The 576,654-nt window shown below is 43.2% G+C and overlaps 3 protein-coding genes, 10 long non-coding RNA genes, 2 other non-coding genes and 1 pseudogene across 59 annotated transcripts; 8 read left to right on the top strand and 8 right to left on the bottom strand.

Moving 5' to 3' along the window:
- Positions 1 to 29,556: 29,556 nt before the first annotated feature.
- Positions 29,557 to 29,659, bottom strand: LOC114674970 (U6 spliceosomal RNA). The gene has a single exon (XR_003726062.1). It is a non-coding gene; the product is annotated as a U6 spliceosomal RNA (small nuclear RNA).
- A 25,345-nt stretch (positions 29,660 to 55,004) lies between these two features.
- On the bottom strand, positions 55,005 to 57,396 carry LOC144336616 (uncharacterized). Its single transcript, XR_013408585.1, has 2 exons — positions 56,627 to 57,396; positions 55,005 to 56,135 (listed from the first exon to the last, which is right to left on the bottom strand). It is a non-coding gene; the product is annotated as an uncharacterized LOC144336616 (long non-coding RNA).
- Positions 55,005 to 81,212, top strand: SLC45A1 (solute carrier family 45 member 1). 9 transcript variants are annotated; one of them, XM_077975690.1, is made up of 9 exons: positions 55,005 to 55,077; positions 61,335 to 61,755; positions 62,333 to 62,384; positions 62,852 to 63,076; positions 67,514 to 68,241; positions 73,149 to 73,302; positions 75,277 to 75,453; positions 76,949 to 77,154; positions 80,779 to 81,212. In XM_077975690.1, exons 4-9 carry the CDS (start codon positions 62,968 to 62,970, stop codon positions 81,043 to 81,045), a joined length of 1,641 nt encoding a protein of 546 aa, XP_077831816.1. In that variant the 5' UTR covers positions 55,005 to 55,077; positions 61,335 to 61,755; positions 62,333 to 62,384; positions 62,852 to 62,967; the 3' UTR covers positions 81,046 to 81,212. The 9 variants fall into 9 exon arrangements, with proteins under 9 accessions (XP_077831816.1, XP_077831812.1, XP_015001143.2 ...); XM_077975686.1 differs by having other exon boundaries at positions 73,149 to 73,326; XM_015145657.3 differs by having other exon boundaries at positions 62,333 to 62,425.
- Positions 81,213 to 89,660: 8,448 nt separating this feature from the next.
- Positions 89,661 to 559,311, bottom strand: RERE (arginine-glutamic acid dipeptide repeats). 37 transcript variants are annotated; one of them, XM_077988803.1, is made up of 26 exons: positions 558,834 to 559,311; positions 532,246 to 532,430; positions 473,444 to 473,571; positions 391,434 to 391,902; positions 360,005 to 360,075; positions 349,593 to 349,718; positions 290,865 to 290,970; positions 289,913 to 290,009; positions 275,212 to 275,316; positions 240,244 to 240,292; positions 231,293 to 231,417; positions 228,965 to 229,064; positions 196,686 to 196,784; positions 159,058 to 159,138; positions 154,817 to 154,900; positions 103,039 to 103,201; positions 101,994 to 102,086; positions 101,302 to 101,501; positions 99,950 to 100,111; positions 99,041 to 99,154; positions 97,389 to 98,767; positions 97,041 to 97,263; positions 95,476 to 96,196; positions 93,432 to 93,578; positions 92,728 to 92,908; positions 89,664 to 92,404 (listed from the first exon to the last, which is right to left on the bottom strand). In XM_077988803.1, exons 4-26 carry the CDS (start codon positions 391,756 to 391,758, stop codon positions 92,371 to 92,373), a joined length of 4,785 nt encoding a protein of 1,594 aa, XP_077844929.1. In that variant the 5' UTR covers positions 391,759 to 391,902; positions 473,444 to 473,571; positions 532,246 to 532,430; positions 558,834 to 559,311; the 3' UTR covers positions 89,664 to 92,370.
- LOC144336623 (uncharacterized) lies at positions 117,415 to 122,895 on the top strand. The gene is made up of 2 exons (XR_013408604.1): positions 117,415 to 117,468; positions 121,319 to 122,895. It is a non-coding gene; the product is annotated as an uncharacterized LOC144336623 (long non-coding RNA).
- LOC106999854 (uncharacterized) lies at positions 159,774 to 170,638 on the top strand. The gene is made up of 4 exons (XR_003725217.2): positions 159,774 to 159,941; positions 160,936 to 161,035; positions 165,834 to 165,979; positions 170,230 to 170,638. It is a non-coding gene; the product is annotated as an uncharacterized LOC106999854 (long non-coding RNA).
- Positions 173,431 to 178,618, bottom strand: LOC144336620 (uncharacterized). The gene is made up of 2 exons (XR_013408597.1): positions 176,578 to 178,618; positions 173,431 to 174,261 (listed from the first exon to the last, which is right to left on the bottom strand). It is a non-coding gene; the product is annotated as an uncharacterized LOC144336620 (long non-coding RNA).
- Positions 182,092 to 189,347, bottom strand: LOC144336622 (uncharacterized). Its single transcript, XR_013408601.1, has 3 exons — positions 188,113 to 189,347; positions 186,388 to 186,609; positions 182,092 to 183,799 (listed from the first exon to the last, which is right to left on the bottom strand). It is a non-coding gene; the product is annotated as an uncharacterized LOC144336622 (long non-coding RNA).
- Positions 240,244 to 246,928, top strand: LOC144336621 (uncharacterized). The gene is made up of 2 exons (XR_013408600.1): positions 240,244 to 240,815; positions 246,110 to 246,928. It is a non-coding gene; the product is annotated as an uncharacterized LOC144336621 (long non-coding RNA).
- LOC114675140 (small nucleolar RNA SNORA77) lies at positions 243,556 to 243,680 on the bottom strand. The gene has a single exon (XR_003726242.1). It is a non-coding gene; the product is annotated as a small nucleolar RNA SNORA77 (small nucleolar RNA).
- Positions 373,782 to 387,418, bottom strand: LOC144336626 (uncharacterized). Its single transcript, XR_013408607.1, has 3 exons — positions 386,961 to 387,418; positions 383,763 to 384,966; positions 373,782 to 375,330 (listed from the first exon to the last, which is right to left on the bottom strand). It is a non-coding gene; the product is annotated as an uncharacterized LOC144336626 (long non-coding RNA).
- On the top strand, positions 486,531 to 488,785 carry LOC144337600 (large ribosomal subunit protein uL30 pseudogene; annotated as a pseudogene).
- Positions 491,815 to 504,931, top strand: LOC144336614 (uncharacterized). Its single transcript, XR_013408583.1, has 2 exons — positions 491,815 to 493,118; positions 504,717 to 504,931. It is a non-coding gene; the product is annotated as an uncharacterized LOC144336614 (long non-coding RNA).
- On the top strand, positions 513,717 to 523,878 carry LOC144336627 (uncharacterized). Its single transcript, XR_013408608.1, has 2 exons — positions 513,717 to 513,775; positions 521,987 to 523,878. It is a non-coding gene; the product is annotated as an uncharacterized LOC144336627 (long non-coding RNA).
- Positions 525,176 to 526,981, bottom strand: LOC722119 (large ribosomal subunit protein uL30-like). Its single transcript, XM_077976149.1, has 2 exons — positions 525,777 to 526,981; positions 525,176 to 525,456 (listed from the first exon to the last, which is right to left on the bottom strand). The coding sequence occupies exons 1-2, from the start codon at positions 526,185 to 526,187 to the stop codon at positions 525,328 to 525,330; spliced, it is 540 nt and encodes a 179-aa protein (XP_077832275.1). The 5' UTR covers positions 526,188 to 526,981; the 3' UTR covers positions 525,176 to 525,327.
- Positions 551,679 to 554,062, top strand: LOC144336618 (uncharacterized). Its single transcript, XR_013408588.1, has 2 exons — positions 551,679 to 551,752; positions 552,269 to 554,062. It is a non-coding gene; the product is annotated as an uncharacterized LOC144336618 (long non-coding RNA).
- Positions 559,312 to 576,654: the final 17,343 nt, after the last annotated feature.

The following is a 576,654-nucleotide window of genomic DNA, read 5'->3' as shown; positions in this document are numbered from 1 at the left end:
TTTTGCCATGTTGGCCAGGCTGTTCTCGAACTCCTGACCTCAGGTAATCTGCCCACCTCAGCCTCTTAAAGTGCTGGCATTACAGTCTTGAGCCACTGCACCTGGACGACCTGCAATTCACTTTGAAGTTCAATTAATAAAAATATATTGGGCTGGGCGTGGTGGCTCACACCTGTAATCCCAGCACTTTGGGAGGCCAAGACAGGAGGATTGCTCGAGACTAGGAGTTCGAGACCAGCTTGGGCAATAAAATGACACCTGGACTCTAAAGGGGAAAAACGTGTGTGTGTGTGTATGTGTGTGTGTGTGTGTAAATGTATTGAACATCTACTCCATGCCTGTATTTTGCGAGGCTCCAGAGAAGCACATAGATCCAGAGTTCAAGGAGCATATATCTGGGTGAGAGACAGACACAGGGACAGCTGACTGAATACACAGAGAAGCAGCCAAGGGAACCAGCCAGAGGCTGAGCTGAAGCCTAGCAGCTCACACTGGGTGATTCCATCACTTGGAGGAAGGGCTGCACACTCTGAGACCTAAAGGATGCTGGTAGGGCTTGAACTGTGTTCCTCCAAAGATATGTTGAAGTCCCAAACTCCTATACCAGTGAATAGGACTTTATTTGGAAATAGAGTCATTGCAGGTGTAAAGATGAGGTCATACTAGTGTAGGGTGGGCCCTCAATCCGATATGTCCTGTGTCCTTAGAAAAAGAAGGTATGTGGCCAGGCGTGGTGGCTTACGCCTATAATCACAGCACTTTGGAAGGCCGAGGCGGGCGGATCACAAGGTCAAGAGATCGCGACCATCCTGGCCAATGTGGTGAAACCCCGTCTCTACTAAAAACACAAAAATTAGCTGGGCGTGGTGGTGCGTGCCTGTAATCCCAGCTGCTTTGGAGGCTGAGGCAGGAGAACCGCCTGAACCTGGGAGGTGGAGGTTGCAGTGAGCCGAGATCAAAAGTAGCTGCGGTTACTGGCGCGTACCACCACGCCCAGCTAATTTTTGTATTTGTAGTAGAGATAGGATTCTACCATGTTGACCAGGCTGGTCTCAAACTTCCCACCTCAGATGATCTATCTGCCTTGATCTCCCAAAGTGCTGGGATTACAAGCGTGAGCCACCGTGCCCAGCTAGAAGTCTCTGTTGTTTTAAGCCACTCAGTGTTTTTGTTTTGTTTTGTTTTGTTTTGTTTTGTTTTGTTATTTGAGATGGAGTTTCGCCTTTGTTGCCCAAGCTGGAGTGTAATGGCATGATCTTGGTTCACTGCAACCTCTGCCTCCCAGGTTCAAGCAATTCTCCTGCCTCAGCCTCCCAAGTGGCCGGGATTACAGGGGCACAACACTATGCCTGGGTAATTTTTTATATTTTTAGTAGAAACGAGGTTTCACCATATTAGCCAGGCTGGTCTCGAACTCCTGACCTCAGGTGATCCGCCCACTTCGGCCTCCCAAAGTGCTGGGATTATATGCATGAGCCACTGTGCCCAGCCTTGTGGTTCTTTGTTAGGGCAGCCACAGGAAAGGAAGATCAATTCATAGCAACCAGACACACAAAGAATGGGGATTAACCTGAAAGAATCAAAAGGATCAGAACCCAGTATGAGAAGATTTATTCAAGCATGAAGCTGAGAATAACCATTCAGATAACACAGACTCCAAAGAAATGGGGTCAGTGCTCCAAAGTGAAAAAGTTAAGATCTTGCTCGCAGAGGCAGAAAACAAAGAAATGTAGTAAGATTATAACGTGTTCTATACAAGGCTTGTTTATTAATTACAATTTAATTAGTTACAGTTTGTTCTCTTTTCTGTATAGCTTGTTTCCTTTTCCTTTCCAATTTAAAAGAGTGTAATTAACATTCCATCTTAAACAATGTAATAGTCATGAAGTTTTTGTCTGAGAGAGGAAAGAGGAAAGTTAATTTATAATGAAAATCAACAGCGAAGAGGAAAGAGTCTTCCCTGGCGCTCTTTAGTCATTTACATTTTACAAAACAATGTAGGTAAGGAAGAAGGCTAATCTGTAATCAAAGAAACAAAAGTTACAGATGCCTAGGTTACAGTTGCCTGATTACTGACTCATAATCACATTCCCTTAAGGCTGAAAATATTTTAAAATTCCAACAGGTTAGTTTTTTTGTTTGTTTGTTTTGTTTTGTTTTGTTTTGTTTTTTAGATGAGGGTGGGTGGTGGTGTCTCCTCATGTTGCCCAGGCTGGTCTCAAACTCCTGGGCGCAAGTGATCCTTCTGCCTTGGCCTTCCAAAATGTTGGGATTGCAGGTATGAGCCACTGCATCCCACCTAGATTTTAAATCACTTATTTTCACAGCAGTGGAAGACGGTCCCAGGCTAAGGGGGCAGTGTTTGCAACAGTTCTAGGAAGGCAAAACCTTAACGAGTTTAAGGAACTGAAAGAAAGTTTATGAGGTCCAGCCCCACCTGTCCACTGGAGCTGTGGACCAGATGGCAGGGGCAAGTCATGGCACTTGTCTGGATGCTGGCAATGGTGATGGGAGCCAGGGAGGGTGCTCAGCAGGAGAGTGGCAGGACCTGGTTTGTGAGAAGATGGTTCTGCCGTGGGATGGAGAGGGCATGGGGGGAGCCCAGAAAGCTCACTGGAGGGAGATGGTGCAGTGAGAAGGAGCTAGTGGAAGGTTCTGAAGTGACCTGACTAGGGGTGAATTGGGCTTGGTTATGTTGTATATTAGTCCGTTCTCATGCTGCTAATAAAGACATTCCCGAGACTGGGTAATTTATAAAGGAAAGAGGTTTAATTCACTCACAGTTCAGCTTGGCTGGGAGGGCCTCAGGAAACTTATAATCATGGCAGAAGGGGAAGCAAACATCCTTCTTCACATGGCAGCAGCAAAGAGAAGTGCAGAGTGAAGAGGGGGGAAAGCCCCTTATAAAACCACCAGATCTCATGAGAACTCACTATCGTGAGAACAGCATGAGGGTAACCACCCCCATGACTCAATGACCTCCCACTGGGTCCCTCCCATGACAGCTGGGGATTATGGGAACTACAATTCAAGATGAGGTTTGGGTGGGTATACAGCCAAACTATATCATGCTGAAAGCAGAGGAAACCAAGTGTGTTTGAATTATAAAGAGATGTTTTTATGAAGTCAGTGTTCAGGCTAGTGGAGAGTGATGCCCTTCATTAAGTAACCAAGGAGGTCTGGACAGGGGTGGGTGTTTTAATTTAATTTAATTTAATTTAGGAGATCTAAGTAATTAAACATGAGGCCAAAGTACATAAGAAAGTGGCAATCTTTTATTGCAAATATGCACACACTCTCGGGCGAGGTTCTCTGGTCCTCAGGTGTGGGGGGCCAGGGAAGTCGCGCCGGCGCTCTCGGGTGAGGTTCTCCGGTCCACAAATGCGGGGGCAAAGAAGTCACAGCAGCGCTTACCGGCGGCGGACTTTTATGCCTGGGAGCTGGAGGGGGAGGAGTTCGGGGCGTGTGTGTAGGAGTGGCTTCTTGAATTTCAGTGTCCCCGGCTTGACGTCACTCTGCGCATGCTCAGTTGATTTGGTTCTTTTCCCGGGCGCCGGAAAATCTGTGATGAAGAACCCGGAAACAACAGGGACTGCTCCATCTTGTTCACCTTCCTCCATCTTGTCCCTTCTCCCTCACCCAAACAGTGGGGACACCAGCTTCACTTGGGCTTCTCTTTTTTTTTGAGATGGAGTTTCACTCTTGTTGCCCAGGCTGGAGTGCAATGGCTCGATCTTGGCTCACTGCAACCTTGGCCTCCTGGGTTCAAGTGATCCTCCTGAGTAGCTGGGATTACAGGTGCCACTCTGCCCGGCTAATTTTTTTTTTTTTCTTTTTTTGAGACAGAGTTTCACTCTTGTTGCCCAGGCTGGAGTGCAATGGCACGATCTCAGCTCACTGTAACCTCTGCCTCCCAGGTTCAAGTGATTCTCCTGTCTCAGCCTCCCGAGTAGCTGGGATTACAGGGGCACACCACCACACCTGGCTAATTTTTTGTATTTTTTGTAGAGTCAGGGTTTCCCCATGTTGGTCAGGCTGGCCTTGAACTCCTGACCTCAGGTGATCCACCCACCTCAGCCTCCCAAAGTGCTGGGATTACAGGCGTGAGCTACCACTCCTGGCCAAGCCATTTTTGGTATTTTTAGTAGAGATGAGGTTTCTCCATGTTGGTCAGGCTGGCCTCGAACTCCTGACCTCAGGTGATCCGCCCACCTCGGCCTCCCAAAGTGCTAGGATTAGAGGGGTGAGCCACCATGCCTGGCCTCGGGCTTCCCTCTTAATCATCAGTTTTGCCCCAAATGATATGGCTAATCACAAAATTCAGCTCCCTTCATCCTCCTCAAGAGCATCCTGTCCCAAAAAAAAGAGTTTCAATTGTGTCATTTCGGTGGCACAATCGTTTGATGAATCCTCCTGTCTGGAAGAGGGAAACCCTCCTTTGAATATGTAAATTCTGGAGAGTTTGTAAAAACAGTCAGTCCCAGCTCCTCATGGCAGTAACTTGTAAGCCTACGTTTAAAAAGATCATGCCAGTGCATGGCATAAAGGTACCTCACCTTATTTTCAAAGGCTATTTGCTTATAAATAAATAAATGCATTTTCCCATTTCTGTTTAATTAGGAACTTTATAAGCTAATCATGAGCTGAGTCTCATTATTCCTATAACATGTAGACAGAAATTCATGACTGTAGTGAATGTGGCCATTTTAGCTCATGACTCAATTTTTCTTTTCCTTTTTTTTTTTTTTTCTGAGGCGGGGTCTGGCTCTGTCACCCAGGCTGGAATGCAGTGGCACTATCTCAGCTCACTGCAGCGTCTGCCTGTCTGGCTCATGCCATTCTTCCACCTCAGCCTCAGAGTAGCTGGGACTACAGGTGCTCGCCACCACACCTGGCTCATTTTTGTATTTTTTGTAGAGATGGGGGTCTCACCATGTTGCCCAGGCTGGTCTCGAACTTCTGGGGTCAAGTGATCCACCCAACTCAGCCTCCCAAAGTGCTGGGATTACAGGTGTGAACCACCATGTCTGGCCTATGACTTGATTTTTCTAAGACTTGTAATGATGTTAATGAGAATAAACAGGGAGTCTAGCTTATGTGGTGGTTGTTTTTATATGAGATGTTCTGTAAGATAAGGTTGAGGAAAAGGATTTAAATACAGTGCGGAGAAGGGCAATAATAAGACAGATGCAGCTAGTTCAAACAGAGAACTTCATTATATTTTAACACCACATAAACAACCACGTCTTTCCCAGGCCCCACTCTCTCACTCCCTTGGGTAATGTCACCACCCCCATGGCTTTACTTATAGTCTACAAAGCCTGGTGACACCCAAACCTGCATTGTCCATGCTGGTCCCACTCAGGAGCCTCAGACTGGGTCCCCTTGCTTCCAGTTAGGTCTCCATAGTCAGAGGCTCCTGTGCTGAACGTGCCCCAACAGAACCCTCCTCTTCCCACCCAAGCAGGCTCTTCCCACGTTTCTCTGGAGCATACATGGCACCGCCTCCCACCCACTGCTGGGTTCCCTCCCCACTCCCTGCCAGGACAGCATCAGGCTCTGGTTGTTCTGTTCCCAAGCATATCACATGTGCCCCCATGTCCATCCCCACTGCCATTGCCCAGGCCGCCATTTCTTGTCGCCCAGGTCATTTTTAAATCTCTAAGTGACCTCCTGTCTGCTGCCCCCCTATCCATTGTTCACACTGCAGCCAGGATAATCTTGCAAGAATGCAAACCTGCTCATGCCACATTCCTTAAAAGAAAGAAAACAGCCCTTTGATATCTTCCCATTTGTTACTCCAAAGCTGAAGTCCAATGTTCTTTTGTCTTCTTGTTTTCTTGTTTTCTTTTTTCTCTCTCTCTCTCTTTTTTTTTTTTTTTTTTTTGAGACAGAGTCTCGCTCTTGTTGCCCAAGCTGGAGTGCAGTGGCGTGATCTTGGCTCACTGCAACCTCTGCCTCTCACGTTCAAGAGATTCTCCTGCCTCAGCCTCCTGAGTAGCTGGGATTACAGGCGCCTGCCACCACACCCAGCTAATTTTTATATTTTTAGTAGAGATGGGATTTCACCATGTTGGCCACGCTGGTCTCGAACTCCTGACCTCAGGTGATCCACCCGCCTTGGCCTCCCAAAGTGTGGGGATTACAGGTGTGAGCCACTGCCCCCAGCCTGAAGTTCAATTTTCTTAATGTGACATTCCCATCTGATTCTTCCTCACTGCTGGGGATGGGGTCAGCGGTGGGGGGGTGACTTCTTCCTTCACTCTTCCCTGGCCTTGGGGGTTGAGCCGAGTGCCTACCCTGGCCCAGGGCATTCTATTCCTCTGGACAGGCACACATTTGACCCTGCATGGAGACCGCCTGTTTACAGTGTGCCTTACCCACACCTACAGGTGCACCGAGGCATCCGTTTCCCCATGTCTTTTAAACCAAACTTGACTCCATGCCTCCATCCTGCCAGGTGTGGAGGAAGTTAATGTCATTCACTTTGGGTGTGCTTTTCCCATCCTGAGCCAGTGCCCCAGCCGGAGTGAATAGGAGGAAGCCCCAGTGTCTGAGGGCCACGCTGGGTAACGTCAGGCGCCCTTCTCATGCCCACATTGCTACGGCCAGATCCTAGAATCTTGGCCCAAATGGGAATGCTGATGTCCAAGGTGCAGGTATGTATGTGTATATATGTGTGTATATACATGTATACATATAAAAACTTATATATGCATATGTAAGTCAGGTTCCAACAATGTCATGTATATATATTATATATGTTATATATACATATATGTATATATGTATAAATATGTAAGCTTATATATACACATATAAACATATATAACATACACATATAAAATATAAAAATATAAAACACATATACAAAACATGATATATATATAACATCACAATAGTATTATTTCTCCACATTCCCCACTAATTTTTTTTTTTTTTTTGAGACAGAGTCTCACTTTGTTGCCCAGACTGGACTGCAGTGGCCCCATCTCAGCTCACTGCAACCTCCACCTCCCGGGTTCAAGAGATTCTCCTGGCTCTGTCTCCCAGCTTGCTGGGACTACAGTTGTACGCCACCACACCTGGCTCATTTTTGTACTTTTAGTAGAGACGGGGTTTCACTATGTTGTCCAGGGTGTCTCGAACTCCTGACCTCAGGTGATCCACCCGCCTCAGACTCCCAAAGTGCTGGGATTACAGACATGAGCCACCGTGCCTGGCCTTCCCCACTAATTTCTATCAATTTACCCCACACTAAAGAGTATTTCTGTTACACGTTCCAAGGATGGTTTTGGGGATTCGTTGCTATGAGCAGACTGCCAGCAACTTCCCGAATCTGCCAGCTGCTTTTCTTCTTTAGAAAGAATATTCTCAAATTGCCCCCAACTAATCAGAGAAAAGAACATTGGCCTTCTTTTCTATCCTTTCTGGCCTTCCTTAACTTTTCCCCCAACCTGAGAAAGAAGCCAAAAATGGGAAGAATTACAGCATGCCGCTCTCCAAGTGGGGAGGGCCTATGTGCCAGAATTTCTAGTTAGAAGGGAGATATTTTCCACTTTATTCTTTAAAAAGAGTGGCATGTTCCTCTTTTAACAAATGTTATCTGCTGCTAGCTACTGCCTCACATTTGCATCTGTTGGATAGTCTTTGATATTTTTTCCAGAAACCTTATCTGCTGTCTCAGAAATAAACAATCTTAGAAGCCAGAATTCCTCAGATTTCTTAAGGAGATTGTATCCTACCTGTGGAAATTTAAAAAGAAAAAGATTTAAGTAGGAAACTTAACAGATTTATTGGTTTTTATTACAATCTCTAAAAAACTAGTCATCTTCATGACCAGCCTAGGCAACATGGTGAAACCCCATCTCTTCGAAAAATACAAAAATTAGCTGGGTATGGTGGTGCACACCTGTGGTCCCAGCTAGTTGGGAGGCTGAGGTAGAAGGAGTACCTGAGTTTGGGAGGCTGAGGCCTCAGTAAGCCAAGATCGTGCCACTGCACTCTGGTCTGGGTGACAGAGCGAGACTTGGTCTCAAAAAAAAAAAAAAAAAAAGGTAGTCACTAGTCACGTGAAAACTACCATCTTACAACTCTTCCTTCCCAGGACAACCTTTTTGTAAAATCAGGAACCAAGGGTGACAGTCGCCACTTGCCCCAGGCAATGACAGCCAAGGGCATTGTCCCTGAATTTGGGTTTCTCTTGGGAAGGGGACATCGGCTGACAGCTTTGTGATGTTGGGAGTACAATCATTTTCAAAACAGCCAGTATTTGAAATTGTGTTTCCCATTCTCCTTTGAGAAAATGTTGTGTTTGTTTTCTGTGATATAAACAATCTCATTGTGAAGACTGAAAATATTCAACATGTGATCATCAACACTTATTTCAAGAAAGGGGGAATATTAACAAATCCGGAGCTAAAACATTAGAAGCTGGGAACTGCAGGTGCATGAACTGTAGGAATAGCATCACAGGAGTTCATGTTCCCAAATTTCTAACCTCAAAGCCCAGACAAATGCTCAATGCAGCAGAAATGCTTCTCTTCTCAGGCTATTCCCCTCTGCATTCTGATTAAAGAAGTGTTCTGGAGAACAAGCCGGATGGGAATAAATCTGGTTTTTCGCTTTTCTCTAATTGAATATTGCTTCTGTTTGGAGTCAGTGCCTTTCCCCGCCTGCCCAGCGCCTCCCAGGAAGGGGGTGCGCGGAGCTTCGTGAGCGAGGCTCCAGTGCACCATGGCGACATCGTGCCATAAAAATGTCTTCTCTCATTTTCAAGGTAAACTAATGTTATTGCCACCAGGAAATAGACCACATGAAAACAAACGCCGGGGACCTGGAAGAGTTGCCCAGGCAGTTGCTCTTGTCGATTCCCAAGCTCATTACCCTCCTTAACTAAAGTCAATGGGACGAAACACCCGGCTTCTGCAAAGGCCCCTAAACATGAAGCCTGTATATTTAAAATCTGTGACTGTAAATTAACTACACTGAGTCTTCTTCTTGTTCACAATGAATTTTCCATTTTCTGTCTTCTGATAAGTAATGCCTGGTTATCCAGTCCTTATATCCTGTGTCACAAAATGCTGCTGATCAAGGCTGGGCATGGTGGCTCACGCCTGTAATCCCAGCACTTTGGGAGGCCGAGGTGGGTAGATTAGTTGAGTCCAGGAGTTTGAGACCAGCCTGGGCAACATGGCGAGAGCCCCTCTGTACAGAAAATACAAAAATTAGCTGGGCATGGTGATGCACACCCATAGTCTCAGCTACTTGGGAAGCTGAGGTGGGTGGATTACTTGAGCCTAGGAGGTGGAGGTTGCAGTGTACCAAGATCGTGCCATTGCACTTCAGCCTGGGAGACAGAGTGAGACCCTGTCTTTCTTTCTTTCTTTTTTTTTTTTTTTTTTTGAGATGGAGTCTTGCTCTGTCACCCAGGCTGGAGTGCAGTGGCATGATCTCGGCTCACTGCAAGCTCCACCTCCTGGCTTCACGCCATTCTCCTGCCTCAGCCTCCCAAGTAGCTGGGACTACAGGCGCCCGCCACCATGCCCGGCTAATTTTTTGTATTTTTAGCAGAGACAGGGTTTCACTGTATTAGCCAGGATAGTCTCGATTTCCTGACCTCGGGATCCGCTCACCTCAGCCTCCCAAAGTGCTGGGATTACAGGCGTGAGCCACTGCAACCAGCCCCGAGACCCTGTCTTAAAAAAAAAAAAAAAAAAGGCTGGGCGCGGTGGCTCACGCCTGTAATCCCAGCACTTTGGGAGGCCGAGGCGGGCGGATCACAAGGTCAGGAGATCGAGACCACGGTGAAACCCCGTCTCTACTAAAAATACAAAAAATTAGCCGGGCGCGGTTGTGGGCGCCTGTAGTCCCAGCTACTCGGGAGGCTGAGGCAGGAGAATGGCCTGAACCCGGGAGGCGGAGCCTGAACCCGGGAGGCGGAGCTTGCAGTGAGCCGAGATCGTGCCACTGCACTCCAGCCTGGGCGACAGAGCGAGACTCCGTCTCAAAAAAAAAAAAAAAAAAGAGTGCTGATCTTGAACTCATTGATGATTTGCAGTGTCGGGGGTGAACATCAGTAATCACAAATTTCCCCGTGTAGACAGTAAAGTATCAAGTGTCACGGATAACTTGGTGAGAAACATGAGTGTCTGATGGTGCAGGGGTCTTCATGTTTGTGAAATTTCTTTTCTTTCTTTCTTTCTTTTTTTTTTTTTCTTTTTTTGAGACAGAGTCTCACTTTCTTGCCCAGGCTGCAGTACAGTGGTGTGATCACGGCTCACTACAACCTCCACCTCCCAGATTCAAGCGATTCTCCTGCCTCAGCCTCCTGAGTAGTTTGGATTACAGGCATGTGCTGCTATGCCCAGCTAATTTTTGTATTTTTAGTAGAGACGGGGTTTCACTGTGTTGGCCAGGCTGGTCTTGAACTGCTGACCTTGTGATTTGCCCGCCTCGGCCTCCCGGAGTGCTGGGATTACAGGCGTGAGCCACTGTGCCCGGCCTCATGTCTGTAAAATTTCTAGGGGTCTGGTGGTCTGGGGCATGCCAGGGTGCCCCCTCTGAAGTGAAGAGCCAGCCACTGTACTTTTGGCACCTGCCATCTGTATGAAAGAATCACGTGTTTGGGAGGTCGCTGGATTTTAGAGGCCACAGATGCCACATCTGGATGACACGTTCTGGCCAATTTACTGGGTGACCCCAAAAGCCACTAGCTTGGAGAGGGCCAACAGCCAGAGAAGGCGCTTCAACTCAGCCAGGTTGCGATGCGGTGGCTCTGCCCTCAGCCTGTAAGGTCCAGCCTCATGCCATCAGCAGTCACCGGTCTCACCACGTGCACCAGCCCCCAGAAGCACTGGCGTTCAAGGATGCTGTGATGGTTAATTTTGTGTGCCACCCTGATGGGGCCATGGGGTACCTAGACATTTGGTCAAACATGACTCTGGATGTGTCTGTGAGGCTGTTTTAGATGAGACGAACATTTGAATCCATGTGGGAGCCCTCTGGAGGTTCAGGCCTTCCTCATCCGGGTGGGCCTCCGCCAATCAGTTGAACTCCTCCTGCCTGACTGTCTTGGGCTGAGACTTCAGTCTTTTCCTTCCTTCAGACTCAAACAGAAACACCAGCTCTTCCTGGGTCCTGAGCCTGCCAGTTTTCAGACTGCAGCTACACCACCGGCCCTCCTGGTTCTCAGGCCTGCAGACGCCAGCTGCAGCCATACCACCAGCCCTCCTGGGCCTCCAGCTTGCTGCCTGCAGACTGGGAATTGTCAACTCCATAATCATGGGAGCCAATTTCTTATTCAAAGAAATACACACACACACACACACATACACACACCACACACACACAAACACACACATACACCACACACACCACACAAACACACACATATACCACACACATATACACACACCACACACACAAACACACACCATACACATACACCACAAACATACACACCATACACACACACCACAAACACACACACCATACACACACCACACAGACATCAAACACAAACACACACATTACACACACACATACACCACCACACACACATACACCACACACAAAACACACACACCACATAAACACATACACCACACACACATACACACACCACATACACATACACACACCACACACATACACCACACACACATACACCACACACACATACACACATTGCCCCAGGCAATGACAGCCAACACACACATACCACATAAACACATACACCACACACACATACACACACCACATACACACATCACACACATACACCATGCACACATACACCACACACATACACACACACCACACACATACAAACGCACACATACACACACCATGCACATACACACACCACACACTTACACACACCACACACACAAACACACACATACAAACACAAACACATACCACACACACAAACACACACCACACACACATACACCACATACACACATACACACCACATACACACACCACACACATACACTACACTCATACAAACACACACATACACACCATGCACATACACACACGCACCACACACACACACACCACACACATACACTACACACACACACCACACAACACCACACAACACATACACATACACCACACACACACCATACAGATACACACATAAACACACACAAAGATACACATACACAAACCACACATATACACATACATACACCACACACACACCACACATATACACACACCATACACACCACACACATACACATATACACACCACACACACATAAACACACAATCACACACCCCACACACACCACACACACACACCACACATACAAACACACACACCACAGACACCACACACATACACCACACACACACCACAGACACCACACACATACACCACACACACACCACACACACATACACACATCACACAGATACACACATAAACACACACAAAAATACACGTACACACACCACATATATACACATACATACACCACACACACATACACACACCACACACACACCACACACACCACACACATACACATACACACACCACACACACATAAATACACACAAACACACACCACACATACATACACCACACACATATACACATACAAACCACACACATACACCACACACACACACACACATCCCACACACACCACATGCACATACACATACACACACCACACCCACACATACACACATAAACACACAAACACACATACACGTGTATGCACACACACACACCACAAACACATACATGTACACACCACACACACACATACACACACCACACACATACACATACACCAGACAATAAACACACATACACACATATACACACATGCACACCAACACATGCACACATACACACACCACACCACACACACCACACACACCACACACACCACACACACAGACACACGTGTATACACACATACATATACACACATGTACACCAACACATACACACATACACACACGTGCAAACACACCACATGAACACATGCACGTGCACACGCACACACACACACACATATTTTCTGTTTCTTTTTCTTTTTCTTTTTTTTTTTTTTTTTTTTTGAGACAGAGTCTCGCTCTGTCGCCCAGGCTGGAGTGCAGTGGCCAGATCTCAGCTCACTGCAAGCTCCGCCTCCCGGGTTTACGCCATTCTCCTGCCTCAGCCTCCCAAGTAGCTGGGACTACAGGCGCCCGCCACCTCGCCCGGCTAGTTTTTTTGTATTTTTAGTAGAGACGGGGTTTCACCATGTTAGCCAGGATGGTCTCGATCTCCTGACCTTGTGATCCGCCCGTCTCGGCCTCCCAAAGTGCTGGGATTACAGGCTTGAGCCACCGCGCCCGGCCTTTCTTTTTCTTTTAACTTTTTTTGAGACAGGGTCTCACTGTTACCCAGGCTGGAGTGCAGTGGTGCGTTCTCAGCTCACTGCAGCCTCAACCTCCTAGACTCAGGTGACCCTCCCACCTCAGCCTCCTGAGTAGCTGGGACCACAGGCATGTTTGAGACCAGCCCAGCCAACGTGGTGAAACACCATCTCTACTAAAAATACAAAAATTTGCCAGGCATGGTGGCAGGCGCCTGTAATCCAAACTACTCGGGAGGCTGAGGCCGATGCACGAGAATCGCTTAAACCTGGGAGTCGGAGGTTGCTGTGAGCCAAGATCGCACCACTGCCCTCCAGCCTGGGCTCAAGCGATTCTCCTGCCTCAGCCTCCCAAGTAGCTGGGGACCACAGACACGTGCCACCGTGCCTGGGTAATTTTTATTTTTGTTGTTTTTGTAGACAAGGTCTTGCTATGGTGCCCAGGCTGGTCTCAAACTCCTCGGATCAGGTGATCCTCCCGTCTCAGTCTCCCAAAGTGCTGGGATTACAGGCGTGAGCTACCTTACCCAGCTCAATGCCCCCACTCTTTTTGGTTTGTTTGTTTGTTTGTTTGTTTGTTTTTTGAGAAAAGGTCTCACTCTGTCAGCCAGGCTGGAGTGTACGGCTCACTGCAACCTCCACCTCCTGGGCTCAAGCAATTCTCCCACCTCAGTCTCCTGAGTACCTGGGACCACAGGTGGACATCAACATTGCCTGGCTAATTTTTTTCTATTTCTTGTTTTTTTCTGGAGACAGGGTTTTGTCATGTTGCCCCGGCTGCTTTCAAATTCATGGGCTCAAGCCATCTTCCCCCGTCGGTCCTTCAAAATGCTGGGATTACAGGCGTGAGCCGCCGTGCCTGGCCAAATTTACCTTTTAATCCATGGTTTGCCTCATATTGAGATGGGATTGTAATAGAACTAGAGGAAGGACAGGCTTTCCTCCAGACCCAGAACTGGAGGCTGGATGCCCTGGAGGCTTATAAAGTTTTTAAGGCAGGGCATGGTGACTCCTGTAGTCCCAGCTACTTGGGGGGCTGGAGCAGGAGGATCGCTTACGCTCAGGAGTTCAAGGCTGCGATGAGTATGATTGCAACGTTGCTCTCCAGCCTGGGTGACAAAGAGAGACCCTCTATCTCTTTTTAAAAAGCAAAAAAAGAGGTCTATAAGGAGGCTGGTTTTTATTTCATCTGTAATAGCTGTGTTCTGCTTGGGGCAGTTCTGAAATTATTTGTGTGTGAAACGGAACACACGGTTGCCGGGCAGGCGGGGGCCAGATTGGAATGATGTGCTTTTTTTTTTTTTTTTTTTGAGCTGGAGTCTTGTTCTGTTGCCCAGGTGGCAGTGCAGTGGCACAATCTCGGCTCACTGCAACCTCTGCCTCCTGGGTTCAAGCAATTCTACTGCCTCAGCCTCCCAAGTAGCTGAGATTACAGGCAGCACCACCACACCTGGCTAATTTTTGTGTTTAGTAGAGATGGGGTTTCACCACATTGGCCAGGCTGTTCTCGAACTCCTGGCCTCAGGTCATCCACCCGCCTCAGCCTCCCAAAGTGCTGGGATTTCCGGTGTGAGCTACCGTGCCTGGACAACACAAAACTTAAAAATGGCTAGAGCTGAGTCATCTCAGAAGGAACGGCCTGAGGAGATGATTTCTGTTCCTATTAACTGGGTCCCTGTTCTCATTCTAAGTCTGGTTCTTCACCTTTCACTATGCTGTGAGCTACTCCACATCCTTCTAGTAAGTTTCAATTTAACTTAAGTTGGCCAGAGCCACTGTCTCTGCCCTTGAACACGTGGTAGCAGATAGAATCACCCCTGGAAGGTGCCTAGTGAGTATAAGGAGGCGGCAGTGCAGGGAGCTGTAGCGAGTATCTGGGGGCTGGAGAGTTCATGAGAGGGACACTAAGAAGATGTGATGACCAGAGGGCCACACTGGGCAGCAGGACCAGAGCCTGCAGAGAGGTCTAGGCTGATTCGCCTTGTGGGAGCTACTGCTGGGGTGTTCACAGGGACCTGACTAGGGCCAGTTTCAGCTCAGTGGTGGAGAGAGCACAACAGCAGCGAGGTGAGGGCTGAGTGGAAGCAGCGGGTAGAGGGGAGGTACAGACATCATCTATTTTTTTTAAGTTACATTGTAGTCCCAGGACTTTGAGAGACCAAGGCAGGTAGATAGTTTGAGACCAGCCTGGGCAACAGAGGGAGACGCTATTTCTTTCTTCCCTTTTTTTTTTCTTTTTGAGACGGAGTCTCGCCCTGTCACCCAGGCTGGAGTGCAGCGGTGCAATCTCAGCCCACCACAACCTCTGGCTCCAGGGTTTAAGCAGTTCTCCTGCCTCAGCCTCCCAAGTAGCTGGGATTACAGGCACCCGCCACCACACCTGGCTATTTTTTGTATTTTTAGTAGAGATGGGGTTTCACCATGTTGGCCAGACAGGTCTCGAGGAGACCCTGTTTCTACAAAATAATACAAAATATTAACGGGGCATGGTGGCACGTGCCTGTTGTCCCAGCTACATGAGAGGCTGAGGTGAGAGGATCCCCTGAGCCTGGGAAAGTCGAGCTGCAGTGAGCTGTGATTGGGCCACTGCACTCCAGCCTGGGTGACAGAGCGAGATCCTGTCTCAAAAAATATATATATTTATTTATTTGATTGTCAATTAAATTTGTGTATATTTATGGTCTGCAACATGGTGTTTTGAAAGATGTACAGTAGTTCCCCCTTATCTCTGGGAGACACGTCCCAAGATCCCCAGTGGATGCCAGAACCGCAGCTAATTCTTAACCCCATATGCAATATGCTTTGTCCTCCACATACATACTGAAGACAAAGTTTCATCCTTTAATTAGGCACTGTAAGAAGTTAGCAACAATAACTAGTTAAAATAGAATAGTTACAGCAATATACTGTAATCAAAGTTGTGTGAATGTGCTCTCTCTCTCTCTCCCTTTCTCAGTATATCTTCTTGCACTGTGCTCACCTATTTTCAGACCAAGGTTGACTGAAGGTAACTAAAACCACAGGAAGCAAAGGTGTGCTTAAGGGACGGCGACTGTACATTGTGGAATGGCCAAATCAAGCTAAGTAACACTTAATAAATCTGCTGCCACACACTCTTATTTATTTATTTATTTATTTTGAGATGGAGTATCGCTCTATTGCCCAGGCTGGAGTGCAGTGGCGTGATCTCAGTTCACTGCAAGCTCCGCCTCCCGGGTTCACGCCATTCTCCTGCCTCAACCCCCCAAGCAGCTGGGACTACAGGCGCTTGCCACCACGTCTGGCTAATTTTTTATATTTTTAGTAGAGATGGGGTTTCACCGTGTTAGCCAGGATGGTCTCAATCTCCCGACCTCGTGATCCACCCACCTCGCCCTCCCAAAGTGCTGGGATTACAGGCGTGAGCCACTGCGCCCAGCCCTTTTATTTTTTAACCACACACACTTATCATTTTTTTTTTTTTGGTGGTGAGAACACTTAAAATCTACTCTCTTGACTGGGTGCAGTGGCTCACACTTGTAATCCTAGCACTTTGGGAGGACGAGGTGGGAGGATCACCTGAGATTAGGAGTTTGAGACCAGCCTGGCCAACATGGCGAAACCCCGTCTCTACTAAAAATACGAAAATTAGCCGGGCCTGGTGGCACATACCTGTAATCTCAGCTACTCAGAAAGTTGAGGAAGGAGAATCGCTTGAACCCGGGAGGTGGAGGCTGCAGGGAGCCGAGATCACATTACTGCACTCCAGCCTACACGATGGGAGTGAAACTCCGTCTCAAAAAATAAAATAAAATAAAATAAAATAAAATTTTAAAAAATCTACTCTCTTAGCAATTTTTTTTTTTTGAGACAGAGTCTTGTTCTGTCACCCAGGCTGGAGTGTAGTGGTGCAATCTCTTTATTAATTAATTAATTTATTTATTTATTTATTTAAGACAAGGTCTCGCTCTGTTGCCCAGGCTGGAGTGCAGTGACGTGATCTTGGCTCACTGCAATCTCCACCTCCTGGGCTCAAGCAGTTCTCCTGCCTCAGCCTCCCAAGTAGCTGGGATTACAGGCATACGCCACCACACCTGGCTAATTTTTTTTTTTTTTTTTTTTTGTATTTTTAGTAGAGACAGGGTTTTTCTATGTTGGCCAGGTTGGTCTCGAACTTCTGACTTCAAGTGATCCACCTGCCTCGGCCTCTCGAACTGCTGGGATTACAGGCATGAGCCACCTCACCTGGCCTCTTAGCAATTTTTAAGAATACACTATGTTATTGGCTGGGCATGGTGGCTCACGTCTATAATCTCAGCACTTTGGGATCTTTTGAACTTATTTTTCTTAACTGAAATTTTGTATTCTTCTTTAGAAATTATCTTGCCTTTCCATTTTATTTATTTCTTTATTTTAAGACAGCATCTTGCTATGTTGCGTAGGCTGGTCTGGAACTCCTAGGCTTCAAGCCATCGTTTCACCTTAACCTCTCTAGTAGCTGGGAACACAGGCAAGCACCACTGTGCCTGGAATGAAATTTTGTATCCTTGGACTGACATTTCCCCAACCTTCCCGGCAACTCCGGGTAACTACCATTCTCCTCTCTGCTTCTGTGAATCCAACTATTTTAGATTCCACGTGTGAGTGAGATCATGCGTTCTTTGTCTATCTGTGCCTGGCTTATTTGACTTAACATAATGTCCTCCAGGTTCATCCATGTCTTTGTAAATGACAGGATTCTCTTCTTTTTTAGGGCTGAATAGTATTCCATGTATAAATGCCACATCTTCTTTACCCATTCATCTACTGATGGGCATTGAAGTGGGCTCCATATCTTGGCTGTTGTGAATAGTGCTGCAGTGGACGTGGGAATGCAGTTGTCTCTTCAGCAGACTGATTTGATTTCCTTTCCTTCAGATATATACCCAGTAGTGGGATTAGAGCATGATATGGTCTGGCTGTGTCTCCACCCAAATCTCATCTTGAATTGTAGTTCCCACAATCCCCACATGTCATGGGAGGGACCCAGTGGGAGTAATTGAATCATGGGGGCAGCTACCTCCATGCCATTCTTGTGATAGCGAGTTTTCATGAGATATGATGGTTTCATAAGGGACTTTTCCCCCTTTGCTTGTCTCTCATTCTGCCTCCTGCAGCCCTGTGAAGAGGTGCCTTCCACCATGATTGTAAGTTTCCTGACGACTCCCCAGCCATGTGGAACTGTGAGTCACTTATACTTCTTTTCTTTGTAAATTACCCGATCTCAGGTGGGTGGGTAATTTCTTTATAAATTACAAAGTGTGAGAATGGACTAACACAGAGCATGTGGTAGTTCTATTTTTAATTTTTTTGAGGAACCTCCACACTATTTTCCATAATGGCTATACTAATTTACATTCCCATCAGAAAATATCTTAATTAACATATTGGTTGAGCTGCTTTCACATAGATCAGATGACGGTGACTTAGACAAGACAGAAGGTTGATTTTTCTTGCATGTAAAAGCCCAAGCAGACTTAGGTGGGGCTGTGGGGTGAGTGGCTCTGTTGCCTGAGGTCAGCCTGCAGGCAGCCCGCCCCCTCCACATGGCTCTGCTGTGTTCAGGGTGCTGTCTTCATCTTCATGGTCAAAGACAGCCCACTTGTTCATGTACATGCTGCAGTGTTTAGAAAGGGAAAGGGGTCAAGGACAAGCAGTGTCTTTTCAGATGCATCCTGGGAGCTCAGCAGCATGGCCACACCGGCCAGTGAGAGAGTCTGGCCTTTGTAGTCACCAGTGTGTGGCCAACCAAACCCAGCGAGCTTCAGTTCCAAAAGAAAAAAGGGAACTGGATGACAGGGAACCAGCAGCAGTGGCTGCCACAGACAGCTCTGCCGAGCTGGGAGGAAACTGGAGGAGTGGAGAGGGCAGAGAGGCAGAGGGGAGTGGTTGAGAGAGACACTGAGGTCCCAGGGGGAGATCTCAGAGAAAGTGGGCAATGTAGGGCACAGACCGAGACCTTGGCCTTGGATAGGAGGAAGGCGGGAAGCAGGAAAGAATGGAAAATACAATGAGGTTTGCGGGTCTGGTAGCCACCAGTAACAGCCATTTTCTGTGTAAGATAGGAAACCGAGTCTTCTGCTGTGATTGAGTGGGGGTGGGGGCAGGGAGTGGCTTGGTGTCTGAGAAGCGGGGACAGTCTGAAACAGTCCTTGCTGAGAGGGGTGATCAGGACCTACGTGGTGGTGGTGGGACGCCACCCTGGGAATCTCAGCAAAGCTTAGCAGGATTGAGGGGCAGGTGAAGTTGGTCACCACGGTATATCATAGCCCTGATCTTGGGGGCTGGAAGATTTCAGTTAGGGATGCAAAGTAATCCAAGTACGGGTTTTGAGAAAGCAGACAGTTGAGTTTCTCCAGTCAAAGTCCCTATGAGGACAGAAATGAGGACGCTTTCACTGAGTGATGACACAATTATTTCAGTACGTCTCCCAGAGTGAGGTAGAAGAAAACGCTTCGTGTTTGCAATAATAGATCTGGGGAAAAGGACTGATGAGACATTTCCATGAAGTCACACTGACATTTTTTCTTCATTAGACTTTGTCAACCAACACATGCGTTTTTCTGAACAGCAAGCATCATTCACGAATGCAGAACAAAACCAGATAGGTTTCGTTGGTTTTAGAAAGACATGGCGAGATGAGCAGCAGGCAGCTTGCTCGTTCTGTGCAGTGGAGGAGGAAGACGCTGGGCCCCTGCTGTGTGGGGGCAGCCCGGGAAGGACGCGGTCACAGCCTTGGGTCATCAGTAATTAGTGAGCGTCACGGGTAAAGAGTTTTATGGGCAGTAATAGTTTTCTGTAAATGAAAATTGCTTCTCCTCACTGGGCAATTTAGTTATATCTAAGTTAATCCAGGAAAGTCTTATTCATATTAACTATGACACATATGAGTCAATGAGTGTCACCCAGAGACTTAAAGAGGAACTGGTGTCCTTTCAGTTCTAGGACAGCTGGCTGCAGCGGCTGGGTGTTTGGAGGTTGTTTGTGCTGTTTCAGCCATCTCCAGGTGAGGCTAACGGGTAACAGTTGGTAGGACTGGAGTCGAGGGCGGTATCTTCCAATCTCCTCCCAGATTGAACCAAGTTCATCACCTGCATGTCATGTACAGCTGGAAGGCTTTCCTTTCCCTCATGGGAATTTGTTTACTCATTTAGTTTCCACATAGAACCGGGTTCTGAAGAAGTGATTATTAGAGTCACAGCAACAACTTTAATGATGACAGCGACTTTTTTCCTTCAATTACGTCCCCAATGAGGTCTTTGGTAATTTTCCACAGGGAGATTAGTAAGGGAGAGGAAAACTTTCACCTGCTTTTAAAATGTATTCTGAAGTCCAAATATCTTCATGAATCTGAGCCTGTATTTTGTAGCATGTGGGTTTTTCCCAGAAAGGCTTAGAAGAGCAACAACAAAAATGTTGCCTATTGAAGCGCAGTAGAACATATACTATTTACCTTTAAACCAAGCCGGAGAATGACTGTCCACATACTCCTGCGGCAGGAGGTGCTCCTGGGCATCCCTACATGGCGACTGGGCAGCCCTGCAAGGCGTCCCCGGGAGACGCACACAAGCAGTTTACTCTCCAGCTCTGCCCTGTCTTTTGTCCTCAGCTGGGCCATTTACTGATGATAATAGCACCGTGCATTTATATAGTAACTTAGAATTCCATCACAGTGCCGCAGCAGTGTACGATATTTGTGTCGGGGGAAGAATATGACAATCACCATTTTACTATGGACGCAGTGACTCCAGCCATTCATTTCTTGGGGAAAATTAAGCAAACTGCCTCAAGTCTCCAAGTAGGGAATGGAAAACGTGTGTCAGTGGAGTGTGAATTAATCTATTTGCCAGACGCTATGTATTTCACTGGCTGCATTAACAGTACACATGATTTTTGTTTGTTTGTTTTTGGAGACGGAGTCTTGCTCTGTCACCCAGGCTGGAGTGCAGTGGCACGATCTTGGCTCACTGCAACCTCCAACTCCCGGGTTCAAGCAATTCTCCTGCCTCAGCCTCCCAGGTAGCTGCGATTAAAGGCGGGCGCCACCACACCCAGCTAATTTTTGTATTTTAGTAATGACGGGGTTTCACCATGTTGGCCAGGCTCATCTCAAACTCCTGACCTCAAGTGATCCTCCTGCCTCGGCCTCCCAAAGTGCTGGGATTACAGGCGTGAGCCACCGCACCTGGCCTCTGCCTACTCTCTAACTGTTCTAAGCCGACTTCCACCAGCTTTGCCCAGGGACACTGATGCCTGTCTCAAGCCATGCAGGGGCACAGATCAATCAGCGTCAACTCCTGCCCAGCCTTGAGGTGTGGGAAGGTATAGCCCAGGGTCTACCTTTGACCATTGGTGGACAGGAGCTAGTAGATACACTCTTTTGCTGTCTTTCCCCAGGAGAACAGTTCTCAGACTATTTTCATAAGGCTCCTCTGAGGGTCCCGGCAAACGGATCCGCCTGGCTAACTCAGTAACAATCCTTGTAATGGCTTTTTTGATTGTATCTTCCACCCTCACTTGTGCTTCCTGGGCTTACACACCCATCTACTCTGCCTTCAGCAGACCTTTCTAGGCTCTGCCTAGACAGAGAGTCACTTTAGTTTATTAAGAAAAAATCCACTTAATTGCTACTTCTAACAACACTTAATTTCCTACCCACAAAAAATTAAATTTTAATATTTCATAACCAGTTCATCAATTATGCTTCAACGTCTCATAATAACACCTGCTGGAATTTTGCCTGGAATGATTAAATAGCCTATCTACCTATGAACCATGCAGGGCAGGGTGGGGCAGTGGAAAGAAGATGGACTTTGAGGTTTCCAGGCCAGCCCCACTCATTACTAAATATGTGTTCTTGGGCAACTCACTTAACCTCTCTGAGTCTTTCTCAACCGCATGTGTGAAATGGCCGTAATACAATAAAACTAGAAATTAATGACAACTGGAAAAGCAAAAAATCTTTCACCTGGAAATTTAAAAGCCTCTAATAACTCTTAAGTCAATAAAGAAATATAAAACAAAGTTCAGCCGGGCGCAGTGGCTCACGCCTGTAATCCCAGCACTTTGGGAGGCCGAGACGGGAGGATCACAAGGTCAGGAGATCAAGACCATCCTGACTAACACGGTGAAACCCCGTCTCTACTAAAAATACAAAAAATTAGCCGGGCGTGGTGGCGGGCGCCTGTAGTCCCAGCTACTCGGGAGGCTGAGGCAGGAGAATGGTGGGAACCCGGGGGGCGGAGCGTGCAGTGAGCCGAGATCTCGCCACTGCACTCCAGCCTGGGCGACAGAGCGAGACGCCACCTCAAAAAAAAAAAAACAAAAAAAAAAAACAAAGTTCAGAATGTCTCGAAAATAAAGACGAGGCTGGGCATGATGGCTCACGCCTGTAATCCCAGCACTTTGGGAGACTGAGGCAGGTAGATCGTGAGGTTAGGGGTTCGAGACCAGCCTGACCAACATGGTGAAACCCCATCTCTACTAAAAACACAAAAATTAGCCGGGAGTGGTGGCGCACGCCTATAATCCCAACTACTCAGGAGGCTGAGGCAGGAGAATCACTTGAACCTGGAAGGTGGAGGTTGCAGTGAGCCGAGATCATGCCACTGCACTGCAGCCTTGGCGACAGAGACTCTGTCTCAAAAATAAAAATAAAAATAAAAATAAGGGAAGGATGAAAATACAACACATCAAAATGTGTGTGACGGAAAGCTAAAACAGGAAAATTATAACTTTTAATACTTGTATCAGTAAAAATTTAAAAATAAAAATGAGTGAGTTAAACACCCAACACAAAATAGAAATAGAAAACAGACATACAAGAGAGGACAAAAGTTTACTCCTTTGAAAATTCAAAGAAAATGGACAACCATTTTCTTTGATTGCTCAAGGAAAAAAGAGATGAAAACATAAATAAGAATAAGAATGAAAAAAGGACAAAAGTACAAAATCAGAAAAATGTAAAATATTTATAGTAAGAGAAGATGATAAAAACATGAAAACATAGGTTAAATGGGTAAAATCCTAGAAAAAATTTAAACTTGTCAAAACTAACTAGAGAAGAAATAGGAAGTGCAATGCTCCCTGTTAATTGTAGCACAGTCCCAACAAGAATATCAGATGGTTTTTTCTGCAACTGGACAAGTTGATTATAAAAGTCCTTTAGAAGAAGAAAGGAGCAAAGAATTGTCAGGAAAACTCCATCCCAAAAAACAAATGAAATACTTAGGGATTGGCTAGCCTACTATAACGCCTCTGTAGTTAAATCTATATGGGCTGGGCACGTGGCTCATGCCTCTAATCTCAGAACTTTGGGAGGCCGAGGTAGGAGGATCACTTGAGCTCGGAAGTTCAAGATCAGTCTAGGCAATGTAGCGAGATCTCGTCTCTATTACAATTCAAAAAATTTAGCAAGGTGTGGTGGTACAGATCTGTAGTCCCAGCTATTTGGGAAGCTGAGGTGGGAGGATCGCTTGAGCCTGGGAGATGGAGGCTGCAGTGAGCCCTGATCATGCCACTGCACTCCAGCCTGGGCAACAGAAGGAGATCCTGTCTCAAAACAACAAACAAAAAAACCCCAGTTTGGTATTGATATGTGCACATATGCACAGACAGATCAAACAGAATAGGAAATCCAGAAATAGACCCAACTGAACATAGAAATTCAATATACTATTAAGTTGACATCTCAAATCAGTGGGAAAATTTTAATACATGGTATTAAAATACGAAGAAATACAAAATTGAGTCCTTTATTTATTTATTTATTTATTTTGAGATGGAGTCTTGCTCTGTCGCCAGGCTGGAGTGCAGTGGTGCGATCTTGGCTCACTGCAAGCTCCGCCTCCCAGGTTCATGCTATTCTCCTGCCTCAGCCTCCCTAGTAGCTGGGATTAGAGGCATGCGCCACCATGCCCAGCTAATTTTTGTATTTTTCGTAGAGATGGGGTTGGCCAGGATGGTCTCCATCTCTTGACCTCGTGATCTGCCCGCCTCAGCCTCCCAAAGTGCTGGAATTACAGGCGTGAGCCACCGGACCTGGTCGCATTGAGCCCGTTCTTAAACCGTACAACAGAATAAAGTCCAAATGGATCACATATTTAGATGTAAAATAAGGAAAACTTGGAGAAAATTACTGTATAACTTACAAACAAAGAAACTTTCCTATGACTTAATTTCCAGAAACAATAAGGAAAAGGATTGATAAATATGTTTACATAAAAATATAAAATTTGGCCGGACGTGGTGGCTCTTATGTGTAATCCCAGCACTTTGAAAGGCCAAGGCGGGTGATCACCTGAGGTCAGGAGTTCAAGACCAGCCTGGTCAACATGGTGAAACCCCATCTCTACTAAAAATACAATTAGCCATGTGTGGCAATGTGCGCCTGTAGTCCCAGCTACTCGGCAAGCTGAGGCAGGAGGATCACTTGAACCGAGGAGGTGGAGGTTGCAGTGAGCCGAGATTTTGCCACTGCACTCCAGCCTGGGCAATAGAGTGAGGCTCCGTCTCAAAAAAAATATGCTAAGAGGCCAGGCGTGGTGGCTCACGCCTGTAGTCCCAGCTACTTGGGAGGCTGAGGCAGGAGAACGGCATGAACCCGTGAGGTGGAGGTTGCAGTGAGCCGAGATCGCGCCACTGCACTCCAGCCTGGGCAAGAGCGAGACTCTGTCTCAAAAAAAAAAAAAAAAGAAAAGAAAAGAAAAAAAAAAAAAATATATATATATATATGTATGCATGCTAAGTAAAAAAACAAAGTGAGAAAAACATTTACAAAAGGATTTATATTTTAGGTTAAGCCATTTGAAATTTGACCATTTTTGACGTAACAAAATGGCAATTTCATAGGCTTCAACTTAATACCTAATATTCAAAGAGCGCCTAAAAATAAAATGGGGACTATCTCCATAGAAGAATGGACTAGAGACATGAACACACTCTTTACAAAATAAAAATGCAATGACTTTTAACCATATGACAAGATGCTGAAGCAACTCCTAAGATTCTATCCCAAAGATACATTGCAAAAATGCTCAAAAGATATGTACAAAAGCAATTTAGTACAGCACTGTGTGTGATAGCAAGAGTGGAAACAACTCAGACGTCTTGATATCTGATAGAGTGAGTCCTCCAACTCTGACCTCTTCTCTCCACAATGATCTTGGATGTTCTTAGATTTTTGCATTTCCATGTATGTTATAAAATCTGTTTTTCTTTTTTTTTTTGAGATGGAGTTTCACTCTTGCCGCCCAGGCTGGAGTGCAATGGTATGATCTTGAAAAATCTGTTTTTCAACTTACCCAGACACTCAGTCTTACTGAGTTTTGTATCGGGATTAAATTGAATCTGTAGATCAATTTGGGCAGAATTGGCATCTTTATAAAATTGAGTATTCAAACTATAAACATGTATTTAGATCTTCTTTAATTGATCTCAATGTTTTATAGTTTTCTATGTAGAAATCTTTAAAAATCTTTTCTTAGATCTATTATATGTTTTTTGGTTTGTTTGTTTTTTGTTTTTTTGTTTTGAGACATAGTCTTACTCTGTTGCCCAGGCTGGAGTGCAGTGGCGTGATCTCGGTTCACTGAAAACTCTGCCTTTGGGTTCAAGCAATTCTCCTGCCTCAGCCTCCTGGGTAGCTGGGATTACAGGCGTGCACCACCACACCAGGCTGATTTTTGTATTTTTAATAGAGACAGGGTTACACCATGTTGACCAGGCTGCTTTTGAACTCCTGGCCTCAGGCCATCCATCTGCCTTGGCCTCATGAAGTGCTGGGATAACAGGCGTGAGCCCACCGGGCCCAGCCTACTCTGTTTTTTATTTTCTTTGAAACTATTATAGGCTGGGCGCAGTGACATATGCCTGTAATTCCAGCACTTCGGGAGCCTGAGGCAGGAGGATTGCTTGAGTTCAGGAGATCAAGACCAGCCTTAGCAACGTGACAAAACCCTATCTCTACAATAAAATACAAAAATTATCCAGGCATGGTGGTGCGTGCCTGCAGTCCCAGCTACTCAGGAGGCCGAGATGAGAGGACCACTTAAACCTGGGAAGCGGAGGTTCCAGTGAGCTGAGATCACGCCACTGCACACCAGCCTGGGTGACAGAGTGAGTCCCTGTCTCAAAAAAGAAAAGAAAAGAAAAGAAACTATTATAATGATATCTTATCTTTAGATTTCATTTTGTCTTTGTGACTGGATTTAGAAATATAATTTTTATACCCTGACTTTGCATTTGGTAATCTTGGTAAATTCACTTATTAATTCAAATAGTTTATCAGTATATTTAAAAGTTTTTGTTCCCAACCAATCATGAGGTCTATGAATAATGACTGCCTTCTGCTTTTAAAGCAAAATAAACATATGAATCTTCATATCTTTGTTTTTCTCCACTTACTGCATTGGCTAGTACCTACAATATTTACTGTAGGATTCTTTGATATACCCTTTATAACATTAGGGCAGTATTAGGGACGTTCCCTTGTATTACTGATTTGTGAAGGTATTCATCATAAATGGATTTTATTGAGATGAACTTTTCTTTCTTTCTTTTTTTTTTGAGACAGAGTTTCCCTCTGTCACCCAGGCTGGAGAGCAATGGCATGATCTTGGTTCACTGCAACCTCCAAGGCCTGGGCTCCTGAGCTCAAGTAACTCTCGTGCCTCAGCCTCCCAAGTAGCCGGGATTACAGGCATATGCCACCATGCCCAGCTAATTTTTTTAGTATTTAGTTAGAGATGGGGTTTCACCATGTTTGCCACGTGGGTCTTGAACTCATGGCCTCAAGTGATCTGCCCGGGTCTCGAACTCATGGCCTCAAGTGATCTGCCTGCTTTGGCCTCCCAAAGTGCTGGGATTACAGGCATGAGCCACCGTGCCCAGTTGTTAAAAGGTTGAGTTTTGGCCAGGTGTGGTGGCTCATGTCTGTACTCCCAGCACTTTGGGAGGCCGAGGCGGGTGGATCACAAGGTCAGGAGTTAAAGACCAGCCTGGCCAAAATGGTGAAACCCCATCTCTACTAAAAATACAAAGATTAGCCAGGCACGGTGGCAGGTGCCTGTAATCCCAGCTACTTTGGGAGGCTGAGGCAGGAGAATCACTTGAACCCAGGAGGCAGAGGTTGCAGTGAGCCGAGATCATGCCACTGCACTCCACCCTGGGTGACAGAGTGAGACTTTGTCTCAAAAAAAGAAAGGGTGAGTTTTATACTATGTGACTTACACCTAAATTTAAAATTTTGGAAAAAAAAAAATCCGTGTATTCCTTGGATATTTTCAATACACTATTATATCAGTTTTCTAGTATTTTATTTATGGTTTTGGCTTGTTCACTTACATATGGGACTAACCTGTACTACTTTTTTATAATATAATCTTTGCCTGGTTTCAGTATCAAGGTTCTTTTTTGTGTGTGTGTGACAGTCTCACTCTGTCGCCCATGCTGGAGTGCAGTGGTGTGATCTTGGCTCACTGCAACCTCTGCCTCCCGGGTTCAAGTGATTCTCCTGCCTCAACCTCCTGAGTAGCTGGGACTACAGGCGCCCACCATAATGCCTGGCTAATTTTTTGTATTTTTAGTAGAGATGGGGGTTTCATCATACTGATCAGGTTGGTCTCAAACTCCTGACCTTGTGATTCGCCCACCTTGGCCTCCCAAAGTGCTGGGATTACAGGTGTGAGCCACTGTGCCAGGCCGATTTTTAGTATTTTTACATGCACCTGTGAGCCCTTTGATTCTTTTTTCTTTTTTGAGACAGGGTCTTGCTCTGTCGCCAAGGCTGGAGTGCAATGGCGTGATCTCGGCTCACTGCAACCTCCACGTCTCAGGTTCAAGCAATTCTCATGCCTCAGCCTCTTGAGTAGCTAGGATCACAGGTGCGGGCCACCACAACTGGCTAATTTTTGTATTTTTAGTAGAGATGGGGTTTCTGCATGTTGGCCTGGCTGGTCTCGAACTCCTGACCTCAAGTGATTCACCTGCCTCAGTCTCCCAAAATGCTGGGATTACTGGGATTACAGGTGTGAGCCATTGTGACTGGCCTGATTCTTTTTTTTTTTTTTTTTTTTTGAGACAGAGTCTCACTCTGTCGCCCAGGCTAGAGTGCAGTGATGCGATCTTGGCTCACTGCAGCCTCTGCTGCCCAGGTTCAAGCAATTCTTCTGCCTCAGTCTCCCTAGTAGCTGGCATTACAGGTGCCTGCCACCACGCCTGGCTAATTTTTGTATTTTTAATAGAGACGGGGTTTCACCATTTTGACCAGGATGGTCTTGAACTTCTGACATCATGATCCACCTGCCTCAGCCTCTGAAAGTGCTGGGATTACAGGCGTGAGCCACCACACCCAGCATCCGGCCTGATTCTTAATGTTGTTATTAATGCCTTCTCTTTTTCTCTTCATAACTTTTGCAAGAGAATTATCTCTCTTATTAGACTTTCAACAATTATTTCCTTGTAATATGTGCATTTAAAACAGTACGCTTTACCTAAAAGTAGCACCTTAGCTGCAAAAAGCTTTCAGATGTTTTTGTTACTCAATTTTAGACAGTCAATACGTTTTAGATTTCTTCTTGTATATTTTTATGATTATGGAAGTTTTAAAAATCTGCATGAAAAATAGCTTCTATATTCATTACACTGTGTGCAGAGTATAAAATGTATGTTTTATTAATTCCATGCAATTTACTGAGATATTTTTTGTAGCGAAAATCACAATTTCTTTTTTTTTTTTTTTTTTTGAGATGGAGTCTCGCTCTGTCGCCCAGGCTGGAGTGCAGTGGTGCAATCTCGGTTCACTGCAACTTCCACCTCCCAGATTCAGGCCATTCTCCTGCCTCAGCCTCCCAAGCAGCTGGGACTACAGGCTCCTGCCACCACACCCGGCTAATTTTTTTTTTTTTTTTTTTTTTTTTTTTGCATTTTTAGTAGAGACGGGGTTTCATTGTGTTAGGCAGGATGGTCTCGATCTCCCGACCTCATGATCCACCCACCTCGGCCTCCCAAAGTGTTGGGATTACAGGTGTGAGCCACCACACCTGGCCTGAAAATCACAATTTCAATGTTGGATGCCACCCATTTTTGCCTTGACTCACACTGTTTCTTTAGCACTCGTCAGTGGATAATTAAATGATCTGGGACTGTGCAAGGTATGGAATGTTTCATGAACCTGCTGGTCGTCCTTGCACAGCAGCCAGGCTAATCATCTCTGTGTCATTCCAATTTTAGAATCCAAGCTGCAAAAGCAATCACTGAGATTCTTCATGGCCTAATACTTTTTTATAAATTTTTATAAATTTATACATTTATAAAAACTGTCAGTTTTTATAAATGTTCTGTATGTGTTTTATGTGCTTGGAAAGGATGCACAATAAGCAATAAGTATATGGGGTGTGTGGCGGGTGGGGGGGCTTTTTTTTGTTTGTTTTATGAGATGGAGTCTTGCTCTGTTGCCCAGGCTGGAGTACAGTGACACAATCTCGGCTCGTTGCAACCTCCGCCTCCTGGGTTCAAGCAATTTTCCTGCCTCAGCCTCCCCAGTAGATGGACTACAGGCACATGCCACCATGCCTGGCTAATTTTTTGTATTTTTAGTAGATATGGGTTTCACTGTGTTAACCAGTATGGTCTTCATCTCCTGACCTTGTGATCCTCCCCCCTTGGCCTCCCAAAGTGCTGGGATTACAGGCATGAGCCACCGAGTCCGGCTTTTTTTTTTTTTTTTGAGACAGCGTCTCGCTCTGTCACCCAGGCTGGAATGCAATGGCATGATCTCGGCTCACTGCAACCTCTGCCTCCCAGGTTCAAGCAATTCTCCTGCCTCAGCCTCCCAAGTAGCTGGGATTACAGGTGTGAACCACCATGGCAGGCTGATTTTTGTATTTTTAGCAGAGATGGGGTTTCGCCATGTTGGCCAGGCTGGTCTCCAACTCCTGACCTCAGGTGATCCGCCCGCCTCAGCCTCCCACAGTGCTGGGATTATAGGTGTGAGCCACCACACCTGGCCTCTACCTCTCACTTTGAATCAGGAGACCCTGGACTTACTCCTAATTGGGCTTTGGATGTCCAACCCTGCCTGGGGCTGGGGGACACTGCTAACCTGGGAGGCAATTTATTTGGCCACACATCTGAGGTATGTTCTCCAGTTCACTTGATCACAACTAAACCTGATGTTGACATTGCCGTCTTCCTGACTCTGTGCCTCCTTTGGGATGGAACTTGGAAGAGAAGTTTCACACACTTATTACAAGAAGTTGGAAGTCCTCAACACTTAAAATAAGAAAGGTAATGAAATGCACGTGTGCTGGGAGGTGCCACTCACACAGGCCTACTTTGTACTCCTGCATCAGCCGCACCTTCATTCCCGGCACCCCCACCCTCCAGAGTCTCCACCAGCGTCAGCCAGTGAGGCCTCCCCCATCCCCCACTCCCGACTCAAGTCTCCCCGGTCCACACCTTCTTCATGCGGCCAGGATTTGGAGCTTGGGTAGTGGAGACTACATATTCTTTTCCAGCATATGAAGAACGTTTCTAAAAATTGACTCTATTTTTAGGCTGTAAAGAAATCTCAGTAAGTTTCATGGAACTGATATCATACATACCATATTCTCTAAACATTATGTAATGAACTCAGAAGGTTTTTTTTTCTTTTAACAGAGCTTTAGAAAAAAGACCACAATTCTAATAATATACAAGATAACATAGAAATAAAAATAGAAATGATTCCTTTGCATCTACTTTCTTGCCATTGTTCTGAGTTTCTGGGAGGCAGGGGAGTGGAGAAGATGATGTGCTGAGGTCCTGTCTAGCGCTTAAAATGTTTGACTCTTGGTCAGGCACAGTGGCTCATGCCTGTAATCCCAACATTGGGAGGCTAAGGTGGGAGGATCGCTTGAAGCCAGGAGTTTGAGTCCAGCCTGGGCAACATTTCCAGACCTCATCTCCACAAAAAATACAAAAATTAGCTGGGCATGATGGCACCTGCCTGTAGTGCTGACTACTCAGGAGGTCAAGGCAGGAGGATTGCTTGAGTCCAGGGGGTCAAGGCTGCAGTGAGTCATGATCACACCACTGTGCTCCAGCCTGGGCAACAGAGTGAGACCCTGTCTCAAAAAACAAAACAAAACAAAACAAAAAAAATACTTGACTCTCTTATTTAAATCCTTAAATCATTCGCTTGGAGGATCTGTTCTTTGACGGCGCTGAGAGCTGTCCCCTCCCGCGTGCGTCTCCCCACGTTTCTCCTGCCGTCTCAGCAGAGCCCTCCTCCCACGTCGCCCCATTACCGCAGCCCACGCGGGGCCGTCAGCTTTGTCAACTTTCGTCTGGCTAATTTCACTGGAGGCGCCTCTTTATTTGGAATTTTTATAAACTTGTTTTGTTCATAGCTTCCGACTCACCATGTATTCCATCCTCCCCCACAGGCCAAATGGAAATGGAGCCTTTTATGAAGTTTCCCTCTTTTTAAGCTGGAAAGTTGGCAGCGACGTGGTTTCGAAGTGAGTCGGAAAGTCTGGTTTGGGCTGGCAGCATCACCCCGAAGATGAGGGCCGTTTACAAGTTTGTTTATAAAAAGTGGGGGAGCTGGGGCTGTGTTCTCTTGGCGCTGTGCTGGGATTCTGACCACTCGAAGATGAAGCCTCGTCCCAGCAGTGCTTGCTAGTGCCTCCTTCAGGGACCAACCCTATCAAGTGGGAAGGCATGAAGTGCAAGAAATCAGCATTCCCAGAGGCAGGTCAGCTTTCATTCTGTCATATTCGGTTTCCTTAACTTCCCTCCTAACAGGCTACCTCGGAAGCAAATGTTTCCCAGCACTGTCCCCTTCTAGAAAGACCTTGTACGAGAACCTTATCTTTGCACGGAGTGTGGAGACCGCTGTTAGGGCAGACGGGATGGATTTGACCAACACCCAGGTCACAAACCAGTGATGACGGAGAGACGAATTCCGTGAGTTAGCCAGGGCGCAGTGGGACAGAGGGAGCCTGGCTCCTTACTTACAACAGCTTCTTGGAGCAAGGAATCTTGGACAAAAAAATAAAAGCACTAGGTCGGCTCAAGGCTATTTGTTCGACTCTCCATCTAACTCTGTTCTGGGTTCCAGAGACACCAACGTACACAAGACTCACTCCGTATGTCCCAGGAGTCCATGGTCTACCCAGGAAGGCCGAGAGGGGAAGGAAGACCTGTTCTGGGAGGCTGAATCACTGAGCTGTGGGCAGGCACCTGAGGAGAGCAAAGCCAGGGCAGACCCCAGGGAGGGGAACTGAGCTGAGCCTGGCAAGACGAACCCCAGCTTGCCCTCCTCCATGGAGAGTGGTGAGGAGGCCCACAAAGGGCCTAGAAATGTTCATCGTGGAGCTTGGGAGAGAGGGAGAGAGGGGCCACTCAAACTGTGTATGCCGGTATCACCATTATAATTGCCTACACTTTACAAAAAGGCAAAGCTGTACAAAACTGTCACTTTCTGAAAAGGAGACAGAATTCTGTGGTGGGGATTCCACCCAAGTACGGTCAGGCTCAGCTGCTGGTGGGAAGCCTCTCCAAAATGAGTTTAAGGCCACAGGCCTTGGATGCTGGGCAGAGAGCAGAGCCTGCTGGGCACTCCGGTGCCACAGGATACAGGAAGATTCTCCCCCGACAGCCCCTTCCATGAACACCCTGGTACCTGCCCTGCATGGTCCTGCTTCTGGGAACTTTTTTTTTTTTTGAGATGGAGTCCCACTCTTGTCGCCCAGGCAGTGGCACTGTCTCGGCTCGCTGCAACCTCTGCCTCCTGGGTTCAAGCATTTCTCCTGCCTCAGCCTCCCAAGTAGCTGGGATTAGAGGTGCCCCCATCACACTCATGTGTCTCTGTGTTGTCATTTAACATCAGTGCAAGGCCTCTGATCAGCTATATTGAAATAATAATATTACATATAATAATATTGAAATAGTTATCATGGGAATATAGAAAATCACTTGTCTTCTTAATCAAAGGTTTAAAGTGCTTTTGGAATTGTTTTGATAAGTGTTCTTTTCACCGGTTTCAGAGTCTTGTAGAGAACAGATCTACAGCAACCCTGGGGCTCCTCAAGGAGGGCAGCGGTGGGTATTTTGGGAGGGGCCTCATGGTGGCCCCACAGGCCCATCAGATCTCTGATTAGCGCATTTGGAGAAGGGGTGGGCATTCTCCGCGGAGAGCCCCATGCTTTTGGGGAGCTTTGTGATGAATAGTGGCCAATTATTCACACCATGATAAAAAAATATCAGTTACGATAGAAAGCAAGCTCTTCTCGTGATCACGACTCGGAGCGAGGTGGTGCTCTGATTCTCTTCCCTTTGTTACCGGAAAAGGGTCCTAATCCAGACCGCAAGAGAAGGTTCTTGGATAGCGCATGAAAAAGAATTCGGGGTGAGTCCATACAGTAAAGTGAAAGCAAGTTTATTTGGAAAGTAAAGGAATAAAGAACGGCTACTCGTGGACTGCTCAGCTACTTGTACTTACTGTTATTTCTTGATTATATGCTAAAAAAGGGGTGGGTTATTCATGAGTTTTCCGGGAAAGAGGTGGGCATTTCCTGGGACTGAGAGTTCCTCCCCTTTTTAGACCATATAGAGTAACTTCCTAACATTGCCATGGCATTTGTAAACTGTCATGGCGCTGGTGGGAGGGCCTCTTAGCATGCTAATGCACAAAAATTAGTGTATAATGAGCCATGAGGATGACCAGAAATCACTTTCGTCGCCATCTTGGTTTAGGTGGGATTCGGCTGGCTTCTTTACTGCATGCTATTTTATCAGGAAGGTCTTTGTAACCTGTATCTTGTGCCAACCTCCTATCTCATCTTGTAACTAAGGATGCCTTAACCTCCCGGGAATGCAGCCCAGTAGGTCTCAGCCTTATTTTACCTAGCTCCTGTTCAAGATGTAGTTGCTCTAGTTCGAATGCCTCTGACACCTTGAATTCCTTTTCGGGTCTGAAATGGACACTGTGAGCTGGCAAGAGGGGAACTGGGTAACTACTTACTGATTGAGTTTCAAAGGAGAGCTCTTAACTTCATGAGAAACGTATCCTAATCTCCCATGTTAATAAGATGGTTCCAAGAATGATTATACTCCTTGATTGTTGATTAATAGATTGACACAGACCAGAATGAGGTCTCTGGGGACACAGTGCAGGGCTCAGACGTCTAAGGTCCCTTCACCCCTCTGAGAATGTAGTATTGCAGAAGTGTGTTCTGTTAATCAGGGTGGAACAAGGGCGCAAGTAACCCCCTGAAGCTCAGAGGGCAAACACAAAAAGTGACTCCCTTGACTCCAGAGGCCAGGTGGCTCTCCAGCAGCAACTCAGGGATCCAGTCTGCTTCCCTCTCACAGATCTGCCATCTGGAAGTTCTTTGCTAACAGCCCCTGATGAGAGAGCAGGAGTGTGAAGAGCTCACACCTGCTCTAACATGCTGAACTGACAGCAGCCATCACTTCCACTCACATCCATGGGCAAGAACTCAGTCACATGATCCCACCCTAGCCCAAGGGCTGCTGGGAAATGGAGTCTTCTTGTGCACCCAGGAAGAAGAAATGGTGTAGTAAACGGGAAACAATCCCCAGGTCCCATGTAAGTAGAAAGCAATTGTCTTCATTGTGTTTAATTGTACTAAGGCCTATCAGGAGATTCACAAAGCTTCATAAAACCAACTTTTTCTTTTTCTTTTCTTTTTTTTTTTTTTTTGAGACACGGTCGTACTCTGTCGCCCAAGCTGGAGTACAGTGGTGCAATCATGGATCACTGCAGCCTCAACCTCCCAGGTTCAGGTGATCCTCCCACCTTAGCCTCCCAGTAGCTGGGACTACTATGAGTGTGCACCATGGTGCCTGGCTAATTTTTGTATTTTTTGTAGTGATAGGAGTCTCGCTGTGTTTCCCAGGCTGGTCTTGAACTCCTGGGCTCATGCAATCTACCAGCCTCAGCCTCCCAGAGTCCTGGGATTACAGGTGTGGGCCACTGCACCTAGCATCAACCCTCTTTGTGTAAGACAAGTAACTTTGCTCAAGATGAATCCTTAGTGGACAAAAATTTCCGTCTTGTCAGTTCTCTGCTTATACAGTTGCTTATTTCTAAGTCTGACTCAAACAAGAGGTTTGGTCCCCCACAAGTAGAAACTAATGGGAGTGTTGTCATTGGAACATCTGCACATGAAAATGTCTTGGTGGTGAAGGGATGGAAAACGTGTGCTGCCAAGGAGTTCCCAGCACCTGAAAGCAGCAGAATGTGTGCAGCAATTAATTGTCCTATAAAGGTTGGAAATTATATAAAGCAAAAAAATTAAAGTTTAAAAAATTTTAATAATTATTTTAAATGCCTGAACAAGTCCCCAGAATAAAAATTTATGGTTGTCTTAAGACACACCCTTGCAGTAGCAGCATTTGTTCCTTGGAGAGATTCAACCTGGTCCCAGAGAGTGGCCTGCTTCTCTGTGCTGTGATGCCAACCAGAGGTGACGCTATGGAGAACAAATGATAAAAACTGGTGCAGGGTGCGGCGGCTCACGCTTGTAATCCCAGCACTTTGGGAGGCCGAGGTGGGTGGATCGCCTGAGGTCAGGGGTTCAAGACCAGCCTGGCCAACATAGTGAAACCCTGTCTCTACTAAAAATACAAAAATTAGCCGGGCGAGATGGCAGGTGCCTATAATCCTCCTGAGGCAGGAGAATCACTTGAACCCAGGAGGCGGAGGTTTTGGTGAGCCGAGGTTGCACCACTGTACTCCAGCCTGGGCAACAAGAGAGAGACTCTGTCTCAAAACAAAAACAAAAACAAAACCGGGTTGGCATGATAAACAGAGTCCACACGGGCCTTCAAGAGAGATCTGAGTGTAAGATGAGTATATTCTTTTAAAATGATTCAGGAGGAAGAGTGGTGAGAATAGTATATTTTGGTCTGCCCAATCATTTGAATTACGTTACAGAGTTGGCACATTTATGAGACCACGAACTCATTGTTTTATCTCCAAGCATAGTTTATGGAGGATATATATATATATATATATATATATTTTTTTTTTTTTTTTTTTTTTTGAGATGGAGTCTTGCTCAGTCGCCCAGGCTGGAGTGCAGTGGCACTATCTCAGCTCACTGCAACCGCCGTCTCCCGTGTTCAAGCTATTCTCCTGCCTCAGCCTCCAGAGTAGCTGGGATTACAGGTGCCCACAACCACACCTGGCTGATTTTTGTATTTTTAGTAGAGACAGGGTTTCACCATGTTGGCCAGGCTGGTCTCGAATTCCTGACCTCAAGTGATCCTCCTGCCTCTGCCTCCCAAAGTGCTGGGATTACAGGCATGAGCCACTGTGCCTGACGTGAAAGCAACTTTTAAGCAAGGAAATATTGGAAACACACACAATCCTCTGATCTCTGCTTACACCCTGGAGAGGTGAGTTTAGGGCAGGTGTAGTGGGTTTGGGAGCCTCAGAGGGCGAGACCGGTCCTACCCATGGCCAGATATTCACAGGAAAGGGAGCAGTCTGTGATGCAGGACCTTCCTGGTTAAGTACATGGCCTTGTTTTATCTCTTCTTTCTGAGACAATCAGGACATTATGCCAAGTGATTAAAATTTATTTGCATAGGAACATTATATAACCTGTGAATATCACCAGGAGAATGAAGGGGCAGTGGTCTGTTTGGGTTGAGAAACTGAGACTCTTTGGTGTGATGGAACAAATACACTGTTCTGGGAGAAGAAGAAAACTCAGATCTTTTGCTGGCCCTAATGTTGAGCTGCTGAGTGACCTTGGGCAAGTTACTTCATCTCTCCAGGCCTCCGTCTCCTTGTTTTTGGAGTGTTGAGGTTACATTATTACATCACTTTGTAGAGCCTTCTCATTTGGGACTTTGTAATCCACAAGGGAAACTGTCTGCAAGCCCTTAATCTTGATTGAAATATGGTCAAAAATAGATCTGGAAGTAATTTTAAAAAGCAATTTAAAATGTTAAATATGATGTATTAGACTTCCTGAAAAATATGACCAACAACTTTATGTTCTCAGCTTTTTACCAAACTCTTTGAACACTATTTGTTTTTATAAGAGAGAAGTCTTATAATAAATGAGCAGAGCATCTGAAGACTAATTACACCTCTAGAATTACCTGGAGATGACAACTGCAATTGCTCTGGTAACGAAGGATCCTCTCTGCTCTTCTGCCCTAAATGATAACTCCATCTCAGTTCCTCATGGTGTTTAACAAAAGTCCTTACCACCTTCAAGGGCTTCTCTCACCAGACCTGGCATTTTCTCTGTCTGAAAAGAAGCCAGCAAATTGTGTTACAAACTCCTGCAATGGTACTTCTTAGAGAAAGCAACATGAGGTAGCCCAGTCTCACTTGGTGAAACTTGCAGCGTAGAAGATCCTGGCCAGCGGGAGACATGGAACTTGTCACAAGTTGGGCAGGATTTATCAATATCCTATAGCTGGGTGGGATTCATCAATATCCTGGAGCTGGGGGGATTCATCAATATCCTGGAGCTAGGGGGATTCATCAATATCCTGTAGCTGGGGGGATTCATCAATATCCTGTAGCTGGCTGGGATTCATCAATATCCTGTAGCTGGGGGGATTCATCAATATCCTGGAGCTGGGGGGATTCATCAATATCCTATAGCTGGGTGGGATTCATCAATATCCTGGAGCTGGGGGGATTCATCAATATCCTGGAGCTGGGGGGATTCATCAATATCCTGGAGCTGGGGGGATTCATCAATATCCTGGAGCTGGGGGGATTCATCAATATCCTGGAGCTGGGGGGATTCATCAATATCCTGGAGCTGGGGGGATTCATCAGTCTCCTGTAGGTGGGTGGGGTTCATCAATATCCTGTAGGTGGGCGGGATTCATCAATATCCTGTAGGTGGGCGGGATTCATCAATATCCTGTAGGTGGGCGGGATTCATCAATATCCTGTAGGTGGGCGGGATTCATCAATATCCTGTAGGTGGGCGGGATTCATCAATATCCTGTAGGTGGGCGGGATTCGTCAATATCCTGTAGGTGGGCGGGATTCGTCAATATCCTGTAGGTGGGCGGGATTCGTCAATATCCTGTAGGTGGGTGGGATTCATCAATATTTTATAGCTGGCTGGGATTCGTCAATATTTTATAGCTGGCTGGGATTCGTCAGTATCCTGTAGCTGGCTGGGATTCGTCAATATTTTATAGCTGGCTGGGATTCGTCAATATTTTATAGCTGGCTGGGATTCGTCAGTATCCTGTAGCTGGCTGGGATTCGTCAATATTTTATAGCTGGCTGGGATTCGTCAATATTTTATAGCTGGCTGGGATTTGTCAGTATCCTATAGCTTGCTGGGATTCATCAATATCCTGCAGCTGGCCAGAGGAAAACCTCAAGGTTTTTGGGTTGGCTGCTTCCAAAATGTAGGCCCTCGAGTAAAGAACCTAATTTTATATGAAAGAGACAACTGCTGCTGACCAGGTGGCTGCTGAATAGATATGTCTGATCCATGCAGCTCAGTTGAAAAACAAGTTAAATGGAGTAAAAAAAATCTCTTTGGGAGCGAGAACAACGTAGGCTGTGTTGGGGCCCTAAGCGGAATTTCACTCAGCGGGAGCAACCGTTTCATCAGAGAAAGGATTATGGAGCTCTTGAGAGAGGTTTCCAAGAAACAGAAAAATGGTCCCAATTCAAGTTCGGTAAAGAATGAGGTGTCTGTTGGCCGCTGAAACACCGAGCCCAAGAGAAGCCGAAAAGTGAGGGAGGAGGTGAATGTGCTGTGAGAGGCGGATTCATGGGAGGAGAAAATAAAGCGGTGTCATTGACACCAAAGGACGCAGGGACAGAAGGAACATCACGGTGGGAGGGCAGAGTGGAGATTTGTGGAGGTGGGAGGGTCCCCAGCTCGCCCTTCTTGGTCAAGTTTAAATGAAGGCCAAGTTCTTTCCATTCAAACTCTTGAGTGTGGATACAATGCCACAGTGAGCAACGCCCGGAGTTCTGACTTCTGCTCCGTTTAAGTTCAAAAAGAACCTAAACGATGTCGTTGGGAAACTTAGGAGTCAAGAAACAATGCTTTAAAATGCACGGAAGTAGAAATAAGAACCTAGAGTCACGCAGACATCTTTCATTTCCACAGCCCAGAAATCTTTCCTTTCTACAGCCCTATAAACTGTTGAGGGAGCCCCTTCTTGGACAACAAACACGATGTAATAGGATCCTTTCAAGCTCATAATTACCTCAGACATCCTTCTTTAGTCGGGAGAAGACTTGGGATTCGGTTCTCCATCACAACTCCGTGTTTGAAAACATTCCAGTAATTTGTGAATGCAATAATCGAGGAGATTTTCATGCTGTGCTTCACCACTCTCATTACACAGAACATTGAGCTCTTGTGTTGAATATTTTAAAGGACTGTGCTTTTTTTCGTTTTGCTGTTTCACTTTTTTCATTCTGAAAGTAGCACATGCTCATTGTAAAACAACCACCCCCTACAAAAAGCACTGAAGTGCCCAATTTAAAAGGCTATTGTCACCTGTCCCACCCCAATCCACTATCAGGGTTCAGTGTGGACCCTTCCAGACCACTTCTTTGCATATATAAACCACATAAACACGGAGCTCTTTTTCCCCTAAGCTTTGAGATACAAAGTTAAAACCAACATTTATGCATGCCTTTGTGTTGAGCCATATTTGATACCTAAGTCCTTGTTTGATCCGTGATCTAAACCAGAAAGCTTCTCCTCTGGGAAAACCACCCCACTGAATGCCACATGCGGGAATCAGAGCTCTGTTCTTACCTCCTTCCAATCCCACAGCTGTTGAAATGATCATAGTTGGAATCATATCATCAGTCATGGAAGGGAACATAGATGGTGTTGGGCTCAGGAAACCCCGATACCCTGAAATATGGCACATGGGCATGCGGAATGCTTTGAATTAAAGAAAAATGGAAAAGCCTCAGAAATAAGCCTCAGAGGCTGGGCACCATGGCTCACACCTGTAATCCCAGCACTTTGGGAGGCCAAGGCGGGCGGATCACCTGAGGTCAGGAGTTTGTGACCAGCCTGGCCAACATAGTGAAACCCCGTCTCTACTAACAATACAAGAAATGAGCCAGGCATGGTGGCGCGAGCCTGCAGTCCCAGATACTCGGGAAGCTGAGGCACGAGAATCATTTGAACCTGGGAGGCAGAAATTACAGTGAGCCGAGATCGCGCCACTACACTCCAGCCTAAGTGACAGAGCAAGACTGTTTCAAACAAACAAACAAATAGAATTGGTAGGGTTTGAATAATCATCAGAAAGGGTGCAGAAGCAAGAAAGAGCATAGTGTATAATATATTCACAGACAAGGATGGGTCGAGATTTACGGGAGTGGATTGTTTAAGTCAAGGAGAGAAATGAACCTGAGTGGACAGAGGGAGGCAGGTGATGGAAGCCCCAAAAAGTCAGGCAGAATGTGGATGCTTTGTGATATGGGAAATGGCCACAGAATATCCTCAAGCAGATATTTAGGAGGTGTTAGTGTATCCGTGCAGAGGAGGAAGGATCACCTTCTGACTTATGGATACGCATGCCGAAGTGAGCAATACGTACACCTCACATTTCTGTGGGTTCTTTTTTTTTTTTTTTTTTTGAGAGGGAGTCTCGCTCTGTCACCCAGGCTGGAGTGCAATGTTGTGATCTCGGCTCACTGCAACCTCTGCCTCCTGAGTTCAAGCGATTCTCCTACCTCAGACTCCTAAGTAGCTGGGATTACAAGCATGTGCCACCATACCAGGCTAATTTTTTTTTTTTTTTTTTTGAGATGGAGTCTAGCTCTGTTGCTAGGCTAGAGTGCAGTGGCATGATCTCAGTGCACTGCAACCTCCGCCTCCCAGGTTCAACCAATTCTCTTGCCTCAGCCTCCTGAGTAGCTGGGATTACAGGCACGCACTGCCATGCCCAGCTAATTGTTGTGTTTTTAGTAGAGATGAAGTTTCACCATGTTGTCCAGGATGGTCTCGAACTCTTGACCTCAAGTGATCTGCCCGCCTCAGCCTCCCAAAGTGCTGGGATTATAGGCCTGAGCCACGGCGCCCAGGCTTGTGGGTTCTTAAGTATCCTCTAAGTTTCATTTGGTGATTAACTAAGGAAGGAGCAGATGTGAGGGAGAAAGTCGAGGGTTTGGTTTTGTTCTTTTAATTTTTTTCTCAGTCTCCCAAGTAACTGGGATTGCAGGCACACACCACTGTGCCCAGCATTTATTTCTTTTTTTTTTCAAGATGGGGTTTTGCTTTGTTGCCCAGGCTCCTGGCCTCAAGCAATTCTCCTGCCTTGACCTCCCAAAGTGCTGGAATTATAGGCATGAACCACCATACCTGGCCAAGGGTTTGGTTTTGGACATGATACATTTGAGGTGCCTGTAAGATATCTAAGTGAGGCTGGGCGTGGTGGCTCACACCTGTAATCCCAGCACTTTGGGAGGCCGAGGCAGGCAGATTGCCTGAGCTCAGGAGTTCCAGACCAGCCTGGGCAACATGGAGAAACCCTGTCTCTACTAAAAATACAAAATTAGCCAGGCGTAGTGGCGCATACCTGTAATCCCAGCTACTAGGGAGGCTGAGGCAGGTGAATTGCTTGAACCCAGGAGTCTGAGGTTGTGGTGAGCTGAGATGGTAAAATTGCACTCCAGCCTGGGCAACAAGAGTGAAACTTAGTCTTTATATATATATACACACACACTAATAATTTATATATATATATACACTAATATATATACTAATATATTTATTTCTATATATATACTATATATATACACACATACATGTATCTGAGAGAAGAAAACAAGTGAGTGATTGGTTATACAAGTCTAAAGAACAGAAAGAGGTCAAGGCAGGAGAGAACAGAGTACAGAGAGTATTTAAATGGAAGTTAGTGAGTCAAGGAACCGTCTCAGTTTGCCCTGTTCCATCTACAATGGTTAGCAGCAGAGTGGAACCAGAAAATAATGTCTGTCCCCTTGACCAAAATCCATCTCTTAATATCCGAATCCATGTCTCTAAATGTAGCTAAGTCCCAGGGCCACAATGCTACCTCTCAATTTTCTTTTTCACTTGTTTGTCTTGCTGAAATGTTTATCTCAATGATAATGAAAATTCTATGTATCAAAATGTGTAGGATACATCTAAAGTCATGTTTAGAGGAAACTACAACTTGGAATGCTTATATTAGAAAAGAGGCCGGGTGCGGTGGCTGACACCTGTAATCCCAGCACTCTGGGGTGCCAAGGCAGGTGGATCGCTTGAGACCAGGAGTTCAAGACCAGCTTGGCCAAATGGTGAAACTTTGTCTCTATTAAAAATACAAAAATTAGCCAAGCGTGGTGGTGTGCACCTGTAATCCCAGCTACTCAGGAAGCTGAGGCGGGAGAATTGTTTGAATCTGGGAGGCAGAGTTGCAGCGAGCCAAGATCACGTCACTGCACTCGAGCTTGGGTGACAGTGAGACTCTGTCTCAAAAAAAAAGAAAAAAAGAACAGAAAAGAGGACGTCAGCTAGGCACAGTGGCTCACATCTGTAATCCCAGCACTTTGGGAAGCCTAGGAGGGAGGATTGCTTGACAAAACCGTCTCTACTAAAAATACAAAAAATTATCTGAGCACAGTGGCTCGTGCCTATAGTCCCAGCTACTCGGGAGGCTGAGATGGGAGGATCACCTGAACCTGGGAGGTCAAGGCTGCAATGAGCTGAGATCACACCACTACACTCCAGCACAGGCAACAGAGTGAAACCCTGTCTCAAAAAAAAAAAAAAAAAAAAAAAAGAGGAAGGGCCGGAAAGTCAACAACCTAAGCTTTCATCTTAAGAAATTAGTAAGCAAACAGCAAATTAAACCCAAAGAGAGCTGAAGGAGAAAAGAATACAAATAAAAGCAGAAATTAATGAAGTAGAAAACAAGCATAAAATAGAGAGGATGAACACGTTATCTGTACTATTATTATTTCTGGTTCTTTTTTGGTTTGTTTTTTTGAGACAGAATCTCACTCTGCTGCCCAGGCTGGAGTGCAGTGGTGCCATCTTGTCTCACTGCAACCTCCACTTCCCAGGTTCAAGTGATTCTCGTGCCTCAGTCTCCCAAGCAGCTGGGACTACAGGCACCTGCCACCATACCGGGCTAATTTTTGTATCCTTAGTAGGGATGGGTTTCACCATATTGGCCAGGCTGGTCTTGAACTCCTGACCTCAGGTGATCCGCCCACCTCGGCCTCCCAAAGGGCTGGGATTACAGGCGTGAGCCACCGCACCCGGCCTGTTTCTCGTTCTTTGAAGAGACATTAATGATAAACCCCTGGCAAGACTGATCAAGAAAAAGGAGACAAAGCGTTAAATACATTTCACTCCTAAATAATCAATATTAGGAGTTTGCTAGGGCTGCCATAACAAAGTACCCCAGGCTGAGTGGCTTAAACAACGGAAATTTATTTCACTTTTTTTTCACTTTTTCTTTTCTTTTCTTTTGGGGTTTCAACATGTGACCCAGGCTGGTCTCGAACTCCTGAGATCAAGTGATCTGCCCACCTCAGCCTCCCAAAGTGCTGAGGCATGAGCCATCGCACCCGACCAGAAATTTATTTCTCATAGTCCTGGAAGCTGGAAGTCTGAGATCAAGATGTGGACAGGTGTATTAGTCTGTTCTCACACTATTAAGACATACCTGAGACTGGGTAATTTATTAAGAAAAGAGGATTAATCAGCTCACAGTTCTGCAGACTGTACAGGCTTCTGGGGAGGCCTGGGGAAACGTACAATCATGCAGAAGGCGAAGCGGAAGCAGGCACAATCTTCACGTGGTCAGAGCAGGAGCACAAGAGAGCAAAGGGGGAAGTGCTAGACACTTTCAAACAGCCAGCTCTCCCGAGAACTCTGTTCAGAGAACAGCAAGGAGGACGTCCGCCCCCACGATCCAGTCACCTCCCAGCAGGCTCCGCCTCCAACACTGGGAATTACAATTCGACGTGAGATTTGGGTGGGGACCCATAGGCAAGCTCTATCAGCAGGGTTGGTTTCTCCTGAGGCCTCTCTCCTTGGCTTGTAGATGCCATCTTCTCCGTGTGTCCTCACGGGGTCTTCCCTCTGTGTTTGCCTGTGTCCCAATTTCCCCTTCTTATAAAGGTACTTTAATTCCCTCTTTGAAGATCCAATTACAGGCAGGTATTGAAGGTTAGCACTTCTTTGTATGAATTTTGCGGCGACACAACTCGGCCCATTGTATAAACAACCGTGCAGCTCTTATAGACATTTAAAAGGTTAGAAATTTGTGCCAAAATTAAAATTAAGAGGAAGTGGACAATTTCCTTGGAAAACACATATCACGAATCGATCACAACAAGAAATATAAAATCTGGCTGGGCGCGGTGGCTCATGCCTATAATCCCAGCACTTTGGGAGGCCAAAACAAGTGGATCACTCGAGGTCAGGAGTTTGAGACCAGCCTGGCCAACATCATAGGCTTTGATAGGGTTTTGGTAGAAACCCCGTCTCTACCAAAAAATACTTTCGCTTGAACCCAGGAGGCAGAGTTTGCAGTGAGCCAAGATCATGCCACTGGACTCCAGCCTGGGCCACAGAGCAAGGCTAAAAGAAAGGAAAGAAGGAAGGAAGGAAAGAAGGAAGGAAGGAAGGAAGGAAGGAAGGAAGGAAGGAAGGAAGGAAGGAAGGAAGGAAGGAAGGAAGAGAGGGAGGGAGGGAGGGAAAGAGAGAGAGAGGAAAGGAAGGAAGGAAGGAAGGAAGGAAGGAAGGAAGGAAGGAAGGAAGGAAGGAAGGAAGGAAGGAAGGAAGAGAGGGAGGGAGGGAGGGAGGGAGGGAGGGAAAGAGAGAGGGAGGGAAGGAAGGAAGGAAGGAAGGAAGGAAGGAAGGAAAGAAGGAAGGGAGGGAGGGAGAAAAGAAATACAAAATCTGAATAGCCTATAACTATTAAAGAAATCGAATTCACAATTTTAAATTTTTCCACAAAGAAAACTCTGGTCCCAGCTGCTTCACTGATGAGTTCTTCTAAACAGTGAACAAAAATACAATGCCAATCTTACTCAAATCCTTCCTGGAGAGAGAAGAAAATCGAGGGAGGGAAGGGGAAGCACTCTCCAATTTGTTTTATGAGACAAGCATGACCTTGAAAACCAAACCTGATAGGCTGTTTCTAAAAGGGAAAAATTACAGCAGGCCAGTCTCTAAAACATGTTAGCAAAGCAAATCATTCAATAATAAATAGAAGAATTTACCACAATGAAATTATGGGTTTTACTTTTTTTTAAAATTTTATTTTTATGTTTTTGAGATGGAGTCTGACTCTGTCGTCCAGGCTGGAGTGCAGTGGCGCAATCTCGGCTCACTGCAACATCTGCCTCCTGGGCTCAAGCCATCCTCCCACCTCAGCCTCCTGAGTAGCTGGGACTACAGGCACGTACCACCAGGCCTGGCTAATTTTTGTAGTTTTTGTACCTATGTCCTGTATACTATAAAATATTATTGAAAGAAATTTTAAAAGACTTAAATAGATGGAGATCTATATATAATGCTCATAGATTGAAAATATGCAAAAGTTTCAGCTCCTCTCAAATCAATGTATTGTTCTAAAATGCTTAAAGTTTGTTTTTTGTTTTTTGAGACAGGGTCTGACTTTGTCACGCAGGCTGGAGTGCAGTGGTGCAGTCTCGGCTCACTGCAGCCTTGATCTCTCAGGCTCAAGCAACCTTCCTGCCTCAGCCCTCTGAGTAGCTGGGACTACAGGCACGCACCCATGCCTGGTGCAATTTTTGTATTTTTTGTGGAGATAGGGTTTCGCTATATTGCCCAGACTGGTCTGAAACTCCTGAGCTCAAGTGATCTGCCTGCCTTGGCCTCCCAAAGTGCTCAGGTTATAGGCGTAAGCCACTGCTCCTGGTCCCTTGGCAAGTTTTTAACTTTAATGTAGTCCAGTTAATCAATTTTATGGGTTTTTTTGTCCTATTTAAGAAATATTTTCTTACTTCAAGGTTATACATATATTGTCCTATACTAGCTTCTAGAACTTTTATTGTTTTATTTTTCATGTTTAGATCTGCTATTTTTCTATAATTTGAGCGAGACCCTGTCTCAAAAAACAAAACAAAACAAAAAACAACAAGAAAAAAAACTTGTGAAGGACTTGTATCCAGATACACAACATGTCAACATATGCTTATAAATCAATAAAGAAGACAGACAAGTAAATAGAAATGTGGACAAAAGGCTTGATCAGGCCCTTTACAGAGGAGATACTGAGACAGCTGATAAACATATGAAGAGGTGCTTAACCTCATTACTCACAGGGAAATGTAAATTATAATTGTCGTTATCCACCAGTGTACACCTACCAGATGGCTGAAAGTAAAAGACAAGGCCGGGTGCTATGGCTCATGCCTGTAATCCCAGCACTTTGGGACGCCAAGCGGGAGGATCATTTGGAGAGTTTGCAACCAGCCTGGCCAACATGGTGAAACCTCATCTCTATTAAAAATACAACAATTAACCGGGCATGATGCTGTGTACCTGTAATCCCAGCTACTTGCGAAGCTGAGGCAGGAGAATCGCTTGAACCCTGGAGGCAGAGGTTGCAGGTTGCAGGTTGCAGTGAGCTAAGATTGTGCCACTGCACGCCAGCCTGGGTGACAAAGCAAAACCTTGTCTCAAAAAAAAAAAAAAAGTAAAAGACAAGCAATATCAATTTGTGTAAGCGAGTAAACTATACTCACTGCTGAGAGTGTAAATTAGTAAAACCCTTTGGGAAACTGACATTACCTGCTAAAGGTGAATATATATTTACCCCAAAATGCCCCTTCTGGGTATAAGCCCAACAGAGATGCCTACATCTATATACCAAAAATGTGTATAACGATGTCCATAGCAGCATTATCTATATCAACCCTAAAGTGTATTAAGCCTCAAGCCCAAGTGTCTGTCAATAGGAGGATGGATAAATATCAGAAGGTATATTCATGGAATAGAACACACACAGTTCTGAAAATGAACTATAGCTACATGCAACAACACAGAAGAATCTCAAAGTCAAGATGAACAAAAGAAACTAGACACAGGAGAATGCATACTTCTGATTCCATTTACATACAGTATTTTTTTTTAAGGCTAAACTAAACCTTACAGTTCAGGGATGGACACTGTAGCTTTCAGGATCTCTGTGTGGATGGCACAGATTCCAGTCTACCAGGAAACATGGAGCTTGCATCAGAGTTGTTCGGCTGCACTGACCACACTGCTTAGTTCTGTTGCCTAGATGACAGAGTGAGACTCCATCTCGAAGAAGAAAAGAAGGAGAAGAAGAAGGAGAAGGAGAAGGAGAAGGAGAAGGAGAAGGAGGGGGAGGGGGAGGGGGAGGGAGAGGGGGAGGGGGAGGGGGAGGGGGAAGAAGAAGGAGACCCCAGAGAGCTTGCTTGCACTCTATCTGTCTCTCTCTCTCTACCATGTGAAGACCCAGCAAGAAGGCAGCCATCTACAAACTAGGAAGAGAGGCCTCACCAGAACCTGACCATGTTGACATCCTGATCTTGGACTTCCAGACTTCAGAACTGTCAGAAAATAAATTCTCTTGTTTAAACCACCTTGTTCATGGTATTTTTGTTTTAGCAGCTGAGCTAATACAGTTGCCAACAAACACAACTGCAAGTGCAGGGCAGTTAGCACTCCCAGGGGCAGCTCTCAACCAGAATTTGGTAAATACATGCCCCAGCTCCCCTACCCTTCAGCAGGACAATAATAAGGTGCTATAGACTTGAATGTTTGTGTCCCCCTAAAATTCATGTGTTGAAACCTAATTCCCAATGTGATGGTATTTGGAGAGGTGAGGTCTTTTGCAAATGATTAGGTCATGAGGGTGGGGCCCTCTGAATGGGATTAGTGCCCTTATCATAGAGACCCCAGAGGATTCTCTCATCTCTTCCAACAGGTAAGAGAACACAGTGAGAAGATGGCCATCTATGGACCAAGAATTGGGCCCTCACCAAACACTGAAACTGTCATGCTTTGGTCTTGGACTTCTCAGCCTCTAGAACTGTGAGAAATAGATTCTGAGCTAGACTGAGCCCCAGTCACTCACATGGAAGATTTGGTCATTCATACATTTTTTAGCTTTTCCCTCTTCCCTGTCTCACTCTCTTTCTGCTTCCGGGAATCACTTCCCAAGTAAACTAATAGCTTTTGGGGGAATCCAGACTAAGACACACGCTATAGAAAAAAGCCAGAAAGCAATGAACACAAAAGCCAGAATAGGGATGAGCTCTTGGCAGGGGTTGAGAGGAGAAAGACTTAGCACTACGGATGGTGTGAAGAGGGCTTCTAGGGATATTCTATTCTATTTTATTCTAGGCCTGGCTGGTGGTTGCATGTGTGTGATAAATCATTGAGTGTTCATTTTGTGCACTTTTCTGCATTATATTTCATAATATAAAAGTTTAATAATAATGATGTTATTAAGATCAAAGATTAAAATAATTTGAAATTTTCATGCTTTTATTAGTTGCATAATGAGTAGTTAAGTGTTTAGAAAGTTCTGTTTAGTCGATTCAGAATTTTAATAAATTGAACAAACAGATAAAGCACAAAAGCCACTCGAACTTTAAAGATCCCAGCCACATGTTGTCTGGCAGTTGCTTCTTTCCAGACCCAAGCAGATGTTGGCTGGGACTTCTCTATGGATGCTGGGTGTCGACTGTTTTCACAGGTGAACCGCAAATCGAAGCAGAGGGGGCTCCCAGGCGTGGGGCAGCAGGCTGAGCCTCAGAGGACCTTGGGCTCCTCTGGTGGCTGCCTCTGCCTGGTTCCAGGAGCTGTCCCGATAAGATTGCCAAGTGGAGCAATCAGAATACAGAATGCCAAATGTTGCTTGGAACATGCTGAGCATAAAAATTACTCTCTGTTTATCTGAAATTCAAATTTAACTGGGTATTTGTATTTTATTTGGCAACTGTGTGACCCAGTGAGGCTTTACCCAGCCCACAAACAGGGAGGCTGTAGCTGCCTGGGTGCCAACCATGCCTGGATTCCACCGCCTTAGTTCTAGAACCTTGGCAGCTCAACACCCATTGGCTCCAGCATTGCCCAATGTCTAGACCCTGGGTTCAGGCTCCGGCTCAGCTCAGAGTGCAACCGTGACCCTGTAGGTTCTAATTCCCCCAGTTCTTCTAGAAGACCTAAAGTCCAGGGTTGGCTTCCACAGGTATGTTATAAGAAGGACATACGTTTGGAAATCAGAATGCATTTTCCTGCAGAAATGGTTCAATGGAGTTTCACTGGCATGCCCAGGGCAGCCCAGGACAATCTGTTTTATCCCACGATGTGCCCATGTGTGCACAGGTAAACCATGCAACTTCAACCGATCCTATTCCACGTAGAGTAAATAAGCATTTGGGTGTCAGTGCTTGGCCTCTGCCAGGTGTTGCAGGAGGATACAAAAAAGAACTGGATGGCCCTGTCCTCTGGAGTTTGCAATGTGTTGTCATTACAGGACTGTAATTTTGTGACTTTTTTCATATGGACATAAAATGTCTGGATTCTAACTCAGAGTGTCAGGGGGGCTGCTGGGTTCCCACCAGGAGGCGGTGTGACAGGAGGAATAGTGTGCATGTGTGTGTGTGCACATATCTGAGAGTATGAGAGTGTGTATGTGCACATATCCGAGAGCATGTGTGCACATATGTGTGTATGTTTGTGTGTGTGTATGAGTCTAGATCATGTCAGAGCCACAGAGGCTATCTGAAGAGTGGACAGCAATATTGACGGCAGGTTGCCAATAATTTATTAACTCCGCACAATGTAAGAAAATGCACTTTGTGTTTTCCTTCTTCTTTTTTTTTTTTTTGACAAGATCTCTCACCCAGGCTGGAGTGCAGTGGCACAGTCTCAGCTCACTGCAGCCTCGACTTCCCAGGCTCAGGTGATCCTCCCACCTCAGCCCCCTGAGTAGCTAAAACTACCTACAGGTGCACACCACCACACCGGGCTAATTATTTGTATTTTTAGCAGAGACGGGGTTTCACCGTGCTGCCCAGTCTGGTCTTGACTCCTAGGCTCAAGTGATCCGCCTGCCTCAGCCTCCTCAAGTGCTGGGATTCGAGGTGTGAGCCACCGTGCCCAGCCGAGAATGCACCTTTCTCTATGTTTGCACGGCACACACTTTGTACACACAGGTGCACACACACACCCATGTCTATCACTGCTTAGATCTGAATTGGGAGCCACAAGTTGACAACATTGTAAGTCAGGGAATGGGATGGGGAAGGGCAATAGAGACAATGGGACGGCACAGTCCCTTGAGGAGGCTGAGGACTGAGAACACAGCCGATGGGATTCAGACACCATCTCCGAATCCCACCTCCCGCCCGCACCCGAGGACGGCAGATGCTGTATAAATAACCGCTGCACAAACGGAAGAATGACCCCAAGGCCTGGAAGCAGCCTGGGAGGATCCACAGCTCCAACTCTGCCTGTGTCATGACCCTACACCGTCCAGGTCTCAGGCTTGTGGATAGAAAAGAAATGGTGGAGATAATGCCCGTTCCTAAAGCTATGATGACGACATGAGGTTAAAATACGTAAAAACCTCAACACAGTGACTAGCACGAGATCTGTCATTACAAACAACATTATTCATAAAAATTTACTTGGCTTCATGCTTTGCAGAAAAAGTGTGTTCACAAAGTGGAAAGAAAAATCCAGCCTTAGAACCAAGAATCTTGACAAGATCAGGAAAAGCTTCTCCCTTTCCCCGCCTCCTGCTCCGAGGTTTTCCCGCTGCCTCCCGGGAAAGGCGGGACTCTTCCACCACCTTGTGGACACTCAGGGATGGCAGGTGAGCAGGCACCCACCACCTCACACCAGCTCTCCTCTGCACTGTTGGAGCCTGTTATTCTGGGTCCAACTGGGTCTCTCTAGGCCTACACTGCACGTGTCCGGTCTCCATCCTCTGTTCCTCTCTGGGCTGCAGCCGGGGATGGGGCTCCTGTGCCCTCCTGGCTGCCTGCTGGTCCCCGTGTATGTGACAGGGCTGCAGCAGTCCCCTGTTTTCCTTAGACCCTGCCGTGGAGTTGGTGGGGCTCCTGCCTCCCTGGGGCCCTGGCTGGCTCCGTAGACTCCTCCAGGTCTCTCTGCCAAAGTCCCCCCAGCCAGCCTCCTAGCCCAACTGTCCGTCCCACACTGAGGCTGAGGGTCCCCCCACCCCACATCATGTGCCTGCCCCACGGGGCCATTGCAGCTTCAGCTCTGCATCCAGGCACCAAATGGGAGCCACAGGAGCTCACAGGGCAAATTAGAGCCCCCAGAGTTCTGATCCCCCAGCCTGGCTGCGGCCGCTGTGTTGGCGTGTGGGGGCTCTGCCCAGAACAAACTCTGCCACGACAGCACCAAGGCGCAGGGAGAACGGAGCTGGGATGCACCCCAACCACCTTCCTCCCCCTCGCTCTCCCTCCTCGCTCTGCCTTCTTCTCCACACGCCCAGGACCAGAGGGCGAGCGTCTCTTGTCTTTCCTGCATGTTCTGTCGTCCCCTTCCACTCTGGCCCCCAGTCTAGACCTATTGTCCAGACAGGAGAAATCTTGTCTACCCCAAGGAGAACCACTGCTCTCTGCCCTGACCTTGGAGGAACTAAAAAGCCGAAGCTCTAGACTTAGATGGTTCTCACTTTGGAAGTTTAAAAAAGGTCAAAGGAATTTTCAAAATCCCTTTCTTTTTCACCAATGCTTAGATTTCAAACCTCTTCTCCTGCTGCAAAATCCCATTGTGAACATCAGAACCTCGAGATGATCTTTAAGTTTTCTCAGCATTCCACATCTTCCCTTCCCTCTGCAAGCGGCTAAAAGTTACAGAAGCGGTTGAAGCCAGTGACTCCCCATCCCCATCTCCTCCTCTCCTGGGGACAGGGGCCCCATCTCCCAGCCCTGTTGTGGGTTGGGTGTGGCTGGTGTGGCTGTGTGGCAGGGTCCTAGCCAATGGGATTCGAGTGGAACATGGGCCTTCTGCACACCTGATCCCGCGGGTACGCACCGCCTGGGCTCCTCCCTCCGTACACCAGGGCAGAGCAAGATGGAGGCAACCGGGATCCCTGAATGACTTCACAGAGGTCCCCACGCATCAGGCACACTTCTGCCAACCTCATGTGGAAGTAAGCTTCTATTGCATTAAGTCCCTGAGGTGTTAAAGGTCATTAGTTAATGGCAGGCCACTTGCATGCAAAATAGAAAAGCACATCGGTATTTTTTTCAAACTATTACCGTTACAGAGATAAAAGAAGCCAGAACCAGCCCCCTCCAATGGCTCCTTCTCTTAGGCCTGGGCAGGATCTGTTGAAATTCCCATGGTGTCCTCTGGGGCTCTCTGCCCTGCGCCTCTCCCTGGCAGTGCGAGCTCCACAGTTCACCTGCCATTAGCTCCCATGTGCAGGGGACTCGCAAAGGAGGGTCTTTGAGCTCCAAACCCAAGTCTCTGGTGGCCTAGAGGCTGCAAAGGCCTCAAGCTCAGCGTGTCCCAAAGCAAACCTATGGCACTCACTCCAGCACACACCTGCTTTGGCCTCCATGAAGCCACCTCTTCCCTCACCTCTCAAGCTAGAAACTTCTTGGCACCACCCTCCCCGTTCCTATACCTCCCCCCACTTTCAATCAATCACGGAGTCCTAAGTGCCTGGCCAATTCATCACCTCTGTCCCTCCACCAATACCCCTGACTCTCCCACCTGGGCCACCTGGTGAGCCCATCTGGTCCCCTGGTTCCCTCCAATCCATTTTCACTCTGAGATTTATGATCTTTGCTAACTATGAATAGGATTCATGTCATCCGCTCCCCTACACAAAACCTTTCTAGGCTTCTCTTTGCTCTTAGAAAATGGCAACTGCCTAAGAGGCCACACCTGGGCCTGTCCCACCTCCCCAGCCCTCACCTCCTTCCCAGGGCTCTGCATCCCTGCCCCCCATCCACCTCCTTCGCTGTGTGCCTCCAGGCCCTCTGCCCTCCCGGATCCCTGCCAGTGCTGAGCCCTCTGAGCCCTCTGTGTGGGACAGGCTGTTCTCTCCACTTGGCCTGGTAGGGCTCCTTGAGGAGCGCTCAACCCTCCCAACGGGGTGGAATCTGCCGCTGTAAACTTCTACAGGGCCCTGTGCCTCCCCTCCGCAGCACTTCCCTGCACCTCTCCCTGGCAGTGCGAGCTCCACGGTTCACCCGCATAGCTCCCATGTGCAGGGGACTTGCAAAGGAGCGTCTCTGAGCTCCAAACCCAAGTCTCTAGTGGTCTAGAGGCTGCAAAGGCCCTCAAGCTCAGCGTGTCCTGGGCTTATCATTCCTGGGGGTATAACCTGGGGTTATAATTCCACTACCGGCTGCATAATTATTCGATCCATGATGATTGGACTCAGCCCAGCTCACTTCTGCCCCGGCCTTTGTACTTGCTCTTCCCAGTGCCTGGCGTGACTCCCCACACGTCAGCCTGGCTGGCCTCCTCAGCTCCTCGGGTCCTTCTTTTCTTTTTGAGATGGAGTCTCACTCTGTGACCCAGGCTGGAGTGCAGTGGCACGATCTCAGCTCACTGCAACCCCTGCCTCCCAGGTTCAAGTGATTCTCCTGCCTCAGCTGAGCAGTTGAGATTACAGGCACTTGGCACCACTTCTGGCTAATTTTTGTATTTTTAGTAGAGATGGGGTTTTGCCATGTTGGCCAGGCTGGTCTCGAACTCCTGACCTCAGATGATCTGCCCGTCTCGGCCTCCCAGAGCACAGGGATTACAGGTGTGAGCCACCGTGCCTGGCCTGCTCCTCAAGTCCTTCTTCTAGTGTCACCTTCGAGGTGAGGACTCGCCAACAACCCGATGGAAACCTGCAAGGCTGGCACCTCCCCAGCCCCACACTCCCTAACCCCTTCTCTAGGGCGTTGCCATCTTCTGACATACCATTTCTTTTATGTCTTGTTTAATGTGGGTGCATCTGTCTCTCAAATGTCCTGCAGCTGGGTGCGGTGGCTCACACCTGGTCTTTGGGAGGCCGAGGCAGAAGGATCACTTGAGCCCAGGAGTGGAGACCAACCTGGGCCACATAGCAAGACCCTGTCTCTCCGTATTTTAAAAAAGGAAATAAATAATAAATGCATCAAATGTCACTCCCGGGGGGCGGGAACTCTGCCTTGTTTCCCGCGGCATCCCCAGGACTTGGACAGCTGCGGGCCCAGAGCCGCGACGCCTGCAGCAGGCCCGGCTCCCCGACTGAGCACATGGGCACAGGCTTGGCACACGCACTGCGGCATTCACGTATCAGCGAACACATGGGCATCTATTTATACATGAAGACACGAAAATGTATTCATTTCTTTTAAAATCAGAAGCAAACGGTGAGAACTGTGAGGCCGAGGGGAAGTTTTCCTCTGGGATCCTGGCAGACCCTGGAGACCGCGCCGTCGTGCGCGAAACACCGGGACGGGCCTCCCGCGCGAAGGACCCAGGAGGACGCCGGGCTCCCCTCCCGTCCGCGGGGCCCCGGGCGCGGCGCCGCTTTAAGGCTCCGAACCCCGCGCGGATGCAGAGGCTGCGGCCATGACGTCAGCGCCCCGCCCCGGGTGATGCTGCAGCAGCCGGGACCGCGGCCGGGCAGGCAGCAGCCCAGCGGGGACAGGGATGCCTGCCGTCTCCACCCACAGGTACCACCGTCTCCTCCGCGCCCTCCGCCCGCTCCCTGGCTCGGTGCCTGCCGGAGCGCCGCGCCCTGGGCCCCGGGGTAGTCAGGGCGCCGAGATCGGGACCCGAGGCCGGCACGGAGACCTTTGTTCCTCGTGGAAGTCTCATGAATTGCAGAGTCCACGGAGCTCCTCCGTCTCGCCCCTCCGAGGGCAGGAGCCTCGGGTCCAGGGGAAGGTGCCGGCCAGATGGCAGGTGCTCTCATCCTTGCTGGCAAGGGGAAGAAACCCCGGCCTTGGCCCCAGCTCCTGATGCGCTCCTTGAGCCGGAGGCCTGGTCCCTGGTCACCTGGGCAGGTGTCATCCGCTCCCAGCTCACGTCTTGCCTGGGGCTGAGCCCTCTTGTTGACCAGGGGCCTGGCAACGCCCCTCAGCATCCCAGGGTTACTTAGCGAGGGCACCGAGGACTCCCCTTTCCCTAGCGAGTCAGCACCGAGGGGAACGCTCTGAGATGGAAGCCGTTCAGCTCCTTCTGCCCTCGACAATAAGCAACTTCTCCAATTATTTCTAGAGTGACAGCCTTGCATGTTTTTCAGCTCTTACAGGGAAGCAGAGTCAGGTGCGGAGAAAGCCACGTTCAGGCTGCACCTGGCCTGGGCTTTTGGGAAAAGTTGGCCCTGGAGTAGGGGTCAAGCTGCCGGAGATGCAAAGTGGGAAACGGCCGCGATTCAGTAACTAGCCTATTAAGTGCACCCTCCCAAGTCCGCAGAGCCCCTTCCTGGTCCGGGAGGACCTCACTGAAGAATTTTGAGAATGGGTAGAAAGAAGCGTGAGGGGCTGGGCTCGGCGGCTCATGCCTGTAATCCCAGCACTTTGGAAGGCCGAGGCGGGTGGATCACCTGAGGTCAGGAGTTCTAGACCAGCCTGGCCAACATGCGGAAACCCCATCTCTACTGAAAAAACAAAATTAGCCGGGCGTGGTGGAGCATGCCTGTAATCCCAGCTACTTGGGAGGTTGAGGCAGGAGAATTGCTTGAACCTGGGAGGCGGAGTTTGCAGTGAGCCCATATTGCACCACTGCTCTGTAGCCTGGGTGATAGAGTGAGACTTGTACCAAATAAATAAATAAGTAAATAAGCCTGAGGAAGGGAAGTGGCCCAAGGCAACCCTGTGGCGGGAACCCATTTTCATAAAGAGAAGAAAGAAATGAGGAAATGGTTTTGGCTCGTAGTAGGATCGTTGCAAGCATTCAAACTACATGGACACTGATTACTTTTATTATTCATTTGCCGCTTAAACTTCCCACAACACAGTTGGAGGGATCTGTTACTTTAAACATCCCCTGTACTCCGGAAGCATAGTGGGCCCCTGTATAACCTTTGGGGGGTCCAGGGAGATGAGTGCATTTCCTTTTGACCGAGTAAATGGTCATATGGTGCAGTAAAGATGGTCTGGCGAATGTTTGCATTTGTGTATTAAAATCAGATTTTATGATCTTAATTTCCACTTTCACCCATTTTTATGGAAACATTAAAAAATGATTTTTTTTTTTTTTTTTGAGACAGAGTCTCACTCTGTTGCCCAGACTGGAGTGCAGTGGCACAATCTCGGCTTACTACAACCTTCACCTCCTGGGTTCAAGCAATTCTTCTGCCTCAGCCTCCAGAGTAGCTGGGATTACAGGCACCCACCACCATGCCCAGCTAATTTTTTGTCTTTTTAGTAGAAACGGGGTTTCTCCATGTTGGCCATGCTGGTCTCGAACTCCTGAGCTCAGGTGATCTGCCCACATCGGCCTCCCAAAGTACTGGCATTACAGGCATGAGCCACTGTGCCTGGCCTCAAAAATGAATTTCTAAAATTCTTCTTAGAATAAACATTTGTGAACAACTTTTACTAAATGTAGTTTTAATAAAAATGGTAATGCTGATCCCCAGATTTGAAGATGAATCCTTAGTAAAGACTTTCCCAGCCAGGATTAAACTAGGTTTAATTCTGGTTCAGATGCTAGAGAGAAGTTCATTGAGTGTGCGAGGCTCTCCCTTCTGCTGGGACAGGCTCCAGTGGGGTGTGGCGGAGGTGGCAGTAGAGTTATCCTCTTGCAGGTAGAGAAGTGGGCCATCTACGTAGTCCACTTTAAATAAGGTCGAAGAGGCTCCTCTTTTCAAAAAGACACTTCAGGGGCTGGGCGTGGTGGCTCATGCCTGTAATTCCAACAGTTTGGGAAGCCAAGGCAGGCGGATCCCTTGAGCCCAGGAGTTTGAGGCCAGCCTGGGCAACATGGCGAAACCCCGTCTCTACAAAAAAAAAAAAAAAAAAAAAAATACAAGAATTAGCGTGGTGTGGTGGTGTGCACCTGTAGTTCCAGCTATTTGGGAGGCTGAGGTGAGAGGATCACCTGAGCCCAGGGAGGTTGAGGCTGCACTGAGCCATGATGACTGTACTCCAGCCTGGGCTAGATAGACGGAGACTCTCTCTCTCACTCTCTCTCTCTGTTTCTCTCTCTATACACACACACACACACACACACACACACACACACACACTTCTGCCATATGCTGTTTAAAGCTGAAATTTTTCCAAATTAGGCCACAGTTCTTCATTCCAAATTTAAAGGGAAGCTTTCTAATGCACTTAAGTTCACATTATGGTTAAATGCTGATCAGAAAGAGCAGGAGATATGTCTGTGTGCCTGAAGGTGGGAAGAGGCTGGGCAGAGGGATGGAAAGGGAGTTGGCCACTGAGGGCATACGTGGGTCTGTGACCTTCGGGCAGAGTCCAATCCAACTGTCCACCTCACCTGTGCTGGGTCTCACCCCCGACTCGGAAGGAGATGGTCTTAAACGGGGTTGGAGCTGGCGCTCTATTTCTGTGCTTTTGATGAATGAAGCTCCAGGGGATGCTAACTGCTACTTGGGTTTTTGGAAGGAAGACCTGCCAACCGGCAGGTTTTACCATGCAGAAGTGCTTGAGCTACGCCAGTGAGGAACATAAATAAGATTAGCTTTTTAAACATGTTAATCTTGATTTACTCCTTATAAATGAATTCTATTTCAAATGAAGTATTACTTGTCTACATAGTTCTTAGGTTCATCTGTTCTCTTCCTACAGGAAAGCGTGGTATTTTCCAAGGCCACAGGATAAGTCCTTTATAGAAGTGACAGGAGACTCTGTCTCTGCTATGTCACTCCCTGTCACCTTGGAATAAAATCCATCTCTTAGCAAGGCTTCAAGGCCCTCCGTGATTAGCTAAGACCTTTCTGAGGGCTTCATCTCTCACCCCACCCCCACTGGGCCCAACTGTTACTCATCTCTCTCTTTTACCCAATGATTCCACCACCCAGGAAGGCCCTTTCCTCCATCTTTTCACCTAACTCGAGGACAAGAACTGTGTCTTTCTTTTATCTCTATCACCTCAGTGTCTTGGTACTCAATACTCAGCTGAATTAGAGGCTGGGTAGGTGGGTAGATGAGTAAATGTTTGGAAGGGAGGATAGGTAGATAGGTGAATGGAAGGATGGATAGAGGAGTGGGTGGAAGAATAGGTAGGTGGATGTGTGGATGGTTTTTGGATAGACAAATGAATAGATGAATAGAAGAGAGGATGTGTGGAAGGATGGATGGGTAGATGACTGAGTGGAAAGATGGATGAATGGATGGCTGGGTGAGTGGGTGGAAGAGTGGGTGGTAGATGAATGGGTGGATGGATGGATGGATGGATAGATGGATGGATGGGTTGGTGGGTGGATGGATACATGGATGGGTGGGTGACTGGATGGGTGGATGAGTGGATGGATGGATGGATGGATGGATGAGTGGGCGGGTGGATGGATGGATGGGTGGGTCGATAGGTACATGCATAGATGGGTAGGTGGGTGGGTTGATAATACATGGATGGATGGGTGGGTAGGTGGGTGGATGGATGGATGAGTGGGTGGATGGATAGGTGGATGGATGGGTGGGTGGGTGGATGGATGGGTGAATGGATGGATGAGTGGGTGGGTGGATGGATGGATGGGTGGATGGGTGGATGGATGGATGGGTGGATGGATAGATGGATGGATGGATGGATGGGTGGGTAGATATATGGATGGATGGGTGGATGAGTGGGTGGGTGGATGGATGGATGGGTGGATGGATGAATGGATGAGTGGGCAGATGGATGGATGGATGAGTGGGTGGGTGGATGGATGGATGGGTGGATGGATGGACAAATGGGTGGATGGACAGATGGGTGGATGGATGGATGGATGGGTGGAAAGATGGATGGGTGGATAGATGGATGGGTGGATGGATGGATGGATGGATGGATGGATGGATGGGTGGGTGGGTGGATGGATGGGTGGATGGATGGATGGATGGATGGGTGGATGGATGGATGGGTGGATGGATGGATGGGTGGATGGGTGGATGGATGGATGGATGGATGGATGGATGGGTGGGTGGGTGGATGGATGGATGGGTGGATGGGTGGATGGATGGATGGATGGATGGATGGATGGGTGGATGGATGGATGGATGGATGGGTGGATGGATGGATGGATGGATGGGTGGATGGATGGATGGGTGGATGGATGGATGGGTGGAAAGATGGATGGGTGGATAGATGGATGGGTGGATGGATGGATGGATGGATGGATGGGTGGATGGATAGATGAGTGGGTGAGTGGATGGATGCATGGATAGGTGGGTGGGTAGATGGATGGATGGATGAGTCATTGGATTAACACAGTGTTCTTTATCCTGCTGGGATGTCTCTAGATCCAATCATTTTCACCACTGGTGTCTTCCAAAGAGAAGAAACACAATCTCTGAGTGGGTAGGGTGGTGGAAGAGTTTTAGATACAAATCCGGAGTGAGGAAGTTCAGAGTGATTCATAAATAATTTATTGTCTAGTGATAGTGTGATGGAAAGCTGCATGGTAAGTTCATGTCAGAAAAAGAAGAGCCTTACTTTTGAAGCTTGAAACTAATTTTGAGAGAAAGCCTGTGATATTTATCTTGGCCAATGACAAGGGCCATCATCAGAAATCAATGTTGGGAAAGTTGTCCCAGTTTGGGGGCCTATGTCTCAGGAAGGACTTCAAAGGGAATTTAGTCTGTTGCTTTTTTGTGGAGCAGGTGGGGTGGGCTGTGTCTGAGAGAATCCTGGGACCCCCCGCCCCCGCCATTGTGTTGGTGTCTGTCTCTTCCCCTCTGATCTGAGCAGCTTTCCTCTCCTTGTGCTTATAAAAGTGGACATTGGCTGAAACACACAAGCTAACATATTAGAATCCATTCTGTTAATATTAATAATCTAGTTTACTTTCAAATGGGTGAAAAACAGTTCGACGCTTTGGAGCCGGTGCCTAAGTGGTGCAGGTTGCAAACCCCAGCTGGGCAGAGGACAGGGGAGGATGGGAGTGGAGGGGTGTCTCTCTGGGAAGGCCTTGAACTTGCTCACTCCTTACCTAGGTCATGGGCATTGTGAAAATGCTTAAAAAGTAAGTTGAAGCTGGGGGGTGGGGATCTGTTTCTCAGCTCTCCCTGGTTCTGTCCCTCTGCATTCGCGTGTTGTCTGTGACTACAGGATTCCAGAGTTCGGCTTATTTCTTTAAAGAAAGCATTTTTGAATACTGTCAAAGCCTCAATTCTCCCCACTGGACTAAAACTCACTTGTCAGTGGGTGCTAAAGGAAAGAGGCTCGTGTTAAGCCCATTCAGCTGCCTTTAGGGAGGGTCCCCTGGCCTACTGCGAAGGAGGGAACACAAGCGTTAGGGAGTAGAGGGGACTGACTATGACTATCCGGGGAGAGAGGAGCTGTCCCTGCACCGCAAGGAAGCACTCGGGGTGCCTGGGGGTGGTTCCTAACCATGCCCGGTCTCTCTTCCTCTCTGGTCCCCTGGGACCTTCAGGGAAGGAAAAAATTAGCCCTGGAAATGGGCCGCAGGTCCTAAAATAGCCCTGGTGTCCTTGGAGGCCTGAGAGAAGCTGAGAGGCTCTCACTTCCTCAGGACAGTCCCGACCGAGCCTCTGTTTGGGGGATGGTCCCTTTGAGTTTGAGGTGGGGACCTGCAGGGCGGGGGTCCTCTCTCTGAGTAGGGAAGGCACTGGGCTTCGGCCTCCTGGGGCAGAGGAGCTGCAGGTGGGAAAGTGAGGCCCAGAGCATCAACCGTGAGCAGTGGGCTCTGCTGTTGGGGGACGGTGTTTGACTCTAAATTCTGCAGTGTGAACTCAAATGTCGGGGGAGGACTACCCAGGCAGAAGTAACTGTGGCCTCCCCCCACGGGCTTTCCTCGCAGGGACGCCCACCAGCCCTCGCCACGATGATCCCCGCAGCCAGCAGCACCCCGCCGGGAGATGCCTTCTTCCCCAGCGTGGCCCCACAGGACTTCTGGAGGTCCCAGGTCACGGGCTACTCGGGGTCCGTGACACGACACCTCAGTCACCGGGCCAACAACTTCAAACGACACCCCAAGAGGAGGAAGTGCATTCGTCCCTCCCCACCCCCGCCCCCCAACACCCCATGCCCGCTTGAGCTGGTGGATTTCGGGGACCTGCACCCCCAGAGGTCCTTCCGGGAGCTGCTTTTCAACGGCTGCATCCTCTTTGGCATCGAGTTCAGCTACGCCATGGAGACGGCGTACGTGACCCCAGTGCTCCTGCAGATGGGCCTGCCTGACCAGCTCTACAGCCTGGTGTGGTTCATCAGCCCCATCCTCGGTGAGCCCCAGCTCCTCCCTGATGGTGGAGGACCTCTGGAAGCTTCCAGAAGCCTCATTGCAGCAGCTTGAGGGTCCTTAGGGGAGAAGGGAGGATCAAGAGTTAAGTTCCCCTCATTAGTCTGGGACTGTGGGGAGCATAGGTACTGCCGGTCATATCCCAGATTTTAAGTTCCTTATCAAAACCAGACAATAGAACAGGGATTTAGCAGTCCTCAAGGGCTGACACCATCTCATGCCAGGCTCTCCTTGTCAGAGGGTCCAAGTCATAGCACTTGGTGACATGTGGGCCTGGAAGGTCCTGAAATTTCTTGGATTCCCAAGGAAAGTCGTGGCTGCTTAGGGCCTTAGGGTACAAAGTGGAGGATTTAAGGAGATGCCGAGCGATCCCAAGAGTTAGCTTTGGTTTCCGAGTTCAGGGTTTTGTCACTGACTCTGTTTCATCATCTTATTCTTTTGGTGCACTGGGGGTGTTTGAGAGCAGCCACTTCAGGAATGTGGAGGCTGATTCGATGTCCCCATGTGCCGTGGGGACCCCGGCGGACCCCAGCAATGACCACTGGCCTGCTCTGTTTCAGGATTCCTACTGCAGCCTCTGTTGGGTGCTTGGAGTGACCGGTGTACCTCAAGGTTTGGAAGGAGACGCCCTTTCATTCTTGTCCTGGCTATAGGTCTGTTGTTTTGGCATGGAAATAAAATGGAGAGGAAAAAAAAAAAGGCCCCAACTGCCTCCTTTTAGGAAAATTTAAAAGAACATTGACCATAGTAGTTACCCAGATAGCTCTGGACACGCACTGGCGTGAGGCAGGGAGTGCCCGGTAACCTGACCTGAGTTAACTGTGAGAATAGATCCTTTGATCATTTTTAAAAATGAGTTGATAAAGTTCATCTCATTATTTCTCTGCTTAATGAGATAAAAACCCCCATCCAAGTGCAAAATATATGGTGAGTTTGCAGGTGACTTTTCCACCAGGCTGTGCTTGAGGTTTAAGTTTTAAAAATTCTTGGGTCCTAAAGATTCTAGACATAAGTTGTGAGCTGCGGGGGAAAGAGCTGGTCTGCATTTTCTTGGGGTGACTTTGTTTCTCTGTGTCCAGGGGCACTGCTGGGCCTCTCACTCTTGCTGAATGGCCGGGACATTGGCATCGCCCTGGCTGACGTGACCGGCAACCACAAGTGGGGCCTGCTGCTGACTGTGTGCGGGGTGGTGCTGATGGACTTTAGTGCCGACTCAGCAGACAACCCCAGCCACGCCTACATGATGGACGTGTGCAGCCCCGCGGACCAGGACCGAGGCCTGAACATCCACGCCCTCCTGGCAGGTGAGTCTCCCTCAGCAGGGCCGAGGCTGGGTCTGCAGGGCTGCAGGCTTCAGACATGTGGCTTTTGAGGCCCTTCCTCACTCCATGATTTAACAAAGAAGCTGGGAGAATTCCAATATATAGAGAAACACTGAAGTGATTGAAAATACATATCTTGGCCGGGCGTGGTGGCTCAAGCCTGTAATCCCAGCACTTTGGGAGGCCGAGACAGGCGGATCACGAGGTCAGAAGATCGAGACCTTCCTGGCTAAGATGGTGAAACCTGTCTCTACTAAAAATACAAAAAATAATTAGTCGGGCATGGTGGCGGGTGCCTGTAGGCCCAGCTTCTCGGGAGGCTGAGGCAGGAGAATGGCGTGAACCTGGGAGCTGGGTGACAGAGTGAGACTCTCTCTCATAAAAAAAAAAAAGAAGATACGTATCTCATACAACACCCATCAACCACAACCTATGCTGTTGACACATAAACAACAATTATAGGTCTATAAATCCAAATGTTTCTATTCATGGATTCTCATTGTTTGAGGTAGTTATGTTCTACAAAGTCACCACAAACCCTGAATTAGCAAACACCGAGTCTCGCTCCTAGGAACAATACAGGGTTAGGTTCCTGTGAGCCTCCAGTCACAACATTTTCATCAATGGATCAACGCATAACCTTGTTGTATGAGTTTCTGTTTAAAACCCCTTATTTCATCTATGCCTTTGGCTGATTAATGTTGAATTGACGGCCAACAGCGCTGCAACTCACGCCTGAACGAAGCATCACTGTTGCACGCATTTTCTGCACAAGGTGCGTCCGGCCTTCTTGCACTTGGGAACGTCAGGCAGCTTGGAGGCCATTTAAACAGTGAAACACCAACAGAAAACATAAAAATGTAAAAAAGGTGGCACTAAATAGACCACACAAAAAAACTCTTGCTTTGGCCAGGTGCGGTGGCTCACACCTGTAATCCCAGCACTTTGGGAGGCTGAGGTGGGCAGATCACCTGAGGTCGGGAGTTCGAGACCAGCCTGACCACCATGGAGAAACGCCATCTCTACTAAAAATACAAAAAATCAGCTGGGCGTGGTGGCGCTTGCCTGTAGTCCCAGCTACTCGGGAGGCTGAGGTGGGAGAATCGCTTGAACCCGGGAGGCAGAGGTTGCAGTGAGCCGAGATCATGCCACTGCACTCCAGCCTGGGCAACAAAGCGAGACCCTGTCTCAAAAAACAAACAAACAAACAAACACACACACACCAACTCTTGTTTCCAGTGTGAGTGTGGAGACAAGAAAGCAGAGCTCAGCCCTGCGGGGCCTCAGCTGGACCATGCGCCCTTGGAAGTGCAGGCGATGTGCTGTTGTGTGCAAATTCTTGAATGATGGTGAGAGCACCGTGAGGTCTGGTTCTGGGTTTACCTCACTAAATGGTAGTGAGGAGGTGAATTCACAAATACAGAATCTACAGAGAATGAGGATCGAGTGTGTGTGCATGGCCACACGTGTTATACATACCATGCGTGGATGTGTGTATATATACACACCTGTGGCATGCTCAGTGGCAAAACAGGAGAAATGTTACCATCAAAGCCAGGAATGAGGCAAGACTGCACCCGTCCCACAGAACCACTGCCATTAGGGAGACACAAACAGAAGGAGCGAGGTCAGCCCCACTGGTCTCTGGGGCTGGACGTACGGAAACTTCAAGGGAATTGGCTGCAAAGCAGTGCAGGAGTTCAGTATGATGCTTAGTTATCAATGTGCTGTATAAAAGTCAATACTGGTCGGGTGCAGTGGCCTAATCTCAACACCTTGGGAGGCGAAGCCAAGAGAATTGCGTGAGTTCAGGAGTTTGAAACCAGCTTGGGGGAATAGTGGGACCACATCTCTAAAAACATAAAATTAAATAAATAAATAACTCTAGCTTTTCTATATAAAATATTTGCCTTGTTGCAGAATAAAATGGAAGAAAAAAATTCCATTTAAAATAGCAACTGGGGCTGGGCATGGTGGCTTATGCCTGTAACCCCAGCACTTTGAGAGGCTCAACTGGGTGGATCACTTGAGGTCAGGAGTTCAAGACCAGCCTGGCCAACATGGCAAAACCCCATCTCTACTAAAAATACAAAAAATTAGCCAGGTATGTGTTGCGTACCTGTAGTCCCAGCCACTCGGGAGGCTGAGGCAGGAGAATCGCTTGAACCCAGGAGGTGGAGGTTGCAGTGAGCCGAGATTGCGCCACGCACTCCAGCCTGAGCGACAGAGTGAAACTCCATCTCAAAATAAATAAAGTAAAAAATAAAATAAAAAACAAATAAAATAGCAATTGGCTGGGCTGAAGGTAGCGAGTTGTCTTGATTGATGGCTCACAGTCAGTTACAGACGGAACTCCTTCCTCCACTCTTTCCCCAGCCCTCACTGCTGCACTTGACTAGTCTTGAAAAAGCAATAGATATTGGAACGATGTTTAAAAATCAAGGGAAAGGCTTAATGAGACCCATACAGGACCCGAATGAAGAGGCTGGGTCACCCGGTGGTTGGGGGCTCGGGTTCTGGAAGCTGAAAGTCCACACTGAGCAAATGGCTCGGCCTCCCCAAGCCTGGGTCGCCTCTCCTGGAAAATGTTGCTGCTTCTCTCCCTGTTTCCACACGTGCGCTGCTGTGGGCGAGGGAACCTCTAAAGGGGCCATGCTGGGCGAGTGCTGGGCTTGGCAGAGTGGAAGAGGGACGTTGGTTTTTACCTTACGCCCGTCTATGAGAATGCACCACTTCGATCATTCAAGAAAATTAGTAACAAAGTTCATCTGGGCCGGGTGTGGTGGCTCATGCCTGTTATCCCAGCACTCTGGGAGGCCGAGGCGGGCAGATCACCTGAGGTCAGGAGTTCGAGACCAGCTTGGCCAACACGGTGAAACCCCACCTCTACTAAACATAGAAAAATTAGCCGGGCCTGGTGGCGCATGCCTGTAATCTCAGCTACTTGGGAGGCTGAGGCAGGAGAATCGCTTGAGCCCAGGAAGAGGAGGTGGCAGTGAGCCGAGATGGCGTCACTGCGCTCCAACCTGGGCAACAAGAGTGAAACTCCGTCTCAAAAAAATAAAGAGATAAAAGATAAAGTTTATCTGAAATCTGACCTTGGATAAGGGTCATGAACAGCAACAATGTCTTTCAGGAGGGGAGGAGGGAAGGTAATTAGAATCATGAGCGTGGGAAGTCAAGAATAATAAAACGCCCAGGGGGCAGTGGGGAGGCAGAAAGACTCCCAAGTCTAGAACAATAGAGGCAGAGAAGCGACGGGACTGGGGCTTTTAAATGGGCATGCGAGTGAAATGAAAAGGCCCATCTGGGACAAAGGAAGGAAGATCTGCAGTGAAACCTCGAAATAATGAGATCCACAGCCATGCCACCCTTGGGTATGTGTGGAAGGCTGAGCTGGGAGTGTCCGAAGCCCAGGCCTGTCCGTAGAAGTTCTTATTTGAAAGGTAAACCCCTCATGTGGCCAAGTCTTCCCCAAACCAAAAATCCCATGCTGGTAGCAGGCAGGTTCCTCCTCACCAGCAGCGGTAAACCGAGAGAACCCTCCTCTCCTCTCAACACTAGACAGACTCAAAATGTGGCTCAACTCACAATAAAACAAAACAAAACACCGGATCCCTGATGGGGTGGGTGTCGTGGACGCGCAGCTGGCTGGGGTGGAGCCCCTGTGGCTTCCCTGGCTTTTGCCATTGAAGCACAGAGCTGAGCTGGAAGAAGCCGCGGGGTCTGGAGGTAAATCTGCCCGCTGCTGTTGGCTGGGCCCCCACGGCATCGCCCACAGTTTCTTGCCGTGCTCTGTGGCCAGGGCTGGGCTGGCCGGTGCCCCGAGGCGTGGAGCGAGAACAGCAGGAACAGCAGTGATCCAATCCCTACTTTTCTGCTGTGGGCTGATGGCTCAGAGACCAGAGAGCTGCCCGCCAGGGTGTGGGGAGGCGGGACCCGTCTGTGGTCACCAGAAGGGGTGACTCTCCTCATGGTGTTCCATGCACGGGGACAAACACCCACGTGCACACGTGCGGTCGGCTGTGTGTGGGTGATGGGGTCGGCCCTGAGCTGGAGGGGGCCTTGGAGGGAGGATGTATCCCGTGTTGGCATTTGCTCCAGGGGCCTGAAAGGTTACGGGGAAAGTGGAACAGGCAGGAAGTGGAAGGGGATGTGGGCAGGTGGTCACTGTGCTGCCGCTGGGGGTCGCGCCAGGAAGGGCCCTGCAGGTGGCCGTGCAGGACAGGAGGGAGACCTCCTCGAGGGGCCCGCCCTGGGAATCCTGTCCCATTTCGTTGGGGTTTAGGTGGGACGAGTACTGTGCCCACGTGCCTGGAATGGCCTTGGCTACCTTCATGTCCTTGTAAGAAACGGAGCCACCACGCTTGGGCCTTCTCCTCCCGCAGAAGGGAACTCAAACCCTGTCTCTTTCCCCAGGTCTCGGAGGAGGCTTCGGATACGTGGTCGGCGGAATCCACTGGGATAAAACTGGCTTTGGGAGGGCCCTGGGGGGGCAGCTCCGTGTCATTTATCTCTTCACCGCGGTCACCCTGAGCGTCACCACCGTCCTGACCCTGGTCAGCATCCCTGAGAGGCCGCTGCGGCCGCCGGGTGAGAAGCGGGCAGCTATGAAGAGCCCCAGCCTCCCGCTGCCCCCATCCCCACCTGTCCTGCCAGAGGAAGGCCCGGGTGACACCCTCCCGTCGCACGTGGCCACCAACTTCTCCAGCCCCATCTCCCCACCCAGCCCCCTCACACCCAAGTACGGCAGCTTCATCAGCAGGGACAGCTCCCTGACGGGCATCAGCGAGTTCGCCTCATCCTTCGGCACCGCCAACATAGACAGCGTCCTCATTGACTGCTTCACGGGCGGCCACGACAGCTACCTGGCCATCCCCGGCAGTGTCCCCAGGCCGCCCATCAGCGTCAGTTTCCCCCGGGCCCCCGATGGCTTCTACCGCCAGGACCGTGGACTTCTGGAGGGCAGAGAGGGTGCCCTGACCTCCGGCTCTGACGGGGACATTCTGAGGGTGGGCTCCTTGGACACCTCTAAGCCGAGATCGTCAGGGATTCTGAAGAGACCCCAAACCTTGGCCATCCCGGACACGGCCGGAGGAGGGGGTCCCGAAACTAGCAGGAGAAGGAATGTGACCTTCAGTCAGCAGGTAACAGCAAATGTCGGGGGAGCCGGGGCTCAGAGGGCAGCGTCGGGGGTCCCCCTGGTCAGTTACATGACGAACAGGGAGAGTCCATCCAGGAAGAAATTCCCGGCTGTCATGGAGGTATTGTCAAGCGCTTTGGCCTAAAGAGAAAAGCCTTAGAGGCCAGGCGCGGTGGCTCACGTCTGTAGTCCCAGCACTTTAGGAGACTGAGGCAGGAGGATCGCTTGAACTCAGGAGTTTGAGATCAGCCTGGGCAATATGGCGAAACCCCATCTCTACTAAAAATACAAAAAGTAGCCGGGGTGTGGGGCACACATGTGTGGTCCTAACTACTCTGGAGGCTGAAGAAAGGATGGCTTGAGCCCAGGGGGTTGAAGCTGTAGGGAGCCATGACTGCACCACTGCACTCCAGCCTGGGTGACAGAGCAAGACCCTGTCTCAGAAAAAAAAAAAAAAAAAAAAAAGACAAGCCTCAGAAACATGACGTCTTCCCCTGCATGTTAGTGAACAAGTTCTGGCCCTGAGTCCACCTATGAGTGAGTGAGTTCAGAGCATTTGTTAGGTATCAGGTGGTTTAAAATCCTGGCTGGGAGCGACAGCGATAACTCTTTTAAACACTTATGTTTGCCCAAACGTAATTCAGGCCGGGCTTGTCCTGCCAGTGAGTTTCTTACAGGCATGGTGTGCACCCCACTTGTTCCTGGTATTTCTCCCTAGACGTCCGGGCTCCAGCCCATTTTGGCAGTGGGAATCCCGTGCCAACACATCCAAGTCTTCCCTGACAGTGAACCTGCAGGTCTGGGATCATCCCTTCTGGTGCCTGACATCGGTTCACTCCTGGAGGCTGTACAAATGGGAATCTCCAGGGCAGTGCCATCTTCCGCGAAGGCCAAGAACCTTCCAGAAAGCTGTTTGAGTTGTATTTTCTATAGGTCAGATGAGCTGCAAGACCACCAACTGATCTGTGGGGTTTCATGGGCTGATTTTTTTTTTTTTGGAGACACAGTCTTGCTCTGTCGCCCAGGCTGGAGTGCAGAGGCATGATCTCGGCTCACTGCAACCTCCACCTCCTGGGTTCGAAGGATTCTCCTGCTTCAGCCTCCCGAGTAGCTGGGACTACAGGCGCCCGCCACCACGCCCAGCTAATTTTGTATTTTTAGTAGAGATGGGGTTTCGCCATGTTGGCCAGGCTGGTCTTGAACTCCCGGCCTCAAGTGATCCGCCCACCTTGGCCTCTCAAAGTACTGGGATTACAGGCGTAAGCCACCACACCCAGCCAGAATCCATGGTCTTTAAGTAAAGAAAGGTTATTCTGTTATTTAAAGTAGACATAAAAGTTACTGGCCTGCCCACCCCAGCGGGCGTTGCAGGAGGAGAGTGCATTTCAGGAGGAATGTGGTGTTCCGGGTCCTACAAAGCCGAGTGTCATTTGCCTGGTCCCTCCAGGGAGGCAGCTGGAAAAGCCAAGCAGCCCAGAGACCTGGCCCAGGAGACACCTCACCTGGCCACAGAGGCACGTGGGCCGTGTCTCCTAAATGAAGTAGACCCTGCTCTGCCTGGCCCTGTCCCATTGGGTTTAAATGGGACCCGGTCCTCAGTTCATTTCCCCCTCAGGGGTTAACATGTCCTGTCTCTGCCTAGATGACTTCCCTGATTTAGTCGGAGGTTAACTGGAAATGGGGCTTGCACTGTTCATTTTCCTCTCCTCTCCTCTCCTCTCCTCTCCTCTCTTCTCTCCTTTCCTCTCCTCTCCTTTCCTTTATTTTCCTCTCCTCTCCTCTCCCCTCCCCTCCCCTCTCCTCTCCTCTCCTCTCCCCTCCCCTCTCCTCTCCTCTCCCTTCCCCTCTCCTCTCCTCTCCCTTCCCCTCTCCTCTCCTCTCCTCCCCTCCCCTCCCCTTCCCCCTTTCCTCTCCTTTCCTTTCCTCTCCTCTCCTCTCCTCCCCTCCCCTCCCCTCCCCTTCCCTTCCCCTCCCCTCCCCTTCCCTTCCCCCTTTCCTTTCCTCTCCTCTCCTCTCCTCTCCTCTCCTCTCCTCTCCTCCCCTCCCCTCTCCTCTCCTCTCCTCCCCTCCCCTTCCCTTCCCTTCCCCCTCTCCTCTCCTCTACCTTTCTTTTCTTTTTTCTTTTTTGATTATTTTGTCTTGTTTTGGTTTTTACGTACTTTTTAAAAATATAGAGAGATGGGCTCTTACCGTGTTGCCCAGGTTGGTCTTGAGCTCCTGGGCTCAAGCGATCCACCTGCCTTGGCCTCCCAAAGTGCTGGAATTACAGGTGTGAGCCACCGAGCCTGGCCTTGTTTGGTTTTGTTTTGAGACAGGGTCTCTGTTGCCGGGGCTGGAAGACGGTGGTACAATCACGGCTCACTGCAGCCTCAATCTCCCAGGCCCGAATGATCCTCCCATCTCAGCCTCCTGAGTAGCTGGGACTACAGGTGTGTGCCACCACACCCAGCTAATTTTTTTATTTTTTTTAGAGATAGGGGTCTCACTATGTGGCCCAAGCTGGTCTTGAACTCCTAGGCTCCAGTGGTCCTCCCAACTTGGCTTCTCAAAGAGCTGGGATCTCAGGTGTGAGCCACCACACCCGGCCCCGTTTTCTCCTTGGAGTGAGCAGGATGGTGCCTTTCGTTTGCTTTTCTCTGGTGTGTGTGGCCGGGGTGTCTTCACGCCTGCGTAGTCTCAGCACGAGGAAGGTCGCTGCCTAGGCGTGCGCAGGCCTCACAGGGACATCTACTGAGGCTCCTGGTGGCACCAAGGACACAGACAGCTCTTGTCTGGAAAGGGCTTGAGGAACTGGGAATCACTGGAGAGCCAGGAAAGCCCGTCCTTATGAAGGAAAGGAAAGGAAAGAGGTTTTCTTTTTTTTTTTTTTTTTTTTGAGACGGAGTCTCGCTCTGTCGCCCAGGCTGGAGTGCAGTGGCCGGATCTCAGCTCACTGCAAGCTCTGCCTCCCGGGTTCACGTCATTCTCCTGCCTCAGCCTCCCGAGTAGCTGGGACTACAGGCGCCTGCCACATCGCCCGGCTAGTTTTTTGTATTTTTTAGTAGAGATGGGGTTTCACCGTGTTAGCCAGGATGGTCTCGATCTCCTGACCTCGTGATCCGCCCGTCTCGGCCTCCCAAAGTGCTGGGATTACAGGCTTGAGCCACCCCACAGCGCCCGGCCGGAAAGAGGTTTTCTAATTGCTCAGGTCGAGGGCACCGCCAGCCTCGTTGTGGATGATGCCGGGGTAATTTATCTTGCCTTTGTCAACACTGGATCATCCCAGACTGTTTCAAAAAGTTCAGACTGGCTTTAGATTCAGTTCTTTAGGTGTGGTTGAAAATCTCGGGCCAGACATGGTGGCTCATGCCTGTAATCCCAGCACTTGGTGGGTGGATCATGAGGTCAGGAGATGGAGACCATCCTGGATAATACGGTGAAACCCTGTTTCTACTAAAAATGCAAAAATAACTTGGCCCGGCGTGGTGGCGGGAGCCTGTACTCCCAGCTGCTGGGGAGGCTGAGGCAGGAGAATGGCGTGAACCCGGGAGGCAGAGCTTGCAGTGAGCTGAAATCACACGGCTGCACTCCAGCCTGGGCAACAGAGCAAGACTCCATCTCAAAAAAAAAAAAAAAAAGAAAAAGAAAATCTCATCTTCATCCCTTTTTTCCGTTTCCTTTCTCCGTAGAGTGTAATTTATGCATCAGTGCTTTGAGGAAAGTAAAAACCATGAGCTAAATATAAACACATCCAGGCTCAAGGGAGACAGAGGCGGAACTGCAGCGCTGTTCCTCCGCAGGCGTGGGGGACGCGCTCTGCTGATGTGGGTGTCCTGGGAGCCGGCACTGCGGCCTCTCCGCTTCCTTTCCCACCGGGAGTGTCCAAGGCCGACCGCACCACAGACACCCCAGTGGAGCGAGGCAGCAGCGCCTCTTTGCTCTCAAATGTCTAAATTCAAAAACGACTAGTTCCCCGAGGTAGGAGGGAGGATCACTTGAGGCCAGGAGTTTGAGACCAGCCTGGGCGACATAGTGAGACCTCATCTCCGTAACAATTTTTTTAAAATTAGCCAGGCGTGGTGGTGCACGCCTGTAGTCCCAGCTACTCAGTAGGCTGAGGTAGGAGGATCACTTGAGCCCAGGAGGCTGAGGCTGCAGTAAGCCATGACTGCACCACTGCACTCCAGCCTGGGCGACAGAGCAAGACTCTGTCTCTAAAACAACAACAACAACAACAAAATGACAAGTTCCCCTGACTGGAGTCTGTACCCCAAACCCAAGCAGGGCTACTTGGAATGAAACCTTCTCATTCCAGGAGGAGTTTGCAAACCTAGTGAAGATGTCCATGGAATGTTGTTCTTGAGCCCCGGAAAGAAATCAAAGCCCCTCGCACCAGTTTCCATCCTGTTGACCGTGGGGCTTGTTGTGTGTTGTGTGAGCCCCTGTCGAGGGCCGAGGTGCTCGTGTGGGCAGGGGCACCCTGTCTTCTGTGTGGTGGAGGTTCCACCTGTCCAGAGAGAATTTTGAACACATGTTCCTGGTGGCCACCTTGAAATAAGTCTTTCCCAGCCTTCTCTTATGAAAAAGAAAGGACTTCCTAAGTGTTTGGATCTGAACTGACCCACGTGTTTGTATTTCAAATGTATTTTGCATTTTGCAAAGTCTTATCTTACTCCCTGTGGCACAGATCGTGTCCTGTGGCCAAACCGTAGGCACACCTGAAATGAAATTCTAGTCTTAGCTGGTCCGGGCCTCAGAAGCGATGCCCTGAAGCCGTTCCTCTGAGGTTGGTGTCCACGCGGGGCTCATGCCGTCTGATATGAAGACAGACCGGTGCGGTGTTTCCGAGAACGCATTCCCCTGAGCAGAGCAGAGTCTGCGCTGTCTGATGGGGTGCGGGGCTCTGATGAGGGGTTTGTGGGCTCTTCCCAGGTCGCCAACATCCTGCTCAACGGCGTGAAGTACGAGAGCGAGCTGACGGGCTCCAGCGAGCTTGTGGAGCAGCCTCTGTCCGTGGGCCGCCTCTGCTCCACCATCTGCAACATGCCCAAGGCACTGCGCACCCTCTGCGTCAACCACTTCCTGGGTGAGCTCCCGGCCAAGCCTCCCCGTAGTCCCGGTCCTGCTCAGGGCTCTCGCCCCACTGGCCTCCCAGGATGTCCCTGAGCCTCCCTTCCCAGAACTTTTCTATGTTCACCAGCCCCCTACAGCAGCACCAAGGGCAGGCCTGGGGTGCGGTGGCTGCCCTGGAGGGCTTTTCTCCGGGGTGCCTGCCCTGGACAGCCCCAAACTAAACCAGGTGTCACCATTGAGAGCCACATAGCTCACTCTGGATCCGACACCTGGGTCTCCACAGGGCCAAAATTCTTATTACCTGAAGCCCTTTGGACAACTCCACAGTGAAATGATGGACCCACACCTTCCCACCTTCCCACCTTCCAACTTTGTCTTGCTCTGTCTTCAAGCACAGACCCCACACCTGCCTGCCCGTGTCTATTGCCGTTCGTAAATTCACACGGCTGGCCTTTGAATGACGAATGAAAAGCACCAACTTGCATTTCATTCCATTTAGTCTCTTTTCGCTGTTGAGTGGTTGAACATTTGAACATGATTCAGAATTTGAGGCTGGGCACAGTGGCTCACGCCTGTTATCCCAGCACTTTGGGAGGCCAAGGCTGGTGAACCACGAGGTGAGACGATCAAGACCATCCTGGCCACCATGGTGAAACCCCGTCTCTACTAAAAATACAAAAATTAGCCGGGCGTGGTGGCGAGTGCCTGTAGTTCCAGCTACTTGGGAGGCTGAGACAGGAGAATTGCTTGAACCCAGAAGGTGGAGATTGCAGTGAGCCGAGATGGCACCACTGCACTCCAGCCAGCCTGGTGACAGAGCAAGACTCCACCTCAAAAAAAAAAAAAAAAAAAAAAAAAGAAAGAAAAAAAAGAAAGAAAGAAAAGAAAAGAAAAGAAAAGAAAAAAGAATTTGAGATAATCTAGGCTCTCGTATATTATGGGACATAAATCAACATGACCTTCTAGAAGGCAGTTTCGTAATGGGTGAGAATCTTGAAAATGGTCCTACCTTTTTCCCCTGTGACCTTACTCAGTATTCCATGCAAGCCCGTAATCAAAAACTATATTCAGAATATATATGCAAGGTACTGATCACAGCATGGCTTAGGACAGCCACAGTCTGTGATGGGGGATAGAGGTGTCAAACAGTTGGGGAAGGGTTAAATATATCAGGGTGCACCCACACTGTGAAATATTCTGCTGCCATCAAAACGAGTCTGTTTAATAATTCTCGATGGCATAGAACATTATAGATGATAATTCATTATGGTTCGAGAGGGCCTATAAATACCACCTTCCTCTACCAAAGACGGAATTCCCATGGTTCAAGGAATGGAGTGCTAAGCACATCTGCCAGCACATCCATGCCTGTGCTTCCTGGTGGATTTCTCCCAATTGAATGGACCCCCTCCCCTGTATTGCCGAGGTAGCTGGAGCACCTCCACTGCTACCCTTGCCTCATGTTTATAGAAATATATGGTGTTTTAAAATAAAAAAAAAATTGTAAGGAAACTCTGTTAGTCTGTTCTCACACTGTTAATAAAGACATACCCAAAACTGGGTAATTTATAAAGAAAAAGAGGTTTAATGGACTCACAGTTCCACATGACTGGGGAGACCTCACAATCACGGCAGAAGGCAAAGGAGGCACAAAGGCACATCTTACATGGCGGCAGGCAAGGGGGCGTGTGCAGGGAACTGCCATTTATAAAACCAAGGTCTCATGGGACGTATTCACAACCAGGAGAACAGCATGGGAACCGCCATGATCCCGTTACCTCCCACCAGGTCCCTCCCGTGACACACAGGGATTACGGGAGCTACAGTTAGAGATGAGATTTGGGTGGGGACACGGCCAAACCATATCAGAAACAAACACAGTTTTAATCGCTCCTTGCTTTTATAACCAGTAGATACGTGTTGGTTACAGAAAGGGCAGAGTGCTGGCCTTTGCCCCCGAGGTCATGAACCCCTTTCTTTCTTCCAGGGTGGCTCTCATTCGAGGGGATGTTGCTCTTCTACACGGACTTCATGGGCGAGGTGGTGTTTCAGGGGGACCCCAAGGCCCCACACACGTCCGAGGCGTATCAGAAGTACAACAGTGGCGTGACCATGGGCTGCTGGGGCATGTGCATCTACGCCTTCAGTGCAGCCTTCTACTCAGGTACCCGCCGCCAGCCAGGCTGGCACGGCAGTGAGGGCTTTGGTTGGGTCCCTGGAGCATGTGAAGTGAAGGCAGGTTCATGTCCTTACGATTGCAGACACTACATCCCAATTTGGGGGGCGTCACTGTCTTTCCCCGCTGCAGGGCACTGAGCCTGGGGGAGCCGGACTGAAGAAATAGAGCTTGTGGGCCTCAGGCCTCTGAGAGCTGGTGGCCTACGGGGCACGGGTGCTTGTCAGAACCTGACTATACCCGCAGGCCGTAGCGAGGGTGAAGTGGGGGCCCAGGGGGAACCTGAGGCCATTCCCAGGCAGCGTACTGTCTGCCAGCGCCCAGCTCCTTCCCACTTTGATTCAGGGAGCAACCTGTCCCCAGGGAGGTGGGGGCAGGGGTGAGTGATCGTGGAACATGGGAGTGGGCAGGGGCCAGGGGCCCAGATGACTTTGAGGTTCTCTGTCTGGGGTACCCTTGGAGCACGGTGCTGAGTTCACACCAGGGTGAAGCCGAGGTGCCAGCCCCATGGGGCCTGGCTGGTAGCGTGCACCGGGCAAATTTTATCCCAGAAGTCCACACACTTTTTCTGCAAAAGGCCACAGAGTTGGTATTTCCAGCTTTGCCGGCCCAGTGGTCTCTGTTGCAGCCCCTCACTGAAAGCCACAGACAGGGGAAACCGAATGGGCGTGCCGTGTGCCAGTAAAACTGCACTGTGTTCACTGAAATATGAATTTAATGTGATTTTCACATGTCACAAAATATTCATCTCTTTTTGATTTTTTAAATTAATTTTTTTTTAAATTTACAAAAGTAGTCTGCAGGTTGGACTTTGCCTTCGAGCCATAATCTGCCAACTGCTTTATTTTAGTTGCCCCCATCTTCATGGGTTCGAGCCCCAAAGCAGAGGGTCACTGAGGGGCTGCAGCAAGAAGAAATTTGTCAGATCTCACTTGCGAGTCCACGGGGCGTCACCTTGGGTGTTGGGTTCCCCCATAGCCGTGTGGCCTTGGGGCATGGGGAACTGGCCCCATTTTATCGATTCTAGGGAGCCCCGTTGCTGATATCCATGCTGTCGCGTCCTCTTGGGGGCGTAAAGATGGTGGCCGACGACGGGATGGGCTGCTGTTGTGCCCATAATTACACAAGAACACAGAGGTTTAGCTCGAGACCCTCAGTCCTTGAGCCTTTTTGGTGTCACAACCCCAAGATCCCTCCACCGGCAGAAGCCCTGGGGGACCTGACCCGAGCCGGTGTGAACAGGACACCCCGGTCCTGCCATCCAGCCAGACAGCCCTGTCCTGGGCTCCCACCAGAGTTACTGGGGCGGTCTCTCAGCTCCCCTGGGTGCCCCAGGAAGTACTTTCTGGTCTGGGGCAAGTGGCCTGCCAAGCCAGGTCCCACCGCTGCTAGCTTCAGGTCAGCCGTGGGGAGGTAGCGCTGGAAGCTGAGTCCCCGGAGGCTCTGGCCGTGTGGCACCGCTCACCCTCTCTGTGGCCCGCAGCGATCCTGGAGAAGCTGGAGGAGTTCCTCAGCGTCCGCACCCTCTACTTCATCGCCTATCTCGCCTTCGGCCTGGGGACGGGGCTCGCCACCCTCTCCAGGAATCTCTACGTGGTCCTGTCGCTCTGCATAACCTACGGGGTTTTATTTTCCACCCTGTGCACCTTGCCCTACTCGCTGCTCTGCGATTACTACCAGAGTAAGAAGGTAGGTGCTCTCCCTTGTCTTGCTTCGGGTCCGCTTCTTGGAGAAGCCCATCCTGAGAACTGTCCCCCAGGACCAGTGGCACAATCCGCAGAGCCGGGTGCACAGTGATGACTGTCAAGACAGCAATGGCAGAGCATTCAACCGAGGGGGGCCCTTCTGAGCCTGGGGTGTGCACCTGCCTGTAATCCCCTCACTGCTTCCTTAGCACAAGCCTCCAGCTCACCCAGGCTCTGGGTTGGGCTCTGTCCTTTGCAGGGATGCACGGAATGGGAGGCTGCCCCTTCCTGCTCCTTTGTCAGGTCACGGGGTCTCCTGTTGACGCCTGTCCCAGTCATTCAGGGTGGGGCTTATGGGGAGGCAGTGAAGCTCAGAAAACTCAGCAATCCAGATCAATAACATGTTAATACAGTATTTTTAAAAATCAGAATTTTTGCCAAAAAACCATGCAGAACAAAAACATCAATTTTTCTTTTCCTTTTTTTTTTTTTTTTTTTTTTTTGAGATGGAGTCTCGCTCTGTTGCCCAGGCTGGAGTGCAATGGCACGATCTCGGCTCAGTGCAACCTCCGCCTCCTGGGTTCAAGCGATCCTCCTGCCTCAGCCTCCCAAGTAGCTGGAATTACAGGCAGGTGCCACCATGCCCAGCTAATTTTTTATATTTTTAGTAGAGACGGGGTTTCACCATGTTGGTCAGGCTGGTCTCTACTAAAAATACAAAAAATTAGCCAGGCGTTGTGGCGGGCATCTGTAGTTCCAGCTACTCAGGAGGCTGAAGCTGGAGAACGGCGTGAACCCTGGAGGTGGAGGTCGCAGTGAGCCAAGATTGTGCCACTGCACTCCAGCCTGGCCAACAGAGCAAGACTCTGTCTCAAAAAAAAAAAAAAATGAAATTTCACTTCACATAACTTAAAACATGGCTGTTTCAATCAATGAAACTCAAGTTTCTCCTGGATCCCAGAATTCAACCTGTATTTATAAACATATAATATATTTAGCTACTATTTTGTTTAAATGAACTCACTGGGCTAGGTTGGTAAATGTTATAATTTTTACTATTTTCTACAGAGAAAATAGTTTCTAATTCAAGTTGGAGCTATCTGTGCAGCAGTTTCTCTACAGTTGTACATAAATGTTTTTACTATAAAATGACCTAATGTATAAAATACTACTGCATGCCATAATAAAGATAGTAATACTTTCAAAAAAAAAAAAGAGAGGATCAATAACAGTGCTGAGCCACCCCATATTGGAATCTGAGGCAAAAAGAAAAATGGCATTTAAAAGTGCCTTAAAAGGCTGAGTGCAGTAGCTCATGCCTGTAATCCCAGCACTTGGGGAGGCCGAGGCAGGTGGATCACTTGAGGTCAGGAGTTCAAGATCAGTCTGGCCAACATGACGAAACCGTGTTTACTAAAAATACAAAAATTAGCGGGGCGTGGTGGCCCGTGCCCATAATCCCAGCTACTCGGGAGACTGAAGCAGGAGAATCGCTTGAACCCAGGAGGCGGAGGTTGCAGTGAGCCAAGATTGCGCGACTGCACTCCAGCCTGGGTGACAGAGGCTGCGTAAATAAATAAACAGGCCAGGTGCGGTGACTCACGCCTGTAATCCCAGCACTTTGGGAGATCGAGACAGGTGGATCACGAGGTCAGGAGGTCGAGACCGTCCTGGCTAACACAGTGAAACCCCGTCTCTACTAAAAAATACAAAAAATTAGCCAGGTGTGGTGGCGGGTGCCTGTAGTCCCAGCTACTCGGGAGGCTGAGGCAGAAGAATGGCGAGAACCTGGGAAGCGGAGCTTGCAGTGAGCCGAGATCGCGCCACTGCACTCCAGCCAGGGGACAGAGCGAGACTCCGTCTCAAATAAATAACTAAATAAATAAATAAAGTGCCTTAAATTTTTGTTGATATTTTGCTCAGCATAGACTTTTAACAGCTGTATTGAGATATCGTGCACCATCTAATAGCGTGTGACGTGCACCGTTCGGTGGTTTCGGCACACGCAGAGTTGTACAACCGTCACCACCGTCAATTTCAGAACAGTTTTGTCAGCCCAGGAAAAATCTGTCAGCTGTCACCCCTCTGACCCTCCCACTCTACCAGGCCTAGGTGACCACTAACCTACTTCCTGTCCCCATGGACTTGCCTATTTGGGACGTCTCCTGTGATGGAGTCAGGCGATCCATGGTCTCTTGTGCCTGGCATCTGTGGCGCAGCTGTAGGCTTCGAGCTCCATCCATGCTGTTTCCTGGATCAGGGCCTCATTCCTTTTTATGGTCACATAATGTTCCCACCATAATTTTCTTTTGCAGTGACTTTGAAATTTTAAAATGCTGCATTGAAATATTACCTGCACAGCCTGGGCAACATAGTCAGACCCATCTCTTAAAAAAAAAATTAAAAATTAGCCAGACGTGGTGGCATGCACCTGTAGTCCCAGCTATTCAGGAGGCTGAGGTGGGAGGATCACCTGAGCCCAGGAGGCTGAGGCTGCAGTGGGCTGAGATTGTGCCACTGCGCTCCAGCTTGGGCAACAGAGCAAGACCCTGTCTCAATAAAGAAAAAGAAAAAGGAAGGAAGGGAGGGAGGGAGGGAAGGAAGGGAGGGAGGGAAGGAAGGGAGGGAGGGAGGGAAGGAAGGGAGGGAGGGAGGGAGGGAGGGAGGGAAGGGAGGGAGGGAGGGAGGGAAGAGAGGGAGGGAGGGAGGGGAGGGAGGGAGGGAGGGAAGGGAGGAAGGAAGGAAGGAAGGAAGGAAGGAAGGAAGGAAGGAAGGAAGGAAGGAAGGAAGGAAAGAAGGAAGGAAGGAAGGAAGGAAGGAAATGTGACCTGGATTACTGAGTTTCTCTCTCTCCCTTTTAATCTCATGCCTCAGTTGCCTCCCCTAGGCCTGGGCCTGATTTGTTTTAGGGAGTTTGGAGTCTGACACGTTCAGCTGGGCTGGCCCTGAGCACAGCCCTTCTGATGGGGGTAGAATTGGCACAGGGAAGCCGCAGGGGAGGCCCAAGCTCCCAAGTCACAGCAATGCCCACTCACCCAGCACCTTGCAGACCGGCTGGTGCTGGGGGAGCTGAGTGACGGAAATCCATGCCACGGCTCCCCACTGTCGCTCTGCACAGACCACACTCTCAGCCACTGTCTCCCAGCGTGGCATGCAGGGAAGGGAGAGTGAGTGACGCGTCCAAGCTGGAGGCCACGAGGACCTCGGAGCCTCAGACAGAGGACCAAAGGGCGTCATGTGCAGAGGACTTTGTGGGGAGTGGTGTTGGGCGGGTCCCATCCCGGACGAAGGTGAAGGATGGGATGGCGGGAGTGGAGTGGCCGCCTGGCTGTGCAGGTTGGGTTTTCTTTGGGTGAGAGGACGGGGAAGAGCTCAAGTGCTGAGGGGGAAAGTGTCTCCGGCCACCTCATCTGCCCCATTAGTCACGGATTCTTTTCATTGTCGTCATCTCTCCAAACACAAACATTGTTAAACTCTTGGCTGAACTCCCTGTGCATGTCGGCACTGGAAAATGTGAGGCCGCTGTGCGTGGCCGCTCAGGCCTCCTGGGCTCGCAGGACACATGGAGCTCGGTCACCTCGTGCCGGCTGCGACGGGTCTCGCTGACACGTTTCTTCCTCTGGGTCAGTTTGCAGGGTCCAGTGCGGACGGCACCCGGCGGGGCATGGGCGTGGACATCTCTCTGCTGAGCTGCCAATACTTCCTGGCCCAGATTCTGGTCTCCCTGGTCCTGGGGCCCCTGACCTCGGCCGTGGGCAGCGCCAACGGAGTGATGTACTTCTCCAGCCTCGTGTCCTTCCTGGGCTGCCTGTACTCCTCCCTGTTTGTCATTTATGAAATTCCTCCCAGCGATGCTGCCGACGAGGAGCACCGGCCTCTCCTGCTGAATGTCTGACATTGCGGAGCCTCGACTCTGCACACGCGCCTGCACCTGGGGGTCTGCAGCAGGCCGACCAGTGAGGACCAAAGGACCTTGGTGGACAGGGGGACAGGCTGCCTACTGGAATGTAAATATGTGATAAAATAATAAACGACAGCCGCAAAGCCTGCGGTTTCTAGGCATTGCTCTCCGGTGGCTGAGAGGTCCGTAGGGGATTGAGTTACCCTCCTGAGGACTTGAGCAGGGGGAGGTTTGTAAGAATCTTTTTTTGAAAGTAAAGGTGTAATTCAATGCTTCTCAACCAGGGGCAATTTTGCCACCCCACCCCCACCCCCGGGAAGACATCTGGCAACGTCTGGAGATAGCTTTGGTTGTCACAACTCAGGGATGCTGTGAACCTCCCACGGCACACAGGACCGCCCCAACGGCAAGGAGCTAGCAAGACCCAGATGTCAATCATGCTGAGGTAGAGAGAGCCTGGTCTAACTGGACCATACATTCTGTACATTGCATCCCAGGGTAGAGTCAGAGCATACAGGTCTTTTGGATCAGAATGCCTCATATTCATTCACTTGTCCATTCATCCATTTATTCTCTCATCCATTCATTCATCTACCCATCCACATATCCACCCATCCACATAACCATCCATCCACTCATCCAAATATCCTCCCATCCAAATATCCACTCATCCATATATCCATCCATCCATCCACCCACCCATCCAAATATTCACTCGTCCACCCATCCACCCATCCAAATATCCACTCATCCATATATCCATCCATCCACCTACCTACCCATCCAAATATCCACTTCTCTATATATCCATCCATCCACATATCCACCCATCTACCCATCCAAATATCCACTCATCCATATATCCATCCATCCACACATCTACTCATCTACCCATCCACATGACCATCCATCCACTCATACAACTATTATCCACCTATCCGAATATCCACTCAGCCATATATCCATCCATCCACATATTCACCCATCCACCCATCCAAATATCCACTTCTCCATGTATCCATCCATCCATCCATCCATCCATCCATCCATCCATCCATCCATCCATCCTCTTATCCACTCATCCACCCTCCAGATATCCAGCGAGTGCCTGGGTGTGACAGACAGTGGTTGGCCCAGGAATCCAGCTGTGAGTGTCCACTCCGCCCTGCTGGACCTGATGTGAGAGGAAGGGAGACACATGGCTCGCTGAGGCTCCATGCAGTGCAAGTGCAAGTGCAGGGAAGGAGGACGGGGCGGCAGTGGCGTGCTGGGTGGCCTCACTAGTGAGGTGCCGTTTGAGCCCTGATGAAGCCAGGGAGGGTTCTCCGAGGTGAGCACTTGTTTCACAGGTTCGAGGGAGCACAGGCACCAAGATGCTTGGATTGTAAAATTCCAAAAGTTGGGATCTCAAGGAGGTTGGAGCTGACGTGGCTGGTCAGCACCCATCCTGCCCTTTGACTCCACAGGCAGGGACTAGGGGCTGGAGGGCGAGGTTTGGGTCATTCTTCCCCCTCCATCGACCAAGGGTTCATTCCACAGATGGACCTCATGTGCCTGCTGTGCGCAGGTGTTGCTGAGCCTGGGTCTGCCCGGGCCGTGCCCACTGCCTCCCAGTGTCCCTTTATGGACCTGGCAAAGCTCTCGTGACTGTGGCAGTCCCTCACCATCTGGCCTCTGACCATCTTCCATCACCTGACACCGCGAGCTCACTGAAGCCCCTTCCCAGAGGCCTGGGAGGGCTCCTCCCCACAGGGTGATTAATGGCCACAAGGGGTCACAGCCAGGTCCCTGTTATCGCCAAGCTGGGTCTGGCCTGGGATTGTGCAGCCCCCAGTTCCCTCACTGCATGGTCCCTGTGTTCTGGGGACATAGAAGACACCCCTGACCACAAATCCAAAACAAGCGACGGGGATCTGGGGCCTGTTGCCAGCCTGGGGGGAGTCTGGGGTTTCTGATAGTGTCTTATCATCTTGCTGTGACCAGTTAGGGCCAGCCAGAAAGGCTACCTCCCCACCTGGGCCACAGCCTCCCTCCCAACCACGGCCTCCCCACCTTGGTTATGACCTTCCCACGTGAGCCCCAGCCTCCCATGGGCCATAGCCTTCTTCAGTGCCACTGCCTGCTGCCTCCTGGAGCCCCACCGCTCCTCTCTGCACCCCTGCCGGCCTCCTGGCCTCCTGTCTACCCTCACATCCATCTTCCACCCTGAAGCTGGGGGGCTATAAACACAGGCCTGAGCCCATCCCCTCTTCCAGTCTTCCATGACACCCACCCTGGCTCCCCAGAGCCTGAGGAATCAGGTGGAAATTCCTCCCGCCAAACGGAGCCCAGCCTATCTTCCTGAGCCGGCCACCCGCCATGTTGCCAGCCCCCTGTACTACAGCCACAGAACCCTTGCGGGCCGCAATTGGTGTCTGTGTTTAGGATCTTCCTGCAGGCCAAGTCCACCTCTTCTCTGCCGATCAATATTTGATTCATCCATGTAGACCTGTCTGAAACGCCACCTCCTCCGTTCAGTCCATCCTGGTTGGAGCCAGCGATTCTTTCCCTGTGCTTTCATGTGATGCTGCTTTACCCTTCATGGTCATGAGCTCAGCGAGGTGGCTCTCATGGTCCCTGATACACGTGTAGCTGAAGCACAGAGAGGTTTAGTGGCTTTTCAAAGTCACACAGCTCCATTGGGCCTTCATGGACCTGGGCCCTGTTAGTCCCATGCTTTTCCTGGAACTGCGGACTTATCCTCCCCACATTTATGTTGCTTGGAAGAGCTTCAGACTTTCTAGAAATTGTGGTGTTGGGTGGCTGTCCTCTGGTCTGGGCTGTCTTTGCCAAGAACTGGTCAAAATGAAGAATAAGGGGCTTCCCTCTTACTCTTGGCTTGTCAAATCCTAGGCCCTCTTCCTAGAACTTTCTAACAAAACACAGATTGCTTCTACATGTGGGGATCGTCCCTGTCAGCCTCTCTTTTCTGAGAACCTGCCCTGCCTCCCGAACTGCGGGGGTACTGCCCTCAGGCCGGGTCCAAAAAGCTGCCCTTGACCTTTAGGTCTGTTCCTAGCAGATGGCAGTGGGGGCAGTCACTGGCTCCAAACCACAAGGCCTGGGACTCACTGAGAGCCACATTCGTTTGACTTCCACATCTCAGAGAGGATTTCTCTCTACTTAAAAATCAAGCTGTGGGCCGGGCGCAGTGGCTCACACCTGTAATCCCAGCACTTTGGGAGGCTGAGGCGGGCGGATCATGAGGTCAGGAGATTGAGACCATCCTGCCTAACATGGTGAAATCCCATCTCTACTAAAAATACAAAAAATTAGCTGGGCGTGGTGGTGGGCGCCTGTGGTCCCAGCTACTTGGGAGGCTGAGGCAGGAGAATCACTCAAACCCGGCAGCAGAGATTGCAGTGAGCTGAGATGGCGCCACTGCACTCCAGCCTGGGCGACAGAGCAAGACTCTGTCTAAAAAAATTAAAAAAAAAAAAAAAATTCAAGCTGTGATGATGAGGGTGGTCACCGCTGCTTGCTGTTTTCGAAGTCCTCACTATGCACGCGGTCACGTGTGAATGAATCTTAATCTATTCTCCGACCTTGCTGGGAAGGAGGTACCATTCCTGCATTTGACAGACCTGGATCCTGAGACAAGCACACCCAGTACCTGGCCCAGGTCACAACCGGGTGGAGTTTGAGCCCAAAGAGTCTTGAGTCCAGCCTCATGCCGCCAAGTGCCTCAGGAGCACTGTGAGCCGGCCGAGCCCCTGAGGGCGGGCGGCTTCCTTCCCTGTGTCCTGAACCCTGTGCTGCTACAGGGAGGCCTTGGGCTCGCTCCCCAGAGAGCTCAGCTTGGAAGGAGCTTCTCATCCCATTCAGAGGTGAGGGGACAGCGGGAGAAGGCCTCTTGCTTTATCGGCCAGCGCTCCCTAAGACTCACGCTTCTCAGGCCACTCAAAACCAAAACTGCGCCACCAAGATCTGAAGCCATTCCCGATTTTCTTGTCAGGAAACTTGGAAAGTGGCTCCTGTTCCTTGATGCCACTCAGAACTGCCATCGAGCGCTGCCCACAGCACTTAGCATGGAAACTGAACATCATCAAAGGAATTGCCCTAGAGGTCATCACCTCCCTGGGTTTTGTGTTTCTACCTCCCTAGGTTGTTGGGCTAACCCTGGACCATTCCCTTGGGAACTAGGACAGGGTAAGGTGGCATTCCCACACTCACCAGGCTGGGCTACAGGTTTCTGGGGAGAACAGAGGTGGTTTCCCTGGAATATGCAAGAACTGACAATTGCCTGGGCCCCCGGCAGTCGGGCGGTCCCGGCCCTCCCTGCACTCGTTTGGAGCGTGTCTGCAGAATCCACTCGGGTGCGTGGCACGTGACGTGTCATCCTCAGCAGGGAGCGGGTGGAGGGCATCCGAAGAGGGAAGGAGCAGGTGTCTGGAACTGGGGGTGGGTACTTTCATGGCACACAAGGACCCCCAGCAGCTGCTCAGGGGGCTTTTCGGGGAGTGGAGGCATGGTTATGGGAGTCTTGATTCTTGGAAGTCATCCACTGCTGATGCCGTCCTGGGATTCTCTTCTACACAAGAAACATTGAGTTCCTACCGGGTACCTCCCAAGCCCTAGGGGATGCAGCGGAGAACAGAAGAAACCTCCTGTTCTCTAGACAAGGCCTTTGCCCTCATTCTCACAGCCGTGCCGCCCTGCCTACCTGCCCACAGCCATCAGCCTCATCTGCCCACACTCAGCCCCCTCTTCCCAGCCGTCTCCACACTCTGCTCTGCTGGGGCCTGTCCAGTCGCCCCTTGATCTCTGACCCACCCGTCTGGCCGCCTGCCTCCAGGAAATGTCGGATCTCTTACACAATGCTCACTGTCAAACCCTCAGCCTTCCCCACCATCCCCAGGGAGCCTTGGCTCACCCCTACTGCGAAGGCTGCAGGTCTTGTGGCGGCCACAGGCCTAGGGAAAGCACCTGGGCCTTGTAACGACTGCCACCTGGTGGCCAGGACGGGGACGGACTCTTTTGACGGCTGCCCAGCAGCAGGGTCCAAGGGGATGGACGGGGCTGGGTGGTCAGGTGCCCAGAAAACAGTGGGATAGGCAAGAAATGGCCTCAGGAATCCTCTCTGGGACAACTGAAAGGTGCCCTAAAGGCCTGTTTTTAACCAAATTTACTCCAGTGGATACTCAAACCCTAGGGGTTCAACCAGAAGCCGATCCCCCAAGCCCAATTCCCCATTTCTAAGATGGTGTCAACCAGGGCTGGGGTCAGAGGGGCTGCAGGGCCCACATGGCAGGCACAGTCAGGAGAATGTGAAGGGAGGGTCTCTAGGTGCCCAGCAGAGGCGTCCCTGGGATGCCTTCCTAAGTCAACCCAAAAGGTCCTTCTATCTGGTCCTTCACACCTACTTCCCAACAGCACATCTGGACTGGCAGCAAGGAACCTTGCCCTGCAGGATGGATCCGTCCGTCCGTCCGTCCGTCCGTCCGTCCGTCCCTCCGTCCATCCCATCCATCCATCCGTCCGTCCGTCCGTCCGTCCGTCCATCCATCCCATCCATCCGTCCATCCATCCATCCGTCCGTCCATCCCATCCATCCCATCCATCCGTCTGTCCGTCCGTCCGTCCATCCATCCCATCCGTCCGTCCGTCCGTCCATCCCATCCATCCGTCCATCCATCCGTCCGTCCATCCCATCCATCCCATCCATCCATCCGTCTGTCCGTCCGTCCATCCGTCCATCCAGCAGGGCCCATCCGTCCATCCAGCAGGGCCCATCCATCCATCCAGTATCTACAGAGCAAGTGCCTTCCACACAGAACTTGGTTCATTAAGAAGGGAGCCTGTGCACACACACAGCTGGGCTGCGGGAGATACAGGGGGACTTCTGCAGTCTGGGTCCCTGAGGTGCCAAAAGGAAACAATGACCACTCTTGGCAAAGAGAGTCACTGGAGAAGCCACCTTGAATTGGAGGAGCAGAGAACCAGGGCCCAGAACTTGAGTTGCCAAGGATCCCAGGGCAGCTAGGAACCCAGCAGGGATTCAGGGAAAGGACCTGAGATACCGAGACTGCCAAAAGCCGACAAAGCGGCCTCCAAGAGGACCCGGTGAGGGATCTGTGGCTGGAGCTCATCAGGGACTGAGCAGGAGGCTGTTCCTGGACCCCTGGGGATCCACGATGGATGCCAGCTCCGGCCAGGCTCCACCTTCCAATGGGAGGTCCAGGAACCTCATGAACCAGAAAGGGCTGGCTTTATCCTGCAGCCCACATCAGTCCAACTGGATGACCAAGTGCACGGCTGCCTCCCCTGGCTGGCTCATCTGGCAGACCTTCCCTAGGAGAAGGTAGGGAGGCCGAGGACCCTGCTGTTCCTGGGTCTCCACTGGGCAGCAGGAAGGACCCCAGGGGTCCAGTGCAGGACAGACTTTTCCACTGGTCTTGGGGCCTGGCAGCTTCATCCCCAGTGTCTGGGTAGCTGGTTCTGATTTCAAAGCTGAGTTCAGATATGTACCCTGGCCTTCTGGGCTGCTCAGGTGAGGCTGACGGTGGTCACTGGTCTGTGTTGGCGCCCAGCCACACTGCCCCGGGTCTCACCACGTTGTCAGGCTAGTGAGGGCTCTTAGCTCAGATGAGGGGTCCTCACGTCTCCTCAGTTTCCACACAGAAGGGCCCCGCCACCATTCATCAGCTGATCACATCCACAACTGTAGAGCTCACCAGTGCTGATTTTTGAGGGCCTGGAAGCTTGCAATCCCGTGTGTGTGTGGGAGGCCACCGCTGATCTCTCCACGGTGCATCCTTGCCCTCAGATACGTGATTTTGTCTTACCCAGGTGAGGCCTAAGTGAGGTCTCCCCTCCCTAGACTTACCGTGGACACTTACCAACCATGCAGCCACACACCCTGCGGCACACCTACACTGTGCTGAGGCCCTGGGACTTACACCATGTCCTGCCAAGTGCCATCTCCCTAGCCCACCTGCAGTGGAACCAGCGGGGCTGCTGAGCCACCATGTCCAAGCTGAGGATGCATTTCCAGGAACAAAGGGGCAGAGGGCACGCCTTGGGGCAGCAAGAGGCGAGGGCCCAGCTTGGGGGTGCTGCTGGAGGACAGCACCATTTCCCTCCACCCCGTCCACCCAGCAGATGTCTGGTTAGCATTCCCAGCCCACTTCCTCACATGCGTGCATGGCAGAGTGGTGACAATGGCCACAGCTGTTCACACCTGAGAAGCTGCCCAGCTCTGATGAGGCCTTGTTGTAGCATCAACCTACCATCTACTCAAGACGCTTGGGTCCAATCATTTGACCACCCTGAAATCTACACCTCACAGACCTGTACCTGCTAAACACAGCAGCTTCCTAAAGGGGGGCAGTCCCAGAGACCCACAAAGACAGCACCTGGATTCCAGCCTCTCCCAGCCACCCCAGTGCCATCCTCTCACTCAAGACCTGGACTGAGAGCCACCTGGGGCTCCCGCGGCCGGCCTGTAGGCCCATTCCTGTGCCCTGGTCAGCTACGATGCTGAGCAGGACCCCTGCTGTTTGCCTCGAGGACCGTCACTGCGTGTGCCACTCGGGTCCTTGTATGACGATGCTTTCTCAGGTCCTGAGTGAGGCAGTGCCTGGTGCCTGCTGCTCCCCAAGTCTTTACCACGTGGCGGATCCTGCCTGGTTTGAGGGCAGTTTACCAACAGCCTTCTGGGCTGTTCTCTTCACATGTCCCAAAACATCCAGAAACTCATGGCCCCATGCCAGATGACAAGGGGTGGACACACTTCCCGGGACAATCCTGAGGCTTCAGGAAAACGCCCTCGACAGGTTCTTAAGCCACAGTACAGATTCCCGACAGGTTCTTAAGCCACAGCGCAGATTCCAACCATGCCTGCCCATGTGGCCATGTCCACACGCTGCAGGCTGCCTGCTGCCCCTTTGGAGGGTCAGAGCCCCCTAGGACTGGGATACATCTGCCACCTGAGGGCGACTCTAGAGCTGGGCGGGAGGGTGGGGTGCTGGGGCACTGGCTGGCCTTGGGGAGAGACAGGTGAGGGCGGCTCTGACGTCTCCTGAGCAGGGAGGCTGCCACACGCCCATACACGCTGGCGACGTCCACAGATTAGAGGTGTGGGGTGAATGGCGAGGGGTAGGGGAAGATGCTTTTAGTCCCAATGCCAATGCCTGCTTAGGGCCCATCCCGTTGCTGGGGGAGCCTCCACAGAAAGATGGCACCCTCACCAGGGAAAGCCTCTTCCCAGACAGAGGATGTTTCTGGAAGCCGCTCAAACAGGGTCCTGAGTAGCAGGGAACAGCCGACTCTCCCTCTGCTCCTTCCCCACCTAGCGAACAGCCAGGACCCTCGCCCACTCTCCAGGAATGAGACAGCGCGTGGGAGACACCCAGGGGTTGTAGTGTATAACAGCCAGGATCCTCGCCCACTCTCCAGGAATGAGACAGCGCACGGGAGACACCCAGGGGTTGTAGTGTATAACAGCCAGGACCCTCGCCCACTCTCCAGGAATGAGACAGCGCACGGGAGACACCCAGGGGTTGTAGTGTATAACAGCCAGGACCCTCGCCCACTCTCCAGGAATGAGACAGCGCACGGGAGACACCCAGGGGTTGTAGTGTAGCTTGGTTTTATTTATGTCCACAAATATTTCAAAAAAATTACAAAATACTCAAATGGAGAGAACACAGAAGTCACGATTTCTGGGTGTCTACTGTTCACACTGTGTTATCTCACGGCGAACTACTCATATATACATTTAGCTTCAAGATATATAGAAATGTAGCAAATCCGAGTGTGCACTCTGCCTCTGCCGCAGTGGAGTGAAGCTCAACCTCGAGGACACTGAACAAGATACGGACACACACAGAGGAGCCAAACCAAACCCTGAACAAAGGGAGGAAAATCTGAAGGAAACCAAGTGGTTGGGCTTCAAAGACACCGTGAAGGTCAGGGCCTCCTAAACAAACTGTAGCTGACCAGGTGAGGGTTTCGGGTCGAGGGTTTTTTAGATGGAAGAATCTCAGTGCTTCGCCTTGGGATACGGGGAGAAAAGCAAACCTAACGAGAACACCTTCGGACAGTTTTCAAGTACAGACCTCAGAGGACTCGACTCTTAATTCTTTGGAAAAACGGATGACAGAGGAGGAGATAAAGAAGGTTGAACTGAATGGCAGATGTTGTGTTCTACCAAAAAGAAAGAAAAACCAAAAGCCGAGAAGGTGGGGGCCCGGGCGCAGGAGTCTGGCAGCCCAGCAGGAAGAGGCCTCACTCAGAGCCATGGGAACAAGCCTGCCGTGAGAGCCTGTCCCCACCCCAGAAGGAGACGAATGCCTCCAAGCCAATGTGGTCTGAAGTCCCACGGCAGAAGGTGAATGTGAGCTTTCCTCCCCGCTAAGAAACTACAGCTAAGGCAGAAATGGAATGAGAGAAAAATGGAAGAAAAAAAAAACCTAGAAACATTTTCAACAGACAAAACAATCCTATCCCAACTGAAACCAAACATGGTTTTTAAGAGAAACTGGAAATGCCCCTATTTGACTCCAGAACCTGAATTTGAGCTAGTACCTGCTGGTTTCTGGATCAAATTATCAGCCTCTCTTCCTGCTCCCTCTGCGGTCTGGGTCCTAGGTGGACTGTGTGTCCTCTGACCCAGTGTGGTCTCTTTTTGTCCTACAATTCTTGGGATGGGACCAGCACAATGGCAGGAGAGCTGTCAAGTGTCTGAGAGAAAAAGGTCGGAAGAGGACATGTCCTGGCAGGAAGCAGGGCTGACAGAGGGGAGACAACCCAGAAGGGCCTGCACGCAGCCTGAGAGAAAGTGCATTACAGCTGCACCCTGAAAAGGAGGGCAGGCTCTCTCCAGGACTGTTCCGCTCAGAAGGGCCTGGCCTCCTAAGAAGCGGCCCCCACAAAGCCGGCTCTCTGACTGCACATTTGTGGGTGGGACTCCAGTTCCCACTTCCAGGACGAAGAGTGGGACTCAAATGGTTTCCCAGTGCGGGGTGAGGTCACCATGCAGACCTGCTCCTAGGGTGAAATACAGACTACCCCCAACACCTGTCTTAACTCCAGGATCTCCCTTCCTCAAAAGTGGCCTCAGTCTGTGGCAAGAATGACGGGGCCGTCCTCACCACAAGATCCAGATGACAATGAGCACGAGAGGGCAGCCTTCTAACAGATCCTTTTGGCAAGCATATGTCCTGGGTTGCTCATGTGCTGAGTTATTTGTATGGAATCATTTTCTTGAATTTCTTAGATGATGAAATTTTCGGAGTATTAAAAAAGACATTCATCCAGAACAATCAAGTGTGTGTACATAGAAATCTAGAAGGAAATCTACAATGGACACAGGCCCATGCGCTTTCCATCCCGTGGAAACAGAACAGTGACACCGGAGAACAGAAAGTGAACATTCACCTCCTGCACTCCCTGTGCAAAATGGAAGAGGTCTGATGGAGCAGAAGTCTGCGCTGCTGGCAGAGCACAGGCTAGGAGCAGACACAAGTGAAACGCAAGGCAGCAAAACAGACAGTCTGTAACATCGTCCCTGCAAACCCTGGATGCTCGCTGCTGTGACCAGGCCTCGGCCCAAGCCTCTCTGTCCATGTGGAACGCCCCTTTGCTCCCTTTAATTAAAGGGATAATTATATATAACTTTTTATTAAAAAATCAACTCTGTATTCTGTCAATAGTTGGTAGGAATTCACAATTAGTGACATGGCTGGAAAAAATAGATCACAATAGTAGTTTATGGAAGAAAAAAAGGCTGTTCTAAAATTATTTATTTACAGACGTAAAAAGCCATGCTGCAGAACTTTCTCAAATTATGAAGATTTCCTACAATGTATTAAAATAAAAGATTTTTCTAAAAATTATAGCTCTTGGATTCCAAATTCCCATGCCACCGATCTGCAAGCCTCGCGGGCTCTGGAGCACTCGTGGCGGAGTGTGTCAGTGTGTCTGCACGCACAGTGAAGGGTGTGAACTGGATTCTAGCACCTACTGAGAAATCAAGGAAAAGAAAACTAAAGCCAAACCCCAAGATTGCAGGGAAGCTTTCTGGATGTTCAGTCCAGTCCAGGACTCACTAAGTTTCTGGGGGACTGTCATGCAGGGAGATCCAAACCAGTCTCGGGAAATCCTCTCGACAAACGAACACTATTATGTGGATACATTTTTAGTTGTGGGTTTTTAAATATATAAAGAAATCTTTAGAAGATATTCTTTTTGCTTTTGCAGCTCCTATTGTATGTAAAAAGTCCTGTTTCTCCCCCCAAGAACTGGGGTTTCCACAGCCAGCATTAACAAATAAATAACTTATAACTGCTTGTCACCTTCTTTCTTCAGTCGACTGGAAAGACAAAACAGGAAAGCATATTTAGTCTCAGGCCTAGGCAGGCAGTCAGGCAGGCTGGGGGCAACCCCAAAGGCAATAGCCAGGCAATCCAACCCCAAGCCTGCAGCCTCCTGTGTAGCTGACCTACCCTCCCAACACCTCCCTTCCTCTGCTTCTCCCATCACTGTGGTTCCGCAATGTCCCCTCTAGGGCCCAGCAGGCCGAGGGGGAGGAGCCTGGCCCTGGGCACTGCGGGAGAAGCACCGTGGGCACATGGGGGGTTTGGTGGGAGCCTGGGCTCAGATCCCCCTCCACTCCCTCCCAGCACCCCACCTCACCTGTAATAATCTTCCTGACTTGGTAGGTGGCCACCATGCATGTGGGGGTGTCCATGCAGCCACTGCTGCTCCATGGCCAGTCTCTGCAGCTCAGCCGACTGGGCGTGCATGGCCTGCAGCTGGTGGGCTGCTGACATGGGGGGTGGGATGGCCCCAGGCAGGTCTCGGGGATAGGGGGTGCCTGCCAAACACAAAACAACCTGCGCTACAGAAATAGCCAGAGGACTGGCCAAGACCGGGACAGCACAGGCACAGCAAACGGCAAGGAGCACAGGAGAGGTGCCAGCACGGACACAGGAGCCAGCCCCTCCCAGACTGCAGAAAGCCAGAAGGCAGAGCCTCCGGGGAGGCAGGAGGTGCCCTTGGGAGCCTCTGCCTGGACCCTTCCCGGCCCCTCCTCCACATGCTCCAGGCCTCAGCCCAAGTGCTTCTCCTTCAGAGACCTGCTATGAGCCCCCTCTGCTACTTTGACTGGTCCTGCAGTCCTGGCTCTTAGCAAGTCTGATGCATTTATGACCCCCTACCCCAGGCAGCCCCCAGAGTGCCAGAGTGCAGGCTTGTTTCCCCCACGGACCCCCTGCATGCAGGGGGAAAGAACCTGCCTGCTCATCGCATGAATGAATGAATGAATGAATGAAGACAGCAGACCAGACCCCAACCCAACTCACACGGCCTCCCCGCCCCTCCTAGAGGGGAAGTCTTACCGAAAACTGGATGGCGAAGCATCTCGTGCTCGTGAGGCGGCTGTCCAAGCAGAGGGTTGGGGAGAGTGCCAGGCGGGTAGGGGAAGCGAGCCAGGTGGGGGCCAGCAGTCAGGGGGTCGACCAGCGGGTGAACGGGGCCTGCTGAACCTAAAGAAAGGACAAAAGGCCCAATGGAGGCGGCGCGCGGCTCTTCAATGTTTGTCCCCCTTAGCTGGAATGGCCGATGACTTCCTCCTAGCCCAAGCTGGCTCCGGGTCACCAGGGCCGGATGCACCACCTGGTTGCAGGTGGCCCTGCCCTAAAGTGGCTGCCTCCACCTTCAACAACAGCTCCAGAGGCAGAGAGAAGTGATGAGCCCACCGCTGATGCAGGTACTTCCTAGTCCCTTTGTGGAGCGCCCCCAACAGGCAATCCCAGTCCGGTTTGGTCAAGGATCCGGGATCAGCAGGGTTCCTCTCGTCAGCCACCTGGGCCTGCCCTCTGCCTGTCAGGTCACAGGAGCATACAGCCTTGCCCCACCAGGTGTTGGGCTGGCACGCCCTGCCAAGGGCTGTCTCCCTGCCTTTCACTTGCAGAACCCAGAGGAGGCCAGCAGAGCCAGTGGCGCAGAATGGGGACCCGGCCCAGCACTGCCCTCTCTTCTCTGCTGGCGCCAAATCTTGCGTCTCTCCCTTCAGAAAGTTGCCTTGATCTGACCTCACCACACCACCTCCTACCCTCACCTCCAGCCAACACAGGTGCTGGCAGGGATTTCAGGGTTGCCACCTCCAGCCACACTGCCCGGGGGTCCCTGGAAGGTTGGGAGCCCCCCTTGGCCTCTGTGGCTGCTCTTGCCCGTTTCCCACAGCTTGCCCTTTCACCTCCTCCATGTCTCTGCTACGTCCTCAGCGGGCCTCTCCTGACAGCCTTCTCAAAACTGCCACACTGCCCCTGCCCCCCACTCTCCTGATTCCCTCTTCCGGATTTATTTTCTTCCAGAACGTGCACTTTCCACCTCTCACAACCCAGCACACATCTTTCAACTACCTCCCCAAACTGGAAGGTGAATGTGGACAGGGGTTCTGCCAGCACCTACAACTGTGCCTGGCACATCCCAGGGGTTCAGTAAACACATGCTGAATGAATGATGCAGGAATGAGCAAATGACTACCTGTCCTCAACACTGGTTAGACCAAGGCTTGTAAGGTCTACACCAGGTGGCAACAGAGCTTCAGATATGAGGATGGCAATGGTGAGTGCTCTCCCATGCCAGGACTGGGTACAGGAGCAGGGGAGGCACCTGGTGCCTCCAAGCAAGGTGGCTCCCCACCCTCCCTCTGGGCCTTGGCCTCTCAGTCATCCTGCCCCACACTGGAGGGTGGCTGGTGAGGAAGCCCTGCACACAGGCTGTACCACGGGACCTGTACTCCCAAGTCCCATGGAGCGGTGAACCTGCCTCCTTAAAGCACAGTAGCCACCCTCCTGCGCCATCTCACCTCTGCCTTAGAGCAGCCTCCCCACAGCTGGTGAATGAGCGGCCTTCAGGAGCTCCTACTCCCATGGTGGATAGGACTGGGCAGCCCTGGCCAGGTGGGTCAGCTCGGAGAACTCAGCCAAAGCCAGCAGGAGGCCTGCCCAGCCTCGCTCCTCAAGAGAAGAGGACTGTGCTTTTAATTCTCACCAAGTGACCCCTGAGTAGCGCAGTGCCTCATCTGTACGTTCCTTGGCTCCAAAGGCCACATGACACTGCTGTGCTGCCCTTACCCTGCCCCGTGGGCCTAGGCCACTTCCCTCCATCCCAGGCACAGGGCCGATAACACAGGCTTCAGGCCTGTGGGCTGCAGCTGTCTGAGGCCTTGCAGTTCTGGAGAGCTGCAGGGCCAAGGACAGACTGTGATACAGCAAAACCATGACGGTAGTGGATGCTGAGCTCTTCTAAGATCTGCCAAGTATGAGGAATCTGTTCAGAAAAGAACACTTTCCGCTCCTGGATGGTGACTGTCACTCATCAGGCTCTGCACCCCTCCCTGTGCCTCTGTCCCACCTGCCACGCCGGGGCACGCACCTTGGTGGAGGGGGTCCTGCTGGTGGAGGTGGAGGTGGGAGTGAATGTGTGAGTGCTGGTGATGGTGTGGAGTCACGTTGAACATCTGCAGTCGGGCCAGGGGGTCGCTGGTCAGTGATGCCATGCGCTCTGCGTGGATACGCTCTGCTGCCAGTCTGTCAGGGTAGCTCATCTCGGGCCGCAGCTGGGGGCCCGCCAGGGCCAGTCTCTCCCTCTCCAAGGGGTTCAGGCCCGGGTGGAAAGAAGCAAAAGGGTGGGGCCCGGCCGTCGGGGGTATGGTGAGGGCGCTGTGCCGGGCAAAGTGCTCCATGGGGTTGGCGGCTGGGTGTAGGGGGTCCAGCTCTGGGGGCTTCACCTCGAAGCCCGGTTTCATCCTCTCCCGCAGCTCGCGCTCCCGGATCTCCCGCTCTCGGATCTCCCGCTCCCGGAGCTCCCGCTCGCGGATGGTGGGGTCGACGTTGTAGAGGCCAGGCATGTGGTAGGCCAGCAGGGGGTCCGTGGGGTTAAGGGGCATGTAGAAGGGGTGGTTGCGGTTGGTGGGCGACATGACATGGGGCCGGGCGTACTCGCTCAAAGTCCGAAGGGCAGGTGTGTCAGGCCCGATGTAGGGGGGCACGGCAGCAATGGTGGTGGGTGGTGGCTCGAAGGATGGCCGCATATGGCCAGGACCACTGAGCTGGGGGTCACTGAGACGACCTTCATGCGCTGAGCTGGATGCCTTCTGCGGAAGGAAAAGAAAACATGAGGGGTCCCCAGAGCGCCCCAGAGCGTCTCCGCTTGACCCATAATGCGGAGGTGGGCCTGGTCCTGCTCCTGGCCTGCTCTGACAGGCCACCCTGGTCCCTCCACAGAGACCCGGCCCTGGCCTTGGCCTGACACCAGGATGCAGTCCAGGCCCTGCAGGGTCGGGCTCATCTGTGCCTGCAGCTCCCCTCAGGCCCAGATGGGAGTGTGCCCCTGTGAGACAAAGCTCATGCGTGAGGTGTCTACGTGTGAGGGTGTGCCTGGCAGTGACAGCCAGGGGGCACGGGTGAGTGAGCCCAGCAGGCCAGGAACCTCACCGGGAGCCCCTCATGCCACCTCCTGGGTTGGCTGCCCTCTCCTCCCGACGACAGCAGAGAGCTGGCCACCACCACAGCACCCAGCCCATGAGGCGGCCACAGGCAGGACAGCTGGAGAGGCCCCTCGAGGCCTGGTTACCGCCTGAGTGCTCGGGTCTTCTCTCAAGGCACCCCTTGTGCTTCTCCCTGGCTCCTTCAAATTACTTAGAAGTTATGAACCCAAAGGCTACAGGGGAAGGACAGGCCCTTTCCTTGAAGGCCCTCAGGCAGGAGGACGCCCAGTTACTGCTGGGAGTCAGCCTAGACCTGCCATGTGCAGTTACCCCGGCAGCTTGGGACGTGCAGCCCCCGTCAGGCGTGGAGAGAGGGTGTAAATAGCACCCAACCCTCTAGCTGCCAGGAGGCCGAGTCAGGCAGCCAAGGGCAGTGCTGGGTGGCCCAGCGTGGCTCTCAGGCGCAGGACGGAACAGCGCCCCCCTCACACCTCGCCAACCCTGGACTCACAGCTGCCCGCTCTGCCTCGCGCTCCCGCTCTCGTTCCCGCTCCCGCTCCTTCTCCTTTTCCTTCTCCCGCTCTCGCTCCTCTCGGGCTTTCTGCTCAGCCTCGCGCTTGGCCTTCTCAATGGCCTCCTCCCTCTTCTTGGCCAGCTTGGACCCGGCCAGAGGCATGAAGTACAGGTCTGTCCGTGCACACGAGTTGTAGCCCCGGTCCAGGTGTTTGTAGAACCTGAGAAAAGCCACAGATCTTGCTGGGAGCTCCTGCCAAAACCCACCCCGTCCCTCCCTCCCACCAGAACTTGCCCCCACCAGCCCACCTGTGCCTGACCTGTCCCGGAGCTCTAGGAAGCTTACCTAGCTGACTGGCTGGCGTGGCTGGGGGTGTCCACCACAGTGGGCTCAGGGGATGGGCTCCTTGGTGGGGGAGGGGGGCTCTCAGGCTCCTCAGCGTCATCCAGAGCCTCCTCCTTGATCTGGACCGTGGGGAGTGGGCAGGATGACCCCCCTGCTATGCTGCCTCCTGAAGCCACCGCAGCAGAACAGGGTGGCTGGGCTGAGGTGCCAGGTCCCGCCGGTGGGGTAGAGGTGGAGGGGCAGGTCGGAGGGGTGATGGGAGGAGGGCCTCCAGGGACAAAGGGGTGCTGAGCAAATGGGGGTTGGGGGGCCACCTGGTGGAGGCCTGTAGGGGGGTGGGAGGCAGGAGGCGGGGGCAGGTTCTGGCTCTGGGTCAGCCCAGGGGGCTGGGCAGGTGAGGAGGGCAACGGCTGGCTCTGAGGCATGAGCTGCAGGGGTGGGGGGTGAGCCGACGGGGGATGGTGTGTGGACAGGGAGCTCAGGGGCTTCAGGGCTGGAGGGGGCGGCAGGTTGGCATTCATGGAGAAGGGCGAGGGCCCTGAGAGGTGGGGAGGGTGCTTGTGGGCCTGTGGCGCCGGCAGCTGGGGGATGGGAGTGGTGGGCGGGGGCTTGATGTGGGGCATGGCCAAGGGCGCTGGCGGCAGGGGCTGCTCCCGTGGAGGCTGTTGGGACTGCAGCGCCGACTGAGAGGCTGGCAGCTGCAGGGAGGTGTGAGGGTGTGCTGCGGCTGGGGAGGTCCCCAGAGGGGCCTGGCCTTGGGAGGCCTGGGGAGGGAGGCCAAAGGGCTGTGGGGGGCCTGGGTGCTGCAGCAGGGGCCCAGTCTGTAGGCTGTGAGGGCCAGGTGGGCCCTGACCGTGCAGGGTGGGCTGGGCATGAGACGGTGCAGAGGGCTGGCCTGCCGACCCAGTCAGAGGCTGCAGAGGGGGGTGCGGTGAGGGATGTGGCGGGGGATGCGGGGAGGGTGGCCGCTGGGGGTGCAGGGCCGGTGCCTGTTGGATGTGGGTATGCGGAACAGGCGCTGTGGGAGCCTGCGGCTGGTTAGGGGCCTGGGAGGCCGTGGGGGAGCCCTGCGGGGGAACTGCAGTGGCAGAAGGCATGGGCCCTGGCGCAGGCAGCTGAGGGGTCCCTGGAGGAGCTGAGGAGGGAGCTGGGGTGACCCCAGTGGGAGCCTGCAAGGCTGGGGGCTGGGCCTGCAGCATCTGCTGCTGGGCTGACGAGTCCGAGTCACTCTCATTGTCCTGGGGGCTGGGGATGCTCGGGGACGTGCTGCGATTGTCCTGGTCGATGTCTTTGGGGTCACTGCTACCCTCATCGTTGACGCTGCGACTGTCTGAACTCTCTCCCTCGCCTTCAGATGGTGAGTTGGGCCGGCTGATCTCCTAGAATCAGAGAAGGGAAGGATGGAAGTCCCAGGAGGGCAGAGCCCTGTCTGCTCTGCACCGCCAGCACTGGACACACAGTAAGGGTTTGAGCAGATGAAGTAGCAAGCTTAGCTCCAGAACCACAGGTCGTGCCCCAACCCAGCCAGTGTCAAGGGCCACTCCAGCCCCACACTAGGAGACAGGGCACGGCCACCGACTAGGGAGAACCCCGGCTGGGGGCTTCTGAAGAAGCATTAGCTTAACTCAGCAAGGCTCAGCGGCAAACCTCACCTGCGTTTTTGTCTTCTTGGAGCTGGTCCTGTCAGCCTCCTCCGTATCAGAGGCCACCTTCTCCCGCTGGCGTTTGGTACTCTTAAGAGGGGAAGAGGCTTCCTCCTTCACCTTCTGCAGGGGGAAGCCCACAAGGAGCAATCAGGCCAAGGGAGGCCATCCCATCAGCCTCAGCAGGGAAATGACGACAGTTTATAGACAACTTTGCTCCCTCATTCTGAGTTCCATCTCCAGGAGCAAAAAGCTCTAGAAGGGTCAACTAGGGCCAAGAAGGAGCACGTATCTGGGGGTGGGAATGACAGCCAGCCCTCCGCATCTGTAGGTTTGCATCCTCACATTCAAGCAACCGCGGACTGAAAATGTAGGCAGGACTATGATGGTTACATCTATACTGAACATGCACATAGTGTTTTCTTGTCATTGTCTCCTAAACAAGGCAGTGGAACCACTGTTTACTGCGTTTACATTGTACTGGGCAGTAGAAGTAACCTAGGGATGATTTAGAGTCTACAGGAGGATGTGACTGGTTACGTGCAAAACACTGTGTCAACGTATATGAGATTTGAGCACCTGTGGATTTTGGTATCCTGGGCGGTGGAGGTGGAGGCTCTGGAGCCAATCTCCAGAAGATACCGAGGGAGGACTGTACTTGGCTCTGGAGGGAGCCGTTCTAACCACTCCCCACACTCTCTACCTTTGAGAATTTGGGAAGTTTCAGACAGAGGTGGCCCCCAAGGGTTGGTGCTGGAGCCCCTTTCTCTAGGCCCCCAGCCTTCAGTCTGCAGCCCTAGGCCAGGACAATGCTGAGCTGCATCCTTGTGTCTGAGGGAGCTGATCACGAATGCCAGCAACCCAGTTTTAATGGAAGGGAGGGACAGAATAGCCCCTACTATTCCCCCAGCACCTGACCTTGCCCGACTTCTTCACTGTCTCTGCTTTACTGTCATTGCTGGAGGTGCTGGCAGCGCTAGGGGAGTTCCGGCCACTGGAGCGGATGTCTTCATTGATGGGTGAGGTGCGACCATCAGGGCTTGCTGGCTGCTTCTTCCGACCACTGCGTAGTGTCGACATCTGCCCACCCAAACCAAAGACTGGTGACACCAGATTCCCGGTCCCCATGTGGGCCCACCTGAGCCCAGCCCACAGGAAGGAGCCTGAAGAGCACACCCCATCAGCCTCTCAGCAAATCCTAGACCTTGGCAAACAATAGGCTACCCTGCCCGTCGCTGGCTGCATGAAGGTCCGTGTGGAGCTCAGGGAAGAGGTGGGGAAATGGGTGGGCTCATGCCAGAAAGCGGTTCTCAAACCTAAAGCACTCATCCCAAGGGACTGTCCTGAACAACGTGTGCTGGAAATGAACCACGCTTTCTGAGTGGCAGAAAGTCGACTGGGGCCATCTTTAAAGCACCCTACCCTTTCTGTTTATTCCTCATAATTGTCCATTCTCTCAACCAAACCAAATGAAATCAAACGCCTGTGGATTTAATCTAACAGGACAGGAAGTGACCCAAAGAGATGAAGCTGTCAAATAAAGCTGCTCAGCTCCCCAAGCCGCTGAGGGCTTCAGCATGTTTCTGCAAAGCCATGAGGGCTCAGAAGAGATCAGGAGACCAGGAGACAACGGTTCTGGCTGGTGGACCGCTCCCTTCTGAGTGAGCGGGGCGGGCCAGCCCTGACAGCATACAAGGGGCGGAGGAAGGTCCCACCCACCTGCCTGAAGGGGCCATAGGGGAGGCTCAAGGGAAAGACCCTGTCAGTACCCTCAGCCCCAAACCTGGAAACAGCCCCTCCCAAAGTCTCTGGCACATTTCCAACCTAGAAAACAAAGTCTCTTTATGGGAGGAGCTATGCAGTGAGCAGAAAAATGTACCAGAAGTTTCCAAAATGGGATCAAACATTTTAAAAAAACCACAAACACCCTAACACAAAAGAGCCTGCAAATTTAAAATAGCAGAGATTTGCTACAATGGAATTGACACCGCAAGAAGCTCCCAGGGCCTTGGAGAGCCTGCACTGAGCCAGAAGCTAAGAGTTTGCTATAAAACCCAGGGCGGCATGCCGCCCTGGGGCCCCTCGAAGGAGAGAACAGAGCGCTTTTCCCAGCCCACAGGCAAGCTACTGCCTTGCCTCAGGCAAAGCAGCTCCCCTCCAGGGCTCTGGTAAACAAGACTTTCGCTTCCTCCCCCTGGTAGGCTCAGGCCTCGACACATCCCAGGAAACTGAAGAAGTTGCCAGGAGCCCCATGGCCTCAGGGGACTCACCGAGCCCCGACTCCGCCGTGTCCTCATGCTATGCTTCCCACTGAGCCCATCATCCTCTTCCTTGACGGGTTTGAACATAAACGGTGGTGGGTCCACAGGCTTCTCAATAGGTGGGAGCTCGCCGTATTTCTTGAAGTGGATGCGACAGTCGGTGCAAAGCAGGATGTTCTCCCGGCCTCCGTGGTGCCAATCTTTAGAGGCTGTGTGAGGGAAGTGGCAGGGGCCAGCCTTGGAAACCCTCCCTCTCCCTGCAGATGTCTGGGCAGAGGGGCCCTTCTGTGGGCTCTACCCAAACTTGATGCCACCAGCACCATGCAGTCCTGGGCCCGAACACCCCAGAGCTAGCGCTGCCCTGCTCCCCCAGGGCCAGGAGGAGAGGCATTCAGAAGCATCTGCTGCCCACTTCATCTTGGGGTGCCCAGGAAAAGCTGGTAGCAAGCTCCTAGGAACCACAGTGTCAACCACCGATCCCACTCAGCTTGTCCTGCCTACCAGTCAGTATTCCATACCGACTGCCAAGCAGGGGAGTAAAGTAAACTAAACATTTCTAACTTTCTCTAATCCCGAAGCACAATGCAAATGTCAAATCAAGTACTGTCCCTGGCAGGCTTCCAGCTGGATGCATGAAATGTTCAGAACATAGAAGTGCTTGTGCCCCCGCCCCAACCCAGGGGCGTGACGAGGCCACTTACTGGTGGTGAAGCAGTGGCGGCAGGCGTACCCCTTCAGCTCCTGCTCGCTGTCCTCACTGTCGAAGTCATCTTCACTGGCTGAACTCAGGTCCACTGGGCGTGGCAGGCACATAGTGAGGGTGGGGGAAGACACCATTATACTCAGCCAAGGCGGGGGGGTCCCCTGTGACCTCTGGCCTGCTGCAGGCTCTGGCCACCAGCCAGACTGGCTGGCTGCACAGGCTGAGGTGGGACAGTGTCTGTAAAGGACCACTTCGAGCTCCTCAGTGTCAGTCACCAGAACAGACGGCTTATGCGTGAGGGGCCATACTTAAGGGCCTGCCCTGTCACTGATGCCCGTAACGGGTGAGTCTGAACTGGGACAAGTGCGCCCATGCTGCCCCCCTCCCTAATATGTCCAGGCAATCCTGAGAAATTCCATCTTCACCGAGTGTCCCCCACCAGTCCTGCTAGGTGATTTCTGGTCGCCTGCATGAGCAACACAGGCGCCCCTCGGGTTCAACGTCCCAGGCCAGGACAGAGCTATAAGGCATTTTTGCTACATCCCAGTTTTTTAGGAGTGAGAAGGTGTGGGCTCCAGCACCATTAGATTGTACATCATACTGGGACCAAAAAGAGGATCTTGGTAAAGCAGGAGGAAAAAGAAGAAAGTGTTAATCTGATCTTATTACAACCAAAAGTGCAATGAGAATTCAAACAGGACATCAAGTACATCACCTGTCAAATGGAAAACTTTCCCAAGAAAAGGCCAAAAACATCCCAGGCCAAGACGTATATTTTTTGTAAAAACCTAAGATGATGTCGAGTTTATGAGAAATATTTAAATGTACAAATAATGTTCTAAAGTCTCCCTCCTGAATCCTCACCCTGTTCCCCACCCCCACCATAGGCCTATATTTAGGTCAGGTTTCACACATGCACTGGAACATGGGTGCACACCCACTCATGTTTCCTGGAGCCATCAGCTCCTATGGGCCCAGAGTGGGACAGGCTGCCTGTGAACAGTCTCCCCTCCGCTCACTGTGGTGCCAAGACCCCTACTCACAGAATTCACTGGACGGGGGTCTGGAGGGTGTGTTGACAGGTGTGGACGCAGTGCGAGTCTTAATCCTCCTGAACACGGCCTGCCTGCGGTGCCTACGATGGGCTCGGGAGCTGGCTGCTTCGGGGGTCTTCTTCCAATAGTAATAGAAGGTGATCAGCTCCCCCTGCAAAAGAGAAGGGCTGACTATGAGGGAGGGCCTGGGGCTTTTCCGTGCCCCACCGCACCCTCTCTGCCAGAGTGGAAAGCTGGGTGTGTAACAGCCGCACCAGAGACGAGAATGAAGACCAGTCGCTCTTGGAGTGGGGAGAGGAACTGGGCTTGTCCAAGAAACAGCCACTGAGCTGCCCATGGACTGCACGAAGGGGGCCTGCCTCCTCAGTCCAGCACAGCTTGACTTCCAGACACCAAGAACAAGTACTTGTTGGGTGTCTGCTATGTCAGACCCCACCACCGTTGGAAGCATGGGAGGCACATCATCCACAATAGACGAAAAGGAGAGAAGATTCCTGCCCACGAGGAGCTTACATTCTAGCTGTGTGTACCTGTGAGAGTCTGTGCATGTGTGTGAACACAGTGATGCTTTCTTTACAATAATGCCAGTGAAATCACACAGGTGTGAGAAGGAAATGCCCAGCCAGTTAAGACTCCCCCAGAAACAACCAACCAACCAAAGCAAACTGCCCAGGTGGTGAGGAATCAGGGCCAAGCAGGTCGGAAAGAACAGAGACCTCGCGCTCAGGAAACTGCTCCACAGCCTCCACCCGGCTCCATCTGAAGGCCCACATCTGACATGCCGGCACGATGTCCAGAGGCAAGCACTGGGCTTGGCAAAGAAAGACTATGTTGACAAAGAAAGACTACAAGAGGACAGACACAGCGGTGCTGATGTAAAGGTGAAATGTCACACATCCAAGGCCTTTTCATGGCCCAGCAGAAACAAAAGCAAGACATCTTTTTGGAAATATAGCAAATGTAAGCTTTTTAAAGAAAGGGCACTTTGGGCACCCCCAGCCCTCAGGGCGCTGCAGGCTGCCGTCTCACCCTACACACACAAGACGATTTCTTAAACAACCAAGATAAAGTCTCTTTACCTAAAACTAAAACTAAAAAAAAAAAAAAAATCAGTCAAGTGAGACAGCACAGAGCACCTGGTTCCCCTCTAATTAAATCAACACTGCAGAAAGTCTATCAGCTTGGCGACTAGATGCTGGGAGTTGTCTTGGAGGTACCTGCACCCCCACTTTGCCTCATCAAACACTGTCTTGTGAATGGAGGAGCCAGAAAGAGAGAGGGCAAAGTGGGGGGGGGGGTGGTGGAAAGACTAGTGTTAGGAGGACTAAAATAGACAAACCAAATAAAGACATGTAGCTGCCACGTGACAAACTCACCCAATCAGACCAGGTTTCACCCAAAACACCCCCAGAGGAAACGGCCTCAGAACACAGTGACAAGAGAAGTGGGCAGATTTTAGGTGGGGGAGTGGCTTCCGCAAGGCAGGGGATGCCTGTGCATTCAATACTTGACTGCCCACAGCTGCATCTTATGCCTGGGCATTTTTCTAAGAAGTGGGACCACGGCTGTAGTCCCTAAAGGAGGGCTGGAAGGGCTGGAATGCCTTGAAGGAGGGCTGACTGGCCTATAAAACCCATCACATGGATCTCCTGGAGCACTGGCTGTGTCTCAACCTCCTCAAGCACTTAACGCTTAACAAATCACTCCTGATCACCAGTACCTAGCAGATGAAGCATAACCCCAGGCCAGCGGGGCCAGGGAGCCACCTCAGGACAAGCACACTCATGTCCCTACACGTATGTGTATGCGCCCACCCCTCGGTTCCATGAGATGGGAACTGAATGATAAGGGGAAATGCAGATACTGCCGTTGGAATTGCTGACTGGCTTCTCTCCCATGCTAGTCTAGGAATGCGGGCTACAACTGTCCCAGTGGGGATGAGCATCCTGGCCCCTAAGGTCATCATCTGTGAACATCCTGGCTCTTTTCACTTCCCACTTTCCAGACTTGGAAATGCATTTATCTATACTGCTCCTAGGTGTTGGCTAGAGGGAAGATTCATAAATCCTGCTAGGGGATTATCACTGCTGACATAAACGCTGACCTGTGTCTGGTTTTCCTCTGAGAAAATATGGAAGACAAGTCAAGGCAGGGAGCAGTCCCACTCCAATACTCTGTCCAAGTGTCGTGCTTCATGAGCTCAAAAGGGCAACGGGTGCTGTGGTAAGTCACAGCCCATCCCAGAGCTTGAAAGCAGCATGAGAAAAAACTCACAGTGGTTCCTTCTACTTCCTCAGTTCAAGTCATTTTAGGAGCTACTCAATGATAAAAGCTTGGGATGTGGCCGGGCGTGGTGGCTCACGCCTGTAATCCCAGCACTTTGGGAGGCTGAGGCGGGTGGATCACGAGGTCAGGAGATTGAGACCATCCTGGCTAACACGGTGAAACCCCGTCTCTACTAAAAAAATACAACAAATTAGCCGGGCGTGGTGGCGGGCGCCTGTATTCCCAGCTACTCAGGAGGCTGGGACAAGAGAATGGCGTGAACCCAGGAGGCGGAGCTTGCAGTGAGCTGATCACGCCACTGCACTCCAGTCTCGGCGACAGAGGGAGACTCCGCCTCAAAAGAAAAAAGAAAAAAAAAAAACCTTGGGATGTAAGAAGAAATGCAAAGCTATAGGAGACAAAAGGGAACAAAAATGGGAGAGAAAAATCAAGTAAGAAGGTGGTACCTGAGCTTCTGCCATACCTCCAAGTTTTACCTGAAGGCTGTCAGAAAGCAGCAACCTGACCTTTCTAAATAGCATTTGTCTATAATGCAATATTGCTACACACAGTTATAATCAATTATTCCTATTTATCAAATACGTATGTTTTGAAATGGCTTTAAAAGATAGTAACCTGCAGATCCCAGGTTAAGGGAAGAAGCCAGGCACAGCAGTTTACGCCTGTAATACCAGTACTTTGGGAGGCTGAGGCAGGAGAATCACTTGAGGCCAGGAGTTCAAGACCAGCCTGGGCAACATAGTGAGACTTAGTCCCCAACCTCAAAAAAAAAAAAAAAAAAATTAGCTGGGCATGGTGGTGTGCACCGGCAGTCCCAGCTACTTGGGAGACCAAGGCAGGAGGATCGCTTGAGGCCAGGAGTTCAAGATGAGCCTGGGCAACAATCTCTACAAAAAAGTTTAAAAAACTAGCCCAGCATGGTGGTGTGTGCCTATAATACCAGCTATTGAGGAAGCTGAGGCAGGAGGATCACTTGAGCCCAGGAGGCTGAGCTACGTAGCTCATGGCTGACCTGCAGTGAGCTACGACTGTGCCACTGCACTCCAGCCTGGGCAACAGGGCGAGAGCTCAGCTCTTTAAAAAAAATAAGATTTAAAAACAAGAAGTCAGAGTTCAGTGAGGTAAGAAACTGCCCTATGCTAGACAGAAAAAAGGCTCAACTTTCAAACCTTTGCTCCTGGCACCACTGTTCTCTGCCAACAAGTGAAAAAAATCAAGACAAAAGAAAGAAATCTAACATTGAAATCAACATCAACTTTTTGTTGACACTAAAGTAACACCCCGTAAAGAAGTAGCAGAGTCCAGAACAGGTTTCACCATCTGAGTGCCAAGGATGAAAATGACCAGACAAAAGGACTGTCCTCCACAGCAGTGAAGTCACAGGTGGTAAGAACGGTAAACTTACAATTCAGGAAGGTGACGGACTGACCAGAACTGTCATACACTGCTGGTGGAAATACAGAATGCTCAAACAATTGTATCTATCAAAAACCCAGCGATTCTTGTCTTATTTACTCAAAAGAAAAAAAAAAAATTCTCACACAAAGACTTTTCCGGATCCATTCATAGAAACTTTTTTTTTTTTTTTTGAAATGGAGTCTCACTCTGTTGCCCAGGCTGGAGTTCAGTGGCACGATCTCTGCTCACTGCAAGCTCTGCCCCCCCGGGTTCACACCATTCTCCTGTCTCAGCCTCCCGAGTAGCTGGGACTACAGGCGCCCACCACCACGCCCAGATAATATTTTTTTGTATTTTTAGTAGAGACAGGGTTTTACCATGTTCACCAGGATGGTCTTGATCTCCTGACCTCGTGATCCGCCCGCCTCAGCCTCCCAAAGTGCTGGGATTACAGGCGTGAGCCACCGTACCCGGCCAGAAACTATTTTTAACAGTCCAAACTGGAAATGACCTAAAGGCCCACGAGCAGGAGAATGGATAAACAAACAATGGTATCCCCACATTCACTAGACTACGACTTGGGAATTAAAAGGCACAGACCAATGACACATGCAATGACATGGGTGACTCTCAATGACACCATGCTGCATGAAAGCAGGCAGACAGGACGGTGGGTGCTGCATGACTCCTTTCCAGAAATCACAAAAACCAAACTAGTGGTTGCCGAGAGCCTGGAGGGTGGGGGACAAGAAACTAAAAGAACTCAGGCAAGCATTCCGGGGTGATGAAAATGCTCTATAAGTTGAATGTGGTGTCACTGACACAAATGTATACAGCCGTCAAATCTCACGAAACTGTGTACTTAAAGTGGGTGCATTTTTATGGTATTCATACCACATATGACAGGCATACCAATTTTACGTCAATAAAGCTGACGAAAAACAACAACAAATCCAGGCCAGGTTTTATTAGCTGCCTCTCAACCACTGTTATGTCTACCAAGGGATTCAACACTGGAATGGAGCGAATCTAGGATTGGAAACGGCATATTGGTGACTGCATGGGTGGCAAGGTCTTGAGCACAAACAAAAGAACATGTCGGGGAAAGCTCTGGTTCTACAAATAGGGAATGAAGCAGCTAGAGGCCTCGCCAGGAATGAAGTCCATTGAACTTTAATCAAACATGCATAGTGTGTGCTGCAGAGACCTGCTGCACATAAATTCAGGGAACAAAAGCTGTTGCAGAAATCAATAGCTTACTGAAACATTAACACAGGCAATCATTAATCAAAAGGCAGCTCCACAAAGGCAGCCTTGCAAATTAGCTCCTGATTTTGCTTGCAAGCAAACACAGAGGTATAAATGTTGTCGACATGAATGGCCTATAATGATCATTTTGCTCCCGATGCTCTCACCTCATCTCACAACAAGGTCTCACAGTCAACATATCTTATGTCTCAGTGCTATAATTGCACACAGCATGAGGAACTCAACTGGTTTAGTGCCTGGGCAGAAATGGGAAAGGAAGGGGGCGAAGTCATCTCCAACTGACAGTGTCACTGGCTGCAGCTCTTGCCAAGAGAAGTGCTCAAATCCACTGGGCTATATTTAGCAGATTCTCTCTCCTTTCCTTTTTCTCTTGGCGGTGGGGGGTAAATTTTTCCCACAGGTCATATGCAAAAAGCCACTGGCAATGACAGGAGCTTGGCTCCTGGACTTAGGAGTCTCTTCCTAGCAGAGCTGTCTTTCCAGGGTATACACTAAAACAGAAGTAAGAAAATAAGCACCATTAGGTTCCTCTAATTTCCCATAAAAAGAAAAACAAGGGGAAGGGAATGCCACACATGGAAGAAGAGAGAGGGGAGAAGTAGTAAGCTGCCTGGCACCAGGCAATCTGGGTGAGGGGCCTCAGGAGAGAAAGAAAAAGCTAAGGACGCAGAGTCAGCTGACTCTGGGCCTAGTGGGGGACAGCTCAATGGTAGCGGCTCCTGCCATCCAGGGGCCTGCTGGGCTCAGACCACTTTCTCCTCCTTAGCCACCACTTTACTTCTGCCCCTCCAGGGTTAGGATGCCAAGTCTATCAAGTTCACACATACAACATAAGACATCAGCGCAGGTCTTTAAGAGCTCCCTCTGCTGCCTGGAGCAACAGGGGCTGGGGCTGCCTACCTCCTAGAGGCTGGCTGTACCCATTTCAGGTATTAATACTGGTTCTGCCGTTCTGGCCAGGCCCAGTTCTGCTTTACCGTGGGTAAGTGATAGGTGACCCGATGCAGGGGCCAAGTGGGTGCCCCTGTCTATGTGCGTGTGTGCACGGATGTGAGCAGGGTCTCCTTCCAGGCTTTCCAACAGGTCAATTTAGCTGCACGCATGTGCTAAAGTGAAACACTATCCACCAACACAAATGCTATTTAATTTCCCGCAGGCACTGGAATGCTATGGGAAGAGAACCTGTAACCTGTCCTGCCCAATTAAAAAATAAGAATTCTTTCTTTTTTTTAAAGTAAGATAAACTACATGTTTTCTCTCTTTAGGGGCATGGGGGAGTGCAAAAGTAGAACAGATTATTGAAGAGGAAGGCACTGCAAGCATTTTGAATATAAAAGGCTCATTCGTAGCAAGCATGCCTGTTTCCAGTACGGGGCCCAGCTTCTCTTCTGCCTGAGCCCAGCACAAACTCCTCAGACAAGATCCTCTGAGAGGCTGACATGGAGGGAGGAGAAGGTTAAATCAATGGTTTCTGCTGTCTCATATTAGGAGCATAAGGGTACACCCAAGATTGAGTCCCATTGTTTTTGGTAATTATATCATTATTACCACATCACCCAAGAAGTCTGGACACCCCCTGAGGAAGAGGAGGGACTGCAACAGAAGATGAGGTCTGGGGACCCCCACACATGGCATCCAGGGTGTCTGCAGCCTGCCACCTACCATCAGGTCTTGTGTGCGTGTGTGTGTGTGTGTGTGTGTGTGTGTGTGTGTGTTTTAAATTAAGCCAAAGGACTCAGTCCTTTGTAAATAACCATATACACACTCCCTTTCAATTCAGTGCATGGTGAGCAGTGAGAATCTTCCATTGTCACAACACGGTTTTACGACCAACAGCAAAGAATGATGAGGACTGCTGGCCTTACAGCTATGTTAAGGAAGGCCCTGGAACACCAGTTTCCTGCCTCCTTGTCCACACAGACAGAGGGGAGATGTAGGCAGGCACGTATCTAAACCAGATCCCTGCAGCGTCGCATGTGCCCAGGCTCCGGCCTTGTGCCACTAGTGAGGGTCAGCTGCAGCTCCTTTCTTTTTCACCACCAAAGTTTCCAATGGGCACCCTTTCTGGGCCACGCATCGTCCACTAACAAGGAGGGGGCAGTCTGAGAGATGGGGGATCAGGAGGTAGGCCTGGAAGCTTCTCATGGATAACAGGGTTATAAACACAGTTTCCTTCTGAAGCTATTTCACAGGTCCTCGAAGCCCACCTGCCACTATCAGCTGAGCAGACTGTAGTTATGTGATGGGACAGGAGCCACCAGGGTCAGGGCTGCTGAGTGCATATCCTTGTATACAACTGATCCCATCTCAGAGTTTTAAAAAGTAAGCATTTAGAAGAAATCATTTTAATTATTTAAGACACATGATTATCTGTTCCTATGGCTAAACAAATATTTTAACATGAATACAGAAGGAGCAGCTAAATAATCTCTATACAATGCCTTAACTCTCTATGCTAATGTGCAATCAGAATCAGAATGTTGTTCCCCTGCTAAAACTTCTGTTTGAAAAAATGCCCCACAGTTATCATCTGGCTCCTTCTTTGGTGGTTCATGCAAAAGGCATGAAGAAATCCACCCCTTCCTTACTGGATGAAGTGGAGAGATCTAAAACTTTTTATTAAGATATGTTTTTTCAGGGAGAAATCCCAGCAAGCAACAGATAATAAAAAAACAAGGCCTCAAATTATGTAGGGGCAGAGAGGGAGAAAGAAACACGGTGCAGAGCTGCTTCCTAAATCCGGGTCCAGAGAGTGGACCAGAGAGTGACCCAGGCCATGAGGAAAGAGCTCTGGCCCTGAGAGCCGGTCCCAGGGAGTCGGCATGCAATGCTGTCCCCTGAAGAGCTGCTCTAACGGGAGTGCTCCAACGCTGCTGCTGAGCGGAGCTGGAAAATTTCCTGGCATGGAATCCTAAGCGAGTCATTCTTTCCTTTCCCTCCCTAACGATTCAAGGGCTGGATCTGACAACTGTTCAGAACATCTGAGGTGAGAAGCCGGGCACTGGGCAGAACCAACAGCGATATTCAGGAGCAGCCACCTTCTACAGATCTTTTTCCAGCAGGCAACTGGTTGTCTTCCAGTAACAACTCTGGTAATTAAAGCACTGTTCTCCTGGGCTCCTTCTTTTGTTAACCAACCGAATCCTCTAATCCCTAAAGGAGCCTGGCACTGTCAGCGGACTCTGCTGCTAATCGTTAAATATCACCTCTGTGGTCTCCGAGTGCAGCAGGGAAAATGATGATCTGCTTGAAGGCACATGCAGAGAAGTGGCATTCTGAAATCTCAGCCTCCTACGTTCAAGAGGCTGAAGGGCTCTGATCTAAACCACCACCCACGAGGAAGCCCACAGTCAGGAGGCAGCTGCCTCCAGGCAAGGCAGTCCCTCGGTGCCACCTCCAGATCCTCTTCTGGGGAAAGGCAAAGGGAAGGGAGGGAAGTACGTGAAGGTCTTGTGGGTTTAACTTGTAAACAGGTGGGGCCAGTCTAAGACACTCACAGAGATGGTTCCTTACCCAGGCACTTTTTCATAACATTAAAAAAAAAAAATCAGTTAAATTTTTTTTTTTTTAAAAAAAACAATTATTACCACTACATTTGTACAGTGCAAAGGAACTGAAAGAGCTCAATATTTCTGCCAACACTGAACACTGTAATGAGATTTCCTAAGCTCTGTGTTGTTCTGGTTGATGAGCTCAGTCACTTGCTGATCCCACCCTGGCCCCACCTCCACTCAGACGTCTGGACCTAAGGTCCTGCCACAGCTTTTCCTGGGCCGGCCCTCTCCTGCTGCACGCAGACTACTGAGTCTTCGCAAAGCCCCGCTAGTGCCTTGCCACTTCTTCTCCAAACTGGCAAAGGTTCCTCAGGGCCTAAGGAACAAAGACCCAGCTGCTTGACCACTTCTTCTGAGCCTTTCTCTGTGTTGCTGGAAGACCCTTCTACCATATTCCCCTGCCTCACGGCCTTTGGCTTATGTCAAACACAATGGCCAGTTTTCTGTTCCTCAGTGTTCTCCTGCCTGCGGGGTGAGCCCCCGAGCCCCGTACACCCCCACCTCCTCCATGTCCAGGCCCTAGTCCTCCTCATCACTCAGAACTCAATTCATCACATTTGCTGCCTTTTTCTCCATGAAGCCTTCCCTTCACTCCACTCCCCCACTACTGGGCGGCACCATACTGTTTTCACCCCTATACCTTTTCATTCCCGCCTCTGTGCTGGCACGTACAGGCTTCCCTGAGTTGTAACCACACATGGGCCCACCCAACTTGCCGAAGTACGTGCTCATCTCATCTGGGAGTACCCCATAGGTCTAGGACAACATCTTGAATAGGTATTCAGTAAACATCTGATGAAATGATTATTTCCGGAGAATTAAAATTCACCTGAAATTAAAAGGATAAAACTTTTAAGAAATGGATACCGAATTATCACTTTCTTATTTTGCCAAGTAAGGTCATTAGAAGTAACTGCCTCCTGATCTCATCATTATTTTGTAAATGACATTTTATCTCCAAAAAGGTAAACAAAAAAAGTTCTTTGATTACATTTACTGTTACGAAAAATGGCTACATTTATTTCTCATGGGCCAGTGAAAACGCAATCCATGTGCTGACGTTTGGAAGTGGCTGCTCTGAAGGTGAGTATCATGGACTGGTGGCTTCGGAAGCCCCTGAAAATGCTTCCTCACTCAGCAGCTTTATTTACAAACAAACAAGCAAACAACCTTTTACTTGGCTATGAAATCTACAATGATAACTAAGCTAGCCATATCTTTTTATATCTTAATACATTTTATCTTTTATATGTACTTTATCTTCATCTTTATTTATATTTTATCTTCATAGACACCCAAATAGATACACTTTCATTTTCCCTGCTTTACAAATGAGGCAACCGAGGCACAGTGACATGAAGCCATGTGGCCAAGTTCAGTTTCAATGAAGTCTAAAGGCCCTTAACCTTAGACTCTGCTGTGCTGCTGCTCTAAAAAGTCTGACAGTCATGGTTTAATGCACTAACAGGAAATAGCCATCTAGATTTTTTTAAGCGAGGGGCGCAAATTTGGGTTATCTTTGATCTCTGGAATCTCTGGAGTTCAATGCAATAGCATCTTAACCCTCATACCTGGACTTTCAGCAGTTATGGCTGAAGAACACAAAAGATCCCTGTGCATCCTGATAACAACAGGATGCCAGCCTTCCCAGCTCAGGGTAGAGCCCCCACCCCAGCACCCATGGACTACAGAACTGCACCTGCTTGAAGCAACTTCAGGCGCACCCAAATCAGAAGCACATTTGGTAGCCGTAAGTGAAGATTTAGAATTATGTACATGTCTATAGAAACACTTTCTGCTTCCTGTACCAAGAACAACCTCTATGACGACATGAGATAGACACTGGGAGCCTACAACCATGAACTCTCCCCACCTCACTACCTACTTACCATACCTCACACCACCCACCAGCTTGTGATATAGGAGAAGCCCTCTGGCCTACTTTTGGCTCTAGGTGACATATGTCCCAGAAATGTGCCAATAAGTGGCCTTCACCTGCCTCTTGATCCAAAAGCAGTGATGCCTGAGTGTAGACAAGGCAGAGTCCCTAAAGAGATACGGGCTCTGCCCCAAAAAAGATGTTTGCATACACCTACTATACAAAGCATCTTTCCAAACTGCTTCCAGCTAGAAGTATGTATTTAAATCCGTGGCTCCGAACTGTGGCTCAAAACCATACAGGTGTTGGCGGGATCCCAGGGTGGGTCTGCTGAACCTCTATGACCTTATTGCTACCCACTGCAAGTAGATCTATTAAAAAAAATTATATTCATTGATCAAGCAATAGATAACTATTCGTTTGCTTGCTTGTTTGTAAATAAAGCTGCTGAGTGAGGAAGGGCTGACAGTGGCTTCCTAACTTCCAACTTAACTAAAAAATAATAGTAATTAAAATAATTTAAAAATAAATAACAGATTTAGAAACCACTCATTTGAAGGCAAAGATTGAGACCACTGCAAAACAGTCTAAAGCCCAGGCTGAGCTGAAAGACTCCCACCACAGGTGGGGAATCACCCCGGTTTCTGGCCTGGAAGCCCTGGGCAGTTCTGACACGATTTCACTTACATGGAACCCACACACGACGGCCCCCTTGGAGGTTTTTATTTCTAAACTTCTTGGAGGTTTATTTCTTGTTTTACTGAACTGTTTGTTTAAATACAGGCTGTAAATATTTTAAGTGTAATAATGCTAATACCAGAAATATCTTGTTTCCTCAGTAGAGCCTCCCAAACCCCAAGAATTCATTTGTTGACATCACTTTTCTTTCCCACAAGCTGAACACTTCATTATTTCCTGAATTCATTTTATTAGAGTTCAGAAACAGGGCAAGCGGGATTTCACTGCCGTTGGTTCTATCGCTACCTCACCTTTCTTGATGTTTTCTAGTTCCTGTAACAAAATCACAATTCTACCAGCAAAGGGGGAGACGAAAGAAAAAACGAAAGCCATAAAACTGTTAAAACTACCATTCTCTATCTCGTCAACATTTTTCTATTTATTGGCCTTTCATTATATGTGCAATCTTATTATCCCTGCACAGCATCAAAGTGACATCCGTCAGGGTCACCCTATAAAATATACATCAGCAATGTAACATTTAATGACGGGAGCGGGACGAACGATGAAGGAGAGAGCGAGGCCTGCCGCAGGACATTTGAAAGGGATCATCAGTTATATCTGTGCATTTCCCGAGGTGATAACTGAATGACAGGGGCTGGAGGGAAATCCATTTTTGAGCTCAGAAAAGATACTTAGGAGAAAAATGTTTTTGTATTGGAAGCATGTAATGACTGCCAGGAAATGAGAACAGCTACTCTAACAACACTGCTTCTTATATTTTATGGATTTTATGGATGCACAGCAGATTATCATGTATAATCCATTTCTGCAAGTTGAATTTTAAAATTCCTCAATACAAAGAAAGGAAAAGAAAGGGTACTTAATTTTGTCACTGTATTACCTTTAATAAAAGGAGCAGAAACAAAAATTACACTTCAAAGCACAAAAACACAATTACAGTACCGTACCCTCTTCAAGATGTGAACTGTCTCATCTTTCACCTGAATGTTGGACTTAACCTAAAGCAAGTATCTTAGAAAAATTCAGGCAAGCCCGCAAACCAGGCCTCTGCTTCTTTGTGCTCTTGTCTCAAACGTGCGGCCAGAGCCATTCTTTCACAGAGCCTTCCAGCAAAGAAGCTACAGAAAGGAAGGTGAGAGACTGCAGCTATCTTTATGCAACTGCATTGGCTGAACTGTGTCCTCCCTCAAATTCCTGTGTTGAAGTTCTAACCCCCAGCGCCTCTCAATGTGACTTTATTTGGAGATAGGCTCTTCCAAGAGGTGATTATGTTAAAATGAGATGGAGTGAGCCCTAATCCAATATGACCGGTTTCCTTATAAGAAGAGATGAGGACACAGACACCCACAGAAGGAAGACCACAGGAAGACACAGGGACAAGATGGCGTCTACAGCCAAGGAGAGAGGCCTCAGGAGAACCAACCCTACTGAACTTTGGTCTTGGACTTCCAACTTCCAGAACTGTAAGAAAATAAGTTCTGTTGCTAAAGCCACTCTGTCTATGTATTCTGTTATGGCAACCACAGCAGACTAATACAAAAGCCTAAGGACAGGGCTTCATGGTGAGCCTCAAGGAAAGGAGAGGAACCAGCAGAGGAAGTGAGGCCTGCAGAATGAACCTCTAAGCCCTGGGCTGTGAGACGGGGCTCATGAAGCTAACTGCCAGCAGTGAAGATGCAGTCTGCTGGGGGAGAAGAACAGGTGACAAAGGGTAGAGCAACGTGGAAAATAGCCACATAATTTTCTACTTTAAGTGGGGCCAAACCTCACAGCTTATCCTAGCAGCTCTAAAGGGCAAATGCCACACAGTTCCCTCACAACGGCTGCATTCTGACCCAGGAGAACCAGCCCAACTCCAGAACAGCTCTCAGATGCTGTGGATCTAAGACGGCTGGCTCACATGAAGGGACACGGAGGAAGCAAGAGAACCACAAGATGGGAAGGAAAACTGTTGCCAACAGAACACAAAGGAAGAACCCTCCAGAGTCTCACAGGCAAATGTGTGAGGCTCTCTGACCACCACAACTCTGTGGTTCCAGGGGTTTCCAAGAGACTGCTCTGGGTTCCTCACATCAACAGGCACACCGCAGCTGAGAAAACACACATGACGGGAACCACCAGGGATTGGGGTGTAATTTATGGAAACAGCCAAGGTCTCTGAATCTGTGACTGTGACATACGGGCTCCGAGGATTCTCTCCTGGTACGTATCTAAGTTTCCTCAAAGGTTCTTTACAGAGGACAGCTGGCTCTCCCTCAAGAGGCCCAGGAAGTGTGGGACTGGCAGCGCCACCCCATGCAGGCTGCTATGCATGTGGGGCCCATAGGGGGCACAAGGGGGTCGCTGTCTAGAGACTAGGAAGCTGCTCCCTACCCCAAAGGGAATTTGGAAAAATGATGGAGCTAACTCCCCAGAGGAGAGCCAGGAGCTTCCTTTTCCATTTAACACAGAACCTGAATGCCAGACGGACCTAGACCTCTGGAACACAATGTGTAGCAGGGAAGCCTCTCGGGCTGGGTGGGATCACTTCACCTAACGCAGCACGTATGCCACAAACTCACCACAGCACACCTTAGCCTGCATCAAATCGTGGCAGCTCCTGTTCTGGAGACAAATCACCACTGTTGTCACGATGGGTGACCTCAGTCACCCCACTCCAACGCCCACCTCATGGCTGACATGGCGTGTGGCAGGAGGAGGTATGTCACTGTGCTCCTAGGACACACTATAACCCCAACCCTCCCACCCACACACATTTATGCTGGGATTGGTTTGTGATGCAAAGGCGCCCTTGGCCCTCTCTTGGGAAGTAACTTTTTCCTTCATGCCCACACTGCAAAAGGCCTCTCTTGGCATCAGAACATCTAACAGAGCCTCAGAGCAAGCCGTGCTGACGATGAGCTCTGCGTCCTCACTGCTCAAGCCTAGATCCCAGACACAACTCCCAAAAGTCAACAAGCTTTCCATTAAGTCAGAGCTGTTTTTCTTTTTTTTGAGATGGAGTCTCGCTCTGTCGCCCAGGCTGGAGTGCAGTGGCCGGATCTCGGCTCACTGCAAGCTCCGCCTCCCAGGTTCACACCATTCTCCTGCCTCAGCCTCCCAAGTAGCTGGGACTACAGGTGCCTGCCACCTCGCCCGGCTAATTTTTTTGTATTTTTAGTAGAGACTGGGTTTCACAATGTTAGCCAGGATGGTCTCGATTTCCTGACCTCGTGATCCTCCCGCCTCGGCCTCCCAAAGTGCTGGGATTACAGGCGTGAGCCACCGCGCCTGGTCTTTTTTTTTTTCTTTTTTAAAACAGTTTTGCTCTGTCGCTCAGGCTGGAGTGCAGTGACATGGTCTCAGCTCACTGCAACCTCCACTTCCTGGGTTTAAGCGATTCTCCTGCCTCAACCTTCCGAGTAGCTGGAACTATAGGCACGTGCCACTGCATCTGGCTAATTCTTATATTTTTAGTAGAGATGGGGTTTTACCATGTTGGCCAGGCTAGTCTCAAACTCCTGGTCTCATGATCCGCCTACTTTGGCCTCCTAAAGTGCTGGGATTACAGGCGTAAGCCATCAAGCCTGGCCCATCAAGAGGTTTTTTTAAAAGCTTGTGTTTCCAGCTGCACACGTGTGTTGAAAGGTTTCTGAAGCTTTCTGCAGTTGGAAACTCAAGCTTTTAAAAAAGCTCTTGACTTTCCAGCTGCAGAAAGCTTCAGAAACCTTTCAACACGAGTCAAAACCCTCAACAATGAAGGAGAACAGAAAGGTAGAGATTTCTCTTTAAGGTGACTTCAGACTTGAGCCCGTGGCCCAGGAGACCCTCTGCTGATGGAGGAACCAAAGTCAGGGCAGAGAGGGGTGTTCCAGAGCTGGACCTTGGGGTCCTGGTCCTGAAAGTGCTCAGTGCTGCTGTAATGTCTGCCAGGGCTTTGGAGCCTCCATCTCCTACCACATTTGGCTTCTTGAGTCCTTCCCTGGGTAAAAGGGACCAATGGTTTTTCCCACATGTCCTGCCTCTGACCCCAGGCTCTCCTTGGGTGCAGACGCCTGGAATGCCGTTCTCCTGGTTGCTGCTGGCCCACCCTGCCAGCTCTATCTGCTGTCATCCACACCGCCTCATACACACTCTTTACTGACCCATAGGAAGCGAGTTTCTGATGCGCCTGTTTCCATGATTACCAACTCTCTCACTCAGCTGTGACCTTTCTGTGGCTCATACATCACTGAGTCCTGCAGGATATCAAGTTCTGTCTCTAACTTGATTCCCCTCCTCCCTTTCCTCCAACTGGACTCTAAACTGCAAGTGAATAGGGGATGTGGCCACTCTAAACCTTGTAACCTGAGCAATCATTAGGAGAGTGCCTGGCACAAGATGGGTGCTCAGGAAATGTTAATTTGAACTGAGATCTATCACAGACACACAGATGTATGAGAATTATACTGCACCAGAAATACATAAAACAGAGAAGTCACTAACAGTCATAAAAGTGAAATAACTTCAGTTTCAGTGATAAGAAATTTGGAAATCTTTCAGTGAACCATTTCAAAACTGAGCTAAATATACATAGATGGAAAATTAGTTATGAGAATCAAAATTCTTCAAGATAATTATTATTTCCCTTAATTTATCTGTACATTATAAAAAACAAAACAAAGAGTCCCTTGATCCATCTAATTAGTTAAGGTTACTCTCAAAATTGAAAATGATTTCCCCAGCTCCGGGGATGCGCAAGTGTGAAATGAGAACAAGAGTCTTACGGGTAGTGTTCCTGCACATACGCGTATGCACTAACGTGCACTTGGAATTTACCAAACACATGTATTTTTTGTTTTACAAACCTACGATGAACCACACAAGCCTTGGCTCGACACTGTTCCAGGGGCTAAGTCTTAACCTGAATTAACCAAGCTGCACTCTGGTCCGATGACACTTTGGCACTAAAAGAATAACTTCCATTTTTCTGAGGCTGAGTGTTTTCTCATTTCATGCTGTGAGAATCCTCTGAACCTGCCTTAAGAGCACTCAGGAAGGTGGTTATAGTCAAAATCTTCCTCTAAGGATTAGTAATAACACACGACCAAAGCTCAAAAGCAGGAGAAAGTGAGCACCAAATTCCTTCAGTGTGCTGGAGCACACACAGGCTTCCCACAGGCAGATAGCAAGAGGCTCTGGGATTATGCCTACAAGCTAGCCATCCTGCTAAGCTCTTAAGAAAACAGAATGGGCCAGGTGTGGTGGTTCATGCCTGTAATCCCAGCACTTTGGGAGGCTGAGGGAGGTGGATCACAAGGTCAAGAGATCGAGACCAGCCTGGCCAACATAGTGAAACCCCGTCTCTACTAAAAATATAAAAATTAGCTGGGCGTGGTGGCACAGGCCTGTAGTCCCAGTTACTTGGGAGGCTGAGGCAGGAGAATCGCTTGAACCCGGAAGGCAGAGGTTGCAGTGAGCCGAGATCGTGACACTGCACTACTCCAGCCTGGTGACAGAGACTCCATCTCAAAAAAAAGACAAGAAAGACAAGACAAGACGGAAAGGAAAGGAAAGGAAAAAGGAAAAAGGAAAAAGGAAAATGAAAAATGAAAAAGGAAAAAGGAAAAAGGAAAGGAAACAAAAAACAGAACAAGGACAGCCTACTGGGCTGTGACCTGAAGCACCAGTAATGACAGCTCTCTGCCCACCGCAGTGGTCAGTGCTTCCACCAGCTTGGCTCCAGTGATCTCAGGTCCACCTTTGTGCTCACAAGTATCCCAATTTCTTCAGAACCAGGTGGCATTCACAGCTGCCTCCACATGGATGAGGAAACTCAATTCTCAGCTTAGGCCTTGGCTCAGCCGCGCGCACACGTGTGTGTGTGCGTGTGCACACGCATGTTGGGGAAGAATGGGGAAAAACAATGAACAAGCATCGACTGTCTAGCCTTTTTCAACTGGAGTTCTTAAAACGAAGCGACTATTAATATTTTCTCAATTCTCCTACGAATGGAACATAACAAGTACCTTTCTAGATGCACAGGAAAGATGTTAACTACATTACATACAATGGATGCCTGGCTTCTGAGGCTTAACTCTCGGAACACTGAGTGAGAACGGCTGCCACTGGCTGCACGACCTTGAGCAAATTCCCTAACCTCTCTTGGCCTCTGTTTCCTCATTTTAAAAGTGGAGAAAAACAACCACAGGAAGGTTAAGGAACCTCCTTGAGACTCTCCTTATCTAGAAACCTGGGCTGCGTCGCCACGAGCTCCCTCCTTTACAGGGTTGTGGTGAGGATGAAAGTGCCAAAAAGGACCTGGCACACATGCTCAGTAAGTGACAGGATTTTTTCTTAAACATCCTTTTCTATCTGGGAAAAGGACTACAAACTCACAACTAAGTACGCCTTAAAGGACTATTTTAATTGACTGAATTAAAAAAAAAAAAAAAAAACCTTTCAAAAAATGGTTAATACAACCAACGTCCTTCCTCTATCATGTTTCCCCTAAAACTACAGCGCCTTATGTAGTCAAAGAATAAGGGAATGTTAGAGATGGTGAATGATAACGGTATCTGGGCCCAGTTCACAATCTGAAAGATAAGCACTGGGCAAGGAGAAGAGTATTCTGTCTGAAGATCCCAACTGGAACCAGCCCCACAGCCCACTGATGCAACCTAAGAAGCCCAGCTCCAGCTTCTATTCTTACATAATCGGCAACAGAATGAGGACACACAAGATCATAAACATTTCAGCAGGAATAAAAACTAAACCAAGAGAATGCACCTGCCAATCTATATCAGGCTACGTACTACAGGGTTTGTGAGCCGTCTGTAGCTTTGATGCACAGATTGGAAAGGTCCAGCTTAAGGGACTTACGATGTCCCGTTGTTTAATTTTATGACACCATCACTCCACTCTTAAACGTGTCGAAGAACATACACTTATGTTAAAATTTATGCCCAACGGCCAGGTGTAGTGGCTCACGCCTGTAATCCTAGCACTTTGGGAGGCTGAAGTGGGTGGATCACAAGGTCAGGAGTTTGAGACCAGCCTGACCAACATGGTGAAACTTTGTCTCTATTAAAAATACAAAAACTAGCCGGGTGTGGTGGCACGCACCTGTAATCCCAGCTATTCAGGAGGCTGAGGCAGGAGAATCGCTTGAGCCTGGGAGGTGGAGGTTACAGTGAGCTGAGATTGCGCCACTGCACTTCAGCCTGGGTGACAAAGTGAGACTCCATCTCAAAAAATAAATAAATAAAATAAAAAATGTATGCCTACTATAACGAATTCTATTGCCGAATTTCAAAAAAATTTACTTGTGGTAACGTGGGACTCATTAGTGTCACAAACCCCGGAATGAAAACTGGTGGTACAGATTACAAACTCTCTTAGCAGCAAGAAGGTCTAAAGACTCTTTAGGAATTAAGCTAGAAAGAATCTGTGTTTCTGATGCTGAGCACAGGGAACAGGTTGTACAATCAACCGCATCACCCCAAAGCCTCCTTGGGTCTACTGCCTCCTCAGGTCGGGGTTCTACTGTTCATTCCACCTCGTGGCTGTCCCTCTGTCCCTCTAGGCTGTGTGATCGGGAATGTGTAAGCTGGGATGCACACAGGTGCATCTCTCCCTGAGTCATGCGCATCCTCTTTCTGCTGCTCTAGTTTTTTCTTGCGGGATACAAGGTCAATTGTGTAATGTGTCCCCTCTATAGGGGTAAAGAGATGTGCTGATGTGCTCAGAAAATGAACGTGCTTCTCTGGATGCAATGAGGTACTAAAACACCTACATCTTAAAGGGGCGTAAATAAGAAGAGCAGGGATCCTCTCCTGGGAACTCAAGCAATCATTTAAACAGTGCTGCTCTCACAGAGCAGCAAATAAAGAGGTGAGTGAGATCTGCTTACGGCAACAGCAAAGATGAGCGGTTATATGCTAACTCTAGGTAGGAGTGATGAATACCTGAACTAATGAATATCACTTAAAAATTCTTGTCACATATTATCTGGATCAGAAGGCTGTGACACCACAACCAGATGCTTTGAAGGCATTTTCTCTGCTCCCTCTAGTTAAAAGACAATTAACAGTTCTTCTGTACACTCTTACCTGTTCCAGAAGGCTACTAATAAAGAGGTCGGGTTACTTGTTTTCCAGTCCCAGCTAAACTTTCTGTCTCCTGCTGTGGGCAGGAATGGCAGTGGCATGTCACCAGCATTCCTGAGTGGCAGAGGGCAACAGCTGGCCATCAACATGCCAGTCATGGGCACAGCTCTCAGCTGATGCAACAACCACATTCACTTCAAGGACAATCTAAAATTGAACTTAGGGCAGCACCTGACAAGTCTCTTGTGCTGGCACCTTCCTCCTGGGCCCACCTAAAAGCAGCTCTGCAGGGCAATTTCTGCCAGCCACAGGTCCTGTGTCCTCCATCTTCCTTCCTTGGAATTCCTAGCAAGACTGAGTCAAGCATGGCCTTGGGTCTATACTGTTCTTTAGAGGAAGCACCGAGGAAAATGTATCTCTTGAATTATTCTACTTCTATTTCAGAATTTAACATGTTCACTGTCTAAAATGAAAATGGGTTTCACATATAAATGGGCAATTGAATTAATAATACCAACACCCATCACAGTGTAAGAAATAACTTGATTATTAACTTCTACTGACGGCCCCATGCTTCCTTCTTCAAGAGTTTCAGACTGCCCGTTTGCCCTCTGCCCAGCTAGAGGGTTCCGAACCCTCAAGAGAAACCCTCAGGGAAAGTTGACACTGTGCTTTAAGCAGAAATCATAACTGATCCAAGGGAGACCCTGGATGCAACCACAGAAACCTGAATGGCAGCAGGGGCAGGCTCCCATTTTAAATCCTGCCTTCCATGAATTCACAAAGGCTATACAGGAATCCCCCAGATGCTGAAAGGACCCTGAAGAGTATCAGATAACGATGTACTTCCAGCTCCTGGTGACCAAACAAAACAACGTAACACAACACAACCAACTGTGGCCTCAGAATGCCTGACCAGCTACCTGGAGGGTTTTATTTCTTGAAAGGAAGCCTTCTACCAAAAAAAAAAAAAAAAAAAAAATTCCTGGTTCACAGCAGTCAAAAGAACCACAAAGGAGCAGTAGTTTCTAAGCTTCCATGTAGGTGAAGACAAAAATTTTTATAAATTTCATGAATACTTAAATCCCAACTGGTCAAAATATCAAGATATTTAAGAAAACTTGTAGGACTACAATTAACTATTCTCTCCTCACAAATTTTTCTTTAGAATCAGAGAGACCAAAAAGAAAAAAAAAAAAAATTACCACTGCTCCTATATAAATCGTAAGAATAAAATAGAGCCAAGAGAACTTCTTAGGAACCCCTCTGATCCCAAGCCAAGAGATCCTTCCCACATTGATAATGGGCATTATCAATAACGAGAACATTCCTGAGGTCCTATGAGCTTGTGCAGCCCTGTCTTGTAAAGACAGTGAAACCACACAAATAAGGCTTCCTACTCCCTGGGCCTGAGCTCTGAAACCCAGCCGAGATAGAATCCCAAACAGCCAGAGGGCTTCCCTTCTGAAGGCAGTGAACTGAACATACATTATTTAAGATGAATACCCAGAACTCTTACAAATGAAAAAGAAAAGGACAATCCATTGAAAAATAAGCAAAAGACTTACACAGGCCCTTCATGAAAAAGACACATAGCCAATAAACTGATTATAGCATGCCCAATATGATTAGTAACCAGGGAAATACAAATTCCTCAAATGCCTAAATTCTTTGTGTTGGATTTTCAAGTGAAGTTTACCTCAAGGAGTTTACACAGAAGACAAAGGTTTTGAAATCTACTATATATTCTCTCAGGGGAAAAGCTGCAACTTTGGGTGCAGAAGTAGTGTGCAGAAAGGAGAGAGGATAAAAATATGACTTGAAAGGACTGCACAAGTAGAAAAAAGATAGATAAAGGGAACATACTCAAATAGATTCAACACTATTTCATTCAAAATCCCAGCTGGTTAGTTTGTGAACAAGACAAGCTGATTTTAAAAATTTTAAAGAAGAATAAAGTGCCACTCATCAAGATACTCTTGAAAAACAAGAAAAAGGTAGGGGACTTGCCAAGTCAACTATAAACAATTACCCTAAAGCTAGACAGTGAAGCTACTGGGATAGACAGAGAGCCCAACAGAACAAAATGGCTAAGAAACAGATTCACACTCTTATGGAAATTTCACTCTGACATAGCTGGCAACACAAATCAGTGGAGAAAAGGCTGGACTTCTCCAGAGATGACACTGGGACACCTGGTGATTTATTACAGAAACAAGTAAATCTGCTCTCCTTCTTTATGCTACATAGTCACCAAACCCAGGGACTAAGAACTTAAATATGAAAAGCAACATTACAAAATTTTAGAGAACAGTAAGTATAGGAGACTGCCTAAATGACCAAGAGAGATTTCCTACAAATAAAAGCTCAAAGCATAAAGATTGATATATTTAAGGAGAGAGGATAAAATCGTTTAAATTAACAACATATTAATCTTTAATCAATCATAAAAAATGTGAAAAGACAAGACACAAGCTAGAAGGTATTTGCAACATACATTATTTAAGATGAGTATCCAGAACTCTTACAAATCAAGAAAAAGACAATCCAATTGAAAAGTATGCAAAAGATTTATATAGGCCCTTCATAAAGAGGAAACGCAAATAGCCAATAAACTCATTAAAGGATGCCCAATATGACTGGAAACCAGGGAAATACAAATTAAAATCACTCAGACATTTCAAATTTATAATGTTGGTAAGCATTTTAAGGTCTAATTCTATCAAGTGTTGGCAAGCATGTGAAGTTACTGGAATTCTTATATACAGCTGGAAAAAAAACCCAACAATCTGGCTTCACTTGGTAAAATAGCAGATACGCATACCTATAACTCAAAAATTGTCAACTATACCCTGAAGAATTCGTGTGCATGTGTACCAGTTGATGTATACAAGAACGTTTACAGCAGAACTGTATGTAACAGCAAAACACTGGAACCAACTGAAATGTCCATCAACAGCAGAAAAGAGAAGGAAAAGATGTTCTATTCACACAAGGCTGTGAAGTACCACAGGATGCGGAGCTGCCTCTCGGGATAAAGAGGAATGAAAACAGCAAGGTGCAGGACATTCTTCCTCCATGACTCCATTCACAGGAAGTTCAAAGACATGCAAAACTAATATACTGTGTAGGAATACACATATATGAGGCAAGCCATAAGGAAAAGAAAGGGGTTATAGCAGAATATCCAGTGTAGTGGTTATCTTTGAGTGGAAAGGACGGGGCATTGCACTGGAGAGGGAACAGTCTGTGCAACCTTAAGCTGTGTGGTGGCAACAGTGTGGCTGTTTTTATACCATACACAAATGTTATATTAACTCTTCAATATTTAATTAAAAAAAATTAAACCAGAAGATTGCCAAATATTCCAATTCTGCATTTAAATAAAGGTTTCTCTTCTCTACAGATAATTTGGAAATGACATGCAAGTACTTCCTTGCTCATTAGCCAGCCAGGTAAGGGGTTTAATGACTTCTCTTCCACCTGACCTCACTTTTTCCTATTGCCGACTGCCTGCTCACTCTAAAGGTGCTGTCCGAGCTCCACAGCACACCCACTGCAGGGATGCTCCCACTTGGGAGCACACTTCTGTGTGGCCAGCTCTTCAAACCCACAGGACCTCCCCTTCTTTCTTAGAATCAGTTTTCCTAAGTGTTTGTTGTATTATCTTTAGGAAAGTATAGTGCTTATGAAATGACACTTCTTAGAAAGACGTGTGTGAGCTGGGAAGGGTGACATGAAATCTTCAAAATTATCAAAGTCAGTCTAAAATAAGCAGAGCTGTGCTTCTAGATAAGGCAGAAAATGACTACTCTATAGGTGTCAACAGTCTCCAAATATAATCTACAGCACAAGTAGCCTCGGGGGTATGAAGAATACGTCTATGAACTCATATCAACCCACTCTCGTGTCTGTAAAACCTGAAAAACGAAATACATAAATGGAAGGTACTAAAACCTTCATCCCCAGCATCCACTGACGAGCCATGTCAATGCCTTGTTCTTCATTCACAGCAATTTCAGAAACCTCTGTGCCACCCCCTCCATTTACTTCTAGATTTCTGCTGTTGTGTGGCTCAGTGGATGCCCCTACTTTAGGGAATCCCAGCAGGGGCAGACTAACACAAAAAGCCAAGCTTGCTGTGCCTCTTGTTTACAACAACACAAAAAATGTCTTAGGCAAGACCCTACCATGACTCCTACCACCACACGTGCTAACAAACAACCATGAGGAAGGGGATGCAGTTCTCTCTGGTCACCCACGCTCTGCCGTCAATCTGAGGTTCATGTTGTGAGGAGAAGTCAGGGAGCCACCATGGAAGGTCGCATGGAGGGAACCTTACCGCTTCCCTCTCTAAATGAAGCCCCAACTGTAGTATGCGAATAAAACAATCCGTCAGCTAAGTGCACACTGTTTTGTATACGTTAATAGTTTTCCATTTGTGAGGAGAAATCAGTGCAGCAATGACGACCCTGTCTCTTAAATGCATCCACTTCTGCAAACAGTTCATCACCTCCAACTGCCTATGGCCAAAGAGCGTCTCCCCTAAGATCCTGTTCAATCTCTCTGTCTGTGGGCCTGTCAAGATACAAAGCCAAACTCGACGGAATTTCTCTGGCAGAAGTGAAAATACATCATGGGTTAAGAACACGAGTAGTTAGATGGTGAGGATGTTAACATAAGGAGGTGGGCATGTACAGGAAAAAGGAAAACCAATACCAGACACCTAAAATCCAAGACCTAGAGACAGTCATCCTGTGACCTGAAGCAGAGCCATGTGCCACAACCAACCACTCCACATCTGAACCCAGAGGCATCCTGTGACACATCTGCAGAAACAAGAACATACAGAAGAGCAGAGACCCCGCTCCAGACAGCTACACCCACGTACACAGAGGCCTTTGGCACAACTCCTGGCCAGTTGTCACTCCCCCCCAGGTAGGGAAGCTGCTGATCTGGGGAGTGGAAAAAACAAACCTGGCATGCACGGTTCAGCGTCCTCACGGTTTTGGCAGCTAGCTGCTCTTTTTTGTCCTCTTCCCCAGGGGAGGCTCTTCCCCTGCCCACTAATCTACATCCCACAGTCCGAACCATATCAATAACTAGAGGTAATATTTTGAACCCATCTCTCTTTCTTCAGAACTTGGGGAAGGGAGAAGGGGCACTAATTTATCAGTCTCATTCGGAGACCCAAACAGTAGTGAAGATAGAGCCCCAGAAACCTAAGTCCAAAATTCTCCCAACTAATTCTTTTCTATCTAGTAAATATTTTTAAAACTATTTTTTTTTAAAATATCGTATTTATCCAGTTAAACTATGTACATTTTGAATCCATTCTTCCATAAAACATACATACATCTCAAAACTAGCTATACAAGAGGGAACTCCTGATCTTCACTTCTCCCTCCCAAACTTACCTCCCCACCTTAACAAGCAGCACTTCCCCTACTCAGTGGCTCCTGTGCCAGCTGGGGATCCTCCCTGATGCTGTCCTCTCCGATTTGCCCCTTCTGATTCAACACCAAATCTCACCAATCCTGCCTTCCAAAATATTATCTAAAAACAAACAAACAAACAAACAAACTTCTCTCTGCCTCAACTGCCACCACCCTTATCCAGTCTCCGGGTTACCTTTCATGATCACACTGACTCCTGCCCGGTGCTGTTTCCACTCCCCTTGACCTACTACAACCCAAATTCCACGTTCTGTCTTAAAAATAACAAAATAAACAGGAAAACTGATGTTACTTCCCTGTTTGAGATTCTTTATTAACTTGTCACATTCTCAGCACAAAAATCTAGTTAGGCGTTCAACAGCATGGACTCTAAAAGCCACAATGCCTGACAGTAAATCCCAGCTATGGTATTTCCAAGCTGTACATACTTAGGTAACTTACGCAGCCTCCTATCTATGTGGTCAATGAACCGATGCACGTAAAGACTGAGAACAGTGTCTGGCACCTGAGAGGCCCTCAGGACCTGCTATTACTGCCATGGAGCATGCAAGGCCCCCATGACCTGACCTCTCCCCGTCACTGCTACTTCACCCCTCCCCATTCTCCTTTTTGCTCCATACACTCCAGCTACACTTATTTTTTCAGCTTCCCCTGAGTTCCAAGCCTACCCTTCTCCAGGACCTCTGTACAGGCTGATCCCTTGGCCTGGGGGGGCTCTTCTGATTCTATCCTTCCCTCCTCATTCCTGGGGTCATAACTGAAATGAAATATCTTCAGATATTCCTTTCTTAAGTTAGGTCCCACTGTCATAATTTCTCATAATACTAAGTAGATTTCTATTATTGCACTTATGAGAATTTATAATTATATATCTAATTATTCACCTAATCTGTCTTCTTCACAGAATTAAAATTCTAGAGGCCGGGCATGGTGGCTCACGCCTGTAGTCCCAGCACTTTGGTAGGCCGAGGCGGGTGGATCACAAGGTCAGGAGTTCTAGACCAGCCTGGCCAACCGTGTTTCTACTAAAGAATATAAAAATTGGCCGGGCATGGTAGTGGATGCCTGTGATCCCAGCTACTCGGGAGGATGAGGCAGGAGAATTGTTTGAAACCGGGAGGGAGAGGCTGCAGCGAGCCAAGATCGCGCCACTGCACTCCAGCCTGCGCGGCAGAGTGAGACTCTGTCTCAAAAAAAAAAAAAAGTATTAAAATTCTAGAAACCAGGGAACATGTCTTTTGTTTATTGCTGCATTTCTCACATCTCACACAATGTTGTGTTCTACAGATCTCCAATAAATATCTGTAAGACGATTAAGTATAAAGAAATCTAGTAACAACTTGACTTATATGTTGTAAAGAAATAACCTAAAAAGTCATGTACATGCTCACGAGGTTTCAGGTTAATGATTCATTCTTGAGACCAAAAACCTCAAAGAAGGCATTTGTAAGAAATAAACAAAATACACAATTGAAAAAAATCAAAAAAGCTAAATCTAACAAAATCCTTTTTTTAAAAAAAAAAATCCTTTTATGCTTATATTTTTACCTAACCTGGAAAATGAGTATCTCTATCTCCATCTGTCTGTCTATAGATAGATAAAAACAAGCTTAGCCAAAACTTTTTCCATCTATCTATCTATCTAAAAGATAAAAACAAGCTTAGCCAAAACTTTTTCCTCTCCCCTGGGTCTCAGTATTCATTCCTAGCTTTCTAAAAACTCAGCCAAGACAAAATTCCCTATCAACCATAAATACCTGCTTTGAACACAGTCAATATTCACCCCTACCCCTCCATCTAGGAGCTTTAATTATGGCTCCAAAGTATGCATAACTCGCACTAGCAGTAGAGTCCATCTACAAGGCACGTGGAGGCCCTCAAGAGTTATGGTCAGCATCTGTTACGCCAGCACACCAGAGCAAACATCTGCCGCAAGGTTGTGCTGAAAACATTTCTATCAAGTGGGCCATCGTGTCTGGAAGATTACCAGCCCTGGAGGGATGTTTGCGAGCAAAGTTTCAGCTCTTTGTGAAGCAGCCCTCTGACCGAAGCAAGCCACACAGAGTGCTGCAGAGAACACGATGTGCATTCTCTGGGGGCATTTTCAAGGGTTTCTATTTCATAGAAAATGAAAGGACTCTAAACCATGTAGAGATGGTGGAAAATATAGTTGGATACCACCCAATGAACATGTGCACCAAAATACCATGATAAAGTTTATCCTGAAAGTAGGAGGAGAATGTGGTGGGCTTACTCACAAAAAGGAATAGTAAGGTGCTCAGATAGGAATTCTGCAGGGATTCGTCCCCAAGTTCCCAAAGAAGCAACCTACCAAGAAGGAAGCTATTTTGCCAGATACTGTCCTACATTTTATAGTACTTGATCTTACCTTTCCAGATGTTTCTGTGAATTTTTTAGTCTAGTGCACCATCAGTTCACTAACTGCTCTAGGAAGATCCAAATACAATAGTTTCCGTCTCCATCAAGGGCAATAAATGCCAAGTAAAATGCAGTATCCTATTTAGTGTGGCCTGTGTGACTGGGTGCCCAAAGCCAGGAACCATAGCATCCACATCATCTGGGCTTTTCTGATTGGACCATAGTGTGACAAAGAGCAGTGGCTTAGGGGACCCTCCTTTCTCTTGCTGACTCAATCTAAACTGCTCTGGGTGAGCAATCCCCCTTTCCATATCCCATTTAATTCTGCTCATAAAATGGGGTTGGTTTCCTAACAGGTCAAGGTTTTTTAAAAATAGTACACAGTGTTAATAAAACATACTGGGCATCTCCCAACAAATGGACCCAAGCGCAGGCAAGGTCCATTTCTGGTTATTTCTGTTATCAATATTATTTGAAGAGCATAGGTAAGATAAAATAACAACCCTCAACTCTGATACATCCATAACTGGGCAACTACATAATACAGAGACAATTTACATGAATGAAAGTTTAATGGCATCAAATCAACTATGGATTACTAGTATCCAGGTAAAAGTAAAAACTATAGAGTTGAAAATGTCACTAAGAAAAGATATTAAAATATAAAAATACCTTTTAAAACTTCATTTTTTTGTTTATAATCTGAAGGGCAATTAGAAGCTTCAGATGATAGGAGCTCAAGGCCTAGGATTTTGCCATGAAGCCTGGTCACCTCCAATCTCCACCTGGGGACTTAAAACACTACAAAATCCTATACATTATAACCCAAGAAAAATCCCTGCTTCTCCACTAAGGGCTCCTGAGACCAGAAAGACAAAAGAAGGATGGTGACCTATACTTCGGGAAAACCAAATTAGCTGCCATTTCTCGACATTCTATAATCCCAACTTTCAATTTCTAATGCTGGTGGCTCTAACTGTACAGGTACGACAGAGCTGAAATCCAAAGTAAACAGACATAATTCATCTTGCACACAACACTATACAGAGCTTTCCCCATTATTAAGAAGCTTCGCCAAAATCTTGATTGGAAGCATGCTAAACATACTGCCCACAATTCCAAATTAAACAATTTTGAGAAATATTTCTTGCTTTTCAGATTCTCAAAATATTTGAAGTTCAACAACTACATACAGGCAAGATCATTCTGATCATCAACTGCTCAATTAATTCTCACTACTGTCCTGGGAAGCAGATAATATTATTACCATTTTATAGATGAGAAAACTAAAGCACAAGGAGATGAAGTAATTTGTCTAAGGACAGCGGGAGTGGAAGAAGAATTCACACACATTTCCACTCTCCAGTAATTTAACTTAAGAAGGAAGGAGCTACTGCAGAGAGAACAAACTTATCAGTCATGGAATCCCACATCACTCAGTGCTGGAGAGGGGGAATGAGTAACAAAAAAGTGACAAATCACAAGGTCTGAGTCCCAGCTCTCAGCCAGAGTCACCCAATTGCTTCAGAAGACTGTTACCAAAAGGAAATAACAATACATTAACTTGCTCTGTAAACCATAAAATCCACTACTAGTGTATATATTATATTTCCATGAAGCACTTACCACAGTTACACTTGGTTTTTGTTTGCATTTCTTAGCAGGTGATTAATATTTTAAGGGTAGAGAAACTGCATTACTCATTTTTATATCCTCAGCATCTATCTAAAACGTCTTTCCCATAGAAACTCAAATGTCTGTTGAGTGACTGGTTGAGTGAGTAAATAAATGTAAATAAGATAAAAAGGAAAACATATTTTAAGGGCCAAACAACCCAAAAGCATTCAATGAGGGAAGTTTGTTACCAGACTTTCAGATAGGGTATCTAGTATTTCCTGTAGTAAGATACTGTATATTCCCCTTCTCCTCCCCACAGAATAAATCAAGTACAAAGAAACTAAAAATAATAATACCAAAGAATGAGCAATTTCCAGGTCAGGTGCAGTGGCTCACGCTTGTAATCCAAGCACTTTGGGAGGCCGAGGTGGGTGGATCACAAGGTCAGGAGTTCAATACCAGCCTGGCCAATATGGTGAAACCCCATCTCTACTAAAAATATAAAAAATTAGCCAGGGGTGGTGATGCATGCCTGTAGTCCCAGTTACTCAGGAGGCTGAGGCAGGAGAATCGCTTGAACCCGGGAGGCGGAGTTTTCAGTGAGCCGAGATCACGCCACTGCACTCCAGCCTGGGCAACAGAGTGAGACTATGTCTCAAAACAAAAACAAAACAAAAGTACAATTTCCTCTTTGGTCTTGTCTGTATTACTAGTTTAGGAAAAAAAGGAACCTCTCCTGCTCAGCTGTGCAGGCACCTGGAGGCATCTGAAGCTGGAGGTAGGAAAAAAACGTGAAGGTGAGCTTGACCTAGAAGGAAGGTGAGCTTGACCTAGAAGGGTGACTGCGAACAAAGTGCTTTGAGGAAGCAACGTCAAACTTGCGTGGATCTTTTGGTAAACAGGTTCATTTCCTAAATTCTTTTGTGGGAATGTAAGACATTTGTGTTTCTAAAAGAGGAGAGGAAACAAAAACCAAAACCAAAACCACCAGCCTGCAACGAAGGCCTGCAGTGGGGGCACAGAAGGAAGCAGGAGAGGCTCCGGCAGAGAATCAGCCAGTGAGAGTGTCCAAGGAACATGGGAGCACAAATCTGCGAAGGAACACTCGAACGAGGACCAATTTCATTATTATTATTCTGCTCTGTAAGGCATAGGGGACACCACCCCTCTCTCTGTGCTTAAAGGACAGCCATTCCATTAACTACCCACCTTGAATGGATTCCAGAGAAAGACCTTGTCCCCCAAGGAACATTAGCAAAAGCCTTCAAGCAAGGGCAAGAGCCTTAGTGACAAATGAGAAGGCACAGAACAACTGGGCAGAGATCATCTCTTGACAACCTATGCTAATTCTCCTGTTCCTACCATCAGGAAAGTGGGAGGGGGAAGAGCTGCTGTCCTATCACTTGGGGTCCATTCTGGGGTCAAATTTGAATCCCAGCTTCTAGAGCTGAATTCAATGTGGAGTTTATTGTCTGTGCCAAAATTCAAAAGCTGATCAAGTTGAAGAATGTGACATGGACATAATGTGAAGTACATGAAAACTCACATACAAAGTACCTGTCCTCCTGGAATCAGTCCCCAGTTATCACAGAGCCGAGAGGAAACCAGTCCCCTATTATCAAATCCTCTTACTCTTGACTAGAGTGATGGAATTTGGGAGGAACGTAGCAGACTTCTAAAGATTGCTCAGCTACAAGCAGGATTTTCATCTCCTTTTCAGTCGTGGATAACAATGAAAGCAGTCAGCCGTCTAATAAGTCAAGTTTAATTTTTTTTTTTTTTTTTTTTTGGAGACAGAGTCTCGCTCTGTCGCCCAGGCTGGAGTTCAGTGGCCGGATCTCAGCTCACAGCAAGCTCCACCTCCCGGATTTACACCATTCTCCTGCCTCAGCCTCCCGAGTAGCTGGGACTACAGGCGCCCGCCACCTCGCCTGGCTAGTTTTTTTTTGTATTTTTTAGTAGAGACGGGGTTTCACCGGGTTAGCCAGGATGGTCTCGATCTCCTGACCTTGTGATATGCCCGTCTCAGCCTCCCAAAGTGCTGGGATTACAGGCTTGAGCCACCCCGCCCGGCCAGTCAAGTTTAATTTTAACAGCATAAAGTATTGCCCACTACTCCTCTTTGTAATTTCCAGAAGTAAAACCCAACTCGAATTAACTTAAAAAAATTGTTATTGAGGTAAAATTCACACAACATAAAATTAATCTTTTAAAGTTTACAATTCAGAGGCAGTTAATACATCCACAATGTGTACAGCCCTCACATCTAATTCCAAAACACTTTCATCGTCCCCAAAGGAGACCCCTTTCCCCTCATTAAGCAGTCAAAATGAACTTTTTCCACAATGGCATTTTGTGTGATACATCATGCTTTCTCCACAGTGTCAGTTTATTCACTTTCAACAGCATCTTTGCATTTTAAAGGTAAGGGAAAACCCAAAGGACCATGAGAACTAACACTCACAAATGTGCTTTCCTGTCTACCACGTGACTGTATACACATCTGGTGAGACAGTTATCTCAGGCAAAATGTAATGTGTGTCTTCCCTGGGAGGAGAAACAGGAGCTGATTCTAATGGAATGTTTACTATGTGACAGATACTGAGTCAGAAACAGCACAGCAGCCAAGACTGGGTGCTCTGCAGCCACACTGCCCAAGTTTCAGTTCCGATTCAGTGTGAACTCCGTGTTCTTTGTCAAGTCATCATCATCTCTCTGCCTCCTTTGTCTTCACATGTATTGTGATGGCAACACCACCACTTGCCTCATGGAGATGCTATGAAGGTTAAGTAAGTTCAAGTGCTTAGAACAATGTCTAGTGCCTAAAAAGAGCTCAATCACTGCTGCCTTATTTGACGTTCACTACGACTCTGAGGGAGGTTCTATTTGTGCCCCCATTTCATTACTGAGGAACCTAAATTTTACAGCATCTAACAGACTTACCCCAAAGCCCCAGAGAATGAGTGGGATAGCTGGGATTTGAACCCAATTCTGAGTTCTGCTGGCTTAGCAACCATTCTGTAAAATGTACCAGGGAACAAAACCTTTCTGATCACATTTACCAAACTCATGTTAAGCAAAATCATGCTCACACATGAAAATGTAAAAAAAAAAACAAAAAACAAAAAACAAAACAAACAAACAAAAAAACACATGAAACTGTCACCAAAATGGCACTAACCCAACTGTGCTAAGTTTTATTTCCTGCTGGCTTCTCAGTTCTCTAAGCCTTGAGGATCCATGCTCCTTAGACCATTATTACCTCCTCCCCTATATGCAGTAAGTTCCTGGCTCTTCTGATCTTTCCCATTCTTACTGGACACCATCCCCTGACTTCAGGCTCTCAGCGTTCTCATTCACAGAGACTAAGATCTTCTGCTATTTGTACTTTCTGATTTCAGGCTCTTTATTCTCTGATACACACTGCTGCCAGAATAATCTTCAAAAGATTGACTGCAACTTTCAACTTTAATTCAATAATACAAATATTTCTTGAGCATCTAGGTGCAAGGCACCATGATGGAGATAATATGAGTAAGACAGTCCTTGCCTTCAGGAGCTCAATCCAAAAAGGGAGTCATAAGACAAAGCAGAGCCAGAGAAGGGCCCTAAGAGAGGCACGATGTTCTACGGGGGTGTTCAAAGGAGTTATATCCTCTTCAGATTAGAGAAAGATTAATGAAGGAAATTAAGTTTAAAAACAGAGCATTTCCACATGGAGTAAGAGAAGGGCAGGCATTCTGGGCAGAACACTGCAGGAAAACGGCAGACAGGAAGTCTGAGTGTTTGGCAAGGGCCAGAAGTGCAGAAAGAAAAGCAGCAGGGAAGGGGCTTGGAAAAGCTGATTTGGACCACAGTATAAAAGGTCTTGACTCTCAGGCAAGGGGGTTAGTACTGAGTGTGACTGATGAATCTCCATGGCTCTGCTCTCCTGTGTGCTTTGTTCAGGGCTGGTTCTCACCGTCTCCCCATCACTCAAGGCCTAGTCCAATTTTCAGCTTCTTCCTAAAGTGTGTCTTGACCACCCCAGTGTAAAATAAGATCCCCTTCTATTAACAACGACCACCTCTACAATTTATTTGGCAATTAATCACGTAGTGCTTCTAACACCTGTTACCAGTCTTAAATGATTTTTCCTTTTTATTACTTACGATGCGTATTTATGTTTTGACTCCCCAGTGAAGTATTCACTGAACTCTAGAGTAGGGGAGGAGTGTTCCTCAAATCTGGAAGATCACCAGAAAATACGCAGCTTAAAAACAGATTTTGTCAGGTGACTCTGAAGACCAGCTGGGTATGCAATCCACTACACCCATGGAATCAGGCACAGGGCCTTGCTATACTACAAAAAATTTGCTATTTTTACAGATACCTGTGATTTTTACTTTATGTCTCAACAGGAAACAGGTGCATCAATGTGCACGGCCACTAAGAGTACATGAGTGTCCCTGCTTTTCAACAACCTCATTTCTACTTAAAACTGATAAACTTTTTTGTAAATATAATGGGTGTGAAGTAATATGTGCATTTTAATTTGCATTTCCCTATTTGTTAGTGAGGCTGCAAAACTTTCCAGACTTTTCAGATTTCCTCAGATAAAACTGCCTGTTCTCATCTTTCACCCATTTTTCTACTGAACTAGTTGTATCTATTACAGATTTATACAAGTTCTTCATGCATTCTAGATACTAATTCTGTTATGCTATAAATATCTTCTCTCAGTCTGTCACTTTTTTCTAGCTTTATGGTTCCCTATGAAACACAGACTTTTTAAGTCTTAATATAGATAAATATATTATCACTTACTTTTTGAGTTGTACTTTTTGTACTATTTCTTATAAACCCTTCCCTACTCATGGAACATTAAAATGTTCTGTTTCCTTATAGTTTTAAAGTTTTGTTTGTCCTGGCTTTAACTTATCTGGAAGTTATAATCTTATTGTATTTTGTTCCTATGCCAGCTAAGCCCATTGGTCCCAAACCATTTACTGAATAATTCGTTAGTTCCCCACGGATATCACATAGTTCTGCCCCCATTACACTGACGTCTCTATTTTGCATCAAGACCACCAGGTCTTAATTACTCTAACTTTGTAAGTCTTAGTTCATTTGGACAAAGCCTATCTTCCTTGTTTCTTACTTAATTTTCTTGCTATTCTTGGATCTTTATTCTACCACACAGATCAGTCTGCTGGCTCCACAAAAAACCCTGTTAAAACTGTGACTGAAATGATGTAGTAATGAGAGAGTAAGGATGTCTTTATAATGTAGAGTACTTTTTCCATCAACATTGACACACCATCTCTCCATTTATCTATGCTTTTTTTTTAGATCTTTTAATATTTTATGTCTTTTTTTTTTTAAATAAAGAATTTGCATATCTTTTTTTTGAGATGGAGTTTCACTCTTGTTGCCCAGGCTGGAGTGCAATGGCATGATCTCAGCTCACTGCAACCTCCGCCTCCCAGGTTCAAGCGATTCTCCTGCCTCAGCCTCCCTAGTAGCTGGGATTGTAATAGGCATGCGCCACCACGCCCAGCTAATTTTGTATTTTTAGTAGAGATGGGGTTTCTCCATGTTGGTCAGGCTGGTCTCGAATTCCTGACCTCAGGTGATCTGCCCACCTCGGCCTCCCAAAGTGCTGGGATTACAGACGTTAGCCACCGCGCCCGGCCTGGCTCCGTATTTTCAATAAATTACATTCTCTACTTTGTTGGTGGTGGTCCACAGGAACACTACCGATTTTTAAAAAATCTTTAAACAGTAAAATTTTTCTATATTTTCATTTGTTCCAGTAATTAAGTCTCTACATTTTTAATGTGGTTAAATGCATCACCTACAAACAAATCAGTTTTGCCTCTTCTTTCTATTCCTGTGTCATATATATTTGTGTGTGTATTTGTGTGTGTGTATACATATATATTATAGTTCGACAAACTCACGCTCTGTTGCCCAGACTGGAGTGCAGAGGTATGATCACAGCTCACTGTAACTTGAACCCCTGGCCTCAAGCAGTCCTCCCACCTCAGCCTTCCAAGTAGTGGGGCTACAGGCACACGCCACCATGGCTGGCTAATATTTTTATTTTTGTAGAAATGGGGTCTTTCTATGTTACCCAGGTTGGTCTTGAAATTTTGGCCTCAAGTGATCCTCCCTCTTTGGCCTCTCAAAGCACTGAGATTACAGGAGTGAGTGACTTCACCTGGCCATATATTTACATACTTTTACATAAACACACATATATAGGGTCTTTGTCCAATTGTGTCATATAGAAATCTGAGTAAAAAGTCTAATAATATTAGTGATGACAGTAGGCAACCTTATTTTGCTCTTTATTTTCAGTGAAGGACTGACAGTTTCACCATTAATTATGATGCACAGGGGCTACATGTGTGGCTCACGCCTAAAGTCCCAGAACTTTGGGAGGCTGAGGAAACAGTAATCGCTTGAATCCAGGAGTTAGAGACCACCCTGGGTAACATGGTGAAACACCATCTCAAAAAAAAAAAAAAAAAAAAAACCAGAAAAAAAGAAAACAAAAATTATCCAAGCGTGATGGCGTGCACCCGTAGTCCCAACTACTTAGGAGGCTGAAGTGGGAGGATCACGGGAGCCCAGGAGGTCGAGGCTGCAGTGAGCCATGATTGCACCACTGCACTCCAGACACAGTGAGACTCTCTCTCTCAAAAAAAAAAAAAAATATATATATATATACACACACACATATGCACACATATATAAATATATATGACAATATAGTTTTGGAAGTTATTATTTTTCACATTAAGGAGATGTCCTGTCATTCCTAGTCTCCTATAAGCCATCATTACAAGGAACGCTGCATTTCGCCCACTGAATTTTATGCAGCTATGGAAACAAATGCACTTGTTTCTCAGTGAATTATATGATTTCTCAGTGAATGGCAAACTACATTTTCAAAGACAGCCGAAACAGTGTCTCCCACCTCACACAGTCTTTAATGTGACCTTGTCACTCTCCATCAAAAGATGGGGTCTTCCAGAGCCCAAGGAGGGAGAATTGCTTGAAGCCGGGAGGTGGAGGTTGCAGTGAGCCGAGATCCTGCCACCGCACGCCAACCTGGGCGACAGAGTGAGACACTGTCTCAAAATAAATAAATAAAGATGGGATCTATAACTGGGTGCAGTGGCTCATGCCTATAATCCCAACACTTTGGGAGGTTGAGACAGGAGGATCACTCGAACCCAGAAATTCGAGGCCAGCCTGGGCAACAGAGACAGTTCTCATTTCTACAAAAAATAAAAATATTAGCCAGGCATGGCGTCATGCACCTGTAGTCCCAGCTACTCGGGAGGCTTAGGTGGGAGGACTGCTTGAGCCTGGGAGGTCGAGGCTGCAGTGAGCCGTGACTATGCCACTGCACTCAGCCTAAACGACATCAAAACCCTATCTTAAAAAAAAAAAAAAAAAAAAAAAAAAGCCTACTTTCCCTTCCCTTGAATGTGAACTGGACTTAGTGATTGTTTTGTAAACAATACAATACAGTAGAAGTGATGCTGTGTTAATTTTTTTTTTTTTTTTTTTGAGACAGAGTCTTGCTCTGTCACCAGGCTGGAGTGCGGTGGCGTGATCTTGGCTCACTGCAACTTCCGCCTCAACCTCCGGGTTCAAGTGATTCTCCTGCCTCAGACTCCTGAGTAGCTGGGGCTACAGGTGTGCACCACCACACCCAGCAAATTTTTGTGCTTTTAGTAGAGACAAGGTTTCACCATGTTGGCCAGGATGGTCTCAGTCTCTTGACCTCATGATCCGCCTGCCTCGGCCTCTCAAAGTGCTGGGATTACAGGCATGAGCTGCTGCGCCTGGCCAATACTGTGTAACTTCTAAGGCTAGGTCAGAAACGGCCACAGAATGCAGCCAACCATTTTGCTGTGGGGAGCCCAAGCCAAATGCAGTGGCCAAGTATAGGTATTCCAGGTTTCCATCCCAGCTGAGCCCAGCCTCAGAGTCACCATCACAGCCAGGTGGCAGACGTGTGAGTAAAGAAGATCACAGCTGTTTATGTCACACCCAGCCATTTGTGTCTTCCCAGCTGATGCCCCAGAAATCACGGCACAAAGACACCCTTACTGCCCCATTCAAAATTCCTGAACCGTGGAATCCATGAACAGAACAAAAAGGTTGTTTTATACCGTTTTGGATGGGTTTGAGATGGTATGTCATGCGACGGTAGAAAGCTGGAACATAAGACTAGAGTCTTTCATGGTAAACTATCTTTGCATTCCTGGGATAAATCCTACTTGGTTGCCATGTAGTACTTTTCATACATTGCTGGGTTCAGTTTGTTAATATTCCACTTAAGACATTTTATGTTTTGCTTAGCGAAGAGAGAGACTGGCCTACAAAAATGTTTCCTTCTTACATTGTATTTACATGGTTTTGAGATCAAGGTTAAACTTAGCCTTTTAAAAAAAGTTGTGAAGCTTGCCTTCTTTTCCTCGTCTCTGAGAAATAGCTTAAAGATTTGTTAATTAAATATTGAGTATATTCACCTGTAAAACTGCCATGGGGAGGTGCTGGTGCTGGGAAAGGGGTACTTAAACCAATGATCCAGTTTTTTTTTTTTTTTTTCCTGAGATGGAGTCTTGCTCTGTCGCCCAAGCTGGAGTGCGGTGGCGTGATCTGAGCTCACTGCAACCTCTGCCTCCCGGGTTCAAGCAATTATTCTGCCTCAGCCTCCCTAGTAGCTGAGACTACAGGCATGCGCCACCATACCCAGCTAATTTTTGTATTTTTTGGAGACGGGGTTTCACCATGTTGGCCTGGCTGGTCTCAAATTCCTGACCTTGTGATCTGCCCGCCATGGCTTCCCAAAGTGCTGGGATTGCAGGCCTGAGCCACTGCGCCCAGCTTTTTTTAAGAACATAGAGACAGAATCTCACTAGGTTCAGGCTGGTGTCCAACTCCTGGCCTCAAGTGATCCTCTTGCCTCAGCCTCCCATAGTGCCGAGATTACAGGTGTCAGCCTGGCCAAAACCTTAGCTTTTTAATTTCAAATCATCCTCGGTTTTTAAAAGCAGAGTGTCTCACAGATTCTAATCTGAGATTACTCTCCCACAGTAATTGTTGACCAGATTAAGCTACTTCTTGATTAACAGAGTGAGAGAGAAGAAGAGTCCTTGGGTAATCAAAAACCACAGTAAAAGCACACCAGGGCCGACAATCTATACAGCTACTTACAAAGGTGGGCTAGATGGCAGCAGACTTGTGCCGACCGTGTCAGGGCCAGGCGGAAGGCTGCTCTGGGTGAGGTGATACAGAGCCAAGCTCGGTCCTGAAAGCTTGGCTCCTCACCCCACCCTCCTTGAGGATGACTATCAGCCCTAGACAGTCACCAAAATATTGCCAGAGCTGGGGAGATGAAGCCCCTGGTCCCTGTGCCACTTCTTTGGAATAAACCAACTGACTATATGTCGGTTTTTTGGGTTTCCTTTTTTGGGGGATGGGGGTGGACAGGGGAGTAGCAGAGGTGTTGTCTGAAGTATCATAAAGTTTTTGAAGACAAAGAAGACTGCAGGCTAAGTTAAAACACTGAAAGAATAGTGACTGATGGTCAAGAGTGAGAGGTGAGCATGGCTCTGCTGGTAGCAGTATGCTCAATATAATCTCTCAGGAGGACACAAGGCACTGGCTACCAAAGGCCTTAAAAATGCACATACTACTTCAAATAAATATTTCTAGGAATGAATCTTAAGGAAATAACTGCCCCAAAATAAAACAAAGTCACTTATTAAGAATTTTTTTTTTTTGCAGCAGTAACCGCTCCCCACAAAATACCCCAGAAACGGAAAACAAATGTTCAAAACTAGAAGTTGGTTAATAACATTATGACGTCTTTTAAAATGTAACCATCAAAAATGACTCCACAGATACATGCTTTAAGCAAAAGATCAATATAGATAAGTTTTAAACAGTTATAAAATAAAAATAAAATAAAAAATTAGGTTATAGAACAGAATGAGGCCATTTCTGTTTAAAATATTTATTGATAAATGCCTAGAAACAGTCTGAAGAATATGGGTCAAATTGTTAATTAGTGGTCATCTCTTAGTGATGGAATTACTGACTTTCTTTTTCTTTTTTGAGACGGAGTCTCACTCTGTTGCCAGGCTGTACAGTGCAGTGGCGCGATCTCGGCTCACTGCAACCTCCGACTCCCTGGTTCAAGCGATTCTCCTGCCTCAGCCTCCCGAGTAGCTGGGATTACAGGCACGCGCCACCACGCCCAGCTAATTTTTGTATTTTTAGTAGAGACTGAGTTTCACCATGTTAGCCAGGATGGTCTCAATCTCCCGACCTCATGATCTGCACGCCTCAGCCTCCCAAAGTACTGGGATTACAGGTGTGAGCCACCACGGCTGGCCTGATTTTAATTTCCTACTGTATATTCTTCTGCGTTTTCAAGGGGGGAAAAAATTACTAAAAACACACCCCTTCCCTCTCCCCCTAACAACTACAAAGCCAAACTTAAGTGTATCACGATTTTTAACTGTAGTAGTAGGATTCTAAGTGAGTCAATCTACCAGATTCACATTTTTTTAAAACTGAGACAGGGTCTCACTGTTTCCCAGGCTGGAGTGCAGTGGTGTGACCACAGCTCACTACAGCCTTGACCTCCTGGGTTCAAATGACTACAAGTGCGTGGCACTATACCTGGTTAATTTTTTTATTTTTATTTTTTTGTAGAGACAGGGACTCACGATGTTGCCCAGACTGGTCTCGAACTCCTGGACTCAAGCAATCCTCCCTCCTTGGCCTCCAGAAGTGCTAGGATTATAGGCGTGACACTGTCCCCAGTCAGATTAATATTTTAAGGAGAAAAAGGCAGTACTGCAACTTTTTGATTTTTTAAGGTGCATTTTTAGGAATAAAGGGGCAACAGGTCTGCAACTTACTCTCAAATGGTTCATGTGGGGGAAAAAACCACACACTCACACACACACACACACAAAAGGAGGGTTAAATAATGTGTTAAGATGTTAATATTTGGAGAATCTAGGTAAAGAATATATGGGAATGCTGTATACTCTTCTTGCAAATTCTTGAAGTTTGAAATTATTTTAAACCAAATGGTTTTTTAAAAAATTATGCATAGAATAACCCAAACTTTTTGAAAGTCAAGTGTTACACACAAAATAAATTTCTGTGTATCTGCATGTGTTTTTGTGAGAGGGAGAATAGTTCAGAATAACTAGAACAGGTTGAAAATTGAGAATTCCATTTAGTCCAGTTAGAATCTTAAAAAATCTAAGAAGTATTATATACATATATAATTGTAGACCATATTTTCAGCCCAGGTAAAAGTCCGAGTTCATACAACTTTGTGGAAGGAGTGAAAAGAACCCTGCCACAAATGTGCTACAGGGCCCTGCATCATCTCCACAACAAAACACCCAAGTTTCAAAAATCCACTTCATCAAAGATCAAGAATAACTCTGGTTAGAACTGTTAAATCAGTGGAAAGTTAATGAACACGGAGGATAAAGTCCAGAAAGTGCTGTCTGCAGGGTTTGGGGCGGGCATTCGCATTAGGAAACCCTCTGTGGTACAGGTTCTCTTAGTGGCCAACTGTTTGGTGATCTGCACATTTTTAGCATAGAACCTTGAAATGATACAGCTGTGATGGTCATTACAGAATTCTCTTTTTGTGTGACAGAATTGTGACAGGCTCCCAGGACCTAAACCCAGAAGGAAGCAGGACCACATTTCTGCCCAGAGAAGGGGACGGAGCAGATTCCAGGACACCGATCAAACAGAAGCTTCCATCACAGTGCCCTTTGCTACCTTATGAGACAGTTCGCATCTCAACAGCTCTAGGATACAAAGCAAGCACATATATTTATAAGTTGGCCAAGGAATCCTACTGTGAATAAAGAATTTCTATGATAATAAAATCCCACTTTTTTTTTTTCTATAAAAAGCAAACCTTGTCCCAAATGCAAGCACTTACCACAGAGGTTCTGTGGGGGAAGCCTACCTCTAAAGGCCCTAGTTCTTGATTCATCCCTACTCCATGACCTGGACAAGACCTGTGAGGGTGCCATTTTTAGTATCACTGTGCCTCAGTTTCTCCACCTGTGCATGTGGAGTGATACTGGCAGCCCTAATAGACTTATGGGGATGACTGCTGAGCTGATGTCTATAAAATATTCTTAATTGCAAGAACGAAAGAGCTATAAATACAAGGTCAAAGCAGCATTTAAAAACCTTTTTAAAGCTGCAACCACTTCTTTCTTTTGAAACAGAGAACCACAGGGAGGATCAAAGGCATGTCGCTGTTAACTGCTGCCCTCAAGGCCTCGCCCTCCACCTGGCAGAAACCCCAAAGGGAGGTCTACCATGATTTTTACCTTGACTAACAAAATCTCAAGACAAGTTGTACAATGGTTTCCTGAAACATTCTGAGTAAAGAAACGGGAAACCAACATAGCTTACCTAGCTTGTTACCTTCTATGAAGACTGGCACTAAAAGTAAAAGGCAGCCTTCGGGCGGGAGAAATGCAAACACGGAGGGAAAACATAGTTTCCCCTCGTCTCTCTCTGCCACAAAAGCCCGGCCACAGTGACTCCACTAGGTTGAAGCAGCCTGCATAATAAAACACCTAACCTTGGCTAAGTTAACCTCCTCAGCCATTAAAAAAAAAAAGCGGGTGGGGGCAGGGCTAGCAAAATCAAGCTTACGGGAAATAAGCCTAATCAAAGCCGAGCAGTAACAAAGGGCACCAGAAACATTTCTACTGTATCACATCCCACAGGCTGGCCAAGAGCCCGGAATTTTCATTACAACTTTCAAAGAGAGCGAGAGGAGGAGGAAAAAAGATTTCACAAAAGCATTATCAAGGCCCCAACCCAGGATGCCCTGCTGTACAACCAAAATTTGTAAGAGGTCAGCCTTTCAGAGAGTCAAAAACCCAGCATGTGGAAACTGGCAGGCCTTTTATATAGTGGGAGGGGTTCTTAAAACGACTACTGTTTCGCACTGAAGTCTCCGAGCTTCACACATCATTAAACGTTTCTGAACCACAGAGAAAGGAGGGCAGAGTTAAGGAAATAAATCAAAAGTTCCTCTGGGACGCACAAATGCCTACTTGGAACAGGCTTTTAGCACGAATATCCTCCACATTAAACAGGGAGGACTTTTCAAAATAAAAGCAGAAAAGAGATTCATTTTGTTATAAGCAGTGCACTTTTTCCTTTTGGTGTAAAGGTTATGTGTGCTATAAAAAATGACTCCTGTCGTGAGTGCTGCAGGGAGGTGGAGGCTGGGCTTGGGGCAGGGGTGGTGGTGGTCAAAGAAAACAAGTAGAAGTGAATACAACGCCAGAGAGCGCTGTGTTTGGGGGTCCCCAAACAAATCTAAATGTCCTGCAATGATTTGGGGTTAGGATGTGAGGTAGGAGAATGGTATCAGAAAGGAATTTCTTCTACGTTTATTCCTTGCCATCCTTGCCCAAGAACTGAAATCATTTCCCCACAGCCAGAAAGAACTGTCTTCTTTGTGTGTGTGCAACACACATAGTTGCAGATCTGGAGAAAAGAGACTGTGCCGTTTTGAAGGCAGAGCCTCACACTTCTTAAGGAAGTATCAGTTGTCTCAAAACCAGCAGAGGGAGTACAGTGTTTGAGAAGAGGAATGGCCAACCGGATTCCTAAGGATTCAGGTTTAGCCCGGACAATGGTTGTAAAGCTGAGCTATCTACCATACCTTCTGCCCTTGCTCTCCTGTTATTCAGCAATAGTAAACAGAATGAAAAGCTATACTGCCTACTTTAGCTTGAATTAGCCTGTTCTAACAACCGCATGAGGCAGCAGAGAGAAAAGCAGAACTGTCCACACTTCTGCTGGGATACAGTTCCTGTGAGCAGCACTGTTTTGGGGAGAGGAATAGAAGTGGGGGAAGGCGGCCGGGCGCGGTGGCTCAAGCCTGTAATCCCAGCACTTTGGGAGGCCAAGACGGGCGGATCACGAGGTCAGGAGATCGAGACCATCCTGGCGAACACGGTGAAACCAAGTCTCTACTAAAAAAATACAAAAAACTAGCCGGGCGAGGTGGCGGGCATCTGTAATCCCAGCTACTCGGGAGGCTGAGGCAGGAGAATGGCGTAAACCCAGGAGGCGGAGCTTGCAGTGAGCTGAGATCCGGCCACTGCACTCCAGCCTGGGCAACAGAGCAAGACTCCATCTCAAAAAAAAAAAAAAAAAAGAAGTGGGGGAAGGCTCAGTGAAAGGCAGAAAGTCCAATTTGGACTGACAGCAAATACCAAAGCAATGATTTTACCTTAAAATCCAGGGTTCCTAGGCCAGTCTGTGAACAGTTCATTTCCAGAATTTTTGTTTATGAGGGGGCAGAAGGGAGAACTCTGTCATTCAAGCTTTGCTTTCAACAGCTGATTTGAAACAAAAGCAGCACACACATGAAGGCATATGTCTGCTAAATGGTTGCTATCTTAATCTTTAGCCACAGTTTATCAAAACATGTAGGAATGGGTTGAGAAATTAACTGATGCTAAGATTATCAGCATGGACAAGTTCCTGGGGAGGGCCTGGGGACATGATCAAAGCTACTGGTCCCTCTGCCAGGAGCAGAGACCACTATTTCATGCATGATGATGCTGTGCTTTGGCACTGGAAATCTGTGCTCAGGTACATTCTAAGTGTCGAAATCATGTAATTAATGGTTAGTCTGGGTATGCACTATTCAATCAGGCAATTTTTTTTGTTTTGTTTTGTTTACTAAATCCAAACACTAATGCTTTCTCATTGTGGGAAATGACAGCTGGGATGAAGACAAGTTCAACTCAACAGAACAAACACAACATATATGTGATTTTATGTCAGTCTAGGAACTGTGCACTGGTGCACACACAGCAGGCACTGAGTTAACACACATGCCTGCCTGCCTGCCTGCTGGGTGAAGGAGGGCTGGGCAGGGGAGGGGGGGCCACCCTGGCTGGGGGACGCCAGCTGGGGCCATTGTTGCCACTTTCTTCTCTTTGTAGACATTAAGTTTCACAAAGGGCCGAATGATAAAGGTCCACAAGACCTCATCCAGAATGGCTGTTGCAGGAAGCAGAGGCCTGAGCATCCTGTAGCCAGAAGCCCGGGCAGCGGGTATGCCAACTCCACAGGCCCACATGAAGAGCCTCTGTGAGGAAGATGTTACAGCAATAATTCTCTAAGTCTCCCAGGGATGAGATCAGGACAATGTATGGAAGGTGAAGTGATGCAGATTTCAGCTTAATAAAAGGAAGGTGGCCCCAAAAATGGAACTGTTTAAAACCACAATGGCTCCATTTAATGGGTTAGATGTCCCCACTCTGCAGGAATGCTGTAAAAGATTCAGGTGGTGAGAAATACCTCAACAGACAAGAAAGCTACTTCAAGCACTTCCTTCGGCAAGGCATTTCAAACAAGTTTTAACATTGAAAACACCCACCCTTCAAAGAGCTTGAAGCCCCAAGTGTAAATCTTCCAGGATGCACAAGACTCCCCAAGCCCTCATCCTCCCATTACTACTTAATGTCCACACTACATTGTTTGGCACTTGGTTTCCCTCCAACATGCACTGTGGCAGCCACTCAGACATCCCAGGGAGCACAACCACAGCTCCCTATTTTCTCCCCATGCTCAATAAGCTCAGTAAATGCTTGATGATTGACTAGTATTAGGAATAAACTAGGAGCATTTTACATTCACCCCATCTAGTTAAACATCCCAAATAACAGATTTCCAGAAAAATGTTGCAACAAATGTAAGTATTTATAGACATGCCGGGTAAGGTATGTAGCATTTGGAGAAATAATAACTAGACTAGAGTACTGTACAAAAGAAAATGGTCCACTTTTGTATGAGTCTAAGATATACTGGACAAATGGGTATTCCTATTTGTAAACACGGACATCTTAATAAAAATACAAAATGACTACATAAAGAAGAATTACATCCTTTAACTCATCTGGTGGCCATAAAATGGACAGAGGCACATGGACTTTTCTCCTGAGTCACCTGATAGATTTACATGATCAAAAGAAATAAGGGCTTCAAATTTTTTTTTTAAGAGATGGGGTCTTGCTAGGTTGCCCAGGCTGGACTCAAAGATATCCTCCTGCCTCAGCCTCCCAGGTAGTAGGGACTACAGTAGGAGCATCTACCATGCCCTGCTAGAACTTCAAGTTCTGAAGGGCAAATTCACCCCAGAGGATAGAACAAATGCCAGTATTCTGGTTAATAGCCCCAGATGAGCCAGCTTCCCACCCATCCCCAGTAAGGTGGCAGACACATAAGGGAAGCCATCTTGGACCTTTCAGGTCAACCCATCTACTAGGTGATACTACAGAGTGAGCTTTAGACACATGGCATGGAAACAAATGGCCAGTTGAGTCCCACCTAAATTCCTGATCTACAAAATTATTAAAACTATAATGTATATAGTTTTAAGCCAATAAATTAAATATACTAAAAGGTTTTGGTTTTTAGAAATTTATTTAAAAGTTTTAGGGTTTTTCTTTTTAGCCTCACATTATCCAAAACATGTAGAGTTTGCCCCCAGTTCACAGGCTGGGCTTTACTTTGCGAAACTAGCCATGTATCCAGATTCATCGGGCCTGTTTCCTTTAGAACTTAATTATTCTTCCTATTGTTCCACAAATTACAGATTCTCTCCAAATGAAAACACTTCCCTCCACAACTTAAGGCCACAAACCTCTGACCTAATTCAATGTGTCTCATTAGCACATTTGCAAAACAGGGCACTTGTGGGAAGAAGAACCAAGTTCTGATCTCAGAAGTCCTGTGCCTAAGTCAATAATCATCAAGTCCCAAAGGTGCTGGATAGATGCTGCTCCAGCCCTGAAAATAATCAAACACACAAAAGTTACTATTAATATTTCTTGCCAAACAACAATCACAAAACCCCAACTCCTGTACATGGGAACAAAGCAACAACGGCAGCAGCTGCAAATACATAAGCGAAGCGTCACTGAAGAAAGTCTCCAACTTAATATTGCTCCCAACAGCCTCAGTGGTGGTTCACTCATACAGCAAAGACACGGGATAAAAAATTCCACAGACTGTTTTCAAGATAATAAAATGGCATATGATGATGACTCACTAACAGACTAAAAGGAAAAAATATCCGTCAACAGTCATAAGAAGCTTACAAAGCTGCAGAGATCTGGCACCACTAAAGCTCCTCCACCTCCCCTGGCTCTCACCTCCAGTACACACACATACGTGGGACATGCAAAGTGTGTGTGTTCATGTGCACACCCTTTAGGGATTAATTTGAAGCTAAGGTGCAATTGGCTAATGGCTTACTCTACTGCTTAAGACAGTATTTTATTCTTGACTGGCTCAATAAACCTGCTGAGAAAAATAAACAATGGATTTCAATCTTATAAATAATCTAGAACACAGAGCCGCTGTTCAAACATGAGAGCTGATTTACTGCGCACAACAAACAGAACAGGAAGGACCAGTGTGGCACAGTGAACCCCAAGTCCTAGTCCCATTGTCCTGGGACAGTAGAGTTCACAAGGGTTTTCTGTCTATTACACAAAGTTGAAGGCCTGGGATATCCAGGTTTCAAACTGGTCTTAAAAAAAGCATTTCAAAGCAGAACAGGTGGAGAAGTTTTGGTGGTGCCAGATCCCTGCAGCTTTGTAAGCTTCCTATGACTGTTGATGGATTTTTTTTTTCCTTTAGTCTGTTAGATTTTGCTCACACTGAAGAGCAAAAGACGAGGAAAATGTTTCTTTAAAAATAATGAAGAGTTTTCATGTCTTAGAACCAACAATTATCTACCTATGGTTACAATGTATTTCTAACCCATCATTTATACATGTGTGAACACACACACACATTTCATTTTAAGCAAATAATAGGGCCTGTTACAGGACTCTAAGGGTGCTATAATGAGGTATTAAAATGAGGTCCCTGCCCAGAAGGCTTTATATTCTATATAAATACATATACGCATTCATGCACACATGTGTACAGAATAAAAATGCATGGAAAAAGAGGAATCAGAGTCAAGTACAAGACTAAAATAAAATAAATTTTAATTTTTGTTTGTTTGTTGTTGTTTTTGAGACAGAGTCTCGCTCTGTTGCCCAGGCTGGAGCACAGCAGCGTGATCTCGGCTCACTGCAGCCTCAACCTCCTGGGCTCAAGTGATCTTCCCACCTCAGTCTAATAAGTAGCTGTAACTACAGGCGTGCGTCACCATACCTGGCTAATTTTTTGTATTTTTTGTAGAGATGGGGTTTCACCATGTTACCTAGGCTAGACTTGAACTCCTGGGCTCAAGTGATCCTCCCATCTTGACCTCCCAAAGTGCTGGGATTACAGACATGAGCCACTGTACCTGGCCAATCTTAATTTTAAAAGGGTGAAACAAAACCCAACTCTGCTGAGATGAAATGGGCCCTCTGTGTAACAGCAACCAGTCAGGGGAGGAGCAGAGCAGCCCCAGCAAGACCTTTAGAAATGAGGGAGCTTCAGCAGGGCACCATGGCTCACGCCTGTGATCCCAGCACTTTGGGAGGCTGAGGTGGGTGGATAACCTGAGGTTGGGAGTTCGAGACCAGCCTGGACAACATGGTGAAACCTCATCTCTACTAAAAATACAAAATTAGCCGGGTGTGGTAGAGCATGCCTGTAATCCCAGTCACTCGGGAGGAAGAGGGAGGAGAATCGCTTGAACCCGGGAGGCGGAGGCTGCAGTGAGCTGAGACTGTGCCATTGCACTGCAGCCTGGGCAACAAGAGTGAAACTCCCAACTCAAAAAAAAAGAAATGAGGAAACTCAGAAACCTTTCAGAGAAGACCCCTGGCCCACCTGGCCCCTTCACTAGAGGCCATGAAGGTAAGCACCCTTATTTACCTTCAGACATCCCATCCTAGACAGCACAGGCCTGGGGTTACCAAAAGCTCCCCCAAAATCCCAACTCTGTCAACTGGGATTGTTTAGACATTTCAAAAGTCAGCCGGGTGTAGTGGCTCACGCCTGTAATCCCAGCACTTTGGGAGGCCGAGGCAGGCGAATCACAGGTCAAGAGAACGAGACCATCCTGGCCAACATGATGAAACCCTGTCTCTACTAAAACTCTAAAATACAAAACTTAGCTGGGCACGGTGGTGTGTGCCTGTAGTCCCAGCTACGCAGGAGGCTGAGGCAGGAGAATCGCTTGAACCCGGGAGGTGGAGGTTGCAGTGAGCTGAGATCGTACCACTGCACTCCAGCCTGGGCGACAGAGGGAGACTCCGTCTCTACATACATGCATACGTACATACATACATAAATAAAATTTCAGTAGTCAAATCCTGGGGATTATGATGCCACAATTGAGAGGATTTAGAAGAAGGATTTAAGATACCTGAGCAGAACAAAGAATTATATTTCCAAAGTGGGGTAGGGAGGAAGAAACATGGGCCATTAATACTCAAACTTAATTGAAAAATTAAACATCTCAGAAAACTCAGCTTAATGGAATTCTGGTTTCCCAAAGGAAAGTTTCTCCTGTTTGCTTTTCCTATTTACCTAACACAATTAATGGTTTTCAAATTACACATGACAGGAAAAAAAATTCTTACTGGGAGTGGGGGTACGCCTTTCCCATGTTGAACAGCTGGGACTGAGACTGAGGTTAATGTTTTGCTTTAGTTTTCAAAACAATACTATTAATTTTTACTCTATTTTCCTAAGCATTACTCAAGGGTACAGTTTCAAATAAGATTAAAAACAAACTATTCAAGTATTATAATTTCAGATACATTTTGAAACTTAGTTTTAATGTTGGTTTCCTAACAGACTAGATAGATATATTTTTAAAATATCAGCAAGCTAGTTTTCAAAGTCAGAATAGATCTTACAAGGCTAAAAAAGAATCTACAATATAAAATACAAGCTCCAAGTGGATAAATCCACTGAGTATAACCACAGTAACCACAACTTGTAAGGCTTTCTAAAGACCAATTCAATTCTTCCATTTGTTTTACTAACTAATAAAATGGTAGAGACCATTTAGGCTTAAAAGTAATAAATGTCTCCACCTAAAAGTCATCCAGGTAACCAAGACACAGCCAAATCATAAGAAATACAGGTTAGCAAATACCAACAGCAAATAAATTACTGATCCCTACATACTTCTACATGAAGTAATACATTTCAAATAATTAAAGCATTCTTATGCCATTCCCACTAGTTTTCATATGTAGGATAATGCCAAGTTCAGGCTGTTTACACTGAGAACAGCAACTATCCAAGGCCCTTGGTTTAAAAAGTCACCTAATTTTTTAATACCTCCTTTTCTTTCCAACATCAGCACCAAAAGTCTCTTACATACATCATTTACACATGGGAATATCAGCCAGTCTCTCACAGATTACCCTCACTAAAACTGGACCACTGCCCAGTCAAATATCCATATAGTTCAGACTATCACAATTAATAGATTCACGCCTCTGCTCCATTTTAATGGGAACAAACTCTCAGCACAAGAATAGCTATAGGATCACAGTACTTACTGCCAAAATGCAGTGCCTGTTTCTACTGGCAATCACTTTGGCCTCAAATGGAAAATTCCAACTGTTTGTATCTATGTGAGCACAAACTATTAAGAAAAACAGTATGGCACATAAATGTCTTTCCTCTTTCCCATCTTGCCAGCCCCTCAAATAACTTACATTTCTTTTTCATATATAAGGAATGCAAGTAAAAGAAAGCAATGCCTGAAAACACTATGGTATTAAATCTTTAAGACTATGTAAACTTCATGTTAACAAGAGAAGGCCATCCTTACACATAAAAAGGCTTATTAGAAACTGAAAGAATCTGGCAAGGTCTAACTAAGACCGCATGCCACAAGGTAAAGAGAAGAACAAGAGTTTTTGTATAAAATAAGAGAGGAGTTACAATCATGTTTCTAGGAAAAAATGGGAGTGGGAATTGAGAAGAAAACTACATTAAGAAGTCCTGGCTTGCAGCCGGGTGCGGTGGCTCACGCCTGTAATCCCAGCACTTTGGGAGGCTGAGGCGGGCGGATCACGAGGTCAGGAGATCGAGACCATCCTGGTTAACACGGTGAAACCCCGTCTCTACTAAAAAATACAAAAAATTAGCTGAGCATGGTGGCGGGCACCTGTAGTCCCAGTTACTCGGGAGGCTGAGGCAGGAGACTGGCGTGAACCCGGGAGGCAGAGGTTGCAGTGAGCTGAGATTGCACCACTGCACACTCCAGCCTGGGTGACAGAACGAGACTCTGTCTCCAAAAAAAAAAAAAAGATCCTATTAATGACAATGGAAATAAGCCCAGATACTTTCCTATAGGTTTTGAAATATTTTGTAATAATTAGAAAAACAAAATCAAGCCCTAATAGTGAAACTTTACAATTTTAACAGAATTAAGACAGTATCATTTTAAGAATGATATACTACGTAGGCGCAGAATTCTGCAAGACTGCATTACTGTAAATAGCGGTGCTTCCTAAACTTTACTGTACTTTGGAATCCTCTGGGGAGCCTGTTAAAATGCAGATTCTGGCTCAAGAGACAAGGACAGGGCCTGAGAATCGTCCATTTTAATAACGGTGATGAGAGTGCTGGCCTGAGGAGCACACTGTGAGCGGTGAGGATAGACAAGGTAGAAGAGGGACAAGGTTTAAAAACAGAGATCTTCTAATGTACTGGTATGTGGCCGTGACACATTTGCACATTCTCAGCAGCATCAACTGACTAAGGAAGTTCATACTTTGTTATGTAACATTAGATTAAGCATTAATGAGGCTAGGAAAATTGTTTATCTAAGGTTATAATCTGAAGTTAAATAAAACTTCAGGCTGGAAGCTCATATTGAATGCTAGAATCATTTTTAACCTCTTAATATTAACAGAATCTTGATTACTCAGTCTTAAAGCCCTTTCTCAATAGTATTTATTCTCTGCTGCAGGAATATGGTCTATGCAAATGATATTTTGCCTGAAGAAAAAAGTACAGTTAATGGCCAGTAGTTATGTACATATTTAATAGAATTCATTCCCAGAAATGTGGCTAAGAAAGGTGGTTGATTTTCATGTTATTTATCAAATTAAAAATTGAAATCTCTAATACCTTTCATCCCATTACTTAAAGTTAAAAACGTCAAAACTGGCTGCCCTTTCACTGGGCCCTTGGTCCCATTCAAACAGTGACACATTTCCAATAGAGAAAATGAAGGCAAAAGGCAGGCTTCCATTTCCTTTAACTTTCAATTTTTAACCCCCATCTCTGTCTTCCTACAAGACTAAATTATGAGAAGAGCCTCCTCTTTGGTCCCATCCTATACACACTTTGGGAGCACAGTTCTCACTTCTCTTCTTAAAAGCCTTAGATGGGTCCCCTCCCCACACTCACCCATACACATTCTTTGGAGGGAGTTCAAGGTCCCCCAAAATCTACCCTGAAGCTATAATTTGGGCCTAAGTTCTACTGCATCCACTTATGCAACCTCCTTTCCAACCACGCTCATGTACTTTCTGGGCACGTTTCACAATTTCCTGTCTCCGTGCCTTTGTTCATAGTATTTCCTACGGCTGGAAAGTTGCTTTTCCTCCACCCTCCCAACCAGGACCTGTCAAAAATGAATCCTTCCTTCAAAGCCCAGTTCAAACACCACTCCTCCAATTAGTTTTCTAGGAGCCTCTGTGCTCACTTTGTAGGGCCTGAACCTCCCCCCACCAGGGCCCTTGGCACATTCTACCAAGTATGGCAGGCATGTAAATGTCACGCTGGCTCCCTGCAGGGCGGGATGGCACTTTGCTTCTCTTCATAGATACCCTACCCATTGCAGTGCTCAGTGGCTACCCAGAACTTGAAAAAGTTGAACTATATGCAAAATTTAGTTCTGATAATGGGAGGTGAATGAAAATGAGTTTCTGGTATAGTAAATATCAACGTACCACCAACTGGGATTACAGATGACACAAAACTTAATCTTTACTGGGCTAGGTGCTCAAAAATAAAAAGAAAGAGATGAGAAAGACAGCCAAAGCATGTCCCCTTTCACTTTCCATCTCCCTCCAGAGGCTAACATTTTGGGAATACCTCTTTACTACCAAGCTAGGGCAGATCAAATTGTCTTCTCACCAATCTTAGTTGCGTTGGAGACAAGCAATGGCAGGTCACTGAGGAAGTGCTCCTGGACTCCGATCCAGCGCCAGCTGAATTTGTCTAAGTAATAGGAGACACAGCTATAAACAAAGGCCAGGATTCAAGGGACAATCATCCAGGTGCCAGACACAAAAAGTCTTTGGTTCAAATAACAGACATGTCCTCATAGAAGAGATATGTCACCATCGCTTGAATAATTATCTCACGATTTTGAAGAAAACTGCAATGTATAGACAAATCAAACAAAAAATTATTTTTGGATCATCCATGATTTTGTGCTATTCATAACATGGATTCACCTTTAGGTAATTAAGATTCTCTATCAGGCCTCCGATTTTTTCAGGCATTACCTTAACATCAAAGGTCACGTACCATCCATCTACCCAACAATAAGTGGCAGGGCTCAAAGCAGAATCAAGAGGCCTAGTTATCCACTGTCCTCCCAAAAGTTCAGACACCGGACGCTCTGTGACTTACACAAATATACTAACACCTAAGACTCTGATGTGGTTTATGACACACGGTGGCTTGAGAGAGAAGAGGTATACAGTCAAGGTGAATCTAATATGCTCCACCCATATTCCTGACTACATTTCACTTACTAATTATATACTTTATAAGCATATTGAGGGGGAGGAAAATGGTTATAGAGAAAGAGAGAATGGGGAAAAGAAGAATAAACTACAGGATATTTGCACAACCGTGATACTAAAAGACTTGACTTGTAGTTATTCTCTTGGGTACCCTGAGTTTAACACGTAATACCCATTCAACTAAGCCTCTATAAACAGTTGGGTTTTCCGCAATCACAGCCACTATTCCCACTTCAGTGGGCAGCAGTGTTCAGAGAAAAGCCAGATTTAGCTCCTGTGTAATAAACACCAGAAACCAAAAGAGCTAGGGAAGCTGTTTACGCCTATGCCCACCAGGAACCCTTCTCTGCTATAACCGCATGAATGAACTGGTACGAATGAGAGTCTCAACAAAGCTTCAAGACGGAGGTTGTTAACTAGGCGCTGCCCTCCCAAGTTTTTGGCAAGACAGATTAATGAAAAACAGGTAACTTCTTCTTAAACAGGCTCAGTATATTTACAAGCAGAAAGTACTGTACTCTTAAAAGCATTTAGCTACCACCTTATGTAGTATTTAAGGCAGATAGGAAGAATAATCATTTCCAAGTATTTTTATGCACTCTTTACAAACATCTCATTTAAATTCTCAAAATAATCAAAAGGATAGGAATTATCACCCCATTTTACAAACACAGGAATTAAAGGACAGAGGGGATGAATAAACTGCCTAAGGTCTCAGAGCAAGTATGTAGCAGAGGAGGCAAGAATCATCATTTTGCTCTCAGGCACTGCAACAAGTAATGATGTACAGGCATTTTATAAATACCGCAGCACCTACACAACTCTCATGCAAAGAAACACCGTTTTACAGAAAATAACTTCCCAGTGTTGTCAAGATTTGACCTGAGCTTTCCAATGAACAGCTCAAGGGAGACTACACAGTTAAAAAGAGATCATCAAGTACTATAGTTACCAGTAAGGCCAAGAATAGAATACAGGTCTGCTGATCCTCACACCAATGCCCAATGAGGCATGTTCTTTTGGATGCTGACACCCTTCTGAAGTTTCAAGTCACTTGAGAACAGCAAAGAAATGAGTTAATAATTCTGGTAGACGGAAGAAAATGTAAGCCAGGCATGGTAGCACGTACCTGTAATCCCAGCTATTCGGGGGAGGATCACTTGAGCCCAGGAGTTTGAGACCAGCCAGGGCAAGAGAGCTAGATCTTGTCTCATTTGAAAAAAAAAGAGAGAATGTGAAAAGTACCTAGATTAGAGGAATTTGCTATAAAAAGGGGCATGACCATAAGAATTCTACCCAGCAAGTTTTGAATCAACAACACTGGTACATGCAAATCTCATCTTCTGCAGCAAAAAGTAAAAAATGACCTCTGCCCTCCCCTCCCTGTGGGCTGTGAATGATTAGCTTGGCTATGTTGATAACTAGAGAAAATAAGAAAATACAAGATGAGTGCCTCTCCCAGCTCATTATAATACTTACAGATTTACCCTACTACCAAACTCCTCCAGTGCAATGCGAAAGACAGCAAGGCCACTATGAATATTTAGCAAATGTCAGGCAAAATAAATCCTCCATTGCTGCAAACAACTGTCTCATTAGTTCCAATGATGGTGACTGATGAAGACTTTGGAAATAGGAAGACTGCTGGGTGCCAGAGAAGGGAGAAGAGCTACAGGGTGGGAAACTGTGAAGGCCGAAGAGTGATGGGGAAAGGTCTCAGGAAAGAGGCTAGTGGAAAAGACAATCAGAGAACTAGCTCAAAAGGTTGGTGTACTAAGAATGTCTCTGAAGGAGAAAAAAGGCTATTTATTTACTGAGTCACACATCATCAATAAGAAGGGGCAATCAAGAGCAAAAAGAAAGAGTAGAAGAGCTTACCTAGGTTAAAGGTTACTCACATCTGCTTCCACTACGGAGATAAAACACTATATAAAATTACCCATGATTTCCAAATGCCAAATGGGGCAGATTTTAGATTTAATGCTTAATCCTGCAATTATAAGTTTATTTTTTGAAACAGAAAGATTAAATAATTGTGAAGAGATTTCTGTATCAAATTCTTCACAGTTTGCAACTTTTAGCGGAGCACAGACAGAACTTGAGAGGCTACAATCCAGCGATCAAGAGAAATCTACTCAGTGATCTCTTTTTCACTCAGCCATACCAAACTTCCTACACTTGGGCAAAGGCATTTTAATTTTTAATCATATCAAACTTCAAGTCACTGAAATCCCCAGAAAACTTACAATATGTATCTCAATATTCCATATTAAATAACTCTAACCTGTTCTGGGAAGGGTAAGAAATAAGTTGATTATATAGATTGGCTTCATAATACATCTTAGTTTAATGCTTATAAACAGGTTTCTCTCTCTGTTTTTTACCATTCTCAATATGATCCATCCTAGCATATGAGATGCATAATACTTAAATTTAACTGTCATTGACTGATGCAAACCATCCATTTATATATACAAGACTATACTTGAAATCACAAAACCCTTCTTCCCCATGAGTTATCACTGTCCTTGAGGTGCTATACAGTAAAAGTGTCCAGAAAAACAGCTCATTTTTAAAAAAAGACGGAATTAAACAAGAAGTCAGTAAACAACACCCCATTTAAAAAACTAAGCCAAAAAACCCAAATTCCCCACACACTTTTATAGTAGATATTCTTCCATCCATCTCCCACCTAACTCCCTAAAAAAGCAGCTCAATGTCTAGGCAGATTAAACATGGATCACTTCTCCCAAAGTCCTGAAGAGTGTTTCTCGTTACTGAGTCCTCCCTTCACCCTCAGAGATTGGACAGTGGCTAGTCCAACTCCATCCCATCTGCCCTATCCTGTGGTCTAGCCAGAGGAAAGACTCTCTCTTCATCTGCCTCTACACCACCAAGGAAGGACATGAGGAGGGAGGCAACTACAGGGAAATGAGAATGAACTTCCCAGCACTCTCTTCATATGATTTTACTCTGCATTTTCCTCAGCAAATCCTTCCACCTCACGTTTACGGAGCGTATCTGTCAGTTCTGACCCCCAGCTTTGTGAAATACAAAGTAATTTTTCGTAAAGCTCCATTTAAGCAATTTACAAGATCCCCTTGTGTATCCGTCCAGTGGAAAGTGCAAACTTTTAGGGCTAGAATATTAAAGAGTTAAAACTCCTCTTCAAAACACACTTAAAAATGGAAAAAATCTCCACAGAACTCCAAGTATAATAAGCTACAAACCTCTAGTGTGGTTGATGACTTCTGCCAATTACCAAATTCAAACTAGTGATAAATGCTATTTCCTATTTCAGCCACTGTGTTTAAAATTAGATGTTAACTCTCCAACAATCCTTCCCCCACAACTAACCCTCTGTTCCCAAAGACCTTTCTGTTCTTAGAGTTACAACAGAAGTCTATGTTCTTCAGGCAGATAAGCATAATCTGTCACTTTACTATCTAAAACTATGAACTCAAATGAAAAGGAGAGTAAAACGGAGAAATTCTGAAGGCCAGAATTTCTCTGAGTCTGAGCACAGCGCAGGGTTAAAGGAAACCATTTCATAAGATCAAATGTGGAGAGGCAGCAGGAGCAAAGAGGAAAAAATCAAGTTACATAAAGTCCAATTGTACTCACTGTTTCCTTATTGGGAAGCAGCTCCTTTCTAATTCTGAAGAAGTTCTTCCCGTACTGCCTGAGTCCCTTAACGAAGCGTTTCTGTGATAAAAAGAAACAAATGGGATGTAAAAACCAAAAACAAAACAGGATGTCAGCAAAGCAAAGATATCTACAATCAGCAAAATAACAACCACAAAAAAAGTCTCGGCTAGGGAATACTGACGAGGTTGGGAGAGCATGTCAGCAGCTCAGCTGGGACCCACTGGCCAGGGCAGGCCCCAACTATCTTCATCAGAACCCCAATCCCACCCACCAGGCAGGGCAGCACGTTTAAGAGAAGAACGTCCTGCGTCTAAGGCTAATAAGCAATCTGTCCCCTCTGCCACCAGGCACATTCTGGTGCACGAAGGTATAAATATGCTCCATGTTTTAATAAAACACAACTGCTTTCCCACCGGAGAACCAAGCTTCCCAGAAGTGTCGAGCAGAAAGGGGGAACAGAACCAAACCTGGTGACTCTTCTCCAGAAGGAGACCCTAGGGGGTTAAAGGCCGCTTTCCTTAATCCAAAGAATTTGCCAGGAGGCACCGGAAGGCACCAGTATCGCGGAAGCCCACCGGGAACCCGAAACCCAGCCGGCCGGCCCCGCCGGCCGTCATTAAAAGCCACTCCGAGCCACCAGAGAATAACCAGCACCCCTTCCGCCCTCTGGACGCCACTCGCCGCCCCCATCCATTTTCGCAGCAGTCTCAGACTCGTCCCCAACCCCAGCCCGGAGACTTTCACTTTGTCCCATGCCTCCCGAGCACTCCTCCCCGCCCCGGTGGGGGCAGCTCCTGGCTCCGAGCCCCCACCTCGGGGCTCCCAGCCTGGTCCCTCGCGGCCGACCCCAGCAGCCACAGGTAAGCGCCCGGGGTCTCGGGCAGCAAGAGGCCGCCGCCTGTCACTGGGCTCCGGCTCCACAAAGCGCAGGGCGGAGGCGGCCGCGGGTGGCTCGGCGTGTGACCGCGGCGGGGCCGCGCGGCGCGGGGCCCGGGGGGCGCGGGGCTGGGGCCGCCGCCGACGGGGGAGGAGGCAAGAGCGCGGCGCGCAGAGCCCGGCGCGGCCGCGGGCGGCTGCAAAAGGCGGCCTGGATCGCCGCCGCCCTCCTGCCCGCCCGCCGGGGCCCCGCGCTCCGGCCCCGGCCCCGCCCACGGCCCGACCCCCACTCCACGGCCGGAGCCTCCAGGGCAGCCAGCGCTGGAATCTGTGTCCTCCTTCCGACAGGAGAACATCAAGGCAGCAAAGCACAGAAACTTCCTCCCTACCGCAGCAAGCTTGGGGATAGGGCGCCCACGGGGCTGGGGCCCTTCCCAGGCTGCTGGGTCTCCAGCCCACGTTCCGGATGGACGAGGTCTGCAGCACCGCGGCCGCATGCCCTCCGCCCCCGCCCCACCTCAGCTGCGAAATGGGGGGCTGGCCCCGACGCCCCCCGTGGTCCCTTCCGGCCCGCGATTGTGGGCAGCCGCTCCCTCCCGGCCCAGGCATTAGCCTGCACTTCCCCGGGCGCGGCTTCACAACTAAATCACCGCGGAAGCTTCCCAGCCAATAAATCACCTGCCCACCGGGCAGAGGGTCCCTCCCACTCCCTGTGTTTGAGACCCGCCAGGAGGATTCAGTGAAGGGCCAGACTTAGCCTTTAAAACCAGTCTGCAACCTCCTATTCCAATAGTGGAGGCTTTGCGTTTTTGATTTTCACCCTTGCTGAGATATGACTCATCATTGTCAATTTTCAATATAATTCATACAGTTCGAAGGGAAAATCTGTCAAGGCACAAGAAAGCAGCAAGCTCTCCTCTAGTGTGAGGAGGAGTGACCTTTGTTACTTGACAAAAGTATCGTTTATATGATCAACAGGCATCCTACGCTGCGTGCACACAGCATATCACCGGGAGAGACGGCGCGGAAAGATGGCCCTGCCCTCAAGGAGCTGCAGTCTGCCCAGGAAGGCAGACAGGTAAACAAACCAGTCCTAGGGCCTGCAAGAAAAGCAGCAGAGGAACAAAGGGTGGTGGGTGGAGCTAGGAAGAGGAAGCAACTTACTCTGCTTGCTGATGTCTTAGAGGAAGTGACAAGGAAGAACGTGAGCCTGCCAGGTGGGCTCCAGCAGGGCTTCCAGCAGAAGTCAGCCAGGAAAAGGCACAGAGAACATTCTGGGAACTGCAAGGAGGACAGGGTGTGCAGAATGGAGTGCCAGCAGATAAGACGAAAGAGGCAGGCAAGGATCGGGTTGCAGAGAGCCCTTCAGGCTGCATGGAAGAGTTACTAATTGTAGGCTGGCAGAGAGGCTGAAGCTGGAGCTTTCCATGAAAAGAGTGGATGAGGACTGTGCCAGTGGCAGTGTGGCCTAAGTGTAGATTAGGGACAGACCAGTTAAAGAAGCCGGTGACACAGTTCAGGTATGAGATGAGGACCTGAACTGCTGGCACACTCCACACCTCAGCAGTCATCAGAATTCCTGCTTCTTAATCCATTCTTAAAGTATTCAGGTATTTACTGAGCACCTAGCTGGGGTCTAGGAAGATAATAAAGGTTGCCATGGACCTTTATTCAACTGTGATTCATTTTTGCAGGTAAGATAAATATGTGTGAAGTCATTACAGAACATTCTGAGATGTTATCTGGCCAAGCATAAAGAAGTGAGGTACAGCTCATCAGTGCAGCAAGGGACCCAAGAAGGCTAGACTGCAGTAGTCTGTAGTAGTTCAGAATGCCTTCACCAAGGCAGTGACATCAGCCAGATCATGAGGGGTGGGCAGCTACTGCAGAGGTGGGAGGTGACTTGGTGACCGGGCCCTCCGCGAAGGTCAGAGGTGGAGAACGGGAGGTGGGTTATGGGAGACAGAGTCTATACAGACTTGGAGCGGGCAATCTGGAGTGAGCCAGGCTGTGGAACGCCAGGACCATGCAATCTAAACGTGGGCTTGATGCCAAGTGACATCTAGTAGGTCCAGTAAAAGAGGCCTACACAATGAGGCAACATGTGAGAAAGGCAGACTCTGGAACATCAGGGTAATGTGGTAGAGCTGGACAAATTCAGATCCTGTTTCTTCCATTTATTGTGATGTAATCCTTTGAACACCATCCATTCAACCAATAGTTACTAAGTACCTACTATATGCCAGAAGCCTCATATGTATTAATTCAAAATCTTTACAATTATTATCCCCATTTTACAGACAAGGAAGCTGAGGCACAGACAGGTAACTAGATCAACTCCTCAGAGACAAAGCCAGAATTCAAACTAAGCCCCCTCAACTCCACGTACTTCACCGCCACACTCTGTAAAATGCAGGCAGGCGACTACAGTGGTAACTATTTTCTGTTACCATTTTCTATGACTCTGTACTTTCCTCTTCTTGGGTCCAACATCAAATCATCAAGTCCTCAGTATTCTTCCTAAGAAGTGTCTTTCAACGCCCTCCTTTCCTGCCCATGCTAGTGGCAGTCCCAGGCCAGATCTTTCTCTCTCTTTCCTAATAACTAGCCTATTAACCATCTCCCCCAGCCAGCCATTTAAAAGTCTCTGCCAAGGAATTTTTCCAAACCATAGATTTCGTCCTGAGTCCCACCTTATCTGGCCCTTAGCCCCTACCTAAGAACAGCATGATGGTCTCTGCAGGACAGTGTTTACACTCCTTAGCCCTGAATTCGAGGCCCTCCAGGATCCTGGCCCTGCTCACCTTTCCAGCCAGACGTCCAGTAATGCCAACTGGCCCACACTGGGACCTCTGTCTCAACTCCAGAATCTGGGTAAGGCATCTCCAGGTTCACCTCAAAATCTCTCCTGCTCCCAAATGAAACCAGATGTCCAGTTACTCTCTCATTTGTTTATTTGTATAAGGCCTGCTGACCCCAAAAGTCCATAGACTCTTAAAGAATTACATCTTACACCTAGTGCCTCCCTCCATATAGCACTAGGCAGTTGACGCTCACCATATTTTTTGTCTCCTTTAAAAATTATTTATTTATTTATTAACGATGAGGTCTCGCTATATTGCCCAGGCTGGTCTCAGACTCCTGGCCTCAAGCAATCCTCCCGCTTTGGCCTCCCAAAGTGTTGAGATTACAGGTGTGAGTCACCGCACCTGGACAAGTGAAACCAACAATGAGATGCTGAGGGCCTGGGCTAGGGTGGTCACAGTGGAAATGGACTGTTGAAAGACAGGTCCATTTTGAACTCTCCTAATAGAGCTGACCTCTTGACTCCATGACGCCAAACTCTTCTGGTTTTGCTCATACCACTTGGCCTAATTCCTACTCAACCTCTAAATGCTGGAGTCTCCCCAAAGCTTTGTCCTAGGGCTTTCTGCTATATACATTGTCTCCCCATATGATCTCCACTGTTCCTTTGGTTCTAAATATCTATCGAGATTCTCACTGGTATTTCTAAGACTAAATCTATGGTCCAGGTCCACTAGGAACACTCAACTTGAACGTCTCACAGGTATCTCAAACTAATTACTTCCAGAAATAGGAATTTGACATCTGGTGGTGAACACAGACCTACCACAGCTGTCAATGTATATCAATACAATGCTATCAAGAGCAAAGCACCCTTGGCCCCACTTTAAAAAAAAAAAAAAAGGAAGTAAAAGCTTCATGTGGCCTGTACTGTTACTTCTCTATGGAAAGCCACAAGGCCTCAAAACCAGCAAAACATCTGCTTCTCAGAGACCAGCCTTTACCTTGTGGTTTACCAGAAATGTAGAGTAGCCTTGAAAATCGAAACAAAGACGACCACTCACAGTAGTCAATGATTGGAAGGGGTCACAGGTGAAAGAGGCTTCTGTTGTGGTTATCTCCTTGCCCTCTACAAATTCACCTCTCTTCAAATGAAGACCTTGAAGTTTTTAAGACTTTAACAATTAACACTATTGACTTACAAATCAACAGGCCCTATAAGCCTCTAAATGCAAGTTCATGGACACAGTCTGTTTCTTAACAGTCTTGTAGTTGTTGAGCTGAAATTGGGCATTTCCAGTGCTGAAATGGAAGGCCTCATGAATTATTTCTGTGTCCATTAGTTTTTCTGTCACTCCCAGTGTATAGATATTAGAATAGCAGTATGCCAAGGGTAAAGGAGGAAGGAAATGTAGAAGGCGAGTCACTGGCTTGGCCACTGCTGCCACAGCTGGGCAGCTCTGCTGTTTATGCTTGCTAGCTCATAGCCTGTCCACTCTCAGACACACGAACTGAGGGTCTTGGGATGCCGGCACTTGTTTCTCCGGTGTGTTCATGCCTAACCAACCCAACTATGTGCTGCTCCTTGGGAACACAAAATAAGTCCTTTTCTGTTTCTGTATCCCCACAGCCAGGTGAGATCCAAATATAAATATATATTTATTTATGGCAAGGAGGTCGTTGCTTTGTGTTACAACTTACGTTTATGATTTTGTGCTCTAATTTTTAGATAAATTGCTATAGTTTTCCACTATTGAGCTGAAATTTCACATCACAATCAAAAGTTACCTACCTACAACTCCCCAGTAGAGAAAATTTAACTTCTGGCTTTAAAAAAGTTAAGTTACCTGAACCTAGCATTACTAGCCTTGGGTTTTAATAGAACCTGGAAAGCTCTATTTTGAATTTTGCTACAGTGGAAAGAACACAAGGTTCAAACTTGGAAGCCATGTGATCTAGTCTGCTCCTCTGTTCCAAAAAGGAAATTCTGACATGGCTGTTTAGACATAGCCACTTTAGAAACAGCTATATTGGAATAAAAATAACAATAACATAAAAATAAAAATAACCAGGTCAAAAATGCATTAAATTAATGTGTTCAAAAGTTCCTCGTGCTATTGCTTGAGCCCACCCCCTGTCAGAGTCCCCCAAGCCTTGTGCCTCTGCCTCACTGGTCTGCCTAGATACTGATCCTCACCTCTCCACCCTTGGGATGGCAGGTGGGCCTGGTGCAAGTAGCATCACCATTAACCTACTGATGAGTACAAACGGCATTTTTACACGCATCATGGTATGAAAAAGGTAGGGAAACACCACCCTAGAACAATAAAAATGGTGAACACTGAGCGCTATAATGTGCCAGCCACTGTCTTAAAGGCTCTAACGCACTGGCTCATTTAATCACCACAACAACTTACGAGGCAGAGGCTACTACTATTCCCATCTTATAGGTGGGAAAAGTAACCATATATCACTAAGTCCTTGAACCAGGCTGGGAGGATCAAGGGAGACGAGTGTAAAAAATCGGGAAGCCTCAGAGCTGTGGTGGGCCTAGGAATGGAGCCGAGGGTGCAGACCAGGGATGTGTGATGTGGCTGCTGCCTGTGTTTGCATTCCAAGATATTGTTTCCCAAAAAATCTACGTGTGGATAGAGAACACTGGGCTGAGAGTAAACCCTTCAGAGGGTAAGGTGTGCAAATTCCCCTTATCTACGTGTGAAACTCCCAGCACGTCTCCTTCTGGCGTCATCCCAGGTGCTGGACCTGACCCCTGTCTGCAGTAGCAAGAGAGCAGAAGACAGGGGCTGAGCTACAAAAATGGCTAAAAGATACCTCTGCATTAACCCCTGGCTGAGAGCTTTCAAAATTAACTCCCTCTGGTGAATTTTAACTAGTGTATCACAGTCAGAAACTCACCATGACTTCTGAAAAGCGACGTCTACTCAGTCCTCTTACATAACTGTTTGGAAAACACTGTAGGTATTAAAATGATTCCCACTGTGAAAATGGCTCCTTCTGTTTTACCCTGTTTACTGCACAAAATTTTATGTTAATAACTTACTGGTTCACAGGGGACAGAAAAGCAGGCAGATCTGCAAGTAAGCAAACTACAGTTCCCCGCAGAAGACACAGAGGCAGTGAGTAAGGGGGAACAGACCCATGGCTCCACAGAAGACACAGAGCAGCAGATGAAAAAGACATATCCTAAATGTTAAAGGTAAGGAGGGGTAGGGTAAAAAAAAAAAAAAGGGAACACGGATGCCAGCCAGAAGAAATAAAAAAGCCTTTCCAAACATTTGTATTACATGATGCTGGCTCTCACTGATAAACCACTGGATGAGAACTGTCCTTCATCCATATCATCCTGTTGGTTACAGATCCCACCACCCCGTATCTAAAGCACATTTCCTTCTGGAGCTTTACTGTTGATGCTGCTTTGAGATGTATCATTTGGCTTTAGTTTTAAATATTTAACATTTTAATGAAAGGGTGACTGGAGTAAGGCACTACTTTTTCAATAAAGAGCAACATAACCAATTTGTCTGGGAGGAGACCTGCCAGCAAGCCATGAGGAGCATTTCCAAAATTTCCAGTATAGGCTGCTCCCAATTTTTGCCTCCACTTTAAAAACACTTTGCACTTACTAGTGTTATTCCAGGAGAGCCAGTTAATAGTTTAATGAAACTAGTTAGAGTTTAAAGGCAGCAAATGGGATAATTTAAAATAATCATCCCATTTTTATTGATGATTCTCAAATCTCAGCAAATGGGATAATTTAAAATAATCATCCCATTTTTATTGATGATTTATTTATTGACATTTTACCCTAGCTCAGACTTGCACCTACACTTTCTATTCAGACTAATGTCCTCCGTAGTTTTAGGACATCACCATCCCAACTTGGGCACTGACAACCCATAGGCCACATCTTCCTCAAAGCGGCAACTCAGGAACCCAGAGAACTGACTGAAATAGTTCAGTGTTTCTTGAGTTCCCCAAGGCCTTCAGGTTTCTGTGCAGAGTGGAAGTGGTAGTGGTAGTGGCACAAGTATGCTAATTGCCACAATACACTCTCCAAGGTAAGTGTCACCGGGCCCATTCTACGGGATAAAGAAACTAAAGGTTAGGTAAATGAAATATCCTGGCCCATCCCACACCTAATCATCATCAGGGCCAGGATTCAAGTCCAGTTCTAACAATAAAAGCCATGCCAATGGTAACAGAGTGAGTGTGAGCTGCTAAGTACTTCTGTGTATTAACTCATGCCACGAAAGTCCATACATGCCATAGGGTGACCCAGTGCTACACTGGGTAGGCCCCTCCAGGCATTCCTTTGTCTTCCAAATACCCACTGAGGTGCAGGCCTATTACCCTTACGTTACTACTGGCACAAGTAAAACTTCTTCCTGCATATACCTTAAGACAGGGGTCTTCAGTCCCCAGGGTACAAACCACTACCAGTCCATTGCCTGTTAGGAACTGGGCCACAGAGCAGGAAGTGAGCGGCAGGCAAGTGAGCAAAGCTTCATCTGTATTTACAGCTGCTCCCCATGGCTCAAATTACTGCCTGAGCTCTACCTCCTGTCAGATCAGCAGCGGCATGAGATTCTCATAGGAGCATGAATCCTACTGTGAACTGCACATGTGAGGGATCTGGGTTACATGCTCTTTTTGAGAATCTAATGTCTGATGATCTGTCACTGTCTCCCATCACCCTCAGATGGGACTGTCCAGTTGCAGGAAAACAAGCTCAGGGCTCCTACTGATTCTATGTTATAGGGAGTTGTATAATTATTTCATTGCATATTACAATGTAATAATAATAGAAATAAAGTGTACAATAAACGTAACACGCTTGAATCATCCTGAAACCATCCTTCCCCCCAGTCCATGGAAAAACTGTCTTCCACAAAACTGGTCCCTGGTTCCAAAAAGGTTGGGGACCTCTGCTGGATACCACTGTAGTCTTATAAACACTGTTTAATTAACCTAAACATTTAAAATGTTTCCTTTCTTCAATAATAAATTAACTTTAGTTTACCGTAACTTTTTTTACTTTATATAGTTTAAAACGTCTCTATTAAACTCATGGGCCTAGCACCTCAAATCTCCCCAGCTTCTCTCTCACCAAGCCAGCCTGCCCTCTCTTAGCTACCTGTGGCTCTATTTCTGTCAGCTGCAGCAGAGTTCTCCAAGAAGAAATGCCTAGCTTGCTCTCTGTCCATTCCCACTCCTTCCATCAGTCACCATGCCCTCTAGATTCATTCTTCATGGAGTTTCCTGTTCAGCATGCTCCCCTGTTTTTGCAGGGGCTCTGCCAACTACAGGGCCACGTCATGCCAGTGACTGCACTGGTCTCCTCCCTGGCCTCAGTGTGTCTCCACACCCCTCCCCCGCAACATTCCAATTCTGGGCATTCTGTATATTAATGTGTCCTCTTATTTGAAGACCTGTGACAATTTCCTAGCACGTCCAAACTATCGGTCTGCTAGTTAACAGTCTCCACAATTGGGTTCCCAATCACCTACACCACCATGTAGTGAAGTCAGTTACTGCAGTACCCCATCCTGATTCCATTCTCTGGGTATTTACCAATGCCTTTCTCTCTTCCCAATCTAGAATGTCCCTTCTTCACTTCTGCGTATTCAAACACATCAATTCAACTAACATTCATTGAGCACTCATTCTAGTGAACACACTGTGCAAAGAGCACAGCGCGAGGCACTGTGCGAAGCGTGTTCCAGTTTCAACTCTATCCCTACAGAGTCCGCTCTGCTCTCTCTCCCTTCTCTGAAAAACAATTCCTATTTACAACTAGAATGAATAACCACTTCTGTCATTAAAAGGTCTATAGATCTTCCACCAAATTGTGGATTCCTTTCCAGCAAGAGTTGAGTATTTCATGTCTTTTGTAATCTTCAGCGTGCCTAGCAAACTGTAACCAAGCAATATAACTGTTGGGCATGGGTATTATTTTTGGTCCTAGAGTTTTCCCTAAAACACAATACATGTTTGGTAGATGGAAACAAAATTTCTAATCAACGTTAGATTTATGTTTCTTTTTATCCAAGAAGAATGGAGATGTAAATAAGATTTCAAAATAGGATTAATTACTTGGACTTTCAGTGCAGAAAACACTGTTTTATATCTACCAATCTTAGAGGAATAAAGGGTGTGATACTTGTTAAGGTACTTCTTAAGATACTTTAAAGGAAAGTCTACCTATACCTATACACAAACTTAAACTCTTGAAATAAAAGCACATGTCAGAGATTATATGCTGTATGCTGGATATCCATGAGGAAAATTTTCCCACAAACAACCTGGCATGGTTCTGCCACTAAATAACTACATCCCCTGTACTGGTAACTAGCCCTATCTCAGGACTGCTGTGTTCCTGGGTGCAAGATGGGTGTCCAGGCCTCTACCATCTTCAAAGTCTCAACTTCTATGTGCCTGGTTCTCTTAACAATGGAACAGTAGTAAAGCAGGGTAGCCTCTTGGTCCTACATAGAGACAAGAGGAGGACTGAACTATTTCCAAGAAGACATCCTGTTTTGCATGATATGTTTTGTCAACTGTCTTAAATACCTTTAATATTTAATAACACCACTTCCACTTGGTTCTCCCTCTCTGGACATGTGTCTTTGAAATAAATCCTAGTTTCAGCACACACAAAAAAGACCTGTTTCCCAGGCTAGTCCAGAAGATTCTATGGTAATTACAACAGGATCCCAAATCCAAGACCCCTGAGTAACAGTCCATTTCTAAAAGAAGTCCTCTCTAGGGTCAAATATGGCAGCTGTTTAGCTGACACAGAGGAGTAATACCAAAGAGTTCTCTTTTCTGTTTCCTTTCTTTTCCTCTTTTTCCTAACCTTCCAAAGGCCAAAGAGAATGAGAAGGAGCACTTGGGAAGGTAGATCTAATATAATCCTGCCTGGCTGTTCTGCCCATCTCAGTCCATGAGTATCATGATAATGGGCAGCTCCTGGTTCAAATCGTTATTTTATTTCATCACCCCACCACTAGCAGCCTCCAGTTAAGATTAGCTATAGAAACATAACACAAAGGGTGACTGAAGTGCCAGGTCTTTCAGTGTGTGAGGCCAGCAAGAGTCCAACAGCCCCTAAATGTCCCAGCTGACTCTTCTGATGATGTGCCCAGAAATGTCTACAAAAGCTGAGCAGCTGTCAACTCAACACTTCCTGCCACACCTGCGCTATCACTGGAATCAGAGAATGATAAAGCTAGAAGGAATCATTAGAGAACTATGCTGGTTGAAGCCCTCATATTACAGATGAGAACCATAAATCATTTAACTGAAATTAAACCAACAAATCAAACCACACATACCCACAAAATCTTTACATTTGTGACAAACTATATTTTCTAGAGGTGGCCACTCCAATACAGATTCCATCCCATATGCTCTTGCAATGTGATAATGACACTCCTTCATTTTCAGGTGGGTCTCTCTGTTCTCCTGAGCCTGGGGAGACCTCTGTAACTGCCTTGACCAACAAAATGTGACAGAATGATACCAGGTGACTTCTAAGTCCACGTCATACAAAGCAACGCAGCTTCTGCTGGGCTCTCCTTCTCTGGACATGTATCTTTGAAGCCCTGAGTCCGGCTTGCCTTAGCCCACCAGGGATGGAGAAATGCTACAGAAGCCCTAGCTATTCTAGTCCCCAGCCATCTGAGTCTTCCTAGCCCAGACTCGTAAGTGAAGAAGCCTTCAAGATGATTCAAATACCACCTGTCACTTGACTACAACCTCGGAAAGCCCAAGTCAGAGCAGCACAGTGGAGCCATTCCTAAATTCTTGTCCCACAGAAACTGTGAAAGATAATAAATGATCATCATTGTTTTAAGTTGGGCTAATTTTTATTATCGGGGTAATGTGTAACATAGTGATAGGAAACTAATACAAGATTCATCGCTAAAACCACTAAAAACTTTAACCTCTTAGTCACTATTAATTTAAGCAAACAAATAAGCAATCTTCCAATTATGCTTCCCCAATTTGCATGCCTGTCACTATCTATAACCTTACTCTGCTTCATTTTAAGGCCTGGCTCTTACCATCACCATATGTGATATGATTAGATGACATGACATAGGCTACGTTACTGAGTATATGAGGAAAGGGTCTTTGTTTTGTTCACTATTATATCCCCAGCACCTAGAACAGCACTTGATAACACAAAGCAGGTGCTTGATAACCAGTAGCTCAGTACAAGAATGTATCTGGAGGTGACTGGGCTTAGTCTTCCTCCAAGGCTATTTGACCTGTCATCATCTGTTCTCCAGTTTGACTCAACATCTCTTGATATATATTCATTGCACTGTTAAGTTTCTAACATCTAACTACTACTGACAAAACCATTAGATGTTCTTAGTTCAAACCTACTAGAGGAACTACGCCATCCCCTCCGTGATGCCAGCTCAGCATCCAGAGTAAAGCCAGTGATTTCCTTTGTCAACACATCTGTATGCCAAAACCCTTCCTAGGAGGTCTCAAATACCAAATAAAAGTTACTCCATTTTTCATTCAAAGACCATGTGCCCAATGGGAAAATGACCTCATGCTAGTGGTTTAAAAAGCAACTGCACCCACTAACACAGCCCATTGAGCTATCCTATAGATACATCTCTGTCAATGCCCCTCTGGGTCTAGATAATTACATTGAGTACACTGAAGTCCTTTCATTATTGCAGGCCCAACAGAAAGTATTGCCACTGGGCGAATATCAGAAAGCATGCATCAATGCACTTTCAAGTCAAATGAGAACTGGCTAGTTAAGCAGCAGCATTAACAGATGTAGAGATCGCACCAGCCAAATGCCTCTTGCCAATTATGTCCACACAGCTACGCCCAAATTAAAAATAACCCAACACGGCCGGGTGCGTCGGCTCATGCCTGTAATCCCAGCACTTTGGGAGGCTGAGGCAGGCAGATCACAAGGTCAGGAGTTTGAGACCAGCCTGGCCAACATGGTGAAACCCCATCTCTACTAAAAATACAAAAATTAGCCGGGCATGGTGGCGTGTGCCTGTGGTCTCAGCTCCTTGGGAGGCTGAGGCAGGAGAATCACTTGAACCAGGGAGGCGGAGGTTGCAGTGAGCCGAGATTGTGCCACTGCACTCCAACCTGGGCAACACAACGAAACTCAATCTCAAATAAATAAATAAATAAATAAAATAACCCAACACTCATGACAGAACCCAAATGGGCATGGGAGGCTCTTTCCCTCCCTACAATATCACCCTACAGTCTCTACATAAATGCCCCTGTAAAGTGGCTCCTAAGTAGGTCATTAAAATGTTCACCTTTCCTTGGCAAAGTAGATCTCAACACAGGAGGAAAGAGAAATAAGCTAAAAAAAGAAATGTGGATTGTCCAGAAGTTACAAGGGAACAAAAAAGTGGAAATCCTTAGCGAGAAAACCTTTTGCAAAAACTGTAATTAAAGGAATCTAGACCAGTGGTTGCCCGATAGAAATATAAGCCAAAAATGTAAGTTTTACTTTTCCAGTAACCATATTTAAAAAAAAAAACAGGTAAAGTTAATTGAAATGTTTTATTTAACTCAATAGATCAAAAATATTATCATTTCAACATGTAATCAATATAAAAGTTAGTAATGAAATATTTTACATTCTTTTTCTTCCTGCTCAGTCTTTGAAATCAGTGTGTATTTTACACTGACTGCACATCTATACTTGGGCCAGCGCATTTCAGATGCTCAACAGCCACAAGACACCAGTGGTTACCATATTGGAAAGCACAGGTCTAGAATAATCGCCACAAGACACCAGTGGTTACCATATTGGAAAGCACAGGTCTAGAATAATCCTAACTTCTTTTTTTGTAAAATACTAAATCATCCAAAGCACTCCAAGTTTTCTATTAGGGAGGCAAAATAACTATACTGTTAGAATCATGGGCAATGATATCATAAATTCCTAAAATAAAATCACATAGGGCTGTTATTTCAAATTACGTAAAACTTGTCTTCCAGAAGAACTCGACCAAATGCCAAAGTTCTTAACATCTGCCCCACTTCCCAAACAAGGGAAACTGAAGACCCCGACGAGCACCAGGGCCTTCTGTCAGCTCCTGACAGAGAAGGGGCTCCTGGATTTTGTTTCCCCTTCATGACAATACAACATGGGACTGGGTTCCTAATTTGACTCTGTTCATTTAAAGAATGATCTCAAAGAAGAAAGGAAAATCAATTACCCCTTTAGGAAATGTAGTCCAGGGTGGGGGTGGAGGGAGCATTTCAATGACAAAAGCCAAACCTCAGTCATAATGCAGATCCCTGTCTAACAGGTGGTCATTATTTTTTTTCTTTTCTTTTTTTTTTTTTTTTTCCTTTTTTGAGATGGAGTCTCGCTCTGTCGCCCTGGAGTGCAGTGGCGCGATCTCGGCTCACTGTAAGCTCCACCTTCCTGGTTCACGCCATTCTCCCGCCTCAGCCTCCCAAGCAGCTGGGACTACAGGCGCCTGCCACCATGCCCGGCTAATTTTTTTGTATTTTTAGTAGACATGGGGTTTCACCGTATTAGCCAGGATGGTCTCAATCTCCTGACCTCGTGATCCGCCCGCCTTGGCCTCCCAAAGTGCTGGGATTACAGGTGTGAGCCACCGCGCCTGGCTGTTTTATTTTCTGTTACAGGTACTCTGGTCTCCCACCTACCCCATGCAGGATGGCTATCCCCATGCAGGGCGGCTGTGACTTTCAAGAGAGTCCCCCAAGGGAGGGTCCCAAGATCAGGGGCTGATAATGGGCCCCACCACAAGGCTATGCTGCTGGTTTTTGTTTGGAACAACAGCACTCCCATGATACCTCACTCTTGCTGAAAATATTGGTAATACGGAAGCACGAACACAGCTGTGTGTAAATTACACACACAAACAGATTAGATCTGTATATTTATAAGGAATACAAACATACTAATAGCTCATTTACATACACAGCTGGATACACTGGGCTGCATGCAGAGGGGTTTGAGTTCCAAAATATTTCTCTAAAATTTTACAAAAAGAAATGCTCAGGTTACTGCTAAGCCAGGCTGCTCCCCCTACCCTCATACAGTATGTCCCCAGAAATAGAGTCCTTTTCATCCTCATTTGTGATATCTGAGATGCTATGAAGGAGAAATCTCAACAAGAGCTGTCAGATTTCACTTTTATGATTATTTATTATTATTTTTAGAGACAGGGTCTTGCTCTGCCACCTAGGCTGCAGTGGTATGATCACAGCTCACTGTAACATGGAGCTTCTGGGCTCAAATGATCCTCCTGGCTCAGCCTCCCAAGTAGTTCAGACTACAGGTATGTGTCAGTCACCATGCCCAGCTAATTTTAAAATATTTTTTTGTAGAGACAGGGTTCTCACTATGTTGCCCAGGCTTGGTCTTGAACTCTTGATTTCAAGCAATCCTGTTCCCTCAGCCTCCCAAAGAGTTGGGATTATGGGCATGAGCCACTGCGCCCAGCCAGATCTCACTCGTATAGGAAAAAAATTATAGGATAGTTTTCAGTTAAAAGGATGCATACATATATGAAGAGAGAGACCTACTAAAACATCTGTTACAACAGCATATGGTAAGGCAGAATCTTTGCATTTTCAAAATGTTTTCATAAACTTTATTTTTTAGAGCAATTTTAGGTTCACAGCAAAATGGAGCACAAGGTATAGGGATTTCCCATATAGATGGGTCTTTGAATTTTTTAGCTAATTTTGAAAACTTGTGAGAAGAGCAATCAGCATTTTGTGCTCACTATATTAAACCTGGGAGAGCTGGGCTCTGATTCTACGTCTGATTCTACCAAGGCCTCAGTTTACCTCTGATGGTATCAGAAGTACTCAAATTTAGCATTTAAAAATACTAACTTTTAAAATGTTGAGTGTTCCAGTAAAATAGTTAAAGAAAAAAAAAGGTAATAATCCAACTAAGAAAAAAATATTAACTTATACATATCTGGATAATAACAGACTCATTACAGGCCCTAATTTTATTATTTAAAATGTTTACAACAAAGCTCTCTAACTGATATTCTCTCTCTCTCTCTTTTTGCCTTGATATGGTTTCTATAAACTCCTGGTTTAAAAAAGAAAAAGGGTCCATTTCTGAGGCTTGGGTTTACTGTACTTACAGTTCCACCAATAAATCATCTCCCAATCTGGGCTGGAGAAGCACTGGCCACGCACGGTTTGATTGCTCCAGCCCCAGGTTGCCAGGCAACCCACACAAGGGGGAAGTCTGAGAACCGCTGACAGATAGCCAAGTGGCTGAAACAACAGACTTCTCTCTGTCAAAAATGTGTTTGAGAGAGCCACTTGCCCACCTCTGCTCTCTGCTAAACACTACATGATTGTAAAATCAAAATCAAAAGGCCACTGTAATAAAAACACACTTCCTGTTCAATTACTAATTGTTCTAAAGCTGTGGGGAGGCCCAGATCCTACAGTGTATGGCAACAGAAATGCGATACTGTAAATGAGATAAAGCCGGCAGCATGCAAGAAACCTGATCTAAATGCATCTCTGCAGCTTTCAAGTCAGGGGAGCTGGTGCGTGGAGGAATCAACTGCCTAAGAAAGCACCAGGAAGAAAATAATGAATGTCAAGATGTTAAAGAAACAAAGCAAACAATAACTATGAAGCTAGAGGTCAAGACTACTTAGTAATAAAACCAAGAACATTCTCCATTGTTTTGAAACACAATCTGGAGGCAATGGAAGTTTTCTCCCTCAGAGATGGAAAGGAGGAGCAAGGAAGGTCGATGACCCTTGGGAACCACACCCCTTGGCAGTTCCAGGTGGATTCCCTGATACCTGACTGTAAACAGGATTACAGGAAATAGCAGCATCCTTAGGATAATGCGGGACAATAACAGGTCTGAGAGTCTAATGCAACATTTAAAATACCTATGGTGTGAGCTGGGCACAGTGGTTCACGCCTGTAATCACAGCACTTTGGGAGATCGAGGTGGGTGGATCACCTGAGGTCAAGAGTTTGAGACCAGCCTGGCCAAAACAGTGAAACTCCAACTCTACTAAAAATACAAAAAATTAGCTGGGCGTGGTGGCAAAAGCCTGTAATCCCAGCTACTGGGGAGGCTGAGGCAGGAGAATTGCTTCAATCTGGGAGGCAGAGGTTGCAGTAAGCTGAGATCGTCTCATTGCACTCCAGCCTGGGCAACAAGAGTGAAACTCTGTCTCAAACAAACAAACAAACAAAAAATACCCATGGTGCATGTACCAAGCCAGTAATACTCTGCCCAACACCAACACCATCCAGCATCCTTCCATGAAACCACTGTATTGAAACTGTCATCTTGGACTTTGGAAACTATCTGTGGTATGTGGAAGGGGCCAGCACTGAGTGCACAGTTCTTTATCTCTTTTGTGCCATGGACCCTTTGGCAGTCTGGTAAAGCCTAACTCCTTCTAAAAATGGTTTATGGCCAGGCACGGTGGCTCACGCCTGTAATCCTAGCACTTTGGGAGGCCGAGGCAGGCGGACAGGAGGTCAGGAGATCGAGACCATCCTGGTCAATATGGTGAAACTCTGTCTCTACTAAAAATACAAAAAATTATCTGGGCGTGGTGGCGCATGCCTGTAATCCCAGCTACTCAGGAGGCTGAAGCAAGAGAACCGCTTGAACCAGGGAGTCGGAGGTTGCAGTAAGCCGAGATCACGCCACTGAACTCCAGCCTGGCAACAGAGTGAGACTCCATCTTATTTAAAAAAAAAAAAAAGGCTGGGCACAGTGGCTCACGTCTGTAATCTCAGCACTTTGGGAGGCTGAGGCCAGCGGATCACCTGACGTCAAGAGTCAAGAGTTTGAGACCAGTCTGGCCAACATGGTGAAACCTCGTCTCTACTAAAAATAAAAAAAAAAAAATTAGCTGGGCGTGGTGGTGCACGCCTGTAGTCCCAGCTACTCAGGGAGGCTGAGGCAGGAGAATCGCTTGAACCCAGGAGGCGGAGGTTGCAGTGAGCCAAGACTGTGCCACTGCACTCCAGCCTGGGTGACAGAGGGAGACTCCATCTCAAAAAAAAAAAAAAAAAAAAAAAAAGAAAGTATGCCAGAGTAATGTAAGTACTCTATGAACACATTCAATAACAAGAGCTAGCAGAGGGTTTTCTTCAGTTCTGGGAGGTTTTTTGTTTTTGGGGGTGAGGGGGCTGTTTTGCTTTATCATGTGACCTCAGATGATAAACCCTTGGAGGGCAAGGATAACAAGTTTCTCATCATTCAATCTCCAACGCAATGTGCAGCCCGGTTTCCTGCCCTAAGCTTCCAAACTAGCCCTCTCTACACCACTACCCCAGCTCCTATAGGGGCCTGGGTTTCCTTGACTCTCCCAGTGCCCAGAATTGGGTCTGGCATATAAGAGGTATAAGACCATATTCCGCAAAATGGTATGTATGGACACAAAAGACATTTTTTTCCTATGTTCTCTTTCCGACAACCCATCAGCCTGAGAAGGCACACGCTCCTGTGAGGGGATGCAGCCTCTCTTCTTCTACCCCCACCACTGCCCCCCTCTCACTTCACAAAGGCAGCCTCCTCTCCCCTGCTCCCATCTGGAAGGCTACCGGGCAGCATTGCCCTAGGGGCACTGAACAAGGGGACAATTTAAAACACTGACACTGGTGCTGACACAGTGCCGAGCTCTGAGGTCAGGATGAGAAAGACTCCACAAGTCAGATACTTTCTGATGCTCTGCTTTCAACAAAACACAAGGAGGTCCTAGTGGAAGTGTCATCTGATAGATTACAGAAAATCAGTCTGATGACAAATTATACTTTTGGCATTACTATGGAAAGAATTCAAATAACTGAGTGACACTGTAACAAAACCATCATTCCCATCTACTTACTCATGTAGACAAGGTTTCTGGGCACTTATGTGTTTTAAAAAAACCCATACAATGTATTTCCAATAAATGTTAAGCAAAAATTAAAATTATATCAACATTTACAATATTTAGTTGTTTTCATCAACTGTGCTCTAATAATCATAATTTGAAAAAAAGTTTCTTCTATACTTAGCTTTATTATTAAAGGAAATAACCATACACCCAATTTCAATACACACACTTTTTGTTGCAGGAAGTAGTACTAAAGGTGAATCTGACACTAGACTTTCAAGCATAAAATGTATCACCTTAGTATAAAGTCCCTGGGGAAGTAGAATGGAAATAAAAATTAAAGGGGGAAAAGAATAAGATGCAACATTAGACTGGTTTTAACTCAAATGTGGGAACAAAGAAATGACTTAAAGTTGGAATTTATACTTAAAAGGGAAGCAGAGCAAAGAAGTTTGGAACATTTGCACCCTGGCAATGTGGCAAAGAAAGAAAAGCTTTTGGTCGGGCGTGGTGGCTCACGCCTTTGGGAGGTCGAGGCGGGTGGATCACGAGGTCAGGAGTTCAAAACCAGCCTGGCCAACATGATGAAACCCCATCTCTACTACAGATACAAAAAATGAGCCAGGCATGGTGGCACTCGCCTGTAATTCCAGCTACCCGGGAGGCTGAGGCAGGAGAATCACTCGAACCCAGGAGGCAGAGGTTGCAGCGAGCCGAGATCGCACCACTGCACTCCAGCCTGGGCAACAGGAGAGACTCCATCTCAAAAAAAAAAAAAAAGCTTTCTCAGGAGACAAGGCTGTAAAGCAATCACTTGCTCGAGATATTTGCGTAACTAAAAGGGAGCCAAGGGCTGATATCCAAGACAAAGAGGGAAAGGCTTTGGGGCATTTCAAAGACCTTCCCAGCAGCCCCTCCCATCATAGGATCAGAAACCTAAGAAGAAAGAATGGTTTCCAGGGCCAGGCTTGGGGTTTGCTGCCCTCTGCAGCCTCGGGACATTGCTTCCCACAGGCCCCTCTGGCTACATCCTTGGCTCAAAGGGCCTCTGATATAGCTCAGGCTGCTGCTTCAGAGGGTGCAAGCCAGAGGTCTGTGGCAGCTTCCAGGTGGTGTTAAGTCTGCAGGTGTACAGAGTGCAGGAGCGATGGAGGCTTGGCAGCCTCTGCCAAGATTTCAGAGGATGTATCCCAGTCCAGAGGCCTGCTGCAGGGATGGAGCCCTCACACAGATATTCTACTAGGACAGTGTGGATGGGAAATGTGGGGTTGGAGGGCCCACACAGAGTCCCCACTGGGGCACTGCCTAGTGGAGCTGTGGGAAAGGGCCATTGTCTTCCAGACCCAGGAATGGTAGATCCATCAGCAGCTTGCACTGTATGCCTGGAGAAGCTGCAGGCACTCAAAGCCACAGAGGTGGAACTGCCCAAGGCCTTGGCAGGCCCCCCACCCATCACTGCCCCCAGGATGTAGCAAATGGAGTCAAGGGCTATTTTGGAGCTTGAAGATTTAATGATTGCCCTGCTGGGTTTAGGACTTGCATTGGGCTCAATGCGCCCCTTTCTTTTGACTGATTCCTACCTTTTGGGATGGGAATGTTTATCCAATGCCTATACCCGCATTGTATCTTAGAAGTAAATAACTTGTTTTTGATTCTACAGGCTCACAGGTGGAAGGGACTTGCCTTGTCCCAGATGAGACTTAGGACTTTTGAGTTTATATTGGAATGAGGTAAGACTTTAGGGGACTATTGATAAGGGATAATTGTATTTTGTAATGTGAGAAGGACATGAGGTTTGCAGGAAGCCAGGAATGGAATGATATAGTTGGAGTATTTGTCCCCTCCCAAATCTGATGTTGAAATGTAATCCCCAATGTTGGAGATGGGACCTGGTGGAAGGTGACTGGATCACGCGGGTGGATCTCTCATGAATGGTTTAAGCACCATCCTCTGGGTGCTGTCCTTGCAATAGTGAGTGAGTTCTTGCAAGACCCGTTTGCTTAGAAGTGTGTGGCAGCCCCATCCCCTTGCTCCTTCTTCCACCATGTGATGTGGTATTCCCGCTTCAGCGTCCGCCTTAAGTAAAAGCTCCCTGAGGCCTCCCTAGGAACTGCGCAGATGTTGGTGTCATGCTTATACAGCCTATAGGACTGTGAGCCAATTAAACGTGTTTTCTTTATTTAAAAAAAAGATGATAAGGGGCATAAATCACTATGGTATTTAAAATTCACTTTTAATATTTAAAAGAGTGATGGGGCAATTTTATTTTTAAATGTCAATGTTTGTAATGTTAGAAGTTACATCCTTATGATTTAAAAAAAAAAAAAAAAAAAGGTCAGGTGTGGTGGCTCACGCCTGTAATCCCAGCACTTTGGGAGGCTGAGGCAGGCAGATCACAAGGTCAGGAGATCGAGACATCCTGGCTAACATGATGAAACCCTATCTCTACTAAAAATACAAAACAATTAGCCAGGTGTGGTGGCGGGCGCCCATAGTCCCAGCTAGTTGGGAGGCTGAGGCAGGAGAATGGTGTGAACCCAGGATGTGGAGCTTGCGGTGAGATGGAGCCACTGTACTTAAAAAAACAAAACAAAACAAAACAAAAAAGGTCAATTTAAATTTGGGAGTGGGTATGTGCTTTTAGGCAAAATTATTTTAGGGGTTTCATAGGGATAAAACATTTTTTTAAGCTTTGTATCTACCTAAAGGAAGACCCATAAATTATTTGGGGTATCAAGCATGCTTCCACATCTCAGCTATATTTAGTTTGGTTTCACCTAAGAGAACCAAACTAGGGTCACTGAAAACACTTTCTTGAACCAAGACAGGTTGCACCATGGAAGATCTTGCAGTATGTAACTGCTGTTCCACCAAGGTACAGACTTTTATTTGAATTCCAAAGCTGACTATGGCTCTATTCAAGGACAGTAAAAAGCACAAATTCCTCAGTGTACCAATTAAAGTGCTTGGCACCTTGCATTCTGTCACTTCGGCCTGGACTCTCGCATACCCACACCACACCCGAGCATCTGGACTCTTTTCTCCTTATTTTTAAGCCATCATCTATCTACACATGCAGATGGGCCAGCCCCAATGCTCAGTGGTTGAAGAAACTAATCTTCATGAGCAGGAAATTACTGAGGTGATCTTGGTTCTGAACCAACTGCACAAGAGAGACAGACAATCGTCTTCCATCATCAACCACCTGGGGTGGGAGCCTCACTTTTTTTTTTAATACTTTAAGTTCTGGGATACATGGGCAGACGTGCAGGTTTGTTACGTATGTTTACACGTACCATGGAGGTTTGCTGCACCCATCAACCCATCATCTACATTAGGTATTTCTCCTAATGCTCTCCCTCCCCAAGACCCCCATCCCCCAACAGGCCCTGGGTGTGTGATGTTCCCCTCCCTGTGTCCATGTGTTCTCATTGTTCAACTCCCACTTATGAGTGAGAACATGTGGTGTCTGGTTTTCTGTCCTTGTGTTAGTTTTCATAGTGTTGATGGTCTTTACAATTTGGCGTGTTTTTGCAGGGGCAGGCACCAGTTGTTCCTTTCCATCTTTAGTGCTTACTTCAGGAGCTCCTGTAGGGCAGACCTGGTGGTGACAAAATCTCTCAGCATTTGCTTGTCTGTAAAGGATTTTATTTCTCCTTCGCTTATGAAGCTTAGTTTGGCTGGATATGAAATTCTGGGTTGAAAATTCTTTTAAGAATGTTGAATACTGGTCCCCACTGTCTTCTGGCTTGTAGGGCTTCTGCAGAGAGATCCGCTGTTAGTCTGATATGGGCTTCCTTTTGTGGGTAACCCAACCTTTCTCTCTGGCTGCCCTTAACATTTTTTCTTTCATTTCAACCTTGGTAAATCCAAGATTATGTGTCTTGGGGTTGCTCTTCTCGAGAAGTTATCTTTGTGGTGTTCTCTGTATTTCCTGAATTTGAATGTTGGCCTGTCTTGCTAGGTTGGGGAAGTTCTCCTGGATAATATCCTGAAGAGTGTTTTCCAACTTGGTTCCATTCTCCATGTTAATTTTAGGTACACCAATCAAACATAGGTTTGGTCTTTTCAGATAGTCCCATATTTCTTGGAGGCTTTGTTCGTTTCATTTCTTTTTTTTTTTTAGAGTCTCGCTCTGTCACCCAAGCTGGAGTGGTGGCGCGATCTCGGCTCACTGCAAGCACTGCCTTCCGGGTTCACACCATTCTCCTGCCTCAGTCTCCCGACTAGCTGGGACTACAGGCACCCACCACCATGCCCAGCTAATTTTTTTGTGGGTTTTTAGTAGAGATGGGGTTTTACCATGTTAGCCAGGATGGTCTCAATCTCCTGACCTTGTGATCTACCCACCTCAGCCTCCCAAAGTGCTGGGATTACAGGCTTGAGCCACCGCGCCTGGCCTGTTCATTTCTTTTCGTTCTTTTTTCGCTAATTTTGTCTTCACGCTTTATTTCATTAAGCAGATCTTCAATCTCTGATACCCCTTCTTCTGCTTGATCAATTCGGCTATTGGTACTTGTGCATGCTTCACGAAGTTCTCCTAATGTGTTTTTCAGCTCCATCAGATCATTTATGTTCTTCTCTAAACTGGTTATTCTAGTTAACAATTCCTCTATCCTTTTTTCAAGGTTCTTAGCTTTCTTACATTGGGTTAGAACATGCTCCTTTAGCTGGGAGGAGTTTGTTATTACCCACCTTCTGAAGCCTACTTCTGTCAATTTGTCAAAGTCATTATCCATCCAGTTTTGTTCCCTTGCTGGCAAGGAGTTGTACTCCTTTGGAGAAGAGGTTTTCTGGTTTTTGGAATTTTCAGTCTTTTTGCGTTGTTTTTTCCTCGTCTTCGTGGATTTATCTACCTTTGGCCTTTGATGTCGGTGACCTTCAGATGGGGTTTCTGTGTGTACGTCCTTTTTGTTGATGTTGATGCTATTCCTTTCTGTTTGTTAGTTTTCCTTCTAACAGTCAGGCCCCTCTGCTACGTCTGCTGGAGTTTGCTGGAGGTCCACTCCAGACCCTGTTTGCCTGGGTATCACCAGCGGAGGCTGCAGAACAGCAAAGGTTGCTGCCTGAGGAACCCCACTTTTACGCAGAGGTAAAATCTACCAAGCATGTGGATTCTAAGGTTTTGTTTCAGCTCCAGTGGAGGCTGTGCTGTGTTAACCATGTATGCAATGGACACAGAAGGTGTGTGTGTGGCACTTGCCTGCATCTGCCACCCCAGCTCCAGATCCAACTCGAGCCAGGCCCTGCCTGCTTCTCTGAATACATCCTGCACTCTCTCTGTCTCCTCACAGGGTAGTTCTGTGGTCTGCGGAGCCGCTATTGTGTGGGGTGATCTGACTTGGATTCCTGAGTACTTCCACTCACCACTGCTGCAGCTCTAAACAAATTTCCTTCCTATCTCATGCCTATGTCATGTCATACTCCTGTGTTTCCATCTTTCTGTGTACCCCATGGAACTTCCCCATTCTGCCCAGCACTATGTTCTGGGCATCCAAGTCCACCACTGCCATTAGAACATCATCTCCTTGAGGTGAGGAGTTCCTGTTCAGGGCCATCTGGAAGCTTCTGCACATGAGAGGCATTTAATAAATGTTTCTCCGATGACGTTTCCTATTATCAGTATCTGGGCCTTTCAGAGCCAGAAGAGGACTATTTAATTATTATTACTCTCATTTCTTAGTGAGAGGACCAGTGACTCTCCCAAGGTACAGCAACTGGTCTAAGGCACAGACTCAACCAGAAAGCGGTTTTACCAACACTTTTGCCTTCCCAGCATAAATATTCTAAAGAAAATAATTACTGCATTTTCCACAGATAGATGAAGAGTTATCTGAAAAAAGTAGAAGTGAGGGAAGGGAATAAAAAGGGGGAAAAAAAAAAAAAAGGCCAGGCACAGTGGCTCATGTCTGTAATCCCAGTACTTTGGGAGGCCAAGGCAGGCAAATCACGAGGTCAGGAGTTCGAGACCAGCTTGGCCAACATGGTAAAACCCCATCTCTACTAAAACTACAAAAATTAGCCGGGCATGGTGGCACACACCTATAGTCCCAGCTACTTGGGAGGCTGAGGCAAGAGAATCTCTGGAACCCTAGAGGCGGAGGTTGCAATGAGCCAAGATCACGCCATTGCACTCCAGCCTGGGCGACAAAGCGAGACTCCATCTCAAAAAAACAAAACAAAACAAAAAACAAAAAAGGAGGAAGAACCAGAATTTCTTGTTTTTGAAAAAAATCACAAACTGAAGAATGACCGGACACGATGTCACACCACTCACACAGGAAACCTCACGTACGAAACCTCACACGACAGCACTGCAGCTCTTTCGCTTGGTTAACTTGGGGACAGCCCTGAGACACGAGATCGGCCTTTATGGCCTTCTTCCCAGGCTGGTGGAAGATCAGGCTGCTCTGACTCCAGGCCAGCTGGGATTGGCGGGGCCTCTCAACACAGTCAAGAATGGCTAACGGCAGGCAGAAACATTTTGTGGCCTAATAAAGGATCAAAGAAATGTTCCTTACAGAGAGGAAATGAATTATCCACACATCCAGCTCCTTCATGTCTTTTGTTTGTTTGTTTTTGGCTCTTTGGCCTATTTGGATAAAACATATTACACTGAGGAAGCATCAAAGAAAGTGAAACGACTGTGACATTTAAAGGGAACTCTGTCGGCTAGACAGAGCCCCATTTTGGGTTCAGCTCCAACTTCTCCCTGTTCTCTTTCTCCTGGCCATGGGGAGTATTCATCCACAGCTGACACAAGATTATCAACAAAAGTTTTAACAAGAACCAGACCTTTCTCTTCTAATCTTTTCCCCAATCCAAAATGTCACGAAAAAACCTGAAAGAATATTGTTAGAATTTAAAAAATACTCTATTATTGTGTCCCTCATGCTGAAAAATGCACATCTAGGTATGAAAAACGCATAGACTGCTCTGTCAAAGACCACTATGTGATTGCACTTCCGTAGCAGAGGTCCCGTCTTTCCTTTCAGCTAAATTTAATCTGTTCTAAATTCTGAAAGTTATTGAGTCCTAAAGACATTTATTTAGCAGGTCCTAACAATGAGCAGTTTATAGGCAATTGTGAAACAGGACCACAAAGATTATTGGATGGGGGTCAAGTAATTTGAATTTCTCGAAAAACACAGATCACTCTTGACTGACATGAGTGATCAGTGGTATCATTTACTCAGAATGACTTGAGAGAATAGTAACATGGAATGAGAAGCTCCTTCTCCCCTGAAGGAGGCACTTTTATAGCTATACAACCTCTACCCTACTCAGTCTCTGTGTGGCAAAACTAGTTCATCCTCCTCATGGCATCTACCTGAATTCATCTTATTTAAGTTAATTTGCTTATTTGTCTGTGGTCCCTACTAGAATGCAAATCTCATAAGAACAGTACCTCCACGGTTATTTCTATTCCCAGAGTTGAGAAGGTGCCTCATACACAGTCAGTACTCATTGAGTGACTGAGGAGAAAAACAGCAGGAATATATTCTACAGCCAACACTCAAATCTGCGATCTTAGTTCTACACAGTCGTCCATTCACAAAACTCTGTCTCCTCGCACCTTTCCTCCACCTTCAACCTCTCCATGTTAATGCACGTTGGCTCCATTTACCAGTTAATGATTTAGTGATCCCATTGAGGAGCCAGGAGCTCCAAGGAACAGCCATTGAGAAGCACAGCACCCAGCAGAGCTGCGTGTGGAGGCAACCCGCACCTCCCTCTCCATGGGACCTAAATGGCCAGCATAGCACATGCTTCCTTCCTTCCCAGCCCTTCCTGTATTCCCAGCCCAGTCCAGACTAGACATCCTTCTGACCAGATGCTCACCCTAGCAAATCCCAACTGACGCCTCACATGGACGTCCCTTAGAGACCTACTGTCCTTTCAAACGCAGTTCTCCAAATGGCCTCATACCCCAACCCCCGAGTCCTGCTGCAACTTTCTCACTTTCAGATCCACACAGAATCCCTTTTAACCCCTCCAGTTATAGGAACAGAAGTTCAGTTTTGTCAACAGTAGCGATCCTGTCTCACCGTCTCATCAACGATGCCCATCCAGGTTCCCCCATCAGTGTCAACCACTTGCCAAACCCATCTCCTCCTTATCCTGTGACCTGCACCAAAGTCTCTTCCTAGCTAGCTAAGTCTCTTCCTCTATCCTACCTTTTGACAGCACTCTCAGGAACGTGGAAAAGGTTGCCCATGGCCCTTCTAGTCTGTGTCTACCATTGTTGGTGCTCTTTATTCTAGCCTAACCATCTACCGGTAGCCATACCTAAGATGTGAAACTACAGACTTTCCCTATTTACTGCACAGCTACCATGATCTCCACAATATCCCTCTTCTTGACTGTGTCCCTCAACTCCTCTACCACTTCCGTACTGGTTTCCCATGTTCTCTATGCAGCCTGGGGCTTAACTATCCGTTATTTCAACAATGCAGTCAATACTCATTACCTCAGCTGGGTGCGGTGGCTCACGCCTGTAATCCTAGCACTTTGGGAGGCTGAGGCGGGTGGATTACTTGAGGTCAGGAGTTGGAGACTAGCCTGGCCAACATGGTGAAACCCCGTCTCTACTAAAAATACAAAAATTAGCTGGGTGTGGTGGCGCGTGCCTATAATCCCAGCTACTCAGGAAGCCGAGGCAGGAGAATCGCTTGAACCCCGAAGGCAGAGGGTGCAGTGAGCTGAGATTGTGCCACGGCCCTCCAACCTGGGTGACAAGAGCAAAACTCCATCTCAAAAAAGAACAAAAAAAGCCGGGCATGGTGGCTCACGCCTGTAATCCCAACACTTTGGGAGGCCGAGGCGGGAGGATCACCTGAGGTCCAGAGTTCGAGACCACCCTGACCAACATGGAGAAACTAAAAGTACTAAAAATACAAAATTAGCCAGGTGTGGTGGCACATGCCTGTAATCCCAGCTAATCCAGAGGCTGAGGCAGGAGAATGGCTTGAACCCGGGAGGTGGAGGTTGCTGTGAGCCGAGATTGCGCCATTGTACTCCAGCCTGGGCAAGAAGAGCGAAACTCCCTCTCTAAACAAACAAACAAACAAAACAAAAACAAAAACAAAAAATACTCCTTGCCTCAACATCCTGACCTCCCATCCATTTTCCAGCCCAATCTTCCACCTACTTTGGCTGCATATTAGTGTCCTAACATCCTGGGACATTGGAAACTTGTATCTCAGATGAATTAAATTGGACCCAAGTCTCTGTCTGTGTCTAAAGTTCCTCATGTGACTCCAGCGTGCATCTAACAGTGTGAAGTGCTGCTGTACACTGACAGCTCTCAATGTCTCTCACTAGGAGCATAGTCCTGATCCAGTCCAGTGGTTCTCAGGGCCTGGATGCCCACGTCCTACCCCAGGGATTATGCTGACTAACTAGGGTACAGGCCAGCATTGGGGCATTTTCAAGTTCTCCCAATGACTCTAATGCACAGCCAAGTTCACAAGATGTCCTCAGCCCACCTCCACTCTTCCAATGCTACCGCCAGATTGGTCTTCAAGGGCAGCTCCAGTCCTATCCTTCCCCACAGTCAAAAATATGTAATTTTTCCTCGTTTCCTGTTGAATTAAACATAAACTTCTCAGTCAAAAGTGGGAGGCTCTGAATTAGCTACCTCACATCCTCCCCTACCCATAAGCTTCATCCAAACTGGGCAACTTGCTACTAACCAACCATTCAAATTCTTTTAGCCCTTGTTCTCCAATTAACCTCTGTCAACTCTGCCCGGTGAAATCCTATCCATCCTTCAAGGTCCTCTCAAATAAGCCTCCTCTATAGCACACTTCCTGATCTCCCTGTCCAAGAGCTGGGAGCAGCTGCTCACCTCGGCAGGCCCTGTGAGCCCCAGCGCACCATCTGAAGCAAAAGAGGCACTCAAAACAAGTTTCCAATTGTGTGTACAGCAGGTACACTTTTCTTTCTAGGTATTTTCTTGCTTCTACTCAGGAAAAACAGCTCCTCTCACAAATGCTGAATTTATAGTAAACATACGTAGTAAATATTGTCTAATCCAGTTACTAAAAAAGCTTCAATCTTGACACAATGAGAGGCTGCAGAAGTCAGAGGAATGCATGACTCAGAGTCCTACATAACTGAAGCCGTAAAAACACTGTTATGGGAGATATGCTGTTAGGAGGAAACAGAACCGTCCTCAAGAATTCCTCATTAATTTGATAATGTAATTTAACAGTGAGGCACAAAATAGGAGTGAACATCTCTGGTCTAAGATCCTGGTGGCCTTCTGACTTCATCTTCTCCATCCACTCCGGGGCATCTTTTATTTATTTATTTATTTATTTATTTATTTATTTATTTGAGATGGAGTCTTGCTCTGTCGCCCAGGCTGGAGTGCAGTGGCACAATCTCGGCTCAATGCATCCTCTGCCTCCCGGGGAGGTGATTCTCCTGCCTCAGCCTTCCATGCAGCTGAGATTACAAGCATGCGCCACCATGCCCAGCTAATTTTTGTATTTTTAGTACAGACAGTGTTTCGCTATGTTGGCCAGGCTGGTCTCGAACTCCTGACCTCAGTTGATCTCCCCTCCTCTGCCTCCCAAAGTGCTGGTATTACAAGCATGAGCTTCTGCGCCCAGCCTAAGGGAGACTTTAGATTTAAGACAGAAGTATGTCAGGAGAGAGGAGGTAGCTTTAAATGAATGACTTCCTCTCATGGTAGGGTTCTCATTTTTTCACTTCCTGTTTCCTTCTCCCAACACTCAATTCCAGTTACCAGTGTAGTATGTCTCACCTGTGAAAATGTAAGACTCTAATGTCACTATATGTAGAATGTGCTAAGCACACACATTAAAATTGACTCCAATTCTGTTGCTAAGAAACTGCACAAGAAAAGGGTTTTCCATCCTCTTCATTTATAAAATAACCACTCTGTCTATGGGAGAACAAATGCAATCTCTCAAGTCCCCTTGTGCCTTGTTCTCATTTTTTAAATTAACAGAGAAAGATGATAGAGAGTGGCTGAAAGTGTATGCTATCTCCATTTTTTTTTACATACCCTTGAAAATGAGATGGAAACATGGCTTCAATAACCCACTGCTCTAGTATTTATTAATCTTTCAAGCTGAAGACTCCCCCCATTACTCCCCTTACTCGCCGCTCAAGCAAAAATGAAAAATATACCATCAAAAGTACTCTTCGATTTAAAAAGATTATCCCAAGCAGCCGGGAATAATTTAAGGTGTGTTTGTATTCAATGTGGGGTTACTTTCCAGGTCTCTGTATAGCCTGAATGCCTAAACACAGATGTGTGCACATGCACACGCGTGCACACACAGAGCCCTAAAGAACAGCACAAGGTATGCTGGCTTTTATTTTTTTAATCCAAAAGTAGGGCTGGGGATGATGAACTTAAAACAACGTACTGCTTAAAGACAAAAAGAAAAGAATAATCTTGCTAAACACAAAGAGCAAAATGGGCATATTAATTTCTTTGACCATAGCATAAAGAGAAAGCCTAGAAAGTAGTGAGCCGTGGATGTGAATGGAAAGGTCACAGTTGAATCTGTACATTTATCCCAGAGGCAACTTCTACTGACATGAACTACTGAAATACATTTTTGAAATATCTCTTCCTTTCTAATAAAATGCTTGTCCTATTTCATTTACTAAAGGATTTTAAAAATACATTTTTCTTTAGAGCTTGTTAAACAGTAGAATCTTTCTGCAAACTAATTGACAGAATTGACTGCCTTACACCAACTTTCCTGTGCATATAATTGATTTTTAATTTGCTGTCTCATTTCCGAAAGGACTTGAAAATAAACTCCACTCTATCCATACTATTGACTTCTATAAGCAAGGGTTTGGTTCAAAGGCTGATGGGAATTAACCATAGGAAAAATAGTCTAATTTTATTAATAGTTGAAATCTTAGGCAAATCTCACTTGAATCTACATTTTTCTTTTTTAATATTAAGGGCTAATTCTTACTATAGGTCACATTAAGAATACATAATATGGAGTAATATGTACATACGTATAATATATCAACATTTCTATTTCTCTTGTTTTTCCTACTCTCATATACAAATTTAGTTCTTCATAAGAAACAGTACCAATGTCATTTAAAACTGGAGGAAGGGTGGTTAGTAGAATGAGATCCTACTGTGATTCAATTTAAAAAGTACTAAATACCTACTATGTGATGCAGTAGATACACTGTATCTTTATTTTGGGTTAATGGTAAAGGTTCCAAATGAATTGTAAAAATTTTCAAGTTATAATTTTAGAAATATAATTTCAATGTTCTGACTCAACTCACAGGTATGCAAACCTGCATACATAAGTTGACAATGACATAAAACCACGTACGTACATAAACAAAAACCAGAAGACAGCAAGAAGCCAGCAAGTGAGACGACGAAGCCAGACACTGTGAGACTATGTGTTAGTGGTGAGGTTTTAAATTGCCTTTAATGATTTTAGGATGTTGTTTTAACAATTAAAAAAAAAAATCTGCACAAAATCCTAAAAAGAATAAGAAAGTGAAAAGGTTCATACTAGATGACCTACAAGACTCTCCTATCATCATTTTTGAATGACTACATAAAATGGTCAATAACTCTGGAAATTTTACCATTCCTAAAATAAATATAACTAAGCCTTCCCCTATATTGTGGATGTAAAATTTTAAAACAAAATCACCAAAATTATTAGTATCTGAAATCCATGTAACCATTAACTACAAGCTCTGAGAGCCTCTTTGTCATTGTCCTCTTTGCTGTTTTCACCTCCACAACCTCCTTGCTGCTACTGGACCTTAACTGGGATTTTGCTGTGAATTCCATTTTTCCTCAGCTGCCACGCAAACAGTAAATAAAATTCATTGTATTTTTGCCCCACTAAGCAGCTCTGTCTTCTGGCACATTCAGACGCATGGCTTGAGAAGAGTGAACAATGAAAACAATGTTTTCTCAAGCAGACATTCCAAAAAGGGCATAACAAAGGCATCTGAAGATGCAAATACTTGTGTGTATTCTGTGTAAGTAATTCCTTGACTGGCCGCACGGGTTCACTGGATTACAAATATTTAGAAAATTACTTTGCCATCTCATGTCAATTTCGAAAGAAAGATTTTCATTTATATTTATGATAGACTGAGCTTTAAATTGAAGGAAGATTTAGATGTTTTAAAATTTATGAACTTGTAAATAAATCCATGTACATGGCCAATTAAGGTTATCACCACCACAGATTAACTATCTTTGGATAAAAATCTCAGAGTTTATTTGTATCTAAGTTGTTCACCTCAATGTATTACATCAAAATTGATATAAAATATTTAATGGGTAGTGTATTTCAAGATAAAAGCTATAGTTACCCAAGATGAAATAAAAACATCCTGTAGTAACATGCTAAGCAACAGAACCTTCACTAGGTGCAACGCCTGGATTGCTGCGGTAAAAGCTAATTCAACATGAAAATAATTTTAAAAACCAAAACACAGTTAAGTGGATAGGAAGCAAAGAGTGAGAAGAGTGAGTTGCACAGCTCAGTGGAGCACCCAATCTTACAACCTTGCAAGTCAAACCAAACTCCACAAGGAAAATGCAGGCCCTGAATTTTAAAAAGAATTCAATTAGCATCCCCAGTATTTCCATAATCAACAGCTGAATGCTAATTAAGAGCACAGCATCAGGCGGCAACGGAATCCCAGTGCAATAAGCACCAACACAACAGCAGCAAATGCTACCTTCAGCTCGCATGCATAAATAAACAGAATTAATAACTACCCAAGCATGGAAGGGTGACTTAATCTGTTTCGATTAGGTACAGCTCAGCCTGGGGCCTTTATGTTATATTTGAATGTGTTCATCATGTTTAATTAAAAACCTAATAATCTAGGGTTTTGTTAGTGTGGGTTTTTTTTTTTTAAATGTTTTAATCTGTATTTCCTCCTCTTTATCTTCCTAAGTTCTACCAATTGATGACTTCTTGAAAAGGAACAGTATTTTTAGCATAACAGATGTGAAACGAGTTAACTATCAATGTGACTCTCAGAGGCAGAAGGCAGCCATTTACTTTGGCTCCATCCTTGCCCATACCTTGGTATTTAAAGCTTCACAAACTGACCTAGCATTTCTTCCAAAATGCTTCTCTGATCGAAGTTTACTTAGCCTGAAAGACATGACCCAGGCTGGCTACCAAGGTGTTGCTCACAGACACTCGGCAAAAGCAGAATTCATTTGCAGTATCCAGTACAGAATTTGACAGAAATTGGCACATTTTGGCTTCAGTTCAAGATTTAAATTATCTCAGCCCCAAAGCAACTTCAATTAGGAACATCATACATGCACATTGTCAGAGAAATAAACTGAGAGTTTGAGATGAAAGGCCTCCTATTGTGTGATTCTGAGGTCTAAGATCTCCAGAATTCAGGATTATCTGAAAGACCTAGGAAGAAGAGGTTGGGTGATAGGAGAAGGAGGAGGAGGAGAAGGAAGAAGAAGAAGAAAGAGTTTAATGTGTGAGCTTTTTCCAAAAGTACTTTTATTATTATTATTATTATTATTGTTTTTTGGAGACAGAGTCTCGCTCCGTTGCCCAGGCTGGAGTGCAGTGCCATGATTACGGCTCACTGCAGCCTTGAACTCCTGGACTCAAGTGATTCTCCAACCTCAGCCTCCCAAGTAGCTGGGACTACAGGCACATGGCACTATGTTCAACTATTTTATTATGTTTTTAATTTTTTGTGGAGACAAGGTCTTGCTGTGTTGACCAGGCTCCAAAAGTAAAATTTTTAAGGTTGGTTTCTGAGGCATTTAGAAGTTTTCCTCTTTAATGTGCTGATTCATAACTATTAACAATTACAAGTTTTAAAATGCTGGATTGAAGACACTCAATTATAGTGAAGAACTTTTTAAAAGGATTACCTTGAACAAAGAGTCATCAACATTCTTCAAGCCTCTTATATGGAGAGAAATTATCTTCATCATTAAGTCCTCACCCTTAATAAGTTTATAAACTTGGAGGACAATCAACTCGGAAATAAAATCGCAAGGAATAAACAGCTGGGAATCAGAAGTCAGCACAAGGAGGCAGAGGATGAACTGCCAGTGAGCGACGTGCACAGAGGAGACAGTGCAAAGAGGGAGCACTATCCGAGGGATGGGCCAGGAACCTAACTGAGCCTGGAGAATGAGCAGGCTCTGCACTGGCACGAGAGGTTAGTTTCTTCACAGAGCAGCAGGCCTGCCAGGCCCAGGGGGTCCAGAGGCCCAGCCTGTCCGCTGCACAGCAGGGAACTCACACCTTCGGGTGCTTATTTCATCAACCCTCTAACGGAGCAGCTGCTTCAAAGTATTCATGTAAATGCCGAGGAAAACCCATTCATCAAGACTGTTGTAGTCAGATCAGACACTGAGTAGTTAGAACAAATTAACACACCAGTGGCAGCGAAGTTTAATAATAACTAGCCGGCCGGGCGCGGTGGCTCAATCCTGTAATCCCAGCACTTTGGGAGGCCGAGACGGGCGGATCACGAGGTCAGGAGATCGAGACCATCCTGGCTAACACGGTGAAACCCCGTCTCTACTAAAAAATACAAAAAAAACTAGCCGGGCGAGGTGGCGGGCGCCTGTAGTCCCAGCTACTCGGGAGGCTGAGGCAGGAGAATGGCGTGAACCCGGGAGGCGGAGCTTGCAGTGAGCTGAGATCGGGCCACTGCACTCCAGCCTGGGCGACAGAGCGAGACTCCGTCTCAAAAAAAAAAAAAAATAAATAAAAAAAATAAAATAAAAATAAAAAAAAAATAATAACTAGCCAGGCATTGTGGCTTGCCTGTAGTCCCAGCTGCTCAGAGGCTGATGTGGGAGGATCACTTGAGCCCAAGAGTTTGAGTCCAGCCTGGGCAACATAGCAAGATCCCCATTTCTTAAAAAATAGTAATGATAATAAAAATAATTAGAATGTTCCAAGTATACAGAAAACCGGGAGGAAAAAAAGGAGATAGGCCCATGTACTTACGTTAGCTGGGACACATTTGTTTTGCTTATTCCTGTGATTCCTGAAGTGAGAAAATGTGGTAAATTCAACAGAAGGGGGCCACATGAACACAGCAGGTGTTTTTTTCACAGCCAAAGCCAGGTGAGGGTAAAGAGGGGACTGCCTTGTTGCCACATAAATCTCTTCAAAGATTTGATTTGGATCCATTCACCAGAAGCTTCCTTCAACCTCTCAATTATTCAGTCTGTCTCTCTTCTTCACTGCTGAGGTTTTCAAAGTGAAGCTTCACTTCCTACACATAAGGGAACCATTTGATCCTGAGGCTCTGCAAGGGCTGGACGACTGCCAAGACATTTCTCAAACCAAGAAGCAAACATGATAAAAATGACCCCAAACGGATACGGATGTATGCAGTTAAGGATCATTATTCCATACTCAAAATATTCACCACCTTGGAGTCATGTTTTGTTTTTCAAAATAAAGCAAGGCTGTTTCTGATGTGCAAGGCTTCCCTCTCAGCTCACAGCTACAAATCCCCAAGTAGCAGCAATGGGGAGACAATCAACAGCTGCCTGATGTTACAAGCAGGCGCTTCAGGAAAAGGAAAGCAGCTTTCCCTTCAGCAGGAAGAGAGGACTTTGGCTGTGTATTTTTAAAATTCCAGAGGGAATGAAAGGTCACAAGAGAAATGAAAGAAGGGAGAGAGGAGAGCCATGGCTGGCGAGGGGCTGGGAGGCATTAGTGAGGAGTGGGAGGGTGGGAGACCAAGAAGAGGCAGAGAGGTGGGGAAAGAGAGAGGATGCCAAAGGGCATGGAGACTGAAGAGAGAGGAGACGGCCAGGAATGGAGGGAGAGAGAAGCAGAAGCAGCCACGGATTGCAAGCTGACAAGGCCCTGGGGCTGCCGAGGCCAGGCTGAGAGTAATGAAGGCAATCTCACAAAGTGTGGTTAAATGACCACAGTCTATACACTTGTTCCATCCTTTTCATCTCCTTATGTGTTTCTTCCACACAGGTTTTTTGCAGAATTTTAAAATCTTGTCAATCGGATCTCTTATGCACTCCTCACATAAAGAGGCTTACTGTAAAAAAAAGAGTATCAATATGACTTCTCAAAACTGAATTTAACATTGTCTAAACATTTTAAAATGTTTAAGATGTTTCTTTTTATTAATCATGTAAGATTTATATATATATGTGTGTGTGTATATATATATATATATATATATATATATTTTTAAAACAGCTTCATCAACTCCGTACGTCTGATAAAATTAAAGTCTTAAGGGACTATTCAACAAGCGCTCCATTACCAAACCCTCCGGGCCATTTCAGTGCATCTCAGCTCCGCCTAGCTTTTTCCATTCCTCAGCCCTCACCTACCCTCACCCACAGCCATTCTAGGAGCAAATTCTCTTTTCTCTACCTTCAAGGTGCAGCCTGGATCTCACTGCTTCTTATCATGACCACTGCTGCCACACCACCCAGCCACCAGTCCCAGCCTCGTGTGCAGCAGCCCCCGGAGACCACCCGACTCAGGGGCCAGAGTGAGCCCCACTGTCAGAGCCAGTCACTCCTCTGTTCAGAAGCTGCTCATGTGGGGCACATCACCACGCCCTGACAGCAGGCCAACAGGCCACACCTGATCTGCCCCCTCTGGGACACCCCTCCCACAAGCCCACCACTCGCCTCTCCTACCAATCCCCTCCTTGCTGTGCTGGAGAAACACTCCTGCCTACTTCTTGAACATGCCAAGCATGCTTTCACCTTAGGGCCCAGAATTCTCTAATATCCAAAAGGCTGCCCTCCTCACTTCACTAAGGTCTCATCTAAATGTCACTTACTTACCAGGGCTTTCCTGATCCTCCCTTAGCTAAGATAGTACCCCACCCAGCTGATTCTCCCTCATTACCCTATTCTGCATCTGCTTCACCATCCCCTGACACATACTCATTTACGAAGGTCTACCCTCTTAAAACTTAAGACTCACAAGGAGGGACAACACCTGGCGCACAGCAGGCACTCAGTAAATATTGCTGAATCAATGAAAGAGCGGGATCAGGAAAGCACATACAATTTCTAAACATTCTTTGTTAGCATATTTTAAATACAGGAGAGGAACTTGCAATCAATAGGTGTATTAGTGCCAGCCTTCATTTAAATTTCACTCGACCTGAAAGGCAAATGTCAAGCGGTAACATTCATACTGAAGACTATATTTGCAAAAGCACAAGAATTCTGTAAGTCGTTTACAGCAATGCCTTTTACAAGTCACAAGATGGAGATGTAGCTTCATTAAAACTGTCTGCTAGATGGGAACCCATGGGTTTGCAAGGCCGTATTTGTGGGCACATTTCTCTCTCCCCACTTCTTTCAACAGGCCACAGCAACACAATCAATATGTAAAATCCACGGTATTTATTTAATCAACTCTCTGCTTCCCACTTGTAATCAATGTCCTTTAGGAGGTCAGGGGTCTTATAAACCCTATACAAACAAGTCACCAAGCCAAGCATGGTGGAGCATGCCTACGGTCCCAGCTACTCAACAAGCTGGGGCAAGAGGACTGATAGAGCCCAGGAGTTCAAAACCAGCCTGAGCAACACAGCGAGACCCCCTTTTCTAAAATAATTACGATTAAAAAAAAAAAACGAGTCACCAACCCTACTTTAGGTTATATGTCCACGGGTTTTAACATGCTGTGTCTTTAATTAGGGAGGTATCACAAGCTAGACTGCACCAAAAACGAATTCGAATTAACTTTTTTTAGGAGTAACTATCAATTTCTCCTTTCTTTCCATGAAACCTGGACAATCTTTCCCATCATCATCTATGAAGTCTAATCTTACTAAAATCAAGTCTTTCTGTACAATTATGAGGCTGAAGGCCCCATCCTCCTGCCTGGTGCTGCCACGGACAGCCATTCTGCATGACTGACGCTTCTGCTTGAGTCTCTTTCCCTGAGCAGCAGGGAGGTCACACACTGAGAAGCCGGTGGCCCGATGCCCCAGAGCACAAGGCGAATGCTGGTCCCCGCTCACCACTTCGTCCTCAGTCCAGCACTTCTCGATGAGCTTGGGCACAGGCTTCTTCACCAGGCGCTGCAGGGCTTTGCCAGCATCATAACCGCTTTCATGCAGCTAAAACAACAAAAATTTTAGTTAGTTAACTGCACCAAATAACAGACAGGACACAAACCAATAAAAGGCAAGCTCCACATTGACTTTCTCTCACAGGAGAGTCAGGAAAGGGGCACTGAGACTCCATCATTTCAGTACACACGGGAATTTGTTCTCATTCAAGACCATCCTATCCCAACCCCTATTCTACTCGCTCTGGGAGAGGGAGACAGCCAAGGCAGAGAGTATTTTGGCAAAAGTAAGAATAGGATTCCCCTATATTCCCATAAAACAAACATTTAGGGAATGTTTGGCCCTGCCCAGTGCTCAGGACATTCTATGTAATCATTATCTTACCTAATCCTGTGGGGAAAGTATTCTCTCATTTAATCTATGGTTTAGGAGCTATCATCGCCCTATTTCACAGATGAGGAAACTGAGGCACAGAAAGATCAAGTAAAGGTGTTCACCACACTGAGCCAGCAGGTGGTGAAGCCAAGACTCCAACCCAGCCAGGAGGACCCCTACTCTTGCCTCATTCTCCGCAAAGCAGCATAAAGTCATACTTGATTATGTTCTTTCTTTTTAGCATTTCTTAAGTTTTTCGACTGTGCTAATTTCACACACACAAAAAAATTTAAAGTGTCTAAAATTTAAGAGCTTTTTAAAGAACGTAAGTCTGTGATAGTATGCTAGTTTTTCAGTACATATGAATAAAGATGCAGGTTTATCTACATATTCCCTTTAGGACCAGACTTGTTTCTTGTCAACGCTAATCAACTTTTCTCATCCTGCATCTTTTCAACCCTGTGTAGTGTCTGGCACCATGGACTCCTTCCCACCTTGCAAAGATGCTCCAGACACTCCTAGTTTCTGAGTTCCAACTTGCAGATGATGTAGAGAAACAGCAGGTGCAAAGATCCTCTCTTGCTTTATCTACCTCACCATACTGAGGCTGTCACTCAGAATTCTCATCGGAAATCTTTCCTTTACACGTCTAGTCTTCTTACACAAAGAATGATTTTGTCTAAGACTTGTATCTCCAGTGCTGAACACAGTCCATAGTATAAGGTAATACTCCAGAAAAACTTGCTAACTTCCTAAATAAAATACTAGATTCTGGGACACAGCAGTAAACAACACAGAAATCCCTGTTCTTATGCAGTGGACATTCTGATCTTTTCACTCGTGCTTCAATCTCTTATTTCAGCAATGAGCCAGCATTTGTTGAACATTCAGGACAAGTAAAGCTGAACATTCAAGACATGTAAAGAACAAATCTTATTAAGTCATGGTCCTTATTTCCAGGAAACTTACAAATTGGTACGGATACAAAACATACAAAATGACAAGATCAAGTAGGTTGTAATAATTACTCTCCCTTTGGTTTAGGCAAAGACCTATGGAATCACAAGAGGAGAGAGCCATGTGTTTCCTCTTTCTAACAGAAGACTCAGGAGGACATGCAGATGCCTTCCTGGCAACTGCTGGAGCCCCTGGGCTGGGCACACAGTAAGCTGGCAGTGGTAAATATTTGTTGAATGAAATCAATAAATAAATGCTGAAACACACACTGCAAGTCTCTCTTCCAACTATTTAACTGCTAACGAAAGGAATATCACAAACATTCATTTTCTTTTTCTTTTTTTTTTTTTGAGACGGAGTCTCACTGTGTCGCCCAGGCTGGAGTGCAGTGGCGCAATCTCGGCTCACTGCAAGCTCCGCCTCCCGGGTTCACGCCATTCTCCCACCTCAGCCTCCAGAGTAGCTGGCACTACAGACGCTCGCCACCACGCCCGGCTAATTTTTTGTATTTTTAGTAGAAACGGGGTTTCACCATGTTAGCCATGATGGTCTCGATCTCCTGACCTTGTGATCCACCCGCCTTGGCCTCCCAAAGTGTTGGGATTACAGGCGTGAGCCACCGCGCCTGGCCCAAACATCCATTTTCAATGCTTATTCAGCAAAACAGAAAGTATTAAAAATTTGAATTTCCAGAGCATTCTCACAGTTTAGAGGACATTAACTTATTTTAAATCAAGACTGGGAAGTCCAGGCTGTACATGAGCTATAACAATAAATCAACTACCTTAAAACAAAACAAAAGACCTGCCACAATGATCAACACTGGATCCCACTTGGGAGTGGTGGCGCAATGAGTAAATATTAACTTATCTATTTTTATTATTATTTATCATTAGACTAATTTATCACTATCATTAGACTCTTTTAAAAATAAAATACTACTATGATTTGCAAATGTTTGAAAACTATCCAATCTAGCCTTCTTTCAGAGGTATAAAAAGATCTGAAATAAAGTCAGATTCTCATACTTTGCTTAATATTCTCATACTTTGCTTAATAACAAGCAGACATTTGTCAAGTTCTATAATACAATGCGGATTTATAATCACAGGTCAACGTGGATGGGAACTGAATGATAGAATTACATGCCTTTTTAATGCAAAAAGCACACATTTTAGTGATAATTTGAAACTAAATGAAGTTGATCAAATCATAAATTTCTAATGAAAAGCTCATGACAAAATTAACAACTTTTATAAGAGGTAATTATACTGTATGGGGTAATTAATTATAAGAAAAGTGTGAGGCTAGGCACAGTGGCTCACACCTGTAAACCCAACACTTTGGGAGGCTGAGGTAGGAAGATTGAGCTCAGGAATTCAAGACTAACCTGGGCAACATAGTGAGACCTCATCTCTACTAAAAATTTAAGAAATTAGCTGGGCGTGGTGGCATGTGCCTACAGTACCAGCTGTAGTCCCAGCTACTGAGGAGGCTGAGGTGAAAGGACGGCTTGAGCCTGGGAGGATAAGGCTGCGGTAGCCTTGATCACACCACTGCACTACAAGTCTGGGTGACAGAGTGAGACCCTGTCTCCAAAAAAAAAAAAAAAAAAAAGGCGGGAAAAACTATGGACTTTGGAGTCAAATTGCCTGCATTCCAACTCTAGCTCTAGTATTTACTAGGTACATGACCTTGAGAGAGTTACTTATCATTTTTGAGCCTTAATTTTGACATCTTTAAAAATGGATAAAACAATAACATCAACCTCTTAGGGATATGTGAGGATAATAGTAGAAAACATATGTTAGCTGCATCTTTTAAAAAGAAAAGAAAAGAAAAAAAAAAAGAAGAATTGGCCTCATCTCAAGTTTGATCAACTTTCCAGATTACAGAGTAGTCTTCTCAGAGACAGAAAAAATTTTGTTAAGCTATAAACAAAAACCACTTATGTGTCACATCAAATTACCCAGGTTAAATGAAATTTGATTAAAACTCTGGTATCATATACAGGAAAAATTTTGATTTTTAACATCTTGGCTGGGTGCGGTGACTCACGCCTGTAATCCCAGCACTCTGGGAGGCTGAGGTTGGTGGATCACAGAGTCAGGTGTTGAAGACCAGCCTGGCCAACATGGTGAAACCACATGTCTACTAAAAAACTACAAAAATTAGGCAGGCATGGTGGCAGGTGCCTATAATCCCAGCTACTTGGGAGGCTGAGGCAGGAGAATCACTTGAACCCAGGCGGCAGAGGTTGTAGTGAGCTGAGATGGTGCCACTGCACTCCAGCCTGAGAGACAGAGTGAGACTCCGTCTCAAAAAAATAATAATAGTAATAAGAAAAATAAAATCTTATGTGCCTGCTACCAGGAAATTGCTCATAAGAACATAAAGCCCACTCCAAAAGCAAACTGCTGAGTGGATGAAGTTCAATAAAATATCATTAATCCCTCCGGCATTCCGGCCTTCTGGTGAACCAAGAAGAGCTTTAAACTATAGCTGGAAGAGATGCTTCCACTGAAGTGCTGAACATCTCGTTAAGGTTGTTCCGTTTGTCAGACAGCATGGCTGCAGCTGCACAATGCCCCTCAGCTGAATTTCTAGTGATGAGCTTGGCATTCACACTTCCTTCACAAAACTTTATTTCAGATGGCAGTTTCTCCTGAAGAAGCTATTCCAATAACATGGTAACTCGAGCTTCCTTCCCTACTCTATTCTCTAAATAATGGAGGATTCTCTCCTTTTGTTTGACCTGTTTGTCTGGCTGCCCTCTTAAAATATCCCTATTCCTTTAAAAAAAAAAAAAGTCCCTATTCCTGACTTTCCGACGATACCAGTAAGTACTGAGAGTCCCTACCTGTCCTCACCCCTACACAAAGATACATCTGAAAAGTAAAAAGTGTGGGATTATTTACCCAAAGTGATACATTTTTTTCTTTTCTTTTCTTTTGGAGACGGAGTCTCATTCTGTTGCCCAGGCTGTAGTGTAGTGGTGCAATCTCAGTTCACTGCAATCTCCGCCTCCCAGTTCAAGTGATTCTCCTGCCTCAGCCTCCCGAGTAGCTAGGATTCCAGGCACCCGCCACCATGCCCAGCTAATTTTTGTAATTTAGTAGAGATGAACAAGTTGGCCAGGCTGGTCTTGAACTGACCTCAGGTGATCAACCCACCTCCAAAGTGCTGGGATTACAACAGGCGTGAGTCACCATGCCCGGCCCCAAAGTGATGAAATATTTCTTCAATGGATGAAGAATATTATTGCGCTATCATCAGTATGTCACAGGGGCAAGTATAAAACTTGGTCAAGTGGCTGTTCTGGTGTGCCCTCCTCTTTAGGGAACCTAAGGGACTTTTTCTTCTTAGGGAACCAAGGGGACTTTTTCTAAAGGGGCACTATCTTCTTAATGTTATAGACATTGACTTCTACCTTGTAGAAATCTTGTCTGAGAAAATTCCAAGACAGAGTTTTACATCTTTAAAGACATACTTTATATCTTTTTTTTGGAGACAGAGTCTCGCTCTGTCACCAGGCTGGAGTGCAGTGGCGCAATCTCGGTTCACTGAAACCTCCACCTCCCAGGTTCAAGCGATTCTTCTGTCTCAGCCTCCCGAGTAGCTGGGACTACAGGCGCGCCACCATGTCCAGCTAATTTTTGTATTTTTAGTAGCGATGGGGTTTCACCATGTTGGCCAGAATGGTCTCGATCTCTTGACCTCATGACCAAGTGTTGGGATTACAGGTGTGAGCCACAGTGCCTGGCCTTTTTATTAAAGATACACTTTTAACATACTAGAAGTTGTTATGGCCCACACAGCTTCCTAATAGGGAAACTTACCTTTACAACATTTAAGGAAAATTACTGGTGATCAGGACATTTTTCTTTCCTTCAACACATTTATTGAGTGTTCAACTATGCCAGGCACTCTCCTAGGTGCTGGGATATATCAAATAGCCCTTCTTTTTTTCTCTCTTTGAGACAGAGTCTTGGCTCTGTCTCCCACGCTGTTAGTGCAGTGGCACGATCATGGCTCACTGAAGCCTCAATCTTCTGGGCTCAAGCAGTCCTCCCACCTCAGCCACCAAAGTACTAGGACAGTTGTGCACCACTCCTAATTTTTGTATTTTTGATGGAAATAGGGTTTTGCCATGCTGCCTGCGGTTGCTGTTTTTTTTTGTTTTTTTTTGTTTTTTTTTGAGAAACAGTTTCACTCTGTTGCCCGAGCTAGAGTGCAATGGCACAATCAGCCCACTTTCGCCTGAATTCCTGGGCTCAAGCAATCCTCCTGCCACAGCCTCCCAAGTAGCTCAGCTTACAGGCCTACGCCACCACGCCTGGCTAATTTTTCTTATTTTTTGTAGAGACGGACTCACTATGCCGCCTAGTGTGGTCTCAAACTCCTGGGTTCGAGTGATCTTCCTGTCTAGACCTCCTAAAGTGCTGGGATTATAGGCATGAGCCACTGCACCTGCCCCAAATAACTCTTCTTAAAAGGAGTTTGCTTTCTGGATGATTATGAAGATTTTCTTTCTTTTTCTTTTTTTTTGAGACAGAGTCTCACTCCTGTTGCCTAGACTGGAGTGCAATGGCATGATCTTGGCTCACTACAACCTCTGCCTCCCGGATTCATGTGATTCTTCTGCCTCAGCATCCCGAGTAGCTGGGACTACAGAGGCGCACATCACCACGCCCAGCTAATTTTTGTATTTTTAGTAGAGATGAGGTTTCGCCATGTTGGCCAGGTTGGTCTTGAACTCCCGACCTCAGGTGATCTGCCCACCTCGGCCTCCCAAAGTGTTGGTATTACAGGCATGAGTCACTGCCTCCAGCCAAAATTTTTCTTTAGATGAGGATAATGTTCAAGAAATAATGCTCAAGAAAGAGCTAAACTGGATATTTCAACTATATTCCTTACATAAAGTAGAACTGGTAAATTTATCAAAACACTGGCTATCTTAAATTTCTAAAAATTATCCTTAGAAACATTCCCCTCTAATACAACATCAAGTTCTGAAGGATTGCCATAATTTCATATTGTGAAAAACATTACATAGATTTCAAATTTTAAACACCTGATCATGACCACACAGCTACGTCTACAGTCAGGAAATTAAACACAGGCTTCCCAATACTGCTAAGGTAAAATGTCCTTTAATGTGAATAAGATTTTCTACCATTTCCCTAAGAAGGCTGTTCAAAATAAACTGCAATGAAGATGGGGAAAAAAGAAACACCTCTCAAACGTCTTACAGCTTCACTTTGTAGCCACAGAAAAGCAATTAAAGCAAGATATTTAAACCTTTCTGTCCATTTTGCAGCCAAGCCAGGCTGGTAAAATCTGGGATTAAATGCAATTTTAATGTAGAGTATAGAGAACTGTACATTTTGGAGCTACTGGAAAAAGATCAGTACAAAAAGCAGGGACCAATATAAAGCATCCTGACTCAGTGAGCTTCCAATCTTTGAAAGCTAAGGAAGGGAGAAGCACTTAGATCTTATGCCACCCCCATGCAGTCACTATAGCAGGATGTCATTTAGCAGAAAGCACTTTCAAATTCATTACCACAGGTGTGTGGCAGTGGTGGGTTTTCCCCCCCCTAAATCCAATGATCAAGGAAACATTTACTTGAAAATCTTTCCGCCTCTTTTCCACATCACTAAACTGCATGACTGCACTTCTACCCAAATAAAACCTGTCTTCCCTAAACCACAGGTCAAAACCTAAGATTTATGATTAGGGAATCCTGTAACAAAATAGTGATTTCTTCAACAATCCACCAGCCTTTCAAGTCATTCCATCTCAGAACTATCCCTGTTTTGGTGTTTTCTATCAATTGGCCTTTGGTCTCTGGGTGTGCTCCATGGAATCCTCTGAGATGTGATCTTTCCTTCGTTTTTGATTGTTCACTGTGAAAGAAGAAACGTGAGTGAACGCTTTCCCTATGTGGTGTCTAGCCCTCTTCTGCCACACCTTCTGCAGCAGAAGTCCTTGGTGTGCTTGAGATCTAGCAGGACATTCCAGCCTCAGAGGCAGGCTGCTCACACCATATTCTCTTTGCTTCCATTCATTCAACCAAGAGTTACACCAAGCAACTCTGAAAGCTAGCAATGGGGAGGGATACGGTGGTGTGCAAAGACAGGCATGCATGAACTATGCAAAGTGGACTTCGTAGGGGATTCTAGTGCTAAAAACAATAGTAACTTCTGAATAACAAACACTTCATTTGGCTCCACTATAACAAAAGCAACCACTGCACTGATTCATCCAGAGCCAAAGACACTGTGCCACAGTAACTGGATATATTTAGCTAGTTGCATAAAAAACTCTCAGTAACTAACTCTATGTGCTACAATAAATTATCAACTTGTCAATACCTTCTGCAGCCTAGTGAGAATACACAGGATGTGAGGCAAGTGACAGATTCTTGCCAAGAGCCCTGTCCCAAACCAGCTGAGTTGAGGTTTTCATCTGTTAAATGGGCCTAACACCACCAGCCCTCAGCTGTGTCACAGAACAATGGAAAGTGCTAAATGAGACAAAATGTGTCAAGATACTCTGAAATGTAAAATAGCTGTAAGCTGTACAGTGACATCATCATGGGGAGTAATACTTCAGATACATGGCTCTCACCTAACACTATTCAAACAAGAGGTTCAATTGAGCCAACAATGCCACTAGTCACTACACATCTGCAATTGTCTTACTACAGCCTCTGACCTCCTCCTGATTAGCAGAAGGAAAGGATCATGCTACAAGAAAAACATTTCTGCATAATTGCCCAAGTTAAATCTGCTACTCTCACTCTGCCTGACAAATTATTCCATGCTTATTACTTTCTATAATTTAATATATATAAGTGCTTTACTGGCAAGCTTCTCGAAAGAATAAATAATACTTAATGACGGCCAACAGTTTAATTAACTCATGATTGAACTTCTCTCATGGATTGCTGTAAACATTAAATTATATCCTTCCTCAAAGCTACCATGGATAAAAATCTTGTTTAAAACTTTAACTCTCTTGCCTAAACAATTCTGAAATTCCAGCAGATCTGTATGTTGGGCAGAGGTGGGAGAATCCACCTTAATGCATGGTTTTAAACTGTGTTATTTTATAGAGCAAGGATGAGGCCTTAATTTTAATAAGATTGAAAATGTGCACATGTCCAAGCACCCCATTAATATTACAGCAGTCATTAAACATCTCTAGGTCTCAGGCAGTCTTATTAGCATAAACTCTGCGTATTACCACAAGGTTTCAAGTTTCTATTCTGGCTTCTCAGCTACCATTTTCTGTCTGCGTGAGGTTGCAAATAAATTTTCCTTTTGGCATGGCTCAGCTGTCAGGCACCTCTGTTCTATAATGAACCCATGAATTACACCTCCCTGCTCTGACATCTCTGGTCTCACACATCAAAATATTGTTCTTCAATTGTAATTTATAACTTAATTTAAATGTCCCTTTTCCTGTGACCTTTTTAGATCAAATGGCATTGCATCTGGCAGTTTCTACTATGCCAAAGCATACTTTTCAAATACAGCCATTATAATAACTATATAAAAAGCCTACTTAAGTTTGACTGCATTCAGGCTAATTAAATAATTCCAGTCCACTAAGAACAATATCAGACATCAAAGTATTCTGTTATGCAAAATACCTGTTTATATATCACAATAAACTGTCAAAATAACTGAAAAAGGAAAAAAGGAAGGATTTGGAATAAATCTTAAAATTCTTCATATAGTTTTAATTAATTATTTCAACTATTAAGATAAGTGAGAAAGACCTTGCTGAAATATGTTCAAAACAAAATTTAAAAATTTCTTGGCCAGGCGCAGTGGCTTACACCTGTAATCCCAGCACTTTGGGAGGCTGAGATGGGCGGATCACCTGAGGTCAGGAGTTCGAGACCAGCCTGGCCAACATGGTGAAACCCTGTCTCTACCAAAAATACAAAAATTAGCCAGGCATGGTGGCACACACTTGTAATCCCAGCTACTTGGGAGGCTGAGGCAGAAGAATTGCTTGAACCTGGGAGGCGGAGGTTGAAGTGAGCCAAGATTGTGCCACTGCACTCCAGCCTGGGTGACACAGCAAAGACTCTGTCTTAAAAAAAAAAAAAAAAAAAAAAAATTCTTGGCTGGGTGTGGTGGCTCACACCTGTAAACCTGTAATCCCAACATTTTGAGAGGCCAAGATGGGCAGGTCACTTGAGGTCAGGAGTTTGAGACCAGCCTGGCCAACATAGTGAAACCCCATCTCTACTAAAAAGAAATATAAAAATTAGCTGGGCGTGGTGGCGTGCACCTGTAATCCCAGCTACTCAGGAGGCTGAGGCAGAAGAATCCCTTGAACCCGGGAGGTGGAGGTTGCAGTTAGCCGTGATCACGCCACTGCACTCTAGCCTGGGCAAAAAGAGTGAGACTCTGTCTCAAAAAAAAAAAAAAAAAAAAAAAGGAAAGAAAAAAATTTCTTATAACCATAATTCACAAATATGAATACATTTCATTTATACCTCTGTCATCGATGACCTAGTGCCAAACATATGAAACACATAAATGTTAAAAAACTAGAATTGAAACTAAGAGCACAATGTTTATTTTTATTTGGCCACTATCATTTCAAATAATGCTATTAGGTACCAGAGAGGTTAAAATTTGTCCGAATGGTCTTATGGGAGCAAAATTCAGGGATAATGGAAAAGATAAAGAATTTAACTGCAAAGGGTAGGGTTTGAGAGAAAGGTCCAGTTAATTTTCAGAAGGAAATATACAGTTATTGAACCAACCTTCCCTCCCTCTTTCCATCACTTTCTGAAACTACAATGTTCCAGGAATTATGTGCCAGCCCCTGGAGTCACATGGAAGAAAGGAGGGGGTCGCAACATTTGCTGAGCAGTGCACAGCGTGCTAGGAACTGTGTTAGGTCTTTATGATTTCATCATTCCACATGCCTCTCTTCCATGGCAAGAGTACTAAAAATGAGGAAATGAAATCGAGAGGTTCAGTACGTTTCTCTAGGCCACCTCCCTAGCAAGTAGTAGCATGAAGATTCTAACATAAACCTATGTTTTAGGAAGATGTCCCTACCCTAGAATGTTGCTACTGGGGCAGTTTAGGACAGGCAATCTGGTGGGAGCAATGGGCACAGGGACTTTTTCGGCTGCAATGACAAAGCAAGCACACTGTCTTTTCTTAACTTGGGGCTAGGGGATGAGGGTGGGTGGAGGAAAGGAGGGAGCCAGCAGTTCGGAAAAGAGGAAAGACACACATGTAAACAAACTAACAAAAAAACCCGCCATCCATGAACACACTCAAAGTGCTAAATGAAAGCTGATGGGGATAACATTTGCTCAGTCTGGAAAATCTAAAATGCAATCACAGAGTAGGTTTTGAAAATCAACAACCAGTGTAATATGATTGACTTGCCTATGCTTTATGAACAGCAACAACCAAATAAAAAACACTATTCTAGGAGAAATAAGCAGTATTATTATTATAGTAAAAATTGGCAATAATATATCTAGGTAACATCTCCCTTATAACTCTGAACTCTTCACCAATTTTGACCCTCTGTCTATTCTATTTTAAGGCTCTATCTGACACTGTCTTCACACAAACACCAACACCAAGAAGGGCCTCAGGAGGTACTGGTACCAAAAGCACAAGTTCAGGAGTTCTCCAAAGCTGAAACCTAAGCAGGATAGGGTTCCTGGCTCTGGCTTTCGCTTTTAATTTAAATTTAAAAACTCATATATTGTTTTTTAAATAGAGAGAGACAGAGTCTTCGCTGTGTTGCCCAGGCTAGTCTCAAACAATCCTCCCACCTCGGCACCCCAAAGTGCTGGGATTACAGGTGTGAGCCACAGCTCCTGGCCTGGCTCTGGCTTTGATTCAAACATTAGCTCTGGCACAAGCTGTGTGATATTAGGCAAATTAATGGTCTCACTAAACCTCAGTGTTTTCTCCATGGTAGAAAGGGAGAATAGAGTGCCTTTCTTGGAGGTCACCACCGACAGGAGGAAATGCTCCAGAGGACAGCCAACTGAGAAGGGAAGCAACACAGGGAGAGGAGTGAAGGCCCAAGACCTCAGGGCAGAGAGTGTCTCTCACTACCACAGGATGACACGAGGAAACCCAACTTCAGCAGCACAGGCTTTGACTCCCCACCCCAGTGCTAAAGAAAGAGAACAAACTGTGGAGCCCAACAGGAATGAATCCTGTTCTACAAAACAGGGCAGGATGAAAGATGAGAACAAGAAGGCAAGCAACAGAGAACTTGGTGATCTGTTGGGACCTGGAGAAACCAGGAGCCTCCGGAGAGAATGAACAGGCTACACTAGGCAGGGCGGACCTGCGTCCTTCGCTTCTTTCGCTGTCACAGAAGAGGCTGAGGTAGGTCATTTTTGGAACTTCGCAGTTTTCAACATTCCTTCACTTTACAAAGACTTTTTAAAAGGCAAAATATTATAGAATATTCTTCTAGAAAGGAATAAACAAATGGTAATAATGTTAATACATTAATTTAGAAAAATAAAAAAACAAACAATATAACCATTGAATTAAGCCACATTCCCCAGGCCAAACACTCAATGAATGGCTCCTGCACAGGCTTCACTTACACTTTAGGGATTAAGGTTGTGCCTCTTAATTTTCAAGTCTCTGTGAAAGCTGAAGTTTATGCCACAGGTCTTTAAATGCAATTATGGATAATTAATCATTTACATAGTTAACATGTCTACAGCCTGACTTCCTTTTTTATAAATGCGAGATCAGCCACAGAATAGTAAAACGGGAGGGTGCGGAGGGTGTAGGCTGCTCGCTGGGGCAGGAGGACTCCACAGAACGCAGTCAATAACCTACTAAGAAGACTCAGTTTGAGGACCCACAATGAGTGTAACTCTCGCCACAGGGAGAAAAGTTACTGGCATATCCGTGAACCTAGACTGTTTATGCTGCTTTTCTCAATAATTATTTGTCAGCTGAGAAAGACCTATGTCTGGCCACAAGTGGAAATGGTTCAGGACCACAAGTGGAAACTAAAACATGTTTTCACTTACTCCTGGCACCCTCACAGCCTTGAAAACAGAAAAAAATATGTGACATGAAACTGGGCAGAAGGCTGGAGGATGACATAAAAACCACAGGTCTAACCACCTCACGTAGGCACTAGTGAACCTATTCATACATGCTAAATTGACCTAGAAAGTATGTGTGAAAGGTTTTCACACAAAAACACAAAAATCAAGACCAGTTATGTCAGTATTAAGAAACATTTATAGTAACTCCTTTATTTTATTTTATTATTATTTTTTTTTTGAGAGGGAGTCTCGCTCTGTCGCCCAGGCTGGAGTGCAGTGGCCGGATCTCAGCTCACTGCAAGCTCCGCCTCCCGGGTTTACGCCATTCTCCTGCCTCAGCCTCCCGAGTAGCTGGGACTACAGGCGGCCGTCACCTCGCCCGGCTAGGTTTTTTTTTTTGTATTTTTTAGTAGAGACGGGGTTTCACTGTGTTAGCCACGATGGTCTCGATCTCCTGACCTCGTGATCCGCCCGTCTCGGCCTCCCAAAGTGCTGGGATTACAGGCTTGAGCCACCGCGCCCGGCCTATAGTAACTCCTTTAAATCCTACTTAGTAGAATTGAGGTACAGAAATAATTGCCCCCAGTCCAAGGGCTCAGCAATCTGAATCTCAGTGCTTTGTGATGAGTGATTCTAAGGTTATGCGAACAACAGTCCACTTAATATTTCTGGCAATGATAATGAAGTTATGGAACAACGAAGACCAAAGAGGCGTACACTGATGCATGTTAAGCTCCAGAGTTGGGAAAATATCTGAGCGACTGCACTTTTATCTAAAAACTTCAGCCAAGAACGCAGCTTTAGTAACTAAGAAATAAGCAAAAAGCCTCTGGGCAACCAAAACAGTGTCCCTAAGCCAAGGCCCTGGAGAGCCAGGAAGCCCCCACTCTGAGCCTTAGACACTTAGCTACCTCACAATTCTAGCTTTCCCAATCTAATAACAGGTCTCAAAAGAAAAAATCAGAAAGACTGTATGATTTCAAAAGAGAAGAGGAGCAGCAGACAGCCTGACTGTGGGAGACACAAAAATTTGGCAACTATTATGCAAACCAAAGAGCTCAAACTCTTAACAGTTGCATTCTTTTGTTAACAGACACCAGTAATGATCACTCAGAGGCATCAAGTAAAGGTAGACTTGACTTGAGAAGATATGAAAATGTATTCCTCTTCATTTCTAAAATGGAAGAAAAAAAGTAAAGAAAGAAGAAAAGGAGAAGAGCCAGTTTTCCTAAGAATGCTGGGATAACTAGTACTCCAGAGTGCTGCAGCGGCTGGAATACACAGCCCAACAAATACTGGGTGTGGGGAGAAGGTAGGCCATCCAACAAATAGGGGAGCAGGAAGGACAGGAGGGGGGCACCACAGTGTCATTATCTATGAACCCCAGCAAGTCGCTGGGTAAGGGGGAAACATCTAAGATTCTGGAGGACAGGCTGGCCAGGACAACACAGGCTGTCAGAGTCCAGTGGGGCTGGGCTCTGGGCAGGGCTGTGGAACTGAAGCTAAAACAGACATCAGAGACTTGAAAAAGCTACAGCTTCAAGGATCACCTGGGTTTGTCCCAGGCCAGGTCAAAGACCAATCTTAAAACAACACAACTTCCCACAAGGGTCACTAGCGAGCAATACCTTCCCTACTCTATCAGGCCCAGGCTAGGACTGGGGCAGGCTGGACCCAGTTTTGAGGGGCTAGGGTAGTGGCTGAGAAGAAACACTAGGCAACCTGGGAGGTCAGAACATATCAATTAATGTGACAGTTATACATGACAATTTTGTTATCTAAATAAATATATTCTTTGCATAAGGAAGCCAAATACTCCTTATTTTATAACTCAAATGTCCTCACGTTACAGAAATATCATAGCCACTACTAGAAATATTTTTATATATTCTCAATATCAGAAAGTCCACACTTTAAATAAGTCATAACAGCCGGGCAAGGTGGCTCACACCTGTAATCCCAGCACTTTCAGAGGCCAAGGCAGGAGGACTTCTTGAGGTCAAGAGTTTGAGACCAGCCAGGACAACACAGTGAGACCCTGTCTCTACAAAAAAATAATTTAAAATAAATAAATAAAAATAAGCAAGTCACAACAGATGGAAAAATAATAAAATAATAATAAATAATGAACTTTTTTAACATTTCAAAATAAGTAATATATTTTAGTAATATTTTATATAATAGTCATTTTAACTGTGGTAGGCCAAAAAATGACCACCAGAAGATACATACATCAAATCCCTGGAGCCTATGAACGTGACCTTATTTGGGAAAAGGGTCTTTGCAGATGTGCTAAGGATTTTAAAACAAAGGAGATGATTCGAGATTACTTAGGTGGGCCCTAACTCCAATGACAAGTACTTATAAAAGAGAGGTGGTAGAGAAACCAAGACTGGAGAAGACACAGACACACAGAAGAGAAGGCAGCGTGAAGATGAGCAGAGAAAGATGGGGCCACAGCCAAAATATGCAAACAGCCACCAGAAGGTGCAAGAGGCGAAGAGTGGACTCTGCCCCGAGGAGCCAGAGGGGTACCCCACTGACAACTTGATGTCAGATTTCTGGCTTCCAGAACTGTGAGAGAACACCTCTCTGTCGTTTAAGCCACCAAGTTTGGGAAATTTGTTACAGAAGCCACAGGAAACAAATACACTAACCTTCAAAAATTGGGGATAAAAAATTATTTAAGAGAGTTGTAAAAAAGCATTCTGAGGTATATTTCCAAAACATAGGAAATGAATACTATGACAAATATTATGAATTTTAGAATTTTGTAGTATGCTGCAGAACTAATACATGAGCCCTTCTGAAACTCATGGGCCTGATTTGCTCTAACAATGAAGTGTTCACTTAGATTCTCATCAAATACCCTCCCCACAAGGGTCGCAGAAACTCAAACATGTTAATCACCAAATAAAAAAAACGAGTATGGCCGGGCGCGGTGGCTCAAGCCTGTAATCCCAGCACTTTGGGAGGCCGAGACGGGCGGATCACAAGGTCAGGAGATCGAGACCATCCTGGCTAACACGGCGAAACCCCGTCTCTACTAAAAACACAAAAAATTAGCCGGGCGAGGTGGCGGCGCCTGTGGTCCCAGCTACTCGGGAGGCTGAGGCAGGAGAATGGCGGGAACCCGGGAGGCGGAGCTTGCAGTGAGCTGAGATCTGGCCACTGCACTCCAGCCTGGGCGACAGAGCGAGACTCCGTCTCAAAAAAAAAAAAAAAAAAAAAAAAAAACGAGTATGATTTTATTAAAGCTTTTTTTTTTTTAAGACAGAGTCTCACTCTGTTGCCCCAGCTGGAGTGCAGTGATGTCATCTCGGCTCAATGCAACCTCCACCTCCCAGGTTCAAGCAATTCTCCTGCCTCCTGAGTGGCTGGGATTACAGGTGTGCACCACCACGCCCAGCTAATTTTTGTATTTTTAGTAGAGATGGGGTTTCACCATGTTAGCCAGGCGCATCCTGAACTCCTGACCTCGTGATCTGCCCGCCACAGCCTCCCAAAATGCTGGGATTACAAGCCTGAGTCACCAGGCCCGGCAATTTTTTTTTTTAGATGGGAGTCTTGCTCTGTTGTCCAGGCCAGAGTGTAGTGGCATGATCTTGGCTCACTGCAACCTCTACCTCCCAGGTTCAAGCGATTCTCCTGCCTCAGTCTCCCGAGTAGCTGGGATTACAGGCATGCAATACCATGCTTGGCTAATTTCTGTATTTTTAGTAGAGACAGGGTTTCACCATATTGGCCAGACTGGTCTTGAACTCCTGACCTAAGGTGATCCACCTGCCTCAGCCTCCCAAAGTGCTGGGATTACAGGCATGAGCCACTGCACCCAGCCTAAGCCTCTTTTTAAATGTAAAAAGGCAAAATGCTTTTATCAATTTGCTAAAGACATTGTGTTATTAATACTTAATATAGGCTCAAATATGTTAAAATTCTAACTATCAAATGGTAAGTGGATGTTTTTATAAATACCACATATATCTCAAAACATTTTACCACTCTTTAACATGGAAAAATATCATCTGATAAAGAAGTTTCTTAAAGGAGTAAATGAACTTTGTAACTTGTGCCAAACAAAAGTAAAAGCTGGATCACATTCCTCAGTCCCTGCTGAGCGCCTAGGAAACAGGAAGGAGATGCAGGAAAAGCTGTGGCATGAAGGATTTCTGATTGGATGAACAGCAAATCCTCCAAATTACAGACTAACCAGACATTTCTTTCTTTTTTTCTTTTTGAGACGGGGTCTCACTCTGTCGCCAGGCTGGAGTGCAGTGGCGCAATCTCGGCTCACTGCAACCTCCACCTCCCGGGTTCAAGAGATTCTCCTGCCTCAGCCTCCCGAGTAGCTGGGACTACAGGCACGTGCCACCACGCCCAGCTAATCTTTGTATTTTTAGTAGAGACGGAGTTTCACCATGTTGGACAGGATGGTCTCAATCTCTTGACCTCGTGATCTGCCTGCCTTGGCCTCCCAAAGTGCTGGGATTACAGGCGTGAGCCACCACGCCCAGTCTAATTAACCAGACATTTCAAGAAGACGCTATAAGGTACTGGCCTCAATTTAAGCCAAGTTTAAGTAGTTATGTATATAAATATTGTGTATATAAATAACTGTGCTTATTATTTTTAGACGATAACCACACTTGCCTCATAGAATTGTTATAAAGATTAAACGAATTCATTCATAAAAAGCACTTAAACTTTTGCCTAGCATATAAATACTCAAACAACAAATACATTTCAATTTTATCGTTTTTATGAATAAAATCAGGAAGCTGACCAATAGTTGACATCTAAAAAATAAAATTAATAGTGATGAATTTATGGTCCTATGACTGGCTCAAAATTCAGTGGAAAAGCTCAGGGTGGGAAAGAAATGGCTTATCAAATGCAAATATACAAGGAAAAATGAAACAAGACTACAGCACAGGACTAAAAAAAATATGATGAGCACACATTCTTATAAGCTGAGACTGCACTGAGAAGATGAGCTTTTAGGATAACTGAGGGGTATCCCCAGGTCACCTTATGTTGATCAGACCTGAGGAGTGTTGCTTAGGGCAGGTGCCACATTTTAAATGACAGACAAAGCAGAACAGGAGGATAAATAAAATGGTAATATATAAAAATGGCTAATACCACAACATGGATGACACCAAAAGAAAGCAGTCACAAAGGCCACTTATTATATGATGCCATTTATATGCAAAGTCCAGAATAGGCATATCTACAGAGACAAAAAGCAGATGAGTGGTTGCCTAGGGTTGGGAAATGAAAATGGGGAGTGACTGCTAATAAGGTTCCTTTTTGAGGTGATGAAGGTTTTCTAAAATAGATTGTGTTGATAGTTGCACAACTCTGTGAATATACTAAAAGTCATAAAATTGTACACTCTGAATGGGTGAATGATATCCTAATAAAGCTGTTATATAAAGAAAAGAAGAAAGGAATGGCTTAAGAAACCTAAGAGTGGGTAAGAGGCAGGCGAAGTCAGAACCACAGCTGTGGAGGGCTGCATTAGGACTAAAGCCAACGAAGACAGTCTGTGTCAAGCCTTTTCCATTACAGTAAGTAGGGAAGGTACCATTACCAGAGGCTGCTCATGTAAGTGACCTTTTATCTCCCCATCCACCCCAGAGAAGCTTAGCTAATGCTCTCTCTCATGTTTAGGGAAAAGAACAAAGTGGGGTGTAAAGTTTGACTTTAAATAAAGCTACAGATTATCTAAAAAGAAACAATGTACTAAATTTTAAAAGCCACTTCATTTAAATGAGACAAAAAAATAGGCTGGGCACGGTGGCTCACGCCTGTAATCCTAGCACTTTGGGAGGCCGAGGCGGGAGGATCACTTGAGGTCAGGAGATCGAGACAATCCTGGCTAACATGGTGAAACCCCGTCTAATAAAAATGCAAAAAAATTAGCCGGGCGTGGTGGTGGGCGCCGGTAGTCCCAGGTACTTGGGAGGCTGAGGCAGGAGAATGGCGTGAACCCAGGAGGGGAACTTGCAGTGAGCCATGATGGTGCCACTGCACTTCAGCCTGGGTGGCAGAGCAAGACTCCATCTCAAAAAAAAAAAAAAGTACAAAAAATAAATCACGCAATTTGTGTTAAAATGTTGTTACGCCGGGCGCAGTGATTCAAGCCTGTAATCCCAGCACTTTGGGAGGCCGAGACGGGCGGATCACGAGGTCAGGAGATCGAGACCATCCTGGCCTACACGGTGAAACCCCGTCTCTACTAAAAAATACAAAAAACTAGCTGGGCAAGGTGGCAGGCGCCTGTAGTCCCAGCTACTCGGGAGGCTGAGGCAGGGGAATGGCCTAAACCCGGGAGGCGGAGCTTGCAGTGAGCTGAGATCCGGTCACTGCACTCCAGCCTGGGCGACAGAGCGAGACTCCATCTCAAAAAAAAAAAAAAAAAATGTTCTTACAAGGAACTTTAGAATTTATGAATTTCTCAGCCCAAAGGAAGCCACAAAGGTGAACACTTAAACACTTAATTTTCAAAACAATAGCTCAAAATGTTTCTAATTGATCAAAGTACAAAAAATAAAAGTTGAAAATTATGTATTATTATGCTAATAATCAGCTGAAAAGGTCTTGGTTCTACCAGAAAACCTCAACTGCATGATCTTTTTCTGCATCCTCACTAATGCTATAATTAACAATACAACATTCTGTTGACTTCAATATCCTGTTATTACATAAATAAAACAATGGCAACAGTGCCTGTCAAGGCTGATTTATATGAGGTGCTGTTCTGAAATTTATTGGATTTCCATAATAAGAAATCACAGAGCATATCAACTTTTCCCATTAGACTTTCCAACAACAAATAAAAAATCCTGAACGACAAGAAAACCCACCATCTTACCTTAACCCAAGCCAGCAAACATTAACCATTTAATGTTGACTCATGTGGATAGAAACGTTTAAGTCAAGGGTGTGGGTATGGAATGAATGTCCAAAGGCTCCTCTCACATACTTAGGGAAAACTTACGAAAGGGCCTCCTGGCAATGCCTTATTTGGGAGCTGAGAAGTATTTCACATTCAAGTCATAAGCACTGCAAAGCTAATCCAGGTCCAGATGCTTTAGTGAAGGCCATTTATAATGAACAAACAAAAAATCGCTGACAAAAATTCTATGGACTTAATATTTTAGAACAAAAGAGAGATGAAAATGATCCTTAGAATAGTGTTATCTGTATAGTCTGCTGTGCCAACTTCATAACATCAAATTCTGGATGATCAAGTGTGATATGAACTTGAACTTGATTTATCTATTGAATCATTCAACAACCATTTAGTATCTCTCTACCATGTATCAGGCATCAGACTAGGGTTAGAAAACACAAATAATTAATACTCAATAGTTAACAAATAGTGATATTTGGCCAAGCGCGGTGGCTCAAGCCTGTAATCCCAGCACTTTGGGAGGCCGAGACGGGCGGATCACGAGGTCAGGAGATCGAGACCATCCTGGCTAACACGGTGAAACCCCGTCTCTACTAAAAAATACAAAAAACTAGCCGGGCGAGGTGGCGGGCGCCTGTAGTCCCAGCTACTCGGGAGGCTGAGGCAGGAGAATGGCGTAAACCCAGGAGGTGGAGCTTGCAGTGAGCTGAGATCCGGCCACTGCACCCCAGCCTGGGCGACAGAGCAAGACTCCATCTCAAAAAAAAAAAAAAAAAAAAAAAAAAAATAGTGATACTTATAGATCAGAGATGAAAAACTATTAAGCTGCTGGGAGCCTTGAATTCTTTGTTGAAGGAGACGTGGGTGTGCATAAATAAGCAAACAAATATGCACTCTGTTGAATACGTAAAGAGCTTAATCCAAATGTCTAAAAGATGCCCATATCTCAGGGAATAAAACTGTCCAGGCGGAGGTGAAATCTTTGTTGCATGATTATAAATTTTACTTACATACAGTGAATATATAGATATGTTTAGTGTTGGTAAGAAAATGGCAATGAATTACTGAGAAAGAAAAACCAAAATAATTTCAATTTTATTAGAAACTAAGAAAGATATCTGAGCCCAAAGAAGGAAATCCAGTATCAGTTTAGGAAAAATAAGTCGGCATGATATATTCTATAAAACCTTAGTCTTAAACGATAGGGCTTTTCTGCAGTTTCTAAGTAGGAATATAAAGGCCTATTTTGTAAATGGCCAAATAAATGTAAGCACTCAAAGGTGGCTAAATTAACCCCATTAGGATAAGACAGACCATCTACATGTTACATAGCATGATGTTTACAAATTATATGTCAGCTACAAGTGTTCAGACGAGCCTAATGCAAACAGTGTATGAGGAAACACACACAGAGATATTTCCACACAAGATCTGTCTGGGGGAAACACTATTACTTCTTCATATTTAACATAATCTTATATTTAATACATAAAAATACAAATAAAACTTTTTATTTATTTATTAATGTTTTTTTTGAGATAGAGTCTCGCTCTGTCGTCCAGGCTGGAGTGCTGTAGCGCTGTCTCTGCTCACTGCAAGCTCTGCCTCCAGGTCACGCCATTCTCCTGCCTCAGCCTCCCAAGTAGCTGGGACTACAGGCACCGCCATCACGCCTGGCTAATTTTTGTAATTTTAGTAGAGACAGGGTTTCACTATGTTGGCCAAGCTGGCATGGAACTCCCAACCTCAGGTGATCCACCCACCTTGGCCTCCCAATGTGCTGGGATTACAGGAGTGAGCCACTGTGCCCAGCCAAACAAAACAATTTTACATTTATAGGTATTCACATTTGAAATATTAAAATAAAATAAAACATATCATTGCTACCTACAAAAAGGAATACGCCCAATGTTACTAAGAAATCCCTCTTTTCCTAACGAGAGAGGCCAACATGTTTATTACATCTTCTCCCTCTACAGCAGTACAAAGTTGTTTCTTATGTATGAAAAGATAAGAAATACATGTTGACATAAATGAACAAAGAACAACTGTCCTGAACTATCTGCCAGTTCACCAATGGACCAAAAGTAGTAATTCATGTGGCCATGAAAATAAGGTATTTATTAACTGCCTCTGATTCTTCAATGACGCCTCTACCATTAAGAATGTGGGCCAGATCAGGTGGCTCACGCCTGTAACACCAGCACTTTGGGAGGCCGAGGCGGGCGGATCACCTGAGTTCGGGAGTTTGAGACCAGCCTGACCAATATGGAGAAATCCCATCTCTACAAAAAATACAGAATTAGCTGGGTGTGGCGCCGCATGCCTGTAATCCTAGCTACTCGGGAGGCTGAGGCAGGAGAATCACTCGAACCTGGGAGGCAGAGGTTGTGGTGATCCGAGATCATGCCATCGCACTCCAGCCTGGGCAACAAGAGCAAAACTCTGTCTCAAAAAATAAGACATATGGCTAAAGTTTTATATAACCTGAAAACCATCTTCATTAAATTAAAACAAACTAAACACTCCAAACAAAAGGCAGAGCTTGCCAAACTGGATAAAAAGGCATGAGACAACTAAAGAACACAGGAGATGTTACCTTAAAAACAAAGAAAAAACAAGATTCAAAGTAAGAAATTGTAAAGAGATATACCATGCAGACAACAAGTGTAAGAAAACTATAGTGGCTGCATTAGTATCAGACAAAATAGACTTCTAGACAAAGAATATTAGTAGACACAAAGAAGGTTACGGCAGAAAGGTAAAAGGGTCCAAAGAGAAAGACAAATATTTTAAGTGTTCATGTGTTTAATAACCAACTTCAAATATATGAAACAAAAATTAACAGAATCAAAAGGAGAAACAACCAACTCTACAATCACTTTTTAAAAATTTTTTATTTTTGAGACAGGGTCTCGCTTTATTGGCAGGCTGAAGTGCAGTGGCGCGATCTCGGCTCACTACAACCTCCATCTCCCAGATTCAAGCAATTCTCCTGCCTCAGGCTCCTGAGTAGCTGGGACTACAGGTGCGTGCCACCACGCCCAGCTAATTTTGTATTTTTAGTAGAGATGGGGTTTCACTGTGTTGGCCAGGCTGCTCTTGATCTCTTGACCTCGTGATCCACCTGCCTTGGCCTTCCAAAGTGCTGTGATTACAGGTGTGAGCCACTGCGCCCGGCCTATACAATCACTATTGAAGACTTTCATACATATCTCTCAGTAACATACAACTAGGTGAAAAAAAAATTAGTGTAAGAGAAGGTATGAATACTAACATCAACCTCTGACACCTGCATAACAGCACACCCAGTAACTACAGAGTATAACTTGATTATAAGGACACATGAAACATGAACCAAGCTGAGCCAAGAAACAAGTCTCAAAAGATTTCAAAATACTGAGGTGTTACTGAGTACTCTTTGACCATTGAATTAAATTAAATTAGAAATCAGTAACATTCCAAAAAGTAAAACTTAGAGAAGCCCCAAGTATCTGGAAATTAAGGAATTTAGTACTAAATAATTCATGGGTCAAAGAAATCACCAAAAAACTCAAAAAAAATTTTGAACAGAATAATGGATCACAACAAATCAAAATTTGTGGTAAAATCAGCTATTTAACATCCCACTTTAGAAAGCAAGGAGAAAAATGATCAAATTAAACCCCAAATAGGCAGAAAAAAATTAATAAAGAACAGAAACCAATGAAATATAAAACAAATAGGAAAAACTAATAAAACCAAATTCTAAAAAGATCAATAATGTGGAAATATCTTTATATTGATCAAGAAGAAACAAATGACCAACCTGGGCAACGTGGAGTCCATCTTAAAAAAAAAAAAGAAAAAAGAAAAAAAAAGGCACTTTCTATGTAAAAAAAATTTAGATGGCTAAACTGTGAATTCTAGCAAACATTTGATTAAGAAAATAATATCAATCCTTTATAAACACCTTAAGAAAACAGAACAGAAAGAACTATTTCCCAACTAATTTTCTGAGGGAGTATTATTCTGATATGAAAACCAAAGTTCTTATTACAAAACTCCTTATTACAAAAAAAGAAGACTACAACTCAACATCCCTCATGAACACAAATGTAAAATTCCTTAACAAATTATTAGCAAGTTGAATCCAGTAGTATGTAGTGACCAAGCAGGATTCATCCTAGGAACAAATAGTTCCTTCACATTTGAAATCAATGTAATTCACTATATTAACAAAATAAAGAATAACAATCACATAGTAATCTCATTAGATGCAGAAGGAAAAAAAAAAAAAAAGGAACTGACAAAATTCAATGCCCATTCATAATAAAAACCTCAACAACCTGGATATATAAGAAAACATTCTAACTCGATTTAAAAAAAAAAAAAAAGGGGCCAAGTGCAGTGGCTTATAATCTCAGCATTTGGGGAAACTGAGGAGGATCACTTGGGCCCTGGAGTTCGAGACCAGCCTGGGCAATATAGTGAGACCCCGTCTCTACAAAAAATTTTAAAATTAGCTGGGCATGATGGCGTGCCCTGTAGTCTTAGCTACTCGGGAGGCTGAGACAGGAGGATTACTTGAGTCTGCGAGGTCCAGGCTGCAGTGATTCAAGACTGCTACACTGCACTCTAGCCTGGGCAATAGAACAAGACCCTTTCTCAAAACAAACAAATAAATACAACAAAAACTGCATTGTACTTAATAATAAATGACTGAAAACTTTCTAAGATTAGAAAGATAATGTCCACTCTCATCACTTCTATTCAGTATTGCAGCAGATGTCCAAGGAAGTACAATAAAGCACAAAAAAGAAATAAAACACACAGATCATAAAGGAAGAGGTAAAACTGTATTTGCATATGACATGTTTAGCAGGGCCAAAAAAAGCCAACATATAAAAACTGATTGTGTTTCTATGCTATTGATGACCATTTAGAAATTAAAATTTTAGTTACAATAGAATCCTCAAACAGGAAATACTCAGGAGTAAATTTAACAAAATGTTGTAAGATCTGTATTCCCAAAACATCTTATTGTAAGAAGTAAAAGAAAGCTGGGCATGGTGGCATGCACTTGTAGTCTCAGCTACTTAGGAGGCTGAAGCAGGAGATCACGAGAGCCAAGGACTTCAAGCCCAGATTGAACAACATAGCAAGATCCCTTTAAAAAAAATTTTTTTTAAATCAAAAAAATCAAAGAAAACTTCTTTAAAAATAGAGAAATATCATATTTATGGATTAGAAGATCCAATATTGTTAGGATGTCAGTATTTCCCAAACTGATCCATAAATTCAATAGAATCCCAATTAAAATTCCATCAGACTTTTTATTTATTATTATTACTATTTTTTTTGAGTCGGAGTTTCACTCTTCTTGCCCAGGCTGGAATGCAATGGCACGGTTTCAGCTCACTGTAACCTCTGCCTCCCAGGTTCAAGTGATTCTCCTGCCTCAGCCTCCCAAAGAGCTGAGACCACAGGCATGTGCCACCACACCTGGCTAATTTTTATATTTTTAGTAGAGATGAGGTTTCACCATGTTGGCCAGGCTAGTCTCAAACTCCTTACCTCAGGTGATCCGCCCAGCTCAGCCTCCCAAAGTGCTGGGATTACAGGCGTGAGCCACCGTGCCTGCCAGACTTTTTAAAACTTAGAAACTAGGCCGGGCGCGGTGGCTCAAGCCTGTAATCCCAGCACTTTGGGAGGCCGAGACGGGCGGATCACGAGGTCAGGAGATCGAGACCATCCTGGCTAACACAGTGAAACCCCGTCTCTACTAAAAAATACAAAAAACTAGCCGGGCGAGGTGGCGGGTGCCTGTAGTCCCAGCTACTCGGGAGGCTGAGGCAGGAGAATGGCGTAAACCCGGGAGGCGGAGCTTGCAGTGAGCTGAGATCCGGCCACTGCACTCCAGCCTGGACCACAAAGCGAGACTCCGTCTCAAAAAAAAAAAAAAAAAAAAAAAAAACTTAGAAACTAGCAGGCTGATTCTAAAATTTACATGGAAATGGAAATTACCTCAAATAGCCAAAGCAATCTTTAAAATCACATTTAAAGTAGAAAGCCACCCCTGAGGTTAAGACTTCCTATAGAGCTACAGTATTCAAAACACAGAGGCCCTAAAAACTATCAATGAGACAGAATAGAATCCAGAAAAAGATCCAACATAAACAAGCAGCTGGTTTTCAATAACAGTGTCAAGACAGTCAAATGAGAAAAGTTTTTCCAACCAATACTGTTCCAACAACGGGTATCTGTGTGGACGAGAATCAGTTTTCACTCCATAATTAACACATTACAATTCAAAATGAACCGAAGACCTAAATGTAAGAAGTAAAGCTTCTAGAATAAAGCACAGAAGCAACCTTTGTAATCTTGGAGTAATCAGAGGTAGTACCACAAAAGGAAAATAAGGCTTCAGGATAAGTATATATTACAGTCAACATTAAGGAAAAAAAGTCAGGCCAGGTGCAGTGGTTCATGTCTTAATCCCAGCATTTTGGGAAGCTGAAGTGGGAAGATCACTTGAGGCCAGACATTCTAGACCAGCCTGGGAAACACAGTGAGGCCCTGTCTCTAGAAGAAACAAACAAACAAAAACCCTACAAGAATTAGCCAGGTGTGGTAGCCTATAGTCCCAGGTACTCAGGAGATTGAGGGAGGAGGACTGCTTGAGCTCAGGAGTTTGAGGTTACTGTGAGCTATAATCACTCCACTGTACTCCAGCCTGGGTGACACAGTGAGACTTAAAAAAAAAAAAAAGAAAAAAAATTTTTTTAAAAGAATGAAAAAAAGTCATGGTATGGTACAAATAATTCCCAATACATATATCAAAGGACTTCTACCTGAAATATTTAAAAAAAAAAAAAAATCCTTAAAGAAAAAAAATTTTTTGAAAGAACGAAAAAAAGTCATGGTACAGGACAAATAATTCCCAATACATAGATCAAAGGACTTCTACCTGAAATATTAACAAAAAATCCTTATAACTAAATCATAAAACAAAATTTTTTAAGTAAACAAATTATTTGAACAGATGCTTCACAAAAAAAGATAAACAAATGGGCAATAAAACATGAAAAGATGCTCAACCCTATTAAATTAGGAAATTCCAATAAAACTTCAATGAGATACCCCACTACACATCCATTAAAATAGATAAAATTTAAAAAAAATAACTGACAATAGCAAGTCTTGGTGAAGATGCTAAAGAGGTAAAATTATAACACACTACTGATGGGAATCTAAATTGGAACCACTTTAGAAACCTGTAGGCTGGGCGCCGTGGCTCATGCCTGTAATCCCAGCACTTTGGGAGGCCGAGGCGGGCAGATCACAAGTTCAAGAGATCCAGACCATCCTGGCCAACATGGTGAAACTCCGTCTCTACGAAAAATACAAAAAAATTAGCTGGGAGTGGTGGCGCGTGCCTGTAGTTCCAGCTACTCAGGAGGCTGAGGCAGGAGAATTGCTTAAACCTGGAAGGAGGAGGTTGCAGCGAGCCCAGATCGCACCACTGCTCTCCAGCCTGGGCAACAGAGCAAGACTCCATCTCCAAAAAAAAAGAAAAAAAAGAAACCAGTTTGACAGTTTCTGAGAGAGCTTCCTACATACAAATAATCCTGCCACAGCAAGTATTTACCTGAGAGAACTGAAGATAAATGCCAACATAAAGACTCATATAACAATGTTGAAAAAACTTTGCTTTATAATGGCCAAAAGTTTATAAACAACTAGAATAGCCACCACCAGGTTAAAGAATATGAAAAAATTGTGAATATGCATATCCATACAAGGAAATACTTATCAATAACACGGGAATGAACCATCGATACATGAAACAACACAGATGGCTCTCAAAATCCTTATGCTGAAAGAAGTCATACAATATGATTCCATTCCTGTAACATTCCGCGAAATGCAAACTACTCTAAAAGGATTTAAAAAAAAAAACAAAAAACCATTGAAAACACGATGCATCAATGGTTATCTGAGGCTGGAAGCCGAAAATGATAATAAGACGCCATGAGGCAACTTTTGGGGGTATTGGAAATGTTTTGTATCTTGACCTTCATAGTAGTTTCACAGGTTTATGTATCTGAAAAAAACCCTCAAATTTTTGACTTTGAAACAGAGCAGTTTATTATACATAAATCTTACCTTAATAAGTTGTTTCAAAAATTACACACTAGAAATCTTTTTTTTTTTTTTTTTTTTTTTTTTTTTTTGTTGAGACGGAGTCTCGCTCTGTCGCCCAGGCTGGAGTGCTGTGGCTGGATCTCAGCTCACTGCAGGTTCCACCTCCTGGGTTCATGCCATTCCCCTGCCTCAGCCTCCTGAGTAGCTGGGACTACAGGCGCCTGCCACCACGCCTGGCAAATTTTTTTTTTTTTTTGTACTTTTTTAGTATAGACAGGGTTTCACCGTGTTAGCCAGGATGGTCTTGATCTCCTGACCTCGTGATCTGCCCACCTCAGCCTCCCAAAGTGCTGGGATTATAGACGTGAACCACCATGCCCGGCCGAAATCTCTTTTGTTAATAATGAAGAAAAAACAGAATCAAAATAAGTAATCTCAGAGCTTAGATTCAAAAGTAGGTCCATATAATTGTCATAAAGAACTGATACCTCTGGGCAACATCGAGAGACATCATCTCTACAAGTAAAAATAACCAGCTGGGCTAGGCGCGGTGGTTCACACCTGTAATCCCAGAACTTTGGGAGGCCAAGGCAGGCAGATCACCTGAGGTCGGGAGTTCGAGACCAGCTTGACCAACATGGCAAAACCCTATCTCTACTAAAAACACAAAATTTGCCAGGTTTGGTGGCGCATGCCTGTAATCCCAGCTACTCGGAAGGCTGAGGCAGGAGAATCACTGGAACCCGGAAGGTTGCAGTGAGTGGAGATCGCACCATTGCACTCCAGCCTGGACAACAAGAGCGAAACTCCGTCTCAAAACAAAAACAAAAACAAAAAACAAAACAAAACAAAAAACAGCTGGGCATGGTGGCGCACACCTGTGGTACCAGCTACTCTGGAGGCTGAGGTAGGAGTATTGCTTGAGCCCAGGAGGTCAAGGCTGCAGTGAGCCGTGATCCACTACTGCACTCCAGCCTGGGCAACAGAGCAAGATCCTGTCTCAAAAAAACAAACAAAAAAGAACTGACAGCTCAAAAATTTTCTACAGCAATTGCAGTTTTAAAAATGAAACAATTTATTTCAATGTACTCATATTTAAATACTCCTACTGGATGTTCAACACACTTTAATGTGGCCATATAGCCTATTTCATTTAATTTCTATATTGCCCTAGGAAGCAGGAAATATATACTAATTATTCACAGGTTTCTTCTAAACTGATAAATGCCTAACCTTGTTTTAAATCTATGCTATACTCTAAGAAAACAATAAATGCTTCCTATATAACAATGTATATATCTTTTTAACTTATTACTTAACACAGCTCAAATCTTCTATTACTCTAGGGAAGTAAAAATCCCAGTAACTTCTCTCACATGATATTTTCATTCACTTCACTTTTCATTAGGAAGACACCTGCAACTAAAGTTTTCAGAGTCAGTTCAACAGTGAAGTACAAAAATTAAAACAGCACATAACTTTTCAATTCATCACAAAATATGTACACATAACCTAAGACACCTGAGCCATGTCAGGCTAGAGAGTTTCAGTGTCAAAAAATAAAAAATTGTACAACAAAAAAATCTCTGGGAGTGCTAATAAAACCTTCAGAAGGAGCTTGTCACAAAGAACCATGGGCAAAAGTAGCCAAAATGATTTCTATACTGAAGTATGGTCTACAGAATTCTTAGAGAGTTTGGAACAAAAAGGGAAATAAATCATATACATTCAAGAAAGTGCCAAAAATAGACATTTAATTAAATATGGCAAAATCTTCATTATTTAAAATCCAACTGACAGCACAGTTATGAAAGCAGAATTTTTTTCACACAGCTTTTATACAGAGAACAACAGGCCAGACATAGTGGACCATGCCTGTAATCCTAGCACTTTGGGAGTCTGAGACAGGAGGATCATTTGAGACCGGGAGTTCGAAATCAACCGTGGCAACACAGTGAGACCGTGTCTCTACAAAAAAATAAAACTTAAAAAAAGGCCAGGTGCAGTGACACACAACTGTAATCTCAGCACTTTGGGAGTCCGAGGCAGGAGGATCACTGGAGCCCAGGAGTCCAAGACCAGCCTGGGCAATATAGTGAGATCTCATCTTAACAATATTCTTTTAAAAAATTAGTCAAGCACGATGGTGGGTGCCTATAATACCAGCTACAGCTCTTGGGAAGCTGAGGTGGGAGAAAAGCTTGAGCCTGGGCGGTGAGGCTGCAGTCAGCCAAGACTGTGTCACTGTACTCCAGACTGGGCAACAGAGCAAGATGGTCTCAAAGACAAACAAACAAAAATTGGCCGAGTGCGGTGGCACATGTCTGTAATCCCAGCTACAGCTACTCAGGAAGCTGAAGGGGGAGGATCGCTTGCGCCTGGGAGGTCAAGGCTGCAGTGAGCTGTGATTGTGCCACTGCACTCCAGCCTGGGTGACACAGCGAGACTTTGTCTCAAGAAAAAACAATAGGCCGGGCGCGGTGGCTCAAGCCTGTAATCCCAGCACTTTGGGAGGCCGAGACGGGCGGATCACGAGGTCAGGAGATCGAGACCATCCTGGCTAACACGGTGAAACCCCGTCTCTACTAAAAAATACAAAAAACTAGCCAGGCGAGGTGGCGGGCGCCTGTAGTCCCAGCTACTCGGGAAGCTGAGGCAGGAGAATGGCGGGAACCCGGGAGGCGGAGCTTGCAGTGAGCTGAGATCCGGCCACTGCACTCCAGCCTGGGCGACAGAGCGAGACTCCGTCTCAAAAAAAAAAAAAGAAAAAACAGTAACGAACAACAACAACAACAGAAAAAAGTTCATATCAAGGACTTTCTCTTTGTACATATACTTTTAAGGTATTCTGAATTCACAAACATTCATATCTAACCTACCACAGCCTCTACTGGCTGTAGTATCATCAACCTCTGAGTTTCAGTTTTCTCATCTGTAAAATAATCTCAAAGGCCCCTTCTGGCTCAATCATATGCTCAAAATAAAGATTCTGTATTTAAAGCTAACAAACAAAAAAATCCCCACAACTATCCTATCAAATCAGTGAGAATGTACACAAACACAGTATTTATGACAATGTAAAAAAACATTCTCTTATTTAGAGAATGGTGTATCCCTAGCAAAACCACTCAAATGTTATATCATACTCAAGAAACCTAATCACACTAGGAATAAAAATCAGCCATATCATGCAGATATCTACATGTTTCCTCAAAAGCAAGCTGCGTAGTAGAAACTGTAGTAAAAAGATCTCTAAATCAGGAATGGGATTACTTTCTTCCCTCTGTTAGGAGCTTTTGGGATTGTCGGTATTTAAGTTATCTGGCCGCCTTGGATTCTTATCTATTCAGAGACTGGGACAGATGATCTCCAAAGTCTCTTCCAACTATAGTGACCTCTCAAGAAAAAAAAAAAAGAAAGAACAAAGGGGTGCTTAAATGACATTTGGTTAATCATCAGAAGAGGTGCTCAGCCTCATACTCAACAGCCTACATACACATACGGAACCATGCAGACTATCAATATACCAGAAATTGATTCCATAAATATCATTACCTCTTCAGATTTAATGGTTTCACATTAGTAACGAGAGAGAGGAATTATTTCATGTAACTTTAAAATACATTCATATTCCTATACAGCCCCATGGGATATAGCCTAAGGCCAAAATAAAGTCTAAAAACAACAACAAATAAAGAGAACGAAAGACAACTGGTTTCAGTAATCATATTGTTTGCAGCAGTGTGTTGTTATTTGAGCTGCTGTGTGTTTATAACGGGATTAAAGCAGATGAGTAATGATGATGGTATGTCACGCAACTAACTCAGTAACATTAGCCTCATTTATTTGATTTTACTTTTAATTTCTTAGAAATTATTCTTGTAAAACATTTCATAGTCATGTAAAATATTAACATGTTCTGAAGTATATTTTATAAAAAACAAGTTTATGCAAAAAAGTTTAGCTTCTTCCCATCCCTCCATGTGCTTTAAAATAAATACATTGTCTCAGAAACAGTGAAGTACAAAAGCACAGCTTTTAGATTCCAATCTTGGGGGTTGACCTTAAATTGTGACTTAATCTCTCTCAACTTATTTCCTTATGTCTAAAAAGGTCATAATAGAACCTAGAGGCCGGGCGCGGTGGCTCACGCCTGTAATCCCAGCACTTTGGGAGGCCGAGGGGGCGGATCATGAGGTGAGGAGATCAAGACCATCCTGGCTAACATGGTGAAACCCCGTCTCTTCCAAAAATACAAAAAATTAGCCAGGCATGGTGGGCGCCTGTAGTCCCAGCTACTCGGAAGGCTGAGGCAGGAGAATGGCGGGAGCCCGGGAAGCGGAGCTTGCAGTGAGCCAAGATCGCGCCACTGCACTCCAGCCTGGGCGACAGAGCGAGACTCCATCACAAAAAATACAAAAAATAAAAAATAAAATAAAAATAGAACCTAGAGGGGGTTGTGAGGATTAAGCAAGATCTTCTATGCACAGTACTTGGCTTTGTGAAGCCGCAGTGAAGTATCAGGTACTATTATTAGGATCTCATTTGAGAATCATCTCAAACCTGTAGCACAGACACAGATTAGGAAATTAACCTGGAGGTGCCACATCACAGGCCTGGAGCCCCCAAGGCACCCAACAGCCAAGACCACAACTCACTCCTGAGTCTGCAGGCGACTTCACGCTCCGCACTCACCACACATTCCCTACAGCCAGTTCAGGGGAAAAAGAAGTGTCTTCCCACTCAGGATGACTTCAAAAGACTTACTGTGTTCAGCGCATTCAGAGTGGTGTCATCCCGAGAGGCTGCGACACAGCCGTCTTCTGTAGAGCCTCCATCACACATCCCTGCAAATGCCGCCATGCTCCTTCAGAAGAAAAGGATTTTCCTTCATTAGTACATAGCAATATAAGGACAGAGACTTAGACCTTCAATTTTCAGGGGACATTTCCAGCCCAGAACAAATTCCATTACTACATGCATGATGAACCAGTTCCCAGCCCTGCCTCTGCTCGTGTTTAAAAATAAATTTTTTTTTTTTTGAGATGGAATCTCACTTTGTTGCCCAGGCTGGAGTGCAGTGGCGCAATCTCGGCTCACTGCAACCTCCACCTCCAGGGTTCAAGGGATTCTCCCGCCTCAGCTTCCCGAGTAGCTGAGATTACAGGAACGCCACCATGCCCAACTACTTTTTGTATTTTTATTAGAGACAGGGTTTCACAGTGTTGGTCAGGCTGGTCTCGAACTCCTGACCTCAGGTGATCCGCTCGCCTCGGCCTCTCAAAGTGCTGGGATTACAGGCGTGAGCCATCACACCCAGACCAAAAATAAATTTAAGTTCCTCTTCACTCACAGAGAAATACATATGTTACTTTTAGTCAGATCCATTTGTATTGTTTCTTCTCATGCTTTATCAGTACTAAGATTTTAGATTTGAGAGCATGAAGAATCTAAATCTATGAGCCACAATATTTCAGTAGATGACAATCTTCTGAAAGAAAAGTCTCCAGAAAACACGTGAAATTAAGTCACCTAAAATTTTACTTAATTCCTCTCATTCTGCATATCAACTACCTTTAAGTGAATTAAAAGTAAAAAATCATGGCTGGGTGTGATGGCTCATGCTTGTAATCCCAGCACTCTGGGAACCTGACATGGAAGGACTGCTTGAGGTCAGAGAGTTCAAAATCAGCCCTCACAACAGAGAGACCCCATCTCTACAAAAACTTTAAAAAATATATTAGCCAGGTATGGTGGTGCATGTCTGTAGTCCTAGCTACTGGGGAGGACGAGGTGGGAGGATCACTTGAGCCCAGGAGGTTAAGGCTGTAAGGAGTTGTGATTACACCACTGCACTCCAGCGTGAGATCCTATCTTCAAAAAAAAAAAAAAGGTGAAAAACCAGAGATAAAACCTCTTAGTCATTCACTCCACTTACACATTCTCATCTCTACTGAATGCCACCATGCACAACACCATTGACTAGAAAACAGCCAGGTAACTGGGGCAACACAGCAAGGACCTCCATCTCAACAACAACAACAACAACAGAAAATTAAAAATAGCCAGGTATGGTGGCATGTGTCTATAATCCCAGCTACTCAGGAGGCTGAGGCAGGAGGATCACTTGAGCTCAGGAGGTTAAGGCTGTTGTGAGCTATAATTGTGCCACTGTACTCCAGCCTGGGTGACAGAGCAAGACCCTGTTTCAAAAAAACAAAACAAGTAACAACCGAAAAAAAAAAGAAAAGAAAAAAAAAAAGAAACCCACAAACCCAGCCAGGGCTAGAATTTGGATGCCCTAATCCTTGCTTTCGTGTTTTTGTTGTCATTGCATGCTATTGATGCTGCCAAGACCAGAATCACTACATATAAAGTCTGCCTGCCTGCTCTGTGATGTGTGAGGAGCAAATTCACACTTGTCTCTGCATCTGAGGCATTTGTATGTTCTATGCAACTTCTACGAGGTGATCACAGGTAAATGTTCTCATGTAGGCAAGACACAAAAATGTCAACTTCAGGACAGGCACTAATGAACAGCCACAAAGTAGAGAGAGAACATGAAATCTGTAGTGGGTTTTGTTTTTGTTTTACATTTTACTTGAAGGTCCAGGATGCAAGGGCAGAACGTGTCAGCTTGTTATATAGCTATACGTGTGCCATGGTGCGCTGCTGCACCTATCAACCCGTCATCTAGGTTGTAAGCCCTGAATGCATTAGCTATTTGTCCTAATGCTCTCCCTCCCCTCATCCCCACCCCCCTGTAGTGGGGTTTTAAGATGAGCTGAATGACTCAAGTACTCAACTGGATTGAGAGGTTTTGATAACTCTATGTATGGCCTAAGCTGTTTTCATCTTGAAAAGTTCCAAAATTTGATGTGGGGCAAACATCAAGAAGAAAAACATTACTTCATCATGAAAAAAATTATTCTCTGGTAAGAAGAACCAGGGTCCTGATTACAGAGGGTGTAACCAAACTTAAAGTCAGAGAATGCCCAATATAGAAATAAAATCTCAGGGGAAAGGCAAAGTTTACTGCCTATACAGTTCAGATGGTCTAATTCAGAAAGCACGATGGGGGTAGATTCCTATTACCTTGCTGCCCTCAAGTACATAAGGAGGTCACAGTCGTTAACTCCAGGCATCCAGACCAGTTCCTCATGTTGGGTCACTGTATCACCATCTGGAGAAGGAAATGGTTGCAGATCTGGAAGTTTGGCCTGTAAGACAGGGATGAGTAAGTCACAATCAAGAAGCATGTATTAATCATAAAGAGCTATCTCAATAAACAGTCTTTAGGAACAGATACAATGTCTTACTAAGCCTCTTTCCTTGGATGGCAGAAAAATAACAACAAAACCATGAGTCATTTAAACTGCCTATTTCACATGTCAGGATCATTTCACCATAGATTTCACAATAGACTGTTTAATATCTGCTTAACAGTGTCAGAGCAAACCAGTGCCAGCATGATACCAAGAGTAAAACAGAAGCAGACACATATGCATAAAATAAATAAACAAAAAAAACCAAAATAATGTCTTTACACGGTAACAGCTATTGATAAAGAAGGGAAACGCACGTACATTTCCAATATAACAAGCTGACAAAAAAGACATATGCAAATAATGATATCTCACCTAAGGATATTTGCTAAAAAATTAAGTGAGCTATCCTATCAGAAAAGTGTTACTCTTAAGACACTCAAGAGCAATATAAGTCATGGTCAATACCAAAAAATGATGAGTATTAAAGTTAACATTAAAATACATAGTTGAGGCCAGGCCCGGTGGCTCAGGCCTGTAATCCCAGCACTTTGGGAGGCTGAAGTGGGTGGATCACAAGGTCAGGAGTTCAAGACCAGCCTGGCCAAGATGCTGGAACCCTGTCTCTACTAAAAATACAAAAAGTAGCCAAGCATGGTGGCAGGTGCCTGTAATCCAAGCTACTTGGGAGGCTGAGGTAGAGAACTGCTTAAACCCGGCAGGCGGAGGTTGCAGTGAGCTGAGATTGCACCGCTGCACTCCAGCCTGGGAGAGAGTGAAATTCCATCTCAAAAATAAAATAAAGTAAAATTAAATTAAATTTAAAAAAAAATATATATATATATATATATATATACACACAGTTGAGGCTGGGCACAGTGGCTCATGCCTATAATCCCAGCACTTTGGGAGGCTGAGGAGGGTGGATCACCTGAGGTCAGGAGTTGAAAACCAGCCTGGCCAACATGATAAAACCCCATTGCTACTAATAAGACAAAAATTAGTCAGGTGTGGTGGTACGTGCCTGTAGTCCCAGCTACTTGGGAGGCTGAGGCAGGATAATCGCTTGAACCTGGGAGGCAGTGCTTGCAATGAGCCAAGACTGTGCCACTGCACTCCAGCCTAGGTGACAGAGCAAGACTCCCTCTTAAAAAAAAAAAAAAAAAAATTATGTGTGGGGGGGTATGTGAGTGTAGTTGAATTGACCTGTGGTGACAGAAATCAGGGCAGTGACTTCTTTACAGAAAAAGGAATTGCTTGTGAAGGAACAGGAAGGACCTTTCTGGGATGACAGAAATGTTCTGTGCCTTGATACGAATCATCAGGGCAGACTGAAAAGCACACATAAGATTCAAACAATTCGCTGTACATAGAGTATACCTCGATAAAAAGAATTTTTAAAAATATTTGAGCAACAGTGCTCCCCAAAAAGACTCTAAGTCATCAGATTCAAATACCCGTGGCATTTTCTCAACCATACTCTGCTGGGACAGAGCAAGAGCAAGCAGGTGCCATGACCACCATAAACAGCAGAGACCTGTGAAAAGTCAGACATTTGCAAGATACTCATGTTCTCATCCTGTCAAATGATGAACATGGGCACATCAGTCTGATAAAGCTCCATGGTACACAAAGCCTGGGCAAAAAATTTAAGTGAATGCAGCAGGTTGAAGATAAGCCAGCAACATCCAATAGAAATAAAGTAAGAATTACATATTTAATTTTAAATATTCTAGTAGTCACGTTAAACAAAATGCCATATCCCAATCTGGACTTCCAAGTGCTGAACAGCTATGTGTGGCAGTGACTCCCCACCTGGACGTGCAGGTGTTAAGTACTCAAGAGTGAAGTGGACCACAGTGAAATGGAGATAGAACTGCCCCATCCAGGGAATGCTGTCACACAGGAATGGGAACCAGTGTGTGTACATCCTCCATCTTTTTCCAAATTCCAGAAATCTTCACTTTTATGTAAAAGCTTGTGGTTTTAAATGTCGGTTATTCAAGTTTTTGAGGCAACTGCATAGCAAAACATCATGTGGCTCTCAGGCTAGCCATGAGCACCCACACAGCTTTACAGGCTGTCTTCCAGGCCTCTACATGTGTATCAAGCTGACTTTCTCCAAGCAAGGATGTTCTTCTTTGGTTAAGTATTGACTTCTATAACATCAAACTGAGTGTCACAATTAGTTCTGCTTAATATATAGTGAAAATAGTAGGATAAAATTAAAACACAATGGGCCTGGCGCGGTGGCTCACGTCTGTAATCCCAGCACTTTGGGAGGCTGAGGCGGGCGAGTCACCTGAGGTAAGGAGTTCCACACCAGCCGACCAACACGGTGATACCCCGTCTCTATTAAAAATACGAAAATTAGCCAGGCATGATGGCGCACACCTATAGTGCCAGCTACTTGGGAGGCTGAGGTAGGAGAATCGCTTGAAACCTGAAACCTGGGAGGTGGAGGCTCCAGTGAGCTGAGATTGCACCACTGCACTCCAGCCTGGCTGACAGAGCAAGACTCTGTCTCAAAATAATAATAATAATAATAATAATAATAATACCACAACAAATGTTGGAATCAAAAGGTCTTTGACACTACTACTGAGCTCCGCTTCCCCAGCACCAAGTACAGTACTGGGCACAGCAGTTCTCTAATGTCCATTAAATTACTCAAAAAGTACTATTACCGTGAGCAGGACCAAGCTCCCTCTCCATCCTCGAGAAAAATGGACTACATTGACAGTTTACAGAAAAAGAAACAAAAATGCCTCTTAATCATAAGAACTGATGAGTCAACCTCACTGACAACAGAAATGCAAATTAATGGCACATATTCAATTTTGCATCTGTTATACTGACTTAACTCCAAATGTTTGACAATACATAAAGCCATGAAAAAAATTAGCACTCATATTAGTTGCTAGTATCAACACAAACCAATACAATCTCCATGGAGGGGAATGTGGCAACACCCTCAAAATTATATATGCACTTGTCCTCTAAGTCAGCCATCCCTTCTAGGGACATAGCCCCAAGATACACTGGCAAAAACATCAAAATCCATATGCACAGGCTATTCACTGCAGCATTACATGTAATGGCAAATGACTGGACAATCAACTCATATGCCTATTAATAGGGATTAGATGAATAAACTGCTACATTCATACATGGAGTTCTATGAAACAGTATTACAGAAGGGAATGAGAAGGAGCTCTATATACTGCTATGAGGAGAACACAAGAATATCTTGTTAAAAGAAAGGTGGCAAAAAGGATGTATATTATGTTATTATTTATCTAAGAAGGAGCAGAGGGAATGAAAACAAGAAGCTTAAATAATAATAATCTCATTAAAACTGTAAACCAAATGGAAAGAAATGCAACAATTCAGCTGGTTCTACTCTAGGAACTGTTTCAAGTAACTCTAAGATATATTAATTTGCTTTTACAGCCCTGGCAGGATATACAAAACAAAATGCAATACTAAACTGTTTTCAATAAGCATATTGTTTGTAGCAGTGTGATTATTGTTATTCTAGGCTTTTATATGTACATTATGGAATTGAAGCAAATAAGCAATTTTGTTGGTGTCATTAAAAAATAGGATTTGAGTCACGGGAAAATGATAAAGATAGAGATAAAAGAAGGACAGAATTAGTATAAAGGCCATATAAAAATATGAATTTGAATTGGATATATCAGTATAAATTTATAATGTATTTTATCTTTAAGAAAGTAGGAAAATAAAACACCTATTTCCTATTCTGTCTACAGAAAAGGCCTCGAAATAGCAACCAACCCAGTAAGAATGAATACCCCAGCACCCAGTATATAAATACCACTTCCCACTACAACAAAAGAGGGCTCTTCTGAGACAAGTTTAATTCCAGATCTAGGGAATACAATGTATAAGGTGAGGCAGTAAAATCATGTCTTACCAGAGAAAAAGGATTAAATGAAAAGGACAAAAACTACTGGGATTAAGTGAAAAGGACAAATACAGCAGGAACGTTAATCAGTTCATTATAGATTAAAAAATAATCTTAAATCCACTGGTAGTCATTGAAAGATAAAGGTGAAGTTTCATTTTATTTGTACAATGAATAAATGGATGGTAGAATTAGAATATCACTGTTTTGAAATCCCTAATAAAATAATGGATCTAAGAAACAATCAGTGGCGGCCAGGGATGGTGGCTCATGCCTGTAATCCCAGCACTTTGGGAAGCTGAGGCGGGTGTAATCCCAGCACTTTGGGAAGCTGAGGCGGGTGTTTCATGAGGTCAGGAGTTCGAGATCAGCCTGGCCAACATAGTGAAATCCCATCTCCACTAAAAATACAAAAAATTAGCCAGGCGTGATAACGGGCGCCTGTAATCCCAGCTACTCAGGAGGCTGAGGCAGGAGAATGGCTTGAACCCGGGAGGCGGAGGTTGTAGTGAGATGAGATTGTGCCATTGCACTCCAGCCTGGGCAACAGAGCAAGACTCTGTCTCAAAAAAAAAAAAAAAAAAAGAAAGAAAGAAATGATCAGTGGCTGCTAATTACAATTAAAAAAGAGACATCTGAGCCTCCTGGCAGAAGTACATACCACCACCCAGGAAGCATTTTTCCGGAAGGCAGGGTACCAAATTAGAATGCGGCCGAACCTCTAGATTTAACTACTAATTCTCAAGTCGTGCAAAGAACAAGGTAACAAATTTAATGCAATCAGCCAAATCTAGACTATAGAATACCCTACGGGATGAAACAGCTTCTTTACCACATGCACTGGGGGACTGGGGGAAGGACCTGTGAATTAGGAGAGATTTAAGAGATGTATCGGCCGGGCGCGGTGGCTCAAGCCTGTAATCGCAGCACTTTGGGAGGCTGAGACGGGCGGATCACGAGGTCAGGAGATCGAGACCATCCTGGCTAACTCAGTGAAACCCTGTCTCTACTAAAAATACAAAAAACTAGCTGGGCGAGGTGGCGGGCGCCTGTAGTCCCAGCTACTCCGGAGGCTGAGGCAGGAGAACGGCGTAAACCCGTGAGGCAGAGCTTGCAGTGAGCTGAGATCCGGCCAGAGATGTATCAACCAACTGTAATGAATGGCTCTCATTTAGATTCTAATTTGAACTATGAAAATATAAAGAAACAGAGAAAGATACAGACGGACAATTAGGGAAATCTGGGCATAGCATACACCTGAATATTAAGATATTGCTAATTATTATATGTTGTGATATATTTGATTGTGTCCAAATCCCTTATCTTTGGAACATCTACAAGGAAAATGATGTATTGTGAGATATTTAAAATAACAGCAGGAAGAGCTGTGAGGGTGAATAAATGAAATGGGTTTGACGAGGATTTGATACTTGTGGAAGCTGAGTAATGAAGAGAAGGACTTCATTGTATTATTCTTTCCCTGCTTTTGTATATGTTAGTATAATAAAAAGGTTAATTTCCCCTAATAAAAAGGTTGTTTTTTTTTTTTTTTTTAAGACTGTCTGGTTCTGTCACCAGGCTGGAGTGCAATGGTTGGCTCAGTGCTGCCTCAACCGCCTAGGCTCAAGCAATCCTCCCACCTCAGTCTCCTGAGTGGCTGGGACTACAGACATGCATCACCATGCCCACTTAATTTTTGTATTTTTTGTAGAGATGGGGTTTTGCCATGTTGCCCAGGCTGGTCTCAAATTCCTGAGCTGAAATGATCTGCCCACCTTGGCCTCCCAAAGTGTTGGGATTACAGGCGTGAGCCAAAAGTCAAAAACTTTAAAAACGTAAATGTTGCCAATTCCTTTTTAAAAGTTCTATTATTTTTGGTGCTCCAAGACATTTCTTTTCGAAAATGAAGCACACAGAATACATTTAAAATCTGATGTAAAATGGCTCAAGCCTGTAATCCCAGCACTTTGGGAGGCCGAGACGGGCGGATCAGGAGGTCAGCAGATCGAGACCATCCTGGCTAACCCGGTGAAACCCCGTCTCTACTAAAAAATACAAAAAACTAGCTGGGCGAGGTGGCGGGCGCCTGTAGTCCCAGCTACTCGGGAGGCTGAGGCAGGAGAATGGCGTAAACCCGGGAGGCCGAGCTTGCAGTGAACTGAGATCCGGCCACTGCACTCCAGCCTGGGCGACATAGCGAGACTCTGTCTCAAAAAAAAAAAAAAAAAAATCTGATGTAAAAAACCAAACATCTGATTTTAAATGGTAGTATACAAAACTCCAATCACAGTAAATTTGCTCCTTTTCCAAGAATGTAAGCATCTTTTCCTTAGGAACTACATTTTCTTTCATGGTAGGAAAAAAAAAATCTATAAAAGAAAAGTCTGGTACAAAGATCTCCAGACACTGGAAACACACAGTGAGAGGGAAAAAATGGGTAGTAAAATACAGTGCAAGAGAAAGTAGGGAATAGGAGACGGAATTGAGTGGCATTAGGTGAGTACCAGGTTCCCAGATGGAAAATACAGTCCCAAGGCGGCAGTCAGGCCCACCTAATGGAACACACCAACAAAAGACTCTACTTGCACAAGCAGACATTGTCCTCCTGCAGCTTCTTTCCGTCTGTATTAGTTATAACCCCAGGTTTGGGATGAGAAGTATCTTCTATAAACTATGTGACCCTGATAGTTTTTGTGTTCACTTCACTTCTTAACTCCTTCACTTCTTAATTTCTTTCCAAGGCTCACTGCTGCCTGTATCCCATGTCTTTAGACATGACGGCCTTAGCTGTGTACTCCCCAGCATCCATTCCAACTCAAGTGCTAATCATCCTCAACTCCTTCCTCATGGTTTAGAAATAGACACATGACCCAATCCATGGCAACAATATGTGGATCTACTGGGGACATGCTGGGGAAATTTTCCTTGCTCCTAAGGGCAAAAGTCGTCCAATTCTTTCTTCCTCTCAACACTTGCTGAACTTCATTCATTGTAAGATCCACTGTTATTTTATGTGCATTGAGAAAGGATAAAATGTAGCCAATAAATTATAACCACACCACAGAATATACAATGAAGTCCAACCACAGAGAGCAAATGTGAAGGAAAAAAGTGCATCTTAGAATTAGTCGAATTGAGCTGAAGATGACGCCACCTCCATGGAGGCCACCTGGGTACAAGAGAGTCTCAGAGAAGCACAGCAGAGCCCCAGTCCTGCCTGATCAGGATGCTGTGACATGGGAGACAGAAACAGAGCCAGAGTACTGCCAGTGAAAGCATCCTAACTGACACTGAGATCAAAAGAGAATGAGCCGGGCCCAGTGGCACATGCCTTTAGTCCCAGCTACTCAGAGGCTGAGACAGGTTGGATTGTTTCAGCCCAGGAAGAGGTCAAGGCTGCAGTGAGCAGTGATCATGCCTCTGTGCTCTAGCCTTGGCAACAGAGTGAGACCCTGTCTCTAAAAAAAGTAAAAACAACAACAAAACCCAAAAAGCTGTAGTAAATGCGACGAAATAAGAAAGGGCAACAGTGGTGACACAGCAACTCTCTGACTGAAAAGTGTCCTAACCATCTTGACTCTGCTGAAGAACAAGAGATTGTTTATTTTTATGGAGACAGTCTCAGTCTGTCGCCCAGGCTGGAGCGTAGTGTCACAATCTTGGCTCACTGCAACCTCTGCCCCCTGGGTTCAAGTGATTTCTCCTGCCTCAGCCTCCTGAGTAGCTGGGATTACAGGTGCACACCACCATGCCCAGCTAAGTTTTCTATTCTTAGTAGGGATGGAGTTTTGCCATGTTGGCCAGGCTGGTCTCAAACTCCTGATCTCAGGTGATCCACCTGCCTCAGCCTCCCAAAGTACTGGGATTACAGGCCAGAGCCACTACACCCAGCCAGGAAAAGAGATTTTAAACATCTTTTATCTTTTTTTTTTTTTTTTTTTTTGAGACGAAGTCTTGCTCTGTTGCCCAAGCTGGAGTCCAGTGGCCATGATCTTGGCTCACTATAACTTCCGCTTCCCGGGTTCAAATGATTTTCCTGCCACAGCCTCCCAAGAAGCTGAGATTACGGGCACCTGCCACCACGCCCAGCTAATTTTTGTATTTTTAGTAGAAATGGGATTTGCTATGTTGGCCAGGCTGGTCTCGAACTCCTGACCTCAAGTGATCTGCCCGCCTCAACCTCCCAAAGTGCTGGGACTACAGGCATGAGCCATCGCGTCTGGCTTTAAAATGTTTTAAATAAAAATATGTGATCAAGTGTTCATCAATGGATGAATGGATAAACAAACTGTGATACATACAGACAATGGGTCATTCAGCCTTAAAAAGGACGGAAATTCTGACACATGCTATTAACATGGATGAACAGTGAGGACATTATGCTGCGTGAAATAAATCAGGCACAAAAAGACAAAATACTGTATGATTCCACTCACATGAGGTATTTTATCAGGTAGAATAGTCAAAGACAAAGAGAGGAAGGAGAATGGTGATTGCCAATGCTGCAGAAGGAAAATGGAGTTACTGTTTCTGGGTACAGAGTTTCAGTTTTGCAAGATAGAAAGAGTTCTGGAGATAGATGACGGTGATGGCTACACAACAATATTAATGTGCTTAACTACTGAACTGTGCACTTAAAAATGGGAGATGGTAAATTTTACTTCATGTATGTATTTCATCACAATTTTTGAAATGTGGTGATCTGAGGGAAAAAAAACAAAACCTCCGTATTTATATAAAATTCCCTATAGCACTTAACAACATTCTAAGATGCTGCTCAACAGAATAAAGTGCCAGCAGAATAGTAAGAAACAAAAATCTATTAAGGAAGCTATGAAAATGAACCTCACCTGATGACTAGGACCAACACGAATCTCACCCTGGGTACTGTTCAGCCTCCTGGAACAGAAATAGAGCAGATTAAATTAGCACAATATAGTTTTGACATAAACATTCACACATTTTTCAAAAAAAGTAATTCTCTTCAAATAAATGAGGAAAAAATGAGGAAGAATTAACGTCCCCACTACTTCTAATGTTCTGTATACATACACCACCCACCACCACACACACACCTCTAAAACCTTTTCCTTCTAAAATCCTAAGAACTGCAGCTACCTTTCATGAGAACCTTCCTATATCATCGTTCTTTTTTTGAGACAGTCTCGCTCTTGTCGCCAAGGCTGGAGTGCAAAGGCATGATCTTGGCTCATTGACACCTCTGCCTCTTGGGTTCCACTGATTCTCCTGCCTCAGTCTCCTGAGTAGCTGGGATTTCACGTGCCTACCACCATGTCCGGCTAATTTTTGTAATTTTAGCAGTAAATTCCAGTAAATTTTGTAATTTTAATAATTTGGGGTTTTGTCATGTTTGGCCAGGCTGGTCTCGAACTCCTGACCCTCAAGGGATCCACCTGCCTCAGCTTCCCAAAGTGCAGGGATTACAGGCGCGAGCCACCGCACCCAGCCCCTATACCATCATTCTTTCATGCCTCAGAGAGATGGACTTTCCTGTAGTACAATTCCAGTCACACATTTCTTCCTTTCAAAACATTTCAGGGTGCCCTACCATAAGCCTTATAAAATACAAATGAGAAAACTTATCCTAGGACACAGACTGAGCCATCCATCCATCCATCCACCCACCCATCCATCCATCCATCCACCCACCCAAGCACCCACCCATCCATCCATCCAACCAACAAATATTTAAGTACCTATTATAAGCCAGGAATTGTCCTAGGTGTTGGGATAAAGCAGCAAACAGGGACAGGCACAGTGGTCCACACCTGTAATCCTAGCACTTTGGGAGGCCAAGGCGAGAGGATCGCTTGAGCCCAGAAGTTTAAAACCAGCCCGGGCAACACAAAGTGACCCCATCTCTATAAGAAAATTAAAAATTAGCTGGGCATGCTGGTGCACACCCGTAGACCCAGTTAGGAGGATCCCTTGAGCTGGGAGGTCAAGGCTGCAGTGCGCCATGTTCGCACCACAGCACTCCAGACCGGGCAACAGAGCATGACCCTGTCTATAAACAAGGCAACAAACAAAACAGTGTCAAAGAAGATGGCCCAAGAGGAGGCACATGCCCTTGTTTTTCTCTCATGGATCTGATAGCCATACCCACTATGTTTGAAATTGTTAAAAATACATTTTGGAAAGCTGTTATTTCCTTTAGGGCACCTGGGTCCAGTACTTTCTTCTTTTAATCCAACCATTTTCTCACGAATAATCTTGTTTGGGCAAAGGTGGTAGTAAATGTGACAAAGGAAGAAAAAAAGAAGACAAGGAAGAAGGAAAGAAAGGGAGGAGGAAGGAAGAGAAGAAAGGGAGGAGGAAGACAAGGAGAAGATGATGAAGAAGAAGAAGAGAAAGAAGGAGAAATGTGGTGGTCCAGTCCTCAAGAATCTTACAAGCCTCCAGCTGGCGAGGCAGCATCTGCACCAAAACACCAGAACAGGCTGATGCCCGTATTAATCAACATAAGACACTTCAGAAGACACAGTACAAAAATGTGAAGGGGAGGTACCAAAATGAGGCAGGCTTCAAGAGGAGACACAGAAGGAGATAACAGGCCTAGCAGCAGGAAAAAAAAAAAGAGGACTTTCCAAGTAAAAATGAAAGCATGCAGAGGTGGCAGGCTGAAAGGGAGGGGTGGTGATGGGGAAATGCTTGCATGTGGGATGACTTCATCATACAAATCATCTTCATTTCTTCATTAGGAGAATGGCATGTGGAAAAAAGAAGCTAAAAGATGGTTTGTTCTCATAGGTTTATACAGGAAATGGAAGAAGCTGTTTTAGGAGGTTCCAAAGATAAGGGATTTGGACACAATCAAATATATCACAACATATAATAATTAGCAATTTCTTAATATTCAGGTGTATGCTATGCCCAGATTTCCCTAATTGTCTGTCTGTATCTTTAGGAGGTATGTAGAGGAATCAAATCAGCCAAGTTATTTTAATCACGAGCACTTCTTTAAGAAAAACAAGCAAGCAGTCAGTGTTACCACTATTTCCCTTCCAACTTGTCCCTATTTTCTAACTAGCTGTGAGCAAAACAAGCTGCCAAAAGTTCTAAATACTTTCCAAACGCTTTCTTGCCTACAAGCAGGTCTAGCCAGAATGTATCATTTCAGAAACTTTCAGCCATAGCCCATTCAGTAACTTGTGCCTGCAGCTCAACCTTCGGGTTCTTCCAGAAGGTCTGTTACTCTAGAGTTCTCCAGTGGTTGGATATCATTTCCATACCATGGCTGCACTGTTAAGTCCTTGATAATTCCAGAAAAAACATTCCTGTTCCATTTTTATTTTATTTTGGAGATGAGGTCTTGCTGTGTTGCCCAGTCTGTTCTCAAAACCCTGGGCTCAAAGGGATCCCCACCTCAGCCTCCCAAAGTGCTGGAATTATAGACACCACGACTCACCCCCCAACCCCATTTTTATTTTAATAAGCTAATTTATTGTCATACTTAGCTAAAAAAACCCAATGTGCCATGATAACGAAACAAACTCCCCAATACCCGGCTGACTAGAACTACTTATATGTCACGTATTTCCATAAAAATAGGATGTAGATAATTACTATTAAACTAACAGAAATGAGACAAAAAATGTATTGGGCCATCTTAAGAGACTTGAAAATTGTTTCTTTTAAGTTTGTATCAGGGAAGAGTACTAATAAGTAGGCTATAACATGAAAACCAAGATAAAATAAGGAACCTTCTTAAAAGCTTATTTTAAAATCCCTCTTTGCAACAAAGTATTTTTAAATTGTATGTAACTTTTAAATATCAGGATTCTGTAGCAAGGAATACAACAAAGTTCTTTTTCAGCAGGTAGGATCTGAGGTGCAGACAATGGCATTAACCTACTATATGCAAGAGTTACAAAATACAGAATAAATGGCAAAAGTACTTTTTAGGTCCAAGATATAAAGAGGTAGATAGCAACACACCCCATTAGAGAAAGCTTGATGCATCTGACAGAAAAACTGTCAGAATATGAACTGAAGATGAAAGACAAGAAGTACACATGGTGGGGAAGTGCCAGCATCCAGCTATATCTGGATCCACTGAGCAATCAGAATCCTCCTTACTGAACTAAGTATCCCTCCCCTGCTGCCACAATGCTCTCCTCTTTTTTTTCTTTTTTTTTAAATCCTGTATCCCGAGACAGTTGCATCACCCTTGATAGGTTAGGCAGCCACAACGCCCCAGAATGTTTCCCTGGCACATGGAAAAAGCACGCCCATGAGGCTGCAGCCAGGTGCAAAGTGAGTCTGTGAACTGCCCCCTTCTTGAATGCACCTTTTGTGGTTCATACCTCACTCATTAATAATATTTAAACATAATATCAACAGCTTGTAGGAAACACTCTTAACTGTCAATTGCAATCTTGATGCAATGACTACATTTTGTGTAACACGACACTTCTCAAACTTTTAGGTCTCTGTACCCTTTTACACTCTTAATAATTACTGGAGTGTATCTTGGTGGTCCCAGAATCTGTCTCATTTCAACAATGTTTGGACAGCACACATCCTGGGACTCCATCTGTTCCAGCCTCCCACCGCCCTCCAAGCTCCTCTCCATTTGCAACCTCCAGGACCCTTCTTCTTGGCCATCTCCTGCTTCTGGGACCAGCCACCACTGTTTTTGTGGTTAGCACCTCATTGCTGACCAACCGTGAGCTCTTGGATTCATCAGAATTATCCCATCAAGGTAGCGGCCGCCATCAACCACCTGGTCAATTTGCATCTATGGGCTTCTTACACCCATCTCTCTCTGGGCTTCTATTTAAACCATAATGATGTGGCTCTGGGAGGCACAGGTGACTTCTTCCATGAATTGGCCTACCGAGAAGCTTCAGGGTACAGAGTGTCTTTTGAAGATGTGTGTGTGGCATTGGCCCCCATTTCCAGGATGTGGAGAAGCCATCTCAAAATGAGTGGGGGTAAAAACCCTGGGTGCCATGGAAGTCACCATGGCCCTGGGGAAGAACGTGAACCAGACCCTCGATCTTTAGGCCCTGAGTTCTGCCTGCACAGACCCCCATCTCCGTGACTTCTGGAGAGCTACTTCCTAGATGAGGAGGTGAAACTCAACAAGAAGATCGGCGACTACCAGATCAACCTCCCCAGGCTGGGCTGGGTAAGTGTTTCTTCCAAAAGACTCACCCTCAATCACCACTAGGAGCCTACAGAGCCCAGCAACCTTTTAGGAGCCTCTCTAAAAGTTCAGGGCTTCTGCCTAAGCGGCACCTCCAGCCACTACCCTGGACCCCTTTCCCAAGCTTTGGACAAAATGGAAATAAAGCTTATTGCAAAAAATAAAAATAAAAATTACTGAACATCCCAAGAAATCCAAATTTTTGAAAACTTTCAAAATATTTATTGATTTAAAAAATAGTAATAAGCCCATTACATAACAATATGCATATTCTTATAAAAAGTAATTGCATTTAAGCAAAAAGCTTTAGTGAAAACTGAGGCATTCTTTCATGTTTTTGCAAATCTCATTAATATTTGACTTAATACAAAAGACAGTTTCTCCTATCTACTTTTCAATTCAATCTGCTGCAATATATTGTTATGGTTAAATTATATGAAGATAATCCAGCCTAACACAGCCATGTTATTAGAAAAGGGAAGAACAGCCTTTTTGATACTACACCAAAATCTCAACAAGTTCCCAACACTTTGGGAGGCCGAGGTGGGAGGATCACTTGAGGTCAGGAGTTCGAGACCAGCCTGGCCAACATGGTGAAACCCTGTCTCGACTAAAAATACAAAAAATTGGCCCGGCGTGGTGGCGCATGCTTGTAATCCCAGCTACTCAGGAGCCTGAGGCAGGAGAATTGCTTGAACCTGGGAGGCAGAGGTTGCAGTGAGCCAAGATCGTGCCATTGTACTCCAGCCTGGGCAATAAGAGTGAAACTCTGTCTCAAAAAGAAAAGAAAACAAAACAAAACCAAAACCAAAAACTCAACAAGTAATCATTTCTTAAAGATGTATACACAAGGTGAATCTAAAAGCCCATCAGTAGACTTTGGATTGTGCTACTCCGAAATCTGTTAGTCTGTCTTGCCTTTGAATGAATGGATCTTCTACTCAGATGTGATTTTGTAATGTCATGCATTGGTTTTATGGAGAATGTCAGTTTACTCAGTTCTGCAGATCTTTCAAATATCAACCAGTTCTTTATACAGTATTTTTAAAAAACATATTAATATCACCTATCTCATAAGAAATGCCTTTCAGTGTAGAGAAGCTGTCAGGCTCACAGTGGTGAGTACAAGCTTTTCAAAATTCTAATTTTCACTTGAAAGTTTATATCTTAGCCTTGTCAAGTAATATCAGTGTTTTCCTTGAAATAAGAAGCTCACTTAATTCATCTTCAAGAAAGTTTCTGCCAAATGCCCACGTCTGAATGGCCACAGTTTGTCTGTCAGTTGTTCTTTCAAAGAGTAACTGATATTCCATGAAAAAAGTGGCTAGCTTCGCTTCTAACTCAAATGTCTCGACGGAACCAAGGCTACTCCTCAAGACAATTATTGTCTTTTGGTATATAGGGCAGAAGACTTTTAGGTCCGGAAGCCAAGTCTTGGGATTAAAAAATAATAATAGGCTGGGCGAGGTGGCTCACGCCTGTAATCACAGCACTTTGGGAGGCCAAGGCAGGTGGATCACCTGAGGTCAAGAGTTCGAAACCAGCCTAGTCAACATGGTGAAACCCCGTCCCTACTAAAAATACAAAATCAGCCAGACGAGGTGGTGTGTGCCTGTAATCCTAGCTACTCGGGAGGCTGAGGCAGGAGAATTGCTTGAACTCGGGAAGCAGAGGTTACCATGAGCCAAGGTCACGCCATTGCCTGGGTAAAAAAAGAATGAAACTCTGCCCAAAAAAAAAAAAAAGAAAAAAAAGAAAAGAAAATGATGATGATGATAACAATAATAGTAATAATGAGGTCCACAAGCCATGCTCTGAGAAGCACTGATTATGGCACATTCTTAACTTCAGAAAGTCCTCGAGGCTAAAATTCATCTAGAAGATGCCAGCTTTCTTCTTTGATTAATAATAACAGTAGCTAACATTTCAGCACTTACTATCTGCCCTAGGTGCTCTACAGTATTATCTCATTTCTAGGTATTAAGGCATTTAATTAATGTTTTGATATTAACAGACATATTAGTATTGCTATTCACAGAAATTCAGGTCTCTTTCTATCCTGTGTTCAAAACAACATAGCACTACACATGGTGATGCACACCTGTAATCCTAGCACTTTGGGACGCTGAGGCAAGAGGATAGCTTGAGTTCAGGAGTTTGAAACCAGCCTGGGCAATAGGTTCTAAAAAAATGTTTTTTTAATTAGCTGGTCACGGTGGCATGCACCTATAATCCCACCTACTCAGGAGGCTGAGGCAGGAGGATCACTCCAGCTCTGGAGTTTGAGGCTGCAGTGAGCTATGATCATGCCACTGTACTCCAGCCTGGGCAATAGAGCCAGACTGTGTCTTTAAGAAAATAAATAGGCCAGGCATGGTGGCTCACCTGAGGTGGGCGGATCACCTGAGTTCAGGAGTTCAAGACCAGCCTGGACAACATGGTGAAACCCCGCTCTACTAAAAATACAAAAATTAGCCGGGCGTGGTGGCAGGCGCCTGTAGTCCCAGCTACTCGGGAGGCGGAGGCAGGAGGATTGCTTGAGTCTGGGAGGCAGAGGTTGCGGTAAGCCAAGATCATGCCACTACACTCCAGCCTGGGTGACAGAGCAAGACTGTCTCAAAAAACAAACAACAACAACAACAAAAAAACATAGCTACTAAAGAGGTTTCTGCTTGGATGTACAATGCTGCTGAATTAACAAAAACAAAGTAAGTCTAGTAAAAGCCAGGGTGGTCATCAACTTCAGAAGAAAAATCCAGACCAAAGGCAGTATGAATCCTAGCCAGGTCAGATAAAGAATACTACCATATGAATTAAAAAACCAAAGATGCAAGTCATGTCCTGGATAATGCTACATACACACACATCTATCTTTATCGTCATCTTAAAAGTTTTCATGTACATTATCTTAAATCTAGGTGTAGGCCGGGGTGTGGTGGCTCGTGCCTGTAATCCCAGCACTTTGGGAGGCAGAGGTGGGTAGGTCACCTGAGGTCAGGAGTTCGAGACCAGCCTGGCCAATATGGAGAAGCCCTGCCCCTACTAAAAATACAAAATTAGCCAAGCGTGGCAGTGGGTGCAGTAGTGTGCGCCTATAATCCCGGCTACTCAAGAAGCTGAGGCAGAAGAATTGCTTAAACCCGGGACACAGAGGTTGCAGTGAGCCGAGATCCCACCAGTGTACTCCAGCCTGGGGGACAAAGCAAGACTATCTCAGAGAAAAAAAAAAAAAAAAATCTAGGTGTATTATAGTTACATAACAAGCACAAGCAAAATAATAATACTAGCTATCAATTACTAAGTGCTTTCTATGCTGGGCATATATTATTTCATTATTCCATGACAACTCTATGAGGAAGTATCTCCATAGGTAATAATAACAATACTAATTTTAATACTAATAAAGCAACTAATATATCCATTGAATGTTTACTATGTACCAGGTATTGCAAGCAAAGCAATTTCCATTTATTTTCTTATCTAATCTTACAGGCGACCCTGAAAGATAGGTGCTATTGTAGTAAGTGTACAGGTCAGGCCACTGAAGCCAAGAGACGTTATGCAGTTGCCCAAGATTAAACAGCAAATAAGTGGAGAAATCAGGATTCAAACTCAAGGTCAGCTGACTCCAAAGTCAGAGCTCTCAATCACGCTCCCATATGGCAGAATGATTAAGTTACTGAACCAAAATCATACAATTAATCACAAACAGAACGATGAGAATTCATATCCCTTTCCCTATTTTGGTTCTATGTTCATTTCAAACACCCAAGCAAGACAAAATGATCAAAAGAAATTTTTTAAGTTTGAAAGTCATGATGAAAGAGAAAAACCTATCAAAATTAAAGGCCAATTTATATAATACTCTTGAAATGACAAAATTACACAAATGGAGACAGATTTGTGATTGCCAGGTGTTAAGAGATGGTGGGGAGAGAAAGGGACGCTGACGGTGTGACCATAAAGGGAGAGCTTTGTAGTGATGAATAGCTCTCTCTCTTCATTGTTGTGGTGGTTACACAAAGCCATACATGTGATAAAATGGCACAGAACTACATGCACACAATCTACTAATGCCAGTTTCCTGGTTTTGGTATCATATTACAGTTACAAAAGATGAAACCACTCTGGTATCTTTGCAACTTTCTGTGAATCCAAAAAATCTAAAGTTTTAAAAAAGTCAAATGAAGAGGGGAATATACTACAGGCAGGTGGCAAATCAGAAAGAACACCAGACATGAGAAAAGCTGATTAAAGGACAAACAGATCAACCCCAAATTACACTGTACACAGCTGAACCAGTAACTGAAGAGAGGGCCACAGTTTATCAGCAATGAGATTCAAGAAATTAACTCCAAGTGACATATTCCTTTTTTCCTTATGTTTACTAACGATTTCTGCTGTGGATTCATCATCTTAGAGACACCTTTATACTCTGAATCATACTACGAAAACCAAATTAAGAACTGTCGTCATCATCCCCAGCAAAAGAAGGAATTTCTCTGTGTAGCTAATGTAAATAATATATGTTTTTCAAAACAACTTAAGTTCAGCCTGTATTATTCTACAAATCTTTGTTTTGGAATATGAAAAAAAATAGTTCCAGAAGCCAAATTACAACAATAAAGGTAAGTTGTTGTTTTTATTCCTGAAGTATTAAAAAACAGAAAGTCATTGTATATGAAATCTGATACCAAAAAAAAACCCAGTGTAACAAAGCAGTATCCATAGCAACTACAACTTAATATTTCAGTCCTCTTCAGCTGCAGTGGATTAAATAAAATGACAAGATGTTCCCTTTGAAAAGTAACCTGTTACCATGGAAACGTTTTAGTCTAAGAAGTAAACATGGAATGGACAGAAAGGAGCAGGGAGCCTGCAAACGAATATCAAAAACGGAGAAGCATCTTTGCAGAGGAGATGCAGGTGGTGATGGCAGGCAAAGGGAGAAGAGCATGCCTGCTAGATGCAGAATCCCGGCCCGACCCACAGGGCTTGGCCCAGAACATGATGTGGCCACTCCTTCACCCTGAAGAAAGGGGAAGGGGCAGGAAGGCAATGTTCTGTGAACATTCACCAAAGACACCCAAAGATCTCCATGTGATCACGGCGACTGCATAAGATAGGCACTTGATTCTACAAGGGAAGATGAGGGAGGAGGATACAGATATGGGAAGAAGACATGAACAGAAGGCACCACCGTGAAGCAACTAAGGGCAAGACGTGACCCCTCATTCAGCCCCTCCCCAAGCCTTGGGTCGTAATAGCCGTGTAGCCTGTGGCCCATTCCCAAGGTGCTGGGACAGAGAAGGCTCAGGTCAGACCCCTGCTCTGTGGCTAGCGTCATGTACGAATGAGAACACTGAGATATCTCTCTTCCTGTCCTTCAAATGGTAAACATCACACAGCAGACATTCTTATCTTTTCCACAGGGTATTAAGTTGAGCAGGAAGACTGACATGGTATCAACAGAATGAAGATCTTAGAAACTCTGCTTAGTAGCACATTTAGAAAATGACCACAGAAGAAGTCTGTGAGTCCAGAACAGAATACACCACATTTTAAGAAAACCAAAAGGCAATTTATCAGAATCACCTTTTTCGATGGATTGTGAGATAGGAGTGAAAGCGAGGATTAAGAAGGAAGACTAGTGCTACATGCTGGATTTCTCAATTTTCTCCAGCATGAACACATACTTCAAGACTGCCTTGAACAAGTCTGAAATTTCTTTAAAATCTAACATAGTATCTTAAAAAGTCATGCGAATGTTGTATTCTATCCCATCATATATTCTCATTCATTTTTAGAGAAAAATTTCCATATATGTGAATAAAATCATTGTGCTGGCTGACTCTGGGCATACTTCCTGTGGGTTAGCCCAGCTCCTTAAGAAACAACACCACCACCAACAAAATAAATAAATAAATAAATAAATAAATATTAAAAGAAAAATCATTGTGCTCTGTACATCCTATTAGGATCTCCCATGACGCTGGCACCTCACTCCTGAGAGAGAGGAGCTGTCACAACCACACCTGAGTCTAGATGTTCAAAAGCAGGGAAAGAGCATGGACTTAAGAATTAAATGAACCTGAATTAAACTTTTAGTATCAGGCTGGGCATGGTGGCTCATGTGTGCAATCCCAGCACTTTGGGTGGCCAAGATGGGTGGGTCCCTTGGGTCCAGGAGTTCAAGACCAGCCTGGGCAGCACAGCAAGACCTAGTCTCTGCAAACAAACAAACAAACAAACAGACAACCCAACCAACCAACCAAACAACAACAACAAAAATTAAAAATCAGCCAGGCAGGCATGGTAAAATGCACCTGCAGTCCCAGCTACTTGGGAGGCTGACGCAAGAGGATCACTTGAACCCGGGAGTTGGAGGTTGCAGTGAGCTATGATCACGCCACTGCACTCGAGCCTGGTCAACAGAGCAAGAACCTGTCGCTAATAAAATTTTAAAAATAAAAAGATAAGTTTCAGTACCCAAGGTTCTGTTTGCTCTAAGTGTGATTTTGAGGACACAATTAAATCTGAATCCTTAGTTTCCTCATCTATAATATGAAGTTGATAATGCTACTATGCAAGGTTGTTATAAAAATAAAAGATGATTTATGGAAAGTACTATACACAGTATCTGTTGCTTAGGGGTCATTATTATTATTAAACTCTATATACTGGCAGTAAGTGAGAATGGGAGCTAATCCTGCTATTATGAGTTCCCACAGTACCACTTACCTCTCCTTCCACCCATATCAGTCAGGATTTTATATTTATTTTGTATAGTTATTTCTTTGAATGGCTGTCTTGTCCTCTAGACTGGAAGTACATGCGGGTAAGAACTAAGTCTGGTTTTGGTCACCATTATGCAGAACTCAATGGTTATTAGATATATTTTTAATAAATAAATGACTTCAATATTCTAAATCAACTACTGCTTAGCCACAGACAGCAAGTAAGGGCTCTGCTGCAAAACTTAGTGAAGTCACTGTGACAGAAGACCAGCCCTCCAAGCAAAATTAACTTAAAAGTAGGTTTGATTAAACTGCCTAAAACGAACAAAATTCATCATTCAATCAAAAATAAAACTAAAAACAAATAAAAATGAAAAAACTAAGAGATTTAGTCAACTTTAAGTTACCACTTCCATATTCACACACAAATAAATACAAAGGTCAACACAAGAACTTGTCCAAAATCCAAAATCACAAAGTTCTAAATTTTCTCTGATTGAAAGTTCGAGAGGCCATTGATCCAATCTTCTAGCTTAACAGAAGAAACGAAGGCCAGAGGAAAGAAAAGTACTCTTTTAAAGGGTCACACTGAGTTCATTACTGAAGACTCCAGGCCACACAGGCAGCTCTCCCACAGGGTCCTCCTAAATATAATTCAGGGTCCAGAACTAGAAATTTGACATTGCCTGAAGAATAAGAATTTCCATGCTGGTAAGACACAGTAAATATGGCCTCCACACACAATAATGTATGAGTAATGTCAGGAAAAAAACTGGTCAAAAAATTTAACGTGTGAGAAAGATCTAGTTTCAAAGTGCTACAGTGACTTTGCTCTGCCGTCTAAATTTCTTATCTGCCTTCTCTCTCTCCTCCATCATGTGGTAACCTACCGTGTATCTGGCAACGTCATAAAACAACATTCCACCACAGACTCCTCGGGAAATTTACTGTAATGGCTTGCGGCAAAGTTTAGGAGCCACGGCCTAACAAAGCTGCCTGCACATACACAGAGCTTCAGCCAACAAACTTAAAAAAAAAAAAAAAACACCCACTATGACCGAAACCCATTTACAAAGCAGCAAGCTGCTCTCCTGACCCAAGATGGTGCTAGCTTTCTGCATATTGAAATCAAACTGTATAACAAAGCTGAATGAAGCACCCCCAGAAAAAAAAAGGGACTCTGGACCAAGCAAGCATGTCTACAACACGTCTAAAGGTTTCTTTGTCCCCTCTGGGGAATGTTATTAAAAAACATGACAATTGCCTTACTCCTTCTCGCTGCAGTGGTATGAATATAGGAAGAGAACACAAACAGGCAGTAACTAACACACACACGCACCTAGTGTGTAAGTGAGAAAGCGGCAGGAAATGTTTAATGCTGAACACACCCAATATTATAGATTATGGAAGCAGAGTTTCTTTAAAAAAAAAAAAAACTCCAAGATGTATAAAGAAAAACATAAACACCCAAAGAGAGTAAGAAGAAAGTTGATCAGTAAACAGTTATTAAACATACTGGTTAATAATTTAATTACTGTAATTCCTAAAACAATCCCTAGCATTGTCTTAGTTGAACAGGCTATTGAAAATAAAAATAAAAAGATGTTCGCCAGGCACAGTGGCTCATGCCTATAATCCTACCACTTTGGGAGGCCAAGACAGGAAGATAGTTTGAGGCCAGGAGTTTGAGACCAACCCAGGCAACAAAGTGAGACCTGCGTGCCTATATTTTTTTAATTAAAATTTTAAAAATATATAAGTTGTTGAGATAATCATATCTACATGACCTTGAGGCTGTACATTTGACCTTTGAGTTAATAACAATAATGTACTAAGCAACTATGTGCCAAGCACTTTCACACTGTTTTCATCTAATCTTTACAAAAACTGTAAGAAATATTTATTTCCAGATTACCCATGAGAAAAATGAGGTTCAGAGGAGGGAAGGAACCTGTCCCATGTCACCACTTGCCCAATGTCACTTATTAGGTAGAATCTGAACCATACTACCTGGCTCCAAATCTAGCCTTTCCTCTTACCATAGATGATGTATTCATTTATTCAACATATTCACACCAAAGACCTATTTGCCAGGTACTCTACTAGAAATGGAGACTATAAGAATAGACTTGGCCCCCGCCCCAAAAGTTTAATGTCCAATAGGGATAATAATCAAATAATCACAAATAAATGTGTAGCTCAAAGAAGTTTGACAGAAATAATCTATAATTTTCTCAGTTGAATTAAGATGAAGTGTTTTACCTTAGACTCAAAGTATCACAGAGTATACAATATGAGATTAGTTATCTTTCAGAATTGTTTTAGCACATTCAAGCATGAGTCTCATTAGACCAAAAAGAAAAATAAATCAGACTCATGCTTTATCACCCACAGTGGTAGGATTACAGGCATCCCCACATCAGAAACTGCTCAGAAGAGATGATAACCAATTATCTGAGCTTATTTAGGAAAAGATTTGTGAATGTACACACCATCTAAAATATTCCTTTAGCTATCATGTTCTACCTTCTCTCTCATCCTGTCAGACGTTTATCTTACAGCTTTAGAATAAATGGTTTTCTGGTGGAAGACAACTCGGTTCAGTAACAAAAAGTACCTGGCAAATGGGTCTTTGGTATGAATATGTTGAGTAAATGAATACACAAAGTAAAATGGAAAAGAAAACAAATTCAGAAGGAAAAGAATCAGGAAAAAAGAATAACTACAGAATCACAGATATCTGGTCTTAGGTATATTAGAGTCTTCTAATTCATAAATTAACACACTAGCCAAGAGTCAAGGAAGAAGTGAAAAGCAGATTAAGAATGAAGTGTCAGCCAGGCAGGGCAGCTCACACCTATAATTCCACCATTTTGGGAGGCCAAGGCGGGCAGATCAACTGAGGTCAGGAGTTTGAGACCAGCCTGGCCAACATGGTGAAACCCCGTTCTCCACTAAAACTACAAAAATTAGCCAGGCATGGTGGCAGATGCCTGTAATCCTAGCTACTCGGGAAGCTGAGGCAGGTGAATCACTTGAACCTGGGAGGCGGAGGTTGCAGTGAGCCTAGATCGTACCGTTGTACTCCAGCCTGGGTGACAAGAGCGAGACTCCATCTCAAAAAACAAATAAATAAATAAATAAATACATAAATACATAAGTAAATAAATAAATAAATAGAATGAAATGTCAGGCCAGGCACAGTGGCTCACGCTGTAATCCCCGCACTTTGGGAGGACAAGGCAGCATGGATTGCTTGAGGCCAGAAGTTTAAGACCAACCTGGGCAACAAGGTGAAACCCCTTCTCTACAGAAAATACAACAAATTAGCCAGGTGTGGTGGCGCCCACCTGTATTCCCAGCTATGTGGGAGGCTGAGGCAGGAGAATCACCTTAGCCCAGGGAGGTCGAGGCTGCAGTGAGCTGAGATCACACCACTGCACTCCAGCCTGGGTGACAGAGTGAGAACCTATCTCAAAATGAAAAAGAAAAAAAAAGTGACGTGTCAATTAAACACAATCAAGTTCATTCTAGCTTTCAACCAAAGACAGACTGCAAAACTTGTGTTGACAGAGGCACACTTTAAATGTGAGGCTCCCTCAGATTCGAATTCAAGATTCTATTACAATGATAAGAACAACTAATAAGATAATAATTTTGTGAACTTTTCTATTCTTTTTGAAACATCTACTTGCTATATTCCCAACATTTCCTGATACTCTCAAGTGCAACAGAAGCGGAACCATAAGCCAAAATGAAACAAACTAGCATCTTTTCCATGTTCAAGTTGCACAGACCAAAGACTTCATCAACCACTAGAGTAACTTTCCATGTGCTGTTCCCTCACCTCCTCCACCAGACAAGCACAGAAGCCCTAAAGCAAGCCTTTAGCATTTCAAAAAATATTTTTCCAAGACAGGATAATATAAAAGAAATACATACTTCACAATAAGTAACTCTAATGAGTTACTTTATTGGATTTGAAACATAGACAAATTCGACTCTTAACAACAGAATATCCACAGATCACAGTCAGTAACCACAAGTTTTCACCATCAAATAGATGGCAGCATCCAAGTTCCATAAATGCAGATTTGTACTAGGCCCACACAGGCCAGTCACACCAGTAGCAGGAACCTGATCCAGAGCTGATTCAGCTGTGAGCATAGCTTCCTGTTCACATTTTTATCTGTTAACTGTAAAGAAAGTTTCAGAAGAGGTAAAGATCTAGAACAGAAAGGCAATATCCTCCCAAGTCAAACAATAAGTTTGTTCCTTGAGCCTGAAATGTGAGTCCTGCCCAGATCCCACATGTGCATGACAGAAAGTGGTGCAGTGTCCAGTTCCTCTCGTCTATCGAAGGGATACTTTTATTAAAAGAAAAAAGCAGGAAGGAAGAGCAATGGTGCTTTTAAACAGAGTAAAATAAGGCAAGTTCCAGAAGGAACACTATATGGTATGGGGGAAAGTGGGTACCTCCCCAAAACTCCCCAGTGCAATGCCCAAATAAATATGGTCACAATGGGAAGAAAACCCTCACATGGATGAAAACATTGATCACAAAAATAATAAATGCACACCCTAAATTATCCTTTGACAATTCATCTCCTTAGCTGCATTCCCAAAATTGAACTTGTAAGAAAACAAATTGTACTTCAGTAATATTTTCAGTGACTAGAATTCACCAACACTAGCCTTCCTAAAAACTTTCCACTAAAATCAAGGGCCTCCCTGGAAAGAGTTGACCATGCAATGCTCCAAATTCATCCTACACAACTTAAGAGCTTACACAAGGAATTTCTCCTTGTATTCATGCATAGTAAATTTCTTCTCCTTCCTATGAGGATTTTTCAGCTGTACATTCTTCTATATTGCATGCTTTCTTCCATCTTCATGAATGCACAAAATTTAGGTGGCATTCAAATTTTTTCTAACCTTTATCAGAAGACAAAGGAGTGGAAACAAAAAGGAGCAAATAATATAATTTTAAAACTTCATTTAATATCTGCTTGGGTAAGAATTCAATTTGTCCTAAATCTTATTCTGACTGGCTCCCTAAATAAACCATGGTGAAAGCCATCTATGTGAACTCGCTCTGCAACAGGACACCCAAAAAGCACAACTTCCCCTGGGTAGAAGAAACTAGTGTCTGGCTATCAGGCAGTGGGCATGAAATGTGGCCTTGTCAATGACTGCCTTCTCAGCACCAACTACTCTTTTTACTCCATTTAAGAGAACAGAATTCCAAGTCACATGACAACATACGCATATGCAAAAAATGCTATCTGATTCTAAAACAGATACAAAAATAAACAAAATACCTAAACTTCAATTTCTAATATAAATGTCAATGCATACATTTTTTAATTGCCAAAGAATTTTCCATAAGCTCTAAAAGGAAGATGAGTCTGCTTCCTTTTGAAGGCAAGAGATGAAGTAAAAACTGATACGACATAACCTTTCATTTTTTAAAAATCCATTTTAAGGTGATATTGTTGCAATCATAATTCACAACTGTTCCCTGCATATGTCAGACTTCAGAAAAAGATCAGAAAAATTATAATTTGCTCTGGCAAACAGACTCTCAATCAAAACAAGGTTCCACCCACCTTCAAAGCAACCAATAGCTGCCCACCTACCATCCTTCCTAAAACATCCAAACAGAGCTGCTCTCCGGCCCAGGCATTCCATACTAGCCACAAGGCAAGGGGGCGGCCTGCAGGCTTGCTCTGCAGGTCTCGAAGGCAAACAAGCTTGGCAACACACACCCAGCACGACTGAGGTTAAGATTATACTAAGAGCCGAAGAGGTAAGGGAAAGGGAAAGAGGACAGGGACAGAGGGGCCCACAAAGCTTCACATTCTGCATCTGCTGACTGCCTCTCTGGTAGTCCCCATTCTTAGTTCTGCTTTTACGCTTCACAATACCGCCTACATAGCCAGCCAGGGCTGAATTAAAGGCTCTCAGGAACATGCACTATGAATGATGCAATGATTCATAAACACCTTCAGAAGTGAGAAAGAGCAGCAAAACCCATCACTGTTTCGGTGAGGCCAGGGGAAGATAGCCTACCTGCAGGGGCTGAATGGATCATCCATGACTAACACGGGCTCTGGTGAGTCTAGCTGGATTCCTGAACCTCTACTTTCTGCTAAAACTCTGCCCTTTTCTACTCTAACAACTCAAAATGGAGGCACATGCAGTCTCAGAGACCTCATAGAGCTTTCACTGAGCTTGTGCTATGACCTAAGCCTTCACGCAGAACGCAGAAACTTCCCCTCACACTGACAGGACTGAGCATGTGCTGTGACCCTCCCTCATCCACACACAGTCTCTCCACGACGCAATCAATCTCAACCCTGCTGTTTCCGTAAATAAAGCCCAGCCAACAGACTCTGCAGCTTCTCCCTGCACACCAAGCTAGTGTGCAGGGAAGTGGGGCCTTAGAAAGGGGATCCAAGACAGCCAACAGCAGGGAACTGAGCAAGCCCAGCCATGCAGAGGCTTCAGTTAAATGCCCTGCTCTGTCAGGACCTCAGCAAGAAATGCTCTCTGCTCTGTCAAGACAATAGCAAGTTTTGCCTTTTTTTTTTTTTAAAGGTAAATGCTGATTTTAAAAAGCAAGATCATCAAGAAATAGAATCAAAAGACACAGATATGAATGACTACACACAAGATCAACTAACAGAAATACTGCAACACATTTAAAAACACAGTAATAGCTACTTAAGAGAAGCAACTTCACAAATTTCTCTTTGAAACTCTAATTTTGAAAAAGACCAATCAGGGTAAAGTTATGGAGTGCTTGGCCTCGTCACACAGGTACAGACAGAGTGTAGATGGTGTTGTGGGCAGGGTAGCTAAAGAAAGCTGTATTTTCTGCAAAGAGCTTAATCTTCCTTAGATAAGATACTAAAAATAATAAATAAAACATTCACCAAATAATAAATTAAAACATTTCCTAAAGTAATACTAGCCCAATCAAGTCTAGCTTGAAGAATGTAATTCTAACAATTAGAAAGGCAGGAAGGTTTCAAGATTCAACATCGTGCCACAAACACATGAGCATCCAAAAAGCTCATTTGAGGTCCTGATTCAAAATACTAAGGCAGATTCACATAAGAAATCCTAGCTTTAGCCGGGCGTGGTGGCTCACGCCTGTAATCCCAGCACTTTGGGAGGCCGAGGCGGGCGGATCACAAGGTCAGGAGATGGAGACCATGGTGAAACCCCGTCTCTACTAAAAATACAAAAAATTAGCCGGGCGCGGTTGTGGGCGCCTGTAGTCCCAGCTACTCGGGAGGCTGAGGCAGGAGAATGGCGTGAACCCGGGAGGCGGAGCTTGCAGTGAGCCGAGATCGCGCCACTGCACTCCAGCCTGGGCGACAGAGCGAGACTCCGTCTCAAAAAAAAAAAAAAAAAAAGAAATCCTAGCTTTGGATGTGCAGGCTTAGTTTCCACTTGCAAACTAAGAGGTGATTCTACAGATTATTAATCAGTTACAAAAAGAAAAAGAAACGGAAGACCATGAACCTCGCCAAAATTATAAAGAACAAGATAGGGCAGGAAAGGGCAGTGTGAATTCTGTTTCCCAGAAATGTAATGGAATGTCAGGAAATTAAAGCCTGTTGAAAAGAACACACAGTGTCCTCAAGATTCCTACAGTAAATGCAGAACCAATTCCATTTCTATAGCACTCCCGTTTATGCTATGAAATAAACTAAATTCTGAAACTATGATTCAGTAAACTCTTATCCTGCCGATAACATAATTTACAAAATACAAGAAATGCCAAGTACACTTAAATATGTTTTCCTTTGACCTAACACGTGAAACAAGTATCTACAGACTGGAAGAACATTTTCTCTTATTGGTATATGAGACAACATATTCCCAAAACTGCTGTTTCTACAGTCTAGAGAAAAATACTTTCTAAATGCAAAAGTAATGGAATTAGAACCTAGTGGCCAAATAATATGAATATGGGCAGCAAAGAATATCCTCCCAAAAGTGTATGTTAAAAAAAAACTACCTAACCCTTTCATATGGAAATGTTTACTTGAAGAAATCAACACAAAATAATATGTAATAAATTCATCAGTCTCTGAAAATCCATGAAACTATTACATAGAGCACAGTATAAAAACAGTTATTGTAACAGCAAGTTAAGAAATGTGGATTCTGATTTTGCTCTCATTAGACGCCCTGAGTTACCAAAATCCAATGGCCTTCTCCTGTAATAATGGATTCCAATGGTGGTGCCAGCCTTTGTGGACACCCTCTTCATTGTCTTTCCTGGTGCTGGCATCTCACATGCCATGCCACCAAGACAGACAGCCCTTTCTCTTGTCACCTCTCAGGGGCAGCATACCCCAGTGGTCACACCCCAGATCTCTCCTTCACGCTCTCTCTCGTGGAAAAGTCACCCACACTACCACTATGCCAGCCAGCTCCACTCTGAAGACACTTCCTTCCTGGCAGCAGCTCAGAAATGCAGGAGCTCCCGGACTCCTCTCACTGCACCTCTCTGGGGAACCGCACGTCTCTTATTAGACTGTAAGTACTTCAGGGACAAGGACGCCACCTAAATCATCTTTACTGGAACCACTCAACTCTCCTATTTTGTACCTCAAAAAATTCTATCTGAAGCACTGGAAAGGGCACAGTATCACTCATATAGTATGGCTGGCCAAAATTACATAGCCGAGATCTAATTGTGGGGAAACGTCAGACAAATTCAAACTGAAGAACATTTGGCAAAACTGGCTTCTAACTCTTCAAAAAGGTTCATGTCATAAAAAACCTTTAAAAAAGGTGAGGAAACACGTCATGAAAACAAAGACAGACAAGGGATATTAAAGAGACACAACAATTAAATGAGGCTCATGATCATGAGGAAAATTACTGTGAAGGCCATTGTTGAAAAAAATTGGAAAATCTGAATATGAACTATATTGGACTATATCATATTGTATTAATGTTACCTTTTCTGATTTTGATAATCATACCATAGTTACGTAAGATAATTTTCTTGTTCTTGGGAATACACACTAAAGTATTCAGGGGAAAGGGGTGTGATGTCTGTATTTCATTCCCAAATTGTTCAGGAAAGGAAAACACAGGTTGAGTAATCCTAATCCCAAAATCTCAAATCAAAAATGTTCCAAAATATGAAACTTTCTGAGCACCAACATGATGCTCAAAGGAAATACTGGAACGTTTTAGATTTTTGGATTAAGGATACAGAATAATGCAAATATTCTAAAATCCCCTCTCCCCACCAAAACATGAAATCCAAAACACTTCTAATCCCAAGCATTTCATGTAAGGGATAGATTCAATCTGTACCACAGAGAGAGTCATAATGCAAAGATGGTAAACACAGAGAGTAATACAACAAAAAACAGAGATAGAGGTTATCTGATAAGCTATATATGTCTAATAATTTTGTGCATGAAACAAGGTTTTGACTGGGTTTTGATTGTGATCTGTCACAAGAGGACAGGAGTGGAATATTCCACTTGTGGCATCATGTTGGTGCTCAAAGCATTTTGGATTTTGCAGCATTTTAGATTTCGAATTTTCAGATTAGAGATGCTCAATCTATAATAAAGTAAATCTATAATAAAGTTTAAAAGGTAATAAAATAATAAACATAAAGCAAATAAGGCAAAATACTAACAACTGGTGAATTGAGTAAAAGATATATGGAGGTTCCTTCTCGTACTAGTCTCATAACTCCTCTTTGAATTATGAACGTAAAATTCCAAACAGAAAAATTTTAAATACATTAAACAAACGAAAAATACCTCCACCAGCCTCCCCAACCATCAATTCTCTCTCTTTTTTTTTTTGAGACGGAGTCTCGCTCTGTCACCCAGGCTAGAGTGCAGAGTGCAGTGGTGCGATCTTAGTTCACTGCAAGCTCCACCACCCGAGTTCACGCCATTCTCCTGCCTCAGCCTCCTGAGTAGCTGGGACTACAGGCGCCTGCCACCACACCCGGCTATTTTTGTTTGTTTGTTTGTTTTTAGTAGAGATGGGGTTTCACCGTGTTCACCAGGATGGTCTCAATCTCCTGATCTCGTGATCCGCCCTCTTTGGCCTCCCAAAGTGCTGGGATTACAGGTGTGAGCCACTGTGGCCGGCCACAACCATCAGTTCTCATGGCATCTGGAGAGGTGACAGGAGGGGCAATGAATGACCTGCCTCTCTGCCTGAGGTCACGGTGCTCTCACCCACAAACAGAAGTCAATTAACACCCAGCTCCAAACTCACTCCCATCTCAAGAATATAGGATCAGTACTCCTCCCCCTCCTAATCAGAGAATCTCAAGGAGTCCTGAAACCAAGTAGTTCCATAATTAGGTTAGCCACTAGGTTACGTTCAACCACAAATTTTAGAAATGGGCCTCTGTTTCCATGGAGCAACCCTTGCTTTACACCGAGTTCACCCTGGTACCCTACTCAGTGCTTAAGGCCATCCCAGACAGGGGCCTTGTTTTCTCTCCTAGTTCTTTTTACAGGCTACCTGCATACTGATGCTAAGTACCCACCTGGACCTCACTCCTGCCACCACATTTTCGAGCCCATCAACTGCTAGCCTGCAGGGATGTACACACCATCTGCACCCTGGCGCCCTCATATTTCCATCTGTTGCCAACTGCCAAGGCCTCCCCAGAAGTCCTGTGATCCCCATGTATGTCTATAATCTCTGGATCCTAGACATCCTTCTCTCCTCCTATTAATCTCACATGAACAACAGGTGAAGGATTAGCACTTCTAAATAGATTAAATGAGAGCTGAGTGGGAGAGAAGAATACACAATTCAAATCAATTTTTTCTAAAATTAAAAAAAAAACACTTTGTCCACTATAATAATTTGTATTAAGTAGATTATGTATGCTTATCAAAGGTAAGTAAAAGCTGTAACATGGAAATTGCGTTAAGTTTTATCTTAAAGAATTTCCTACTTCCCAGAAATAAAAAATGTCTACAATGTTGTATTCATTAACATGAAATTTTAAAGCCAAAATGGCGGGGGTGGGGAAAGCAACACTCAGGAAATTCTAGAGAAAAAGACATGGAAGGATATTCTAATTAGTACTGACTTCACATCAAGAGAGAAGTGTTCAGAAGCAGTTTCTTTAAATTTCATTTACTAATTGCCCCTAAAATCTAGACACGGAACTGAGACACACACACACACACACACACACACACACACACACACGGAACTGAGACACACACACACACACACGGAACTGAGACACACACACGGAACTGAGACACACACACACACACGGAACTGAGACACACACACACAGACACACACACAGACACACACACACACACACACACACACACACCCCCACACCCACCCCTCTCCATCCAGGAAGCTTACTGATTTATCTATTAGCTTTAACAATTTGGATGGGCCCGGGGGATCACAAATATAATTCCAGCACCTTGGAAGGCCAAGGCGGGTGGGTGACCTGAGGTCAGGAGTTTGAGACCAGCCTGGCCAACAGAGTGAAATCCAGCTTTTACTAAAAATACAAAAATAAGCCAGGCATGGTGGTGTGCACCTGTAGTCCTAGCTACTCAGTAGGCTGAAGTGGGAGGATCGTTTGAGCCTGGGAAGCAGAGGCTGTAGTGAGGCGAGATTGCACCACTGCACTCCAGCCTGGGTAACAGAGCAAGGCTCCATCTGAAAAAAATGAAAAGAAAAACCAACACCAACAACAAAAATCAATTTGTTCAAAAGTTTTCTGAGATTTCCTATGGTGAAAATTACACCCTATTAATAAATGTTAATTTTTTTCACTTCCAACCCTCACATATTTTCTTCTTCAAGTCTTAATGAATATCAAAATCCTGCCATTGTTTCTGGTTTCAGAGGAAAAAGTTCCCACACTCTGCCTCTAACTATGTTACTTGCTGTAGGTTTATGGTAAGTATTCTGTTAGACTAAGGAAATTCATTCTATAATTTTCTGTTCTGAGAGTTCCCCCCTTGCCATTATTAAAGAACATTGAATTTTATAAAGTGCTTCTTCTACATTAAGATAACTGCATGGGTACAAAAAAATAGAATGAATGAATAAGGTCTAGTATTTGATAGTGCAACATGGTGACCACAGTCAATAATAACCTAACTGAACATTTTAAAATAACTAAAATAGTGTAATTGGATTGTTTTTAACACAAAGGATAAAAGCTTGAGGGGGTGGACACCCCATTTTACCATGATGTGTCTATAATGCATTGCATGCCTGTATCAAAACATCTCATATACCACATACATACACCTACTATGTATCCACAAAAATTAAAAATTAAGAAAAAGATGAGCCAGGCGTGGTGGCTCACGCCTGTAATCCCAGCACTTTGAGAGGCCGAGGCGGGCAGATCACCAGAGGTCAGGAGTTTGAGACCAGCCTGACCAACATGGAGAAACCCTGTCTCTACTAAAAATACAAAAAAATTAGTCAGGCATGGTAGCCCATGCTTGTGATCCCAGCTACTCGGGAGGCTGAGGCAGGAGAACAGCTTGAACCCAGGAGGTAGAGGTTGCAGTGAGCTGACATCAAGCCATTGCACTCCAGCCCAGGCAACAAAAGCTTAACTCTGTCTCCAAAAAAAAAAAAAGAAAAAGATGATTGCCTATGTTTTCTTCTTCCATATGCTGAAGAGGTAAAACATGCTAACAGATAAATTATTATTAAGCCTTTCTTATATTCTATAAATTTGGACATGCATATTTACCTTGCTCCCGTTTGTCAACATTTCATTTAAACATTTTATATTCATGTTCGTAAGATGGAACCTATACATTTTATTTTATTTTTTACCTGGTTTTAGTGTAAAGGTTTTATCAGCTTCATAAAATGACTCAGGGTACCCATACCAACTTTCTCTGTTCTCTGGAACACTGGTAGAACTCACCTGTAAAATATGTGTCTGATTTCTTTTTCTTTTTCTCTTCCTCTTCTTTTGTGGGGGTTGGGGGAGGGGGGAGACAGAGTTTTGCTCGTTACCTAGACTGGAGTGCAATGGCACAATCTCGGCTCACTGCAACCTCCGCCTCCTGGGTTCAATCGATTCTCCTGCCTTGGCCTCCCAAGTAGCTGGGATTACAGGTGTGCGGCCACCATGCCCAGCTAAATTATTATTTAAAAAAAAAAATTTTTTTTTTGAGACGGAATTTTGCTCTTGTTGCCCAGGCTGGAGTGCAATGGCACAATCTCGGCTCACTGCAACCTCTGCCTCCTGGGTTCAAGCAATTCTCCTGCCTCAGCCTCCTGAGTAGCTGAGGTTACAGGCACACACCACCATACCTGGCTAATTTTTTGTATTTTTAGTAGAGATGGGGTTTCTCATGTTGGCCAGGCTGGTCTCGAACTCCTGACCTCAGGTGATCCACCTGCCTTGGCCTCCCAAACTGGTGGGATTACAGGCATGAGCCACCAAGCCCGACCTGATTTATTTTTCTTTTTGGTCCGAGATAAAAAAATATTATCCTATGCAAATTATAAAAACTCCCTTTAAAGGCAGAAGGTATGTAGTTTTTACCTATTTCCTCTTTTTTCCAGGCTGAAATTTGGATGTAATGGCCACCACTACATTGCCACCTTGAAACAAGAGAACAGCTGCAGCCAAGTTAGTAGAGGGTGGACCCCTGATGACTGTGAGGTCCTAGTCTAGGAGTGCTTCCTTTCAAACTCTGCTTACATGAGAGAGAAATAAAAGTGATATTTTATTTAAGCCTTTTACACAGTCTGTTTCTGAAGTTTCCAGTATTTGAAGTTCTTGGGTACAGATCTAGCTGTTTGTCTCATCTGACCATAGTTAACGGCACGTGGTTTCTTCCGATATTTCTGATGGTGAGCTCAGCATTCAAGGATATTTTATCTGTGGGGATCCTACAGGATCTTGGATGAGGGTGTGACCCACCAAAAAAATTTTACATATGCTTCTGCCAGGTATCTTGAGGGGTTTACTGGCATGAGACCACTTTTTCTTTTTTTTTCTTTTGAGACAGAGTCTGGCTCTGTCCCCCAGGCTGGAGTGCAGTGGCGCGATCTCGGATCACTGCAACCTCTGCTCCCAGGTTCATGCCATTCTCCTGCCTCAGCCTCCCAAATAGCTGGGACTACAGGCACCTGCCACCATACCCCGCTAATTTTTTTTTTTTTGTATTTTTGTTTTTTTTTTTTTTTTTTTTTTGAGACAGAGTCTGGCTCTGCTGCCCAGGCTGGAGTGCAGTGGCCGGATCTCAGCTCACTGCAAGCTCCGCCTCCCGGGTTTACACCATTCTCCTGCCTCAGCCTCCCGAGTAGCTGGGACTACAGGCGCCTGCCACCTCGCCTGGCTAGTTTTTTGTATTTTTTTTAGTAGAGACGGGGTTTCACCCTGTTAGCCAGGATGGTCTCGATCTCCTGACCTCGTGATCCACCCGTCTCTGCCTCCCAAAGTGCTGGGATTACAGGCTTGAGCCACCGCGCCCGGCGTATTTTTGTATTTTTAGTAGAGATGCGGTTTCACTGTGTTAGCCAGGATGGTCTCAATCTCCTAACCTCGTGATCCGCCCGCCTCGGCGTCCCAAAGTGCTGGGATTACAGGCATTGAGCCACCGTGCCCGGCCGAGACCACTTTTTATATTGTCTTCTTATTCTAGAATTCTCGTATTTTAGAGGGCCCAGAATCCCAACTCTAAACAGATGGGTTTCCCTGTTACTCCCTTCTAGGTTGGAAAATGTTAATGAACTCAATCCAGCCTCACCATGAGCTACTGAAGGATCAGCTTACTGCTTTAGTTTTCAGTTTCTCTTAATTCTCCGGAGCTCAGTCCTGCAGTTATGTGTTATTCCAGTGTTCCAGATAACATTCCTAGATGCTATCTGACAAAGGGTTTTTGAAATGATCAAAGGGTTTTTGAAATGATCAAATCAAATGACCAAATGAAAAATAGGCTTTTGTCCTGTTTTATTAAAGTTCTCTTAACTTCAGTAGGCTGCGTTTTCTAAACATACATGTACTCTCAACTGTCTCCAGTATTTGCATCTCAGGTAAATGTTTTTGAGAATTCAAATGTGATGGCAGACAAAAGCAAACAGGAAAAAGATTGTATCCAGCTCTAGCTGCTCATCCTCAAAAGCTACACAAAGACCACTAGCTGTGGTGAGTGGAAAAGGGAACTGTTACTCAAATGAACGTAAATTTTAGAATGTCTCAAATTCGAATTAGTTGAAATACAGGTGTTTTAGATTGTTAACTTTTCCGCTTAAGCATAAAGATTTATGTTGAGAAAAAAAAATGGTCCCAATGTTACAAAGCAGAGTTAAGTGACAGAAAATTAGGAAATAAAGACATTAAAGATAATGAAATAAGGTTTCTTAATGTTAAAGGAGAGTGTTACAAATAAGGAAAAGGGAATAAAGTAGCAGAAATTCTGTAGTACTGGACTGAACTTGGAGAATTTCATAAGAACTTACGAATATACACAGAACTATAGGTGCAAATGTGTGCATTATCTACGCGATAGATGCAAACACACGCACTCCCTCGCTGTTTCTCAGAAGGCCAGAGAGCAACAACACAAAGTAATGAGCACACTTAGCACCAAATCTAGGTTTTAAAATATCATTCTCCAAATGCTGGGACAATCTGACCTCAAAATGAGTAACAACAGTAGCAGGTTATAAACAATTAAACAAAATAGGAGGCCATTAGTCCACTAAATAAATAAATCGAAAGTTTGATGAAGATGAGATCTGCACATTCACAAAGCAACCTCCCATAAAATGGTTATTAATTACAAAGGGAAAAAGAGACACTGTACAATGGCAAAACCTGGCAGACGCCAGGTTCAGCAACTGATCGAAGTGAACATTACCAGCAACCGGACAAATAAGAATTGTATACTGACAGGATCTAGAAAAAAAGAACACACAATTTCTGTGATACATGACCTGAATCTAATAATAAGGAAACACCATAAATGCAAACTGAGGGACACCTGGGCACAGTGGCATACACCAGTGGTCCAGCTACTAGGGAGGCTGAGGTAGGAGGATCACTTGAGCCCGGGAGGATCACTGAGGGGAGAAGATCACTTAATCTAGGCTGCAGTGCACTTAAACTGTACCTACGAACAGCCACCTCACTGTAGCCTGGGCAATATAACAAGACTCCATTGCTATTTAAAAACAACAACAACAACAAAAAACATTAATGCAAACTGAGGGACAGAATACAAATTGGCCTATTCTCTTCCAAGGTCATGAAGCCAAGAAGCAACTGACAAACTGTTCCAGATTTAAGGAGACTAAACAAACATGACAACTAAATCCATATTGCCAAACAGGAGCCTTTTGCTGTAGGTTTTCATTGGGGACACTGGCAAAATGGGAATGGGGTCTGAGAAAACCACAGTAATAATATTTTCATTGTTAATTTCCTGATTTTGAGGGCTGTATTGTGGTCAGGTAAGAAAATGCCCGCGTTCACAGGAAATACACAAAATACTGGAGTGTGAAAGAGCTTCAGGGAGACAACATACTTTCAAAAGATTCAGTTAATAAAGGTCTTCTACTCTACTTGCAAGGAACTATTCTGTTTTAAAACAAAATAAAATGCACACAGTATTCTAACTACCGCACTAACTCTTTTTTTTCTTTTTTTTTTTTGAGACAGAGTCTCACTCTGTCGCCCAGGCTGGAGTGCTGTGGCGCAATCTCCGCCGCCTCCCGGGTTCACGCCATTCTCCTGCCTCAGCCTCCCGAGTAGCTGGTACTACAGGCACCCGCCACCACACCCGGCTAATTTTTTTTTGTATTTTTAGTAGAGACGGGGTTTCACCATGTTCGCCAGGATGGTCTCGATCTCCTGACCTCGTGATCCACCCGCCTCGGCCTCCCAAAGTGCTGGGATTACAGGCGTGAGCCACCGCGCCCGGCCTGCACTAACTCTTAACTCTTGCTATTATTAACGTTATTGCGGTTGTCAGTCTAGGAGACACAGTATGGTCCCTGCAAACGGCTGCAGTTTATGACTGCTCCTGAACATAATCATAATAACATACAAGCCTCAATACTGCTGCGAAACTATACCCTAGGAAGAGGAAGAGGAGAAGGGAGAAAAGGATGAGAAGAGGTGAGAGAAAAGCAGATAGGCTGCAGAAGACTGTAGGTGATCATGAACATTTTCCCCAGATAAGATCGGAGATCAGATCTGAGCCCTCAACTTGTTTTCCCATTTACCGGCAAGAGAGGACTAGTATGCAAAACACAAAAGAACCAAGAATATAATTCGTTGTTTCTGCAGTACAGACCAAGCCTCTGATGAAACCGCTGACACTTTTATGAGACATTATTAGACAGTGAGAGATAGCATCCATACAAAATGTTCCATTTTAAATAATATGCCTTCTTCACTGTCCTTAAATGCACTTCAGGAGCCTAAAGAACGTTTCTTTTGGCAAGGGGAAATAAAAGAACAGCTGCCTGGGAAAATTCATGCTTAATTATCAGGAAGATAAAGCCATTTCGTCTCCAATGGCCATTATCATATCTTTTGTTCTTACTGGGACTCCATTCACCATTACTTCCTTTCCCTCCTAACTCACAGACAGGAAGGAAAGGAGATCTTTTCCCAGGAAGAAGCGTAGACAGCCAGAAGGGGTCCAGAGTATAGTGTTAAAAAAAGAGAAGGCGCTGGCCCATGGCTGAACTGCTGGAAGTAGAGAGATGGGAAGATGGGGTAAAAAAAAAACAACCAAAAATCTAGCAAAACTTAATTGCTATAGGGGATAGATTCGTTTGCTATAAAAAGTCCCAATCCATTTCTCAATAAAACAGCAAATCACCCAGATGGCTAACGGTATGATAGAATCATGACATCTTGGAAAGTAGTTTATGTTTTGCTTTTGGATTTAATGCTTTACAGGATTAAAACAAAACAAAATTTAGCTGGGCGCGGTGGCTCATGCCTGTAATCTCAGTACTTTGGGAGGCTGAGGCAGGCAGATCATGATGTCAAGAGATCGAGACCATCCTGGCCAACATGGTGAAACCCTCTCTCTACTAAAAATACAAAAATTAGCTGGGTGTGGTGGTGTATGCCTGTAGTCTCCACCAAGCGATAGGGCGAGACTCCGTCTGAAAAAACAAAAAACAAAAAACAAGGCCGGGCGCGGTGGCTCACGCCTGTAATCCCAGCACTTTGGGAGGCCGAGGCAGGCAGATCACAAGGTCAGGAGATCAAGACCATCCTGGCTAACACGGTGAAACCCCGTCTCTACTAAAAAAAAAAAAAAAAAGTACAAAACATTAGCTGGGTGTGGTGGCGGGCGCCTGTAGTCCCAGCTACCCGGGAGGCTGAGGCAGGAGAATGGCGTGAACCCAGGAGGCAGTGAGCTGAGATCGTGCCACTGCACTCTAACCTGGGCGACAGAGCGAGACTCCATCTCAAAAAAAAAAAAAAATTGGTATTTTTCAACCTTGTCTCTAAAAGAAAATTTATAATTACTTCTGCAATTCCCAAGAAGAAACGAAAAATCGGACAGTTTACAGAAGTTTTCTGCAGGGTAGCTTTCATCATCTCCATCTTACTGATGCAGAAAGAGTCCAGAAAGTGCATGTTTTACCCATGGACACGAGGATGAAGCAGCAGCACAAGACTAGAACCCAGGCCACCCAGATCCAAGAGGAGAGATCTTACCAGATGGATGGAAGGATCAAGCAGATTAAATGCCTAGAAGGTGTTAGACAAATGAAAAAAGCAACTAAGGACAGTAAAGAGAGGCATATAACCACATCCCTATGCTCATCTCTTTTTGCAAGCTAAGACCAATCTATTTTATATTTTAGTTTAACCACCAACACTGGTGTTTTAGCCAAATGCACCTAAGGCCTAACTGGCTTTATTTATGAAGACTTCTGAGCTGAAATTTATTGACTTTATTAAGTTTCTTGGCAGACTCTGGATCAGACCCTTCAAACAAACTGAGAACACAGTGACATTATTTTGCAGAGTATGCTCACCACAGAAGTAAATCTGGGATGAATCTTGTTCACATGTGCAAAACTGAACACTCCCTGAGTGTAGAAATGTCAAAAACAAACTCCAAAAGCAAAGCCCAATTACCTCAGGGTTCAAAGTCAGGCCAACATTAGATTTAAGGCTCTCTCATTTTTCACAGTCCTTTAGTAGTCTGTATTCCACTTGGGCAAAAAAATATGCCCCCCAAATTTTTGCTCAATTAAGTTTTGTTCCCGCTGGGTACAGCGGCTCACACCTGTAATCCCAACACTTTGGGAAGCAGAGGAGGGAGGATCGCTGAAACCCAGGATTTAGAGACCTGCCTGGGCAACATAGTGAGACCCCAACTAGACAAAAAATTTTAAAAATGAGCCAGGGATGATGGCACGCACCTGCAGTCCCAGCTACTTGAGAGGATGAGGTAGGAGGATCACCTGAGCCAGGTAAGTTGAGGCTGTGGTGAACCCTGATCATGCCACTACACTCCAGCTGAGGCAACAGAGTGTGACCGTCTCAAAACAAACCAACAAAAAATCAGTTTTGTTACTTAAATTTCATGGCTAGCAGTAATATAGTCATAATCCCTTATCTAAAATCCTTAGGATGAGAGGTTTACCAGAATTCAGAATTTTTATTTTAGCACTACAGCAAATATATCACAGCATGTAACACCCCAGCAGTGTTCAAGCAATAATCCATATTCTATCATATTAGTATTTTTAGAGTAAAACTTATACAAACTCACACAAAGTGAACTGAATTAAAAATATAAATAGCCTCCTATCAGTTCAGGTTAGGTTCAGCCATCAAATGCATTTTGGCAACAACCGTGGCATAAAATTTGTTAGATTTTCAGAACTTTCATATTTCAGAATTTGAGATAAAAGAGTATAGATCTATATTACTATAGATGCTTTATCAATATTAATAAGTATTCTAGATTAAAAAGAATGAAATATAAGTTTACACCTGATAATAACAAAGTAATTCCATGACAATTTTTTTTTTTTTTTTTTGAGACGGAGTCTCGCTCTGTCACCCAGGCTGGAGTGCAGTGGCCAGATCTCAGCTACTGCAAGCTCCACCTCCCGGGTTCACGCCATTCTCCTGCCTCAGCCTCCCGAGTAGCTGGGACTACAGGCGCCCGCCATATCGCCCGGCTAGTATTTTTTTGTATTTTTTAGTAGAGACGGGGTTTCACCGTGTTAGCCAGGATGGTCTCGATCTCCTGACCTCGTGATCCACCCGTCTCAGCCTCCCAAAGTGTTGGGATTACAGGCTTGAGCCACCGCGCCCGGCCTAATTCCATGACAATTACCAAGAAATCCATTCTCCCCAAATGTTAAAGGCAACAAACTCTAGAGTACAGAACAGCCAGTCTGTTTTCCACGATCACACATTATTAGTTCAATAAGCAGTAATCCACCAGGAACAACAACAACAACAAAAAACAGATCCCTGACAAGACACAACATTCAGAAATATAATGACCAGGTTAGAGAAAACAATAAAATGAAGCTGTACACTGAAATTTTAAAAGGATCTATGCAAATAAATGTGAAAAAAATTCCAAACTTTCAGTGCTGATCAATATGCTAATAAAGTATGGAAAATTACATAAATCAACATGTAACTACTATTGGAAAATTAGCTCTGAGAAATAAACAATTCCATATTAAGGTTTACTTTCAACTGCTCACTTAAAGTTCCTGCATTATTTAAGGGGAGGACAACAGTCATGAAAGCCTGCAGTCATGGAATCACCATTCCTTAAATTTCCAGTGGACTTTCTTATATGCAGTATTTCACAGGACCATCACACAATTAGAAAAACTTTGGCATTTCCTTTCCACATTAACTTACATATTTACCTAAATAACTCAGGGCACTATGAGTCAGCATACAGTACACTATGTAGCCATGACTACTTACTAGTTCTATTCATTAAAACTGGGGGAAAACTATATAGGAAATCGGCTTATCACACAGCCTCCTCCCTCACAAACTTGAAACAAAGACAGAAACAGAGGTAAATTCTGCAAGGGTATGCACCCTGGCAATTCTAAGAATTGGGCTGTGCATAGCCAGTTTTTCTATACTCTGTTAAATCAGAGGCATTTTTGGATCATTTGAGCCGCTGTGGGAACTATACCGCTAACCCCAAACTTCAGGGATATGAGGAAATGTTCAGGATAACACCAGCAAGCCAAGGCAGTAGGCTCCATTAGCTCCACTGCTGCAAATGTCTACGACGGCCTTTACACTTCAACTGTGAGAAGTTTGAGATTTGCTTCAAAGTTTATTTATAAATGGGCACTTAAGTATTTGTTCAATTCAACTCACCCAACACTACTCAAGCACATAAAACACACAAAGCAGAAGGTGGACATAGGGAACCAAGTGTAGACGAAAATCAGTGGTGACTAGAAAGGTCACTAAGAGAAGTGATTCAGGATGCAGATCCTGTAAGTGTGCTGCTATCATCATGTCTCTCTGTTCCTTATTGCATCCATATTTTAAAACAAACCCGATGGGATGTATTGCCCTGAAAGACGGCCAGCAATACACAATGAAAAATAAGAGAAGAACTTGTGTGAGTGCCTGGCTTACAAAGGTAAGTTACACATTACTTTAATAAGCATTCAACAAAACATGTGTAACTTACATTTGTAAAAAATAATTTTGGTTAGTTGTTACAAACCTGAGAGCTTAAAAGACAAAAGCTACTTCAGTTAATTAATATCACTTGTGCAATAGGAAAACTATCAAGTGATTAAATAAACACAGTATCACTAAAATAACATCCAATTCCTTTGTATCTAGAGAGAAATCCAAGCTCAAGCATTTTACAATTTACCTGGACAACAGAAAGACATGAGAAGGAAGCTAATAAATGTGTATGTAAAATAAACATTTCAAAATATAAGAGGCTTATGAAATATTACCACTGACCAGCTTCTTTATCATTGGAACATGGCATACTTTTGAAAAACACAAAACAAAACTCAAGCATCATAGTTTTTTCTTCTCGAGATGGAGGTCTTGCTCTGTTGCCCAGGCTGAAGTGCAGTGGCACAATCTTGGCTTACTGCAACCTCCGCCTCCAGGGTTCAAGCAATTCTCCTGTCTCAGCCTCCGGAGGAGCTGGGATTACAGGTGTGGGCCACCACGCCCAGCTAATTTTTGTATTTTTAGTAGAAATGGGGTTTCACCACGATGGCCAGGCTGGTCTCGAACTCCTGACTTCATGATCCGCCCACCTCCACCTCCAAAGTGCTGGGATTACAGGCGTGAGCCACCCACACCTGGCCAAGCATCATAGTTTTCTAAAGGAGAAAAGGTACTCTTCAATGAGCATTATGTTACTATCCATACATCAAGCACCATCTACAATCTAGCTTCTGATGCTATCTAGCAGCAGTCTGATGCCGTCTAGAATCTAGCATCTAATATTGAGAGGAAGAGAGGGAGGGAGACAGACAGATACACTAACATGAGCCCCAAAAGAGCTGTGGGCAGCTTCATAAAACCACAAGGAAAAAAAGTTCCCTTTTACCCGCTAGGTTGACTACCCAACAACATTCTAAGTTTTACATATGGTTTCTGAGAGTCCTCTAGAAAAATGTTCTCACTAAAATGATACCCATTTTGCCTTTATGCTTAATGTAATTCTTTTGCTAACTTCTTTGAGCCAACTATCTTTTACTTATTTATTTATTTACTTATTTATTTATTTTTTTAAGACAGGGTCTCCCTCTGTCGCCCAAGCTGGAGTGCAGTGGTGCCAACACAGCTCACTACAGCCTTGACTTCCCGGGCTCAAGCAATCCTCCTGCCTCAGCTGCCTAAGTAGCTGGGACCACAGGTGCAGCCCACCACATCCAGTTAATTTTTACTTTATATTTTGTTGAGAGGGGAGGTCATGCCATACTGCCTAGCTAGGCTGGTCTCAAACTCCTGGGCTTCAGCGCTCAAGCAATCCTCCTACTGTGGCCTCCTAAGGTTCTAGGATTACAGGCATGAGCCGCTGCGCCTGGCCATGGACGTTTTCTTTCTTTCTAAACCTTCACATGTATAAACATGCCTTGGGTGTCCAGAGCATATATTACTTGATCACCTGCTAATATCCTGTTTTTAAAATCCTTAGTAAAATATGCAGTCACATGATCAATACAGAGCAAGTATGAATACATACACTCATAAAAATTCTTCCATGTGCTACATTAAAGTAGCATCTATGACAGACATAAAAATTGTTGAATTACTTGACCCTACTGCTTCTCATTAAAAAAAAATAATAATTCAAACTGTTACATAGATCTTACCAAGATGTTTTGAGAACTAGATGTGTCTGACTTATACCAGCAGTCTTACTAAAGATATTTCAGTGAGCACTCCTGGAGTTTTATTACCAAGAGTGAACAAAACAAATGAGTAACCAACAAACTTTCCAAAATTACCTAGTCTTTTTCAATATGGTATTATGGAAGGCTTGACAGAATGGGAATGAGGGAAATAATCTACCAATTCTTAATAGTTAATCCAAAATACAGATCAACTAAAAGTGTATCTTTATCCCATCTTCTTTCAACCCAAATTTTCTCATTTTTCTTTTTCCGAATAAAACTAAAGAGCAAACAAAAAGCCACTTTAGATGTCGAAGACATTAATTACAACTCCTTCCAAAGAAGTTTACTGAAGGACTCTGGAGTCATTTTTTTTTTAAGTATGTTACTAGTGTATGTATGTCCAGATGCATAAACTACACACACACACACACACACACACACACACACACACACACACACACACATAAATGAGAAAAGGAAAAGAGTTCTCAATGAATGGACACAAGTGACTCACTTACCTTGTCTCAGGGTTATATCCTAATATGTAGAAAAATGAATCCACTCGGGCTTTGAACTCTCTAGCAGCAAATATGTCAGAAAAATGGGAGATGTTACACTTCCCTCTGGGAAAAAGAGAAAAAAAATAATTAGTAATACCCTCCACTGTTTTTGCTAACCAAACCTGGAGGGTAAGGGTAGAGGAAGCACTGAACTAGGTCCATGTGCATGGAGAATCGGCTACAAACACCACACTTCATTTTACCCATTCAGCTGTTTCATGACTGCTTCACTGTACACCTGTGTAATCTGACTGCTTTATATCACCATTTTACTAATAAAGTAAAATTAATTGAAACAACAAAGATAAACTAGAGACAGGACTATGAAAAAAAATATTAAAGTAGAAACGGAGAAAAATTAAAACCATTGTGAAAGTAAGAAAAATTCAGCCTAAAGCCTTTCTAAATCATAAAAAAAAAAATGAGCCTTTTTCCCTACTATGTTATGATGGGCAGAAAGCATAACTGTTTAAAGCTAAAATGTGTAATATTTGACATGTCTTTGGAATACAGCTTCTGGCCAGTATTTTTCTTCTCCTATAATGTGCAAGAAATAAAGTTAGTTGGAAATTAAAACCTAGAGAAATTTTAACTTTTTTATATAAACATGGGCCCCAATATACAAGAAGTTCTCAAATTTTGGGGTAACTTTAAATGGCTATAAGTTAGAAATCACTTTCCCATAGAAATACTAAAATAAAGCAGAGTAGAGTTTTCAGGTTCATCTACCACTTAAACCAACCTGCAGCTGAAAACTCTACAATACCTACTACAGTATGGCTTAAGCAATGTTTCCATGTACCAAGTATCAATGTAAATGCCAGAAGCATTACATCACGTGGTGAGGCCTAACTTCCAAATACAAACACACACGTGCACACACACACTCACTCCAGGATTCCCAAAGAGGCAGGGGAGGCTTAAGAACTCTAACTCCCTGGCCAGGCGCGGTGGCTCAAGCCTGTAATCCCAACACTTTGGGAGGCCGAGACGGGCGGATCACGAGGTCAGGAGATCGAGACCATCCTGGCTAACACGGTGAAACCCCGTCTCTACTAAAAAATACAAAAAACTAGCCGGGCGAGGTGGCGGGCGCCTGTAGTCCCAGCTACTTGGGAGGCTGAGGCAGGAGAATGGCGTGAACCCGGGAGGCGGAGCTTGCAGTGAGCTGAGATCCGGCCACTGCACTCCAGCCTGGGCGGCAGAGCGAGACTCTGTCTCAAAAAAAAAAAAAAGAACTCTTAACTCCCTCAGCGGTCACTTTAATGTTAAGTGGAAGCCAAAGGCTACAGTGAGGTTAGAGGGAATTGGAGGACCAGAAGTTCCCATTTCATACCAAAAGCCGTGCAACATACTTCCAGGATGTGGCCTTCTACTGCTTGAGCAGGCTATCTGTTGTGGTAAGAACTCCATAAGTATGCACAGTAACAACATACACACCAGCTAATGGCCACAGTGTTAGGAAGAGAAGCTGGCTGAGGGGTTATCAGCATGGGTTCATTCATTCACTTCCTATCAAGAAATTAAAAAGCAAGATTCTTCTTTCCCTCAAGTGCTTAAGTACCCTATAACCAAAGCAGGGTCAGCCAGGCACAGTGGTTTCATATCTGTAATCCCAGCACTTTGGGAGGTTAGGGCAGGAGGATTATTTAAGACCAGGAATTCGAGACAAACTTGGGCAACATTAGCGAGATCCCAACTCACCACACCTGGTTAATTTTAAAATTTGCTGTAGATGGTAGTCTCACTAGGTTGCCCAGGCTGGTCTCAAACTCCTGGCTTCAAGTGATCCTCCTACCCTGGCCTCCCAAAGCACTGGGATTATAGGTGTGAACCACTGCACCCAGCCCCCATCTCCATTTTTTAAATTAAATAACAATGCTGCTGATATCAAGTCCCTTTGGGAACTACAGATTAGAAAGTATCTATAGTTCTATAGAATAGAAAGTATTCTAGGGTTACTGAGCACTTGAAACAACACTGATATAACTGAGAACTGAATTCAAAATTTTATTTGATCTTAACAAATGTAAATTTAAATAGCTACATATGGCTACTAGCTACCATAGTGAACAACACAGATTTACAAGACATTTCCATCACAGCAGAAAGTTCTATTCAAAGTGCTATAATATTCATACCTACTACTTGTAGATAGTAAGATCCAAATCAAGGAAAAATAGTCTCAGACTAAGAATCAACTTCCCAGGCCCAGAACTGCCTCCTCTAGTATTTAACTAGAACTAAAACAAGCCTCTGGGAAAGAAAAGGCAGGTACGATCTTTTTTACAAATGAACAACTGGCTCACTTTGAAACTAACTACCCATCCATACAAGGTGATTTAATCCCTGAAAGCCAGAAGAAATAGGTTCCTTTATCAGTAAAATAGAGGTAACACCTACTGCACTTACAAAGACAAAGCCTACAAAACTCTACTACACAATGCTATGTAAAGTTATTCCTATTATTGTCCATTACTAAAGAAAACTGATTCTTCTTTTATTATTCTTTGTTATTTCACTCTTAAACTGGAGTAATTAATGATGTATCAATTAAAGGTAAAGAAAACCCATAACTCTAAACACAAACACTGGAAATTAGGTATGTTTAGGGCAGGGTTTATCAATCTCAGCACTAACGACAGTTTGTACTAAATAATTATTTATTGTCAGAGGCTGTCCTGTACATTGTAGGATATTTAAGAGCATCCTTGGCCTCTACCTAGTAGCACCCATACACATTTCTTCCTGACAATAAAAAATGTCTCAAGACTTGCCAAGTGTCTCCTGTGGAGGGCAAAACTACTAGCTTACGGAAAGCCAAAAGCAATAGGAATAGAAGCATTTCATCTGATAAATGACTATGAAGTTGTCGTAAATGGGATTTTTCTCTACCATCAAGCTCTTTCTCTATTTGATTCTGTTCGTGTATATGAAAGGTATTGATATTTAAACATTTTTACTTTTTTATCCTTTCTTATGCCTCTAATTGCACTGTACCTCTAATACAATGTGGAAAAGAGTGAACATCCTTGGCTAGTCCCTGATGTCAGTGGAAATGTCTCCCAGGTGTTCTTATTAAATATGACACCAGTTTTAAAAACAATCAAACCATAATCATAGTATTGGAAAAATTGACTATTTTCCTCCTTTAAATTTAATAGTTTGATATATGCTATCAAAAGAGTGAAAAACTGAACCAACCTTGCATTCCTTGAATAAATCCCAGCTGGTCACAAAGTATTTTGTAAATAAGGTATTAAATTTTTAAAAAACAAAAAGAATTTGATTAATTACATCTAAGTTTTCTTCCTCATAAATTTGTTTTTATCTTTATTATTTCCTTCTTTGTACATTTTTATTGTTGCTGTTATTCATGAAAGGTTTATTCATAACAGCCTAGAAACAACCCAAATGTCCAGCAACAGGTAAATAAATTGTATATATGTACAATAAAATACTACACAAATACAAAGATCTTACAATAAAATACTACACAAATACAAACATCTAGTGATACATAAAATACCATGGACAATTCTTAAAAATAAAATGTTGAGTATTAAGAAGCCAGACACAAAAACAGTTTACACTGCATGATTTCATAGCTTTAGAAGAGGAAAAAATAACTTACAGTGAGAGAAACCTGAACAGCTGGTGATTCTGGGTAGGAGGTTTTGAGAGGGAAGGATCTTGAGGGAACTTCCTGAGATGAGGGGAATATGCCAAGTCTTGTTTAGGGTCAAACAAATTTATGAAAATGTACACTTAAAATCCACATTGTACTGTATATTAAAAAACTACTGGAGGAAAGTAAAACAATGAGAACCATTACCACATAGCTGTAGCTGTTTAAAGTTGGTAATCTTGCCAGTTAGCCGGCCCTCAAACACTGAGTACTGAGCAGAGCTGAAGAAAGGGTTTCCATAACCAGGTAAGGCCACCAGGATTGGCTCTGATTGGGTAGCATCCATTTGAAATATTTTACAAATCACCTCGTGAACAGTGTTTACCTTTAAAAATGTGTGCATATGTGTGCAGAAGTATGGGTATGATTTTAAGTATTCAGTACTTTTTATCAGAGCCCTTTTCTCATCATGATCTCTGTCAAAAGTAGGACATTATTTGACACTGTTTACAGAATAGATGAGGAGAGAGTGTTAAGAGAAAACTGTCACCACAACCACCTTGCTGAAATACCCAGTTTCAGAGCCTTCGAAAGTCCTGTATACCCTGTATCTAAAGCAATGCTTCATTGTTAACAGAAATATGACTAAGACAGGGAAGCCCCATGTGTTAGCACCCTTTCATTCAACAGTAAAAAAGGCGTCCTGGAAATGACTCATTTCAGTAATCCTTCAGTGGGGCCCCAGGGAGTTTTACACCTGGGGCATCATCTGAAGGGTCTTCTGGCTACCAAGAGGAGGCGGCTATATGAAGAGGATGAAGAAGAGACAAGAGAGTCCCTCTTATGTAAGGAGACAATACAAATGAAAACTGTGGCCTAGAAATTCATTCCCTTAAAACTACCAATAACTGGGAGGGTCTTCTTGTATCCCCAGGCATGAGCAAACCCCAAAGAAACTCATGACGAAGTGCACCAGCATACACAGAATGTTTACAGCAGCAAATCTGTTGAAAGCTATTATTATTAAGATGGAGTCTTAATAAAAAATTATTTAAAATAAAATAAATTATTAATAATAAATTTTTTTTTTTGGAGACAGAGTCTTGCTCTGTCACCCAGAATGGAGCACAGTGGCACGATCTCGGCTCACTGCAACCTCCGCCTCCCAGGTTCAAGTGATTCTCCTGCTTCAGCCTCCCGAAGAGCTGGGATTACAGACACGTGTCACCACGCCCAGCTAACTTTTTGTATTTTTAGTAGAGACGGGATTTTACTCCTCATGACCTGCCTCAACCTTCCAAAGAGGTGGGATTACAGGTGCAAGCCACCACTCCTGGCCGCCGCCTTTTTTTTTTTTGGAGATAGGGTCTCCCTCTGTCGCTTGAGCTGAAGCGCAGTGGTTTGATCTCAGTGCACTGAAGACTCAACTGCCCAGGCTCAGGTGATTCTTCCAGCTCAGCCTTCCTGGTAGCTGGGACTACAGGTGTGTGCCACCACACCCAAAAATTTTTTGTAGAGATAGGGTTTCACCATATTGCCCAGGCTGGTCTCAAACTCCTGGGCTCAAGCAATCTGTCCAGTTTGGCCTCTCAAAATGTTGGGATTACAGGTGTGGGCCACCATGCCTGGCCAAAACAAAAAGATAAAAAATTATATTTTTATATATATATATATATATATATATATTTTTTTTTTTTTTTTTTTTTTTTTTTGAGACGGAGTCTCGCTCTGTCGCCCAGGCTGGAGTGCAGTGGCCGGATCTCAGCTCACTGCAAGCTCCGCCTCCCGGGTTCACGCCATTCTCCGGCCTCAGCCTCCCGAGTAGCTGGGACTACAGACGCCCGCCACCTCGCCCGGCTAGTTTTTTGTATTTCTTAATAGAGACGGGGTTTCACCGTGTTAGCCAGGATGGTTTCGATCTCCTGACCTCGTGATCCGCCCGTCTCGGCCTCCCAAAGTGCTGGGATTACAGGCTTGAGCCACCGCGCCCGGCCTATTTATATATATATTTTTTATATAAAATTTTAGTTTGTATTTCCCCTTTTGCCCAGAAGTTGCTTAACAGGAAGTTTTAAATTTCCAGGTGAAAGGACCTTCTGTTGTTTGTTTTTCTTAGTAAACTACAGTTTTATTGCATGTTAATCAAATGTCTTTTTTTCTGTGATCTAATATATGACCAATTTTTGAGAAGGTGGCAAGATACATAATTCAATGTGTATTCTTTATTATTACAGGATAGAGTTCAAAATATGTCTGTAGGCCAGGTGTGGTGGCTTACGCCTGTAATCCCAGCACTTTGGGAGGCCGAGGTGGGCCGATCACAAGAGGTCAGGAGTTCAAGACCAGCCTGGCCAACAAAGTGAAACCCTGTCTCTACTAAAAATACAAAGATTAGCTGGGCATGGTGGCAGGCATTTTTAATGCCAGCTACTTGGGAGGCTGAGGCAGGAGAATCGTTTGAACCCAGGAAGCAGAGGTTGCAGTGAGCCAAGATGGTGCCACAACAAGCAGGAGTGACAAGAGCAAGACTTAATCTCAAAAAAAAAAAAAAAAAAGATTATTAGCTTAGGGGGAAAAAAGTCCAAAACTGTACAAAATCTGTGACAAGGAAGATTTTTAAACACTCCTGAAAGACAAAAAAGTGGACATGAACAAATGGTAAAACATCCCCTACTCAAAATGGCATTTCTCCACAGATTAATTAATAAATCCAATACAATCCCAGCATAAATACCAACAAGCTTTCTTTTTCTGAAATAAAAAAAAATATTAAGGTTCACATGGAAAAACAAATAACTAAAAAAGGGAGGAACACACATTAAAACATACTATAAAGCCTCTGTAATTAAGAAGTGTAGTGCTGGTACATAAATAGACAATAGAACAACAAAACAAAAGAGCAAGTACAAAATACATATGGAAAGCAAGACATGACAATGGTAACATCTCAAACCACTACAGTCAACACAGATCGTTTATTTAGTAGTGCTAGAACAACTGGGTAGAATTATTCTTTAAATATGGTGTAGGGAAAGGCTTTCTAACTATGACTCAAATCTAACTATTGCCCAGAGGCAATAAAAGACTGATAAATTTGATTAGATAAAAATACATTTTATACAATAAAAAATCAATAAATAAAAGTAAATGAAAACTAACAAAAGTGGGAGAAAAATATTTGCAACAATTGCCATGTACCACAGTCATATAAAGCACTTTTTAAAAGTAAAACAAAAAGAAAACCAATAGAAAATACATAAACAGACAATTTACAAAAAAAGGGACAAAAATATCCTTCAAACATATGAAAAAATGTTCAAACTCATTGTTAGTGAAATAAAATAAAAACACAGAGATACCACTTCTCACCTATCAGATTTTAAATTTTTAAAAAGACCAAACATTCTATTAAGAAAACAGGCAAGCAGGTCAGGCACAGTGGCTCACGCCTGTAATCCCAGCCCTTTGGGAGGCTGAGACGGGCGGATTACGAGGTCAGGAGATCGAGACCATTCTGGCTAACACGGTGAAACCCCGTCTCTACTAAAAACACAAAAAATTAGCCGGGCGTGGCGGCGGGTGCCTGTAGTCCAAGCTACTCGGGAGGCTAAGGCAGGAGAATGGCATGAACCCGGGAGGCAGAGCTTGCAGTGAGCCAAGATCGCACCACTGTACTCAAGCCTGGGCGACAGAGCGAGACTCCATCTCAAAAAAAATAAAATAAAATCTTCAGCTGTTGGACTAGAATTGAAATTAATACAACAGTCTGGGGTTAGGGGAAGTTAATAGGCATAGGTTAGTATACATATACATCCTAGCTCTGCTTGCTAACTGGATCTAGAAACAACGACACCTAGTAGTAATATACATGCCTAAGACCCAGATCTTGGTTTCTAAACACTGCTCTCCACTAAAAGCAACCCGGGCTCCTCAGAGAATGATTAATTCCAGCGCTAGAGGTTGGAAAATAAAAAACAAGTCTGAGAACATCTTGTGGAGCTAGAAAATAAGAAAGTGCTCAAAAAAATACGGAGGTTTGCTGGAAAAATGCAGGGGCCAATCTGAAGTAGCTCCTAATGGCCAAAGTTGGGTAATAAAACAAAAAATAATAAATTATAACAAAATAAATATCCATAAGTTCATGCTGATGTAAATACTCAGATAGATTTATGGGGTAAAAGGGAGATTTCTTTACTACAGTGGAATTCCAATTAATAAATGTAGAAGAAAAGAAGAAAAATGAAAAACCACCATAGGCAAGCTTCACAGTAGTAACTTTTACAGATGAAATCCACTGATAGGTGCTTAAAATCACTGGGTGAAAATTTAAGGAGATAAATGATTTGCATAGTCTCAAAGTATCTCCCAAGTTAATTAAGTACCGGGGAAAAGCTGCTTTACAGTGAAGAAACCTGGCAGACGCCACATTCATCAAGTGGACAAGGTCAATGTCACTAGTAATTAGACATTATCAACCTCATGAAGCCCATGATAAGATGCACTCAGAAACACATAATTTCTGTGATTCTTGCCCAAAATGCCTTACCTCAGAAAAGCCAAATTGAGGGACATTTGACAAAATAATTGATCAATAATACTTACAATACCAAGGAAGGTCATGAACGGCAAGGAAAGACTGGAGAACTATTACACGCTGCAGGAGACTAAGGAGAAATAACTAAATGCATTGTGGGATCCCATATAAGATCCTAGAACAACAACGAGGATGTTGTTGAAATTCGAAGACCATCTTTAGTCTAATGCTATTGTATCAATGTTAATTCCCTGGTTCTGATAACTGTACTGTAGTTGTAGAAGAAGTTCACATTAGGTTAGGGGAGGGATATATTGAACCTGAGTACTTGTAACTTTGCTGTGTGTCTAAAAATAGCTCCAAATAAAAGAAAGTTTTTCAAATACTATGAAATACTCTAGGGCAGACGGAATATCTTAATGGGTAGGTTCCCATAACCAAACATAGAGCCCTTCATCTACTAGTAGATTAATAAAGTGTTAAATGATGAATGAATAAATAAAGGAATTGACAGGTTATGATGTCTAATGTACTAAGCATGTATAGACAAAACAATAAAAATGTTATAGGTCAAAGTTATTTCACATGTAAAAACAACTGTAGATTAAAGCCAGAAAAGGATTCTTAAACTGCAAAACTAAGAGCTGTGAGACACCATGAAACTCCTTAAGAAACTTGCAGGAGCTAAAGGGTTTTTTCTTTTTTTGAGACGGAGTCTCGCTCCGACACCCAGGCAGGAGTGCAGTGGCGCAATCTCAGCTCACTGCAACCTCCGCCACCTCCCAGGTTAAAGCGATTCTCCTGCCTCAGCCTCCCTAGTAGCTGGGACTACAGGCACCAGCCACCACACTTGGCTAATTTTTTGTAGTTTTAGTAGAGACGGGGCTTTGCCATGTTGGCCAGGTTGGTCTCGAACTCCTGACCTCAGGTGATCTGCCCACCTCGGCCTCCCAAAGTGCTGGGATTACAGGCGTGAGCCACTGTGCCCTGCCACTAAAGGATTTTTAAATGGTTGGGAAACTGTCCACAGATGTAACTAATCTGTTTCCAGCCCTAAACACATACATGATACTAGTTGCTCATAACAAAGTAAGGAGATAAATTAATTTAGGATGAAAAAAAAAAACAGACTGGAAGCCTCAAACAGCTAATTTAGGGCTCCTTGGCCCTGGTCTTCCAGAAAATTCATCCTAAGGCATTTTCCTATAATAGGAACCCCTGGGTAAAATGGTAGCCTATAACCTGACCTGCAGTAGGATATTTTTTTCCCCAGTGACTCCTTGAAACAGGAAGCAGATATTCAGAAAGTTGAAAAACAGCCCTTAAGTCGACATTTACGATCTCCTCTGCTGCCCTCCACAATCAATACTGGAGAATGCACTGATGTGAGTGCACAATAAACCCGAGAATGTTCCCCAGGTCACATGTCCTCAGTCCAATCACAAAGCAATCACTGCAGATCCTTGGATCATTAATAAAACATTATCCTTAGGGGAGAAAAAGTAGCATAGAAAACAAATTACAAGTTACAAGTTTATCTGCTCATTCTTAGAGCGCGTTGAGATGGCTCCCTAAGCTGAACTCTTCTCCATATACCTGAAGGAATCTAAGTATCTAATCCCTACTCCTCCAACGGGCCACAGAGAAACAGTAAAAAAAGTTCATGCTGAGTGATTACACCATCATTAACTCAGTACAAAATTAAACTTAATTTCACTTATTCTTTTCTTCCCCTTATACTTTTAAGAACTCAGCAGAAATTCAATGAGCTATGGAGTGTACTATACATGTTACTAGGGCATGAGATGCTCTTTGAGGGACTACTTTCACACTCCTTACCATACTGGATGTGGAACCAGATGTGTGTGTTTGGTTCAGGATTCTGTCATTAGTCATGTGACCTTGAATAAGTTTGTCAAAAGGTTAGCTCAAACGTTAAAAAACTTGACACTGGTCACAAGGCTACAGCAGAGCCAGGATTCAAACGCAAGTCTTCTAACTTCAGTCTATTATACCACAATGCCAGCCAAAAATATTTACCCAGGAATAAACAGAACTCAAAAACTACTCTATTTAAAATGCTAACTTTACTCTTTGGTGCTTATTGATAACGTGTGATGAAATAAGATCAGCAGCTGTAGAAACTTATCTTGAAAGGTAGAGACAAGGGACAGCCAAGGTCAAGTATTCAAAACTGACAGCAAAGCAGTTAATGCTGGACCTCAACACATTTCTACAACTGCGATGGGCTCAGATTTCCTTACAGGAAGAAACTCTGGTAGGAAAAAGTTATAATCTCACAATTTACAAAGAAGCTACAGGGCATTTTGTTTTCCTTTTGATTTACCACGGCTAAAGGATAAAGCTCTCTCTCCTCCTTTATAACCCAACTCTAGCACCAGCTTGAAAGAAAACCTTATACATCAGTTTCCTCCTGAGTGAATGGAATGGCAAGAGCCCCCTCAGAGTTACTGCCACCAGATGAATCCACACAACTGAGCCCTTTGATCTTCAAGAAGAATGGTGCTAAGCACTAACATGATCAGTCTTTTTCTTTTTTCCTTTTTGTTCCCCATGGTTTTTTTCATTACATTTATTTGATCCCTTTTCATGTGCCTACAGACTATTTTATTTGTGTCTCTCTCAAAATTGAATTTATTTTTAGTAGTACTGGTTTATAACTATGGAGAAAGAATAAACTCTGTGCATAAACTATGAGAAGAAAATTGGAAAAAAAAGTTAAAGCTTAACTTTAACCATCTCCCACCAAATACATCCCAAACATTTTTTAAGTTAATCTACCTTGGTGAAGAGAAAGAGAATAAACAGAGACTGCTGGGGGCACTGCCATCCCATTCTATTTTACGGGACTAATGGGACAATCAAAGCTTCTGTCACGGTGAGTGCTGCTGCCAAGAGCGAGGCCAGATCACTAAGTGACAGCAAAGAGACCCTGCACCATTAGGGAAGCGCGTCCACACACACGAGTGACCCTGCACCACTAGGCCAGCAGGTCCACACACACGCAACACTGTACCACCAGGCCAGCACGTCCACACACATGTGACTCCGCACCACTAGGCTAGCACGTCTACAAACACACATGACACCACACCAGTAAGTCAGCGCGTCCACAAACACGTGTGCAACACCGCACCACTAGGCCAGCGCATCCACACACACACGCAAAATTGCATCATTAGGCCAACGCGTCCACATGCACCGAGACATTGCACCACCAAGCCAGCGCATCCACACACTCACACGACACTGCACCATTAGGCCAGCTTGTTCAGTGACCAAACGACCACCTGTCATCTGATGTCTTTGAAAAAAATCCAGTAGTCAAGTCACAAAAGAATGTTGTACTATAAAATCAAATTCAAGATAAAAGTTTTATAACGCAGCTACCACTTTTTATGACCACTTTGAAGAAAACACCACAGGAGAAAAAAAAAAAAAAACTGATTAATGAGGATTCTAATTATATACCCAGTGAAAAGAAGATGAAGTATTACCACTGTAGCACTGTGGTGGCCAGTGAAAGGACAGTGACTTACACATTTACACATCTCCAAGAAACATCTGATTGTAAACTTAGCTACAGTAAATTCATGGAATCCAGATGGAATTATTTGGGATAACCTGTTCTTCTGAAAATGCTAAAATAAGATAAACATGGGCCGGGTGTGGTGGCTCATGCCTGTAATCCCAGCACTTTGGGAGGTTGAGGTGGGTGGATCACTTGAGGTCAGGAGTTCAAGACCAGCCTGGCCAAGATGGTGAAACCCTGTCTCTAATAAAAATAAAAAAATTAGGCCGGGCGCGGTGGCTCAAGCCTGTAATCCCAGCACTTTGGGAGGCCGAGACGGGCGGATCACGAGGTCAGGAGATCGAGACCATCCTGGCTAACACCGTGAAACCCCGTCTCTACTAAAAATACAAAAAACTAGCCGGGCGAGGTGGCGGGCGCCTGTAGTCCCAGCTACTCCGGAGGCTGAGGCAGGAGAATGGCGTAAACCCGGGAGGCGGAGCTTGCAGTGAGCTGAGATCCGGCCACTGCACTCCAGCCCGGGCTACAGAGCAAGACTCCGTCTCAAAAAAAAAAAAAAAAAAAAAAAAAATTAGCTGGGCATCACGGCACATGCCTGTAGTCCCAGCTACTCAGGAGGCTGAGGTAGGAGAATCACTTGAACCTGGGAGGCGGAGGTTGCAGTGAAGTAAGCCAAGAACAAGCCACTGAGCTCCAGCCTGGGTGACAAAGCAAGACTCCGTCTCAGAAAAAAAGATTCTACAAATCTCAATACCAATGATAACTACTCAAATATATTGATTTTAAGCATTTATGTCAAAACATGTTGAATACACAGTCACGTATCTCACATATTTGTTCAACTGAAACTCTAAATCGCTTAAAATCTTTTCCCTCAACCTGTGAGACAAGATGGAAAGAGGAAGGAAAGAGTATGCAAACCAGTGTAAGAAGTATTCCAGGATTTGGCTGAGTGCGGTGGTTCACACTTGTAATCCCAGCACTTTGGGGAGGCCGAAGTGGGTGGATTGCTTAAGCTTAGGAATTCAAGACCAGCCTGGGCAAGATGGTAAAACCTCGTCTCTACAAAACACACAAAAATTAGCCAGGGTGGTGGTGTACACCTGTAGTCCCAGCTACTTGGGGAGGTAGGATTGCTTGAGCCCAGGAGTTTGAGGCTGCAGTGAGCCATAATCTCACCACTGCACTCCTGGATGACAGAGCGAGATCCTGTCTCAAAAAACAAAAAAAAGAACAAGACCAGAAATATTCAAGGATTAAGTGACTGGTCCATTAACAATATTCCAGGAATTCAGTCACTGGGCCCAGCTAACAATATTCCAGGATTAAGTCACCGGTTCCAGCTAACAATATTCCAGGATTAAGTCACTGGTCCCAGGTAAAAATTGAACTGTTTCATCAATATAACCAACCCTGCATTAACTTCCTTTGTTCAGCAAGTGAGCTTAAGCTTGGAAAGCTAATCTTAAAAGTCACACAAAGCTTGTGGAAGTTCACAGGAAGTTTATAAAACACTGAGAAATTCTCTAAATTCATCTAAATTCATGTAAGAAGTCAAACCTAACTACATCCACGCCATACCCCACAGCAGAGTTGGCAAACTATGGCCAGAAAAGCCACATCTGGCACACCGCCTGCTTCCTGTGGCCTGAGAGAAGAGTTTTTGCATTTTTAAATGGCTGAAAAAGAAAGCAAAAGAAGAGTATCTCCTGACACATGAAAATTAAATGAAACTCAAATTTCAATATCCATAAAGTTTTATTGGAGCACAGCCACTTCATTTATTTCATGTTGTCTATGGCTTTTATGCTGCAATGGTTGAGCTGAGTCACTGCAACAGATACCATGTGAAATATCAGCTGACCCAAAAAGCTTGTCAAAGCCTGCCCTAAAGTTGCTACTAATTTACCTTGAAATAACAGACTTTAGCTATGTAGCTTTGCACAAAAGACTCCAGATGGTTTTTCTGAATACCATCTGAGCATCAGAATGGAGAAATTACTGTAACTCATTGTAGTTTTAAGATAAAAGCTACCAAAATCCTAGAATTTTATTAAAACCGTATTATAGTACTTAACAAAAAAAAAGTAGTTTTTCACCACTTTATTAATGATTATTTCCAGTGAGGAAAGGGTTTTAAGAATATTAGTAGTCTTCCTATACCACTTAAAAGACCCAAAGTCAGTCATACATACACAAAATGAGCCATTACGGCCATCCTTTTCTTGAAAGAGACGGAAAATACCCAAAGATGCTAATGTCACGGTCATTTTTTTGACATAATTCCTGAACACATTATGACCAGCTGGAATGTTACCTTCTGCCTCAGAATGAAATCTTCAATATCTTTCTACCCACCTCTTCTCCCTACCAATGAAGCTATCTAGTAGGAAATTTTTCAGACATACAGAAAATGGAAGAATAGTTCAGTGAAAATCTCTATAAACTTTGCCTAGATTCTCAATTAATTACACGCTGCCATATCTGCGTCATCCGTTTCTCTATCTTCTCTAGTGGCAGGAATTAAATCTTTAGAAAGTAAACTGCAGACCATCAGAACACTTTCTCCCACCTCAGCTTTCCAAAGTGCCAGGATTACAGATGTGAGCCACTGCACCTGCCCATTGGAACATTTCACCCACATACTTCAGCAAACAATACCAGGATAATAATTTCCAAGGAAATGAAGATACAGTAATATAGAAAGGGCATTAAAAAGTAAATTATCAAAAGAGAGAGAGAGAGGTAAAGCTAGATTAGTGAAGATACGGAGAACCTCTGCAATCTCAACAATCCAGAGCAGACACTGGAATGTTCACTCTGAGGCCAAAAGAGGAGTCTGATTAATACAGTGACTACTAAAAGATCAGGAGAGATTAGACTCTCCACCTCCTGCGCTCAATGACTGCTCCTTCACATGGAAGAGCATGTCTCCAGTACTTACCTAAGGGCAGCAGCATGGTAAGTGTCAACGTAATCAGAAATGAAGAGCTCTCGGTTCTTGATAACTGGGTCTGTAATGACAAGTTCTCTTCCAGAGTCTGTCAAAAAATTAATTAAGAGGACATTAAAACTGAGTTTCCCAAAACAAGTAAAAAAATTTTGTAAAACTTTTCTTTCAGGTTTACCACCCACTAAATAACCAGGCCTGGTGAGCATCATAAGTATGCAAAATAGAGAAGAGGAATCACAAATTGCAAGAATAACAGTAACAGAAAGTACAGTTTTTGTCAACAAAGTATCTTCTTGGCTATGTTTTATACCCCTTACTAAGTCCCTATATTTTGCCAAAATGGATTAAGTACAAATGGAAAAAGAGCAGAAACAACTATCTTATCCTAGCACCTCTTCAACTACCAAAATACTTAGTGATCCTGTCCATCTTATTTTTCTTGCTAAATATTACAAAATGGAGTGAAATCACACAGCTTCCACTGAAAATAATATTTTTAACAAGGAACTATAATTTACTTGCTTTAACGGAGGTTTTTTTTTATAGTTTCAAAGAAGGAAAAAAAAAAAAAAACACCCAGCAAGATAAAAAAGAACATCATTCTTCCAAGTTGTTTTTCACTGGTTTGTTGACTGTGAGAAGAGTGCAGCAGGATCAGGGCCAGGCAAAGTTTGATGCCAGCACCAGCACTGCCATTTAGAGGATGCACAGCCCCAGCAACGTCCTTAGCATCGCTCAACCTCAGTTTCCTCATCTGGAACTGGAGAGGGACAGACCCACCTCACGTGACTAATGGGTAACCAATGTGAATCGTCAAGCATAAGGCCTACCAACATTCAAAAATCCATTTTTTAAAAAGGTATCTTCATTTAATTAATGTCTTTAGAAAGAACATTGCCCAAAGCTAAGAAATACATGAATCAAACCAGAAGGACATATTTACCATTTTCATTATGTCGATCCTGAACCAAATGCTGATACACAGAATCTGGGACCTCAGACTGACGGTAGTACCATTTGACGTTCATGAGGAGATGGTCCCTCTTACTCTGAAAAGGAAAATCTAACAGCATTAGGAACAGGATTTCAGGTGGCCACAAGTGCATATCATACCCATGACAAAAGCCCCTGTAAACGGGTGGACAGGTAGGTAGGGAGAGACACAATTACCATCAGGACCACAATAATACGTAAGTCAGTTATGAGGTCAAATTTTATTTTTTAAAAACACCCATCAATAGATCCCTCTCACCTTACCCCTCTAAACTGCTTATTTCAGGAAACAAAAGGAGACCAGTCTCGAATCTGTTTATCTCCCCAGTTTGATTAACTAATCCATTCAATATTACAGTTTTATTTAACATTAGCTATATAATACTATATGAATATATCTTTCTATTTTAATCTTTAATCATTTTGGTAAATATTTAGAGTCAATGTTAGCATACTGTCAAGGCTCATTAAGGGCAATAGGCTAGAAAGAACTTACCCAGCAAGGCCTGGCACAAAATAATCTCTTCTCCAAGGTTTGCCTATTACCCAAACTAAATTAGATTCTCCTTCCACTTTTTAGCCACAGTTACTGTTATGTGCCAAATGAATATAGCGAAGAATGGGTGGTGATGAAGGTACTATGAGTCCAGAGACCTCATCTCATTTATTTCCGAATCTCCAGGTAATAGAACATCTTATATATAACTATTTGTGAATAATGAAGAGTTTATGATGATCACATAAATGATTCTGTAAATGTTTATAGGACACTGAACTATGTTATCCCTAAAAGTTAATTTTGTTCCCAGTTTGTTCAGAGAATAAAGGATCAAACATTGCCCTTCCATTAGCAAGTTATAGGGCTACAGCTTGCAAAAGATCATCTCTGTGCCTGGTCAAGAAATAGCTCAACAGGGAGCGCACTGAGGTTTCCTGCGGCCTCCTAAAATACTTTTCCAACTCATGTGTGGCCTTAACAGAATTCTCCAAGGTGAATGGAATACCATTCCTTTCAGCAGCCTCTACGTTCTCATCACAGGCCCGCTGGTCAGTAATGAATGAGAGCTAAAATTCAAGAAATGCCTCATGTTTATAAAGGGGACGCCTAAATCCTAAAACATGATAAAAGAGCCCTCATTAATGAAAGAAGATACTTTCTGCTTTAACGAGCAGTCACAAATATAGCCAACACTAAAACACTACTAGGAAAGTTCCAAAAAACCTTTGCTAAAAGACACTTAAAAGCCATTTAAAGAATCAGAAAGATAACAATTGCCACAAGTTTCAACAGAACTCAAATGTGAAGATGTGGTTTTATTATTTATTTTTGTTTTTTTTGAGAAGGAGCCTCACTCTGTCACCCAGGCTGGAGTGCAGTGGTGTGATCTCAGCTCACTGCAACCTCCACCTCCTAGGTTCAAATGATTCTCCTGCCTCAGCCTCCCAAGTAGCTGGGATTATAGGTGTGTGCCATCATGCCCAGCTATTTTTGTATTTTTAGTAAAGACAGGTTTTGACCATGTGGGCCCCACTGGTCTGGAACTCCTGACCTCAAATGATCCATCCACCCGCCTTGACCTCCCAATGTGCTGGGATGTCAAGCATGAGCCACCACACCCGCCAAAAATGTGCTGTTTCAAAGTAAACACAACAATGTTTTAAAATCTACCAGTCTACGTATTTCTGAAACACATTTAAGATGTCTGAAAACCTGAAGGGCAACAGAAATACCTTTTAGATACAGTAACTCAAATTTGTACAATGTCTATTTTTCAGAACCAAGCCAGGCATACTGGTGATCTTTTGAGGTACAATATCTATGTTATCTTATGATGTAGGAATACCTACTGATTACACACACAAATAAATCACTGCTTTCGTTTATTTGTACCTAGATGTATGAATCCTAATATTATACTTTACAATGGCAGTGAAAGAACTATTGGATTCCCCAATGCAGTACTATGCAATAACCAGGGAGTGGCAGCATTGTGCTACAAAGACTTCACAATCAATTCCACAGACAAAACACACAAAGGTAGACTGAAAGTAAACAACAATTTGGAACAAATTTAAGTAGCTGTAATATCCACAATCTTTCTAAATAGGCCAGTAACTTAATTATAAATTAAAAGTCTATTATAAAGGGAGGCAATGTGTGGTTTCAGCAGGTGCTAGATTAAAATTAGGTAATCTAGGATTGCAGTTCAGTCTGCAACTGCTAGTTGCAACCTTAGTGGAATCCCCCAACCCTCTGAAAAGGGAAGGGATGGAACAAAATTGTTTCTATGTTCTCTTTCCATTCTTACATGTTTACATCTAGATTTCTTCCTCAAACAAAACCAAGTAGATAAAATGATGCTGTGGGAGAATCTCTAATTTTTTCTCTGTATATGTGCAATGGCACTGGCTAACAGTGCCATCCTAAAGAAGGTTTACAAATTAAAATGTCACCTTCAGGGGAAGCTGGCCACTGCTATATGAGGGAGAAAAGAGCATCCCCTCCCTGAGTAAGTGTTCCCAAAGCTACCTCAGACACAGAAGTATTGCTCGAAAGTTAAGACACAGGTAATCATCTATTTCCTACTACTCACTAGTCAAAGAATTTTGGTCAAACTCACAGAAAATTAAAGCCAGACATGAATTTAGAGATCATGTGATTCATGCAAAACTGTCTGGGTTTGAATCCTGGCTCTGCAACTTACCAAGCTATGTGACTTTGGGCAAGTAACTTCTCCAAGCCTCAATGCTCTCATATACAAAATGGGAGAAAACCAAGTTTCTACCTTATTCAGTTGTGAGGATTAAATAAACTAATATAAAGCAAGTTGATGAGCTCAATAAATGTTAGATATTACTATCACTGTTTTACAGAAAAAAGAGAGTAGCCAAGATAGAAAAGAGGTCACTTAAAGGTTTTGCTTTTCTAAGATTCAAAATTATGTTAGTAATGGCAATATGAAAATAAGTCATACAGCAAATTAAGAGGAAAATGTCTTCACTTTTCCAACAATTCTAGAGGCTTATCAAGAATTTCTTAACAATTAAGCTTCACTTTTTACTAGCAATATAATTTAACAATGACATAAATGTCAAAATGTTTATAAATAATGTATTTTATACAGAATGTGGAATCAAGAGGGAAGTGAGCTTCCTGTGTGAAAGCACCCTAGGGTATACTTCTGAATAGTAAGAGGAGCCCACTGGGAAGTAAATAACTTCTCACCAGTTTGTTTGTTTAGAGACAAGTTCTCACTCTGTTACCCAGGCTGGAGTGCAATGGCACCATCATGGCTCACTGCAGCCTCGACCTCCCAGGCTCAAAGTGATCCTCCTGCCTCAGCCTCCTGAGTTAAGTAGGAAAACAAGCACTCAGCTAATTTTTAAAATTTTTTTGTAGAGGTGGACATCTTGCTATGTTTTAAGCCACTAAACAGGAGCACATCCAATCTGCTTACAATAAGGTTGGCTCTGTGAGAAAAAAAAAAAAAAAAAAGGGTGAGAGGAGTTGTTTCTGGGCTAAAATATGGATTCTTCCATATCCCTGGCTGGATTTCTCTTGAAATGAAGAATATATGTTGATTTAAGGAGATTAATAGAGGACAAAATCCATCCCCCAAATCTGGGCTTAGAAAAAAGACAGATCCTTATGGTAGCTACTTAGGAGCAGAATAGCAAAGATTTCTACACATCTTTGAATATCAGACAATAGTATTGAGATTTAACAAATTTAAAATAACTGAAATGAAACACTCAGAACTAGATAACTGACAAGGGGTAGACTAGGGGAAAAGGCGGGCAATGGAGACAGGAAAGGCCAAGAAAAGGTTTCTGTTGAAGGGCAACTGTGTTGTCATCAGCAACACACAACACAGTCTGCCCAAACACAGACACAGGGTCTAATGCCAAGATGGAAACTTCCTTTCCTGTAGATCTTTCATGATTACTAATTTAGTGTTTTATCGATTTAAATAGCCTGAGTCTTTCCCAGAAACATTCTTAATATCAGCCTCAAGACAATGTTTTTCCACAACATGAAAATAGTAATAATAATCAAGGGGGTATCTGGAGAGTTCATAAATGCCAATAGGACAAGGGCAGAGAGAGAGTCCTTCAAACAGAGGCGGCCTGCAAGCCAGATGGAACAACCGTAAATTCACCAAAGAGGAAAGAGCTTCTTTGTCCCATTGATCGCTAGCTGATGATACGGGATCATCACGTCCCCAAAGCCTCCAAAACAGACCACTCCTGTCCCTCTGTGTTATCAAATGTGACAGGGACATCAAGGCCAAAGACAGCCTCAACAGAGTACCAAGATGGATATTAGCAAATAGATAAATTTGCCAAGTCAAAACAATCTGCTAGAGAGAAGAGGATAACTTCCTGCATATTTTTTAACTGCTCAGTAATGGGGGCTCTTGATTCAGAACCAAGTGAAATCAGATCAAAATTCTTACTTGAAGTAAGCCAATACAGCCAACCAAGTTTCTCCAGAAATTTGGGGTGAAGTGGCTAACATGTGTATACTGTAGGGCTTAAAAAGATACTTCCTGAAGAAACTTTTCATGCATTTCCACAACATGGTGATAATAAGGTTAAGAGCTGTCTGAACATTAGAGGTTTACTGTATAACTCAGAAATGTATACATACAACTTTTAATTGGTAGTCAGCATACTAATTAAGTATACAGAGGGGGAAAAACTGTCTCCTGGAGACATCACCATCTCCCTTCAAGTGCGCTCACTAACCGGTTTAAAGAGGCATTAACTCCGCCTGTTGAGTCCACCTCCATCTACAGGACAATGACTGTTAGACTGTCACCTTAGCTAAGACCCTGGGGACATAGTGATAACGGCTTCAATCATTCCTGACTTCAAGGGAGAAGGGTAGGGACAGACAATGGGGTCAAAGATCACTCTTCTTCAAAGGTCAAAGCTAACTCCAGATACAGACTGAGTAACCTCTCATTCAAAATACCTGGGACCAGAGGTGTTTCTGATTTCAGAATTTTCTAGATTTTGGAATCTTTGGGTATACATAATGAGACATCTTGGTGATGGGACCCAAGTCTAAACACAAAATTCATTTATGTTTCATATAAACCTCATACACATAGTCTCAGGATAAGTATATAAAACATTTTAATAACATATGCAGCCTGTCACAAAGGTCAGATGTGGAATTTTCTACTTACGGTATCATGTCAGCACTCAAAAAGTGAGAGATTTTAAATTAGAGATGCTCAACCTGTATTTATTTACACAGGCAAATCAAAACTAAAGATAAGCTTTCTGTACCAGTCATAGTTACCCAAGTTTGTGGATAAATATCTGAAATTAAATTTAATTCAATTAAAATGAAATTAGATCCAGGAATCCCACTTCTGGGAATTTACCAAAAGATTTAAAATCAGTCTGTCAAAGAGAAGCCTGCACTCCCAAGTTTATTCACAATAAACAAGTTAGGGAATCAACCTCAGTTCCTATCAACAATTAATGGATAAAGAAAATGTGAGAGATATATATATATATACACACACACACACACATATACAATGGACTACTATTCAGCCTTTAAAAAAGAAGACTCCTGTCATCTGCAACAACATGAATGGAACTAGAGAATACTATCCTAAGTTAAATAAATAAGCCAGGAATTGAAAGACAAATACCACATGTGCTTACTTATTACATGTGGACTCAAACAACCCAACTCATAGAAGCGAAGAGAAGTGGTTACAGAGGCTGGGCAGTGGGGGACTGGGGAGCTAATGGTCAAAGGATACAAAATCTCAGTAAAGAAGAATAACTGGGTTTTTAAAAAGATCAACTGCACAACATGATTAATATAGTTAATACCTGTATTGTACATTTCAAAATTGGTAAGAGTAAATTTCAAACGTTCTCATTATAAAAAATTGTAAGTAATTGAGGTGATGGTATGTTAACTAGCTTGATTTAATTATTCTACATTGTATTAATGAATCATACATCATTTTGTACTCCATACGTATATACAATTATAAATTGTCAACTTACAACAAAATGAAATTTTAAAAATGAAATTAGATAGGAAATATCTTGTAATATTTCAAGCCTCTACCCTACTTAACATAAGACTCTAAGAATGGCCAGGCACAGTGGTGCAGGCCTGTAATCCTACCACTTTGAGAGGCAGAGCCAGGTGGATCACCTGAGGTCAGGAGTTCAAGGCCAGCCTGGTCAACATGGCAAAACCCCATCTCTACTAAAAATACAAAAATTAGTTGGGCATGGTGGTGGGTGCCTATAACCCCAGCTACTTGAGAGGCTGAGTGAGGCAGGAGAACGGCTTGAACCCAGGAGGTGGAGGTTGCAGTGAAAGGAGATCGTGCCACTGCACTCCAGTCTGAGTAACAGCGAAACTCTGTCTCAAAACGAAACAAACAAAAAGGCTCTAAGAATTTTACATATCTATGATGGGTGCGGTGGCTCACACCTGTAATCCCAGCACTTTGGGAGGCCAAGGCAGACGGATCATGAGGTCAGGAGTTTGAGACCAGCCTGGCCAACATGGTGAAACCCCGTCTCTACTAAAAATACAAAAATTAGCCGGGCATGGTGGCCCATGCCTGTAATCCCAGCTACTAGGGAGGCTGAGACAGGAGAATCGCTTGAGCCTGGGAGGCTGAGGTTGCAGTGAGCTGAGATCGTGCCATTGCACTCCAGCCTAGGTGACAAGAGCCAGACCACGTCTAAAAAATAAAAAAAATTTTTTTTAATTTTAAAAAAGAATTTTACATATCTATATATATTATCTGTATAACTTTATAGCCATTACAGCTCCATAATGCCAGGAAAGAGGTATAGAAAAACCTAAAGCAGAGTATACCACCAGGCCTCAGGCCATCAAGGTTCATGTACACCAGGGTTCTGCTCCGACATGGGGACCAGTGGGTAAGGAGAAAAGCTGAAATACTGACTCCACAGACTTTTCTCAGGGGAAAGAAAGGACTCTGAATATACTTTATAATCACACCATGCTGTACACATCTCCCAAATGGCACTGAGTCATTAAACATTTTGTTTCATTTTGAGAGGGCAAAGTGAGGGCAAGTAAATTTCTTATTGCCCTTGACAAGTATCCACTCTTGTTTGATCCTGGAACACCTTCTTCCAACCTCGGTGTATTTTAGTGTAGGGCTGGGGCTGAACAGACCTAAAAATCCATAGGGTCATCTTCTACATCCATTCTCAGTGGTGCCTGAACTCACCTGTGGAAGGACCACGGCTGTGGCACAGCTCCCCTCAGGTGGCCACACTACTCTCATTTCTAAAATACCTTAAAACGAGGGGCAGGCAGGGGAAAAATAAAACAAAATAAAATACCCGGGCTAGGCGCGGTGGCTCACACCGGTAATCCCAACACTTTGGGAGGCCAAGGCAGGTGAATAACGAGGTCAGGAGTTCAAGACCAGCCTGGCCAAGATGATGAAACCCCGTCTCCACTAAAACTACAAAAATTAGCTGGGTGTGGTGGCGACCGCCTGTAATCCCAGCTACTCAGGAGGCTGAAGCAGAGAATTGCTTGAACCCGGGAGGCGGAAGTTGCAGTGAGCTGAGATGGCATCACTGCACTCCAGCCTAGACAACAGAGCAAGACTCTATCTCAAAAAAAAAAAAAAAAAAAAAAAAAAAAAAACACTGAAAACAAAAATTAGATGGGACACAGAATCCTGTTGGTGGTAATGTCACATTTATTAGCATTTCCAAACAGGTGTACCTGGAACTACTGGTACACCCAGTATAGAGCAGACTACTGGAGGGGTCTGCTCAGAACTGGAATAATATTTTTTTTTTTTTTTTTTTTTTGAGACAGAGTCTCACTCAGTCACCCAGGCTGGAGTGCAGTGGCACGATCTCGGCTCACTGCAACCTCCGCCTCCCGGGTTCAAGCGATTCTCCTGCCTTCGCTTTCTGAATAGCTGGAACTACAGGCACATGCCACCATGCCCAGATAATGTTTTGTATTTTTAGTAGAAATGGGGTTTCATCATGTTAACCAGGATGATCTTGATCTCCAGACCTTGTGATCTGCCCAATTCGGCCTCCCAAAGTGCTAGGATTATAGGTGTGAGGCACCGCACCCGGTCAGAACTGGCATAATGAATTTTTAAAGAAAAGTAAGTAGATGAAAGAAACAGAAGCAGACCATGGCCACAACCATCCGACTAGGCTGCTTACTGCTTGTAGGCACTAGGATCAAGGTTACGGGCTCATTTTCAAAACCTATGAGTGGTATTCAATCCAAAAGACTGTTGTCAAAAGATAACATCAGCATCTGGGTCTGTGTGAAAAGATTTAAATCACCTTCTATCAGATGTTGAAGCATGAAGGGGAAATGGTAGGAGGGCAGATGACTTTTTACAGTGTTTACAATCAAGATATACAAATAACTGGCTACATACAAATACTCAGAAAGATGATGTAACTATGAATGTACTGAAGCACAGGCTCAGATGATCAGCAATAATTTCAAAACCACTGCTTCTTGATGATGCCTTGTTTGTTAAACTACTGCCTCTGTTAAATTATTTTTACACTTTAATATGGAGAAAAATCAACCAATATTTTGGTAGAAACTAAAATAGTACATGAAAACTAAATCATCTCTGAAATGCTAGCTAAGGAGACAAAACTCATTAAGGATTTTCTACTTAGGATTATATTGTGTATGAACACTGAAACTTTCAGACAATTCACTCTTGTATTTGTTTGCAGCAGAGAGGCCAAAAGTAAGTGCAGGTAAAACCTTGGGAATATTTATACTTCTTGCCCTCACCTGTAATCTACAAGGCTAGGTAACTAGATAACCCTATTGTCCTTAATGTCACACACATACACACACACACACACACACACACAGAGAGAGATAAACTATACGTAAAGGGGACTTAGCACATACAGACAGACATAGCAAACTAAAGAGCACTTATGTAGCTCCCCAAAAGTATCCCACCATGTACTTCAACCTGACTGTGGGGGTTAATATCAGGTATCTGAACTGGATTAAGGGACAGCTAGATAGTTGGTAAAGCATTATTTCTGGGTGTGTCTATACAGGTGTTCCTAGAGAAGACTAGTGTGTCAGATGGTATCCTGCATGGGAAGATCTGCCCTCAATGTGGGTGGGACAGCATCTAATGGGCTTGGGGCCAGAATAGAACAAAAACAGCAGGGAAAGGGAAACTTTGCTCTCTCTCCAGTAGCTAAGACATCCTTCTCCTTCTACCTTTAGGCATCAGATCTCTAGGTCCTCCAGTCTTTGGACTGAGGACTCACACCATTGGCCCCCCCAGGTTCTCTGGCCTTCAGCCTCAGACAGAGTTGTACTATAGGCTCCTTTGGTTCTGAGGCTTTTGAACTTGAACTGAGCCACACTATCAGTTTCCCCGCATCTCCAGCTTGCAGATGGCCTGCAATGGTCTGAATGTTGTCACCCTCAGAAACTCAGGCTGAAACTTAATCCCCAATGTAAAAGTATGAACAAGTGAGGCCTTTAAGAGGTGATTAGATCATAAGGAGCCTGATAACTCACTAATTCATTGATGAGTTCACGGGTTAATAACTTATCACAAGAGTGAGTCCTCTTATAAAAGCGAGGTTGGCTTTCTCATGTGAGCCCTCTTGTCCTGGATGCCTTCTACCACATATGGCACGGCACAAAGCCCTCCCCAGAGGCCCACCAGATACAGTCCCTTGACCTGGACTTCACAGCCTCCAGAACTATAATACATTTATTTTCTTTATAAATTACCCAGTCTCAGGTATTCAGAAAAAAAGACTAAGACATGGCTATCATAGGACTTAGCTTCTATGATGGAGTGAGACAATTCCCATAATAAATCCCCTCTTATCTGTCTGTCCATCCATCTGTCTATCTTTCTATCCAGCCAGTCAGCCAGCCAATTGGTTCTGTCTCTCTGGAGAACTCTAATACACTGACAAATACTAAATGTCAGACTCAGCTTTAAAAGTTCAGTTTTGAAGGGTCAATTTGGTAAGATGAAATTTCGCAGATAAATTAAAATCCTACACTTGGACCTCCAAAATCTGCTGACCAAACAAAAATGAATCCCATTCTAAACAGTATTCTCCCAGCAGCTATGGTTTTATCAGATCAACACAGAAGCACAAATTTTCTCTTTGGTCCAAAGGATTTCTCCCATAAAGGAAGAAAAAAATAGCTATTCATAGCGAGTGTAATAAGAAATTGTCAAATTCTCCCTTAATCCCTACTAAAGCTTTAAACATTCCATTAAATTTCTTTAAGGAAAAAAAAAAAAAGAGTACAAATACCATGAAATTTGAATTTTTGTAATAATACTTTGGTTGTTGTTTGGTGATGGTGGTGATGGCAGTAACATTATTCATTGTGAGGGAATTAATGACTTCTTATACGTGACATAGCCAGAAAAGTTATAGAGCTCAACCACACACATCAAAGGTGGGGTCAGACTTTGCAGTAATGAGCAGGATGTCAAAGAAAGGGTGGGGAAAATCTGGGCTGTAGGCTCCCAAAATTCTCTAGAAATTTCACAAATTGAATCTCTCACATTATTTAACATTACATTATTTTACAAGTAAGAGTTACCAACTTATGGTTAAAGATACATGACAGAGAGTTTACAATTAAAAACCGATGATGAGCTACCACGGTATTTCCCTGAGGTTGGGCACAGTGGCTCATGACTGCAATTCCAGCACTTTGGAAGGCAGAGGCATGAAGACTGCTTGAGCCCAGTAGTTTGAGACCAACTTGGGCAACAAAGTGACACTCTGTCTTTACAAAAAATTTAAAAATGAGACAGGCATGGTGACATGCTCTTGTAGTCCCAGTTATTCTGGAGACTGAGGAGGGAGGATCTCTTGAGCACAAGAGCTCAAGGTTGCAACAAGCTATGATGGCACTGCCACACTCCAGCCTGGCGACAGAGCAAGACCCTGTCTAAAAAAAAAAAAGAAAACATTTTATTGACTCAATACACTTTTTACAGAAGGACCTCTCAAACATCTTAAGCTTCAAGATTCCTTGGATTCTTAAAAATTATTAAAGAGTCAAAGAACATGGGTTATATCTTACCAATATTTACTGTATTTAAAAAAAAAAAAATTTCTGGCTGGGCACGGTGGCTCACGCCTGTAATCCCAGCACTTCGGGACGCTGAGGCAGGCGGATCACGAGGTCAAGAGATCAAGACCATCCTGGCCAACATGGTAAAACCCCATCTCTACTAAAAATAGAAAAATTAGCTGGGTATGGTGGCGGGCGCCTGTAGTCCCAGCTACTCAGGAGGCTGAGGCAGGAGAATCGCTTGAACTGGGGAAGTGGAGGTTGCAGTGAGCTGAGATCACGCCACTGCACTCTAGCCAGGCAACAGAGCGAGACTCCATTTTAACAAAAATAATTAACTATTTAAATAAATTTTGGACGGGCACAGTGACTCACGCCTGTAATCCCAGCACTATGGGAGGCCGAGGTGAGCAAATCGTGAGATCAAGAAATCAAGACCATCCTGGCCGACACATTGAAAACCCATCTCTAGTAAAAATACAAAAATTAGCTGGGTGTGGTGGCACACACCTGTAGTCCCAGCTACTTGGGAGGCTGAGGCAGGAGAATCACTTGAACCTGGGAGGCAGAGGTTGCAGTGAGCTGAGATCGCGCCACTGCACTCCAGCCTGGTGACAGAGTGAGACTCAATCTCAAAAAAAATAAAAGTAAAAATAATAAAAATAATAATTTTTTTGTAATTTATGAATTCATTAAGAGTAACAGTAATAAACCTACTACATGCTCGTGTTAACATAATTATAACACAAATAACTACAGTTTTTAGAATCAACAAAATGTAGGAAATGAGTAACAGTTTTTTTTCCGTACATCTCTTTTACTTCTGGCTTAATAAGAAAACAGATTCCCATATCTGCTTCTGCTTCTGTATTCAATCTGTTGAGCTATATCACACATCATTTAGCCTTTTGTGGAATGCACTGTACACTCTTGAGAAAATGACAGTGAAAACAAAAAACAAATGATGTTTTGGTATCATTATGAAAACAGTTCAACCCTACAGACTCCTGGACCATAGTTAAGAACGGCTGGTCTCTGAAATGAAGTCGACAAGCTGCACAGATGGCTCCAGGTGTCCTCTGTTTTAGACACAGTCATTTAAATGAGAAGTATGCTCCCAAAACAGCACCATGACAGGAGATTTCAAAGCACAAAATCATTAGATGTCAGATACTATTAAAAAAGATTTCATTACTATTTATGCAACCAAATATTCCAGACATTCCAGTAGAGAGCAGAAGTTATACAAGAAGAAAATCTAAACAGGAAGCTCTCATTGTCAAATTTAAGGTATCTTTCTTTCCAAACACTGAGCTCATGATATAAAAGAAATATTTAAAGCTTGATTCAAACAAGTATGTATTTGTCTACATTAAAAAGCTATATACTACTTTAAAAAAACGGTGAACCCTTGAAGCTGAAAGCACACAGAAAATAATAACCTAGATAATTTCCGCAGTTCCAGGCAACTTTCTGGTCATTTCAAGAATGATTCTGCTTCCTATCTGAGAAAACTGGCAACATTAAACAAAATCTTTAAGAAAAAGAAAAATATTAGCTTACAATGTTATATTGAATCATATCCTTTATAATGACTAATATACCTAATTTATGTAAATCTAGCAATATTCCTCCCTCTCCTGGTGATATGCTTTTTGTACCACTGCTGTCTGAATTAAACCGTGAGTGTAGAGTTGGTAACACAGTAACTTTTAGCAACACAAATATTTGCACTTTTAAGAAGCACTAGAGACACAATTTTAGAAATTACTGACTCGAAGTTGGCCTACATAATAGGAATCCAAGTACAGCCAGCAACTTACCAATAAAGAAATTCAAATAGTTAGGTAAGAAAAGGGAAAATCAGCAGGAACACTAAAAAATTATACTTTCCTGGTTTATGTAAATCAGTCTGTCTTATCTTAAATATCTTAATTATTTCTTCTCTTCCTTTAACTTAAACCAAAACAAAGATGGTAACCTTTAAGACTAGTTAGTCTATTTATAACGGCTGCATCTACAACCACTTTTCTAATACAAACAAGCTCTGCTAGCTTATCTCGGTGCACATGCCAGACAAGAAAGGCCCACTGGCCTGCTGGAGAGGAGAAATGGAAAGCAGGAAATGAGAAGCATTAGTTAATCCCCAAATAATCGACCAGTGTATTCAGTCAAGTGTGAGCTGAGCTGGGAAAATGCTGCTTTAAAAAAGAAAGAAAGAAAATCAAAGAACATGTGACTGGAGCCACAATTCATTTTAAAATAGGGTAATTTCTGTCAAAGAGATTCTGCACCACGTTCAAGCACCAACAACAACATACGGAAATGTTCATATCTTCTGCAGTAAGACCCCTTCCTTTAAAATCTCTTGTCATCTTTTTTCAAAAACAAGTTTCAACTTTTGGGTTTTGTTTCTTGTTTTGGTTTATCTTAATTATTGAGATATAATTTATATACGCACAATAACATTAGCTCATTTTACAGTTTCAACTAGTTTTGACAAACGTATGGAGTTGTGTAACCTCCACCAAAATCAAGATAGGCAACATCCTCATTACCACAAAAAGACCAACTTCCATTACAGAATCAACATTTGCTGTGATGAAAAGGCTTTGGGTGCCAGTGTTGACAGAAAAACAATATTCTAATCTAACTTCTTTCCTCCATTTTAGCTCGCAGAGAAGTTAATATGGAGAAAAACAATTCGGAGTCCACCGTGACTCTTCCATCTATTGCTAGAGAATACTATAGACAGGAATCCCATGATCTTTAAATCAAGTAATTGGCTAGATAAAACTTCTGGGCTGAGATGTAATATGGTCTCAGGAAATTCCTAGAACATAGAAGAGTTTTGGTGACAACTGATATAAAAATAAACAAAAATAATTTCAAATTAGATCTCAGATATACTTTCCTCAAACTATATAAGAAATATTTACTGAGCATCTGCTAGGCACCCGACACTGCTCTGGAGATGGTCGCTGAGGATACAGAAGTGGGAAAAACAGGAAGTCCCAGTCCTGGTAGAACTTCCATTTCAATGGAGGAGAAGACCCCTTACCAATTCCCTCACCTCACTCCTCTAAAACATCAAATAATGGTTAAGTGCTTTTAAAAAGTTATGATGAATGAAATCTGCCACTTGGTAACCATAAATCCTAGGCAAGTAACATTTACTTACACTGTTATTTAATCTCTTTGGGTATTATTTTCCTTAAAATTAGTGGTCTTCTCAAAAGTACTTCAAGATAGCAGGAAAAACTGTATTGTGACCTGATACTTCATACACTGAGATGGGTTTAAATAACCCTAATGATTCCATACACCAGTTTCTCTACCTACAGGACCCAGGAGGAAACCCAAATGTCTTGCTTGCTCCCTTGAGCTTGTTCATGAAAACTCCCAAAGGTGGCTCTACTTTATTATCTTTCTTATTTTTCTTTTTAAAATTTTATTAGGAAATATTTGACAGGCAGAAAGGCATAAACATTAACAGAACCATCTGTACCAAACATACCTAAAGCAGTAACAACATGACCGAACCTAAAGAAGCTGCCTGTGCAACCTGCCTACACCCCACAGGCAACTACCACCTTGAATTCACTGATCATTCCCATCCAGTACTTCATGCTTTTACTTAATATATACATATAACTAAAAATACATAAGGTATTATTTTGCATGTTTTTATACTGTACATAAATGACTGTACATAAACTAGACTCTTTTGAGTTCTTCTATGCTTTGTTCGTTCAGCATTATGCTTACATGATCCATCCACGCCCTAGTTCACTTATTTTAAGTGACATGTATTACCTTCATATACAGCACATCACACTGCGTTCATACATATTCCTGACAGTAGACATCTGCGTCATTTCCAGTTTTCCACCATTACAACCTTGGTTGTAAGAAGTATTCCTATATACATTTACAAACATAAAACTTTTCAATTCAAATTATTTAAATTACTCTGAATGTTTGGTGACACCACTAAGTCTTTAAATTTTGGTATTGGTAAAATGTGGTTCACAGTGTCTTACTAAGTAATTTAAATACATATGAAAGGCTAAAAAAGTTTATGTCTAAGCATGGTTTTAGATAAAGCCATTAACTGTGATGTGTTGCCTTTTATTTCTGGAGACAGTCTCACTCTCACCCAGGCTGGAGTGCAAGTGGCCCAGTCACAGGTCACTGCAGCCTTGACCTCCTGGGCTCAAGCTCTCCTACCTCCGCCTCCTGAGTAGCTGGGACTACAAGAAAATGCCACCATGCCCAGCTAATTTTTGTACTTTTTATAGAGACCAGGTTTCACCATGTTACCCAGGCTGGTCTTGAACTCCTGGGCTCAAGCACTCCTCCCACCTCAGCCTCCCAAAGTGCTGGGATTACAGGCATGAGCCACTGTGACCAACCAATGTGTTGTATTTCCATTAATAATTCATTGCAAAATATTTTCTAATTTCCACTGTGATTTCTTATTTGACCCACAGACTACTTAGAAGAATCTGGGTTCCTTGCACACATCTGTGTATTTCCCAGGTACTACTTTTGGTTTTGATTCCTAGCTTAGTAGCATTATGGTCAGAGAACATGTTCTATATGATTTCAATGCTGTGAAATATGTTAAGACTATGATCTATATATAGTCTTTTTTTTTTTTTTTTTTTTTTGAGACGGAGTCTCACTCTGTCACCCAGGCTAGAGTGCAGTGGCACAATCTCAGCTCACTGCAAGCTCCGCCTCTCGGGTTCACGCCATTCTCCTGCCTCAGCCTCCTGAGTAGCTGGCACTATAGGCACCCGCCACCACGCCTGGCTAATTTATTTTTGTATTTTTAGTAGAGATGGGGTTTCACCGTGTTAGCCAGGATGGTCTCGATCTCCTGACCTCATGAACCGCCCGCCTCAGCCTCCCAAAGTGCTGGGATTCCAGGCGTGAGCCACTGCGCCCGGCCTATAGTCATTTCTGATAAATATCACATAAGCACCTGAAAAGAATGTATATTTTTTGCAGTTGTTGGGAATGGTGTTCTATATATTACAATCAATTCACATTTAATCATTATTCAATATTCTACATCCTTACTGATTTATCTGTTTGTTCAATTACTGAAGGAGATGTGCTGAAATCTTTGTAAATGTCTATTGATCAAGAGTAGAATTAGATCAACTGCAGTATATTTATACAATGCAATATTATATAGAAATGAAAATACTGCAACTTACAAAAACATGAATTTCACAACATGCTGAGCCAAAAAAATCAGACACGAACAAATATATATTGCATTTAATTCCCTTTATATACAAAGTACAAAGACAGACACAACCAATCTGTGATGGTAGAGCTCATAGCAGTAGTTACGCAGTTAGTGGCTAGGAGAAGTCAGAAGGGTAACCTCTGGAGTGCACACATGTTATTTCTTGATACCAGAAGTTAGACAGATGTGTTCACTATATGAAAATTCACTGAGCTTTCTATTTACCATGTCTATTCTTTCATGAATATATATTAGACTTCAATTAAGTCTAATTCACGAAATTAAAAATTAAAATCTTTCTAAAATTAAAAGTCTAATTCGCAAATGCTAAAATTTACATACACATATACACAACACATATGCCCACAAAGTATCTCTGGAAAGATACAAGAAGCTGGCAACAATTGTTGCCTCTGAGGAGGAGAACCCTGAAATAACTTATACCAAAAAGTAAGAAAGTGCTCAAATAATGTGAAAGACACACAAAACTCAGCCTGAAAGGACAGGCCTGCTGGGCTAGTTCTGCTAGAACAACTTGAGAATCAACACATAATGTCAGTAATAGAGTAGAAACTACAAAGAAAACCAGAAATCGTGCATCCATGCTGATATTGGTAAATGAATAAAGTGAATAGTTGCTAAATAACCAGATACTTTCATAGTCACAGACCACCTTTCCATAAAATATTCACTAGTAACAAAGGACGAAAAAAGTAATCTTTTTTTTAAAGACACTGTTTTGCTCTGCTGTCCAGGCTGGAGTGCACTGGTGCAATCACCGTTCATTGCAGCCTCAACATCCCATTCTTAGACTCCCAGGTAGCTAGAACTACAGGCCTGTGCCACCACACCTGGCTAATTTTTTTTTTTTTTTTTTTTTCCAGAGACAGGGTCTCACTATGTTGCCCAGGCTGGTCGCTAACTGATGGCTCAAGTAATCACCCGACCTTGGCCTCCAAAAGAGCTGGGATTACAGACTTGGGCCACTGTGCCTACCTCTAAAAGGTAACCTTCTAATTAACTTTTCGGCCTTGTAAACCCAATCTTAAGTGATCAAAGTGAATGCTAGTAACAGAAGGAACCAAAATTGTGCCCTGCTTGGCAAGGTACAAGGAAAAGATCCCGAACCAGAATCTAATAATGAAGAAATACCACACAAATGCAAACTGACAAACATTCTACAATGCACCTGAGCTGCAATCTTCAAAAGTGTCCAGGTCATGAAAATCAGGGGAAGACTGAAGAACTGCTCTAAAATGAAGAGGATTAAAGAAACATAACTAAATATAACCTATAATTCTGATGAGATCCATTCCCCACAAAAGGCACTGAAACAAAAGGCAAAATGTGTACAGGGTCTGAGGATTAGACAGTAATAATGTTATTAATGTTAATTTTTAGGTTTGATTGTTGAATTGAGGGCTATATGAGAAAATGTCCTTGAGGGAAACATACACCCATTATGTATCAGTGTAAAGGGGTATTTATTTTTCAACTTATTCTCCAGTGGTTTCAGGAAAAAAAAAAAAAAAGTTATCTGTGTTGTACCTGCACCTCTTCTATAGGCTTGGCGGGGGGGGGGGGGGGGGGGGCGGTGGGGCGGTTAGATAAAAGATTGGAAAAATTTTAGTGCCAATTATAAAAATACGTAATCATAGACACTGGTCACTAAAAGCCACTTTGACAAACAACCAGACTTAAAACTCAGTAAATAAGTATGAAAAAAGTTACATGTAACTGTAAGGATAAAAGCATGTTAATGTCAGCCAGTTAAAAATTAGTTTCAGGAATTTAGTCCATAATAAAGATTAAATTACAGAATAGCAGGGAAAGATAAACTATTTAACGGGTTTGTTGAGATTCCTAGAAAGTCATCTAAAAAAAATTAAGTTGTATCTATACTTCATACTGTACGATTCAAAATGATCTGAAATGATTCTAAATGCGTCAAAGACTGAAATGTAAAGAATAAAACCATAATGAAAAAATGCAAATTAAAGTTACATGAGGAATATATTGTTCGTACTGACAAATATCCAAGTTGATAACACTCTGCTGGCCAGGCTATGGGAAAAGGGTTGTCATTATGTTTTACAGAAACATAAGCTGGCACAATTGTGTTATAGAAAGAGTAACTGGGCAACATCTACCAAAATTACAAACATATTCACCTGTTTCTCCAACAGTAACACCTATTGAAATTTATTCTAAAGATACATTTGCACCGGGCGCGGTGGCTCACGCCTGTAATCCCAGCACTTTGGGAGGCCGAGGCGGGTGGATCACAAGGTCAGGAGGTCGAGACCATCCTGGCTAACATGGTGAAAACCCCATCTCTACTAAAAATACAAAAAAATTAGCCGGGCATGGTGGCGGGTGCCTGTAGTCCCAGCTACTCGGGAGGCTGAGGCAGGAGAATGGCGTGAACTCGAGAGAGGCGAAGCTTGCAGTGAGCAGAGATGGCGCCACTGCACTCTAGCCTGGGCAACACAGGGAGACTCCGTCTCAAAAATAAACAAACAAACAAACATTTGCATATACACAAAATAACACAAGTTATTTGCTGAAGCAATCTAATGTCTATTAATGGAGGACTAATAAACTACAAAAACCAACCAATACAATGAATATAATGTAGGTAATACATAGTAAGGAGGGGCAGAAGAGAAGGAAATTTTCTATATACTGATACAGAAAGATCGTCAACATACATTCTTAACAGCAGGCTGCAGAACAGTATACATAATTTGACAGTTTTCATATTTACTTATAAATGCACTGAGGCATCTGGGAAGAATACATATGAAGGTAGTAACAATGATTACCTATGTGGGGTAAAGTTTGAGGAAAAAGAATTTGGACAAATAAGAGCCCAAGTATGAGAGGCCAACTTTTCAGCATACCTTTATAATATTTCTTGGTGTTTTCTTAAATTTTTTTTAACTTTCTTTTTTCTTTTTTCTTTTCTTTGAGACAGCCTCACTCTGTCGCCCAAGTTGGAGTACAGTGGCATGATCTCGGCTCACTGTAACATCTGCCTCCTGGGTTCAAGTGATTCTCATGTCTCAGCCTCCTAAGTAGCTGGGATTAGGCGCCCACCACCACCTCCAGCTAATTTTTAGTAAAGATGGGGTTTCACCACTTTGGCCAGGCTGATCTGGAACCCCTAACCTCAAGTGATCTGCCCGCTTCAGCCTCCCAAAGTTCTGAGATGTCAGGCGTGACCTACCGCACCTAGCCTACTTTCTTTATTACAGAAATTGAGGCCGGGCGCAGTGGCTCACGCCTGTAATCCCAGCACTTTGGGAGGCCGAGACAGGCGGATCAGGGAGGTCAGGAGATCGAGACCATCCTGGCTAACATGGTGAAACACAGTCTTTACTAAAAATACAAAAAAATTAGCCAGGTGTGGTGGCGGGCACCTGTAGTCCCAGCTACTCAGGAGGCTGAGGCAGGAGAATGGCATGAACCCGGGAGGTGGAGCTTGCAGTGAGCCAAGATCGCACCACTGCACTCCAGCCTGGGCGACAGAGTAAGACTTCGTCTCAAAAAAAAAAAAAACAAAACAAAAACAAAAACAAAAAACAAAAACAAAAACAAAACAAAAAAAACCCCTAAAAATCAAATTATATTATGAAAAATAATGTCAGAAAATTTCAAAGTTAGATAAACTGACAATTTTCTACAAGTGTATGAGTTAGTAAAACTCAAGAAGAAAAAAAAGAAATTTAATATGACTTCTAATTCTTTTATTTTTTTTTAAATTATATAAATGTATTATCTATTCAAAAACTATTTTTTAAAAACACACAGGGTGTTTATGTCATAGGCCTTTGCTCTCTCTCTCTCCCCTCTCTTTCTATCCTAATATATTGCTGCTCTATCTTTTTTATGTAGCTAGCCTTCCAGTGTATAGATGGTATCTGACCAACAGAGTTGGAACCTGCAGCAGCCATATACTGTTAGAGAATAAAACAGAACAGAAACAAGCCTATATAATTACAGTTGTCCATGCCAACAGTCTGGTGACCAATCTTTTACACTTAAAACTTAAAGAAGTTACACATATTCAACTGCTTGTAGAAGCAAATCACATACTTGTTATGCTGAAACAGATCACTTAACCTTAAAAATGCTCACCATGTTTCTGAAAGTGAATAGGCATAGAGCCTTTACATATGAGAGCTGGAGTATCTTACTGAATATAAGATGTTCCACTCAATGCTACCTTATAAAACAAGCCCTAGAATGAAAATAGCTTGTCACCAAATCTTATTCATCGTGAGATATACCGCTGAGGCTGGACATGCACTTTAAAAGGGAAAGAGGAGCCAGGCGCGGCGGCTCATACCTTTAATTCCAGCACTTTGGGAGGCTGAGGCGGGCAGATCAACTGAGGTCAGGAGTTTGAAACCAGCCTGGCCAACATGGCAAAACCCCGTCTCTACTAAAAATACAAAAATTAGCCAGGTGCAGTGATGGGCACCTGTAATCCCAGCTACTCGGGAGGTCAAGGCAGGAGGATGGCTTGAACCTGGGGGGCAAAGGTTGCAGTGAGCTGAGTTTGCACCATTGCACTCCAGCCTGGGTGACAGAGCAGGACTCCATACAGGGGGAAAAAAAAAAAAAAGGAAAGAGGAAATCATTAATAAGGTGTAACTGAAACGTGCCCTGAAAGAAAGCAATGAGCACCTCTTTTTATCATAACATCTGTTGTCTATGTTTCGTATTTCCACAAACTCCTCTTTGATTACAGATTATGTCTTTCCAAGAAGACTATTTGGCAGCAAACTGCTGACAAAGTATTGATGGCAGACCTCCTTACACAAAGCTTATTAGCATTTCTATCGCTACACTGCACACTCTGGCATTATAAATCACACACACCCAGTGTCACACCCAATAATCAAACAGCTACCTAACAACTAAGGGTATTACAAATGCATTGAACTAATTTTTGAATATATGCTGATAATTAAATTCCATTATGGTTTCTAACTTTAAACCTAAAGGCAGGCAACACTGAAATCAAGTGTCATCCACTGTGCCCTCACATACGCCATGAAATGTCATTTATATTATATAGTTCACTTCCAATTACTGAATACACCAGCCAGAGCATCTATCACTTATATTAAAACAAGCAGAACCCAGCAGTAGAGCAGTGGAAGGCATCACATGGTTTAAATGGATTTCTCACCTTTCAAGTATCAAGGGGTCCTCTTTCCAAGAACATCTCACTTAGGGGGTTGTTGGCCTTTTAACAAAGGAAGCTGCTCCAGTTGAAAGAAACATTCAAAAGACAAGACATGCCGTAAAGCACAGCTCAGAGCTAGAGACATCTGCCCCTTGTGTTAAAATACAAAACCGTAAAAGATCCTTTATATGAAAAATACATATATGAAAAAGTTGAGCTTTTGTCAAGGTTACTAACAAAGAAGTTATATTAGTATCTAAGGAGTCCTTGTTTAGGCACATGTCCCACAGAAATTAGGGAGCCCTCTTGCCCAGAAGATCTATTAATTTCCAAGTTTTTAAGACCAAAGAAACGTTTCTTAAAATCCTTGCTTAGAGCCCCAAAGTTAAAGCAGCCATCAAGCACAAAGCTATGCTCCACTGTGTTCTACTGTCTGTGTCCATGTCTGTTACTCATGCAGAACCACCAGGATTAGTACAAGTTAAATTTCACGGACACGTAGAAACGCACATTCCAGCTCTCTGCCTGCTACCATCACATGATGATCTTTAAAACAAGAACCAAGAAAATGTCCCTAATCCTCTGTGTTCAGAAAAGCTTTTACTGTCAAAAGAAAACTTTAATAGCTGGCTCTTGGTAATTAACACATAATAGAGCCACCACTGACCTATTAACAGTATTACCACATTCTATAATTGGAGGGTAAAAATTAGCTATAGAGGGAACTGTAGGAAACCATTGCCTAGCTCTACCATCAATGGTATGTCAGACAGGCTAACAAGAAAAACTGTCAAAGTTCTAATTGGCAGTAAATAATTATTGGAACATAAAATGAAACAACGCCCAAGAAAATTCAATCTGACCACACAGAAGAATCGATAATGGAACCAAGCCTAGGGAATTTATAGAGGCTACTGCCTCTGCATTAATAAAGAAATCATTATCTGGTAACTATACCTCCAATCAGGCTCTAGAACAATGGTTCTTAACTTGTGCTATGAACTACCCCATCTCAAACCTGCATGCCAAGAAAAGTACTGCCTAAGGCCGGGCAGAGTGGCTCACGCCTGTAATCCCAACACTCTGGGAGGTCAAGGCAGGTGGATCACCTGACGTCAGGAGTTCGAGACCAGCCTGGCCAACATGGTGAAACCCTGTCGCTACTAAAAAATACAAAAATTAGTTGGGTGTGGTAGTGCATGCCTGTAATCCCAGCTACTCGGGAGGCTGAGACAGCAGAATTGCTTGAACTTGGGAGGCAGAGGTTGCAGTGAATTAGATCGCGTCACTGCAATCCAGCCTGGGAGAGACAACAAGATTCTGTCTCAAAAAAGAAAAAACACAAGATAAAGGATGCTTAAAAACTAACCAAATATCAACAGTAAAATGGAGGGACACTTAGAAAATTAACTGACATTATAGACAACGTCAAGTAATTTGACATAATCTCTTCTTTGAAATTCACCATCCCATCATCATGTGAGCCTATGTATACCTATGTATACAGCTCCTAGTAGTGGATAAAGTAAGCAAACTTACATGAAGAAAGAATTCTATTACTATAAGCTATCATTAAACAACTTAAATATCTAGAGAAAATTCATTAATAATAACTGAGGTGATTCAAAGAGTCCACGGCATAACCAGTTTAACCGCATTTGCCAAATAACTGGTCCGTATACGCTGGAACTCATTTCATGCACTATAGTGAAATCTGCTAGACAAGTGAGTGAAAACAAGTAAGCTTTTATTTCAGTTCTAATGTACTGTGTAATAAAATTTTAAAACACACACAACTAAAATGTGGATTAAACCCAAAAACTAAAATTTCATTAAATCGCATTATAAGACTTTCACTTACTAAAATACAGAAAATGTTTTCTAATCTGCATTGGACTTTTTTGGTTATAATTTACATGTGAAATGCAGAGATTTTTAAATACACTGTTTGGTTTTTATAAAGGCTCAAAGTCAAAACAGTTCCATCACTCCAGAAAGTTCTCTCAAGCACTTTCCCAGTCAATCTTCACCCTACCCATAGAAAACCTCGATCTAGCTAGCTAGCTATTTTTGGAGACAGGATCTCACTCTGTCACTCAGACTGGAGTGCAGTGTGGTGTGATCTCGGCTCACTGCAACCTCCACCTCCCAGGCTCAAGTGATCCTCCCACTTGAGTTGTGCGCCACCATGCTCAGCTAATTTTTCTTATTTTCTTATTTTATTTTTTTTGTAGAGAAGAGGTCTCATTTTACTGTGTTGCCGAGATCGGTCTTGAATTCCTGGGCTCAAGGGATCCTCCTCCCACCCAAAGTGCTGGGATTACAGATGTGAGCAACCAGACCCTGCTACTACTCTGGTTTCCATCACAGATTAATCATAGGGTAGATTTATATGTAACTTTTTAAGAAACTGTCAAACTATTCAAGGGGTTGTACCATCTTCATTGCCACCAACAATGTATGAGAACTCCTTGCATTCCTGACATCGTTGTTAACATTCAGGGTTATCCATCTCTTCCATTTAGCCACTCTAGAGGCTGTTTTAAGGATCTTATTGTGACTGTAATTCGCATTTCCCTGATGACCAATAATGATGGGCACTTTTTCATGGGCTTATCTGCCATTAACGTGTCTCTGTTTAAGACTCTGTCAATTTTTAAAAACTGATTTGGTCTTATCCTGTAAGAGTGTTGTTTGTTGGAAGGTATTTTTTTTAAATGTATTCTGCATCCAATTGCTTTCTCAAACATTGAGTGACAAAATTTTTTTTTTTTTTTTTTTTTTGAGAGGGAGTCTCACTCTGTCGCCCAGACTGGAGTGCAATGGCGCGATCTCGGCTCACTGCAAGCTCTGCCTCCCGGGTTCACGCCATTCTCCTGCTTCAGCCTGCTGAGTAGCCAGGACTACAGGTGCCCGCCACCATACTCAGCTAATTTTTTTTTGTATTTTTAGTAGAGACAGGGTTTCACCATGTTAGCCAGGATGGTCTCAATCTCCTGAACCACGCTCGTGATCCGTCCACCTCGGTCTCCCAAAGTGCTGGGATTACAGGCGTGAGCCACCATGCCTGGCCAAGTGACAAATATTTTCTTACAGTCTGAAGCTGCTCTATTTTCGTAACAATGTCTTTTGATGAATTCCAATTTTTTTCATTTATGGTTAGTACTTTCTATCCCCTCATTAAGAAATAATTGCCTACATGAAAGTAAAGACACTCTCCTGATTTCTTCTACAAGTTTTTGTAAGTTTAAGATTATATTTAGATCAATGATCCATCTCAAATTAATGTATGGTATGAGGTTGGGTTATATTCTGTTTTTCACATATGGATTATCCAGTTGTTCCAGTCCGTTTATTGAAAAGATTTTTTTCCCACTGAAAATAATTTGATAATATGTGTGTGGATTCATTTAATTTTGCATTCAAGAGATATAAAGTACATCTTAGTCCGTAGGATCACTGGCATTTTAATCTTACTTTGTATGGTATTACCAATATTGGAAAGCATCATTTTCTACTATTAATACACTTCATATTTACATGAAACAAAATATTGGTGTAATGGGTATACAGGGATTATTTTCCATTTGAGTTATGCAATTACATTTCTTAAATATATAATTATTTAGTATGTATGCACAAATGCTGAAACTGTTGTGACACTTTTAATGGCTAATGTTCATGTTTCTAAAATATGTAAATTTTCAGCTATTAATATAACTGCTTGCTGGTATATAATATCAGATAAAATATATATAACAAAAATAATCATAAAATGACACATTTCCTCAAATCTCCAACCTCACCTACCACACAGCTGCTCCTCAGGTTCAATGTAAAATTTTCCTCAAAAGTTAATATATTTTAAGTTATCATTTTAAAGAGAGAGGGTCTTGCTGTGTTACCTAGGCTGCAGTGCCGTGGCTAGCCACAGGGCTGATCATAGCACACAATAGCCTTAAACTCCTGGGTTCAAGCGATCCTCCCACCTCAGCCTCCCAAGTATTAATGACTGGGACTATAGGTGCATATCACTGTGCCTGCCTTTTTTTCTTTCTTTAAAAACAATTTTTTTTTTGGTAGAGGCAGGGTCTCACTGTGTCACCCAGGCTGGTTTCAGACTCCTGGCCTGTACCTCCCAAAATACTGGGATTATAGGCATGCTCCACCACATCTGGCTGTTATATTTTAAGGGATACTTTCTAAACTACAGGAAAATTAGCTGGGTGTGGTGGTGGGTACCTGTAATTCCAGCTACTCCATCTCAAAAACAACAAAAAAAAGCCACACACACACACACACACACACACACACAGAGAGAGAGAGAGAGAGAGAGAGGGAGAGGGAGAGGGAGAGGGAGAGGGAGAGGGAGAGGGAGAGGGAGAGGGAACTGATATCTCTAACACAGATACTGGGCAGGGGTAGTGGTCACAGTACAGAGAACAGCATATTCTCACCATCAAAGGTGAAATTTCACAGGCCAATTAGGGTATCGATTTAAGATGATAGGACCATGTCTCTTTTACATAGATCTGAGCCTGGTCTAGGAAAAATCCTAGAAAAAACTTACGTGCTTGTGCCTCTGACACGGACTAGATCACATCAATGGGGGTTAGGAACAAAAGCCAATTAGCAAAGAATAAAATGATTCCTCTCTGATCTTATCTTCAGTACCTATTTCTCCCTCATGGTTTACACAGGAATGGTGGCAGCCATGAGAGATAATGGGTTAAGATTTAAACACTCAAGTGTCTGTGGTCCTGGGGCTTAGTAAAACTCTATTTCAATAAAAACTAAAACTAACATACTAGAAGTACTAGAAGGATGGTAGCACTGGCAGCATAGTTTACAAATGTTCCTTAATCCCCACATAAAAACAGATCAATTAGAGTCAAAGCAAATTCCTGCTGACACACAACAAAATTCAGAAACAAGGCATCTCTACAAACTGCAAAATATAAGCAGGTTGGAAGGGATAAACTACCATCAGCCATAAGATATCTAGATACGAGCATCTGCACAAGAGAAAACAGACTCAATCAATGAGATACGGGATACAGCTAAGATTAGGAGGACCGTAAAATAGCTAGCAGGCAATGAGGAAGGCCAACGTGTGAGGAGCAGCTGAAGCCTGGTGGGGTTGCCCATACCAACAGCAGGTCAGAACCCCTAGAGACCCGGTAGGGCTAAAGGCGCTGAAGTAATCTAGCCACTTTTGAACTCTCCAAAACTGGCCCACTGTAGCTCCCTGCCGGCACAAGGAGCCAAGGCAGGGGAGAAACTACCAGTAATGCAATATAAGTTCCGTAAAAAATACAAAATAAATTAAAGAAAAAAGAAGATCCAGATGAAAGTAAAATTCAGATGAAAGATGAAAGTAAAGGAGAGGAACAGTCAGAAAAGCAAGCTGCCATTTTTTTAACACTCCATAAAAACAACAGAAGGAAGAGCTCTGTAAAGTTATAAATTCAGGAAAATTAAATTCACATAAAAACAAGCAAAAGCAAAGTACATTACACAAACTTCACATAATGTTACTATTTTAAAAAGAGAATATGGAACAGAGTAACACCCCTATAGACAAGGACAGCACAACTGCTCATAAAAAATAAAAAACTATAGGCCGGGTGCGGTGGCTCAAGCCTGTAATCCCAGCACTTTGGGAGGCCGAGATGGGCGGATCACGAGGTCAGGAGATTGAGACCATCCTGGCTAACATGGTGAAACCCCGTCTCTACTAAAAAATACAAAAAACTAGCCGGGCGATGTGGCAGGCGCCTGTAGTCCCAGCTACTCGGCAGGCTGAGGCAGGAGAATGGCGTAAACCCGGGAGGCGGAGCTTGCAGTGAGCTGAGATCCGGCCACTGCACTCCAGCCTGGGCGACAGAACGAGACTCCATCTCAAAAAAAAATAAAAAAATAAAAAACTATAATGCACTACTTCAAAACATGCTAAAGATATTATTAAATAAATTATACCAGATATTACAGAGTAACATAAATCACAAACAAGAAAATTCAGCAATGAAGTGACAGACATAAATAATTTGAAAAATGAAGACTAAACCCGAAGCAATATAAAAGTAAGTGAACATAGCTGGCAATGTCTTTAAAAAAAAAAAGAAGTCAGAAAGAAAAAACATTTAAAAGTCTAAAGAAATAAAAAATATGAAAAGGACTAAAGAGAGGCCGGGCGCGGTGGCTCAAGCCTGTAATCCCAGCACTTTGGGAGGCCGAGACGGGCGGATCACGAGGTCAGGAGATCAAGACCATCCTGGCTAACACAGTGAAACCCCGTCTCTACTAAAAAAATACAAAAAGCTAGCCGGGCGAGGTGGCGGGCGCCTGTGGTCCCAGCTACTCGGGAGGCTGAGGCAGGAGAATGGCGTGAACCCGGGAGGCGGAGCTTGCAGTGAGCTGAGATCCGGCCACTGCACTCCAGCCTGGGCGACAGAGGGAGACTCCGTCTCAAAACAAACAAAAAAAAAAAAAAAAGAAAAGAAAATGACTAAAGAGAAAGTGACAAATATTAAAAATAGGCACTGGGTACGGCAACTCACACCTGTAATCCCAATGCCTTGGGAGGCTCAGGCAGGAGGACAGGAGTTCAAGACCAGCCTTGGCAACATAGCAAGATCCTGTCTCAAAGAAAAATAAAAAAATTATCTGGGCATGATGGTGTATACCTGTAATCCGAGGTACTAGGAAGTGTGAGGCAGGAGACTGGCATAAGCCCAGGAATTTGAGGCTACAGTGAGCTATGATCCTGCCACAGTATTCCAGCCTGGGCGACAGAATGAGAAACTCTGTCTCTAAGGAATCCATTAGAGAACAAACTTCAGACCACAAACAAAAATGACTACAGAGACAGCTATATAAGGACTAGTGGTGAAAATGAAGTATATAGTGACTCGAAGAACTAAGACTAAATGAGGGTTAAAAAGACTATAGTGGGTAATCTAAAAATGCAGACATTCTATTATCATTTAACACACAGAGGGAGAAAAGGGAGAATGCAAACACAAATTTTTTATTTTACTGTTTCCAGAAATCGTAATTGGTGGTGTCAGCACTAGTATTGTTACTCTGAAACTACTGTATGGGTAGATGAGATAAAAGTAATTGAGTCTGGGCCAAGTGGCTCACTCCTGTAACCCCAGCGCTTAGGGAGGCTAAGGCAGGTGGATCACTTTAGTCAGGAGTCCAAGACCAGCTTGGCCAATATGGTGAAACCCCGCCTCTACTAAAAATACAAAAAATTAGCCAGGTGTGGTGGCACATGCCTGTGGTCCCAGCTACTTGGGAGGCTGAGGCAGGAGGATCACTTGAACCAGGAAGGCGAGGTTGCAGTGAATCAAGATCATGCCACCACACTCCACCCTGGGCAACAGAGCAGGACTCCGTCTCAAAAAAAAAAAAAAAAAAGAAGTAATTATGAGATATTACAATTCTGTCACCCCTTGTGTCCTTAAGAACCAGAAATCTGTCTGAAAGAAAAGAGATAGAGATGGAAATAGTTGACATTAAATAAAAACTCTGTTATCCTGGATTTAAATGAGAAATAGCGTGTTGTATCAGTATAAATTGTAAGACATCATATATAATATTTCCCAGCTCTGTCCACTCCAATTATAGATATTTTAACATCATTAGTATATAAATCAAGAGGCCCAGAAATAATAAACAGCCCAGCAGCAATGAGACTCAAATGTTCTAGATTATGCTCTTGCAATAACATCTCTCACTAAAAGAAACCAGGGATTTGAGAAGAGATGCTGATTATGTGTCTGCTGCAAGACATGTCCAAGATGAGGATGGAACACCTTGGCATAGAGATAGTAAGGAATCTATCAAAGATTCCCAGGATCATGTCAGGACTCAGGAGCCAATAAGAGGTTCCCACTAACCAAAAATGGGACAATCTGGCTCCGATAAGGATTAGGAATTGCAACTAGCTGAAATCCATCAAATAGGTTTAAAAATACTCTGACGTATTACTTGAAAACTGGGTAAATAAATGGAAGCAACGGTCTTTATTCTGTCTTTCCTATATAAACTGTGCAACTGGCTAACAAAACAGTAGATGACAGACAACACTACTATATAAAATTATTCTAGCTGATAATGAAAATGAAATCATAAAATTAAAATCTTATAATTTTGAAACTCTCAAGGAATTAATGGATACAGGATAACAAAAATCAGACATTACATACTTTCTGATAAAAGTATCCTATACCACTTGTAATCTTGCCGAAATGGAACAGACCTGAGTCTCATCAAAACTCTGGATCTAGCTACTAATACACAAGAAATGCAGGGGTCAGAGGCACATCTTTAACTGTACTATACAATTAATAAAATCCAGATTGCAGCAGATTATCTAGGTCAAATGGCTTGGAATCAACAAAAACAAAATTTAGGAAAATAAAGCAATGCAGCGACAGACGTACAGATTATTTTATAATAGATTCAGAAGACATATCATATGCATAACTAAACTACAGTGTGCAGACATCTACACCTGGGTGACAAAACTATAATGGAATATAACTACTATATATCAAGATAGTGAATTCCTTAGGGAAAGAAGGAACTGTCATTCAGAGGACCTCGAAGACGGCTGGCCACATCCTGTTTCTTGACCTGGGAGGTAGTTACAAATTATAATTCATTAAGCTATACATATGTTTTATGTGGTTGTATGTATCTGTATTTTATTCCACAATCGAAAGTTTTTAAAAAAGAAAACACTAATAACATACCTCACCTGTGTTCTGCTTAGAAAAAACACATCAACTAAAGCTAAGGCAGCCACAGAAGAAACTCAGGAGAAGGGAAGCGAATCTAAAGGACAAGTCCCATCAGGATAAAGGTGGATCTCCTGACTCAGACTCAGCTGGAGACCAGACGCCGCAGATGCACTCTATGAGCAGATAAAAGATAGATTTTACCAACGCTCACAAACTTAAACATTCCATAATTATGTGGTTTCTAGCTGAAAGACAAAATAGCATCCAAACCAAAAGAACTAAATTAGAAAATATATGTAAGAAAATATAAACACGATATAAGAAAGCACCTGGAATTGTCATGGGATCCTACAAAAGGAAGAATAGCCGCTTAACACATAATAGATAATCCCTTCCCAGTCTGGAATGATCATAATGGCATCCTTAGATTAAGAATGCAGCCCAGGAAACTAAAATTTAAGAACAATTCGGAAATATAAAAAGCAAAAAACATTTATGAGAGAACTTGCATTAACTCACACTCATAATAAATGCCACAGACATAAAGCTTCTAATAGAACAAGCCCCTTCCCGGCCTCTACGTCTGAAAAGCCTTAAAGGAGTCCTCCCTCTCCTCGTCTCTCACACATCAAACAGCAAGTCGAAAACCAGGAAATCCTAGACACCCTGTCTTCAACTGTCCTCCATAGAAAATTACATAGGAAAAGTTTAAGCACAGGCTTTAAAATTATGGAGACTTGGGTTCGAAATCTGGCTCTCATACTATGTGACATCAGGAAAATTACTGAACATCTCTGAGCCTCTATTCCCAATCTGAAAAACCAGAATCATTTCTGTCTACCCTTACAAGAGAACACTACAAGGAGCTCTTCCAGCCCCAGTGCATCTAATAATTACCTCAAATTATTCCACTGAATTGTAACTGTTCCCTATCTACAATACAAATCACTGACAGCAAAGACACATTTTTGTTGCAAAGCAGATAAACACTGCTTGTTAACTTCACATCCCTCCCCTCCACCACTAACTCTAATATTAGCATTCTGGGTCAGACCCCTCATACAGTTCATGTGAACTGTCTCAGGAGCTTCCCAATTTGTTCTATCTCTAATCTTTCTTAAAGAGTAATTCTGATCACATACTTATCTGCTAAAAAGCCATCTTGGCTCCCCAGTGACCAACAAATAAAATCTAGTTTCTCAGCTTTCAGAGCTCAGCACACCTTTCCAGTTCTATCCCCAACCACTCTCTTTACCAAACCAAGCTAGACTCCAACATTCAACGAAAATATTCTGCCTCTACTCTTTGTCTAAAAAGTTTTTCTGGGCCGGGCGCGGTGGCTCAAGCCTGTAATCCCAGCACTTTGGGAGGCCGAGACGGGCGGATCACAAGGTCAGGAGATCGAGACCATCCTGGCTAACACGGTGAAACCCCGTCTCTACTAAAAATACAAAAAACTAGCCGGGCGAGGTGGCGGGCGCCTGTAGTCCCAGCTACTCGGGAGGCTGAGGCAGGAGAATGGCGTGAACCCGGGAGGCGGAGCTTGCAGTGAGCTGAGATCCGGCCACTGCACTCCAGCCTGGGCGACAGAGCGAGACTCCGTCTCCAAAAAAAAAAAAAAAAAAGTTTTTCTGTTCTCCAGCCAAATTCTTTCCAACCTTGGAAGTCCCACCTTAAAAGCTCCTACTTTGACTAAGTCCTTCCCTCAGAAACCACCCTCACACTTCCCCAAGTTCTGTTCTCTGCAGAGTATGTTGGGACCCTCAAAGGCATGTTTCATTCATGTTACTCACTTTGAACCACTGTGTGTGCAGATGCCATATCTTATTCATATTCTTACATTCAACAAACACACATTAAGCTCCCACTATGTGCCATGCACAGTAAAGCCTGAAGCCACAGCAGTAAACAAAACAAGCAGATGTCTCTCCCCTCATGGAGCTGGCCATTCTTGATGGGGAGACTAATTCATTTCTTCTTCCTCCTGCACAATGGACTGTTCTTCATACAGTATTTATTTAATAAATGCTGGCTGAATTTAATAAAAACATTTCAAAAGACCAATTAACACAATGGGGAAATTTAAAGTAAATCACTGAAAACTCTCATTTATACTCTAATCTGCAAATCTGACATACTCTAGCAGGGTTTCTCATTTTCAGAAACACGTCTGACTTTTTAAATTCATCAAATGTCCCTCAAAGTGCCTGGGCTGGAGAAGTCCCAAGGCCTAACCTTCCCAAACCCCACATCGAAGGGACGTCGTCTCATCCAGTCTCTCTGGGTGGCCGTGCTTGGTTTTATGTAACTCTGGCCTATGGCCTCCCACTGACTCTATGAGGCGTGGCCCCCTGACCCAAAAGGCAGCCAAATCTTGAGCAGACAAAAACACATACACGACAGGATAAAAAGATAAGCTGGCCCAAATGCTGTCAGTAACTTGAAATAATGGCAACTAAGTCATATCAGGAAAGAAGAAATAAAGATGCAAGATGCCAAACAAAATCTTTATGAAATACTTTTGATCATGAACTCATCTGCTGAATCATCCCTCAAGTAGAAACAGGATCCCAGAGCTTCTCTCACAGAACCTCCCTTTGAACATCTTCCATACTAATCCCCAAAATGTACCACCTTAAAACATGGCTTAAGAAACTATTGACCCAGGCCAGGCACAGTGGCTTATGTCTATAATCCAAGCACTTAGGGAGGCCAAGGCAGGCAGATCACTTGAGGTAAGGAGTTCAAGACCAGCCTGGCCAACACGGTGAAACCCCATCTATACTAAAAATACAAAAATTAGCTGGGTGTGGTGGTGGGCACCTGTAATCCCAGCTACTTGGGAGGATGAAGCAGGATAATCACTCAAACTGGGGAGGCGGAGGTTGCAGTGAGCCGAGATGGTGCCACTACACTCCAGCCTGGGCAACTGAGCAAGACTGTCTCAAAAAACAAACAAACAAACAAAAACTACTGACAAGGCCAGGCATGGTAGCTCACACCTGTAAACCCAGAACTTCGGAAGGCTGAGGTGGGCAGGTCTCCTGAGGTCAGGAATTCTAGACCAGTCTGGCCAACATGGTGAAACCTGGTCTCTACTAAAAATACAAAAGTTATTCAGGTATGGTGGTACACGCCTGTAATCCCAGCTACTTGGGAGGCTGAGGCAGGAGAATCAGTTGAACCTGGGAGGTGGAGGTTGTAGTGAGTCAAGATCACGCCACTGCACTCCAACACGGGCAACAGAGTGAGACACTGTCTCAAAAACAAACACACACACACTACTGAACAATAGATAAAAATCAAATAATCAGCTTACTAAATTCCAAGTATTTACTCACATTTTTATTTATTTTTTATTCATTCACTTGGTGTCCTATTTATTGAATATCTAACTAAGTGCTAGGTCCTGTGATAGTCACAGAATAAGACAGATTAGGTCTTGCTCTCAAATTTATTTTATTGGAGAAAGGCAAACAAGAGTAGGGCCCCCCAGTTCCTCCCACTTTCTTTCTTTGTGCTGAGAAACACAGGGTACCTTCACAGTTCTGTCACCTGGACAGCTGCAAGTTTTGTCGTAAAAGCTTGAGCCCAAGCCAGGGGCTTAGACATTCCCAGGCACTGCTGAAATACTGCAAGATCAAATGTGGCAAAACTCACAGAAACTGGTTCTGACCATGAATTGAATTCCTCAAACCCTCGTATAAACTCTATAACCTGACCCCTCCTCATGGACACACCTAAGTACAACATCTATGTCGTACCTCAATGTCTGTCACAAGCGTGGTACAGCCCTCTGTGTGTAAGTTCCCCTAGTAAATGCTTTTTTCGCCCTGCTGTTTGGTGCTTCTTTCTTTGGAATCCTAATCAGCACCATCTCAGGACTAAGTCAGTCCCTTGCAGGAACACTCCTACCACCATTGCTTTTGGGGTAAATCCATCTGAGAGTTGGCTAGACAGAAGAAGAAACAAATAAACCGACAAGGTAATTTCAGATGATAATCAGTGCCATAAAAACAATAAAGATATTAAAACTGAGCAGTATCTTAGAAAGTGACTAAAAAGGAAAAGGAGTGGGGTCTGAATACAATGGTAAGAAAAACCTCCCAGAACAGGTGCCATTCAAGCACCTGACAAAAAGGAGCCAACCACTCAGGGATGCAGAACAAAGCCATCAAATCCACACTGAGCAGTACTATGGACCACGGAGAATGTCAGAAATGTTTAAAACTCTTTTCTCCCTCAAGAGGCTTTGGGGAGATAAATTAACTCAGGAAACAAATTTTATGAAACTGTAGAGACTTAAGCTGAACGCCAGAGATGTCCTGAGGACAAACGGAAATGCCCTGCAGCCCACCAGTCATGTTCCCTCAAAGGCCAAGCTAGTGCCTCTGGTATTCTCATTCTGGCACATATGCTGCTGGAAACAGTATACAAACTATGCCTTTAAGCTTTCCAAATTGGAACCTGAAAATTTTTAAATCTTAATTAGTCCACACTTAGGAAATATGAAGGCTTCCAGGCACACTGTCTGTTTGCTGTTCTGGAAAATCTAGTCCTTGAATTGCATTTCCTTCACTTACCTGTGACGTTCCTTGACTTCTTCACACTCTTGCAGCGTTCTCGGCCACACTGATTCACAGCTGCTGCTTCCCTCCGAGAGACCACATGCCTGCTCTCACCCAGAATCCTCTAAGCAGTTTCTTTATCTAGAAAGAGCTGGAGAACTGCTGAGTAGAAAGAGTCTGCAAACTATCCTGACTGCACTGTATTATTCTATCAGTGTGTGGAGCAACTCAAAAGTTACTTGGCTACTATATCAGATGTTAAGAACTGAGCATGAGCTTCCCAAATGTTTGTTCACTATAAAGAAGAAAGCCAGCAGACCTCTTCCAACTGAGACTCTGAAGAGAAGGCTGCAAGAGATTTCTGTGGCGCTGCTATCAGATCCACGACATCATGTCCTAGCCTCCGTGGGGCAACAAGAAAGTAAAGATCAAACCACCTGAGCTGCCAGATAAGGAATGTCTTTCTCTATAAATAACTTAGTGATGTGAAGAGGCTTTTCTGGGATAAAACAAGTAGAGAAGTTATATATTGTACAAAAAGAATGGTCAAGAGAAAGATGGTGTAAAAGCAAGAAAAAGCTTAACCCTCCCAGAAGCCACTGGCTGTTTTGACCGTCCACTGACAGTGAATGGCAAACGGCCATCAGCACTCTTTTTGCTTTAAAAAAAATAATAAGAATAATAATTAATATATATATATATGCCATTAGATGAAAATCCAAGTACCATCACGTATTTTCAATGCAAAATACAAACTGTCTATATAGCCACCTAATGAACCCTGACCCAACATGTTCCCACAATCCAAATCCAGTTAGTGACTAAAAATTCTCCATAGGATGATAACTCCAGGACAAACACCATGGCTAACCCAAGAAGACCCCGGGGTACCAGTTTCTACACCTAGAATCCACTTTTCTCTCCCTTTCATACCTATCTAAGCCAACTCCAAATTCACTCCAAATTCTCCTCCTGAGCATTACCAGCTGACAGGTTCCATCACGCGTGCTTCCTTTGCAGTGCACACTTACTATGCCAGGTGCACTGCTTTCTTGCGAAACACATCTAACTTATGTCCTGCCCTTCCCACAGAAATCTGCACATGCTGAAGGTAAGAACTCAGATCCCGTCTTAAAGATGCTGCTACCATTCATTTAATTCCTTCCTCTAAAGGTGCCTACTACAAAATGATACGTAAGGTGAGGGTTTAATAACCTTTGGCTTAACACATTGAAAGGAAATAAAGATTTTTATAGTAGGAAAAAACACTGTAATGCTAATGTGAAGTAGTAATTCATAGTAAAGACACTTTATAGTACTTCCCTCCTCAATGAAAAGGAACAAAGAAATACAACTGAAAACACAAACAATTCAACTAAATCACAGGCCATTTCATGTTTAGCAACTTGTCTTTAAAACCCTCCCTACTACTTCCACCCTAAATGCATTTACATGCAAGATATAATAGGCTCCTGCCCGTCCAAACCAGTAGAAGGCACTTTTCTTTTCTTTTTTTAAGACAGGGTCTCTGTCTGTCACCTGGAGTGCAGTGCTGGAGTGCAGTGCTGGAGTGCAGTGCTGGAGTGCAGTGCTGGAGTGCAGTGCTGTAATCTCAGCTCACTGCAGTCTCGACCTCCCCAGGCTGAAGCAATCTTCCTACCTCTTCTTCCCAAGTATCTGGGACTACAGGCGCACACCACCATGCCCGGCTAATTTTTGTACTTTTTGTAGAAATCGGATTTCACCACATTGCCCAGGCTTATCTTAAACTCCTGGGCTCTAGTGATCCACCCGCTTCGGCCTCCCAAAGTGCTGGATTACAGGCATGAGCCACTGCACGCAGCCAAAAAAATTATCTTTTAAAAGCCATCTTTGGCTGGTGCAGTAGTTCACGCCAGTAATCCCAGCACTTTGGGAGGCCTAAGTGAGAGGAATGCTTGAGGCCAGGAATTCAAGACCAGCCTGGGAAACATAGTGAGATCCATCTCAAAAGAAAAAAAGTCATCTTTGAACAGAGTTCTACTTTTACACCCTATCCTAGGAGAATCAAACTTAATCATATTTGCATGGAGATAATCCATGTTTGTTTAAGAAAATGAACTGAAATTCAAATCATAAATTTAGTTCTAAATCATTAAAATACAAATACATACAGAACATGTTGAAACTGTTCTTTCCTACAATCACCATGTAATCTCTTCTATCATTCTACTCTGTTTTGGTATTCTTTGCATGTTTTTCCATCTGAGATATGCAACAGTTCTCCTAAGCCCAAGAAATGGCTGCAAGCTTGGGGTCATTAGTACTCAGGAACTGGGCTGTTTGTGGATCTCACTCTGTGCTGAATGGTGCTGACGGGTTTCAGACAAGTCCAACTGTGACAGAGAGTGCCTGTTCCCCATTCAACTTCCATTCTCCCCATTTTCCATAATAACAAAGCACCTACGTTACTGGAGCACAGTAAACCAAAGTTGTTAGGCAGGGCTACTGGAAAAGCTCTGGAATGGGCCTACAACAGCTTTTGCTGTATGCCCCTCTGATATGGTTCAGCTGTATCCCCACCCAAATCTCATCTTGAATTGTAGCTCCCACAATTCCCATGTGTCGTGGGAGAGACCCAGTGGGAGGTGACTGAATCATGGGGGTGGGTCTTTCCTCTGCTGTTCTTGTGACAGTGAATAAGTCTCATGAGATCTGATCGTTTTATAAAGGGGAGTTCCCCTGCACATGTTCTCTTGCCTGCCGCCACGTAAAACATGACTTTGCTCCTTATTTGCCATGATTGTGAGGCCTCCCCAGCCATGTGGAACTGTGAGCCAATTAAATCTCTTTCCTTTATAAATGACCCAGTCTCAGGTACTGCTTTATTAGCAGCACGAGAACAGACTAATACACCCTCTTTCAGCTGCCTCGCTGGGGTGCAGGACCAGTGTCCCCCAATCCACTGCAGAGCAGTGATCTTTACAAAGTTAAATAGCTAGAAAAGTTTCTAAACAGTTACTTTCGGCTTCTCTATTCATCTCCTGGTGGACAGGTAGCAAACAGTCCTACTGGTAAGTCACCATTTGAATAGCACTGGTCTAGAGCATGGATTTGAGGGGCTGTAGCTCCAGCCACCATATGGGACCATGGCGAGACCTTGAGAAGAAAACCATGCACCGGGGCAGACAGGAGGAGACTAGATACCTGAGGTTTGGGTCAGTCTACCAACCCTGGGCAGCACACCCTGAAAACACCTTGTTTTATATGAGAACACAGATGTTTATCTTAGACAACTATGATTTGGGGTTATGTAATAAACAGCCAATCCCAACAACAACTGACGCTCCTACGTTTGTAGACCATACAAAAATGTCACAGCTCTACATTACCGCTTTTTATTCTCACATAAGAATAACCCTGTGAAGCATGTAACATGGGTATTATTTTGATTTGACAGCTATGGAAACTAATGTCCTAAAAGGTTAAATAGCTTGTCTAAAGTAACACGGCCAGCAAGTATAGACCGGCAAACAAAAGCCAGCTAGGTACTCTTTCCAAAACAGCAACTCACCTCTCTATGAAGTGAAATCACCTCATCACGATTGTACATAAAATACGTTATAAATGATCAGAGGTGTGTACTTACAACAAACTACATAAAATGTGTATGCCACTGGGTAGAAAGATACAACAAAAATGTCACAGTCAACTAGTTAATATAAAATCAGATTTAATGGCTACAGTGAGAATGTACTGCATTTTACAGTGGTAACATAGCATCTGTGAAAGTAGATAGAGGCGCAGAAACGACAGAAAATTTTTATAATAATTTAGCCAAAAATATAGCAAGTGAACTATGAGCAAATACTACATATATAGTCTCAACATTTGAGCCTCTACATATAACATATAGTCTCAACTAATACTAGATCTAAATACAATCTATCAATAAATAATAATGTTTAAAAGTTTGAATAATAATGTCATGGCTAATAGTAACATACTGTCCTTTGGCATAAATAAGACTTCTGAGAATCACTGGCAACCAGACGCATTCTGAAACACTCTGCTGATGGTAAAGAAGGTTGGCAGACAGCCATCCCCACTCACTTACAAGAGGCCCTGGTGAGCAAAAGCATACTATTAAAAAGTTGCAGGGGCCAGGCACAGGGGCTCACATCTATAATCCCAGTGCTTTGGGAGGCCAGGACAGGAGGATCATTTGAGGCCAGGAGTCTGATACCAGCCTCGGCAACATAGTGAGACTTCATCTCTACAAAACATTACAAAATTAGCCGGGCGTGGTGGCATGTGCTTGTGGTCCCAGCTACTCAAAAGGCTGAGGCAGGAGGAGTGCTTGGGCCCAGGAGGTTGAGGCTGCAGTGCTCTATGATCACACCATTCATTCCAGCCTAGGTGACAGAGCAAGACCGTGTCAAAAAAAAAAAAAAAAAAATGCTGCTTTCGATCTACCACGTTATCTGTGACTGTGGACTAATTTTTCTTTGGGTAAATTTTCTTTGCCTATGTGGGTATCAACCATTTTATTTCATCTGAAAAAAAAAAAAAAAAAAAAGACGCTAAAGCATTTGTCCATATCCATACTTAACTGTTAAATATTAAATTAAACAGAAAAGTTACACCTATCATTAAATGCCAGTAAAAACTCTTCTGTTGTCCTGAATACTTTGTTACAACATTTTAAAAAGTACATACACACAAGAAAAATTCGGACAAACTTTAATGTATTTTACTATGTTCATTTAACCTGTCATATTTTCCCTTCAGATACACACTAACTGCCAAAGAAAAAAGATGAAAAAGCATGTTTAAGCAATCATTAATTGCTCCTAGCATTTAAACATGCTGTAAAAATCCTTAAAGATCATTAGTGAAAACGAGTTATTACAATACCTATCCACTAATACACTATACAAAAAACAATTAATGGAAGGAGTGGTTAGAGGGATGTATTGGTATAGATCTAGATATATTAAAAAAGGATGCATCGACTCAAATAATACAGGAAAGAAGAAGTGCAATTCCCACTAACTCTGCAAATGACCCTCAAACCTTACACAGGCACAAGCCTATAATGAAGAAAGCAAGCAAGTTCCTTCAGGGCACTAATCCCCAAAAGTTTATACTAGCTCAGGCCTCAGCAAACTACAGGCCCACAGACTGTCCAGATACCACCTGTACTCTACTGATCCACTAGAAATAAAGTGATCCGGTAAAATAAAATTTTACTGAAACACAGCCACACTGTCATGCTCATTTGTTTACAAATTGTCTATGGCTAAGTTGAGTAGTTGGCATAGAGAAAATAAAACTGAAAGACTATCTGGCCCCTAACAGGAAAAACTTGCTGTCCCTGCATACAAAAATCATCTGTCAATAGTAAGAATGTTAGGAATCAGCTGGCTGAGCAGCAGCAAAAAACAGGATGGCTCTTCTCTAGAAACTGGTAGGAGCAAGCTTTTTGCCTCATGAACACTTTGACATATATACACATGTAGTCTTAATTCATGAGACATAAGATTTGTCTTTTAAAAAGCTGACCCAAATACAAAACATCTCCAATCGGTTTCTCAGACACAAGTCAGAATTTGACATTAAAATCTAGTGAATTGCACTGATACTTTATCTTATAAACAAATCCAGTTTGTAGGAAAATAAATTTCTCTTTCTCTCTCTCTTTTTTTTACTTAACTAAGACGGTCTTGCTCTGTTACCCAGGCTGGGGTGTAGTAGTACAATCATAGCTGACTATAACCTGGACCTCCTATGTTCAAGCTATTCTCCTGTCTTTGGCCTCCCAAGTAGTTGGGACTACAGCTACAAGCTACCATGCCTGGCTCTTATTTTATTTTTATTTTTTCTGGTAGAGACAAGGTCTTGCTATGTTGCCAGGGCTGGTCTCAAACTCCCGGCCTCAAGTGATCCTTCCATCTCCAACTCCCCAAAGTGCTGGGATTATAGGTGTGAGCTACCACACCTGGCCAGAAAACAATTTTCTCTAATGAATTAACTGAAAAGATTTACCACACAGTGTGTCTATCTTTGGAAACAGCACTGACACGAGGTACTTGGTGGTATTCAAGTACAAACCCCCATGACCCGCAAGAAATTTCATCTTTAATAATCTTTAAGAAAGGTCAAAAGCATTAACATGACAGATGCCCAGGGCATAAGCCAATAAAAAGGAAAAGTTAACTGGGTTTTCTCTCTCATATGTAGTTAAAACAGCAAATGTTTAATCATTTACTTTTTACTGATACTAATTTTTTTTTTTTTTTTTTTTTTTAAGACAGGGACTTCCTTTGTCACCCAGGCCAGAGTGGAGTGGCATGACCATGGCTTACTGCAGCCTCAACCTCCCAGGTTCAACTGATCCTCTGGCCTCAGCCTCCTAAGCAGTTGGGACTAGAGGTGTGCGCCACCATGCCCAGCTAATTTTTATATTATTTATAGTTACGGGGTTTGCCATGTTGCCCAGGCTGATCTTGAACTGTCATGGGGACAACAGTCAAGTCTCTAAAGCAAGAGAGTTCAATTAATTTTTATTTTTATTTATTTATTTTTTTTTTTTTTTTTTGAGACGGAGTCTCGCTCTGTCGCCCGGGCTGGAGTGCAGTGGCCGGATCTCAGCTCACTGCAAGCTCCGCCTCCCGGGTTTACGCCATTCTCCTGCCTCAGCCTCCCGAATAGCTGGGACTACAGGCGCCCGCCACCTCGCCCGGCTAGTTTTTTGTATTTTTTTTAGTAGAGACGGGGTTTCACCGTGTTAGCCAGGATGGTCTCGATCTCCTGACCTCGTGATCCGCCCGCCTCGGCCTCCCAGAGTGCTGGGATTACAGGCTTGAGCCACCGCGCCCGGCCTAATTTTTTAAATAAACATTTTACTGGATTTTTTCTTTAAATGGTCAATCCTGTTGACAATTTTCCAGTCCATCTTCTAGAAGAACTCACTACTCAACCAACTGCCTGGTATTCAGCTGTGACTGTGAGGATGGATAACTATATTTCCTTAAGAAACAGAAGGAAGATATCATTTCATCCAAGCAGAAAATAAGACCAACAGTTGTCCAGGTCTCAGTGGTTCTGTATGTCCAGGTCTCAGTGGTTCTGTATTTATTCCTAAAAGAGCAATATGTTCTAAACATCTCTTTCCCGCCTCATGGGGTTGGGAGAAGCAATATGCTCAGGAAAATTCTAACTACTCCAAGCAGCTTAACAAAACAAGCTGAAAACCCTAGATGTGTTCTCCACACTACTGAGATAGAATGCAAGTGTGTATTCGAAAGATTTCCTTGCTGGAACTATAAAGTGTATAGCAAGCCAGCCTGCTGTAATGCCATCTCGCTCTTGCCCCCAGACTACCTCCCATGGACTAAGCAGGAACGAACATACCAGCTGTGAATCTGGTAGGGGAAACAGGAAACAACTCGGAACACACTGGACAGAAGAGAAAACAGTTAACCACTTATGAGAAGATGGCACTGACTCCAGCAGGTGACAGGTGGGATGTGAAGGGCATTCCCAGCCCTCCAGCAGAAGCAACGTCACGGAGCTAGGTACTGGGTGGGTTGCACCATTCTGAGGCAGCGGGGTTCTCTCCAGTGACTCTCATACAGGAACCAGACCTGACTCTGTTTCTCCCAGGATGGTCCTCCCTCACTCCACAGCCTCTCGTGGCAGCTGGACACCCACCAGGGCCAGATTCCACACACAGAAACCACGTCCAATGCTCTGTTACTAGAAGTCGACCACCCGGATTTCAAGGCCTCTGTCTCTTTCTGCCCTTTGTTCATCAGTCTCCCTTCCCTCTCAACTCTCTCCCCTCCACGCCAGAGAAAAGCATTTTTAAATCTGATGAGTTTTTCAGGGAGCAGAAATGTGAGATTACACCGTTCTTCAGCCTCACCTCATGGTTTTGCTACAGAAACCAACATCTTCTAACACAACTTTGCCCATACTCTTCCTAAGGCTGAGCCAAAAAATCTTTCATGAACAGTACTGTCTCCACCAGCAGAACGTAAATATACCACAGCACTGACTTTGAAACATTGAAGTAGAGAGTCTTACTTCTCCTCAGACAGAAGGCAGAAGGCTGCAAATGTCACCTAGCAGACTGCAATTGTGCTGTTCCAACTGACAAGCCCAGTAAGCAATGCCCATGACAGGACCTCCTGCAGAACTTCTCCCATCCTGGCGGACAGCAGGGCAAGAGGTTTCCCTTGGAGGCTCGCCCTTCTCTTTGCTCCCTAGCCGTCACGCTATGCTGGGATGAGACACTACGAGCACCCAAATGACACAGTGACCATTTCTTTTGGTCACTGAGGCTCACAAGATGGGCTGTTTTTCTTTTTCAATCAAGGAGCTGAAATCCTACCAACCACCTAACAAATTAACAACCCCAACCCTGTCCACAGTTAAAATTAACGAAAAAAAGCAAGCCCACCCTCTTGTATAAATTCCTTCATAAGGGAGAAACTTCAAGTTCAATGTATGTTAACCAAGTGTCAGGTCAATGTACCATGCAAATAGATTTGATGTTTGCTAAGGTCAATACTAAACTGTTAAACACAGAGAAAATGAGGAAAAACAAGGTTAAAAAAAAAAAGGGTACAGATGCCCAACTCTCTTTTAATAATCCCAAAAAAACACAAAGCTACTTAAGCAAAAATAAATCACAAATCTATTCAGGAGCACTGTAAAATGGAAGGGAATTATCCAAAGGGATTCACCGGCTACTGACTAATTTTAATGTGAAATGCCTCACAAATCTCCCTGTGACACTGACAAATCACCAGCTGAGGCAAATCCCAGACAACGAAACATTGTAAGAAGGGCTCTTTTTAATAATTTAGCCCATCAAGGAGAGAGTATTGATTCTTATTTTCAGCAGAAAGAGAGAGTGTTATCTCCAGTCTTACAGCTCAGTGACAACATCAGAGAATTTAATCACAGAGCCTTTTCTGCCATGCAATCCTTAAACTGTCACCTAGGATTCTGTGCCATTCCTCATCCATTTGGAGAGAAACTCCCGGTCTCACAGATGTGTCTTCCTACTTAAACCACAGTAACATATTATATGGTTGTCTGTGTCCCACCCAAATCTCACTGTGAACTGTAATAATCCCCATGTGCCAAGGGTGGGGCCGGATGGAGATAACTGGATTGGGCGGCGGTTTCCCTCATCCTGTTCTGATGGTGAGAATACGTCTCACAAGATCTGATGGTTTCATAAATGGGAGTTTCCCTGCACAAACTCTCTTGTCTGCCACCATTTAAGATGTGCCTTTGCTTCTCCTTTGCCTTCCACCATGATTGTGAGGCCTCCCCAGCCAAATGGAACTGTGAGTCCATTAAACCTCTTTCCTTTATAAATTACCCAGTCTCCGTATGTCTTAATTAGCAGCCTGAGAACCGACTAATACACCAAGTCCTACAGATTAAACGTATCTATCTGTCAATTACGATTTGCCAGCTGTTTTTCTTTAAAATTTTTTTAACAATTCATCAGATATCTTTGTACATTTCCAGCTTCTTTGTTAATAAATCTGCTCAGTATCTTAAGAGAAGACTGGCCGGGCGCGGTGGCTCAAGCCTGTAATCCCAGCACTTTGGGAGGCCGAGACGGGCGGATCACGAGGTCAGGAGATCGAGACCATCCTGGCTAACCTGGTGAAACCCCGTCTCTACTAAAAAAAAAGTACAAAAAAAACCAGCCGGGCGAGGTGGCGGGCGCCTGTAGTCCCAGCTACTCGGGAGGCTGAGGCAGGAGAATAGCGTAAACCCGGGAGGCGGAGCTTGTAGTGAGCTGAGATCTGGCCACTGCACTCCAGCCTGGGCGACAGAGCGAGACTCCGTCTCAAAAAAAAAAAAAAAAAAAAAAAAGAGAGAGAAGACTGATAATCATAATAGCTGTGCCAATTCTCTGGACATCTGTGGATATTTTTAATATATCCAAGGCAATGCTAGTAACAAAAGAAAAAGCCAGGGGGAAGTGATACAGAAATCAGTTGTTATTTCCTTATCCTGACACAGGAAGATCAGAAAGTCCCCCACTTTCCAGGGGAAATTAACCAAATATTAAAGTTAGCAGTAATACTGATTCAAGAGTGTCCTTGCATCTTTAAATACTAAAAAAGTACTCAAAACACAGAAAAAAAGTGTACACTGAAAACAAGCCAATACTTTTTTTTGGGGATGGAGTCTTGCTGTGTCAGCCAGGCTGGAGTACAGTGATGTGATCTCGGCTCACTGCAACCTCCACCTCCTGGGTTCAAGCAGTTCTCCTGCCTCAGCCTCCCAAATTGCTGGGATTACAAGAGCGTGCCACCACACCCAGCTGTTTTGTATTTTTAGCAGAGATGGGGTTTCACCATGTGGGCCACGCTGTTTTCGAACTCCTGACCTCAAGTGATCCGCCCACCTTGGCCTCCCAAAGTGCTGGGATTACAGGCATAAGCCACCATGCCCGGCCACGCCAATACTTTTTAATTCAAGTACAAATCAAACTACATCCTGAGAGACTGTTCCCCAATCCAGTTACACTACCCGACTATCCATTATCACTGCTGCTGTGAATAATTAGTACTCCCTTCCAGGGAGTGGGGGGTACAGACCACGTGACAGTGGATGTCATTATGGTGACAGACTAAGAGTGGGAGGTGGGAGCAACCATTTATGTTGGTAATTTGCCTTAAGATGTTATTCCCAAACATCCTTCCATGATCTTTTGGATCAAGATACCTTAATCCCAACTGCCTTCACGTCCAAGGTCATCACACACACACACACACACACACACAGACACACACTTCTATTAGAGAGGACTAAAGGCATTTGACAGCTGCCTTTGTAGGTCCTTCTGCCTTTCCATCCAAACTATCCATCGTTACAAGGCCCTGTTGCAGTGCAGCAGCGCTCTCCACTCTAATCAGGCATCGAGAAACTTCACTGTCTGCAGGCTGCAACCAAAGGCAGCGTCCTCAAAACAAAAGCGCACCCCTCGTGTGGCAATCATTTACCTGTTGTAAAAGCACAGTACACTTCTAATAAAAATGCAAAAGGCCAAAAATCAGCATTACAGGCCAGACATAAAGAAATGAAAAGCAGGCTGGGTGCAGTGGCTCACCCCTGTAATCCTAGCACTTTGGGAGTACAAGATGGGTGGATCACGAGGTCAACAGATCGAGACCATCCTGGCCAACATGGTGAAACCCCGTTTCTACTAAAAATACAAAAAATCAGCCAGGCATGGTGGTGAGCACCTGTAGTCCCAGCTCCTCGGGAGGCTGAAACAGGAGAATCACTTGAACCTGGGAGGTGGAGGTTGCAGTGAGCCGAGATTGCGCCAATGCACTCCCGCTTGGTGACAGAGCGAGACTCTGTCTCAAAAAAAATAAGAAAAAAAGAAATGAAAAGCAAAATGTAATAAAACAGCCTCATGCTATGTTCACTGGAAAATTTATATTCATGTATATATAATGTATAAGTTTTATAAGTTATAGAAGCCCGTAAGAATTTCAACAGTTCAGGAAAAAAAAAAAGAAGAAGAAGAAGAAAAAAAAACCTAAACTTGAGTTATACACTGATGTCGCTCGCTAAAATTACTAAAACTACAGCCAGGAATACTCGTTTGGTTCCGTGACCCTCTCCTTTATATGGAAGGTAGAAAGCAAGGTGGAGAGACACCTAACAGTCACTTCCTTTTTAAAAAACAAAAACAAAAAAACTTACACACAGCAGATTTTTCTGGCTAGTATTGGCCAATCTTTCTCTTGACAGTATTAAGTGCTATCGTTTGTGTTAACAGTCCCATGATTTAATTTATTTGTTTAAAAGAAATCTTTCTTCATCTGATTAAAAAAAAAAAAATCAATGTGACTTTTCTGTCTTGTAATTAAAACAAACTATCAACACAATGGATAGGGGGCAACCTCTCAGAGCCAGGAACTGTTCCAGACACTGGGAACAAAAAGGTGAATGAAACACAGCCCCTTCTCTTAATCTAGCTAAGAGGACAGACACATACAGAGGCATGATGTGAGAACAATGCTGGCTGACAGCGCCTCTCAGGCAGAAGCAAGAGATGACTGGAAGTGGAAGGTGGAGAGGAGAGGCTCACTTTTATTTTTCATTTCAATGTATACCTTAACATTTTTAAAATTCATTTTTGGAATTATATGTTTTACAACTTCATTAATAGAGTTCAGAGTCACAAGATTTTGACTAAGTTTACCTATAACTAAGTAGTACCACCATGATTATCACAAGCTGGTAAATAAACAAGATTAACTCAATACGCCAAGGGCACATTTATGCCAAATAAAGGCAAAGTCACTTCATGGCAAGCTGTATTTACACTGATGGTTTCTCAGTGGCAATAACTGAAAGAAAAGCGACAGGAAAACTGAGTCATTACAAGGAATCCAGCCGTCTACACAAGCCACGCACCATCCCAGCATCCCAGAATGTGGGCCATACGCAAGCAGTAACATTTACATCAAAGCGGCTACTTATTTCACAACAACGTCATCGCCCAGTCTATTAAATTAATGTTGGCAGTCAGAATTTTACTGGTTTTGTAGTTTGGTTTGAAATTAATTTATAAACTGCCTTTTATAGCTGCATTAGGGATGTAAGCACACAAATTATACCTCATTTGTATATTGGGGAAGGGAGGAAATTAAGCAATATAGAAGAACACAAAAACTATTTTTGAAGTCCTTAACATACTCAAGTTTCAAAACCATGAAAGACCCTGGAACTGTATCAGAAGTTCCACATCTTTAACTTAAACAACATAAGGAGACCCCGTCTTTACAAAAAATTTTAAAATTAGCAGGGTGTGGTGGCACGTGCCTATAGTCCCAGCTACTCAGGAGGTTGAGACAGAGACCGAGGCTGCAGTGAGCCCTGAACATGCCACTGTACTCTAGGTGGGTGACAAAGCGAGACCCTGTCTCAAAAAAAAAAGAAGAAAAAGTTCTATATCCTGCAAAGGACAAGATCAGATTTGCTTTTACACTGGTTACTGGAGTTGGGGACAAGTCTTCATTTGCTAATGCTGGCCGCCCATCAGAATCTCTTGAGAAGTGCTTGAAAGGAGTATGGATTCCTGGGTTTGACTCCAGAACAAGTGAATCAGTATTCTCATCTTACATGTGAAGACAGTGGGACTCTGAAAGATTAAGTCACCTGATCGTACAACTAGTCAATGTGTAACCAACATGATTCAAACTGATGCTATGATTTTAACAGGAAAAACCTGAGGTTTTTTAACTACCTCCATGATCTGGGGGAAGGGTATACTGCAGTTCCCTGAACTACTCTTTCAACTTCTCTGTAAGTTTGAAATTATTCTCAAATAGAAAGTTAAAGACAAAAACCAAAAAGAATAGATAACAGGTTGAGACATGTTAAGAGGTAGAGGTGGGATAGGAAATGGAAAAGGATGAGGCAGAGGCGTCTGAAAGGAGGGCAGAGGCAGAGCTCCATCTCCTCACAGAGGAGGTCGGGTGGTTTTCAATTTTGTTTCGTTGTGGGGGAAGAGGAGGTACCAGGCAATAGCAAGTTGAGGACTGAAAAAAAAAAAAAAAAAAAAAAAGAAACAAACAAAGGAAGGAAGAAAGTCCACGTATCTGTAAGGTGGGCAATAAAGGAAGGATCTTTCTGTGTTTCACTACATTACAAACGCAAACCAGCATTTACCAACTTGACAAAAAACAAAAAAAAAAAAACCTGTTTATGTTCATAGAGAAATGCATTCTGAAGTCCAAACAACTGGCCACACAACAAATTCTAAACCCTTCCACTACTACATGAAACACCTACTTCTGTGCTAAACTGTAAGGCAGAGTTTCTCCTTCAAGAAAATCTGTGACGCTTGGAATTGAGGTTTATGGCGCGGTGGCTCAAGCCTGTAATCCCAGCACTTTGGGAGGCCGAGACGGGCGGATCACAAGGTCAGGAGATCCAGACCATCCTGGCTAATATGGTGAAACCCTGTCTCTACTAAAAATACAAAACACTAGCCGGGCGAGGTGGTGGGCGCCTGTAGTCCCAGCTGCTCGGGAGGCTGGGCAGGAGAATGGCGTAAACCCGGGGGGCGGAGCTTGCAGTGACCTGAGATCCGGCCACTGCACTCCAGCCTGGGCAACAAAGCGAGACTCTGTCTCAAAAAAAAAAAAAAAAGAAAAATCTCAAGAAAAGTGTTTGCCACCCATACAGCTGATAATTATTTGTAATCCTCATGGATCAATGGGAAATTGTACCACAAAATCTCGTCAGTCAACATAACAATGTCTCTAACTAATTGCAGTAAAGTAAAATCTACATTTATTCCCTTGAAAAACAGGACAAATCAACTCTTTCCCAACTTTTTTTCTTTCCCCCGAGACAGAGTCTCGCTCTGTCCCCCAGGTTGGAGTGCGATGGCATGATCTCGGCTCACGGCAAGCTCCGCCTCCCGGGTTCAAGTGATTCTCCTGCCTCAGCCTCCCAAGTAGCTGGGACTACAGGCATGCACCACCACGTCCCGCTAATTTTTTGTATTTTTAGTAGAGATGGGGTTTCACCGTGTTAGCCAGGATGGACTCAATCTCCTGACCTCATGATCCACCTGCCCAACCTCCCAAAGTGCTGGGATTACAAGTGGGAACCACCAAGCCTGGCCTTCCCAACTTACTTTAAGAGATAACTAAAGGCTGGGTGCGGAGGCTCACACCTGTAATCCCAGCGTGATTGGATTGGGAGGCCAAGGTGGGTAGATCACCTGAGGTCAGGAGTTCAAGACCACCCCGGCCGAAACTCCATCTCTACTAAAAATACAAAAATTAGACAGGTGTGGTGGCACATGACTGTAATCCAGCTACTCAGGGGGCTGAGGCAGGAGAATCACTTGAACCCAGGAGGCAGAGGTTGCAGTGAGTCGAAATCATGCCACTGCACTCTAGCCTAAGCAACAGAGCAAGACCCCGTCTCCAAATTTAAAAAAAAATTTTTTAAGTGAAAAAATAGATCTATTTGTATTACTGGCAGCATAAAACAAATTTATGTTAACACCAAACTTTATTTATTTATTTATTTTGAGACAGCGTCTCATTCTGTCACCCAGGATGGAACACAGTGGCATGATTACAGCGCAGTGTAGCCTCAGCCTCCTGGGCTCAAACGATCCTTCCACCTCAGCCCCACAAGTAGCAGATAATTTTTGAATTTTTTGTAGAAACAAGGTCTTACTTTGTTGCCCAGGCTGGTCTCAAGCCCCTAGGTTCAAGCAATCCTCCAGTCTTGGCCTCCCAAAGTGCTGAGATTACAGGCATAGGTTACCACGCCCAGCCAACACCAAAGTTTTACATTACATAGGTGAAGCTACTATCCAACTATTTTCCACCAATTACCATCTAATAGGGTTGAAATGACATGACCTTTCAAACTTCCAGATACAGGTGACAAAGAACATTATATTTTTAATATAATTTCTATTTTCAATATTTAAAAATTCTATCTACTTTTAACATCTATGCAGCTGTCACCTCAAAAAATTCAAAACAGATTCTAAATTTTAAAAATTTCCCAATTTATGTTCCAGGAAATTTAAGTGAGAGGAAGGAAAGCTATAACTAAAATTTACTAATGGCTAGGAGTACTAATATACATATTTCAAAAAATTACCAAGGAATAAATATTTAGGATACTCCAGAGAAAAATTAAATCTGTAAGCAGTTTCAAACTCCTCAGTTTATGAATGTTTTGGTTACTTCAGCTATTAAATTTTAATCAAGCTAAAACATAGGCCTTTTTCCTTCCATCACTAAGAATGTCAATGGGATGAGGAGGGAAAAGCCGAAAGGTGGGAGGAATAGAGTAACTAAATCAGCTAGCATGATGGAAACACGCGCCCTTCTGTCCTTTTAGACAGCATGTTTCTTGAAAATAGGTTACTAGTTCCTAAAAAAGAACACAAAAGCTATTTACAGGCTGAAAATCTAAGATTTTCTATTCTCAAATTTTCCTTTAGAGAATACATTTTGGGATAAAAGGGAAAAAATACATTGATTTTAAGGGGATGGGCAAAGTATCTGATACGATCTAATCGTAAAACATAAGATCAAAGATAAGAATTGAAAATGCAACTTCCAGGCACCAGGCATAATAATTTATATAGACTCTAAAAAAGAATTAACTTTATTACTTAAACTTCACTCCAGTCCTTAGAAACGTTTAATATCCTTGGGAAAGAGTACCATCTCTTCTTCCACTGAAGGCCTTGATAATTACAGAAGATATTGCCGGCCAGACGCAGTGGCTCACACCTGTAACCCTAACCCTTTTGGAGGCTGAGGCAGGCAAATTCCTTGAGCCCAAGAGTTCGAGACCAGTCCGGGCAACGTGGTAAAGCCCCGTCTCTACAAAAAATTTAAAAATTAGCTGGGTATGGTGGCAGGCGCCTGTATTACCAGCTACTCAGGAGGCTGAGGTGGGAGGATCATCTGACTGGGAGGTCGAGGCTGCAGTGAGCCATGATCAGGCCACTGCACTCCAGCCTGGGCAACAGAGGGAAAAAAAAAAAAAAAAAAAAAAAATTCCCATCAAAAAATAGTATGATATCCTAAAAACAAAGTTAGATTAAATAAAACCACAAGCTTACTTCCATGGCCAGAAATGTCTTTGGCAATTCCATTGCTAAAAATATTCCGGAGAATGTGTAAAGCCTAGAATAAGCCCCGCATATTTGTTTAGAATTCTTTTTTTTCTTTCTTTCTCTCTTTTTTTTTGAGACGGAGTCTCGCTCTGTCGTCGAGGCTGGAGTGCAGAGGCGTAATCTCGGCTCAATGTAACCTTGAACTTCTGAGTTCAGGCAATCCTCCTGCCTCAGCCTCCCGAGTAGCCAGTACTAGAGTCTGGTACTACAGCCGCACAACACTATATCTGGCCTTTTTTTTTTTTTTTTCCTTTGAGATGGAGTCTAGCTCTGTTGCCCAGGCTTGAATGCGGTGGTGTGATCTCGGCTTAATGCAACCTCTGCCTCCCGAGTTTAAGCGATTCTCCTGCCTCAGCCTCCTAAGTAGCTGGGATTACAGGCACCCGCCACATCTGGCTAATTTTTGTATTTTTAGTAGAGACAGGGTTTCGCTATGTTGGCCAGGCTGGCCTCGAACTCCTGACTTCAAGTGATACACCCGCCTCAGCCCCGCAAAGTGCTGGGATTATAGGTGTGAGCCACCATACTCAACTTAACGTTTTTTGTTTTTTTTTACTTTGTGTAGAGACAGGGTCTGGTCAGACACTAGTCTGACCAGTTCAAACTGATCTTGAACTCCTGGCCTCGAGCAATCCTCTCTCCTTAGCCTCCCAAGGTGCTGGGATTACAGGCATGAGCCACCACACCCAGCTGTTCAGATATTTTTCAATCAAATAGTATGGAAAAAGGTCTGTGCGAAGTGACTTCATAATCTTAGCACTTTGGGGTACTGACACAGGAGGATCCCTTGAGGCCAGGAGTTCAAGACCAGCCTGGGCAACACAGGGAGACCCTATCGCTACAAAAATTTTAAAAATTTTTAAATTTTAGGTAGCACGCACCTATAGTCCTAGCTATTTGAGAAGCTGAGAAAGGAGAATCACCTGAGCCCAGGAGGTCGGGGCTGCAGTGAGCCAGAATGGCACCATTACACTCCTACCTGGGTGACAGAGTGAGACCCTGTCTGTAAAACAAACAAAAAAAACTCCAAAACATGAAACAGCCCAAGAAAAGCAAGGCTTAAGTCCTAACAGTGCCTCTAAGCAAAAGAGAGCAATGCACTATCCCTGAAAGAACAAGAAGCTGAATAAAACTTGCAAAGGATCATTAAATCTAATATATGCCTATGGTAACAAAAAGCTGTTTAAATCGTAGGCAGTTATAAAAGCATAGGATTATTGATATTTGTGATCTAAAAATACGGCTTGATGCCCCTTTTTAGAAAAAAGATGATGAATATGATGAAAAGACAGTCTTAAGAATAAATTGACTGGGCACAGAGGCTCACGCCTGTAATCCCAACACTTGGGTTCCAAGGCGGGAATCACTTGAGGTCAATTTGAGACCAACATGGTGAAACCCCATCTCTACTAAAAATAAAAATTAGGCCAGGCGTGATGGCTCATGCCTGTAATCCCAGCACTTTGGGAGGACGAGGCAGGATGATTACCTGAGGCCAGGAGTTCAAGATCAGCCTGGCCCACATGGCGAAACCCCATCTCTACTAAAAATACAAAAATTACCCAGGTGTGGTGGCGGGCGCCTATAATCTCAGCTACTCGGGAGGCTGAGGCAGGAGAATTGCTTGAACCCAGGAGGTGGAGGCTGCAGTGAGCTGAGACCGCACCACTGCTTTCCAGGCTGGGCAACAGAGCAAGACCCTGTCTCAAAAAAAAAGAATAAATTAACTGACAATTAGCTTTGATGGGGAAGCAGACACAACACTGCTCCGGGTGAAAGGAAAGCGGGCCCAGCCGGGTTCTCTGATGCTGTTAGCAGTCAGCCTTGTCATTATAGGTCAGTTGGGTGCTTTCAGAATTTTCTTAATTTGTTACATTATAAGTCGACAACTAGTAATCATCTTTCATTTAGGGTAGCTGGATTAATCCCAACATTTGTATTAGCAGTTCTTCTGAAAATCCAGACGTCTTAATATCTTTCACTAAAATCAAATATAAAAAGCAATCTCTCATGATCTTTATCAATGGTTATTTTTGGCACACTTAATGGGGAAGTATGCCAAAGCAGAGAAGCCACAGTAAATAATGAAAAAGTAATATAGCCTCAAGAAACTTCTGCACCACTAAAAAAGCAACCAGATTGGAGTTCTTTCTAAGCAACAAGTAGGTAACAAATATAATACAATCAGCATTTCTAAAAACGCACTTTATAATAAATTTTCATTTTTAATTCTTAAATGGTACTACAGTATCAAGCATGAAAAGCACTAATGTTAGAAGTGATACTTACTAATGATAAATGCCCACTTAAGTAAAAATAACTCTTTTAACACTGGTTTGACTGAGTTCTGAACAATCGAGTTCAATCAAGCCTCCCACCTCAGCCTCCTGAGTAGCTGGACCTGCAGACATATGCCACCACACCCAGATAATTTTTAATTATTTTGTAGAGATGTGATTTCATCATGTTGCCCAGGCTGGTCTTGAACTCCTGAGCTCAAGTGACCCACCTGCCCCAGCCTCCCAAAGTGCGGGGATTACAGACGTGAGCCATCATGCCTGGGCTGATTTGAGGTTTTAAATGACAAACAGCAGAACCTTCACTGTTTTTAATCTTAACTTTTAAATTATTTTCAACACCTAAGCAATCTACTGATAGGCATCCATAGTCAAAAAGTATAGATCCTCTTTCCAGAAAAATGCACATATATAGGAGACTTTGCTAGCAATTTCAGGATGTTCAGACCCTCTAAAACTCAAAGACTTTATGGATTTCAGATTAAGAATGACGAGAATTTGGGCCAGGCCCAGTGGCTCACGCCTGTAATCCCAGCACTTTGGGAGGCCGAGGCGAGCAGATCACAAGGTCAGCAGTTCGAGACCAGCTTGGCCAACATGGTGACACTCTGTCTCTACTAAAAATACAAAAATTAGCCAGGCATGGTGGCAGACACCTGTAATCCCAGCTACTCTGGAGGCAAAGGCAGGAGAATCACTTGAACCCGGGAGGCAGAGGCGCAATGAGCTAAGACCGCGCCATTGCACTCCAGCCTGGGCAACAGAGCGAGAGTCCGTCAAAGAAGGAAAGAAAAAGAAAAAAAGAAAAGAAAAGAGAAAAGACCAGAATTTGTAAAATTCAAGTCTTATAGGATAATAGATAATGCTTAATGTATGCTTGCTATATGCTAAGTATGGTGCTAAGAAATTTAATGAATTATTTTATTTAATTTTTGCAACCCTTTGTCATAGATAGTAGTATTATACCCATACAACAAGTGAGAAAACTAAGAGTTGTTAATTAACATATCCTATGTTACCAAGAAACATGTCAAAAGAAAAAACGTTCCCTAAAGGAAAATGCACAACAAAAACAATGATTAAAAAAAAAAACACACACTCCAGGCACGGTAGCTCACACCTGTAATCCCAACACTTTGGGAGGCCGAGGTGGGTGGATCACAAGGTCAGGAGGTCAAGATCATACTGGCTAACATGGTGAAACCCCATCTCTATTAAAAATACGAAAAAAAAAAAATTAGCCTGGTGTGGTGGAATGCACCTATAGCTCCAGCTACCCAGGAGGCTGAGGCAGGAGAATTGCTTGAACCTGGGAGGCAGAGGTTGCAGTGAGCCGAGATCGTGCCACTGCACTCCAGCCTGGGTGACAGAGCAAGACTCTGTCTCAAAAAACAACAACAACAAAACATACAGAGCCAGGGACAGTGGCTCACACCTGTAATCCCAACACTTTGGGAGGCCAAGATGAGAGGATTACTTGAGGTCACGAGTTCAAGATCAGCCTGGCCAACAAGACAAAACACTGTCTCTACTAAAAACACAAAAACTAGCCGGGTGTGGTAGCCCACACCTGTAATCCCAGCTACTCAGGAGGCTGAGGCAGGAGAATCGCTTAAACCCAAGAGGTGGAGGTTGCAGTGAGCCAAGATCATGCCATTGCAACCCAGCCTGCGTGACGGAGTGACACTCTGTCTCAAAACAAAAACAAAAACAAAACAAAACAAAACAAAACAAAACACTACTCAAATAAAACAGTTCAAACCACCCCTACAATACTATCCTAATTATGTGTGTTAACCACCCAACAGAGGTCAAACACACAAAAAGATATGGCTAAAAGAATTAAAATGCTAACTAACTAATATCCTCACTAGTCCTTGATCTTCTAGTGAGGAACAGGATGGGTGCAGCCAACAGGAGTCCTGTTCTGCAGAGCCACAACCGTGACAATGAAGATAAATGTGCATGTAAGTCCCCTTGAAAGGTTGCAACTTTCCTGCCTTGGCTAGAGCCTCTGTCATGGTGCCATGTGGTTTCTATGTAAATCCGCTGGTGGGTAGAATCATTTCTGACCAGTTTAGGGAGGTTCTGGGTAATGTTATCTTTGCCTTCTTACCTCCCTCACTACTCCCTCCCCACCACTGAACACAGTACTTTTTACTAGAAAACATCCAAGCTAAAAGATTATCAGTACAAGTAAAAATGTTGTCTCTCTAGCAGATAGAAAAATGAACAGATAAGTTAAAACTTACAAAATTAAATCTGATGAGTTTATTCCATCATTAGTGTAGAAACACAGATCACATATACCTGAATATGCAAAGAAAGTTAAATTATGATGCAATCAATGCTATCCTATAAAAACTAAATTAACAAAAATAGTCTATTAGGGAAGACATCTGGTGTATCACGGCAAGAAATGTTAATGATATTGTCTGCAACCCTGTAATCAATTTTTTCTCCCAGCAGCTCTCTCATTACACTGTATTAGGTCTGTGTGCCTGCAGGATTTATGAGAGCTCCACATATGGGGAAGCTTTGCCAACTGGCTCTGATTCAGATCCAGCTCAAATGACTTTGGCAGCACAAAGCATCATGAAAGAACAATCAATACAGTTAGTTTTATGTACCATCATCTTGACTAAAAGATGATTTGTCCTCTCACTACAGAATCTCTCACACCTACATATAATGTACCCAAGTGCTCCACCAGTCATGAACTTATTTAAATCATCAGTAGACACAAATATTTTTATTGCTAAAAATTAAATACTAGTCATCATTAATTCTAATATAAAAAGTTTACAAAAAAATTAATGTTATTTTGGGGAAGACTTAAAATCCATTCAGCAAATCCTGTTGAGTATTACACTAAATAAAAGTATTAATAATAGCATCCACATTGGTTAAGAAAATATCAGCCTGAAAGATAAAACCTGCTTTTTAGATATATGTGGAAATAAGACATACCAGTAAATAAGACATATTGGTAACTGGTAAAGGCTGAAGCTTTAAAAGTAGATAGTCACACTGGGAATCTACTAATTTGTCCCTTAAGACGTCAGTCTTTCTCTGGGAATTAAAATTAGACTTTTATCTACACTACACTGGGTTCTCTCTTCTACCGTAAATGGCTATTATTTCAAGAATTCCAAGGTTTCCACAATGTGAAACCCCTATCCCCTTTTTTGGTATGACCCTTGAGTAATTATATCAGCAAATATGTAAACATGTTATGCTGTTGCAACAATTACTCCTGATTTGGTTACAATTATCAATATATCATCTCTACTGTCTTGGTCCTCTTCATTTTTCTTACCCATGAATGGCAGCCCTAGCCTCCTACTTGGAACTTTCACCATCTTTCCCCGTTCCACACCGCAAACTGCTGCAGTCAATCTTCTTAAGCAGTGGTCTGCAAGTTGGCTTGCCTAGAATAAAAAAGCTTACACAAGCTCTCTACTGCCTATGACATAAAATCTTAACTTTGCTAACCCTGAAGATACTCTACAATCTAGCCCCATTTTATATCTCCACATCTGCCTCCCCAAATCCACTAACCTGTGCTCTTCAGTGACGTCCTGCGGGTCATCTTCTCACAACTCCCAGACTCGTCAGCCTCACTGCCTGCGTTGCTTATAAGGACAGGCTGCCATGTACACCTGGAAGGCTGCTACACTCAGCCTATCCACTTCTTACTGATGTGTGAAAAACATATCCAGCTCCTCAAAACCTACCCACCTTCACAGAACTTTCCCAAGAGCCACAGCCCATCTGGAGCACTTTCTTTTCTTTGCCCCAAGATATTAATATTCTACACTGCAACTGAACAATTCACCATATATTGACAGTATCTTGCATTGTGTGTGTCTAAGTGTGAGAGACCTTGCTATCCTCTTGTATCATTTGCTAATTCAGTATGAACTGGGGTGCCATAGTCACTTCTCTACACTGACTTCAATGCTTAACTAAAACTACACTTCTTTCCCATTAACCCAGTAGTCATTCAGAATAATAAATACTCGACTTTCAGAAAACATTACCATTAAATTCTCCATTAAGTCCTACCATTAAAGGAAGGAAAAGGAAGGCAAGTGTGAACTTTCCTAAAAAGGGGGTGCACTACACGATAATAACCCCTGTGATCACCCACACGGGTTCCTGTGCTTTAAGGGATAAAGCACTAAAGATACTTCATCATGCTGCCTCTTACACATCCCTCAGGACCACCACTAGTAACAGAGGAATAACCAAGGGATAGCTGTAAGAAGTATAGCTACAGCCCGACCCAAGCCTCTTAAAGTGCTTATTCTATATTTAGCACTGGAGAAAAGCCTCGCTATGTCTGAGCAATACTCTACAAAACGTCACCCAAGAAGACAACACCCAAAATAGTTTAGATCGGTGGGCCATGAGTCCCAATGAGCCTGGGGAAATGCACATTCCACACTTGAACTCAAACTTACCCCCTTTTTTCCCCATTTCAGTTGCCAACATCCATACTCGCTGCTGATTGCCAGCTCCTGCTCCTTGCAGCAGCCCAGCATGCTCTCTGCTGGTGCCAAAATACCCTTCCACCAAACCCCGCTAACTTCTGGAACTGTCCTAGAGGGGTAAGGCAAGTCCCGTATTTTGCTTCCTCTGTGCATGTACTTGTTACTCCTTTAAAAACACATATAATACAGCACATTTTAAAAGGGGCTCTGGGGAGGGAGGTAATATTCCTATTTTATACCCTATGGGATATAAAATACTGATAGCTTTTAAAAACGGGATTCTCCTTACCCCTACAGGCCCTCTCCCGGCTTCAGAAAGATGCTGTGGTGGCTGTGATGCCACCGGCAGAGAGCATGCTGGGGGGTCACACAAAGCAGGAGTTGGAGATCTGCAACAGGCCTGGGAGTTGTGGACCTAAAAAAGAAAACAGTTTTAAGTTAACGTGCCCAATGCTCCATCATGCCCTGGTTATTAGGGGCACGCAGCACACAAGTCGGTATCTGCAAAAACTCTTTAGCAGATGACCTCTGAAACCTCAGATAATTTGTTCTACCACTAAAGTTAACCTTTTTGCATTAATCAAAGCTGTTACCTTATTTCAGTGTGAACAAACATATGACCCTTCTGGCTCTACACTTTAATCCAGGTCCTATCATAAAGCAGTATGGTGTGTGCCCCTCAAAATAACCAAGTTAAGATGTGAGATAGTGCCAAAGCACAGTTAACAGCAACATGCTATGCTTATAATAAAAACAGAAATGCAATGGCGTCAGATAAACACAACCGTAAAATGAATCACAAGTGGACAAACTGAGCTTTCAGAAGAGTTTCTAATGACAGAAGCTAGAGGCATAAGACATGTACTTAATAAGGAAATAGGGCATTTGCGTGGCCAAAGAAAGGCCCTGCCATTTTCTCAAAGTTCAAATTTAACTGTGTAAAGCTGAAGGCAAAGTAAACAGACAAAGGCCCCAAAACAGAGGGAAAAAGACAACAATCGCATGAGTTATAATTTTCTCCAAACGCCCACAAGGTGAGTATAATAAACAGGCACAGAGCATAAAGTTCCAGAAAGACATTACTTATTTTTATAGGCAAAACTAGTTTAGTATGTATCACGTGTCCTTTTTAAAATTAACTTTGAAAACATTTAAAAACCAGGGGAAAAAAAAAAATACAGAACAACTTCTGAAAGCTAGCGCAGTACACCTCAGATAACAGTTTGAATACATTCCTTTTCAAATATTTTAGAGAGTACATAACATTTTTTAAACCAACTTCATGTGGTTTGGAATGAACTAAAAAAACATAAAATCCCAATACTTATGTAAGAACCTGTCTTACGTTTGTCTAAAAATTACAGGTGAACAACCTTTTAATATTAAATCATTATTAGGGTGTCCTGTTACATATAATTCCCTTTGAAAAACAAAGAGTAACAACTTTCTGTAAACAAAGATTTTAATATATTTCATTAACTATTTATTTTTGTAAGTCTCTTAAGCTCCCTCCACACACACACACACACACACACACACACACACACACACACACACAAAACAAATACCAGGAAAACAAGCTAATGTTCAGAATGTTTTATCATGATCATTTTCTTTTCTTTTTCTAAAGATTACCATCTAGAGTACATCCTGGGATCTACACTAAAATGTCTGTGCAGTCAGGCTCTGATCTCACGGCCTCAGTGATAGTGTAGCTGACAGAGTGTCCGTAGCCATAACCTTCTCACCACACACCTTCTCCCCGCCATCCCCAACACTGCAAACTCCAAATTAAAGATTCAACTGTGCACCTGAATGTACAGCATATTCAATAATTTTTGCCAGAAGCATCAAAATAAAAATGGACTTCTGGTTAATCTCTTCCACTAGGAATACGACTGCCCAAACCACTCAAATCCTTACATTCAAATTAAGGGTTTTAAATCAAAAACACCTGGTAAAGCATTTCCAAATACTTCTGCATTATTTTAAGCATGCAAATAGTTCAAGTAATTATTAAAACATTTTACGCATTTTAAAAAGGCATTTTTTTGGCCGGGCGCGGTGGCTCAAGCCTGTAATCCCAGCACTTTGGGGGGCCGAGACGGGCGGATCACGAGGTCAGGAGATCGAGACCATCCTGGCTAACACGGTGAAACCCCGTCTCTACTAAAAAATACAAAAAACTAGCCGGGCGAGGTGGCGGGCGCCTGTAGTCCCAGCTACTCGGGAGGCTGAGGCAGGAGAATGGCGTGAACCCGGGAGGCAGAGCTTGCAGTGAGCGGAGATGGTGCCACTGCACTCCAGCCTGGGCGACAGAGCGAGACTCCGTCTCAAAAAAAAAAAAAAAAAAAAAAAGGCATTTTTTTCCCCCCCCAAAACAAGTCATTGTTCTTACATACGAAATGAGAAAATGTTGACAGCATCTGTTTCCCTAGTTTTTTTAGTACTTCTAATAGGTTTTTCTTGGACTATTGAGTTGGTTCTAAATACAAGCATCCATACATACATACATACGAATTACAAATTTCCAATTGAAGAGAATTAAGTTTGAACAAGACTTTACCAATATTCTTGCACAGTAGATTGCTGCAAATATCAGATTGTCTCAACCTTTCTTAAGCTCCTTTAAAATTAGAATACCTAGAGTTTTCTGCATTGAAAAAAATTTCACATATAGATAACAATTTTAGTAAATAACATTTTCAGAAATATATTTTATGGAAACACATATAATTAAACAAAACTTTTTCAATAGTTTCTTAGAGTCCCTCGATACAAGTAAATTAGAAGAAAATGAATTACCCAATCTCACAGTAGTAGCTAAACACTAAAACTTAAAATCCCAAGTACCCTATCCTGACTGGCAGCCATGAGTGAAGACAAATTGCTGGGAAGCTCAGAAAATGGGGCCAATAAAATGCTGAGATTATTTATTCCCAAGGCGTCATTTTGATTTCCACTTACGTTAATACCACTCTGTCCATTTAGAGGTTGACATCAATATCATGCAAAAAGGATGTGGTGGTTCAAAAAACTTTCAACATCATTACTCCATGATTATGGCAGGAGGGGCAGTATAGATATACAACCTCCTCTGACCAACTGCACCAAACTCAGGGCTACAGAATTCCATCTTGCTTAGTGCGGTGGCTCACGCCTGTAATCCCAACACTTTGGGAGGCCGAGGCGTGCAGATCATGAGGTCAGGAGTTCAAGACCAGCCTGGCCAACCTAGTGAAACCCCATCTCTACTAAGAATACAAAAACACAGCTGGGGGTGGTGGCAGGTGCCTGTAATTCCAGCTACTTGGGAGGCTAAGGCAGGAGAATAGCTTGAACCTGGAGGCGGAGGTTGCAATGAACTGAGATTGCACCACTGCACTCCAACCTGGGTGACAAGAGTGAAACTCTGTCTCCAAAAAAAAGAATTCCATCCTACCTCTTGCCTCTTAAAGAATTAAACAAAATTAGAAATTACAAATTTATATGTGTAAAGGCCACTTGGTCCTTGGATATAAGAGCTGAAAATACTTGATAATGAACTTTAATGGAAAGTTTTTACTTCATTGTCCAACACTACCCAACAAGTCACAAATGCATAACTGGGTGATACTGACCTTTTTATAGGGCACAAGCCAAGAAAGTAGAGAGAAGAAGGAGCTATAGAAATACTCAATTTTGCAGGCCTACCTTGAAGGACTGTCAAAAACAAAACCAGAAACAACGGATGTGCCACACAGAAACAAATCATCATAGCATAAGGCATTTTTCATAACAGTTGGCCTTTTCTGGGAGGTTCACATGTATACTAGGCCCTCATTTATCTTTACTGAAAGTCAGTCATATGGAAAACTCAAAACAATATAATGATGCTTTAAAAATGTTATGACTTAGGCTACATTCATTCAAACTCCTAAAGAAAACAACAAACTGAATTTTCTTCAAGTATTTTAAAAGAAATAGAGTTTTATTATTTCTATACATTACACCCTGCAGGCTAACAAAAGGTAAGTGAGTAGACTTCTTTGGTTTAAGAGAATGTTAATTTGTTGTTGATGTGTGCACTGTTATCAAACAACTATTACTAAAGTTTTTAAAAAATATTTATCCAGTGAATTTATTCCACTTAAATGTTACTTCATTCAGCATTCAGTAAATACTTACTGGGGACATTACCGCCAGCCAATGTGCTATATATGTACACAATATATACATCAGTGAATAAAAAGCATAAACCTAAGGTACCAACTAAACACCAACATCACAATCAGTGTCATTCTATGGGGCACTGGACACTTTGTAAGTTTGACCTTTTAATTTAAAAACAATCTGCTTGACAAGGTAGGTACTTTTTTTTTTTTTTTTTTTTTTTTTTTTTTTTTTTTTTTTGAGACAGAGTCTTGCTCTGTCACCCAGGCTGGAGTGCAGTGGTGCGATCTCGGCTCACTGCAACCTTCGCCTCCCAGGTTCAAGCAATTCTCCTGCCTCAGCCTCCCGAGTAGGTGGGACTACAGGCGCCTGCCAACACGCCTGGCTAATTTTTTGTAATTTTAGTGGAGACGGGGTTTCACTGTGTTAGCCAGGATGGTCTCGATCTCCTGACCTCGTGAGCCACCCGCCTCGGCCTCCCAAAGTGTTGGGATTACAGGCGTGAGCCACCGCGCCTGGCCCGGTAGGTACTTTATATCCCAACTTCACAGGTAAATAAAGAAAGTTAAGAGGGTTAAGTGTATTTCCCAAGGTCATGAAAGATGGCAAGTGATGGAAGGAGTATGTGAACTCAGACAACCTCATGTCGAAGTCTGAGCTCTGAACCTGGGCAATCTATCATCCCTCATCTCAATCCCAGAATAACAGACCCTAAATTCTGAATTAGCCATGTTCGAATTATGTGGACTTCCTGCCCACCCCCCACCAAAAAAGGGCTCTAATACAAGATTTACCTCCTATTAAACGAATGCCCATTCCGTGAATGTCCATACACTACATCTTCTGTGCTAAGTGGTAACAGCCAAGCTGGGATTAAAGAACTGCGGTAGATAATGCATAAGTCTGATAATTAAGTCACTATGTGTACACTTGAATGTGTGCACAAAGAGTGTGTGTAATGAAGTTGCTATCTGATACCTCCCAGCATCATCTATGGTTCTAATAAGAAAAGAAGACATAATTACTCATCCTCAGTAAGTTTTTGTTACAAAGGAGAAATAGCTTCTTGTTACTTTTAACGCATTTTGAAGAAAATAAATTTGGTGGAGGGAGGGGAATCTCAATGGCAAGTGGATCCTAAGATGAAGTTCATTTCTCTGCAGCCCTTCTGCTATACTGTCATGGAAGGCATGAATAAAGGGTGATGAGTAGCAAACAACTTATGAGTACAGACCAGGGATCAGAGAGAAATTCCAAGTGTTTTTCCTCCAGCTGCTCACATCTGACAATGAAACGAGAGGGATATGGTATTAAATGATAAATAACTTGGCCCCCACATTCACAGCAATAATGGAAATGTGCATTCTCCAAGGTAACTAGTAGTATGCATCCTTAGCTATTCCACATTCAGAACTAGCACTTAGAAGGTAGGCTGTTAGGGACACAAATGATACAGCGGCATTCTCATCTATGTGGAGCCGTAACAATATGTCAAGCCCAGCTAACCATAACCTGGAAACACTTTAACATCCCCAACTATCACCCCCAACTCTAAGGAATCTCTGTATCTGGCTTAACTTTAAGGACAATTTAAGTTTTAATAGAACAGTTAAGGAACCAAAAGGAATCAATGTTATTAACCCAAAACAGTACTTGTAATAGCTACATATACTACCTAGAAACTCATTTGGTATAAGTAACAGCTGAAACACCTATGTAACTTTAGGAAACCAAAAGCATGTTTTCCTCTATTGTATGAATGATGGCAATGCAAGAATCCACACTGAATTTCCATGGAGAATATTACAGGAGTCAGTTTGCTTGCTTATTCGTGAATAAAGAAAAGGTAGGAACTGCTACAGGAAACTACTATACAAGGAACTCTTCAGTGTTATACTGAATGAAAATTACTGTCTCAATGACCTTGTTAGCATTCTCAGACTCCATGATTATTTCCAGATGGCAAATTATTTGTCTTATACTTCTTAATGCCTGGGTTTATATAAAAATATGATTTTATTGTTTGTAGTAAACACACAAAGAAATCATTTCTTTTAGAACTAAAAATGAATGCCCTTCTTGTCAATCCTATTCGGAATGTTCTCCAAAGAAGATTGACATCCAATAATGCCACAAGTTGTCTGTCCACTTAGAATCTAAGATCACTGAGGGAATTAACAATATTTTATACTTCTTCAGTCCCCCTTTAGGTGCTGAGTTCAATAAAGAACACAAAGCAGGTATTCAGTAAATGACTGTGGAAAGCCCTGATTATAGCCAAAACATTCCTATTTGCACTCTGTGATATAAAGCTCCTCAATGATATTGACTCATTCAGAACAAAACCTCAAAGTAACTAAGTCACATGGTGACCTATAAAAGCTATGAGAGGGCAGCAGAAGGGTTGGAGATGTTAACCTAGGCTCTTTCCCTTGCAATTCATGAAGATACACTCAAGCTAGCCCAGGTGAGAGCTCTTTACTCAGAGCGAACAGGACAATCTAAGAATCCCATGGGAAGAACATCCGTACAGTGGGACCCAGAAGAGTCCAGGAAGAGATGGCTGTGCACACACTCCCCTTGGCAGTCTGCTGCTCTCCCCACAGCTTCCCTGTCCTCCGCTTTTCCCAGTTTCCTACCCTAGCATGTGAGCTTGCCTATGCCAGCCCTAACCCTGCTCGTCATTAAGGTAATTCTTTTTTTATTTTTAATTTTTACAGATACATTAAGGGTAATTCTTGAATTAGCCATTTACCTTTCCCCTCTACTAACTGCCTCAGTCTCTCAGTTTCTCAACTCTAAATTCTAAAAATGAAATTTGGCTCAATTAATCTTTTCACGCCAGGCCACAAGGATCACAGATTGTCATTCCATATTACTAGTCCTTCAAAAAGCTAAGTAAAGACTTCGCCAGCTATTTTACTATTTAGTTCAGAAATCTACAGTGCAAAGCAACCTTTTTAATCAACAATACTTCTTTCTCCTGCTTCTAAGTACGCGCTGTCCATAATTCTACCCCACCTCTTCTGCTTGCCTGACCTCCTGCTTTTGACTACTTGTTCCATAAATACTTTGGGTCAGCACATTCAAACAAAATCAGACCTCTCCATTTGTAAATAAGCCCAATCAAATGAATACTTCCTAAGAGAATGAAAGCTTCCTAATAGAATACCTAATTCACTACCTTTAAAACCTCAGCTCAGTTAGGAACTTAATTACTTGATACTATCATAGCCTCCACCTACCCTGTGGAAGTGTGGGCTCGAAATACACCTACCAGGGTAGGACGGTGGTGTCCCTATGTGTTTTGATGGTTGAATATTAATAAAGCAGAAGCCATGGATCCTATCCCCATAGGCAAGACAACCACACAACCTATCATCCACATTCAGACATTTTTGAGAGTGAAAGGGAAGGCTGTTTAATAGTTTGGCAGGACAACAGACAGGGATCAGGACATAGAGGCAGCTGTGTTCTATACCACAGACTCCGATTCCAAGGGAATGCAGCAGCAGAGTTGAGAAGACAATCCAAGTCCCCACATAAAATACAAAGACCCTTCTCCTTACCTCATATAGAGCTATTTCATGAAATGTGACCCAAGGCCCTCGATTCAATAAACTGCCATTATTCTAGTCTCGGTGACTGGCGGTAGATGTCTCCTCCTCCCCATGCCTCACCTCATTAGCTTTTGTTGTCTTTACCATCGTAATCTTACCTACTAATGTATATCATAAAGGGCATTCACCCAGTTATTTTTACAGTGCCCAAACGTACTTTATACACAAAATTTCACCATGGCAAAGGGATTCTCATTTATAGTATAAACGATGAAATACACTTCTCAGTTACAACCCCAAACCAACTTTTTATTTTATGATTGTTAAAAAGATAAAATACCTAATTACTCAACATTTCAAAGCTATCGGTTTTTGTTTCTTTCATTGCTCCACTAGTCATGTTATCTGCTGTGAGCAAAATCAAATTCAATTTCTTCTTCTTTTTACAATCTTGCAGAGAAACAAAGCTTATTTCCTTCTGCTCATCTTTTTCCCTTATAGCTTCAGTAAACTGAAGGAGAAAAAATCTTGATCATTTTCATCCATTTGATTATCTTTTAATAAGTACAGAGAAGCAAGAAAATAAGAAAGTGGAAATAACTATATTTATTCCCAGAGCAAATATTTCATCATCTGTTATTCTTACACAACAACTATGAAGATGTGCTGAATACAGAACCTCAAACAAAAACATGAGAAACAGCAGTGTGTGATTTAGAAAAAGGTATCTAAACATACTGCACCCTACTTCCCATATTGTTTTTGTAGACAGCTTTAATGTGTTGTATTAGACCAATACTGACAACAGAAGCTTCAGCTTTTATTGCTGTTAATACCCTGAGCAATTACCGTAACTCAGCAGGAACCTCTGCCCAGGACAGCAACTATCATATTGTAATCAGCATTTCATAAGAGATGCTGTTCAAACATGAAGGCACCTGCTAATGTGCAAAAAACTGTACAAAGGGGACTCAAGATCTAATAGATAAAATAAAAATATTTACAATTTTATTTCACAGCTATGTATTTTTCATGGTGCACTGATGTTTGGTTTAGTAAAAATCACACACAAAGACAGTGGGCAGGAAAAGGGCAGTAGCAGCAGCCACTACCAAATCAAAACGCTTCAGGAGTAAGGCTGCACCCGTATTTCAGGTGTCAGTGCTGTATCTGTTTAAAAAAAAAACACACACACACACTTTGGAAGGAAAGATATAAGTAGCAAAGACCTCTAAAAATGGTTTCTAAAAAATCATATTGACATAAAAACTGGATAGAAAGCATTTGATTTACAAGATTAAACTGGAAGGCCACCTTGCAATGCAACCAGGAAAGTTAAAAGCCACCTATCAAGAATAGATCCATCTTAGAAGTAAATGGCACATCTGACTTTGTCTTAAAACAGTAAGCATGCAACAACTTAAGCAATAACTTTTTAACAAAGAAAAATAAATAACATGTGTTTTTGTTTGTTTACTGAATATACTAATTTGGTACTTGGGCCATTAAAAATGATTAAAAAAAAAACAAAGGAGACGCAGAAAAAGATCTTTTCAAACTACATTTTTTAGACTGAAATATCACAGACAACATATGTCAGAACACAAATATTGTCAAATTACAAAGGATGCTGGAAATAAGAGCATTCACAGATAGCAATACACATCTCTACAAAGCTAAGGAATTAGGAATTCTCTACGCCTAAGAGTAGAGACAGTGGTTCACAATCTTCCAAGTACTAGGATCCCTTGTAAGATCAGAATGTTTCAAAAGATTCCCAAATGATACTACTTCGGTAGTATTTCAAATGCCAATTGTTTGAGGAAAATAACAAACACACACTGGTTCCTGACAGGCGTGGTAGCTCTCACTTGTAATCCCAGCACTCTGGGAGGCCAAAGCAGGCAAATCACTTGAGGTCAGAAGTTGGAGACCAGCCTGGCCAACATGGCAAAATCCTGTCTCTGCTAAAAATACAAAAAAAATTAGCTGGCTGCACTGGCACACACCTGTAATCCCAGCTATTCGGGAGGCTGAGGCAGGAGAATTGCTTGTTCCCAGGAGGCAGAGGCTGCGGTGAGCCAAGACTGCACCACTGCACTCCAGCCTGGGCGACAAAGCAAGACTCTGTCTCAAACAACAACAACAAATAGTGGTTCTTAACTGTGTATTGCTTTTAAATAAGTGAAATTTTTAAAAATCATAAAAGCATACTGAAAACAGGCTGAAAAATTGTTGTCCAGACGTGTGAGATCAATTTATTCATATAAAGCTTAGCATGTTTATTTGCAGACCTCTGCCAAATCTCTGCAGATATCCAGGGATCCAAAGCCTAAAGTGTGGGAACCACTGGTCTAAAAAAGTGATTTCATAATGAGGAACATCAACACTTATATATTCAGGAAGAATTTTTAATGAGAAAGTACAGTAGCTACGTCCTCACTTCTGCAACACAGGGACTAAAACTGGAAAGAAAGTATAACAGCTTTATCGTGCCCAAGCCAGACTTCTTTCAACCTCTACCCCGGGAAACCCCCACAACAATTTCAACACACTCCACACCAGCCGAAATATTGAAGGATGTGACAGGTTTCCATTGGAAACTATTCTCTGACCCATTTATATTATTTTCCCTATTCATCAATTTACTGAATTTACTTTACTTCAGGCCCTTAACAATGGCTGAGAAGAAACAAGCTACTTCAGAAATTCAAGTGAATTTATCTGAAATTGTCAAAAGTTACTAAAGGGATAAAAACTTCAGAAATACTGTTTACAATATTAGCATTATGAGAGTAAGTGTTACAAAGCTGAAAAGATGGAACTAGTAACCCTCATTTCAGTGCTACTGCCACAAGGCAGTCAGCACTCAAAAGGTGAACTGGTAACCTCGTCAACAGCGATGGACTAACAATAAGAAGAGATAGCCAATGGAACTGGAAAAAGAGAGAATACAGAGCAGAGTGAACAGCACATTAAAAACGCTTACCAGTTTGAAGTCTTGAATGCTACAGATGAAATACGGTGTGTTTGGCCTCCGACTCTCGATATACACACAGTCTTTAAAAGAAAAAGAAATTTTAAAACAATGGCATTTATCTTTAAGGGAACAAAGACAGGGCCCATAAAGCCACTGCATAAATAAATGACAAGGCACATATCTTTTATTGTAATTTTTTTTCCAAAAGATGATATTAAATTGCAAATATCTTTATGCTAAAGGAAAACAGGCCTTTGGTTCTTCCTGATTATTTTTCTAATAATTTAAAGAACCTGATGAAGCCTAAATTATTTTCTTCAGAGTCCCTGAAGAAGGAGGGGAGGATTCCAAAGGATTATCCATATTCAGATGAAGACATTTAGATAAAAGAAACTGCTCACTCAAGATCACACATCAAGATGAAATCTTGAGTATCTTATTCATATAGATGCTCACATGTCTTCAAAAAAGAGAAATGGCTTTGCCACATGCTACTATATTTGTAATAAATATTTTGTGAGGAAATAAGTGAAACATGCAAAAATGACTAGTTTGAACATGCTACTACGATGACTTTTTCAACTAACCAAAAAGAGAAAGAAAACTAATCTCTTAGAGACAATTTGCCATTACATTGTACCCTAAACACATTTTATTTTCTAATTGTAAACAAAACCAATGCCACTAATCAGAGATGGAATAAAGTAAATCAAGCTGCGTTTTCTTCAGGGAAGAAGAGTGCTTTCTTAAATTACATTTGACATGACAGTGGTTGGAAAATAATTTTTGATGCTCTCAATGACTGGAGTGTAAAGCATTGCTTTTTTTCTTTTTTTTTGGCTGGTCTCCAACTCCTGGGCTCAAGCAATCCTCCCACCTCAGCCACCCAAAGTGTCAGGATTACAGGCATGAGCCACCATGCTTGGCCAAGGTTGCTTTTTAAAATGCCATGTTAAGACACTTAAATAAAAAGTATTGATTTTAAGGAAAGCAGTGGCTATAGAGACAGGTAACCTTCTCCTAGCCCCATATCACAACCTGAGATCATCATAAAGCTTAGGACAGGAAAGTCTATGTATTATTTACTGAAAAGTAAAGTCACAGTCAATCAAATCTAGGAAGAGTGACCATAATGCCTCATTCATTCACTCATTTTGCATAGACAGGGCCTCACTATGTTGCCCAGGCTAGTCTCAAACTCTTGGGCTCAAGCTATCCCCCTGCCTCGGCCTCCTAAAGTGCTGCAATTACATGCAAAAACCACCACGCCCATCCCATAATGCCACTCATTTTATACTTCCTCTTGACCCTTCAGAATGGGTGTGTCTCAGAATAATTCAGATGCTTGACAACACAGGCAACTTCCTCTACTGCCTCGTTTGTCTTATGCGTTGAGAGCCAAGAAAAAGCACAGAAGTAGCAACAGGGAGTCATCACAAGCCCCAACAGACCCACTAAGATGATCAAGAAGTCCTCACAAATGAGACATTCCAAAAACCTTTCTGCAGAACATCAGGATCTTTGTACCTACCCAAAAGGCACTCCAGAAAAAGAAATCTCAATGACAACTATTTAGGCATTCAGAATTCCCCAACTGATTCTCTACTCAATGACGGACTCAACAGAGATTTAATCCCTGAATCCATGTAAAACAGTAGCTCAGGAATGAACTGTTGACTAAGCTTTCCCTATATCTTGTTCCAAGGTCCCAGATGCTAAATAACTCTGCTTCAGCATTCAGGCAACATCAACTTAACATGCTAATCATCTTAAGGGACAAGCAAGAGAATTCTTCCCACCACAGTAGATCATTCTTTCATACTCCTACCTTGGTATTCAAGTAAAAACAGAAGAAACTCAATTCCCTAGATATAAACTGTATCTCCAAATTACGCAATTTTGGAACAACCCAAAGTTCTTAGTTTCCTGTGTTTCAGTCCCTGTTATACCCACTGCCAGCATTTCAAATCTCTGGTTATCAATTATTTACCTATCTTACTCAACTCAACATGCCCTCTCCTTTCTGTTGCTTCCTATATACTATATTTCATGACATTAACACCATCACAGCCTAGCTACTGACAGAGCAGGAGCATCACCATCTTGGACAAGCACCGCCACTTTAAAGTTCCCCTTGATCAAAAACTGCCTAAATCCAACCCAAAGGGCATCAGCCTAATGGCTAATGACATCATGACCATAAACCACAACTGATATCTCCAACCAGAAACATTCCAACCCTAAGATAAACCCCTCTCTGACCACAGACCTGCCAGCCCAGAGATAACCTCCCCTCTGGCTAGAGAGATGTCAGCCCTGAAACATTCCAACCCCACAATAAACTTCTCCTCCACCAAGAAACATTCCAAGCCTGTGATAAGCTCTCTTGCCCTAAACCCTTAAGTAATACTCTTAGTCTGTAATAGAGAGTGCTCCTGACCAAAATCAGCGAGAAGCCCCTGTCAGGTTTCTTCTCCAAAATGAACCTGTCTTTTGACTGTTGAGCCACTTTTCATACTTCTTTCCTCATTCTTTAACTCGTACAGCTACGACTCACTGGCTTCAGAACTAATAGGTCCCTTTCTAATTAATTGCTTCTACCTTCTTGAGGCTCAAGTGACAAAAAATACTTCAATGGTCTGGTCTCACTCCACACCCCATCTTCCCCTAGGCTGCATTCACTACAAGAAATCCCAGCTCTGCTCCCAGTCGGCAAAACTCCTTCTTCTTTCCTTCTACCAGTCCCTGATCATACCAACCTTAGAATTAGTTATCAGTTCCATATGGAGTAACTTCTCATGGCTCCTCTGTAACTAAATGGCAATACCTCCCTTCTTTTACATAACATTAACAATTTACTTTCCTTATCAAGTTATTTGGCAGTCAGGTGGTCTGCACTGTCCACTAACAATTTACTATCAATCTTGTAGACTCAGAGGAATGTACTCAATTCTACGTTTCCTGTACTCACCAACAACTAATGTCTGCCATTAGTGTGGGGGTTAAAAAATATAAAAAATAAAAAATAAGGCCAATGCAGGTGGATCACCTGGGGTCAGGAGTTCAAGACCAGCCTGGCCAACCTGGTGAAACCCCAACTCCACTAAAAATACAAAAATTAGCTGGGTGTGGTGGTATGCACCTGTCATCCCAGCTACTCAGATCACTTGAACCCAGGAGGTAGAGACTGCAGTGAGCTGAGATCACGCCACTGCACTCCAGCCTGGGCGACAGTGGAACTGTCTTTAAAAAAAAAAAAAAACCTGAAATAAACGGGAGATGCTTAGAAAGCAAAGACTATGTATAATGTTATTCTTTTTACACGAAGAAAAGCTTTATTTACATATACTTTAAATAATCCATAGGATCATGACACACCGTCTTACTCTGAGACATAAAGCTAACTTATATATAAAAAACTTTCCAGAAAAAGGAAAGAGAACCTATGTTCTTTCATTTCCCACTGCAAAGTTACATTCAGGAAAAGGACTGCCTGTAAATACACTAAGATGTAGCTCTGTTAGAGAAGGAAGGAAAGGAACATGCTGGTATGTCAAGGGCAGCCAAGCACATCTGTTTGCCTAAACACATCTCAACAGTTGTACTGGAGCTGCCTCACACACCTAGCCTGAGAAATTCTGCCATGAGGGATAAGTGTGAGAGAGATCCTCAACCGGACATACGGAATTACCACTATTACTTTTTATTAGATTAAAAGCCACCTCTTTTTGTTTAAAAAGCGATTATGGCAACTCACACTAATCCACAGCTATGAATTCATAACAGACAGTCCAATACACAAGGCTAATAATCTGTAAAATGGGTGAGTGCATCAAGGGATCTCTATTAGTACTTAGAAACGCATACATGAAAAAGTTAGAGAAGCTCACTGCAAAATTAGGTGACAAAACTTACAGTTTTGTAAGCCACTGGAAGGTGGCTATTAAAAAAAAACAAACTTTACATACATAGTGGTAAAACACAGAATGGCTAAGATTGGGGTAATAAGAACTAAAAATATTTCACACTATGTAAAACTTGCCATAGGAATGGGAAAAAAAACACATTGCTTTGACCTGATTTGTCTAATTCATTTTTAAAATCAAAGCATGATGAATTATTGTAGAGTCAAACTTTTCTTTACAACCCTCTGACAAATATTAGGATGACCCAACAAAAAATAAACATAATTTAGAATTCAAGTCTCACAGAAAAAAATTCTATTTTATATTACTCTTAAAAGTATTCAAAACAAGGTTCAATTAAAGCCAAATTGTCATATAAAAAGTATTTCCCTTTGGCTTATTAACCAAGCAGCTATTTAAGAAAATAATTTATATAAATGTTTATAGTTAGCACAAAAATATAGTGCTTTATTTGAAAAGGGAAAGATAAGAACGTAGTCAAGAGCAATGTTAAAATCTCAGTTGGAATATATGCCCAGTAATATTTTAAAGCCAAAATGATTTGGCAAGATTTTCATGCAATTTACCAGAGTGCATGGGTTGTCTGAAGCTGGTTATAAAATTGGTTTTAGTCAGTAGGATCAATGATTCTCAACCTGAAAATCTCTCATGGCCCCCAAGTACTGCAGATACTTCTTTTTTTTATTAGAAAGCTAGCAGTTCTGAAAGAACTGCGCAAAGCTGATGCGATCCATTAAATGCATAATGCACATTTTCAGAATTACCCATATAAAAACACGTATTTACCAGAATTGAGCAAACGGTTTCTGCAAGGCAAGTATATATATTTTTTAAATCTTCAAATCAGCATGCCTGTAATGGGCCAGAAAAATGAGTGAGGCTATTACCATCAATATCAATTATTCCAAACAACACATGATAACTAATGTGTCTTTACTAGGGATGTCTAGAAATGAAACCATGGGTCTAGGTTGAGACTTACTCTCTAACATCCAACCTGTGTCTGGGAATGGATCACAGGATTAAGTGACCTCAAATCCTTGTTAACAGAGAGCAACAAAATCCGTAATTTGGGCAATGATACTGAACAGAGGTATTTCTGGCTGTTTCTCACAACCTCAGCGTAGCTTCATGTCCAAAGATCTATTGTGCCATCTGTAAACAACAGAGTATTTGCTAAGCTGGAGAAGGAAGTCAGCCAAAACGCGAAGGCAGATTCTCAAGGCAAAGAAGGTCCTCTGCTTTTTCAACCCTCAGCAAAGCAGCAGGTTTATGTAAATATAGCAAAAGCACAGTCCTCTCAAGGGTAAAAATCACCGTCTGAAGCATTAGGCAGTTTGTCATTATGAAACACAAAGAACCTGTCAGCATCTTTCCTGACAGCCTCCTACAGAGCAGAGTGGACACTTACCTCACCCACTAATTTAGCAAGCAGTGCCATACACGCCAGCATTAAAGCTGTGGTCACAACATACATAGGCAACGTGCCGCCACTGCTCCACCTCATAAAGAATTTTCCTATCAACGTGTTTCCGCCTATTAATCTTTGAAATACCTTCTCATCCCTTTGCAAAGCATGGCAGTGCCACTATGATATAATTTCCAACAGAAAACCCCGTTGTAAAAAGCACACATGAACAAAGACTTTCTCACAAAGAGATTTCTCGGAGACCAAGCTGGGTGGCACAGCGGCGAACATGGGAAGTTGACTCTCAGGACTGTGCCGCTCTTCTGCTTTCTATTTCTCCTCTACATGACTCCTCCACCCTCAATGCTTGGAGGTAACAGTCAATGAGGTACAGTATGTTGGTCTAACAAGGCAGAATAAAAAATTCACCAGTACCTCTCTATAGTTAAAACAGATGTCCCCCATTTTCCAAGACACACACAGAGTGTATATGTTATGTGTGTGTGCATGCTGGAAACAACACTGAAATCCTGGTACCCAAATTCCAACCCAGAGTCTCTGCATATTGCATGTCCTCCAACAAACCCTCCCATTTCTAGTCTCCCAAACCATAAAACAGCCAAACCCATCACCATTCCTCAACTCTATAAACAATGCACTGTTCTTCATAGTAAACACTCAAAAATTGTATGAGCAACAAACAAACTGAACAAAGACATGGTTAAATAAAAGAGAGATCCTAGCAAGAAAGCCGCTATGCTCTACCAATATGAACAAAACGAATGCTGTCTTCTAATACTTCTTTAGGAAATAACTCGATTGCCAGGTAACCTACTTTAGTTTTCTGCCAGAATCTTTGCTGTGAGGGGTACTCATATGGACTGTAACACTGGAGAATTTGAAAGGGAAAAGGACTGCTGCTTGGGAAGCTCAGGTGAGAGCATCACTGGAGCCCTGGAGTTCAAAGCTGCAGTGAGCTATGATCCAGCCACTATACTCCAACCTAGGTGACAGAGTGAGATGCTATCACTCATTCATACATACACACATACATACATGGAAAAGGAAACAAAAACTGGGAAAAGTGCACCTCCGTAAATGAAACCTTCCCAGTCCTTACCCTTACTCTGTTTATCATCTGTTATCAAAATCAGCTACATCATCTTAAAGATTCTAAACTTGGTGGAAAAAGATCTCAGATAACATGTATCTTTGTTTCCTTCTTTTATAAACATCACACTAATTAAATTCCATGTTTTGAAATGTCTATAGACTCCCAAGTAGTGCTACAAAGCCTACCTGGGCTTTTGTTGGAACACAGAACACTAAATACTTCTAGCAAACATTCATCCGTCTTTATCCTCACTGCTAACAAGGACAGAGAAAAAACAAGTTGAGGGGAACAGGTCATAATAAACTAAAAGAGATTTTGTTGAAAATTCCTACCTTTCTCTTTTCTCCTTTAGAAGTCAGGAAATCTGCCAATGTATTGAAAACTTAAAAACTGATCTGAAATAATTATCTTCCCAACTTTAAAAAATAATGCGGGGCCAGGAATGGTGGCACATGCCTGTAATTCCAGCACTTTGGGAGGCTGAGGCAGAGAACTGCCTGTGCCCTGGAGTTTGAGGTTACAGTGAGCTATGATTGTACCACCACTACACTCCAGCCTGGGTGACCGCATGAAACCTTCCTTGTTCCTTAAAAAAAAACAGTGATGTGGATGTTTTGGAGTAACTGCTGCAGCATGACCCCCACCTTCCCAAATCAATCATATGCTAGACAAACTTGCGAACTCTGTGGAACAAGAAAAAGCAAAATTATCCTGCCAGCAGCAAAAATCTTATTATACTGATATGCTAAATATTAGTCATGGTTGGACACATATTACCCAAGCAAAGAACACTGTAAGCACTCTCATCTCCTTATTTTATTCTGAAAACATTCCTTAAATAGCACCCTTGTCACCTGTGTTGGTTGAGTCCCTATCATGAAAGTGAGTCTAGCCAATGTAACATCCAAGTTCCAGTTAAGTGACTGCATCTCTATACTAGTTTAAAACTTTGTTTATATATAGCTTATGTGCCATAAGAGAATAAAAGTAATCTAAGGGGGGAAATCTATTTTAAAATTCAGTGACAGCCATCTACCTATTGAAGTAGTGTTTGTGGCCCCACAGACACAAAGGAAGAGAACTTCCAGGCTTCGTTCACTCTTTCTGCACCCTTGATACTTCAGGGTACCTAATTTCCTAAAGCTTAAAAATGCAGGTAACAACTCTATCTTCAATTTAACAACTCATCCCCTCCCCCCAAAAAACTACTATGAAATCCCTATTAAGTAGAGGACGATTACTGACGGAAATGCTGACAGATCCTTAACTTAATGAGAACTGACATATGCCTGAAATAATATACATTCAAGAAATCAATGCAAAGAGTCCAAACACTTCTAGAACACTGTGCCCAGTATTTATAGGAAAACATCATCAGTGACAGGTAGGCTGGGTGAAAATTCTTCTCTCCCCGTATGGCTGACAACAAACAAATTGCTCGTCTGATATTCTGGTGTCACATCCTGCAGAGCAGATTTCAAGCAACACTGCTTGCTCCTTTTCAGAAAACAACGCACTAGGAGCCTGGGCTTTACAATAAATGATTCAACCAATTTACAGGGCTCACTGGAAATACACAGGACCATTCACAACGCCTGCGTTATAATTCTTATTTGGCAAATGATTTTATTATAAACTAGTATCACAGTGAATCCATTTTCTTTACAGGTTTTCTGCTACTGTTTAATGGACTGTCAGTATAATTTAGATTTCATCTATTTAAACTCATTCAAGCCTGGCTCCTGATTGTACAGTAAATGGAACATATTTCTATTCAAATAAATTAATGACAGTTAATTGTAGTCTGCAGTTCTCAGTTTTGTAAATGCAACTGTTCCACAGTTCCTGCATCAAGCTACAAAATTTCCCACACCAATTATTTTCCCGTACTTCACAGGCATCTTCCATTTCTTGGATGCCTTCCTTATAAGACTAATGTACATATTCATTTAATATTCTTTCCCATTCAAATATTTACCTCCAACTTTCTAGAAAGTTAGGATTTAAATGCAACCAAAATGTCAGAAAATAAAAGTTTAACTGCCATTCTGGAAAAATGTTCTACTAAGGGATTTTTTTTAAGTTAGCAAAATTCAAGATTAAAAGGCATTTTTTTTAAACTTACTCCTGGATGATTTTCTTATATATTTCAAATCAGTTACAATGTCAACATTAAGTGAAATTTATTAAAAGTAGACTAAATATCCCATATGGATTTAAATATACAAACAAGGCACATGGCATATATTAACACACACTGAATTGCTTCTGAGATTGATATTCTGTTTAAGAGAAATTTACTTATGGCCAAGATTAGTGGCTCACACTTACAATCCCAACATATTGGGAGCTGGAGGCAGGAGGATCGCTTCAGGCCAGAAGTTTGAGACCAGCCTGAGCAACACAGCGAGACTCCATCTCTACAAAAAAAAAAAAAAAAATTTTACATAGCTGGGCATGGCGGCAGGCACCTGTAGTCCCAGCTGCTTAGGAGGTTGAGGTGGGAGGATCACTTAAGCCCAGGAGGTTGAGGCTGCAGTGAGCTATAATATAATAGCACCACTGCGTGCCAGCCTGGGAAACAAAGCAAGATGCTGTCTCTTAAACACATACACACACACACAAATTTACTTCTGAGTGTTATTTACTAGAAATCACAACAATCCCATGAGTGATTTTTCTTCTTGAGTGATTACTCTTTCATGGAAGAGGAAACATCCACACAGCTGTGTAAGACAAGCTTAAAGGAGAAAAAGGCATGCAAAGATGCACCTTAAAAGAAACTTATTGGCTGGGCACGGTGGCTCAGGCCTGTAATCCCAGCACTTTGGGAAGCCGAGGCAGGCGGGTTGTGTGAGCCCAGGAGTTCAAGACCAACCAGGGCAACATGGCAAAACTCTGTCTCTACAAAAAAACACACAAAAAAATTACCCAGGTGTGATGGCGTGCACCTGTGGTCCCAGCTACTCAGGAGGCTGAGGTGGGAGGATCGCTTGACCATGGGAGGCAGAAGCTACAGTGAACAGAGATTGTGCCACTGCACTCCAGTCTGAGCAACAGAGTGAGACTCTGTCAAAGAAAGAAAAGAGGGAGAGAAATGAACTTATCAAATCAATACCCAAATAGTAATAAAGTAAGGATCCAGAATTTGCTGCCCCAAACTATAACCACCAGGGTCTTAGAATGACAGATGGGAAGTAAAGGAAAAACAGAGACACCCTTTTCATTCAGCAAGCAAAGTCTGCTTACCTGGCTTTGTTTCTCCTCTCCTATAGACACATTCAATCAAGACCAAGCCATGCCCATCCTCGTGCTGCTGCTACTACGACCACTCTTCCTCAACCAGGTCCTATCACAATCCTGCTCAACCTTCAGGACCCAAATACCACCAACTTACAACCTGTTCTATTCAGTTATCTGTCCACTCACTGCCTATTACTAACATATCACTTCCCTAAATGAGAGTAATTTCTCCCCACAAAATGATCAAGGGCTAAAATTCTTTCTACTTTTTTTATCTTGCAGTACCATACCACTACAAAACATCTTCCACAAAGTTGCAGGCACAGAAAACTGTGCTTATTTTATTGACTGATTGATAAAATGCTACTAATACTATAGCTGACATCTAATACACCCCATTAAATTCTACTAGCTTACTTGAAATCTATTACAGTGTCAGCAGGCTTCAAATTTAATTGTTTGCTTTAGTTTATATAAACTTGAAAGGGCAAATGAAACCTGTTCCCTGACTCTCTAAATCTACCCATACCTACTCCTTCTCTCCCTTAACTCGTCGTTGTTTTCATTCGGGTTTTTGTTGCCATTGCTGTTGTTTGGGCAGGTCTTACTTTTTCTAATTGAAGTCAAAGAATAAAGATTTTTTTTTTTTTTTTTTTTGAGACGGAGTCTCGCTCTGTTGCCCAGGCTGGAGTGCAGTGGCGCAATCTCGGGTCACTGCAAGCTCCGTCTCCTGGGTTCAAGCCATTCTCCTACCTCAGCCTCCTTAGTAGCTGGGACTAGAGGCGCCCGCCACCACGCCTGGCTAATTTTTTGTATTTTTAGTAGAAACGGGATTTCACCATGTTAGCCAGGATGGTCTCGATCTCCTGACCTGGTGATCCGCCCGCCTCAGCCTCCCAAAGTGCTGGGAATAGAGGCATGAGCCACTGCGCCCAGCCTGAATAAAGGTATTTTAAGAATAATTTAAAACACCAAGACGCTTTCCTATGACAATAAATATTGAGACCTCATTTTTCCATTAAAGATCTTCAGCCCACTATGAATTACAAATGTCATTTTACAAATATTCAACAGATATTTTGAAAAAATAATTCCACCGACACAATACTTTCCAATAATCTCCTTATGATATAGTGATTTTGCTTTATGAAATACACAATATACTCAGGATAAAAAGAATTTTGTGGGTGTGAGGGATTTTGTCAGGTAATCTGCTGTCCACCTATCACTTTCATAATGAAAATTAGCACAAATTTCAGCAAGGTCATAGTATTTAAAGTTATCTAAATGCTTCCTGATTCCTAAAATGAGATGAGAGCTTCTGTTTATTGTTCAAGCCATAGGAGGCTCTGGATGCTTTCTATATAAAACCGTACTCACAACAGACTTCATTCAACAAATGAGTGCAGCTGCTCTGGGCCAATATAACACTTAATGAGAGTGTTGCTTCAGCATGCTCCTTTTGTAATTTGTACCTCGGAAAAATTATGTTTTGAACATCTGCTAAGACAAAATGTATGAGAACTTTGGGAGGAAAAATTAAGACATCCCCATTCTAAACAAAGTATATGAAAGACCCTCTGTCTTACAGGCAAGTCTTGTCAAGGTTACATTAAAAATAAAAATGAGTATAAAGGTTCTATAAGGAAAAGAATCATAATCTCATAAAAATATTCACACACCAACTGATTGGGCACCACTAATGCGCCACGTAAATGCTGGAGATACTAAGGTGAAAAAAACACTGTCCTTGCCTTGACAAGTTCACAATCTAATATAAGAGGTAGACATGGAAACAACCGCATGCCTTCAGTTATTTTATTTTATTTTATTTTTTAAGACAGAGTTTCGCTCCTGTTGCCCAGGCTGGAATGCAATGGCACGATCTCAGCTCACTGCAACCTCCGCCTCCCGAGTTCCAGCAATTCTCATGCCTCAGTCTCCCAAGTAGCTGGGGTTGCAGGCATGTACCACAACACCCAGCTAATTTTGTAATTTTAGTAGAGACAGGGTTTCACCTTGTTGGTCAGGCTGGTCTTGAACTCCCGACCTCAGGTGATCTGCCCACCTCGGCCTCCCAAAGTGCTGGGATTACAGGCATGAGCCACCACGCCCAGCTGTCTTCAATAATTTTAATGGTTACTTAATTTTTTTGTCTCTGAAACAGGGACTGCTAGCTGGGCCCAATATTTATTCTCCCCTTCTTCCTTATTAAGAAGGCTGAGCATGGTGGCACATGCTTGTAGTTCCAGCTACTCGGGAGGCTGAGATGGGAGGATCACTTGAGCCCAGGAGTATGAGCCTGCAGTGAGCTATGATCACCACTGCACTCCAGCCTGGGCAACAGTGTGAATCCTCATCTCAAAAACAAAGAAGCAAAAATAATAATAATAAATAAAATAAAAAATAAAAAGCATAACATCTGGTATGTAGCTGGACACACGGCCCCTCAGAATAAAGACACTTTCTAGCCTCTCTAACAGCTAACTCGGTCATGCAACAAAGTCCTGGCCATGAAATATAAGCAGACCTATAATATTTCAACTTCTGGAAACTGAATCCTGCAAAGGGGAAGCCTTGCTCTTCTTACTCTTCTTAGTAATCTGAAGGCAAATATGTGGGCTGGAGGTGGAGGAGGAGATGTAGTGTGGAAGAACAAAGAGAATGGAGGCCACATACAATGGAGTAACAGAAGCTTTGACTGTAGCTCAAGAACCAAGCGAGAATCCACATCTCCTGATTCACAGTTCAGTATTTTCGGCCACTATACTAAAATATTTTTATAAATTATTTTCAAATCAGCCAAAATATTTAAATTCATCCATTAAATTTAAATTTCTAGATGCCCTAGTGGCATTCAGAACACAAATTTTGGGGAAAATATTCTAATTTTTTTAAATAGAAAAGCTAGGAACAGATGATGCTTTAAAAAATAGAACACAGAGCTCTTAATTTAGAATGATCAAAATAAGTTGATTAGATAACAAACTATCACCTTCTACTAGGATTATGAATCAACCCCTAGCGGCAGACGAAGTTCACAACTTCCTCCCCTAAGAGACTTTACAGTGTGGTCAAGTTCCTAGCATGACTCTACTACAAGGTTGCACAAGTAGGAATAAGTGATGGTAACTTCCCCTGCAGACTGCCTGGCATTCTTTGTGGGGGCAAGTGGATGGTGTCTGCTGGCACTGCTCAGTCTCCCCTCTTTCTTACTCCACTTCTGTACAGGTTTGATCAGGACTTGAGAGAGAATACACGACTGTTTCTTCCACAAAAATATAGGACTACTGATAAATTTTCTAGAACATTATATCATTTATAGAAGTTAAAGCTGACCAAAATTCATACTATCCTAAATTCTCAGATTATAATCCATATTTTACTTCATACTAGAAAGACGATATCCTCTGTTATGCCACAGCTCTACCTCCTTTCCACACCCTCAACTCGGGGACCAAAAGAAGAGCACAAAAATGTGTCTGATGCACTCACGGTGGCAAAGATTTACCCTTCAAAGATTATAAAAAATCTCCTATTCTATTGACACATTTCTCCAATTTGTCTTTTTTGTTGACATTAAAGTTACATAAGGACATTTCTCTAATTTCAAAACTACAAATTCAGTCACTTTCATAGGCCAAAGCCCTACGATACACCAGGGCTGCTTAGAAAGAAGTGTAATGGTAATATATTTAAAATCTTTAAATGTCCAGACATACTAACTCAGCAATTCCATTCCTTAGTAATGTGTTGATATTCATCACTGCTGTTCAGAATGGAGAATATTTGGAAAACATCAAGTCCAACAATACAGAACTAGTTAAACTGAGGCATATAGTCATTAGTGTGTGAGCATCTCATATTTTTTTGTGCCATGGATGAATTTAGCATTCTATATACCTGTTCTCAAATAAATATTTTTAATGTACAAAAGCAACATATATTGAAATATTTATTATACTATAAAAAACAACTTGCAATATAATAATATGTGTACTTCTTTGTTGATTCATTAAATAACAGAATTTACTAGAGGTCATTCCCTCAATAACCTCCATACTTTAAAAGTGATGAGGAATATAAACATTGAGATTTTTTTTTTCCATGTAATGTGACAGAATATCTAAAATTTATACTGATGTCATAGGCACTGCCAGTATTGCCGTGTTTATCATCTAGCTTCATAAATGAAGTGAATGCTGAACATCATTTGAAATGTGATGAATTGGTAAAAATAAAGATGCAATTTTTTCCTCACCCAAGTTCACAACCCCTTAAATTCTCCTTGGTAGGCCATATACCCCAGGTTATGGATCTCAGCATGAAGATCATACAAAGCAGCCATAACAGTTCAGATTTACAATTCCTGGCATGGAAATAAATTCAGGACATGTTAGGAACCACATTACAAAACTGCGAATAGCTGAACTCCATATGTGTTCACTAAGGAAACTGACCATACGACAAATGTTAACAGTGGTTAAGTAGTCTCCATTTTAACTTCTGTTTGTCCAAATTTTTCAATTTTATTCCTTAAAAATGTATTATTTGTTCATCAAAAAGGGAAAATGCAGGAGGAAACTTATTGAAGAAAAATTTTTTAAGTCTATAGCCAAATATTACAAATGTACTCAAAGGGCAAAAGAAGCAGCAGTAAGTAAATGCAGGGGAGAGAACATAAAAATGGACCATCCCTAATCATTACAGAAGCTAAGTTAGAGAAACAACACTGAAAAGGGTGTTGGAAATCCGTTATGTTCATGTATCAGATGCCACAGCACTTAGAATCCTGACAACTGGGAGATAATAGAAGTAAAACATATGACAAAACTGATGGTCTCTACAACAGCCAGCCTCCACCAATCCTGACCTAAATGCCAACTGCAATCTTTAAAAAGCCTGCAGTCCATGATGCCAAATATCTATTTTGGGGATAGCTGCTGCAGACTTCAAAATCATTCTGGTTTATAACCCTGAAAGATAGCTCTGAGTTTTTCTTCATCCAAATATCTTCCAGCCAGTCCAGAGAACAAACTGGAAATCAAGTCTCCATTGTCTAGTTAGAAACTGAGTTACAGAACTCCTTGCAAGGAAGAAATAGCATTTCCCCAAGTCTGAGTGCTAACAGAGTAATTATCAAATGCAAACTTCAAAACCTTATGTGAATTTCTGTGCTGTGAAATGGTGGTAATTAAGCCACTACTTTTCAGCTAAACTGTTCTGAGGATGTAAAAATACAACATACTAGGTGAGACCTTTTCGTGATATTTCCTTTCCCTCTACTAAAAAGGGAAATTATAATTATACACAGTATTACTAACACTGCCACAATCAATTTGGTAACTGCACAGTAGCTATGTTTTATAATACCCACACAATGGGATGGCCAGGACAAGTAAAGTCTAAAAACTAAATACTATCTAATAATAATGACAGCCTGCCTCAGAGCCAAGTTATACAGAGCTTTACAAACAGAGCCCAAATGAAAACGTTAATGTAAAAATTAAGAATAAAAAGCACAGCTAGGTGTGGTGATATGCACCTGTGATCCCAGCTACTTGAGAGGCTAAAGTGGGGAGGACTGCTGGAGCCTGGGAGGCAGAGGGTGCAGTGAGCCGAGATTGGGCCACTGCACTCCAACCTGGGTGACAGAGTAAGACCCTGTCTCAAAAAAAAAAAAAAAAAAAAAAAAGAATAAAAAACAATATATTGAAATTATGTTAAAAATCTGTATCATAAACTCACTCCAAGTTCCCTTTCTAAAAGAGAGGTATAACTATAATCAAAGCTCCCCTCCCATCATTTTTTTTAAACTATATGAATCTCTATTGATCAGTCTACAGTGAGACACTAACACTCCATCTCTCAAGTATCAACATCTGTCCAACACACACAGAGAACCAGAACAATGCCTGCAGCCCTCAAAGGGATATTAAATTGTATCTTTGCCTTTTAAAGTTTGGTTTATACATTTTACACATTACACTATCACACTGTACATAATTAAAAAGGCATTCCTTGCGAAGATAACTGAATAGGGAAATCTAGAGATATAAGTCAGAAAACACATTTAGGGGTTAAATGAGTGAACAATGGTAGAGTATCTTTCGTACGTAACATATACCATGCTGCCTAATTAGAGTACATTTTTAATGGTGAAATAATGAAAAAGATTTAAATGCACTAGATATTTAATGCATATATAATGACAAATAGTCATTATGTATGAATTCAATAGACTTGGTAAAGCGACTAGAAATTTATCCATTTCCAGGTATTTAGGCATTCACTTAAAAGAATGAAGTGACTAACTTACCTTCTCCCATCTATCTCTGGTACTTACAATATGCATTATAAAACTCAGACTAATACTAAGGAAGGAGTAAAACACATTCATCCTCACTCTTTCTAGTATTTAGGGTACTCACACAGCTCCAAAGCAAAACTCATGCACACAGCCATCTATTCTGCAGTACTTAAAACTTTTTAAAGCAACAAATCACTCTTGTCCACATACATTTTAAAGTAATTTAACAAACAAAATACACTGCTCCATCTTGAAATTCATAGACAATATTTTTAATTTTGGAAAGTCTGGTTTTCTCAGCTGGTGAAGCTGTCAGAATAAATAGAAGGCAATATCTGGAAAGATGACAAACACATGGGTCAATGTCAAATACAAGCCAATCTCTGTCAAGAAAAGAGCCAAATTCCTGCATTTCCATTTAAATTACGTTATCCAACTCAAATACCATCACGCCACTTCAAATGAAAATTGCTTCCCTTTAAAGAGCTTTTTACAAAACTGATAGAGTATAACAGATTAAACAACTCTTTCAGCAATTTTCTTAGCTACTAAAAAGTAAGGCATCAAAGTATAATTATAATAAGGGGAACATTTAACAATTAATTGAGCCAGCTAAAGCTAAATCTCCAGAGCTTAGGAGTTAAAATGCTTGCTCACTAAGCAAAAGGGCAGAGGATTTTAATATAACTGCAGGAAATCTCAGTCCAATTAGATTTTAGGTAAATATAAATCTTGTTGCACTGTGATTGGAACTGTGTCACAGTCCACCAGACTGATTTTAGTATCTGGCTTGGAGAGTCAAATCAAAGAACTCCTTGCCCCACTGTCGTCTCTCCACACGCTACTGAATTAATCAAGTACCTCCAGGTTCTGTGCTGAACAAAGAAGGTCTTCTGAAGGCTGTCAGCTTGCTTTTACAACCAACCAATAAGACTCTCAGAGTATATCACACAACTGTGAGGCAGTAACATCTCTGAAAATATTCATGATTTACCCTAGTTTATAATGGCGACACCTTAACTAATTCACTGTCTTTCCTCATTCAGAATTAGATCACGTGAGGCCAGGGGCCATGCTTTTGGAGTTTTGATAATGGAGACTTAGCAACTATCTTTCAAACCAACGAGGATTAAAAATTAAGTAATCAAATTAACTAGGGTGGCAGTTCACTTCCTTAACTTAATATGCATCTTTTATCCCTGTGAAGATTTAGAAAAGTGCAGAAGGATTTAACAGAATCAAAAGTATCATATTAACATTTTGGGGGTCAAAAAAAATCAGAAATATATTTTATATTTTTAATCATTTTATAAGTTGAAAGAATTCCGTCTGTTACAAACTGGCCTTGTAATCCCAATGTAAAACAGTAACATTTAACAAAGATTTTAATATAAGATTGGCCCTTTCTGAGCCCCGCACCTATGTGCTTGTATATATACTTATTTAATCCCCAACACAATTCTGGAGGTAGGCACTCTTATCCCCATTCTACTGATGAAAAGACAACAGGGCAGAGGCTGTCCTCCACTCCCTGTTAACCCACCAGCAGTGGGGCACTGGATTATGCTGTCCTTTCTCCCTCTGTGGAACTGATTCCAATTTGTGGTCAAGATGAAACCTAAGGAAGTTTACGCACAACACTGAAACATCAAAGAGAATTTTTTAGGGTTGTTTCATTTATAAGTCTAATTAACTTATAAGAAGAGTTAAGTACCTGAGGTTTGTGTTAATAGACTTTTTAAAAATAGAAAACAAATATTAAATTAGTAAAGTCAAGCTTAAAGATATTAATGAGTTTATAAACAAGACTAATTTGTAATTCAAAATCCCTTAAAAGTGATTAAAATGTATAACTTATAAATGAGATTTATAAGCTGAATTTTTTAAAAAGTAGAACAGTGTCCTTCAATTTGCAACTTTAACAAATTGAGTATCAATATTTTTAAACCAAGGTAAACTTTCTGGACAGTCGTTTCTGCATATAAATATCAATCTTAAGGACTCTTCCCGGCCAGGCACGGTGGCTCAAGCCTGTAATCCCAGCACTTTGGGAGGCCGAGACAGGCGGATCACGAGGTCAGGAGATCGAGACCATCCTGGCTAACACGGTGAAACCCCGTCTCTACTAAAAAATACAAAACACTAGCCGGGCGAGGTGGCGGGCGCCTGTAGTCCCAGCTACTCGGGAGGCTGAGGCAGGAGAATGGCGTAAACCTGGGAGGCGGAGCTCGCAGTGAGCCGAGATCCGGCCACTGCACTCCAGCCTGGGCGACAGAGCAAGACTCCGTCTCAAAAAAGAAAAAAAAAAAAGGACTCTTCCCAAAAAGTCCTCCCATCAACTGCTCTGTGCACCTGTCTCCTACTCAACTACTAAAGGAAGCACAGCTAAGACAATGCTACCCAAGAGAGGCACCCAGGGCTAAGCACTCAAATCTAGCAGCTAACTCTGCCTATGGTAATAGGTATCTAGGGAATGACTAAGTGCCTAGAATGTGCTAGACACTTTTCTAAGTACCTGGGATACATCGGGGAGAAGATCCCTGTCCTTCTGGAACCAACCAGCAGGGAAAAAGACACACAACAGAAATGGAAATGGAAGACGTCATGGGTGTGAGTGATTGTGAAAGGTGAGGGTATCCAAGAATTTAAAATCCTAGTGGGCTAAAACAATTGCTGGATCAAATGGCCCCAGGAAGGTGGAAAGTTAAGAGGTAGAAGAGTGGGTAGATCATCACTAGGCTGCATTCCTGAATCTGATCATTACTTGCTCATAAAAATACCTTCAAAGATTGACCTTTCAACATGTTTTTGCTCATTACTAAGCATGATTTTTAAACAGTCACCTAAAGAACATTTCTGCTTCCTTTGGAACACAGTTTTTGAACACACTTTTGTTCAGTGCTTCTTACGTAGATATTTCTGCTATAACACAATGTATGTTACTGGGAAGACCACATATTCAGCAAAAATGTTCACTGAAAATAAAAGGACTTATATAAAACACAGGGTAAAAAGCAGACTACTCAAACCCCATGCAACTCTGAAATCAGATGGCTATTTTGTTAAAAATCAATACTTAAGAAATAAGAAACTCAGGCAGGTACCCAAGAGCGGCTGCATGCTGCCATAGGTGATATTGAAAATACATGAAAACAACAGATGCTGGCTTGAAGGCACCAAAACAATGCAGTAATCTGGGGGTTTTTGTGAAGGTGAGCACAGCAGGCAGGGCAACCTGCCAGAGAGCATCATGTTAGCATGTGCCTCTCTGGGGAGAGAACCCCAGCGGACAGGTGCTCATTTTTCATTTCATTTTCAATAGAAATGAGAAAGCTCCTGCTGGTGCAACAGCCAAACTGAAAGTTTAAATTCTCACCTATTTTTTTCCTTTCCTGCTAAAATACAATCCCGCATTATACCATTAAAGTATATGTTATAATTCTATTCCCTCTGGTCACACTCCTCTTGCCTAGCAAAAGTTGCACATGAACCAGCATAAACTGCACATTTTATTGACATCACTCTCCTATTTACTTACCTATCACACACAAAGCAAAACAAACTATTGCTAAATAGCCATATGCAATAACGAGGTCTCATGGCCAGCCCACATTTATTTCCCCCACCAAACTAATTCCCAATCTCATTGTGGGGAATAACTTTAGCCCCACCATGTGCAGGCTTGGGACAGCAATCAATCCAGGTTTCTGTCTTTTTTTATACAAGACATGTACATGCAATTCAAGGTAGACATACTATATTTACTCTTCTGGCACTGTGAATCTTGAGCTGAGTGACAGCAAGGGCAGGAAGATGGTGAAGGGCCCCTATTCCAGTTACAGCATCTGGCTGGAACGGTCAGTAGTTCTCACCAACCAAGTATCTGAACACTCTCATTTCAAGTAGGTCTCGGAGACTTTTTTCCAGCTTCCCAACCATTATGCAGGAAGCCTGTAATAATGTGAGTCACTCTAACAACAAATTGCCTTTTGTGTTATGTGATCACTGTATACCACCTTGCATTCAAAAAACTTTTCATGCATACAACATGCTTGCTTTTTATTAGATCATAGAAAATGTGTATTTCTCTTTCAGTTACTAAGGGTTCAAAATCCGGTAATCACCATTAGCCTACATATTCTTGAACAATTTACCTCTCACCTTCTCAGCTTACTTCCAATAGTTTCCTTATGGACGATGTTGCCTAGGCTAGCCTCAAACTCCTGGGCTCAAGTGATCCTGCCACCTCAGTCTCCTGAGTAGGTGGGACTACAGATGCTCGCCACTGTGCCCGACTAGACATACAATTTTTGGAAACAGGAGAGCTACAAATAATTTTAGGAGTAAAAGGAAAAAAGAGAAAAAGAGCAAAGTAATTATATCACTTGCATTTTCGAAGACATCGGTCTATCTTTTCTTTTTCCTTCAACACAGATGTATTTGTTTTTTGTATTCTCTTCAGGATTTTATGCAAATGTCCATTCATTCTTGGCTTTAACCAATTCTCACAGGCCCATACCATTTTATAAACCAGCTGTGTGACCTTGGCCTCCATGTCTTTGTTTCCTCATCTGTATAGCGGGGAAACAATGTCTAGGTTGCATAGGAATTTTCTAAGGACCAGAAACTACATGCTCAAAGCAAAACCAGTAGATATAAGGTGCTTTAAAACTGGTTGTCATCTATGTCGTAGCTCCCTTAGTATTTACAGCCAAGTTCACAGTGCCCTTTGAAATCAGGCACTTTAGAAGATCCAAATTATTCCCAATCATTTGGCCAGGATGTAATTCTGCAGCCACCTCTGTTCTTCTTGGATTGCATGCACTGTATTTAACATCAAAATCTCAAGCCATAAAGTCACGTATTTTTTCTCTTTAATTTTTGATCTGCCTAATTTCTAGTCTGCCACAAGTAAGTGACAAGCATGCTGGGTACTAATCCTCTCAGACTCAAGGCAATGGACTCATTTTCTAGCTGTGTATTAGCTTGGAAAAGACTGGGAGGCACTAATGAGTGATCAGTGACTCTCGAACCTAAACATGTGTTTAAATCACCTGGGCATCTTATTATATAAAACATGGATTCTGATTCAGCAGATTGGGGGCGGAATCTGAGATTGTGCATTTCTAACCAACTCCCGTGGGATGCCAATCTGTGGCCAATGCTTGGAGCAGAGAACAACTACAGTATAGGTTTCATGATACTTAATGATCCTTTCCCTATAAAATCAAAAAAGGTATGATTAATTTGTCTAAAATATCACTTCTCATTTCTCTAATTAGAATAACTTTAGTATTTTCTCTTTCCTCTATCCCCACGAAGTAGTAAGTTTTTATGTGCTAAAGAACTGTCTTTCACATACGTGGAATTTGAATAACTTCCTAATATACACGAAAAGGTAATCACCTAAAAGATGAAATAAAATTTCTACAGAAACAGAAGTAATTAAAAGTTAATGTAATCCACAACTAAAAGTTCACTATAATGTGACTGAAAATAAGAACTACATTTTCCCTACTGTTCCAAAGACACACCACTAAGAGAACTGAAAATGTCACTCAAATGTGAATCACTTAAACCTGAGTCTACCTAACAACAAAGCTCTTCCTGCCTGTTACAGGATGAGTTTGTCCTTCCCAAAATTCATATGTTGAAGTCTTTACTCCCAATAGCTCAGAATGTGACCTTATTAAAGAACAGGTAAGGCCAGACACAGTGGCTCATGACCGTAATCTCAACATTTTGAGATGCTGAGGCAAGATGATGTCTTGAGGCCAGGAGTTCAAGACCAGCCTAGACAACAAAACAAGATCCCTTCTCTAAAAAAAATTTAGAAACTAGCTGAGTACAGTGGCGTACACCTGTAGTTCCAGCTACTTGAGAGGCTGAGGCAGGAGGATCACTTGAGCCCGGGAGTTCAAAGCTACAGTAAGCCGTGTTCATGTCACTGCACTGCAGCCTAGACAACAGAGTGAGACCCTTCCCCTGCCACTCAAAAAAATAAAAATGAAAAAAAAACACAGGGTCATCATTGCCAATGCAACTAAAATAAGGACATATGAAGATATAATTACACTGTAGGTGTGATTCGTTAAGATGAAGTAAGGTGAGCCCTAATCCAATATAACTGGCATCCTTATAAAAAGGAAAAATGTGGATAGACACAGAGATATGTACACAAAGAGAATGCTATGAAAGATCACCACTACGCTGCCACAAAGTAGCAAACTGCTGTAAGCAAGGACAGAGGCTTGAAACAGAACCTTCCCTGGTGCCTTCAGAGGTAACATGAGGCCGGGTGCAGTGGCTCATGCCTGAAATCCCAGCACTTTGGGAGGCCAAGGTGGGCGGACAGCGCGAGCCAAGGAGTTCAAGGGTTGCCTGGGCAACATGGCAAATCTTGTCTCTACAAAAAATACAATTAGCCAGGCATGGTGATGCATGCCTATAGTCCCTGCTACTCAGGAGGCTGAGGCAGGAGATTGAGGCTGCAGTGAGCAATGATCGTGCCATAACACACCAGCCTGGGCAACCCTGTCTTAAAAAGAAAAGAAAAAGAGGTAACACGATCCTGCCAACACCTTGCTCTTGGATGTGTGGCCTCCAGAACTGTGAGACAACCTACCTCTGCTGTTTCAGCCACTCCATTTGTCATACCGTGCCACAGCATCCCTAACAAACTAACACACAGCCTCATTGTGTTTCCTCCCAAATAAGACTAACGTTGATTAAATAACATTAAAGATGATTGTGCAGACAGGCAATAAGGTCACAGAGGGTCTGGAGTGCCAGGTTCTGGGAACGAACCTGCTGGTGAACAGGGAATACACTGAAAAGCTTTAAGCAGATTAATAATAGGTCTAGTAAGTGCAAATGATTTTGTCACAGGTCTGAGAACAACACTAAGCTCTGCCTAAAGATGCCTTTATGCTATGTTACACAAAAATATTCTTGCCATTATCAATAAAACTTCTACCCCACCATAAAACACGAATGTCTCAAGAAGACACCTTCATTTGCATGTCACATCTATTAATACCTAAACTTCTTCTAAATATTAAGAGATGTAGATAAAAAGTTACAGATCAAATGAGCTTATACATACCTACATATATATATATATATATGTATCCTGGAACACCAAATGTCAGATCTTGGTTTTATTTTGGGAAGGCAATATTTGTCTGAGTAATAAATTGCCTTAAAGCAGCTTTCCATGATTCAGGGAACTAAGGATGTGACACCACTTTCAGCCACCACAGACCAACCCCTCAGTGAAGAAGCAGTAGCTAAATGTTAGGACCACTTGTTAAAATGCTGGGGACTCCCTCCCCACTTTAAACAGTAACTTGATTCAATGGAAATTTTCCATTTAGAAAATAGTTTCATGTTATCTTTACTTTTTCTTTTAAGGCAAACTTTTTACTGAAGTATAATACATATACAGAGAAGTGCAAAATGCAATAAATTTTCAAAGAACAAATAAGTGTAACCAGTACCATAAAACATAACATGACGAGAACTTGGGGGTCCCCTTAATGTTCTGTACCCAGTACCCATAGGGCAATCTCTCTCCTGACTTCAAACACCAAAGATTAGTTGTGGCTGTTTTAAAATTTTCTATAAAAGGAATTATACCATATTATGCTCTTCTGTGTACACTCAACATTATGTTTGAAATCATTTATTTGTTTTTGCGATGAGGTCTCACTCTGTAACCCAGGCTGGAGTGCAGTGGTGCAATCACTGCTCACTGCAGCCTCAACCTTCAGTGCTTAAGGGATCCTCCCACTGCAGCCTCCCAAGTAGCTGGGACTACAGGAGTACACCACCAAGCCCGGCTAATTTTTGTATTTTGAGTAGAGACGAGGTTTTGCCATGTTGCCCAAGCTGGTCTCCAACTCCTGGGCTCAATCCACCTACCTACCTCCACCTCCCAAAGTTCTAGGATTACAGATGTGAGCCACTGCACCTGACCCATAATCATTTACTTTAAATAGATTTTAGAAATATGTATATTCCATTTTTATTCAAACTAGATCCTCAGGTTTCATTTTGCCTAGTTTGAATTTTTTCCAGCTTAAATTCCACTTGCATCAAAAGAAAATAACACTTAAGTGATCAAAGTAAACAATTCTTGTTTCCAGGACATTTTTCCTCAAAATTGGCAAATAAAAGGGTCAAATATTTTGTAACACCTAAGATTTCACAAACCACAAACTTATCTACATAAATACATATTTTGCACTTTGTTCATGAAAGTAGAAGGAACACATATTCTAGGACTATATCTAGGGTAAATTGGACAATCAAAATTATCAGTTAATATGACAAAATATTAAAAAATGGAGAACCAGCTTAATACATACTTTTGGAAAAAAAAAAAAAACACATTTCATTATCCAAATAGCAAGCAACACCAATATGCCAAAATAAAAAAAAATCTCACAATAATATGAATTTAATTTTTTAACCAGTTCTACCTGCACCAGAAATAAAGGAATCAAATTTCCTAGAACCTAACAGAAAACAGTAGAAAGAAATTAACATGCCACCTACAGCAAACTCCAGAAATCAATATCCTATGCTAAAGAAGCCCAGAAGGGAAATCTGGCTGCACACAGCTGTGTAATAAATCAATTTGTTACCGTGACAGCCATCTCAAAACAGGAGTAATGGTTGACAGACAACAAAGAAGTTAGATCTGACTCAAGGACAATATACAATAGAGCCCTACAAGGTTTTTGTTTTGGTTTTATTTTTAACAGGCCTGTTAAATCATTCATTGGGAAGTAATACAAAACAGACTTCCAGAAGCCTTACTCTAATTTTAATATCATCAATGAGTCAATACATTTTTTTAATGTTTCTAGAAATTTCTTTATTCAACGAATATTACGGAATACAGGCTGGGCACGGTGGCTCTCGCCTGTAATCCTGGCAATTTGGGAGACAGAGGTGGGCAGATCACTTGAGGTCAGGAGTTCAAGACCACCCTGGCCAACATGGTGAAACCCCGACTCTACTAAAAACACAAAAATTACCTGGGCCTAGTGCCACACGCCTGTAATCCCAGCTACTCGGGAAGATGAGGCAGGAGAATCACTTGAACCTAGGAGGCAGAAGTTGCAGTGAGCTGAGATGGCACCACTGCACACCAGCCTGGGTGACAGAGTAAGACTCCATCTCAAAAAAAAAAAAAAAAAGAAAAAAATGTATATATATTATGGAATATACACTATGTGTACACTATTGTCAGTAGACGGCAGGAATTCAATGATGAGTGTGAAAAAATAAGAACTGCTGTTTTTTTGGAGGAGGAAGACTTATTAATCCTAACAAATAAAAAATTATTATTGTTGTAAGTGCTAGAAGACAAGACACAAAAAAGGCTATAATAGTATTTATTAAGGAAATTTGTTTGACTAACCTGGGAGAGGAAAGGCAATGACACTGGGGTGGGAGAGCTGAAGACAAGACAAGAATTAAGTGCGTTACTGAGAGGAGAAGAGCAAGTGCAAAGGCCCTTTGGCAGGAGAGAACATGGGCAGAGTCAGTAACAAAATCCATTATGCTGAGCTCCTAAGGACAAAATTAAGGTAATCAAAGAGTTTAGAAGCAAAAGTGAAAAAGACGTGGTTGTGACAATGCATGAGATTAAACCTTGGTGACAGATTCTAAATAATACTCAGTTTCTCCATAAGATCTCAGGCTTCTAAACACTAAACAATTTAAATATAGCTTGGGACAAAGAAGCATGATTATATGAAAGCCTACTTTTACCCTCAAAGTATCCCTGCTACGTTCATTCTTAGTGACATTTCAAGAAGTCCCTATAGTTTATACTTACTCTGAGTAGTAAAACCAATTCAGAGATGTAGAAAGCAAAAAATAATCTATTTGAAAAATCTTTTTTTTTTTTTTTTTTTTTTTTTTGAGACGGAGTCTCGCTCTGTCGCCCAGGCTGGAGTGCAGTGGCCGGATCTCAGCTCACTGCAAGCTCCGCCTCCCGGGTTCACGCCATTCTCCTGCCTCAGCCTCCCAAGTAGCTGGGACTACAGGCGCCCGCCACCTCGCCCGGCTAGTTTTTTTGTATTTTTTAGTAGAGACGGGGTTTCACCGGGTTAGCCAGGATGGTCTCGATCTCCTGACCTCGTGATCCGCCCGTCTCGGCCTCCCAAAGTGCTGGGATTACAGGCTTGAGCCACCGCGCCCGGCCCTCGAAAAATCTTAATCTGTGTTTGATATCCCATAGAAACAAGTGAGTATTAAATATCTATTCAGTTGGAAGCGGTGGTTCAAGCTTGTAATCCCAGCACTTTGGGAGGCCAAGGTGGGTGGATCACCTGAGGTCAGGAGTTTGAGACAAGCCCGGCCAACGTGGTAAAATCCTGTCTCTACTAAAAATACAAAAATTAGGCCAGGAGCGGTAGCTCACACCTGTAATCCCAGCACTTTGGGAGGCTGGGGTAGGCGGATCACAAGGTCAAGAGATCGAGACCATCCTAGCCAACATGGTGAAACCCTGTCTCTAATAAAAACACAAAAATTAGCTAGGTGTGGTAGCACGCACCTGTAAGTCCCAGCTACTTAGGAGGCTGAGGCAAGAGAATCCCTTGAACCTGGGAGGCGGAGGTTGCAGTGAGTCAACATCACACCACTGACCTCCATCCTGGCGACAGAGTGAGACTCCATCTCTAAATAAATAAATAAATAAATAATAGCTGGGTGTGGTGCCATGTGCCTGTAATACCAGCTACTCAGGAGGCTGAGGCAGGAGAATTGCTTGAACCCAGGAGGCGGAGGTTGCAGTGAGTTGAGATCTCACAACTGCATTCAAGCCTGGGCAACAGAGTAAGACTATGCCTCCAAAAAAAAAAAAAAAATCTACCATTTAAAAGGCCAGATGTAGTGGCTCATACCTGTAACCCCAAGACTTCGGGAGACAGAGGCAGAAGGATTACTTGAGGCCAGGAGTTCAAGACCAGCCTGAGTAACATAGCAAGACACCATCTCTACAAAAAAAATTTTTTAATAGGCCAGGTGTATGCATACCTGTAGTCCTAGCTACTCAGAAGGCTGAGGCAGGAGAATCAATTGAGCCCAGGAGTTCAAGGATGTGGTGAACTATGATCACACCACTCACCTCCAGTCTGGGCGACAGTGAGACTCTGTCTCTTTTTTTTTTTTTTTTTAAAGCTAGTAATCCACTGAAGATATCCTTTACAACATTCTCCACAGATCCTAAGCTTTTAAGATACAACTAAGCACACAGGATCTCTGCAAGTGGGTGAGGATAATCGTTTTCATCACTAACAAAGGATGTAGTAGTTTATACCAAGAAAGGAAAAGACCAGGTGCAGTGGCTTTATGCCTATAATACCAGCACTTTGGGAGGCCAAGGCAGGAGGATCACTTGAGCCTGGGAGGTCGAGGCTGCAGTGAGCCGTGATCATACCACTGACAACCTGGATGACAGAGCAACACCCTGTTGTCCAAAAAAAAAAAAAAAAAAAAAATCAGGAAACAAAACAAAGACAAGAGAAAACTCAACCCCCATCTGGGAATCTAATCACAGTACTCTACTTTTTTTTCTTTTTTTCAAGAGACAGAGTCTTGCTCTGTCACCCAGGCTGTAATATAATGGCATGTAATTCACTGCAGCCTTAAACCCCTGGCCTCAAGTGATTCTCCCACCTCAGACTCTCAAAGTGCTGGGATTACAGGTGTGAGCCACCTTGCCTGGCCCAGCACCCTACTTCTGATTCTTCAGTTTAAGAAACCCTAAAGAACAGACAATATTTAACAAATACCCATTTAGAGAAAAAGCTGTTTGGAGAAGGCAGCCAACTCAGTTAGCTTCAAATCCATTACCAAAAAGAAAAGAAACCACTGAGAAGGTCAAAGACAGTCTCCTTAACCAAATAGTCAAACATCCACTGGACCCGGCAGGATGCAAAGGCACAGCCCCCACTCAAGCAAAAGGGTGCCTCAGGTGAAGTTGTTTTGCTCTGGGTGCCATGGAAATCTTCCAAACCACGTGTGGCCTTTATAGGTCCTTCATAGCACACTCAGCTTTCAGAGAGAGCATACCTTTTTCACATTTCACAGAGGTCTTCAGATTCACTGAAACACTATCAGCCTCCATAAATACATAGTTCTTGCTCAAGCACTTTAAGAACCATTCTGTAAATAAGTCCTTAGCAATCTCCCTACACATATTCTTCCAGACTCAAGAAGGGAGGTGTATTAGTCCGTTCTCACGCTGCTATAAAGAACTGCCTCAGACTGGGTTATTTATAAAGGACAGAGGTTTAATTGACTCACAGTTCCACAGGGCTGGGGAGGCCTTAGGAAGCTTACAATTATGGTGGAAAGGGAAACAAACACATCCTTCTCACATGACCACAAGAGAGAGAAGTGCTGAGCAAAGGTGGAAAGGCCCCTTATAAAACCATCAGATCCCGTGAGAACACACTCACTATCACAACAACATGATGGGTAAACTGTCCCTATGATTCAATTATCTCCACCTGGTCCTGACCTTGACATGTGGGGATTACTACAATTCAAGGTGACATTTGGTGTGGACACAGAGCCAAACCATATCAGGAGGACTTCCTATAATCATAGTTCACCACATCCAGCTAATTTGTAAAAATTTCACTACAGTCATAGAGCACTGCAGCCTTGACCTCCTGTGCTCAAGAGATCCTCCCACTTCAATCTCACAAGTAGCTGAGACTACAAGTACATGCCACTGTGCCCAGATCCAAGACTGTTTTTGGTTGATTTGTATTTTTAGGAAGATACTCAGCAGAAACATGGTGCCACAGTCCCATAAATGGGAAAAATAGCAGGTATTTTTCATGTTAAAGAGGTTTCCTAAACTGTGGGGCTTCTAAGAGTCACTAATTCTGACTCTCTCAGACTGTACAGGCAGCATTTTCCACACATATTTGACTACTATTTTTGGTGAAATGTCCCCACTGACACCAGAGTAACATTCCATATATTGTAAATGTTGAGAAAGGTTATTTAGCATTCAATACTGCACAAAGCAGCCTGCCTTTTGACAATGATCCAAACTTCATTACAATTAAATTGTTATCAAGAGAAAGGATAATAAATAAATCTTTCCTTATATTGAAGTTATCATAATGTAATCTATATCTAACAGGGTTAACACATTCTGCTCCTTTCCCATGATTTAGGTGTGCGTATGCCCTAAACAAGCAATCTGTGGTAACTCTGAGAGATTCTTCAGTCACTAAGAAATTCTTATTGCCTAATAGCTGAGTCTAAATCAAATATAAATACAGACAGTACTGTAACCCCCACACACATCATTTAATCCTTACAGCAGATTTCTAACTGCTCTAAAACCTCCACTCTGATAAATTTATATCACACAAACACCGTCTCAGTTAATCTTCAACCAAGAAATTGTAGTTGTGAATACAAATTTGTCTGTATTAAGTTCTAACACTGACTTTTTTTTTTTTTTTTTTTTGGTGGGGTGGGGGGAGAAGGCGGCTGGAGACAGGGTTTTGCTCTGCTGCACAGGCTGGAGTGCTATGATGTGAACAGGGCTTACTGCAGCCTTGCCCTCCTGAGCTCAAGAGATTCTCCTACCTCAGCCTCCTGAGTAGCTGGGACTACAGGCTCATCACACTCCCAGCTAATATTTTGCTGTTTTGTAGAGATAACAGTCTCACTATGTTGTCCAGGCTGGTCTCCACATTGCTCAAGCAATCCTCCTGTCTCAGCATCTCAAAGTGCTGGGATTACAGTCCTGAGCCACCGCGCTCAGCCCCACTGACATCTTTTGAAATTTAAAAAACTCCTATGTGGGAGAATGAAAATCTGGAACTTGATGTGAAGTTCAGAACAGTAACAGCATTCCTCAGTAAAATGATTGTTCCAGATTATGGACATAACACAGTGAAGTATTTTAATCTCTTTCTCAGAAAAACATAAAAATGGGCAGCTTTAATCTGCTAATTACATCTCATACGAAATTCATGTCACTCTTCAACAGTAAAAGCAACTCAAACAAAATGATTTCACCTAGGTTTTACTGGCTTCTGTAAGAAAAGTATCTTCTTTTTTTTGAGACAGGGTCTTACTATGTCACCCAGGCTAGAATGCAGTGATGCAATCATGGCTCACTATAGCCTTGACCTCCCAGACTCAAGCGATCCTCCTGCCTCAGCCTCCTGAGTAGCTGGGACTACAAGTGTGTGCCACCACGCCCAGCTAATTTGTAAGAATTTTTTTTAGAGATGGGGTCTCACTGTGTTGCCCAGGCTGGTCTTGAAGTCCTGGGCTCAAGCAATCCTTCTGTCTCGGCCTCCCAAAGTAGTGGGATTACACTGTGCCCAGTCTAAAAAAGGTGTTTTAATATACACAATACATCAAATGAAAAGGAAAGGCTTTGCTAGTATTCAGTAGGTTTTGACTCACTTGTTTCCCTGATCTCATCTAAAAGTTGAGTCTTTTTTTGAACAACACTATAAGCCAACAATACACTGGCATGACCATAATACATTTTCTGGAAAACCAAGCAGGTAAGATGACTTCTTCTATTATCGTTGATTAGAGAGCCTGAAGCTCAAATTTTTGGAAAAGGAAGTTAGAAGGAGCAATAAACCTCTGATCTTCAGGCTTTTTTTTTTTTTTTTTGGAGACAGAGACTCGCTCTGTCGCCCAGGCTGGAGTGCAGTGGCACGATCTTGGCTCACTGCAACCTCTGCCTCCTGAGTTCAAGCAATTCTCCTGTCTCAGCCTCCCAAGTAGCTGGGATTAGAGGTGCACACCACCGAGCCCAGCTAATTTTTGTATTTTTAGTAGAGACAGGGTTTCATCATGTTGGTCAGGCTGGTCTCGAACTCCTGACCTCGGGTCATCCACCCGCCTCAGTCTCCCAACATGCTAGAATTGCAGGCGTGAGCCACCACGCCCAGCCTTCTAAAGGCCATTTTTTAAAAGTACCTCTCTAAAGTCTGGTCAATCCTGTCCCAAGGTAAAATTTCCTGTTTCCAAGAATCTTAAGGTTTACTTGGCTCCACCAAGCAGTCAATTCTGCAGGGTCACCACAGTCTAATTTATGATTGAAGATTAAAAAGCAAGGATGAATTCAAAAGACAAAAAAATACTAAGCAGATGGTCAAGTTAGAGAACAAGCAGCATAGGAAAATAAGGAAAGAACTCATGAATGCATAAACCAGGACACAAGACCAAATTAAGGCAGACACAAGCAAGAAGTGGGTTTACTAACTGACCAAAAGTGGGTCACATGTTTACCAAATTAAGTTTCCTACTCTTCTGGATTCCAAGCCTTCCTTAAAGTGTACAAAGCGTATTTATTTCACCATAATGCTAAGATCACTGCCCCACTGCAAACACTGGCAAGACCCAAACGTAGCACTCCTTACCTCCTGGTCTGTAGACAACATCGTCTTCAGTGATGTAGGATGTTATCTCGCCGGTATCTGTCCTTTCATAACGGGACTTTTTTTTCGGTGGTTTCTTCTTGTTCTTCTTCGTGGACTCCTCTGCGGTGGCACTATTGTTGTCATTGTCCTCGTCTTCACTGTGATCACTCTCAGCGTAATTCTTGGCTCCTCCTTCCAAGGTACAGCTCCGGCGTGGCCTTGAATTCTCACTCTCTCTTGCTTTGTCCCTTTTCTCTCTCTCTCGGTCCCGGTCTCGGTCCCGGTCCTTCTCTTTCTCTTTGTCTTTGTCTTTGTCCGCTGTCATGATTCGCCACGTGCCTTCTTCTGTCCTCTCACGGCTAGGCCTCCGTGAAAGGTAGACAGTAAGCCTGGGCTTCAGTCTTCTGAATTTCTCACTCAATTCCAGGGAAAATCCAACCACTCCAACAACCCCAACGTTTCAAAAATGCTAGGAGAGAAAAAAGAATGGTTTTACTTTAACGTTTTTTCATATTTCTTTCCTAAAATAATGTTTTGTTAAATGAATCTCTTACTTATTCATGCTTTACACCTAAAAACTTCACACAAGCCACAGGAGAAAAATTAAGATAAGTGTTAAAATTTTAAATATGCAGTTTTCGGTCTCAGCAAATGGTTTGCGGTTTTCTACCACGCCAATAATAAAAACCGTCTGAATGCATCAGAGTAAACTATACTTCCTCTACCTTACATGTTTTCTCCTTCTGAAAGAAAAAGCAAAGAGGTACCCTGGTAGACAACATATAATGGGTATTATCATACAAAAGGAGCTTCATAACCCATAATATTAATTTAAAGAGAAAAGAATCTGTAGTAAAAATTATTTCCAGGCCAGGCACTGTGGCTCATGCCTGTAATCCCAGCACTTTGGGATGCCAAGCCAGAAGGACTGCTTGAAGTCAGGAATTCACGACCAACCTTGGCAACAAAGTAAGATCCCATCTCCACCATAAAATAAAATATTTCCACCTGAAAAAAAGAGTACTAGTTTGTAGCGCTGTCAAAAATGTCTCAGGATCTCTCATAGGACACTATATTCTAAACATATTTTCTGGCTACTTCTACAAACTCCCAGAACTTCCTTCAAGAATAAAAATAATATTTAACTCAAATGAAAGTGAGAGCTTCAGAGCAAGATTTTTCCACCTTCAGCTACATTTTACACATCTTATCATCCTACTGTTTTCAGTTATGTTCCAAGGAAAATGATGTCTCTAAAGATGTATTACTGGCCAGGCGTGGTGACTCACACCCGTAATCCCAGCACTTTGGGAGGCCAAGGCAGGGGGATCACGTGAGGTCAGAAGTTCAAGACCAGCCTGGCCAACGTGGTGAAACCCCGTCTCCACCAAACACAAAAAAGTAGCTGGGCATGGTGGCACATGCCTATAGTCCCAGCTACTTGGGAGGCTGAGGTAGAAGAATCACTTGAACCTAGGAGGGAGAGGTTGTAGTGAGCCAAGACCACGCCACTGCACTCCAGTCTGAGAGACAGACTCCGTCTCAAAAAAGAAAGAAAGGGGGGGGGGAGGGGGAGAGGGGGAGAGAGAGAGAGAGAGAGAGAGAGAGAGAGAGAGAGAGAGAGAGAGAGAGAGAGAGAGAAAATGTATTATCTCTGCCTTAACAAAACATAACAGCTCCCAGAAACAACCTTCCATCTTTAGGGACTATTAAGTGGTTTTTACAGTCTTCCAAATTTCTACTATAAATGGTATTCCTAATAAAGTCCTCCCCAAAAAGAAACCCAAGAAGAAAAATCCGAGATTTTTAAGAGTCTGCAATGGGAAAAGTGAATTTCAAACTCCAACCCAACACCGTTCTTACAGATATTTTATAGCAGGAAAAATTTTTTTCTTTATAAGTCAGTTTTAGAATAGACCTAACAATAAATTTATAAATAAATAATTTATCTTTTGTGTTTTTCTTATGATCTTCCCCAATACCCTATTATCTCAGTTATTCAACAAATCTTTACTAAATCCTATGTGCCAGCTGTTAGAACTAAAACCACAATGGAGGAGAAAACTCATGGTCCTTGTTCTCAACGTTCAAATGCAACAAAAAGAGGCAACTGATAAATCTAAGAAGTTTCTGTTTCTCATGCACCTATAGCAAGAAAGGAAATAGTCCATACAAACAAACAAAAGATTGGTCCTCTTAACAACAACCATAAACAAATCAGTTTGCAGTTACATGCTTCAGATGCAGAAAACATTCTCTTTGGTCAGCCGGGCGCGGTGGCTCACGCCTGTAATCCCAGCACTCTGGGATGCTGAAGTGGGCGGATCACAAGGTCAGGAGATCGAGACCATCCTGGCTAACACGGTGAAACCCCTTCTCTACTAAAAATACAAAAAATTAGCCGGGCATGGTGGTGGGCACCTGTAGTCCCAGCTACTAGGGAGGCTGAGGCAGGAGAAGCGCTTGAACCCAGGCAGCAGAGGTTGCAATGAGCCGAGATTGCACCACTGGACTCCAGTCTGGGCGACAGAGAGAGACTCCATCTCAAAAGAAAAAGAAAAAGAAAAAGAAGGCCGGGCGCGGTGGCTCAAGCCTGTAATCCCAGCACTTTGGGAGGCCGAGACGGGCGGATCCCGAGGTCAGGAGATCGAGACCATCCTGGCTAACACGGTGAAACCCCGTCTCTACTAAAAATACAAAAAAACTAGCCGGGCGAGGTGGCGGGCGCCTGTAGTCCCAGCTACTCGGGAGGCTGAGCCAGGAGAATGGCGTAAACCCAGGAGGCGGAGCTTGCAGTGAGCTGAGATCCGGCCACTGCACTCCAGCCTGGGCGACAGAGCGAGACTCCGTCTCAAAAAAAAAAAAAAAAAAAAAAAAGAAAGAAAGAAAAAGAAAAGAAAAGAAAAAAGAAAATTCTCTTTGGTCATGCTAAAACCATAACAATTACCATATATTCTCTGCAGAGCTCTTAGGTCAAATCTCACATGGGAAAAGACCTCCTCATAAGCCTCTCAAAATATCCTTAGACATTCAGCAAAATAGAAAGTATTAACAGTCTTCAGGAGACAGGTGATGAAGGAGCAATCATGCATCAGAAGTTACATTAGAAGAAGGAACGCATGTAGCACAAAACTAAATTACTTCCTTCTTATGTAAGACACATGCTTTCAAATAGGATTTCTATTTTCTAAACATATTTCAAGAAAAGGAAAAATTATTACTGCCTACAACATTTTGCCCAGATGAACCATCTGCTAAATGGATATTCATAAACCCCCAAGTCCTGGTAGGCTACTAGTGCTAGCAACTGAAAATACAGAGACGTACTACTTTCTCGACGAGTCTTAAGTTTAGAGCACGAACGAACCAATCACGAAAGAAAGAAAACTATCAGGCCGGGGGCAGTGGCTCATGCCTGTCATCCCAGAACTTTGGGAGGCCGAGGCGGGCAGACCACCTGAGGTCAGGAGTTCAAAGCCAGCCTGGCCAACATGGCAAAACTCTGTCTCTACTAAAAATACAAAAATTAACCGGGTGCGGTGGTGGGCGCCTGTAATCCCAGCTACTTGGGAGGCTGAGGCAGGAGAATCGTTTGAACCCAGGAAGTGGAGGCTGCAATGAACTGAGATCGTACCATCGCATTCCAGCCTGGGAGACAGAGCGAGACTTCGTCTCAAAACAAAAATCAAACAACAAAAAAAAACTATCAGCTAACACCGTTAGCTGTTAAAATGTCCCTCTTTGACCCTGAAAACCCATCAATGTCTATTGGGAGTCCAAAAAGAATGAAAAGCTTGGGCAGAAAACCCCTCCACTGCAATTGCAGTTTCGGACAGAAACACTTCTGATGACTTTAAGAAAAAAAATCATTCTCCCTGGGGTTAACAAGATAACTGCTCCAGAAAACTGTGTAGAAAACATTTTTTCAGTACTCAGAGAGAAAAAATAGTAAGTCCAAACTGTACATTCAACACTACTCACTACAAAATCATACACTGTTTCTATTTACAAAGAAAATAGAGTTGTTTCTGCCAAAAGTGAGCAAGAAAGTTAAAAATTCAAGAAACAATAAAGATGTCTATAAAATGAAATCCAGTATATGTGTATATTTATAAAATAAATGTTGAGTTATCTGAAAGTTGGATCTATTTACATATTACATTATCTGTATGTTGTATTATTAATATATTAAATTATATGAATACCATATCATTTATATATTGATATATTTATATAACCAACTTTCAGATAAGTATGAACAATAAGCAAAAGTCAATCCAATTACCATTTATATTTGGCTCTAAAATACAGCTCAATGGGAATATATTTTTTTCCTCTGCGTTTAACATACAAATCATAATTCTTCTGAGCCTTAGTGTACAGTGATCAACACATACCAATGATGTGACAGCTAAAGAAAGGGACCCAGAGAGGAACCAGATGGCACTGAGAAGGAGAGCTGTCACTTCGATTTGCTAGAAATGATCTACAAAGTAGACAATACAACAACAGCATCTTTATTATAGCAACATGAGGTTTACAGAGCAAGTTCCTCATTTGATTCTTTCAACTCATGAAGTGAACTGGACAGAAGTTGTCATCCTCACTTTACAGTCTCCAGAACGCAGCCAGTGGGCATGAAGTAGGATGCCAGCGCAGCTGTCTCAAAGCTCAACCCTATCTGGCCTGCACAGGAACTCCTGCTGCCTGTGCTGCCAGGGTCTCCAGCTCTTCACAGGCACCAACTTCTCCTACACTCATCCATGCTGTTGATTCACATAGACAGATTTAAGAAACACACTCACTCTGCCCTCAAAGCTATTTTTCTCCAGTCAGAAAGCCAAAAACATTGAAAATATCTGTGTCAATCACTACCCAACCCAGTGAAACAGGAAACACATTATAACATACTTTAAATAAGAAAAGGAGGAAAAGCTAATCTAGAACACATTTCAGATTTACAACAAGCTTCAGCTACTCAGTGAACAAATGTCACTGAATGCCTATTATGTGCTACTTACTGCTCCAGGTGTTGGTAAACAGCAGAAAAATCAACACAAAACCCCTGCCCTTATCCTGAGCTTATGTGCTCAGCAGTGGAGAGAGACCATCAACAAAAGGCACCATACCTAATGAGAAGATCTTACGTGGGAAATCTAAGGGGGACAGACAGCATGGCAGGACTGCAATTTTAAACAAGATGTTCAGGGAAGCCCTCTCTGAAGGGGCTTTGACCCTGACTAGGTGCATTAGAGAGAAAGCCAAGGACACATGAAGGGAGGTGATTCCTGAAGAGGGGAAAGAAGTGCCAAGGTCCAGAAGCAGGAACCAGCCAGGCCCACTCAAGACACAGGAGGCCAGAGGGGCAGGAGTAGCACAAGAAGGGGGAGAGGGGTCAGAGATGAGTTCAGAGGTGAAGAGGCAGCGGGAGGAGGACCTGGATCCTGGCAGGCCTTGTGGGCCAGGAAAAGGTCTCTCTCTGGCTTTTACTCAAGTGAAATGAAGTTACTCGAATGACACTTCAGCAGGGATGTGAGTAGCAAAGAAAGGCATGATCTGACTTCTGTTTACCAGAGATCACTCTGGCCGCTGAGAACAACCTCAAGGGGCGCAGGGGGGCACAATCACCCAGGGAAGACAAGCAGCAGCTGGGAAGGGCTAGGGTAGTAGCAGCAGAGAAGGGGAAAAGTCTCATGTTTTACATGTTTTATAGATAAGAGTCAAATAAATATGATGTGCTGATAAACTTTTGAAGTGAGGGTGAGAGTGAGAGGGAAAAAAGAAAAAGGAATCTGGCCTGGACCGATGAAGCTGCTATTTGAGTTTCAAGGGGAGACCAGGAGTTTGGCTTTGAATGTGTTAAGCTTGAGAAGCCTAGAAAATCACGTAGAGTCTATGTCGGCAGAGGTCCAGGCTGGAGATAATAATTTAGTTTTTAAAGCCATGAGACTGAATGAGATCACCCAGGAAGTGAGTGCAATTTTTTGACAAAAATTTTAAAACTCATAAAAACATTTTTTGCTCACACTTGAGTGCAGAGGATATTCAAAATACACTTACGAGTTATACATTTCCAAAGGCAGTACCCTTAGGACTCTTTTTAGGTATATTCCTCTCAATCATTTCCTGATTAGAAGATTATACATCATCATTTCATCTTAAGTAAGAAAATGTGGGCAGTTGCCAAAGCCCAGATAATAGCAGCTTCACCTATTTAGTTGAAGGTCAGATTCCTTACAGTTTTTGGACCCTATGAGATTCCCCACTTAATCTAGGGGAAAGGATCAAAGCTTTCAAGAGTCAATATACAGAATTACTCTTCATTTAAGGTTACTTCAGCCTCCACAAACACCATCTTACCTCTTCAAAATGAAGCCAACACCACCCACAAACACCTCACACTACTTCTCAAAACCAATTCAGATAAAGCACGAAAATTTCAGTCATGCTCATGGTCCAAATCTGATTTAAGAGAACCACTTCCTGGCTGGGTACAGCTGCTCATGCCTATAATCCCAGCACTGTGGGATAACAAAGTGGGGAAATCATTTGAGGCAAGGAGGCAATCATTTGAGACCAGCCTGGGAAACACAGCAAGACCCCATCTTTACAAAAGAAAAATAAATTTAAAAATTAGCTATGCATGGTGGTGCAGACCTGTAGTCCTAGCTACTCCGGAGGCTGAGGTGGGAGGTGGGAGGATTGTTTGAGGCCAGGAGTTCAAGGCTATAATGAGCTGTGATCACCACCACTGCACTCTGGCCTAGGGGAGAGAGACCCTCTTAAAAAACAAAAAAAAAGAAAACCACTTCCCGTCAGTACTTAAGCTTAAGGAAGGGACCCAGGACAGACAAGCCAAGATCCAAGTTCTTAGCACTGCTGCTTGCTTTACTGCCTTGGGTAAATCACTCTACCTGTCTGAGTGTGGTTTCATTGCTGTAAATGGGGACAATACCTACCTATTTCACAATGCTGCTGGTGAGAATTACATAAGTATACTATATTTACATAAGTACATTTACATTGTACTTATAGATTGCAAAGTGCTTTACAAATGTAAAATATCAATAATATATATTTATTTCAGTCATGATTTATATCTACTATGGTAGATAATAAGCTATGGAAGATATAAAGGTAGCCAAAACAGCCCTATCCTCAAGAAACTTATTTGGGGGCGGGGGGTAAAAATCTATCCAGTTCCATGATTAAGAAACAAATCATGTAGAATTAACTACAAATGAAGAAAAAAATTAAAAATATCTCCTCTTGGGTCATGTAAAACTGACTTATCCATGGAAATCTGCCCCTCGCTCCTGAGTTCCCAGTCCTCACGCTCTACTCATCTCCACTGCTCAAGCCAGGCTACTTGTTAGGATGCTTGACTTTTGACTAAATATATTGAGTGAAGTCCTCCAATTAATTCTTCCTCACTCAACCACAGTAAGACATATTTATATTTTTCAAATGCCCGACCACACTCTAGGCATTTTGCTTAGCACTTAGTCTACCAGACACATCCTGAACACCTCTGTAATGGACCCACTGCTCCAACTGAATCTTAGCTTACCTACTTCAAGCCATCATCATCCCTCACACAGATGAATACAATTGCTTTCTAACAGGTCTTTGTGACTACAAAACATTGTTTGCCTTTGCCTTCCTCCCAATCTGTTCTCCAGTGTGGCCAGCCAGCCAGCATATCTGACATCCCACCACTTTTTTTTCAATAATAGCTCAATTGAGATATAATTCACATTCCATATGAATCACCATTTTAAGCATACAATTCAATGCCCACCATTCCTTTTCAAAGATTATGGGGCTGCCCCTTCACCTCTCCAGCCTCACCTCTCCCCTACTGCTTCCATTTTCACCCCTCCTGCACGCTCCTCCTGCTGCCTCAAGACACTCCTTCAGTCCCTAGAACCCAACTGCTGGGAATACTCTTCCCCGCCCCTTTGTCTGTGTACCTTCTACTGACCCTCAAGAGTCTCCAGTATTTCTGCTCTCCAACTCCAGGAGGCCTCCCAGACCTACCCACAGTCCAGCCTTCTCTTTGCCCCACGGATCCTGCCTGTAAAATGGCCCTCATTGATCCCACTACTGTTATCAGTTGTTAACTTACATCACTTCCCCACTAGCTGCAAAGTCCACAAAGGCAAGGATCATGTCTACCATGTCGTAGTCCATGAAGGAACTCCCATTCAAGCAATTTCCTCTCTGTAGCAAATTCAGGAGAGCATTTTCCTCGTTATTATTGGATTATTCAGTAACAGCTGACAGGGGCTGGCCACACACCCTCCTGGAAGTACTCTTTTCCTTTCATTCTAGACATGATCCTCTCCAGGGCCTATCTAACTGCTCCCTCCACTTCTTATGCTAGGCCAACCAGTGTAGGATTTATGTTGGGGCACTCCTTCTTTTCTCATCCTCTACTTTCTACCTGGCCAATCTCATATACAATGCATTCACCGGCAATCAGATACCAGGACACACAGGAGGATCCACACATGCACAGGCCTACCGGATTTCCCCTTCAGCTTCAGATGCATGTGAAAACTGTCCACCTGGGGTCTCTTCTTGGATATCTCAAAGGTACCTCAACATGTCCAAACCAAAGGCATACTCTGCGTGCACCACCATGCCTGGCTAATTTTTAAAATTTTTTCTAGAGACAGGGTCTCACTATGTTGCCCAGGCTAGTCTTAAAACTCCTGGGCTCAAGCAATCCTCCTGTCTCCCCTCTTTCATCCCTACATCCCATCATCAACAAATTCTCTTATTGTTACCTTATTGAATTTCTCTCGAACTTGTACCTCCGAACACCTCCAACATCACAAATCTTAGTTCAATCTACTAGTATGGCTTTGCTGGACCACTTGAATCAGGTTCTTGATTAGTCTCTTCAAATCCACTCCTCTGAACTCCTACAATTATTTTCCTGTACTGCAGCCAGCGTGTTCCTTTAAAAAGGCTAATAACATTATGTCAATCCCCATTTTACAATACTTCCGGGACTCCTCACTTTGGTACATTACAAATCCACATCCTTAACATGATCTACAAGGTGCTTATCCTTTTTTGGCTTCATCTCACAGCACTGTCTTTCAGTCTACACCCAGTCACACAACACACCATACTCCTTCCTACCCAGATTCCTTTGCTCAGGTTCTTCGCACTCTTTTTTTTTTTTTGAGACGGAGTCTCGCTCTGTCACCCAGGCTGGAGTGCAGTGGCCGGATCTCAGCTCACTGCAAGCTCCGCCTCCTGGGTTTACGCCATTCTCCTGGCTCAGCCTCCCGAGTAGCTGGGACTACAGGCGCCCGCCACCTCGCCCGGCTAGTTTTTTTTTTTTTTGTATTTTTAGTAGAGACGGGGTTTCACCGTGTTAGCCAGGATGGTCTCGATCTCCTGACCTCGTGATCTGCCCGTCTCGGCCTCCCAAAGTGCTGGGATTACAGGCTTGAGCCACCGCACCCGGCCCTTCGCACTCTTTGTAATGCTCTTCATCTGGCCTAGGTGCCTCCTACCCTTCCTTCAAGTCATAGCTCAACAGCAATGTCCTGAGGATAGCTTTCTTGTCCAAAACAGGTTCAATTCCCTTCATAACATTTTCCACAACTGTAGTTTTACATTTACTTGTGTAATTCGGTTAGCTTCTATCTCCACCTCCCAGCTAGAAGTTCCATGAGGGACTGACTCTTGACTGTTTTTTGTCCTTTGCTGTATTTCCAATTCTTAACTCACTGCCTGGCACAGAAAGAAAAATAATAAATTACTTCTTCTTCCTTCCCACCCTCTCACACAAACGTTGGATCAGTATATAGGGCATTATGATGAGACTTTTATTTGGGAGAGAAAATATTTCATGAATAAATAACTGAAGAGATACTTGATTTGGTTCATAAACCATGAGTAGAATAAGGAGACGCAAAGAGAAGGAGAAAGACAGCCCAGGTGGGAGGAACTTCACTTAAGAGAGTGTTCAGTGAAATCGCAGTTACAGGGGAAAAAGAGCAGAGTACAAAGTAAATTTAAGTAGAGCAAGTGGAAGGGATAAGGGAACATCCCCAAAATAATAAAGCAGCTAACACTTACTGGGCACTTAACATGCACTAAGTACTTTACACATGTTAACTCATTTAATCTTCACTATAACAAAGGTGACAATGTAATTTATGATCCAAACTGGATACATTTGAGAGCGGAAAAAGACACAACAAATAACTACGCAGGAAAAACATATGAAAGCCAGGTTATATGATCATCCTAACTATACTCTTATTCAGTCAGTGCCACTGTTATGTATATCTTATCAATGCAACAGTAAGCACTGAGAGGTTGAGCAAGTTGACCAAACTCACACAACTATGTGTGAGACCTAGGATATGAACCCAAGCAGCTGACTCCAGAGCCTACACGCTTAACCACAAAGCCATCCTGCCTTAAATGACATAGCCTTAAAAGCCAAGTTATCCAACAGATTAGGTTAAGTGAAAAAGGTGCTGCTGCAGGCTATTGAGATGAAAAGAGCAGTCTAGGAACATTCATCTTATCTGGCAGTAGGAGATGTTTTCCACCAAGAAGAGTTGTTAGTGTCGGCCAAACAAGCTTACTTTCAAATCCATGTTCTCTGAAAGCCTAAGTAAGGAACCGAAGCACCTCAAGTACTTTTGCCTGTGCCATTTCTGCATTTACTGTGTATCCAAAAAATGTGCTAGCATCCTCCTTTAGGAATACAAGGAGACAGTCCACGTGTGGAAGACCTACATGAACATCTTACTCTGCTGGTCCTGCCTCCAAGAGAAGCAGCTGCAGCCAGCATGCAGCGGAAAACCAGAGGCACCCTACAGCTGGGCGACTTGCTTCCAAAGGGAAATCAATTTTCCTTTCCTGTTGCCTTTCATATCAACATGCCTGGGAAAGAAGATGTAATGGCTCTTGCTCTGGAAAGGAAAATGTCACTCTAACACTTGTATTCACTGAATAAGAAGTAAGGCATTCTCATAAACAGTAACCTGATGCAGAGAATACTTCAAAATATGCCAGAGAATTGCGGATGAAGCTGCAAGATATCACGGAAATACGAAGTCAGCAGATCTGTAAACTCAGACAGAAATAAAACAGCTTTTTATCTGAAAGTTACGTGGTATTGAGAGTTTTTCCATGTTGTGAAGTTCTTCCACCTGACCAAAACCAACCACATAAGCAAATAGCTACATATACCCCTGCACAATTCTCTACCTCTGAGGTTAATGAATAAACTCTATCAACCTTGCTAAGAGTTTATATACTCATTCTCAGAATATACGGCTTATTTAAGGAACCTGAATAACTGCAATGGGATGCCCAGGTCAAATTCAAAGAGCAGCCTCTGTGGTATCAGAGAGAAGACAGCACAGAATAAACCCTTTAATGAGGACTGGGTCTAATGCTGATAGCAGCACTTCCACATCTCCTTGAGCTTTGGGGGAAAAACTGAGAGAACTAAGATTAAAAGACACTAATAAATAAGGCTCCTCAATTTCTTCCAAAAAGACATACTAATGACAAAACACAAGACCGCTGCAGAGGGTGCAAAAGTACTCAGAACAGCAAAACTCAAGGCTACAATTAACAACCCAATTAAAACCAAGTAAGAAACAATATGTAATCTTTATTATCTGAAGCAAAAATTCCCAAAGATGAGGTGCCCCAGGAGGTTTCCAATAAAAATTTAAAATCCTGTCTGTCTTTAAAAAACACACAAACTCAGCCGGGGGTGGTGGCTCATGCCTGTAATCCCAGCATGTTCGGTGGGGGGCCGAGGCGGGAGGATCACCTGAGGTCAGGAATTTGAGACCAGCCTGGCCCACATGGCAAAACCCCATCTCTACTAAAAATACAAAAAAATCAGCTGGGCATGGTGGCACGTGCCTGTAATTCCAGCTACTTGGGAGGCTGCGGCCCAAGAATCGCTTGAACCTGAGAGGCAAAGGTTGCAGTGAGACAAGATGGCGCCACTGCACTCCAGCCTGGGCAACAGAGCACGACTCCATCTCAAAAAAAAAAAAAAAAAACCCCACACAAACTCATTCATACAAGTAACTACTTTCATATACTTGTAAATGTGAAGCTTTTTCAATTATATACAGCTAGCTCGTACATTGCCAACAGTTGTGTCTTTTATACTCAGCAGGTTAGGGAAATGCACTGCTCACTCTAAATTTGGGAACAGATAATTTTTTATTATGGGGGGCTATCCCGTGCATTATAGGATATTTAGCAGCATTCCTGGCCTCAACCCATATAGATTCCAACAGCGCAATTTTGTAGTTCTCACCGGGGCAGATTCCACTGCCCCAATGAGAACTATAAAAATATCTCCAGATACTGCCACATATCCCCTGGGGAGCAAATGTGACCACAGTTGAGAACCACTGCTTTAAACAAGTTATTTGTCTACTGCAGAGATTTCAAAGGGTTAAGCATCTGTGTTGCTTCATGCGAAATTATGCTTCACTAATATGCAATCCATAAAACACCATCACAAAAACTATAGTCTGCCATGTTCTTTGTTCTCTGAAATAAACTAGACAAATTCAAAGTATTACTTGAAACAGTAATTCCACAGATGTTTGAGGGTGAATTAGGAGAACATGAGCAAGTATCCTGAAAATTCTGTTGTTTACTGGCAAGTCCTGAAGCTTGCTAGGAACAATATTACTCATCGGTGACCTGCTCTGGTCTTGGGGCCAAGTGGAAGCTTCCGCTGTCACACAACTAAAGACAAAACCTGGTGTCCACAAATGCCAAGGGCAAGGGAAGCCAAATGCTGATGAAACCACATCCCTGATCTGAAAGGGGAAAAGAATTCCTAAACTCACTTACCCAAAGCATGGCTGTAAACAGAAAACCAAGTGGAAAAGAAAAATGCAAAAAACAAGCAAAAGGGTAAATAAAGTGTGGTATACATTCACACAATAAAATATCCAGCAATAAGAAATGAGGATACATGTTACAATATGGGTGAACCTTGAAAACATTATGCTAAATGAAAAGAGCCAGTCACAAAAGATTAGACATTGTATGATTCCACTTGTAATAAATGTACAGAAAAGACAAATCCATAGGGACAGAAAGCAGATTATTTGTTGCCTAGGGTTGCAAGGGGTAAATACAGAGTGACTGCTATGGTTATGGAGCAAATTCTGGGAATGATGAAAATGTCCTAAAATTGATTGTGGTGATAGTTGCCAGTATCTGTGAATATTCTAAAATGCATTGAAGTGTCTGTGTGTGTGCGTGTGTTTTTAAGACAGGGTCTCACTCTGTCACCCAGGCTGGAGTGCAGTGGCGTGATCACGGCTCACTACAGCCTTGACCTACCGGGCTCAAGTAATCTCCCCCACCTCGGCCTCTCCAGCAGCTGGGACTATAGGAGTATGCCACCACACCCGGCTAATTTTTTTGTATTTTGCAGAGATGGGGTTTCACTGTGTTGCCCAGGCTGGCTTCAAATTCCTGGGCTCAAGCAATCTGCTTGCCTTGCCCTCCAATAATCCACCCACCACCTTGGCCTCCAAAATGCTGGGATTACAGGCATAAGCCACCATGCCCAGCCAATTGTACATTTTAAACAGGTAAATTATATGACATGTGAATTATATCTCAACAAAGCTATTTTAAAAACACACACACAACAGCAGCAGCAGCATTACAAACTAACAAGAAAAAGCTCGGGCTTCACTACAGCCAAACAAAGGTGCATCTGGCTATGAAATTCACAAGGATGAGCTTTACCTCTGCAACCGAGAAAAACCACCTTTTAAAGCTGTAAAAACATAGTCAATTAAACAAGTAGACAGAGTTTTATTTCACGTAATGCTGAGAATGAAAGAGAGCCTCCTTCTTTGGACCACGGTAATCTTTAATATACAGGAATTCTTGGTCAGGCTTACCATCTCTGTATAGCGTGTTCAAAAGTAGATTAAGTTGGACAGCATTTCTTTCAGTTTGCAAAGCCCTAAGATTCTAAGTAATTTGCAACCGTGGCACATAAGCTCTCAGCGTGTGATGAAAGGAAACGACAAGGTGAATTTTACATTTAACTTAATATAATTATACTTCACACCTATAGGAAAAAATCAAAAGCATTCAAAATGCACTTCTAATCCATAGGTACAAATTATATCAAGGGAAAAATGGAACCACAAAACTCATCGGAGCCATTCTTTTAAAACTTAGAATCTCCAAGTCTAAGATAAAAGGCAAAGTAGCTCTGACTAAAAAACAGAAGTCTCAGTCAAAATTCAATTTGCTGTTTTCTATGTCTGAGCCATTCTAACTGGGTATGATTCTAGGTTGACCAAATGTATTAACCCTGCCATCTCTGTTAACCTGATGTCATTCAAAGAGAAAAGCAGAAGAGCCACTAGAACAATTCAATTCAGATGCCAGCAACTAGTAACTAACCAGGGAGGGCAGGAGAAGTCCCAGGGCCTAGAACATAATGCTAAAATGCAGTTATAACACTGATCATCAAATAAATATCGATCTCCAGAGGAGATTCTGTCAATTCCCCCATTATTTCAGCAAATGTTTACTGAGGTCATACTAGGTGGCCTAGGAGCTATGTCTAGAACACACACAATCTCTAACCTCAGAGAGATTACAATCTAGTGGGGGACAGAGCAGACAATAAACAAACAAGTAGATTTCTACAGACACAGTCTGTAAGTTGGCCATAAGATGTGCTATAGAAAAAAAACAAAGCTGGGCAATGGGCATGGAGAGGTCATCAATTTAAGGTAATCACTGGCAAGGGATCATTGGACCTAACAGAAAGTAAGGTACAAGTTACACGGTTAAAGTCGGGGAAAGCATTCTGGGCAGAGAAAAGCAAGCACAAAGCTCTGACTCAGGCAGAAGCATACCTGGCATGTCCAAGCAACAGCAAAGGGACATGGTGGCTGAAGCAGTGAGGGCAAGAAGAGTTGGAGATGGAGAGACAGCTCAGTACTTACTCAAATAAGGGAAAAGTCATGGTAGAGTTTTGCATAGAGAAGTTACAATCTGAGGTACATTTTAACGGACTCCCTCTGGCTCCTCTATGATTAGGAAACAACTCAGGCAAGGTCATAGTAGTGAAGGTGTTCAGCAGTGATCACGTTCTAGCCCTCAGAAACAGCTGACAGAGTGCATGTGGTGTGAGAAAAAAGGAGAGCCAAGGAAGACAATATGGTTTAAATCCAAGCAACTACAGTCATTTACTGACATGCAAAGAGAACAAAAACTGGGAATTCTGTTGGAATGTATTAAGATGTATGTGTTGAGTGGTCAGAAAGCTCTGGGCTAGACCTAAATCTAGGAGTCCTCAAAGCACAAGTACTAATAACCATGGAGCTGGATGGTATCAAAACAAATTACTAGGGATGAAATATTCAAGATGGCAAATAATGCTTTCCAGTGAATATTATGGACAGGCCAAAAACGTTCTGTGAACTGCCAATGAAGTTGCAATGGTAGAATGATGGAAAGACTGTACATGACCATGCTCTGAAAACCCTGAGCTGAAAACAATGCACTCTTTCATTCACAGAGAAGCCCTCCACATATGTAACAGTTGCCTACGGACAAATTCTGTATTAATGATGTTACCAAATGCTGCATTTAATAAAATCCAGGCTGCTGTAGTCCTTCCCGGTTGGTTTCCACGCTAGAAGACACATAGGATGGGAACACCTCCCCCTGCTGTTTCACAGGGAAATACACCAGCTGTCCAAATGACTTTTGCCAGGCCCTTCTGGGCTAATGAATTAACGAAGGAAAAACTATTTGAAAGATTTTCACCTTGTAAATTAATTTTAAAAAGAGTTATCAGATTTAAAAATTAACTTTCTTAACATTTTTGAGGGCCTAAATTAAAATTTTTAATGTCCATGTGAAAAGAGAAAAAGAAAACATGTAGTGACTAATTATATGAAGTTAAAACAAAAGTTCAACTCCAGAAAAAATGCAATTTAATGGGTTCGCTAGTGATGTTTAGTTGGTACCACAATTTGAATCTGAAATAATTCAAATAGAGCAACATTTATATGCCTCAGGAAGGCACACTACTTTAAAATCATTGATATGAAAAGGTATAACTGGATCCAATATCTGTTAGCATTATCATGCGAAATGTATGATTACATTTGTAAGAGAAAGAAAGGGGAAAGCTGCTAGATTTAGAAAAAAACATTTCAGCCGGGCGTGGTGGCTCATCCCTAAAATTCTATCTAGCACTTTGCGAGGCTGAGGCAGGAAGATCACTACAGGCTAGGAGTTTGAGACAAGTGTGGGCAACATAGCGAGCTCCCATCTCCACAAAAAATAAATAATAATTTTTAAAAAGAAAAAACAGAATAATCTCACTCTGGAAATATATTTTTTGCTTGTTTTTTTGAGTTAGGGTTTCCCTTTGTCACCCAGGCTTGGATGCTGAGGCATGATCATGGCTCACTGCAGCCTCGACGTCCTAGGCTCAAGCAATCCTCCCACCTTTACCTCCAGAGTAGCTGGGACTACAGGTATGTATCACCACACCTGGCTGTTTCCTTAATTTTTGTAGAGAAGGGATCTTGCTAGGTTTCGCAGGCTAGTCTCAAACTCCTGAGCTCAAGCAATCCTCACACCATGGCCTCCCAAAATCCTGGGGCTACAGGTGTGAGCCACCATGCTCAGCCTGCAAATCTAATTTAAAGAGATGAAATTATCAAATTCTGGCTAATGACAGGAAAGATGTTTCTAGCAACTAGAGAAAATGCAGTATTATTCCATCACTTTCTATCTACTCCCATGCAAACAAATTTCTTCACTACAAGTGGAAAAAGGAAAGTATGAAAAAGCATAGAATGGCACATACCTTCCAAAACGTCACTTAAAATTACCACTGCAGGTGTCAACAATAACCTCTATGGTTATTCAGCCTCAGATATACTTGGCTTCTGGACTCAATCAATATGTCAATCCTATTGTAACTTCACAGTTTACAGTGTCTCCTTACACTGTTGTTACAGCAACAGCAACAACAACAACAAAAACTCAAGAATATGCCAGCATCCTTGTATCAGATGTTTACAACCAACCAAACAAACAAAAGTCTTTAATACTATTTGCTCAGGGTAAAATACCATTTCTATCGGCAAAACAAACAAACAAAGTCCTTGAAATATTTAATCAGCAGTAATTAGAACTGGAGGACAGAATGACTAGAATCAGATGGAGGGAAGAAAAGGTTTTCGTTTCTACCCTCCTGATAAGGAAAACAGCCATACATTCAAGAATAAAATAATCTTTATCATTTAGAGGAGTCCTATTTATTTATTTATTTATTTATTTATTTATTTATTTATTTTGAGACGGAGTTTCACTCTCGTCACCCAGGCAGTTCAATGACACAATCTCGGCTCACTGCAACCTCCGCCTCCCAGGTTCAAGCAATTCTCCTGCCTCAGTCTATCGAGTAGCTGGGATTACAGACGCCCGCCACCACACCCAGCTAATTTTTGTATTTTTAGTACAGACGGGCTTCACCATGTTGGCCAGGCTGGTCTAGAACTCCTGACCTCAGGTGATCCGCCCTCCTCGGCCTCCCAAAGTGCTGGGATTACAGGCGTGAGCCACTGCGCCCGGCCAGGAGCTTAATTTATTACAACAAGCTCTCAAGGATGATATAATGATCCCACATCACAGATAATATACTCCAGTTCTGTTTAGCATGTAACATACATTCTAATAAAAATTCATACCCCCTGACAATGCCTACCTGGGAATAAAAAAGAGAATGTCTTCAAGTCTACGTCATGGGTTTTCAACATAAATATGATTCCCCTCTAAAGCAAGCATCTGTCAAAGATCTTGGAAAGAAGGTCATTACTGAGAAAAGTATTTATTTGTGAAATAAACAAAGGGCTCCAAAAGAGAAGTGCCAAAATAAGAAAAAGTTAAGTATCATGTTTCTTTAAAAAATGGAGTGAAAAAGTTTAATGCGATAATATCTTTTGGCTGGCGTAGTGGTTTGTGCCTGTAGTCCCAGCACTTTGGGAGCCAAGGCAGGTAGATCACTTGAGCCCAGGAGTTTGAATCATGGCCAAATCCCATCTCTACAAAAACTACACAAATTAGCTGGGCATGGTGGCAAAGGCTTATAATCCCAGCTACTCGAAAGGCTGAGGTAGGAGGCTCACTTGAGCCCGGGAGGTTGAGACTACAGTGAGCCATAATCGCACCACTGCACTCCAGCCTGGGCAACAGAATAAGAACTATCTCAAAAATAAATATTTTCATATTAAAAGATTTTCAAATTATTAAATTTTTAATATTTATTCTTTGGTCTTATTATTCAGCTCCCATTTATAACAAAACATACCCAAATTAAATCTATAGTAAATTTAAAATGCAAGCTTTCATTAAATAATATGTGCAAAGTTGCAGGTTTTTCTATAGATCAATGGCCTAAGAGAGGCCTCATCTTGACATTTATAAATTATTAACACAGCCCTGTTAAATATCACTAGGCTAAAAGGGAGCCTTTGATTTACGGACCTGGACATTATCATCATCAGAAGGAAAATAATACATACTTCTTTTTCGGGATTTAAAAAAAACAAAAAAACAGCTATGTCCTCAGAGATTTACCAAATAAGTTATCTTAAATATGAAAACAACTGAATAGGATCACACATACAAACAATAACTGTGATAACACCAAGCAGTACTGAAGGAGGTAGAGACTCCATTTCTTCCGCAAGTCAGCGGATCTCCCAACAAGACCACCTCCCAACAAGACCACCTCCCAACAAGACCAGCCTCCCAACTAGTCTTGTGTTGGCAAGGCTTAATCAATATCACACAGCTATTTCTTTCTAAGCTTCCATCTCATATAGTGTAACTCATGGACTCAATCAATATGTCAATCCTATTGTAACTTCACAGTTTACAGTGTCTCCTTACACTGTTGTTACAGCAACAGCAGCAACAACAACAACAAAAACTCAAGAATATGCCAGCATCCTTGTATCAGATGCTTACAACCAACCAACCAAACAAAAATCTTTAATACTATTTGCTCAGGGTAAAATACCAATTCTATCTGCAAAACAAACAAACAAAGCTCTTGAAATATTTAATCAGCAGTAATTAGAATTGGAGGACAGAATGTAAAATAAAGACAGTAGAGCAACTGATAGATTAAATAAGGTCTGTATTCCACCAACTGTTTAAAATCAAGTTCCCCAATGTTGACTTGACAAACCTCCTCAATTTTGTTGTCAAGGAAAAATACTCATTTCATACTCCATTTTACATACTCATACTTCATTTTACAAGCAAAGTAATCATTTCATACTCCACAACCATAAAAATATCAGAAGCTCAGTTTGGTGCCCAATGTAAGCATATACTGAAGAACTCTAGTCTCTAGTGACCCTTCAGATCACCTGGAAAATGCAAGCAAGGCAATATACACTACCAGAAAACATAAATCCCAAAAGCAACTGACAAATGCAACCTGGGAGGCTGAAATGTAAATGGAGCACACAGTTACAACAGCATTCTCCAGAGAAATCCCCTTTCTCACTTCAGCAAACAGAGGTCTTCTCAAAAGCTTTCAATGGAAAAACTGCCACTTCTGATTAAAGTTAATTTGATCAAATCCATGGGGCCTTGGCGGAATGCACAGATCCCTCTCTTTGCTCTCCCCCGTGCTCTACCTTGCAAATTCTAAAGTGACTAACAATATGACTAACTGCCTAGAGGCATGTGCCATTTTCAGCAACTGGTAAATTACAGTTTTTTTTTAAATCAGCTGGTTATGATATGTGCTGCTTTCTTCCCTATATATAGGCCTGTCACTTTTGATATAGTTTAAATAAATGACATAATATGGTATAGATAAAAAGCATTTTTAGAATATTAGAGAGTATTAGAATTGTGCAGAAAAGGCCCAGAGTGGTGGCTCATGCCTGTAATCCCAACACTTTGGGAGGCCAAGGTTGGCAGACTGCTTAAGCCCAGGAGTTCAAGACCAACCCGGGCAATGTCGCAAAACCCCATCCTACACACACACACACACACACACACACACACACACACACACACACACACACACACATATTAGCCAGGCGTGGTGGCAAGCACCTGTGGTCCCAGCTACTCGAGAGGATTAGCCAGGTGTGTTGGCGGGCACCTGTAATCCCAGCTACTTGGGAAGCTGAGGAAGGAGAATCACTTGAACCCAGGAGGCAGAGGTTGCAGTGAGCCGAGATCACACCATCGCACTCCAGCCTGGGTGACAAGAATGAAACTCAAACTCAAACTACATACATACATACATACATACATACATACATACATACATACATACATACAGGTTGAGTATCCCTTGCTTGGGACCAGAGCTGTTTCAAATTTTAGGTATTTTCAGATTTTGTAATACTTGTATTATACTTACTGGTTAAGCATCTTAAATCTGAAAATCTGAAATGGTTCAATAAGCATTTCTTTTGAGCATCATCTTAGCACCCAAAAAGTTTTGAATTTTGTAGCATTTCAGATATCATATTTTTGGATTTGAGATCCTCAACCTGGACTCTTAAGGTTTACACTAAATATTACCATATAAAGAGTCTATGAAGTCCGTATGTAAGAAAACTGTTCAACAAGTTAGTAATCAACAAAATTAAATACCCATGGTAAATTTCCCAGTGTAATTCATCTCCACATTACAAAACTTATAAATGATCAATGCCAAGTCTCTTCCTTAGAACAGTATGTGAGTCACAGATAAGAATAACACAAATCTTCCAATTTAACTGCACTTAACTATCTTAGGAGTTCTCAGTGGAAATCTGACATCTGTCACATCAACATGTGCCTTATCTATTGATGGGGTTTCAGAAAAATAATCCAAAATAACCCAACTGGTCTTTCTTTTCACGTTAGAGACTCAGCTCAAATGAAGAACCATGTAAAGAATGATTCTGTCACAAAACATTCTCAAATGGCAAACTGAAGGACTAAAGTAAGTCACGTATTTTTTTACATTAAAAAAAAGAACCTGACAGCAATGAGAGAGGTGTCACCTCCCAAGTGTGACATTAAATCAAAGTGCTCATAAACTAAACTACCAAGAAGGAATACCAGAAACTCAAGGAAAAAGAGTCTCTTAATGCCTAAAACAACCTTAGGGTCCCAAGGCAAAAGTATCTCTGCCCTCAATGAGCCCTCATTACAACCCAGGCTCCAAACCAGGGACAAAGGCAGAATCCCTCTTTGGTCCCCAGGGACTCCCAACCACCCACAGGGATGAGTACCAAATAGGCAGTTATTGCTGGTCACTAACTTGAACTGGAGGAAAACATCTGAGGCAGTTCTGTGAATCTTTTTCTCCATTCACAGCGCCCTCATTTGTCCGAGACCTGTTCTTGCTCTCTATAAACACAAATGCCACCTACATTTGTCTCCATTTTTAGTATCTTCATTCAAAAACTTATGAAGCAAAATCACGTCAGGCCCAATTTCCTCCTTCAAGAAACCACTCCTCCAGTTCTCCCTAAACAGCCTCCCCCTCAACTCTCCAATACAAGCTTTCTCTGCAGATCCCCTGTGCTTGAGCTCACCCTTTCAAGCACCTTTCACCTTTGCTCATGCTGTCCTTACCACCAGCCCAAGAGGGGTTTTTGATAAATGCATACCATTCACATCCACTTCAAGTGTCAGAAAAGTAATTTGGCCGGGCACGGTGGTTCACATCTGTAATCCCAGCATTATGGGAGGCCGAGTGGATCCCCTGAGATCAGGAGTTCAAGATCAGACTGGCCAACATGATTAAACCCCATCTCTACTAAAAATACATAATTAGCTAGGCGTGGTGGCATATGCCTGTAATCCCAGCTACTCGGGAGACTGAGGCAGGAGAATTGCTTGAACCCGGAAGGCGGAGGCTGCAGTGAGCCAAGATTATGCCATTGCACTCCAGCCTGGGCAACAGATGAGTCTCCATCTCAAAAAAAAAAAAAAAATCGTTGATGCTTCCAATCCATGCCAAGGCATTCTTGCCCTTAATTCCTTTTGTAATCACACAGTCAGTATTTTACAGGTTAGCATTCTAACACATAAGAATAATGTAAAACCCTTATTATTCACTGATTCATATGTTTCATGTATCATCTCCCCGCACCCTTCTCTGTAGGGCTCCACTGACAGAACACACCCTTGTCTTTGCTAGCTTTATAAACACGAGCTAGTCAATTTCTCTGTCTAGACTTCAGTTTCTTCACTGACAAAATGAATATAATAATATAATGTATCTCATGGAGTTGTGAGGAATAAGCAAAATAATCCCTGTAAACTACCAATCCACACAATGCTAGCAGATACAAGATGCTCAATAAACCTCAACACTGCTGATGACAAACCATGTAATTCACATCTTTAGAATCCCACAGCACAGAGGCAAGCAATAAACATTTTGCAGAAAACAGTATCTAAAACACATCAATCTGGTCCCAGGAAAACTATTTGTTTGTATTGCTTAACAGGAAGAGTTGTCTGTTCTGCCTTGGCTCCTCATATCCCTCCAAAGGGCCCTCACCCCTCGGGAAGCCTGGTTTCCCAAGCCAACCCTTCTCAGGCTGCAGAAGCATGGTCTCCTGCTTTCCGTTCAGATCCACGAGAACAGGAACTGTGCCACATTTACCTCTGAAAGTAATGAAATATTTGGTGCATGAATAAAATCAATTTATTAGATTTCATTTTTCATTATTCACTAACAAGCTTTCCTTTTTTATAATCAAAGGGCACAGATTCTTAAGTAAAAACAATATGGTTCTCATTAATGTTTTTCTTAAATACTTAAAACAGGCAACTTTTGGGTCTTTCTGTTTTAAAAATTAAATTATGGGGCTGGACGCGGTGGCTGATGCCTATAATCCCAGCATTTTGGGAGGCCAAGGCGGGCAATCCCGAGGTCAGGAGATCAAGACCATCCTGGCTAACACGGTGAAACCCCGTCTCTACTAAAAATACAAAAAAAAAAAAAAAAAAAAATTAGCCAGGCACGGTGGCATGTGTCTGTAGTCTCAGGTACTTGGGAGGATGAGGGCAGGAGAATTGCTTGAACCTGGGAGGCCGAGGTTGCAGCGAGCTGAGATTGCACCATGGCATTCTAGCCTGGGCGACACAGCGAGACTCCATCTCAAAAAATAAAAATAAAATAAAAATACAAAAAGTAAATTTTAACTCTCCATTTCACATGCTAATAGTCTTTACATTCCCCTTTCCATTCCAACTTTCTCTAAAGAAAAAACGTAGAAATAATCATGTGTCCACAAAACCAGAGAATGTCTATACATAAGAGAATGTTCTCAGATATTATTCCTCTTATAGCCACGTGACTCACTTAAGAACTTTAATCTAGGGCCATGCTGTCCAATATAATAGTCACTATCTACATGGCTATTTAAATAAATTAGAATTAAATAAAATTTTAAAATGTACCTCCTAGGTCACACTAGCCACATTTCAAGAGCTTACGAGCCACATGTGGCTAGCAGCTACCACAATGGACAGCACAGACACAGAACATTTCCACTGCCACTGAAAGTTCTATTCCACAGTGCTGATCTAAAGCTAAACGTATGTTAAGTAAAAATATTAAGATTCTCATTTCCTCAATAAGCCACTCTCTTTTAATCAACTCTAATAGCCTCAAGTACAAGAATATGCATAAACATGAACCCAGGGGACTTTATCTTTGACTCTCACAAAGGCAACAGATTACAATTCTTCTTAGAAAAGACAGTGAGACAGTCCTATAGCAATCTAAGGCTTTATTCTTCCATTTCTTCAGCAATTTACACAACGTGACCCAAACAAAAAAGAGCAAGAAACCATTTTTTTCCACTATACCTTTATCTAACATAGTCACATCTGCCAAGTTTTAGAATCACAGGTTCCATTATCTCACACCATCAGCACTCTTCCTTTATAAATTCCCCTCTCCACACTCATCTTCTCCGATTCACTCAACATATTATACCATCACTCTGAAATCAGGGCCTAGAGTCTCTGGCAGACAGGCTATATGTAATGACAGCCCGGATACAATCTTAAGTCTACCCTCCCACAGAGGATTTCCCAACCCTATGCAATTGTCATGTGGGTAGGTAGAAGGCTGCACATTTTTCTTCATAATAAAAACAAAACTTCAATTTCTGCAAAATCAATAAATTACCTCTGTTTTTATAATACAAGATGATGGCAGAGTTCTGTTTTCTACAAAACTAGAGCTTTTAGGAGCACATGTTTTCAATCACTTATTTTCAAGAATGATTGAAATATCTCCAAGCGCTCCCTGAGAACTTCACTGGTGTGATCTGCCACTCAAGTTAATTACCACAGGCTGCTTACACACAGGAAGAGAGGCAACAGGAGAAAACTCATGACCTTGCACAGGGATGTTTTATAAAATTCTCTAAAATTTAAACTACAAACATTTTTCCATAATGCAACACTATGGTACTGCCTTTAAAATAGTCATCATGGAATATCTGTTTTCTTAGTGATGTATGGGGAAGGTGGTAGCAGGGAGGGGTGCAAGAGATTCTGTGCACACAAGAAGGGCAGTCATGTGACACCAATGTTCTTTTCCTATACACCTGCTGGAAAATGGAGAAAGCCAGAAAAACCTGTTCAGTGATTATCATTCTGACTTTCTGGTTATTACTTCACCAATAGAAAAAAAATACATCTGAGTATACGCATAAGTTGCGTTTCTCTGGAGTACTTCCTTATGCCCTCTGAGTCCAGGTACCAATGATCTCTGAGGGGAAAGGTGAGCAGCCATCTGCCATGAGAAGATGCCAAAATGTGGGCAACTATTCCTTCCTAACCAAAGCACTTCTGAATCTGAGAAAGCAAGCAAACGTAGTGCGGTGGTCTATAAAGCAAATTCTCGCCCAGAATTCTAGCTTGAATGGAGAGGATTCCACAGAAAATGTTTCCAGAAGGACTCTGACAACAGAAAGAAGCAATTCAAGAACAAGGACATAATGCCACATGGGTGGGGGGAAGAATGGAAAAGAAGGAAGACAGAGAAGGAGTCTGAGAAAAATCTTAGTTCTTAAGCATAAGAATCAGAATTGTGGGCTTCAGGGTAAAAAAGAAGAAGAGACTGTGAAACGTAACATCTATGTTTAAATGGGTCCTTGAGAGAAAAGAAAGCACTCAGCCAGGATTAAAGGAAAAGAACTGTACCTCCTCAGCTCCCTTTCAGAGTAAGATAAACCTTACCAATTTAGAAGTCGAGCACCCTCTCACAGTTCACATTCAGCTCAGACCGGGAGTCGGAAATTGAAAACACTATAGCCCGGGAGAAACAGACAGGTAAATATACAAAGGACTGAGGCAACTGCTTCCCACTAATATGGGTCAATCTTGCAGGAATACTTGCAAAAATAAAAAAATTACCAAGTGCCCTCTACGAATGCTTAAATACAGGTCAAAATTTCCAATGGCTCAACCACCTGAGTGGAGAGCCAGAGAATGGGAGTAGGAAAGCATGTAAAACCATGGAGGCCCTGGAAACAAATTTCCTAGGCTTTTAAAACCATTTATCTTTTCTAACTTACAGAAAACGCAAACTGAAACCATCCAGAAATAAAACAAATGGGGCAGGGGGCAGAAGAGAAATGGCCAATAATAAGCTACTATTCTCCTATCACTTTCTCACCAGTGCAGGCACCTCCAAAGCAAACCACTCAGAAATTTTATATACAAGGAATAAATCATAAGGATCTCATACATGATTATTCACATACTAAATTATTTATAATAACCAAGGAGTCTTTCTCTTAATATTTTTGTCAGGAACTCTGAAAATGAGGTTTTAGAAGCCACAGCATACCTATTCATCTTAAAAGGTAAGATGGCTGGCTTTCAGTTTAGCTCAGCTTTCATTTCTATTGTAAATATTTGACTTTAGAACACTGAACACCATGGCAAAGGGCAAATATTTACTTAGCTTAATTATTCCATATATATTGTTCTACTTCCCCTGTAAATACAAAATATGAGTTGAAACCTCAAATCATTAATACCTAAATTTGGCCACAGATTAAAATATGCTATTAAACATCTCAACAAATTGAGATTAGGTAACACTTGAAGTTCTATATCACAGGTCTTAAACTAACTCAAAAAAAGTAAACGAAATTTATCTATAAGACTAGAGATCAACAAAGAAATTAACCTGAAATAGGTATTAACACAATCACCATAGATTTTCACAGATCCCAGTAGAAATAAAGAAATTCAATCTTTAGTTGAAATTTTAAGAGTAGCCATTAAATAAGTAGGACAGGAATGGAAGGGGAAATTGATTCTTTTATATCCTAATATTCACATTGAGAGAGCTGGGCAAATATAGTAAGTCAACTTGATTCTGGGTTTGAGAAATAGGCACTTAAGTACAATAAACTCCACACCAGAAATATTTTTGTATATTCTACTCTCATTTCAACATAATCATGCAAAGCCCTAATGAGACTGGGGGCTTATTTTGATCATAATCTCCTTTACTCTGAACTCTACCTACCCTATTTTGGCTAAGTGACAGATTTTGGCCTTCCTCCATCCAGGCTTCCTCCTTGTACTGAAGCTCTGTCATATCATGAGATGAAGTCTCAGTAACAGGTGAAATGGGACTTGTTCCCTTCTTTATATTATAGGCTGTCTATAACAAAGTCAGGCTCTATATTCTTCATAATTTCATGACTAATAATTGCAATTAAATCCTATCTCATTTCTTTTCTAACACTTATGGAGTGTGATACAATAAATTCTTCACATTTCAAGATCAATCTCTATCAACAATCTCTATCCACAGCCTTTGAATTTGCTTAAGCCACACAACCAATTTCTGTTCTGAGGTACTACAAAAATATTATGTGGCTTGTTTTATTGTTTAAATGAAACTTTCCTATGGGCACTGTTGTTGTTGTATGACATTAATTATCTGTCCAGTTCAGTTTTACACACCATAAACTTTCTCAAAATGATTGGGACCATCTCTTGTTTTATGAGTGTATTTCTTGATTCCTTTGATGTCTCAATGTCCACTAGAGACTGGTAATAAGCCTTCCAACGTATAGGTAGTAAAAATTGTTATCTACAAAATAAAAATAACTATACTAACTCACAAATGTCTCTATACATAGAAATGTGAAGTGTGTAATAATGTTTAACAAGAAATGCTGGCTCTAGTATTATAATGCATAATAAAAATTAGGCAACTGATGACTCATACTTCACAGGTATGCCAGCCTCAATCAGGTTTTCAACCAAGTCTTTATTAGAAATGACAAGTGATTCTTTCGCATGCCTTAATTTAATTCAAAGAGCAATCAAGGATCTGACTGTGAAGATAACAGATTCAATGATGGGAAATACAACTACTCAATGCTGTAATTTGGTAAAATAAACACTGGTATAGCCCAAAGATGCCAATCAGAAATTAGACTCCATAATTTATCAACTCTGCCTGTCTTTACCAAGAGAACGGAAAGAATGGAACTCAAAACTTCTATTAGTATAACCATCAAACTTCAAAAACCAAATATAACATATGTTACAAATTATCCATATTTTAGGTGCCAAATGCCTGAAGAATTAATAACATCAAAAATGGAATATTCAAAGAGGAGAGGATGCAGGCCCAGCTGCAGGCCAAGCCATCCTCCCAGGAATCCTACAAGTCTATACCACACGTGTACCTCCACCCTTTTGTTTTCCTTTTAATCCCACTCCTCCCCCAAGACTTGCTCTTCATCTTTTCCCCAATTCTCTGCTTGAGAATGACATAAAAGGGTACCACTTAGTAGAATCTAATCATTCTACTTAAAGAGTAAAGAAATGAAATGGCTGAACCCTGCTAAAGAGAAAAGACGGGGAGGGACGAGACACCTTTCCAGAAACCTCTTCAGAGACACACAGAAATTCTACAACCCATCTGCTGTAGACTGTCTAAGGGAAAACTGTTCCCCACAGTTACTGGTGCTGCTTTTAACAGAATACCAATAAAGGTATAAAACACAAAAAAATATTCATTTATGGCAGAGATTAAAAACAGAATATATCCATTTATATGACTTTGTTTTTAAAAAATAAATTGACTGGGTGCAGTGGCTCAGGCCTGTAAACCCAGCACGTTGGGAGGCCAAGGTGAGCAGATCACCTGAGATCAGGAGTTCGAGACCAGCCTCACCAACATGGCGAAACCCCATCTTGGCCGGGCGCGGTGGCTCAAGCCTGTAATCCCAGCACTTTGGGAGGCCGAGACGGGCGGATCACGAGGTCAGGAGATCGAGACCATCCTGGCGAACATGGTGAAACCCCGTCTCTACTAAAAAAATACAAAAAACTAGCCGGGCGAGGTGGCGGGCGCCTGTAGTCCCAGCTACACAGGAGGCTGAGGCAGGAGAATGGCGTAAACCCGGGAGGCGGAGCTTGCAGTGAGCTGAGATCCGGCCACTGCGCTCCAGCCCTGGCGACAGAGCGAGACTCCGTCTCAAAAAAAAAAAAAAAAGAAACCCCATCTCTACTAAACACACAAAATAAGCTGGGCAGGGCGGCGCATGACTGTAATCTCAGCTACTTGGGAGACTGAGGCAGGAGAATCGCTTGAACCTGGGAGACGGAGGTTGCAGTGAGCCAAAATGGCACCACTGCACTCCAGCCCAGGCAACAAGGGCGAAACTCTGTCTCAAATCAATCCATCGATCACAGCTACCAACTCCCTGGGACTACTACAACCTAATCTTAATTAAAAAATAAATTCACATCACAGGTTTTCCTTCAAAGCCAGGTTAACAATACTACTTCACTGGTTAAATGCCAGTTTTTTTGGTTTTTACCACTGGCCTTAAATGATTACATTAAAACGCACCAAAAGGATCTTAGTAATTCAAGATAGATACTAAACAAATTTTTCACTTAAAGTCATGCTAAAGCACAACAAATTTTTCATGGTTCAAGGTGTGCAAAAAGCCTTCATTTTAAAGAATACTTCAGTAACCAAATACATTTTCAATGAATCACTGTACCAAATAATAATTAGGTATATTAAAACATCCACTTTAATTATAGGCAATTTTGTTAAAAAAGCTAGTATCATGAAACCACTGTCATAAAAGAAGAAATAATTTATCAAAAAAAAAATCCTGGGCATAAACAAAAAACCCCTCCCTCCTCTCACATGGAATCAATGCTGAAACACAGGAGCTTATAAAATCAAAAATCATTTCACCAACTGTTACAGAAGCACTACGTATCAGACACAAGAAAAGGGGGCTTAAAACCAACATATTTCAACTACAGATTTAAAAACAAATAAGAATGATTAAGCAATAATCAAGTTCAAAAGTATTTGGTGAAATAGTAAGTGTAGCTTCTACAAAGGATAATCAAACCCAGGCACGATCTGATGCCTGTTAACCCCACCTCTCCCTATGAGAAAGCATTCCCGTCCCCACCATCTTTGCCTCCTGCAATTGCAATAAACAGGAAACACAAGTTGTCAGATGCTAAAAACCAGCGATGGGTGGGAAATCCCTTTACTCACTCATCCATTCATTCATGCATTCCATTCATTTGAGACAGGATCTCGCTCTGTGATCCAGGCTGGAGTGCAATGCACGATCATGGCTCACTACAGCCTCAATGTCCTGGGCTCAAGCAATCCTCCTGCTTCAGTCTTCCAAGTATCTGGGACCACAGACACGTGCCACCATGCCCAGCTTATTTTTCAATTTTCTGTAGAGACAAGTTCTCACTATGTTACCCAGGCTGGTCTCGAACTCCTGGGCTCAAGCAATCCTCTCTCCTAGGCTGCCCAAAGCACTGGGATTACAGGAGTGACATACCACACCCAGTCCAAATTTGGATTTTAAAGAACTAATTTGATGCTTCTATAGAGAGGAGCTTTTAAACTACACATTTCCTGATTCAACAGTTTACCTACTACACACAGAAAGGCTTTCCAGGAAGCATTTTATATTTGCTAAGTGCATGGTAAGTAAAATATTTTAAAGTCATCAAAGTTTCAATAACAATTATCACTACTTCCTTACTTTGAAAGCTACAATCATATTTCCAAGTATTAAAACAACAAAATACAAATAATCCTAAGAAATCCACAATAAAGATTTATCCATTAAGGCCGGGCGCCGTGGCTCACGCCTGTAATCCCAGCACTTTGGGAGGCCGAGGAGGGCAGATCATGAGGTCAGGAGATCTAGACCATCCTGGCTAACACGTTGAAATCCTGTCTCTACTAAAAATACAAAAAAAAACAAAAAACAAAAAAAATTAGCCAGGCGTGGTGGCATGCCCCTGTAGTCCCAGCTATTCTACTGTTTAGAATTGTTTTCAATGTCCAAAAATGTGACTGCTTTAGACATGCCAAATGAGACTAATTTAAATAACCTAAGATTGCTCCAATTACCTCTGGTTTTTCAGGTGGTACAATGTATAAATCAAAGAAAAGAAGCTGGTGCATAAAACCCAGCTGGCTGAAGAAGTTAAAAATAAAACTCTACAATGATATGGTTTGGGGAAAAACATCAGAGTCCCATTTAGACATGTTAAGTGTTAGGTGCTCACTGGACATCTGAGTGGAGATACAAGGAAGGCAGCTAAGTAGGTCTGGACTAAAGATAACATTTTAACTCTTTATTTACATAATTTTTTTTTTAAACAGAGTCTCACACCCATCACCCAGGCTGGAGAGCAGTGGCACAATCTTGGCTCACTGCAGCCTCGACTTTGCAAGCTCAGGCAATCCTCCCACCTCAGCCTCTCAAGTAGCTGGGACTACAGACGCACATCACCATGCCTGGCTAATTTATTGTATTTTTAATAGAGACGGGGTTTTGCCATGTTGCGCAGGCTCGTCTTGAACTCCTGGGATCAAGCAATTCGCTCGCCTCAGCCTCCCACAGTGCTAGGATTACAGGTGTAAGCCACTGTGCCCAGCCTGCATTTAGGTAATTTTTAAAGCCATGTATCCTAGGGAGTTATGTAGAAATTCAACAAATATTTATCAGACACCTATTATGTGCTGGAGATAGAGCAGTAAACCAAAGAGTCAAAATTCTCTGTCATTCAGGACTTTACATTCTGGTGGAAGAAACAAGACAATAAGCAATAAAAATAAAGATGTAGCCAGGCACGGTGGCTCATGCCTGTAATCCCAGCACTTTGGGAGGCCAAGGCAGGTGGATCGCCTGAGGTCAGGAGTTCAAGACCAGCCTGGCCAATATGGTGAAACCCCATCTCCACTAAAAATTAAAAAATTAGCTGGGTGCAGTGGCGGGCGCCTGTAATCTCAGCTACTCGGGAGGCTGAGGCAGGAGGATCACTTGAACCCAGGAGGTGGAGGTTGCGGTGAACTGAGATTACGCCACTGCACTCCAGCCTGAGCAACAAGTAGCGAAATTTATAAACAAATTTCGAAATTTAAAAATAAATAATAAATAAATAAAATAAAGATGTAGTTTGTGATGAAGACAAGTACTCTAGGGGAAAACAGCAGAGTAAGGACAAAGTGGAGCCAAGACTGAGGGTCAAGGTAGGCCTCTCACTGAGACTCAAAAGCGGGAGAGTGAGCTACAGATATTTGGAGAAATACATCCCAGGCAGAAGGAACAGTCAGTGCAGAGGTCTTAATGACCATCACAAGGGCAGTTTCCCTGGAGCAACAACGGATGGATTTAAGAGGAAAGAAGAACTGGAGATCTGGGTACAGACAACTCTTGCTGAGAAGTTTTGCTGCAAAGGATGCAGAGAAATCAGCAATAGCTGGCAGAGTATCTGTTTTAAGATTGGAGAAAAGCGGCATGTTTGTATGCTGCTGGGAAAGATCCAGCAGAGAATGAAACATCAACATTATGAGAGACAGGAAATTACTATGTGAGGGGGCACAGGTGGCGCCTCAGAGAGTTCCCTGAACAGCTGGTCTATATACAAGCAGTGGGGAAAGCACAGGATGCCCTGGAAGGTAGCAAGATGTGGTAGGAGTCTGCAGAAGGGCTCTTAAGACTGTTCTGATTTTCTCATGTAAGCAGGAAGCCCAGCATGAGGCCAAGGAGGAAGTATGAAAGGGCAATGTATGAAACAGGCATCTAAGAAACTGCACAAGTGAATGGACTTGCCCAGGAGCCTTAAGGGTCCATTCGACGTTTATTAACCAATTGGGAATTGATACTAAGAAACTCACCAAATCTGAGACATAAAGGCTGACTCTGACTTTCTACAATAAATAAAAACTTCTTTAACAAACTGCTGAAAATGGTCAGTGTCTAACATACTTGAATATACAATACTTGGGGAGAGTTGTAATTTCTCCAAATAATGTGTTGAAAGAGACTGCATCCCATTTTCACACCATATTCATAACTGCTTCATTGTACATAACTTGAAGGGAGTCATCAGTCATTGAAGGATTTAATAACCTTAGGCTGAAGTTAACTCCCTTACGTCAGACCACAGTACACAAAAGCAAGGTTTTAATTACATATTGCAATAGTAAAACATCTTATATTCTTATTCACAGAAGTACACATTTAGTTTAGTTATATTCTTATTCACAGAAGTACAAATTTGCACAAAAAGATTATCTAACAGCACTCAATCACCAAGAACTGCCATATAAAAATCTATTTCTAGCAATACGGTGCTGGTTGCACAACTCTATGAACACAGATGGTCCCCAACTGAAGATGGTCTAACATGATTTTTTCAAATTAACAACAGTCCAAAAGCAATACGCATTCAGCGGAAAACATACTCTAGGTAACCCATACAACTATTCCATTTTTCACTTTCAGTGCAGGGCACAGCGACTAACGCCTATAATCTCAACACTTTGGAAGGCCAAGTCAGGAGGATTGCTTGAACCAACGAGTTTGAGAGGAGCCTGGAGAACATGAGACCCTTATCTCTACAAAAAATTTAAAGCCAGGCATGGTGGCTCATGTCTGTAATCCCAACACTTTAGAAGGCAAAGGAGGATCACCTGAACTCAAGAGTTGAAAACCAGCCTGAGCAACACGGTGAAACCCGTCTCTACTAAAATCACAAAAATCAGCTGGGCGCAGCACCTGCTACTGTAATCCTAGCTACTTGGGAGGCTGAGGCAGAAGAATCCCTTGAACCCAAGAGATGGAGGTTGCAGTGAGCCGAAATTACACCACTGCACAGACTCCATCTCAAAAAATAAATAAATAAAATTAAAATTAAAAAATTAGCCAGGCATAGTGGCACACACCTGTAGCCTCCCAGCTACTCCAGAAGCTAAGGTGGGAGGATCACTTAAGCTTGGGAGCTATGATCGTGCCACTGGACAAAACATCCATCTGTCTGTCCATTTGTCCGTCCATCCATACATTCATACATACATATAAACCATGAGATATCCAACACTTTCTTACATAACAGGATTTATGTTAGAAGATTTTGCCCAACTGTAGGCTAATGCAAGTGTTCTGAGCATGCGTAAGGTAGGCTAGGCTAAGTTATGGAGGTTGGTAGGTTAGGTGAATTCAATTCATTTTCGACATGTATTTTCAACTTAGGATGGGTTTACTGAGACACAACTCCATCTTAAGTCAAGGAGCAGCTGTATACTGGAAGCCACTGATTTGTATACTTTTTAAATGAGTGAGTTATCTCGTATAGGAATTTTCTCTCAATAAAGCTTTTTTTAAAATCTATTCCAAGCTTTTAATCTAAAGAAATAGTTTTATCAAGTAAAAAATTGATTTTTTTTTTTTTTTAGTTTCTTTGTTGAAATTTCAATGGAAAATGGAGCAAATTAAGTATGTTCTGACAGCTTATGAATATAAACTTTGTGGAGACTCAGAATTCTTTCAGAATGAAGGGCAGAATTGAGGATGCAGTTTTTGGCCTTTGGTTCGGTTGTTTTTCTTCTTTAGTTGAATAAAGTTTATAGTTTCTGACATTCCTGCTTTATCCCTTTGATGAAGACATACTGGAATCACTTTGACTAAAATAAACAGCAAATTTCCGGTTGTAGATAGCTACAAATAACTCCTCTATCCTATTACAGACATTCATCAGCAAGACTGAGTAACAAACCAACACCTGGATAAAAAGGAAAGGATACAATATCACAAGTACTAATTCAGGTAATATCACATTTCTTAGAGTTATGACACGTCAAAGGAATTTTATACTTCAAATCTAAACAGCAGGCAAGGAATTTATATTTTTTCCCTGAGACAGGAAAGATAATTCAATAATTTCCCCACTGAAGTTTCAGTTCCCATGCCAGAATGTGAGAAGTGAGAGTTCTTCACCTTGAAAATCAAATCACCACAGGGACTAAAAATAAAGGTTATATTCTTCCAAGCAAAGCGATTACAAGACTGACAACTCAAGATGCCCATGGAAGGAGCAATGGATACAGAAAAAAAACAAAAAACTACTAACAGACTTAGCCACTTCCAAAATGGAAACTGTAAATGTGGGAAACTCAGTGAACTGCCCTACACTTGGATCTCATTTTGTGTAACCCAAGAGGCTAACATCTGTTCTGCCTCCTTCATAAGGTAGTTGTAAGGATGGAACTAGAGGCCAGTAAAGGCTGTTCGGTAGGTGTAAAGTCTTCTGCCAAGGGAAGTATAATCCTCACTTCATTCTCAAAAAACTCAGTCTCTGTGCTGATAGTCTTCTGCATGTATAAAATTTATACTCTGTATTAGTCCGCCATAACAGAATACCACAAACTGGGTGGCTTAAACAGCAAAAATTTATCGCTTGCAGTTTTGGAGGCTCGAAGTCCAAGATCAAGGTGCCAGCAGATTCACTTTCTAAGTGAGGGCTCTCTTCCTAGCTTGCAAATGGCCACCTTCTGGGGCCGTGTCCTTACATGTCAGAGTGAGCACTGGTCAGCTCTGGTCTGTCTTCCTCTTCTTATAAAGACACTAATCCCATCATGAAGACTCCCACCCTCAGGATCCCATGTAAACCTACCTACCTCCCAAAGGCTCCACCTCCAAATACGACAGCACTTGGGGAAAGGGAAGCTAGGACTTGAACATAGGAATTTTGAGGCAATGCAATTCAGTCCACGGCACTCGCCTACACAATTTCTTTACTGATTGTCTCTAGGCAGAAATTAAACCTTTGTATCGAGAGAGAAAGGCAGTTTTAAAGGCTGGCTTTAAAGGGGATTGAAGGTAGCTTACTGAGATTTAGACAATGTAAAATAAAATTTAAAAACAGATGAGGGTATTTGGTGGAGAACAAAAGCTAAGAAGTATTAAGTATTTACCTTTGAGCATAGTCCTTAGGTTAACACCTAGTCTCACGGGTCACACAGGCTACAAAGCCTTTACTTTTACTTACACAATATTGCTTCGCTTTTCCTTGGAACAAAGGAAAAAGTGGAAGAGAAGGAGAATCGAAAACATGAAACCATGAATGAGCTGCTACATGAAGTATGTATTCATGTTCATTTTGTACCTTTTGTTAGATGTGGCCAAAATTTTATTTTATTTTACTTTATTTATTTTTTTTTGAGACAGAGTCTCGCTCTGTAGCCAGGCTGGAACGCAGTGGTGCGATCTCAGCTCACTGCAACCTCTGCCTCCCAGGTTCAAGGGGTTCTCCTGCCTCAGCCTCCTGAGTAGCTGGGACTACAAGCGTACACCACCATGCCCAGTTAATCTCTGTATTTTTAGTAGAGATGAGACTTTACCATGTTGGCCAGGATGGTCTCGATCTCTTGATGTGATCCACCCGGCTCCGCCTCCCAAAGTGCTGGGATTACAGGCATGAGCCAACATGCCCGGCCAGCCAAAATTTTATAAGCAAATGGCTCAAAGGAAACTTGATGAGTTACAGGATTCTAAATCTGTAAGTTAGAAAACAAACCAAAGGTCTGTTTTCTTCTGGTACCAAGAGCTAAGAAAAGTTTATCCTCTATGTTCTCATAAAGAAAGCAGTTTAACACGGTGAACAGCAGCCTTGGGAACCCCTTTATAAACAATTCAGTACACACAAACACTGTTCCACAAGTGTTCATACAAGTCAATGGCCTCAAATCAATACAAGTAAAGCAAACCTGCCAAAAATAAGAAATGCAAAGCCTTCCTTTTTAGGGCTCACCATAATGAGGAGTTCTTAATGAGGGGGTTCATGGATAGGCTTCAAGGGTTACATAAACCAACTGCAATTTATGTACTCTAACAGTCACAAATTATGTTGTGGGAGAAAGATCATATATTACACCAATACTAAAAAAAGTCCATGATAAAAATAAAGTTAAGGACCTGTATCAAGAATTAACGAACCATCAGGAGAGCCTATCCAAACCATCTTAACAACCAAGGCACTGGGTACTTATATGCCACAATTAGGTTGATGTTAAATTCCAACAAGTAGCTAGTACTGGATAAATGCAGAGTCAAACGCTCTAACTTAGCTTACCCTGGAAGCAGTTCTAACCTCCTCTAAAAAGTGCACAGTACCCATTGCATAGTAAGCCCTTGAATATGCACTGCTGCGATTATTACTGGATATACTACAAACTCCAAGGACAGGATCAAATCTTTTGCATTTCTGAGTTCCTTGATCATTAAAATAAATGGTCCTCAATAAACAAAGAAAGTAATACAAACATTTAACTCTACATAGATCTAGCAAATAAAGACCTTAGCAGAATGGGTTTATTTCTAAAAATTGAAACGTATACCTTTGTTTTACAAAATGAAATGTTTTGGAAAATGAAGAACACAGGGAAACTGAGAAGAAATAACACTTATATGGAACCACTAACAAATTAATACTACGGTCATCCCTTGGTATCCAAGGGGAATTGGTTCCAGAATCTCCACAGATATCAATAGCTAGACACTCAAGTCCCTTATATAAAATGGTACAGTATCTGCACATAACCTACTCACATTCTCCCATATACTTTTTTCTTTTTTTGTTTGTTTTGTTTGTTTGAGATGGAGTCTCACTCTGTCACCCACGCCGGAGTGCAGTGGTGTGATCTCGGCTCACTGCAACTACTGCCTCCCAGTTCAAGCGATTCTCCTGCCCCAGACTGCCACGTAGCTGGGACTAGAGGCGCCCGCCACCACACCTGGCTAATATTTTTGTATTTTTAGTAGAGACAAGGTTTCACTATATTGGTGCTGGTCTCTAACTCCTGACCTCAGTGATCTGTCCGCCTTGGCCTCCCAAAGTGGGAGATCACGCATGGGATTACATGCGTGAGCCACCGTACTCGGCCCAGTATACTTTAAAAATAATCTCTAGATTACGTATAATACCTAATACAATATAAATGCTATATTTTTTAATTTGTGTTTTTTCTAAACATTTTTGCCCCATAGTTGACTAAATGACACAGAAGCCAAGAATACAAAGGGCTTACTGTAGCATATTTTACATGAACCCTAACCTATCATTGTACCAGAATTATGCCCATTTAAAAATCTAATTAGATTGTATTATTCCTTTTTAAATCTAAACTTTATGCTTTCTCCTTACAAGACAGAGAACGAGGCACATGTAATACATAAGATTTATGGTCCTCGTTTCTCCTGCTCCATGACAAATAGTAGAGAAAATAAAAACTATAATACAGCTGGCATCAAAAATGAGCAGTTACATGAAAAAAAAAATTAATAACTAAGAAGGGCTAAAATCCACTACACTGACACCACCAAATGGTAGCAAGTATGTGGAGCAACAGAAACTCTCATTCATTGCTTGTGGGAATGCAAAATGACAGACACCTCGGAAGACAGCATGGCAGTTTCTTACAAAGCTAAACATGCTCTTACCATGCAACACAGAAATCACACACCTTCATATTTACTCAAAGGAGCTGAAAACTCATCTCACCACAAAAAACTGCACACAGATGTTTAAAGCAGCTTTATTCATCAGTGCCAAAACCTGGAAGCAATCCAGATGTCCTTCAGTAGGTAAGTGGATAAATAAACTTCAACACATCTACATGATGGAATATTATCAGTGATAAAAAGTAGGGAGCTATCATGCTCACAGAGACATGGAGAAACCTTAAGAGAAGTAAACCAATCTGAAAAGACTACATACTGTAGGAGGCCGACTATATGACATCTGGAAAAGTAAACCTATGGAGATATTAAAAAAGATCAGCAGTGGCCAGGGGCTTGGGGGCAGAGAGGGAGGGATATATAGGGAGAACACAGGGCATGTTTAGAGCAGTAAAGACTCTTCTATATGAGACTGTAATGGTAGATGCATGTCATCAAACATTTCAAAACCCATGGAATGTATAACACCAAGAGTGAACCTTAACATACACTACAGACTGTAGTTATAAATAATGTATCAATATTGGCTCATCAACAGTAACAATGTACCAAACTAAATCAAGACATTAATAGGGGAAACTGGGAATTGGGGAGATACGGGAACTCTGTACTTTCTACTCAATTTATCTGTAAACCCAAAACCATTCTAAAAAATAGTCTACTGATTTAATGTTTTAAAATGTTCTAATGTTTTAATCTATCATATACAATAAAATGCTACTTATCTAAATGCTTAAATGTTAGGCCTGTTAGCAAAACTGAAGAACACCAGTTTTCTTGCCCCCTGCCCAATAAAAAGGCCAGATTGCTTTAATCCTTATATTTTCCAGCACTTTTAGTTCTCCTTTTCCATTCAAAGAGCCAGGAAGTGCTAGCCAGAGCAATCAGGCAACACAAAGAAATAAAAGGTATCCAAACAGGAAAAGAAGAAGTCAAGCTATTGCCCTTTGCTGACAATATGATTCTATACCTAGAAAACCCTCAAGACATCATCAAAAGGCTCCTGGTACAATAAACAACTTCAGTAAAGTTTCAGGATACAAAATCAATGTACAAAACTCACAGCATGTCTATACACCAATAATGTTCAAGCTGAGAGCCAATCAAGAATGCAATCCTATTTCTAATAGCCATAAAGAAATAAAATAACTAGGAATACATCTAACCAAGGAGGTGAAAGATCTCTGCAAAGAGAACTAGAACCCACTGCTAGAAGAAATGATAGATGGGCTGGGCGGGGTGGCTCACGCCTGTAATCCAAGCACTTTGGGAGGTCGAGGCAGGGAGATCACAAGGTCAGGAGTTCAAGACCAGCCTGATCAATATGGTGAAACCCCATCTCTACTAAAAATACAAAAATTAGCCAGTCGTGGTGCCCATACCTGTAGTTCTAGCACCTCTGGAGACTGAGGCAGGAGAATCATTTGAACCTGGGAGGCAGAGGTTGAAATGAGCCCATACCTGTAGTTCTAGCTCCCCTGGAGACTGAGGCAGGAGAATCATTTGAACCTGGGAGGCAGAGGTTGAAATGAGCCAAGATCACGCCTCTGCACTCACACCTAGGTGACAGAGCAAGACTCTATCTCAAACAAAAAAAAAAGAAAAAGAAAAAGAAAAAAAGAGAAAAAAAATGACAGATGACACAAATGGAAAAACATTTGATGCTCATAGATTGGAAGAATCATTAAAATGAAAAAATCATTAAAATGACTACACTTTCCTAAGCAATCTACAGATTTAATGCTATTCCTATCAAACTACTAATGCCATTTTTCACAGAACTAAACAAAGTAATTCCAAAAGTCATATGGAACCAAAAAAACTGCCCGAAGAGCCAAAGAAATCCTAAGGGGGGGGGGGGGGGGGAACTGGCGGCATCACATTACCCAACTTCAAACTATACTATAAGGCTACAGTAACCAAAACAGGATGGTACGGGTACAAAAACAGACACATAGACCAGTGAAACAGAACACAGAACCCAAAAATAAAGTCATACAACTACAGCCATCTGATCTTTCACAATGCTGACGAAAACAAGCAATGGGTAAAGGACTGCCTACTCAATAAATGATGCTGGGATAGCTGGCTAGCCATATGCAGAAGAATGAAACTGGATCCCTACCTTTTCCCATATATAAACATTAACTCAAGGTGGATTAAAGATTTAAATGTAAGACCATAAACTGTAAAAATCCCAAAAGAAAACCTAAAAAACATCATTCTGACCCTTGGCTTTGGGAAATAATTTATGACTAAGTCCTCAAAAGCAACTGCAACAAAAACAAAAATTGACAACTAGGACTTAATTAAACTAAAGAGCTTCTGTACAGCAAAAGAAACTATCAACAAAGGCGGGGCATGGTAGCTCAGGCCTGCAATCCCAGCATTTTGGGAGGCCCAGGGGGGTGGATCACCTGAGGTCAGGAGTTTGAGATCTGCCTGAGCAACATGGTGAAGCTCCATCTCTACTTTAAAAAAAAAAAAAAAAAAAAAAATTAGCCAGGCATGGTGGTGGGTGCCTGTAATCCCAGCTATTTGGGAGGCTGAGGCAGAGAACTGCTTGAACCTTGGAGGCAGAGGTTGCAGTGAGCTGAGATCACGCCACTGCACTCCAGTCTGGGTAACAGGGTGAGACACCATCTCAAAAAAACAAAACTGTCAACAAAGTAAACAGACAACCTACAAAATAGTAGAAAATGTTTACATATCATGCATTTGACAAACGTCTAATGCCAGAATCTATAAGGAACTTAAAACAATACAACAAGCAAAAAAGAACCCCATTACAAAGTAAGCAAAAGGCATTAACAGACATTCCTCAAAAGAAGACATACAAGTGGCCAACAAATATGATAAAATGTTTACATCATTACTCATGAGAGAGATGCAAATCAAAACCAAAATGAAATATCGTCTCACACCAGTCAGAACGGCTATTATTAAAAAGTCAAAAAACAGCAGACACTGGTGAGGCTGGGGATAAAAGGGAACAGTTATACATTGTTGGTGGGAATGTAAATTTGTTCAGCCACTGTGGAAAGCAGTCTGGAGATTTCTCAAAGAACTCAGAACTGCCATGCAAACCAGCAATCCCATTACCGGGTATACATGCAAAAGAAATTAAATTGTTCTACCAAAAATACAGATGCACTCATATGTTCACTGCAGCACTATTCACAATACCAAAGACATGGAATCAACCTAGGAACCCAGCAATGATGGACTGATAAAGAAAATGTGGTACAGGCTGGGTGCAGTAGCTCATGCCTAATTCCAGCACTATGGGAGGCAGAGGTGAGCAGATCACCTGAGCTCGGGAGTTGGAGACTAGCCAGGGCAACATGGTAAAACCCTGTCTCTACTAAAAATACAAAAATTAGCCAGGTGTGGTGGCACACATCTGTAGTCCCAGCTACTCAGGAGGCTGAGGCAAGAGAATCACTTGCACCTGCGAGGTGGAGGTTGCAATGAGCTGAGATTGTGCCACTGAATTCCAGCCTAGGCAACAGAGACTCTCCAATAAATAAACAAACAAGGCTGGGAGCGGTGGCTCATGCCTATAATCCCAGCACTTTGGGAGGCCGAGGTGAGTGGATCACCTGAGGGTCAGGAGTTCGAGACCAGCCTAGTCAACATGGTGAAACCCCATCTCTACTAAAAATACAAAAAAAATTAGCTGGGCGTGGTGGCGGGTACCTGTAGTCCCAGATATTTGGGAAGCTGAGACAGGAGAATCGCTTGAACCCAGGAGGCAGAGATTGCAGTGAGCCAAGATCACGCCACTGCATTCCAGCCTGGGCAACAGTGAAACTCTGTCTCAAAAAATGAATAAACAGGCCGGGCGTGGTGGCTCAAGCCTGTAATCCAGCACTTTGGGAGGCCGAGACGGGCGGATCACAAGGTCAGGAGATCGAGACCAGCCTGGCTAACACGGTGAAACCCTGTCTCTACTAAAAAATACAAAAAAAAAAAAAAAAAACTAGCCAGGTGCAGGGGTGGGCCCCTGTAGTCCCAGCTACTCGGAAGGCTGAGGCAGGAGAATGGTGTAAACCCGGGAGGCAGAGCTTGCAGTGAGCTGAGATCCAGCCACTGCACTCCAGCCTGGGCGACAGAGTGAAACTCCGTCTCAAAAAATAAAAATAAAAATAAATAAATAAACAAACAAATAGAAAATGTGGTACATATATACACCATGGAATACTATACTACCTTTAAAGAGAATGAAACCATATCCTTTCCAGCAACATAGATGTAGCTGGAGGCCATTATCCTAAGCAAATTAACACAGAAATAGAAACCCAAATACCACATGTTCTCACTTATAAGTGGGAGTTAAACAATGGGTACTCATGGACATAAAGATGGCAACAACAGACACTGTGGACTGCTAGAGAGGGAAGGCGGGAGAAGGATTGAAAAACTGTTAGGTACTCTGTTCACTCACTACCTGGCTAATGGGATCATTCATATCCCAAACCTCAGCACCACAGTATATACTCATGCAACAAACCTACACATGTACCACTTGAATCTAAAAATAACAGCTGAAGGCCAGGCACAGTGGCTCATGTCAATAATCCCAGCACTTTGAGAGGCTGAGGCGAGTGGATCACCTGAGGTCAGGAGTTCGAGACCAGACTGGCCAACATGGTGAAACCCCATCTCTACTAAAAATGGAAAAATTAGCAGGGCGTGGTGGCGGGTGCCTGTAGTTCCAGCTACTCAGGAAGCTGAGGCAGGAGAATAGCTTGAACCCAGGAGGCAGAAGTTATAATGGGCTGAGATTGCGCCACTGCACTCCAGCCTGAGAAACAGAGCAAGACTCCGTCTCAAAAATAAAAAATAAAATAAAAGCAGTTGAAATTATCAAAAAGAAAAAAATTGCAAATAAAATGTAATGGATGTACTACTGAAAAAAATAGTAAGATCTAACTAAACTCAAATTGCTCTTGCACTCAACACACTTAAGAGTAAATACCGTTACAGTCCTTTCCACAAACATCTAACATATCGAGAAAGGTGAATATTTCATTACTGAACATTTACTTTAAGAATTATGTGAGAATTATGATCTGTAGAGCACAGGCTCTGAAAGAAAGGACGTTGGCTAGATAAGTGGCCAAAAAACATACACATAAAATGAAAACTTGTCTGCATCACTTTCCTTCCACTCAAAAAAGAAGGTAACAGTAAGAAATAAATAGCAAAAAACAAAAGAAAAAAATGTTCAAATGTTCAATCTAGATACAGGTTTTTCTGTATAATTTAATCAATTAATAAATAAATACACATGTATCTTTCTTCCCCCAACCACACCCCCACACACAACTTTTTAAAGTTCCTGGATAATGTTCTGAACTATTTTTTTATGTTTTACATGTAACTTATGCAAATCATTCACTTTACTAAGCAAATGAACAGTAGTATCTGTGGCCAAAAATAATAAGATTTAAAATTCTGAGTCCTTCCAAAAGAAGAACTTGTATTAAATCTTTGGAATAGAAAAAAAAAAAGTTCATATTAGGGAGTAGATCTGGGTATTGAAGGGCCTGTCTTTTTTTGTTGGTAATGCCAAAGAATGTCGTCACATAAGACTCATCTTATAATACTATATATGTATGTTATCAATTACATATATTTAACATTTTAAGTGAAAGCAAGTTTATTAAGAAAGTAAAGGAATAAAGAATGGTACTCTTTAGGCAGAGCAACAGCCTATATTTAACATTTTTTAAATGTTTAAAATGATAAAGCTGGTGAATAAAACAACAAAAACATCTTTGAGTGATATAGATCAGCAGAATTTCTCCAGTCTCATTCCTGAGAGACCACCACATAAAAATAACTTGATTATCTGCTTCTGTATGTAAAACTCAGGTTGTTTGTGCAAAACATAAACTGCCCCAACTAAGAAATCCTGAGGAACATGCAAAAGGAGGTACTTTCACTGTCATTTTATTAAAAGGCACACAAGTCAAGTCATTACTGCTGCTGAGGTTCAAAACCAGCAGAGACCTGAATATACCACTGTTTCTACCCAGCTATTTTAACATCATTGGTAGATAATGTGGTAAGCTACTGGTAAATACAGCTGTGAACACAGCAGCACACACCATCTAGAGGCTTTTGACTTAAGCAATTTTTCAAATGCACAGTATATTTACATTCTTTTGTTCCTTTGAAGCCCACCAGTCACATATAAATGAACCCTTTCTTAAAATTACAACTACAAAAGCTCATTCATCTTGTGGAAAAGAAGATATGAGAAACAGATCTAATTGGTCAGCTTTAGAACAAGTGATTATTTCGAATCATTAATGGCATAAACACTTTACTTTTTCTATTTTTATTTTTTTAAATAGAGACAGGGTCTCGCTATGTTGCCAAGGCTAGTCTTGAACTTCTGGACTCCAGAGATAGAGATCTTCCCAATATGGCCTCTCAAAATGCTGTGATTTTGAGCCACCGCACCTGGTCCCAACACTTTACTTTTATAATGATCTCCCATACTTACCTATTATATTCTTATTATCTTAACAAGGAGTTTCTGATTAACACTCTAAAATTAAATGTTTTCTACTTTTTTGTTTTTCAATGAGACAGGGTCTTACTCTGTCACTCTGGCTGGAGAGCAGTGGTGCAATCATGGCTCACTGACCTGCTCAGCAATGTCAGTTTCACAAATCATCATGCTCATTTTTATTTGCTTTGTCCTCCTCCACTGGAAAATAAATGCTATGAGAACAGAGACTTCATCTTTTTTGTATCTTCAGCAACTAAAATAGTACCTAGTACATAATTAGTGCTCATCATATTAACTATTCACTGTTTTCCAATGCTAAGCATGGTCCTAAGCATTTCGTAAATCCTGTAAGTAGACTCATTATTTTCTGGTATGAGAAAACAGTCACAGAGGCTAAATAACTTAACCCAGGTGTCACAGTGAGTAAGTGGTAGAACTAAGAATAGAACTCAAATTCAGACAGCCTATTTACCACTACGCTGTACTGAATAAATTAATGAATCACACCAGAGTTCAATGATAACTTTAAAAACTGAGTAAAAGTATGCTAATTTTCCTATTGACTAAACATCGACATTATTGTGTTTTATTATAAATATTTAAGTATGTGAACTATTTCATGGATTAATTAGATTTCAGAGGGCAAGTCTAAGACCCCAATCATCATTAATATGTGGAATTGGATAACATAACCCGAAAAAAGATTTACAAATGAACTTGTGACATAACCTGTTTGAATTGGATATAGGATACCTATTCCCTCCATTGTTCCTTGGATTCAGCAGTCTGCTGCCAATCTAAATGTTTTAATTTCTTTTAATTAGAGAAAACATTTTCTACACGTTACAATTAAATTATCACATTTTCTAGAAAATACTGCACTCTACTGCTTCATTCTAGGTTGTCTGAAGATGGACCAATTTCTCCAATGAATTAAAAAAATCTTAGTCTAAGACAAGCTCTCTTTCTACCCAGCCACCCCCACGAGATGCCACTCCCCCAACAACCCTCAGCCCCCATCTTCTCTCAGCAAACTGGGCCTCTGACAAAGGTACCACATGTATAATATCAGGTTTAGTTATAATCAGATTTCAATCAAGTTTGTTTCTATGACTTTTGCTCCTTTTTAAAAATGCAGTGGATAAGCTGGGCGCGGCGGCTCATGCCTGTAATCCCAGCACTTTGGGAGGCTGAGGCGGGTGGATCATAAGGTCAGGAGTTTGAGACCAACCTCGCCAACATAGTGAAACCCCATCTCTACTAAAAATACAAAAATTAGCCAGGCATGGTGGGTGGCACATGCCTGTAGTCCCAAGCTACTCAGGAAGCTGAGGCTGGAGAATCACTTGAACCCGGGAGACGGAGGTTGCAGTGTAGCCAGAGGTTGCACTCCAGCGTGGGTGACAGAGTAAGACTCCATCTCAAAAAAAATAAAAATAAAAATAAATGTAGTAGATAATAACAGCTCTGGACAGTAGTATCTACTCAATAGGAAAGCAGACAATAAAGAGACCAGACCATTGAGAACCTATGTCAGTCACATTACAATCTATGTTACAGCCTGAAAAGCCTGACTTTTGTTACATGCCTATATTCAAACACTCAAATCTACTCATAAATACTTTCTAATAACTTGAAACCAGTAACACTATAAAATATAGTTTGTCGCACATGCCCCGGAGCAGACATTTCTAAAAGCTTCCATTTACCACCCAGCCCATGGCCAAACTGCTGTTGGTCAATGGGTTGCTCAGGTCCTTTTGTACAATGTTAACAAGAGGTAAGACACGAGGGGGGAACATTCTAGCCACCTTATCTCCAATGATGCTAACATTTATTTCTGTTTGAGTTTTACAAACTAATCCTAGACTAGTAAACAAAGAACCCATTTTTTATTGTTGATTTTTACACAAAATACTGGCTTCCTATGTAATTATAAAATGGATGGCTCTATCGGCTTCTCAGACTACACAATAGCAAGCAAAACCCTTTGGCCTTGGAAAAGCATGGTAAATATAATACCTACTAATAAGCTACATGGTTTACCAATTTCCTCAAAACCAAAAATAAATCTCTCACAAGTAAACTATTAAATAACAAAAGCTTGTCTTGTTCTATCACTTGCTTAAAAGCAAGCACGGTGGCATGGGAAAGGGATTAAGAAACACAGCCAGTCAAGTCCATAAAACCTCCAGTGTAAGATAAAACTACCCTGTAGGAGCAGCCAATGCATTCTGACCTAACAGCTGTACAGTTGCACTAATTAAAATGAAAAGCTAGTCTGCATCACACACAGGCAATTCACTGAACCTTACTGACAAGCTGATGGGGTTTACCATCACAGTCTTCCCTCCCTAACCTACAATGTAAAAAATAAATTGCCATATAGCTGAAGGTACCGGAATGGGGCTGAGGGGAATACACACACACACAAACACACACACACCCTCCCTCCCTCTTTCAGGCATTTCAGAAATAATCACAATCATGTAGATTGGAACATATCCTATACGCTATAAAAACACACACACAAAGGAAGTGGTACAGCTACATTACGTCAGCTCTTGCCTCAATTCATAAATGCAAAAACCACAAAACAAGACAAAAATCTAAACGGCCTTTTTCTGGAAACCTTAGAGTGAATAAATGTGGGTTAAGTCTTTAAATATGTTATTGAACACTTCTCGCTGATGCATTGCTTTCATCAGCCACGGGGAGGGAAAAAGTGTAATCTCAGTCAATTCTATCATGCAACCAGATCAAATAACATTTCAAGTGCAGCCTGCCAAGCGCCAGCGCCTGCCGGAGTACAATGAGCGCTCAAGTGCTCTGGACTGAAAAACCATCTTTCACTGGGGCCAGGGATCTTTATAAAATAGTTTAAACACTACTAAATTACAGAGTTAGAAAAAAAAATACAAGCTCAAATCTGCTGGCCCCACACTATTGTGAAGTTGCTGTTAAGCATCTAAAAATCTGCCTTGTGTAATTTACTAGGCAATGTAAATATTCAGAAAGGCAACTGCCTCTTAGAGCCTAAATCTAACACATGCATAAAAATGTAGAGTTAGTTATGCTTCTGGAAATAATTGCCCACAGATCAATGTGCTTACATGGGATATTGTTCCCATCTGTAAGGTTTCAAATAATGTCTACTTTAAATTTGGAGTTTCCAGAAAGAGAGGAAAAAAAAAAAAAACCAGAACTCAAAACAGTAATTTTGGCAAAGTGAGGACTTCATTAAATCTGTTCTCAACTTTTACTCAGTGTCTCAATCTTAAAACACAGAGGCACACAATTTCAAAGGGAAAACGGAATTTCTCTGTAGACACCCGTGTTCATTTACAGACCATTTTCTAGATTTTCCGTGTGGCTAAAAGGCCTCCAGCCAAACAATGCCCACAGAGCGCGGGGCACATGTGCGCCAGGGAAGCTTAAAGGCTGCAAGTAAAAAAAGTAACCTATTACAGGAGTTTCTTTCTAAGCAAACAAAAAGTGGTCAAGCAGGTCTCCCTACAGTTTCAGAAAACAAGAGTTGAGTAAACAAGAGAGGAGAAACAAGGAAGACAGCACCTCACACTAAAAAATTCTCTTAACAATTTAAACATAAAACAATCTTCAAGACTACCTCCACATTTTAGCTACTCTGGCAAAATAACAGTAGTTTGGTCCAAGAAGAAAATTTCATTTGTCACGTAAGTAGCCTCAAATCAAATCCATCAGATTTATTTTATTTTTAAACTTCAATTTATTCCACAGTAATGCAATGTGAAGTTTCTGATTAAACAGCGACTTCTGCATTATACTCCGCTCAACTTCAAAAGCACTTTCCTTTCAGAAGAGAAATATTTTTTTGTATTTTTAAATAGTGTTTTCTCTACACCTCCTCCCCCCCAAAAAATGTTTTCTGTTCGATTTAACTGAGATTTCCAGAGTTTAGGGCTACTGAAAAACTAGTGAGCCCAACAGAAATGCAATAGGACACGGCAAATACTGACTCCCCGTTCCTGGAAAGCCATCATCATTCTTGGGAACACCCAAGTTCCATCGTTCTAGGGTCGGCTGGAACACTCCGTGCACCCACCCCGAAAGCCCCCCACCCCCCACCCGCACTTGTCCAACTTTCTGGCCCGGCCCGAGACTCGCGTCCCCCTCGAAGCACGAGGCCGCCGGCCACTTGCCTGCGGCCCGCCTGTGGAAGGATCTGAGACCGCAGGGCCTGGTCCTCCTCCTCCTCCAGCGCAGGGCCCCGTCAACTCCGGACCCGTGGAAAGAGGCGGCGTGGGCGGGAAGGTGGGGACTCGGGGAGAGAAGTGCACTTGCTAAAACAAAAGGAAGCCTAAGCGGCCGCAGGGCAGCACCGCACCAGCGCAGGTCCCCGCAGCTCCAGGAGGCGGTGGCCGCGCGGGGCCCCGCCCGCTAGGGATGCGGCCGCTCCGGCCCGCGCCTGCTGCCCACGGCCGTGGCACTCGGCTCACGCTCCTTCAGCCCGGGAGGCCGGGCCACCACTGCCACATGCCGGTGACCCAGACGCCGGGAGAGAAAGAGCAGCCTCCCCGTGACGGCGGCGGCCGGCAAAACCCGGGCTGGAGGCCAGCCCGCTCGACGCGCGCCCCTGCCGGCCGCCGCCGCGCGCGCGCACGCGCACACACACACACACAATGCCAGCTGCAATTTTATCTCCTTCGTTGCTTGGCCGGCCTCCACCCCCCCCATCCAGTCCTTCCTCCCCTCCGACAGCCGGAACTGGGAGCCTGCGTGATTGATGGCAGCTCTTAATAGCGTGGTCAGCTAGAAAATGCATCTGCAAGCAAGACATTAAAGAGGCAGCGCATCCCTGTGAGTGATCAGCATTTCACACATCCTAGAGCTGCCTCTGCTTCTGCCAGGAATATTAATGCCAACCACCTCTGACGTCTAACAAATGCGGATGAAACAACCAACAATCACAGACAAGCTAAACATTTGTTTCAAAGATGCACCGAGAGAAAGCAGCATTGTTTGGTGTCAAACAACACTTTTGACCCCAGTTTTCCTTACACATTAAGAATTCTCTGTAAGTCATTTGTTTAAAAATCTCACCAATCCCTTTTCCACAAGTAAATAAAAATCCATCTGTTAGACAAGACATACTTAAATTGTGCATGATTCAAATTCATCTAATAAGGAAGCAAAATAAATGCACATTCCTTACCATGTGGCTTTAAATAAACATATAACCTACCAGCTACCAGATTCCAGACTCCCTCATTAATTCAGTTTTTCTGTGCATCTTAACAGATTACCAACTGTTAATTTCAAACTAATTTCTTACCCACCCCCAATTAAGTCTGGTTATATATATATATCAACTTGCTAAATTTTATTAAAATTAAAGTACATTTAAACCATGTATTCTCTAGTGGTGATAGCCAAGATCATTTTGTCCTCTCAAAGAAGACATTGTATAGGAATTTTTAAAATGTGTTCCTATAAAATACAAATTCTAAGTATTAAGTTCACTCAGTGTCAACCCAAATTAGAAAGGTGCAACTCAAAATTTGAATGATTACTCCTGGTATCTTCACTATTACACCTTTCCCCTTCCAGGCAAATTTCATGGAACTCTCAAATAACTTCATAAATGTTAATTAGACTTTCCAAGGCCCTATAAAGTGACTGTATTATCGGGTACTCTCTTTCCAATAAATAGAGAAATTTAGACAGATTAAAGTGATTTGCCTGTGGTCTCTCAACAAGATGGCGGTGGGGCCAGGCTGAAGAGAACCCAGGGGTCCTGTCTTGTTGCCACAGATAGCCAAACAGACATGCACATGGCACGTTTGCTATTTAAAGATAACTCTGCTGATCTCTTTTTAAAGACAAATCAAGTTATTCTACAGGACATAGAAATATCTGTCTCAAACTCCTAACACAGCACATGTACTGAGCAAGAGCTGATGAGGCATAATGTCTTTGCCCCCCTGAAAGGTGGCTGTGATCAATACAAATCAGAGATGGTCTGTAGTGCAAATCTAGCTCTGCTATAAGCTCCACTAAACACCATTCCTCAGTGAAACCATCCTGAGGGGGACCTGTGACTTGAAAATCTGCTTCATAACCAAGTGGCTATGAGATTACTCCACATATGTCAGAGATGAAACTGATCCTAAAGCCTTGCTGCAAAGCTACTCCTGTACTTGGACACACTTCCAATTTTCTAACCAGCTATATCCAGACACATGGCACAGGCTGAAAAGAATTTCTTTTTTCTTTTCCGCACACCATTTTAAAAGTTCTGGTTTATACTGAGTTGGAATAGGCTGGTGAGAAGCAGCAAACTGCTCTATTCTGAATTCACACTGTACCTAGTCTCTCAGGGATTCTAAATGCTTTGACAGCATTTTATGCCACTCAAATTCTTTGTGCTCATCTTGCACCCGCTGCTAATCCAACCTGCACCCAGCCCCCCACCTTCCAGTTACACCAGTTTTTCCACTTCCCTCAGGTATAGGGATTTCTACCACAGGTCAGTATGCTCCTTCCCACTAGAGCAGGAATAATCTCCCTGCAGCCCCCAACAGCCACTCACAGACCATTTAAAGCCTCCTTCAGATCTCAGGTCAAACATCACTTTTTCAGAGAAGCTTCCCCTGAGACCCCATTCTAGGTCAAGTTCCTTTAAGTTCTCATAGAACTGTGTTCCTCCTTCACAGCATTGATCTCGGTTTGTAATTCATGGGTGTGATTTTTTTTTTTATTAACACTCATAGCCCCTTCTAAGCACTTCCATAGAGTTCTATATGTTTCCTCATAATGTAGATTTGTATCAGGTACACAAATCTGTGGAATGAATAAATCAACTGAGGTCAACAACACTGCTTTACTCACTCCATATATCCTCTGCACATTTCTTTTTTTATTTATTTTTTATTTTTTTTTGAGACGGAGTCTCACTCTGTCGCCCAGGCTGGAGTACAGTGGCCGGATCTCAGCTCACTGCAAGCTCCGCCTCCCGGGTTCACGCCATTCTCCTGCCTCAGCCTCCCGAGTAGCTGGGACTACAGGCGCCCGCCACCTCGCCCGGCTAGATTTTTTGTGTGTGTTTTTCAGTAGAGACGGGGTTTCACCGTGTTAGCCAGGATGGTCTTGATCTCCTGACCTCGTGATCCGCCCGTCTCGGCCTCCCAAAGTGCTGGGATTACAGGCGTGAGCCACCGCGCCCGGCCCTCTGCACATTTCTTGGCACAAAGAAGCCTATCTCAAATAAGTAGCATCTATGCAAATAAGAATCTCTTCTATTGGCCGGCACGGTGGCTCACGCCTGTAATCCCAGCACTTTGGGAGGTAATCCCAGCACTTGGCAGTCGGGCGGATCATGAGGTCAGGAGATCGAGACCATCCTGGCCAACACGGTGAAACCCCGTTTCTACTAAAAATACAAAAACTTAGCCAGACGTGGTGCCGGGCACCTGTAGTCCCAGCTACTAGGGAGGCTGAGGCTGGAGAATGGCGTGAAACCAGGAGGCGGAGCTTGTAGTGAGCCAAGATCATGCCACTGCACTCCAGCCTGGGTGACAGAGCGAGACTCCATCTCAAAAAACAAAAAACAAATCTCTTCTATTAACCTTTAAAAGCCTAGTAAGCCAAGAGTGGTGGTTCACGCCTGTAGTCCCAGTCACTGAGGAGGCTGAGACAGGAGGATCCTTTGAGCCTAGGAGTTTGAGTCCAGCAACATAACAAGACTAAGTCTCTAAAAAAGCAAAGAAAAATTAAGAAATCTAGTAAAAAGGACTTTTATCCCATTTTATGAAGATATAAATAATTGTGCCTGGGGTTACTCAAAAACACAGAGATCCTCACTAGGGTCCTATTTCCAAGCTACACTTTTTTTTAAGAGTTAATGAAGTATAGAAGCCATTGCTAGTTTATTCAAGCTAAGTTCTTCCTATTACCCGGCCTTTAAGGGATATGCAAACAGCCACAGGTAAACTGAACAGAGGACTAAATCTTGTACACACACAGAGCAATATAAACAGAATATAAAACTTAGAAAGTACTTTGTACACTAGTTTGTCTTCAAAGTCCCTCAGAATCCAAAAGCACTACCAAATTCTGCTGTAAATGAAGGGAGTTCATTCTTACCTTTTACACTGAACTTACTTTATTTTCATGTTTTTTTCTCCAAGTAACAGACCTGACATGGAAGCCTTCGAAAGAACTCTCTCCACCTAGGAACTCAATGGTGGGTCTACTCCTCAAAGTAAAACATTTGTTTTAACCCTCATTAGTATGAGTTTGTAAATTACTTTGTGAAGAGGAGAAATCAAAGTTATTACAACAAAAACTACAATTTTTCAGGTGTTTTGCACATGACCACATGAAAAAGTAAAAGAAAGATTATGCAAGGTAAATGAAAAAAATATTAGATATACCACATCCCTCCCAAATTAATACTCATTATGACTGTCAGCATTCCACAAGGGATTCCTTGGTTCCCACATGTTATCTCCCTGGCCTGGTCTACACCATTGCTTCTTTTTGTCCTAAGCTCCATTCCACACAAATTCCAGCTCTTGGTTTCCATAACACCCATCATTTATCAAAACAACCCTGTCAAGTTGAGTACCATTAACAGATAATGAGAGGAGACAACAGATGTGGCTGGAAGCAAAGCACTCCATATTCTACAGGCCTCAGCATGCAGCCAAGTGAGCTGACATCTGACTTTATTCTAACAGTTATAATTAAATCGAAAGTCTAGTTAAACTAACATTAAAGCTATGACCAGAAACAGCACACAGGAGAAATGTGAAAGCGAACCTTAGCACTAGCTGAACAGGACCCACATTATTCCAGACCCTTAACCAGGAGCAACCACCCTGCATTTACACTCTCCACTACCTTGCTCTGTCACAGCAAAGGAACAATCTTAGCCATATTTTCTAAAGATGGCAACTTTGGGCCACTGCCCAAGACCACCGAGGCAGCAAGGAGACTGCATTTTTACATGCAAGTTCAAGCAGTAGCACTCATTTAATAACATTAATAAGGGTCAAAATTATAACTATCAAGTTAGAGACAACATTCTTTCCCATAGCATTATCCAGTACAACCATTCAGACCAAGTAATTTAGCTCTCCCATATCAAAATGTCAACACCCCAAAGTCACCACGCAAACAGTGCCTCATTCAAGGGGTTGTATTAGTACCAGTTAGCTATGTCCACATAGGATGCTAGGGTGGAAAGGATTTGATCTGTTATCACAGTCTCCCCTTTTATGTACAGTTTTGCTTTCCAAGGCTTCAGTTACCCTCAGTCAACTATGGTTCAAAAACAGGTGACTAAGGCACAGTAAGATACTTTTGAGAGGCCACATTGATATAATTTTCATTACAATGTATTGTTATAATTGTTCTATTTTATTAGTTATTGATAATTTCTTAATTTTCCTTATACATTAAACTTTACGATAGGCAGGTATGTGTAGGAAAATAGTAAAAACAGGGTTCAGTACTATCCAGTTTCAGGAACCCACTGGGGCCTTGGAACACATTCCCAAGGGTAAGATGAAACAACTGTCCTATACAGAATATGGAGGGATATGGTTTGGCTCTATGTCCCCACCCAAATCGCATCTTGTAGCTCCCATAATTCCCATGTGCTGTGGGTGGAAGCCGGTTGGAGACAACTGAATCATGGGAGCGGGTCTTTCCCATGCTGTTTTCGTCATAGCGAATAAATCTCACAACATCTGATGTTTTTGGCTTTTTTGTTGTTGTTGTTGTTTTTGAGGTGGAGTCTCCCTGCCCCCCAGGCTGGAGCACAGTGGCGCAATCTCGGCTCACTACAACCTCCGCTCACCACAACCTCCAACTCCCAGGTTCAAGCAATTCTCCCACCTCAGCCTTTTGAGTAGCTGGACCTACAGACGCATGCCACCACACCCAGCTAATTTTCTATTTTAAGTAGAGATGAGGTTTCACCACGTTGGCCAGCTGGTCTCGAACTCCTGACCTCAGGTGATCCACCCACCTCAGCCTCCCAAAGTGCTGGAATTACAGGCATGAGCCACCGAACCCGGCCAATCTGATGGTTTCAAAAACGGGAGTCTCCCTGCACAAGCTCTCCGTCTCCTTGCCAGCTGTAATCCATAGAAGACCTGACTTGCTCTTCTTTGCCTTGCGCCATGATTATGAGGCCTCCCCAGCCATGTGGAACTGTAAGTCCATTAAACCTCTTTTTCTTCCCAGTCTCTGGTATGTCTTCATCAGCAGCATGAAAACATACTAATATATAAAGTTACAATTTTAAGCAAACTATCTACTTCTTTTGCTTTTCCAATTCACCAAAATGTCACTAGACAACAAAAACTCTAGAGTTTTTAAAACAAAAAAGAAAAATATAAAATTTTTGAAGCTCTTTTAGAATTTATTTTTTTTTTCTTTTATTGAGGCAGGGTCTCACTATGTTGTCCAGGTTGGTCTTGAACTCCTAAGCTCAAGCAATCCACCCACCTTGGCCTCCCAAAGTGCTAAGATTACGGGTGAGCCACTGTACCCAGCCCTCTTATAGATTTTGTTTTAGAGTATATGTTCCTACGGAAAATCCAAGCAATTCCACTTAACAGGCTGAAGGTTTACCAAGTTCTTCTCTAGAACATATGTACAAAAGCATGCACGCATACATAAAAACATATGTATTCATTTGTCTGAGGGTTCACTTGTTGATTTATGTCACAAAGATAAATCCTACTATTTATGTTATACAGCAACTCACTTCTCTCACTTTAGAGCAGACCATTAACATCCCATTCCTGTTTATAACTGCACATAACTGAACAGTGTGGGAGTCTCATAATTATTATATAACAAGCCCCTTATTGAGTCTTTTTCACATTTTTTATTCATAGACAGTGCTACAACAAACTTCTTTGTACATACATGTATTTCTACAGTGAAGGAATCCCTAGTTCAGTGAATATGCACTCCTTCAGAGAGAGTCAAACAGCCATCCAAAAGCTGTACAACTTATACTCTTACCAACAGTAGGTCCTGGTCCTATTCCCATATTCTGGTTTTTTGTTGGTTTGGTTTTGGATTTTGCACTCTCCTGGATCTCCTACCTTTCCGGTCATTCTCTCTTTCTTTCCAAGACTCCTCCTAAATACAGGTAGTCCCTGTCAAGCCTCCTCTTATCACACTCTGCCATCTCTCATCAGTGAGGAGATTCACTCTCAAGCTGCTTCTTGCTTGCGATTCCAAAATTTCATTTTTCCAGCTAAACTTGCTTCTTAGCAAGAGGCCCACATTTGCAAATGCCCTGTGGGTTCCACCATAATGGCATTCCACAGACATTCTCAAAGAATCCCAAACCAAATCAAAATGTTCTTCCCCCTGTGTCCTGGTTTCCCCAACACAGTCTCAGGATACATCTGTTGCCCTGGTGTAAGTATTAAGAGTATGCCCTTTCTATTATGACTTATATTCTAAAACATGTAAGAAATCAGAATTAGGACATTAAAATATAAAATACCTCTTAGCTTTCAGTACTACTGAATGATTCATATTATTTTATTTTGGTAATAGGTAACTATCATCTAATCCATAGTTCACAGTCTTAAATGCCAATCAAGGTCAGACATATATTAATATAAATTTTAAAAATAACCTTCCTAATTACCTATCCATTTATATCACTTTCCATTCAGCCAATATTTAATGATCTATTATCCACATATGCTTCTTTCCAGGTAAAAGTGCTAAGGAACAGAAATATAAAATATTAAATCAATTAGGTTGGTGATAATTACATCCACAGAAAAAGACACAGAGAACCATAAACACATTAAAATAATGTTATAATAATTAGCCAAATATTCCATGAGTATTAGATAAGTGAGTTTTTATGTCTGGTAATGCCATAATCTTAGTAAGTATTTACTCTTTTATATTTAGTAATAAAATGTATGAGTTAATTTCTAGATACTGTTGCAAGCTACATAATATACTCTTGAAAAATAACTAGAAATAACATCCGATTATTTAAAAAACAAAAAACAAAAAAAAAAACCCCAAGACAGACTGGTCTTTAGTAAAACTCTGAATAGCATACTTTAAAGTGAAATAATATAGGTACAACATTAAGGTTGGGCATTAGTTACAACTTTCCTTTATGCTTTACTTTCCAACATAGTCCCAAATATATATATATATATGTTTGTTTGTTTGCTTTTTGAGACGGAGTCTCGCTCTGTCGCCCAGGCTGGATCTCGGCTCACTGTAAGCTCCTCCTCCCAGGTTCATGCCATTCTCCTGCCTCAGCCTCCCAAGTAACTGGGACTACAGGCACCCGCCACCATGCCCGGCCTTTTTTTTTTTTTTTTTTTTTTTTGTATTTTTAGTAGAGACGGGGTTTCACCATGTTAGCCAGGGTGGTCTCGATCTCTTCACGACCCACCATGCCCAGTCATAGTCCCAAACATATATTTAAGAGTGATAGGCCAGGCGCAGTAGCTTACACCTGTAATCTCAGCATTTTGGGAGGCCAAGAAGGGTGGATCACTTAAGGCCAGGAGTTCGAAACCAGCCTGACCAACATGGCAACACCCCATCTCTACTAAAATTACAAAAATTAGCTAGGCATGGTGGTGCGCGCCTATTATCCCAGCTACTCGGGAGGCTGAGGCAGGAGAATCGCTTGAACCTGGGAGGTAGAGGCTGCAGTGAGCCCAGATCGAGCCACTGCACTCCAGCCTGGGTGACAGAGTGCGACTCTGTCTCAAAAACAAAAACAAAAACAACAAAAAAAAGGAGTGATAAACTGCTAATAAGTATTTAAAGTATTATTTCATGAAATACATTATCAGCATTATAAAAATATATTCCATAAAAAAATACAACTTCCCACTAGGCTCCCGTGGGCATCACAGAAAACCGTTATTGACATTAGTCATCAATCAAACGTCAGGCCTGGAGGTTTTAGTTTTTGGAAGTGTCCAGCCGTCTCATGGACGTAGGATGTAAAATTAGCCTTAAACCAACTTCAGACAGAGAGCAAGACCTCTAAGATAGCACATGTTTTAAATGTGTTTAAAGATATTTTCATTTCTATTTCAAAACTCACTAGCAATCTCAGACTGTATAGATCAAATTATTAAATTCCAATACAGTGATACCTTGAAAAGCCAAAGCAGAGTTAAGAACAGAAATTTCTCATTTGGAAAAGTGTTACAGATTTAAAAAACAAAGAGAGTTTTGTTTTTTAAAGAGCTCAGGGACTCAGGGCCTCAATGGGGTGTTTAAAATGAGGCCCCTCATGTATTCTGAACTGATGATATATGATAAAATCAGTGTGGAGATCCAGCCAAATGTATTGGAAGTAATCTTAAGGATAACTCAAAACCACAACTGGAATCAATATCCTAAGAATTCAAAATACTAACCAGACAGATAATTGTATGACTTATTAAAATAATGTAAAGAAATTCAAAGTATCATTTTGCCCTTTATTACTGGGATATGTTTTCTCTAGTATTATGCCTCCAATAAATGAAAATATTTTAAAATAAAATTACACACGTGTATTTCAGAAAAAAATACATACATTTTAATGTTTCAAAAAATTAAATGAGGCCGGGCGCGGTGGCTCAAGCCTGTAATCCCAGCACTTTGGGAGGCCGAGACGGGCGGATCACGAGGTCAGGAGATCGAGACCATCCTGGCTAATACGGTGAAACCCCGTATCTACTAAAAATACAAAAAAAAAAAACTAGCCGGGCGAGGTGGCGGGCGCCTGTGGTCCCAGCTACTCGGGAGGCTGAGGCAGGAGAATGGCGGGAACCCGGGAGGCGGAGCTTGCAGTGAGCTGAGGTCCGGCCACTGCACTCCAGCCCGGCGACAGAGCGAGACTCCGTCTCAAAAAAAAAAAAAAAAAATTAAATGAGTACCATTTGCCAGTGTCAACATCAGAGGTAGCATTACAGATCCAGGAATTGCCTGCCTAAAAGCCAATAACTGCTCTCTAGAAAATGCCAGAAGACTCCAGTTAAAAATATACACTTAAACATTATATAATACATTGGCTAAAACAAAAATCAAAAGACACAGTTTCGAGAATGTTTGACCTACACAACACAGGGTGGTTTCTTGTGTTCTTTTGAAGGGATTAGAAGTGAATGAGACTGTCATAATGACAAATGCTGAACATACATTCTGGAGTTTAATTTTAACTAAAAGAGCAAATACTTGGGCTGCAGGAAACAACAACTGAGTGAGTACAAAGGAAGGCACGGGCTAACTTCTAACGTTTACATCATCTGATTAACTCCAACAATAAAATCTAAACACTGATCATCCCCTCCAATCTTCAGAGCAAGCTGACTCTACAGTGAAGAATATGAGAACCGTTACCAGCTGACTCTGGTATGTTTAAACGATTATAATGTAAAGCATGTTCATTCTCTTAAGTGAAAGGAAATGACTGCCAAATGCTTCCTTTACAATCTCTCCAGAATAGGGCAGGTCCTTTAATGTGAGATTTTCCTGACATTCCAATAGTAGCAGGCATTGAACAAACAGGGATGCATTAAAAGCCAACCTGGTTCTATTATCTTTTATTGAAGAACTAGCAAAGATCAGACATGAGCCCTGTGCTATTTACATTTTTTGGTGCATTAATCACTTTTATACTCAAGGGCTTTAGAAAAATTCAATAAATTTTTTTTTAATGAAAAAAAAAAAAACCACAGGATGTAACCACAGCTATATTAGTCTTTTTCTCAGGAAGGTCAGAAAAGCTTTAAAAACAGGAAGTCTGTGCTATAAGGTTGAGAAATGTTTGTTTTAACAGCCTAAGGCGTCATGGTTGCAGTTTGCAGTCAGCTGCTATGGAGGGACTACAGTTTATTCTTTCCAGCCAAGGATTAATGTCCCTAGGGAAAAGGCCAAAAAGGTACCCATATACCTAGAAAAGCACATCCTAAAATAAGGCTTGTTATAAAATCTGAATCATAAATCTTGCAAGATACCTTTCAACATTAAATAGGAACTAATTTAGTAACTGGAGGAGGAACAGTTTTGTCTTTTGTGATAATTTATAAAGGCTAAGGAAAAACCATAGTAACCAATGCTAAGACAACCTCCTAGAAGCAATTAGCAGTGGGTTAAGAATTAGTGCTTGCTATTTTATACATGTTTTCTATTGATTACCTCCACTTTAATCATTATACTAATATTAATTATTACATTCAAATGTAAAAATGACACTCTTACTTGAGTGCAAATTCTTGCAAAAAAGGCAGATTAACTTTAAAAAAATTTTTAGCCCTAACAAAATGGTTTCTGCTTTTAAGAAAAAAGTTTTTAATAATTAAAAACTTTGGCCAGACCCAGTGGCTCACGTCTATAATCCCAGCACTTTGGGAGGCTGAGGTGGGTGGATCACCTGAGGTCAGGAGTTCGAGACCAGCCTGGCCAACATGGTGAAACCCCATCTCTACTAAAAATACAAAGATTAGCTGGGCATGATGGTGGGTACCTGTAATCCCAGCTACTCAGGAGGCTGAGGCAGGAGAATCGCTTGAACCCGGAAGGCAGAGCCTGCTGTGAGCCAAGATTGTAGCACTGCACTCCAGCCTGGGCAATAAGAGCGAAACTCCACCTCAAAAATAAAAAATGATAATAATAATAATAATAATGGCAAACTTCGACTACAGTGCTAAAGTCTTAACATATCTAACATTAAAGGCATTTTATTTCAAAAATTACAATTTGCTGATTTCACTCTTTATACTTAGCTTACACAGGCAATCAAAATGAGGCTTTTTCATTGTGGACTCCATTTTAAATGGGATTAAATGTTATATTATGAAAACTTTAAGCCAGAAAAATCCAAGTATTAATATTAAAATACATATATCACATGAATTTAACATTCATTTGGCTTTTAAAGGATAGTGATTGGGAAAATCCTATCGTGATAAAGTGCTTTAAAATACAAACATAAGGCCGGGCGCGGTGGCTCAAGCCTGTAATCCCAGCACTTTGGGAGGCCGAGACGGGCAGATCACGAGGTCAGGAGATCGAGACCATCCTGGCTAACACTGTGAAACCCTGTCTCTACTAAAAATACAAGAAAATTAGCCGGGCGAGGTGGCAGGCGCCTGTAGTCCCAGCTACTTGGGAGGCTGAGGCAGGAGAATGGCGTGAAACCGGCGGGGCAGAGCTTGCAGTGAGCCGAGATCGTGCCACTGCACTCCAGCCTGGGGCACAGAGCAAGACTCCGTCTCAAAAAAAAAAAAAAAATATATATATACAAACATAAATGGCTATTACCACAGAGTTTGCCATTCACCCCAAGAAGTGATTTTCTATTTGATAGTTATAGCTACCTTTAAATTTTTAAATATTTATTTCCACAATATCCCTAGAGAGGACTGAACTACTGCCATTTAACAGATGGGAGTAAAATGAAACTCTCTCAACTTTATCTTTTCCTTTATGGTTCAGAAGACATCACTGTAATAACTTTATCTTTCCAAGGGGTATCACTCAAATAACAACTCATTCTAAAAGGCCTATACTGCCTTTCAGTTGAGTGTACACTATATTATGCTCTGGCTTCTTTCCTAAAATTGGAAGACAATAGAGTAATGCCTTCAAAATTTTGAGGAAAATAGTCTCCAGTCTACAATTCTATACCCAGCCAAACTGTGAGATAATCAAGGATGAGTATGAAATAAAGACATTTTCAGACACACACAGCCTCAAAACATTTACTTCCCATGCATCCTTCTCAGGAAAACACTTCACAAACAAGAAAGGGAACCAACCAAGAACCCATGAAAAATGACCTCAGAGTCATATGAAAGGGAAGTCTTCTTCCAACAACTCAGTGGCAGATCTAGACACCAAAATGAGGCAATGGGTTCCAGGAGGACAGCACCAAGGGTGATCTATAGATTAATATTTTCCATTACATTGAGAGGAGTTTAAATAGTTCTGCTGGAAAATTTAAGGATGATTTAGAGATAGAGGCATACAGAACAAAACAGGTATTAATTCCAGGAAAGAAGTTGTGCAAGAAATGGAATTCAATCATATCACAATTTTTTTTTTTTTTTTTTTTTTTTTTGAGATGGAGTCTCACTCTGTCACCAAGCTGGAGTGCAGTGGCGCAATCTTGGCTCACTGCAACCTCCGCCTCCCAGGTTCAAGCTATTCACCTGCCTCAGCCTCCCGAGCAGCTGGGACTACAGTGTGTGCCACCACACCCAGCTAACTTTTGTATTTTTAGTAGAGACAGGGTTTCACCACGTTAGCCAGGATGCTCTTGATCTCTTGACCTTGTGATCCGCCTGCCTCGGCCTCCCAAAGTGCTGGGATTATAGGCATGAGCCACTGCATCCAGCCCACAATATTTGTTTTAAGCTATAACAATATATACATGCCTATAACAATATAAACATTCGGCTGGGTGCGGGGGCTCACGTCTGTAATCCCAGCACTTGGGGAGGCCGAGGCAGGCAGATCACCTGAGGTCCGGAGTTTGAGACCAGCCTGATCAAACACAGTGAAACCCCGTCTCTACTAAAAATACAAAATTAGCCAGGCGTGGTGGCGGGCACCTATAATCCCTGCTACTGGGGAGGCTGAGGCAGGATAATCACTTGAAGGAGGCGTAGGTTTTGGTGAGCTGAGATTGTGCCATTGCACTTCAGCCTGGGCAACAAGAGCAAAACTGTGTCTTAATAATAATAATAATAATATAAACATTCAATACTGATTTAACCACAAATGATGATATTACCACAATGGGAAGGAAGAGGAAAAGGAGAAAGCAGAAGATACATAAAAGGTGACGGCCTGGCAAGGAGGTTCGCATCTGTAATCCCAGCACTTTGGGACTACACGGCAGGCAGAATGCTTGAGCTCAAGAGTTCAGGACCAGCCTGGAAAACGTGGCAAAACCTCGTCTCTACAAAACATACAAAAATTAGCCAGGTGTAGTGGTGTGCACCTGTAGTCCCAGCTACTCAGGAGACTGAGGCAAGAGGATTGTTGAGCCCACAAAGTACAGGTTGCAGTGAGCCATGATCATGCCACTAGATTCCAGCCTGGATGACAACGCCAGACCCTGTCTGGGGTTGGGGAGATATAAAAGGCTAAATCCTCATTACTCATTGGGTAAACTCAGCAAGTGATGTCTAAAACAGAAAATAAAAACAGGCCAAGCACAGTGGCTCACACCTGTGGTCTCAGCTACTTGGGAGACTGAAGCGGGAGGATCCCTTCAGCCATGGAGGTCAAAGCTGCAGTGAACCGTGATCAAGCCACTGCACTCCTTCCTGGGCAATAGAGTAAGGCCCCATCATGGGGGGAAAAAAAAGACAAAAAGAAAAGATAAAGAAGCCAGGCATGGTGGCTCATGCCTATAATTCTAACACTTTGGGAGGCCAAGGTGGCAGGACCACTTGAGCTCAGGAGTTCAAGTCTGGCCTAGGCAACACTGCAAGATCTCATCTCTACAAAAATAAATAAATAAATAAATAAATAAATAAATAAATAAATAAATAAATAAAAAATTAGCCAAGTGTTGGGGTGCACACCTGTGGTCCCAGCTATTTGGGAACCTGAAGGATCACTTGAGCCTGGGAGGTCAAGGCTGCAGTGACCCATGACTGCGCCACTGCACTCCAGTCTGGGCAACAGAGCAAGACTCTGTCTCAAAAAATAAAAATAAAACATAAAACATAAGCATGACCTTTAGCAATATTGAGATAAGTGACAAAAGAAATGGTTTTAAAAGTTCAGTTTGCCTCTGAGAAGTGGAACTCAAGGATGGGAGGAACTACTAAAATAAACAAATAAAAAAAATAAACAGTACACCACCATTTGATTAAGTACGTGCACATATATTACCTAGAAAAAAACACATAAAATTAAAAATTAACACAAATATTCCCAGAAGATCTTTGCTACCTTTTTTTAAAAAAATTCACTAACCTATGTGCTTTGATCACCTGGTGAAGAAAGTAATAAAATTTCAGAATGGAAAAAAAGAAAAAGAATTAAAAAAAAACCTAGCCAAAGAAGCAATCAATCTTTTTAAGATGTAAGCATCAGACTGAAATTTATTTTTCTTCAGAGGGCAGGTTGTACTACATTTTGCAACTTGCTAGTAAGACTCCTGAAATTTGGCCCCTCAATAATCTTATACCAAAAAGAAAGGAAAAAGACACACACACAATCACAATTTTAAAAAATAAATGACATAACAACTCAATCACTGTAATTTTAGTACGTATAAATGAGAAACACATCACTAAAGTAACAGCTTTGTTTTTTTTAAAAGAAGCCGTAGGCGAAAGTATACATGTATCATCCAGCTTCAAAGAACTTAATGAATTTTTAAAATCATTTTTAGCATTTTACTCATTTGTTTATTCACAGTTATGTTCCATAGTCACCTAATGGTTTTTGAAAACGAAAGTAAGAATAAGACGGATAAGAGAAAGGAAAATCAAGGATGTTCTATATTGCAAGTTAATCATTAGGTCAACAGTGGTAGTTTTTAGTATCTCTCAAACACAAAAATGCCTTGTCATCACTTGAGAATACTGAATTTTAATGCCATTGCTTTGTCAATAAAAAGTGCTTATGTACACTTCACAAGTTCATTAATAATCCTCTAAGAAGAGCTAAATTAAAGCTTGGCAAGCAGTTTCTCATGAAACAAAATTTGCTTTAGTTCTGGTTTTTAGAACTAAACGTACCAAGTGACAAATTAAGATGTGGAAACACACCTTAAAGGTTGTGCTTTGAAAGTATTCAATGACTCAAACAGAGGTATCATTAGGCAGTAGCAAAACAAATACTGAGATTCCTATTTCATTTGCAATCTGTTAAGTTTCAGACGGATAATTTTACAATGACCACCAATAGCTATCAAGATAAACTTTGAAAGGAGATAGACATACATTCCCTAAATTTCATTAGAGGATTGGAAGGTAACCAGGATAGATCCCATTTTCAGCATTAAAAGTGATCAAACGAGTCCAATAATTCACACAGAAAATGCCATTGTGCTGTCTATACTGTGTGTATTTAATGTCCATGGGAATGCTGACATGTGCACTGCAAGTGGTGATTGAAGAGTCAACTAAGTAAGGGCAAAGGGCTTGCAGCAAAAATTTAAACTAAAAATAATCCATTTACAGGAGAATAGTACCAGGCAAGCTGGAAAAACTAGAATCAAAGTCTGTATTTCCAGTTTCAATAGTAAACACAGTTGTTAAGAGTGGTTAAAACACAAGACCATAAGTGCATGCAATTTCAAGAAAGAAACATCTGTTTTATCAATAGTATCCCTGTTATGGCCTCCATTTCTTTACTAAAGGAGAATGTGAGAGTAAGAACAAGAGCAAGTACAATGTATGAAAGAAAGTAAGCAGTCAATTTACCTTAGAAAACATCAGGACCTTCATATAACTTCATAAAATCATAAATTCTAAAGCTGTTAGATTTCTAGAACTTGACAGATTTTCTTTAAAAAACAGGGTCAGATAAGAATTTTGCCTTTCCTCCTACTGGTTTTTAGTCCCCACCAGCTGAAGTAGGGTGCCCGTTTCTACACCAAAGAGCGGCAAAATGAAGAAAATCAAGCAAATTACACAGCAAAGGCAGAAATGCCTTCTATTTCATGAGAAAAGAGAAATGGTACAAGCCAGTGGATCACCAACCTCAACGCAATGAAGAGCTGAATTTTTTTGTTTAGTTCTGAGAAGAAAGCTGTGGTTTAATTTCATCAATAGTGAAGTTTAGTCCTACATATTTTGCTGGGTGATTTTCAATGGTGGGTGACGCTCTTCATCTGTACTCATAAGAGCAGGCAGCAACATTTCATCCTTAGTTCCGACTGAGCTTCCCAGTCTTCAGCACATTTAGCCTAGTGGTAAAGGTCTCTGGCTCTGGAGTCAGATGGCCAGGGTTCTCCTGATCTAAAATTTTCAAACTGCATAACCTTGGGAAAGTCTCCATGTGTTCATCTATACAATGTGATTAGTAACAGTACCCACTGCACACGGTTATCATGGAGATGAAATGAAACAATTCAAGCAAGGCCTTGGATGGAGTGCAGAGCACACAGGAAATGCTCAACGAATGCGAGACACCATTAGCAGTGTCATCTTGGACTCTGTCATCGACTTATTGTAAAAACCTGATTAAAACAATTAAGGGAGGGCCTAAATCACCCCAACTGTGAGGTTGATAATTCATTATTTGTCTGTGAAGTACATCACCCCGTTAAAAAAAGAAAAAAGCAGGCAGGGGGCAGCAAAATCAGCATTTTGCTTTTCATCCTTGGTACTATCACTGCTGCATTATTTATGTGAACTGGGAAGGAGTGTGTCTGGACAGATGCTCAGCTGGGTTCTGCAAGCAGAGCATCCATCACAAAAGGTAATGCTTGTCTCAGGAGCAAGCGCCTTTCCCCTGCCTCCTCTCTCCCCTTCACCAGTCACCACTAGGGAGAGCACAGTGGAGCCACACAGCGGCTGAGCAATGTCAAAACGTCATTGTCCAAGCACTCTGTTCAATGATTTTGATGAAATAAAGTAATCCATTCCTAAATGATTCATTGTGTCCCAAATTAGCATCCTTAAAGTAATTATTAAATATCCAAAGGGGCCCAGGGTGTATTAGAAACAAAGGAGGGGGTGAGGAACATTGATACACTTCCAACAGTGTATCAACAGGTACCCTACTACAAATTTACTAAAGCAGGAATCATGAAATGATTGAAATAACATCAAATTATACAACATAAACATAGAGGAACAAATGACAGAGATTTGCCCTCTGCTTAATTCAACTTACATAGATGTCTATCAAAGACAAGTTTCTACATAGTCACAAGCACACTCTATTCAAATAATCTTCTTTATTTCCATTTTCTCTGGACAAGCAAAAATAGGCCTACCAACAGTTAATGGGTTAAAAACTGTCACATTTTCAAAACATTTACATTATTTAAATGCTTATGTGTCTACCACCACCCCCAGAGAATTAATCACCTCCTTATTACTGTCACCTCTCTACCCTCCATATAATTCTACTGCCACGTTTCTCACAGACTTAAAATTATTTTCACATAAATTGGTCTTTGCTGCTATATGAAGCAACTCAGGGCATGGAGCACATTTATTCATTTTTGTATTCCCAAATCTTCCTAAATAATTTACTTACTCATTAATGGAACTTACAAGCCCTACTATGTGCCAGATGCTTTGGGGCGGCCGAGGCAGGCAAATCACAAGGTCAAGAGATCAAGACCGTCCTGGCAACATGGTGAAACCCCATCTCTACTAAAAATGCAAAAAAAAAAAAAAAAAAAAATATCAGCTGGACGAGGTGGTGCGCGCCTGCAGTGCCAGCTACTCGGGAGGCTGAGGCAGAAGAATCGCTTGAACCCAGGAGGCAGAGGTTGCAGTGAGCTAAGATCGCCCCACAGTACTCCAGCCTGTCCACAGAGCGAGACTCCGTCTCAAAAAAAAAAAAAAAAAAAAAATAGCACAAGCACTTAGAATACACCTATGAACAAAGTAGAAAGACACTCCTGGCCTCAAGGGGTTTACATTCTGCAGGGAGAAACAATGACCAACAGATTTTTTTCTATTCTATAAATTTCACACAATATTCAAAGGCAGTAAGTGCTAAGGAAAAAGAAAAAGTAGAGCAAGATAAGAAGGATTAAACATATGCAGAGGGTAGGTACCAGCTGCAGAGAGACAGAGAGAGACAGCAAGAGCGAGCAAGAGAGAGCGAGTGAGCCACAGGACTAGAATACAACTGAGGGTGGAGGGTGCTAGCAACAGATGAGTCTAAGGTCAGAGTAGGCCTCATAGGCCACTGTAGGAGAGTTCTTATAATTGTGTAACCCCAAGAGTAGACAATGAATGCCAGACACCATTAGCAGTGTCATCTTGGACTCTAATTAAGTTCCATTAATGAGTGAGTAAATTATGTAGGAAGATTTGGGAATACAAAATGAATAAAACGTGCTCCATGCCCTGAGTTGCTTCATATAGCAGAAAAGACCAATTTATGTGAAAATAATTTTACTTATTTTGGACACATCCCAAAGTACGTTACTCGTACATGAAACATCCAGGCTACACTAAAATTTAAAACCTGGCCAGGTGCAGTGGCTCACACCTGTAATCCCAACAGTTTGGGAGGCTGAGGAGGGAGGATTACTTGAGATCAGGATGAGACCAGCCTGGCCAACATGGTGTAACCACGTCTCTACTACAATTACAAAAATTAGCCAGACATGGTGGTGCACACCTGTAATCCCAGCTACTTGGGATCCCGGCTGAGGCAAGAGAATTGCTTGAACCTAGGAGGCGGAGGTTGCAGTGAGCCGAGATCACACCACCACACACCAGCCTGGGTGACAGAGAGAGACTTCACCTCAAAAAAAAAAAAAAAGTTGTTTTAGCATTTCTCATGTACCCCATAGGTCATCTTAGAAGCAGCCCACCCTGAAGACACTGCCCTAGGCTGGTAAAACTTGGGACAGTTAGCACTGCATTCCTCAGACAGCTGGGAGCACTGCAGAGGTCTGCTTCCCTAAGCCCCTCAACATAGCCTGGGACTTCCCTGCAGGCCTGAACACAAGATTTCAGGAAATGGAGAGTTGAACTGAAAAAGTTTTTGTATTTTTCCACTCAAGAGATTCTTTTTTTTTTTTTTTTCTTTCTAGACAGAGTCTCACTCTGTTGCCCAGGTTGGAGTGCAGTGGCCCAACCTCGGTTCACTGCAACCTCCATCTCCTGGCTTCAAGCGATCCTCCTGCCTCAGCCCCCTGAGTAGCTGAGACTGAAGGTGCCCGCCACCACACCCAGCTAATTTTTTTTCTATTTTTAGTAGAGACGAGGTTTCACCATGCTGGCCAGGTCGGTCTCAAACTCCTGACCTCAGGTGATCCGCCTGCCTTGGCCTCCCAAAATGCCGGGATTACAGGCATGAGCCCCTGCACTCGGCAAGAGATTCTTCAAACCTCTTCTGGTGAGAAGTGAGGCACCTGACCAGGACCAATGGGATTTGGTGACTTGGTCTCACACCTGCTTTCTCTCTGTTGGAAGGGTTGCCGGCCTCTATTAGAAATTCTAATTACTATCTGGTAAAAATACATTCTCCTTTCTGACTGCTCAAATATGTGAGATGGGTCCCTCAGTGCTAGCTAATCTCAAAACTCAAAACTAAATCATCTTAATAACATAAACCCTTATCTCTGTCTTGACAGCAGTAACACAGAACTAACAGTCAGCTACCAGCATATCTCATTTCATTGCATTCGCTTTGCTGTGCTTTGCAGATACTACTTTTTCTCGCCCAGCAAATTGAAGGCTTTGGCAACCCCACATCAGGGGAAGTCTACTGGTGCTTTTTGTTCTTTGTTTCTGCTTTCTTCAGCCCTTTTTCCAAGCCAACCTCCTCTACTGCACTCATTGGAATGCTTACATTTATTCTACTTTATAGAATACAGTATCGCCCAATTCTAGAACCACAAATAAAGCCAACTGAAATCTTCAAACGATATTTGTTGTAATTCTTGTCTTCTGACAGAGATACAACTCAATGCATGCACAGGTCTTTCTGCCTCAACCTTTGCTAACCTAGCCCCCATTCACCTTCCCCTTTGCTATCAAACCAATGTTTCTGAAACTCAATTCCGGTAACATCCCTTTCCTACTTAAAACTCACATTAGCTTTTTCATTCAAACTATAATGACAGTGATACTAATATTTATTGAGTGCTAACTGTACACCAGGTACTGCTGTAAGTATTACACATATATGACAATATCCCTTCAGGATAGGCACTATTATTACCTCCACTTTTTTTTTTTAAGTGAGCAAACCAAGAGACAAAGATGTTAAGTAACATCTGTTCAATAAAGCCATAGACTTGGCCTTCATATTCCTGGGTTCCGCATCTGTGGTTTCAACCAACCACGGACTGAAAATATTTGGCGGGACAAAAAAAAGATGGTTGCTTCTGTACTAAACATGTATAGACTTTTTTTAGTCATTATTCCATAAACAATATAGTATAACTATTTACATGGCCTTTACATTGCATTAAATACTATAGGTAATTTAGAGACGATACAAAGTATAAGGGAGGTGATGGTCTAAAGTATGTCGGAGGATGTGCGTAGGTTACATGCAAATACGACACCATGTTATTTAAAGAATTTGAATGTATGTGGATTTTGGTACCCACAGGTGGTCCTCGGACCAATCCCCCACGAATACTGAGAGAGGACTATGTACTTAGTTTCAGAACCTGCATTTAAACTCCGGCTCTGTACCTCAAAATAAAAAGCTATTTGACATAGGAATTCAATTAATCAATCAACAGAGTTGTCTTTGACCTCTACCTATCAAAAACTACTGACAGCACAAACGATTTAGAACTTTGAACAGAGAAAAGAAAGGGTGTTCAGAAAGGAATGCTGAGTCTCTCTCACACAGCTATCAAATCCTGAATGCCTCACAAACATCAGATTAGCCATCCATCACCAAAACGGGAGGCGGAGGTGGGAAAAGAAACTGCAGAATGACAACAAAGAAGAATAAAATCTAACAACTCAGCAACAATATACCCTCAGGTTAGAGATAAGGAAGAATAAACAATTCAGTCTGAAAGGGCTTTTACCAAGAAGAGATTAGTAATTAGACTGAATGGCTGTGGCTCAATATAGAGTATAGAGATGCAATTTTTTCCCCTCTAAACAGAACATGGGAGCAACCCCAGAAGTTATTCAAGAGGGCTTTAAAAAAGAAAACAAACTCTGAAACAAAAAGTATCTTTAAATACTAATAATTGTTTTTTTTTCCTAAAATCACTATTAGAACACTACCTGACAAGGTCTTTAAAGGGTTCACTGTTGATTAAGCCATTTTCATGGCCTAGTAAGTTTGAGTTCTATTAATTCAGATTGTGCTGTGTACACTGAAATTTTGTATTAGGCAGGCTCAACAGAACAGTTCTTCAAATTAAGCAACTGCTTAATGTTAGGTAGAAAAAATATGTCTGCTGTGAAATATATAGTGTCCAAGTACTATTTGGTGCCAACAAAAGCTAATAAACAGGCTGTGTTTTTAAGTTTAAGCGAAAGAAAAGTAACCACTACCTGTACAGAATACAGTTTGGCTCTTTCAGTATTTCAGATAAAAAGAAGGATTGAAACCAGAAACAACCTACTTTCAGCTCTGAATTACCATCATTACATTGTACAAATCATTAGGTGGGGACAAAATACACCAAAATAGAAATCACAAGCTGAAAGAGCCTTGAATTCCTTCCCTTAAATGAAGCTCTTATATCAAATGAATCTATATAGTCTCTGTGTATTCCAGCAATTTTGTCAACTTGTAAATCAAGGATTTTGTTCCATAGCTCTTGTCAATTTTCTACATTTAACATCTGACAAAGAAAACCAGCTTTTATCTTTACCACCCAAAGATATTCTATCCCTAGGCTCTAAAGTCACTATTTAAAATGATGTCATTTATATCATGTAACATATTTAAAAATACATTTATTTCTGGTAGTAACAAAACAACCCTGGATATTTGCATAAATTAAAGCTGTTAATAAGAAACCACTTCTATATGTATCTTTCTCTGGGTTTCTGGCTCAGGGGTTGGCAAAAAGGGCCCATGGGTTAAGCCCAGCCTCCGGCCTGCTTTTGGTTTCTATACTTGTAAATGGTTGAAGGGTGAAGGTGAAGAATCAAAAGAAGAAAACTACTCCATGACGTATGAAAATTATATGAAATTCCAATTTCAGTGTCCATAAAGAAAGATTTCTTGGAAACGGTCAGGGCTGTTCATTTGCATATCACCTATGGCTGCTTTTGTATTTTAAAGGCAAGGTTGAATAACTGCAACAGAGACTTGATGACCCACAGAACCTAACATCTTTACTATCAGGTCCTTTTCAGAAAAAGCTTGCCCAATCCTGTTCCAGCTATTGTAAGGGAGTTAAAAAAACATGCAAGGAACTATGAGCAGCAACTTGACTAGAAGGGGTATAATTACTGAAAGGAAATGTCCTCTAGTGGGCAAATCTGGCGCTAGAAAGTAAATTCCTGCCAACAATGATCAGATGACATCTCCATTTCATGAATTATTCCAGATATGAAACTGCCATTTAATCATGTGATCCTTTTAAGCAATACCCAAAGGCATAAATCCATATAAAATATTTTATAACCATAACATCAGAAAATGTTTTCTCTAGAGCAAAAGAAGCTATTGCCATCAAAGAGAACAATAAAAAACAAAAAATCAAGATATTCAAACAGGTAAACTGAGGAAATGGGTAAATTGGGGAAAACAAACCAATGGGTTTGGGTAAACTGGAATAAATTGGGGAAAAAATAGTAACTAAAATTCCCTCCAAAGGACTAGGAGAGGTTATTGTATATAGAGAAGTTTTCTAAAGTACAAGAAATAAATTAAGTGCTATGTGTGCAGTGTTATACATTTAAATAATATTTCAATCTTAGGTTAAGGAAAATTTCTCCTGTATATTTCAAGATACCAAGAGACTCTGCCGATTTACATTCATATAAAACAAAACGTGAGTAATACTATCTGTATCAATGTTCTGTCACTTGCCAGAATAAAGAAAACATTTAGTAAGTTTGTTAATTTCAAGTCTGAGAATTAAGCAAATATCCCAAATCTTTTGTAAACTCAAAGATTTAGTAACTTTCTCTACATATTACACACCTGCTCAAAAATTTTACCTTCTGGCCGGGCGTGGTGGCTCACGCTTGTAGTGAAACCCCGTCGCTACTAAAAATACAAAAATTAGCTGGGCGTGGTGACGAGCACCTGTAATCCCAGCTACTCAGGAGGCTGAGGCAGGAGAATCCCTTGAACCCGTGAGGTGGAAGTTGCAGTGAGCTAAGATCGCACCACTGCACTCCAGCCTGGGCAACAGAGCTAGACTCAGTCTCAAAACAAAAGAAAAAAAAATTACCTTTTATTTCTAATATTCAATCTTCTTTCCCAGAAACTTTATTAACTTTCTATTTTTCTTGTTAAGAAAACTCCTTTGGTTTACACACCAATTCTGTATAAATTAAAAACACACAATTTCAGGTGAAAGTTCTAATGAGTAGTGTATATTTTGTAAACACAAATGCTTATTTTACATTACTCTGTGATTAAGATGTAAAAAAACATAGATGCACAAGTGGTGCCAGAAGTAAACCTAATACTCGATACCAATAATCAAAGCCAATACATGATACTGGTTCCTCACAAGTGCACATTAGTTTTAACATTACTGAAAGATGTGGGAAACTCTATCATATTTTCCAAAACTGATTTATTTCCAAAGGAAAAATAGTTGTAACTATGTCAAAGTAACTATTTTGGCCGGATGCAGTGGCTCACACCTGTAATCCCAGCACTTTGGGAGGCTGAGGCGGGCGGATCACTTAAGGTCAAGAGTTTGAGACCAACCTGGCCAACATGGTAAAACCCTGTTTCTACTTAAAATACAAAAATTATCCAGGCATCATGGCGGGCACCTGTAGTCCCAGCTACTTAGGAGGCTGAGGCAGGAGAATCGCTTGAACCTGGGAGGCAGAGGTTGCAGTGAGCCAAGATCATGCCACTGCACTCCAGCCTGAGCAACAGAGTGAAATTTTGTCTCAAAAAAAAAAAAATTGCAATTAATAGTTTTAAATCTTAAATCTAAATTTATAGGAGATTCATTAGTTTGCCCTTGGTAATCCCCACTTTCTGCCTTGCAGAGCCTAAAACCCTAAGAGGCTCTACAAGCTAGAACTTCTTAGGCTTCAAAACAGTTATTTCCAAACCATATTTGGTGAATTATATGTAAGATGAGTCAATAATGTAAGGATTAGATTTCCCTGAAAATGCACAGAAGGTTAAAAATTAGAAGAAAAAGTGATAGGCATAATAGCCTCTGGGTTTTGCTTAATGCAAACGTTCTGAAAGGTTCAACATTAACACGGACATTCAGAAATCAGGCATCTAATTTCAACCTTTTAAAAAAGTTGTTAAAAAAAAAAAAGGTCAAAATAAGTCAAACTCTTCCCATTTGTTCGAATAGAGGGTACATTTACTTCCTACCCCAAAAGATGTGAAAACAAAAGATATATTAGCTATAAAGATATATTCCTTTCACTTAATGCTCCACAAATGTCTGAAAAGCAAACTCAATTCCATTTAGTTGAATCAGTAAGGGAATTCCAGTTTTTCTAAGACAGCATTGTAAACCAAGCAGAGATATTCCCTAGGGCCATATAATTCTGATATATTAGCTAACCTTTGTAAGCCAAATCAGAGCACTTCTTTCCAAAACTCACATTTCTACCAAACCGGGACACCGTGTGGTGGGAAAAGAGTTGAGAACACCTGGAATATTTCTCCAAAGCAAAATTTAACTTTCCATTGCCAGGAGAAGCATGAACATGCTGACTTATACTGCCCTCTAGAGTCTCCTTGTAATATTTTTTAGCCTGAAGTAATTCTAATCACAAGACTCTTCTAATTACTCAAGCTGTCAGTATTCTAACACTGTAAACTGACCTTTATTTATTGATTTACTCTTTTTTTTTTTTTTTTTTTTTTTTGAGACTGAGTCTGGCTCTGTCGCCCAGGCTGGAGTGCAGTGGCCGGATTTCAGCTCACTGCAAGCTCCACCTCCCGGGTTTACGCCATTCTCCTGCCTCAGCCTCCCGAGTAGCTGGGACCACAGGCGCCCGCCACTTCGCCCGGCTAGTTTTTTTTGTATTTTTTTAGTAGAGACGGGGTTTCACCGTGTTAGCCAGGATGGTCTCGATCTCCTGACCTCGTGATCCGCCCGTCTCGGCCTCCCAAAGTGCTGGGATTACAGGCTTGAGCCACCGCGCCCGGCAGATTTACTCATTTATTGAGATGAAGTCTCCCTCTATTGCCCAGGCTGGAGTGCACGACCTCAGCTCACTGCAACCTCCACCTCCTGAGTTCAAGCGATTCCCCTGCCTCAGCCTCCGGAGTAGCTGGGATCACAGCCATGCACCACCACACCAGGCTAATTTTTGTACTTTTAGTAGAGACAGGGCTTCACCACGTTGGCCAGGCTCTCGTCTCAAACTCCTGACCTCAGGTGATCCGCCCACCTCGGCCTCCCAAAGTGCTGGGATTACAGCGTGAGCCACTGGGCCCAGACAACTGACTTTTTTTTAATGGATTAGTAGTCTTTTTTTTTTTTTTTTTTTTTTGAGACAGAGTCTCGCTCTGTTGCCCAGGCTGGAGTGCAGTGGTGCGATCTCAGCTCACTACAACCTCCATCTCCGGGGTTCAAGCAATTCTCCTGCCTCCGCCTCCTGAGTAGCTGGGATTACAGGCATGCGCCACCATGCCCAGCTAATTTTGTATTTTTAGTAGAGATAGGGTTTCTCCATGTTGGTCAGGCTGGTCTTGAACTCCCGACCTCAGGTGATCCGCCCGCCTCAGCCTCCCAAAGTGCTGGGATTACAGGCGTGAGCCACCATATTCGGCTAGTAGTCATTATTAAAGCATACAATATTTCAGTTACCCACTGTTTTTTATTTGTTTTTTGTGTTTGTTTGTTGGGTTTTTTGGGGGACAGAGTCTCACTCTGTCTCCAGGCTGTTACACAGTGGCACAATCTCAGCTCACTGCAACCTCCGCCTTCCAGGTTCAAGCCATTCTCCAGTCTCAGCCTCTCGAGTAGCTGGGACTACAGGCGTGCACCACCATGCCCAGCTGATTTTTGTATTTTTGGTAGAGACGGTGTTTCACCATGTTGGCCAGGATGGTCTCGATCTCTTGACCTTGTGATCCGCCAGCTTCAGACTCTCAAAGTGCTGGGATTACAGGCATCAGCCACGGAGCCCAATAACCCACTATTCTTAAAGGTCAGCAGTACTTCCCCCAAAGGACAGGAATGCACCCCAAACAGAATCTTAAAATTTGCTTATTTAAAAAAAGTTTTAAATAGCTCAAACTGCAAAGACTTCTAAAACAAAGACCACTTGTAGCATATATTAATTAACCCATGTGGCCCAGAGTTTTGTCTAGCAAAACTCCAAGTTCACATACTTGGCCACATGCACACGAACCTCAGCCAACGTAGCCAACGCTCCCCAAAGGCTACTTCTGCAGCTAAACATCTGTCCTTTCAGCTCCTGGCAGTTCCTGCCTTTTCTCTTGCCAGGCAACCAGAGCTCTAAAGGGATCTTAAGGCACTAATGAGAAGCCGTGACAATCAAGACCTGTGGAAGTTGCAAAGCACAGACACCAATATCCACTTTTACTGAGCATGCATGCAATAAGCAATGTGCTAAGGACTCCAAGTAAATTAAAATCATTCCTCTAAACTAATAACTCCACAGGCAACTATAACACACCGTAAGTTGAGACTTTCTATTATTCTTTATGTTTAAGAACTTATTAAAAGGCATGCTTTACCATGCACCACTAGTAGGACAGCTTTGCCTCAGCTGTTATAGTAACTATAGAAGTAGGGTTATTTTCTTGTTTGTTTTAATCTAGAGTCATAAGAGACCATTAAAAAAAAAAAAAAAACCCCTATTCAAACCATGTTTAGAGCTAAAAAGTCTATATTCTTTTTAGGGGATTAGTTGTCATTATTAAAAGGTATGATATTTCAATTACCCACAGTTATTCGAGATCAGCAGTATCTCCTCAAAGGGCAGGGAATGCACCTAAAACGGAATTTTCACTAGGCACCTGTGGTATACCATAACACCAAAAAGCATCCCTCAAAAAAGAAACTAAAACTAAGATGCTGTGCTCCATACCCAGATATCTGTTATTACTTCTGAAAGCAATCTAAGTAATCTCGGGGATCCCATCCAGCAGATAAAAACAATGGCATCTTTTGGGGCATAAAGTGAAGATGAGATTTCCACAGGCTCTGAAACAGGGGCTAGCAACTAGGGCCAAGAGACTGTACCTGGTTTTGAAAATAAAGTTTCATAGCCAGGCGCGGTGGCTCATGCCTGTAATCCCACCACTTTGGGAGGCCGAGGTGGGTGGATCAAATGCGGTCAGGAGTTCAAGACCAGCCTGACCAACATGGAGAAACCCCGTCTCTACTAAAAATACAAAATTACACCGGGCGCGGTGGCTTACGCCTGTAATCCCAGCACTTTGGGAGGCCGAGATGGGCGGATCACGAGGTCAGGAGATCAAGACCATCCTGTCTAACACGGTGAAAGCCCGTCTCTATTAAAAAATACAAAAAATTAGCCGGGCGTGGTGATGGGCGCCTGTAGTCCCAGCTACCTGGGAGGCCGAGGCAGGAGAATGGTGGGAACCCGGAAGGCGGAGCTTGCAGTGAGCCGAGATCATGCCACTGCGCTCCAGCCTGGGAGACAGAGCGAGACTCCGTCTCAAAAACAAACAAACGAAAAATAAAAAATTAGCTGGGCGTGGTGGCGCATGCCTGTAATCCTAGCTACTTGGGAGGTTGAGGCAGAGAACAGCTTGAACCCAGGAGGTGGAGGTTGTGGTGAGCTGAGATCATGCCACGCCATTGCACTCCAGCCTGGGCAACAAGAGGGAGACTCCATCTCAATCAATCAATCAATCAATCAATCAAGTTTTATTAGAAAGAAGCTGCACCTTTTTTTTTTTTTTTTTTTTTTTGAGACAGAGTCTCGCTCTGTTGCCCAGGCTGGAGTGCAGTGGCACAATCTCAGCTCACCACAACCTCCACCTCCCTGGTTTCAAGTGATTCTCCTGCCTCAGCCTCCCAAGTAGCTGGGACTACAGGCACGTGCCACCATGCCTGGCTAATTTTTGCATTTTTAGTAGAGACGGGGTTTCACCATGTTGGTCAGGCTGGTCTCGAACTCCTCACCTCAGGTGATCCGCCCGCCTCGGCCTCTCAAAGTGCTGGGATTACAGGCGTGAGCCTCTGCGCCCGGTCTGGTTTTGTTTTTCGAGACAGAGTCTTGTTCTGTCACCCAGGCTGGTGTACAGTAGTGCAATCACAGCTCACTGCACCCTCTACCTCCCAGGCTCCCGAAGTGCTAAGATTACAGGTGTGAGCCACAGTGACCGGCCAGCTTCCCCTTTGGATTTTATCTGTGAACTGAAGGACTTAGGCTGCATCAGTAGTTCTCAACCATTCGCATGCCTCAGAGTCACCTGGAGGGACTTGTTAAAGCAAGGGGTATTGGGTGCCAGGCTTCATTTTCAGTTCAGAAGTCATCACTCCCATCCTCACAGCAAGAAAACAGCTAAACAAACTGAAATCAATGGCCTTTCTTAGATCCATTAGAGAATTGGGGTCACAGGGCAAACAGCTACCACAAAATTTGGAGAAAGAAGACACAAGAAAATACAGAGAATCACAGAAAAGATCAGATTACCAGAAGTGAAAGCTACAGAAACCAGTAAGCAATACAGTAATCATTACCTGAACGGTAATGCTGACAAACTGCAGAAGACTGAGTGTGGACTAGCTTGAGAGTTAAAACTTCTAGAGGTCCAGACTTAACAAGGACCTATAGCTTTTTACCTCCAGGAGCCTCAACAGGTTCTCACAAGAACATCAAAGAAAAAAATCCCCTTGTATTTTAGGTAGGGAGAGGGGAAAGTTACCATTTTGAAATTGCTCAGAGCATTGACCATAACAAAGGCCCACCTGCTAAGAGAAACTACTTTGCAAGAGCTTTGTAGACCTGGGGAAAGGACAATTACTCAACTCCCTCTTGCTTTCTCGCAGAAGGGGTGAGGGGAGGAAAGTTAATAAACTCTCCTGAAGATCACAGCCTACGGATTTATGCCCACTAAAAAACTGAGATTTAATATTAGATTACAGAATGCACTCCTTCCCCAACACCTTTCTACCACATCAACAGAGCTCCAGTATTAAAAAAACAAAAACAAAAACAAAAAAAAAAATGCATTACAACTGACAGAGCTTCAAGACAGACTATTTAAGAAGGAGTTCTTAGGGAAACCCAAAGAAACCAAGGGAGGAAAAAAACAAGAAAACTACAGGAAACTAAAGCATCTAGCATCTATGCCCACAGCAAACATGAAGCACAGTATGGCATTTTCTGAAAAAGCTAAACATAATCTTACCATATAATCTCACAATTGTGCCCCTAAGTATTTGTCCAGTTGACTTAAAAACTATGTCCATACAAAAATCTGCACAAATTTTAGAGTAGCTTTATTCATAATCAAAGACAGAAAGCAACCAACTGTACTTCACCTGTACTTCATGAATAGATACGCAACTGTGTTGTTCATTGAACAATAAAAAGAAATGAGCACTAAAGAACAAAAAAGAGGAACATTAAATGTACATTGTTAAGTGAAAGAAGACAACCTAAGTATACACACCATAAGATTCCAACCACAGAACTTTCTTTAAAAGGAACTTTAACTATCTTTAAAAAGCAAAACTATAGACACAGTAAAAGGACCAGTGGTTGCCAGGGGCTGGGAGAAGAAGGGAGCACAGAAGTTTTAATGGTGGTGAAACTATTCTGCATGATATTGTAACTGTGGATAAGCACATGACATTTATGTTTCTGCCAAACTCCACAGAATGTACAACACAAAGAGTGAACCTTAAACTGTAGACTTCAGTTAATAATAATACATTAACACTGCTTCATCAGTTGTAACAGATAAGCCACACTAATGCAAGATGTTAATAATAGGGGAAACTGTGTGTGTGTGTGTGCGTGTATGGGAACTACTTGTACTATCTGCTCAATTTTTCTATAAATCTAAAAGTGTTCTAAAGTATAAAGTTTATTTAAAAAAAAAAAAGAGAGAAAGAGAGTGTGTTGGGAGTCACTCCTTGATCCTAATTCAGTTAAGTCTTCGGACAGGCCCAATAATTTACATTTTAACCACATTCACAACTGATGCTGCTGGTTCAAGAGCCACATCTTGAAACTACTGGGCTAGGGCTCCTTTCAGTTCTAAATTTTATTATTCTATTCACTGACATTTTCACGAGAATTGTGGTAGCCAGCCCGCAAAATGGCCCCCAATGAGCTCTGCCTCCTGGTATTCAAACTCTTGACAATAATGTCTTCCAAGGCTATGTCATAAAAGACACTGCAGCTTTCACTTTGCTCTTATGTGAATCCTTTCCTCTGGAAAGCCAAGGTGCAGTATCATGAAGAAACTCAGGCAGTACGATGAAGAGGTTCCACGTGCAAGGAACTGAAGCTTCTGCCGACAGCCAGCATGAACTCTGTCAACACTGTGAATGCGCTATGTTGCAATTGGATCCTCCAGGCCCTATGAAGCCTTCAGTTGACTGCAACCTGAGAGGGGACCTTAAGCCACTCCTAAATTCCTGACCCACAAAAAGTGTGTGGGATAACAAATGCTGAACGTTGTTTTAAGCAGCAGTCTGGAGGTATTTTGTTACATACATAATATAGGAGTTTAATCTAAAATATGTATGTGGCTAGGCACAGTGGCTCATGCCTGTAATCCCAGCACTTTGGGAGGCCAAGATGGGCCAGATCACCTGAGGTCAGGAGTTCAAGACTAGCCTGGTCAACGTGGCAAAACCCCATCTCTACTAAAAAATACAAAAACTAGCCAGGCGTGGTGGTGGGTGCCTGCAATCCCAGCTACTCAGGAGGCTGATGCAGGAGAATCGCTTGAACCCGGGGGGTGGAGGTTGCAGTCAGCTGAAATTGTGCCACTGCACTCCACTCTGGGCAAAAAGGTGAGACTTCGTCTCAAAAAAAATACAATACAATACAATACAATACAATACAATACAATGCACATAATAGAATTGTTACTGTTGACCCTTCTTGCCCTTACTTTGATACAGCTGGAGAAGTCCTGAAAAAGTATCCAAATTCATTACAAGGTGAAGATCGATTTAAAGAACTCCTCCACATTTCTCAAAGTATTATATTAATAATGAATTATATCATTTCTTCAGGACATAAAGGATATGGGGTGGGAGGACATAAAGGATATGGGGTGGGAGGAGAAGGGAAAGGAAGGAAGGGGAAATGAGATTTTCATCACCTTCCCTAAGCCGGTGCTGGTCATCCTAGAGTAGAAATCTGAGAGTTTCACTTTATTGCTTAAAATCCTTTAATATTATAGTTTCCCAAAGCTTATGGAAGCGAATCCAGACACTGCTCAATGTCTGCACTACACCTACCTAGCAGGCTCATCAGGCAGCATGAGGGATGCACACAAACATGGGCTGACTTTGCAAGACCTTGGATAAGTTACTTCATCTCCCTGCCTCGGTCTGCTCAACAGTAAAATGAAGGTAATTATACTACCACTATCATAGTTACTATAGAGACTTAATACATTAAAACATAAAAAACACTTAGAACAGGACATTGTCTAAGTGCTCAATAAATGTCAGCTATCATCATCATCTGCCATTTCCTCTCTCATAATCCAGACTGTTTCAAGCCATTATGAACTACTGGAATTTTCAAACTCACCCTCTTCCTCCTGCTCCAGCTTTGCCTTCCACCGTGAGTAAAAAGGTCCCTGAGGCCTCCCCAGCCTTACTTCCTGTACAGCCTACAGTACTGAGCTAACTAAACCTCTTTTCTTTATAAATTGCCCAGTCTTCAGTATTTATAGCAATGCAAGAACAGACATAATAGTAGTGATTTACCATATTCAACCTTTCTCCTATATTGTTTGTAGCATTTTGCTGTAATACAAAATATTAAAGCAAAATCCTTATACACAAAGAAATGGATAGAGGATGACTCTACAGTAAATACAGTAAATGTACATACTATAGCAAGTATGGTAAAAATGCAACTGTAGAATCTAGATGGTGAGTGCAGGGGTTCTCTCACTATCTAATTCCTGCTATCGTTCTGCATTTAAACCATCAGATTTTTTTTTTTTTTTTTTTTTTTTGAGACAGAGTCTCGCTCTGTTGCCCAGGCTGGAGTGCAGTGGCACAATCTCGGCTCACTGCAAGCTCTGCCTGCCGGGTTCACGCCATTCTCCTGCCTCAGCCTCCCAAGTAGCTGGAACTACAGGCGCCCACCATGCCCAGCTAATTTTTTGTATTTTTTAGTAGAGACGGGGTTTCACCATGTTAATCAGGATGGTCTCGATCTCCTGACCTCCTGATCCGCCCGCCTCGGTCTCCCAAAGTTCTGGGATTGCAGACGTGAGCCACCATGCCCAGCCTATACTTGTTCTTAAAGTGAGCATATGTTTTCCTTTCAACTTCTCAATAAATTGCCAATATGAAATATTTTATCAACTTCAAAACAATCCCCAAATTTCAAAAATATAATAATCTTGGAATGTTACCCTTGGTTTATATCATAAAAGAATAGAGGAGGCAATTATCAGAAGAGTCACACTTCAACTTCCATCATTTTACCCAAGGGATAGTCAAGTAAAGTAAAACTGCCCTAAGTGTCTTATTTTCTTGGGTCTCTCAACACTCTTTTAGGCAAACACTTGGTCTTCATCAAGAACAAAGAGTTATAGGTGTCTGTTACCTCTAGAAGCAAGGCGGAAAAAAAAAAATCTAAAACCTTTGGAGAGTCACAGTTTGACATCTTCCTTCTCAGCCTCCTTCTTATATCCCAGCAGTCCTAGCCAATAAAGAATGGTTTAACTCTTCTTTCTGAAAAAAACAAATGATTATCGTTCTTTAGGAAATATATTCCTCCTTCCTCTGAAGACTCAGAAGCAGACCTTTCAGGAGAATTTCTGGATTAGAGTGTGCCATTTCAGCCAAGGGACTTCCTCTACCAGAGTCCAAAGATAACACATTTTAATGAATGCTTGTTGGACTGTTTCCTTTTTTTGACAATTTGAGCATCTTCAATGAAAGCATGCCAAGCATTACCACAGAATCATCTTAGGGCAGTGCTTTGGTAAACCAAATTAGGAAACTTTAGAAAAGACTAGAAAACTAGTAAGTGAGCTGTACATTCACTTGGAGTTTGCCAGAGAAAAAGGAAAATAACATTCCAGTCACAAAGAATAAATCACAGAGAGCTTTAAGGCTTAATTGCCATGTTTTCCCTCCAAAAGAATCAAAAGTTTATCACACCTGTTTCCTAAATTGCCAAAAATGTGAGTTATTGAGAGAAGAGTCATACAATTTTCAGGAATTTCCATTTCTTCTGTTGTTGAACCTTTGAAAAACAACTGCAAGTTGAAGAGAACTCACATGACCTAGAAACTGTTCTGAGTTCTATCAATGTTAAGGAAGCAGATTTTTTTTTTTTTAATTTTTTAAACTTTTTGTAGAGAGACAGGATTTCCCTATGTTGCCTAGGCTGGTCTCCAACTCCCAGGCTCAAGTGATCCTCCTGCCTTGGCCTCCCAAAGTGCTAAGATAACAGGTGTGAGCCACCATGCGTGGCTGGAAAAAAAATGTTTTCATCCAGAGAGTAAAACTCAATGAAGTGGCATAGCACATAGTACATTTCAACTTTCCCCTCTCAAACATTTCAGCCTACACACTCCAATTTCACACTCGATGAAAGCTTAAGTAAAATGTTGGCACAAATGAAAGTTTTAAATCATTTTAGACTGTTAACTAGCACATGTCCTGCAGAAATTTTAAAACTCACTAAATAAATTATAAATACAGTTATGGGAGCAAAGCACACTGTGGAATATAAGGATGTAGAATAATTAGCTATTCAGAAAGTGTGTCCAATTTTTGTCCCACCCCTAAGTCAAGGGGCAAACCATGACCCCATTGTGGGACTGGGCTGTCAAGCACTCTCCCTCCTTGGCTAATGCTCTTCCCTCTGTTCAGAAGACCTTCCCTGCCTTCTCTCCATGGGGCAAACCTGCACCTCTCCTCCAAGATCCAGCTGAGCCTTTACCTCCTCTACAGCCCCTGATCAGAATATCCGAGGCATAAGTTTCTGGAGCTTTCTTTATGCCTTTCTTTTGTTGTTGTTCTTTTTTTTATTTTTTTGAGATGGAGTCTCGCTCTGTCACTCAGGCTGGAGTACAGTGGTATGAACTCGGCTCACTGCAACCTCTGCCTCCCAGGTTCAAGTGATTCTCCTGGGCTGGTCTCAAACTCCTGACCTCAAACAATCCTCCTGCCTCAGCCTCCCAAAGTGCTGGGATTACAGGCATGAGCCACCATATCCAGCCTATTCACACCTTTCTGACACCTACTACTCACTATAATATACTTAACAAGCCTCTTCCCATTCCCCACCCCTCAAGGCAGAGCCTGCAGCCCTGGTCATCCTCTATCCCTGTCACCCACCACAGTGCCCAGCAGACAACAGCACAGTCAGTAGTCACATTTACTAAGGATGTACGTGCCAGACATTATGCTCAGTGCTTTATATGATATCAAGTCATTTCACCCTCACAACAACCCTATGAATAGTATAATAATAAACTATAGTATCCCTCCAATCAGTCTTCCCCAGCCTCCTTAGGAGGTTCCTTTTCGTGTGAACAGGCTGTAACCTACAGGACTCTATCCTGGCCATACTGTCATCTCTTTCCTCACACTCTTCCTGGGCAATCTCCAATCCAGATCTTCAGAGCTCATTCCAGACCCATATATGACAGGCACTTGGATATCTCCTTGTGAGTGTTCTGTACTTAAAATTGGTCATGACCCAAATCTTGTCCATCTCTCTCCCCAAATATGCTCTCTCTTTATGATTCTAACAGAACACTCTGTCCAGTCACAGTCTAAATCCAATCAGGGAGACAGAAACTACATGGTAATTTGAACAAGGGAAGATTAAAAATCATTAACTATAACGAGATTAATGAGAACTTGGCAAATAAGAAAAAGACCTTGAAAGAACACAGCAATAGCTGACATAAAATATAGTAGCAAATATAATATTATGTAACACAGCATATAATTGCCACCACCCTTAAGGCTGAGACAGAGCACCCAAGAAAGAGTTCCCCCAACACTAGGGCTGAGATCCAGACCTTGCTGGAGGGGGATCATACCTGACAGAACTTCAGGAGATCTACTCTGTGAAATTTGCCAGAAATCAGTCCTCTAGAATGCCAAGGAAAGTTGTTTGTGGGGAAGTGTCTCAGTGGAGGCACTCCGCTACCTGGGCAGTAGGAGAGCTGCTGGCCACTAAACTGCAAATGCCTGAGCACTGAAGAAACCCCATGTGCCACATCAGCCTCTCGGAACCGTCAAGTAAAACTCTTTCCTCCTCAGTGTCTCTCCAGCACCCTCTACTGACAAAACTTAACATCATGCCAGCTGGCAGAGGAAAAGCAAAAGGCCCAGATTCATTTTCACAGAGCAAGCAATGAAGGACAAACTTCGAGGTGAGAAGCAATAAATCAATAACTGACACAAGCACCATCATCTATCAGTTGTCCAAACCCAAAACCTAGAGGCATCCTTGATTCCTCCTCCAATCATCACGTCCTACAGGCCCTACCTTCTTTCTAAGTAGTTCTTGAATCCATCCACTTCACTCCATCCACTTTACTCCATTATGATTAATGTTAGTAATAGTGATACATTATTGTTTAATTAATTATATTACATTACATAATAATATATTATTGTTAATAATAGTGTTAATGCCCCCATCCAGTTTTACTTGCTTGCTTTTTGTTGTTTTGTTTTGCCTCTGGGCCACTGCACATGGGTTTCCTCTGCCCACAACAGCCTTCCGTCTTTCCCCTATTGCCATATCCACTTTTCAGTTAGCTGATCCTTCATCATTCTTCAGCTCTCAACTCTCTTGCTCCAAGTCAGTTGCCCCTGCTAAGTACACCAAATAGAACCCTCTTCTTCCCCACTGAGAACACTTACCACACATTATTGTACAATCCTATGTTGCTTAACAATGGATATATGTTCATCCTTGTGTGAACATGATACAGTGTAGTTACACAAGCCTAGATGATACCTATGGCCTACTGCTCCTAGACTACAAACCTGTACAGCATGTTGCAGTACTGAATACTATAAACAACTGTAATACAATGGTATATCTGTCTAGGGCACTTACCATGAATGGAGCTCACTGGAAGTCGCTCTGGGGGAGTCAGTGAGTCAGTGTTGAGTGAATGTGAAGGCCAAGGACATTACTGTACACCACTGTGAACTTTATAAACACTGTGCTTAGGTTACACTAAATTCATCTTTTAAATATTATTCTTTCTTCAATAATAAATCAGCCTTAGTTTACTGTAACTTTTTTACTTTATAAACCATTTTTAAAACTTTTTGACTCCTAATAACTCAGCTTAAAACACAACATGAATACACCGTGCAGTTCTACAAAGACATTTTATTTTTATAACCTTATTCTATAAGCTTTATTCTATTTTTAAATTTTTTACCTTTTTAATGTTTCTGTTGAAAACTAACACAAACACACACATTAGTCTAGGCATACACAGGGTCAGGATCATCAATATTGCTCTTGCACCTCCATATCTTGGACCAATGGAAGGTCTCCAGGAGCAATGACACACATGGAGCTGTCATCTCCTGTAACAACAATGCCTTCTTCTGGAATACCTCTTCCAGAATAGCTGGAGGCTATTTTGCAGTTAATTATTTTATATGTAAGTAGAGGACGTACACTCTAAAATAATGATTAAAAGTACACTGTAGTAAATACATAAACCAGTAAAACAATCATTTATAATCACTATCAAGTATTATGTACTGTCCATGATTGAATGTGGTATACTTTTATATAACCGGCAGCATATTAGGTCTGCTTACACCAGCATCACCACACACATACACACACACACACACACACACACACGAGTAATATACTGGGCTACAACCTTATACCACATACGATGTAACTAAGCAATAGGAAATTTTCACCTCCATTATAATCTTATGGAACCAATGTCATATATGTGGTGTGGTCCACGATTGCCCAAAATTTCTTTACACAGCACATGACCATAATTCCTTATTAACTAACTCTCATCATTCATACTTTTACCTCTATGAAGGCAAGAAAAATTTCTTAATCACTGAATCCCAAAGAGTTAGCAAGATGTCTAGAACAAAGCAGACACTCAATATCAGTTCAGTTGATGAATGTTGAATGAAGGGGAGTGACATGGTAAGGCGTTTGTCCCCACCCAAATCTCATCTTGAATTATAAACCCCATAATCCTCATTATCCCCACATGTCAAGAGAGAGACCAGGTGGAGGTAACTGAATCGTGGAGCCAGTTTCTTCCATGCCGTTCTCGTGATGGTGAGTGAGTTCTCATAAGGTCTGATGGTTTTATAAGGGGCTTTTCCCCACTTTGCTCAGCACTCACTCTGTCCTGCCACCCTGTGAAGAAGATGCCTTGCTTTCCCTTCACCTTCTGCCATGATTGTAAGTTTCCTGGGGCCTCCCCAGCAGTGTGGAACTGTGAGTCAATTAAATCTATTTCCTTTATAAATTACCCAGTCTTAGTTCTTTATAGCAGCGAGAACAGACTAATACAAGGGGAAACACTTTATGAAGCGAATAACAACGTAAAAGGAGAAAATTTTGGCTTTGACATTATATCTGATATGTTGATCAGCATACATGCAATAAAATTATTACACATATGTAACTCTAAGGATAAGGAGACAATGCCTTTGTCTCATGCCTAACAATTAAGATAAAGTAAAATATCAAGTCTATTCCTCAAAAGAAAAAAAACTAATTCAACCAGCTGGCAATTATAAATTTGTATGATTTCAGTATACTGTATGCAGATGAGGAAAAAGACTGTTAGTTTTCAAGGTGAACCGTGCCATCCCAGTGTAGTACGTATATATCAAAGGATTCTGTTTATTTACACCCAATAATGAAAATCAAATATTACAACATGACATTCCATAGCACACCATGCTTCTACAGTAGAAAATCAATACATCCTATTTGTTTTCAGTAACTTGTTTACCCAATCACAGTTCTAGAATCATTATGCAATGCAAACAGTCTTCTAAAGCACTCTGACCCATATGAAATAAAAACTAGGTCCTCTCTGACACTCCCAAAGGGAGTATCTCTCTGGCTAACTCCAGGAATTTGCTCAGGGATTTATGGAGCAGACTGTAGAGCTGAATTGGTATATAAAGTTACTCTGCCACTCTGGGAGGAAACTTAGCCAAATCCGCAATAGTGAGTAGCAATCTCATCCACTCAATGGCCAGGGGAAATATATTCAGGACTGGTAGAACTCACACAAGCCAAAGCACTAAAATATACAAAGTACAACCACCAGGGGCGCAGGCTCACACCTGCAATCCCAGCACTTTGGGAGGCCAAGGCAGGTAGATCACTTGAGCCCAGGAGTTCAAGACCAGCCTGGGCAACATGGCAAAACCCTGTCTCTACAAAACATACAAAAATTAGCCAGGCATGATGGCTAAAATTAGCCAGACATGATGGTTAAAAATTAGCCAGGTGTGATGCGGTATCCCTGTAGTCCCAGCTACTCGAAGGGCTGAGGTGGGAGGATCACCTGAACCTGGGAGGTTGAGGCTGCAGTGAGCTGTGATCATGCCACTACATTCCAGCCTGGGTGACAGAGTGAGATCCTGTCTCCAAAAAAAAAAAAAAAAAAAAAAGGTATAATCTTGAAGATTTAAGCTCTTTTATTGTTATTGTTTATTTATATCATTCTCACAGTCTAAAGGGGGAAACAAACTTAGGATACAGACAGACATTATTTCAGCAACTCAGTAATTGTTTAATCCTCGAGATATATTGTGGACAACTGTATGATCTTACTTAAAAGTGTGTGAGTTTATTACACACTTGTTTAAAAAAGACATAGTAAGTGTGCTGTTTATTCAAGCTGGGCACAGTGGCTCACACCTATAATCCCAGCACTTTGGGAGGCTAATGTGGGAGGACTGCTTGAGGCCAGGAGTTTGAGAACAACCTGGGCAACAAGGCAAGACCCCGTCTCTACAAAAAATTTTAAAAATTAGCCAGATGCAGTGGTGCGTGCCTGTAGTCCTATTTTTTTTGAGACAAGGTCTCACTCTGTCATCCAAGCTGGAGTGCGGTGGCAGAATTTGGGCTTACTGAAACCACCACCTCCCAGGCTCAAGCAATCCTCCCACCTCAGCCTCCCAAGTAGCAGGGACTACAGGCGTACACCACCACACCAGGCTAATTTTTGTAATTTTTTTTTTTTTTTAAAGTAAAGACAGGATTTTGCCATGTTTGCCAGGCTGGTCCCAAACTCCTGGCCTCAAGGAATCTTTGGCCTCCCAAAGTGCTGGGATTATAGGCGTGAACCACCATACCTGGCCACTCTTGGCCATATTTAAACTATTTTTATTCCAACTGATATATATTTCATCTTCTATAACATGTATAGACATGCATAGTCTAATCAAGAAAATCTTGTCAATAAAATGAAACTTAACAAGGGCCTCGGGGATATTCTCTCTACCAAGACTGATCTTTTCCTTTACTTCTACAGGGCTCAGTCCCTCACTTATCTGCTAAAATGTCAGCTTTCCCCAATCGTTCTTTAAGCCCACCACGACCACTTACTCCCTCAGCCAAATCTCAGCTTGCCATTTCCCCTGTGCCTGCTTGGTTTTTCTCCACAGCACTTTTCACCATCAAATCTTTACTTATTTGTATATTACTGTCTGTTTTCTCCCACTAGAATATTTTCTCCATGAATTAAGGAATATTTGGGTTTGTTTCACTCACTGTTGCTTCCTCAGCACTTAGAACTGTGTGCTGAAGCACAGTAAGTGCTCAATAAATAGTGACTGAAAGAAAATAGACAGTCCCGGAAATTAATCTTAATACTGACGCTGTGAAATGAAAAGCTCTCCAAGTGGGAGTGGACATACATTTAAGAGATGATTCCCTTTCATTTAACTTAAAGCCCAAAGGACTTTTCAAAATGAAATTGTTATTCCAACTATACCCAAAAATCATTAAGGCTGCCCCTGAGTGCTCACATACATTTTAACAAAAAGCAAGGAATTCTATGTCCTGCTAAAGCAATGGAAAAAACCCTGATGTAGAAAATGTAAACTGCTTAAGTTTCATATGTGGGTAGTAACGATGTTACACCACACCACTCAAACATTATGAAGGTCACATTAACCACAGGGAGAATTCCGTTTCACCTTTGTTTCTCCACATACACGTCCTCTAATACTACAACTCTTCACAAACACTGTATTAGCTGCATTCTTAAACATGTCTACTATCTAAAACATACACAGCAAAATAACTGATGGGTACATTCTCAATCAGGTAATTCTGATAGAAAAAGTATACCATCCAGTGTGCCATCTGGCCATTAAAACAATAGGTAAGACAGAACTGATCTAAATAGCTCATAATATGGTCTAAAAGAGATCACCTTCAAATTTTAGTGATAAAATAAGAAAACAGAAATAGAGGTGTTGATCAGTTAACAAAAGTCAGTAAGCTAAAATGTACAAAGTTCCACACTGCATTTTGTGGTAAGAGACAAAAGAAATAAAATATATGTTCTCCATACAGAAAGACTTCTTAAATCAACTGAGATGAAATAAATAGTATGTACAGGATAATGGAGACAAATGCCCATAGTCTAAAATGGAAAACTTCAAAATCACCTAGACCCAAGAAAACAGAAATCACATATTAGGACAATTTGATTTTCCCATGACATGCATGGCGCTGTGGATGCAGTTTATCCCACCTCCAGTCAAGCGGGTCCATGAATAGAAACTCTCAGGTATAAACCACTCCTCCACCACTTCACCCTAGCGCATTCTAGTGACTTTCATGGTGATATGGTTTGGCTGTGCCCCCACCCAAGTCTCATTTTGAACTGTAATCCCCATAATCCCCATGTGTCTAGAAAGAGACTTGGCAGGGGGTGATTGGACCATGGGGCCATTTGCCCCACGATGTTATGGAGATGTTGAGTGCTCAGGAGATCTGAGGGATTTATAAGTGGCTCTTCCCACTTCACTCCTCACTCCCTCCTACCACCTTGGGAAGGTGCCTGCTTTGCCTTTTGCCATGACTGTAAGTTTCCTGAGGCCTCTCCAACTACATAGAATTGTGAGTCAATTAAACCTCTTTCCTTTATAAATTAAACAGGCTCAGGTATTTCTTTATAGCAGTGCAAAGACAGACTAATACACATGGTTATGTTTTTCTCAACCACTGACACTTGGCATGTCCAGCTATTATAATTTCATTTCTATCTCCCAAATGGTTTTCAATCTGTCCCATTCCATTCCAGACTACCCTTGGCCTAGGTTCAGCTGTCATGATCGCCTGGCTAAACTACTGCAAAAAGAGGTGTGATGAGATTATACTCCTGCTTAAAACTTCTACAGGATTCCATCGTTCACTGAATGAAGTCTAAACTCCTTAATACTCTAATATATGGATTGGACCTCTGGCCTCAGCCCCTTCTCCTCCATGCTCCAACCCTCCATGTCTTGGCATACATACTTTTCCACCCCCTAACATATATTCCCTTTCTTTTCTGTTTTAAAACATCTTTCTTACTGGCCATGAACGGTGGCTCACACCTGTAATACTAGCACTTTGGGAGGCTGTGGCAGGAGAATCGCTTGAGCCCAGGAATTCAAGACCAGCCTAGGCAACACAAGGAGAGCTCATCTTTACAAAAAATAAAAATTAAAAATTAGCCAAGCATGGTAGCACATGCCTGTGGTCCCAGCTACTCGAGAGGCTGAGGCAGGATTGCTTGAGCCCAGGAAGTTGAGCCTGCAGTGAGCCATGATCCTGCATTGCAGCCTGGGCTACTGAGCAAGAGCCCATCTCTTTTGAAAGGGTCCAGTTTAAATGTAACCTCTGTGAAAATTTCTTTGATCCTTACAATCAGAATTATTTGTTGCCTTCAGGGTACTGCCAAAGTACTCTGTTTATATCTCTGTTCAAAGAGATTGTATCTATGTTAATGGAAATCATAGTCTGATGATAGCTTTTGTCTGTTTAACAAAGCACCCTCCTCACCTACTTTATTCTAGGAAACTACCACTTCATATGGGGACCTAATAACATGTAGTTTGGGTGGATCCAGGGTTGCTCACCATACTAAATCCTCCTGGCCACCATGACTTGTTCAAGAATGGGCCCGTGTCTCAGGAAGAACCACTGAGAACCCTCCCCATAACTTCTGCTAGAACCACCAGAAGAAGAAGAAGGAAAAAAAAAAAGGATCTCTTTTTGCTGGATCCGCTAGCAACAGGGATGAGGCCTAGAGCTACAGACAGCCATCTTCGCTGTAACATGAGGAAAGTCTGATAAACCCACTGAAAAAGCTGAAAATACTCTAAGTTGAAAATGAGGCCGGGCGCGGTGGCTCAAGCCTGTAATCCCAGCACTTTGGGATGCCGAGACGGGCGGATCACAAGGTCAGGAGATCGAGACCATCCTGGCTAACACAGTGAAACCCCGTCTCTACTAAAAAATACAAAAAAAAACTAGCTGGGCGAGGTGGCGGGCGCCTGTAGTCCCAGCTACTCGGGAGGCTGAGGCAGGAGAATGGCATAAACTCGGGAGGCGGAGCTTGCAGCGAGCCGAGATCCGGCCACTGCACTCCAGCCTGGGTGACAGAGCCAGACTCCGTCTCAAAAAAAAAAAAAAAGAAAAGAAAATGCATTTAATAATTTAATACACTTACTTTACCAAACATCACAGCTTGGCCTACCCTGCATGATATTTGCTCGCAACACTTACATTAATCTACAATTGGGCAAAATCATCTAATACAAAGCCTATTTTATAATAAACTTGAGTATCTCATGTAACTTATTGAATACGGAAAGTAAAACATGAAATGGTTATATGGTACTCAAAGTATGGTTTCTATTGACTGTGTTATCATTTTTGCACCATCATAAAGTTAAAAAATTCTAAGTCAAAGCATCGTAAGTCAGAGACTATACTGACATACAAGTCGTGATTGCGGTCTGACTTACATTATAATTAATTGTACTCAGGGCCGAATTAACAGCTACAAGAGGACACCTGGCAGATAAGAGAAACAGCAAGAAGGCCTGTGTGGCTGCAGCAAGCAAGTGTAGGGGTGTGTATCGGGGTCGGGGGGCAGTGAGAAAGAAGGAGGGCAGACAGGGGAGGGGTGGTGGGGAGGGTGGGAGAGAGAAGGAGGGCAGACGGGAGGGAGGAGGAGAGAAGGGAGATGAGGGGAAGCGAGAGAGAGACAGAGGGAGCAGGAGAGAGAAAGACAGAGAAAGAGACAGAGACAGACACCCCCAAGATGGCATTGTGAAAGGTCAAGCCACTGCAAAGTCCCAAGCAGAAGAGGGACAGGATCTGACTTAACTTTCTTTTTTGTTTTTTGTTTTATTGAGATGGAGTCTCACTCTGTTGCCCAGGCTGGAGTGCAGTGGCACAATCTCGGCTCACTGCAAGCTCCGTCTCCCGGGTTCATGCCATTCTCCTGCCTCAGCCTCCCAAGTAGCTGGGACTACAGGCGCCCACCACCACACCCGGCTAATTTTTTGTATTTGTAGTAGAGACGGGGTTTCACAGTGTTAGCCAGGATGGTCTCAATCTCCTGACCTCGCGATCCACCTCCGCCTGCCTCAGCCTGCCAAAGTGCTAGGATTACAGGCATGAGCCACCGCGCCCAGCCCTGACTTAACTTTTAAAAGGATCTTTAGGCTTGCTGTGTTGTGAAAACAACTGGCATGGGGGTGGGGGTGGAAGTGGGAGGTGGGCAGGGAGAACAAGACCCGTTAAGAACCTGCTAGGGAGCAGGCGCAGTGGCTCACACCTGTAATCCCAGCACTTTGGAAGGCACAGGCAAGCGGACTGTGAGGTCAGGAGATACAGACCATTCTGGCTAACACTTGGTGAAACTCCATCTCTACTAAAAATACAAAAAATTAGCCAGGCATGGTGGCGGGCGCCTGTAGTCCCAGCTACTCAGGAGGCTGAGGCAGGAGAATGGTGTGAACCCAGAAGGCGGAGCTTGCAGTGAGCCGAGATGACGCCACTGCACTCCTGCCTGGGCGACAGAGCGAGACTTTCTCCCCAAAAAAAAAAAAAAGAAAAAAAAAAGAAAAAAAGAACCTGCTAGGGTAACCAGGCCAGAAGTGATGAAGGCTCAAAGGTTTTATCCGATTTTTTTTAAACATCCTGATTTTTTTTTTTGCTACCAACTACAACTTTGGAAAGACAGATAAATCAACACATGATATTCATACTTGATTTACTGAGTATCTACTATATTTAAGACACTCTAATTATTACCTTATCTAGTTACAGAACTATCTTCTTAAACTTAAACCCATATGCAGCGAACTGGAATTCTCTAAATATCCCATATACATTTTACCCCCAAAACCTAATCCTCCCTTACTCTCTTATCTGTTTATCTCATTGATGTTATTTCCTGTCCTAGTTGTTACTAAAGATAATAAGAGAGGAGGTATATCTGAGACAGAGCTTCGCTGTGTCGCCCAGGCTGGAGTGCAATGGCACAATGTCAGCTCACTGCCGAGAACTCCACCTCCCGGTTTCAAGCAATTCTCCTGCCTCAGCCTCCCGAGTAGCTAGGATTACAGGTGTATGCCACCACACCCAGTTAATTTTTGTATTTATTTTAGTAGAGATGGGGTTTCACCATGTTGGCTAGGCTGGTCTCAAACTCCTGACCTCAAGTGATCCGCCCACCTCAACCTCCCCAACTGCTGGGATTACAAGCGTGAGCCACCACTCCCGGCCATAACTTTCTATATTACTTAAGTAGTTAAATACAACTACACATAATTTCATCTAAAGTTCAAGACAATTCTGAGAGAGAAACACCCTTATTTACCTCTACCATTTTACAGGTAATGAAACTAAGCTTAGAAAAATGAAGTAACTTGCCAAAAATTATTATGCTGGTAAATAGTGGAGCTGAGACTCAAACGTGGGATTCTAACTCATCCACAGTCACTTAAGTCAGAAACCTGGGAATTATCTTAGACTCTTCTCTCAGCCCCACGCCAGATACCCTCTCTCATTCACTCTCACACCATCACTATCTTAGTTCAGAGCTTCCCCATCTCTAAACTCAGTTACCACAATAGTCCCACAGGTTATGTTGCTTTATCTTGTACAGCCCTCCCCTTCCATCCATTCTCCATGCTATCATCAGATACTCTCTTCAGTTCCAAACACAAGCTTTGTGCTCCAACCCAAGTATATGGTTAGGAACCCTACAGATTATGGGAACAGAACCACAAGTGTCAAGAGCTTTCTTCATCAGTATGCATGCATTAATTCCAGGACGAGCAACTTACCAAGCAATTTTTGGTAGCATCCCAACTTCAACATTCTCATTAACATTGGCAAGTATGAAAAACCTGGTGATTGGTCAATTTCTCCTTTTGTCTTTCTTCCCAACCCCAAAGGTGTGGACTTTAAGCATTTCAAGGACCTCATCAGACTTAGTCCCACCTTCCTATATTACTCCTTTCTTTTCTTATCCAATCAAAACTTCCATTCCTAAAAGGCCCAAATAGGTCTTGTTTCATAATGAGGTATCAGAAGATACATATTTTAAAAAGAGGATCTAATTAAGTAAGTAGGTCTCTATTCTGGCATTTCATAGGCATGGGGGACAGCGATGATGGTAATAATAATGGCTAACATTTATCAAGATTTCGGTAAGCTGTGAGCCAGGTACTGTTTTACTTGCTTTACAAGTACTTAATTATCTGTTCCTTTAATAATCAAAACCACTCCATGAAGTGGGTATAATTATTATTATCACAATTTTTGGATAAGGAATTGAAGAGCTGGAGGAGTTAAGTAACATGCCCAAGGTCACCCAATCTAGTAAGCAGTGCCAGCGCTCCTAACCACCTCATACTAACAACTTCACTATAATGGCAGACTCCAATAGAGATATATGAAGGAGATCACTGTGAGCTTATTCATTCATTTTTAAAATATTTCTTGGGAGTTTATTATATTCTGAGAATTATTCCTGCCACTGGGAATTTAATTGTAGATAATTTCACAAGAAAGGCATCAAATAATACATAAGTAAAAAGCAAAATAACACAATTTTTTACTCTGGAAAAAAAAAAAAGGATAAGGTGATGTAGAGTAATGCGCTACTTTAGACTGGAAGCCAAGGAGAGCCTCCCTAAGGAATAATATTGAAATGAGATCTAAATTATAAAATGAAGCAAACAAAGAAAAAACCTGATGGAACCACATTGAGGCAATTATGATGAATGCAATACACCTCAGTGAGAGTTAGCTTGTTAGTTCCTAAAACAACAGAAAGGACAGGAGGCCACTGTGATTGACGCTAAGGGAGCAAGTGGAGAGTAGTCACAGTTATATCAGAGACTCAGAAGTGTCAGTTATGCTGGCACACAGCCATAGGAAGAAAAAATCTGTATTTTATTCTCAGCAGAATGAGAATCTGAAGGGTTTTAAGTAAGAGAATGAGGTGATCTACGTTTCTGAAAAAGCAATCCCACTCCTCCAACTCTGTGTAAAGAATGAACTACAGGTCAGGCGCAGTGGCTCACACCGGTAATCTCAGCACTTTGGGAGGCCAAGGCAGGTGGGTAACTTGAGATCAGGAGTTTGAGACCAAGCCGGCCAACACAGCGAAACCTCATCTCTACTAAAATTACAAAAATTAACCAGGCATGGTGGCAGGCACCTGTACAGAGCGAAACCTCATCTCTACTAAAAATACAAAAATTAGCCAGGCGTGGTGGTGGGCACCTGCAACACCAGCAACTCAGGAGGCTGAGGCAGGAGAATAGCTTGAACACAAGAGGCCGAGGTTACAGTGGGCCAACATTATGCCACTGTACTCCAGCCTAGGCGACACAGCAAGACTCTGTCTCAAAAAAAAAAAAAACAAAAGAACAGATTACACAGTGATGAAAGTGGAAGACTGGAGAGGAATTAGGAGGCTGTTACTTCTAGAACCATGCCTGGCACATAGTCAGTAGTCAATGTGTTGAATAAATGAATGCTGCAATAGTCAAGGTAACAGAAGATGAGGGCTAAGACCTGGGTGGTAAAGTGCTACATGTAGAAACCATTCTGCCTCATTCAACATCTGTGAGCGTCACAAACCCAGTAGTCTTTTAAAAACCAGAGCCTCTTTTTCTGGCTGGAAACACGGAGCGTATAGAAGAGAAGAAGGTGGTTCCTGCTGTGCCAGAAACCCTTAAGAAAAAGCAAAAGAATTTCACAGAACTGAAGATCAAGCGCCTAAGAAAGAAGTTCGCCCAAAACATGCTTTGAAAGGCAAGGAGGAAGCTTATCTATGAAAAAGCAAAGCACTATCACAAGGAATATAGGCAGATGTACAGAACTGAAATTCGAATGGCAAGGATGCCAAGAAAAGCTGGCAACTTCTATGTACCTGCAGAACCCAAATTGGCCTTTGTCATCAGAATCAGAGGTATCAGTGGTGTGAGCCCAGAGGTCCGAAAGGTGTTGCAGCTTCTTTGCCTTTGTCAAATCTTCAATGGAACATTTGTGAAGCTCAACAAGGCTTCAGTTAACACGCTGAGGACTGCAGAATCGTATATTACATGGGGGAACCCAAATCTGAAGTCAGTAAAGGAACTAATCTACAAGCGTGGTTATGGCAAAATCAATAAGCAAATTGCTTTGACAGATAACGCTTTGATTGTTCCATCTCTTGGTAAATATGGCATCATCTGCATGGAGGATCTGATTCATGAGATCTATACTATTGGCAAATGCTTCAAAGAAGCCAATAACTTCCTGTGGCCCTTCAAATTATCTTCTCCACGAGGCGGAATGAAGAAAACCTTGAGTATCTACAATATAAGCTGCTCCAAAGTGCTTGAAACATCTGAGCACACTTTCCAAAATAGGTAGTGTTCTGTTGCCCATCATGACAATCTCTCAGTAACTCTGAAACATACTCATTCAAGCAGCCCCCATTTACAAACATCCACCAACCGTACCTCTGCCAGCCCTGCTACAGGAAAAAACACTTAGGACATGCCAAGGATTATGCCAAGTACTTTGCATCTAGTGTCTCATTTGCTCCTTACTACACCCTATGAGTCTAATATCTCCAAATAAATAGCAATCTATGGTAACAAAGGCAATATTCTTATAGGAAACATGTTTTTAGTACCTGGCACCTATGGGAAAACCTCTCTGATGGAAGAATTTAAGAGGAGGGTGGAAGGGAGAAAATTCCATTTCTTCCAGAGTTCCTAAACTATACCAAAGTCAAACTTATGCTACCCAGTTAGTTTTGCTCGATGATCCTCTCTGCACTGACAGGTGAAAGAACACGCAGAACATGCATGGCTTATTATTCTGAAAAGTCCAAAATACTGTGCTTATTCCTATAGCAACTAGGAAGCTAAATAGAGACCCAGTGTTAACTCCACACAGACTTCCTCAGAGAAGCCCTTCCTTTGCAGTTTTATCTTCTTTCTCATACCAAATCTTTAGTTCAGAATCCCTTTCACTTAAAAAAAAAAAACATTATCATCTAGTTACATATGCAAGGCACTAAAGAAACAACAACAATAAAGTAAATATGGAAAAATATTTCATTCTAAGAAGTCATAACAGAATTTTCAGCACTTGACTGTAGTATGGGAACTGTCCCCAAATAACTGTTTTAAGATTGCAAAAAATAAAGATCAATTCAATATAATAATAGTTAAACCTTAACACAGTTCTTAATGTATACGGCAGACACTAATCTAGAATAACCCATTTAACCTTCACAACAGCCATTCAAGGGCCACTATTATCCCCATTTTACAGACAGCAAAAAGATACAGAGGCTAAGTAACCTGCCAGTGAAGTAGTAGGGACAGGATTTGCCTTGCGTGTCTGTGTTCTTATACACTACATACTGCTACTCTTCAAATGGGGAAAAAAGAAAAAAGAAAAAAAAATTGACTATCACCCAGAAGGCGGTCATACGATGATGAATTTTGACTTTGCTTTTTATTTCTAATCCTTCGGCATAAAAGAAACACTTCCTTTGCAGTTTCATATTCTTGTACTAAAGCATAGCTTAGGAACATTTTCATTTAAAAAAAGAAAAAAAATACTCCCAGTATCATCTAGTAGTTATAAGAGATACGGAAGGCATTAAACTACATTATTCCTATAATCCTTACAAGAGAAATTCGGGTTCAGAGAAGAGCTTCTGAAAATGATAAACAGTAAAGTAATAATTCAGAAAAGTTCAAGTTTCATCTTAATCTTTATCTCATTGAGGGACATATTTTAAAAGTAAGAACACTAACAAAGTGAGAGATAATGTAACTTGTACTCAGCATAAGGCTGTAGTTTGTAAAAGCAAGGTTTCTTAAAACCTTGTGAGTCTCTTTTTCCTTATGCTACAGTAGATGTTTCAAGAAATGAAGCTATTGCCTTTGTAAGAAACTGTTATGATCAAAAGAAATTAAAGGAAACTTACCAGAGATAGTTTGTGTTGGAAATAATTTGGAGTGCCAAACTTTAAACCATTTCATAATTTTTAAATTTTTTTTTCATAGATATTACATTACGAAGAAAAATTTTCCAGAAATATTTTAATCAAAGTCCTATTTAAAGAAACTTTTGATTAGACATTATTAAATTGTGTGTTGTTTTAAAACAATAATAAGAATCTGTCCTGAGCTATTAGAAAGAAATGTATAGCATGTTATTTTAATAGGCCTAAATGAGGAAGGATCAATATTATTTTAATTTTTAAAGGTCTGTTTATGAAATGCAATCATCCTTCATTAAAAATGCAAGCTGTGCTTCAGCAAGAGGTTAGCGTAAATGATTCATAGAGAGATCTCTCTCCAGTATAATCTTCCTCTCCTGGGAGTTTCCTTCGGATGTTTCATCAAACCACCCAAGCTATTATTAAAAATGCTTCCCTGCGATAAAAGGAGGGAATAAACAATATAAACACACTTCCCCATTCTTATTCACCAATGACTCTTCCATTTGAGTGATCCATACCTTTTTCAGTCATAGGTAAAATTAATTTTTTATATTCCACACATTTTTATAGTCATTTCTTTTCACAAGCATTTTAAGTTAATGTTATTTTATAGTATTCAAAACAAGAAATTCAGATATTTAAGGTAGGTTTTTATTCACTTACCTATTTTGATATTTCAGTGTGAGTGTTGTCTTTCATTGAAATTAAAAGAAGTTTGCCTTCTATTTGATAGATTTTAAAAGATTTTAAAATGTCAACTCATCAAAGTCAAGACACTACAAATTTAAATTCAATTCTGTTCTATTTAAAAATGCTAATGAAAATGGCTGTTTCAATGCAGCAGCATCTGGCTCATTATAACACTCAGTTTTAACTAATAAATCCTTAATTATTAAATTCTGGTGTTCAATTTCTTTCAAATAAATAAGCCAAACACATAATGCTACACTTATAAATACCTGGGATAAATTACTTATACCATGAAAAAGCATACCTCTTGATTCTCTGGCTGCGAAATAAGACCCAAAGTATGTAAGGGACACACATTTGAAAGACCCAGCATTAAAAATTTGGGCTCCACTGTATGTAGGTCCCATATTCAAAGGCTGGCAAATCTTTAACTCCACTGGGTCCTCATGCATAATGCACAGGGCAATTTGTCTGTGCAAATGGGCCAGTTTTTTTCCATGCTTTTTCAGAATAAATATGTCAAAACTGAACATAATCATATACCCCTAACTGTGGCTTTACAAAGCAGACCCTACCTTCACCAAACTTGATGTTTTTATTAAGGAGTTGCTGAATATATTTAATCAAGGTATTATTGCACATCATGATGTCTCGTAAAGGTTGAAATCCCTGAGAGAATATGTTTGGTTTTAAGCCCTAATATGTGTTCGGGAGTGTTTCATTTTTCTCTTCCACTCCCAATTCCTTTTTTTTTTTTCTTTTTTAATCAGCAACATCGACAGTACTGAGTGAATATTTTACAATGGAGTTGTGAAGTATGTGTGTTCAATCGTTTCAGCTTCCCAGAAGATTCATTACAGTTACATTAGAAAGTCAAATCAGGCAATTCTGCAGTCTGGTGAAAGCCAGCATATGAAAGAAGGTTAATACAAAAGAATTTCATTTTAGAGGACATTTAGGACTTTAAAAAGCAACATTATGATAAAATTTTCAAGATATTTGTTCTTGCCTTAGCACATGCTTTCCAGGTCTAATTTCAGAGCTGTCTAAATGCTTTTCTAGGAAAGAATGAGGGTGCATGGGAGGAAATTGTTTGATCTACAAGGTCTGCCATCTTAATGATCCTCACGCTAAGAACACTGCAGATGTATGTTTTGCCCTCACTCATGGGGAAAGAATCTATGGTTCTCCAATTATGCTGATGAAGTAGAAGTCAAGTAAAAGTGAAGGTGCGTTCATTTAAAACATAAAGGTTTTGGTGATTGTTAACATCTGTCTTTCTGATTATAAATAAAACTAACTGCTGAGATTTTCAGCTCTTAATATGTATTTATATAACAAAAATCAGTAAGTTAATTGTTTTCCATGATTAGTAGCAGGTATAGAAAAATCTTCTTCAGATTGGTACATGTTTAACTGGCACTTGTGCATAATACAATAATTCCCCTCTCTCTAGAATTCAAGCCTCAATAAACCCCTAACTAATCTTATGTATTTGATTTATTTCCACTGGTTTACAGGTAAGCAAAAATAAGAATAGACTATCTACTGAAAGGCAAGCATCGCCATTCAGTACAGTCAATTTTCAGAATACAAATTCCACTTCAATACAAAGGCTCACCTGTGCATGAGCAATGCCAAAGCTTAAATATCATAGCAAGAGGGAAACAGCAGCTAGCAGTGGTAACAGACATGAAAGGCAGCTGGCTGTCTTCAGTGCTACCTTTGGCAGCAGTACAGATGGACTTTGTAGGCCACTGGCTATGCTTAATTTAATATGAAGCTAAATACAGTCAAAACATCTGGTGTACCACTGATGGTTATCACGATAAATTAAATCTGACATCACACACAAACCCATTCAATATTCTATTTATATCCCTTTTACCTAAACCACAAAACTAAAAATCCACATTTACTTTTGTTTCTCATTTCCTCCTAGCAGTCCTCTACTTTAGAAAAGGAAGGTTTTGTAGATCTGTTGTTTATACAAGTTGGGGGGCCTTCTTTAAGAAAAGGACTACAGGCCGGGCGCAGTGGCTCACGCCTGTAATCCCAGCACTTTGGGAGGCCGAGGCGGGCGGATCACGAGGTCAGGAGATCGAGACCATCCTGGCTAACACGGTGAAACCCCGTCTCTACTAAAAATGCAAAAAATTAGCCGGGCGAGGCGGCGGGCGCCTGTAGTCCCAGCTACTCGGGAGGCTGAGGCAGGAGAATGGCGTGAACCCGGGAGGCGGAGCTTGCAGTGAGCCGAGATCGCGCCATTGCACTCCAGCCTGGGCGACTAAGCGAGACTCTGTCTCAAAAAAAAAAAAAAAAAAAAAAGAAAAGGACTACAAAATTTGCATACAAAATGTCAAGGGGGCCATTTAAGTGAGGGTCTCTTTGGTTTAAGCTTCATGGACAATTTGCCTCTGGGGAGGGTGAAAGGCAGTGTAAAAACTAAATAGTACACCAAGTGGCACATGGAATTGGGACAAAGAATACAAACATTTTAAAAGCAGACGATTTCACTGATAACCTACACAAGAGCAAACAAGACTTTCTAGGCAAGCACATCAGCAAAAACAAACTGTATTGTCAGAATCTGTTTATAACATATATTTCTAAAATGCAAAACCCCAAATTGGGCCAGGTGCATTGGCTCACACCTATAACCTATAAATCCAGCACTTTGGGAGGCCAAAGCAGGAGAATCACTTGAGCCCAGGAGTTTGAGACCAGCCTGGGCAATATAGTGAGACTCGTCTCTACAAAAAATAAAAATTAAGTTAAATTGAAATTTTAAAACCCCAAATCTACAGCATGCTACCACAACAAAAGGGCTATTATAAAGGAAAAAAGTCAATTAAAGAACCAAATTATCAGTCAAGTGTGGTGGCTATAGCTGTAATCCCAGCACTTTGAGAGGCCAACGCAGGAGGATTGTTTGAGCCTAGAAGTTTAAGACCAGCCTGGGCAACACAGCAAGACCCCATCTCCACTAAACATTTTTAAAAATTTAAAAATAAAGTAAAAAATAATCAAATTATCAATTTTATAATAACTATAAGTCAAGAAACAAGTACAGTTCTTACAAGCAACGAATTCATAAAACAGAATTAGATCATGGCTAACAATTTGCTATTTTTAAAAAGTCAGAGCACCACTTATAACTAAAGTGACTACTGCCTCAACTGCAATATTCAAATTATTGCATTTTTTATTATATTGCTTTGAAGGATATTCAGTGAAAATAATTTTTAATTCTAGTGCTGTATAATATTAGCATCACCTATACTCTTTTAAACAAAAAGGACCTAAAAGCCCTGACTCTGCATCTGAAGGGAAGAGAGCATGCCATATAATAAATTCAGTACAATCAAAATGAGAACCATATTTCTGTTTAACTTTATTCATCTTGGCTCAAGAGCTATAAAAAAAGTTATTAAAATTAATGCATCAAACTATAATTCTGTCCTTTTTATTACTGGTAATATTCTTTCTAAAGTATTAGTCTGCTTAGATGTACTAGTATATCTTTTTGAAAGTCTTCTTTGAAGATAAGGATCACTTTAACTTTAGAAGGAAAACATGCAATTATATTAATTTGGCACTGAATCTTGTTAGTTTCAGTGGGTTTGAAACTTTGAAAATGATTTATTCATTAGAAAGTCACTTACTTGGCCGGGCATGGTGGCTCACGCCTATAATACCAGCACTTTGGGAGGCTGAGGTGGGTGGATCCCCTGACGTCAGGAGTTCGACACCAGCCTGACCAACATGGTGAAACCCTGTCTCTACTAAATACAAAAAATTAGCCACGCATGGTAATGCATGCCTGTAATCCCAGCTACCTGGGAGGCTGAGGCAGGAGAATCGCTTGAACCCACGAGGCGGAAGTTGCAGTGAGCCGAGATTGCACCATTGCACTCCAACCTGGGCAACAAGAGCAAAACTCCTTCTCAAAAAAAAAAGCAAGCCAGTTACTGCTTCTGATGGCACTAATAACGATGGAAGATAATGAAGTTCTTGTCATTCAACACAAAACACACAAAGAAAGTGCTGGCAAATGTCACAAAGTAAACATTTTCCTGTTTCTGTTAAATAAAATTCATTCCTAATAACCACTGTCCTGTATGAACTTTCCCTAGCAAATTATTGCTCCATTTCTCTTTCACTAAATAATCAATTTTTTCTAAAGTTAACACAAAAGAAATGCCCTGGAAATCCTCATTCTCTAGTCACGACTAAATGAACCACATGGGCTACCAAAATCAAATTCTCTAGTGCATCACTAATGTAATACTAAATGGGATGCTCCATCAAAAGAAACCTAGAATTTACATAATTTCCCATAATCTTATCAGAGGAACAAATGTTAAGACAATGGGAAGAAAATCGAGATAAGCTCACTGTTGTTGCTGGTTTGTGTATTCCTGTTTTTCTCAACTCCTCCCATGGCTGACAGAACATTGTAGTTGGGTTAAGAGAGCTGGTATAAACTACTTCACTAAAATTTTGCATTTGAATGTCAGCCTTTTTTCTTTTTTTTTTTTTTTTTTTTTTTGAGACAGAGTCCCGCTTTGTGGCCCAGGCTGGAGTGCAGTGGCCGGATCTCAGCTCACTGCAAGCTCCGCCTCCTGGGTTTATGCCATTCTCCTGCCTCAGCCTCCCGAGTAGCTGGGACTACAGTTGCCCGCCACCTCGCCCGGCTAGTTTTTTGTATTTTTTAGTAGAGACGGGGTTTCACCGTGTTAGCCAGGATAGTCTCGATCTCCTGACCTCGTGATCCGCCCGTCTCGGCCTCCCAAAGTGCTGGGATTACAGGCTTGAGCCACCACGCCCGGCCAGCCTTTTTTCATTCTAGTCAGCCTTTTTTCACTCTAAAGTATTGATTCAACCAAAAAGTCAAACATTCAAAGTCTGTTCACCAAAAACACTCATCATAAAGATGTTTATTTACTATCCATATAAGGACGCAAAATGGTATTCCTAACAGCCAATACACAGAATCAACCTAAGTGTCCATCAACAGACGAATGGATAAAGTCATATATATATGTATGTGTGTCTATATATACTTTATATGTGTGTATATATATATACACATACACACACATATATATGCAATAGAATACTATGTGGTCTAAGAAAATCCTGTTACTTGTAACAATATGGATGAACCTGGAGGACACTATGTTAAGTGAAACAAGTCAGACATAGAAAGACAGATACTGTATTATCCCACTTACATGTAGAATCCTAAAACGTTAAACTCAATTTTTTTTTTTTTTTTTTTTTAGAAAGAATCTCGGTCTGTCACCCAGGCTGGAGTGAAGTGGCGTGATCTCAGCTCACTGCAACCTCCACCTCCCAGGTTCAAGCAAATCTCCTGCCTCAGCCTCTCGAGTAGCTGGGATTACAAGCCTGCACCACCATGCCCGGCTAATTTTAGTATTTTTTAGTAGAGGTGTTTCACCATGTTTAGTAGAGTGTTTCACCATGTTGGCCAGGCTGGTCTCGATCTCCTGACCTCCTGATCCACCCGCCTCAGCCACCCAAAGTGCTGGGAATACAGGCGTAAGCCACCATGCCCGGCCCTCAATCTTTTCTTCAAAAGAGACAGGGTTTCACTCTGTTGCCCAAGCTGGAGTGCAGTGGCACAATCATAGCTCACTATAACCTCAAATTCCTGGGCACAAGAAATCCTCCTGCCTCAGCCTCCTAAGTAGATGGGACTACAGGTGTGCGCCACCACATCTGGCTAACTTTTTGTTTTTATTTTTTGTAGTGACGAGGTCTCGCCAAGCTGGTCTCGAATTCCTGGAATCAAGGGATCCTCCTGCCTCATCAACCTTTTTTTGAAGCTGAAGTAGAAGCAAACAGTAGAATGGTGGTTACCAAGGGCTGAGAGGAGGACTGGGGAAATGTGAGTCAAAGGACACAAAATTTCAGGGAGAAGGAATAAGTTCAAGAGATCAACTGTATAATATAGTGACTATAATTAATAATAATGTATTATATTCTTGAAAATTGCGAAGAATAATAGATTTTAAGTGTCCTCATCACAAAAAAAAAAGTGAAGTAATTATACTCATTTTAGCCATTCCAAATGTGTACATATTTGAAAACATCATGGTATACACAATAAATGTGTACAATTTTTGTCAATGGGATTATTCTCTCACCTCAACATTGAGATTCTAACTAAAACGATATTTCCCAACTATTCAGATGCTGAAGCCAGAGGCTTGCTTAAGCCCAGGAGTTGGAGACCAGCCTGGGCAACATAGGGAGACTCCATCTCGAAAAAATAAATAAAAATAAAAAAAATAAATACTGTGATTGTCAAAGAAAGAGGTATTAAGTCACTGAAAGGTTGTATTTTTCCTTTAGAAAAATGAAAAATTCCTACTTTACTGTCAACTATTACCTCTTCTGACACATTAATTTAACTGTAGAATCCTTTTACATGAGAAAATTACTAAATCAGACACCACATCTCAGAATCTGCTAGATGTCATTTGGAAAAGAGCATCATTCTTTCAAAGGGCAAGGATGAAGAATCAGAAAGAAAAAGGCCAGAAGCACGCAAGTGAAACAAGCCAGTGCACCTGAGGCCTTTGTTGGTCCAATCAAACTATGGGTCAAACTACAGGTATTTCAAAAGGGGGAATAAAAGACATCTGCAGTTACTTTAGAAGAGGGTTAAATTCTCCTAAGCAGACGCTTCCTAAAAGAAAAAACAGAACGGAAAGTGCAAAATTCTTTCTTCTCCTCTTTGGAGAATATGGTTTGGCACAGTTTTTAAAAAATCAAAATCTCAAGAGATATGGGTGCCAATCCCATCCCAGTAACTAAGTGGCTCTGCTGATTGCAGGTTGTGTGCAAGTGTATACCCACTACACTCAACTGCAAAACAGCCATAAAGAACTTAGAACACTATACAAGTTCAATAGACATGAAGAAAAACACTACAAAATTCAAATGTGAGGGACAATCTTCCTGCTGATATACCTGTAACTCTAAATTCTTTCTCTCTCTCTCTGTGTGTATACACACACACACACACACACACACATACACACACACACACACACACAGAGTATGTCTTGATGATCAGAGCTATTACATTGTATAAATCTAATTAAGGTCAGTTTCCTATGAAAAGGAAGATTTATCTGAGAAATAATTCAAAATAAATTCTCCTCAAGTAAGTAGACCTAGGCCTGTAATTAGTTTTGTTTTTGCTTTGTTTTTTGAGACGGAGTTTCACTCTTGTTGCCCAGGCTGGAGAGAAGTTGCATAATCTCTGCTCACTGCAACCTCTGCCACCCAGGTTCAAGCAATTCTCCTGCCTCAGCCTCCTGAGTAGCTGGGATTACAGGTGCCTGCCACCGCATCCAGCTAATTTTTTGTATTTTTAGTAGAGATGGGGTTTCATCATGTTGGCCAGGCTGGTCTTGAACTCCTGACCTCAGGTGATCTGCCCGCCTTGGCCTCCCAAAGTGCAGGGATTAGAGGCGTGAGCCACTGCGCCCAGCCCCTAGGCCTGTAATAGTTAAGACAATCATTTATACATCATTTATAACAATCACCACAGTCCAGAAAAGTCAGCCTTAGATGCCAAACAAAATCCGAGATGAATGAAAAGAAAGAGTCCTGGGTCAGTAGTACAGCTTTGTTGCAAGTATCTGGAGGGACCTGGTAGAGGTGTGAGAGACACAGTTCCTTGGTGTGAAGGATCAGAGGTCACAGGGAGGGTAGCAGGAAGCCCAAGAACAGGTAACTGAATTTGGACAGGCTTTTGATATTTTAAGCACATTTCTATGGATTTCTTTTGTTTTGAAGATAGGGTCTTGCTCTGTCACCCAGATGGTTTCTTAATATATTCACTGTAATTATTCCCTTGGAATACTAACATTAATCCTAAGTTAAATTCTTTGAAAATCCAGCGTCAGTTATGCTAAATGAAAACAAAACACTTTGTACAATTTTACATTTAAAAAGAGAAGCTCTGCACTCTAGGATTAGAAGCAGTGGAGCCAGCAAGACTCTCAGAGCAACATTAGCTACCATTTATGGAGCACTTCTTATGTTGCATATGCCAGGCTAAATTATTTTCATACATTATCCCACTAATGTATAAACAACCCTATTAGTTAGCTATTATCAGCTCCATTATATAGACGAGGAAAGGGAGGCACAAAGACGTTCCATAACTCTAACAGGGTTCTAGGACACAGAGGTGGCAGAACAAGGATTCAAACCCAATCCTTCTGTTCTCAAGCTCAGACTCGGAACCATTACGCTTTACTGTCTTACCAAAATGAGAATCAAAATGAAAGAACCCCAAAGAGAAACAAAAACTCACAGGAAGAATCTGAGTTCTTTAAACAACACCAGAGCACTCCTGTTCTAAAACTGGAGGATTTTCAGGTTTTGCAATGTGACAAACTTGGAAAAGACACATCTGACACTAAATCCTTTGGCAATTTTATTCCACCTCGGGGCTTCAACTACCCCACTCTCAGTATCTCCATCTTAACCTTGACGACTTCTCAGGTATTAAATATTTCCATCTGCCTAATAACAAAAATCACTCAGCTCAATGAAAAGCCGTATTTATTAGCATCTTCTTCCTCCAATCAGTTTGTCCTCCTGTGTTCCCAATTTTTTAATGGCGCAGATAGGTAATGCAAATTACCTATGCTTCACACCTCCCCCACATGTAAGACTAAATGCCTCGTTCTAACAATGGCCAAATCCAACTAATTCTACCTCTACAACGTCTCACATCTGTCACACCTCTTCATTTCCCCTACAGTTAGAAAGGTTAGATTCTCGGCCGGGCACGGTGGCTCATGCCTGTAATCCCAGCACTTTGGGAGGTCGACGCAGGCAGATCACCTGAGGTCAGGAGTTCCAGACCAGCCTGACCAACATGGAGAAACCCCATCTCTACTAAACATACAAAAAAGTAGTCGGGCATGGTGGTGCATGCCTGTAATCCCAGCTACTCAGGAGGCTGAGGCAGGAGACTCACTTAAACCCGAGAGGCAGAGGTTGCAGTGAGCCAAGATTGTGCCATTGCACTCCATACTAGGCAACAAGAGCGAAACTCCGTCTCGGAAAAAAAAAAAAGAAAAAGAAAAAAGAAAGGTTAGATTCTCATTATTTTCCACCCAGTCTTCACTCTCTTCCTTTCATCATATACTAGAAATAGCTTTCCTAAAACACAACTCTATCATGTCACTCCTTTACTAGAACACCTTCAAAAAGGCTCATTCCCCACCAATCCACCCTTCAAGATTCAGATCAAACCTCTCCTTCTCTAGGCAACCTTGTGTAATCTCCTCCCCCTAAGGAGAGGTCACTGCTTCCTCCTCTGAACTTCAGCAGTACCTCACTTGACCCTTACCAATTTCATCCTCATATCACAAGTACCTGTACTAACATACAAGCATCGTCACCCTACTGGAAGACAAGCGCCTTAGGAGAAGGTTCAATGTCTAATTGAACTGTGAGTCTCCCACAAATTCTGGTGAAAATATACTTGCACACAGTAGGTACTTAAATATTTGACAAATGAATGAAAAAATCATAAATCAGCTTTCTCGGTTATAACATAAGTTTTTTAGCACAAGAACTTGTGTCCATTTACTTAATTTTTAAAAAGCATACAAACTGTGAAGACTAATCATAATTTCCATGAAACCAGAACTTTTTGCTTCCTAGAATAGCCAGAGAAAGGTGCTTATTTTATTTGAAGACAAAAAAAGTAGAATCAGTTAGCTAGGTCAGGCACCACTTAACTCTACTATTCACTGAGGCCAGGAACACTTCCTAGGGCCTCAGCTTTTGTTCTTGTGGATGAAGCCTCAGGAGGGCTTTCCTCTGACAATGGACTAAACAATTCAAGGTGACCACCCTTTTTAAAACCTCCTCCTCATTTCCCCAATACTTCTTCTCCAAACATTGATGCTTCCACCATAAGGTCAGCTCCTCTTTTCCTTCCCCTTATGGCAAAGCTTATGGAGAAACTACGCCACATAAATGAAGACTAGGAGTTCAAAATGCCTCAATGACCTGGGACCATGGAAAATTAGTATTTTTGCCTTCAACAGTAAAGTCACACTCTTGAGCAAAGGAGGAAAAAAAATATTATCACAGTCCCTCAATCAGCAAAAATCTAGGCATGCAAGATGAAAACAAGTTAGGGTCCAGTAAGCTTAAAAAAAGAAAACACTGACTCAGAAATTTCCTATCTGCAATATATAGCAGGTTTAGAGGACAAAAATGAAAACAGAAGATTATTTCTAGACACCCTGATGGAGAAAGATAATATTTACCTCAGTAGTTACAACCATAGGAACAAATCCAGATTCTATTTGTTTTTGTATAGCTCAATAAAAATTATAGGGTGTATTCACTTCTCAGTTCAGAAATAAATTGTCCTTAAAAAAATAATAAGAGGTACTTCTTGAAAACTAAAAGAAAAAAAATCTATCCCGATAATCAAAAGTTTCTATGCAGTATTAAAAATGATGTCCAGCTGGGCGCAGTGGCTCACACCTGTAATCCCAGCACTTTGGGAGGCTGAGGCGCGTGGATCATTTGAGGTCAGGAGTTTGAGACCAGCCTGACCAACATAATGAAACCTCATCTCAACTAAAAATATTAAAAAATCAGCCAGACGTGGAGGCGCGCACCTCTAATCCCAGCTACTCAGGAGGCTGAGGCAGGAGAATTACCTGACCCTGGGAGGCAGAGGTTGCAGTGAGGCAAGATCATGCTACTGCACTCCAGCCTGGGTGACAGAACTGGACTCTGTCTCCAAAAAAAAAAAAAGGGGGCCGAGCGAGGTGGCTCACGCCTGTGATCCCAGCACTTTGGGAGGCCGAGGTGGGCAGATCATGAGGTCAGGAGATAGAGGCCATCCTGGCCAACATGGTGAAGCCCCGTCTCTACTAAAAATACAAAAATTAGCTGGGTGTGGTGGTGCGCGCGCCTGTAGTCCCAGCTACTTGGGAGGCTGAGGCAGGAGAATCGCTTGAACCCAGAAGGCAGAGGTTGCAGTAAGCCGAGATCACGCCACTGCACTCCAGCCTGGTGACAGATTAAGACTCCATCTTAAAAAAAAAAAAAAAAAAAAGGGCCCTCCTATAATTCAAGAAGTGAAGGTGCTAGTTGACTGAGCGTATTTATTCTCACTCAAACAGCTAACTCAAGGTCAAGAAGACCTCTGCCACCAGCTGCCCTGTATCAGTCCTAGGAGGCTATTTCTCAGAGCCCCATGCTTCTTATCAAGATGGTTCCCATGCTGTCTTCCCTTTCCCTCGTCACTACCTCCTCCAGGTCAAAGAATATCCCCAGGGCAAGTTGCAGCCACTCCTTATGCACTCAGCCCTGGCCTCAGAGTACACACGGGATTCGCCTCATCTATGACTCTTGGGGGAAGCATACCATACAGAGAGCAACTGCAATGCATCACTCTCTATAGGATCCTACCCAGGTGCCTTAGTGCCATCTGGAAAATGCGAGGAAACAAGGAATGCACAAAAATCACGAAATACTGCTTCAGGTACAATTAACTCCAAGACAGAATTTTTTTCTTTTTAAGTTAAATGTTTAAAAAAAAAAAAAAAGCTACAGTCATCTATGTATTCAGTCATCCAGTCAATCACAAGTCAAGGACAATCTCCGTTAACTATGCTTAGTGTGGTCAGAAAGGAAGTATAGATAAACAATCACAACAATAGAGTGGGTTGAATGCTAACAGCTGGGGTTCAAGGAAGGCTCCCTGAAGAAAATTACATGTAAACTGAAGCAAGCAAGCAAGCAAGAGTTGACCAGACTAAGAAGAGAAGAATGTACACCACACAGGCATTACTCAGGGAAGTAAGTCACCCAGATTTCTATTTCTAAAAGATCAAAGGCTCCAAAAAAAGCAAAGGGCCAATAGGCACAAGACAGAGGCTCAACCTCATTAAGGAAATGCAAATCAAAATGTAAGATACCACTTTATGCCCATCAGAATGGCTATAATCCAAAACCCAGATAATAAGTATTAGTGATGATGTGGAAAAACTGCAAGGTTCATACATTGCTAGTAAAATTGTAACATGGTGTAGCCACTTTGGATAACAGTTTGTCAGTTTCTCAAAATGTTCAACAGAGGTTCCATAAGCCCCAAAAAGTTCACTCTTAGGCTTCAGAAGTCACCCCAAGAGAACTGCAAGCACACATCCTCACAGAAGTTTGTACATGAATGCTCTCAGTAGCATTTTTTAATAGCCAAAAAGTAGAACCAATCAAAGTGTCCATCAACTAGTGAATAAATAAAATGTGGTATAGCCACACAATGGACTATTATTTGGCATTTATTGGGAATGAAGTACAGATGTTATGCTACCACATGGCTGAACCTTGAAAACATTATACTAAGTCAAAGCAGCCAGTTACAAAAGACTACATGATTCAATTAACGTGAAATGTCCAGAACAGGCAAATCCATAAAGACAGAAAGAAGATTAAGGGCTGCTGAGGGCTGGGGGATGAGTAGAGGAGGAAATGAGTAATTGCTCATGGATATAGAATTTCTTCTGGGCATAATTAAATGTTCTGAAATTGCAGTGATGATTGCACAACTCTGTGAACACAAAAAACAATTGAATTGTACACTTTAAGTAGGTAAATTGAATGATAGGTGAATTGTATCTCAATAAAGCAGTTATAAAACAAAAAGTTGGACGTGGTGGATCATGTCTGTAATCCCAGCACTTTGGGAGGCTGAGGTGGGTGGATCACCTGAGGTCAGGAGTTCAAAATCAGCCTGGTCAACATGGTGAAACCCCGTCTCTACTAAAAATACAAAAATTAGCAGGGCATGGTGGCACACACCTGTAATCCTAGCTACTTGGGAGGCTGAGGCAAGAGAATTGCTTGAACCAGGGAGTCGGAGGTTGCAGTGAGTCAAGATCGCACCACTGCACTCCAGCCTGGTGACAGAGCGAGACTCCGTCTCAAAAAAAAAAAAAAAAAATTAGCCGGGCATGCTGGCACATGCCTGTAATCCCAGTTACCTGGGAGGCTGAGGCAGGAGAATCACTTGAACCTGGGAGGCGGAGGATACAGTGAGCTGAGATTGCAACATTGCAGTCCTACCCAGGCAAGAGTGAAACTCCAGATCAAAACAACAACAACAACAAAACAAAAAAAAAAAAACAAAAGATCAAAAGGACTACAGTAATAAAGAACAAAATTAGAAGGGCAGAGGATTTGAACATGCCAACTGGTTTGGAATCTATAAAGTAATTCAAGCAAGAGACAGTGACCAGGTGCAGTGGCTCATGCCTATAATCCCAGCATTTGGGAGGCCGAGGCTGGCAGACAACTTGAGGTCAGGAGTTCAAGACCAGCCTGGCCAACACGGTGAAACCCCATCTCTACTAAAAATACAAAAAATTAGTTGGGCGTGGTGGCACGCACCTATAGTCCCAGTTACTCAGGAGGCTGATGTGGGAGAATTACTTGAACCCAGGAGGCAGAGGTTGCAGTCAGCCAAGATCACACCACTGCCCTCCAGCCTAGGTGACAGAGCAAGACCCCATCGCAAAAAAAAAAAAAAAAAAAAAAAAGAGAGACAGTGGCCTGAACTAGTGTAATGGATTAGGAAGTGATAAGAGATACAGGAAAAAGAAACAATACTTGATTCTATATAGTGAGGAGAAGAGAAGGAATCAACACAGCCCAGGGTTACTTACTTAGAAAACTGAGTAGCATTTATCAAAACAGGAAAACACAGAAAGACATGTTTGGGAACAGGGAAATTCACTGTATTGTGAAATTTAATTATATTTACAAAAGTTGTATAAGGACTTAAAGAAGGTTTTAAGAGGTTGGAAGCTTTCTTGGGCATTTGTTTATCTAATTGTAAAATGCAATTTAATGTTAGTTATATTTATAAGTAGAACCGGATATTTAATCAGAATTAATTCAATTTGAATTAATCAACATGTATCTAAAGCTGTATTTTTCATTTACTTTTATATAAAATGTACTGAATTAATGAATAGACTAATATGATTTATAAACTGAATTCAAGGCTTAAGGAAAACTGGACTTTAAACTTTTTAACTTCAATAAATTGACTATTCATTTTCTACACCAGAAACTGTCTAAGTAGTTGGGAATCACTGGCATGTAGCATTACTGGTTGAAAACTCAGAGGTTCTAATTTGATGGCTTCTATTTTCTCTGTGAAATAGGAAATGAGGTCATCAATTCAGGAAACAGAACGGAAGGATGGGTGGTATAAGTAAGTAGACCAGGAATCCAAGGTTTAATAAATAATTGAAATAAAAGCAACAGAGTCCAGGCACAGTGGCTCATGCCTGTAATCCCAACACTTTAGCAGTCCAGGACAGGAGAATCGCTTGAGCCAGAGTTTGAGACCAGCCTGGGCAACATGGTGAGATCTCAGCTCTATCAAAAGCAAGTCAAAATTAGCTGGGTGATGTGGTACACATCTATATTAGTCCCAGCTACCTGGGAGGCCAAGGCAGGAGGATCACTTGAACCAGCAGGTTGAGGCTGTAGTAAATCAAGATTGCACCACCGCACTCCAACCTGGGAGGCAGAGTGAGGCATTGTCTCAAAAAAAAAAAACAAAAAACAAAAAACAAAAAAAAAAAAACTGCTGCTTATCAAAAAGGATGGGATTTCTAAATAAAAAGCTTTCTTTATTAAAAAAAAAAAATTTTAATAGCCTGTAATCCCAGCACTTTAGGAGGCCAAGGCAGGCAGATCACTTGAAGGTCAAGAGTTCAAGACCAGTCTGGCCAACATGGTGAAACTTCATCTCTACTAAAAATAAAAATAAAATTAGCCATGCATGGTGGTGCACGCCTGTAGTCCCAGCTACTTGGTAGGGTGAGGCAGGAGAATCATTTGAACCTGGGAGGCGGAGGTTGCAGGGAGCAGAGATCACATCACTGTACTCCAGCCTGGGTGACAGAGCGAGACTTTGTCTCCAAATATAATATAATAATAAAATAAAATAAAAATGAATAAATAAAAGTGATGGAGAAAAGAGTATGTGGTGGAGTGATACAGAAGGAACACTTGAAATAGCCACAGGCCATTTGGAATACAAAGGCCATGACTTCATGAGGCATCCATTAGCTGAATGATGTCTTTTTCTTTAGAATTACTTAGTAGCATAATGACTTTCTTCCAAATAATGTAAAAAGAATGTGTTTCTGGAATCTTGATTTTCAGCTATACCTTAAAGATAGAAACCTAAGAGGAAATTTGATTATTTATGTACTCACACAGGAATACTCTGCACTCTAATTCTAACCATGGAAAACATTCTTTCCAGGAAAGTTGTATAAACCACAATATCCATTTCAGAAGACAATCAAAGTATCATTCATTCATTATACTTTAATATCATTTCTATGTCCTTTTTGTCTAATCCTTCAGTCAGAATTCTAGACGAGTATTGTCCAACAAAACTTTCGGGAATAATGGAAATATTCTTTATCTGTGTTGGCCAATACAGCAGCTACTGGTCAACGTGTAGCCACTGAACACTTGAAATGCAGCTAGTGTGACTGAAGAACTTAACTTTAAATTTTATTTAAGTTAATTTAAATAGTCACATGAGGGTAGTGCCTACCATAAAGAACCAGACAGTAAACTTTTCTGTTAAAGAAAATGAAGAAATTTACAGGCCAGTTAGGTGTTCAAGAGTTCTGTTTACAACACAAAAGATGTGAATTCACTCACTTATCAATACATGTAACAACACCGACGCTTGTCCCTCAAGAGCCTTTGGTTCTATTCTCATAATGCAAGAGCTCTAAAGTTTCAAAAGTGTGGGTGTGGACTAGGAGGACAAAGGAAATCCATTTCACACCCCAAGTTCCAAGAGAAACTGTGTACTCAGAGAAGGAATTCATCATCCTTAGGGGAAAACGTTCATCAGGCAACTTCTAGAGGCCAGCGGCTGGCACACGATGGCCCACAGGCCACATCTGGACTACAACCTGTTTTTACAAATAAATTGTATAGGAACACAGACATACCCATTTGCTATAAAAGCATGTATCCATGCTTTGGGGCTATAAGGGTAGAGTTGAGTAGTTGCGACCATCTGGCCCACATAGCCTAAAATGTTTACTACCTCACACAGTAAATCATTGATTTGAGTAAATGTTTTTACCCAATGATCTGAGTAAAAGGAGTAAAAAACTTTGTTTTGGGGGGTAAACTGCTGCTGTATTTTATTTTTAGGAAAAAAGCAATTTCAAGGAAAACACAAAAAACAATCATATATGGAAGATTTAAAATACTGCACTTCCAATCCCAATCCACAGTATTCCATTAAAAAATCACCGACCCAATAAATGACTGTCCAGGTACAAAGTGATAGGCAGATGCCTAATTCTTGAAGGACAACCTTAAGACACTGAATTCTGAACCATTTTTAAAGTTGTAAAACTCCAAACACTTTAAAGGATGTAAAACACATCATTTTGGTTTGTTTGGAGACAGGGTCTCAATCGCTGACCTGGGGTGAGGTGCAGTGATACAGTCATGGCTCACTCCAGCTTCAACCTCCAAGGCTCAAGCGATCCTCCCACCTCGGCCTCCCAAGTACCTGGGACTACAGGCTCATGCTATCATGCCCAGCTAACTTTATTATTTTATTTTTGTAGAGATGGGGTCTCTGCCCAGGCTGGTCTCGAACTCCTGGACTCAAGCGATACTCCTGACTCAGCCTACCAAAATGCTGGGATTACAGACGAGTCATCACACCCAGGCCACACAATTTTTATTTTTATTTTTTTGAGACAGTCTCACTCTGTTGCCCAGGCTGGAGTGCAGTGGCACAATCTCAGCTCACCACAACCTCCATCTCCCAGGTCCAACCGATTCTCAAGCCTCAGCCTCCAAAGTAGCTGGGATTCCAGGTGCACACCACTGCACCTGGCTAATTTTTTGTATTTTTAGTAGAGATGGGGTTTCACCATGTTGGCCAGACTGGTCTTGAACTCCTGACCTCAGGTAATCCGCCCACCTCAGCCTACCAAAGTGCTGAGATTACAGGTGTGAGCCACCGTGCCCGGCCAACATCATTAATTTTTAAGTACACTAATAATATTGGAAATTTTCTAAAACAAAGCTTGAAACAACTATCACCAAAAGTTCTGTAACACAAAGAGTCAATACCAGTGAACAGTGTTTTCACCTGTAATGGAGTAAACATTCTTATTTCAGAATATTATTGAAATAGTTAAGTAAGGTATTGTCATGAGGTACAGTTACAGTACCTGACACAGAACGGGTAGTTATTTAAAAATTTTTTTTTTTAAAGGATGACTGTAAGGGGTCATTCCCCATGGATTATGGATAATTAGGGCCTTACTTTCTCAATAATGCAAACCTACATTTTCAATACTGTAACATCACTGAATGTTTTGGCCAAAACTAGATTTAGAGAAAATGTCACCTACTGATAGAGAGCACAGTCTCGAGAAGCAGACTGTCTCAGTCTACTTATAGCCCTACTACGTACTAGCTCTGTCTTCAATTTCCTCATCTGTGGAAATAACTACACTTAACACTCCATGAAGAACAAAGGAAGGGTACAGTGACGTAGAACAACATTGTGGCAAACTGCAAGCACTCAATAAAATGCTGTATTTTAAAAACCTATGGCTAATGTACTGCCCACAGGAATGTAAATTGGTACAATCTTTTTTAGAGGGTAATTTGGCAATTTCTACTAAAATCTAAAATATGCCTAACCTTTGACTCAGTAACTCTATTTTTAGGAATTCATCCTGTAAAAATATTTCCAGGTTTACAGAAAGATATTGACAAGGATGTTAACTGCAGCATCATTCATAATAGCAAATAACTGAATGCAATCTAAACATCTATCAGTTGAAAACTGGCCAAATTATAACACTAACATGTTTTCTTATGGAATACCTGTAATTATTAAAAAATAGACTATGTGTGCACCTGTTTGGGGAAATGTTCATGATTTGTGGTTAAGATTAAAAAGCAAGTCTCAGTACAGTATGTAGAGTAAAATCCTATTTCTATTAATTAAAAAAAGACAGAAAATAACTACAGCAGTCAGAATCCACTAAGGAGATGTAACAACCCACCTATTGGGGGAAAACAATGTAATGAAAAAGAAAATGCATATAGCATAAATGTTTTTTAGAGAAAAAACATGAAACCCCTAACAGTTATCATTTTGGAGATTAGAATTATTAGAAACTTGGCCAGGGGTTACGGCTCACACCTAATCCCAGAACTTTGGGAGGCCAAGGCAGGTGGATCACTTGAGGTCAGGAGTTCGAGTCCAGCCTGGCCAATATCACGAAACCCCATCTCTACTAAAAATACAAAAAATTAGCCGGACGTGATGACGCACGCCTAAAGTCCCAGCTACTAGGGAGGCTGAAGCAGGAGAGTCGCTTGAACCCGGGTGGTGGAGGTTGCAGTGAGCTGAGATTATGCCATTACACTCCAGCCTGGGTGACACAGAGACACTTGTTTCAAAAAAAAAAAAAAAAAAAAAAAAAAAAAACTATTAAGAACTTTTATTTGCTAAATATTTTTTTGCATTATGTAAAGTTTATAATTGGCATATACTAACTTCACTATCAGAAAAAAGAAAGATAAAATAGGTTTTTAGAGATTTGTGAGAAACTGCTGCAAATGCTGTTTAGCAAAAGATATAAAATTTTGTATGTATGTACTGTCATATGGATATGTACATACGTAATATCTATATACCCAATTCTGTAAAATAATCCCAATCTTGTAATACATATAACTAGAAAAACAGACTGGAAGAAAAGACACCAAAATACAGATAGCTGTTATCTCTATAAACTCCATGAAGGCAGGAGCTTCAACTGTTTTATATTGAAATATATACTCAGTTACAAACATATGCTTATTTTTTTTAATTACTAGATATAACCTGTCACTACACTGGACTGAAACATCGCTACTTGAGATATTTGTTCCTGATACATGCAACTCTGTACTTTATCCTCTTGAAGCATCATTCTAAGTACAATCTTACAAAGTAAACCTAGAAATCTACCAAGGAAAAAAAAAATACTGTACCTTGCTCTGATAAGAACTTTCCAATGGCTTTGAGGAACTCAACAAGGAAAATCAGTGTTTCTAAGAAGAAGAAATTTGGCCGAACATGGTGACTCACACCTATAATCCCAGCACTTTTGAGAGGCCAAGGCAGGTGGATCACCTGAGATCAGGAGTTAAACACCAGCCTAGCCAACATGGTGAAACCCCATTTCAACCAAAACTACAAAATAATTAGTTGGGCATGGTGGTGGGCGCCTGTAGTCCCAGCAGCTACTCAGGAGGCTGAGGCAGAAGAATCACTTGAACCCGGAAGGTAGAGGTTGCAGTGAGCTGAGACTGGCCACTGCACTCCAGCCTGGGCGACACAGCAAGACTCAGTCTCAAAAAAAGAAAAGAAAAAGAAATTTACGGGCCGGGCACAGTGGTTCATGCCTGTAATCCCAGCACTTTGGGAGGCTGAGGCAGGTGGATCACTTGAGGCCAGGAGTTCAAGGTCAGCCGGGTCAACCCAGGCTGCGAAACCCCAGATGGCAAAACCCCATCTATTAAAAGTACAAAAAATAGGCAGGCTTGGTGGCACATGCGTGTAATCCCAGCTACTTGGGAAGCTGAGGTACAAGAATCGCTTGAACCCAGGAGGTGAAGGTTGCAGTGAGCAGAGATTGTGCCGTTGTATTCCAGCCTGGGTGACTAAGAAATTTACCTCTTTAAAAAAAAAAAAAAAAGAGCCGGGCGCGGTGGCTCAAGCCTGTAATCCCAGCACTTTGGGAGGCCGAGACGGGCGGATCACAAGGTCAGGAGATCGAGACCATCCTGGCTAACCCGGTGAAACCCCGTCTCTACTAAAAAATACAAAAAACTAGCTGGGCGAGGTGGCGGGCGCCTGTAGTCCCAGCTACTCGGGAGGCTGAGGCAGAAGAATGGCGTGAGCCCGGGAGGCAGAGCTTGCAGTGAGCTGAGGTCCGGCCACTGTACTCCAGCCTGGGCGACAGAGCAAGACTCAGTCTCAAAAAAAAAAAAAAAAGAGAGAGAAAGAGAGAAACTTTGTTGAAGAAGTGAGTATCTGGTCTGCACCTTTAATAAAATATCAATTAAATTTTTTTAAAAAAAGAAATTTGCTGATTGGATTACCAAAGAAAGTTTTCATGAATTTTAAGGTCCAAAAATGTTACTATTGTCATCTTAACCTAAAGATCTAAAAGTCAAAACATCTGTCTAAATAGAGATGTTCAAGAACTATTTCATGCTTTGAAATGCTATAGCAATAATATGTAATTATATTAAATCATAACCAGATGATATGTCTTCATAACAACTCTCATCCAAAGAAAGCAGATGCTGAAAGGAGGTTGCTGGCCGGGTGCAGTGGCTCACACCTGAAATCCCAGCGCTTTGAGAGGTCAAGGTGGGCCAATCACTTGAGCTCTGGAGTTCAAGACCAGCCTGCCCGACATGGCAAAACCTCATGTAAAAAAATACAAAAATTAGCCGGGTGCGGTAGCTCACACCTGTAATCCCAGCATTTTGGGAGGCCAAGGTGGGCAAATCATGAGGTGAGGAGTTCTAGACCAGCCTGACCAACATGGTGAAACCCTGTCTCTACTAAAAATACAAAAATCAGCCGGGCCTGGTGGTGTGCTTCTGTAATTCCAGCTACTTGGGAGGCTGAGGCAGGAGAATTGCTTGAACCTGGGAAGCAGATATTGCAGTGAGCTGAGATTGCGCCACTGCACTCCAGCCTGGGTGACAGAGCGAGGAGACACCATCTCAAAAAAAAGTTATATGTAAAGCAAGTTACAACGCCGTACATACATTTGATATCAATGATAGTCAAAGACAACGAGAAGGAGAACTGTCACAAAAGAACTGCCATAGAATTTTAATAGAATGATCTCTAGGTGATCGTTCCCACTCATTTACTCAAGTCTTTGACATCAGCTCATAGCCTTCCTTCTCAATGGGATCCTGTCATAATCCAGGGTGATGGCAACAAAAATGTACTTATCTAACCAGGTACCTGGTTCCTAAAAGTGTCCTCTCTCCACGAATCCACACACGCAGCCACAACTTGCTCCACCTCTTAAGCCATTCAATCGAGTCATCCCATTCTCTGGCCATAATCACCAGCAATCCTGAATACTCCAGATGCATTTGTTCTCCAGCCTCAACAGAAACTGTCTTTCTTTTTTTTTTTTTTTTTTTTTTTTGAGACGGAGTCTCGCTCTGTCACCCAGGCTGGAGTACAGTGGCCGGATCTCAGCTCACTGCAAGCTCCGCCTCCCAGGTTCACGCCATTCTCCTGCCTCAGCCTCCCGAGTAGCTGGGACTACAGGCGCCCGCCACCTCGCCCGGCTAGTTTTTTTGTATTTTTTAGTAGAGACGGGGTTTCACTGTGCTAGCCAGGATGGTCTCGATCTCCTGACCTCGTGATCCGCCCGTCTCGGCCTCCCAAAGTGCTGGGATTACAGGCGTGAGCCACCGCGCCCAGCCCAGAAACTGTCTTTCTTTGGTTCTCAGTTTTCCTCATTTCAGCATGTTTCAGACTTCACTTCTACTTTCTCTGGTTTACACTCACTGCTTGTAGGAATTTAATATTATCTCCTTCATTTTGGCAAACTACTTTTTTTTTTTTTTCCGGAGATGGAGTTTCACTCTTGTTGCCCAGGCTGGAGTGCAATAGCATGATCTCAGCTCACCACAACCTCCTGGGTCCAAGCGATTCTCCTGCCTCAGCCTCTCTAGTAGCTGGGATTACAGGCATGTGCCACCACGCCCTGCTAATTTTGTATTTTTAGTAGAGATGGGGTTTCTCCATGTTGGTCAGGCTGGTCTCGAACTCCCGACCTCAGGTGATCCGCCCACCTTGGCCTCCCAAAGTGCTAGGATTACAGGCGTGAGCCACTACGCTCGGCCATCATTTTGGCAAACTATTAAAACCTATAAGAAATCTAATTGGCCGGGCGCGGTGGCTCAAGCCTGTAATCCCAGCACTTTGGGAGGCCGAGGCGGGCGGATCACAAGGTCAGGAGATCGAGACCACAGTGAAACCCCGTCTCTACTAAAAAAATACAAAAAATTAGCCGGGCGCGGTGGCGGGCACCTGTAGTCCCAGCTACTCAGGAGGCTGAGGCAGGAGAATGGCGGGAACCCGGGAGGCGGAGCTTGCAGTGAGCCGAGATCGCGCCACTGCACTCCAGCCTGGGCGACAGCGTGAGACTCCGTCTCAAAAAAAAAAAAAAAGGAAAAAAAAAAGAAAATATAAGAAATCTAATTTATTTCAATGACTTAAAAGAATCAAACAAGAATTACTAGCCTATTATACAGAATAAAACCATGGTTTATCTCATCTTCTCAAGGACATAAACATGATCAACATGAAAGTGCTCATTCACTGGTGGATATTTTAACTCCTCAATAGTCCAACCCTCATCTGCTTTTCCTTAAAAATTATTTCATTATTCCAGCTGAGGAGAATTAAATCATGAGAAAAGCCCCATATCTCCTTTCATAGCAGCATTTCTTCTTTCTTTTTTTTTTTGAGACAGAGTCTCGCTGTGCCAGCAGGCTGGAGTGCAGTGGCGCGATCTCAACTCACTGCAACCTCTGCCTCCTGGGTTCAAGCGATTCTCCTGCCTTAGCTTCCCAAGTAGCTGGGACTACAGGTGCACGTCACCATGCCCAGCTAATTTTTGTATTTTTAGTAGAGGCAGGGTTTCACCATGTTGGCCAGGATGGTCTTGATCTCTTGACCCTGTGATCCGCCTGCCTTGGCCTCCCAAAGTGCTGGGATTACAGGCATGAGTCACCACGCCCGGCCACATTTCTTCTTTCTTTATAAATTTTTTCTGGGCCAGGAACAGTGGCTCACACCTATAATCCCAACAATTTGGGAGGCTGAGGCAGGAAGACTTCTTAAAGCTAAACATTCAAGACCAGCATGGGCAACAAAGTAAGACCCTGACCCGGTCTCAGCAAAAATCAAAAAAAAATAAAATTAGCCAGATGTGGTGGCACACACCTGTAGTTCCAGGTACTCAGGAGGCTGAGATGAGAGGATCTCTTGAGCCCAGAAGCAGAGGCTGCAGTGAGCTACAATCACGCCACTGTGCTCCAGCCTGGACAACACAGTAAGATCTTGCCTCTAAAAACTAAACAAATAAACTTTTTTAAAAGACAATTTTTTCCCTTAACTGTATTTTCTAGCACCTAACATTAAACACACATGCTGGTTATTTCATGTTTTCTAGAAAACAAGTAACTAACATAAAAACAAAAAATAAATAAATAAAATACACATGGTGGGTGTTTGATAAACACAGGAATATTTTATCTCTTTCATCACTTAAGCTTTGCATATATTAACTCATCTAACTCTTATAACAATTTTATGAGGTAGGTATTATTACTATCTCCATTTTGTATTGAGGAAGCTGAGGCCCAGGGAGGTTAAGCAACTTCCTCATTAATAAAAAGCTTCTATGTGGTAGAGCTCAGATTTAAACCCAGGCAGTCTTGGATTCTGCATCTGTGTTCTTAGCAATCATGCCACCCAGGTTAAACTTTTGCTTAACTGAGACATCTTTCCACTGAAAACATGGTTCATAATTAGTTCAAATATATTCAAGTAAACACCAAATTAGTACATAGTTTCCATACCAATTGTAATAATCTCTAAATTCTTCATCTGTTTATTATTCATAACACAATAATACATTCTTCCTATTTTCACAAACCATTTCTTATATAAATTTCCTAAACTTTAAATTTCCTCTCACTTTAAATGGCTCAGTAATTTTCTAATTTTTCACTCACCTGAAGTTACCAGGTTACTTTCTTCACTGTCTCATTCTTTTCTTTTTTAAGACAGGGGCTCCCTCTGTCGCCCAGGCTGGACTGCAGTGGCATGATACTAGCTCACTGCAACCTCTGCTTCCCAGGTTCAAGCGATTCTCATGCCTCAGCCTTCCAAGTAGCTGGGACTACAGATGTACGCCACCATGCCCCACTAATTGTTGTATTTTGAGTAGAGACAGGGTTTTGCCATGTTGGCCAGGCTGGTCTTGAACCTCATGTGATCTGCCCAGCTTGGCCTCCCAAAGTGCAGGACTACAGGTATGAGCCACCACCACCTAGCCCCAAAACACTGTTTCATTCTATTAAGCATGTAATATACAACTGACCAAATTTTATAACTAAGTTTTCCTCTTTCCTTCTTCTAAAAACCATCAATGTTTGAACTTCCCCTTAAATTCTTTTTTATTTATTTACTTATTTCTTTATTTTTGAAGCAGGGTGTCACTGTCACCCAGGCTGGAGTGCAGTGGCACCATCATGGCTCACTGCAGCCTCAACCTCCCCGGGATTAGGTGATCCTCCCACCTCAGCCTCTGCAAATAGCTGAGAGTGTAGGCATGTGCCACCTTGGCCAAATAATTTTGTGTGTGTGTGTGTGTGTGTGTGTGTGTGTGTGTGTGTAGGTGGGGTTTCACCATATTGCCCAGGCTGGTCTCGAACTCCGGGGCTCAAGCTATCTGCCTGTCTCCACCTCCCAAAGTGCAAGGATTACAGGCATGAGCCACCACACCAGACCTAAATACTTTCTTTTACTGAATGTTAAAACAGTATCAAAGTCAAAAATTAGAACCACTTACTCTGAGTGAAGCCAATAAGCACTTCACCAAAGGAGCTCGAAGTAGAACAAGAAAGAAAGTTATCAATATTTCATCTGCTAACATTTACACTGCAACCTACTTAAGTTAAGTTTTATGGGTGCTTCCATTTCCGGAAAGTATTGGCTTATCTAAGAAGTCCAGACTTTCTCTTTGCCTTTCTAGAAAATACATACTATCAAGTGTCACCAAATATTTTTCTTATGTTTTATACCATTAAAATTTAATAATAGAGCTGACTGTGAAGGGAGAAGGAACAAAGAGAATACCCAAGCCTAGGTTTAATTTTTAGAATTTTTTGAATAAAAATATCAAGAAAACAGGAAAACAGAAGAGAATGAACATTATATTTTCTACATGAAATTAAAAGAAAACAGTAGTTTTAGACAGGTCACTCTGAAAACAAAGTGTCATACTTTTTTTTTTTTTTGAGACGGAGTCTTCCTCTGTCGCCCAGGCTGGAGTGCAGTGGCACAATCTCAGCTCACTACAAGTTCCGCCTCCTGGGTTCACGCCATTCTCCTGCCTCAGCCTCCTGAGTAGCTGGGACTACAGGTGCCCGCCATCTCACCTGGCTAATTTTCGTTTTTTTTTTTTTTTTTTTTTAGCAGAGACGGGGTTTCACCACATTAGCCAGGATGGTCTCGATCTCCTGACCTCGTGATCCGCCTGCCTCGGCCTCCCAAAGTGCTGGGATTACAGGCGTGAGCCACCGCGCCCAGCCCCAAAGTGTCATACTTTTAATAAAAGTATATGGTATGGTTAAAAAAAATAAAAAAAAAAAAGCTTTAACTACCCAGACCTCAATTTGAAGCCCAAATGTTATATTACTAATAGTGATACCCTGCACAAATTAATTCTCTGAACCTCCATTTCCTCATCTGGAAATGAGTAATAATACTATCTACCCTGAAGAATGGGTAATTAGAAGTAATAAGAATACAGCAGCTCAATCATTCCTTTTCTCCAACCATTTCTTACAGTCACCACACTAAACAAACAGCAAGAACTGACTCACCTCAAGCCATTACATAAAAGTTATCCAATGTATTAGACAAAGTATCAAATAATTCTCACTGTGATGACCCCACATAGACTGTTGTCTTAAAGTCTCTCTGCTGTATTCAGCTCTAAGAAGATGTTTCTTGATGTACAGTGAAATTTACAATAAATTACCTGAAAATTTTCTCAGGCATGCCAAAAATCACAAGATCTATTTATATATTTTAGCAATCTAGTGAAAATGTTCTTTACTTACCAAGAACTGATGATACTTAAACTTCCTTTCAGAGGTCCCTACTCAGTTTAATTTGTGATAACACTTGTATGTGAGAGAGCAAACACTATACATTTTAAGCAAAGAAAAATACCATAAAAGACTTCATTTTTTACAGAGCTTTAAAGAAAGTTGATTCTGATGTTCAGAAATACAGTGGTTTGGGAGTGATGGCTCCTAACTGTAATTCCAGCACTTCGGGAAGCTGAGGCAGGAGGATCGCTTGAGCCCAGGAGTTCAAGACCAGCCTGGGCAACATGGCAAAACCCCTTCTCTGCAAAAAATACAAAAACTACTCAGTTGTGGTGGTATGTGCCTGTAGTTCCAGTTACTCAGGAGGCTGAGGAAGGAGGATCACCTGAGTCTAGGAGGCGGATGCCGCAGTGAGTCAAGATCATGCCACTGTGATCTCATCTCCCAAAAAAAAAAAAAAGAAAGAAAGAAAGAAAAAAAGAAATACTAAACAGTTTTGGTTTTTGTTTTTGTTTTGAGACAGTCTCGCTCTGTCACTCAGGCTAGAGTGCAGTGGTGCAATCTTGGCTCACTGCAACCTCAGTCTCTTGGGTTCAAGCAATTCTCCTGCCTCAGCTCCCAAGTGGCTGGGATTACAGGGATGCGCCACCACGCCTGGCTAATTTTTGTATTTTTAGTAGAGATGGGGTTTTGCCATGTTGGCCAGGCTGGTCTCGAACTCCTGACCTCAAGAAATCTGCCTGCCTCGGCCTCCCAAAGTGCTGGGATTACAGGCATGAGCCACCACGCCCACTCCAGTTACTCAACAATTTTATGCGTAACATTACTTAGACTCTATCCTAAGGAAATAATTGTAAATATGAGATGACATTTATCTGCTAGAATATACATTCCAGCCGGGCGCAGTGGCTCACACCTGTAATCCCGGCGGTTTGGGAGGCTGAGGTGGGCAGATCACGAGGTCAGGAGTTCGAGACCAGCCTGGCCAACAACATGGTGAAATCCCATCTCTACTAAAAATACAAAAATTAGGCTGGGCGCGGTGGCTCACACCTGTAATCCCAGCACTTTGAGAGGCCGAGGTGGGTAGATCAACTGAGGTCCAGGAGTTCGAGATCAGCCTGACCAACAAGGTGAAACTCCCTCTCTACTAAAAATACAAAAATTAGCCGGGCATGGTGGCAGGTGCCTGTAGTCCCAGGTACTCAGGAGGCTGAGACAGGAGAATTGCTCGAACCCGGGAGGCAGAGGCTGCAGTGAGCCAAGATCACAGCACTGCACTCCAGCAAGACTCTGTCTCAAAAAAAAAGAAACAATGTAAACTCCATGAGAGCAGAGATCTTTTTCTATTTATTTATTATCATATCCTCAGTGCCTAGAATAATGACAATTACTTATTTACTGAATGAAAATAAAAAGATCCATAGTGTTACAACAGTAAAAAACAAAAAACACTTATGATACATTATGCATTCATTATAATGATGATGAAAATTTATGATTACATAAAAGTGCTTACACTCCTTTATTTAAAAAACATTAACTTAGTTGCCGGGAGCAGCTTATGCCTGTAATCCCAGCACTTTGGGAGGTCGAGGCAGGCGGATCACTTGAGGCCAGGAGTTGAAAACCAGCATGGCCAACATGGTGAAACCCTATCTCCACAAAAAAATACAAAAATTAGCCAGGCATAGTGTTGTGCACCTGTAATCCCAGCTACTCGGGTGGCAAGATTCTGTCTCAAAAAAAAATGCCTAAGTCACTAACTTAGGCATTAAGAAGACTGGGTTCTAAGGCCAGCTCTGTCATTAATTTGACCTGTACCTCGGGGTAAAGGACAACCTGTTTGGGCTCCAGCACCCTCGTATATATTATTTCCTCTCCATTTCCTGGCCTTGGCTGGTCTTAATGAGACTGGCTTTGGGTAGACATTACAGCGAGTACATGCCTGAGTTACCTCAGAAAGCAAAGACTAACACAAACAGCAGAGAAAAAGGGGATGCGACCTGGAGCAGATCAAATGCTGCATCCCACTGGACTATGAGATCCTTAGTGATCTGCTCTTCAAGCCACGCTGACTCAGAATCATCCGTTTTTAACTCTAGGACCTCAAAAGCATACTTGAACCACTTTACAATAAACAGCAAGTAATTTAGGTCATCTGAGTCAACAGAACAATGCCATCCAGGGTATACCAAAATATCAAGCCCTACTGTCAAAAGGACCAGAAAATAAAGTACAGGTGAAGAGGAAGTGATTTCACCTGCTGGAAATAGAAAAAGGAGATCTGTGTGCCAGCCAACAACTATCACACAATGGAACAGGATGCTTACCTCTCTGCTGGAGGAAAAGAAGCTATTCTCAAGTCCTTAAAAACTATTATAATCTTACTATATCTATTTTATGTCATCTGAGAGCAATCCATGAGGACAATGCTTCCTCTTTCAGAGAATCTTTCAGTTGAAAATCTCAAAGAATTCCCAAGCACCACTTGCCCTTCAACACCTACCTACACCTCACTTCTCTGCCCCACACTCACAAACGTTATCAGCATCCACAATTAAAGAACCATGAGAGGCCGGGCGCGGTGGCTCAAGCCTGTAATCCCAGCACTTTGGGAGGCCGAGACAGGCAGATCACGAGGTCAGGAGATCGAGACCATCCTGGCTAACACCGTGAAACCCCGTCTCTACTAAAAAAAAAAAAAAAATACAAAAAACTAGCCGGGCGCGGTGGCAGGCGTCTGTAGTCCCAGCTACTCGGGAGGCTGAGGCAGGAGAATGGCGTGAACCCCGGAGGCGGAGCTTGCAGTGAGCTGAGATCGGGCCACTGCACTCCAGCCTGGGCGGCAGAGCGAGACTCCGTCTCAAAAAAAAAAAAAAAAAAAAAAAAGAACCATGAGGCCAGGCGTGGTAGCTCATGTCTGTAATCGCAGCACTCTGGGAGACCAAGGTAGAAGGATCACTTGAGCCCAGGGTTGAGACCAGCCTGGGCAACATAGTGAGATCTTGTCTCTACAAAAAAAAAAAAAAAAAATTCTTGGCCAGGCACGGTGGCTCACGCCTGTAATCCCAGCACTTTGGTTTTGGGAGCCCAAGGCAGGCAGATCACAAGGTCAAGAGATTGAGACTATTCTGGTCAACATGGTGAAACCCCGTCTGTACTAAAAATACAAAAATTAGCTGGGCATAGTGGCACACACCTGTTGTCTACTCAGGAGGCTGATGGAGGAAAATCACTTGAACCCAGGAGGCAGAGGTCGCAGTGAGCCAAGATCGTGCTGCTGTACTCCAGAGCCTGGCAACAGAGCAAGATTCCGTCTCAAAAAAAAAAAAAAAAAAAAAATTTGTTTTAATTAGCTGGGTGTGGTGGCACAGGCCTGTGTTCCCAGAGGCTGAGGTGGGAGGGCTGCTAAAGCCTGGGAAGTCAAGGCTGCAGTGAGCTATGACTGTCCCACTGCTCTCCAGCCTGGGCAACAGGGCGAGACCCTGTCTTAAAACAAATACATAATAACAAACAAAGTAAAACTACTCTGCCACTTCCTAGCTGAGTGACTCTGGGAAAGTTATTGAATCTCTCCGTGCCTCCATTTTCCCACAATAATAAAATGGGGGTAATACCTGTTACATAGGATTGTGATAAAGATTAAATTCATCTAGAATGCCTGGGTAAATACTTAGGATAAAATAGATTTCCAAAACTGTAAGGCCAATTTCTACTGAGGCCTATTCCTTAGAAAGAAAACTGAAGACACATAGGAATTGTCATTTCTTGTACTGATCTAATTACCAAACCATGCAACATCTTAATACAAAAGAGAAATCGAAAGGAAGGAAGTGAAGTTTTACTGCCTCATGGTTTTACTGACAAGCAGTTTTTAAATTGCAGGTTCACAGAGGGATTTTGGGTACCCATTAATCCCCTGAAATTATACCTGATTTTGAGGCAGCGTGCTACTTCTATAAATGTCTTCACTGAATTTCCACTAGCTCCAACCCTATTTCTCTATTCTCCTTTACAGCAAATATCCTCACGAAGGTGCTATACTCACTCTCTCAAATTCTGCTTTCATTCTCTCTTAAACCCACTCCAGTAAGAATGTTGAACCAAACCCTCCACTGAAACTAATCTTGCCAAGATCATCTCTCCACATTGCTAAATCCAATGATAAGTTCTCAGTCCTGAGCTGATTTTTAGCAGATTTTTGACACACTTCATCTGCCCCTCCTGCTTGAATACATTTTTCTCATCTGGCTTCCAGGATGCCATATAATATAGTCTACGATTTCTTGGTTTTCCTCCTTTTTTGCTGATCTCTTTATCAGCTTTTGTTGCTGACTGTTGTCTCAGACTTTTTAACGTCCCTGGACTTTGTCCTTGAACCCTTTCTCTTCTCTCCCCTATACTCCACTGGTAATCTCCTCTGGTTTCCCAGCTTTACTTTACTTACACTTGCCACACATTCACAACTATGTATCTCCAACCCAGGTTTCTCACATGAATTCCAGACTCTTACATCATCTTAAAACTGTCTACCTGGCATCTCCACTTGAGTATCTAATACAGCGTTAACCTCAGTGTGTCCAAACTAAGCTCAAGAGGCCAGGTGCGGTGGCTCACGCCTGTAATTCCAACACTTTGGGAGGCTGAGGTGGGCAGATCACTTGAGTCCAGGAATTCGAGACCAGCCTGGCCAACATGGTGAAACCCTGTCTCTACTAAAAATACAAAAATTAGCTGGGTATGGTGGCAGGCACCTGTAGTCTCAGCTACTCAGGAGGCCGAGGCAGGAGAATCACTTGAACCCGGGAAGCAGAGGTTGAAGTGAGCCAAGATTGCGCCACTGCACTCCAGCCTAGGCGACACAGTAAGACTCAATCTTAAAAAAACAAACTAACAACCTGCTCTAAACACAGCCTTCCCATGTCAGCTCCTGACACTGCCATCCTTTTAAGCTGCACAGTCCCAAACCTTGGATTCATCCTTGACTCCTTTCTTTCACCCCTACCCTACAGTGAAATTCATCAGAGACCAGGCATGGTGGCTAATACCTATAATCCCAACACTTGGGGAGGGCGAGACAAGAGGATCACTTGAGCCCAGTAGTTCAAGACCAGCCTGGGCAACATAGTGAGATCCCATTTCTACAGAAAATTTTTAAATTTAGCTGAGCATGGTGGCATACACCTATAGTCCCATCTACTTGGGAGGCTTAGGTAGAAGGATCATTTGAGCCAGGGAGGTCAAGGCTGCAGTGAGCCGTGATCACACCACTGCACTCCAGCCTGGGCAACAGAGTGAGATCCTGACTAAAAAAATTTAAAAACTCATCAGAAAATACTGTCGCTCTATCTTCAAAATACATCCAGAAGTCATACACTTTTCACAAGTCTACTAGCAAATGGATGTAAGCACCATCATTTCTCACATGAATAATTAGCATGATAGCCTCCCACCTATCTCGTTATTTCTAGCCTGTTGTCCCAATCTACTGTCCACAAAGGAGTCTTCTGTCCTTTTACCATGCAAATAATGCACTATGGGAGGCCGAAGTGGGAGGACTGTTTGAACTTAGGAGTTTGAGAAGAGCATGGGCAACCCAGGGAGAGTTGTCTCTACTAAGCAGAAATCAATTTTTTTAAAAAAAGAAAGAAGAGAAAATGCAAATCACATCATGTCACTTCTTTGCTCAAAACCATCCAGTGCCTTCCCCATTTCAATTTCAGCCAAAGTCCTTAAAAGGGCCCCAAGGAGCAACTTTACGTGCCCCCACCCCTTACCGGTGCACACCTACCTCAGAAGTCAAAACAGACAACGTAAACTCTGAATGGGAGGTCCTCAGAAAGATCCGTCCAAGTCCTAACCGCTCCCCCCCGCCCCCGTTCCTGGGGACTGCCACCGAAGATTGCCAGGAGCCACCAGAAGCAAGGAGGAAGTACGGGATGGGCTGTCCCTAAGAGCCCCCAGAAGGAAGTAACCCTGCCAACAGACATCTTAATTTCAGACTTCTGACCTCCACAACTGTGGCACAATAAATGTCTGTTGTGTTAAGCCACCAAGCATGTGCTTGTAATGACAGGCCCAGGAAACTGACACACCACTCTAGCCCCTGCTCATTCTGCCCCCACCACGCTGTCTTCCTTGTGTCCACTTTAGGACCCTTCCACTGACTATTCTCCTCTGTCTGGGAAGCTCATGCTGCAGAACTCCGCAGGGCTAACTCCCATACATTTTAGCCTTTTGCTCAAACATAATCCTCTCTATGAGGCCTATCCTGACTCCCCTATTTAAATTGCAACAACCACCATTTTCCCATTTCTTTCCAACTCCCTTACAGTATCTATTTTTTTCCCACAGCATTTATCATATTCTAATATACTACATAACACTCTTGTTTATTACCCACTGGATTCCACTAGAATATAAGCTCCACAGAGGCAGGGTTTTTAGGTTGGTTTGGGTTTTTTTTTCTCTTTTGTTCACTGGTATATCCTAAACATCTATAAACTATGCCTGGCAGATGGTAGCTATTCAATAAATACGTGCTGAATAAATCTGTTGAACAAACATGTATATGTATCTGTCTTTTTCTGGAAACAGAAACCACAGTTTTTATCAGATTAATAAAGTGACCTGCTACCCAAAAAAGGTTTCCAAATCTTTGTTCTCAAGCTTTAAGTGGTTAAGGAAAAGGGAATTCTATCCTAAAAGACCCCAACTCTAAAAAAAGCAAACAAAACCCCAAAAATACTCATACTATGACTTCATATCTTACAAATGGCAGATATAAGTTTAAATTTCATACTCCCAAAACCTAATTTTGCTAAAGAAAAAAAAGACAGTCCACTATAATTTAATGGCTTGAGAAGTACCCTCACCCACTTTTCACAGAACCTTGTACACTAAAAAGTGCATCCAGGATGAGCTTATGTCTCTACCAACTTAAGCAACAAAGGGTGGCCATCAGTGTGAAGCATTCACATGAGCCAATCAAAGTTCCATACAGCTCAAGAACATGATCCAATGCTCCACCTAGGTAAAATCCTATCCAAAGTAGGGGAGCAGAACCAAAGTAAGTCATAACCTGTCTAGCATCTATCCTTACTATGGAATAAACAGATGCTTACTCAAAATACAACACTTTTTAAGACCTTGAGAAACCATAGAAGAGATGTCATTTACACACGCCTTCAGCATGAACCATAAAGTGTAACAATGAAAGGCAGTCAAGCATAGGAAAACCTGTTAATGGATTTTGATAACAGCAGAAAGGCACCCCCTACATTCCTTATTATTCCTGCAACATATTTCAGCTACTACTAAACAGGTCTAGGCTAACACAATCACACCAAACACCAGAATTCAACATATTACTTATTCAAGCATACATTCTTCAGACATATCTTTTATATTAAATCAATGACCATTACAGAGGAAAACATGCACATCTGCTGTCAGGCAATCTTTCTTGTTCCATCAGCAAGTGGATTCACAATGCAACCAAGTCCTAGTCCTTACCTTTTCTGGTTCCATTCTCCCAACAGAGGAACTTCAAGGATACAGAATCTATGAAATACTTTGAAGAGAAAGGCATTTTAAACTCTAATTAACTCAGTTTGCCTTGAGCTGCTTTTTTTTGAGAAGAAGTCTCGCTCTTGTCCCCCAGGCTGGAATGCGATGGTGCAATCTTGGCTCACTGCAACCTCCGCCTCCCCAGTTCAAGCGATTCTCCTACCTCAGCCTCCTGAGTAGCTGAGACTACAGGTGCCTGCCACCACACCCGGCTAATTTTTGTACTTTTAGTAGAGACGGGGTTTCACCATGTTGGCCAGGCTGGTCTCAAATTCCCAACCTCAAATGATCTGCCCACCTCGGCCTCCTAAAGTGCTGGGATTACAGACGTGAGCCACCGCACTCAGCCTGCCTTAAGCTGTTTTTTTAAATACTGGTAAGACCTTCACATCTCAGAACACATCATTTTATCAAATCCCAAACCCAACCACTCTTCATCACCTGTACCACTACCACACTAACTCAGGCCCACAGCATATCCCTTGCAGAGTCTGGCCACACTCCCCATCAGTCTGCCTGCTTCCACTCTGACTGGCAGCAGTCTGACTTTCTTTGTTTTCAACTTGAGAGCAGTTACTGTTTATTTAAATTGATCAGACTAGAGAAGCAATCATGGTAGACACCTCAGTTCATTCTTCTAAGAAGCCTGTTGATCTGGTCCTCCCTGTTGCCAGCATCTCCACCTTCTACAAAATGAGTGGTTTATCTTCATTCTACCTTGTGGAGAAAATAATTTGAAGGGCCACAGGAAGTTATTTGCTTTTTTTTTTTTTTTTTTTTTTTTTTTTGAGACAGAGTATCGCTCTGTCATCCAGGCTGGAGTGTAGTGGCCGAATCTCAGCTCACTGCAAGCTCCGCCTCCTGGGTTTATGCCATTCTCCTGCCTCAGCCTCCCGAGTAGCTGGGACTACAGGCGCCCGCCACCTCGCCCAGCTAGTTTTTTTTATTTTTTAGTAGAGACGGGGTTTCACCGGGTTAGCCAGGATGGTCTCGATCTCCTGATCTTGTGATCCGCCCGTCTCGGCCTCCCAAAATGCTGGGATTACAGGCTTGAGCCACCACGCCCAGCCCGTTATTTGCTTTTTTAAAGTGTTTTCCAACAGTATAGATCTCATGAATCAGATCCTCCATGCAGATGATGCCATATTTACCAAGAGATAGAGCAATCAAAGCGTTATCTGTCAAAGCAATTTGCTTATTGATTTTGCCATAACCACACTTGTAGATTATTTCATTTACTGACTTCAGATTTGGGTTCCCCCATGTAATATATGGCTCTACAATCCTCAGCGTGTTAACTGAAGCCTTGTTGAGCTTCACAAATGTTCCATTGAAGATTTGACAAAGGCAAAGAAGCTGCAACACCTTTCGGACCTCTGGGCTCACACCACTGATACCTCTGATCCTGATGACAAAGGCCAATTTGGGTTCTGCAGGTACATAGAAGTTGCCAGCTTTTCTTGCCATCCTTGCCATTCGAATTTCAGTTCTGTACATCTGCCTATATTCCTAGTGATAGTGCTTTGCTTTTACATAGATAGTGCTTTGTTTCCTCCTTGCCTTTCAAAGCATGTTTTGGGCGAACTTCTTTCTTAGGCGCTTGATCTTCAGTTCTGTGAAATTCCTTTGCTTTTTCTTAAGGGTTTCTGGCACAGCGGGAACCTTCTTCTCTTCAACACCCTCCACGGTTCCAGCTGGTAAAGAGCGCAGTCTAACTTTCACACAGCAGCCAAAGTGATCTTTGTAAGACAGAGATCAGATTCTGTCACACATACCCTGATGAATACCTTCCAGTGGCATTATACTTAAAATGAAAGCCAGAGTCTTAGCATGGTCCACAGCGAACTTTATGACCTGGCTCCTGCCCCTCTTTCCTGGTATCACCTCCTGCTGTTCTCCCAGAGTTTTTCCACTGTTCCTTGACCAAACCAACAGGCTTCCACCTCGGGGCTTTTGCACTTGATGTTACCTCTGCCTGGAAAGCTCTATTCCTATACCTCTGCATGGTTCCTTAGCCTGTTCAAGGCCTTGTTCAAATGTCACCTCTTCAGAGAAGCCATCTCTGAATAACCTACTTAAAATGGTACCATCCATACACCGTGTCTCTCTGTCTGAGTATCACGGATGCCTCATTTTATAATTCGTTTAATCTGAGTCAGAACTGAAGCATTTATTTCCCTGTAAAATGAAATCTGTGCAGAACAAATGCTATTTTACAGGCCACTCATTTTGAAGTTAAACACAATATATAAACAAATATACACACCTTTAAAAAAAAAAAAAAAAAAAAAAAAAAACATGTTTTGGCCAGGCGCAGTGGCTCACGCCTGTAATCCCAGCACTCTGGGAGGCCGAGGCGGGTGGATCACCTGAAGTCAGGAGTTCCAGACCATCCTGGCCAACACGGTGAAACCTTGTCTCTACTAAAACTACAAAAATTAGCCAGGCATGGTGGTGGGTGCCTGTAATCCCAGCTACTCGGAAGGCTAAGGCAGGAGAATGGCTTGAATACTGGAGGCAGAGATTGTAGTGAGCCAAGATTGTGCCACTGCACTCCATCCTGGGCAACAGAGGAAGACTCTGCCTCAAAACACAAAACAAAACCAAAAAACTGTGCTTTAGTGTATGGTTTTCCTTTATCATTCTTAATTTAAAACTATTACCAGCCTGGGCAACATGGGAAAACCCTGTCTCTACAAAAAATACAAAAATTAGCCCAGCATGGTGGTGCACACCTGTAGTCCCAGCTACTTTGGAGGCTGGGGTGGGAGGATGGCTTGAGCCCAGGAGGTCAAGTTTACAGTGAGCCATGATGGTGCCACTGCACTCCAGCCTGGGTGATAGAGTAAGACCCTGTCTCAAAAAAATAAAAGCATTAAAAAGAAGTGCTACATGTACAAGAAGTTTATGATTGTAGTACTAGATAGAGTAGAAAAAAGAATAATGGAAATACGCCAACTGTCCAATAACGGGAAAATACTTAAGGAACATATATGTGAAAAAAAACATAATACAACCATGTTAATATAAGTCATCATAGCAAAACTTTATAATAATGTATTAATTTTTAATATATGTTAATAATGAGTACATAGAAGCAGAAAGGTGTTTATTAAGGAGTTTTTTTGTTTTTTTGTTTTTTTGATATGGAGTCTTCCTCTTGTTGCCCAGGCTGGAGTGCAGTGGCGTGATCTCGGCTCACTGCAACCTCCACCTCCCGGGTTCAAGCGATTCTCCTGCCTCAGCCTCCTGAGTAGCTGGGATTACAGATGCGCACCACCACACCTGGCTAATTTCTGTATTTTTAGTACAGACAGGATTTCACCATGTTGGCCAGACTGGTTTCGATCTCCTGACCTCATGATCTGCCTGCCCTGGCCTCTCCCAAAGTGCTGGGATTACAGGCGTGAGCCACTGTGCCCAATCAGTGTTTTTTTTTTTTAAGCTGTAATGATAGTGACAAAGAAGTCCAACCTTTATATTGCACAAATATTTACTAACCATGTAGCATGTATGTGCCTGACCAGCCCTGACAGATGAGGATTCAATAGCAAACAAGAACTGTCCCTGTGCTTTCAGAGCTCACAGGGCAGCAAACCCGCTGACAAGTACAGGTGCAATTACAATGAGACACAATAAGAGATGGCTCGAGGGAGTACAGGTGCCAGGGAGAGCACCCTGGGCACAGCCCTAACTGAGGAAGGCTTTCCAAATGAAATGATCCCTAAACTGAGACCTGAAAAATAAATAGGAGCTAAGAAGCAAAAGGAGGGGAAGATAAACAGGTATGAATCAGTGGGTGCTTGGGGTGAGAGGCAAGAGAAGACATGAAACAGAATATGTGAACTATTATTTTTTAAAAACCTAAAATTACTTCTATATTTGATGGCAGAATTTTTGGTAAAATTTATCTTATATAAAATATGATACTACGTTGGGCACAGTGGTGCACAGTGATACTAGGTTGGGCACACCTGTAATCCCAGCATTTGGGGAAGCCAATGGGGGAGGGCTGCTTGATCCCAGGAGTTCAGGACCAGCCTGGGCAACATAGCAAGACCTCCTCTCTACCAAAAAAAGAAAAAAAAGAAATATATATATATATATATATACACATACACACACACACACACACATACACACACACATATACATAAATATATACATATACACATATATGAGATATTAAATGAAAGCCAACAGTGATACTTTACCAACCACTCTGGCTTCTCAAAGCTTATTTGTCCTGTGGCTACTACCTCTCTTTCCTTCAGCCTAACCTACTATCTGACCAAAAACGAGCAGTGGCAGGAAGTAATTTTAACACATCACACAGGTGCACACATAACTCTTTATCAAGACTGACCAACACACTTCCTATCCCCACATTACAAATTTGGGGCCAAAATTACTCAGACAGACGTGTACCCTCCAGTCTCTCTGGCTGACATGCTACCTTATTACCTCGCCCCAGTTCCCTTCAGATGCCAACAGACACTCCATGCCTAGCATTCCAAGCCTGTCCTCCTTGGTCTACCTAACTTATCTGGCACCACTCCTCCCCACAAATTCTGTACTTCAACCAGGTTCTCTTTACTGAACGCTGCGCATACCATATGCATTCCTGCCTCAGGCCGACCCCTGCCTGGACTGTCCTAACCTGCTCTCCCAGTCTGCTATTCAAACAGCACCCATTCTTCAATGGCCCACTCAGCTTTTTAATGGATCTTTGGTTAACTTCTTTAATCTCTAACCTGAAACTGAACTATATTTGTTATGCTAAACAGTAAGTACTTGGTTAAATTTCGCTTTTGTTCTAGAAATCTCTAAATGTTGTATTCTTGTAAGGCTTCCCTCCTAAATTCTGCCGCCAAAGATAGTAACTTTTATTTCTTTCGTATCCCACTAACAGCAACATTAAACTTGGAAAACACACCTCCCACACCTGTTGGCTAGCGGACAGATCCTGGGTGGAAAGATGAGCCAGAGAGCATTCAGTGCCAGCTGCTCTTCTCTGGAACTGTAGGTTCAAGCACCAAGATTAGGACTAGACTTACGTGCTACTTTGGGACAGGAAATGGCATATACACTAAAAATGCGAGATAGTTAAAGGACACCCCCCAAAAAAATTAAACATGAGGAAAAACATGTGTTCCTAATGAGGCAAACCCCACCATATTACAAGTCTCCCCAGTACCTTCTATACTATGTAGCTAATAATACAAATAAATAATAAATCTAATCTATTTGATAAATGAATAGATTTAATACCAGTAAGAGAAATATGAAGGTTAATAGGTATAACCAACAGCCTAGAGTTTAATTAATAAAGCTCCAAGGTAATCCCTGTGTCAGTTTAAAAGATGCTAATGAATTATTTTTACATTTTTTCAAATCCAGAAATAAACTAAGCCATTCTCTAGGAAGAAAAAAGGTCAGGCTTTACTTACAGAGTCTTGCTCTTTATCCAGGCTGCAGTGCAGTGGCACGATCTCGGCTCACTGCAATCTCCACCTCCCAGGTTCAAGCAATTCTCGTACCTCAGCCTCCCGAGTAGCTGGGATTATAGGCATGTGCCACCATGCCCAGCTAGATTTTTTTGTATTTTTAGTAGAGATGGGGTTTGGCCATGTTGGCCAGGCTGGTCTCAAACTACTGACCTCAAGTGATCCACCTACCTCGGCCTCCCAAAATGCTGGGATTACAGGCGTGAGCCACCGCACCCAGCCCAGGCTTTACTTCTTTCGGGAGATAGGGTGGCAGGGGTTTCAGAATGAACTGAAAAACCAAATACTGTGTCCCTTTCATTTGGCAAGAACTCCTTTTCCAAAGAAGGGACTCAGAAAAGATGAAATTATTTATATAACATCTGAGAGAACATTCTTAAAAGACAACAAAATATACAGAAAGGTATTTTGGATCCAGGAGAATACAACCTCTTCCAAGAAGAGATTTACTCTCTACTCCCTAGGAACTATTAATAACATGGAAAATCCCACTCAAGTTACATGAGGTCACACATCCACAATAAAGGTAGCTGCCTGAAGGTGGTCTGCCAAGATAAACACCAACTTGTTAACTCCCTAAGTGCTATGCAGATGCCCAAGGTATATGTACACTTAATGACTCTCTAGGTTGTTGGAGTATCATGTTTCTACTATTACTACAGTTCTTTCAGTCCACATTTTAGTGGGTTTTTTTTTCATATCTGTTCCCCACTTTTCGTCATGACTTCCAGGAGGGTAGGGGCACATCTTACTCATTTTTATATCCCCAATGCCTAGCACTGTATCTTCCAAGAGACTCTAAAAAAATAAAATACTGCCAAATGAATGGGCAAGCTCAAAATGTCACTCAGATAATCCCTTATTAACAGCTAACTGCCCAGAGAAAGGGAGACTTGGATGACAGCAGCTTCCTAGAAAACATGACCTGAAATTACAGATCATTTCTATAACAAGTTACATTTCACTTACTAAGCAACTGGTCTCTCCTTTCAGAATAAATTTTACTGTTCATGATCAGTGTAAGTATATGGCAAGCATGATTATTCTGAAATCTCTTCTTTTCAAACTAAACACATAGCTCCCAGGCACCCATAGGAATCACAGGAGAAGAAGAGGGAGAGGCAGTAGACATTAGTTTCAAACCTGTAACTCTCTTAGAGTCAAACAAAAGTAGAAAATACTAATAGAAAACCTGGTCGGGCGTGGTGGCTCAAGCCTGTAATCCCAGCACTTTGGGAGGCCGAGAGGGGCAGATCACGAGGTCAGGAGATCGAGACCATCCTGGCTAACACGGTGAAATCCCGTCTCTACTAAAAAATACAAAAAACTAGCCGGGCGAGGTGGCGGGCGCCTGTAGTCCCAGCTACTCGAGAGGTTGAGGCAGGAGAATGGCATAAACCCAGGAGGCGGAGCTTGCAGTGAGCTGAGATCCAGCTACTATACTCCAGCCCGGGTAACAGAGTGAGATTCCGTCTTAAAAAAAAAAAAAAAAAAGAAAACTTGTCAGAAACTATTTAAAGACAAGTAAAGGACACCATCATCTCCCAGAACTTATCATCAACAGAACAGGTGAAGCTTAACAAAGAAAGATAAATTAAGCCGGGCATGACAGCTCACACCTGTACTCCTAATACTCTGGGAGGCCGAGGTGGGAGGATCGCTTGAGCCCAGGAGGTCAAGGCTGCAGTGAACTATGATTACACCAGTCCAGCCTGGGCAACAAAGCAAGACTCTGTCTCAAAAGAAGAAGAAAAAAAAAAAAAAAAGATAAAGTATAAGAGTGCCTGGCCTTCACTTAATGAAGCCCAAGTTATAAATTCTCATAACCCATTAAGTTTATAATTGAAAGAGTATCAAGCACATAGCTTTATCTATGTACATAAAAACAAACGTAAGTTCAGTAATTCATACCAGAAACCAGGTAATCACAAGTCCAACAGTTTACCTTATCTTTGAAATACACTATGTAGTTGGCTAATTTCACAATAATCAATTCTTACGGGATCCTCTTATAATAGCCACTCAAAGAGAAAATTTCAAATACTGACCTCTAATTCAATGTAATATAAACAAGAAGTCTTCTGTCCAGAATTATACCAAATGGCCACAATTCCTTTCTCAGAAACACCATAAACAGGCTGAAGCTCTCCACAAATCTTCTCTGTAAGTGGATCCCACGGTGGTTGTGACACGGTGCTGAGTGCACATATAGTTACTCCTAGACAATCACCTCCTAAAAGAAGACAGATGACTATCACTGTGTCTAAATGAAACAACTTCAAAAATGCAGCTCTGCCAACTAGTGTCATTAGCGTTTTCTAAACGAAACAGGTGTCACAGATGAGCTCAAAATAGGTCAAACTCCTCTCTCCTTGGTGCTTTAGCAACATTCAACTCCCTAACACCTCCCCCAAACGCTGGATTCTTTTTAATGGTGTCTTACATCGGGTATGTTTCTCAACATTAGGAAGGTTTAAAGAAGCTGCGAGGATGGGAGGATGGTGGAACATAAAGAAGCAGGGAGGCCGGGTACAGTGGCTCACACTTGTAATCCCAGCACTTTGGGAGGCCGAGGTGGGTGAATCACTTGAGGTCAGGAGTTTGAGACCAGCCTGGCCAACATGGTGAAACCCCGTTTCTACTACAAATACAAAAATTAGCTGGGCATGGTGGCAGGCGCCTGTAATCTCAGCTACTTGGGAGGCTGAGGCAGGAGAATCGCTAGAACCCGGGAGGCAGAGGTTGCAGTGAGCTGAGATCGCGCCACGGCACTCTAGCCTGGGAGACAGAATGAGACTCCGTCTCAAAAAAAAGAAAAAAGAAAAGAAAGAAGGATCTATTTTGATACTGGGAGTCTAAACTGAATGATTCTGGAGAAATTCACAGACGGGGCTGAGGCTCACCTTCATGACAGCTATATCAAAGGCCTAAATTTCCAAGGCTCAGAAATCACTACAGTAAGCATATCAACAGCATGTGATACTCTCCAAGCATTTTGCAACCTTAACATTTCCATCCTTTATAGTACTTTGATATCCTCAAAAGATGTCCTGGATTTCAAAGCCAGTCCCACATCAACAAGGCTGGCAATCAGCATCCCAGAAAACTGCAAGGAGGTTAAGACCCAAGCAAAATGCACTTGGGGATGCAAGGAATTTGTCAGCACCTATATTCTCCTAAGAAGCGGTAAAAATATGGCCACTTCCTACAGGAAGAAACTAATGCCAAATAACCAAACCAAAAGTGAGAAAACCTAAATTATATTAACTTCTCATGGGAAGAGGCACTTAACCAGGTAAATTCTGAGTCAAAACAGTTTAGCGGGGAGAAAGAAAGGACCCATATTAACTGTTCTAATTACAAGTTACTCTTTGACTCTTCAGAGCTTATTTCCTTAATGATTAAACGGGAATAAACAATTTGAGGGCAGGTGCGATGACACCTGTCATCCCAGCACCTTGGGAGGCCAAGGAGGGAGGATCACGAGGTCAGGAGATTGAGACCATCCTGACTAACACACAGTGAAACTCCACCTCTACTAAATACAAAAAAAATAGCTGGCCTGGTGGCGGGCACCTGTAGTCCCAGCTACTCGGGAAGCTGAGGCAGGAGAATGGCATGAACTCGGGAGGCAGAGCTTGTAGTGACCCGAGATCGTGCCACTGCACTCCAGCCTGGGCAACAGAGTGAGACTTCGTATCCAAAAAAAAAAAGGGCCTCTGAAATCATTTCAGGAACTTAGAGTTAATTCTGGCTCTCTCTACATCTTTATATTAAAGGGTCCTGGACCTGTGATTGTTGAGGTAGCAGGGAAAACTGCTACTTGTTCCCATTCCTAATAGAAACCATCTTTTGATGACATTCCCAATGTATTTTTCCACAAACAATATACTTACAAATTTCTGGGACTGAAAAATTGCTGAATTTGTTAAAAGAGAAGAAAAAGGTGGCCCAGCAAGATGGCTCATGCCTGTAATCCCTGCACTTTGGGAGACCAAGGTGGGTGGATTGCATAAGCCCAAAAATTCGAAACCAGCCTGGGCAACATGGCAATACCCCATCTTTAACAAAACAAAACAAAACAAAACAAAAAAGTTGGCCAGGTGTGGTGACATGCACTTTTAGTCCCAGCTACTGCCAGAAGGTGGGGTGGGAGGGGTGGCTGAGGTGAGGACGGCTGTCACCCAGGTTGGAGTGCAGTGGCGCCATCATGTCACACTGCAGCCTCAACTTCCCAGGTTCAGGTGATCATCCCATCATAGCCTCCCAAGTAGCTGGAACCACAGGAATGCACCATCACACCCAGCTAATATTTCTTATTATTTCTGTAAAGACAGGGTCTCCCTATGTTACCCAGGTTGTCTTTTTTTCCCCCCGAGACGGAGTCTTGCTCTGTCGCTCAGGCTGGAGTGCAGTGGTGCAATCTTGACTCACTGAAACCTCCACCTCCCAGGTTCAGGTGATTCTCCTGTCTCAGCCTCCCAAGTAGCTGGGATTACAGGTGCCCGCCACCATGCCAGGGTAATTTTTGTGTTTTTAGTAGAGACAGGGTTTCACCGTATTGGCTAGGCTGGTCTCAAACTCCTGGCTTTGTGACCCACCTGCCTCAGCCTCCCAAAGTGCTGGGATTACAGGTGTGAGCCACCGCCCCCGGCCCCTTTTTTTTTTTTTCTTTTTTTAAAGAGACAAAGTTTTCTATGTTGCCCAGGCTGGCCTCAAACTCCTGGGCCAAAGCGACCCTCTGGCCTCCGCCTTCCAAGTAGCTGGAACTATAGATACATGCCACATGCCCAGCATGCACTTTTATATTTTCAAGGGATTTCCGTATCTATTTGTTCACTTCAGTTTATGTACTACTGCCCCTATGTGACAGCTAAGGAAGTAGGGCACATAATCATACTTCAAGCCCACAGTTCAGGTGGAAGTGGACTCTAGGTCTTCTCATGCCAACCAGGAGTCATGGCTTATTTTTCTTATGCACAGAGGCTATCACAGTTCAGGACATTTTAGTGAAGCCAGAAGAAACAGGAATTACATGGCCTGGTGTGGTGGCTCACGCCTGTAACCCCAGCCCTTTGGGAGGCCAAGGTGGGCAGATCATCTGAGGTTGGGAGTTCGAGACCAGCCTGACTAACATGGAGAAACTCCATCTCTACCAAAAATACAAAATTAGCTGGGCGTGGTGGTACATGCCTGTAATCCCAACTACTTGGGAGGTTGAGGCAGGAGAATCGCTTGAACCTAGGAGGCGGAGGTTGCGGTGAGCTGAGATCACACCATTGCACTCCAGCCTGGGCAACAAGAGCGAAACCCCGTCTCAAAAAAAAAAAAAAAAAACCCAGGAATTATGTAGCACATATAAAGTATGTTTTAAATACTTGGAGAGCTCTCTCCACTGTAATAAACATATCTCTTAGCAAAATATTGTTTCTAGAGTTATAAATAGTATTCTCCCATAGGCCACCCAGATCTCAGATCTCATCTTGATTCCAATGGGCACTACACAAGAATACACGGGTTGTTTAATTTATATTCATTTTATTATTTTTCAGGACAGTGCCTCTAAGCCAGGAAATAGCCTTCAAGTGGAAGTGGAAACATACACAGGCTAAGTTAAATGCTATATTCAAGCCACTCAATGTTCAGTCTCATTCTAAGTAATCAGGCCACTGACCCAGTGTCAGTCAGCATCATCTTCAATCTCCCTATGAAGAGCTGAAGGAAAAGAAAATCTAATTAAAAGCCCAAGAAAAAAATCCACTTTAATCAAAACAACTAAAAGGCCAAGGGACTTTAAGGTAGGAAAAAAACTTAAGACATGAAAAAATTAGGAATTAAAAAAAGGATGTCAAGAGGGAAAAAGAGGAGATACTGCAATTTTTTTTTTAGACTAGTCAAATACAGTAGTGAGAAGAGGGAAAGAGTAGAATAAGGAGTTTGATTTGTAACCATCAATTAAGATAAACCACTAACTTCAGCCTGATATTGTAATTTAAATGACTAAAAGCAAGCCAATTAAAAATGACTTTCCAAACAGAAAAGGCATAAAACTATAGAAAAATGATGAAATACGAAGGGTTAAAATACAGAGAACCACAATTTTAGGAATATTTTACTACGAAGAACAGGAAACTGAACGTTTAAATACATACAAAAGCAAAAGGAAGGAAACAATACATTTAGCTCTATCAAAATCAACAGAAAACCATCTACTATGAACCTCTGTTGACATCTTCTCCCAAGTGAAACAATACAGATGAGGTTCACAGACTTAGCCAGTGATAAGACCTACTAGTCTGTAATCATCCCTGGGCAACAGACAAGGGCTATCAGAGGACCCAATAGATGGAAGCCAATGCTAGAAGGCAGAACTAGTTTCCTAAAAAAAAAAAAAAAAAATCCGCCAAGGCCAGGAACAGTGGCTCATGCTGTAATCCCAGCACTTTGGGAGCCTGAGGCAGGAGGATCACTTGAGGCCAGGAGTTCAAGACCAGCCTGGGCAACACAGGGAGACCCTAGAAAAATATTAACACTTGTTTTAACTGAAAACAAATCAGTCAAGCAAATTACTGGTATGCTTTAAAAATAACTGGGTGACAGGAGAATTACTTGAACCTGGGAGGTGGAGGTTGCAGTGAGCTAAGATCGCACCACTGCACTCCAGCCTGGGTGACAGAGTAAGACTCCGTCTAAAAAAAAAAAAAAAAGGCCGGGCGCGGTGGCTCAAGCCTGTAATCCCAGCACTTTGGGAGGCCGAGATGGGCGGATCACGAGGTCAGGAGATCGAGACCATCCTGGCTAACACGGTGAAACCCCGTCTCTACTAAGAAATACAAAAAATAGCCGGGCGAGGTGGCGGGCGCCTGTAGTCCCAGCTACTCGGGAGGCTGAGGCCGGAGAATGGCGTGAACCCGGGAGGCGGAGCTTGCAGTGAGCTGAGATCCGGCCACTGCACTCCAGCCTGGGCTACAGAGCGAGACTCCGTCTCAAAAAAAAAAAAAAAAAAAAAAATCAGAATGAATCACAAAATAAAAATACATACCAGATCATTATTGTTCTTTTTTTTTTTTTTTTTTTTTGAGACAGAGGCTCGCTCTGTCCCCCAGGCTGGAGTGCAGTGGCGCGATCTCAGCTCACTGCAAGCTCTGCCTCCTGGGTTCACACCATTCTCCTGCCTCAGCCTCCCGAGTAGCTGGGACTACAGGCGTCCACCACACGCCCGGCTAGTTTTTGTGTTTTTAGTAGAGACGGGGTTTCACCGTGTTAGCCAGGATGGTCTCGATCTCCTGACCCCATGATCCGCCCGTCTCGGCCTCCCAAAGTGCTGGGATTACAGGCGTGAGCCACCGGGCCCGGCCTATCGTTATTGTTCTTAAAGTGAAGCAATTTAGTCATCTTACCGTAAACACACACATGCTTTAGTAGACATATTAAGAAATCTCTGGAATAAAAAATGACCAGATTAACTAGAAAGCAGTTGAATCACCCACCTGAAAAACTGACTTACTAAATTTAAAGCACTTACCATATTTTAAAATCTTTTTACTTTAAAGCCTTTTTCATTTCAGATTTTATATTTAAAACATTTTCCAAAAAAGTCAGAGTTTATATCACCTCCTGCAGTTGGAAATCAGTTTCAACTACATGTTATTTAAAAGAAATCACTCCCCATCCAGTACGAAAGCACTGAGATTCCAAAGCAGTTGTCACATTAACTCCATTTCAGAATCCAGGTACCTGACTGCAGTCTCTAGTAAGAGAAGCCTCTAACTGGAAAAATAACAGGAAAAGTTGCACTTTCTCATTTCAAATTTGGGGCCTACATGCTGAATGAAGAAAGAGAGAACTTCAAGTTCAGCCTAACAGGCATTTACTACAAATAATAAGACAATGGTTGGCACTCAATTTTAAAATAAATGACTAGGCCGGGTGCAGTGGCTCATTCCTGTAATCCCGACACTTTGGAAGGCTAAGGTGGGAGGATCGCTTGAGGCCTGGAGTTTGAAACCAACCTGGGAAACATAGCAAGACCCCACTTATATAAAAAATTTAAAAATTAGGCGGGGTGCAGTGGCTCACGCCTGTAATCCTAGCACTTTGGGAGGCTAAGGCAGGTGGATCACCTGAGGTCAGGAGTTAGAGACAAGCCTGGCCAACAGGGCGAAACCCAGTCTCTACTAAAAATACAAAAAAATTAGCCAAGCATGGTGGCAAGCGCCTGTAATCCCAGCTACCCAGGAGGCTGAGGCTAGAGAATTGCTCGAACCCAGCTGGGGGACAGAGATTGCAGTGAGCCAAGATTCTGCCACTGCACAACAGCCTAAGTGACAGAGCAAGACTCTGTCTCAAAAAAAAAAAAAATTACCCAGGCTTTCTGCTGTAGGCCTGGGTGGTTGCTGTAAAAATGGGCAAGTTCATGAAAGTGGTGCTGTTCTGGCCAGACGCTATGCCACATGCTACTCAGGAAGCAAAGATATCATCATGAAGAACATTGATGATGGCACCTCAGATCGCCCTCACAGCCATGTTCTGGTGGCTGGATTTGACCACTATCCCCGCAAACTGACAGCTGTTGTGGGCAAGAAGATGAAGAAGAGTCAAAGATCAAGTCTTTTTTGTTGTTGTTGTTGTTGTTGAGATGGAGTCTTGCTCTGTCGCCCAGGCTGGAGTGCAGTGGCACAATCTTGGCTGCAACCTCCACCTCCCGGGTTTCAAGCGATTCTCCTGCCTCAGCCTCCTGAGTAACTAGGATTACAGACGTGCATCACCACATCCAGCTAATTTTTGTATTTTTAGTAGAGATGGGGTTTCACCATGTTAGACAGGCTGGTCTCGAACTCCCAATCTCAGGTGATCCACCCGCCTCGGCCCCCCAAAGTGCTAGGATTACAGGCGTGAGCCACTGCGTCCAGCCTTTTTGTTTTTGTTTTTGTTTTGAGACGGAGTTTAGCTCATTACCCAGGCTGGAGTCCAATGGCAGACCTCAACTCACTGCAAACTCTGCCTCCCGGGTTCAAGTGATTCTCCTGCCTCAGCCTCCTGAGTAGCTGGGACCACGGGCACATGCCACTACGCCCTGTTAATTTCTGTTTTTTTAGTAGAGACGGGGTTTCATCATGTTGGCCAGGCTGGTCTCGAACTCCTGACCTCAGGTGATCCACCAGCCTTGGCCTCCCAAAGTGCCGGGATTACATGCGTGAGTACACCATGCCCAGCCAAAGATCAAGTCGTCTGTGAAAGTTTGTAACTACAATCATCTCATGCTCACAAGGTGTTCTGTGGATATCCCCTTGCAGAAAACTCTCATCAACAAGGATATCTTCAGAGACGCTGCTCTTAAATGCAAGGCTAACGAGAGGCCAGGGTCAAGTTCAAAGAGAGGTACAAGACAGTCAAGAACAAGCAGTTCTTCCAGAAGCTGTGGTTTTAGATGTTTCATTTAGGTTATTAAATATTTTAATTAATTAAATTAAAATCAAAATTAGCCAGGCATGGTGACATGCACCTGTAATCCCAGATACTCAGGAGGAGGCTTAAACAGGAGGATCACCTGAGACCAGGAATTTGAGGATGCAGTAAGTCAAGCTTGTCCAACCCACAGCCCAGGACAGGTTTGAATGAGGTCCAAAACAAATTTGTAAGCTTTCTTTTTTTTTTTTTTTTTTGAGACGGAGTCTCGCTCTGTCGCCCAGCCCAGGCTGGAGTGCAGTGGCGCGATCTCGGCTCACTGCAAGCTCCGCCTCCCGGGTTCACGCCATTCTCCTGCCTCAGCCTCCCGAGTAGCTGGGACTACAGGCGCCCACAACCGCGCCCGGCTAATTTTTTGTATTTTTAGTAGAGATGGGGTTTCACCGTGGTCTCGATCTCCTGACCTTGTGATCCGCCCGCCTCGGCCTCCCAAAGTGCTGGGATTACAGGCGTGAGCCACCGCGCCCGGCCAAATTTGTAAACTTTCTTAAAACGTTATGAGTTTTTTTGTGATTTTTTTATTTTTAGCTCATCAGCTATTGTTAGTGTTAATGTTTTGTTTTGGTTTTGGTTTTTCTGCTTTTTTTTAAGACGGAGTCTCACTCTGTCACCCAGGCTGGAGTGCAGTGGCACAATTTGGGCTCACTGCAACCTCCACCTCCCGAGTTCAAGCAATTCTCCCTGCCTCAGCCCCCCAGGTAGTTGGGATTACAGGAATCTGCCACCACGTCCAGCCAATTTTTGTATTTTTAGTAAAGATGAGGTTTCACCATGCTGGCCAGACGACTGGTCTCAAACTCCTGACCTCAGGTGATCTGCCCGCCTCAGCCTCCCAAAGTGCTGGGATTACAGGCGTGAGCCACCGCGCCTGGCCAGTGTTGCTGTATTTTATGTATGGCCCAAGACATTTCTTCTTCTTCCAACGTGGCCCAGGGAAGCCAAAAGATTGGACACCCCTGCAGTGAGCCATGATCACACCACTGCACTCCAGCATGGGCTACAGAGCAAGACTCTATGTCAAAAAATAAAATAAAATAAATTAATTAAATGACTAAAATCCAGAAATTGCAGTCTTTAAAGAGTAAATTTTACAGCATGTGACTGATCTCAATGAAGCTTTTATTTAAATGTGTTTTAAAAATAAATTACACTCAGAAACAAAGTACTCCATATAACATAAACCACCTGTCTCTATGACTGAGAGACCACAAAAGTGTATCTTAAAATTCTGATATATGAAAAGATCATCAACTTCATTCATGGTCAAAGAAATGCAAATTCAAATGATATTGCAGGAGCCAGGCACTATAGTACACACCTGTAGTCCCAGCTACTCAGGAGGATCACTTGAGCCCAAGAGTTAAGAGGCTGCAGTGAGCTATGACTGCACCACCTCACTCCAGCCTGAGAAACAGAGATTCTGTCTCTAAAAACACTTTTTAAGGGCCGGACGCGGTGGCTCAGGCCTGTAATCTCAGAACTTTGGGAGGCCAAGGCAGGTGATCGCTTGACGTCCGGAGTTCGAGACCAGCGTGGCCAACATAGTGAAACCCCATCTCTACTAAAAACACAAAAATTAGCGGGGCGTGGTGGTGCATACCTATAGTCCCAGCTACTAGGGAGGCTGAGGCAGAACTGCTTGAATTTGGGAGCCACAGGTTGCAGTGAGCCGAGATTGCGCCACCGCACTCCAGCCTGGGCAATACAGCAAGACTCAGTCTCAAAAAAATTTTAAGGCCAGGCCTGGTGGCTTACGCCCGTAATCCTAGCACTTTGGGAGGCTGAGGTAAGTGGAGTGCTTGAGTCCAGGAGTTCGAGACCAGCCTGAGCAATGGTAAAACCCTGTTTCTACAAAAAATACACAAATTAGCCAGGTATGGTAGTGCATTCCTGTAGCCTCAGCTACTTGGGGGGGTTGAGATGGGAAGATCGCTTGAGCCCAGGAGATCGAGGCTGCAGTGAGCAATGATCACACCACTGCACTCCAACCTGGATGACAAAGCAAGACCCTGTCTCAAAAAAATTTGTTCTTTTTTGTTTGAGACAGAGTTTTGCTCTTGTTGCCCAGGCTGGAAAGCAATGGCACAATCTTGGATCACCACAACCTCCACCTCCCAGTTTCAAGCGATTCTCCTGCCTCAGCCTTCCAAGTAGTTAGGATTACAGGCATGCACCACCACACCAGGCTAATTTTGTAATTTTAGTAGAGATGGGGTTTCTCCATGTTGGTCAGGCTGGTCTCAAACTCCCAACCTCAGGTGATCCGCCCACCTTAGCTTCCCAAAGTACTGGGATTACAGGTGTGAGCCACCATGCCCAGCCAAAAAAAAAAAAGTTTTTAAATAAAAAGATAATAGCACTGTACACATTTCTACCTATCAGATTAACAAAGATTATGAAATTTTACAATATCCAGGGTTGGTGAGAAGGAAATCAGAACCCTAAAATATTCTGTGTGTACACAGGCAAATCTTTGGGGGCAATTTATTTACAGCTTTCAAAATAAAAAGTAAGGCCGGGCGCGGTGGCTCAAGCCTGTAATCCCAGCACTTTGGGAGGCCGAGACGGGCGGATCACGAGGTCAGGAGATCGAGACCATCCTGGCTAACACGGTGAAACCCCGTCTCTACTAAAAAATACAAAAAACTAGCCGGGCGAGGTGGCAGGTGCCTGTAGTCCCAGCTACTCGGGAGGCTGAGGCAGGAGAATGGCGTAAACCCGGGAGGCAGAGCTTGCAGTGAGCTGAGATCCGGGCCACTGCACTCCAGCCTGGGCGACAGAGCGAGACTCCGTCTCAAAAAAAAAAAAAATAAATAAAAATAAAAAGTAAATATAACCCACTGATTCAGCAACTCCACTTAAGAGCTTATCCTATACACATACTTGTATAATTGTACAACAGTACAGATATGAGGATGCAAACCAGTCTGAGACAATTTAACCATCCATCAATGGGAAAAGTGAAGTATATATCCATACAGTGTCCGATTATGCAGCTGTTTTCAAAAACAAACCTGAGTTATAAGTATTGAATTGAAAAATATATGTTTGGAATTTTTTTAAATTCAAGATGCTATGTACAGTGTGCTTATATATGCATGGAAAACATCTGGAGGAATACTAAATTGTGTGAAAGTGATTACAATGAGTATATATTAATTTTATAATTACAATTTGTATTTCATTTGAACACATGAAGCTATCAAATAAAATCATTTAACTCTGGTGTTGAATCTGCCTATGCTATGATCCCAACCTATCTTTCCAACGCCCTATGGTTCTGGTCAAACCAGTCTGTTCCTTCTTTGAGAAACCAGTCCCAAGGACTCCCTCTCCAAAATGCTCTTACTCTGTTATCTGAACAGCTACCAGCTACAGCTTCAAACACAAATTACCCGAGTTGAAAAAACTATGCCTGCCTGCATCTGCTATAGAACATTTTAAAAGATATCTTTTTAAAAAAGAAAATCGAAACACAATTTAATAATCCCCATCATAGAAGCAGCAAAAGTACTCACCATTTCCCAAGCTTTCCAGGCTCTGTGCCTTTGCTTCATGCAATTTCCTGCCTGAAATCCTCTTAGCTACTTATCATATGTCCAAATCCTGCCAATCCTTCAAAACACAGGTGAAACACCAGCTCCTACACCAGATCCTCCCTAATGCCCCCATCCAGAGCTGATTCTCTTTCTTAAACCATAGTAGCAACACCTCTGGAGGCACTTTCTTCTACCTAGTACTCAGTTGTGTACATGTCTCATCTTTCTCATTAGTGAGAAAATCATCAAGGGTACAATCTCTGTCTTGGTCATTTTGTATGCCCTATTCTGCTACATTAATTAAACTCATATTTCACTAAAGCATATAATAAAAAGAAAGGGGCAAAAAAAAAACAGGCTTCTATTATGTATTCATTTGAATTAGGTCTTGTTTACCTGCAACAAATGCTATATAAGGAAAGTACAAAAGGTAAGATCCCTCCCTCTCCATCCAGCTGCCCAGGGCCCTGGTATGCCTCCAAAAAAGGCAACTATGGATTCTAAGAAGTCCTTGGACACTAAAACTTCTTAACACATTCAGAACATTAGGTCTAAGTTGACGAAAAGAATTTATAAATTATATTTTAAAGTAAGTTTATTTATGACAATTATACAATTGCACAGTTTATATGCTGAGGCAAACAAAATATGACACTCAATATATGGAAAGACAAACTGTATGAAACTAAAGCTATCTGAGCTGTGAAAAGAAGTCACTGTTCGACTGGGCGCAGTGACTTAACACCTGTAATCCCAGCACTTTGAGAGGCTGAGGCGGGAGGATCATGAGGTCAAGAGATCAAGACCATCCTGGCCAACATGGTGAAACCCCGTCTCTACTAAAAATACAAAAATTAGCTGGGCATGGTGGCACATGCCTGTAGTCCCAGCTACTCGGGAGGCTGAGGCAGGAGAATCGCTTGAACCCGGGAGACGGAGGTTGCAGTGAGCCAAGATTGTGCCACTGTACTCCAGCCTGGGGACAGAGTGAGACTCCATCTCAAAAATAAAAAAATAAATAAATAAATTTAAAAAAAAAAGAAGTTCACTGTTCATTATCAGAACCATTACAGAATAAATATTCCAAGTCTACATATAACCCCAAGTTACTAAAGTTTTGGAGGGGAGGGTGGTCTGTTTTTTTGTTTTTTTGAGACAGAGTCTCATTCTGTTGCCCAGACTGAAGTGCAGTGGCTGAATCACAGCTCACTGCAGCCTTGACCTCCCAGGCTAAATCAATTCTCCCTCCTCGGCATCCTGAGTAGCTGAGACTACAGGTGCACACCACCATGACTGGCTTTTGGGTTTTTTTGTTTGTTTTTTTCCAGAAAGACTGGGTTTTGCCATGTTGTCCAGGCTGGTCTCAAATTCTTGGGCTCAAGTGATCTGCCTGCCTCAGCCACACAAAGTGCTGGGATTACAGGCTTGTGCCACTGTGCCCAGCCAACTAAACTTTTTGTGGCATCAAGTGTTTAAGGATTCCACAAAGACTAAATTCTCACTAAGCTATGCAAACAAAGGTGCTAAGCCATTCCAACCAAAATATGTAAGAAACATGTAGATGTTTTATAAAGCTAAATTTCTTAAGGAATACGAATATTAATGAAAACTTTTCTCAATATATTAATAGAAACAACATGTATGCACATTTTTCCAGTTTATAGATGTTAAAAATTAAGTCTCAACAAGCTCTTTAATCATATGTGTATAATCCTAAGTATATAACAACTTAGGAAATTTCAGTAATTATTCCTACAATAATGAATCACATAAAATATATATATGTACACATGACAGATTATGCTACCAAGATCAGAATGTTCAAATCAGAAGGCAGTTCATCTTGTTAGAAAATTTATCCAGCAATAAAAATCTGAAGCCATAGTTAGATCGAGACAAATTTTAGTGAAAATTCTATACTGAATACTGAACTGGAGGTGGGGGGTTATTCTTACAAATAATACTGAAGGATTACAAACAATACTGTCAAATTATCAAATGTGTTAATACTACATTAGCCATTCCACTGGCATTTATGGCACAAACTGCCAGATGTAGTGCAATACTAATTCTTCCCTCCTTCCAAAGTAAGAGAACTCCTGATTCTTGACTAGGCACATAGGAATTTCCAGTATAGAATATACATTCCAGCTTCTCTTGCAGTTATATGTGACCTTGTTATAATCGAAGGGACATAGCAGAAGCGATACGTACAATTCCTGGAAAGTATCTTCACAAGATGGGGGCATGCCCAGCTTTTGCCTCTTCCTCCTTCCTGCTGGTCAGAATGTACAACTAATGTGAGAAAGTGGAGAAGCCACCTTTGACTAAAAGGAAAGAGTTACATGTTGAAGGCTGGGTCCCCTAATGAGCATGAAGATACCATACTGGTTTAGGACTGCCTATGAGATACATGAAAGAAAGGTAACTTCTATCTTGTTCAAGCCATTGTTATTTTTGGTTTCTACTACTCACTGCTGAATCTAATCCTATCTAAAACAAGGCAAAATTATAGAGAAAGACTACTATATTTATTAAATTTTACTCTTTCAAATGATTTTTTATCTTTGCTTTGGTTTGTTTGTTTGTTTTGAGCCAGAGTCTTGCTCTGTCATCCAGGTTGCAGTGCCGTGGCTCCCTGCAACCTCAGCCTCCCAGGTTCAAGCGATTGTCCTGGCTCCTGAGTAGCTGGGATTACAGATGCCCGCCACCATGTTCAGCTATTAAATAATTTTGAATACACATTTTAAACTTACTAGATTAAAATAAACTCATTTTGGGGGGCCGGACGCAACAGCTCATTCCTGTAACCTCAGCACTTTGGGAATCTGAGGTGGGTAGATCGCCTGAGGTCAGGAGTTCCAGACCAGCCTAGCCAATATGATGAAACCCCATCTCTATTAAAAATACAAAAATTAAGCCAGGTGCGGTGGCTCTCACCTGTAATCCCAGCACTTTGGGAGGCTGAGGCGGGTGGATCACTTGAGGTCAGGAGTACCAGACCAGCCTGGTCAACATGGTGAAACCTCACCTCTACTAAAAATACAAAAATTAGCCAGGGATCGTGGCTGGCGCCTGTAGTCCCAGCTACTCGAGAGGCCAACACAGGAGAATCACTTGAATCCAGGAGGCGGAGGTTGCAGTGAACAGAGACTGCACCATTGTGCTCTAGCCTGGGTGATAAGAGTGAGAATCCAACTCAAAAAAAAAAAATACAAAAATTAGTCGGGCATGGTGGTGCGTGCCTGTAGTCCCAGCTACTCAGAAGGCTGAGGCAGGAGAATCGCTTGAACCTGGGAGGCAGAGGTTGCAGTGAGCCGAGATCGCGCCATTGCGCTCCAACCTGGGCAACAGGAGTGAGACTCCATCTCAAAACAAAACAAAAATAAATAAATAAACAAACTTTTTTTTTGAGACGGAATTTCACACTTGCTTTCCAGGCTGGAGTACAATGGTGCAATTTCAGCTCACTGCAACCTCTGCCTCCCAGGTTCAAGAGATTCTCCTGTCTCAGTCTCCCAAGTAGCTGAGATTACAAGCGTTCGCCACCACGCCCAGCTAATTTTTGTATTTTTAGTAGAGACGGGGTTTCATCATGTTGGCCAGGTTGGTCTCAAACTCCTGACCTCAGGCAATCTACCCATATCAGCCTCCCAAAGTGCTGGGATTACAGGCGTGACAAACTTATTTTTGATGATTCAAATAACTAAGCTCTAAAATGTTTTTTTCTACACTATATTTGAGGTATAAAATTGCTATTATCAATAATTTTTTGGCCAGACGCAGTGGCTCACACCTATAATCCCCCAGCACTTTAGGAGGCAGAGGTGGGCGGATCACCGGAGGTCAGGAGATCAAGACCAGCCTGGCCAACATGGCAAAGCCCCATCTCTACTAAAAACACAAAATTTAGCCAGGCATGGTGGTGATCGCCTGTAATCCCAGCTACTTGGGAGGCTGAGACAGGAGAATCGCTTGAGCTCGGGAGGCAGAGGTTGCAGTGAGCCGAGATCATCCAGCCTGGTGACAGAGGGCGACTCCGTCTCAAAAAATAATAGTAACAACTTCCTAAGTATGCCTTGGGGTCAAGCGATTAAGCCAAATCTCCCTTATCTCTACCTCAATAATACCATACGGTAATATTATTCATTCATTTAACAAATGAATGCCTACTATACTCCTCGCATGAAAGGTGCACTGAAGTGACCAAAGCAGATGACGGGCCTCTTCCTACAGGAGCTGACAAGCCAGCATCAATGCAGCCAAGGCTGTAGAAGCTGAGTGAAACCCTCTGCCTCCCTCTTCTCTAGCCTCCAAGTTCATCACTCCCCTGCTGTCATATTCTTGCTTCAGGCTACAATATGAGAGTACAATATGACTAGACTTCAGCTTTGCTCTGCTAATATAATCACACATAACCATATTCCCCAAAGATGACACTGCTGTTACCAAAATTAGCATCGGCATCTTACCAAAATGCCATAGCAGCCATCATTGATGGTGGGTCAGTTCTCCACACGGCAAATCTTATTTATCACAAGATATCTTTCCCTAATTGTACCTTATGGGGTTCTCTTATCCTTAAATTCTGTTGTTGTCACAGGATCTCACTCTGTCTCCCAGGCTGAAGAGCAATGGCACCATCTTGGTTCATTGCAGCCTTGACCTTGTAGGCTCAAACAATCCTCCCGCCTCAGCCTCCTAAGTAGTTAGGACTATAGGCACGTGCTACCACACCTGGTTAATTTTTAATTTTTTTGACAGAGACGGGGGTCTTGTTACATTGCCCAGGCTGGTCTCAAACTCCTGGTATCAAGTGATCCTCCTGCCTTGACCTCCCAAAGCACTAGGATTACAGTTGTGAGCCACCACATCTAGCCTTATTCTTAAATTTGAAAAATACTTTGCAGTTCCGCCACCCCCCACCCCCGCAGTCCCAGGGACTATCCTGAAAAATGTCAGAAGGTAGGATTGCTTCGGTAGATAGCCAAATATTTTTAGTTATTCCTCACAGGCCATTACATCAACCTCACTAGAGATTTGAAGCCGGACCAACAAGATGTCTTGCTCTCTCCCTCAATCGCCTTCCTTCTTGAATCACTCTAAGAGGATGGAACACTAATCTGATTGGGTCAAGAGTCCACAATACTGATTGAACCCTGTTTACAAGTATGAAGATCAACGAAGATTAAAAGTCACACAAATCTTGATTCAAGTGCAAGATAGAAAAAAAGTCACATACATGTGAGAGTTTGCGTTCTTGTTCTTGGTCATTTCACTCTTACACACTCTAAAACACTAATCGTCGGGTCTTCTGCAAAGCCATCAACCAAAGAGTAGTAAGACAGTGAAATTGAGGAGGATGAGAGAGCCCTTGACTAGTCCTGGAGCTTAAGTAATATGCTCTCACCCTGTTTACTACACAAATTTACGTTGGTATTTTGGCCAAAAGCCCAAATTAATAATAAAGTAACACTTCTAATTTCCCACTTGCCATTGTTCTACTTACATAAATCTCCTTCAGAGGCCAGGCGTGGTGAGTCACACCTGTAATCCCAGCACTTTGGGAGGCTGAGGTGGGAGAATCACTTGGACCCTCAAGGTCGAGGCTATAGTGAGCCGTGATCATGCACCACTCAATGCACTCCAGAACCTCGGCAGCAGAGCAAGACCTTGTCTAAAACAAACATTCCTTCAGGAACATAATAAATAAGAGGAACAGCTAAGCCATGACATTCTGATCATTTATTAACACCCCAAACTTCAAACTGCACTATTACTCTATTCACTTGGTATTTAATCACATATTGTTTTTTAGCATTTCCTATATCAAGGAATAGCGAACATTTTAGAATTGATACCTCAGAGAGAATTTATTCAAACCATCTGGTGTTCACCCATTGTCTCCTGCAGATCTCCTGATTATTATAAATAACAAAGAAAACATACTGCAAAGCTAGATCTCTGGATGACAATAACAATAATAATAAAAAGAGGCTAATATTTATTGACCATTTACTCTGTGCCAGGGACTTTTTTAAATACTTTATATGAATTAATTACTTTGGTCCTCACAACAAACCCATGAGTATTATTATCTCTATTTTACAGAGGAGGAAACTGAGACCCAGAAAGGTAAATAACCTGCCTGAAGTCACAGAGTTAATAAGCAGTGGGCTGCAGATTGAGTCTAGAGCTCTTAACAACTTTTCTGCAACAGCATAATGGTTAATGGCAGACAAATACTACAGCTTGGTAAGTTCTGAAACTTAGGGCCAAAAAGATATTCAAGGAGGCAAAAGACAACACAGATCTGCATCTCAAGAAAGAGATTTTCAAACTTCTAGGCTGGACCAAACTGGTGTTAAAGAAGTACTGAGGAAGGGCTGGGTGCGGTGACTCACGCCTGTAATCACAGCACTTTGGGAGGCCAAGGCCAGCGATCATGAGGTCAGATCAAGACCATCCTGGCTAACATGGTGAAACCCCGTCTCTACTAAAAAATACAAAAAATTAGCTGGGCGTGGTGGTGGGTGCCTGTAGTCCCAGCTACTCGGGAGGCTGAGACAGGAGAATGGCGTGAATCCAGGAGGCGGAGCTTGCAGTGAGCTGAGATCACATCACTGCACTCCAGCCTGGGCGACAGAGTGGGACTTCGTCTTAAAAAAAAAAAAAAAAAGTAGTACTGAGGGAAAAGTTAATGGATAGAATCATGAAGAACATCAATATTTAACATAAACCCTGCACATTTTAGATCAAAATGGTAATACAGTAGGGTAGTATTTGTGTATATTATAGATATACAACATATATTACAAATCAAAATACATAATAATTATACCTACTCCATAGGAACTAGAACATAGTTTAACTATAATTACTTCAGGTTTATAGTAGCATCTCTGTTGGCTGTAGCTAAGATTTTTCATGCTAAATCCTTAGGCAAGAACGCAACCTATAATACTGTTCCTATGAAAGAAAATAATCTGCTTTAAAATCTTTCTTCAGACATGCTTTCCAGGGAACAGACAGTTGTGAAAAGAAAGTCAACCTAAATAGATGGACCATATTTCAATGACTCTAAGACTCATAATGCTTGTTTTACATTTGTATACCACCGGAATTAGGAAAGGTCTCACAGAGGTTAACTGGCAGCATTTTTTTCATTCTTAGCAGTATATAAAATAATAGTGCATTTTACAAATGATGGCATCTTAGAGTCAATAAAATGTGTTTTTCAGAATACATCTAATTCTAAGTGTGAGCACACATACTGCTGTAGTCAAAGGAAAACTTTCTGCCTTCAAGAGATGTATAATCTAATAAAGAGAACATAATTAGTTCTAAAATATAAATGGAAGTAATACACATTAATACAAGATATGAAGTGATCAAATGAGTGAGAAGGTTATAACAAGAATTGAAGAAAAGGTATTTAAGTGGTAGGAAATAGAAGTGGCCAAACCAAAAAAACTTCAGGCACTGTGTCCTGAGCAGTTTTTTGTTGTTGTTGTTGTTGTTGTTGTTGTTGTTGTTGACAGAGTCTCACTCTGTCGCCCAGGCTAGAGTGCAGTGTCGCAATCTCGGCTCACTGCAACCTCTGCCTCCCAGGTTCTAGAGATTCTCCTGCCTCAGACTCCTGAGTAGCTGGGACTACAGGCACCCGCCACCAGACCCAGCTAATTTTTGTATTTTTAGTAGAGATGGGGTTTAACCATGTTGGCCAGGATGGTCTCAAACTCCTGACCTCAGGTGATCTGCCCACATCGGCCTCCCAAAGTGTTGGGATTACAGGCATGAGCCACCGCGCCTGGCCATGAGCACAGTTTCAAATGAAACAGATTAAATCTGATGTAAGAACAGAAAGAAGGTAGGAAATAAAAGCTATCTCAACACAGATAGGGAAGATGAATAACGTGAGGTTTTGGTCATGTCACTCTCCTCTAAGAACCAGCAACTATGTTCCAGTCAAAGTAAAGCATTGCTTCAAGGTATTAAGAACTAACTAATCAAGGGGAAAAACATTTTTTAAATGTCACATCTCTCTCCTTTGAACTACTGTGGCAGTTTTAAAATAAATCCAGACTGGGATTGGTGGCTCATGCCTATAATCCCAACACTGGGAGACCAAGGCAGGAGGATGATTCAATCCAGGAGTTTGAGACCAGCCTGGGCAACATAACAAGACACCATCTCTACAACAACAACAACTTTTTTAGCCAGGTGTGGTGGCATGTGCCTGTAGTCTCAGCTACACAGGAAGCTGAGATGGGGGAATCACTTGAGCCTGGGAGGTCAAGGTTGCAGTGAGCTGTGATCATGCCACTGCACTCCAGCTTGAGCTGGACACTGAGACCTTGTCTCTAAAGTAATTATTTAGCTAATTAATTAAACTTAATAAATCTACAAATTATTTGATACTCCTCCCTGCAAAAAAAATTATTTGATACTCCTCCCTTCAAACAAAATAATATAAACATTTTTAAAGTTTTTTTTTTTTTTTTTTTTTTGAGATGGAGTCTCACTCCGTTCCCCAGGCTGGAGTGCAGTGGCACGATCTCTGCTCACTGCAACATCCGCCTCCCTGGTTCAAGCGATTCTTCCACCTCAGCCTCCTGAGTAGCTGGGATTATAGGTATCTGCTATCACGCCCAGCTAATTTATTTTTGTAGAGACGGGGTTTCACCATGTTGGTCAGGCTGGTCTTGAATTCCTGACCTCAGGTGACCCGCCTGTCTCAGCCTCCCAAAGTGCTGGGATTACAGGCGTGAGCCTAAAGTTATTTTTAAATAAAATTAATCGGGACATAGTGGCTCATGCCTGTAATCCCAACACTTTGGGACACCAATGAGGGTAGATCACTTCAGCTGAGAAGTTCAAGACCAGCCTGGGCAACATGGCAAAACTCTGTCTCTACAAAAAATATAAAAACTAGCTGGGTATGGTGGCGCATGCCTATGGTCCCAGCTACTCGGGAGGCTGAGGCAGGAGGATCATTTGAGCCCGGGGGTTCAAGGCTGCAGTGAGCAGAGATTGTACCACTGCACTCCAGACTGGATGACAGAGCAAGACCTTTCCTCAAAAAACTTAAAATTTAAATTTTAAAAAAAAGTAATTTTACAGGTGCATCTCAAATTGTTCTATTAAACTAGAATAGTAGTATCTATCCCATGAGTATCTCATGAGAAAGAAACAGGTATTCTTTGGGGTAAGGGAGGAAAATGAAAAACAAAATCCCTCTATAGTATAAAATGTTTCTGAGGCTTTAAAGAGCTCATGTGCATTATAAACGTATTTCACCTCATACTTAAAGTACCTGCAACATATTAGTAAGCCATAAATACAGTTTGGGAAACACTGACTTGGGTAGGCAGGTAGATAGGCAGGTGGATGGCAGAGTCACAGAAAATAAAAGGAGAGTAAGACAAATGTAATAAAATGATACCACCTAAAAAAAAAAGGATCATAACTGACTATGAGTTATGACAATGAAGTCTCCTGAAGGAAAATAAGCTGTTAGAATAAGCTATCAAAATCAACAATAGCCGCCAGGCGCAGTGGCTCATGCCTAGAATCCACTTGGGTGGATATACTTCCCCAGCATAGCCAGGTCCTGCCAGAGAAGATTTCCAGTGCCTCCCCAGGCAGTTCAAACAAACAAACACGCTCATCTGCTCACACTCCCCCTGAACTGTACTCACCCCACACACACTGAGTGCCTCCATCACTGTACTCCCTTGCTCCCCACCCTAGAAGCAGGAAGAAGGTCAAAGAATCAGACCTTTGGCTGCGCATGGTGGCTCACAACTGTAATCCTAGCACTTTGAGTGGCCAAGGTGGGAGGATCACTTGAGCCTAGGACTTCAAGACCAGCCTGGGCAACATGGCAAGACTTGATTTCTACAAAAATGTAATTAGCCAGGTGTAGTGGTGCATACCTCTAGTCCCAGTCCCAGCTACTCGGGAGGCCAAGGAGGGAGGATAACTTGAGCCCAGGAGTTCAAGGCTGCAGTGAGCCATGCTCATGCCACTGCACTCCAGCCTGAACAATAGAACAAGACCCTCTCTCAAAAAAGAATTAGACTTCTGGGAGCCTAGGGAACATATGTAGGTGCCAATGAATGTGTCCATGCATGCTCTGCTGAATGTGTGCATGGCTGTGTGAGCTAGAATGGGTTTTTGTAGCAGGAGCTCTGCCCTGCTGCTTCAGGACTGTCTAAAGATGCTGCACAGCCATGCTTCCTCACAAGCTCTCTTTTAAGGTTAGTCCAGGCCAACAATGTCAATACTGTCCCCCTTAGGGTGGTATATTTATTGCAACACACAGCCTGGACACTCATATACAGGGCCGTGGCACTAGGGTAAGGCGCCACAAACTCCTCCTGCTGAGGAGGCAACAAGGCATCTGGTTGCTAAAGCTGGGTGGGATCCATATCCCTGATAGTATTCCAGTATGTATGAGGCACTGCGGAACCGGGGTTTTTGTTCCTAGGTGAGGCCTGACTCGTATGGCTTAAATTTCTGTTCTACTTTTCTCCAACTTGAGATGACTTGGAAGACTTCCTGTTCCTTGCAATGAAAAACAGCCTAACCAAAGTCCTTAAAAGTCATGTGTATAACTACTTTAAAATTAAGATATAACCCATGGCTTCGACTTCCGATGCAAAAACCCAAGACAAATAGGCTATGAGGATTCCTCAAATACCAAGTGGTTTATGAATTAGAGGTCACATCCTTTTATAACCTAACCATATAAGGAAAATTTTCACAGTTAAACATATTGCTCACACTTGCTGACACACTGGCAAATTTTACCAATTAAAAATATGCCATGCACAGTGGTTCGCGCCTGTAATCCCAGCCCTTTAGGAAGCCAAGGTGGGTGGATCACTTGAGGTCAGGAGTTCAAGACCAGCCTGGCCAACATGGTAAAACCCCATCTGTACTAAAAATACAAAAATTAGCCAGGTGTGGTGGCATACATCTGTAATCCCAGCTACTCAGGAGAATGAGGCAGGAGAATTGTTTGAACCTGGGAGGCAAGGTTGCAATGAGCCGAGATCGTGCCATCGCACTCCAGCCTGGGCGACAGAGCGAGCTCCGTCTCAAAAAATAATAATAATAATAATTTTACACTGGCACAAACAGGTCACTTTATAAAAAAAAAAAAAAGCATCTTATATTAACTGTACTCTATGACCTAGTTACCTAATGTACAGACACACAGTATATCTTATATTACTTGGCACACCAACAAGTTAGCCATACAAATCACAATTCCAACCCAAACTCGAAGCTAGTAAATGTATTTAGTATTTGAGCTTGAGTTACTTGTGTTCAAATGTTCATTAAATTGGTCTATGCAATCTTAACAATGTTCCAACACATATTTAAAATGTTCATTTCTCCTCCATTATTAAAAAAAAAAACACACACCAACTATAACTCTGTTAGACAAGAAACCAAACATAAGCCAACAGGCTCAGCAAAATCACACTTAAATAGGACAAGGAAAGTTTCAACTCCAGAATAATTATCAGGATACCAATCACACAAATATGATTCAACAATCACTTAAATATGATTCAAGAGGAATTCCTAGTAGTAAAAAAAGAAATCCTGTGATTAACTAGAGCACAGCATTATCAGAAACTGATTATGTAAAACAACAGTTTTTCTTTCAGGATGTCTGTGTGTGTGTGTGTGTGTGTGTGTGTGTGTAACAAAGTTCACAGCTAGGTTACACTAATGACTCACTTAAACATTTGAATTTTCTGCTATCTTAACCTTTAAATCAACTGCAAAAGTAGCTGCCAAAAGTAGTTTAGTAGGAAAGCATACTACTCCCAAAAGAACTTGGTATGTCCAACTTATTTTACTACTTAAATTTTTTTTGATCACTGAGATTTGAAACTAATTTTTAAGTAATGAATGCTTACTAAATCCATTATCATACTCAGCATATACAGGTTTTTAGAAGGGCACAGATTATATTCTTATATGTGTGTTTTTACAGCACCTGGCACATTTCTGTTCAGTATCTGTTCAATATTACACATAATTATTTCAGGACCTGACAGCGTTTACTGTCCTATTTTTCTTTTTTTTATTTTTTGAGACAGAGTCTCGCTCTGTCACCCAGGATGGAGTGCAGTGGTGCCGATCTCAGCTCCCTACAACCTCTGCCTCTGAGATCAAGCAATTATCGTGCCTCAGCCCTTCAAGTAGCTGGGATTACAGCCACACACCAAAGTGCCAAGCTAATTTTTGTATTTTTAGTAGAGACAAGGTTTCACCGTGTTGGCCAGGCTGGTCTCCAACTCCTGACCTCAGGTGGTCCACTCACCTTGGCCTCCCAAAGTGCTGGGATCACAGGCGTGAACCACCACACTAGGCCTTACTGTCCTATTTTTTAAAAGCTTTTTTGACTGACCAGTAAATCAAAGTTGAAAAGGCAACTGGTACATTTTATTTCTTGATTTGGATTATCTTTCTGTTGTGAATTGGTTCTCAGTTCTAGTTTCCTTGTGACAAAACACTGATGGAGAATACATTGAACTGAAATCCCCTGAATCTATTCCCACTGAGAAAATAATACATTTGAACTGTTCACATTTCATTGTAAAAGATACACAACTTTAGAGATTACTCTTGAAGTTCTGAAAGTAAAGTGAATCGGAAGTCACATTTCTAGAAGCAGTCAGTCTGGAACAGATGTTTATCCTACACAACCAGTCCCCTTTACCACTGCAAAACTCTCTAATAGTTCATTACATTAGAACAACTGAGATGGGTTAGGATTTGTGAAAATAAAAATTCTTTTGAGACATTTATTAAGCAGATTATCTCTGAAACTGTACCTTAGTTTACAAGCCTTCAGGCAGCAATTTGACCTTCTTGTATGTTAATCCGTGTACACCCTCATTTCACATTTTCTCTGGCTTCCAATTTTATTTTTTTTATCTAATCCATACAATAAGTCACCCTATCAGACTTTATAAGACTACTGAAAACAACACTACTGCAATGCAAGGCTACTACATTTGCAAAACTGCCGATTTTAGTGAGATCTCCCTCCCTCAACTCCTCCTCTACCCCTCTACCTGGGTTAAATCTCGAGAAAAACCTCTGTCCAGTGCTACAACTTTACTTTCCATAGAGTAGGTTTGATTTTTTATTAATGATACTAAAAACTTTTAAAAGACTGCTGGTGTATATGATTTCCAATACTGGGAACAGAAATAAACTCTCTTGTGTAATATTTCAAGAGAAATTGTCTCATAAAAGATGAGAAGGTATCAATTCAAAGGAGTCCTGGGAAGTCACAAAGTGTAAATACTTCTGGTAACAGAACAAATTAATGTCGAGGCACAACCAATAACATAATAATGCCTCAATGCAACCGTGCCTGTCAAAGGACATCTGTATTAGCAGCTCGGGGAAGTGGCATTTGCAGAAAGGCACAACAACTGTGCTTAAAAGAAAATCATTAAGCCTCAGCCGTTAATCCCCTCCCCCATCCTCTTCGTCTGGGTCTTTTCAAGCAATTAACCAGTAGAAGGTGCTATTCTGCAACCCACATGTATTCACACCAACCTCCATCCTTGGGCCACAGCTGGGTTTACCGCAGGTGGACTAGCCTATTCCCTGTCCAGTATTCAAAGGAGCCCCCAAACAGAAAGCCAGATCTTTTCTTTTAACCCTTATTTACAAAAACAACATTGACAGCTCAATTGCCAGGAAACCTGACACATCACACCACTAAAAACATGCAAACATCATCTTGCTAAATATTAACCTCAACACAATCTTTATAATATTAACCAATAAAATCTATTTCTACCTAGAAAGACTCTGCTCACATTCACTACTAAGAGTCAAGTGAACAAATCACTGTCCCCAACAAAATCAGGGTCAATGAGAAATACGAAAGCAATGAGAGCTGAACATAAGGCCACAACATATAAAGAGAGATTTTATCTTTACATACACAAAAAAGAAAGAGCAGCAGAAACCAGGGCTGCAAAGGGAAGAAAGGGAGGCAGAGAGAAGAGGAGTCTCTGAACATGTTTTTGGGTGTCCTTTAGTTTCCAATGCACTCTTCTGCCTCACAAGGTTGCAAAAAAGGCCAGGCATGAGATGGGTGGAAGAAAGCTGAAACAGAAAAGCACCCTCCCTTCCCCCATCTTCTCTCTTCTCTCCCAAAAAGAGCTGTGTTTGTCTGTGCAAACCTAGTCCCAAATATGGGAGAGAGAGAATGAACGTGTGTATGGAAGAACAATGAGCCCTCAGCTTGGTATTGTGTGTGTATGTGTGTGTGTGCGTGTATGTGTGTGTCTGTCTGCCTCTGCCTCTTTTCCCTTCGACCTCAACAACAACAGGGAGAGCTGCAAGCCAGTTTTCCACCCATCCCAGGCCATCAAAATCAAAACTGGTTGATAATTTACAGTAGTATTAACTCAACAAGCAAATCCATGGAACAAAATATCAACCCAAAGATGATTTTATTATAGTATAGATCCAGCTTCTCTCCCCTCCCCCAACAGACTGAGACTAAAGAGACCAGTGTACACTAGACAAAAAGGTCCCTCTTTAAATGGAAAGCAATTATGAAAACTGTCTCAAATCTTCGGTGCATCAATTCCTGCTATATTAAAATGTCTGTTTTCTAATTCACCAAGTTCGTCCTCTTACTAGTTAGCTTTTTTTGCGTTTAAAAAATTGCTTTGAAGAAGGCTATTTCAGGATTCATACAAAACTACTTTCTAAATGTACCTTAAAATAGCAACACATACTGAAACATTTAAAGCACCCAATTTCTCAAGGACACATTTTGCTGAAATCAATGTTTGAAGTCTGTAATCCAGAAAAATTGTAAGCAAACCTTGGAAAAGAGACAGAGGAAAATGACAATTCAACAATGAATCATTTTGTTTTCCTTTCAACAACTTCTCAAGCAACCAGTTTCAAAGGAAGCCTGCAATACTTTTCCCCCTTTCCAACAGACACACATACATACATTATCCTATGTAAAACTACGAATCCTTCCGTCACCTTAAAAATTAATGATAAATAGAAGCCACCCTCCTTCAGAGAGCAGAACTAAAACAAGATAGTAAGAATTCCATTCTGCTGCAAATGATTTTGGGTTTCCTAATTCTCTAATCACATACAGCTGAGAACTAGAGATTGGGAGCACAAAGAGGAAATCTCCCCCCTAATGAGAAAATGATACTTTAATAATAAAGTCCTCCCCCCAGCACCCCGAAATCCACAAACATTCAAGAAATTCACAGTTCCAGTCCTTGACTTCCTTCTCTTCCAGTTTCAGCCAATAATTTAGTCACATGAAATAGTTTAACCTCAAACAAGTACAACAAGAGCATGAATAAGAGGCCAAGAGAGAGCATGGGTCAGAAGGCACGCAGGAACGGTCACCTGGCCCGGACATGACCAAAGAAGTGCCCTGCCCTCGTCCGGCTCCCCTCGACTTCGGCTTCGACCCCAGCCTTTTCTTTCTGCCTCCCCCCGGGCGAAGGACTGCTTTCACGGCCGACCCTCTCTGACCACCAGGACGAGGGGCCAAAAAAGAAAGCACACGACCCGGCGCGGGCAAGTTGGAGACTTACCTTCCCCTAAAGCGCTACACCATCAATAAAGAGGTGTTCGCGGCCCAGCTCCGGGGAAAGTGGTGGGGACGGGGCAGGAGGCCGCGCGGAGGCTGCGGGGCCGCGGGGCGCAGGGCCGAGAGGGGCGGCCCGCGGGGAGGCGACGCGGAGGGGCTGAGGGGGCTTCCCTGCCGTGACCTTTCCTGCGACTTGAACCTAGGTTCCCTCCTCCTCGGTCGGGCAGATCTTTCAGAAGCGGGAGCCCAGGATCATGTCTGGTTTTGTTTTCCGAGGGCGAGGGGGCTTCCTGAGGATGATGGTGATTTTTTTTTTTTAATCCTCAACTAGGAGAGAAAATGAGGCAGAGACAATGTGGGGAGCGAGAGAGGGGAAGAGGAGGGGGGAGGAGGCGGGGACCGAGGCCCAGCGGGGCGAGCGTCTCGAAGTGTTCGGGAGGCTGAGGAGGCTCCGGAGCGCGGAGGGTTGCTCGCGAGCGTCTGTGGGAGCAGCGGCACCTCCGCGATGGTGGCGGAGCCGCGGCGGAGCTGCTGCACCGACCCGCCGCCCACTCCCCGCTCGGGCCCGGCCCACCTCGCAGTATCGCACCTCCCCATTGGCGCAGCGCGGCGTGACGCGTCCGTAGGCCCGGCCAATGGAAGGCGGAGGGCGGGCGGAGAAGGCGGGATCTCTTTTCCCTTTTTTTTTTTTTTTTTTTTTTTTTAATCTTTTTAATAAAATGAGCAGAGACGAAGGCTGGGAGAGGCCAAACCTTGACAACGCCGCGGCCGGGGGCTGCAGGGCGCGCGCTGCAGGCGGCGGCCCGGGGCGGTGGGCTGGGCTCCCGCCGGGGGCGCGTCTTTGTGAGAGTGCGAGGCCGGCCCTCCTCCGCCGCGGACCGCCCCACGCGCCCCCCCGGGCGGGGCCGGGCTAGCTGGGCGGGCAGGTCCCGGTTGGGGTGGGCGGGAGTTCGGTTGCTCCTGCTGTTACCCGGGTCTTAATTGGCCTTTTCAGTCATTAGGACGCGGATCCATGTTCCTGCGGGCTACAGAGTGGGTGTAAACGATTCGCATAGGGACTCTTTCGAAATTCTGATGAGCAGCTCATAATATTTTTCAAATAGTGTACATGACAAAAGATGAATTAAGAAAGAAAAAAGTAATAAGTCGCACTGCTTATTTGAAAAGAATAAAAAGTGTCATGAAGGCATAAAGAAGAGACTGTACAGGTACAGAAGGGATTTTAGAAAGATCAGTGTACAACTCTATAGGGTAAGTGTGAAAAAAAATCTAAAAAGAGAAAAGACCAAACATCACCTCTTTTTCTTTGAAGAATAAAGTATTGTGTCCCACCTCCCGAAAGCCTGATAATCACAGGGTCTATCATGCTGTAAAGGGAGTAGGGGCAGGCCAAATGATCATATTCTAGTTAATGTAATTTATGGGATTGAGGGGTTTGGAAATTTCAATTATGATTAGCAATTTTTGAAATGCACATCATGTTTATTGAGTTCTGTCACAGAGCCTGGCACGAATCCAGGGTGAATCATCAACCTAATGTTGGTTTGTTAATACTCTGTAAATGCTTATTGGTGTCCTTATACCCTACACTCTTCCCGAAGGAGTTAAGGTCTGTATAAAATAAAATAAGGGGTAGAGGCCGGGCGCGGTGGCTCAAGCCTGTAATCCCAGCACTTTGGGAGGCCGAGACGGGAGGATCACGAGGTCAGGATATCGAGACCATCCTGGCTAACATGGTGAAACCCCGTCTCCACTAAAAAATACAAAAAACTAGCCGGGCGAGGTGGCGGGCGCCTGTAGTCCCAGCTACTCGGGAGGCTGAGGCAGGAGAATGGCGTAAACCCGGGAGGCGGAGCTTGCAGTGAGCTGAGATCCGGCCACTGCACTCCAGCCTGGGCGACAGAGTGAGACTCCGTCTCAAGAAAAAAAATAATAATAATAAGGGGTAGAAAACGTAGCACAAAATAATTCACTCATCTATTTCAAATGAAGTGATAATTTTATCCTTGGAGTATCTATTCAGATTATAATTCCCACATTCAATTATTATTATTATTTTTTTTTTTTTTTTTGAGATGGAGTCTCGCTCTGTCGCCCAGGCTGGAGTGCAGTAGCAGGATCTCAGCTCATTGCAACCTCCACCTCGTCGGTTCAAGTGATTCTCGTGCCTCAGCCTCCTGAATAGCTGAGATTACAGGCGTGTGCCACCACGCCCGACTAACTTTTCTAATTTTAGTAGAGATGGAGTTTCATTATGTTGCCCAGGCTGGTCTTGAACTTACAGGAGCATTTTTTCCAATAAAGATTCAGCTCTGTGGTAGACAAATGGGCAATGCACTGCCATCCAGCAGGAAGGAGAGAAGCTCTCCACGTTAGGAAATAACATTTACTGTGGTATTAAGGATTGGCTGTCATTTTCATTTATCCATAAAAATGTAAATTTGGAAGTTCAGAAATGCCACGTAATTACGAAGCATAATATACGGTATCAGACCACAAAATTAGCAAACTAAACCCATTTAACTGTAACAGTCCCATGCAAGAATTGTGGTCCAGCCATAAAGCCGGAGAGTAATGGACCTCCTTCCAAGGATCTGAGAAGCTGATAATGTAGTAAAATAATCTTCATAATAAGAACCACTATTAAACTGCTGATTGAAAGCTTATTATGTTCCCAGTGCCCTAAGAAACATGTTACATTCTTTAGCGCACTTTTTCTCCCCATGAAGTGTGTTTTTTTGTTGCTTTTTTTTTTTTTTTTTTTTTTTGAGACAGAGTTTCCCTCTTGTTGCCCAGGCTGGAGTGCACTGGCCCGATCTCGGCTCACTGCAACCTCTGCCTCCGGGTTCAAGTGATTCTCCTGCCTCAGCCTCCCGAGCAGCTGGGATTACAGGGATGTGCCACCATGCCCGGCTAATTTTGTACTTTCAGTAGAGATGGGATTTCTCCGTGTTGGTCAGGCTGCACTCAAACTCCAGACCTCAGGTGATCTGCCCGCCTTGGCCTCCCAAAGTGCTGGGATTACAGGCATGAGCCACTGCGCCTGGCTTATTATCTCCATTTTAAAAGTCAAGCAGGGCCGGGCGCGGTGGCTCAAGCCTGTAATCCCAGCACTTTGGGAGGCCGAGACGGGCGGATCACAAGGTCAGGAGATCGAGACCATCCTGGCTAACACGGTGAAACCCCGTCTCTACTAAAAAATACAAAAACCTAGCCGGGCGAGGTGGCGGGCGTCTGTAGTCCCAGCTACTCGGGAGGCTGAGGCAGGAGAATGGCGTGAACCCGGGAGGCGGAGCTTGCAGTGAGCTGAGATCCGGCCACTGCACTCCAGTCTGGGCGACAAAGCGAGACTCTGTCTCAACCAAAAAAAAAAAAAAAAAAAAGTCAAGGAACTGGGGCTTATGGAGGTTAAATAACTGAAAATTAAAGACATAAAATACCGACTGGGATTTTTTTTCCCATATTAAACTTTTTAAAGTTTCCTTATTCTTTTTTCAGCAATATTTTTAAAGTGGAAATTAAGTCAATAAAAGTAATTGAATAATAATAGTTATTGAATAGTTTTTGAATCTGAAAATATCAAGGACTTTTGTTAGTTATTTTATGTATCTTACTACAGGTTAACATACAGAGATCACATCAGAGCTGTATTAAAAGAAGATGGAGGCCGGGCGCAGTGGCTCAAGCCTGTAATCCCAGCACTTTGGGAGGCCGAGACGGGCAGATCACGAGGTCAGGGGACCAAGACCATCCTGGCTAACACAGTGAAACCCCATCTCTACTAAAAAATACAAAAAACTAGCCGAGCGAGGTGGCAGGCGCCTGTAGTCCCAGCTACGCGGGAGGCTGAGGCAGGAGAATGGCGTAAACCCGGGAGGCGGAGCTTGCAGAGCTGAGATCCTGCCACTGCACTCCAGCCTGGGCGACAGGGAGAGAGACTCCTTTTCAAAAAAAAAAAGAAGATGAAAATGGGGATTATTTAATAAATGATATTGGGACAAGATAGCCATATGGGAAAACAAAAAACAACAACACACCCCCTAGATTCATATTACTCCTAACACACCCCACCCCCAAAATCACAGGTGGATTTTTTTTTAATTTAATTTTTTTTTTTTTTTTTGAAGTCCAGGAATTCGAGACCACTCTGGGCAACATAGTGAGACCCCTCTCTCTACAAAAAATTTTAAAAATTATCTGAGTGTGATGGCACATGCCTGTAGTCCAGGCTACTTGGGAAGCCGAGGTGGGAGGATGGTTTGAGCCTGGGAGGTTGAGGCGTGCCACTGCATTCCAACCTGGTGACAAGAGTGAGACCCCGTCTCAAAGGAAAAAAAAAAAAAAGAAGTTAGCCCTTGCTTATACGTGTTGAAAATGTTTCTCCCCAGTCTGCCTGTTTCTTTTTTTTTTTTTTTTTTTTTTTTTTTTGAGACGGAGTCTTGCTCTGTCACCCAGGCTGGAATGCAGTGGCCCGATCTCGGCTCACTGCAAGCTCTGCCTCCCAGGTTCACGCCATTCTCCTGCCTCAGCCTCTCGAGTAGCTGAGACTACAGGCGCCCACCACCACGCCCGACTAATTTTTTTTGTGTGTGTATTTTTTAGTAGAGACAGGGTGTTAGCCAGGGTGGTCTCGATCTCCTGACCTCGTGATCCACCCGTCTCGGCCTCCCAAAGTGCTGGGATTACAGGCGTGAGCTACCGCGCCTGGCCAGTCTGCCTGTTTCTTGCATTGCTATGGTGTTTTTATACCTCATAGAGATGTAAAATATTTATGCAGTAAAATTTATTGGTGTTTTTTCCTTTATGGCGTCTGGATTTCCTGCCATGTTAGAAAGAGCTTCTTCAATCCATGATTTGAAAAAGTTTTAATATTATTCTAATATCTTTTATTTCATTTTTTTAAATTATAAAAATTTGGCATAGACAAAAGAATATACATTATGTGTACATAGGCTGAGGGGGATAATAATAAACACCAGTAAACTCACCCTAAGAAATTGTGGTTTGGTGATTTCACTTTTTTAATCATTTATTTTAATTTTTTTTAGAGACAAGGACTTGGTATGTTGCTAGGCTGATCTTGTAGGAGGGCTCAAGCCGTTCTCCCACCTCAGCCTCTCCAGTAGCTAGGACTGCAGGCACCTGCCACCATTCCCGGCTTATTACTTTCATTTTTTTACATTTAAAAATATTCAAGGCCAGGCACAGTGGTTTATGTTTGTAATCCCTGCACTTTGGGGAGGCCAAAAGGGAGGATGACTTGAGGCCAGGAGTTTCAGAACAGCCTAGGCAACAAAGCAAGACCCTGTCTCTAAAAAATTTTAAAGATTTAAAAAAAAAAATCCATCTGGGGCCAGGCGGGGTGACTCACACCTGTAATCCCAGCACTTTGGGAAGCCGAGGCAGGTGGATCACCTGAGATCGGGAGTTCAAAACCAGCCTGACCAACATGGCGAAAACCCACCTCTACTAAAAATACAAAAATTAGCTGGGGCATGGTGGCAGGCACCTGTAATTTCAGCTACTCGGGAGGCTGAGGCAAGAGAATCACTTGAGCCCAGGAGGCGGAGATTGCAGTGAGCTGAGATCGAGCCACTGCACTCCAGCCTGGGCAATAGAGTTAAGACTCTGTCTCAAAAAAAGTAATAAATAATAAAATAAAAAAGAATGAGGTAAATCTGAATTGATAAAGAATGATAGCCATAATTTAGAGTTAAATGAAAAAAGCAAGTCATACAATCATTATGTAAAGTATAATTCTATTTGTATTTCTAAAAGGACAAATGTGTATGTGTTTCCAAAATGCGTAGAAGCATATCCTCCAAGAAACTGTGTACATTGAGCCCATTGAGTGTGGAAGAGGGAGTGAGGAAGGAACAGGAGGCTGACATTTGACTTCATTCGACTCTGTTCTGTTTGACTTTCTTCTTTTCATATCAAGCATGGATAATTCTTATAATTAAAAAAAACCATTCAAGTTCTTTGAACATATGGCTGGTAACTAGTCTTCATAATTCACCAGAAGTACTCAAGCTTTAGAACATGTAAATTATTTTCCCCTAAAATGCCTTAAGCAGAACCAGGGTGCTTTAGCAAGCCTTGTAACAGACTGAAGCTTGTTTCTAGGCATTTTCTATGAAATTGGCTTCCAAGTTTATGTAGTGCAAATACAAGCCAATAACGAGCCTCAGCTATATCTCCCGTTGCACTTTTTCAGGTTGAGCCTCCAGCAACACTTCTTTCTTCCCCACTGCCAGTTCTCTGAGCTCACCTTGCATTTACCCACAGCGGGTTTTCACTTTATAATTTATTGTAAATCAAAATTTCTCCCTCTCCAGTTTTTTCCCCTCGGGCCAGGTAAGTAACCCCTGGTAGCCTTTGAAAGTCTCTGCACTGAATTGGAATGGAGAAATGGTTGATATTTCAGAGCACATGTGTAAGCAAATAGAGAGGTGAAACAGCTTTTCAAAACAAAGGATCAAATATCAGAAACCATTTTCCTTTGTTTGGCTGTGATTTATTGTGGATGAGCAATTAAGATTTCTAATTCTGGCTGGCACGGTGGCTCTTGCCTGTAATCCCAGCACTTTGGGAGGACAAGGTGGGCGGATCACCTGAGGTCAGGAGTTCGAGACCAGCCTGACTAACATGGTGAAACCCCGTCTCTACTAAAAATACAAAAATTAGCCAGGCGTGGTGGTGCATGCATGTAATCCCAGCTACTCGGAAGGCTGAGGCAGGAGAATCACTTGAACCCAGGAGGTGGTGGCTGCAGTGAGCTGCAATGGCGCCACTGCACTCCAGGTTGGGCAACAAGAGCAAAACTCCGTCTCAAAAAAAAAAAAAAGATTTCCAGTTCAACTCCAGACCCTATTGAATTTTATTTCCACCAAGGTAGAAGTGGGTCTGATTACCAACACACTTACATACAGATCTCAAGAAACCCTGCTTCACTGAGCCCCGTCGGATTCAGGGGAGGGATGCCCTTCCCTTTGAGTTACACTTAGCCAGTGCCACAGCATGTTGTTTGGGGCAGTACAATGCCTTTTGGATGAAATCTAAACCCAACATCTGACTCCTGACCACTTGTGGTTATTAAAAGTCTCCTAGGGCTTATGAAAGAATTAAAAGGAGGAGACACTGATTTTCATTGTCTTGGCCCAATTCCAAGTTTGATAATTAGGAGTCCTCCTCCCTCTGTCTTCCTGCCATTTCACTGAGACACCAGGCAATTCCACACTTCCTGTTATAAACAGCTGTCCACTGTTAACTGAGTGAGCCAGAGAGCCAGCGAATTCCACCCTAGGGGAAGCTGCATTTCAAAATAAACATTTCCTCCACATCTACTCGTAAATTACCTAGGTTTACCTTGGAGGAAAGGTGTTATTTTCTAGGGATAAGAAGGGCATAATAATGGGGAGTTGAGAACTATCCACAAACCCTAGTTTGTCTAAATGCCAAACAAACAAGACTAACATTGATCACAAAGGGGCCCTCAGAAGAAATCTCCTCACTAAAGAAAATATACTTTAGATTCTAAAATTGTCTTTAGGGGGTCCAGAATTTAATTGTATAACACTGATGTGGCAGCTGCTTTTAGCCACCAAAACTCACTTCTTCAATCCAAGGCATCTATACAAACAGAAGAAAGAGGGAAAATTCTGTAACCCAGAAAAAAACAGAAAAATTCACCTCCGCCATCCAAGCTCCGGTGTCGACATGACACGTGACTGACCACTCATTTTAGTGCTTCCCTCCTCTTTGTTCAACTTTTCCAGGCACCTTAATTTCAAACTATCCACATTCCCATTCCTTTCAATGCCAAATGTCTCCTACTACTCCAATTTCCAGAATAAATTCTGCTATGGCTGGGCACAGTGACTCAACACCTGTAATCCCAGCAGTTTGGGAGGCCAAGGCGGGTGGATCACCTGAGGTCAGGAGTTCGAGACCAGCGTGGCCAACATGGTGAAACCCCTTCACTACAAAAATACAAAAAAGTAGCCGGGCATGGTGGTGGGCACCTGTAATCCTAGCTGCTCAGGAGCCTAAGGCAGGAGAATCGTTTGAACCTGGGAGGCAGAGGTTGCAGTGAGCTGAGACTGCACCACTGCACTCCAGCCTGGGCCACAAAGCAAGACTCCATCTCAAAAAATAAATAAAATAAATTCTGCTACTTTTGCTTTTTTAAAATCTTATCAATAAAACGAGCATTTTAACATGGAAGCAACTGAGATGTCCTTCATTAGGTGAACAGATAAGCTGTGATACATTCATGCAATGCAGTATTATTCCACACTAAGAGGAATGTGCTATCAAGCCAGGAAAAGGCATGGAGGTGCTGGGTGTGGTGGCTCACCCCTATAATCCCAGCACTTTGAGAGCCCAAGGCAGGAGGATCCCTTGAGGCCAGGAGTTAGAGACCAGCCTGAGCAACATGGTGAGACAAAAATAGTAATGATCTTTAAAAATAAAAATAAAAAATAAAGAAAAGATGTGAAGGAACATTAAAGGCATATTATCATGTGAAAGAAACCAATGTGAAAAGGCTACATACTATATGAGTCCAACTATCTGACATTCTGGAAAAGGCAAAATTATGTCTAGGAAAGGCATATTCTGGGAAAGGCAGTGAAGGGATTAGTGGTTGCGAGGGCTTTGACAGAGGGAAGGATAACTAGGTGGAGCACAGGAGATTTTTAGAGCACTGAAACTATTATTCTGTATGATACTTTATAGGTGGATATATGTTACTATACATTTGTCAAAACCCACAGAATGGGCCAGGCATGGTGGCTCACGCCTATAATCCCAGTACTTTGGGAGGCTGAGGCAGGAGGATCGTTTGAGCCCAGGAGTTCAAGGCTGCAGTGAGTGTGATTGCGCCACTGCACTCCAGTCTGGGTGACAGAGGGAGACTCTGTCACCAAAAACAAAGAGGCTGGGTGCAGTGGATCCCAGCACTTTGGGAGGCCAAGGCAGGAGGATCACTTGAGGTCAGGAGTTCTAGACCAGCCAGGCCAACATGGTGAAACCCCATCTCTACTAAAAATACAAAAAAGTAGCCTGGTATGGTGGCACGTGCCTGTAATTCCAGCTACCTGGGAGGCTGAGGCAGAAGAACTGCTTGAGCCTGGGAGGCAGAGGTTGCAGTGAGCCAAGATTGCACCACTACACTCCAGCCTGGGCAACAAAGCGAGACTCCATCTCAAAAATAAATAAATTAATTAATTAAATAAAATAAACCATGGACTTTAGTGAATAAGACTGTATCAACATTGACTCATCAGTCATAACAAAGAGACCACACTGATGGAAAATGTTAATAACGGGCAGCAGCGGGGAGTGAGGGGTATATAGGAACTCTGTCCTTTGGGCTCAATTTTGCTGTGAACCTAAAACCACTCTAAAAAATGAAGTCTGTTGGGCGTGGTGGCTCACGCCTGTAATCCCAGCACTTTAGGGATTACACACCCGTAATCCTAGCGAGGCAGGTGGATCACCTGAGGTCAGGAGTTCAAGACCAGCCTGGCCAACATGGTAAAACCCCATCTCTACTAAAAATACAAAAAATTAGGTGGACATGGTGGCAGGCGCCTGTAATCCCAGCTATCGGGAGGCTGAGGCAGGAGAATTGCTTGAACCCAGGAGGTAGAGGTTACAGTGAGCCAAGATCATGACACTGCACTCCAGCCTGGAGAAGATGAGCAAAACTCCATCTCGAAAATTAAAAGTCTATTAATTAAAAAAGCAAGAGCATTTGAGTTCTGTCCTTTTTATGGTGAAGAATGGAGACTTGCTCAACATCTGAAGTACGGATTTAGCATGAGGAGGTTCCAACGTGGAAGCCAGGCAAACCCAAGCAATCTGACCTCAGGAAGGGAAGAAACAGAAGTGGGGCCACGGGAAGGTCGGGACTGCAGCTCTCTCCCCAGCGTTAATGTCACTGGCCCCCTGTTCTCATCTTCCCACCGGCCGGCCTCCTCACCCTGCACCGCGTGGCTTTTCTTGACTTCACAGCCTTCTCCTATGAGCACCTCCCTCATAATTGCGGTTAGCATGTGGCTCCTCACAGCCTCTCCGGTTGTTCCGTGGCTTATGACTGAGCGGCTTGGGCCGCTTCTGCCAGCTCCTCATGACTTCAGTATTTCCTGGTTAAAATTCCTAAGAGGGAGAAACCTAATTGGCCCAGGTCATGCTTTCAGGCCCCACCCTGGCCTGGCCACTGAAGGCTGTCAGGCGTTGGTCAGTGCACAGCTAGGCTGTCCCAGGGAGTTGCTTCCGCAAAGGCTCAGTAGTGCAGCTTGTCTGCAGATAGGCCCAGGGGCGTGACAGCTCTCCTAATGTGTCACACAAATACCAGAGTATCCCCTTAGCTGGGGATACATTCCAGATCCCCAGGGATGCCTGAAACCTTGGATAGTAAACTATTTCTATTATGATTTTTCCTAGGCATTCGTACCTAAGATAAAGTTTAATTTATAAATTAAGCACAGTAGGCCGAGCACAGGGCTCACGCCTGTAATCCCAACACTTTGGGAGGCCGAGGTGGGCGGATCACGAAGTCAGGAGTTCAAGACCAGCCTGACCAACATGGTGAAACCCTGTCTCTACTAAAAATACAAAAATTAGCTGAGCGTGGTAGCACGTCCCTGTAATCCCAGCTACTCAGGAGGCTGAGGCAAGAGAATCACTTGAACCCAGGAGGTAGAGGTTGCAGTAAGCCGAGATCATGCCACTACACTCCTAGCCTGGGCAAGAGAGTGACACGCCATCTCAAAAAAAAAAAAAAAATTTAAATTTAAAAAATTAAGCACAGTAAAAGATTAACAAGAGCACTGGGGTGTGGTGGCTCATACCTGTAATCCCAGCACTTTGGGAGGCCAAAGTGAGAGGATCTTTTGAGCCCAGGAGTTCGAGACCAGCCTGGGCAACAAAGTGAGACTCTGTCTTTACAAAAAATACAAAAAGCTACCCAGATGTGGGGACGTACACCTGTAGTCTCTACTAAAAATACAAAAAACTAGCCGCGCATGGTGACGGGTGCCTGTAGTCCTGTGTTGGCCAGGATGGTCTCGATCTCCTGACCTCGTGATTTGCTCGTCTTGGCCTCCCAAAGTCCTGGGATTACAGGCGTGAGCCACCGCGCCCAGCCTATGTAACTCTAATTTTCATCCTAGGGTGTAAGAAATAGCCCAGAGCTAGAAAGCCAGGGAGAGGTGACAAAATGACTTTCTCCAGGACATTAAAAACTTTTAAGTTGATTACCACAAATAAAGGAAATGAATTTCAGTCTCTATAATTAAGAATAAAGCCAGGCGCAGTGGCTCACGCCTATAATCCCAACACTTTGGGAGGGTGAGGAGGGCTGATTACCTGAGGTCAAGAGCTCAAGACCGGCCTGGCCAACATGGTGAAACCTCATCTCTACTAAAAATACAAAAACTAGCTGGGCATGATGGCAGACACCTGTAGTCCCAGCTACTCGGGGGGCTGAGACAGGAGAATCCCTTGAACCTGAGAGGCGGAGCTTGCAGTGAGCGAAGATCACACCACTGCACTCCAGCCTGGACGACAGAGTAAGATTCTGTCTCAAAAAATAATAATAATAAATAAATAAAAATAAAATAAGCCAGGTGCTGTGGCTCACACCTGTAATCCCAGCACTTGGGGAGGCTAAGACAGGCAGATCACTCGAGCACCGGAGTTCAAGTCCAGCCTGGTCAACATGGTGAAACCCCGTCGCCACAAAAAATACAATTAGCTGGTTATGGTGGCATACATCTGTGGTCCTAGGGAGGCTGAAATGGGAGGATCGCTTGAGCCTGGGAGGTGGAGGCTGCAGTGAGCCAAGATTACACCACTGCACTCCAGCTGGGGTGACAGAGCAAGACCCTGTCTCAATTTAAGAAACAAAAGCAAGGCCAGGTGCGGTGGCTCATGCCTGTAATCCCAGCACTTTGGGAGGCCGAGGTGGGCGGATCACGAGGTCAGGAGATCGAGACCATCCTGGCTAACACAGTGAAACCCTGTCTCTACTAAAAATACAAAAAAAAAAAAAAATTAGCCGGGCCTGGTGGCAGGCGCCTGTAGTCCCAGCTACTCGGGAGGCTGAGGCAGGAGAATGGCCTGAACCCTGGAGACAGAGCTTGCAGTGAGCCGAGATCGCGCCACTGCACTCCAGCCTGGGGGCGAGACTCCGTCTCAAAAACAAAAAACCTAACACATCCACAGAGTGACATATTATGATAGAGAAAACTAAACCCTAACACTAACCCTAGCTCAGTTGTGTTTTATAAAATCTAACAGAATTTTTTTAACTTCTTTTCAGGAGCCTGTGATAATATACTAATGAAAATGCACTTGCAAACCCAATGTAGAAAACAAATAACGTGACTCGTAGACTCAAGTGTGAATTGCAAAACTAAAGACATTTCAGAATAAAATATATGAGACATTGTTGAACAAGACCCAAAAAACACGAGCTGTTCAAAGACTCTTTTGGCTAAAGTAATATTAAAGATTTCATATGACATTATAATATGTGAAAGTCACAGATTGGGATAAGATCATTGTAATTTCCATAACCATGAAAGGGTTAGTGATCAGAATACATAAAGAAAGTTTACAGACCAGGCACGGTGCCTCATGCCTGTAATCCCAGCACTTCAGGAGGCCGAGGCGGGTATATCATGCGGTCAGGAGTTCAAGACCAGTCTTGCCAAGATGGTGAAACCCCATCTCTACTAAAAATATCAAAATCAGCCAGACAGATGGCATGCGACTGTAGTCCCCGCTACTTGGGAGGCTGAGGCAAGAGAATCGCTTGAACCCGGGAGGCGAAGGTTGCAGTGAGCCAAGATGGCACCACTGCACTCAGCCTGGATGACAGAGCAAGTGTCTGTCTCAGAAAAAAAAAAAAAAATTTACAAATCTATGCAAAAAACACAAGTAACCCAATAGAAAACTGGCCAAAGGATAAGAATAGGCAACCACAGGAGAAGACTTTGTATGTCCAACAAAAACAAAAGATGCTCAACCTACTCACTCATGTCTAAATTCTCAGCCTCCCGAGTAGCTGGGACCACAGGTGCACACCACCATGCCTGGCTTATTTTTGTATTTTTTGTAGAGATAGGGTTTTTCCAAGTTTCTCAGGCTGGTCTCGAACTCCTGAGCTCAAGCAATCCGCCTGCCTCAGTCTCCCAAAGTGCTGGGATTACAAGTGTGAGCTACCTTGCCCAGCCCATGTCTTAATTCTTTTTTTTTTTTTTTTTTGAGACAGAGTCTCGCTTTGTCGCCCAGGCTGGAGTGCAGTGGCCGGATCTCAGCTCACTGCAAGCTCCACCTTCCGGGTTACGCCATTCTCCTGCCTCAGCCTCCCCAGTATCTGGGACTACAGGCGTCTGCCACCTCGCCCGGCTAGTTTTTTGTATTTTTTAGTAGAGATGGGGTTTCACCGTGTTAGCCAGGACGATCTCGATCTCCTTGACCTCGTGATCCACCCGTCTCGGCCTCCCAAAGTGCTGGGATTACAGGCTTAAGCCACCACACCCGGCCCATGTCTTAATTCTTGATAGTTTCATAGTTTCATTACACAACAATTTAGCAGCATGTGTATGTGTGTGTGTTCATTGTGGTAAGACACATATGACATAAAATTTGCCATCTTAAACGTGTTTTTTGTTTGTTTGTTTTTTGAGACTGGGTCTCCGTCTGTCACCCAGACTGGAGTGCAGTGGCACGATCTCAGCTTACTGCAACCTCCACCTCCTGGGTTCAAGTGATTCTCCCACTTGAGCCTCCGGAGTAGCTGAGATTACAGGCATACACCATCACACCTGGCTAATTTTTTTTTTTTAGTGGAAATAGGGTTTCACCACGTTGGCCAGGCTGGTCTCAAACTCCTGACCTCAAGTGATCCACCTGCCTGGGCCTCCCAAATTGCTGGGATTACAGCTGTGAGCCACCGTGCCCGGCCAGGACTGTTTTAAATGTTAAATATTTCCCAAGAACCTGTGACTAGATTATATCTACATAATGGTCTGTATCTGTGTGTGTGTGAAGAATTCTCCCCGTAGAGGTAGATTCTTGTCTTCCTAAGACAAATCTGAATCAGTCTAAGATCATATCATCCATGACTTGATCTCCTCCCTCCCCTTCGTCCCTGTTTAGATTCCATGGTCAGAGTCCTCTCTGCCGTGTGTACACCTTTAGCAACCTCCCCCTCACTTCCTCACACTCCCTGGGCAAAAACACAACCCTGGTGATAATTCCAATTTGCTGCCTGGTAGGCACCTGCACCTGTCCTGCCAAATGAGGCTGGCATCACACTGATGAGTTTCACTTTCAAATTCACAACCACAAACCTCACGTGGAGTCTTCATGCCCCTTGGCAATCATACAATGCTTATCCAGGTTAATTTCTCCCCTCATTTTCCAACCAGTTATCTTATAACCTCTCCTTTCTGCTCAAACCTCCAACACCTCCTCCCTTCCCCAGTTACTGGCTTTCTTTCGGTTCACTGTGAGTTAACTCCCAGTTAATGGCTTTCTTTCGGTTCACTGTGAATATTGACACAATCAGCAGAGAAGCTGTGTGATCTCCCCCTCCCCACACCTATCTATCTTCTCTAAATCCCCACCCTCTGGGCTCCTGCCTACTATTATAGACGAAGTATCTCTGCTACCAGAGCCCAGCCCTCTGCCTGTGCACTTGATCCAGTCCCCTCTGATTACTCATAGGTATCGCTCAGAAATTCTCCCCTCTCTCTGCTACATCAGGGTTTTTTGCTATTGTTGTTTTTGTTTTTCTCTCTGCTGGATCATTGCCATTAGAATATGCATAAGATAGTCCGGGCGCTGTGGCTCATGCCTGTAATCCCAGCAGTTTGGGAGGCTGAGGTGGGCAGATCACCTGAGGCCAGGAGTTCAAGACCAGTGTGACCAATATGGTGAAATCCCATCTCTACTAAAAATACAAAAATTAGCCAGACGTGGTGGCACATGCCTGCAATCCCAACTACTTGGGAGGCTGAAGCAAGAGAATCTCTTGAACCCGGGAGGCTGAGGTTGCAATGAGTCAAGATTGTGCCATTGCACTCCAACCTGGGCAACAACAGTGAAACCCCATCTTAAAAAAAAAAAAAAGAATATACATAAGTTTTTTTAGTCCCCTATAATAAGGCTTCTCTTAACTACGCTTTAGACATTATCTACTGCCCCATTTCTTTGCTCCCTTTTCCAGCAAAACACCTTTGAAAGAATTATCTACAGTTGCTGTATCCAATTTCTTGTTTCCTATTCTCTGTAAAATCCACCCCAATCTCACTCTAACTCAATCTCTCCTCCAAAATTTTCCTGTCAAAAAGAAGAGACAGTGACTCAAACCTATAATCCCAGCATTTTGGGAGGCCGAGGCAGGAGGATCATTTGAGGTCAGGAGTTCAAGACCAGCCTGTCCAACATGGCAAAAACCCCATCTCTACTAAAAACACAAAAATTAGCTGGGCATGGTGGCGCATGCCTGTAATCCCAACTACTCACGAGGCTGAGGTACGAGAATCAACTGAACCTGGGAGGTAGAGGTTGCAGTGAGCCGAGATTGTGCCATTGCACTCCAGCCTGGGCAACAGAGACTCTGTCTCAAAAAAAAAAAAAAAAAAAAAAAAAAGGAGAGCCAGCTGGACTCCAAAAGTGAGTCCATCTTTCTACCGAGCCTGGGCCGGGTGACCCTATTTTGCCTCTTTCCCAGGCTTGACCACTATGTCATCATCAAGTTCCCACTGCGTCTGCCATGAAGAAGATGGAAGACAACAACACACTTGTGTTCACTGTGGATGTTAAAAGCCAACGACAACAAGTCACACAGGCTGTGAAGAAGCTCTATGATGTGGATGTGGCCAAGGCCAACACCCCAATTCGGCCTGATGGAGAGAAGAAGGCATATGTTTGACTGGCTTCTGATTATGATGCTTTGAATATTGCCAACAAAATTGGGATCATCTAAACTGAGTCCAGCTGGCTAATTCTTATCTGATACAATTGATCACTGCTCCTGCCTCCTCTTTGCCAGAGGGGCTCTTGCCATTTTGTGAATTTTATCTCCAGAAACCCAACCGGGTTCTCACAGTGAAGATTGGAAAACCCCTCCCCTCACACTTCAGCAGGGGAGAGGAAAAGCAGCCATTTTGGAATACACCCAGAACACTGATGATTTTGGGGGGGATTTTTTTTTTTTTTTTTTTTTTTTGAGACAGGGTTTTGCTCTTGTTGCCCAGGCTGGAGTGTAATTGCGTGATCTTGGCTCACTGCAACCTCCACCTCCTGGGTTCAAGTGATTCTCCTGCCTCACCCTCCCAAGTAGCTGGGATTACATGCATGCACCACCACGCCTGGCTAATTTTGTATTTTTAGTAGAGATGAGGTTTCTCCATATCAGTCAGCCTGGTTTTGAACTCCCGACCTCAGGTGATCTGCCTGCCTTGGCCTCCCAAAGTGCGGGGATTACGGGCGTGAGCCACTCCACCCGACCCAGAACACTGTTCTTAATAAGGCCTGCCCTGAAAGGAAACTACAGTCATACACTGCATAAAACGTTTTGGTCAACAACAGACCACATATATGATGATCATCCCAGAAAATACCATATTTTTACTGTACCCTTTTAATGTTTAGATTTGTTTAGATAAGGCCAGGTGCAGTGGCTCACGTCTGTAATCCCCCAGCAGCACTTTGGGAGGCAGAGGCAGGAGGATCCCTTGAGTCTGGGAAGTGGAGGCTGCAGTGAGCTGAGATCTGGCCACTGCACTCCAGCCGGGGAGACAGAGCAAGACTCTGTCTCAGAAAAAAGAAAGAAAGAAAGAAAACAAAAGAAAAAAGCTTTATCAGACAAACAAAAATTGAGAAAATTCACATCCATAATCCCAGCATTTTGGGAAGCTGAGGCAGGGAGGCCCCCTTGGGCCCAGGAGTTCAAGACCAGCCTGGACAACACAGTGAGACCCCCGCCTCTACAAAAAATTACAAAACTTAGCCAGTCATGGTGGCACATGCCTGTGGTCCCACCTACTCTGGAGGTTGAGGTGGGAGGATCACACAAGCCAGGAAGGTCAGGACTGCAGTAAGCCATGATTGCGCCACTGCACTCCACCCTGGGTGACAGACCAAGACTCTTGCCTCAAAAAAAAAAAAAAAAAAAAATTGAGGAAATTTTTGCCGGCAGACCTGCTTTGCAAAAAATGTTTAAAGTAGTTTTTTTGTTTGTTTCTGTTTTTGCTTTTTGAGGCAGAGTCTCACTCTGTTGCCCAGGCTGGAGTGCAATGGCGTGATATCGACTCACTGCAACCTCCACTTTCCGGTTCAAGTGATTCTCTTGCCTCAGCCTCCCGAGTAGCTGGGACTGTACACGCGCACCACCACACCCGGCTTATTTTTGTATTGTTAGTAGCAACAGGGCTTCACCATGTTGGCCAGACTGATCTCGAACTCCTGACCTCTGGTGATCTGCCCGCCCTCCCAAAGTGCTGGGATTACAGATGTGAGCCACTGCACCTGCCCTAAAGTTTTTTCTTTCTTTTTTTTTGCCTGGGCACAGTGGCTCATGCCTGTAATCCTAGCATTTTGGGAGGTCAAGGCAGGCAGACTGCTTGAGCCCAGGAGTCCAAGACCAGCCTGGGCAACATGGCAAAAACTCATCTCTACAAAAAAAAAAAAAAAAAAAATACAAAAAATTGGCGGCATGTGGTGGTGCACACCTGTAATCCCAGCTACCCAGGAGGCTGAGGTGGGAGGATCACCTGAGCTCAGGAGGTCAAGGCTGCCGT

The sequence above is a fragment of the Macaca mulatta genome, chromosome 1 (assembly GCF_049350105.2).
Source record: "Macaca mulatta isolate MMU2019108-1 chromosome 1, T2T-MMU8v2.0, whole genome shotgun sequence".
In the NCBI taxonomy this organism is placed as follows: Eukaryota; Metazoa; Chordata; class Mammalia; order Primates; family Cercopithecidae; genus Macaca; species Macaca mulatta.
Note: the sequence above shows the minus strand (reverse complement) of the source record. Positions and strands in the feature narration are given on the sequence as shown.

What these genes read in the sequence shown, in the direction of transcription:
- RERE (XM_077988803.1), bottom strand. Translation starts at nt 391,758, where the DNA reads ATGACAGCGGACAAAGACAAAGACAAAGAGAAAGAGAAGGACCGGGAC. An exon ending in CCGGGAGAGGGCCTGTAGGG is followed by an intron (nt 290,971 to 349,592) that starts GTAAGGAGAATC and finishes TTTCCTTTTCAG; the next exon opens with AGTAAGAGGGACCATCTCCT. An exon ending in AGTCAGGAAGATTATTACAG is followed by an intron (nt 92,405 to 92,727) that starts GTGAGGTGGGGT and finishes TTGTCTTTCCAG; the next exon opens with TCGACTGAAGAAAGAAGGTG.
- LOC722119 (XM_077976149.1), bottom strand. Translation starts at nt 526,187, where the DNA reads ATGTACAGAACTGAAATTCGAATGGCAAGGATGGCAAGAAAAGCTGGC. An exon ending in ATACTGTTGGAAAACACTTT is followed by an intron (nt 525,457 to 525,776) that starts AAAAAAGCAAAT and finishes AAAAAAAAAAAA; the next exon opens with AAAAAAGCAAATAACTTCCT.
- SLC45A1 (XM_077975659.1), top strand. Translation starts at nt 61,359, where the DNA reads ATGATCCCCGCAGCCAGCAGCACCCCGCCGGGAGATGCCTTCTTCCCC. An exon ending in ATGTGACCTTCAGTCAGCAG is followed by an intron (nt 68,242 to 73,148) that starts GTAACAGCAAAT and finishes GGCTCTTCCCAG; the next exon opens with GTCGCCAACATCCTGCTCAA. An exon ending in GCTCCCGGCCAAGCCTCCCC is followed by an intron (nt 73,327 to 75,276) that starts GTAGTCCCGGTC and finishes TCTTTCTTCCAG; the next exon opens with GGTGGCTCTCATTCGAGGGG.